Source organism: Ambystoma mexicanum, chromosome 6q, assembly GCF_040938575.1.
Source record: "Ambystoma mexicanum isolate Mex_15411 chromosome 6q, UKY_AmexF1_1, whole genome shotgun sequence".
Lineage (NCBI taxonomy): Eukaryota > Metazoa > Chordata > Amphibia > Caudata > Ambystomatidae > Ambystoma > Ambystoma mexicanum.
Window position 1 is genome coordinate 341,118,720 of NC_090937.1, and position 576,716 is coordinate 341,695,435.

The following is a 576,716-nucleotide window of genomic DNA, read 5'->3' on the forward strand; positions in this document are numbered from 1 at the left end:
GCAGCCTGGCATATGTGCGTCAGCGGAATTCCTGCCCATAAAGCTGCTGAGGAGGACATTGATCTTGTAGAATGGGCTCTAGGATGTCCTTGCAGCGGCCTTCCGGCCTTGGAGTGACAAAACGCAATCGTCGATGAGACCCATCGAGCCAATCCCTGTTTAGAGATTGCTTTTCCTCTCGCCGACGGACCATATGCGATGAACAGTTATCGAGTAGACCTGAGTTCCTGTGTACGATGTAGGTAAAATTTCAGAGCCCTCTTAACGTCCAGGGTATGAAGAGCTTTTTCTGCTGTCGATGATGGTGTCGCGAAGAAAGTAGGGAGAACAATGGACGAGTGTTTGTGACACTGTCGGAACTTTTGGGACGAACGTAGGATTAGTTGCCAGGACCACTTTGTCCTTAAAGAATCTTAGGTATGGCGGGTCTACGACCAGCGCTTGCAGTTCCGAGATTCTCCTAGCTGATGTGATAGCAATCAAGAATGCCAGCTTCCACAATATGAATTTTATGTCGGCCGTGGCCATAGGCTCAAAAGGCAGTTTCATTAAGCCTGCCAATACTGTGTTGAGACTCCAAGTTGGGGGGAAACGTTTTACCGGGGGAAAAATTCGAAATAAACCCCTCATGAAGTGTTTCACAAGTCTGTCGCTAAATAGAGGAGACGACTGCCTCTTCCTCGTGAACCTTGAGATGGCCGCCAGGTGCACCTTTATCGATGTGAAGGATAACCCCCTCTCCGCCAAGAGGAGCAGGTAAGGTAGAACTTGTTCCGGCGTCACCAACAATGGTTGTAGGCCTTGTTGTCCTCGACACCATTCACAGAACCTCCGCCACTTATAGGAGTAAGATTTATTTGTAAAAGGGGCTCGGGCCGCCTGCAGAATTTTTTGGCAATCCTCTGCAACGTTTAAAGCACCGAACTCCGAAAAGTCAGGAGCCAGGCTGTAAGGTTGAGACTGTCCGGGTCGTGATGCCACACCGTGCCTTTGTCCCGGGATAGTAGGTTCGGGACTCTCGGAAACGCTATGGGATGTTCCAGCGACAGGTGAAGCAGGTCGGAGAACCACGTTTGCCTCGGCCAGTGTGGTGCCACTAGAATTACCCGGCAATTGTATCTGCGTATCCACTGAATTGTCCTCCGTATGAGGGGGAAAGGGGGAAAAGCATAAAGGAACATGTCCGTCCATGGGAAGGAGAATGCCTCCCCCATGGAACCCTCTTGAGGCCATCTGCTTGCGAATTGCTCGCATTTCTTGTTGTCTTTGGTCGCGAAGGCGTCCAGAGGGGGGTGACCCCATTTCTGGAACACTTTCATCAGGTGAACTGTGTCCATTTCCCACTCGTGTATTTGGGCCATGCTTCTGCTGAGGGAGTCTGCTTGGGAGTTACTCACTCCTGGAAGGTGATGAGCCACGATGGAAATTTCGTGCTTTAATGCCCAATGCCATGTTTTCTGGGCTTCTATGGAAAGAGTTCTTGATCGCGTCCCTCTTTGTTTCCTCAGATAAAACATGGCCGTTGTATTGTCGGTCAGTATTCGTACTCGCGAGCCCTTGATGTGTGGTAGGAATGCCTTCAAGGCCCATCGTACTGCTCTGAGTTCTAACACGTTTATGTGTAGGAGTGACTCCGTTGGAGACCAGCGACCCTGCGTTTGGAGAGTACCCATGTGAGCTCCCCATCCGGTTAGGGACGCATCCGTGACTATGGTTCGCTGAAACTCCGGCTCCTGTAGGGGTACGCCGTTGTTCAGATTGTGGAAACTCTGCCACCACTGAAGGGTCCGAAGCAGCTTGTCGTCGTCGATGGTTATCTTGTCTGACCACGATCCTTGAGCCTGCGTCCATCGGTCCGCGAGGAATTCCTGGACTGGTCTCATGAATAGGCGACAGTTTTCCACCAGATGGATGCAGGATGCCATGGCCCCTAGGACCGAAACGTATTTTCTCACTGAGATCTTGGTGTATCGCCGTAGTCGGCATGCTTGTTGATTGAGTCTTGAGGTTCTGTCGAGGGAAGGTTTCACTAGCCCTAACTGGGTCTCGAACTGTGCCCCCAGGAATACCAGCGATCTCGATGGCTGCAGAGAGGATTTTTCGAAGTTTATGGCGAATCCCAGCTGTTGTAGAAGCTGCATGGTGGCTTGTAAACTTGTGTTGGTCGACGCTGGGGAGGGTCCCCTTACTAGCCAGTCGTTGAGGTATGGGTATACATGGTGGCCTTGCTTCCTTAGCCAGGCCGCGACTGGAGCCAGGCATTTCGTGAACGTTCTGGGGGAGGTCTTGAGCCCAAAAGGAAGAACCGTGAATTGGTAGTGAGTCCGCCCTATTATAAATCTTAGGAATTTCCTGTGTTTCCGACACATTGGAATATGGAAATACGCGTCCTGTAATCTAGGGACGCTAGAAAATCCCCCTCTTGAACGGCACGGATCACTTCCTGCAGAGTGAGCATCTTGAATTTTAGGCTCTTCAAAGATTTGTTGAGATCGCGTAGGTCTAAAATGGGACGCCATTTTCCGTTCGGCTTTTTTCCGACGAAATATCTTGAGTAGACTCCTTGACCTCTCTGTGATGTTGGAACTAATTCTATCATGCCCTTTGCTAACATGAGTGTTACCTCTTGTTGCAGTATCTTCAGATGGGAATGAGCGGTGAACGCAGGTGGAATTTGCGGAGGGCTGTGTTTGAATTGCAGAGTGTCCGTTTCTTATAGTATCCAGCACCCATTGATCCGTCGTTATTCGTTCCCATTCGTCGACATATGCTGAAACTCTTCCCCCCAGAATGGTGTCTTGTATGTCACTGCTGATCTTTATTTTGCTTGTCTCTCGACGACGACGGATTTGATGGTCTTTTTCTGGAAGTCTGGAAGTTCCGGCGACGGTTTGCCGTTTGGGAGGCACGTCTGTATCCCTGGGAGGAGTAAGCTGATCTGCCAAAGGATCTGTCTCCGGATGCAGAGAATCTTGAATTACCTGAAGCCCCTCTAAAGGGACGAAAAGATTTGTAGTTTCTGCCACTCTGGAGGGCACCCAATGAACGTGCCGTGTCCGAGTCCTCTTTCATTCCCTTTAGGGCTTCGTCCACCTTCTCACCGAACAGAAGGTCTCCCTCAAAGGGCATATCTAAAACTTTGTATCGTACTTCTGGCCTGAAGTAGGTACACTTAAGCCATGACTGTCGACGTAATACGACCCCATTATTTACTTGCTTGAAACCTGACTCAGCGAGGTCCACCGTGATGTTTATTGCGTGATTTGAGTCTTCCTCACCTTCTCGGACGAGTAACATCGCTGTCTTCCTATGCTCTTCCGGAAGATGATCAAGCAACGGAGCTAGCCTGTGCCACATCTCCCTATCGTATCTGGCCACAATTGACAGAGAGTTTGCGGCCTTTACTGTGGTCGCTCCCACGGATAGCACTTTTTTGCCAAAGGCATCTTGGCGTCTCGCTTCGTTCTCCGGAGGAGTCGTGCACTTGTGCTGGGCCTTCGCCTTCCTCGCCGCTGCCGCCGACACCACCGAGTCTGGCGTTGGTTGGGAGGATAAACACTTGGGGGTAGACTCTGGAGCCTTAAACTTTTTTTCCAGGCGTCCTTTCATTGCCGGCTCTGAAAACGGGTGACGCATTGTCTGCAACCCCTCCTTCCATACATGGTCTAGTATTGGTATCGAGAACACAGACCTCCTTCTCTTACCCATGTGGTCGAACAAAAAACAGTCCTTTTTCTGTTCTTCCTGGGACAAACCAAATTCTTTGCATGCCTTCTCCATCATAGAATGGAATGACGCAATGTCGTCCGGAGGGGACGGGTGAGCTGGGCTTCTAGGGGTTTGCAACTCCACCTCTGACTCCCAGGTTGGATCCCTGGAGGGGGATGATGAGATATCCGACATGGCTCCCCTGTCAGACTCCGAATCTGGCAGCTCACCTTCCTCCTGTGCCAGTGCTGAGATTGGCGTGCGTAGGTTGACGGGACAGGCCCGGCTCGTCAACGGGTGACTGCGGCAGGTTTGCCTGAGGTAGTCTCTGGTCCAACGACTAACAACGATTGAAGCGTGGACAGAATTTCCAACAACAAAACAGATTGAGGATTGAGAAGAGGGGCAGATACTGGTATAACGGATCCCCTCGTCAACGACTTGTCAGCCACTCGTAGCCCTAGGTCTGCTGGGCCAGCTATTCTCTCATTCTCGTCCTCCGAGGACAGCAACACAGCCTGTTCTTGTAGTAAAGTATCCGGGGGGGTCGGATCAAAAACTTCAGGCCTCCTGTAGAACCCCCGTCGACGAGGCCATCGTCGACGTCGGTGGGACGGTGGATGCCACCTGCGTAAGTGGCAGGGTGGAGGCCGATGACTGGGCCGCCGTCGACGACGGTGACTTAGCAGGTGGTTTTGGCGGTCCCGCCTTTTCCACACTTGGCTTGCTTTTACTCGACTCTCGACTCGTGGTCGATCTATGATGATCGCCCGAGGAGGATTTCCTTTCCTTTGATGAAGATGATTTCTTTGACGAGGAGTCTCTAGTTGAGTGGCTTCCAGACGACTCTTTTTCTGTCGGTTGAGATTTCTTCGCCGGTGGTTCCGACGAGGTAGCGCGGCGTGATGTTTTCGCCGATTATGTGGAGCCTACCTCCGAAGGGGGGTATGCCCCCGCTCACTCATTCAGCCATGCCACCAGTCATCGACTGCGGTCTTTGAGGGTTTTTTGAGAAAACCCTTTGCATATGTCGCAGTTATCTGCCGAATGATGAGGGTGGAGGCAATATATACAATCCATATGTCCGTCCCCCTCGTAAACTTTTTTCAAGCCGCACGTCGCGCATGGGCGGAACAGCGCTTTTCCTGACACGGAGGACATTTTCTGTACTCAAATTCCAGTAACGCAACCTTGTACAAAATAGTAAGACACGCGAGGAGATCCCACTACTTTGGAGACGGTTGAAATCTGAAGGGGAACCGCGGGGGCGGGCCTCTTATACTGGGACGGCCTACGGAGCATGCGTAGGCGGGTCCTAAAAGGACGTAGATAGGACACAAAAGTGTCGAAAGTTTTCCTATAGGAAAAGGCTATATATGTGTACCGAGGGGTCCCAGTCTGACGACGGGGAATATTCTAAGCATGTGAATCCATGAAAGATCCAATGCTGGAGAAAACTAAAAACCTTGCTTTCTGCATAACTCCACATGGGCGGTGATATGCATAAACTTGACCTGAACTCGAACACTGTACCCTACAATTAAATTTGTTTGTATGTGTAACTGGATGTAACAGCACCTTGATGCCCACAGGCTTAGTGCGCTTTAAAAATGATTAAAATTACCTGACTATAATGCCCCTTTTCAATAATAAGGTATGCAATGCGCTGATAACAAATCTCTATGGCATACACTTATGTTGAAGCGCCACCTATTTAATTCTACAAAACCTGCTGTTTTAATATGCTTTAAACCAATATTTCTTCAAATATTCAGGTATGTAGTGTAAAATTTAATTTTCCCACGGACTACTTTTGTGGGTTTGGACATATTTTGTACTCCTGGAAACCCGTCCCCCTTCGTCACCAAAAAGAAGTGCTTTTGGTATTTTATATGGTAAGCTGGTTTAGAAGTGTTGGGAGGAATCCTCCAAATGCCAGATGAAAAGGCGCCATTTTGTACATTAACTTTTGGCACTGGGCCCATGGCAACTAGCACAATTTCTGACTTGGGTGAAAAGGCGCCATTTTGTACATTAACTTTTTGCACTGGGCACATGGCAACTAGCATGATTTCTGACTTGGGTGGCAGATGGCCGTCTGAAGAGTTTGAGGCATACTCATATCCAACCCAGAGTAGGGAGACTGCACTCTAGGTACATAGGGTTTTGTACTTGAGGAATACTGTCACTATAAGGGAATACCCCTTCTCAGTGCCCTTGCCTTTTATACCTTGAACACATGATGTTCCAAAGGGGCCAACACGTTACTAACAAGGACAGCACTTTCTATTCTGTATTAACAGCCCTAAAGGTGGTCACCCACTTCCTTTCAGACGAGATCGCCATCAATAGGACATGCCCACATCCTAGACAGAACTTGTGTTTAAAGCTGGTGACTTTCATTCAGGCTTGAAGCGTCAGGCAGTTGCATCGGTAAGCTGTTGAGTTGGTTTACTGCATTTTCTATGGCAGGAGTTAAGGAAGTTCCAGGCTTACCCTGCTTCGTCCCATTGTAGGATGGGATGAACTTTGGACGGAAGGCAGATGACAGTGAGGTTAGTGTCTTAGTAACCAGGGCAGGTCTTGGCATTTAGCCAGTTTTACTCTCACAGACACACCTTTAGAGTGGCATCACCAGGTGGAGGAGCTGTTAATGTGTTTATTACCATGTTTTACAGATGCTTCAATCCTCAGTGACGTGGTATGGATGAAGACAAATCCCTCCAGTGGGTCTTTCTGCAACACTTTGAAGCACCTCTCAATCCTTACAAAAAGAATGATTTGCCACATAAGGGCCTTTCTACATCCAACCTTCAGCCTCCAATATGCCTGATGCTTCGTCACGACTGGGTCTGTTCTGCCAACTGTGCAGTCAAACCAGCAGATGAAAAGGACTAAAGAGTATAATTGCTCAAGCACTGAAGCTTTTAAAGTTGAAAATCTCTGACACACAAGTAAAGTAACATTAACAAAATAAATAGATGAGCTCTTCTAGGCATACTGCAAATGGTTAAAGAAGTTCAAAATGATGGCCTGGATTGGCGACCTCATTGGGCAGAGATGAATGTCTCCTTAATGAAGATAGGCTACTGATTTGAGGTTTTGTATTGTATATACATACCGAGGATTTAGTCTGAATGGAAGGCATTCAAAGCATATGAACTTATGAAAGATCTAATGGTGGACAACCATACATGACCTCCAATGTATAAAATGTACTAGCTCATAAGCCTTACATTGTCCAGCTCTCATGTTGCTTACAGGTAAAGTCAACTGGTATCAACCATGCAAAATCTGTGCATCAGACACAAATGTTAAAATGCCACGTTACAAACATTTCAAGGCAATGGTCCAGTCCTTTCAAGTCTTAGCCAGCTGGATTGTGGCGCACCCTTCCTGAAAAAGTGTGCATGTGGCCACATTTCTTTGCATTCAAGTAAAGGTTAAACACAAACCTCTTAATAAGACTCCTTTCCTTCCACCGATTGGTCTAACCAGCCAAGGGACAACCATAAGGTAATACAGATTACAAAAACATAATAGATGAACAAGGAACTATTCGAAGCAGTGCTGAGCTCATGGATTGGTTTTTATTGAGATAGAGCAAACGGCGGGCAGGTGGGGAGAGATACAGTTGTGTCTGAATAGTTTATATAGCTTCACCAGTTCCTACTTTGTGTGGCATGCTTGCTCCAAGTTTAACCCAGAGATTAATGTGAACGGCATCTGATTTGGGACACACAGTTCCATTCTATATCCAAGGATCTTGGCACATGGTCACTACTGCAAAGGCGGTGCCTGCGCTGGGGACAGATTAATCTTAATCGGTCACAAGTAGTGGCCAAGTAAGTGCAGGATTCAACTACTGCAGTACTCCGGAGGCAAAAGCAATAAACACTAAGTTATTGTGGGAGGGTCATTTCTTTTAGAAGCAATAAACACTAAGTTACTGTGGGAGGGTGATTTCTTTTAGAAGTGACAGACGAGGAACAACAGTTACTCAACTAAAAGCTAAGATGGCAGCAGAGCAGCTAATTTCAGCTTTCTTTTTAACTACTGTAGACCGCCTCATGGTCTTTCAAAGATGACCTTGGTTTTCTGCAGGAACGACTATACTTGCGCTTTCAACTGCACTTCTGCAAAGTGAAAAGTTTATTCTGACATTAACGGGAGATGTCATCGGATTGATGGTGCTTCCCAATTCTGGTGGAATCAAAATGCCACATACTTTCTTCAGATTATTGTTTTAAAGAATTAAAATGTGAAACAATCATTCAGCACAAAGATGTTTTACAATTTTATAGTAACTGTTTGGGAGGAGGTTGATTTTACATCTGTTGCAATTAAGTTTATTCATGCCACTGAAATTTTAAAAAAAGCACTCTGCATTCTGTAATCCAACATTAACACAACCACTCAATCTTACTGCGGAAGTATCAACAATACCAATACAAACTCTGGTCAGATGATAAAACAGGAATTCAATAAATGCATTTTCTTTCAAACTGTAAAAATCATTGTAGGCCAAATTAAGGTGTCACTTTATAAACGTTTGGTCTGAAAAGCATAAAGAGAAATATTCTCATAAAACTAAAAAAAGCAAACAAGGATATTCTGCAACATGCATCAGTTGTTTTAAAACTTTTACTGCAATAGGACATTGAAGTAAACAGTAATTTGATAAGCTACCATTTTTCCAAAACAAAAATATTTAAACAGGAAAATAAGTTGCCTGTATGCGTACAGCTTCTCAAATCATTTCAAGAAATAGGACATCTCACATTCACTGATTAGGATTTTTTTTTATCTCTATAAAACAGCAAGTAAACTATTTTAAATCCTTAATATTAAAGCGCAACGTTTTTATTTGCACAAAATTTGATACAGGTCCTTTCAAATCAGAAAAATCAACAATTTTGGCATCTCTGCTTAAATTGCTCCTATCCCTTCATAGATTTCAGAAAGCCATCATCCAGTGTAACCTTGGGATACAGACTTTAGCTAGCATAGAGGCCATTTTCAAAAAAATCAATGTAAAGAAAGAAGAAATATCTGAAAGCAGAGCATTATGCTACATTTTGGATCTACTGCGCTAAAAGTAAATGGTGAAAACCTAGAACAAAATAGCCAAACGTTTATACAAAGAACTAAACGCCTGCAAAAGCGGATTTTTGGTTGTATAGTATTTTATATTACATGTGGACTGCTGCTGCTCCTCTGTTAAACAGGCTTGAGCTACACTTCTCGCTGCTGCAACATTGCCTTTTATCTTCTCAGAGTTCCAGCCCTCCCCCCACACCAAATATTGTGGATATGATCTCCCGGTGAAGAGATATAGTGTAATGCACGGTGTGAAGTATGAGATAAAAGGTGCAAGTCTCTTGCTTTCAGTCATCGTCAAAATTCTGCTGTAGAAGGAAGTTAGCAGCCAAATTTTCATTCTTCTCGCAAGCAAAATATGCCTGAATAACAAGTCCTTCCGGGAACCCTAAAGCCTTTAACTGCAAATGAAAAAAAATAAAGTCAGTTAGATGCAATTAGGAACTTGCAAAGTTTCTACATAAGGGAATCCATATAGTTTAGATTTACAAGATCAGATGTTACGAAATCCAACTAAATGACAAGTCTGGGCTTACATACGCGTGGTTTGGTTTTGCAACATTCTCAGCAATTTCCATTTTATATAACAAAATATCACAATCTTACCACACTTGGAAAAACTAAATAGACAATTCTGAGGGGGCTAGCAGCATTGATGTTAATGGTGGATTTGGAAAACACAGTAAATGTAAATGACTGGTCAGGAATCGGTGTAAACCAGATTTTGCCTGGATAATGTTGCCATTGCAATTCATTTATGTTGGAGATGGCAGTACATTAACATTACAATAGCCCTGGAAGACGTATTTAATAGCAAAAAAAGATGCATATGGAGCATATGTTGCCTAAATCACGGCGGACCTCATGCCGACTGGAATCCAGCTCTTGCTGATTGACCTCCAAACAGTTCAGCTCATTTGGGCGCAGGTCAGATGAGGGCATCCAAGAATTCATCTTTTTTTTAATATATATATTATGTTGAACAGCTAATAAGAGACTGAAAGCATCATAGAAATAAAAGAAAGTTGGCAAATACAGAAAGCTATAGCACAGTTGATCAATGTGCATCTATATCACCTTCTGTTACTTTGCTGCAGCAAAATGGAACATCTACAATACAAATATTAAAAGGCAGTGAGTTAACAGTGAATGGTGTGCAATTGTTCAAGTTCCAATTCAACTCTGAACACATACAACACATAGCCTATAGAAGGGGTCTGCAACCTGTGGCTCTGCAGACGTCTTGAACCGAGTGCGAAGATCACTCGCCATTGACTGAGCAGATTGGTGTTTTAGTCCAAAACATGTGGAGCTAAAAGGTTGAGTTGGCAGTCTAATTTTTGTGGTGCTAGAAGGCCCTGCCATCGACACCCATAGAGTATGGAGGAAAGGCGATGGAACGTAGGCCGACAGTTTTAGAAGAACAAGTTACTTACTTGTGGTAACGTTCTTTCGACTGGATGTTCCCCCGACTGGATGTTCCTCCCACATATTCTTCATCTTTGATATATCCTAGTCTGCTTGCTTCGGAATTTTGTTTTTCATAGGGTCGAGCAGCATAGAGTCACATCCTTCGACGGCTCCCGCAGCATCCCTAATCGTGACGTCGACGCTGGTATATGAAGCACACGCAATGACCATTAACTCAATTCTAGTTTTTTCCCCTTCCGCCATAGGAGGAGACATTCTTGACGTTGTAAGAAAGGAAGGTGTAAGGCATGGAAATTCTAGGCAAGCAAGAGGGGAAGGCTGGGAGGAACATCCAATCAAAAGGACGTTATTGCAGGTAATAACTTTTCTACGAATGGATTGCATCCTCCCACATATTCCTCATCTTTGATACATTCCCATAGCAGTTTGTGTGAGGAAGAGGGTGCTGAGAATTGTTTAATGTTACGCAGGGCAGCTTTGCCAAAGTTAACTTCCTTTACTAATAAGAGTCTATACAGTAAAATGTACTGAAAGTATGAAGTGACAAGCCGGTGGCCGCTCTGCCTCCACTGGCACTCATCTTTCTAGAGCCTAGGAAGCAGCCATCCCGCTAATGAAAGGCATCCTCTAAACGTCAGCCAAATCTTTTCCTGCCAAAGAGTAGCATTTGGTTATACACAAGACAATCAATCTGGAAATTGTTTATTTTTGTGACCGCTAAACCTAACCTCTGTCCAGTGTATCCAACGAAAAGCTGCTCATCCTGGTGAACATTTGCTGGCCATGAAATATAGTAATTTAGTACCCTTCTAGGGTCCAGCCGATGGAGTCTCTCCTCTTAACGAGGAGGAGGTTAAAAGGTTGGCAATAGTATACGTTGTGAAAGGTGGAACTCCGACACAACTTTCGGAAGAATAGATCGAACTCTGAAGTCCTTTTTCAAGGACAAAGTAGCTTTAAAAGGAGGCTTTGAAGACCGGGCTTGTAGCTCACTAAACGGGCAGACGTGATGGCTACTAAAAAGGCTGTCTTTATTGTAAGCATCCTCAATGGATACAAATGTATTGAGTCGAAAGGAGCTCCCATAAGACATTTCAATACCAAGTTCAAGTAGGCGGGAACACATTTGTTAGACCCTTAAGAAATTGTTACACTTTCACTCACCTTAAATTATGATCCTTCGTCAGGAGAGTTCTTAAAAATTGACAGTGCCGCCAAATTTGCCCTGCACAGTGGCCCACTTCTAACCGAGAATGGGTGAAGTGAAGCAAGAAAGTTCGAACAGTGGAAGTTTACATGTGAAAGGATCACATTTGTTTTCCCTGCATCAGCTGTGAAATGTATTCCAACTGAACAGTATAGGGATTTAGTTGCTGGTCTACTAGCCAAAAGCAACACCTCCATCACATCTTCTAGAAGGTCTCAATCCTTGTATCTCACCCTTTCAGACACCAGGCGTGAAGGTCGAGAGTCCTGATTTTTGGGTGAAGAATCCAACCTTCCTCTTGCAAGAGTAGATCCTCACTTTCGGGAAGACAAATTGGAGGGCAGATAGTCATCTCTAAAAAGGTGGGGGTACCACGTTCAACTGGCACAATCCGGAACAATCAGGATCATGGTTTTCCCAAACTTTCTCAACCTCCCCGATTACGTGAGGAATGATGGGGACTGGAAGAAATGCACACAGAAGTGGACACTCCCAGTCCACTAAAAGGCATCCCCTAGTGTTCCTCTTTAGGGAAATTCCCTGGAGCAGAACTGCTCGCACTTCCTGTTCACACTGGTCATGAACAGAACCACCTGAGGGGTTCCTAAAAGGGTGAAGCTCTAGAAAGACTTGCTGAGCTAGCTCCCACTCGTGGGAGATCGTACTCTGCCTGCTCAGAGTGTCCGCCACCATGTTTTCTTCTATAGCTAGATGAACTGCCAGTAGAGACACTGCTTGTCTCAGTGCCCAAAACCAGAGCTGAATTGCACCTCCGCACAGGGCTAGTGACCCTACACCCCCCTCGAGTGCATGGCCACTGAAGTCCGTCATTATCATCAGGACACTTTTCCGTCATATTGAGGGCAGGAAGGCTATCGGAGCTAGTCTGATTGCCCTCGGCTCCAAACGGTTGATATGAAGTCTGGGCCCCGACTGACACCAGTGTCCGCTTACTGAAATATCTTTCATGTGCACTCCCCATCCTGTGAGGGAGGCATCTCTGTCACAACAGTCAGCTCCGGCCAAGGTTGCCAAAAAGGTTCTCCTCATCACATTCTCTCGGCTGGCCCACCACAGAAAATCCTGAGCTACCTTTGTCGGGACCTGAAGAAGGTTCGTCATTCTGTCGGGGAATTGAGACCACTGGGATTTGAGAGCCCACTGAAGGGATCTCATTCTCAGACAGGCATCTGGCACCAGACAAATGAAGGATGGCATGAGGTCGAGCAACCTTAGGAAGTCAAAGGTCGGGAGATGTTGGGCACTCAAATTTTTTGACCATCTGCGAGAGATGTTGAGCCCTCAACTCTGGTGGCAAAGCTTTTCCCGGGGCTGAATCCAGGACTGCTCCAATAAATGTAAGCATCGGTGAAGGTGTCAGATGGGACTTTTTAAGTTCAGGGAGAAGCCCAGCACGAGAAGGAAGTGGCAGGTGCGACTGAGGTGGCTGAGCCCGTTCTAGAAAACAAGCTCTGATCAACCAGTCGCCCAGGTAGGGGTAGATGTGAATCCCCTCCCTTCTCAGACTTGCTGCCACCACTACCATAAGCTTGGTGAAGACTCAGCGCTGAGGTGAGCCCGAAACTGATAATGAGAACTGCAAATCTCAGGTACTCTGTGCTTCAGATGAATGGACACATGAAAGTAAGCATCCTGGAAGTCCAATGAAACCAACCAATCCTGTAGTCGAAGGGCCTGAAGGATCTGCAAAAGAGCTACAATCTTGAACTTGTCATTCCTGACAAACATGTACATGCATCTAAAGTCCAAGATGGGTCACACGCCTCTGTCCTTCTTGGGGATTAGGAAGGAGGGAGAATACCAACCCTGATTTCTCTCTGCTGCAGGTCCCAAATATATTTTGCCAACAGGATGAGAATCTCCTGTTGGAGGAGCAGATCTGCAACCAAGGTAGATCTGGCTTTCGGGGGGCAATCCAGGGGTTTCTTCTAGAATGGAAGGCAGTAACCGGCAGCTACCGTTTGTAGCACTCATGCATCTGAGGTTCTGCTTCGCTAACTCTGGAGATGCTGCAACAGTTTGCCTCCTACCACAGACCTGAGGGTGAGTCATTTTGCTGCTCCACTTGCAGCCAAGGTTAATTCAGTGGGTGTTGCACAGGGAGTTCTACCTCCTCTGTTTCTAGGAGGATCTCTCCTCTGACCCCTTTGTGAGAACGGTCCTCTTCCTCTAGAGTTGGAAGAAAAGAAATGAAAAGGGTGTCCTCTCCACCCTTGTCCTGAGGGTTGCCAGACTACCGCCCCTAAAGATTTAGCTGCTGCCCTTGAAGCCTTCAGCTTCTCCAAGCTGTTGTCACCCTTTTTGCCAAAAAGTGAAGTACCATCGAAGGGCATGTCTAGCAAACGTGCTTGGACATCCGCCGAAAATCCTGACTCCGAGCCATGAGTCTTACACAGTACTGGCAGCTATAGAGCTACTTACTGAATCCACAGTATCCAGACTAGACTGTTAAGTTTGTCTCAGGGCATACTTCTAGTCTTGGATCCGGTATATAGTCTGCTGCACATGGAGCCAGAGAGAGAGAAAGGGAGCCAGAAAGGGACCCAGAAAGAAAGATTCACCAATTTCAATGCCATGCTTCCTGCACTAAAACATGCTCTTTCCCAGTGAATCAACCTTCCGATTGTCTTTGTCGGCAGGAGATGAAGGGTAAGTCACAGACTGTAAAGATACTCTTGCAGCCTGAGCCACTGGTGTTGGATGCCACCGTTCTGTAAGATTTAGCCAACAGCTTATTAACAGGGGCTATGGGAACTGGCTTCAGCCAATTTTCCATTACCCTCACCCTTAAAGCAGCATGAAGGGCTAACAGCTTCCTTTTCTGGACTGCCATCTAAAATATCAGTAAGGTCGTCAGTTTCCACAATTGAAGTGGGTTTTGACCACCCTAAATATTCATAAACTTTACTTCTTACTGAACTATAGAAAGGATCAGAATATCCAGACACCTCTGGGTTCCCGAAGTCAGTTTCAGGAGATGCCTCCCAACTGCTGGTCTCTGTGTCTCTACTAGATTTAGCATTTTAGAATTTGAAGGTATAAGCTCTTCTGGGACATTGGATGTTCCAAACTCAAACACAAATGGAGCTTGGTCTTCCTCTGCATCCTCCTCGAAGATGGAACCCATAGACCTGAAGAAATCTGGTCAAGGTAGGGGTTTTAAAGCCTTCAAAAGGCACAGAATGCCCAGATGTTTAAGGCACAGAGGGTCTCAATGACTTCGCAGAAGCAGTCTGTGATTGAGCCGATGGCTTTAAATGCTTGAATGGTTTCAATTTGATTTTGTACATCGATGGTTCAGGGGACACTCAACAGCTTCAATAACTTTAATGAAAGCTTCGAGACTGGAGGTGAAGGCCTCAATTCTTTTTCCTTCCTGGAGTACGAGGTCGGTTTCTTACATTTGGAACAAGACTCTTGTAGAAAAGCCGCTCTTCCCATGCTCTTAGGCACATGGGACACACAAGACTCCCTACTGGTCTTCGTAGATGCGGAGGGTTGGCTTGATATCCCCAACTCCTTGAGAGAGGCACTCAGTGGAGCCTGTCTCTGAAAAAATGTGAAGCATTTTTAAGCAGAAATCTTTACATTCTGCAGGAGTCAAAGATTTGTTTAGGGAAGACTATCGGGAGAGGAGGATGAAGCCAACGAGGATCTGTGACGTCGCTTCTTACTTTGTTGTGAGAGGACAAGCGTCGTGAACGAGCGTCTTTGGTGTTTAGGAAACTTTCTCGTGGGATACATCACTCGAGTCAGGACTATTTTCTTTTGGACGGAGTAATGGATGGGTATTTGGGAGAGGGCTTACCTGCTTCAGGTTTCCCCTTCCTTTCCCACAAGGCCTTGACTGTCATGGATTGACACAAGCCACAGTCCACTTTGTGGCCAAACACCACGTCAAGACACTGTAGGTCTGTAATGGACATTTTTGCCCCAGTCTGCACACCGCTTAAATTCAGTCTTCGGTTTCAAGGACATGTCGAATGAATATCAAATCGAGTTGAAGTGAAAACACAATTGAAATTTTGCTGAGGCGATAGCTCCAAATGCACACAGCATGCAGAAAAAAGGAACTAAAATAACGTCTATGTGCATGCTACATATACCAGTGTCAACGTCATGACAAGGGATGCTACAGAGGCCATCGAAGGACATGCCGAGACACTGCATGACTCACGAGCCTATGACAACCAATTCTGAAGAATGCAAGTAGTCTTGGATATATTAAAGATCAGGAATACATGGGAGGACAAAATACATTTGAAAGTGATTTTGCAGCCCCAGTCTATTCAAATTTCTTTGGTTGCTTAGTGTGGTCCTTCAAAAGGTCACAGTCTGTTCGAGAGTGGAACGCCTTTGTTCGTCAGCAATTCAAAGGGATGAGCTTTCTCTTGGAGAAGGGGACCCTTTAATCGTGTCACCATACTTTGTCAAAGGTGCAGCATGACCTACAAGTCCCACAACATTGTTAGCTTCCAATACTAGTTTGTGGGCATCACTTGCCACCAGTGACATCCTATCCAGGATGTGACCGGCAATATAACTGTTCCATGTGCCCCTAGGGGTCCCATGTCTCCCATGTCAAGGTGCCCCATTAGCATTTTATTCCACCATGACAACAAACTCCTCTTGTGGATTTTACTGTCTGATCTCAAGGCATGCATTTGTAGAGGGCTGCTGCAGCCATTTTGTGTTCAGTGAACACCCACTTGATTCCCTGTGATTCTCCTTAAAACAACAAGCTGGTTCTAGAAGTCCAGCAAGACACCACAACATAGCTGTTTTTACACCCCATAAACTAGATAAAGGCTATGCAAGTACATTGGTTGGGAGCACAGTTGGCATGGCCATAGCTGGCCAGAGGTATGAAAGGGGGTCTGGCATTCACTATGGAATCCATATGCTGTGCTTTTGCCTGGTAAGCCGCTCAAAGTTTGAATCTGCACTTCACTGATTGGATCATGAATTAAATCGGTTATCGGCCAGTAAGATGCACAACCGATATTTGGGAATGCATTGAAGATTTTCCCAATGCTACCTACAACACTGTCACAGATGGAGCTTACTGATTAGAAATCACACAATAGATGGACATTTGGGTAGTTTGTACAGAACCACATGTGGAACACGGATACTTGTGGCACACAGATACTTTAAAATGCTGGTCTCCATTGGACAAGGTCATGGAGCCTCGAGCAGATTGGCCGCCATGGTTGTACAATGTACCCATGGGTTATTTCATCTGTGTTCTCAGATTGGTGGAGCCTGGTTCATCAGCCAAGGGTGGTGGTGGTGGTACAGATCTGTTCCATGGGATTAAATATATTCTTTAGTTCCCATGCCTGTAAAGACTAGAAGCATGAAAACACTGGCAAGAGAAACTTAAATTTTAATTCAGTAAACCGGTCAACTAGGTAAATGTCCCTACACAGACACTAACTTTCCCTGTGTAATGGTGTGCTATCCATAGTCTGAGGTGGTAGACCTGCCTATCTAGGTGAAAGACAGAGGCTATCCCTGCAAAAGCTACTTCTAAATTTGTGTTGGTTCCCAACTGGTCTCATGTCATTTTTATTCATGACCGGTGTCCCAATATCTATTAAAAACAGAAACTTGAGACATTTTTTTTATCAGTGGCAAAGACAGAAAACAGCAGGTGGGGAGAGCCTTCACTTTTAAATCTGTTATCCTGGTTATTTTGCCAGGTGTGTTTATGCTTTCACACAGCCATTTATGTTGTAAACCGGTTTCGCTGTGATAAAAGTAAATGTTACCACCTTCGTCAGGATGGTTGGTTCGAGCATCAGTCATGTACCACCCTAGCACTGTGGTATGTTGCTAAGAGTAATCGGTCAGCATTCTTACTGGATCGATTGTTATCCAGTTTGATCTATTTATAGAACGTGATCTGCACTGTTTCAATATTATTCATCTTACCCTTTCTCTGTGGGTGTTCGTCTTGCTCATCTGATCAGCTCGTCTGAAGTGAACCAGGGCGATCAGTACAAGCATTAAATAATACAAATGTAACCACAGAGTTGGTCTTGTGGTTCATGCTTCTAGGACGGTTAGGAGAGCTGCCATCTTGGAGTGGATGGTATGGCTCTGTCTTTGTATGTCAGCTAATACGAATGCCACTTTATCGAGTTCAGAATCTCTTTGGTCACTGTTGCTTGATGTGGGTTTCATGTTTTTAAAGTGCCAACATTCCCATGCGTAAATCGCACGTTTCCCATCTTGCCTGCATTGCTGTCTTGGCATATTTTACCACCATTTTTTGAAGAACCAGATGTGGTTATTTCCATTATTCCCATTACTGCGCTTCTTCAATTTTACTGGCATGCCTCTCAATTCTTTGCTGTCTCGAGGGGCTGACATCTTTTTTAATCTGCGCCTGCTGGTGCCAGTCTCAAACTACCATACTGATCGTATGGATGTAGGTGTCCTTAGTCGGTATGGTGTGGCTAAATGCTGAAAAATTTAAAAAATATATACTACTCATAATGAATCAAGACTAATGACAAGGGAACCAATCCTCTATTTCAAAAAGAATTATCTAATTATTGGCATGAATTTTGTGATTAGCCAGCCTCTGTCATTCGCTTGGGACTTGGATCTCTGATATCTGGATGCCCAAGTTACCTTTGTTGGCTTAGTTCTGTAAGAAGACTGTATGAGTCATGGACACTTCAGTCATTGGATAGCTGCATCTGTGGAGCATCTGTCAGATAAGTGTGCACCCCTCTTCGACTTTGCATGCGCTTTGTGATCGTACAGTGTAATGTTGCGACGCTCTATCAAGTGCCTACGCTGTGGTTAAGCGTTGCCAGGGGATACCTTCATTCAAACCGATTGTCTGTTTTCAACTTAAAAATCAAATTTTGTTCTCTTAGCATCTGGAGGAGACTGATGTCTCCACCCCTTGGTGGTATTCCAACTTGTTCAATGATTGTCCATTTGAACTTTTTCTGAGTGTTTCTTCTCCACAAAATGTTCAACCATTTGAGTGGTCAGTCTTCTAGTGCAGATGCACGATTTGTGCTCCACAATTCACTGCCCGATCTTACATGCTGTCATACCTACATAACTGAGGTTACATGGATGTGTGATCAAAATTTACCATGTTTTGTGTGTTAAAGTTCGCAAAGCTTCTTTGTACCCATGGTGCAGCCCATCCTATGTCTATGGTTTGCCTCTTGATGTTTGCGGGCATACTGAACAGATCACAAAGGGTGCATGTCCAGTTGCCCGTGGGATGGACCATAGGGTTGTCTGAGGGAATCTGTTCTGGTATTTGTTGGTAACTATGTACTAAGGGGTCACATACATTTTCCATATTTTAATTGCAAATCTGGTACCTCCAAGATTAGTGTCTCCCACATTGAGCATTGGCCATAGTCGACTGTTTTCTTTCTAAGTTGATTCACTAAGGCAACGTTGCTTAGGACAGCTGTAACCACTTGCTTAGGATTGTTAGGTTGCCGGTGTTGCTGCAGTGTAACTTCTTGTGGTATGTTGCTAGCCCGTTTTTGCCTGCATGACGAAAATAAAATGTCAGGTAACCTCGGGACACGAGTTTATCACTCAGTTGAGTTGCCCTTTGTTCATATTCTAGTCAACTTCAACAGTTCCTACTGTACCATAAGAAATGTCCGAAAGGTAGATTCTGTCTAAGACTCAAGGGATGGTAGCTGTCAAATTGTAGTAAAGCGTTACAGTCTGTGTGTTTGTGGTAGACCATTGTCTGCGTAGTACCATGTCCTGCAGAGATACATGGATTGCGGTTTTACTTTGTCATTGTGAAGTGGAGGTGTGTGTTCCTTGTGTTCAGCCATTCAAAAAAGGAAGCCAATTGATAATTACCTGTGAAAATGAAAATATTGCTATACCTTCGCCATATGTCTAGATGTTGTTCAAAAGAGTCGTTTTCATACATGCTGTCTTCCTCAAAGGCGCTTACATGCAGGTTGGCAAAATTAGGGGGCAAAAGTCGTGCTTGGGGCTTGTTCAGAGAACTGTTTGTTAAGCACAAACATTTTTAGTGAGTGCAATTTAAGTGAATTGCAGAATTAGTTGGATTGGAACCTCTGGAGGCGGGATACACTTTCCCAGGACTTTCTGAATCCCTAGCAGTGTTTCCTGTTGCAGAATCGTTTTGTACAAAGACTCGAGGTCTAATGTGACCAGTCATTGTGTACATGGATCATTTCTGATTTAAAAGTGTGAGCATGGCTGTGGTGTATTTGATGTATGGGTCTTCTCCCTTGAGAAAGTGGACCGAAAACTGGGAGAGTGGTTCTAACAGTGACCCTATACCCAACACTATGGGTCTGCCAGGAGGGGGATTGGTTCCCTTATGGATCTTAGACAGTGCATACAGGGCAGGTGTGCGTGGGCGATTGTGTCAGAAATTCGGCTTCCTTTATGCTAATCCAAGCCACCGAGTGCCTCTTCTACCAAGGGGTTGATAAGTTTGCATAGTGTTGGTGTAGAGTTTGTAGGCAGAGGAATGTAGCCCTCTGTCCTCAATTAACGTAGTGACCATGTTGTGGTACTCAATAGATTCCATGATCACCACAGTTCCGTCCTTACATGCTGGTTTTATTGTTATCTCAATGTTGTTGGCTAGCACTAAGAGAGCTGTTCTCTCTTAGTTACAGCAATTGCCAAATCTGAGTTTTTGATTTTTCTCTAGTTGTTTCAATGATTTTGTAAGGGCTTTTTCAAATGTTATAGATTCCGCTGTGATATTGCCTCCCGGAGGATCGAATTTAGAGGGGTTATATAAGCCTGTAGCATCCCTCATACATTGATATATTGACTACTAATAATTCTGTGGCAGGAACCTGCCTCTACCTCTGCTCCATATAATTTGCTGGGAGTCGTGTCATCTGTCCGGTCCGCGGCTCTTCTGCTGTAAAAAAAAGGGGGAGCAGTGGGGTTCTGTACATTATTTTGTACCTGTGATTCTGGAAATGGACATTCCTTTTGGCCCCTCTTTTCTTTCTACTACTACTCTGCGCCTGGTTCATGGTGCCAACTCTGTTGTCCTCTTCTGAACTTACGCTTGAAAAAGCTCCAGTTAACTGGGGTCAGGTATCTTTTGTCATACTTCTGTTACCGCCTCTAAGTGCCTCTTGTTTGGTCTTGTTGGTTTCTCTGGTGTATGGTTAAACCTTCTCATGCGAGACCGCTGCAATGTGTTTTTAAATTTTTGGATTTTCTTCGTTGGAGGTTGAATTCCTCCAACTCCTTCAAGACAGCTTCTAATACTTGTTTTTTCTTAAAACCTATCATCGTCTTGGTTTTGAGTTCATCTTGCTTATGCAGAATTTGGCGCATGAGATCCTCCGACACTTTGTGCTGTATTAATTATTAAGATCAGCCAATCTCTTGTGCACTTATTAATAATATTCAAACAGCCAATGAGGCTTTACATATAAACACAAATTCATACATTGATCAATACACATACAGTAATTTAAAATCCTGTTCGCAAGGTAAAACTATTTAAAATCAAATATACCTAATGACATTTCTTTTAAAATAGATAAAACTGCATTCATATAACTTCCCTTTAATAAAAACTTTCCCATATTACACTCAAATTACCATTGTTCGGTGAGTTGTCATTTGCTTATAAGTGTTTTAACCGCATAGAACTCAAACTCTCGCATTCACATACAATATGTTTGGCAGACTCAATTATGTTCATACCAGATAGTCTACAATATCTCAGCTCTATTTGAATTCCCACTCTTGCGCCCACGGTTTCCAAGGTATTGCATAGATTAAATTTAAACATTAAGTATAGTTGAATAGTTTTACAATCGGGATAGGATACCTGGTACGGCGATTTACATTTTGTGTAAGACCAGAACTCCAAAAACATGCCACTATTAGTTTTTGTCGCCAAGTTGGTCACATTTTGTTCTCTGTCAAGCTCATATATTGACGGTTTCAATAGCCACTTAATCTTGGCTATAGAGTACAGTGGCCAACTAGTAACATCTTCAGCAGACCATTTCGAGTATGTTACACACCATCTGTGGATGGTCATTAGGTCTCGTTTATTTTGCAACTTTTCATATTGTTTTATCAACTCTACAATAAATGTGTCATTGTTTAATCTAATCAATTTCACATATAAACTTGCCATCATGTATTGCAAAATGCAATTTACACTATTTAAATTACATTCTAGTAGTAAATATTCGAGAAGAACAGTTACTTACCAACTGGTAACGTTTATTCGACTGATGTTCCTCCAACGCATTCCACATCATGGACATTACATGTCAAAGATGTGGAATGCGTTGGAGGACACCATCCATTCGAAAGATATTTAGGCATTCGTATTAATATCCTAAGGATTTTGGCTTCTAGTTTCCCCAATTCTTTAAGAGAACTTCCCCAGATTTCCACCCCATAGAGTGACATAGCACAATCTTAGGCGAGTATAATCTTAAAATGGTACATACAGATAGATTGCCTTGACAACCTATAAAATTACTCAAAGCCATAGTGGCTATCCTACTTTTTCTTTTTGTTTCATTTCAGTACGATCTCCACCGAAGCTTGTCCTCAATGACCCCCAGATATTTGTATTGATCAACAATCTCAATCAATTGGCTATTAATAGACCACTTTTGACTTCTCATTTTGGCTTGGGCTTGAAACTTCATGATTTTGGTTTTCCCTATATTAATACTAAGATGGTTCAGTTTAGCAAATCTTGCTAGCGCATCAAACTTAGCTTGAAGACCTTTTGGTGTATAGTCAAGCAACAGGTCGTCATCGGCATAACCTAGCCAGCCTAACCTTGATGTTCCGATTTTAACATCGAAAAGTGCAGCTGCTAGTATGCACCCTTGTTTAACTCCACGCTGTGTGTGTTGTGCACTTGTTATAAATGACAAATCCTTTCTGAACTGGATATTGTCCAGGAATATTCTTAGCTCTATGTGTATCAGAAGAGCATTTGGGTCTGTATGTAAAGGCAAGAATTCTGTCATGAGAGCTCCACCCTAATCAGATGTTTTCATAAGGCCTTGAGTTAGTTTCACTTGTCGCCATCTATGCTGGTCTGCAGAATTGTATTACCTAGCAATGGAGCTGCTTGGATTCCTTCCACTAGCTCTTCCGCAAAAGCAAGATAGTTATTCTCCGACATATTGCACTAGTCTTTCCTGTTACCTCCTTCTTGTGCTTGTGTTTAATATTATGTATGGTACCTCTAAATGTTCAGTGTAAAAGGCCACCAGCATGAACTGGCTGAGGAAAAAAAGTTAACTATTGGGCCTGTGGGTCAAGGAGCATTACCTCTCTAGTGCCCTAAATGGATCATGAGAACACGCTGGTGAGAGGAACTCAACATTCATTTAATAAATCTGTCAATTAGGTAAATGTCCCGACACAGAATACATTTCCCTGTGTAATGGTGTGCTATCCCTGGTTTGCAGTGGTAGGCCGCCTATCTAGGTGAAAGACCGAGAGAGGCTATCCCGGTCTGAGTTATTTCTAAAATTGTGTTGATTCCCAAGTGGTCACATGTCACTTTTATTTGTGAGCGTTGTACCAATAACTATTAAAAAACAGAAACTTTGAAAAAGGAAATTTATCATTGGCAAAGAATCAGGACAGCCAGACCCTCAGTGGGAGCTGGTTCCATTCAGGCAGACAAAAGGCAGGGAAGTGAACAACAACTCCTCGCCTTCCTGCCTGCCCAGACAAAATGGACCCCAGGCAGGGACACCCAAGGGTCCTGACAAAGGCAAAACACACATACACATACACCACCCATCCACCCACCCAACCTCCCCCCTCCCAGGGCGGTAGAAGGGCTGACAAAGAACAACCACACTAGTAATGGCAGAAAAAGAAAGGAGCCACCAAGTTAGTACTTGGGTGACCCCTATTCTGAATAACCGGGGCTATGGACATAGCCTGCAGTAGAAAATTCACACAATAGTATCCCTCTATCCTTAACTGTACTGTTACTCTAGGATTATAGTAAAGAATCTCAAAGGAGGACCCAAATGGTCCCCAGCAACAGTGCCCATAAGGAGCTGTGTGCTGCAAAAGAAAAATACATATGCCATAAAAAGAGATAGTGAGGAAAGTAGACTCCATAGGACAGTAAAACACGAAGAAGCGTTCCAAACCACAGAACCCATAAAAATAAGTGGAAAAAGGCTCTAGTCATTCTGGATCAAAGAAAAAGGTCCAGAAGCGAAGAAAAGTGTGTGGGGTCTCACTAGGAGAGGGGGTGAAAAAGGGGATGGAAAAATGTGTTGGGCAATAATTGATGTAGTAACCCTGTGGGAGAATACACAACACTTATCCTGTTGGTATTAGGTAACCCACCTTTTGGTATAGGCATGTACTACACAAGTTGGTAGTGTGACTGAGCAGTCAGGCTTATCTCAAGAGGGGTAAAAGCGAGTTGTAGAGCTGTAGCAATGAAATCCACCAATACAAGTAGTCAAGTAACACACTCAAGGTTTTTGTTATAAATAATTATTTAACAGTAGTTTTTAAATAAGCACTTTAAAAAGGGCAATATGTGCATCAAATATACTTTAAAATCAAATCCTTTTCCAGAATCAAAACAAAGCTAGTAGATACTCTTTAGAGATGTTTTTACACACCACCTTCACCCTGAGGTGACTTCACCAACTTGGACAGTAATGGCATTTATTTATTTATTACTAGTACACTTTGTAGATTCTGAGGTTTTGCAGAAAGGAAATGTTAAGGGAAGCAAAAAGGTTAAACAGGTTCTCAGAGCATGTGAGCACTTTAATGATTTCTAGATAAATACCTTTCCCAGCAATAACAGTTAAAAACCAAGTGATAACCTACAAGGGACAGTAAGTATCAAAGTCACATGGACTAGGAGAGTCTGTAGGGAGCCAGGACAGCCAAAGTCAATTGGAGCACAGTCTATGGAGCTGCGGCACTTCTTAGATAAAGTCTTGCACAACGTTCTAGAGTTAGTTGAAGAAAAATCACTGTAGGGTCATCAGCTGTTACACTTTTGAAGGGTAGAGCTGAAATCAACTCTAGCAAAGTAGCTACTGCAAGTCTCAACTGAGAAGAGAAAAGACACTGAGGCAAGTACCCCAAGTCAGAACAGTATCGTTTTTTTAGAAGAGTGGTCCAGCTGGCTTCTGTCTGGTTGCATTGATGCAGATCCTGGGTTACTGGGCCTCAGTCGTGGGGACAAGAGGGAGGACTCTTTTCGGATCAGCTGCACTTCACAGTTTCAGCGCTCGGTAAACAGCACCACCTGGGATCTTCGATGCCAGTTGGGCTTCCTTCACTCCTTAAGTCAGGGGGCTCTAGCTCTGGTCGTCCTGCTTCTGGAGGGTCCTGGGGGAGGCTTCTGGCCAGATCACAGACGTTGCGCTAGACTACAGATTTCCAGCTTGCTGATTCGTAAAAAATAAATTTTCACCCGAGGGCGCTGTGCTCAATGCGGCCGCTGTCGATGTACTTAGAGGGCTTGAGCCGCGCCCATTAGCCTCGGTTCTGTCTTTACGATAGGAGTAGCCGCATCAGTTTACTAGGCTTTGACCTTTGGTTCGTAAGGAACTTGAAGTGCAACTGGCGTAAACTGTACGGCGGGTTAGGTTGGGAGGGTCGATGAGGAATATCCACTCGAAAGAACGCTACAGTTTGTAAGTAACTTTCTTCAAATGGATTGTGTCCTCCCACGTAATCCTCATCTTAGATACTCTCCCAAAGCAGCAGTAAGAATTTGAAGGAGGGAGTACCAGAGAAATTAGTTGGGAATCGTGTGAAGGACAGCTTTTGCAAAGAGGCCGCCTTGATAAGATGTTGAATCCAAGCAATGTGTCACAAATGTGTGCATTGACGACCAGGTGGCCGCTGCACAAATATCCTGCACCGGAATACCTCTCTGAAGAGCCTTTGAAGTTGCCACACCCCTGGTTGTGAGGGCACTTAATCCATCCGGAAGCTCTTTTCCAGCCAATTTATAGCACTCCATAATTGCTAAAAGTACCCATCTGGATAGTGGTCGTTTTGATACTCCTAAGCCCCATGTGTGTCCAGTATATCCGACAAACAGTTGGTCACTTTGTTGGAATTTAGCTCATCTGGAGATGTAGAAACTGAGAGCCCTCTTTGGGTCCAGTCTGTGTAGTCTTTCATCATCTATACTCGCATGTGGAGGAGGATAGAAAGAAGGTAAAGTAATTTTCTGTGACAGGTGGAAATCAGACCATTTTCGTTAAGAATTAGGGTCTGACCCTAAGAGCTACTTTGTCTCTATGGAAGACGTTGTGAGGAGGCTTACAAGAGAGTGCCTGCAACTCACTCACCCTGCGGGCTGATGCAATTTCCACCAGCAAAATTGTCTTCAAAGTGAGAAGCCTTAATAGACAAGAATTTAAAGGCTCAAAGGGGGTACCTGTGAGAAATTTTACAACTAAATTTAAATCCCAAATAGGTACTTGGAAGGAGTTGGAGGGTACACATGTGTCAGTCCCTTTAGAAATTGGATAACCAAGGGCATTTTAAAATAAGAAACCTTCAGATGAGCGCTTGAAAATAGAAAGCGCTGCCAAGTATCCTTTTATGGTTCCAACTTGGAGCCCCAAATTGGCCAAATGTAGAAGAAAAGAGAACCATACGTGTGTTACATTGTAATGGATCCACATCCTTGTCCTTAATCCAGTTACTGAACTTATTCCAACGACACCGGTACAAGGATTTTGTTGCTCGTCTTCTAGCCGAAAGCAAAATCTCCATTAAGTCATTCGGTAGGTCCCCATCCTTATATCAGCCTCTCAGAAGCCATGCGTGAAGGCTGAGAGTTTTGACCTCTGGATGGAGAACCCGAAGTTCCTCTTGCGAGAGGAGATCCTTTTGTGGAAGACATATTGGAGGGCAGATGGACATGCCCAGAAGGTCCAGGTACCACGCTCCCCTGGCCCAATCCGGGGCAATTAGAGTCATGGTTTTCCTGAATTTTCTTAACCTCCTGATTACGTGAGAAATCAGAGGGACTGGAGGAAACGCGTTCAGTAGAGGAAATTCCCAGTCCACCACAAACGAGTCTCCTAGTGCTCCTCTTGAGGGAAATTCCCTTGAGCAGTACTGCTCGCACTTCCGGCTGACCCTGGTAGCGATCAGATCCACTTGAGGGGTTCCCCAAAGGGTGAAGATCTCTTGAAGGACTTCCGTTCCCATTCATGAGACGCTGTGCTCTGTCTGCTCACAGCGTCTGCCACTGATTAACCAGTCGTCCAGGTAGGGGTAAACGTGAATTCCCTTCTCTCCCGAGACTTGCTGCCACCACAGACTCCACATCAACTTCCTGGAACATCAGGCCACATTCTGAGCCCTCAAGTCTGGTCTGCCATCGTTGAGGGGCAAGGTGGTGACTATCTTCACAGACAACACCACCATGTTCTACATCTGGAAACAAGGAGGAACCCGTTCGCTGGCACTCTCCGAGGCGGCACAGGATCCGTGGCGCTGGGTCATTCGTTGGGACATGCTCCTGGTCCCTTTTCACCCAGTGTGGTGTCAAGACCACCATTGCGAACTTGCTCTGCAGGGAGCGGATTACTCATTGCCATGAGTGGGGGCTTCGCCAGGACCAGGCAGATCTTCTGTTCGACAAATGGGGGCAACTCAAGTGCCAAAGGTTCGCCAGCAGGTTCCCTCAGCCAAGAAGCATGGGGACGATTTCTCGTTCCCGTGAGAGGGGGGGAGGGGTTCCTGTACGCTTTCTCCATTTCCACTCCTGCTAAGCGTGATCAACACGCTCAGATAGTACCACAGCAGGGCCAAACTCGTTGCCGCGACAGATCTGGTACCTGGACCTGCTGCGTCTGTCAGTGGCTCAATCCATCAGGCTGCCAGACCATCTGACCAGAGAGAGTGGGGCAATTCTGCCCCATGATCGGAGTCGCTTAACCCAGGGGCATGGCTCCTGCAGCCCTATAGTTTGTAGGGTATGCTTTACATGCAGAAAGCAAGGACATCCTGGCCAGAGCCTCGTCAACGTTGAAATTCTACGGCCATAAATGGAAGCGCTTCTACGTGTGGTGTTGGGCTCAGAAGATTACCTCTCTGCGCGTCACAGCCCCACAACATCTACCATAATTACTTTCCTTGGCCAAGGTAGGAATGGCTAACGCAACTATCAAGGTGCATCTCGCAGCCATATCCCGGTACACCAGGTCTCTGGGTAGACCTTCGCTGTGATCACAGACTCATCAAGGAGTTCCTCAAGGGGTTCTTCAGGACTTTTCCGCCAGTGAAGGCTCGTGCCCCAGCTTGGAAGCTCAATGTAGTACTAAGCTCACGGGAGCTCCTTTTGAGCCTATGCATCAAGTTCTGCTCAAGTTTCTCTCGTGGAAGGCCTTCCTCGTGGCTATCACCTCGGCCAGCTGGGTCTGGGAGATCCAGGCCCTTTCTTGCAAGCAGCCTTACTGGTCTTTCCATGCATCAAGGGTGGTACTGCGTACACATCTCACCTTTATGCCAAAGGTACTGTCCACCTCAACAAACCTTTGGTGTTACCCATCTTCCCGAATCTGTAGTCGCCAGTGGAGGGGGGCCATGCATTCGCTGAATGTTGCTTGTGCCTTGAGGTTCTAGGTGCTATGCACAAAGAATTCTCAGAAGACTTCTCAGTTGTTCATCAACTTTGGACCTTAAATCACGGGAAAGCCTCATCGAAGTCTTACATCTCCAGGTGGCTCTCCGGCTGCATCATGCAGTCATCGGCTGGCTAGCAGGCCACTGCCAGGCCAGCCGAGAGCCGACTCCACCAGAGCCAACGCAGCATCAACAGCGTTTCTTTGGTGTGCCCCTGCTCAACATCTGCAGGGCTGCTACATGGAGGTCCACGCACACCTTCACAAGGTTCTACTGTGTCGAAAGGGATTCCAGGGAGGAATCCTTAGTCAGCCAAGCGGTGCTATGCAACCTGTTGGAGGCGAGTCTGTTCCAGTGGTGACTGTTTATTGCTTCTTTTGAGCCTTGCCAACTCCTGTGGTTGCGTATATGTACTGCTATGTAATCGTTATTTATGATTATGTGAATCCATGCCAGACCCCATGCTGGAAAAGGTTTAAGTTACCTGTAACTATTGTTTGAATTGATGGTGTCCTCCCACGTATTCCTCAACGATATTCGTATCTCGCCTGCTTCGCAAAAACAATTCTCGGCAGAGGGCGCTGTGCGCGATGTTGTGGCACCTATGTCGCTCGAGGGCCGCCGTGGCGTGTCAACATCACCAGTAGTATCAGTAGCTTGTGCCGCGAGTAAAAACGGCACGCTTCATTTATCTTCTGTAAAATGTCTTCGACCCGCAGGTCGGGATTTAAAAAATTTCAAGACTGCAGGGCGAAAATTTCGATAACCGATCCTCACCGTGTCTGCCTTTGGTGTCTGGGTTCCGGCCACCGGTCCGACGACTGTGGGTCCTATCAGTCTATGACTGAAAAAGCTCTCAGCGAACGCAGAGGTAAATTGGCGGTGGGGAGGGAAGCGCCAACGGCTACTTTGAAGGAGTATAAAAAGTCCAGTGAGTTTAAGGACTCCACTCAGCATAAACATTCAAAGAGGTCCCGGTCGATGAGTCGGTCGAGACAATCTTTGTTTTCTTCAAAGGTGGTGAAGGAGACACCATAGGTCTCCCTCTTTGTCATCTGGTCCCTCCACAAAGGTTATAAAATGCCCGACTAGGTCGGATTCCCCCAATAAATGGAATGCTTTTGGGGAAGAGAGGATGCATATCTTTGAGAATGCGGCCTCGACCCCCTCAAGAGTCACGCAAGAGCCAGACCCTGGTCGCTTCTTTGGACGAGACTGGAAGGCCAAAAACTACTTTGGCGAAGACAAGTAGTAAATCGGAGACTCGACATACTCGACACGATAAAAAGATGTCTAAGGTATTGACTCGTGAGTAGAGTCCGTCAACGATACCGGCGAAGAAGCAAAAAAACTTCAATCTCCAACGATTTTGACGACGCCATCAGCACCGATTGCTTCAACTCCAAAATGAAGAGATTTATCGAAGATGGCTTCGACGCCGTCTACGTCATCTTCGATTCCAACGAAACTCTTACGGGTTCAGGAGAAAATATTCAAACATGTACCGAAGAAAGACTTTGCCAATGTTGTTAGGCAAGATTGTATGCACTACCCTTTGGGTGCACTACAACAACCCTGACTTCCTGGCAATAGGAACCCAACCTTTGGTATAAGTCTGTACTACACAGGTTGGAAGCATTTTGAGCAGCCAGGCTTATCTCAAGAGGGGTCAATGTGAGCTGTAGGGGAGTTACACAGAGATTCACAGTGTCAAATAGCCAAATAAACACTTACACTCAAGGTTTCTTGATTAAACAAGTATTGATTTAATAGTCAGTTTGAATAAGCCTTCTTCAGAAGGGGCAATTTAATAGTAACACAAAAATACACTCCAAAATGCACACACTTAGTTTCTCTAAATCAGCAAATACCCATTTGTGAAGGCACACAGACACTTCCTACAACCTCAGGTGACTTAAATAGCTAGGACACTGGACATTAATATATCACTGGTACATTTACAGCAATACTGAGACAAGTGTTAAGTAAAGAGATTTCAGAATAACAGAAGAGATCACACAAATATTCTGAAGCAGTTAAGTACTTTTGAACCGCCCCAATGCAAAGTAAATGAACCCTTTCCTGGAGGGAAGGTAAGACACAAGCAGGGGAGGGAAGTCATTCAGGGAGCCAGGTCAGCCAATGTCAATTGGGCAAATGTCTAGGTGAGCTGAAACACTTCTTGCAGGTTAGTAAAAGTCTTGCGCAATGTTTTAGAGTTCTGTGTAGAAAAAGTAGGGTCACAAGCTGGAAGGCCTGTGAGAAGAAGAAGATGCAAGCAACTCTACAGAAGCAACCAAGACAAATCAACTGAGATCAAGTAAGGCTACAACAAGTGGTAAGTCTTCTCAAACTTTACAGTACCTTTGGTTAGAAGAAATGGTTCTAGCTGGATTCTGTTCCTGTGTGGCTCTGCAGATTCTGTTCCTGTGCCTCAGTTGTGGGGACAAGAGGGAGGACTTCTGGGGACTCCTGCAACACAACGTGGGGGGCTGCGACAGAAAAGGACCAAATTCTATTCAGCAGTACTTGGCGGTTTCAGCTCCTCGCGTCTCAGCAAATAGCACCACGGTCGTCTCACAGATACCACTCTGGACGTTCCTCGCATCTGGGGTCCAGCACTCTGTTGAGGTGGCTCAGGCTTGGTCAGTCCTGCTTACTGGGAGTCCGGAGGAACTTGGAGCAGCTCAGGTCTGTCTTACAAGTCAAGCACTCCGTTTGGTGTTCCTCTCCCTGGCACTTCGGTCCCAGCAGCAGCAGCAGCAGCAGCAGCAGCATAGCCAGCTCCGAGAGGATGTCGAAACGAGTTCACTTTGGAGTTGATTGGTTCCACCAACTGAAGGGGAGACTACCTTGCAGGGCTGCTCTAGTCGAGGCAAATTCAGCGCTTCAGCACAGCAGTAGGGCTTCATCGGGCAAACCAACGGTCCAGGAGTTGCAGCAGGCGTCTTCCAAGTTCTTCAGATTCCTTTGTCCAGTGGTCGATTCTGCCTTCCAAGCCAAAAAGCCTCACCTTTTATGCAGGTTTCTCCCATTCATTTCAGCCTCGCTGTCAATCACACAGCAGGGTGACTGTCCTTGCCGAACAGCCAGCCGGCCAATCACCTTTGGGTGCATTCCTGTAACCAATGGGATTAAGCACAGGGAGTTTCAGGCTCCTCCCTCACTTCCTGCCACTGCCAGACAAAACAAAGGGACCAAACCTGGTTTTGTGTGCAAAGTACATCTCAAGAAGGACCTTTCCAGCAAGAAAGGGCCAAAAAAGACCACCGGGGCCATTTTGACAAAATGGGCACCCATGTGTGCTTTACTGCAGCTGCGAACACAGCCTGCGGTAAAAACTCCCAATGGTAGTAAAAAGTAAACCATTGCCACCAGCCATTAATTGTAGAAAGGGTAACATAAAAATGTTAGATGAGAAACTAGACAAAGGGGATACCAAGTAGCACCTCCAGCACCCTGGGGTAAGAGTGAGCACCCTGGGGTAAGTGTGTGCTGGGTCTAGAAAGTTACAAATTATGAGTAAAGTCAATTTCATTTTACTGCTCTTGGAAACAGTTTATCCAAGAGAAGGTATTTAAACCTTTGGGAAATCTAAGACTTCCCTGTGCCACTGCATGGAAGGTGCTGTGTGTCAATGCAAATATGATGCCTATGAGTTTGTCAGACTCCAAAACCGAAAAGAAACAGTGTTAAATCACAGAAAAATACTAGAGTGGGAAAAAGGTCTCTCTCTCCAGGTTAAAAATTAAAAAGTCCTAGAGTCCAGCAAAAGTGCTGGGGGTCTCTAAGGTAGAAAGGAACTTGCACATTTTTGAGAATCCTCCCCAACAACCCCCATTCTCGGAACAAGTGTGTAGAGTCATTGGACTATCCAGCAACACATCCCTTGGTTGAGGAGTGAAAGGAGCCAGTGGAGTAGGGTCTGAACTGACACGCCTCTTTTTGTGTGCAGGGGACATAGGCTCACTACCCTCGGATTCTCTTCCTCTGTGGTCTGTATAGTAGTCATCAGGAAAATCATTGTTGCCATCTTCGGAGCTTGAATAAATCTGCCCTGGTTTTCCTGGAGCAGCCCTTGGGTCCACATCCCGTGGAGATTCCATTGGAGGTGCCTAGTCCTCGCCCTGTCCTCCCTTTCCTTCTCAGGAGGCTTCTGGACTGATGCAGGGTGCCTACTGCCTTAGTCGCTGTATCTGCAGCTGTATCATGCCTCAGGAGTAGGAACATGTGTGTTGGGCGCCATAGGCACAACTTTCATGGACCCGCTCTCCTTCAATGCTGTCGTGGTGGACGTTGACAATGCCCTAGTCTGGCATGTCGTCGAATCAGTTGACTTGGAAGGCAGAGCAGACTTAACTTGTTTTGACTGGTCTTCCCCGGACTTCTCCCTCGTCGGTTTGTCCGCTAATTAACTGAGTTTGGATGGTGTAAGGTACTTTCTCTTCACAAAAGGCCCCTTTTGTCAGCAGGCTCACTGTGGAGACTGATGGGGATAACTGTCTGCCTGACTTGGGAGCCACATCAGCAGCGAATCCAGCAGAGCAGAGCTTGGCCTTCTCTTGGACCCCCACGGGTGGGCATCCTCCTCAAAGGATCTCGACCTATTCCCAGAGGAAGTTCGTTCCTTGGACCATGCGGTCGTGGGTCAGGCATGACGCTGCCTGGAGGAAGAGTCAATGGCCTTTCTCCACTTGAGCCATGCTTCCAGCCTGCTGTAGCAATCTTTCTTGGTTTTCTTTCGAGAAACCACGGCATACCTTGCATCCCTTACCCATCGTGGTCCGGTTGCAAGCAAAACATGCATTTTTTATGTCAATTTTATACGAATAAGTGCCTCAATCTACACTTTGCGTAGAGTTAAAGGCTCCTGCTTTCCTCTTCCTGCTCAGACAAGGTTGAAAGGAACGAAGTAGGCCCAAGGCCTAGCCTTCTCAGAACTTCGATGGACGATCTAACAGTGGATGAAGATCTTCAGCAGGAGTGGATCCCCGCTGTCGGCAGCTGTCCTTTGGTCGAAAACTATAGGCAAAAATCAGTCAAATTGATTCAATTTTCTATGGAAAAATATGAAATTGCCCAAAAATAGCTTGGGGAGCAGCGTGCAGTAAAAATCTGAAGATGGACAAAAGGGGTAGAGCTTAGGGAGAGGACAGTCACTGGACGGGGCAGTATGGCCCAGAGGACAATGATTGGTTTAGTTAGAGGAGAAATACAGTTTTAAAGTGAAATTGTTTTTCTTTTATCAAGGATTCCCAGCATGACCACAGGGAATACTCATAAGCATGTGAATCCATGCTGGAGAAAGTCCCAATTCTATCCATAAGAAGAGATGGCAGGCCCAGGTGACACTAGCAAAGACCCACTTGAAGAGATCCAGGCATATAGTCAGGAATATATTCAAGATTCAGCGCCTGTGACAGGGCCTCCAACTCTGACCTGTCAGGGGAGGGAGGGAACTAGTCTCCCAAGCCCCACCAAGTTGCAGGAGTGTCTTCGGGCAGGCCTCTTACAAGCCTCTCCTGGTAAAGCTGCATCAGTGCCGCAAGGCAGCAGAGCTACTGTTAGGGAGAATTCCCAGAAATGTGCTAATTCCCTCTACCTTGGAGACCCCCAGCAAGTTTGCAGAATTTTGAGGACTTGATTTTTTTTTTTTACCTGGAGAGAGCGAGACCCTTTTTCCCACTCATGTATTTTAATGTGATTTTGTGCACTGTGCTTCTTTTGGTTGTTGAAAGACTTTCTACTTAAGTGCAAGAAGTGCTTCAGCTCACCTTGACTTTTGCTAACTTAACTTTCGCTGGCCTGGCTCCCTGAATGACTCTCTCCCATGCTTATGTGTTTTTGCCTTCCTTCCAGGAAAGGGTTAACTGACTTTGCATTGGGGGATTATTGAAAGTACTTACCTGGTTAAGAATAATTGTGTGAATACTTGTTTTATTCTGAACCCTCTTTTCTTTGACACTCCTCTCAAGAATAGTCTAAATGCAACAGTGATATATTCATGTCAACAGCACCCTAACTATTGTAGTCACCTGAAGGTGTAGGTAGTGTCTGTATGCCATCCCAAAAGAGAAAGTATTGCTGATTTAGAAACTAAGAGTGTGTGTTTTTTGTTTAAAGTGTATTTGAGTGTTACTATTATATTGCCCCTTGTGAAGAAGGCTTAACTGACTGAGATAAATTAAATGTTTAATCAAGAAACCTTGTGTGTAAGAGTTTATCTGAATACTTGTCACAGTGAATCTCTGTAACTCCCCTACAGCTCACATTGACCCCTCTTGAGAGAAGCTTGACTACTCGACCATACTACCAACCTGTGCAGTACAGACTTGTACCAAAGGTTGGATTCCTATTGCCAGGAGGTCAGGTTTGTTGAAGTGCAGCCAATGGGTACTGCATACAATCTTGCCCAACAGCTGCCATAGGATGCATGTCTGGGGTTGCTTGGTTTTCTGTGCAGAGGGGACCTGGCCTAGCAGTTCGGGCTGGGCTGCTACCATTGGTGGCGGCAGCTGATTTGCACATGGCTGGACCCCTTTTGCAATGGTGCAGACAGGCTAAAAAACGGTGGTGTGGAAGATTGCCCAGAGCAATTGCCAGTGGTTCAGATTCAAAACCTTCCACCCATCACTTTTGTGGTCATAGGATGCAGGCGCTCAGAGAGGGGAAGCCGGAATCGGCCCCAGCCCCACAGAGGATGCCACACAGAGCAGCATCAGGAGGAGTGCTGTTTGAGCAGCAGGCTGCTGATGGAGCCCACAAAAATGCAGACATCCACTAGTCCACCAGGGATGTATTAAACGATAACTAAAGGACTTTGGAACCCATAACAATAAAGCCCCACTAATCCACCAGATACCCCCTCACCAAAACACGTCAATACCGCAGGAAGAATGGGCAGGGCTTACAAGCCCTTCTCAGCCCTCCTCATAGTGCTCCCCAGTCACACCCCTCCAAGCCTGGTTAAGAAGAGCGGCGGGCTATTTAAGAGATAAGCCTGGCAGTTGTCTGGGCTGCGAGTTAGTTGGGTGACGACAGGAGGTGAAGGAGTATGTCCGAGAGACCAGAGGAGTAGAGTGCGGAAGGAGTATGTAGGTTATTGGAGAAAGAGGGGTCTGTGGAGGGATTGATCGTGAGAGTAAGGCATGAGTGAAGTAGCAGTAAAGTAAGAGGAGAGGCAGAAGTACTATTTGCAATTAGAGATAGTGGAGTAGCAGTAGAGTGTGGTGTAGAGAGAAAGGGGGGAAGTTGCACTAACAGAGCAGTAGTGGTAGCAGCAGTAGAGGAGGGGATTAGTGGTAGCTGCAATAAAGAAGAGGTAGTGGGGAGAAGAGTAGGAGTAGTGATAAAAGCAGGAACGTGGAAGTAGTAGCAGAGAGGTAGCACTGACTAGGAGGCAGAGCAGTAGGAAGGATGGAAATGAGGTATCAAAAAGGTGGAAGTAAGAAGGCAAAGCGTAAGATCAGTGGATAGTAGTTATGTTATGTAATTTTGCATTTAAATAGCGCCTTATATACCATTGTTGTGGTCTGAAGGCGCTGGTAGGTTGAACACCTTTGGGAACCGAAGTTCGGGTCAATATAGAGTCCAAAGGTGCCTGTGCGCACCAGGTATGTGTGCAGCTGGTGCTGAATTCGTGTAGTGGCTGCTTCATAGTGGTAGGTGTGGTGGTTGAGGTCAGGAGTATGTGTTCGTTCTGGCAGGATTTATCCAGACCGAGTGTGGCTGCGTTGGGCCTGAGGAGAACGCTTGGCTGGGGCTGTGTAACCAGCAGTGTTTACATAGAGTGATGGGGAGTGAGCGGGAGATGTTGATATGAGAACAGTTATACCGAATGGTGTCATAGTAGCACTGTGTTCTAGTTGAGTGGTGGTGTAAGGAAGAGAGTAAGCGTGGGGTGTGGTATGATGGGATGTGTGCTCTTTCAAATGTTCTCTGCATTCCAAGGCATATTAAGTACGTCACGCAATTCTATGCGATCAAGTCTGTTCTATGCACTTTTATTCGTTTCAGGCGTTCAAGATCAGGCGTTACACTCATCCACTCCACGCGCTCGTCCGCTCCACACGCTTGTCTGCTCTATACGTTCGTCCACTCTCTATAGTCATCAGTTCTATGCACTCCTGCGTTCTATTCGCTTCTCTGTATTTACGCACTCATCTGCTCTACACGCTTGTCCGCTCTACACACCTAACCACTCTTCACAATCATCCACTTTAGTATGTTCATCTATTCTATACACTCATCCGGTCTCCATACTCATTTGATCTATCTAGTCGTTTGTTCTTCCACTCATGCACTCTTCCACTCAGTGCATTCATCTGTTCTATACGCTTCATCCATTCCAATGATTTCATCCACGCCAATTCACTTCGTTCCTTCCTCATTCTTTATGTCCATTTCAGCGGTTTACATCTCCTTACTTTCCCAATGATTTATTCATATTATCCACTTCACTGTTTTGATCTACTTTACTTGTTTAGTTCTGTCTTTCTAGTTTACATTCGAGTTTATTAGCTGCCAATTTCTCGCATCAGGTAGTTCGTAGGGTCGGTGTCATTGTGATGCTGTTAGTTTGGAAAACCGGTTGGTTTTAGGGGAAGAGCCAGGTTTTCAGTAGTTTTCGGAAGGACGCTAAATCCTCAGTTAGGCAGATGTGGGGTGGGAGCGAGTTCCACAGGGTTGGGCCAGGGCTGAGAATGATGATCCACCTAGCCTGACTGAGTTTGTCTTAGGAATTACTAGGAGGCCGGCTGAGCTAGATCTTAGGGTGCGAGTGGGATGATAAGGTGGTGAGAAGGAGAGCATCTTGGGATGCCAGAGTAGGTAAGGTGAGGCTGTGCGTGCTGGCAGTGAGTGACAATGTGAAAGCTGGCACCAACCTGAAACTCCCTTAGAACATCAAGCAGATCTAGGGGTGGAAAGTAAGAAGGCACGTAGGGAGCGAGGTAGCCATCATTTAGGGAAATCATCTGTAGCCTAAATTAGATCAGACAGACTGGCGTCACTGCTCGCTAATACTAACTGGGAGGAGGTATAGGTAAGTCAAGAGAGGGGGCGGCCCTAGTACCAAAGTCCCCTAAGGCCCTCAGTATGCCCAAAATCCCCTAAAAAAAAAAACCAGCCCATCTCTTTGTATTACTTCAAATAAGCACCCCTTGAAACGTCAGACAAGCCTCCAGAGTTATTTGTGGCACACAATCCCACACCTCAGGAGGAGATTCAGCCCAGCAGGATTTAGGCCCAACGCAAATTAATGAGAAAACATGGTTGAAGCATACCTGCAGAAACGGTTGACCATGGGAGCAAGTATCAAGAATAACCCAAGTCTCAGAGGTAAGCACTAATTACTGTTGCAGCAAAGTATACTGCAAGGAGACTAAACCGGTCTTTTGCAGAGCCATTTAAGAAATCCGGTTGAAAGGACAGAATAGGTAGCTGCAGGAAGACTGAAGTACCTGTCAAAGCAGGTTACAGTAGCATGGAGAACAAAGAAAGGTACCCAACCAGCAGAAGACTGTCCGACGTAGAGGGCAACTGGCAGAGGGCGACCCAGGTTGGATGAGATGAGCCGATTGGGCAGGATATTGTGGTCCCAATACCCTTCCAGGCAATGGCAGTTTCAGACAAGGCGGGAGACCCAGGCAGTAAAATGGTTCGACAAGGTAAAACAGCACAGAAAACCGCTCCAGTACGGAAAGCCAGGCCCAGTCAGCAAGCAGGACGAGGACAGTCCAGGAAGGCTGTCCAGCAAATGAAAAACTTACCTGGAGCTAAGCCCAGGACAAAGGGGCCAGCCAGTACGGCCAGATCTGGTGCCAACAATACAGCAACAGTTTTTATACATAAAAAAATCCTGCAGCAGCCAAGTAAACGACCTGCACTCCCAAAATGTTGCCAGAATTAGGAACAGTGTCTCCCCGATAGATATCCAATCCACAGAGGGGCTGGCATGTGTGCCTTGAATAGGGGGGGGGGGAGCACAAAGCAGGGCTTTGAAAAATTGTTACAGCAGCCAGGTAACCCGATTGGCCATAAAACCAGCAATTCATTCAGGGCAGTCCACACAATGGGCCTCATTACAAGTTTGCTCGTCCAGTAACTACGGTACCGGTAAGCTTGCCGGTACCGTAGTTACCGGACCGGCAAACTACGAGTTCTGCTTGCGGGTGCCTTTTCACCCACCGGGACTGGCCTGCCGGGCGGAACGGCACCCGCGAGCGAACATGTCGGATGCACCTGCACCATTCTGAATGGAGCCGGTGCATCCCACCTCCCCATTCCCATCAAGCCCTATGGGGCTCGAATGGGAGTAAAAGTTTTCGGCCCCTGGCAATGGGGAAATACAGGGTCCGCCAGGGTTGTAATGGCCCTGTATTTCCCCATTGCCAGGGGGCGGAAATATTTGCTAGTTTGGCCGCAGTCTGCCGGTTTTACCAGCAAAGCTACTGTCAAACTTGTAATGAGGTCCAATGTGTAATAGTATGGTTAAGGCCAGAGACCAGTCGTATAAGCCAGCACAAAACATTACAGATGATGCAGGGTTTGGCTCAAAATTAGTTAATGTGCATTTTAAGCATGCCTCATGGTTTTCCTGAACAAAAAAAGGCCACAAAAACAAACAGGAGTTCAGGACTAAAAAAAAACATTTATATCTCAACTGCCAAAAAGGTACATTGGGCTACTATTTAGTAAATTGGCTTGTGCCCCTGGTGAAGAAAAAAACAAACATCGGCTTCCTCCAGCCTACTGTCCAAAATCAAGGTAGGGTGATAAAGTCACCCTTTAGTAAACTCCTGTCCTAGGAGCCATGTGGGGTACCAAGGGGTGCAGTGACAGGTGAATTCGGAAGCTACCGACCACAAAAAGAGGTAAGAGGACCCAACAAATCCAAGGGGAAAAATAAAAATGTTTAGGGGTCCTAAGACTGCAGAATCCCCCAAAATGGCATTCTGCCTTAACACTTACGATACTGGCCTATGGTAGGGATTTTACTTTTATTTTATCTGCTTTGCCAATGTTTAAAAATAGTAATGATGTGGTTTTTATTTAATTTAAATTGAAAAAGTAAACATTCACTTGAGCTTATGTACAAGAATCAACTCACCCTCTCTATAGCTTCTTTTTCTTGAGGAGTTACTTGAATATAGTTCATGTGACCACTTCCAGAGTCTCCTGCCATTCCCACACCACTGCTGCTGCCACCAGTACTGCCTCCAACACTGCCACCACCACTCTGGCCACCGGACTCTTGAACTGGCTCATTTAACATCTGAATAAACTGCTCCTGGTGTTGGCTGATTTGCTGTGGTGCATCGGGGAACAGAAGGAAACAAAGATACAACAAATTGCAATAAAGCATTGTCGGTCCGTCCTGTTCGCTGTTTAAACGTTTTTGATTTAACATTCTCTTAACCATGTTCAAAGGTTTAAACATGCATGCGTTAAGACCAATACAAAATTATTCATCAATCTCAAATCAATTAAAGAATCTGAACACCAGGCAGGCACTACAATGAGAATTAAGTGTAAAGTTAGTTTGTGAGCCTATGACCTACAAAAAGCTCAGCAATGTAAATTAAAGCAGTGTTCCTTTTCAAACTCGACAGTTGAGCTACAGCAAAATCATTCATTTACCAGCAGGTCACGTTCACCAGATTCTCAGGTAGAAATATGCCTCATATTGGATCAGAATTACAGATCATTGTTGAAGTATAATAAAAGGGAAAAGTATACAAGCATGGACAGGTGCTTTTAAAGCTACATATGCTGGATTCAGAATGAAAATGAAATCTAGCCGAGGTGATCAACATCTCAGCAAACGGCACACAAGCGCTGAAATATGGGTCAGTATCCATGCAACTGTTACATTTCTGGAAAGGGGACTGTATTAAGAGTATTTCTGTGGAAACGTTGCAGCCTAAATCGCTAAATAGGCACATACATTTGCCTGCCACTCACTAGCAGTCAGAGGTTAGAAATATGCCATTGTACACTAGGAAAGTGATGATGTCACCCCTTAATTCCGAAACCAGTTCTCTAAATCGCGTGATCCTCCTCCTTCAGCTGCCGGACCCTAATTTCAGAGACTATCGCAGCAAACCCCATAATTCAGATATACAGAAAACACACTAAAGTAGTCTATCTGCTCAGTTCTTTGCTCCCCCATCTCTTCCTACTCTGGAGTCATCTAATTTCCACAAAATCTACCAAAACCCCTAAAGCGTAGCAATAGCAGAGCAGTCTGCTTCACTAGGGGAGGCGAAAAGGCTGGCAAGTAGGCACAGCTCAGCCCAAGAGTACAAAATAGTACAGCAAAAGGACACTACAGGTGTGTACTGGAACATATACTCCATTACACAAGCAAATAAGTAATCAGAAGCGCAAAAAAGTACTAGAGCAAGAACACAGCAAAACAGTGTGTGAAACAGCAAAAGAGCCTTTGTGTAGACCTTTCACGCTCTTAAGCGAATGTCAGAGCTATAAACTGTGGAAAACTATACATTCTAATGCTATTGGTTGGGGGGGGGGGGGAAATGGATCACCAGTTCTATGCACTAGTCCTGTTCAGAATCCACAATGCCAGCACTTGGATCTATCACAGTATACACCCACCACCTCCAGTACACAAACGAATCACACATAGGCAAATAAATTGTGGGGAATCTGCTTTCCCATAGTAAAGGGACCTTTTTTTTGTTCTTTTCATTTCCTTTGAACTTGGCTTTATGGTAAGGACTTCTTTCTACTGAAATACTCCTTCCAGAGCAAACTGTTCTTTTCGCTGCTTTCCCAACATAGTCATCAATGGGACACCCTACTTCTTTGCTTTTGTGTAGAACCTTTCCTGACTTGGCGGGAAGTGAATCCATATTTCGCCACTTACCTTGATAAGTCCATTTGTTTTGGGGGCTATGGAACAAGTTACTTGTAACTGTTGTTCTCCAGCATAGGTCTGGCATGGATTCACATGCTCATGAATATTCCCCGTCAGGCTGGGAATCCTCGGTAAAGAAAAAAAATCAGTATCTGTTTCGTTTCTGAACTGTCTTTCTTAGTAGTAACCAATCACTGATCTCTGGGTCATACTGCCCCCAACCAATGACTGCCCTCTCCCTAAGCCCCTCCCCTGGCAGCCATCCTCAGATTTGGTAGCACGTAAAGTGGCAGTAGGACCAAGTGAAGAGCCGCAGAGGGTTTGCATGTGAATCCATGCCAGACCCATGCTGGAGAACAGTTACAGGTAAGTAACTTGTTCCTTCTCCAGCATGGGGTCTGGCATGGATTCACACGCTCATGAATATAAGAATACAAAGCAATACACACATGCACAACCACAGGAGGTGGCAAGGCTCAACATTAAGCATTTCATCAACTCAACATTAAGCAACTCTTACCACCTCACGAGGCCCACCTTCAGGCGAACAGGTTGCGCAGCACTGCTTGGCTGACTCTGGACTCCTCCCTGAAATCCCGGTCAATGCAGTAGAATCTCGTGAAGGCGTGCGTCGACCTCCACGTGTCCAGCAGGGGCACACCAGACAAGAACGCTGTGGTAGCAGCGATCGCTCTGGTCGAATGGGCTCTTGGACAGCCGGGCAACAGTCGGTTTGCCAACCGGTGACAGTGGGTGATGCAGCCGGAGAGCCACCTGGAGATGGAAGCCTTGGAGAGGGCCTTCCCTTGGTTCACAGGGGCAAAGTTCAGAAACAGCTGTGAGGTCTTCTGAAAACTTTGTGCGGTCCACGTAGAACTTCAGCTCTCTAGCCACATCCAGCGAGTGTAAAGTCCATTCAGTCGGCGATGGGAAGAAAACCGGTAACACCAAGGGCTCGTTGAGATAGAGGTCCGACAGCACCTTGGGCATGAAGGAGGGGTGCGTCCTCAGCACGACCCTCGTTGCGTGGAAAGTCAAGTATGGAGGCCTACAGGAGAGGGCCTGGATCTCTCTCACTCGTCGTGCGGAGGTAATGGCCACCAGGAACGTTGTCTTCCACAATAGGAATTTCAGAGGTGCCGAATGCAGAGGCTCGAACGGAGGACACATGAGCCTTGTCAGCACCACATTGAGCTCCCACGCTGGGGCCGGAGCCTTTACCGGCGGGAACGAACGGAAAAGTCCTTTCATGGACTCCTTGACCAGGTGATGCGACCACAGCAACAATCTCCCCGGAGTTCTGGTGTAGCGGGAGATAGCCGCCAGATGGATCTTGATAGAAGCGTGTGCCAGCCCCACCTTGGCCAGCGACAGCAAGTACGGCAGCACTTGAGGGGCCATAATCCGTAGAGGGTTTATCTTCTGTGCACAGCACCAGACGGTGAACCTCTTCCATTTATGTCCGTAGCACTTTAAGAGTCAAAGAAGCCCTGGCCGTGGCAAGCACCTCCTTGCAGTCCGCCGGGATCTTGTATCCTCCAAACTCTAGCGCTACAGGAGCCAGGCCTGCAGGTTCAGCAACCCCGGACCATGGTGCAGAATATCACCTCCTTCCCTGGCGAGAAGATCTGCGTCTGTCGGAAGCTTGACTGGAGGAGACGCGGACATATCCAGAAGGTCCAGGTACCAGATCTGCCTCGGCCACACTGGTGCGACGAGGATCATCCTGCACCAGGACCGTCTGAGTTGACTGATGAGTCGCAGAAGCAACGGCTGGAACACGTAGAGAAACAGGCCTTCCCAGGGGAATGAGAACACCACCCCCCCCCCCATGCTCCCCGGTAAGGGAAACCTGCTGGCGAACCTCTGGCACTTGGTGTTCATCGCCGTCGCAAACAGACTGATCGGGGATCATCGTCGAAACAGCAGGTCCACCTGATCCTGACGAAGCTCCCACTCGTGGCAAGAGCGCAGCTCCCTGCCGAGAGTCGGCCACCGTGTTCTTCACTCCTGCCAGATGAAAGGGTACCAGGAACATCCCTTGGGCACGGCCCAGTGCCATAGATCCTGCGCTTCCTTGGAGGGCTGGGGATCTGGTGCCCCCCTGCTTCCTAATGTAGAACATCGTGGTGGTGGTGTTGTCGGTGAAGACCTGCACCACCTTGCCCTTGAGGTATGGAAGGAATGACGAGGGCCCAATACACAGCCTGGGACTCCAGGAGGTTGATGTGCAACGACTTCTCCTCCGGGAGCCAAAGGCCTCATGCGTGGAGAACGGTGCATTTTTCTCCCATCCCTCCAGGGAGGCGTCTGTTGTCACAGTTTCCTGATGCACTGGGGTCTGAAAGTCCGTGCCTGCCGCTAGATGTGCGGACACCCCACCATCGAATCGCTCGACGGAATGTCTTGTTGAGGGCGATCTCGTCTTCGAAGCTTCCCACCACTTGCATCCAACAGGCGTCGAGGTACTCCTGCAGCGGCCGCATCCGCAGCCTGCACAGCCGAACGAGGTAGATGAGCATCATGCCGAGCAGGGACTTGATGGACCTCACCCTGGCAACTTCATGGTCAACAGCCATTGTACCTTGCCCAGGATGGCCTTTATCCTGTCCGACGGTGAAGCTAGGTGCACCACAGTGTTGAGTCTGGCTCCCAGGAACTGAGCGTCCTATGATGGCTCTAAGCAGGACTTTGCATAGTTTATCGAGAATCCCAGTTCCGTGAGCAGGCGGACAGTGCTCGCTGTGTGTTCGACAGTGAGTACCTTTGACCTCGCTCAGATGAGCCAATCGTCCAGATAGGGGTAGACGTGGATCCCCTGCAGGCGCAGCGGTGCCGCCACTGGTGCCAGGCACTTGGTTAAGACCCTTGGGGCCGACTTCAAACCAAAGGGAAGGGCCTTGAATTGGTAGTGCTGCCCTTGGACCACAAAGCGCAAAAACTTTCGATGTCCCCTGTGAATGGGGATGTGGAAATAGGCATCCTCCAAGTGCAGCGAGGACAGGAAGTCGCCTGCCTCCAATTGTCCCAGCACGTGCTGAAGGGTGACCATCCAGAACTTCTGGGATTTTATGTATTTGTTGAGGCGGCGAAGATCTAGAATGGGCCGCCAACCGACTGTCTTCTTTCGGACGAGGAAGTACTGCGAGTATACTCCGGAGCCTCTTTGGGACCAGTTCTCTTGCATCTTTTTTAGCATTGCTCGCACCTCCAGCAGAAGCTTCGGAATATGGTTCTTTTTCCTGGCCACAGGTGGGAAACGGGGACACTTCCTTGGAAATCCAGAGTGTCTGTGTGCCAGGGCATCCAGCACCCAAAGGTCGGTGGAGATGGACTTCCACACGCCGAAGTTCGCGAGCCAGCCTCCCACCGGGGTGCACTGGTGGGGGCCCCGACGCCACAGCCGGCTCAGTCATGCTTCGCCGAGGCCTTACCACCTTGGGCCCCTGGGCGACAATGTCCTCCGGCCTTGTTGCGGTCTCTGTAGGCTTCCTGGGATGAGGAACGGGCAGCTTGACGGTATGAAGAGCTGCCACCGAAGCCTTTGGAGGCCCCCTGTGACCTGCCTCCGGAGGACCGAAAAGACGGCCGGTCATTGATGGAGCATGTCAAGGCACGGGCCGTCTCAGCGTCTGCCTTGATCGCCTGCAGTGACTCGTCCACTGCCTTGCCGAACAAGTTGTTCCCGAAGGGCATGTCCAGTACCCTTGCATGTAAGTCTTGACGGAAGTCGGTGGCCCTGAGCCAACCACACTGGCCAAGGCAAACGCTGTTGCCCATCTGGCGGAAGCCGGTGTTGGCGATGTCCGTGGCCACCGTGATCCGACGCCACCTCGCCTTCTTGCAAGATTTCAAGGGCCGCCGTCCTCTTGGAGGAAGTCCAGGAGAGGGTGATTTTAAACCACAGCTCCCCATCGCAGCGGGCCACGATAGAGAGAGCGTTGGCCGCCTTAATGGTCATCGCCGCCAAAGAGATGACCCGACGGCCCATGGTGTCTAGCTTCTTCCCCCTCGCCGTCCGGTGGGTAAGTGGAAGTCGATGCAGTCACCCCTGCAGATTTCTTCTTGGTTGCCGCGGAGACCATGGAGTCCGGGGATGGCTGCGCTCTGATGCATAGGTGCAGAGTCCGGAACCCGGTACTTCTTCTCGTGTCGGTTTCTCTTCACCAGGGCAGAGGATGGGTTCTTCAGGAGGGACAGCCCTTCGTCCCAGATGTCGTCCAACAGCAGGACCGAGAGCACGGTCTTCCTCTTCGCCTCTCTTCGCTGATAAAGGAATCCCTCCTTCTGCTCTTCGGGGGGATAACTGAAAAAGCTCTGAGGCCCTAGCGATCATGGCGTGAAACGAGCCAATTTCACTGGGAGGAGAAGCCCGGGGTGGGGGCGATGGGAGATCAGTTCTGTCGTCGCCGCCGTCGTCCCTCGGTGGAGGGGACGGAGGTGAAGGATGGCAGGGTGGGGGTGGATGGACCCCGCCTCCGCTTGGATGGAGGGCTTCCTGATGGTCCAGGCACCGCTGTATCATCAGCCTGTGGCAAAGGCATCCTTGTACTCATTTCTGAGCACAGGGTGTACAGGGCTAGTAAGAGGTCCTCCGACCTGTCAGTCGGTGGTGGCAGCAGTTGCGACGGGAGCGTCGGGGTGTCCTCCGGCTCATCGTCGACCTGCCGTTCCTCGTCTCCCTTGTCGCTCTCCACGTCCGCCTAGTTGAGGTCCTTCCCATAGGATGTGACCTCGACGAAGTTCTTGTCAAGAACTGACTTGAGGCCCGAAAGCTCGTCCTCGGAGGGGATATCCGAGTCTGGTAGGTTTATCGTGCCCCCCCCCCCAACCTTCTCGGCCAGGGGCTTGACGGGGGTCTTTTCAATGGGCAGGAAACACTATTCCCTCTGGGTGGGCAGGGAAACTCTTGGCTTGGGGGCCATCTCCACTGGGGCCGCCTTTGCGGTCTTCGCCATGGACGCTACCACTTCCTCAATCGAAGCCTTAGCCTGGTGAATCTGGGCCTTCACGACCTTAGGCGTGTGCGAGGCCTTCACTGTGGGGTTGGGGGGGGGCAAAGCCTCGCTGCCCCTTAGCTTTCTCCATCGGAGCCGACCGGGCCGTCTCCAGAAACTTACCCGGGTTATCAGACTTCCTTTTCATCGAGCCGGAGTGTTGGCTCGCGGTTGACAGTGTGGGCGATGCTGCGCCCGGCCTGGCAGCCGCAGAGCCGGTACCAATGGCGCTCCCAGTGCCCGTGGACTCGCAGTGCTTAGTCTTATGTCAGGGCCCCGTCGCCGGAGTGCCCTCAAAGGTCTTAGAAGACTGCTCAGACACTCTTGGGAGAAGTACGTTGCCGGGGCTCACCTGCCGCCGGGCTCTTCGTCTCCAGCCAGTCAGTGAGTCGCTTGCACATCCTGGGCAGATCCTAAACAGAGGCGTCTAGTCTCCTTTGTCTTCGGCCATGACCACGAGGGGTAGGCCTCAAAGAACTTCTGGAATCCTCCAAGAAGTGAAATTCGACAAAAATTCGCCCTTGAGGGGCGTGAAGATTTCCGAAACGGGTCCCCGTTAAATCGGAAGATGAATCGGTGGAGCTTGAGGCTCAATAAAAAATAAGAGTAAACTCTTTGAAAAAAATGCAATAACGCAGTAAATGCTCGAGAGCTAACCACAAGGACCCCCAACACTTGAACGTGTGGTAAAAATCTGAAGATGGCTGCCAGAGGAGGGGCGAAGGTAGAGGGCAGTCATTGGCTGGGGGCAGTATACCCATAGACCAATGATTTGTTATTAGGAGAAAGACCGTTCAGAAACTGAAACTGATTTTTTTCTTTACTGAGGATTACCAGCCTGACGACGGGGCATATTCACAAGTATGTGAATCCATGCCAGACCCCATGCTGGAGAAGATAGATTTCCAAAATCCACCATGAGGATGGATTTTGGGAGGCCAACATATCAGGGTGAACAGGAAAGACACTGAAGCCTAGCCAAACCCAATCAAGGTAGGTAGCATATGGCTTAGACTTAGGAGGGGATGTGAGAGTGGTCTAGGGCTACAATGAGTCCGCACAGAGCAACACCAATACTTCCAGATAGATAAGTACACAAATAAGCAATGATTAGGCCTTTAAAATCCACAGTAAGCAATTAAAGCGTTGAGTAAATATTGTCACACTTACAATAAAATATACATATATATTTCACCCCTAGGAGAATATAGAAAAGCATAGTATTCAAAACCCACAGCAATACAGGCAAGTAGTCGGATGCCTAAAACAGAATAATTCCCTAGCACCAGTAAGTCCAGTGCTAAGATGCATCGTGGTCTAGTGCCAAAGTCATGAGGTCCAAAGTCGTACCCAAGGTCCAAAGTCACACCCATGGTCCAAAGTCACACCCAAGGTCCAAAGTCACACCTTTCAGGCAGGTTTACTATGTGATTGGATGATGCCAGGGGTTGTGAAGGATGTATACGTTTTGGCCGTGGCGCAATTGTTTGCAGCCGAATTGACCATGGATCATTGGGCCACGAAGCCAATTTTGCCACAGCCAAAACCGCCCTAATAAAGCCCCCCCCCCCTACTTACCATTTTGCCATCTGTGCATTTTGCTACCCTGCAGCATCAGATCCGACACTGCAGGATCCGCTTGTCCTTTTTTGGCCCGCCTGCCCCCAAACCTACAGAAGCAGGTAACACCCAAGCTATCCTCAAAGGCAATCACTACCAAACATGGGGAGCGGGGCATGTTAGGTAAATTTTGTATGCAGTACCCTTTGGGTGCACTACAACAACTGACTACAGGTATACGAAACCCAACCTTTGGTATAAGCTTGTACTACACAATTTTGGTAGCGTGCTGAGCAGCCAGGCTTATCTCAAGAGGGGTCAATGTGACCTGTAGGGGAGTTACACAGAGATTCACAGTGACAAGTATTCAAATAAACTCTTGAATAAACAATTAATGTACTTATCAGTCAGTTAGAATAAGCCTTCGTCAGAAGGGAGCAAAATAAAAAGTAACAAATATACCTCGATACTGTACACTCTTAGTTACTAAATCATTAAAGATCCTTTTGGGATGGCTCACAGACACAACCTACACCCTCAGGTGAGTTCAATAGCTAGGGTGCTGGGCCGTCTTGATGGTGACCAGCCTGATGTCCACGGATCGATTGGTTCGATTGTTAAGGTTCCACACACGGTGCGGTCACTTGACGGGCGGGTAGAGCCCAACAAGACTCGTCAGATGCTTGAAGATAGGGTTGGAGGAGGAGAAAATGCCCTCCTTGTAAGCCCCAATGGCTGCAAGGTATATGCAGCAGGTGTCCACCTGCACGCCTGAATGAGCAAGGTGTGCCGAAAAGGAGAGCACGTCGTCCAAAGTGCACGGCTAGGGGTCGATTCCCTTGGAGCCTGCCCAGTGGCAGAATCTTGTCCATTTGCTCTTGTAAAGGGCCCTGGTAGCTTTCCTCCTGGCGCCTTGTATGATCTCCAGATTGGCATGCGAGAGGCTAAGGTACCGAAGTGTTACCTGCTCAGGTACCACGCTGTGAGGGCTCATTTTTCTGGCACAGGGTGGATGACTCTGCCCCCCTGCTGTGCCAGAAGATAAGCTGGGCCCATCTCTGCTGAGGAAGTGGGCGGTGGCCCCATGATGGCTGAGATTTTGTCCTCTGACAGGAAGACCTTCTCGGAAACGTGTCGCAGATGAGGCCCAGGAATGTCAGTCTGCATAGGCTGCAGCTGTGACTTCCTGAGATTGAGCAAGAAGCCCAGATCGTGCAGTGTGTTCATAAGGGCATGGGAAGAGTGGTGAACCGCTTCAGGAAATGTAGCCATGGCGAGCCGGTCAACGAGGTATGGGTAGATGTGGAGGCCCTGCGCACTGAGGAGGGCCGCCACGGCATTCATGAGTCTGGTAAAGACCCTGGGGGCCGAGTTGAGGCCAAAAGGAAGGACCTTGCATTGAAAATGGTAGCCCATGATCCTGAACCGTAGGAAAGACCGATGGGGCTGCCAAATCGGGATGTGTAGGTACGCGCCCTTCAGATCCAGGGAGCACATCCAGTCTCCCTTGTCCAATGTCTCCTCTATAAAAGCTGGCGTAACCATTTTGAATTTTTGTAAGGGTAAGGAGAGGTTGAGGGTGGACAGGTCCAGCACAACACTCAGGCCTGCCTGGTGGTTCTTCTGAATTGCGAGTAAAAGCCAAAGCCTCGCTGGGACTTCCTCCACTGCCCGGCTCTCTACGAGCGACCAGATCTCCACCAAAAGAGTTGCTGTCCCAACCTGTGGAAGAGGAAGGAGAGGCTGGGATAGGAAGGCGGTACCCCATGGATACTATGGAAAGGAGCCAGGGGTCCGCGAAATTCAGGCACCAGAAACGTGCAAGGAGAGCAAGCCTGCCCCCCCACCGGAGACACGTGGACCTGAAGAGGCCTGTCATGCTTGCTTTCCCTCGGAAGCTGTCGCTGAGGAGGGGGGTGGTGGAAGGGGGTGACTAGAAAAAAGTCCTTACTCCCCCGGACCCCTTTTGCTGCTTGCGCCGGCTCTGAGAAGGCGAGCCGTCCGGCTGCCTGGATCTGTGTTCCTGGAAGCCGCGGAACACGACATATGTACGACCCCTCTCCGAGCGCTGCTGAGGTGTACGAATTGGGCGTGGTCTTTGTAAGGATGGCTAAAGACTTTGCCGTTTGTGAGCCATTTTTCTTCTTGTCCAGCTCCTCGTCCGTAGAGGAGTGGAAGAGGTCCCGTAACGCCCCCACCCTGCTTCAAACGGTAGATCTAGAATGCGCTCCTGGACATCCAGGTTGAATTTTGTTGCCCGGGGCTAGGCTGTTCTTCTTATGTCTGTGGCAATACAGATGGCATAGCCTGAGGTATCAATATGAGCCACTGTGGATTCCATGAGGTCATGCGCCACCAGCTTGGCTTCAGCTAGCCCCGCCTTACAGCGTGATTCATTTCCCGCCATAATCCCTGGTTGGCGGCAGCAAGCATGGCATCGGTGTTGGCTTGACGTAGATATAAAAAGGCATTGGAATAGAGTTGGCCATACGCCTCCAAGATCTTCTCCTCCTTGCCTAGCAGCGCCACGGAGGAAGAGGCCAAGGACTGGGGCTTGGAGTATAGTGATGTCGCAGCGATCACCAAAGAGTGTGGCCGAGGATGGGCCAAAAGCAAGAGTATCCCCCCTCCACCTGCCTGTACTTGGCGTCCAGGTGTTTGACCGGCAGGGCGGAATGGGGTTTGAGCCAGCCCTTCTTGGCCAGGGAGACATCGGTCTGCATAGGAATCCCTGATTTGGCAGAGGGGCGTCGCGTGAGGACTTCAGCCAGAACCCCCCTCTGCCAGCTGCTTGACCTCGGGTTGGGGGAGGCCCAGGTACTCGGGCCAGACCAGCAAGACGTTCGTGGAAGGCCCTGGCTGAGGATGGCGTGTCTGGATCCTTCTCATCTGTATCCTACAGATCTGGAGGATCCTGTGGAGGAGTAGTTGGCTCAGGAGGCTGGGGTGCAGGGCCTGCAGCCGGAGGCTGGTATGGAGCCCCCTGTGGAGTCAGCTGGGGAGCCGGAGGAGGTGGCTGTGCCAGGGCCTGGGGCGTCGGCATCTGTGGTGCCGCTAGCATTGCGGGAAGGATGTCCCTGATGGCGTCTGATGATAACCCCCATCTGAGGTGACTTAGAGGCCGAGGAACTTCTCGAAGAGCCCCTCCTCACTGGCCAAAGAGGTGGCAGGGGGGGTGCCCACCCAAAAGGATTGTTTTTAAAGGGAGACCTCGGCCCTAGAAGGCTTCCTTCCACCATACCTAGCCGAAACGTCTGGGGACGCTGCACTTAAGTGCCCTCAATATACCTCATCTTGGAACAACTACCCAGATTTACTATCTAGACGTCGACCTACCATCAAGTCACCCTTTTGCCTGGCACTATTAGACCTCTTACCAGGTCTCTACGAAGGAGTGTAATAGTACACATACCCTTGGGACAATTGATGTGGATGCCACTCTTTGGCACCAAAAGGACGTTTACTCCAGTTCCAAGCCAGCTTCAGTCTTACTTCTAACGTAGGGAGTACATCTATGGATCATTGATTAAAGGAAGTAATTATTGATCACAAAGAATGTACACATGTACTACGGCTAGTCCATGCCTACCCTGTGTTGAACACAATCTTTTTCCCTTTTTGTTTAAATCTTATATGCCAATACTGTGTTCTTCATGTAAGACTTTTTCATGTATTTATCGGATTTGTTTACACTGTGCTATTGACACTATGTGCTTTTTAGACACCTGTTTGTATGCAAGAAATCACATTTGTATGACCTCATGGACTTTGTCTAATGTATTATGTCCAAGATATATTCAGAAAGCAATTGAATTTAAAAAAGAAATACTTACAGCCTAATAATAAAAGCTGTTCAGATACTAGTTACTCTGTGTTATGTAGAGTTGCTCAGTGAAAACAAACAACGGATCGACTACCCCTCTCTAGAGATCCCTTTAGTCCAACTGGCAGGAGGATCGGAATCTACTCAGTTATTTGGTTGAACACCTATTGCCGCTTTGACACTTCTCTATATCAAACATTTTTTTTTTTAAACAATTCTCTTTATTTTCCTTTTTTTTAAAAAAACAATGTAAACATATAATTTACTTAATATTCAACATTCACCCACCACTTTCATACAACAATTTTTTCTTCACTCGTGGGGTAACTTCGTTTTGCTTTTCTTAGATAACAGTCATTTAGTTATGCGAAAGAGATAGGGAAAACATTTTGGGTTCCCTAGTTGGTCGACATATGTTTCGGCCGAACTTGTGTGTACTGCGCCCTCTTAAAGGCTGTCACTCAATGCAATTATTGGGCCATCTTCAGGACAAAGCAATATAATCGAAAATTCAATTCCATTCCCCAGTGGTAGATCTTCTGATCTGTTGTCCATAGTATTCGGGACGTCTGAGAACACACAGACTTGTTTTGTTTTGTTTTTGGCTTCGCATAACTAAATGACTGTTGTGTTATCTAAGAAAAGCAAAACAAAGTTACCCCACGAGTTAAGTAAAAATTGTTGTATGAAAGTGGTGAATGTTGAATATTAAGTAAATTATATGTTTTTTTTACATTGCTTTAAAAAAAATGAAAATAAAGAATTGTTTAATTTTTTTGTGATATAGGGACGTGTCAAAGCAGCAATAGGTGTTTAATCTACCAAATAACTGAGTAGATTCCGATCCTCCTCCCAGTTTTTCTAGAGAGAGGTAGTCTGTCGTTACAGTGTTTTCACTGTACGACTCTACCCAAAGTACCGTTTCGGCCCCCCGTTAAGAAAAATAGGGGAGTACCCAATTGTTTCTCTCATTCGAGGTGCTCAGTGAGACCAATTTAACCTATGCCTTGGTGAGTTATGACTGCAAGAACTAATTAATTGCATTCAAATTGTTGCAAATTGTTGCAAATTTTCGAACTTTGATGGTAGGACGCCCCCCCCCCCCTGTTTCAAATATAGTTCTCAGCCCAGAGTCCTGCCGGTTTTAGGGCTATCCCTTCAGTTACCAAAAGACAGGGAGCTGCTGGAGCCGCTGAGTACCCTGTCCATATGGACGCAAAGGAAAGCTGCCCTGTGCAAATGAGGGGTAGACTGTTGGCCACGTACCTGGTTTAGGCCAGTCCCACCTGGACACTCATTCTTTGCTGAATTCCTGGAATGGCGTCAGGCCGGGGGCCTCTTTCTGGCGCGGTGGCCATTTTGACAACCTGCCTGCCACGTGTTGCTCGGCCCGCTGGGCCTGGCCTCCTCCAAGACTCTTGCGTGTGGATCACAAGGCCTACCCTGCTCCTCGGGCCTAGGCCTGGTAGAGCTGTGTTTACGCGCCCCCTCGGATCTATTGTTGGTATTAGGACATAGCCCCTCGGGCATGGAGCCGGTAAAAGCCCCTCGGGTGGAGACCCGGTAAAAGAACCTTCCGGTCCCTCAACACTGCGCCCGGAAGGATCAGAGGATCCCTAGACCTGAAGGCCGGTAGCTTAAGCAGCCTCAGTGCACGTGCTGGTAGAAGTACCTGACTGGTCACTCCCATGCGGGAGAGTCCCCAGGAAGGAGTCTACCTTGCGGAGTGCGATGGAGAATATCAGCCCTACCTTGGGCCTGGTTCAATGCTTCACAAAGTTCTTAGGATCCTCTGGAGGCGACCTCTGAAGGAGCTCCCTCCACCTGGCTAGTCTGGTCTTCAGCGCCTTCGAAGACAGCGAGTTACACCTTGAACATGAATGCCAACTGTGGTCTGAGCCAAGGCAACGTAGGCAGAGGCCGTGGGTGTCTGAAGTTGGGAAGAGCCCGTTGCAGGATGGACACCTGCTGAACACTGTAGAAGTCGGCATGCGCCGGGGGAGGAGCGTGACGCCGGAGGACCGAGCACCTGAATGATAAACCAGACAGAAAAGAATGAAGTATCTGCGTGTGGAATTACATGGCCGAACCCAAACCCAGGAGCACTTGTGAATTCGGCCTGTTCCGGTCGATGCAGAAAAGGCGACTGGGGTGTGCCGCCGGAGGGCGGAGTCAGGGCAGCACATGCTTCCTGGGCCGCACCCCCACGCGCCTCCAAGGTAGTTTTTCTGGTGAAAAAAGTTCCATCTCCTGTCCCTTGGAAGGTACGCCCATACAGTATGGAGGAAAGGGGATGGGGCATAAGAGTAAATGACTCCTGCGATTTAACGTTACCGGAGCTACGAATAGTTTGTGGTCGGGAGAAATCATGGTAGTTCGTTGTAAAACCACTGCCACTTGCCATTCTGAGAGGAAAGGGTAACATTTGACTGTTACATGAGTAACTAGAGATAGAAGATCCAAAGTAACCACTCCAGCACTCGATTGTAAAATAGGGTGTGCTGGGTCTAGAAATGTACAGGGCTAACTGAAGTCAATTTCACTCCACTGTTCTGGGAAACAGTAGTTGATCCCACAGAAGGTATTTAAACTGTGGGAAATCTGAAAGACTTCCCTGTGCCTTTCCCCAACGCCCCCCCCCCCCCAATATCCCCTCAGACTAAGGGACAGGAGGATTTAATCCACCCCTGGATGAATCACCTTACTCCAGTCGGTCATACATTCTGGAGAGACCCATCAGCATTTTGGTGATTACACCCTGACCTGTGTTCAATGGTAAAATCCTAATTTAGGATTTTCCCCCTTCATCTGCATTAAGCATCTCAAGGGTTGGTGGTCTGCCTGAATCACAAAAGTAGATCCATACAAGTATGGTCTAAACTTCTTCAGAGACCACACGATGGCAAATCACTCACGTACTATGGTTGCCCACCTGGTCTCTGGTTCCTTCAAGTTTCCTACTGATGAAGCAGATAGGCCTTTCAGATAGGCCTTTCTCATCCAGCTGACTCAGAACTGCACCTATACCTGTACTGGATGTTTTGGCTGTAGTCAGGAGCTCTTAAGAATGGAGCTTGACAAAGGGCTTTCTTAAGTCCTTCAAATGCCTAAGTGCACTCCTCATTCCACCTGACCTTCTTGGGGAATTTGGGTGAGGAGACCACATTCAAGGGAGAAGCTATGGTCCCATAGATCTCTATGGACTACCTATAATAACCAGTGAGACCTAAAAAGGCTCTCACTTGGGTTTGAGTAGGAGGGGTGGCCCATTCTTGTACATCTTGTACTTTGCTAGGCAATGGCCTTATTTCATCTCCTGCCTTATGTCCAAGGTAGACCACTTTGCTCTGACCAATTTGACATTTACTAGCCTTTATGGTCAGATGGGCCTGCTCAAGAGCCTGCAATGCATATCCTAAGTGGTCAACATGTTCTTTCCAAGTAGGGCTGAACACTACAATGTCATCCAAGTATGCCATGCAGAAGTCCTCCATCCCATTCAGAACTTGATTCACCATCCTTTGGAATGTAGCAGGTGCATTTTTTAATCCAAAAGGCATTACCTTAAACTGATAGGGGCCTCCAGGGGTTGAAAATGCAGTTCAATGGCATGGTCTGTCAGAGCTATTTTCCAATAGCCTGACGTTAGGTCAAATATACTGAGGTACTTGGCTGAACCAGGTTTGTCCACCAGCTCATCTGTCCTAGGTAAAGGATGGGCACCAGTCTTAGTGACTGCATTTAGAGCTCTATAGTCCAAACAGAATCTCAACTCCTTGGATCCTGCATTGGTACTAGCACGACTGGACTAGACTAAGGACTTGTAGTTGGCTCTATTACCCAGAGATCAAGCATCTTGTTGACCTCTTCCTTTATGTGGGTTCTTACATGGTCTGACAGTCTAACATCTGCTTTTAACATGTAAACAGTCACCAGTGAGACTATCATGCTGGCCCCAAGGGGTCAAGCCTGGTGATATTGAAAACGGGGAGGCAAACCGATTTAACAGATTTGCACTCTTCCTGTTGTTCCAGTGTCAGATTAGAAGAGAGATTAACTCCTATATTCCCAGAGGTTCACTCTCCACCTCCTCCTGAGCAGAAGCTAGAAGCAAAGCTTCCAGTTCTGGTTTAGAGACAGGCTTTTAGACGGTTGGTGTGAAAGACCATGGGGGCCTCCTTAGGATTGCCCAAGTCCACCAAATAATTGACCTCTCCAAGTTTTCCCACAACCTTGAAGGGTCCAATCCATTTGTCCTGTAAGGCCCTGTGCCTTGTAGGTACCATAACTAGAATTAGCTGGTCTTGAGTAAACTGTTGGCCTTCTGGTCATGCCAATGCTTCACCAGAGCCTGACCTGCTTTGAAGTTATCAGAAGCTTCTGTCATCATGTGTGTCATTCTCCTTCGGAGACCTAACACATAGTCAGTGACTCTCACTGGCTTGGGGGAAGGAGCACTCTGTTAAGGATTTCAATCGGGCGACACACCGGACCAGGGCCCTTGCCCCTAGCCTTGGATGTAGCGTGCAATTGAAATGCTTTGTTTATTTTCTACGAATTCAAATTGAGATGGCACACAACCAGTCTCACACCCCGGGTCACAATGGACCATGAACCAGGCCGGTTGGTGGGAATGCAATATTTATTTTAAAATTCAAAGAAATCACACACATTTTAATACTGGGCAGCAATCACCAATGGGGTGATAATTACCATGAAAACCACTGAAATACACTTGGTTAACCTTCTACAAGAACCTATCTAAAGCAGACATGAATAGGAGCATTTCTGAAATATGGAGAGATAGCACCTGAGTTAAGATTTCCCCCCTGCAATGCTCTCCCAAACCCCACTGAATGGAATTTGAAGTGGATAGAAAGAAGAAACAGGGAGTCAGGGATATGTGATACCAAACAGAATAAAAATCTGACCTTTCCTCACAAAATAAGAGGCAAAGATTTTAAAACCCTTTGCAATGGCATGAAAATTGACAAATAATTAATGTGCGGTTAAACCAATGAGGCAACTATGATTTCTCACAACAGCAGGAATGTATCAACACTAGCAACCATAAGGCAAGGTATCAACAAAAGGCATACAGTTCAAAAACAAGGTGAAAGTAAGAACACTATGCAGCCAAAACACGTTGGAAAGTTTCATTTTACTCATTTGCCATTTTAAATGTCAAAAACGGGTGAAATACTCGAAATCGGAATGCGGTTTTTGGGCTGGGGAATAGATGCACATCACAGGGACAATACAAAAGTGAAATGATGCGTCTAGCTGAAGGATTGGATGAGATTTGCAAGATAAACGGAGGTTCGGTTTTGGAAAAATAAAGCGGTTAAAGAGAAAATCGGTTTGGAAAGAAAAAGACAGTTTACTTACACTAGATTATCAAGAAGATAGTGCTGCCCATGAAAAAGGTTAAGCGGCCGGATTAACCCCCTTTACATCGCGTTTCTCTATGTGGAAATTACTTAAATTATTCACAATATTACTAAGATGGGGTGAATGGCGTCAACACTAGGAAATCATGCACAAGATGCACAAATGAATTCTGACAGCGGAACAAATTACCAATGCATGGATAGGGTTGCTTAGAGAGTGGAAGATAAAGTATCAAGATAGGGTAGGCAATGTGCCTGGGGAAATCCTCCCAGTCCACACTTCAGTTTGGGATTTTGGGACAGTCAACTGGGTTCTGGTCAACTGGGTTCTGGTCACTGCACGGCGGGCGCCACTTACAGCAAACAGCTGGGCAAGTCGGGTCACTGGATGGCAAAGGTACAGCTGGCAGGGTTATGGCGGGCATGCAGCTAGTGGGCAAAAAGCCGGTCTGGTCACAGGATGCTCTCCAAAAGGTACCACAGTTTATCCCATTGTTCATGGGATTTTGAGTGGGATTTCTGGATCAAGGCCTTGCTGAGATAGTGTCAGCTATGCTTTGGCCTTGCCGTGGCATCTGGAATCTGGCAAGATGAATGTAGATATCAGGATACGCAGGCGCTGGAAATTAAGGTGAGTCTCTCCAGAGTTCCGTCAGCCTCCCTTATTTGTAAGGCATGGTGACATCATAGGCTTATATGGTGGGGCAGGCTTACTGGGCATGCCTCAACAACTGGATTAGTCAGGGGTGATTGTTACCGCCTTGCTGTCAGCTGGTTGGAGTTTTAGGGACATATCAGCTTTATAATGTGGCTTTACAATGCAAAGCATCATCCCACAGTTACTTTAGCTAAAATCATTCTTCCATGAATCACACATTTACGCATTTGTGGCATTTTTACAAATTATCTAGGCAGATTACATATTTCAGGCAGATCATGACAGTCCAACTCTACAGTTTGTAAGACTGTTTAAACCGCCTAATAATTTGGTCATTTTCAGTGATAAATATTCGACCTGAAATTCTATAACTTTGTATATGGTACAGATCATAAGGCATGCAAGTATTGAATTTCAAAGTGGAATCATGTACACTTTCCTCAGAAAAACAAGTTACTTATTACCTTGTAATGCTCTTTCGATGGGATGTTCTCCGACGTATTACTCATTTTATAAATCACTTCCAGCTTGCTGGCCTCGGAAAACATTTTCAGTAGAGGGCGCTGCGCGTCGACGTCCCTCGACAGCCTCCGTATCAGTGCCGACGTCATTGTGCATATAAATAGACTTGCGCAGCGTTCGTTGCTCAGTTCCGTTTTGAAGCTTAAGAGTAGATGTGCATGAATTGGTTATTGACCTTGAAGGAGCATAAGCTGCAACTACAAGGGAAGCTTTACTGAGGGGATGGATGGGAGGGGCGATAAGGAATACGTTGGAGGAACATCCCATCGAAAGAACATTAAAAGGTAAGAACTAACTTATTCTTCGAAGGGATTGTGTCTTCCGACGTATTCCTTATCTTGATAGACTCCCATAGCAGTGGTGTGTAAACGGAGGGAGTAAAATTGGAATATTTCCCTTTAAGAATTAACAGAATGTAAAACAGCTTTGCCAAATCTGGTTCCTGGCTAGAGGAGGAATCCAGATTGTAGAATTTTGTAAAGGTATGTGCAGACGACCATGTGGCAGCCGCACATATGTCTCGAATCGGTACCCCTCTTTGGCGGGCCGAAGAGGCTGCGATACCCCTGGCTGAATGAGCCCTAAGGTGTTGAGGGGGCCCTTTCCCTGCCAATTTGTAGCATTCTAGAATGGCTAAAATAATACATCTGGAAATGGTCTGTTTTGTGATTGGCATCCTAATTTATGTCCTGCATAACCTATAAACAGTTGGTCTGCTTGCCTAATCTTAGCAAGTCTGCTCATATAAAAGCTCAAGGCTCACCTTGGATCCAGCCTATGTAGCCTCTCTTCCTCTTTCCCAGGATGGGGAGGAGGATAGAATAAGTAAGATAGAGTAAGGTTATCTTCTGAGTGATGTGGAATTCAGAGACTACCTTTGGGAGGAAATTAGGCTTCACTTGTAGGACAACTTTGTCTTTGTGAAAAATTGTATGAGGAGGTTTGCAAGATAGAGCTTGTAATTCGCTCACTCTTCTGGCAGATGTCAAAGCCACTAGCAAGACTGTTTTAAGGGTGAGAAATCTTAATGAACAAGAATTGAGTGGTTCAAAGGGAGTACCCATCAGGAGATTTAAGACTAGATTTAAGTCCCACAAGGGAACAAGCAACGGCTTTGGGGGATAGACATTAATGAACCCCTTCAGAAATTGGATTACTAGGGGTAATTTGAAATATGATGGGTCCTCCGCAGTGCGCTTGAAGATCGACAACGCTGCGAGGTAGCCCTTGATCGTACCAACTTGAAGACCAGAATTCGCCAAATAGAGTAAAAAGAGATAAAACTGCATGAAAAGGGTTCGATATTCTATTCTGTACACCAGCTGCAAAACTCTTTCCAACGGCAACGGCATAAAGTCTTTGTTGCTGGTCTTCTAGCCGAAAGCAACACCTCCATGACGTCTTCTGGGAGGTCTCAATCCTTGTATCTCAACCTTTCAGAAACCAAGCGTGAAGGTTGTGGGTTCTGATGTCTGGATGGAGAACCTGACCTCCCTTCTGCGAGAGAAGATCCTCCCTGTGTGGAAGACGAATCAGAGGGCAGATGGACATGTCCAGAAGGTCCGGGTACCACGTTCTCCTGGCCCAGTCTGGGGCAATTAGGATCATAGTCTTCCGGAATCTTCTCAACCTCCTGATCATCCGAGGAATGACAGGGACTGGGGGAAACGCATACAGAAGTGGAAACTCCCAGTCCACTACAAACGCGTCCCCTAGAGCTCCTCTCGGGGGAAATTCCCTTGAATAAAACTGATCGCACTTCCTGTTGATACTGGTGGCGAACAGAGCCACTTGAGGGGTCCCTCAAAGGGTGAAGATCTCTTGAAGGACTTCCTGAGCTATCTCCCACTCGTGGGAGACTGCTCTGCCTGCTCAGAGCGTCCGCTGGCAAGTTCTTCTCTCCGGCTAAGTGAACGAGTGATTCCTTCTTGAATTGCCCAAAACCAGAGCTGCATCGCCTCTCTGCAAAGTGGCAGTGATCCTACGCCTCCTCTTTTGTCGAGGTAGTGCATGGCCACTGTGTTGTCCGTCATTATTAGGACATTTTTCCCTTGTACAGATGGCAGAAAAGCCTTCAGCGCTAGTCTGATCGCTTTCAGCTCCAACAGGTTGATATGTAGTCTGGACTGCGATGGAGACCAACGACCGCTGATGCTCAAGTCGTGGGCATGGGCTCCCCACCCCATGAGTGAGGCATCTGTGACTACTGTTATCTCCGGCCATGGTTGCCAAAACTGTTCTCCTTTCAAAATGTTCTCCTGACAGGCCCACCACTGAAGGTCTTGAGCCACTTTGTCCGGGACCTGAAGAAGATCGGTCATTGTTCCTGAGAATTGTGACCACTGGGTTCTTAGTGCCCACTGGAGAGATCTCATTCTCAGGCGAGCCTCTGGCAAAAGGAAGATGCAGGATGCCATGAGGCCTAGCAACCTCAAAAAGTCGAAGGCTGGGAGACGTTGGGCATTTTGAAACTTGGTGACCATCTGCAGAATATCTTGAGCCCTCACCTCGGGTGGCGAGGCTTTCCCCAGGGAAGTGTCTAGGACCGCTCCGATAAACTGGAGTCTCTGTGATGGTATCATCTGTGACTTGTTTCAATTGAGGGAGAAGCCCAGTTTGGTAAGGAAGTGGCAGACAATCTAGTTGGATCTGACCTTGTTCCGAAGATACTGCTCTGATCAACCAATCGTCTAGGTAGGGGTAGACATGGATCCCGTCCCTCCTTAGACTTGCAGCCACTACCGACATTAGCTTGGTGAAGACCCTTGGGGCGGAGGTCAGCCCAAATGGCAGAACTCGAAATTGATGGTGAGAGTTGCCAATTGCAAACCTCAGGTATTTTCTGTGTTTGAGATGGATTGGCACATGGAAATAAGCATCCTGAAGGTCTAGAGATACCAGCCAGTCCTGAAGCTGGAGGGCCTGAAGGATCTGAGAGCGAGTCACCATCTTGAACTTGTCCTTCCTGAGGAATTTGTTCAATTCTCGTAAGTCAAAGATGGGTCTCAGTCCTCAGTCCTTCTTCGGTACTAGAAAATAGGGGGAATACCAACCCTTGTTCCTCTACGCTACAGGTACTGGTTCTATGGCACCTTTCTCTAGCAGGTCTAGAATCTCATGCGAAAGAAGCACATCAGGAAACTTCAAAGAGTTGTTCCCCGGTGGATGACTGAGGGGTGTGTGGAAAAGGCAGGCAGTAACCTTGGGCAACTGTCTCCAATGCCCAAGCATCTGATGTAATAACCTGCCATTCCGTCAGATGTTGAGTTAACCTGCCCCCTCCTGGTGTCTTGTGAGGAGAGACCTCAGTGGTTTAGAGGCGGCTGACGCAGATGCCGAGAGCAAGGAGGCACCTGCTGCTGCAGCTATTGTACTTTTAACCCGCGGGTGAATCGTTTTTTTTGGCCCCTTTGAGCCGGCTATCCTCCGCCTTTTCCGAATGCGGAATAAAAGAGAAAGGACCTACCCCTCCAAGAGGTTCATGGGGGGGCGATACAGAGTTTGACGGATTGCAGCTCCAAGAGATTTCGCTGCTGCCTTGGATGTTTGTAACTTCTCTAGGCTGTCATCAGCCTTCTTACCAAACAAAGAAGTGACGTCAAAGGGCATATTCAAAAGTCTGGCCTGTACATCTGGAGCAAAACCAGACTTTCGCAACCACGCAAATCTGTGGATTGTAGTACTTGCCGCCATGGCCCTGCTGATACTGTCAGCAGAATCAATGCCAGTTTGAAGGGACTCACACATTGCGTCTTTAATGATGTTCAGAAATGCTTCCCTTTCCTCTCCTTCCGGGAGACAGTCAGCCGCAGATGAAGCACACTCCCAAAGTGTATGACTGAATCTTGTGCAAGTAGCATTAATGGATTTAAGCGCCATGCTAAATGCCGAGAAGACCTTTTTTGACATAGCGTCAAACCTTTCATCATCCCCGTCTTGTGTAATAGTAGGGTATGCAGGTCTACTGTTCTGTGAAGTTGTTGCTTGTAACAACCAAACTCTCTGGGGTTGGATGCTAGCTAGCTCAAATATTCAGGGTCAGAAGCAGATACCCTATATTTGGCAGATAGTTTTTTGTTAACTGCCAGGATAACCTCAGGGGTTTCCCAGTTGACAGATATTTTTCTCTGCAATGCAGTATGAAAGGGAACCACAGGATCTTCCTGTGGGCCTTTAAGTAAAATGTCGGTAAGATCATCTTGTTGAAAAGAAGGTGAAGGTGTAGACCACCCCATTAACTCTATTATTCTGGCCTTTAAGACCCTATAAGGGGTCTCAGCATGTTCCCCTGGGTCTGGTTTAGCAAATTCTACTTCTGGAGAAGTATCTAAACCACTTGCCTAATGCAAAGAGTCTTGACGGTCCTTCAATCTATTCTCTTCAGAGATACATTTCTCTGGTATAGGTGTAGTGGTCCTCTGTAACCCAAAGGGTCTTCCATGGTCAGAATTCTCCCCTTTCTCATATATAGAGGACAAAGTGTGAAATAATCCCAAACCCATTTCTAAAGCAGAAGGGGCCAAGCTTGTAGTCACCGGTTGAGAAAACGTCGAAGTTGTCGACACGGAAGTCAAAGGCTTTGATGAAAACGAAAAAGGCGTTGTAAAAGTATGAAGAGGCCCCGAAGAACTCGAGAGGATCGGAATCCTACTCAGTCGTCGAGGTTATTGACGACATCCTCGAGGTCATGGTCGAAGCCCTCGGTAGGTCAATGACGCGGTCTTACTGCCTTTGATCGAGGGTTCATGATGCTCTAGGGCAGTTTCTTTTGCAGGGTGCAACGACTCGCAGCGTTTCGAGTTTTCGGGTCTTTCACCCAGGGTATTACCTTTAGCCATCTCCGAGGGGGTCGAGGCCGCTTTCTCCAAGACGCTAAGCATTTTTTTACAGAATTCCTCCCACTTAGCTGGAGAGCTGTGTTTCGTGGGGCAGGTGACCATTTCCGGGGAAGTAGAAGATGAAGGAGATCTACGATGCCTCTTTTTCAAGTGTTTAGATCTCGAAGACTGATGGGAACTGCTTCGAGACCTTGAGCGACAATGTTTCCTGTGACGGCGAGGAGACGAATGTCTCGACTCTGCCGAGGGAACTTTCGAAGAAGTTGAAGTTTTAAGAGTCTTACCTCTTTCTAGCTTCCCCTTACGCTCCTTCAAGGCTTTCGGCGTCATGGACATACAGTCCTCACATTCCGAACAATTATGCTCCGATCCCAGGCACCACAAACAGATCCTGTGAGGATCCGTCAATGACATTTTCTTCCCACAATCTCGACACTTTTTGAAGCCGGAGCGTGGGGTCGACGGTTCGGAAGAGGAAGCCACCGAATGAAGAAGATATCTTCGAGGAATAATAAGAAATACTTGAAGAACTGAGCAACACGATTCCGAGGCCCACGAAGCACGGAAAAACGGAACTAAGCAACGGACGTTGCGCGAGTCTATTTATACACACGATGACATCAGCGCCGATAAGGAGGCTGTCGAGGGACACCAACTTGAGGGACGTCGACGCGCAGCGCCCTCTACTGAAAAGTTTTCCGAGGACAGCAAGCTGGAAGTGATCTATCAAGATAAGGAATACGTCGGAGGACACAATCCCTTCAAATATCCAATTCTCTGCTGTTTCTGTTCCCCATATGGCAGTGAAGGCTTCCACATCTTGTTTAAAAGCCACAAAAACTACATTTAAACTGTTAACTTTTTACATTCCTGCAAAGTCCTGTTGCAGAGATAAAAGTCTTAAAAGTTTATTAATAAAATAGTATTTTCAGACAAATGGTTAGCATTGTCTCTCAAATAAGGGCATAGCTTACAAGGCTGCTCTTGATTTGGCTTTGAAGCTCCCAGTAAATGTTGTGAGGACATGTGATTTCCTATTTCACACGCATGTGTTCCAGAATCTCTATTGTAAGAGGCCTCTGCCCAGACAACAGTCTGATGGGCATGGGATGTTTAGTGCTTTTGGTCCAAAGTTTCAAAAGGTAGCAATTAGCACGCACGTGTCCTAGAATCCATTGTAGCTCCCTCCTCTTTCGGGAGGTAGGGGGGGGTGGTCGGGGGAGGGTTAGGCCACTCCTGTTGTCAGCCAAATGTACCTTTCAGCCATGGCAGAAAACCTTTTTGGGCTGATTTCCCCAGTGTAGCCAGCGCCATTATTTCTTTATTTTATTTTGAATCTGAAGCAAGCCTGTTAAAATAAAACATCCCATACAGGTTTCCCAGCAAAATCCCCTTTACATTGCTAGGTAAAGACAAGTTTTTATTCAACTTTGTACTTTTAAAAACAGGCATTTTTTTTGGTTTGTAAAAGCCCATTTTGACACGTGCTAAATGCTGCTGCGATTTCCCTTTTTAAAAGGTTCTCTCTTCCATCTGACTTCCCAATATTGTTCTGCAGCAGCAGCCAGTTTCTTTTATACAGCAGTTTGTTCAAGCCACAGTTTCACTGAAATTGACATATGCCCATAAAGCTAGGGTTTCTTTGAAGCATTGATTTTGACATTTTGTAACCCAAAAGAAAAGCGTTTTCCTGTGCGGCTGAACGTAAAGCTTCTTTTAATTTCCCAGTTCTGGCCCGACACAGCCGGTCATGCAGGGATAATGCTCTCTTCTGCTGTAGCACAATCTGGATATCGATGGGCATAGCCTCACTGATAAAGGCAGTGTGATGTTGAATAGATAATAGCGTCAGGGCAGCATCCTTTTCAATGTAAAATATTCCCTTTTCAATGGGAACATTTTGCAAGCAGCAGAGCAGCGCTGTTTTCCAATTCGCTTCTTTTGGTGCACACAAGAACACATACTGGCGGCCTTTCTCAGTGTGCTCTCTGTCCAACTTGCCCAATAGTTGTTTGGCAAAACAGTGCGGCCATCCTTTTGTAACTGCAAAATGCAGTTTTGATACAAGACCCTGGTGCTCAAAGGAGCCGGCGCAGCCATTTTGCTGGTTCTGCTGAAGTGCAGCTTGGTGATGTGGGGAAGTACTGCAGAGTGGGTAAATATATCCCACAAAAGAGTAGGGCAAAGTGTGGTTCATCAGGTGGAGTCCTATCAGGGAGCGGTACGCCACAATCCTCCCGTTGTCTCTCGGAGTGTGGAGCGACACCCACAGCTTTCCCTTGGGTCTCTTTGTGGTGTGGAGCAACACCCCCAGCTTTTTCTTCGATCTCTCCTTTCCAGGTCAATGGGGAGGTCCTCCTTGGTCTATGAAGATCGCAGGCAGTACGAATCTATTGAATAAATAAGAACCGGTTACTCCATTTTCCCACTGACTGCCTTCCAGGAAGGTTGACAGCAGTGGGACACATGCATTGCAATAATTACAGCACTTTAGACAATAAAGACAAATGCTCACTCACGAGGCACAGACAACTATTGGTTTTACTAGAAGTTTTTGGGAATCCCTTTCGTCCTGACAATGAAGAAAAATACTACCTGTTAAATAATTATACCTATAGATCTACCTGTTCCTTTCTGGTTCTTTTTCTTGTTCTTATTCTCCAGATGTCTCCTATTTGATTTTCTCTTAGGTCCTCAATTTGCTGCAGTGTGCCTAGGGTGACAACTCTTTAGCTGATTAATATGGGCCCATTTCTCTTCTGCCAGTTCTCATTTGGGGATGCGGATTCTATAGGTGACAGGTGACATTTTACTTACAATTTCAAAAGGACCGCGCCAGCTCGGTAAAAATGTCTGGTTCCTTTGGAAATAGGTCTGGTTCCTTTGGAAATTGTACAAGTAGACCCTGTCTCCTACTTAGTATTCCTTTTTGTTTTTTTTCAAGTCATATTGAGTCTTCATCCCCCCCTGCTGATTTTTCCAGATTCCGCTGAGCGTATTCAAAAGCACGTTGAAGGTGTTTTCTTAGATTCTCAACATACATCTTGGTTACAGAACATGGTGTAGATCTGATGGCCATCAGGACAAGCAGTAATTGGATGTCCCAACTTGGCCCCGAATCTGCCACAAACCTTTTTTTATAATGCTCACAATCTTTTTGTTGTACCTCTCAACTCCCCCACTAGAGGACACGTGGCATGCAATGTGAAGTTTCCTTTTTACCCCAAGTATCTCCCACATCTTTGTCATCACTTTGCTGGTAAAGTGACTACCTCTGTCTGACTCAATCTTTTGGGGGTAGTCCAAAATGCGAGATGATGTGGTTGATCATCAAGGCATGTTTCTGCCTTGCAATTTGGGGCTGGGAGACATTGCACCCATTTGGTAAACAAGCATGTTACTGTTAACATGTACTTGTTCCCCCTAGAGGAGCGAATCACAGGCCCAATGAAATCTACCTGTAAATCTGACCAAGCCAGTGTCATCCCCAGCTCGGTGTGTGAGTGAAGTTGGCTGAAATTGTGAGCACACACAAGACACCCCTTCAAATATTGGTCACGGTCCTGCCCCATGTGTGGGCAGTATGCCACCTCCTGCAAGATTTCTAAAGTAGTGTGAAACCCCAGATGTCCGGCTGTGGCCGCGTCATGGGCGTGACTAAGCATCAGGCTTTGGAACGAGGTAGTATCACCCACTGGTCACAGCCAGAAATGGATCTCCTTACCAACAAACCGTCTTGGATTCTGAACATTTTTGGACACTTAAACACCTTGAGGTTCTCTTTCCCAATGTAATCGGTATTCCGTCAGGGGAAAGTTCTCAGGGTAATCAATGTGTTGATCACTTTTTCCAATAAACGGATCCCCTTTTTGTGCTGTGATTAAATAAGCATCTGGGGTCTCCTTACTCCACTGGGCAGTTGTGAGTTCATTGTGGGACATAGGGATAGCAGTGACCTGGGTTTCTCCCAGCAGTGGCTCGATCTCAAGGAGATCCCCCTGGATGGCTCTGGTTTTGGCCAGCTGATCAGCTAGGTAGTTTCCAGTTTTGTCTGGCACCTCTATCTGGAATGACCCTTGATCACCTTCCAATAGATGGTCATCCCATTAGAGGCGACCAGATCAATATTTTTGATTAGCTTGCCATGTTTAAGTGGTTTGTGATTAGAACATAGCATGCCTCTAGTTTTCCAATTAACAAGGTGCTCCACGAACCCGTTCAACATAATCCGTGTCGGTGATTATGACCAGTTTGTGGAGTTGGTGTTGGACGGCAGCAAGGATAGCCTGATGAACTGCCATCAACTGCCACCTGACTACTGCGGGGACAGATTTTGTACCCAGCATCATTCACCCAGACATTCCCAATGCCGGCCACCAGTTCCTTTTCCCCCCCGTTATCAACATGGTAGTAGCTCCCATCCACAAACTGTGGGCATTCCCTGGCACTTGTCTTTCATACACTTTGTGCAGGGAATTAAGGTACGCCTCCATGTTGTCCTGGGGTTTTAAGACTTTCGTCCTCGAGACAGTTTTCTCTGGCACAATCATGCAAATCAGCCAGACCATGCACGAGCGGACTCCTTGTTCTGGACATATCTCACCTCCACAGGAAAGCCTTGCATTGACAGAATCCAGGAAGTAATTCTGGAATTACTCACATTTCCGGCCCGGATTCTGTCCCTTTGGAGGTATTGGAAAGGCTGGTGTGTAGTCTCCACTATGATGTGTTCCCCCTGGATGAACGGGCAGTAATTTTTCAATGCCCACCGTCGCCACGAGTACCTTCTCACAATCATTGAATTTTTCCTCCACAGAGGATAAAGTCTTGCTTGCATAGGAGACTACTATAGATCTTGACCTGCTTTTGATATAATAATTCTGTCAAGTATGTATTCGAGAACCCTGTCTCCAAGAAGAACTCCTTGTTTTTGACAGGGTAAGTTAGCCAAGGTGCTTGTGAGAGACTTTTGAGTTGTTTTACTGCCTCGGTTTGTTCTGGACCCCACTCCCACTTGACCCCCACCCCTTCAACAGATGGATCAGGGGTCTTGTGACCTCTGCGTAATCCTCAATGAACTTCCTACTGTAATTAGTCAATCCAAGGAGGCGTCTTAGCTCACGCAGAGTTGTGGGGTCTTTTAATTTTAGGAGTGCTTCTACTTTCTTTTCCTGGTGACAGAGACCCTCAGGAGCTATCTCATGCCCCAAGAAGTTGAGACGGGTCCTGCACAACTGTGCCATTTGGAAGGACAGTTTTGCTCCGGCAACCCTCAACTGGGTCAGAACGGATTTCCGCTATGTGTTCCTCCAGAGTTGAGCTTTTTATCAGGACATCATCCACATAGGCCAGGTTACCTCTTTCAGCCAAGTCAGGCATGGCCTGATATAGGAAGATGTTGATTTTTTTGCCAGCGTTGATGTATCCGAAGGGAGTCTGGGTCCACGTGCACTGCTGCCCCCAACCCCGAAGGTAAAGGCCAGCTTGTATTGGTCCTCCCTACTGACGGCACGGTCCAGTACCCATTTGTCAGGTCAATGGCAGTGTATACCTTTGATCCCTGGATCTGGGCCATTCCTTGGTCAATGTATGGGAGAGGCCATCGGGACCAGTTTATTTAGCTCCCTAAGGTCTGCAGAGTCTCCATTGGCGAATTGGTTTTAAAATCCCCAGCACCAGATTATTAAAAGGTGCTGTGGACTGGACGAATTATCCCGCGGGACTCAAGGTTTTTGATTATTTTCGTCAGGGACTCCATGGATGCGAGAAGCAAGCGATATTGCTTCACAAACACAGGAGTCATTCCAGGGTCCATGGGAATTTTAGTATGGATCTCGGTGCGACAACAGTTGCACGAATCCACAGCAAAGATCTTGAAAAACTAAGAACACATGTTTCAACTTTTGCTCCGGAGTCTCACGAGCATCAGCTAGGTTGTCCCGCTCTTCAACCATTTGCCTGAAGCCCAGAAAGACCTTGGGTTTTGCCATCTCAGCGGCCTCCTACAGCTGAGTGGAGATGTCTCCGGTTAAAGTGTTGACCTGGACAGAGAGTTTCAGGTAGGAGAGGCAGCCATTGTGGACCTGGAATATCACCTCATCCTGCCTGATGTCACAGGTCACCTCTTCCTCACCGTAAGGGCAGGAAGAGTACACCGGGAAATTCCCCCCCTTGTCGGGTGAAGATCTTGTCTGGTGGTAAATCAGTGTCATTGTCATTGTCAAAACAGTCATTGGGGATTGGTCCTATCAGTTCATTTCTTAGATCCATGGAAAAATGTCGGTCATCAACCGCCATTCTAACAATGGTGCCTGTGCCCAGAGTGATACTCCTAGGGTCCCTGTTATCCATCAATGTTGGAATGGTGTTGTGTTCTACATTGACTAACGGTGTTGGATTCAACCCCAACCCCTTCTGTTGGAGATAGGCATTGTGGTGTACATATGCGTCAGGATTTTGCAGTTTCTGTCCTCTTAATTTTTAATTCAAGTGGGAATTGTCGGATCCATCCTGGGATGGTGACCTCCTCTCCAATTTGAACTTCAACTGCATACAGCAGCAATTGGGCTGATGGAAATGCTTTTTCTGAATCAACAAAGTCCATGGGATTGCCCCCTGGTCAGGGCCAGGCTTTGTAATTTATCAGGTCCAAATGAATGGTAAACCGATTGAGAATGTCACTGCCTAAATAGAATGCAACAGGGACATCTCGACACGACCCAACAATTATGTTCAATGCTTTGTTACCTATATAAATTTTGACCATACACCTGCTAGGCAGGAGATGTTTGTAATTGGGAGTTTCCAGGCCCATTTCCCACTTATCGATCAATTTAAATGTGGGAATGGCTGTATCTTTTGGGAGCTTTCTGAACATGGCTTCGCTGATGAAGCTCTTTCCGTTGTTCACGCGCACTCGAGCGAGAACAGCCTCCTTACCCTCATTAACTGAATAGGGATGAACTATTCTCTAATTTTCTGAATATCAGCTCAACTTCGAGCTGGTTTCTCATCACATTGGACTATAGAATTGGGGTTTTCAGATTGTGAATCAGTATAACATTTAAAAGTATATCCTTCCAGTGTGGAATGCCACTTAAAACCAGAAGGAAGGTTGATTTTCAGGAATGGAGAGGAGTTCCCATCACCAGTTTGTTGTCCTACAGCAATTACTGTCACATTGTCAGGTATTTCATTGTTCTGGAAATGAAACTCAATATGATCAGATTTTTGTTCAACCATGTGGCATGTGCCATTTAAACTAACATGGTTGACACTCAGTTTTAATTTTATTGGCCTGTTAGTCTGAGTCCAGAGGACCTTGTTCATAGTCTATTAGGGGGGTGAGGGGGGACAACCTGCGCAGGATGTAATTCCCTAGTAGACAGGGTGTTCCCTCTGGAGTCCCGACTATGACCGGGTGTTTCACTTTGTGTCGCCCAATTTTTATTTCCAAATCCACAGTACCCTCGACAGGAATTTCCTTCCCGTCGAAGTTCTGGAGTTGCCCAGGAAGAGGCGCGAGAGGGATCTGGTACCTCCCCCCCTTCCTGAATTTAGTTGCTCAACTGCCCTTTTTGACAGAAGAGTGGTTGGGATCCGGTGTCCACCAGTGCTGAAAATGTACATTGCCCTTGCACTTTGACCGGGGCATAAAATCTCCCCTCCTTCTCCTCAAGCGGGCAAAGGTAATGTGCATTTTGGGCAAGCTGGGTTGTCAAGTTCTTTATTTTAGACTCCAACACAGTGGAGTTTTGGACACTTTTCTGTGCCCGAGTCTGGGAATCTAATGAAAATTTGGCATCCTGAAATAGTGGAGATTTCGGAATCCCCGGTTTCCCTTAGCTCTGTTCTGCCCCCGCTTCCCAGGTGGCAGTCACTACAACCGATTTGTGGGGAGGATCCCTCCATGACTATTTTTTCTCAGGATGACAATTCTGGGGTTCAGGGATGGGTGACTCTGAATCAGTCCCCACACCGACCCAGTCTTCATTAAGATCTCTTGGGACCCATTTTCCTTTGGGAGGAGTTCCCCCGTCCCTGAAGGAGATTTATTTCCCAGAATCCTCGAAGGAATCTTCCCCTTCAAACGGGAGGACACTAACTTCCTCCACAAAATGGTCCTTTTTACTGTCTTTATTTCTCCTACCCACCCTCCGTTCCCTGGGTTGCAGATTTTCAGGGGCAAGAGATTTTTGTTCTGGTTCCTGGGGGTCCAGGGGCTTTTCACGGATGAGAAAGGAAGTTTCCTGTAGGGCTTTACACCATCCTTCCTCCATGCCTCCTCCTCTGGAACTGGTAAATTGTCAGGGTTCTCTCCCAGTCATTGTTCTGGGGTGTCCGACCCTTGGTTTGGGGGGTTCTGAGGCGCCATGTTCATCTGAAGGTTCTGCTGAGCCCTCAACATGCGACGCAGATCCTGTGTGAGGTTGTGGACCTGGCACTCCAGTTGGGACACCGGTTCAGGCTGGTACAGGGGTCTCTGTTCATATCTAGGTGGTCCACGGGAAGGGTAACTATCCCCTTTTCCCGAAGTAACCTGGATATTGTGGACTTTGGTAACCTTTCCACCTTTGGCCTCCCCTCTCCAAGATTGGGTAGTCTGGGCTCCTCAAAGCGAGAAAAGAAAAGAGGGTTGTTCTGCAGGCTGGGGTTTTGTGGGTATCGGGGGGATTACTGCCCTCCTGGGGGAAGTTAGGAGTGAAGTTTCCCAGAGCAGTACTTAACTGATTGGATTCTCTACCCACCCCCCCACCCTGCCTTGGGCTGGGGGAGTCCGCACATACCCCAAGATCGGTTGGTTGCCCTTGTATCTGGGACTAATATAATCAAGAGAGTTAGGGGTCCCATTGGTGGGATTGCCTCCCTGACCACCACCTGTTTGTGATTGGCCTGAAGCCCTTCTTGGCCTCTGGTTTGGGATTGGTGCATTTTTAGGCTCCCCATTTCTAGGTCCAAAATGGGGGCAACCTTCACCTCCACAACCTTAGCAGCAGAAGGGGTGTTGGTTGGCTTGGAGCTTTTAAACCTGATTTTTATTTTCTGCAGGTTTTTGGACTTCATATATCCGGGTAGCCTGCTCTATTACCCAGTCCATAGATCTTTTATTCATGGAAATCCCTCACCAGCTGGGTCATAATCTATTTTGGGAACGCATGAAAGTAGGTAGTGAAAAACACTACTATCCGTGCACACCCTCCTGGATGTTTGGGCAAAGGCGTGTTTTAATTCCTGCACAAACTCTCTTGGGGGCCTGATCTTCTCCACACTGTAGATTTTAAGCCGCTTTGCAAGCCTCATTTTTTTTATTTATTTATATAGCGCCAAAGCCCGCAGGCATCAAAGCGCATTACATGAAGACAAGAACAGAAAAGTGACGGGACATTACAGTAAGATTACTTTGTTCTGAGTAGGTTACATTACATGGGCATTAGTATTTATGCAGGTCCTTTATTTGAATAACAGTGTCTTCAGTTGGGGGTTTCTATGGGTGGAGAAGTGTTTCAAGATGGCCGCCTTGTAGGTGGACCATCTTGAACGCTTTTGGTCTTCCAGTCCAGAAGCTGGAGTATTCTGGAGAGAAAGTCCATTTGGCATAATCTATAGAGTTCTGGCTATCTTGTATGTGAAATGTGTCCATCATTTCTTCATAGAGATCCAAATGCTCACAGACAGAATATTTTGCGTTTTTATTGTACAGTGTCATGAAATTCCTGATGGCCTTCATCTGCCTAATGGGGTCTTTCACCAGAACTCTTTAGTTTATCTGCCTTCTTTTGCCTCGTCACCTGAGTCCATTCGCCCTCAGAGGCGCTGCTGTTTGAGGTGCCCTCATGATCTTCTAGGTGCTCCCCGATTCTGTGAGCATGGTAGGGGGCTCGCAGAATGGTGGGGCCTAGTTTCCTCTCCCCTGTGGCATGCAGGAGATTAGTCTTCTGACTCCTCTCTGCTTCCAGGGTTGGCAGAGTACCCCCCCCACTGCCCTGATTGGGTGGAGGTCTTCAGGATGCTCTTTTGGGGCCTCTTTCTGTTCTTGTGCAAATCGAACCAACTGGTCCCTTCGGAGGTAGTGATTCTGCAGATCTAATTCCCTGACTTTCTCCTCATAAGAGGTTTCCTTTATATCTATACAGGGACACCCTTCTATGCATTTCTGGGGGGCGCTGACCTGTCGGCTCCATCATTCATTAGTACAGAGGTCATCACACTACTATTAGGGGTTGCCCTGTCCCTCTTTACCCGTTCGGGGTCCCTCCAGTTTGGGTTGAATCTAGTATACTCCTTCTCCAACCTCGCTAGTTTTTCCTTCTCAGCCCCTACCACTTGATAATAGGCAAATATCTGTGCCTTTTGCTCAGCTATCAGGGCTTTATTGGCCTCTATGACCCTTTTTTAAGCTGCCACCTACTTGTAGGGTCTATCATTATCTCTTTGCGCTACCAGTATGGTCTCAGAACACTTAGACAATTTCTGTTGTAGGAGCTGAGCCTCCCTTTTCTGCACACTTAGAGCCTCTGCGGCCTGCCCTAACTAGAGTTCCATTTGTCTCCTATGTCCCATTAATTTATCATTCTTCTTTTAGGCTAGTCAGTCCCTGAAGGTCTGACTCCCTTCTCTCCAGATTGGTTTTTAAATTACACATTTCTTGGTCGAGGTATACAGAGTGCCCCTTTGTTCAGCCAGGTCATCCCTTTGTTGCGTTATGGCACCTAATTTCTGGTGCTCTACACCAAATTCGGATTGAGAGAGGTCTCAATTATTTTCCTCTTCCAATTTTTGTAATCTAATTCTGTAAAGTGGCTATTTGCTCTATGCTGGCATTATTGTATCTAACTTGTTTTAATTTCAGTTCACCCTCTTCCAAGGAGTCAACCTTTCTCGAAACTCCATTCTTAAGGCATTTCATTGGGCCTCTTGGTCTACATTATTTTGCTGTTGGAGAGCCAAGTCCTTTTAATTTGTTTTATGTAATTTCCAGATTCTGCCTCAGAATCTTGGCTCTTTTGCAATTTTTGTTCCGCTAATATTAGATCAGTCTGGATTTCTGGAGTTCAGATTGCTTTTGCACAAGAATTTTCTTCATGATTTTCCCGCATCACTCCCATATGGAGGTACAAGTAGGCCGTGATTCTGACAATTTTAATCTCTTTAATTTTCTGAGTCATGTACAACTCGCTCAAAGCTTGATGTAACAGGCCACCGTCTGCCACATGTCCATGGCGGTGACCTGTTGCATCATTTCTTCTAGCCAGACTTTTTCATCTTGCTCTGCCCATTCCCCTTTGACAAATAACTTGTGCAGAAGGTGCTTCCCTGGCCATATTTATCTCTACCGTGGTCATTTTGGAAAGTGTTCTCTCTTGATTAATTAATGTAAGGGTAATCTGTAGCTTTGTCTATTTTTGGGGTTGTTTTAATTTTATACACTGACCTGGTACTTAGGATATTTGGTTTGGGGAGCCCCTTCTACAGTGTAACCCTGTGTTCCAACCACACAAAGTATTACTACCTTGCAGTTTAGTCTGCTGTGTTAAACTGCCATGGGTGGCAACACAAACCCAAACCCCGGCTATGAGCCCCCAATTTTGTTAAGAATTTCAATCGGGCGACACACACCGGACCAGGGCCCTTGCCTTGGATGTAGCGTGCAATTGCAATGCTTTCTCTTTATTTTCTATGAATTCAAATTGAGATGGCACACTACCCGTCTCACACCGCCTTTTTCAAACACTCAGTCTCAATGGACCATGAACCAGGCCGGTTAGTGGGAATGCAATGTTCATTTTAAAATTCAAAGAAATCTCACAAATGTTTATATTGGGCAGCAATCACCAGAGGGGTGATAATTACCATGAAAACCACAGAAATACACTTGGTTAACCTTCTACAAGAACATATCCAAAGCACAAATGAATAGGAGCAGTTTTGAAACCCGGGTAGATAGCACCAGAGTTAAGATTTCCCCCTGCAATGCTCTCCCAAACCCCACTGAAAAGAATTTGAAGTGGATAGAAAGAAGCAGCAGGGAGTCGGGGATATTAAAAACCTTTGCAATGGAATGAAATGACACTGGACATTTGACAAATAATTAATGTGCGGTTAAACTAATGAGGCAAATATGATCTCACAATAGCAGGAATGCATAAAAACTTGCAACCACAAGGCAAGGTATCAACCAAAGGCATACAGTTCAAAAGCAAGTTGAAAGTAAGAACACGATGCAGCCGAAACACACGTTGGAAAGTTGCATTTTACTCATTTGCAGTTTTAAATGTCAAAAACGGTTTCAGTGAAGAACCGGTGAAAAACTCGAAATTGGAATGCGGTTTATGGGCTGGAGAATAGATGCACATCACAGGGAAAATATAGAAGTGAAATGATGTCTCTAGCTGAAGGATTGGATGAGACTTGCAAGATAAAAGGAGGTTCGGTTTTGGAAAAATAGCTGTTAAAGAGAGAAAATCGGTTTGGAAAGAAAAAGACAAAGTTTACTTACACTAGATTATCAAGAAGATAGCACTGCCCATGAAATAGGTTAAGCGGCCGGATTAACCCGCTCCACGTCGCGTTTCTCTTTATGTGGAAATTACTTAAATTATTCAAAATATTACTAAGGAGTTGCAAGATGGGGTGAATGGCGCTAACACTAGGAAATCACAAACAAGATGCAAAGAATTCTGACAGTTGAAGAAATTACCAAGGCATGGATAAGGTTGCTTAGAGAGTGGAATAAAGACAAAATATCAAGATGGGTTAGGCTATGTGTTGCTATGGGATGGGGAAATACTCACAGTCCACGCTTGAGTTTGGGATTTTGGGACTGTCAACCAGGGTCTGGTCACCGCATGGCGGGCACCCCTTACAACAAACAGCTGGGCAAGTCGGGTCACTGGAAGGAAAAAGTCCAGCTAGATGGCAGGGGTACGGTGGACATGCAATTAGTGGGCAAAAAGCCGGTCTGGTCACAGGATGCTCCCCAAAAGGTACCACAGCTTTTCCCCATTGTCCATGGGATTTTGAGTGGGATTTTTGGATCAAGGCCTTGCTGACAGAGGGTCAGCTATGCTTTGGCCTTGCAGTGGAATATGGAAAGATGAATGTAGAATACCAGGATACGCAGGCGCTGTAAATTCAGAAGAGAGTGTCTCCAGAGTTCTGTCAGCCCCCCTTATTTATAAGACATGGTGACATCATAGGATTATATGGTGGGGCAGGCTTAGCTGGGCACGTCTCTAAACAACTGGATTGGTCAGGGGTGATTGTTACCGCCTTGCTGTCAGCTGGTTGGAGTTTTAGGGACATATCAGCTTTATGATGTGGCTTTACAATGCAAAGGATCATCCCACAGTTACTTTAGCTAAAATCATTCTCCACATAAATCACACATTTACGCAACTGTGGCATTTTTACAAATTATCTAGGCAGATTACATATTTCACGCAGAGCATGACAGTCCAACTCCAGTTTGTAAGACTTAGTTTCATCCCCCTAATCATTTTTCATAATTTTCAGTGATAAATATTCGACCTAAAATTCAATACATGTATACATGGGTATAGCTCATAAGGCATGTAAGTATTGAATTTCAAAGTGGAATCATGTACACTTTCCTCAGAATATCCAAATATCTGCCGTTTCTGTTCCCAATATGGCAGTGAAGGCTTTAACATCTTGTTTAAAAGCCACACAAGCTACATTTAAACGGTTAACTTTTTACATTCCTGCAAAGTCCTGTTGCAGAGATAAAAGTCTTAAAAGTTTATTAATAAAATAGTATTTTGAGACAAATGGTTAGCATTGTTTCCCAAATAAGGGCATAGTTTACAAGGCTGCTCTTAAGTTGGCATTGAAGCTCCCAGTAAAAGTTGTGAGGACATGTGATTTCCTATTTCACACGCATGTGTCCCAGAATCTCTATTGTAAGAGGCCTCTGTCCAGACAAAAGTCTGATGGGCATGGGAGGTTTAGTGCTTTTGGTCCATTCAAAGTTTTCAAAGGTAGAAATTAGCATGCATGTGTCCTAGAATCCATTGTAGCTACCTCTTTCAGGGGTTAGACCACTCCTGTTGTCAGCCAAATGTCCCTTGAGCCATGGCAGAAAACCTGTTTGGGCTGATTTCCCCAGTGTAGCCAATGCCATTATTTCTCTATTTTAATTATGCTTTGAATCAGAAGTAAGCCTGTTAAAATAAAACATCCCATATGTTTCCCAGCAAAATCCCCTTTACATTGCCAGGCAAAGACGTTTTGAATAAAAACTTTGAACTTTTAAAAAACAGGCCTTTCTTTGGTTTGCAAAAGCCCAGTTTGACACATGCTAAATTTTGCTGGGATTTCTCCATTTACAAGGTTCTCTCTTCCATCCGACTTCCCAATATTGTTCTGCGGCCCTAGCCAGTTCTTTTTATACAGCAGTTTGTTCAAGCCACAGGTTCACTGAAATTGACATATGCCCATAAAGCTAGGGTTTCTTTGAAGCATTGTTTGACATTTTGTAACCCAAAAACAAGCGTTTTCCTGTGCGGCTGAAAGTAAAGATTATGTTAATTTCCCAGTTCTGGCCTGACACCGCTTGTCATGCAGGGATATTGCTCTCTTCTGCTGTAGCACAATCTGGATATGGATGGGCATGGCAGGGACTCACTGATAAAAGCAGTGTAATGTTGAATAGATGAAAATAGCGTCAGGGCAGCATCCTTTTCAATTTAAAATGGGAACTTTTTTCAATTCGCTTCTTTTAGTGCACACAAGAACACATACTGGCAGCCTTTCTCAGTGTGTTCTCTGTTACAACTTGCCCAATAGTTAGGCAAAACAGTGCATCCATCCTTTTGTATCCGAAAAATGCAGTTTTGATGCAAGGCCATAGTGCTCAAAGGAGCGACAATTTTGTTGGTTCTGCTGAAGTGCAGCTTGGTGATGTGGGAAAGTACTGCCGAGTGGGTAAATATATCCCACAACTCTCCAACCCCTTCTTAATTAGGGCCAATGGACCTAACTGGATGACCATAGAGGGGTTTGAAGGGACTACATCCAACTGCCTCCTGAGGGACTTCTCTATAAGCAAAGAGAAGGCATGGCAGTAGAAGGTCCCACTTTCTTCTAAGGGGTTCCGCTAAAGTACCTACCATGCTCGTCATTGTTCGGTTAAGCCTGTCTACCAACCCATTGGTCTGGGGAGGTAGGCAGTTGAGAAGTTGTAAGTCACTCCAGTGTTTCCACATGGCCTGTATGTAGTGGGACAAAGTCAGAGATGACTTCCTTAGGAAAACCTACCCTGGTAAAAAATACCAAGTATGGCCTTAGCAACTGCCTGAGCAGTTAACAGTCCTCATAGGTATAGCTTCAGGATACCTGGTAGCATGGTCTACCACAACCAATATAAATCAGTTGCCTGAAGAGGTTGAAGGGTCTAAAGGGACCAACAATGTCGATTCCTACCCTCTCAAAACAAACTCCCACCACTGGGAGAGGCATCAAAAGGTGCCACATTCTTGGCTCCACTTTTGCAGATGTCTGACAAGTGTGACAGCTCCTACAGAATGCATCTACATCAGACCCCAACTTAGGCCAGTAGAAAGAGAAATCCTTTCCTTTGTCTTCTTAAAGCTTAAGTGACCAGCTAAAGAAATCTCATGGGCTAACTGTAGAAACTGGCGTCTTATCTCCTGAAGCACTACAAGTCTCCTGTAGTCCCCTGGGATGGACTCCGTAGGTTCACTGTAGAAGAGACCTTCCTCCCAGTACAACCTGTGCTTCCGTGGCTCTTGCCCTTCCAGATGGGAAGCTGCCTGTTGGCGAAGTCCGTCAAGAGTAGGACACTCTGACCTCTGCTGAAGTCTGCCCTACAGGGGCCACCTTCTGCCAGTAAAGACTGCAGCTCAGGATGGTTTTAAGGATGCAGATCTCCAACAGGGAAGTTGGCATTTCCTGTGGAATGGGTGTTATAGGTTCTAACAACCACAAGAGTCATCTAGTGTGAGCTCTCTGGCCTTCCATGTCGGCTCCAGTTTTCCTTTTACTGGGAGACCTGGGGGTGCTTGATACAACTGCAAGAGTTTTTAAGTCATTCCCCAGCAGGACTCTCCCAGGCACCTCACTGTACACCGACAGGTATTCTTACAGTCACATTTTTGCACTGATGAGAGCTGGTAATCTTGGAAGCATTTGGACAGGGCCTCCAGCAAGCTTAGTGAGGCCTTTGGGTGCCTTAGCAACATTCTCATGTTTGAAAAAGGTTTCATCCACCACTGTAATGCTGACCCCAGTGTCTCTAATGCCAGGGGTCTCCTGTCCATTTACAAGTACACTGTCCTTGTAGTATTCTTTTGTGTTATCTGGTATATAATTATATACACATCTAAATTCTGCTGTTCCCACAGACCCAGGGACACTAAGGAAACACTGGCAGAGACTCCAATGGGGGTCTTCAGCCAGTAGTTGAAAGTTTCCACTTGCCATATGTACTTCTCCCCAAGGGATGAAGGCTAAGGAGGCAGTGTGGACCCATGAAGGTTTTCCCTACCCTTGCATCTGGGATCCCCTTTCACATTGTCAGTTGATCCACAAGCATAACATTTTCCAAATGTTTTGACAAATGGGGCTTCTGCTGACCTCCCTCTGGTTTGGCACCAGAGGTATCACTAGACTGACCTGGTTTCCCATGTGGCTTACCCTTTCTGTTTTTGGCCCTCTTTTGGAAGGAGGTTTTAGAATTCTTTGTCATCTTTCTTTTGCTGCTTCCCTTCATCCTTTTTACGAGTGGCCCAGTGAGCCCTGTTGGCAACCCACAAGTCAGCAGCTTTTGCTAGCTTCTTGGGATCAATCTCGAGAGTCAGCTAAATGCTGCCTCAGCTCAAAAATAGATTCCAACAAAAACAGATTTCTCATTCCTTCAAAAATGTGTTAACTCTGTAACCCTTAACCAAACCATCTAAATTGTTCAAACATTCGCACACCCAGGTAGCCCAAGGGGTTCCATCAGTCTTTTTGAGGGTCCTAAACCTCTTAAGGTACTGGGAAGGAGTTTTCCCAAATCTAGCTTCACATTTTAATACTCCGATCTTTCAAGTTCCCCCACCTCCATTACAGCATCAGTTACAACCTGGGGGAGCCTAGACAAAAGTCAAATGATCAACTGATCCTGTGAAACCCTGAATTCCATAGATATATTCAAAAGCACCCAACCAATACAAAATATCAAGTTTCACCTCATATATACTCACAGCTTCCTTAGGAATGCAAGGTCTCTTAGGACTGGATGGGATAGAAACATTTTCAAGCTACAATTCCTTCATTTCAAGAGCATGTTGTATTTCCATTTCCCTTAGTTTGATTTCTTGATGTTTGTCTTCAGTTTGCATTTGTAGCCTTTCGAACTAACCCAAGTCTCATGTTTTCAAGAGCGAACAATTCTGGATTCAGTACTGGACCTGGTAGGGTCCCTGTGGCTAAAGGTTGAGGCCCAAGAGCTTGTTGAGGTAAAGAGGGGCTCACATCCTGAGACTCCTCTAACTGTTCTGACCCTTCAATAACATTAGAGTTAGACTCTGAATCATTATCATCCTCATCATTTTCTGCTATAGTCGGGGTAACAGACCTACTCCTCAGACTTTGATGATTCAACAATCTTTCAACCAATTCATTTTTTTTTCCTTAAAGAGGGAGATTCTGGACCTTACACATTTCTTTCAGTTGATCTACTGTTAAAATGATCAGGGCTTCCAGTCTCAAGTTATCCATACCTGGCATGTTACAATTGCTTTTCTAGTGGAGCTTAGCCTTGTGAAGGTTACTATTTGAACAAAAGTAAAGCAGAACTCTCAATGTAACAACCTACAATGTATCCTCACCGCCTGCCACCAGTGTTAAGAAAAGTTTGTATGCAGTACCCTTTGGGAACACTACACACAACTATGACTACAAGTGAAAGCAAACCAACCTTTGGTATAAGTCTGTACTGCACAGTTTTGGTACCATGTTGAGCAGCCAGGCTTATCTCAAGAGGGGAAATATGAGCTGTAGTGGAGTTAGACAAATATTCAGTTACAGGTATTCAAATAGACTCTTACACTCAAGGTTTATTATATAAGGTTTCTTATATAAACAATTTATCAGTCAGTTATAAAACACTCATTAGAAGGAGGCAATCAATTGGTAACACACAAACATACTTCAATACTGTACACTCTTTAAAAAGTAAGTAAAAGGCAAAGGTTATCAGAACATGAAAGACTTCAATTATTCTTAGATAGTGCAAATATTTTGAGTTCACCAGAAGAGTCAAGTCAAATCAATAGGCTAGGTCAAAATCAATGGGCTAAAGTCTTGATAGGATAAAGCAGTTCTGGTAGCTAAACGGAAAAGTCTCTGCACAAGTTCTTAGAAGTAGTTTGTAAAAAAAAGAATCATAGGTTGGGTCACAAGCTGATTAGGCCTGTGGGTTGCAAAAGTTTCAGACACTTTCACAGTCAGAGGTACGTTCTCTGTCTTGTTTTACAGTACCTAACAACGAAGAAAAAGATGCAGCTGATGACTTCTGTTCCTGGCAGTTCCTGCAGACAGTGGAGTAACTTGGCTGAGAATGTTGGGGGGGACACGACATCTGAAGAAAAGATGCCCCAGCCAAATGAATGTGGACAAAATGCTGTGCCATGAAAGTTGGGGGGTACAAACACCCCTGCCCCCCCCCCCTAAAATTACACCCATGCCTGCAGATCTCACTGTTCCTGGGCCTCAGTTGTGGGGACAAGAGGGAGGACGTCAGGGGACTCCTGCGCTGCACTGGTCAAAACTCCCAACTGGCAAACTTCAATTTCAGTGGCTGTTTCGCATCTGTCAAGGTGGACTGTCCTTGCTTCTGATGTCCTGCACTCGGCTGAGGCGGGTCAGGCTCGGTCAGTCCGACGTCATGAGAGTCCGGAGGATCTTCCAAACGCTTTAGGCCAGTTTACAAGCAACGCACACAATCTGGTGTCCCTCTCCCTGGCTCTACGGTTTCCTGCAGCACTCAGAGGAAATGCAACCAGCTCCAAGATAGGTGTCCAGGTGGCTAACTTTGGGAGTTGATTGGTTCTACCAACTCAAAAAGGGAGAAGTCGTCCTTGCAGGGCTTATCTGTCGATGTGAACTTGGAGATTTGGACCTGCAGCAGGGCTTCACTGGGCAAACCAACGGTCCAGGAGTTGCAGCAGCCGTCCTCTTCAAGCTCTTCTTCGCTTCCTTTGAACCAGTGGTCGACTCTGCCTTCCAAGCCAAGAGACTCACCTTTTATTTAGTTCTCTCCCATTCATTCCAGCCTAGCTGTCACTCAACCAGCAGGGTGGCTGTCCTTGCCGGACAGTCAGCCGGCGAATCAGCACAGAATGTATTTGGGTCTTCTAGGAGACCAAGCACGGAGTTTCAGGCACCTCCTACACTTCCTGCCTACCCCAGACATTCTGGAGCCAGAGGCGGGTTTCAGTCCTGAAGCCTGCCAAAGGCGAATGAACAAAGACCAAACCTGGTTTGGCGTGCAGAGAAAAACTCTAGGACATTTCCACAAAGAAACAGCAAAAAAAGTCGACCAAGACCTGTTTTTAGCAACGATGGCTGGGCGCCATCTTGAAAAAACATGACTACAGCGATTTAACGTTACCGGAGCTACAAATAGTTTGTGGTCGGGAAAAATCATGGTAGTTTGTTGTAAAACCACTGCCACCAGCCATTCTGAGAAGAAAGGGTAACATTTGACTCTTACATGAGTAACTAGATATAGGGGATACGAAGTAACCCCTCCAGCACTCTATTGTAAAATAGGGTGTGCTGGGTCTAGAAATGTACAGGGGTAAGTCAAGTAAATTTCACGCTACTGTTCTGGGAAACAGAAGTTGATCACAGAGAAGGTATTTAAACCTTGGGAAATCTGAAAGACTTCCCTGTGTCACAGCACTGAAGGTGCTTTGTGACAATTGTAAAAGATGATTCCTATGGAGTTGGTTAGACTCCATAACCAAAGAAAACACAAGTGTAAAACACATCAAAATACATGAGAGCATGGGAAAAAGGCTCACTCTCTCTCCAGGTAAAGAAATAAAGTCCTCAAAATCCAGCAAAGTTGCTGGGGCAGGGGGGTCTCTAAGGTGAAGGGAATTAGCACATTTTTGAGAATTCTCCCCAACAGTGTCCAAATTCAGCCAGTTGTACCATACGGTCAGTATACCGCTGTGAAAGTGTTCCAAAAGTAAAGGAATGTTCACGTAAATGACAATCTTACTACACTATGCTAGACCCAGCAGGGGATCCTTCACTCTATCACCACTGATTTAGGTCAGGACACCTATGCAACTCAATGGAGGGCAGGGGTATACAGGTGTGTTAATTTGACCCCCTCACCACAACACAGATTTCTACAAAGACCACTGCTGAGGTTCCAGAATCTGTAGGACATACGTTCTTCTGCGTTTGGTCCAGGTCAGGTAGGCCCAGGTGTCGCAGGTGCAGTATGTTATGGACGTGGGAGAACAGTCACAGTGCTTAAATCTGGGATCCAACCACCTTCCAACTGAACAGGCTTGGCATGGAATCAGGACTACTACTGTGGAGCAGATGATAGGGTGGCAATAGGTGATCCTGTATGGGCAAATATAGGAGCAGGCCATGCACGGATTCCGTTGGTATTAGAATGCTGAAAAAGGAGGAGTAGGTGATTTATAGCACAAGTTCAAGATGCTCAAAGTTCCAAGGATGCACTCGGACCGGCGACTGCTGCAGCAAGGTAGCCCAAAAGGCTAAAAAGGCACAGATCCTCAAGCAAGGGTTGAGATTGTGTTTCCACTGGTTCTGGGTCGAAGCACTGGCGATATCTTCTTGGGATCAGGCAGAGGAGCAGGGCTTTACCAGGACGTAACAGAGTGGGTGCTGGTCAGCTGCAACGGTCATCCTCAGGTCGTCTGCAGCTGCACCACTTCATAGGAGTCTTGGCTTCAATGATGATCTGTGGAATGGCTGCCGGTGTTCTTTTATCCAAAATGTGGACTGGGAGCTAGCCCATGATCACCAATTGTAAGGAACTGCACCAAACTATCAGTGGCTATCCAATCATGGATAGACACTGCAAACACAATTTGCCCAGCAACCGACATTCAGGCACATGGAAGTGGACTGAACAGTCCAGCCCCCCTCATTCGGACACCCCCTTCCTGAGTAGAGCTTCCGCTTTCCCAAGCAAAGGGCATTCCGTATATGGCAATTCTAGATCCTAGGGGGCAAAAAGAAGGCCAAAAACAATATGGCCCAAGGACAGGCAAACCTCTCATGGTACGGCCATTTTAGACTGATAGCCACTCAGACTTGTGTCATAAATACTAAAGTGTACGAAAAAAAAGTTCCAAACATGGTAGAAACACCTCCATTGCCACCAGCCGATCCTGGATACAATGCATTTGTAACCAAAAGTTACAAAAGAGAAAGTAATAAGGATACAAAGAATCCAACCAATTTCACTTTAGGGTGAAGTTTGCAGTTGAAAAAAATACAAGAAATCCATAAAGAGAGCATCTCAGCACTGATAAGTATTATGGACTATCAGTTCCCCCATAAGAATGAGCACAAAGCAAGAGAAGTAAAGCAGTAGAAGTAAAGCAGGTGCTTTATTTAGCTCCAAAAAGTCAGATCAGTCAAAACAAAGCAAAACAAGAGGATGTCCCATATCAGAGTATCGGAGGAAAGCAGCAAGAAAAAAATCTTTCCTAGCACGGACACTGATCCATCCCTATAGCTAGCAGTGTGAGAGAGCTCTGTTCTCCATAGTAAAGGCCTCTATGTTTCTTGCACACATCGCCTTATGTGAAGTGCGCTAGAGACACCATGTCCCTGTAACTTTGTTTTTGGTAATTTTTAGGTTACTTGTTTCATGTGTCCAGGATGGGCTGGAAGCAGCAGATACTTTGGTAGCGTGTTCTTTGTTACAACCTTGCGCGCCAATGAAAGTACCACATAGGTTAAAGTGGGCAGGAGATTTGCCTGCACTTTCGATGCGCTTCCAGCCCTGGTGTGGCTGGATGTTCCATGTATGGTAAGGAACAAGTTACTTACCTGTAACTGTTCTCCAGCATGGGTCTAGCATGGATTCACATGCTCATGAATGTTCCCCGTCGTCACGCTGGGAATCCTCGGTAAAGAAAATATCAGTTTCAGTTTAGTTTCTGAACTGTCTTTCTACTAATAAAGAATCACTGGTCTCTGGGTCATACTGGCCCCAGCCAATGACTGCCCTCTACCTAAGCCCCTCCTCTGGCAGCCATCTTCAGATTTGGTAGCATGTAAAGTGGCAGAAGGACCAAGAGAAGAGCCGCAGAGGGGTTGGAGGGAGGGTGAACACCAGTTACAGGTAAGTAACTTGTTCCTTCTCCAGCATGGGGTGTGGCATGGATTCCCATGCTCATGAATACAAGAATACATAGCAGTACACACATGCAACCATGGGAGGTGGCAAGGCTCAACATTAAGCATCTCTTACCTGCTCGTCAGGCTCACCTTCAAGCGAACAGGTTGTGCAGCACTGCCTGGCCAACTCTGGACTCCTCCCGGGAATCCCGGTCGATGCAGTAGAATCTCGTGAAGGTGTGTGTCTACCTCCACGTAGCAGCCCTGCAGATGTCCAGCAGGGGCACACAAGACAGGAACGCTGTAGTAGCAGCGATCGCTCTGGTTGAATGGGCTCTCGGACGGCAGGGCAATGGTCGGTTTGCCAACCCTGTGACAGTGCATGATGCAGCCGGAGAGCCATCTGGAGTTGGAAGCCTTGGAGAGGGCCTTCCCTTGGTTCACAGGGCCAAAGTTCACAAACAGCTGTGATGTCTTCCGAAAACTCTTTGTGTGGTCCACGTAGAACTTCAGTGCTCTAGCCACATCCAGCAAGTGCAAAATCCTCTCAGCCCGCAAAGGCGACGGGAAGAAAATAGGTAATACCAAGGGCTCGTTGAGATTGAAGTCCGACGGCACCTTGGGCATGAAGGAGGGGTGCGTCCCAAGCACTACCCTTGTGTCGTGGAATGTCAGATATGGAGGTTTACAGGAGAGAGCCTGGATCTCTCCCACTCGTCGTGCGGAGGTGATGGCCACAAGAAACGCTGTCTTCCACGATAGGAACTTCAGAGGTGCTGAATGCAGCGGATCGGAGGACCCACGGGCGTCGAGGAACTCCTGCAGTGGCCGCATCCGCAACCTGCACATACGCACGAGGTAGATGCACAATGATATCCTGCCGAGCATGGACTTGATGGACCTCACACTGGCCACTTCCATGGTCAACAGCCGTTGTACCTTGCCCAGGATGGCCTTCGTTCTCTCCTCCAACAGTGAAGCCAACCGTGCCACTGTGTCGAGTCTGGCTCACAGACGGTACTAAGTGGGACTTTGCAAAGTTGATCGAGAATCCCAGTTCCGCGAGCAGGCAGACGGAATTCGATGTGTGATATACAGCGAGTTCTCTTGACTTTGCTCGGATGAGCCAATCGTCGCCTTCCTCCAGTTGTCCCAGCACGTGCTGAAGAGTGACCATCCAGAACTTGATGTATTTGTTGAGGCGGTGAAGGTCCAGGATGGGCCGCCAGCCGCCAGTCTTCTTTCAGACGAGGAAGTACCGCGAGTATACTCCGGAGCCTCTTCGGGATGAGTTCCATCGCATCCTTTTTTTTAGCATTGCTCGTACCTCCAGTAGCAGCTGTGGCAAGTGGCTTTCTTTCCTGGCCACAGGTGGGAAACTGGGACTCTTTCTTTGGAACATCAAAATGTGCCCGTGGGCCAGGGCATCTAGCACCCAATCGTCGGTGGAGATGGACTCCCACACGCTGATGAAATTCACCAGCCGGCCTCCCACCGGGGTGCTCGGGTGGGGGCCCGACGTCATGGCCGGTTCAGTCTTGTGTCGCCGAGGCCTTGCCTTCCTGGTGACAATTGTGTCCTCCGGTCTTGCTGTGGGCTCTGTAGGCTTCCTGCGACAAGGAGCGGGCCGCATGGCGGTACGACGAGGAACTGCCGCCGAATCCTTTGGAGGCACCTTGAGACTTGCCTCCGGAGGTCCGAAAGGACGGCTGTCGCTGATGGAGAGAACCCAAGGCCCGGGCCGTCTCGGAGTCCGCCTTGGCCTGCAGTGACATGTCCACTGCCTTGCCGAACAGGTTGTTCCCGTCGAAGGGCATGTCCACTACCCTGGTCTGCACGTCCGGACAGAAATCGGTGGCCCCGAGCCAACCGCGCTGGCAAAGGCAAACGCTGTTGCCCATCTGGCGGAAGCCAGTGTCGGCGATGTCCGTGGCCACTGATGGCGTGGTCCGAAGCCACCTCACATTCCTGCAGGATTTCAAGGGCTTCCGCCCTCTTGTCTGGGAGGAAGTCCAGGAGGGGAGCAATCTTGAACCACAGCTCCCTGCCGTAGCGTGCCACGATTGCGAGGGCGTTGGCCGCCTTGATGGTCGTCGCTGCTGACCCATCGTCCCATGGCGTCCAGCTTCTTCCACCGCCGTCCGGTGGGGAAGTGAAGTTGATGCCGTCGCCCCTGCAGATTTCTTCTTGGCCGCCACGGAGACCACCGAATCCAGGGACGGCTGTGCCCTGAGGCACACAGGTGGAGAGTCTGGGACCCGGTACTACCTCTCGTACCGGTCCCTCTTCACAGGGGCCGTGCACAGGTTCTTCAGAAGGGAGTGTCCTTCGTCCCAGATGTCGTCCAATAACGGGACAGAGGACGGTCTTCCTCTTGGCCTCCAGTCTTTGCTCTTCGGGGCATAGCTGGAAAAGTTCCGATGCCCTGGCGATCATGGCGTGAAAGGAGCCAATTTTGTCGGGAGGGGAGGCCCGGGTAGGGGGTGATGGGAGATGGGAGATCCGTCCTGTCGTCACCACCATTGTCATCCGTCCCCGTCGTCGCTGTCTCCGTCACATCCCTCGGTGGAGGGGATGGAGGTGATGGAGGTGAAGGATGGAAGGGTGGGGGAGGATGGACTGGTCTCCGCTTGGTTGGAGGACTCCCCGACGGTCCAGGCGCCGCTGGATCATCCACCGGAGGCAAGAGTAGCCTTGTCCTAATCTCAGTGCACAGAGTTTGCAGTGCCAGCAAAATGTCATCCTGCCTGTCCGTCGGAGGTTACATTGGTTGCGATGGGAGCGCAGGAAGCGGTGTGGTGTCTGGTTCTTTGTCGAGTTGCCGCTCTTTGTCCAGGGCTTCCTTGATGGCAGACAGTTTGTCCTCGGAAGAGGTATCCGAGTCCGTTAGGGCTACCTGCCTCCCCCACCCTCCTCTCATCCTAGGGTTTCACGGGGGTCTTTTTGATAGACAGGAAAGAAGATTCCCTCCAGGATGGCAGGGAAACTCAGCCTTGAGGTGGCCTCCACAGGCTTCGCCAGGGCCACCACGACTCCCTCAATCGAGGCCTTATCCGGGTGAATCTGGGCCTTTACAACCTTGGGCATGTCCAAGGCCTTCATCGTGGGGAGGGTCACTGCCCCGCTCCCCCTTGGCTTTCTCCGTTGGGACCTGCCGGGACTTCTCCCGAAGCTTACCTGGGTTCTCAGACTTCCTTTTCACCGAGCCAGAGCGTTGGCTTGTGGTTGACGGCGTCAGTGACATTGCGCCGTGTCTGGCTGCCGAGGAGCCCGAACCAACGGTGCTCACGGTGCACGTGGACTAGCAGTGCTTTGCCTTCTGTTCGGCCCCCGTCACCGGAGCTCCCTCAAAGGTCTTAGAAGACCGCTCAGACTTCTCACCTGCTCCTGGGCTCTTCCCCTCCAGCCAGTTATTTAGCCGAGTACGAGGGTATTTCATTGTCCGGACGGACATGTTCTTACAGAACGCAGTCCTCCTCCATGTGCGACTTGTCGGTGTGAAGGCAGTAGCGGCACCGGGAATGCTCATCTTCCTTGAAGACATTCTGTAGTTAACACCCTGGGCAGATCCTAAACAGCTTGGATCCTACGGGCATTGTGTCTTTGTCCTGGGCCATGTCCACACGGGGTAGGCCTCAAAGATCTTCCGGAATCCTTCAATTAGTGAAACATGATGAAAATTTGCCTTTGAAGGGCGTAGAAAATTCCGAAACGGGTCCCTGTTAATCGGAAGAAGAATCAGTGGAGCTTGAGGCTCGAATTGACTGAAAAAATAAGAGTAAACTGTTAGGAAAAACCCAAAACGCAGTAAAAGCTTGAGAGCTAAGCACGAGGACTCCCAACACTTGAACGTGCAGTAAAAATCTGAAGATGTCAGCCAGAGGAGTGGCTCAGGTAGAGGGCAGTCATTGGCTGGGGGCAGTATGACCCAGAGACCAGTGATTGGTTATTAGTAGAAAGACAGTTCAGAAACTAAACTGAATTTTTCTTTACCCAGCTGGAGAAACACTTTTCCAGGGAAAGCTCCAGCATTGGCAAGAAAGTGGCAGTCAGTGGTGAAGGATGTGGAGCGGGGGGAAGGGAGGGGAGTCTGGACCCAGTTCACATCCAAGCCAAGAGTCCACTGCTGGGCAGATGCAGTAGCCAGAGGCTTTTCAGGACTGGACAGACAGTTTGAATGGTGCAGAACCTTGCACAGACACTAGAAAAAATAAATAAATAAAGGATGACTCCTGCAGCAGCTCTTTAGATCATCGTTCGAGCCAAGATCCCTAGGACAACAGCCTGCTGAAGACCTGGAACATCTAGTTGGAAGATAGCCAGCAGCCCTTTCTTCACTAGCCCAGCAAACCCCTGTCCCCCTGCAAGTCTCTCGAAGACCATTGGTGCTTCAACCCTTGGACCACCCAGACCTCTGCTTGAAGATCCAGCTGTTGGATGTGCTAAAACAGTCCTGGAACTATCCTGTGGGCTAGCCAGAAGTCCCTCCTGGGCAACTTCGCTCCAATGGTGACCGTCCCGAGTTGAGCCTTGGGACTCTGCAGATACTCAGATAATGGAGCAAGAAGCATTTCCCTAAATTTGCTGCTGTACACAACAAAGAGGGGCCTTGCAGGACATGTTTGTTTCCACCATGAAGGTCGCCTTCTGCCAGTTTTCTCAAGTGGCTATCGCTGTTCGCCAGCCATCTCACACTCAGATCCGGTCTATCAAGAGAACGGAACAACAAATTAGAATGACCCAAAAACAAGACACCTATAGTGACCTATGGCCCCTGGGCTTCCTCCAACAGTACCAAAGCACTAATCCAGAAGGCCCAGCAATTTCAGGAACTTCTATGGAATATTCAACTATCAACATCGACGGCACCAATATCCCAGTGTCAAAACAAGTAAAAACATGGGCGTGTACTTCGATGCTAGCCTGACCATGACCAAACAGATCAATGCACTTTCCTCCTCCACGGCCTACACTTCCAAATTAATCGCACTCAGCCGACAATTTCTGACCCCAGCAAACTGCCTCACCCTGGCCAGAGCACTGGTCCTATCGAAATTGGACTACTGCAACGTACTACTACTGGGCACATGCAACACTAACCTAGCCAAAATGCAACTTTTGCAAAACAAAGTCCTGAGGGCAGCACTAGGCATAAAAAAATCAGACCATATATCCAAGACCAGGAAAGATGCCCACTGGCTCCCCATCAAAGCCCGCATCATTTTTAAAACACTATGCATCACCCACAAATGCATTACTAAAAAAGGACCTACCTACCTCAATAACACTCTGCATCCTAAAACTAACATAAGATTACTGAGATCCAACGACAAACTCCTCCTGGACCCCCCCTCGATTCAAAACCACTAGAGCAGGGGGCAGCAGCTTCACCACTTTAGCCCCCAAACACTGGAACACCCTACCCATCACCATCAAAACAGCATCCTCCTTTAAGCTCTTTAAGAAACAGCTAAAAACCTGGTTATTCAACCAATATTAGCACCCTAAGATAGGACCCCTCCATCGGACACTGTTGTAAATACTTAGGCCACTGTATATTTTTGTGAATATGTTGTAACCTATATCTTGTATTGAACCCTCTGTAATGTTTTGATTGTGACTAATTCCTAAGCTATCTTATAACCTCGCCGTGACACCTGAGGGTCTGGGCGTGTAACAAATATACAAAATAAATAAATAAAAATGGAGCTAGGGGGGCTCCTGACTGAATCAGTACAGGGGATGAGGAAAAATCAGTTTTGCACCGTCTCCATAGGGTTGTATGGGCGTGAAGTCCTAGCCTCCCTTGTCTAGCCTTGTGCCTGCACTTAAGGTGGTTGGATCAGAGATTTTCCTCTTCTTTTTATCAATCACTTGTTGGCTAGAGCCCACACTTGTCCAACTTGCTAAAAAGACTCCTAGTCGTCTGAAAAGACTTCCCTGGCATGAATGTGGTACTTTTGTAGTGTGTTCTTTGTTACAGCCTTGTGCACCAATGAAAGTGCCACATACGTTAATTGGCCAGGGAACGAGATTGGTTTGCTCTTTCGATCTTCCAGCCCTGGTTTGGCTGAATGTTCCATATATAGTAAACACGTTTCCAGGGATAGCTCCAGCTTTCGCAAGATCCAGACAGATTGAGCACGCACGACACCAACACCCTTCCCACCTCTAGCTGCATGCATGCCGCAAAACCTGAAATTTGCCGCAGAGAAAGGGCGTACCATATATGGAAAGTCTGGCCACTGTAGGGCAGGAAGGAAAAAGCTAGTTACTTACCTGTAACTATTGTTCTCCAGCATGGATTCACATGGTCATGAATTTTCCCCATCAGGCCTGGGAATCCTTGGTAAAAGAAAAACAGTTTCACTTTCAAACTGCATTTCTCTTCTATACCACTCACTGAACTTTGGGTCACACTGCCCCCCAACCAATTACTGCCCTCTCCCTAATCCCCTCCTCTGGCAGCCATCTTCAGATTTAGTAAACACGTAAAGTTGCATTATAACCAAGAAGAGCTGCAGAGAGAGGGGTAAGGGAGGGTTTGTGCGCAAATACATGCCAGACCCATGCTGGAGAACAACAGTTACAGGTAAGTAAGTTGTTCCTTCTCCAGCATGGGGTCTGGCATGGATTCATATGCTGATGAATAAATACATAGCAGTACAACATTATGCAACCATGGGAGGTGGCAAGGCTCAATAGAAGCAATTAATCTTACCCCTGGCACAGGCTCACCTTCAAGCCAATAGGCTGCCTAGCACTGCTTTGCCGACACTGGACTCCACTCTGGAATCCCTGTCAACACAGAAGAATTTCGTGAAGGTGTGCGTGGAGCTCCACGTAACAACCCTGCAGATGGCCATCAAGGGCACACCAGACAGGAACGCTGTCATCGCAGCAATCACTCTGGTGCAATGGGCTCTCGGAAGGCCGGGCAGCAGTCGGTTTGCCAACCGATGACCGTGTGCGATACAGCCGCAGAGCCACCTTGAGATGGAAGCCTTGAACAAGGCCTTCCCATGGTTCACAGGACCAAAGTTCACAAACAGTATAGAAGTCTTCCGAAAACTTTGTGCATGCCACGTAGAAATTCAGAGCCCAAGCAACATCCAGTGAGTGCCAAGTCCATTCAGCCGGCGACAAAGGTTTCGGAAAGAACACAGGCAACACCAAAGGCTTGTTGAGGTGGAATTCCGACGGAACCTTTGGCATGAAAGAGGGGAGAGTCCACAGCACAACCTACGTTTCATGAAAAGTCTGACATGGCTATTTGCCGGATAGGGCCTGGATCTCACCCACCCTCCTGGCAGAGGTGAGGGCCACAAATAAAGCAGTTTTCCATGAGAGGAACTTGAGGGGCCTGATGCATAGGCTCGAAAGCCCCCCGCCCACCAACGAGCCTCGTCAGCACCACATACTTTGGTTAACTTGCCTACCTTCATAGACTGTGGTAAGTAGACTGGTCCGTAGGAGGTTCTGGAGCCTCTTGTAGGCCTTCTTGTATTAAAGCCCATTGCGCATCAGCGTAACTTGCCAATAAAGTGGTGTTATGGGCAATACGCGTAGAGTATGCTGCTGCTGTGGTAACCCTCTTACCCAGGGAATGAAGAATTTTTCCTTCGTTGTCTAAGGGTGCCTCGGCGGTTGACAAAGGGACCGCTGCTCTTTTCCTTGTGGACTACCAAAGAATCTGGGGTGGAATGATCCCATAATATATAGAGGATCTGTTGGAGAAGGGCGAAAGTTTTTCAATTCTTGGGTTTACACCTCTCGTAAGAGCCGGTGTAGTCAAGGATGGAACCAGGGTTTTTACCGAAATGAGGAGAGGGATGGCCTGGCTCGTTGGCCGCTTCTCTGAGTATATCCTCAACAAAGTCGGCTTCAGGTGCTGCCTCTTCAGAGCCAATTTTAAAGTGTTCAGCTGCTTTACGTAACATTACGTTAAACAGCAGTTGATCATCAATAGGAGAGGGATTTCTTGTAGGGGTGTTTTGAGGAGAGTCCAAAGCCAGAATCTGTTTTTTGGGTCTTGTGGCTCTTGGGACTGCCATGGTTGAGGGTCACCCATATCTGGGTCCTCCCCCCCCTCCAACCCTCAATGGGCTCATTTCAATGGGCTCATCTTCCTCTTCGTTAGAGAAAGGATTTTCCTGTACATTAACATGGTGGAATGTTTTCTTCTGTAAGGTCATAATTACATAGGTCCTCTTCCAAAGAGGAGTCAAAAAGCCTTGGGAATTTAGCTCTGGGTTAACAGGGCTTTCCTCCCTTGGCCACCTTGGTGTAGGTTGTTCTGCACGTTCTGCACGTGAAACAAACTTGTCCAGCCTTTCCATGCAGTAACTATTCCCTAGTCCAGACTGATGACCTAGAACGGTCTAGGAGTGTAAAGTTGTCTAATAGTCTTCCGTCGAAAAAGTGTCTCTAGCACTTTCTTCTGTCGAAAACCGTAGAGAAGTCCTTCCTCTCCCTCAGAGAAGTCCTCTGGCGGGACCGATGAAGGTGGGGTACCTGTAAAGACTGGTAGGGGGTGTCTGTACTTTTGCCCTCTATATGGTAGAGGAGAGGCACAGAAGACCCCAGCCAAGATTCTCTATTACGGTAGCAATGGACGAGCAATCAAGACCTAGCTTCTCAGGAGGTGATGCAGGCTGGTTCTTAAGTACAGTGTAGTCCCCGAACCCCCACAAAGGAATGTCCACACACTATTACTGAAAACAGTCTTTATATAATTAATATTCAAAGGTATGTACACGATCACAATAACGCGCTTTGTACTTGGAAGTCAATAATGATAAATATATACACTTCTAAAGTGGTACCACCAATGTTATCAAATCTCATTAAAGTGCATCAACTGTACGGTTAAAATGTCACACAGATTAATAACGAGGAAACCAGCAATAGAGATAGGAAGGAACGCAAGATGGTTGAAACAGTAGGCAGAATACTGGCCCCGTACCCCAGACAGTTCTGTGTGGAGATCTCCCCCGCCCCCCCACCTGGGCAACCTGTAAAATAAAGATATATCGCACAAGCCCAGTCCATATGTTAAATAGTCTCACTTCTTCCTATTAAGGTTTTACCCCCCCCCCAATGTACCTGGTGGAGTAGAGTTCTCCGACGATGCGCCGACCGATCCTTCTTGAGTGCCTCACTTTCAGGCGGGAGCCACGGATCGTCGAGGTGTCGGGGACCTTGGCGTTCGGTGTCGGGGAATCGACGGCCCTTCTTGTTTGCCCTCCCTTTAAGGCAGGAGTCAGGGGTCGTCGAACGTCCGACGGTGAACAGAGTGAACTACGGCAGGGAATTGGCAGCTTCGTTCCTAGCGGTGCTCGTCGACGACAGAGCGTTGGCGTCCTGCAAGGAAGAGGCATGCGGGGCACCTCAGTGAAGATAGTTCTGGACCGCAAAGAGATGAAGAACTGTGGCCCAGCAAGAGCGTCGAGTCGTCGGCGTCTGTGGTCTTTAGGTGGCGGGAAACCCACCGGTGGATGCTCCTCGCCGCGTCGACGGTCGGGCCTTCTCCAGCGGGAGACAAGCGGATGACGATGCAGACGAGAGAGTCCGATGATCAATTTAAGTTCTTAGGCAAACGGGAGCACGGTGCTCGTCGACAGTGGCGGACAACAGTCCGGGTGCTTCTCCTGGAGTTCCGCAGCAGTCCCCGTATCGGGTCGGCAGCCTGTCTTAGGTCTGTCTACCAGGGAGCTTTGGCAAAGATCAGCTGTGCACGATGGTCCCTCTTAGCTCGGGAAGAGGGCGCCTTACCAGGTCCTCTCTGGGTCAGTCCTTGGAGGCACAGCAGCTTTCAGATTGTGAAGGAGAGCAACAGCAATTCTTCTCGTCCAGCAGGGCTTCAAGGTCAAGCGTCAGTTAATCCAGTTACTCGTCATAGTGGACTTCAGCTTCTGAACACGATTCCTGGCAGTGAGAGGTCCCCAGATATACTGTTGATCTCCCATTCATTCCGCTGGGTCACACTCAAGCATCCAATCACGACTACAGGCATTCAGGCAGGCAGGCAGCCAGCCAATCAGGCACACGAGGTATTCAGTCCATTCACTTCTCTCCAGACACTCACAACAAGTTATGTATATTGGGACAAGTACCGAGCCATTCAACACTCCAAGCCGCATTCATACCGGTTTCAGGCAGGGTTGTCAGTCATTGTGTCAAACACCAGATACCCACAACACAGAATGCATATTTGTCACACACACTATTCACCCACGTACCACCCACAGGAGGTACCCACAACATACATCACCGGGAAGGCACCAGCTAGTCTGGCCGGGCCTTCACAACAACACCATATATGGCATTTCCACCCAACAGCCAGTCAGGGGGAAGGGACAGAGTCAGGGCTTCCCAGGACTTTGGGAAAAACAAGTTAATGGGTAATAGAAAGCAAGAGGCCACCGGGGCCATCTTGTTTTCCATCAGGAATCAATTGATCCCAATGGCAGGGCCCGGGTATTCCAAAATGGAGGATACTCCGCACACCTGTCAAACTCAGCATGGAGCTGCCACCAGCCCATACTCGGCTCTGCGGGCCACCCACAGGTGCCCAAAAACATACACTAGGGGCACAGGGTTGTACCCCCACCCATGGGTGCCATAAGGGCATCCCACGGGTCCGTTCACCAAACCAAAAGAAAGAGCTGCACCGCCAGGAGTCCCACATGAACTCCTGCGCGGAAAACACAACAGAACACAAAATAAAAGGCAGTAAAGGACAAGGATACAGAGGACCTGTCCCTCTGATGCATTTCCAGCATCACAGTACCCCTGTGTCCTCGACTTTTGAACGCTCTATTTAGATCTCAGCGGATCTTTGGGCCCTTCGGGAACTTTCGAAGAGTCTCTAGATTGCCGTTTGAGAATCGGCAGCCACAATTTTTGCCAGGCTGACCTTGACGTCTTCACCAGTTGGGAGGTGCGCCGGTACATCCGACGATTGTAAGGGAGTCTTTTTCGGCGGAACCGGGGCCTTGCCCCCAACAGCCTTTTCCGGTAGTGCTGAAACTTTCGGAGGTGGTAAGGCCTTGTCTTGAGTCCTCGGTTTATCATCGCTGTACGCCTTCCTGTGATATGTATTGATGTAACTAGGTGTTTCTGGGGTAACGCCCCTTGTCTTGGATTGCCCAGTCGCTAGGCGCACATGCGGCTGCGGGGAAGGCTGCTGATCTCAGCGATCGGTGGGTATCACCGGAGTTACTGGTGCATCCATTGGCGCTGAAGTCTTCAACATAGTCGAAGTAAGGCTAGGGGCTTGTGTGCCTAGTGCCGTGCACGTGTCAGTCTTTGTCGCCGGGGTGCGACTTCCCCATAGCAGATCTTACGCTGTGCTCATCGGGGCCGGGGACAGACTATGCGGAACGCCAGCGTTCCGTCGAAAGGTCAACAACCTCTGGCTCGGAAGTCCGATAGTTACTCTTGCCGTCGTCACAAACGGTGGCAGCAGCATTTATAGAATTATTCGACCAAAGGTCGGTTGGACAATAGCAATGTTCTTCACGAACTCTGCATAAGGGCAACCAGTTATCTGGGTGGAAAAAAACAATGTGAGGGACCGCAACACGTGAGGGATCTTGGGTACACTACACGTCACGTAGGGATAGTGTTACAGGCACGCCCTTGTCGAGGTCCCCTTTCGATTCTCGAAAGACAAGATGCAATACTCTGCGGTTACCACTGTATGTCGGACTATACACAGCATGTGATTCTAAGCAGATTGACAAACATCAGAAAATAAGGATACGATGAAAGGGTAGTCGACGGCCCAGTGCCACAATTCCTGCCCCTCACTTGAGAAAGCTGGGGGGGGGGTGGGATCAGGTGCCCCTCCACCCCCCTTCTTGATGTAGAACATTGTGGTGGTGTTGTCCATGAAGATCCTCACCACTTTTCCCTTCAACGACGGAAGGAATGACTTCAGGGCCCAAAACACTGCCTGCAGCTCCAGGATATTAATGTGGAGATCCTCCTTCTCCGGCAGCCACAAGCCTATGGCGTCTGGCGTGCAGACATCCGTTGTGGGCTCCCCAGCCCTCCAGGGAAGCGCCCATGGTGAAGGTCTCCTGGTATGAGGGATTTGAAACCCTGTGCCCCGGTCAACGCTGAAGCAGATGCCCCACCACCTTATCGCCCGACAGAGCTCCTCGACTAGAGGGTTCATGTCTGCGAAGTTTCCGGACACTTGTAACCAGCAAGCACCCACTGAAGAGGTTGAATCCGTAACCTGCAGAGCCGGATAAGGTAGATGCACGACGAAATGCCGAGCAGCACCTAAATGGTCCACACCATGGTGGTCTGCAGTGACAACAGCTGTTGCACCTTCCCCACGAAGGACGCTACCCTCTCCCCTGAGGGAGACGCCAGGCAGGAGAACGTGTTGAGCCTGGCTCCAAGGAACAGTGCGTTCTGCGATGGATTCAAGCAGGACTTTGGATAATTCACAGAGAAAACCAGATCCGTCAGCAGCTGGACGGTCTTTTCAGTGTATTTGACGACTACTTCCCTTGACTTGGCCCGGATGTGCCAGTCGTAGAGGTACGGGTACACGTGTATCCCCCTGTAGACGAAGATGGGCCGCCACTGGTGCCAGGCACTTCGTAAACAACCTGGGCCCCGACTTCAGGCCGAAAGGAAGGGCCTTGTATTGGTAGTGTCTTCCTTGTACCAGAAAGCGTAGGATCTTCCGATGCGTCCTGTGGATGTGGACATGGAAGTATGTGCCTTCCAGATCCAGCAAAGTCAAGAAGTATGCTTCCTCCAGTTAGCCTAGCACATGCTGCAATGTGACTATGCTGAATTTTTGGGACTTAATACTGGTTGAAACGCTGCAGGTCTAGAATGTGCCTCCAGCCCCCAGACTTTTTTTTGACTAAGCAGTATCTGGAGTTGACTCCGGAGCCCCAGAGTAGTCTTGGAAGCAGCTCCATCTCCCCTTTTCCTAGCATGGCCCATACTTCCTTCAGGAGCTGAGGGATGTGCTGCTCCTGCCGGGTCACTAGAGGGATCTGCGGACACTTGTTAAAACTCCAGGGTAGGTCTGTGGCGAGAGCGTCCAGCACCCATTTGTCGGTGGAGATCTTCCACTCGCTGATGCATCCCATCAGCTGGCTAACCATTGAGGTGCGTGGGCCCCGACGTCCTGGACAGTTCAGTCTTGCTTCAGCGCCTGCGTTCTGCCTTGGGGGAGACGACAGCGCTGGCCACTTCCACCGAAAGACTTTGAACGGCCCCTGTAGGCCTACTGGGTCGTGGAGCAGGAGGGCCCACGGTACGATGAGGAACCTCCACCAAAACCCTTTGTCGACCTGCGGGACTTCCCACCAGAGGCATGAAAGGAAGAGCAGTGGTGTTTGAGAGAGCCCAGGGCCCGAGCTGTCTCAGTTTTGATGGCTTGTAAAGACTCATCGACTTTCTTCCTGAAGAGATTGTCCCCAAAGGGCATATCTAACATCCTCGTTTCGATCTCCTGGTGGAAATGCGTGGCCTTCAGCCAGCTTCAACGACAGAGTCAGACACTGTTCCCCTCTGTCGGAGGCATGTGTCGGCGATATCGAGGGCCATTGTGATGGTATGGTCTGACGCCACTTTCCACCCTGGAGGATGGAGATCGCCTCCACCCGTTTGTCTGATAGGAACTCCAGGATCAGCTTGTACCACAGCTCTGTCGTACCTGGCCAGGATCACCAGTGCATTGGCGGCTTCGATGGTCGATGCCACGGAGTAGATGACCCTTCTCTGCATGGCGTCCAACTTCTTCCAAACGCTGTCCGGAGGAAACAAGGCCAATGAGGGAGGCTACCTCTTCCTTGCAAGTGACACCAGAGTCCGGTGCCGGCTGCGACCAAAGGCACACCGGTGCGTACTATGGCACCATGTACTTCTCCAGCCTATCCCTCTTGGCCGGGTTCTTCAACCGGGCCAGGCCTTCCTCCAAACATCATCCAGGAGAGGCACCACTATGAAGGGTAGTTAGGCAAAGTTTGTATGCAGTAGACTACAAACAACTCTGACTACAGGTATAGAAAAACCCAACCTTTTGTATAAGCTTGTACTACAAAGTTTTGGTAGCGTGTTGAGCAGCCAGGCTTATCTCAAAAGGGGTCAATGTAAGCTGTAGTGGAGTTACACAGAGATCTAGTTACAAGTATTCAAATAAACGTTTACACTCAAGGTTTAAACAATTAATTTATCAGTCAGTTAGAATAAGCCTTCTTCAGAAAGGAGCAATATAATAGTAACGCTCAAATACACTTCATGAAATACACACTCTTAATATCTCTAAATCAGTAGATACCCTTTTGGGATGGCCCACAGACACTACCTACACCCTCAGGTGACTTCAATTGCTAGGGTGCTGGGGACATTAATATATCACTTTTGCATTTAGGATCATATAGTAGTCTAAGGAAAAGATGATTACAAACAAGAGACCCCAAATATTCTTAAGCAGGCAAATACTTTTGGATCCCCGAAAGGAGTCATACAGTACAATAGGTTAGGACAAAGTCAATGGGGAAAAAAAGTCTTATATAGGATGAAGCACTTCTGGTAGGTTCATGGAAAAGTCTTTGCACAATGTTTTAGAAGTCTTTGAAGAAAAGAAGAATCAAATGTAGGGCTACAAGCTGATTAGACTTGTGAGTAGTAGAAGATGCAAGCAACCCTACAGCAAGAGGTAAGTTCTTAGACTTTGTACACTACCTTTAAAATGAAGAAAAGATGTATCAGATGACTCCTGTTCCTGTGGAGCTCTGCAGCTCTCACCGTTCCTGGGCCTCAGCCTTGGGGACAAGAGGGAGAACGTCAGGGGACTTTTGTACTGCCCTGGGACAGTCAAAGCTTGCAAACGGCAAACTTCACTTTCTGTGGCTGTTCAGTGTTTCAGCTCCTCGGGTCTAGCGCAAATAGCAACACCGTGGATCCTGGCTGTCGAGATGGACTTTCCTTGCTTCTGGGGTCCCGAACTCTGTTGAGGTCAGGCATGCTTCCTGGGAGTACGGAGGATCTTCCTGGAGCTCTTGGTCAGTTTAAAAGCAACGCACACAATCCGGTGTTCCTCTCCCTGGCTATACGTTTTCCAGCAGCAACTCTGTGGAAATTCAACCAGCTCCGAGATGGATGTCCAGGTGGCTTACTTTGGAGTTGATTGGTCGCACCAACTCAAAAAAGGGAGAAGTCGTCTTTGCAGGGGCTTCTCTGTCGATACAAATTTGGAGTTTCAGAACAGCAGCAGGGCTTCACCGAGCAAACCAACAGTCCAGGAGTGGCAGCAGCCGTCCTCTTCACATTCTTCTTGGATTCCTTCGTCCAGTGGTCGACTTTGCCTTCCAAGCCAAAAGCCTCGCCTTTTATTCAGTTCTCTCCCATTCATTCCAGCCTAGCTGTCAGTCACCCAGCAGGGTGGCTGTCCTTGCCGGACTGTCAGCCAGCTAATCACCACTGAGTGCATTTGGGTCTCCTAGGAGACTAAGCACGGAGTTTCGAGCACCTCCCTCACTTCCTGCCTACCCCAGACACCCTGGAGCTAGAGGCAGGCTTCACTCGTGAATCCCGCCGAAGGCAAAATGAACAATGGGACCAAACCTGGTTTGGTGCGCAGCGTACATCTCATTTTGATGAAAATAGCACCCTTGGGTGCTTAACTGCAGCTGTGAACGCAGCCCGCTGTAAATGCACACCACAGTAGTTAAAACAAAACCACGGCCACCAGCCATTCAGTGAGGAAAGGTTAACAAAAATGTTACATGCAAAGCTAGACTAAGTGGATACTAGGTAACCCCTCCAGCACCCTATTGTAAATATAGTGTGTGCTGGGTCTAGAACGCTGTGCAAATAAAGTCAATTTCACTTTACTGCTCTGGGAAAGAGTTTATCCCAGAGAAGGTATTCACACCTTTGCGAAACATAAGACTGCTCTGTGCCACTGCACTAAAAGTGCAGTGTGACACAATGTAAAAGATGATGCCTATGGAGTTTGTCAGGCTCCATAACCAAAAGAAACACAAAGCTCAGAAATCACATTAAAATACATATGAGAGTGGAAATAAGGGTCTCACGCTCTACAGGTTGAAAAAATCAAGTCCTCCAAATCCAGCAAAGTTGCTGGGGGTCTCTAAGGTGGAGCGAATTAGCACATTTCTGAGAATTCTCCCCAACATGGGTTTCCTCTTGGCTTTGCACCGCTGGTAAAGGAAAACATCCTTTTTGGTCTCTTCGGGCGTTAGCTGGAAGAGCTCGGATGCTCTGGTAACCATTGCATGAAACGACCCCGCCTCATCCGATGGGGATGCCCTTGGCTGAGGTGATCCGCCCGCTGTGACGATATCGTGTATGTCCCTGTGTTTGGGTCCCTCACAGAGGCAAGGCATGTGGAGCGGGTGTGGAGGTTGATGCAGCGGTGTTGGGTGGTGCTTCCTCTTTCACGCGGAGGCTCGTCCGAGGCCACCGGAGCCAGGGTCAGAGGCATCCATTTTTGAATTTCCGACACCAAGGTGTGCAGGGTAAAAAGGACGTCTAGTGATAAATCTCTCGGCAGAGTTGGAGCAGTAGGCCTACTAGGCCCTGCGTCGTAGTCTGCACTTCCGTCGTCGTACCCCACATCCTCATGGATCATGTGAATGGACGCCTGGTCTTACTTGTCCGAAGAAAAATCTGTGCCTTGGTGTAGGACCTTCACTGAAGCTTCTCCCCCCACTCTTTTTTTGCATCCTGAGGGGTCGGATTTGGGCTTAGTGACAGCATCCTCTTTTCCAGCGTCCTTACTACCATCCCGGGCAAGGCTTCCCACCTCAGGGGTAGGGAGAGACTGGGCGCAGTCTGGGCTACCTTCACAGGGTCAGTCCCTTTGGCCTTCGAAAGAGCGGCCGCCACCATCTCTATAGTCAACGATTTGTCTTGCGCTGCCTGGGCATTCTTAGGCTGGTCGATAGCCTTTTCTTGCACCCTAGGCTTCTTGGGATTCTCCCACAGCTTAGCCGGGTTGGCCGATTTCCTCTGAAGAGCTGGATCGATAGTTGGAGATGTCGGATGGTGAGGTAGATCGCACCCTGGCCATCGCGGTGACCCTGACGAAAACAGACTTGCAGTGCTTGCCCTTGTCTGGGGCCCTCCACAGATAGGTCGCCTCTCAAAGGACTTAGAAGCCCACTCCTTGGACCGGCATGTTCTGGGTGAGGCATGCCCCTGCTTGGGGCATGGAGCAGAGGCCTTGGCACTGAGCCACACCGCCAGTCTTCTCCGATGATCCTTCATGGTTCTCTTGGTGAACCCAAGGCAGATCTCGCAATCTCTTTCTCTGTGGTCTGGATGGAGACAGAGGCACGGAAGGTGTTTGTCCTCCACAAACACATTCCGCAGCTGGAGCAGAGCTTGAAAAGGGAGCTTTACTCCTCTTCTGACATGGTCTGGAGTGCAGAGTAGGCCTGATGGTCTTCTTGAAACTCGACGAAACTCAATGATACTTGCCCTTGAGAGGCACTGAAATTCACTGACAAACGGATCCCTGCTTGTCGGTCGATGGAGAGAAAGAGCACACAGGCTCCGTTTGACAAAAATAGGACTTTCTCAAAAAAGCACAAAAACATAGAAAAGCTCATGGAGCAAAACTCTAGGACTCCCAACAATTGAACGTGCGGTAAAAATCTGAAGATGGCTGCCAGAGGAGGGGCTTAGGGAGAGGGCAGTATGACCCAGAGTTCAGTGATTGGTTTAGAGGAGAAATACAGTAAGTGAAAGTGAAACTTTTGTTTTACCGAGCATTCCCAGCCTGATGGGAAATATTCATGAGCATGTGATTTCATGCCAGACCCCATGCTGGAGAAGAACAAACTAAAAGATAGCTAAAGCTTTGTGACAAGGATAGTACTATAAATGGCACCAAGCGGTAAAATGCAAGCAAAAAGTAAACACAACAAAAGTGTCTGCTGCCAGTATGTCCTCCAGTGATGGCCATATGGACCAATTACTGCCCCCAAAACAGATAAGCTTTGCAAGGTAAAAGGAGCAAAAAAGCCTTCATTTATCGCTAAAAGTCAAAACCATAGCAAAAGGTAGGGTTGTCCCCATTGATGTCATGAAGGAAAGCCGAAAAAAGAAAAATCCTTCCTTACACTCGCAAAAACACCCCCTCCCCAGATGCTCCCACTGCTGACTGGCATTGGCCCGAATCAGGTGATGCTTACTACCTTCTCTGGTGATCTGGCTTTCGGGACTGGAGCTCTTCGATGAGATCTCCTCCAGTGTCCGCATGGTAGGTTGCTGCCTTCTCTGCATCTATTGATTAAAACAAGCACTTGCTTGATGTCATCCTATTACCACAGTCCTGCCCATTAGATTTGTCCTCTTGATTCCTATGGAGAATTGTTTTACAACTGTGGAACCACCACTAAAGTGACTTTTAAAAGGTACTTTTCTATTATAATTTTTCTGTGTTGCTCCTTAGTCTACTAGAGTTTTCTACAAAAGACTTGAGTTTTAGCCTGTTTACAGAAATTATTACAGATATAACTATTAAAACTCCTGTTATAGATTTGCATTATAATACTGTTTGTACCTGCAGTAACATTGTAGCAATACATTTCTAGGGGTATAATGGGACTAGAACGTCTGATTATATTTATGTCATGCTATGTATAAGCGTAGTCTTACTTCTTTGTGCTACTCTGGGCATTGTAGGAGAGTATTAACCAACTGTTTCCTCCATCTGGATACTGTATCTTGTATATAGTCTAGATGTGGGTAAATGATTTTACTATGTGCTAGAGGTTGTAGGGATTACTGTGACTATACCTGTATTGGCATTTGTGAGTCTTGACCATGACAATGTACTGTATCACTGATGGGATGTCATGTTATCCCCCACCCCTTAGTCTTGAGTGTATTGTGTACACATTCAGCTTGTGTGGTAAGGTTCTATGCTGCTGTACTGTTTTTATACACAGTCACTGACTTCAGCTGAATGTCAAGCGTCTAGTTACTCTTTACTTTTGTTAAGTGTATATATTTTTTTCTTATACCAGAGTGGTTTATTCTTTGGCGTCGAATATTCAGACTAATTGTATCTCAAGGCCAACCTACTCATTCCCTTGAGCAAAACCAGATTGCTGCGCTGTAGCTACCCTATAGTGGATTTTGTTTATCATTTGGCTAGAAACTATTTCTTGCCATTCTGTAAGATTGTTTTACATCCCTCAACAGGGAGTAACGTGAAAAGCTCAGCTTGAAAATCTCACCCGGGAGGAGAATTGCATCTTCCTATTAGGTAAGATGTTCATATTAATGATGAATCTTCCTAATCTGTGTCAACCCCATAACTTGTTGCTTGACTGATTGATTATTTTTCCCTATGCCTCGGTGAATGTAAATCTTTTTCCACACTCAGTATTTTACTCTTTTTATGGGTGTCATCTTTAAAACTCCCCATAGTGTCCTTTAAAAGTTAGCCTCTGACAGCATTTGGGCAATAAGTACCTATTGTTGCTGTGTTGCCCTAGGGGCTCCCCTTTTAACTTTTTCTGGCTAACCTTGCGAGAACTACTGTTCGCAACGATAGAAAGGATCTTTGGATCCCTTTAACATTTTATTAGGTGAGACCAGCACCCCCTCCCCACCTTATGTGGAGCGCTGAGGAGAAAGAGTATCCCCTTTGTCATTTTAAATGAAACATTTATGTTACAAGGACAAACTTGGTAGTGAACTATTTTATTAATTCGGTGCACCTTTAACAAAATGGCCCAGTGTTTTTCACCATTTCTGCGTTCCTGGTCCTTTCTTGTTCCTTCTCCTGACATACAGGGGCGGGGAAATTCCTGTGTGATTTTTATCTTCCGCAGGAAGCCTGTGGGTGCCTCACCAGGGCTCCAGAGTGTCTGCAGGCAGGAAGCGAGGTAGGAGAATCCAGTTCAAACTGGAAGGCTGGCTGTCCTGAAAGGACTGCCAACCACCCCCAAGTTTGAATGTTGCAAGGCTCTGATCCTGGAAGCTGAAGAGGTAGTGGACCACTGAAACCGAAACCGAAGAGGAAGATTAAGAAATCGCAGCGCTGACAAATTCCAGCGACTGTAGAGCCTGCTGTAGCCCTTCCTTCCAAGCAACCTGGGCACTCCAAAAACGACGACCCCGAGCCAGAGCCTGTAAGACCCCACTAGACTCAATACCATCTGCATTTTGAGCCATCCCGGTCTGTGTTGCGACCTTGCAGGACTAATATCCTCAGGCCGCGGTGCGCGGTCTTCGGATTTCAGAATCTCGCAGAAAATTAGTGGGCTTCCTGCTGGATATCCAGAGAAACTATTCCAGTTCACAAAGTCCCCTCAGCAGAGTGCTGGACCTTGCAAACAACAAAAATCCACCCTGGCAATATTTTGTCTTTTGTGCTCCTGAAAAGGTGCCAAATCCACAGAGCCGTATCCAGCCGCGAGGAACCTCTTGTGATCCCTGCTGCAAAAGTCCTTCCAAAGTGCGTCTTATCCTGAAGTCTACCTGCTGCAACCCTTTTTCTGTGCTGAGGTAATGCGTTTGCCGGAGTAGTTTACCTACCTTAAGCCTTTGTGATTTCTGTATAGCGTTAGTGTTTTCTGTGATTGGGAGGCCCCTCATCCAGTTCACCCAGGCCCACTGCAGAATCCTCCTAGAGTGTCTTCTCTGAAGTCCCTGGACCCTCAAATAACTTTAAAGTGAAATACTTATTTGAACAGATTTCCTCTGGAACTCTGACTTTGCCTGCAACTGAACCGTATATCACCCCGTCTACAGCTGGCCCCTAGACCACTAGGGTCCCTCTACCGCCTCCGATTGAACTCCTGCTATAGATAGAATAAGGGAGGACTGGACAAGGAAAGGGTTCTGGCATGAAAAGAACAAGTGTGCAAAAGTTGGTTGGTAACTAACTCAGAGTCCATGTTCGGTAAGAATGAGTGCAGTCCAACAGGACTACACAAGACTCTTGGTATTAGGTAACCCAACCGTTTAATATAGGCCAGTACTACACAAGTTGGTAGTGTGACTGAGCAGCCAGACTTATCTTAAGAGGGGTAATGTGAGCTGTAGCGCTGTGCAATAAAACCAGTAAATACACGTATCCAATTAAACACTTACACACTTAGTTATATAAAAGTATGGAACAAGTTACTTCCCTGTAACTGTTCGCCAGCATGGGTCTGGCATGGATTCACATGCTCATGAATATTCCCCGTCAGGCTGGGAATCCTCAGTAAAAGAAAAAACTGTTTTGTTTCTGAACTGTCTTTCTCCTATAAACCAATCTCTGAGCTCTGGGTCAGACTGCCCCCAGCCAATGACTGCCATCTACCTAAGCCCCTCCCCTCAGGCAGCCATCTTCAGATTTGGTAGTACATAAAGTGGCAGTAGGACCAGTAGAAGAGCCGCAGAAGGGTAGACGGGAGGGTTCACATGTGAAACCATGCCAGACCCATGCTGGAGAACAACAGGTAAGTAACTTGTTCCTTCACAGGCATGGGGTCTGGCATGGTTTCACATGCTCATGAATAAAGAATACATAGCAGTGCAAACAAGCACAACCACTGGAGGTGACAAGGCTCAACAGACCTCCTCACCGGGCTCGCCTTCAAGCAAACAGGTTGCACAGCACTGCTTGGGTGACTCTGGACTCCTCCCAGGAATCCCTGTCGACGCAGTAGAATTTCGTGAAGGTGTGCACCGATCACCTAGCAGCCCTGCAAATGTCCAGCAGGGGCACACCAGACAGGAACGCTGTCGTAGCATCGATTACTCTGGTAGAATGGGCTCTCGGACAAGTCATAAAGTAAGCGGTATCTCATCGCAGATTGCGATACAATACTCCTGATTTGCTTTTTTTTCCCAATAATTTCTAGAATGAGGGTTCATGTTTACTTAGCCTGGCCTGTGCTGTGCTTGTGGTGCAGAGCGCACACGCGAGGCAGAGGGAGAGAGGCGCCGGGGCTGCGAGACATGCAAGAGGAGCCCATGTGCAGAGGCCAGAGAACGGAAGGGACAGCTGGATGTTAATTTAGGAGGCATGTAGGCTGTGGATCAGTGCAGGGGGTTGGTCTTAATGTTCTTTGACGTGTGGCCTGCAGTGATTTGCTGCCGTCCTGCGCTTCAAAGAACATTTTAGAACGTCTTATCAGGATGTTTTATCAGTGCGGGGCTCACATTGACCCTGCACTGATAAAAACAGCCTGCAGGCATGATGCCTTCTCAATGCTCTTTGAAGAAAGGTACTACAGTCATTTGCTGCCGTCCCGTGTTTCAAAAAACCTTTAGAAAGCCTTGGACTGTGTTATTAGTGTGGGGCTCACACTGCCACAGCACCGATAACACTGCCTGTAGGAAGGGGAATATCCAGCATTGCAAGAGTGGGGGGGCGAGCAATGAACTCTGACTAAACGGTGCGACCACAGTGAAGACTGCCGGAGACCTGGTATAGTGGGAAAATAGCCGTCAGATGTACGATGGAGGGGTGCACCAGCCCCGATTTAGCCAATGACAGTATATACAGAGGTACTTGAGGGGCCGTGACCCTCAGAGGGTTGATCTTCTGTGATTGACAGTCACAAAACGCTTCCATTTGTGTTCGTAGCACTTCAAAATCGACGATGCCCTGGCCTTGGCAAATACCTCCCTGCAGTCCGCCGGAAGCTCAACCACCGAACTCGAATGCTGCAGGAGCCAGGCCTTCAAGTTCAGCGATTCTGGGTCATTGTGCAGAATTGTGCTACTTTACCTGGCGAGAAGATCTGGGACTACTGGCAGCTTGACTGGAGGGGATGTTGACATGCTGAGAAGGTCCGGGTACCAGATATGCCACGGCCACGCTGGTACGCCATCATCCTGCAACAGTACCGTCTGATGAATCGTAGCAGCAGCGGCAATGGAGGGAACGCATACAGAAACGAGCCTTCCCAAGGGAAGGAGAATGCGTCCCCCATGCTCCACAGCTGCGGGAAGCTGCTGGCGAACCTAGGTACTTGGTGTTCGTCGCAGTCGCAAACAGATCGATCTGGGGACTGCCCCACTTGAGGAAGAGGTTGTCCACTTGATCCTGCCGAAACTCCCACACGTGGCAAGAGCACAGCTCCCTGCTGAGAGACAGTGAGTGTTCTTTTTTCCTGCCAGGTGGCATGGAATGAGGAACATCCCCTGGGCAATGGCCCAGTGCACAGATCCTGCACCTCCTTGGAGAGCGCTGGTGATTTGGTGCCCCCTTGCTACCGGACGTAAAACATTGTGGTGGTATTGTCGGTGAAGACTGTTAGGGAGAAGTCTCAGAAATGTGCCAATTCCCTTCTACCTTAGAGTCCACCAGCTCTTTTGCTGGACTTTAGGACTTTCACTCTAACCTGGAGAGTGAGCCCTTTTTCTCACCCTCCCAGGAATTTTTAGTGATTTGGACTCGTGTTTTTTAACTTTGGAGTCTGACAACTCCAAAGGCATCATCTTTACATTGCGACACACAGCACCTTCAGTGCAGTGGCACAGGGAAGTCTTAGATTTCACAAAGGTTTAAATACCTTCTCTTGGTGAAACTACCCTTTCCAAGAGCAGTGAAGTGAAATTGACTTTACTTACATTGTGTAACTTTCTAGACCCAGCACACACTAGCTTACCATAGGGTGCTGGAGGGGTTACTTTGTATCCCCTTAATCTAGTTTCACATGTAATATTTTTATGTCACCCTTTCTTCAATTAAGGGCTGGTGGCAGTGGTTTACTTGTTACTACCATTGTGCGTTTTTACTGCGGGCTGCGTTTGCAGCTGCAGTAAGGCAGCCATGGGTGCCCATCTCGTCAAAATGGCCCGGGTTGCCATTTCATGCTGGAAAGGTCCTTCTGGAGATTTACTATGCGCGCCAAACCAAGTGTGGTCCCTTTGTTCGTTTTGTCTTTGGTGGGATTCACAAGTGAAACCCGTCCCTGGCTCTAGCATGTTTGGCAGGGGCAAGAAGTGAGGGAGGTGCCCGAAACTCCCTGTGCTTAGTCTCCTAGGAGACAGGAATGCATACTCAACACTGGTCAAGTATCCACTGCAGTCACTGCTGGAACCGGATAGCCAGGGAGAGGAACACCAGTTTGTGTGTGTTGCTTTTAAGCAGGCCAAGAGCTCCAGGAAGATTCTCCGGACACCCAGAGCCTGAGCCCCCTCAGAGTGCGGGACCCCAGAAGCAAGGAAAGCCCATCTCGACAGCCAGGAACCGCAGTGTTGCTATTTGCGTTAGACTCAAGGAGCTGAAACACCCATTGCAGTGCAGGAGTCCCCAGAAGTCCTCCCTCTTGTCCCCACAACTGAGGCCCAGGAACAGCAAGATCTGCAGAGCTGCAAAAGAACCGAAGTCATCTGCTGTACTTTTTCTTCAACCAAAAAAGGTACTGTTAAGTCTAAGAGAACTTACCTTTTATTGTGTAGCCACTTGTCCTCGTTGGAGACTTGCTTGGTTGCATGTGTAGAGTTACTGCCAGCTTCTTTACTTCACCAGCCTAATCAGCTTGTGGCCCTACTTTGTTTGCTTCTATTCTACAAAGACTTTTTAGACATTGGAAAAAGTCTTTCTACTTACCTGCAAGAAGTGCTTCAGTTCACCTTGACTTTTGCTAACTTAACATTGGCTGGCCTAGGTTCCCTGAATGACACTTCTCCCTTCTGCGTTTTGCCTTCCTTCCAGGAAAGGGTTAACTGACTTTGCATTGGGGGGGTTGTGTTGAAAGTACTTACCTGCTTGAGAATAACTGAATACTTGTTTTATTCTGAACTCTCTTCTCTAACACTACTCCCAAGAATATTCTAAATGAAACAGTAATATATTAATGCCAACAGCACCCTAGATATTGAAGCCACCTGAGAATTTAGGTAGTGGCTGTGGGTCATCCCAAATGGGCATTTGAGGATTTAGATAATTTTTGAAGTATATTTGTGTGGTGTTTTATATTGCCCCCTTCTGAAGGCTTATTCTGACTGATGCATTATTTTATCAAGAAACCCTGTGTGTAAGAGTTTATTTGAATACTTGTTACTGTGAATCTCTGTGTTACTCCTCTACAGCTCACATTGACCCCTCTTGAGATGAGCCTGGCTGCTCAGCCACACTATTACCTGTGTAGTTCAGACTTATACCAAAGGTTGGGTCCCTATTGCCAGGAGGTCAAGGTTATTGTAGTGCACCCAAAAGGGAACTGCTAACAATCTTGCCTAACAAAGACCCTCACCACTTTGCCCTTGAGGGACGGCAGAAACAACTTGAGGGCCCAAAACACCACCCGTAGTTCCAGTGCATTGATGTGTAGCGTCTTCTCTTACGGCATCCATAGGCCTCTGGCGTGAAGACGTCCGGTGTGGGCTTCCCCACCCTTCCAGCGAAGCGTCCGTCTTGACCATCTCCTGGTACGGGGGACTCGAAGTCAGTGCCTTCAGCGATCTTGGGCACACGCCCCACCACCTGATCGCTCAACGGAACTCCTCGTCGAGCGCGATCCTGTCCTGGAAGCCTCCGGACACCAGGAGCAAAAGCCGTTGAGGAACTCCTGGAGCGGACGCATCCGCAACCTGCAGAGCCGACTCAAGTATATGCACATCATGCCGAGCAGCAACTTGATGGTCCTCAGAGTGGCGATCTTCGGTGCAAACAGACGTTGCACCTTGCCCACGATGGCCGCTATCCTCTCCTCTGAGGGGGACGCCAGGCAGGACACAGTGTTGAGCCTGGATCCCAGGAATAGCATGTCCTGCGATGGAGTCAAGCAGGACTTCGCCTGACTCACCGAGAACCCCAGGTCTGTCAGCAGCCGGACGGTCCTCTCTGATCGACAGCAATGCCCTTTGACATGGACCGGATGAGACAGTCAAGGTAAGGAAACATGTGAATCCCCTGTAGTCGTAGATAGGCTGCCATTGGAGCCAGGCACTTGGTGAAGACACGGGCGCCGACTTCCATCCGAAGGGAAAAGCCTTGAACTGGTAATGCCTCCCTTGGAAGACAAAGCACAGTACCTTTCAATGCTTTTTGTGTATGGAGAAGTACACATCCTCTAAATCAAAAGACGACAGTCTCCCTGCTACAGCTGGCCAAGCACGTGCTACAGCGGGACCATCCTGAATTTCTGGGACTTTATGTACTTGTTGAGTTGTCGTAGGGTGAGAATGGGCCTCCAGCACCCGGTCTTTCTTACGAGAAAGTATCCTGAGTAAACTCTGGAGCCCTGAGATGGTGTGGAACCAGCTCTGTTGCCCCATTTCTTAACATGGCCCGAACCTCCTGCAGCAGCTGGGGGATGTGTTCCTGGCGGGCCACCAGTGGTATTCAGACACTTGTTCTAAGGTGTGTCCGTGGGCGAGAGCGTCCAGCACCCATCGATCGGCAGAGTTGGTCTCCCACACACTGATGAAGTTCACCAGACGGCCTTCCACCGGGGTGCATGGGTGGGGGCCCAGATGTCCTGGCCGCTTCAATCTTGCTTGGGGGTCGGTGGCCCGCTTTGAGGCCCTTGAAGACAACGGCAGCCCCCTCCGAAGGCCTTGGAGTGACCCCTGTTGGCTTCCTGGGTCAAAGAGCGGGAGGGTTGGTGGTAAGAGGATACCCCCCGCTTAAACCCTCGGAAGTCCAGATATTCCCTCCTGAGGAACGAAAGGACTGCCAGTGTTGTTGCAGAGTGGCCAAGGCACGGGCTGTGCCAGTCTTTATGGTCTGGAGGGATTAATTGATAGCCTTCCCAAACAGGTTGTCTCTGTCAAACTGCATATCCAGAACCCTCGACTGGATCTCTTGTCTAAAGCTGGTGGCCTTGAGCCAGCCACGATGGCGAAGGTAAATCCTGTTTCCCATCTGGCGAAAACCTGTGTCCACAAAGTCCAGGGCCACTGTGATGGTGTGGTCCGACAGCACCTCACCTTCCTGGAGGATCTCCAAAGCCTCGACCCGTTTGTCATCGGGGAGGAAATCCAGGAGCGGAGCCATTTTGTACCAAAGCTCACGGTCATATCTGGCCACGATCAATAAGGTGTTGGCAACCTTGACTGCCGTCGGTGTTGGCAACCTTGACTGCCACCGAGTAGATGACTAAGGTTGAGGCAGGAAGGCAGAGTGGTTTTAACTGAGTTAGCATTTTATTCAGGATTAAGGAGTCCAGAAATAAATCTGGGACTTCAATTCAGTCTTCTGTTCGCTCATCTGTAAGGATGAACCAGCTGGTTCCGTAGGTTAATCCTTGTATGCCCAGAGCGTCTCCAGTGTGGCTCTCTCTCCCTCTGTTCTGTTCTGAAAGAGATCGGACGAAACACCCAGTCCATCATTAGTGTCAACTTTATATAGGGGCTGGAGGGGTCTTAGCCAATCAAGGGTTGGTTTAATAGTCTAAGTATCCCGACAAGCCCTGCCCTCTTTCTCTCCGATTGAAGTTTGCCATGGTGTCCTCCCTGCAAAGACCAGCGAAACGTGAGTGGTTGCCACCCCCGGACCTCCCAAAGGCTCTGACCCACTCGAAGCACTGCTGGAAGGAAAGAAGAAAAGTTACTTACCAAACTGGTAATGCTCTTTCGATGGGATGTTCCTCCGACGTATTCCTCATCTTTGATAAATCCACTTCCAGCTTGCTGGCCTCAGAAAATGTTTGACAGGGTGCTGCGCAGTGACGTCCCTCAAGTCGGTGTCCCTCAAAGGCCTCCGTATCAGCACCGACATCACCATGGGTATAAATAGTCTTGCGCAGCATCCGTTTCCCAGTTCCGTTTTGAGGTGCTGTTTTGCTTTGCATGAATTGGTTAATAACCTTGAAGGAGCGTAGGCTGCAAATACAAGGGATGTTTTACTGCGGGGAAGGATGGGAGTGGCGATAAGGAATACGTCGGAGGAACATCCCATCGAAAGAACGTTAAGTTTGGTAAGTAACTTGTTCTTCGAAGGGATTGCGTCCTCCGACGTATTCCTCATCTTTGATAGACCCCCCTATCAGTAGTATATAGAGGAGACGGGGGTAAAATGAAATGTTTCCCTTTAAAGAGGCACAGAGCGCAACACAGCTTTTCCAAATTGTCTCCTGGCTAGAGGAATCAAGACTAAAATTTAGGGAAAGTGTGTGCGGACGACCATGTGGCAGCCGCACATGTGTCCTTAATTGGAACTCCTCTTTGGAGAGCTGAAGAGGCTGAGATAACTCTGGGTGAATGAGCCCTGAGATGTTGAGGGGGCCCTTTTCCTGCCAATTTTTAGCATTCTATAATGGTTAAAATAATCCATCTTGGAATGGTTTGTTTTGTAATGGGCACACCTAATTTGTGCCCTGCATACCCCACAAACAATTGCTTGCCTGATCTTTTTAAGTCTGCTAATGTTAAAACTTAAGGCACGCCTTGGATCCAGCCTGTGTAATATCTCTTCCTCTTTCCCTGGATGGGGAGGAGGATAGAACGAGGGTAAGGTTATCTTTGTGTGATGTGGAATTCTGAGACCACCTTTTGGAGAAAATTCAGCTTCACTTGTAGAACAACCTTATCTTTGTGAAAGATTGTACATGGAGGTTTGCAAGATAAGGTTTGCAATTCGCTCACTCTTCTGGCAGACGTTAAAGCCACTAGTAAGACTGTTTTAAGAGTAAGAAATCTTAATGAACAGGAATGAAGGGGTTCGAATGGAGTACCCATTAGAAATTTCAAGACTAGGTTTAGGTCCCACATTGGTACTTGAAAAGGAGTTGGGGGTGGGGGAACATTAGTTAACCCTTTCAGAAATTGAATCACGAAGGGCAATTTAAAGTATGAAGGCTCCTCTGCAGTGCGCTTCAAGATTGATAGAGCTGCAAGGTAGCCCTTGATTGTGCCAACTTGAAGACCTGGATTTGCTAAATAAAGCAGAAAAAGATAACACCATTGGTGTATTACATGAAAAGGGTTCAATATTCTTTTCTCTACACCAGCTGCAAAATGTGTTCCAACGGCAGCGGTATAAAGATTTTCTTGCTGGCATTCTGGCTGAAAACAACACCTCCATTACATCATCTGGGAGATCCCAATCCTTGTATCTCAGCCTTTCAGAAACCAGGTGTGAAGGTTGAGGGTTCTGATATCCGGATGGAGATCCTGACCACCCTTCTGCGAGAGAAGATCCTCTCTTCACGTTCTCCTGGCCCAATCCGGGGCAATTAGGATCATGGGTTTCCGGAATCTTCTCAACCTCCTGATTATTTGAGGGATGACAGGGACTGGAGGAAACGCGTACAGCAGTGGAAACGCCCAGTCCACTTCGAACACGTCAGATAGAGCTATCGGGGGAAATTCCCTTGAGCAATACTGATCGCACTTCCGGTTGATACTGGTGGCGAACAGCTCCACTTGCGCCAAAGGGCGAAGATCTGTTGAAGGACTTCCTGAACTAGTTCCCACTCGTGGGAGACTGTTCTGCCTGCTCAGCGCGTCTGCCGTCAAGTTCTTCTCCCCGGCTAGTTGAAGAGCCGATAGAGAGATTCCTTCTTGTATTACACAAAACCAGAGCTGTATTGCCCAAAACCAGAGCTGCATTGCCCAAAACCAGAGCTGCATTGCCCAAAACCAGAGCTGCATTGCCTCTCTGCACAGTGGCAGTGACCCTACACCTCTTTTGTTGAGGTAGTGCATGGCCACTGTGTTGTCAGTCATCAGGACATTCTTTCCCTGTACTGATGGCAGGAAAGCCTTCAGCGCTAGTCTGATCGCTCGCAGCTCTGATAGGTTGATGTGTAGTCTGGACTCCGACGGAGACCAACGACCGCTGATGGTCAAGTCGTTGGCATGGGCTTCCCAACCCGTGAGTGAGGCATCAGTGACTACTGTTATCTCCGGCCATGGTTGCCAAAACTGTTCTGTCAAGATGTTCTCCCGACAGGTCCACCACTGAAGGTCTCGAGCTACTCTGTGGAATTAGGAGATCTGACATCTTTCCTGAGAATTGTGACCACTGAGTTCTCAACGCACACTGGAGAGATCTCGTCCTCATGCGAGCCTCTGGCACTAGGAAAATGCAGGATGCCATGAGACAGAGCAACCTTTAAAGGTCAAAGGCTGGTAGAAGCTGGGCATTTTGAAATATGGTCACAATCTGTAGAATACTTTGAGCCCTCACCTCTGGTGGCAAGGCTTTTCCCAGGGATGTGTCCAGGACTGCTCCAATGAACTGGAGTCTCTGTGATGGTATCATCTGCGACTTCTTTAAGATGAGGGAGAAGTCCAGCTTGTGGAGGAAGTGGCGAACAATCTAGATGGATCTGGGCTTGTTCCAGGGATACTGCTTTGATCAACCAGTCGTCCAGGTAGGCGTAGACGTGAATCCCTTCCCTCCTTAGACTTGCAGCCACAGCCGCCATTAGCTAGGTTAAGACCCTTGGGCGGAGGTCAGCCCAAAAGGCAGAACTCGAAATTGATAATGAGAGTTGCCAATTGCAAACCTCAGTTATTTCCTGTGTTTGGGATGGATTGGCACAGGGAAATAAGCATCCTGAAGCTGGAGGGCCCGAAGAATCTGAGAAAGGGTTACCATCTTGAACTTGTCTTTCCTGAGGAATTTGTTCAATTCTCACAAGTCCAAGATGGGTCTCAATCCTCCGTCCTTTGGTATTAGGAAGTAGGTGGGGTGGGGGGGGGGGGACCAACGCTTGTTCCTCTCCGCTACAGGTACCGGTTCTATGGCACCTTTCTCTAGCAGGTCTAAAATCTCCTGCATGAGGAGCGGGTCTGGAAACTTCAAAGAGTTGTTCCCTGGTTGATGGCTCTGAGGAGTTTTTAGGAAAGGCAGGCAGTAACCTTGGGCAACTGTCTCCAATGCCCAAGCATCTGACGTAATAGCCTGCCATTCTGCCATATGTGGAGTTAACCTGTCTCCTACTGGTGTCTTGTGAGGGGAGGCCTCAGAGGAGTTTAGAAGCACCTGACGCATTTGCTGAGGGTAAAGTAGCACCTGCTGGTGCGGATTTGGTACCTTTGACCCATCCACCACGGGTGAATGGTCTCTGGCCCCTTTGAGCTGGCTGTCCGCTGCCTTTTCCAAATGTGGAGTAAAAACGAAAGGACTTACCCCTCCAGGGTGTACCTGTGGGGCGATTTGGAGTTTGCCGGATTGCAGCCCCGAGTAATTTGGCTGCTGCTTTGGATGTCTGCAATTTCTCCAGGCTGTCATCAGCCTTTTTTCCAAATCGAGAAGTGCTGTCAAAGGGCACATTTAGAAGTCTGGCTTGTACATCAGGAGCAAAACCAGACTTCCGCAACCACGCAAATCTGTGGATTGTGGTACTCGCCGCCATGGCTCTGCTGATGCGGTCAGCAGAGTTAATGCCTGTTTAGAGGGACTCGCACATTGCATCCTTCCCATCCTTGATAATGTTCAAGATTGCTTCTCGTTCTTCCCCTTCTGTTGGACAGTCAGCCGCTGATGAAGCACACTCCCAAAGGGTGTGGCTGAATCTCGCTAGCGTGCAAGTGGCGTGGATAGATTTAAGCGCCATACTGCATGCCGAAAAGACTTTTTTTGACATGGCGTCAAATCTTTTATCATCCCCGTCTAGTGGTATAGTGGGGTATGCAGACTTACTGCTTGATGACGTTGCTGCCTGCACAACTAGACTCTAGAGTCGTATGCTTGCTTAGATATTCAGGATCTGAAGCCGACACTCTGTATTTAGCAGAGTTATTTTTATTTACTGCAGGGATAGCTTCAGGTGTCTCCCAATTTGCAGATATTTTCCTTTGCAGTGCAAAATGAAAAGGGACGATAGGATCCTCTTGGGGCCCTTTATCTAATATATCAGTAAGATCATCTTGCTGAAAAGAGGGTGCAGGTGTAGTCCACCCCATAAATTGCATAATTCTAGCCATAAGGGCCCTGTAAGGTATTTATGCATGTTCTCCAGGTTCTGGTATAGCAAATTCTGCCTCTGGAGAGGTATCTATACCACTGGCCTCCTGTAAAGACTCTTGTAGATCTTTCAATCTGTTTTCTTCAGAAATGAATTCCTCTGGAATGGGTACTGTTCTTTGTGGTCCAAAAGGCCTCTGTCAGATTCCCTTCCTCATATATAGAAGATAAAGCTCTGAAGTAATGAGATCTTGGATAGGGAGTAAAAACCATTTCTAGGGAAGAAGGAGCCAAATTTGTGGTTACTGCTTGTGAAAACGTAGTTGTCGACGTATTAAGTTTGACACACCTGTAAAAGGCGTTGAAAATGGCCTGAATGTACTAGAGAGGACAGGAATCCTACTAGGCGTTGAAGTTGTCGACGCCACTCACGACGTCTTGGTCGGAGCCTTCGACACCTCTGGTGCCTGTGGCGTAGTAGAGGTTTTAGGCGTATCTTTCATTGGAGTTCAAGACGGCGTCGATGATACAGATTTGTGCGTCAAAGGTACCTTCGACAATGGCGTCGATGACGCAGTCTTATCCGATGATGTTTTGCCTTTACTCGAGGGTTCATGACGCTCAAATATTTTTGCTCGCCGGGTTCAACGACTCGCAACGTTTGTTTTTTGGGTCTTTCACCCAGAGTATCACCTCTAGGCATCGCCGAGGGGGTCGAAGCCGCTTTCTCGAAGACCCCAAGCATTTTTTTTACAACATTCTTCCCACTTAGCCGGAGAGCTGTGTTTTGTGGGGCAGGTGACCCTTTCCGGGGAACTTGAGGAAGAGGGAGATCTAGGACGCCTCTTCTTAGAGTGTCTCGATATCTAAGAGTGATGGGAACCGCTTTGAGATCTCGATCGGGAAGGTTTCTTTTGACGGCGAGGAGACGAATGTCTCTACTCAGCCGAGGATACTTTTGAACGGGTAGAGGTTTTAACAGCCTTACCTCTTACTAACTTCCCCTTACGCTCCTTCAAGGCTTTCGCTGTCATGGACATGCAGTCCTCCCACTCTGAACACTGATGCTCTGATCCCAGGCACCACAAACCACAAACAGATCCTGATCCTTCTTTCCACAATAGCGACATCTTTTAAAACCGGATTGTGGCACCGATGCCTCCCGTCCTGAGACTGAGATGTAGTAAGTACAAATGAAGTGTTGTGCATTGGGAATCAATCGGCCCAAGACATCATGGTGTCCATTTTTTAAATTGCCTGGTAGTACTGAGAATGCAAAACATTTGTTAGCGTATTGTCCCAGTCTGCTTGATCAACGAATTACAACATTTGGTAAATTTGTGCATAGCTTGGAAAGAGGATGTGGAGATGCATCCATGTTAAGTGGGGCTTCTGTCTCCAGGACTTTGGTGGCGGTACCATTTTGTAAACTTTGTTGATAAAGGATCTATTTGACTTTGCATATTTGCACTGTATATATGTATTATATGTTTTTATATGTTTTTATATGCTTCTTATGAAGGCAAAATATGATTGTAAAGGTTTGAAATGTTTTTTAAAACCAAACAAAACATTGCTACTATGTAAACCAGGAAGGACTTGAAGGAAACGCTTGTTCCCTAGATGTCGACCAGTGCCTCATTCAATGAGCACAAGACTGAGAATACATCCTAACATACTATCAGGGCCAGACAATGATTAGTTATGTACACAATGCTACATACACATACAAAGTAGTTAACACATTGATTATTTTTAAGCATTAGTGCCCAGGGAGTGGGATCGTGCTTTATAAATTCCCTTGCATAATGAATTAGGCAGGCAACAAAATGTACAGTCGCAACCAGCTATTAGCAAATAACTCGGCAAGTAAAAAAAATTGTGTGATGTGTATGTGGCAAACTGTCAATCATGCAGACTTGTAGCTTGCAACCTGAACTATATACGTACATTTTCATTGATTCTGAATAGAGCCTTCCTTCTAAAAGGCATAATTTCTGCTTTTGTTGATTAAAACAAACCATAACGTTGGCTCTATAAGCAGTCTTTCTGCAGATATGAACAACAAAACTGCCTTGCTTGAGGGGAGCAAGATGAATCCCGAAATAGTGGATTTAACCCTAGCGGCACTTATCACAAACATAGGCAGCCGGTGTATGCGCAGCACAAAGAAGCTACTGAATCTCACCTGGAGCAGGGAAGGATTTTCCCGCCCTATCTGTTGTAATAAGGCTGGAAGAAGAGAAGGATTCTGCTGAATAATTTGTCTCATCTGCTGAAACTGCGGTTGGTTCTGTAAAAATTCCAGTGGGTTCCCTGAAACAAAGAAATCGTATATAGTTTTAAAAAAATCATCATCTATAATCCATCAATGCAACAATTTTCCTAGGACAATGAAAGGCTGAGCAGAACTACAAGATAGGAATGAATGGTATGATCATACTACTGCAGAAATGATAAGTTACTCACAGTAGACATTACCGTACTCCTAGACCACAGTCCCCTTTCCCCCATACTGTATGGGCGTCCCCCGCTAGGGACGGGAGACAACTTTTTCACCAGAAAACATCTTCCCCTTTAAATGTAGAGGCGTGTAGGGCCCCAGCCGTAGGACAATATTACAATTGCCTAATAACCCCAGTTTCATTAGGGGGGATGATGGTGGGATGTATGGAGGAAAGGGGATTATGGACTAGGAGTACGTAAATCACTACGGTGAGTAATTTATAATTACTCCTACGTTCCCGTCCCCTTTCCTCCATACTGTATGGGCGATTACAACTGAATGTACCCCAGGGTGGAGAGGTGACCCTCCCTTAAGAGAACAAGTTCATAAATGCTGCCTGTCCGAAAGCCACATCGGACCAAGAGCCGGCAACCAGACGGTAGTGCTTGCAGAAGGCCGAAGCAGTAGCCCACGTGGCCGCCCCGCTAGTGACCTGCCACAGAGCGTGCCTCTGGAATGAGATAGCCGTGGCCTTGGCTCCGATAGCGTGGGCAAGCATATTTGCAGGAAGTGGCTTGTCCTGCCCCTCTCATAGGCCTCCTTAATGGTCGAAACCATCCATCTTGCTATGGAGGCCTCAGAGGCCTGATATCCTGGCTCGGACCTCCCTGAAGGTGACAAAGAGCCCCAGATTTGCGGAATCTTTTGGTTCTATTGAGGTAGAATTTTAGAGCATGCCTAACATCTAGACAACACAGGACCCTCTGAGCATCGTCCTTCGGGTCTGTGAAGTGGGTAGCACCATCTCCTCATTTAGGTGGAACGAAGAGACTACTTTAGGCAAGAACGCGGGATGCGTTCTAAGGACCACCTTGTCAATATGAAAGGTAGTGTAAGGCTCGGAAGCCACACAAGCTTGGATCTCGATGACCCGCATGCAGATTTAAGACCCCACCAAGAGGGCTGTCTTAATGGTGACCAGCCTGTTGTTCGCGGACGCCATTGGCTCAAAGGGTTTATGTGCCAAGGCGCCCAACACTATGTTGAGGTCCCACACGGTGTGTGGCTTCTTGATATGCGGGTAGAGCCTGGTGAGGCCCACCAAATGTCTTAACCACCGGGTTGGAGGAAGAGAAAACTTCCTCCCAAGTTCCGGTAGGCTGAGATGGCTGCCAGATAAGTGGGGTAGGCGTCTATTTGCACTCCTGAGCTGGCGAGGTGTGCATAGCATGTCGTCCAACATGCAAGTAAGAGGATCGACCTCAGACGCAGCGCAGTGGAAAACCCTAAAATACTTGCTTTTGTACTGGCTCCTAGTAGCATCTCCCACTGCCAAATGCGGACTGCCAGTGTTACGCTCACCTGGCTCCCACAGGGGCGTCGATCTGAACTGGACAGCTGCGGTCTCCACCAATGTGACGCGTAGTGCCGAGATGGACTGGACTGGCCCACCTAGCTTCGTTTGCTTGACCTGTAGGAATATCCTTCTGCAAATGGAAAAAGGAAATTAACCACCCGTGGAGTTGAGTGTTAACCCCCCTCCCCCACTCCCGCTGTTCTCCCCACTGATCACCTTTGATGTCCCCTCTTATAGTCTCACCTGATGGTTTGGAAAGATGAGCTCTCCATCCTGCATTGAGCGCAGGGGCGCGTAGATAACCAGATGCTTCACTGGCTCGAAGGAATTGGTGAGTTCCAGAACAATATGGACTCTGAGATTCCCGGCAAGACCCCATAAGTATTACGTTCATAAGAGTTCAAATGCCTGACTTTCACTCTTGTCCGATTCCTTGCAGGTTGCAGCTTGACCCTAATGAAGAGTTCCTCGTGGCAACCGGTAATATTCAGGTAAGGATTTGTATTATCCAACACAGTTCGATAGAATAATGTCAATATGTAACCTGTTGCTTTCTCCCTTATTCAAGTCTCGGGGAATAATGCCTCCAGCGGTAAAATCAGGTAAGTCTTTTGTGGTGAGGAGGTTTCCCCTTGTTTGTCCTTTTGTTTCACCTTGGTGTCCTTTTGTTTCCCCTTAGGGGTCAGGGTTTGGCGAGGATGCAGTGGAAGCTGCGCCGACCCGTGAAGAGGAATAGTACCCCTGGTGGTAAAATCAGGTAAGTCTATGGGGGGGTAACTAATATTGCCTCTGTGTATTCCCTTGGCTCACCTTGCTGTTCTTGTCTTCCCCTTAGGTGCCGGAGTGCGGCGGGAACATGCAGAAGGATGCGTTGGAATGTGAAGATGCTGCGAAGGCCGGTGAGTTCAGCGCGGCGCTGCAGCAGGCGAGGCGCATAAATAGCTTCTTTCTTCCAGCTCAAAGGCGCGATGGATCGGGAATTCAGTTAAGGATCAAAGGTATTGCTCTTGTTCTAACCTTTTCTCCTTCTTTCTCCCTTTTTCTAGGAGCTCCAGACTCGAGGCGGGCATGGCAGAAGACTGGATGCAGACTTGCAGGCACAGTGCGCGTTACGCTGCTGGATGCAGAATAACGCGAAGCGTGTGCTGCTCTTCGGGCGTGGTTTAAATAGCCCCCAAAGTAGTCCCAGGTAAGTATTCCTCCTCAGCCCCACCTGAGTAAAACAAAAATAGTCCCTAGGTAAAGTAGTCCCTTCCAAGCCTCTTTTGGCTTGGAGCTCTTGCAGCATGGTCTGCATCAGGTACGTTTTAATCTATGAGCCTGGCGCCATAGGCGCCAGGACTGCACCCAAATAGACCCTAGCAGGGGTTGTTGGGCTTGCTTAGAATAACTTGATGCCTGCTTCCGGGGTTGCTGGACTTGGTCTGGGTCCCCGGGGGTAGGCATCATGACAGCCAGTCTGCATAGGGGAGGAGACCTGGTGCCACCCTGCTAGTTGATGTAATCCATGCTGATGGAGTTGTCAGTTTGAATGAGGATCATCTTGCCACTGATAAGCGTCAGGAAGGCTTTGAGAGCAAGCCAGATCGCCTTCAGCTCTAGCCAAATGATATGGGCCTCCTGTTCCTGAAGAGACCAAACTCCATGGACGGTGTGGCTGTCCAGGGTATCCCCCCGCCCCCCTCTACACCCCCAGTGCTCCAAGGAAGAATCTGTGGTGATGGTAAGCTGTGGTGCCGATTGCCGGAAGGGTCTGCCCATCCTCAGGTTGCAGTCCATGCTCCACCATGTTAGGCAAGATTGTATGCAGTACCCTTAGGGTGCACTACAACAACCCTGACCTACAGGTAATAGGAACCCAACCTTTGGTATAAGTCTGTACTACACCGTTTGGTAGTATGGCTGAGCAGTCAGGCTTATCTCAGGAGGGGTCAATGTGAGCAGTAGGGTGGTTACACAGGATTCACAGTGACAAATAGACAAATACACACTTGCACTCAAGGTTTCTTGATTAAACTAGTATTGATTTATTTAACAGTCAGTTTGAATAAGCCTTCTTCAGAAGAGGCAATATAATAGTAACACAAATACAATCCAAAATACACACTCTAAGTATCTCTAAATCAGCAAATACCCATTTGGGATGGCACACCGACACTTCCTACATCCTCAGGTGACTTAAATAGCTAGGACACTGTGGACATTAATATATCACTGGTACCTTTAGAGCAATACTGAGATGGGATTTAAAGTAAAGAGGTTTCAGAATAAAACAAGAGATCACAAATATTCTGAAGCAGGCAAGTACTTTGAACCCCCCCAATGCAAAGTAAGTTACCCCTTTCCTGGAGGGAAGGTAAGACAAGCAGAAGAGAGAAGTCATTCAGGGAGCCAGTCCAGCCAATTTCAATTGGGCAAAAGTCTAGTTGAGCTGAAGCACTGCTTGCAGGTAAGTACAAGTCTTGCAAAGTTTCAGAAGTCTGTGCAGAAAAAGTTCAATCAATGTAGGGCCACAAGCTGGAAGGCTTGTGAGAGGTAGAAGATGCATGCAACTCTACAGAAGCAACCAAGACAAGTCTCAATTGAGATCAAGTAAGGCTACAACAAGAGGTAAGTCCTCTCAAACTTTACAGTACCTTTGGTTAGAAGAAATGGTTCCAGCTAGCTTCTGTTCATGTGCAGCTCTGCAGATACTTTTGTTCCTGGGCCTCAGTCATGGTGACAAGAGGGAGGACTTCTGGGGACTCCTGCACTGCAATGGGACGGTCAGCAGCCGAAAAGGATGAACTTCAATTCAGCAGCACTTCGTCGTTTCAGCTCCTCGCGTCTCAGCAAATAGCACCACCACGGACTCTGATACCACTCTGGATTTTCCTTGCATCTGGGGTTCAGCACTCTGTTGAGGTGGCTCAGGCTTGGTCAGTCCTGCTTACTTGGAGTCCGGGGGATCTTCCACAAGCTTGGGTCCGATTTAAAAGTGATGCACTCTGTTTGGTGTTCCTCACCCTGGAACTTCGGTTCCAGAAGCAGCAGTGGAAGTACAGCCAGCTTCGAGAGAATGTCCAAACGAGTTCACTTTGGAGTGGATTGGTCCCACCAACTCAAGGGGAGAAGTCGTCCTTGCAGGGCTTCTCTAGTCGAGGCTAATTCAGAGCTTTGACACAGCAGCAGGGCTTCACCGGGCAAACCAAAGGTCCAGGAGTTACAGCAGGCATCTCTTCCAAGGACCTCTTCGGATTCCTTCGTCCAGTGGTCGACTCCAAAAAGCCTTGCCTTTTATGCAGGTTTATCCCATTCATTCCAGTCTATCCGTCACCAAGCAGGGTGGCTATCCTTGCCGGACAGCCAGCCGGCCAATCACCTGAGAGCGCATTCCTGTCTCCTAGGAAACCAAGCACAGGGAGTTTCGGGCACCTCCCTCGCTTCCTGCCCCTGCCAGAAACCCTGGAGCGAGAGGTGGGCTTCACTTGTGAATCCCGCCAAAGATCAAAACGAACAAAAGTACCCAAACCTGGTTTGGTGCGCAGAGTAAATCTCAAAAAGGCCCTTTCCACAGAGAAATGGGGAAAAAAGATCGGGCCATTTTGACAAAAATGGCACCCTTGGGTGCTTTATGGTGGCTGTGAACACAGCCCGCAGTAAAAGCACACCCATGTAATTAAAAGTAAACCATTGCCACCAGCCATTCATCGAGAAAAGGTTAACAAAATTGTTACATGAGAAGCTAGACAAAGAGGATACTAAGTAACACCTCCAGCACCGTATTGTAAGATTTTTTGTGCTGGGTCTAGAAAGTTACACAATATAAGTAAAGTCAATTTCACTTCACTGCTCTTGGAAAGAGTAGTTTCACCAAGAGAAGGTATTTAAACCTTTGTGAAATCTAAGACTTCCCTGTGCCACTGCACTGAAGGTGCTGTGTGTCGCAATGTAAAGATGATGCCTTTGGAGTTGTCAGACTCCAAAGTTAAAAAACACGAGTCCAAATCACTATAAAAATCCATGAGAGGGTGAGAAAAAGGGCTCACTCTCTCCAGGTTAGAGTGAAAGTCCTAAAGGCCAGCAAAAGAGCTGGTGGTCTCTAAGGTAGAAGGGAATTGGCACATTTCTGAGACTTCTCCCCAACAGTCTTCACCTACAATACCACCACAAAGTGCTGCCCTTGGAAACAGTTTATCCAAGAGAAGGCATTTAAACTTTTGGGTAATCTGAAAGACTTACCTGTGCCACTGCACTGAAGGTGCAGTGTGAAAATGAAAAAGATGATGCCTATGGAGTTTGTCCCACTCCACAACAACCAAAAGAAAGTGTTCAAAATCACATTAAAATACAGGAGAGGAGGCAATATGGCTGCCTGATTCAACGGCTCCCTTGTGTGGCCCCGGGAAAACAGAGGAGTCACCCCGAAATAGTCCTCCAGACCCTGGCAAACCGCGAAATTCGAGTGTCAGAACCCACCGGTCCTTCGCTGGAGATCCAGGCCCCCCCCCCCCCCCCAGGCCTGAGATACACCTCCGCACGTGGCGAAGCCGCCCCTCCCCCCCGGAGCGGCTCACCAGCTTCAACAGAGGCGGCTCCCGTGGAGCCTCATCGGCTTGAGGAAGGAGGAGTTCGGCACCCCGCTGGGGCCGCACCTACGAAGCGGGCTAATCAGGAGCCCCTCCAGCCACGCTCAGCTCTGAGGGACACAACAGGCGGGAACCGGGGGTGGGGGGTGGGGGGGTTGGTTGGTCCCCCGCGGGACTCTGCTCTGTCCTGGGTGAGGCCCCCTCCTGGCGACCTGGATCGGAGTGGGGGGCGTTTGGGCAGATTTGACTTTGAGGGTCCAGACCCACACCGCCCAGCAGCAACCCAGTACACTTGAGCCCTCCTGGCCCTACTACCACCTCGGGCTGACGCGGGAGCGCCCCTGGGGGCCCCCAATCCCATTCTCCTGTCCCACACACCGCCCACTGGAATCAGGGGCTTGGGGTTGCCTGCCCAGGTGCCGCAGAGGACACCAGACTGGCCCTTAAGCACTCCAGCCCTTCTGTCCCTACCACCATCTCGGGACAACGCAAAAGCGCCCGGGGGCCCCCGCCCGCCTCTTCTGTCCCCCACACCGCCCACTGGAACCAGGGGCTTGGGACTGCCTGCCCAGGCGCCACAGAGGACACCAGACTGGCCCTTAGGCACTCCGGGCCCCCACACGCAACAGTGGCTGGAGGGACCCTGGGCAGACTCCCATCAGCAGAGACATCATTGGGGCTAGGAGGCAGCCCACAGGCAACCACTAGGTGCTACTGCCCCCCCTTTTTTCACCATAAGGAGCAGGTCCAGGTGAATTAAAGTACAATAAGGCACCCTAGGAGGCAGAGATCCCCTGGCTCCTGCATATTGGGACCCCCCCCGGTGACCCACAGCCGAGAGTGTGCCCAGGACGCCGTCGGCAAAGATCCTTAGAGCACTGACAAGACAGTGCATAGCACCAGGGCCACAATGAGATACTAAGGGAAGTGCCTCTCCGACCCCCAAGGTGTGTGCGTGGAGGTGACGCAGCTACATATCGGGGAAGACAGCCGGCTGCGAGGCAGCAATATAGACCCTGATGGTGGTGAGAAGCCACGTAACACCCGAGGAAGCCGGGAACGCATAGGGGGAACAGCGCCACATGAGTTGGAAAGAAACTCTAGCCAAATATCAATTTATGCCAGGTCACTCAGACATGGAGACTAAACCCCCCCCCCCCCCCCCCATCCTTCCAAATGCCCCAACCACTCCGGACCTACAAGCCATCCAGGGCAGTATTCAAACAATCCTGGATGAAATAAGAGGGATGTGGTCTGATATGGGGGCTAAACTGGCCGACCTCACCACAAAGGTTTCAACATTAGAGGACCGAATCGAGGGGGCCGAAAACAACCAAGCCTCCACCGACCTCTGAGGCACAGACTGAGGCTAGATTTAAGGAGATGCGATGCCGCAAGGAGGACCTCCGCCTGGTGGGAGTCAATGATATGGAAAACCGCGAGAGGAGAAATAACCTACGGATCTTCGGCCTGGTTGAAGCTGACGGAGAGACTCAGGAAGGTCTGGAAGGAAAGTTACAGGACATCAGGATTGTCCTTGGAATTGACTCTGGGGAAACGGTTTTGATTGACGGGACCCACCGAGCAGTACTGGTGAGGTTCCACTACTACAGGGACAAGGCTTGGAAAGGGCAAAGACTATGAAGGATATCCAATACGGGAACTCAAGAGTGACAATTTTTCAGAACCTCAGCACTTACACTGCAGATGAGGAAAAAATGCGGGCCCATCACCAGATGGCTGCAGGGCAAGGATGTCCGCTACCGCTGGGGACACCCATTCTGCCTAGCTTTCGAGTGGCTGGGCGAGAGGTACCAACTGGTAACGGAGGAAGATATCCTGAGAGCCATGGAGGACCTGGTGGGGGCCCCAAGCACATCCCAGGATCGAAGTGGAGACAGGGGAGATCACAACCGTGCCCCACAGGGCCCCGCCCTAACCCAGGGGAAGCTTAAGGTTAAGGGGGCACAGAAATTCCGGAAAACCCGACACCCTTCCACGGACAACCCACATGAGCACGCTTAGAACACTATGAAAAGCTTCACTGTAACAAAGTTGTTCCTGCGGTTACTTTGAGGTCCTAACGATCACAGAGGGATGGGGGGTGATTGAAATTGAAATTAAGGTTGTTTCACAAGTTGCCACTGTTGGCCAATGGTTTTGTTTGATGGGGGCGGAGGGGAGAGTGCAAAGCCACATGATGGGAAACAAAAGGAGTAATACAGTTTGAAGTTCACAGGCCTCACACCCCCAAGGTCCAAAGGACACCATGGGGCTGGCAGGAAATACGGCCCTAGCAAGGGGCTCAAAATGAGGGGGTTGAACAGCCGTTGTGTGGCTTAGGTGGTGCGGGGGGAGGAGGGGGCTCCCCGATGACCCCGAAAGTAACTGATATCAGGGGTCACCTTGGAGACAAAGACGGGAAGATGAGTTCGGTTGTCAGAGAAATTCCCGGGGCCAGGGTAGTAACCCTGGCGGTTCGTCGACTAACTCCGGGGCGAGTTGGGTGAAGGAGACGAACGCCTTGTTAGATGGGAAAGGGGGTAGGGATAGGGAGTGAGGGGAAAGGTTAAGGGCTGAGGGGAACACCACATCATGGGACAGGGAGCAACGGGAGGACATGGACCTGGGGGACCACACTGTCCTCCCAATGGACATGGGCAACGACGACCATGGTTCAAGGTAGAGTAGGCACGCTCAACGTAAAGGGCCTGAACTCTCAGAACAAACGCTCCCTCACAAGCAATATGTTCAGCAAGCAGAAACTACTTGTTCTCTTCCTGCAGGAAACACTATAGGAGGGGAGCGGAGTCAACGATTAAGGGGAAGGAAATGGGCAGAAACTTCTGGGCCTCACATAAGTCTTCCAAAAAGGAGGGGGGGGAGCATTCTCTTGGGTAAATCAATGCATTTTACAGAAGTGGAGACGAAAAGGGGCTTTGGGGGTAGATTTCTTGGCATAAAAGGGTTTTCTAAGGGGAGGCGAATTACTTTGGCCACCATATATGCGCCCAATACTGGCCAGGTCAAATTCATCCACAAGGTACTTCAGGTTATGGACGAATGGGCCGAGGAGGCAATGCTACTAGGAGGAGACTTTAACCTCATCACGGATCCCCGGCTAGACTGGTGGACGGCTAAGGGGATGGCGACAAGGGAACCCACGAAGGAAAACCTCGCATTGACGTCTGGCGAAAGTGTCACCCGGGGGGTACACCTTCTCCCCCCCCCCCACACCAAACGTACACTAGAATTGACCTATTGCTGGTGTCAGAGGAGGGAGGGGTGATAAGCGGCCCATCGGTTGAGTCCGTCACCTGGTCAGATCACGATCTATTGGTCATGGACTGGCAATTACAAGAAGCAACAAAGTCTTATAGATGGTGTTATAATGACACCCTCCTGAGAGACCAGGTATTCAAAGAATTCCTCCGAAAGGAGATTGAAGCCTATTTTATAACAAATGACACAGGGGAAACGCCAATGACTGTCTGGGAGGCAGCCAAGGCCACTTTCAGGGGCCTCCTCATAGCAGAAGGCTCTAGACGAAAGAGGGAAAGGGCCCTAATTGAATCCGGACTACAGGGAGACCTGCAAGCTTTGAGGGCACAACTCACCAAGGGAGACACGGATCGGGCAACCCTCCTGGGGGAAATGAGAGAAGAGGCAAGCCCTACATAGAGTCTTAATTGGTGAAGTGGTTAAAAAAATGAGGTATATCAAGCAGAGATATTATGAAAAAGGAAACCGAGTTGGGACCCTTTTGGCGCATAGGCTGAGGGGGAACAGGGCTGACAGACGGGTGGAGGGTATCAAAGAGGGGGAAGGGAATTTCCAAACCAAAACGGAGCATGTAATATGGTCTTTTGCGGGGTATTAGCAAAAACTATATACCAAACCGGAGGGGGGTGGGGGGTCCGCAGACGAGCTGCGGGAATATCTAGAGTATCATCCTCTCCCTCAGCTCACGGAATTAGAGAGAGAGACATAGCTGAGGAGGAGGTGGAGCAGGCCATCAAGCGATTGAAAGTGAGTTAAGACCCCGAGGGGAGATGGATACACCGCTGATTTCTTTAAACAATTTCAAGCGGTTTTGCTACAGCCAATGACCAAGTTGTTTAACCAGATTAGAAACCCGGAGACCATCCCACCAACATTTCTACAAGCCCTGATCACGGTTATACCAAAGGCAGGCAAGGACCCCACAAGAATGTGGATCTTATAGACCCATTTCACTTTTAAACGTGGATGCAAAAATATTTACCAGAATCCTGGCCATGCGTCTGCAGAGGTACCTCCCCAGATTGATCCACCCAGACCAATTGGGTTTCATACTCAATAGGCAGGGTGCCGATAGTATGCGCAAAACCTTACACATACTGAGCTCGAGGGAGGTTAGAAAGGAGGGTGCTCTTCTCCTGTCCTTGGATGCAGAGAAGGCATTCGACAGGGTGGTCTTTTATGGGGGCGGGGGGTCATGTCGTCTCTGGGGATGGGGCCGAGGTGGCGAGGGTGGCTCTCCGCCCTTTACTCCAATCCCTCAGCAAGGGTGGTAGTCAATGGCGGGGAATCGGCGGTGTTCCCACTGGAGAGGGGTACCAGGCAGGGGTGTCCTTTGTCTCCTCTCATCTATGCACTAGTGATGGAGCCCTGGGCCATAGCGATCAGGGGGAATGAGAAGATTTAAAGGTATCAAGATGGAGGACATGCACTGCAAGGTGAGCCTATTTGCAGAAGAAGTGCTGCTCTACCTCTCTAACCCCTCCCAGTCAGTTCCTGAACTTATGAGTAGTCCAGAACAATACGGGGCCTCGCGGGCTACAGGGTTAACCTGGGTAAGTCTGTTTCATTCGTGGCAGGGCAGCTCAATGAAGTGGACAGACAATATGTCGCGGACCTTCCGTTCTGCAGCCGGGAGGAGGGCTTTTGTCATTTGGGGATCCAGATATCGCCTAATTTAACAGACCTCTTTACGGCCAACTACCTACCCCTGTGGTCCAAGATTAAATGAGATATGGAAAGATGGGCAAAATATGATTTATTCTGGATGGCCCGACTTAACTCAATTAAAATGGTGATACTCCCCAAATTCCTTTCCCTGTTCCAGATGCCCCCAACCCAGGTACCAAGGCCGTTCCTTCTTGAGATCAGACGCGCCCTCCTGCGCTATCTCTGGGCGGGGAGGTCACACAGAATTGCCTAGGACGTACTCACAAGGCCTAAGGATGAGAGGTTAATTTCCCAGACCTAGACACATACTACAAGGCAGCCCAACTGAGAATCTTGATTGACGACTTCACACAGGGCACAAAGAAACAATGGGTAGCTTTGGATAAACTCTTTTCTCTGGTTACTCTTGAGGAATGGATGTGGGTCACCAAGAGACGCATCCTAAGGAGTATCCTGAACCATCCGGTTTTGTGGGTCTTATGGTCCATATGGAAAGAGGGGGGTTATTTTAGATGGCTCACGACATGGCCTTCGCCTCTGAGCTGCATCTGGGCTCCTCCACTGATGGATGGGATCGACGAGCCTCTAGCTTTTCAGAAATGGTACGAGGCGGGCCGGAGCAGAGCGGGACAGCTTTGGGTGGACGGTACGTTCATCTCCCTCGGAGACCTCAAGGACCTCCTGGGCCTGGGTGACCTCTCTCCATTCAGATTCTTGCAACTCAAAGGGGCTCTCACCAAAAGTAAGTGGGAGGATACACTTAGGAGGGATTTAGAAGACTTTGAAAAACTCCTGATCACGCATAAAGGTTCCAAAGGTGTAATATCCAGGCTTTATGGCCTCCTATTGCTGTCCACCCCGAGGGATCCCCCCTCGGCCCAGGTAAAGTGGATAAAAGACTTGGGTGCACCCATTACTGATAGGAGGTGGACCAAGATGTGTAGACAAGCCAACCGCTCCACAGCTGCACCCCAGTATCACCACCAGGCCTTGAAATTAATCCATAGATGGCACTACCCACCGCAGAGAATAGCCATAATGAGAAAGGGTTATGACCCACATTGTTGGAAGTGCCACACTGAGCGGGGCGACTATGTGCACATGTGCTGGAAATGTCGGGTGGCACAAACCTATTGGAATGAGGTCCTATCCTGGACAAAGGGAGTGGATGGTATTGATAGAACCCCATCCCCATGGTTGGTCCTGTTCGGTATTGAGGTGGAGGAAGGCCCGAAAGTGACATGACCATATGTTACAGGTCATGCTGGTGGCAGCCAGATGTTGGGCTCAGAAATGGAAGCCCCCCCCCAACCTCCTGGGGAAAAGGATTGGGTGATTAAACTTCACATGACATGGAGTTCCTTACTCACTTGATTGACGAATCTAAGACCAATATTGAGGGTGTGTGGCTCCCTTTCTTCGACAAATATGGGAGGGACATTTTAGAGCCACCACGTGAGTGGAGGACGGTACTCACTGAACGCCACCCTCAAGGATTGGAGGAGCCCAATGAGGATGACGATTTGGCCCAGGGGCCCTGGGCCCTACGTTTCGAGCGTTTACACTAGAACTGCCCACCGTTTCTAATACATTTTATTTTACTGTGTTGGACCCTTGCCGTACCGGTTGCTCTATGAACCATGACGGGGGGTAGGGGGTGACTGTAGGGGGTACAGGTTGTGTACACACTTTGAACTTATTTCTGAGGATCTATGATTGTCTTCGTAATGTCATAACCTAAATGTTTCAATAAATTCAATTTTAAAAAAAAATACAGGAGAGTGTGGGAAAAAGGGTCTCACTAAATCCACGAAAGTTGCCCGGGGTCTCTAAGGTAGAGAGGACTTTAGCACATTTCTAAGAATTCTGCCTATCAATCACAAATCTGCATCTAATTATATTCTGAAATAATGTACTCACTGGGTAAGGCTTTCGGCATTCGAAATAGAAATGTTACTTCCCATTATATCACCAATGATCTGCCTTGACAAAGTAGCACTGGGATTTGCCTATGTGGAGATCCACTTCAACACGGAACTTAATAGTAACAAGATGAATGGTAAAAGGATCCTCCAGCTCAAAGGGTATGTTGAGGCTGGAGGGGTCAAATTCACAAATTAAGCCCTGAAAACTACACAAGTGACATATCTTGATGGTTGTGGCATTAAATGTTAATTTTGCAAATAAGGAAATGTTTTGATGTAACCAGAAAATAAAGCGGAGACAAGAAACAAAGGCACAAAAATATGACATCAAAACAAAAAGGTGATGGGTGGAAGTTTTACAATTCATCTTGCACAAATCTAACAGCGTCTGGATGTGAATTAAATAATGGCTGCCACCATTTAGGAAGAAAATATTTCTCAATATTGCTGGCCAGACAAAGTAAAATTACTTCCCAACCAGATGCATGTAGGACGTTTCAAGAATGAAAATCAGTGGAGAAATTAAACCTGGAGCCCTTCTTTTAGTGCGCTAAGACAATAATATAGGTTACAGTTGAGAAGAAAAATGGCCAAGTTCACTAAGAGGGAACAATTAGGTAAAAATCCTCAATAAAAGAATGATTATCTTAGGACCACCAATAAAGAAACTTCAATTATTAAAAGGAAAATAACATTCTAAAAAAAGTGCCATTTTCAAACTGTTGCCTTGAGGCAGAATTGTCAAAAGCTTGTGTCAAAAAGGTATAAACTTACCTCCTGCAGAAGGCGTAGTAGTAGTAGTCGTGGTGGTGGTAGTTGTAGTCACTGCTGCAGCTGCTGCTGTTGGCAGAGGCTGGGGAGTTGCAGTGCTGACTGCTTGCGGCGGCTCCACCAAGGACTGATTTTCTTGATCCCCAGGAATGCCCTATATTAAGATTATATTTATAATTACTGAAATAACCTGATGGGAACGGTTAGAAATAAGACAGTGCATATACCCTAACAAAGCCAATTTCAGCTTGTTTCACCCAGGCACAGAAGGATATATTTGGTGCAAATTACCAGCACGTTTGTCTTCATCCAGGCCATAAAGGTCCAATGCTAGCTGTGAGAAGAACAAGTCACTTTCTTACCTGGTAACGTTCTTTCGATGGGATGTTCCTCCGATGTATTCCACATTTATGACAGTAATCACCACAGCTGTGCTGCCTCGGATTTCTTTTCGGCGTAGACGTCCTGCGTCGATGAAGTCAATAACGCTGTCCTCGAGGGCCTCCATCGAGGGTCGACATCGCCAGATGTTATATCTAGGATGCACGGCACCCGTAGCCTCAGTTGTCGTTTTTTCCCAGAACATGTGGCACCAATCTCCTGCCAGTATGACAGCAGAAAGCCTTGCGTAAACGAAAGCTGCAATCGCACAAGAAATTCTGTAGAGGGGGTGCGATGTGGAATACATCGGAGGAACATCCCATCGAAAGAACGTTACCTGGTAAAAGTAACTTGTTCTTTGAGGGGGATTGTGTCCTCCGACGTATTCCACATCTATGACAGACTCGCAAAGCAGTACCAACATCTGAGGTGGGAAAAATAATTTAGAATTTTAGAAGCCCAATCAAATTGCAGAATAGAGGACCACCTTACCAAAGGCCGAATCTTGCCCATGGATGGAGTCCAGGGAATAGAGGAGACCAAATCAGAAAAGGGAAAAAACGGTGCTTGCAATCTCACAGCGGAAATTTTGAGGAGATCGCCGCCAAACTGGTCATGGAAATCGTCGGACATACATACAAAGAAACAACTAGCAACCAGAAAAGCCGATCAGGATCCTGCAGGATGACCAACTTGTAAAAGCATGTTCATTAGTGACACAGGGAAAATTCTTCATAGATATGGCCTCTTGGAACACACATGGGTTCAGTCACCTAACTGCAAAGAGTGATGTGAATCTGGGGTAATGGGATTTATTATGTTTACAGGAGACATGGTTAACACAGAAACCGGAAATGGATGGATATTCAACATTTGCCATACCAGCGAAACAGGGCCCAAAGGGTCGTCCCACAGCCGGTTTACTTACAGAAATAAGAGCAGGTAGTGGTTTGGAGGTGACTGAACAAAGGGACTCTCTCGATCAATTTCAAGTCCTAATTATATCCTGGAAATACATAGACAGTAGAAATATAGAAAAGGAAGAGCGCATATTACTAATTAACACTTACTGGAACCCAGATACAAGTGGGGACGAGTTATATCTGGAAAACCTCTTAATCATTCTAGATGAAGATGCCGAAAACCAAGCTTGCAACCATACAATAATCACAGGGGATTTCAATGCTATATGCAAGAATAATGGAAACCAACGACCATATTTACCAAACTCCGCGCCAATCCTGAAAAGAGGTAAGAACCTCGAAAAAATCTTGGGATCAAGAGACCTGCACAACCTGCATTGGTTAAGATCAGATAAAAATCTGGAGATCCCTTCCTGGCAAAGATTGGAACAATCAGGGACATTAGACCATACATTTGTGTCGAAGGAGCTGCTGGGAATGTTTTGCGATGGTAAGGACTCTAAATAGTGTCCATAATTTACAGCATACAAGATGGCCGAACCGACAAATCCCAACAGTTTCTTAACCATGATCTAGATGTGAACATCAAGGGATCCAGGTTAAAACTGACAGAGAATGCAATTAAGCAAATTTCTGAAAAGTATTCCATCATAATGGATGGGGAAGCCATTACAAAAAAAAGTCAGAAGGAACAAGTTACTTACCTGTAACTGTTGTTCTCAGCATGGGTCTGGCATGGATTCACATGCTCATGAATATTCCCTGTCAGGCCGGGAATCCTCGGTATAGAAAAAAATCAGTATCAGTTTCGTTTCTGATCTGTCTTTCTTAGTAGTAACCAATCACTGGTCTCTGGGTCATACTGCCCCCAGCCAATGACTGCCCTCTCCCTAAGCCCCGCCTCTGGCAGCCATCCTCAGATTTGGTAGCACGTAAGTGGCAGTATGACCAAGTGAAGAGCCGCAGAGGGGTAGGCGGGAGGGTTCGCATGTGAATCCATGCCAGACTCATGCTGGAGAACAACAGTTACAGGTAAGTAACTTGTTCCTTCTCCAGCATGGGGTCTGGCATGGATTCACATGCTCATGAGTAAGAGAATACATAGCAGTACACACATGCACAACCACGGGAGGTGGCAACAGGCTCAACATTAAGCATCTCTTACCTCCTCACCAGGCTCACCTTAGGCGAACAGGTTGGCAGCACTGCTTGGCCGACCCTGGACTCCTCCCTGGAGCCCCGATCGACGCAGTAGAATCTTGTGAAGGTGTGCGTCGACCTCCACGTCGCAGCCCTGCAGATGTCCAGCAGGGGCACACCAGACAGGAACGCCGTGGTAGCAGCGATCGCGCTGGTCGAATGGGCTCTCGGAGGGCCGAGCAGCGGTCGGTTTGCCAAACGGTGACAGTGCATGATGCAGCCGGAGAGCCATCTGGAAATGGAAGTCTTCGAGAGAGCCTTCGCTTGATTCACAGTCCCAAAGTTCACAAACAGCTCTGACGTCTTCCGAAAACTCTTTGTGCGGTCCACGTAGAACTTCAGCGCTCTAGCTACATCCAGCGAGTGCAAAGTCCTCTCGGCCGGCGACAATGGCGACGGGAAGAAAACTGGCAACACCAAGGGCTCGTTGAGGTGGAAGTCCGACGGCACCTTGGGCATAAAAGGAGGGGTGCGTCCTCAGCACCACCCTTGTGTCATGAAAAGTCAAGTATGGAGGCTTGCAAGATAGGGCCTGGATCTCTCCCACTCTTCGTGCGGAGGTGATGTCCACGAGGAACGCTGTCTTCCATGACAGGAACTTCAAAGGCGCTGAATGCATAGGCTCGAATGGGGCCCCCCCCATGAGCCTGGTCAGCACCACATTAAGCTCCCACGCCGGGGCAGGAGCCTTCACCGGCGGGAATGATCGGAATAGTCCCTTCATGAATTCTTTCACCAGGTGATGAGACCACAAGGACGCCCGTCCCGTAGTCCTGGTAGATCGGGAGATTGCAGCCAGATGTATTTTGATGGAGGCGTGAGCCAGTCCAGCCTTGGCCAGCGACAGTAGGTACGGCAGTACTTGAGGGGCCGTAATCCGCAGAGGGTTAATCTTCTGTGCACGGCACCAGACAGAGAACCTCTTCCATTTATGTCCGTAGCACTTGAGAGTTGAGGACGCCCTGGCCGTTGCAAGAACCTCTCTGCAGTCGGCCAGGATGTCGTACCCTCCAAACACTAGTGCTGCAGGAGCCAGGCCTGCAAGTTCAGCGACTCCGGGTTGTGGTGAAGAATGGCGCCTCCTTCTCTGGAGAGAAGGTCTGCGTCCGCCGGCAGCTTGACTGGTGTGGACGTTGACAAGTCCAGAAGGTCCGTGAACCAGATCTGTCTCGGCCACGCCGGTGCGACGAGGATCATCCTGCACCGGGACCTCTTGAGCTGGTTGATGAGCCGGAGCAGCAACGGCAGCGGAGGGCATGCATAAAGAAATAGGCCGTCCCAGGGGAACGAGAAAGCATCGCCCATGCTCCTCGGCTGGGGGAACCTGCTGACGAACCTCCGGCACTTGGAATTCGTCGCGAAGAGATCAATTTGGGGTTCGCCCCATCGTCGGAAGAGTCTATCCACTTGATCCTGGAGTAGTTCCCACTCGTGGCACGAGCGCAGCTCCCTGCTGAGTGAGTCAGCGATCGTGTTTTTTATTCCTGCCAGATGAAGAGGCACCAGAAACATCCCTTGGGCGATGGCCCAATGCACAGATCCTGGGCTTCCTTGGATAGGGCCGGGGACCTGGTTCCACCCTGCTTCCGGATGTAGAACATTGTGGTGGTGTTGTCGATGAAGATCATCACCACCTTGCCCTTGAGGGACGGAAGAAAGGACCTGAGGGCCCAGAACACTGCGCGGAGCTCCAAGATGTTGATGTGGAGTGACTTCTCCTCCGGGAGCCAAAGGCCTCTCGCGTGAAGATCTCCGGAGTGCGCTCCCCAACCTTCCAGGTAGGCGTCCGTCGTCACCGTCACCTGGTGAGCTGGGGTCCGAGTCTGTGCCCGCCGACTGATGGGAGCGGGTACCCCACCACCGGATCGCCTGCCGGACCGTCTCGTTGAGGGATCCTGTCCTCGAAGCTGCCAGTCGACTGGACCCAGCGGGCGTCTAGGAACTCTTGTAAGGGGCGCATCCGAAGCCTGCAAAGGCGCACCAGATAAATGCAGGAGGACATCATCCCGAGGAGGGACTTGATAGATCCTACCCTGGCCATGTCCGTGGCCAGCAGACGCTGCACCTTGCCCAGAATGGTCCTGATCCTTTCCTCCGACGGCGAGGCCAGCCGCGCCACTGTGTCGAGCTTGGCTGCCAGAAACAGGGCGACTTGCGACGGAACCAGGCGGGATTTTGGAAAGTTGGAAAATCCCAGGTCCGTGAGCAGCTGGACGGTCTTCGCAGTGTGCTCCACGGCAAGCTCCCTTGTCCTTGCCCGGATGAGCCAGTCATCCAGGTAGGGGTAGACGTGGATCCCCTGTAGGCGCAGCCGCGCCGCCACCGGTGCGAGGCACTTGGTGAACACCCTAGGTGCCGACTTCAATCCGAACAGGAGGGCCTTGAACTGGTAGTGCCGCCCTTGGACCATGAACCTGAGGAACTTTCGTTTTTTTTAGAATGGGGATGTGGAAGTACGCATCCTCCAAGTCCAACAATGACAGGAAATCGCCCTCCTCCAGCTGTCCCAGCACGTGCTGGAGGGTGACCATAAGGAACTTCTGTGCCTTGATGTACTTGTTCAGTCGTCGCAGGTCCAGGATGGGGCGCCATCCTCCTGTCTTCTTTTTTACGAGGAAGTACCTTGAGTAAACTCGAGCCCCGAAGCCTCTTTGGGACGAGCTTGATGGCACCCTTCTTGAGCATCGCCCTTACTTCCAACAGTAGTTGAGGGACGTGATTTTCCCTCCTGGCCACGGGTGGAACGCGAGGGCACCACTTCTGAAACTCGAGGGCGTGCCCTTGGGCCAGGGCGTCCAGCACCCAACGATCGGTGGAGATGGACTCCCGCACGCTGACGCACCTCGTCAGCCGGCCCTCCCACCGGGGTGCTTCGGCGGGGCCCCGACCCCACGGTCGCTTCAATCTTGTTTGGAGGCCGCCTTGCTCCTTGACCTTCCTGTCGACGATGACGGGTACCACCTGATTTGCCGCATCCCCTTTAGGCTTCCTGGGACGAAGATCTTGCCGCTTGGCGGTACGTGGAGGAGCCACTGCAGGATCCCTTGGAGGCACCTTGTCTGCCTCCGGAGCTCCGAAAGGACGGCCGTCGTTGTTGGAGCACTCCCAGTGTCCGGGCAGTGTCTGTCTTGATGGCCTGAAGGGACTCATCAATTGCCTTCCCAAACAGGTTGTTCCCGTCGAAGGGCATGTCCAAAACCTTGGTTTGTACGTCCTGGCGGAAATCTGTGGCCTTGAGCCATCCTCGTCGTCTCAAGCAAACGCCGTTGCCCAACTGACGGAAACCGGTGTCGGCGATGTCCGTTGCCACCGTGATGGCGTGGTCCGAAGCAATCTCACCTTCCTGTAGGTTTTCAAGGGCCTCAGCCCTTTTGGCGTCCGGAAGGAAGTCCAACAGAGGGGCGATTTTGAACCACAACTCCCTGTCGTAGCGGGCTACGATAGCCAGGGCGTTGCCCGCCTTGATAGTCATCGCTGCGGATGAGATGATCCGTCGTCCCATCGTGTCCAGCTTCCTGCCCTCGCCGTCCGGCGGGGAAGTTGATGTTGAGGCCAATGCCCACCCCAGCTTTCTTCTTTGCCGCCGCCGAGACGACCGAATCCGGGGTAGGTTGCGCCCAAAGGCACAAGGGGGCAGTGTCGGGGACCTGGTACTTCTCGTACCGGTCCCTCTTTGCCGGTGCTGTGGCAGGGTTCTTGAGGAGGGCGAGCCCCTCATCCCAGATGTCATCAAGAAGCGGTACGGTGATGACCGTCTTCCTTTTGGCCTCGGGCCGTTGGTAAAGGAACCCTTCCTTCTTCTCTTCTGGGCAGAGCTGGAAGAGCTCGGATGCCCTGGAAATCATGGTATGAAAGGATCCAATCTCATCGGGCGGGAAGGCCCGCGCAGGGGGCGACGGGGGACACGTCCCGTAGTCGCCTCCGTCGTCATCTGTACCTGTCGTAGCCATGTCCGTGCCCGTATCATCCCTGTTGGTAGTAGACCGGGGGGAAGGCAGAGCAGGCCGCAGAGGTGGGAGAGGTGGCGTAGGATGCGTCGTCGTCCTCTTATGCAGTGGACTTTCCGAAGGTCCTGGCTCCGGTTCCCCCGTCAGGTCTGGCTCAGGTACCTCCGTCGGGGGGAGGGGCAACCTTGTCCTTATCTCCGAGCATAAGGACTGAATCGCTGACAAAATGGCCGCCGAAGTGTCCTGCTGTGCCGGAAACGACGGGCGCGAGGGCTCTTGAGGAGCCTCGTCGGCGACACCGTCGCTCTCGTCACCCTCGTCGGGATCCCTCCCAATGGGCTGGGCCTCTTCCACGACTTCGATGAGCTCTTCTTCAGAGGTCGTGTCCATATCCATGATGGCCACCAGCCCCTCCCCCACCTTTTCCAACGAGGGCTTCGTGGGGGTCTTCTCAATGGGTCTGAAAGACGACTCCCTCCGTGGTGGCAGGGAGACTCTGGGTCCTGAGGTCGCCTCCACTGGTGTAGCCTCCACAGGCTGAGCCAGGGCCGCGGCGACATCCTCAATCGAGGTCTTAGCAGGGTGAATTAAGGCCATCGTCACCTTCTGTACGCCTGGGGCCTTCACCTTGGGGGGAGGGTCCGAGCATAGCTCCCCCTCTGCCGGAATATTTGAGATCGACCGGGGCCTCTCCAGAAGCTTCGCCGGGTTCTCGGACTTCCTCTTACCCGAGCCAGAGCGTTGGCTCGTGGTTGATGGTGCCGGGGAGTATGCGGCCTGCCTGGCAGCCAAGGAGCCCGACCGTTTGGCGCTCCCGGTGCCCACGGACTGGCGGTGCTTAGCCTTTTGTTGGGCCCCCATCGCCGGGGCGCCCTCACAGGACTTAGAAGACCACTCGGACTTCTTTTTCTTCTTCTCGCCTGACTGGCTCTTCCCTTCCAGCCAGTTGGCGAGAAGGAGGTGGCGATCCTTCATGGTCCGCTCCGACATGTTCCCACAAAACGCACAGTCCTTCTCCGTGTGCGTCTTGTCCTCATGGAGACAGTAGAGGCATAATGAATGCTCGTCCTCCTTGAAAACATTCTGAAGCTGGCATCCAGGGCAGGTCCTGAACAGCTTCCCGGGCGTCGAGCTTCCCTTCTCCTGGGCCATGTCCGGGCTAGGCCTCGGAACTTCTGGAATCCTCCAAAAGCGTAACTCGACGAAATCTTCACCCTTGAGGGGCGTAGAAAACTCCGAAATGGATCCCCGTTGATCGGATGTAGAAACGGTGGAGCTTGAGGCTCTATTTAACCGAAAGATCTCCTGGAAAAAGCGAGAAAACGCAGCAAAAGCTCGAGAGCTACAGCACAAGGACTCCCAACACTTGAACGTGCGGTAAAAATCTGAGGATGGCTGCCAGAGGCGGGGCTTAGGGAGAGGGCAGTCATTGGCTGGGGGCAGTATGACCCAGAGACCAGTGATTGGTTACTACTAAGAAAGAGATCAGAAATGAAACTGATACTGATTTTTTTCTATACTGAGGATTCCCGGCCTGACGGGGAATATTCATGAGCATGTGAATCTATGCCAGACCCCATGCTGGAGAAGATGGTGGACTATACACTGTTAAAAAAAATATAAAGACGGCAAATAAAATCAAAGAGACCCCAAAGAATTATCTCCATGCCTATAACCAGGAATTAGTAACAAGAAGAACCCTACGAAAATTAAAACGGATAGCAAACAGATCCGGTACAACACTGGCGCATGAAAGTTGGAAGAACGCCAATAGGAACTATAAATCCTGGATAATACAAAAAAGGCATTCCCTATAACAGGCAGACTCAGAACTAATGTTAAAAACATTATGTGGGAAACAATCAAGAGACTTTTTGACCCTAATAAAGGGCACTATGATGTCCTGTACTATCGAATTACAAAAGAGCATCAGAGAAACGAGGTGGATCTCCCATTTTTCCAACCTATATGCACCACTGCCTTTCATGGAGAGTCCCTGCTTGCGAAAAAAGATAGAGACTGAGTCTCCATGGGAGATCACAACAAAGGAAGAAGATATCCTAGCAAAAATCAAAAACTTAACTCAAGGGCCCCGGGGCCTGATGGGATCACAAACAGTGACCTAAAACAACAAGAGATAGGGCCCCCCTTCATGGAGAAAAGCTATAGTAGTCCCAATCTTTAAACGCGGAAATCGAGAAGATCCATGCCACTATCACCTAATATCCTTACTGGATGTTATTAGGAAAATATACGGCGGGCTGAAAACGGGGGCGATCCATTCCAGACAGGATTTGTAAAAAACGCAGGAACATCGACCAATATATTGATGCTGACAACAATCAAAGCCAAGGCCATGCAGACCGGTCAACCCGTATACATGGCATTTGTTGACCTGGTACAGGCGTTTGACCAGGTCAACAGGGACATATTATGGGAAAAGCTGGAAGCTATGAAGTGCCCTGCAGCTATTATGGGCCCAATTCAAACATTGTACCAGGATACATCTATTAAAGTAAGGCTCGAGCAAGATGGACTACTGTCGAGGAAAATTCCAACCTTCAGAGGGGTGAAGCAAGGTTGCCCCGTGGCCCCTGCATTATAACGCGTATATTGCTGACTATGCTGAGTATGAGAAGGAAATAAGATGCTTCCCTCCAACTATTGGTGGTGAAAAAATATCGCGCCTGTTATATGCAGACGATATCATCCTGTTGGATAACGCGCCAATAGGTCTGCAAAGACAGTTGACGAACTTGATCACATATCTGAAGTGAAACAATCTAAAGCTGAATCCAGAAAAAAACAAAATAATGGCCTGGGAAGGCAAGAAAAAGAAGAAACAAAGCAAGCAGAACTGGTTCGCGGAGGGGCTAAAATTGGAAAAAGTAAAAGACTTCAAATATCTGGGAGTCATGATGTCAATCAGTGAGTCCGAAACAACAATGCAAAACCTGCTATGGACCAAGATAAAAACTTTAACCATACAAGCAAGGATGATCGACAAAAAATACAGGAAATTTTCACTACTGGCAGTAATCAACTTTTATAAAGCAAAGGTGGTCCCTTCAATCCTTTACGGAGCAGATGCAATGTTCCTAATACCTGAAGCACTGTGGATTAAACGAGAGCTATTTCTGGAAGAATGTGCTCAATCTGGCACAATCAACACTGATGCCACTATTAAGGAGAGAACTATGTCTCGTGTCACTAAAAGCGATCCAGGAGAGAAACATGCTAATGTTATACCGAAAACTCCAGTTGGAGAATAAACCAAAACCATTTGAGCTGGTGAAGAACGAGATGACAACGGACAAGAATTATGCACTAAAAGACTGGAAGCTGAGAAATATGAAGTTATTGAGAGATCTAGAGGTCTCGCAAGAGACACTTGAAATAAACCCAGTCAAAATATCAAAAAAACTCTTTGAAGCAGACTGGATCAGGACAGAGGACATAGCGCGAGCATATAAGTTGATGAAAGCCTTCCCAACGGTCCCGAAAAAACTATACGACAGAAGTTACTTGAAAAAGTTCCCGGATAAAAGTTTGGCCAGAACATCTGAGATTTCGGCTAAACCAACTACAAACTAACGAAATTCAATTCATAAGGAAATTGTTATCACATAACAAATGGAGATACTGCAAATCAGAGGAGACAGTAGAAACTAGCCGACATCTTTTACTCGAATGTGAAGGTATCAGTACATCGAGATCAGTCTATCTAGGGAAAATAATGCAATCGTTTACCACACTGACTGAGAATAATTGGTGGCAGGCCTTTAACGAAGGAGAAAATACTAAAAATGTGATTGCGGTGGCATCCTTCTTCGAAAATATTAAGCTGACAACGAAGTAAAGGGAACAGGAGGAACTTCTTTGTGGTCTAATGTGTGAAAAAACCTCATCGAAGGAGAAGACTTCATATGTGAAAATGTCTGAGCACGTCTTATAAAAACCGTAATCAAAACAAAAACGTGAACATTGTGAAGCGGACTAAGGGATTAAATAAATAATGGAAAGAAGTGCGACAACACAACCTGGTTAAAGATTTTTAGTACAACTAGGTTTACGTAAGGAACTTAATAGGTCAGGCTGCAATAACATCGGAAATGGTCAAAATGGAGGACCTGGCAGGGACTTTCCTTTTGCTTTTTTAGGAATACTTAATGTTGAAGGGGATCTTAATGGAACTTTACGGATATATTGGACCGTTTTTTTATTTTACCTTTGAAAAAATTGTTTGTACAATTGAATCAAATAAAAAAAAAATATAGTGTTTTACAAACGTATGGACAGAGGCCCATGTGGCTGCTTCACAAATATTACGAATGGTAACACCAATCTGCAGAGCAGTAGAGGCAGCCACACCCCTAGTAGAATGAGCCACTAAGCCTACTGGAGGGTCCTTACCGGCCAAATGGTAACATTCACAGATCGTCAAAATGATTCATCTGGACAAGTTCTGCTTGGAAACAGCTTGACCTAAACGCCTTCCAGCGTATCCTACAAAGAGCTGATTGTTCAATCTGACCAGGGACAACCGTGAGATAGAAACTCAAAGCTCTCCTAGGATCCAACCTATGGAGCCTCGCCTCTTCCTTACCAGGATGCGGAGGAGGATAGAACGCCGGAAGAATTACCTTCTGGCACAAGTGAAATTCCGACAACCTTCAGAAGAAAAGGACAAACCCTAAGGACAACCCTGTCCTTATGGAACACTGTGAAAGGTGGTTTGGCGGAAAGTGCCTGCAACTCACTCACTCTGCGAGAGGAAGTAACCGCAACTAAAAATGCAGTCTTAAATGCCAACAATCTCAATGGACAAGAATGTAAGGGCTCAAACAGGAAAGCGGACAGTGGAAACACATTGCTTAGCCCTTTTAGAAACTGAGAAATCAAAGGAATCTTAAATAAGAACACTCCTCAGACGAGCGCTTAATATTGACAGCGTCGCCAGGTAACCCTTAATGGTACCCACTTGTGGGCTAATGAAAGCAAAAAAAGACAGAACCACAGGAATTGAATATTGAAAAGGATCCACATTCTGTACCCTGCACCAGTCGCAGAACTTTCTCCAACGGCACAGGGATTTTGTTGATGGCCTTCTGGCCGAAAGCAACACCTCCATCACGTCTTCAGGGTGGTCCAAATCCTTATACCTCAACCTTTCAGATACCAAGCATGAAGGCTGAGAGACTGGACCTCTGGATGGAGAACCCGACCACACTCCCGTGAGAGCAGATCGTCTCGATAGGGAAGACGGCGTGGAGGGCAGATGGACATGTCGAGAAGGTCCAGGTACCACGCTCTCCTGGCCCATGCCAGAGCAACGAGGATCATTTGGGAACCGAACCTCCGTAACCTCCGCAACACTTGCGGGATAACGGGGACTGGAGGAAACATACAGCAGTGGGAAGGACCACTCTACTACAAACGCGTCCCCCAAGGCTCCTCTTAGAGGAAATTCCCACAAGCAGAATCTTTCGCACTTCCGGTTGACACTGGTGATGAAGAGATCCAATTGTGGGGTCCCCCAAAGAGCGAAGATCTCCAAAAGAACACCCTGAGCCAGATCCGACTCGTGAGAGACCATTCTCAGCCTGCTCAGAGCGTCCGCCTCCGCGTTTTCGACGCTGGCCAGATGAACTGCCACAATCGAAATTTCCTGCTGGATGGCCCAGAACCAGAGCTGCATCGCCTCTGCACAGTGGGAGTGACCATGTACCCCCCTTTTTTGTTGGTTTAGGTAGTGCATGGCCACTGTATTGTCCATCATAATCAGGAAATTCTTCCCCCGCACAGACGGCAGAAAAGCCTTCAGGGCTAGCCTGACGGCCCTTAGCGCTAACAGATTGATGTGGAGTCTGGACTCCGACAGAGACCAACGACCACTGACTGTCAACTCGTTGGCATGAGCTCCCCATTCCGTGAGGGATGCGTCCGTCACGATAGTCACCTCCGGCCAGGGTAGCCAAAATGGTGCTCCCTTCATGAGATTGCCTTTGGCAGCCCACAGAAGATCCTGGGCCACAGAGGGCGGCACCTGAACGGGATCAGACATCCTGCCGGAGGACTGTGACCACTGCATCTTAAGAGCCCACTGCAGAGATCTCATCCGCAACCTGGCCTCCGGCACCAATAGATGCAGGATGCCATGAGGCCGAGCAACCTCAAGAACTAACGCCGGGAGACTGGGCATGTTGAAACTTGTCCACCATCTGCAGAATGTGATGAGCCCTCACCTGGGGAGGCGAACACTGCCCCAGGGATGTGTTGAGCACTGCTCCGATGTACTGGAGCCGCTGGGTAAGTGTCAAATGAGACTTCAAGTTGAGGGGGAAGCCCAGCTTGTGAAGGCAGTAGCAGGTGACGGACAGATGATCCAGGACTTGCTCAGGAGAGCACGCCCTGATCAACCAATCGTCCAGGTAGGGGTAGACTTGAATCCCCCCTTTCCTGAGATACGCTGCCACCACCACCATTAGCTTGGTGAAGACCCTCGGGCGGAGATCAATCCGAACGGCAGGACGCGAAACTGAAAATGCGAGTCGCGAACCTCGGGTACTTCCTGTGCTTGGGATGAATCGACCCATGAAAGTAAGCATCCTTGAGGTCGAGAGACACCAACCAATCCTGAAGTTGAAGAGCCTGGAGGACTTCAGAAAGAAAAGAGTAACCATCTTGAACTAGTCCTTCCTGAGGAGCTTGTTCAAACCACGCAAGTCCATGATGGGTCTCAAACCCCTGTCTTTTTTTGGGATCAAGAAATATGGAGAATACCATCCCTTGTTCTTCTCCGCTACAGGCACCAGTTCTATGGCGCCTTTCTCCAGCAGGAATAGGATTTCCTGCGCAAGGAGCGGATCCGGGCTCTTCAAAGAGCTTCCCCGGTGGATTGTCGTGAAGCCTCTGCCGGAAAGGAAGACAGTAGCCGTGGGCTATTATCTCCGGAACCCACACATCTGAAGTAATGGCACGCCATTCTACAAGATGCTGTGCCAGCCTTCCCCCAACCGGCGAACCATGGGACATGTCCTCATGACTGAGTGGAAGCGGCTGCGGCAGTGCCTGAAGGCAAGGAGGAAACTTCTCGAGCGGCTTTGGCACCACTAGTAGCTTGTTTTCCACCTCTGGTACTCCTAAATTGTCCCTTTGACTGGCAGCTCCCCTCGATCTACCAAAGGAAGAGTAGTATCGAAAGGAACCTCCCCTCCATTGCTGTCCCCTAGTACAAAAAGGCAGAGGTTGACGTACTGCAGCGCTCAACAACTTTGCTGCAGCTTTGGAGGTCTGCAACCTCTCAAGGCTCTCGTCAGCCTTGCTGCCAAGAAGATGGACACCATCAAAGGGCATGTTGAAAAGCCAGGACTGCACATCAGGAGCAAACCCCGACTTCCGCAACCACGCAAACCTGCGCATCACGGTGCTCACCGCCAAGGACCGGCTGACACAGTCTGCCACGTCCAGACCAGACTGAACGGATTCACACATGGCATCCTTGCCATCTTGCACGAGGGCTAGAAAGCCATCCCGTTCCTCCCCTTCGGGAATATGTTCAGCCACCAAAGATACACAATTCCATAGAGAGTGAATCTTGCTAAGGCACCAACAGAGTTGGCTGCCTTTAAAGCCACACCCCCGGATGAAAATACTTTATTTGCCCAACCATCAAAGCGCTTGTCGTCCCTATCAGGAGGGATGGTAGGGTACGCAGCCTGCTTAGCTGGGGCTGTAGCCGCCTGCACCACCAAACTCTCCGGAGTGGGGTGTGTAGACAAGCAGCAGGGGTCACCACTGGCTGGACAGTATTTATTCGGAAGAGACTTGTTCACTGCTGGGAGACTCTCCGGAGCAGTCCAAGCCACAGCCACCCTTCTTTGTAAGGCCAAATTAAATGGCAACACCGGGTCAGTGGGTGGACCTTGGTCCAATATATCTGTCAGGTCATCCTGCAGAAAATCCACAGGTGGAGCAGACCACCCCAAGTACTCAGTCACCCTTGATATGAGACGCCTGTACGAGGACTCGTCATGTGTACCATGCTCAGGCCTGCCAAACTCAACCTCCGGAGAGGTGCCCAGACCACTGGCGTCATGTAAGGACTGACTTAGGTCTTGCATTTGGCTGTGACCAGACCACAGGTCATCAGGAACCTCAGGAGGTACAACCCCCCCCTCCTCATCCGACCCTTCTTCCACCTCTGAAATATAGTCCAAAGGCTGGAATAAATGAAGCCGTGGGGGGATGACCAGAGAAGGGCTCAAAGACAGGCCTCACAGAATTACTGAGGGCCTTCTTCTGAGTTTCGACAGCCCTCCAGGGCATCTCGTTAATTCCTCCTCAAAAGGTGGCGAGGGCACAGATCGAATTGCCGTCAACGTCGACCGAGGCGCCGACGACTTCAACAGCTTCGAGGCCGGAGCCCCGAGCGTGTCCTTACACGGCCTTGGCGCCGACGACTTCTTCGGAGCCTCGAGAGAGTCCCTCGATGGACATGGCGCCGACGGCGTCGATGCCTTCTTAGAAGGCTTCACAGGCTCCGACGGTCTCCACGGCGTTGAGGCCCGGGCCTGGACCTGGCACGGCTATGCCGATCAACCTTGTCCGATCGGGACCTCGACGGCTCCCAATGATCGGGCCGACCGCCCGAGCCCAAAGACGTGTGAGCGGTGGCTCTAGCTCGTTCCTTGCTGGCTTCTCTCGAAGGCGCGGACGGAACAGTGCCCTACGATTCGAAAATCGCCATCTCCTTGAGGAACGCGTTCCATTCCGCCGGCGATGAATGCTTGGTGGGACAAGCTACCCGCCGTCTGGCGGAGTCCTCTGACCCGGACGGGGAAGGCGACCAGTGACGGCACTTCCGAGAATGGATAGAAGAAGCAGAGTAATGGCGGGACCTACTCCGCGACCGAGACCTCCTGGACTTACGCCGACGCGGAGAGTCACCCCTAGAGTCGTCGGTCGAAAGCCCAGCGGATTTCGATTTACGGGGTTTAGACACCCTACCTACTGTTAACTTCTTCCGCAAGGCCTTCGAAGTCAGGGACTGGCAGTCATTGCAGTCGTTGGTGGCGTGGCTCTCGCCAAGGCACCAGAGACAGACGTCGTGCGGGTCCGTAATAGATATTTTGGCACCGCAGTCCCAACACTTTTTGAAGCCCGACTTCTTAGAAGAATAGAGCGCACCGAGATTCCGAGGCGAACATGTTCGCGGAAAAAAAACGGAACTGAGGCTACGGGCGCGGTGCGCCCTAAATATAACATCCGGTGACGTCGACCCTCGACGGAGGCCCTCGAGGGCAGCGTATCAACGTCATCAAAGCAGGACGCCTATGCCGAAAAATAATTCCGAGGCAGCACAGCTGTGGTGATTACTGTCAGATGTGGAATACGTAGGAGGACACAATCCCCTCGAAATAGATCTGCACTGGTACTCTATTATGTGCATCCTCAAGAAATTCATAATGCTAAAATATTCCATGCATGTACAAAAGGGTTACATATTAGTCCCCAATGGCCATATCCATTCCATATTTTGAGGATATCTATACAAAATACATCTCAATGCAGGAAATGTAAAGAGTTAAAGTTGTGTATACAGTGAACCTGGGGCCCTCAAGGACCGTACTTTGAGAACATGGTATATAGGTGTTACTTAACTGCAATGTCTTTGAAGCTTGTTCTACCATCTAATCTTTGGTACTAATTAATACAGATTGTCTATCAAAGCTTCAGTTGACTGGGGAGCTCCTGTAATATCGATGTGTTAAGGGTACATGTGTAGGGCAGAAAGCCCACTTTTACCTTGTGAGGTAGTTCCATGTGTTTTTGCCGGCTTTCAGACAATATCTTTCCTCATAGCCAGCCTTGATCTAAAGCCTAACCAAAAGGTGATGGTGAGAAGATTTAGAATTCATCTTAACCACGGGCAGAGCTCTGGGAAACTCTCCAAACCATTGTTTTTCAGCCTGCCAAGCCACTACAGAAGGGGAAAGACTACATGCAAATCAGATTTGGTCCTACCCCAAAAAGGGCAGTCTGGCCCGAACTGCTAGGTCACATCCCTTCTGCAGAACACTGCAAGTATCCCCAGACATGTTTCGGCCTCCTTGGGCATCAGTATGGAGTAACATGAAACTTTAAGACCAGTAGGCTCGGGGTCCACCTCTGGGCCCCATCCCACTCAGGGTGACGGCAGCAAAACAAAAAGGTGATGGGTGGAAGTTTTAGAATTCATCTTAATGCGCAGAGGTACGGGCAACCTGCCAAACCATCCTTTTTCAGAACCACTTTGGCAATGGTGCACAAGGGCTGAAACAGTGGTGTGGAAGATTGCCCAGAACAGTGGTTCAGATTTAATTAAAACCTTCCTCCCATCACTTTTTTGGTTACAGTTAATCTAAAGCCTGACAGTGTTTCTCTTGTGCTCTTATTTAAGAGTCCTTCCAAAAGGTAGGGGTATCCCAAAGGTACCCCATAGTATTCCTGAGTGTACCCCCTTTTATGTTGGTAATGTTGCTATGCTGGTGGTGGCGTTTTCACCTGTAAAAGATGGTCCACGTGGTGAAAACCCTTACCTGGCCGGGTCCTTTGACCCCCCCCTACTCCATTTCACAAATCAGAGGTGTTATGGAGAATTCTCAAAAATGTGCCAATTCCCCCCACCTTAGAGACCCCCAGCAACTTTGCTGGATTTTGAGGACTTCATTTTTTTACCTGGAGAGAGTGTGCGCCTTTTTCCCCACCCTGTCCTGTATTTTGATGTGTGTTTTACATTTGTGTTTGCTTTGGTGATGGAGTTTAAATAACTCCATGGGCATCATCTTTTCATTTGTGTCACACAGCAGCCTTTCAGGCTTTCCCAAGGTTTAAAACCTTCTCTGGGATAAACTACTGTTTCCCTGAGTAAGTAAAGTGAAATTGACTTTACTAGTTTGTTAAATTCCTAGACCTTGCACACCCTATCTTACAATAGAATGAGGGAGGTGCCCGAAACTCCCTGTGCTTAGTCTCCTAGGAGACTCAGATGCACTGTGGTGATTGGCTGGCTGACTGACGGGCAAGGACAGCCACCCTGCGAGGTGAGTGGCAGCTAGGCTGGAATGAATGGGAGGGAACTGAATAAAAGGCAAGTCTCTTGGCTTTGAAGTCAGAGTTGACCACTGGAACGAAAGAACCGAAGACTAGCTGGAAGAGGACGGCTGCTGCAACTCCTGGACCGTTGGTTTGCTGGTGAAGCCCTGCTGCAGATCCGAATTGCCAAGTTCACCCAAACAGATAAGCCCTTCAAGGACGACCTCGCCCTTTGAGTTGGCGGGACCAATCAACTCGACACTAAGCCACCTGTATACCAATCTCTGAGCTGGTTGCATTTTCCTCAGAGTGCTGCAGGAAACCGAATAACCAGGGAGAGGGACACCAGTTTGTGTGCTTTACTACAGGTACCGGAATCGAAGTTGCCAGTTGCCACTTTTTTTGACCAGTCCCAGTGCAGGAGTCCCGACGTCCTCCATCTTGTCCCCACGACTGAGGCACAGGAACAGCAAGATCTGCAGGAACTGCCAGGAACAAAAGTCATCAGCTGCATCTTTTTCTTCATTGCAAGTTACTGTGAAATCAGAGTACTTCCCTTTCGCGGTGAAAGTGCTTGGAACTTTCCCAACTCACAGGCCTAATCAGCTTTAGGGGTGTCACGGTATTAGTTTTATGACGGTACGATAACCTTCTTGCCAAATGACGGTATATCATGGTACAGCAAGTGGAGTTAACTAATCTTAACAAATATTTTCTAAAAGGTCATAAATTGACAGATTTATCATCACAAACAAAACCAGGCACCCAGGGCCAGAATTGGGCTTTTCAACATACTTTCCACTGAATGCCTTGCTTCCACCAAACACAAACATATGTGTGGAGAGGAGGGGGGGGCTGCTGCAACTGGCAAAGCAAACTGAATAGCTTTTCTTAAGTGGTCATTTAGGCTTTATGCTCCCCCACTGGCTACTGGTGAAGATGACCATGTTGCCATCTTGATAACCTGCATGCCACGGATCAATGGAGGCTGATGGTGGTATACGCTTGTGTGCATATACACACACACACACACACACACACACTCTTTACATTACAGCCTTTAGTTTACTTGCGGGCCCAAAAGGTGTTCAGTACTCACAGACATGTTACCCTTTGGTATGGCAGCAGGGAATACCCACAGAGATGAGTGAATTTTGCAGTGTGACTTATTATATGTAAATTCAATGATAGAACCAGGGAAATCCCCCATTGCCATATGTTTAGAGAACATTATCCATTATAAATATATAAATCCCAAAGCCGCCAACCCAAAGTAAACCCTTTTCCTTCTTGGCACTGTATCTATTCTTCCTATTGCTAACATATTGATTTTGTGTCAGGCACGTGTGGTTTATGGAATGGCATTAAAAACTGCTCCAACTGAAACTACTTGGCAGACGGCACATCCAACAGTGCAAGACCAAGACTGCGCAGCACTTGCTTACTGCAGCCTTTCCAAATTAGATTGAAAAGCACACTTTACGGTATGAACGGTATAAAGAATGTGACGGTTATTATTGTTCAATTAAGTGGTTCACGGTGTACCGTTATACCGTTACATCCCTAATCAGCTTGTGACCCAACATATGATTCTACTTGCTACAAACTATTCCTAAAAACCTTTGCAGAGATTTTTACGTTTAACACCCAGAACTGTTTTGTCCTATCCAAGACTTTAGCCCATTGACTTTGACCTAGCCTATTGAATTAAATCTTCTGGTGAACCCTAAATATTTGCACTGTAAAAAGAATATTGTAACCTTTCATGTTTTAATAATCTTTACATTTTACTCCTCTTGAAAATTATTTCTGAATTGGTATTGAAGTGTATTTGTGTGTATTTTCTTATTTTTTTATTTTATGGCTTATATGGTTTGCTCTTGGAAAACCTTTAGCCCATTTGTAATATAAACGTACATACAAATACTTAAAACACAATGCATAACAAAAAAAAAGGACTAGATAAATTATTCAAGAAAAAAAGCGGAGAGAAACAAAAAAGCAAGCAAAGAAAAATAAGATACAATAATTTCATTAAATCAAAAAAATCATTGTTTAAGGATTATTTAGGAATAATACAAGGTCTTCAAAGTTCTTAACTGTTACAGAGCAACTCTGAAGTTTATAATTTTGCAGAAATTAGTAGCAGGAATTTCGTCAGAGCAATAATATTAGGTTTCTCTCCTACAACCAATATAGTCCACCATAATTTTTCTGAGGACGCCCCATGGTTAGTTATGATGTCTCCCACGGTGTTATGTCTTTCTGTTCTCAGAACCAAACAATTCATAACTAGGTGTTTTTATTGGAGGAATAGCATATTATTCTTTACAAAGGCTACAAACAAAAGTTGACTTGACCATTTAGGGTAGTCTTGACAAATCTAGGAACACATATTTAAACAAAGTCTCAGATATTGCTGGCGCAAGAACCAATTAGGTAAGATTTGAAGATATTGTGGAGGATCATTGAGCTTTCTCTCGGAAGACCAAAATTCATCTCGATTTTTATATTGGAGTATATCTTCCTGGGTATCGATCCAATCTTTACGGTAAAGCTTCTTGAAATGATCTGGATTTTGGAGCAGTGATTTGTCAGATTCATTCAGATCTTTATTTTCTGGCAGATATCCCTCCACTCTTTGAGGATAATTTCTTTCGGACCCATCATGACCTTTTTTAGCATTTTAAAACCTCCCTTAGGGTTGTTTTCCAGGTATTTTCTAAAGAAGCAGATTGAGTTCCATCTGGCAATAGATTTTAAAGATGATAAGGCCTTCTAACAATCTGAATTGGATGCTTTTCGGTAGGCCCAATACTGACTTCCAGAAGATTCCCTCCAGAAGAGACCAGATATCTTTGGTCAACATGAGCGAGGTTTCTGCGCCGCAAGTCAAAATCGGCACCACTTTGGCTCTATGGAAAGAGATTAGTGGCAATAGTGAGAAATTGCAAAAGATCTTTAACAGAATTTTCCCTTGCGCTGCAAGATTTTTGGCTTTTTTGCACAATGCAGCTATACGGGGTGCTTCACATCTACTGGTGTTGATATCGACTCCCAAGTAGGTGAGCTCAGTCGCCACTTTAATGGATTCTATCTTAGAGAACCATGCTAAGCTTTTGCCTCTTCGCCGATCATCGCCAATAAACACCATTACCCTCGATTTTGTTTAAGTCATTTGCTTCAAGATATCTTTCCAAGGCGGATATCTGGCGCTGTAACCCAATGGGCGTTTGGTCAATGATCACAATGTCATCAGCATATAACAGTCTACCAACATAAGTATTTGCCATCTTTGGTGGAAAAAGCGTACCTCCTCCAACGCATCTTCAATGTCTGATAGAAAGAGATTAAGAGCTCCGGGGCAAGTGGGCATCCTTGTTTTAGTCCCACGTTCGTGGTTACAGCGTCTGACAGGAGCCCTTCTTGATCCAACTTCACTCAGATAGAGGTTCCCTGGTGCAGGTGTTTGATGTTTTCAAGTAGCAAACTAGGGCATCTCCAGTTCTGCAGCTTTGCCCAGAGTTTCTCTCTTCCTAGGGAGTCAAAAGCTTTCGACAGGTCAATGAAAGCCATGTACACCTTACCTCCATTTTTCATTACGGCTTTGGCTTTCAGTAGATTGATTATGAAGATGTTACATCCCGTTCTAATGCATTTTACAAAACCTGATTGCCATGGGTCACACTGCTCATTATCCCAACTCATCAGTTGGCGATAAGGTGGTAGTTGCCTGGGTCTGATCTTAACACTTTTAAAAATTGGGACAACTACCTTGATTTCCACAAGGCCGGGATTTTAGCGGCCTGTATTATGCCCTTGAACAAGTGGTGCAGAAACTTTGCCCAAAGCTCTGGATTTTGTTTCATGAGGGCGTTTGTAAATCCATCCGGGCCTGGAGCTCTTGATTTTTTAAAGTTCTTAATGATTCCTTCGATTGTTGAGGTCGCTATATCAAGTGAATATTCCTCCTGGACCATATCCGGATCTCTAATCACAGGTGGTGATTGTGATGGCTCTAGTTCTTTATCAATTGGCATTTTCTCAGGATATAGTTGCCAAGTCTTTGCCGAGAATGGATTGGCCAGAAGGGCATCTTGTAGTGCGTCTAATGCATTTATAATTGACTATATTTCAGCTGTGTTCTTGGTCTTGATGTGGTATAACATTCTTTGGGCGTCTTGATTCAGGATAGTCTTTGTGGAGCTTCAGCCAATTACAGTATTTCTGTTTTAACTTGTGGATTTCTGATCACCGTTCCACAAGCTTCTGTATCTTCAATCTGCCAATTAATTTCCTAAGTGCTCTTTTTTTAAAAAAAATCTGGTGATCAAAAACATGTTGGTGGATCAGCCTTCCCTTCATCCCACTTTGGTTTACTGCAAATTGTTGTAGTAAAGAGCCGTAATGTATGCGCTGGTTTCCTCCTTCACAGTTTGTTTGCAGAAATTCGCTTGCCAAGTTCTTAGTCACGCAATCAAAGTTTTTCGCTTGAATTAATAATCTGTTGACAGATAAGTTTACGGCAGTTTTGCAATCATACTGTGAGGCTAAGTCGGTGGTGCTATTGTGGCAGACCAGTTTTAGTTCATTATGATCGCTCTAGTCAGCAATAACAACTTCCAAGGTTTTTAGGATCCCACTCATGTTGGAGGAGACTCATAGTCCAATATTTGGGTCGTTACTGCGCCCCTCCAAGTTGGTTGCCCCGGAGAATCCCCTTTTATCGTGCCATTCAATAGAATGCAATCCCTAGACTGCATAGTAGTTCCCCAGCTTAATCCCCTCTTTTCTTTGTTATAACTAGTAAATGAGTTATCAAGGATAGGATTATTGGCCTGATCCAAACATGTACAGTTTAAATCACTTACTAGCAAGATCATCGGGTCGTTCCATTTTAGTCTTGCTTCATCGTTTAGATCTGCAATGTCATCTCCGAAAGTTTTGTTTCTTGGGTCTGCCAGGTTTCAATACAGGTTTAAAAAGTATTAAAGTTCTTGATTTAGTTAACTGGGAGGCTCGAAGTTGTATTTCGAGCACCTGGATGAAGGGCGTAGGTTTCGCAGAATCAATCCAGCCAAGATCCTTTTTTTACTTTTTTTACAGCCACCAACAAACCACTACTCGGTATGCCAGTTCACTTTTTTTTTTAGACGGATTTAACAAAACCCAATAGCCCTCCATCAGGGGCCAGGGGGTGGAAATCAACCAACCAAACCTCTTGGAGACATATTACATCAACTTTTGGGAGTTGGCTTGAATTTTTACAAAACCGATGCGAATAGCCTCGTGTATTCCAACTCACGAGAGACCATTCCAGTTCGTAAAATGGATTATGGCATTATTGGTTAACTACTTTATCTGCCAATAAATGTGCTAGCCATCTGCAGTTGACTTCATCCCCCTCACTACCTGCTTTAGAGTTGCATGAGTGAAAAGGGCTCACTCACTCCAGAGTTAATATTAAAAAGTCCAGCAAAAGAGTAGGGGTCTCCAAGGTTGAAGGGAATTAGCACAGAAATGAGAATACTCCCTACACAAACTGCCGCCGCAGGAGCCCTCTAGACACCCTCCCTCTTGCCCCCAACGACAGGCTCAAGAACCCAGGGTCTGCATCGCTGCAACAGGACATAATCCAGATGGACCACTCTTCTTCAAACCAGAGGTACTGTTTAGACTTGTGGTACTTAACCTCAGTGTCTTTGAGCTGTGCTTTTCTCAGTGGGGACTTGCAGTGACTTACCTTTAGAGTGGATTCCAACTTTGCTTTTCACAGGCTTAACAGCTTGTGACCCTACAAGTGATTTTTCTACAAACTCTAACTTTGTGCAAGACGTTCTATCCAATAAGTGCCTCAGCTCCACAGACTGTGCTCCAATTGACCATGGCTGTGCTGGCTCCCTGAAGACTCTTCTAGCCCATTGGCTGAAATGGTTTGTCCCCGGTAGGTGACTTATTGCTGGGAAAGGCTTGTCTAGATTTCATTGCAAGATTTTGTTGTCCTCACATATACTGAGAACCTGTTTAACCTCGTCCCTTCCTTAAACCTTTCCTTTCTGCAACCCGAGAATCTGAAAAGTATGAAGAGTGATATATAAATGCCAATACTGTCCTTGTGAATTAAGTCACCTCGGGGTGTAGGAAGTATGTAAGCAGCATATCCAAAGAGTATCCATCAACTGGTTTGATTCTGAAAAGTATTTTAAAATATACAGTGTTGCATAGTTTTTTAAAGAAAGCTTAACTGATGATAAATAAACTATTTATAACTGAATCCTTCAGTGTAAGTGTTACTTGTATTTGCAAATTTCATTGCTACAGCTCTAACTTACCCCTCTTGAGGTCTGGCTGCTCAGTCACACTACCAACTTGTGTAGTACAGACCTATACCAAAAGGTGGGTTACCAATACCAAATAGATAAGTTGTGTAGCCACACACAGTGTTATTACATCAATTCTTGCTCAATAGGTTTAGGGTCCACAAATACCAATCCATACTTCTAATGCAGGGGGCGCCTCTGTATAATACCACACTCACCAAAGGCTAATGGCATAAGCCAGCCCACAATTCTAAAGCACACAGATCCAAGGCTGATGCCTGCCCAAGCCATTATCCGTCTGCACCGCCCTTTGGAGGAGCAGGAGCTCCCCAACCACTGCCGGAGCAGTGGTCCAACATCGTGCTGCCTGCGCCACAAACTCAAGGTAAGCCAGCTGGCTTCACCTCTGTCCCGTGGCCTCGACCTGCACCCGCCACTGATGTTCGAGAGAGCGCTCACTTTGCCAATAATGCCCACATTAATGCACGAATGCCACTACAGCAGAGGATTATAATGCTGCACTGCATCAACGCCAGAAATACCCAGCAACACCCTTGTCGAGCGAGAGGTAGGCTCCATTCGAAAATGGCCGCCGTGTCTGATATTTTCTCCACTTCTCGTCGCTGTTCCCTGCCGCCTTACCCAGATTGGTTGCATTGTATCCTTAAGCACCAATCAGGTGCCGGAAGGCGTAAGCCAGCCCACATCTCTAAGGCACACAGATCCAAGGCTGATGCCTGTCCAGAGCGGTACAGACCGTCGGCCAGGACCCCTGTATCTAAGTACTAGTGCCCGCTCAAATGTAAGTACACTTGACTCACTAACGTCTCTAATTGGGGGCCCCCTCTCCTCTGCCTCAACTGTTGCGGACCGCTACTTTTCAAAGTCGCCCTGCCACGTGTTAACGATTGCACCTATCCCCCAAAGTTACTGTATTTGCAAATTTCACAGCACTGTATGACCAGTCCATAGACCCACCCTGTATTATCTGTATTTACACGCTCGCCTGTCCGCCGAGTGCCTACATGCTCAATATTGTTTCCTATGACTTTGTACCAGTATCTGTATTTACACGCTCGCCTGCCCGCTGAGTGCCTACCTGCTCAATATTGTTTCCTATGACTTTGTACCAGTATCTGTATTTACACGCTCCCCGCCGAGAGCTAACCTGTACACTGCTGCTACTGTACTTATGCGTATCTGCCGATTTACTGCTGTCCCTGTCAGTGCTTGCAATTAATCAACTGTACGATCACTTGTGCTGCCCGACCAACTTTATCTGTTACGTGCCACTCCCCGCCACCCCATATCACATATTTTACTTTAATTCCACCACTCCCCGAAATCGTGTTTAACCTACTGGGTCCCACGTACGCTCACCAACACACCAACTGCATAGCTTGCCCGGCTTCTGCACTTACATTAAAACTATGCAGCACACGCAAACACCTCTGCACCAAAATATCCATCTAGTGCCAGCAGTCGCACTTGCCATCACTACCTTTTGCATCCTAACCCTCATAATGGCTAACTGCAGACTCACCTCTACCCCCACACCTAACTGCCAACTCCACACCATATCTGCACCACCATCAAGACCTAGGTTACCTTATTTGGTCAAAACACATTTGCCATCACCTGCCTGCCACCTGATGTTATCATCCACACTACCCAGGCTCAGGGCACGCACGGCACCCTTTCTATACTCAAGCACTCCCAAATCCACTGCCACAAAGAACATCAGCCTTCGTACCTGTTCTCAGCCCACTTACCCCTCTAAACACACTTCAGACCCTAAGATACAAGATCTCTCCCGGGTCTCTTCCCAGAGTACCCAACTGCCTAGGCCTCAAATTCACAGACCACACACACACACACTCCGACAGGCCACCCAACTACTCCATCCCACAAGAAATCCATCTCCAAACCGCTACACCATGTTAAACGAAACATTGCCTCTCCGTGCCCCACCCCTTAAATGTGCTCTTATTAATGTGCGTGCGCTCGCTCGCCACCCATGCCCTAGAAGAACAAGTTACTTTCTTACCTGGTAACGTTCTTTCGATGGGATGGTGCGACGACGTATTCCATATCTATGACAGGTAATGTCCACAGCTGTGGTGCTTCGGAAAATATTTGGCGTCTGCGTCCTGCGTCGATGCGCCGTCCCAGAGGACCTCCTCCGACGGCACCCGATGTGATAAGTAGGACGCACGACGCCCATAGCCTCAGTTATAGTTTTTTACCAGAACGTGTGCCACCAGTTTTCTGCCAGTCACACACACGAGGCCTTGCGGAACGCAAGCTGCAATCGCAAAAGAAATTCTGCAGCGGGGAAGGCAGGGAGGGAGCGATATGGAATACGTCGTCGGACCATCCCATCGAAAGAACGTTACCAGGTAAGAAAGTAACTTGTTCTTCGAGGGGATTGGGTCCTCCGACGTATTCCATATCTATGACAGACTCCCAAAGCAGTACCAAACAAGGAGGTGGGAAAGAATTTAGAATACAAATTTAGCATGCCCAATCAAATTGCGGAATAGAGAACTGCCCTGCCAAAGGCCAGATCTTGCCCCCCGATGGAATCGAGGGAATAGTGACGTACAAAAGTATGTACTGAAGCCCAGGTGGCTGCATCACAGATGTGACGAATAGGAACTCCCCTCTGTAGGGCAGTAGACGCAGCCACTCCTCTGGTAGAATGGGCCCGCAAGCCAGCCGGAGGGTCCTTACCCGCCAAGCGGTAACACTCGGAGATAGCTAAAATAATCCAACGAGACAGTCTGTTTCGTCACAGCTTGTCCCAAACGCTTTCCAGCGTAACCAATGAAAAGTTGATCGTCCACTCTGACCCTGGGCATGCGCGAGATATTAAAGCTCAACGCTCTCCTAGGATCAAGCCTATGGAGCCTCTCCTCTTCCTTACCAGGATGCGGAGGAGGATAGAACGCCGGAAGAACAACCTTCTGGCTCAAATGAAATTCCGAAACCACCTTCGGAAGAAAAGAAGGACGAACCCTAAGGACAACCCTGTCCTTGTGAAATACAGTGAAGGGTGGCTTAACTGAAAGTGCCTGTAACTCACTCACTCTGCGAGCGGAAGTAACCGCAACTAAAAACAGTTTTCAGAGTTAACAGCCTCAAAGGCCAAGAATGTAAAGGCTCAAACGGAGCACCCATAAGAAACTTAACAAGGTTCAAATCCCAACCTGCCACCAAAAAAGGTGACGGAGGGAACACATTAGTGAGCCCTTTCAAAAACTGCGAAATTAAAGGAATCTTAAAATAGGAACACTCGTCAGACGAGCACTTAAATATGGACAGCGCCCCCAGGTAACCTTTAATGGTCCCCACTTGCAAGCCCCTGTGGGCCAAAGAAAGCAAAAAAGACAGAACCATGGGAATGTCGCCTTCAAACGGATCCACATTCTGAACTCTGCACCAGTCGCAGAACTTTCTCCAACGGCAACGGTACAGAGACTTAGTTGACGGCCGAGAGCAACACCTCCATCACGTCTTCAGGGAGGTCCCAATCCTTATACCTCAACCTTTCAGAAGCCAAGCGTGAAGATTGAGGGATCTGACCTCTGGATGGAGAGCCTGACCCCCCTCCCATGAAAGCAGATTGTCTCGGTAGGGAAGACGACGTGGAGGGCAGATGGACAAGTCTCGAAGGTCCAGGTACCACGTCCTCCGGGCCCACGCCGGAGCAATGAGGATTATCCAGGTACCGAACCTCCGTAACCTCCGCAACACTTGCGGGATGACGGGGACTGGAGGAAACGCGTACAGCAGTGGGAATGACCACTCTACCACGAACGCGTCTCCTAAGGCTCCTTTTGGAGGAAATTCCCGCAAGCAAAACCTTTCGCACTTCCAGTGGACACTGGAGGCGAAGAGATCCACTTGAGGGGTCCCCTAAAGGGCAAAGATCTCCAGGAGAATCTCCTGAGCCAGCTCCCACTCGTGAGAGATCGTGCTCTGCCTGCTCAGAGCGTCCGCCGTCTCGTTGTCGTCTCCGGCCAGATGAACTGCCGAGATCGAAACTTCCTGCTGGATGGCCCAGAACTCTAGCTGCATCGCCTCCCTGCACAGCGCAAGTGACCCTGCCCCCCCCCCCCCTTTTTGTTGAGGTAGTGCATGGCCACCGTGTTGTCTGTCAGAATCAGGACACTCTTCCCGCGCACAGTCGGCAGAAAAGCCTTCAGGGCTAGCCTGACGGCCCTCAGCTCCAACAGATTGATATGGAGTCTGGACTCCGACGGAGACCAACGACCGCTGACTGTCAGCTCGTTGGCATGAGCTCCCCATCCCGTGAGGGATGCGTCTGTCACGATCATCACCTCCGGCCAGGGCAGCCAAAATGGGGCACCCTTCATCAGATTGCCCTCGACGGCCCACCACAGAAGGTCCCGGGCTACCGAGGGCGGCACCTGAACAGGGTCCGACAGCCTGCCGGAGGACTGAGACCACTGGAGCTTGAGCGCCCATTGCAAAGATCTCATCCGCAGACGAGCCTCTGGCACCAGAAGAATGCAGGACGCCATGAGGCCGAGCAGTCTCAAGAACTCGGACGCTGGGAGAGTCTGTGCAAACTGGAACTTGTGCACCATCTGCTGAATGTGAAGAGCCCTCACCGGAGGAAAACACTGCCCCAGGGACGTGTCGAGCACTGCTCCGAAGTACTGAAGCCGCTGCGTTGGTGTCAAATGGGACTTCTTTAAATTGAGGGAGAAGCCCAGCCTGTGAAGGGAATGGCAGGTGACGGACAGATGATCCAGGACTTGCTCGGGAGAGCTCCCCCTGATCAACCAATCGTCCAGGTAGGGGTAGACGTGAATCCCCCCTTTCCTGAGATGCGCTGCCACCACCACCGTGAGCTTGGTGAAAACCCTCGGGGCGGAGGTCAATCCGAACGGCAGGACCCGAAACTGAAAGTGCGAGTCGCCAACCGCGAACCTCAGGTACTTCTTGTGCTTGCGATGGATCGGCACATGGAAGTAAGCATCCTTGAGGTCGAGAGACACCAACCAGTCCTGAAGTTGAAGGGCCTGGGGGACTTGAGAAAGAGTCATCATCTTGAACTTGTCCTTCCTGAGGAGTTTGTTCAAACCGCGCAAGTCCATGATGGGTCTCAATCCCCCGTCTTTCTTTGAAATAAAAAAATAAGGGGAATACCATCCCTTGTTCCTCTCCGCTACAGGCACTAGTTCTATGGCGCCTTTCTCCAGCAGGGCTTGAATTTCCTGCGCAAGGAGCGGATCCGGACTCTTCAAAGAAAGGTTTCCTGGTGGATTGTCGTGAGGCCTCTGCCGAAAAGGAAGACAGTAGCCGTGGGTTATGATCTCCAGAACCCACACATCTGAAGTAATGGCTTGCCACTCTACAAGATGCTGCGCCAGCCTTCCCCCAACCGGCGAACCATGGGACCTGGCCTCATGACCGAGTGGTAGCGGCTGCGGAGTTGCCTGACGGCAAAGAGGCAACTGCCCGAGCGGCCTTGGCACCTCGAGTACCTTTGTTTCCACCTCTGGCACTCTTACGATGGCCTCTTTGACTGCTAGCTCCTCTCGCTTTACTGAAGGACGAGTAATAGCGAAATGAACCTCCCCTCAATTGCTGTCCCCTAGGACGAAAAGGCGGAGGGTGTCGAACTGCAGCGCCCAACGACTTTGCTTCAGCTTTGGAGGTCTGCAACCTCTCTAGGCTCTCGGTGCATTACGGTGCTCGCCGCCATGGACCAGCTGACACAATCCGCCAAGTCCAAACCCGACTGAACGGCCTCACACATGGCATCCTTGCCATCCTGAACCATAGCAAGGAAACCATCCGTTCGTCCCCTTCGAGAATATGATCAGCCGCTAATGCAACACAGTTCCACAGAGTGTGCGTGAAACGAGACAAGGCACATATGGAGTTGGCCGCCTGAAGCGCCATACCCCCAGAGGAAAACACTTTCTTTGCCCAGCCGTCAAAACGTTTGTCGTCCCTATCCGGAGGGATGGTAGGATACTACGCCTGCTTTGCCGGGGCCGTAGCCGCCTGCACCACCAAACTCTCCGGGGTTGGGTGCCTAGACAAGTAGCAGGGGTCGCTACTGGCTGGACGGTATTTTCGCGACAAAGACTTGCCCACTGCCGGGGGACACTCCGGAGCAGTCCAAGCCGCCGCCACCCTTCTCTGCAAAGCCATATGAAAAGGCAAAACCGGGTCAGTGGGTGGGCCGAGATCAAGGATGTCCGTGAGATCATCCTGAACAAACTCCCCTGGGGGAGCCGACCAACCCAAGTACTCGGTAACGCGAGACATAAGGCGCCGATATGACGAATCGGCATGAGTGCCAGGCTCCGACCGACAAAACTCCACCTCCGGAGAGGTGTCCAATCCACTGGCATCATGCAGTGACTGCCTCAGGTCATCAAACTGACTATGGCCCGAGATAAGTTCATCCGGAACTGTAACCGGAACCAGACCGCCATCAGAGCCTTCATCACCCTCTGAAATGTACGCCAGGTGGGGAGAGGAAGACCTCTGCGGACCAAAGCAGTGCCGGACCTTAGCCATAGGCTTTTTAGGGGCAAACCCCGTGCCACGGGCCCCTCTGACACCACCGCCCCGAAAGGCGTCGAGGGCGCTGAGCGAGTCGGCACCGACACAGACAGACAATGTGTCGAGGTCGAGCGAATCGGCGCCGACGTCAGCTGCAACGCCTCCAGCATCGGCGGCGTCGACAGTCCTCGAAGCCGGAGCTCTGAGCGTGTCTCAACAGCCTGGGCGCCGACGGCCCCCTCGAAGACGGAACCTCGTGAGTAATCGTTGACGACCTCGGCTCCACAGGCGTCGACGTCTTCTTCGAAGATGGCACAGGATCACGCGGTCTCGAGCGCGTCGAGGACCGGGACCTGGAACGGGCATGGCGAGAACGGCTACCCTTGTCCGAGCGGGACCTCTCCCGCGAGCCGTGCCGACCACCCGAGCCCGAAGGCGTACGGGCGGTGTCTCTCGACCGGTGCTGACCGACCCCACTCGGAGGGGCAGATGGACCGGTGCCCTGCAATTCCAGAATCGCTAGCATCTGCTTCCCGAAGGAAGCCCATTCCTCCGGTGTCGCTTGCATGGAGGGATAAGCGACCCGCCGACGGGCGGAGTCCTCGGAAGAGGACGGGGAAGGAGACCTATGCCGGCGCTTCCTGGAATGCCTAGAAGAGGCGGAGGAGTGGCGAGACCGACTCCTGGAAGGAGACCCACCGGACTTCCGACAGCGACGTGGAGAGTCACCCCTCCAGTCATCGGTCGAAAGCCCTGCAGACCTCTACTTCCGGGGCTTAGACACCCGACCTACCGACAGTTTCTTCTTGCGTTCTCGCAAGGCCTTCACAGTGAGCGACTGGCAGTCGACACAGTCGTCCATATCGTGGGCCTCCCCGAGGCACCAGAGGCAGGCGCCGTGCGAGTCTGTGGCCGACATCTTGGACCCACAGTCCCCGCAGTTCTTGAAGCCTGGACGCGGGGTCGAAGATGAAAAAGACATCGCCACAAACAAACCAAACAGGTTCAACGAACTGAGAAAGAAAACAGCAACTTTAACGAGTCGAGGCGTACCGAGATTCACGAAGCGAACACGTTTGCGGAAAAAACGGAACTGAAGCTATGGGCGTTGTGCGTCCTACTCATCACATCGGGTGACGTCGGCCGTCGGAGGAGGTCCTCGGGGACAGCGCATCGACGCAGGACGCAGACGCCAAAGATTTTCTGAAGCAGCACAGCTGTGGACATTACCGGTCATAGATATGGAATACGTCGGAGGACCCAATCCCCTCGAAATCCATGATTTGCTTTCCCTCCACAGCCTAGATCTATTGGCTATAACAGAAACCTGGCTTCACGATGCTTCAGGTCCTGCTATATCCCTATTGCTGCCACCCAATTACTACATACTGAGAAAAGAGAATCGTCTAGAGGAGGCGTAGCCCTCATCACAAAAGATTTGCTTTCCATCGGGCAACTCAACCACCCATGGGATAGTCATGCCGACCTTATCTCTGCTAAACTTTCACTATCGCCCAGTTGCACCATAAATATTCACACCATTTATAGACCCCTCTACCGCCACCCTGGAATTCCAAGCTCAACTCCTGCACCTACTAGGGGATAACCTTAAAAAAAAAAAAGTTTAAAAACAGAAAAACGTTGCTACTAGGAGACCTCAATCTTGCCTTCAATGACTCCCAATGATAAAAGTGCAGCTGACCTAGAGCTCTCATACATGGGATTCCAACAAAATGTCACCACTCCCACACATTGTAAAGGCCGCACCTTAGTTTGGGTGACAGACCACAACTGTCAGACCACCATCACTGCTATCTCGGCCCTCCCATGGATAGACAATTGCATACAATTCTCAATCCCAGCCTCGCAACCAGCCAAACCGCTCACAAAGGCACCTCCTGCTTTAGCTACAAGCTCTAAGAAACTGACTAAGGAAAACCACCTTCCATTCCTGGATACACCTCCACTCAAGCCTCCCTTCGCTAATGACCCAACCACCCTGGCCAACATCTACGCCCATACGATGACTAATGCCATTGAAACCATTGCCCCACTTGAAAACAAGAAAGAAAAGAAATCACTACACTCCAAGGCATGGTTCACGGAAAATTAGCTACTCTACGATCAGGCAAGCGTGAAGCCCTGACTACATGGCAATCTAACCCCAACAACATCACCAAATGAAAACTTCAAACAGATATCTTCACAATACAAAAAAGCCATCACCCATGCTCAATCCATCTCATTTAACTCACTCATCTCTAAATCTAACTCCCAATCAAAGGAACTCTTCTCCATCTTCAGAGAACTCTCACATTTAAGGAGCCATGCTTAAAAAAAAAAGCTACTCCAGGACAAAATCCTAGCACAAGCCAAATGCCTCCTTAAGCTCAACACCATGACACCTTCCAACCAAGACTCAAGGACGCCCCTAAACAGCTCTTCGCCTTCTAGGATGTCACAGACGTAGACTTCATCAACACCCTCCTGCAATTAAACCTTCCATGTCCAAATGCAACATCTGCCCCCCTACCAACCTAGCCAAAGAATGCTCCAAGGAACTAGCGCCAATCATTAAAGCTTTCAACAACGCTTCTTTCTCATCCAGGTCCGTTCCTGCCAACCTCAAAGCAGCATGGGTACACCCACTACAAAAAAAAAAAAAAAAAAAAACACATCACTGGACCCATCCCCACCTAATAACTACCGCCCCATTACCACTGACCCCTTCCTCTTAAAAGTCCTGGATAAGACAGCTTTTTTTTTTTACATTTGTAGAGCGCACTACAGCCCGTGGGCATTGAGGCGCTGTAAATGGAGCGCAAGAAGGCTTAAGGGTTACAAAAAAAACGCCCAACAAAAAGTAAACTTAGAAATACAGGTTACATATACATCGGTACATCAGTTAGCGAATAAAACCTACAGGTTACTTGGGATGCAAACGAAGAAGCTGCAGGTTTACATGGAAAGAGTGGTTTTGATGGCCTTGCAAAAGGCACCATGAGATTCAATTCGCCTAAGGTACGGTCGGAGGGCGTTCCAGTGGGTGGCAGCCATGGTGGGGAAGCTGGTACCTCTAGCACAAGCTTTGCTCGTTTTGGGAACAGTAATCATGTTCGCGTATGCTGTTCTGGCTGGCCTGACGGCACAAGCCAGAGATCCTTTGGACAAGGTAAGGAGGGGCCAGGTCGTGAAGGCACTTGTGCGCCAAGGCAAGAGTTTTGAAGATGATTCTTTTTGACTGGAAGCCAGTATTATTTTGGACTAGTTGCAGTTAAGCAAGGTTTTTGCCTGAGGTTCCTAGGAGTAGAGCATTGCAATAAGCAAGCCTAAAACCAATTATTGCCCTGGCGATGGGGAGGCAATTCTGTTGGGAGAGGTAGGTCTCACAGCATTAAGAAGTTTCGAGTGATAGGCTGAGGAGAATACTATGGCATAGACCTGCCTATAAATGGTCCGGTTGAGATCCAAGAAGACACCGAGGGTCATGACTGTTTGAGATACAGAGATGGGGATGTTAACGGTGAAGGAGCTGTATTGCTTGTCCAGCCTGCCCAAGGTGGACGGGGATTTAATCAACAGAAGTTCAGTTTTCTCAGTGTTGGGGGATAACCAGTTTTCTGCCATCCAGGATTGGATCGTAGAGTATATGGAGTTGAGGGCGTTAAGGTCAGACATATAATCACCCGAGAAGGGGATGAGCACCTGGGTGTCATCAGCATAGTTTGTGTATGAGATGCGCAGGGCGTCCAGGATTTTGAAAAGGGGCCTTGTGAAGAGATTGTAGAGGGCAGGGGCTATGCAGGACCCCTGCGGGACGCCGCACTGGATGAGGCTTGGATTGGCAGAAACTGATTCGGAAAAAACCTTCATTGCTCTTTCCTGCAGGAATGAGGTTATCCATTTTCAGGCACTGGGGGAGAAGTAAGCTGCAGTGGCGAGATGGTGGCAAAGGGTCTTATGGTCTACCAAATCAGAGGCAGCAGATCGGCCCAGAAGGAGTAGTAGTGCAGGTTTGCCTGCATCTCCGAGGTGGATCATCTGGTTTTTGAGGTCAAGGAGGACCGTTTCAGTACCATGTCGAGGCCAGAAGCCTGAATGCCAAAGACCAATAAGGTGGTTGTCCTACAGGAATTTTTGCACTTGCAGGTATGCTGCTTTGTCCAAGATTTTTAGTAAAAAGGGGACAGTGGTGATGGGTCTGTAATTCCCAGGGACCGATGGGTCAAGGGCAGTTTAAGGAGCGGACGAACCCACGCTTCCTTAAACCCAGCTGGGACATGGCCAGACTGGAAAGAGGCGTTAATGAAGGCAGTGATAAAGGGGGCAAGGGAGGGTGCGCAGTCCTTGATGACCTGTGCTGGGCAAGCATCCCCTTTACAGTAAGACGGCTTGATTGACCCAAGGAGGGCAATGACTTCAGATTCAGTCATATCCTTAAATTCAAAGGGGGGGGCATGGGGGGGTTGGTTGGTGTCAATAGCCGGTGAGGGTGAGCTGTGGCTCTTGGCTATGATATTGGTAAGAGCCTTTTGGTGGGCAAGGATCTTGGTGTGCAAAGTGTCCAATTTCTCGAGCATGGCCGATTGAATTTTATTGCACCAAGCCTCGTCTTTAACAAGAGTGGGAGGAGGGGGGGGGGGGGGGGTAGGGGTCTCCAGCTCTCTGAAAATGGCGAAGATTTCTTTGGTGCCAGATTTGGCATTGGCTATCCTAGTGTTAAAGGACAAGGCTTTGGCCTTGATGATGGTGGTCTTATATTCAGTGGAAAAAGCCTTGAAAGCAACTTTAGGGTTGTTCTTCCAGGTGGTTAAGTGCAGCTCTTTCTTTGGTGCACAACTGTAGGAGCTCCTGGGTAAACTAAGCATTGGCATGTTTCACTTTCTTTGCTTTTTTGAGGGCGAGTGTAGCTACAATGTCGATGGCTTGAGTAATGCACTTTTTAAAGTCATTAGCAAATACTGTTTGGTCATTGGAGAAGGGGGGAGCAGTGCAGGCACAAGGTGTTGAGTGTGGTTCCCCTTGGTAAGTATTTTGCAGCTTCTAGAGAGTGTTTGCAGGAAGAGTAGCACCCGACATGGGGGGTCCTTTGGAGGTGATGTCACATTTAATGCTGTGGTGGTCAGATCAGGGAATGGGAGCGATTTTTTTGACATTTAGTGAGCAGTTGTGGTGGGAGACCCAGTCTAGCGTGCAGCCTTTAGAGTGGGTGGGGGTCGTGATAGCTTGGGAGACCCCAAGTGTGGAGAGAACCTTGTGTAAGGCAGTAGAGTTGGGGTCACTAGGATCATTAAGCCAGAGGTTGAGATCACCCAGTAGAATGATTTTAGATGTATTCTTTAGGTTGTCCGAAAGTGCGTGATTAGGGCTTCTCGGAAGTCTGAGCTAAGCCCAGGAGGGCCTAGCTCAGGGCCTCATAATCAAATCCAACTTTTCCTGGAAACTAACAATATCCTCGGCAGAAGACAATCGGAGTTCTGCAAGTTCACGGCACGGAAACTGCACTCCTTGATCTTAAAAATCAAATCACATCAATCGTGGACAAAGGTAAGCCGGCTTTCCTCCTACCCCTAGACCTCTCAGCCGCCTTTGATCATGTAGATCACAAGACCATCACATCACACCTCTTAAACTCAGCCCAATTTTCAAACAAGGCGGCCACATGGGTTACTTCTTTCCTAAATGGCAGAGCCATGAAAGTGTTCTCCAATCAGGCAAACGCTACCCCTACTACTATGCATTGCGGAGTCGCTCAGGGCTCATGCACGGCCCCTACACTATACAACCTCTTCACCAAACCGCTTTTTGACAAATTGGACTCCCTTGGCATAGACTACACAAACTGTGCAGATGATATTAAAGTCCTCCTTCCTCCAACAGGCTCCTATGACTCAGAGGCAATTCATCTTATTTACAGCACAATCCAAGCTTGGATGGCCACTAATGGGCTGTGCCTAAACGGTGACAAAACAGAGATGATCATCATAGGCCCTAAAGAAATCCTAGCCAAACTTGACCGTCAATATTGCAACTTCTCCATAGACAACTATCATCCCCGTCTCTCAGGCTGTCAAAACCCTAGGTGTCTACCTTGACTCAACCTTATCCATGACACGTCAGGTTAACGCCATTGCCTCAGCCTCTGCACACACCACGAAACTCAATCAAGTGAAGCCCTATCTATCCAAACAAAACTGCCTTACTATCGCCATAGCCACCATAGGAGCAAAGCTGAATTATTGTAACGTCCTCCTTGCAGGAACCTCAAACACAAACCTAAACCATCTGCAGGTCATTTAAAACAACACTCTTAGAGCTGTGCTCAACATTCCAAAAAGGGATCAGATCTCCCAAGCAAGGTGTGAAGCACACTGGCTCCCAGTAAAAGACAGAATCACCTTCAAGACCCTCTCGCTCACACACAAATGTCTTGCACTCAATGCCCCACCTTACCACTCTGATACCATTGCACGAGATGCCTCCATGCGCCCAAAAAGAATTCGTCACGCCAACAAACTGCATCCCCACCATAAAAAGGAACAGAGCAGGAGGCATTGGCTTCCCTCACATTGCTCCCAAATTATGGAATGCCCTCCCTAAGAGTGGAACCTTCCCTCCTAGCATTCAGGAAAGCCTTAAAAACATCCCCTTTCAACTAACACCTCTACCGACTGGGACTCTTCCTCTATATGTTAAGCCTGCATCTGCCTGATTTTTTCCCTGTAACTAAGAACGTACTGCTAGCATTTTACTATGTCTTCTGTACTATGTAACTAAGCCTGTAAACCCTCTATGTAACTAGCACCACGTCACTTCATGCATTGGCTTTTGGGGTCTGTCAGACTAATTCTGGACATAGGAGAGCAGGGCACCCAGGATGAACACTGTACCACCACTCTGGTGAGGAGCTCAGAGGCCTTCTAGGACATGATGCAGGTGGCAAAAAATAGCAGAAGGCGACCCTTGTGGCAGAAACAAAGAAACTGGTCCTGCAATACTGCTCTTCGTGGAACAGAGCTGCAGCCTTAGGGAAATTAGTCTTGATCCATAACCTAAGAATCTAGGATTTAACTCAGAACGGCGACCAGTGCAGCAAAGTAGCCCAGGATGACATTTGGCTAGCACACAGGCGAATTCCTGGACTCTTCCAAGCACTTTTAATGGCTGGATCTTTGGACAAATGTCAGGTCTGGTCATTCCCACCGCTCCAGAGGTTGATGCACTGATTAGGGTTGTCCAACTCCAGGGCCTGGAAGGCCAGGATCCTGATGGGTTTTCAGGATATCCCTCAATATTCATGAAGACAAAATTGCATGCATTTAGAATCACTGTACACAAATATCTCTCAGGAATTTTAATGAGGGGTATCCTGAAAACCTGACATGGATCCGGCCCTCAAGGCCTGAGTTGGCCAACCCTGAAGGTCTTCAGGAGATCTGCAGGGCTTTGATGATGAAAGTACTGTTGATAAACTAGCAACACCAAGGTCTGGGTTGTCAGCAAAGGTCTTTCCTTCATTGGGATCTTGGCTAAAACAATGATTTAAAGAATGGCTGTAGTAGTCCCCTTGTTAAATTCAGGGCTGGAGTTGCCGCCAGCCCAACAATGACAAGGATCTGCACCATTCAAACTTGGAAGGGGCGGTCCAATCTTGAAGTCTTTGGCCACTGCATCTGCCTGGCAACTGATTCAAATGTGGACTGGATCGAGACAGACCCAGCACCCCCCCCCCCCCCCCGCCCAACACATCTGGCCACCCACACAGACCACTTTGTCCATGAAGGCTGGAGCATTCCCTGGGAATGAGCTTACCATGTATGGAAAATCTGGCCACTCCAGGACAGAAAACGTTAAAAAACAAGACGGCTTAAAAACAAAAATCGCATGGCACAGCCATTATAGAGTATATGTTACTCTAAATAGCATTGTGCAGTAAAATCAAAACATGTATGAGACTAAAAACAGTACAAAAGTATCCGCTGCCATCAGCCCATCCTGGACACATCAGGTAACTACAAAGTTACCAAAACACCAAGTTAGAGTCAGAACATGTCTCGAATGAATTTCCCCAAAGGCAATGTGTGCAGTGAAGAACAGAGTCCTGCTGCACTGATAGGCATAGGGACTGATCAGTGCATCCAAAAACAGATGAGCTTAGCAAGGTAAGTGAAGCAAAAAGGTTTCACTACCTTCATAACACAGGAACGGTTCAACACAACAGCTACAAGTAGGGTGTCCCAATGAGGTCCACAGAGGAAAAGCAGCAAAAAGAAGAATTTTTCAAACACAGAACAAGTAGTGGAGGCCAGTTTGATTGGGGTAATCATTTAAGCGGAGTGACATGCACACACGTAGGTCTCGGAGAACCTTCATGTTGGGAAAGCTCTCCTGTAACCTTGTGGGTCAGACAGCCAGTGGCACCATAGAGAGCTGTTAAGACAGATTTTAGGAGACAATCGAGATCTCTGTTGGTAAAATTGGGAGGTTTTGAAATTGGACTTCCCAAAGAGCAAGCTGTCTCCAATAGGTAAATAGAGCCAAGGAAGAGTCAGTTACATGCCAGGCAGTGCGAGATGTGGCTGGTATTGCCCAACCCATACCGAGCTCTTAAAATAAATTGCTTCTTGTCCGATCTCACAACTCACATTGCAGGCCGGTCTGCCCTAACAAGAAACTTGAGAGCACTTCTGTGGAAACAAAGTGAGGTAGATAATACAAAAGCCATAATGCCTTGCATACCCTGCTGGGAAGGAGGTGGGTTAGTCGGAGTTAATTGAGAGATGGTAAAAATTGAGCTAGACCATAGCAGGGAAGTGCCTTCTTACAGCCAGCTGAATCTGGCATGTTCAGTCATATAGGCTTTCCTGCTGATCATAACCTCTGATCCAACACAAATGGCCTATCTTGGAGAGTATGCTCCTTTGTTTAAAGTTTTACTTTTCTCTTGACTCCTGGGATTGTTTGACTGTACTCCTGAATGAGTGGGACCCTTTTTTCCACTCATTCATTCTTTTGCTCCTACCATGGGAACCCTTGACATTACATGATAGGTTATTTATAACGCACTTAATACCCAGAGGTTTCTAAGCACGGACCCGGGGATCGAACCTGTGGTGCTTCTAAGGAGAGCACGCTGCCCCTGATCTATTCTCCCTTATTCATTATTTGTGTAATACTGTTAAGGAGTCATCTGTATTTACTGCTGAGCACACAACACCCTTTGTGCAGTGTTGAAAGCCCTTTGGGCTTTCCATTTTATTCCCCTTGTGTGAACACAAGCTCCTCCCAATATAGGGGGATACTTTGTATTCTTCTTACCTTTCCTTTTGTGAGATCAGCACATACCACCTTATGTGGAATGCTGAGGGGTTACACTGTATCCCCTTTCTCACAGCTCCTGTAACATTTCTGTTAGTGACAAGCATACCTGAATGGCTGGTGGCAGTGGATGTGTTCTACCGTCTTGTATAATTTGTACTCGCAGGTCGTACCAACAGCCTCAATAATGCACAGAAAAGTAATTACCTCAAAATGGAAGCCGTTTTCGTACTTTGCCATTTCTTGGTTGCTTGTCCTTTTCTTAGTCCTTTTGAAGTGCTGGGTTCCTGGTTTGACCTTCGTCTTCAGCAGGAATCCTTTGTGATGCCATCCGAGGCTCCAGAGTGTTTGGGTGTTCACCCAGTCACGTTCACACTGGTATTCAGGGAGCTTTCTTCGAAGTACCTGAACCCTTTATATATTTTATTTTATAAAGCTTGCTACTTGTATTAGAAGAATCCTTTGAAACCTTTACTTTTCTGCAACTGTACCCTTACCTGCTTTGCCCTCCAATCTGACTTTGAAGAACTCGTACCTAGTTTGGGATGGATTGCTAAAGCCTCTGAAAACTAAAACAAGTCTTAATAAGCGCTGACCTGCTATTGTTGGTGCTGTTAATTTTATTCCTTCAACAGAATATTCTGAGTTACTCTGACAGTGGTTTTACTTACCTTTGAATTGCCCTCATTGACCATATATGTGTTTACACTGCAGTTTACTCACCTGAATTAATGCATTAGTTTTTATAACAGGTTAGCTTTGAAATAGTACTCATCTATCTGAAGATCTCTCTGCCTTGTGTGTATATACAATACATAACTATTCTGATATAACTTGTGTGTTTCTCTTTGGGCCCATGTATCTCCCTCTGCCATACTACCAGTACCTTGAGTGGTGCAAGCCTATATTAGAAGTTGGGGCTCTGTATATGATATGGCATTTGTAACGCGCCTATACACAGGCAGGGAGGAGAAACGGGGGAAGACAGACAACGATCCTACTAGGCCAGGTGTCATTCAGATCACGCAAGTGCAGGGGAAGGGGGAAGGGACAAAGCGCAAGGGGAGGGGAAGGGGCAAGTGCAGTACAAGGTAAGTATATATAATAAAATGAATAGGGCCAGCTGGTGGCAAGTGCAAGGTAAGTGCAGACAAGTGCTGGGAACGGGGGCTGTAGGGATACAGAGACAGTCCCGCAGAGCAGGGGTTGCCAGCGAGGCAGTGCAAGTGCAGAGTGGCTGGGCCCAGGACCGAGGTCGGCGAGAGTGGCCCAGTTGCAGATTTGGTGCAGATTCAGCGAAGAATTAGCAGGGGAGAGGGAGAGAGAAAGCAGAAGCAAAGAGGAAGGTTTTGAGGTGCTTCCGGAACCGTAGATGGTTCTCCTCAAGTTTCAGGGAGGCAGGAAGGCTGTTCCAGAGGGAGGCCCCTGCCGCGGAGAGAGATCTACCCCCAGCTCGTTGCTTCGAGAAGCGGCTGACCCAGAGGGAGTTGGAGACGGATGAGCGAAGGGCTCGGGAAGGAAGATATTTAGGAAGAGAGTTGAAGGTATTTAGGCCCCAGGCCCCAGAAGGCCTTGTGGACAATGCAGAGGGTTTTGAACTTTATCCTCGCAGCCACTGGGAGCCAGTGTAGAGATTTCAGTCCTGGAGAGATACGGTCCCTGGGCTTAAGGCCAAGGACAAGTCTCGCAGTTCTGTTCTGGATGAGTTGCAGAGGGCGGAGAGTAGAGGCAGGCAGATTAAGATAGAGGCTGTTACAGTAGTCCAGCTTTGAGAGAACCAGGGCTCGTGAGACAGTGAGCTTCTGGGGGAAGGAGAGGAAGGGAAGAATACCTCTGAGGAGGTGCAGCTGGTAGTGTGACTTCTTAGAGACGTCAGATATATGAGGAGAGAAGGAGAGTGTGGAGTCGAAGATAACCCCAAGGTTTTTTGCCGTGCAGGTAGGTGCAGGAAGAGGGCCAAGAGAGGCCGGCCAGAGAGCTGCAGGGAAGGAGGGGAGTGGGTGTGCCGATGAGTAGAATCTCAGTCTTACTGGCATTAAGGCAGAGGTCATTGGCGGCACACCATTCCTGCATAGCTGACAGACAGTCAGAGATGAGGGAAGGAGAGGAGGAGGCCGAGGGTAGCCTGAAAATGAGCTGGGCATCGTCCGCATAGCACTGAAAGTTGGGGCAGAGAGCGGCGATACGGTGGGCAAGGAGTGCCAGGTACTGGTTGAACAGCCAGGGGGAGAGATTTGATCCCTGGGGGACACCACAGGTGGAGAAAAAGATGTCAGAGAGGAAGGACCCCAGTTGGACCTGGGAGGGTCGATTGGAGAGGAAAGAGGTCAGCCACGCCAGAGCCTGACCAGTGATACCCAGGTTATCACGGAGATGGTTGAGCAGGATGGCATGGTTGACAGTGTCAAAGGCAGAAGAGAGATCGAGCAGAATGAGAACACATGGAGTGTTGGAGTCAAGGTTCAAGAGTAGGTCCTCATGGATGTTCAGGAGAGCAGTTTCCGTGCTTCTGGCAGCTCTGAAGCCAGATTGATGGTCATGAAGACTGCCAACAGATTCAGCATGGAGGTTAAGCTGGGAGATGGCCAGTTTCTCCAGGAGCTTGCCCAGGAAGGGAGTGATGGAGATTGGGCGATAGTTAGCCGGGCAGGAGGGGTCAGAAGAGGGTTTAAGAAGAGGGTGCACAAGGGAGTGCTTAAGGGGGGATGGGAAGACTCCAGAGGCGAAGGAGTGGTTGCAAAAGTCAGCCAGGGCAGGAGCCAGGGCGTCGATGTGGTCCTTGATAGTTTTGGAGGAACAGGGGTGAACCTGTTTGGATGAGACTTTCATAGATCGGACTTGTCTGGAAACCTCATCAGCAGAGAAAAGGGGAAAGGCAGAGAAGGAGGGAGGAGGGGTGGCTGTAGAAGGGCCAGAGGAAGAGCCAGGAAGAGAGGGAGGGAGGTGATAGGAGAGTGAGGACAGGATGTCCTGAGTTGTAGAGATGAAGTGAGAGGCAAGTGCAGTGCAGAGGGCCCGGGAGGGGACAGGAGAGGTAGAGACTGCAGCAGGGTTGGCAAGCTCCTTGCAGATTTTAAAGAGTTCGGCCGAGTTGTTAGATGCCGCAGAGATGCGGGCTTGGATAAGGGCTCTCTTCTTGGAGAGAACGGAGAGACGGTATTGCCTTTGGAGGAGGCGGCAGGCCAGTTTGTCAGAGGATGAACATGAAGCACGCCATTTCCTCTCTGCCACCCTGCACTTGCGTTTAAGGGTAACGAGCTCCGAGTCATACCAGGAGTTACATTTGGCTTTAGGCTTCAGGCGGATTCTCATGACAGGGGCAAGGATATCAAGAGTATCAGATATAGCAGAGTGGAGCATGGAGATGGCATTGTCAGGGTGGGAGTCAGCAGAATGGGGAGGAGGGGTGCGAAGGTTGCAGCGAAAGCCTCAACTGACACGCGCTTCATGGGTCGGATGACCGAGAAGGTGGGTGGCAGTGGTGAGGGTGGCTTTGTCAGTGGGGTAGGGAGGGTGATGTGGGAGGATAGGAGAAAGTGATCACTCCAGGAGAGAGGAGTGGAGAGAGGGAGGGAGAGGGGAAGGTCAGAAGAGATCAGAGCATCAAGAGTGTGCCCTGCAGAATGAGTAGGCCCAGATGGGAGAATAGAGAGTGAGAGAGAGTCGCAGAGGTCACAAAAGAGTCCCGTGGGGGGACAGGAGACATCCAAGTGGATGTTGAAGTCACCAAGAAAGAGGAGTTGAGTGGTTGAGGACAGGAGTGAGGAGGAGAGGTCAGCCCACTCGGAGAGGAAGGAGGAGATTTGACCAGGTGGCCGATAGATAGTAGCCACGGTAAGGGAATGGCTAGGAGAGAGAGAGAGAGAGAGAGAGAGAGACGGCAGACAAGGCATTCAAAAGAGGAGTATGACTTCGGAGGAGTGACAGTGGCAGGAATCCACTCAGCGAAGATAAGGGCTACACCCCCTCCTGCACGGTTGGGCCTGGGCACGGAGAGGATCTTGTAGCCGTCAGGTAGGAGTGTGTCAAAGCTGGTGACAGAGCTGGCCGTGAACCATGTCTCAGTGAGACCGAGGACGTCAAGGTCCAGATTCTCAAGAAGGTGACATATCAGAAGAATGCTTGATTGCAGAGCGAGAGTTGAGTGGCAATGTGGAGAAGGTTGCCATCCTTGAAGGACTTCCGGGGAGGGGTACAGATCAGAGGTACGCCCTGTGGAGGTGTAGAAGGAGCAAGAGAGGGGGCAGGGAGGGAGGGTAGAGGCAAGGTAGCCGAGGACAGAGGAGGGGGGACAGCAGGAGAGGAAAGGAAGTTAATGAGGCATGGGAAGCGTCTGTCAAAGAGGTGAAGGTTGGCCTGAGGGCCTTGGACCAAGACGGTCCCGTTAGCGTAGACATTAATGATGGCCTTAGAGGAGTGGAAGGAGGCCAAGAGGACATCCCAACGGGTGCCACCATTAATGGGAGAAGAGGAGAAAGGAGAGAGCACAGAAACCATATGAAGGGTCCATAGGTCAGGCAAAGGCACGCAAAAGAGGATGTCAGTGAGAGTTTCCTTGGAGCAGGCACTAGTGTAGGTGTCAGCGATAGGGAGACCTGGGTTGGAGACCAGGATGTCCTTTTTAAACTTTTTCCTACCAGATTTAGTGAGGAGAGCAGGGTAGTCAACAGAGAAGCAGTTAGAGAAGATAGGCGAGATGGAGAGCACCATGGAGTAGGAGGGAGTGGGGGAGGAGGACAGACGAAACGAGAGCACGCAGGCAGTGAGAGAGCGGCCAGCCCTAGTTTACCACATTACAGAACAGTGCACCACCAGTGCATGAGTGCGTATTAGGTACAGAGGCCACCTAAGTTTGAGAATCCTGCGGGGGGAGAAAAACCCTGATTACCACAATTCAGAACAGTGAGAGCGGATTAGGTACAGAGGCCACCTAAGTTTGAGAATCCTGCGGGGGGAGAAAAACCCTGATTACCACAATTCAGAACAGTGAGAGCGTATACCATAAAGTCCTACCACAGGGGGGACTTTAGAAAAACTAACTAACATTAACATGGGGTAGAGAAGCTGGGAAATGGGAGTACACTCACCTCACACCTTACTTTCGGCACAAGCATGGGAGAAACCATTTCTATGCAACTGAAAAGAAGGTTCGACACCCATTTTCCACATAAGTACTTCGCAACTCACTCGAGATTGCAATGTCCGACTGACAAAGGCCATATCCTTGTTCATTGCAACCTGGTACTGCATTTATTAAGCCAACCATATTGAGTAGCACTGCTTTTTCATATGCAACATCCTTCCGTACCTTTGGCACCATGCTTTTATGTTAATCTGTTTTGTACCTCATGATTTAAGTAAAGTAGGGTTATTAAAATAATTGACAAAATAACGAAACATGGGACCACATCTAAACTAGTGCTTTATTTTTATATAAATTGTTCCAGAGTTGGAACACAGTATTTAAAAAAATAATATTCGGGACTCCTACTTGGTTTCATAAACAAATGCTGGGGCACGCAGGAAGAAAAACATTTCACCCGGAATGGTGGAGGAGAACAAGCAAGCAGCCCAAACAAAAAATGAAAACCGAATACTGTAGGATAGTAGTTAAATGTTAAAGGTATTTGTACCGCGCACCGTCACCAACGGAGTTGGTCCCCAGGCGCTCTGGCGGATCTGCAAATTAGAAGGTGGGATGGGTTAGTAGGTGAAGCGGGAGTGGGATAGTGAGAGTGGAGTTCTGTTGGCAGCTTCAACTCGGTATACACCGGGTGCTGAGCTTCAGTGCGAGTGCCGGATCGATGTCAGTCCTCGTGTGCTGTTGGTGTGCTTATGTGTTGCGGTGTTGTGAAGTGTGTGCGGGTTTTTGTGCGAGAGATGGTTGTGTGAGATTTTTGGGTGAGATAAGTCTGCAGAAATGCTGAGTTTTTCATTAGTCGGTTATATGAAGTTTAACAGAAGCTCAGAGTGTGGCGTTTGCTAATCCTGCCATTCTCCTCGGGGTGGGCAAAGGCGTTACGCCTGGCAGGGTTTGGTTTGTGTGAGGCGCTCCCTGTGCTGTTCTAACACGCTTTATAAGTGTTCTGATTGCTCCTCGCCGTTGTATTCTAGCGAGCTCTGTAGGTGTTCTAATGCTGATGGATTGATTAATGTGGGTTGGGTGTCTATTCTCCTTGTGTCCTGGGGCTGGTGTGATGGACTCTTTTAACAAACTTTCTATCTAAATGTGTCTGCCGGTGTGGATATGGTACATCCGGGGAAGGGGGGAGGGGGGGTAATGGATGAGTCATTTAAGGCTTTCGTCCAAGTATGTGATCAGTCTCTGGAGACCTCCTTTTGTGGCTATTTCCCATGACATCTTATGGTCTGCCGTGTGGTCGGTTCTTTGGGTTAAGAGTTTGTCCATTTTGAGAGTGGCCGAGGTTGGTGTTATTTTCATTGTTGTTTTAATGTGATGGGCATTCTAGTGCGTTGCTGTTATGGTTACGCTGCGAAGAGCCATGATTTGAGAAGTTTCCTGAATGCTAGGTGGTTTGTTGTGTTCCGTATATTCTTAGGTAGGTCATTCCAGGTTTTCGGTGCCTGGTGAGAGAAAGAGGATCCTCCGAGTTTTTCTGTTATAGGGTTTTGGTTCCAGGCGCATGTCGGTGCTTGATCTCAGTGTTCTTGTCGGTTGGTGTAGGTGTAGTTTATCGCTTAGGAATTCTCCGCCTTGTCTGTGTATTGCTCTGTGCGTGATGCACATGGACTTGAACTTTATTCGCTGTTTTAATGGTAGCCAGTGTAGTATTTTAAGCGCTGGTGTGACGTGTTCTCTTCTTGGTAGCTTGAGGAGTCTGGATGCTGCATTTTGTATGCGTTGCAGTTTTTTTTAGAAGTCGTTCGGGCATGCCCAGGTATAGGCTATTGGCGTAGTCTACTCTGGACATGATCAGAGCGATGATGGTATGTGTTTTGTTGGCGAACAACAGGAATGGTAGGATGCTTTTTGCTGCTCGCAGAAGGAAGAAACATTTCTTGATTACAGAGTTTACTTGTGGCTCTAGAGTGAGGTTGTTATCCATCAGGACCCCCAATTTCTTTTACAGTCGATGATGGTTCTGGTGTGGTGCCGAGCTCTCTGGGCCAGGGGATGTAGTTGATGTCTCCTCCCTTTTTCGAAACAATCGTTCTCCGTTTTGCCTGGGTTGATTTTGAGATGGTTATGGTTCATCCAGTTGAATATATCACGAAGGCAATTCTCTAGTGTAGTGTTTTCTTCTCGGGTGTCTTGTATGTTGAAGATTATTTTAGTATCGTCAGCGTAGTTGTAGCATGTGAGGCTGTGTTTTTTGATGAGTTTGATTAGTAGGTACATGTAGATGTTGAGTAGAAGCGGGGAGAAGGAGGATCGTTGTGGTACTCCGCACGTGGAGTCTCTAGGTTTGGATTTAAAAGGTTTCATCCATACGGTTTCGGTTCTGGTTGTTAGGAAGGATGTGATCCATAGTAGGGCGGTGTCCGTTATCCCTAGTCCTTCTAATCTCTTTAGGAGGATGTTGTGGTTGACAGTGTTGAAAGCTGCGGACAGATCAAGGAGAATCAGGGCGGTACTGTTGTCCCAGTCTGCGTTAGTTTTTAGGTTGCCCCATATTGAGAGGAGAGCCGATTCTGTTCCTCTCATTGGTCTGAAACCAACTTGTGCCTGGTCTAGTAGGCAATGCTCTTCTATGAATTGTTGGGTTATTTTGTAGACGTGCGATTCTAGCCGTTTGGCTATGTTAGGGTATGTTGGAGATGAGTCTCTGGTTGGATAAGTCCTCCACGTTTCCTGTTGCGTCTTTGAGGAGCGGCTTGATGTAAGCTGATTTGAAGGCATGTGGTACTTTACCTGTTGAGATTGAGAGGTTGAGGAGATGCCTGTGGTATTCCATGGGGGTTCTTTGTTTGAGAATTGTTTTGTACATGTCCGGGGGACAAGGGTCTTCAGGAGAGCCTGATTTGTTGCTTTGATTTACAAGTGTGACGAAAGCCACAAAAGATTTCTGGGAAGTTTCGTAGCTTGTTTGGGTGTTCGTCAGTGTGGGTGGGGTGTCTGTTTTGTATGGTGTGTTGGATGGAGGTTATTTTGTTTTTAAAGTGGTCTGCTATGTCATTGCAAAGTTCCAATCATGGAATTGGCGTGTTGTTGCAGCCCGGTGGGTTTTTTATTTAATTTATGATTTTGAAGAGTTCTTTTTGGGCATTTGGTGCTCTGAAGATTCGGTTGTCGTAATGTTTCCTCTTTGCTTTTTGTATTTCCTTTTTATATGAGCCGATCTGTTGCAGGAATTTCAATTTGTTTGCAGTGGTGTTGTTGGTCCTCCATTCAGATTCTAGTTTTTGGTTTCTTTTCATGGCGTTGAGTAGTGAGGTGAACCATTTTGCTGTTTTCTTACGTGATGGGGTGAAGGGCTTTTCTCTGGCGAGATCATCTAGAGTTGTTGCGATCCAGTTATGGAGTAGGGCAACTTTTTTGTCTAGGTCTGCTTCGTCCATGCTTGATGCTTGTGGTTTGCTGAGTACTAGGAGTTCGGTTAGGTTGGAGTTTATTGTTCCCCAATTTTTCTTCATCATGATCAGTGGTTTTTCTTCTGGCTTTTTTGGTGGAGCGGCCATTGCGATTATGAATGGAATGATGAGTTGGCCGCTCCAAAGTATTTGAATTGGGTGTGCCGTGGTGATGAGATCCTTGTTGGCGAAGATTGTGTCAAGTGTGTGAGCTGCTGAGTGTGTTGCTCCTTTGACTAGTTGTTGTAGGTTCATGGCTGCTAGTTGGGTGGTTAAGGATTTTTGTGTGGTTGTGGCTTCTTCATCGAACCAGATGTTGAAGTCTCCGAGGATGATCAGATGATTGTACTTGATGGCTAGAATGGTGATTGCTTCTGTGAATGTGTCTATGAAAGTTGCATCGTAGGTTGGTGGTCTGTATATCAGTATGAATTTCAGGTTCGTTTTGGGGTTTACTGATAGCCGTAGTATTAAGGATTCGCATTTATCGATGTTCAGTGGATCTTCCATTTTGATGGCCAGTTCCTTGTGGATGATCGCTAGATTCCCCGCCCCCCCCCCTCTTTTGGACTTCCGGTTTGCTTGGATGCATTTGAAGTCTTCAGGCAGCTGTTGAGGGTGATCTTGTAGTTGTCTAGCCATGTTTCGGTTACAAATAGGATGTCTATGCCTCCTGATAGGAGGAGTTATATTTCAGTTGAATGTTTGGACATTGACCTTGCGTTTATTAAGTTACAGTGGATTCTCTGGGTGTGATTTTGTTTTGAGGTTTTTCATTGTTCAAGTTTGTAGTTGTCTGGTCGTGGTGTTTCCTCATTGATGTTGGTAGGTTGAAGAACGGCAACGGCTGCTTCTTCATTGAAGCGGTCCAATAGGTTGATAACAGGGCAGATTAGTCATGGTGTTTCTGCTGTGATGCTGCACGGATGAAGATCAGCGATGGCTTCTTCATTGAGTCCGAATGTTGGGTGGGAGGTAGCATTGTTGGTTGTCGGGGCTTCGCCGTATTGTGCGGGATGTAGTGGAAATCAATGGTGTCCCTCTGTTCTTCTGATCTAAGGGGTAATGGGTTGGAGCCCTCGGAATCTCGTGAGTGCTCCCATCTTTTTTCCGGGTGTTTCGGGAAACTCTTTGCATGTCTCGAGGTTTCCGTATTGAGGCGTCAGTGTTCCGTGGTTGTCGTGAGGTAAGGTGTGAGGTATAAGGATTTTTCTCACAGATTTTGTTCCGGTTATGGCTGCGTTAGGCGTGTTTCCTTCCAATAGGGCTGCTTCTTCTGGGTTCTGTCGGTGATGTGTGTTTGCATATCTTGTTCTCTTTCTCTGCGTCCTCTACTGGGTTGGGCCATTTTTCAGTTTAAGGTGCAGGCGTAGTAGGGTAGTTGGTCCTCTATGCTGTGTTGTGCAGGCGCAGATATATATATTTTTTTCCTGGATACGGTGGGGTGCTCTCTGGCTCAGTCTGTCATTTCTGTCGGTGTGTATGGTGTGTTTCCTAAGGGTGCACTGTCGGGGAGGGTTAGGGGGTTAAACAGTCTGGTGGAGTGGGACTTAATTAAGCTAGGTAGTGGTGGGCTTCCTTAGTTGGTCCATCGTTGGACAAAAAGGATTCTCTGGTACTCTGTTGAGAACACAGATTATTCCTAAGTGCCCAGGCAGATGAGTGAAAGAGCGATCTGTCCCTTAACCATCCTCGGTAACAGTGGGGCGACACTGCTGTGGACCAAATCTCTGCTGGCTGTGCAATGCAACCAGGATCTTGTTGACTAGAGTTGAAGCACACCCTTGTAGGTGCTAGACAACTTCCCAGACGGAGGTGCAGAACTTAGTGCTTACTTTGTCCCCAGAAACCCTGAACTGGGCCTCCCAGCAACCCAGAAATAAAAAGCAACCCTATTTTACCACTTCAACATATCAGCTATAGGACCCACAGTCCTGCTTTCAGCACTATTTTTTGAACCGCTGACCTGATCTATGTGGGTTTATTTACCAGCCCCAACAGAAATCCCCTGCATCACAGAACTGAATTTCAGCAGTTCCAAAAAAATGGCTGTGCTGTGTCTGCGCAGCACATATGGGGCGAGAGTTAAACACCCCCGCCCCGAAGAATGGCCGCACTTTGTTTTGTGTGAACCTAAAGAAAATATCTTAAATAGGCAGAATGGCTCTGCGCTGCTGGTCTGTTATCTCAAAAACTCAAAGCTGCACAAGAAAAAGTCCTGTATTTAAAACAACCTCGCACTGGTGCTATTTTCATCTTCAAAACATCTCACAGTTTTGGTCTAAGTAAAACACAGCCATCTCCATCTATTTCATGTTGAACACCATCAAATGAGGGCCATCCCCCAGAACGGCATTGTTTTTGTCAAATAAAGTCTGAAGAGCAATTTCATTTCAGTCTGCATGGCTAGGATTCACTTTGGAAACAAATTAACCCAAAGTACTTCCAAAGAAAGCTCACCCTCTCTATCTTGCTATATGTCAATTACACAAACATTTTTCGTCTTGGCCTCCCATTCTGGGGTGGTACGTTGAATTTACTCCTCCACAGCAGGAGTTTGGGGGAGTGTTGCAGGGGAAGTACCTGGAGTGACAAAGTGATCTTGCCTCCATTATTTACATTGATGTACCGGATGTCAGACAGATTAAATTAAGTGTATTATAACATTTTGCTGTATATTATCACCACACTGGTGATTGTTGCCCTAAATTGGATTTGTTTGGTTTTTCATTTGAATTTTAAAAATAAAACAATATTTCATTATTACACACCGGCCTGTTTCATGGTCCATTGCGACACAGGGTGGGAGACGGGTTGGGTGCCTTTGCAAAGCAAAATCCGAAATCAATAAAATTAAAAGCGTTTTTATTGTGTGCCACATCCCTTACCAGTGGAAAGAGTCCTGGTCTGCAGTGTGCTGCATAGTAAATTCCGCTACATCTTCAAGCTATCCAGACAGTCCGACCCAATTCTGCAGACTGCATTGATCAGCAGCTTGAAGCAACTTACTCGAATGGCGAATCAACGGACTCGAATGGGGACTCAACATGCTGGAAACCTCAGACTCGCCGGCTCACATGCAGACTTGACTGCGCAAAAGCATTGTTTCGCCAAACACTACATCAGAAACGTTCAAAGCCATCAACTCATGAGTCTCCCCATCGGGACTGCATGACTCGATCATCTTTACACCAAAAGCACCTAAATACCCAACTTGATGCAGTTGTGCCCCAAATATATTTAAAGAGACCCCATCACCCTAATCGTTCTTAAAGGAGCATAATGACTTGAGACCCCCTTCTTGCCTTTTAAAGACTTGATGAGATGACAGCTGAAATCCTTTTGCCCGAATTCCCTCGGCACATCCCCCACCCCCTTCCAAACCGCCCAGCATCTCCTCCCCCCAATCCCAGTCTGTCCAGGGGGCCCTTCTCCCATCCTTCGATCAGTCCAGAGGGGCCCTCCCACGATCCGTCCAGCGGGGCACATTTGCACAAAGAGCCCTCCTTCCACTGATACGACCATAGGGGTCTCCCCCCCCTTAAAGAGCACCCTCATCCACTCAGAGGGCCTCCCCCGCTTCTCACCCAAATAGATGGCCCTTTCTTATTAAAAGACTGCATGTATTGTCTGTGCATCCCTTACAGGGGTGGGTAGTTAATGATTTTAAACAGTGTTTTCGCTGATTGCTTTATTAAAGTTCCCATTGTTCTAGACCTTTGATTGGAGATGTAGCCTGCACTATCAAAACAGGTAAAGGAGGTATACTGTGCCCGTTTTACCTTTATAATTTACATCACTGCTGGTTTAGTAGTAGGCGGTTTAGCCACTACTCCTCCCTGTATTCCTGCAGGGCAATAGTCATTTCGTCATAGAGGTCGCCAACTTTCTGGATATCAAAAAGAAGCAATTAGCAGATTAATACAAACCATTCATTCAAGTGAGCCTATTTCAAGGAGTTTTTCACTTCTTAAAATTTGCTCTGGGATCTAGATCATGCGGACATGTTTGTGTTTAGGATTATTGACTGCTATTATGAAGGTGGACTAATGGCAAATCATATTTAGAATTCAGAAGTTAGAAGTTAGAATAACGCTTGTGTATATTGAAAGTGAACACCAATTTACAAAGGGTGTCCCTTAAATATATTGGGGTACCCCTGATCATGCTCACCAGAGAAAATGCACCCCTCTAGGGAATTAAGGCCCTGAGTCTTCATCTTGCAAGGATAACACATTTAATCTGTACAGAAATGAGGGTGGGGGGGGGAGGGAGAGCAGGGGACTGTGCCCTTCCGACCAGCATTCGGTCTTCGGTGGCTGCCTCCTGCAGACTAATGGCAAGCAGGCGCCTTTATATACTGTTCAACTTGGTCACTGGATACCGGCATGGCTCATCCAAAACTGTTCTTCTTGCCATACAAGGGATTCTGCAAAGTCTTCCTTTCTTCATCATCAGCAATTCCTGGCAGTCATGCTACTTCACATATTATTAATACCTTACATAGACACACTGCAGCCCTGCAGATTTTTACAAACCTTGAGGCCTAACCCCCAGGAATAACTAAACATTTTTATCACTAATTTTCATTCATACTCCAATTTACTCATATTTGTATGTGGTCCTACAATCTCTTTTAAACCTGGTTTCATAATTCTGTATGTCGTGGATTGAATCTGTACACTCCTATCCTTAGTATACATGGGCTTTTGATGGACAGGAACAGCTGCTCGGCCACTTTGTGTGCTCTCACAGCCTGCCTGTAGTCTACTTTTAGCACAGGCTGTATTCCTTCTGGCAGAGAGCCTGCTTTGAGATTTGATTTTAAAACTACACGGAACAACATTTACACGTGTTTTCAGCTAATGGTTATTTGCACCTCATATTTAATACTAATTTCATTTAGTGGCTGGCCACGCCTGTATGTGATTATATTTGCATGAAAAAGGCTCTCAGTACTACAATGCTTAGGGAAGTCTTGCCTAATTGTAAAGCGCTTGATGGGTGAAGGAAGGCGCTAGCCAAAGCGCTAGCTCCTCCCCAACAATATTCAGAAACGTCGCCATTTTATCTTGTACCAAAAGCTCCATCTGGCATAGGACTGCAGAAGAACAAGTCTAAAACATTGCTGCCCCCTCCCTTGCTCCCTCTTCAACTCCTTCTCTAACACCTCCGCAGGGTGTACCTCCGATCTGTACCCCTCCCCGGAAGTTCTTCAAGGGTGGCAACCTTCTCCACATTGCCACTCTAAACTCTCGCTCTGCCATCAAGCACTCCTCTGACATCTGTCGCCTTCTTGAGGAACTGGACCTCGACGTCCTCGGTCTCACTGAGACTTGGTTCACTGCCAGCTCTGCCACCAGCTTCGACACACTCCTACCTGACGGCTACAAGATCCTCTCCGTGCCCAGGCCCAACCGTTCAGGGGGTGGTGTTGCCCTTATCTTCCCTGAGTGGATTCCTGCCACTGTCACTCCTACGCAGACCTACTCCTCTTTTGAATGTCTTGTCTGCCGACTTTCTCTCTCTCCTAGCCATTCCCTTACCGTGGCTACTATCTATCGGCCACCTGGTCAAATTTCCTCCTTCCTCTCTGAGTGGGCTGATCTCTCCTCATCACTCCTGTCCTCAACCACCCAACTCCTCTTTCTCGGCGACTTCAACATCCACCTTGATGCCTCCTGTCCCCCCACTGGTCTCTTTCGCGAACTCTGCAACTCTCTCTCACTCTCTATTCTCCCTTCTGGTCCTACTCACTCTGCAGGGCACACTCTTGATGCTCTGATCTCTTCTGACCTTCCCCTCTCCCTCCCTCTCTCCACTCCTCTCTCCTGGAGTGATCACTTTCTTCTATCCTCCCACCTCTCCCTCCCTACCCCACAGGCTAAGCCACCCTCTTCACTGCCACCCACCTTCTCGGTCATCCGACCCATGAAGCGCGTGTCAGCTGAGGCTTTCGCTGCCACCTTCTCGCCCCCTCCTCCCCCCTCGGCTGACTCCCACCCCGACACAGCCCTCTCCATGCTCTATTCCTCTATATCTGATACTCTCGACATCCTTGCCCCCGTCATGAGAATCCGCCTGAAGCCCAAAGCCAAATGTAATTCCTGGTACGACTCGGATCTCGTCACCCTAAAACGCAAGTGCAGGGTGGCAGAGAGGAAATGGCGTGCTTCATGTTCATCCTCTGACAAACTGGCCTGCCGCCTGCTCCAAAGGCAATACCGGCTCTCCGTTCTCACTAAGAAGAGAGCCCTTATCCAAGCCCGCATCTCTGAGGCATCAAACAACTCGGCCGAACTCTTTAAAATCTGCAAGGAGCTGGCCAACCCTGCTGCAGTCTCTACCTCTCCTGTCCCCTCACAGGCCCTCTGCACTGCACTGGCCTCGCACTTCATCTCAAAAACTCAGGATATCCTGTCCTCACTCTCCTCCCCTCTCCTCCCTCCCTCTCTTCCTGGCTCTTCCTCTTGCTCTCTTGCAGCCGCCCCTCCGCCCTCCTTCTCTTCATTTCCACCTTTTTCTGCTGACGAGGTTTCCAGACAAGTCCGATCTATGAAAGCCTCGTCTAAACAGGTTCACCCCTGTTCCTCCAAAACCATCAAGGACCACATCGTCTCCCTGGCTCCTGCCCTGGCTGACTTTTGCAACCACTCATTCGCCTCTGGAGTCTTCCCATCCCCCCTCAAGCACTCCCTTGTGCACCCCCTCCTCAAGAAACCCTCTTCCGACCCCTCCTGCCCGGCCAACTATCGCCCAATCTCCATTACTCCCTTCCTGGGCAAGCTCCTGGAGAAACTGGCCATCTCCCAGCTTAACCTCCATGCTGAATCTGTGGGTAATCTTCATGACCATCAATCCGGCTTCAGAGCGGCCAGAAGCACGGAAACTGCTCTCCTGAACATCCGTGAGGACCTGCTCCTAAACCTCGATTCCAACACTCCCTGTGTTCTCATTCTGCTCGATCTCTCCTCTGCCTTTGACACTGTCAACCATGCCATCCTGCTCAACCGTCTCCGTGATAACCTGGGTATCACTGGTCAGGCTCTGGCATGGCTGACCTCTTTCCTCTCTGGTCGACCCTCCCAGGTCCAAATGGGCTCCTTCCTCTCTGACATCTTTTTCTCCACCTGTGGTGTCCCCCAGGGATCCAACCTCTCTCCCTGGCTTTTCAACCAGTATCTGGCACTCCTTGCCCACCGCATCGCCGCCCTCTGCCCCCACTTCCAGTGCTATGCGGACGATACCCAGCTCATTTTCAGGCTACCCTCGGCCTCCTCCTCTCCTTCCCTCATCTCTGACTGTCTGTCTGCTATCCAGGAATGGTGTGCCGCCAATGACCTCTGCCTTAACGCCAGTAAGACTGAGATTCTACTCATCGGCGCACCCACTCCCTCCTTCCCTGCAGCTCTCTGGCCGGCCTCCCTTGGCCCCCTTCCTGCCCCTACATGCAAGGCTAAAAACCTCGGGGTCATCTTCGACTCCACACTCTCCTTCTCTCCTCATATATCTGATGTCTCTAAGAAATCACACTACCAGCTGCACCTCCTCAGAGGTATTCTTCCCTTCCTCTCCTTCCCCCAGAAGCTCACTGTCTCCCGAGCCCTGGTTCTCTCTAGGCTGGACTACTGTAACAGCCTCTATCTTAATCTCCCTGCCTCCACTCTCCGCCCTCTGCAACTTATCCAGAACAGAACTGCGAGACTTGTCCTTGGCCTCAAGCCCAGGGACCGTATCTCTCCAGGACTGAAATCTCTTCACTGGCTCCCAGTGGCTGCGAGGATTAAGTTCAAAACCCTCTGCATTGTCCACAAGGCCTTCTGGGGCTTGGGGCCTAAATACCTTCAACTCTCTCTTCCTAAATATCTTCCTTCACGAGCCCTTCGCTCATCCATCTCTAACTCCCTCATGGTCAGCCGCTTCTCGAAGCAACGCGCTGGGGGTAGATCTCTCTCCGCAGCAGGGGCCTCCCTCTGGAACAGCCTGCCTGCCTCCCTGAAACTTGAGGAGAACCATCTCCGGTTCCGGAAGCACCTCAAAACCTTCCTCTTCGCTTCTGCCTTCTCTCTCCCTCTCCCCTGCTAAACCTGCTTAACTCCCCACTGAATTCTGTACTTAACCTGCATCTGGGCCACTCTCAGCGACCTCGGTCCAGGGCCCAGCCACTCTCCACTTGCACTGCCCCCCTGGCTCCCCCTGCACTGTGGGACTGTCACTGTATCCCTACAGCCCCCTGCTCAGCACTTGCTCTGCACTTACCTCGCACTTGCCACTAGTTGGCCCTTTTTATTTATTATTATCGTTATTATTTCACTACGCCACTTACCTTGTACTGCACTTTTCCCCCCACCTCCTCCCCCTGCACTTTCTCCTTTTCCCCTTACCTCTGCACTTGCGCGATCTGAATGACACCTGGCCTAGTAGGATCGCTTGTCCGTCTTCCCCTTGTTTCCCTCCCTCCCTGCCTCGTCGCGCCTTGAAACACTTGTGTATAGGCGCGTTACAAATACCATATCATATCATATCATATCATATCATATCCTAAACAGACTCAGAGATACACCTTCAGCATCCTAGGACAAAGAACACAGCTGATACAACATATCACTGCAATGCTCGCACTAAGCAGGGCAATATGGTAACCATGCAGACCAAAGTGACGGCCACACGCAGTCAACCAACAAGCAACAACTGTTGCAACTTTAGAGCAGAACCTCTGCGGATGTGCTAAAAGGCAGACTTTATTGAAATATAAAATGCAACTCAAAGGACAACGATTTGAAAAGAGAAAACAAGATAGACGCTTACCATTAAAAGGTACTCCACAGCTCGATCAGGATTGTTGAAACTGGCCCTCAGGGCTGCAATAACCTGTTCTCTCTCATAACCCATGGACATGATTTCAGTCACCATGTTTTCATATGACTGCCCAGTCACTGCACACAAAAAATGGGTTTTAAAACAATAAAATCAAATGTTATGACACCATTGTCCAATTTTATTATTTAAACCATCCACATTAGAATGAGTAATTTAGCCACAAGATCATCATACTAGTTTAATTCTGGGTTGATCCATTTCATTAGCAATTATAGGTGTGCTCACCACAATATAAATACTGAACAATTTTAGCAATCACTGGCAAAGAAAGGTTCTGTCTCCTGTACAGGCATTACAGGCGCATTTGTCAGGCACTGCCTCAATATGTCCAGTTACTGGCACCATTTGCGAGCTGTTGCTAATTCACAGCCGGGTTAGTATAATTATGGCAGTGCCGTGCCTGCCAAATGTCTATGCCAAATGTCTATCCCATGCTTACAGGAAAGCCTGAACTGCTGGATTTGCCAATGCTTTTTTTGGGTAAATGTATAGTTTTCCAAATTAACTTACCAACGTGCAAGAATCTCTACAGAGCCGTTTAGTGGTTCGTATGAATTGGTCCAGTTTGGTGGATATTGTATCGTTGGGACCACAAGCATGCTGAAATTCATACTGACAAGCAGCCGTGCAGTAACGGATATGACAGTTTTCATTAGATGTGCAACTATTTCAAGAATCACTCAAAATGGTTATTCCAAAAATGTAGTGTGTTAGAAGAGAATTCCGCTTTATTTTTGATAATTGGGGAGTCAAGAGAGGGATTACTCTCCAATGTAATCAAAGTATACAAGCACAAATTATTCTACAAAACTACATTATCCATCCAAATAGACAAAAGCAACATAGACGCTTAAGCTGGTCAAGTGGCACAGCGAGTAGAGCGCTCGCTTTGACACCCGTGCAGAGCCTGTTAACGCAGGTTCGAATCCTGGCGGGGCCAAACTCAGCCTTTCATCCTTCCGAGGTCGATAAATGAGCACCACACACCGTGGGTAATAATAAGCAGCGCTCAGATACCTGAGGGTTTGTAGCGCTATATAAAAGCCTAATTATTATTAGAACTGTGACCTTACACTGGAACTGCTCTAAAATGAACTCTGCAGAACTTACCAACCCGTGGGCGGATGTCCCCATCACCACCGAGTCCACTAATGAATCAGAGCTCTGTGCCATGAATCAGAATTTTAGGAATTACCTGTGATGTATACATTTTTAAAGTCATCCCCTTCATTTCACTCATGGAGACTGCACTTTCAACACTGACTGAGCCTGGGAACAATGTTTGTATTTTTCCCTGAAATGTATAAGGAAAGAATTGTTCCAAAATGTGTTATTCGTTCTTGGAAGCCTTTGGCTATGGTTGACAAACGTTTCACATTCTCGATGACTATTGTATTTATGTGTACTCGTGCATTCATTTAAATATGTTCCAAGAGATCAAAATGAATGGATGCATGTTTAAGCATTTGGTCTTTTTAACATTTCTACTGCTGGTACAATTGTGAGTGTCCCTTACTATTCCATTTCCTACTGTATGTGGTATATGCTCGCCACCGGGTCTAGGGCATTCCACACATACTAGAGTTGGGTTGTGCCAATAGTACTATATACACAATTGTGCAGGCCCGTAGGGGGTATACCTACTTGATATGATATGGCATTTATAACGCGCCTATACACAAGTGTTTCACGGCGTGACGAGGCAAGAGAGGGGAACAAAGGGAGGACAGAACAATCTTACTTGGCAAGGTGTCATTCGGATCGCACAAGTGCGTGGGAGGGGGGCAGAGACAGTGCACTACATTGGAAAGATAATCAGTATCGGCCAGCTAGTGGCAAGTGCCTGGGTAAGTGCAGACACCAAGTGTCAAAGGCTGGCAGGGGGGGGTGGGGGGGGACTGTAGGGATACAGAAACAGTCCCCAATTGCGAGGTTGCCAGGTAGGCAGTGCTGGTGTGTGACGCTGGCTTACTAACATGGGTCAGACCTGAGCCCGAGAACAGAGGGTGTCCAGGTGGCCAGTGCAGTTCTGGTTGCAGCCAGGAGGTCAGCAGAGGAGAGGAAGAGAAAAAGCAGAAGCAAAGAGAAAGGTTGCTGGGGGTCACGTAGGTAGTATGGTTTTATGGTTCCCTGCTTCTCACCACCTCGCTATTTTATGTTTTGTCCTCATATGTTTGAGGGCCCACAAAGGCGTTGGCGATAGGAGAATTCTTGTATCAACATTACTGTTCATCTCTTTAATACGATTATCTGAGTACTTATTTTTACAGAAATTTCATTAAAGTACATATTTCTGAGTATATCAGTTCCCCTAGGATATGAGAAAGTCTGTAGACAGAGTTGCAGTTATCGGTAAAAGTCAGATCAGTCTCTGTTCTACCCCACAGGTGCAGAGACGGCAGCAACCAACTCGATGGGACGCAGAGAAAATTCTCTCGAACTCTAGTGCCAGATTCAAGACCCAGCAGCCCCAGGAAAACGCACAGCCAGATTGGGGCCAATATACATCATGGCAAAGGCGATGGAAGGGGGCCTGCAAGTACCAATGACCAAAGGTATCCCCAAGGGTAAGTATCTTGGATAAGCAACCTAACCAGGGCTCATAGGCAAGTACTCAATGTGGTATGCTCTTGAAAATACAGCTCAGGAATGGTAACTAACACCCTATAAGTGGCAGACCCTGTCACCCATGGACTTGAACAACCCCCAACCAATGGCAACACAGTTGACCCAGAAGAAGAATCTGCCTTCTCTGGAAGAGGACCAATCAGCCACAAGTGAAAATGGCAAAGATGGCTCAAAGAAGGGAGAGGACCCTTATCAAGCAGTTTCCGTTAGCTTGAGCTAGCTGAAAGCAATCCCACGCAAAAAACTGGCAGCTATGCAAGACATCCATACTAACGGCCGAGGCAGGGACGATGGCATTTTCCTACCACAAGGCTAAATTAGGAAAACTGCCAAGAAAAACGTTTGCTTGTCGGCAGGGATCCCAACCCATTCAGTTTCGAGGACCTGGTTGAGGACAGCCAGATATGGATTTTGTAAAGAATCCTACAGATCCCACACTGAAACCCTGCCTAATGGTTCCTCCCAGGTGGTATGGGAAGGTAGACGCTGCCTGAGCCTAATCCTGGGGGTGGTGTACTGCGGGAGGATCACCTGGGAGGAGACATGTGACTAGTGAGGAGATTCCATGGGATGAAGCACAGTATTTTTCCTCTGGAAGGAAGAATCTTCCTAAGGTATCTAAAGAGGTAATGGCTTGTCATTTTATTGTCCCTAACCCTCACATTAGAGCTAGGGTTGTGAACCCAAATATTGTAAAATCTTAACAGACTTTACCAAAAGAAGAACAAGTTACTTACCAACTGTAACGTTCTTTCGACTGGATGTTCCTCCCACGTATTCCTCATCTTAGATATATTCGACAGCTTGCTGCTTTTCGGAAATTTTTTCGCCAGAGGGTGCTGTGCTCGAGGCCGCGTAGCTTGGTCCCTCTAAGGCCACCGTCGAGCGTCGACGTCATCTGTCGTATAAAGGGCTTGAGCCGCGCCCGTTGGTTCAGTTCTGTTTTTTCGATGTTAAAGGTTGCATCAGTTGTATCAGGTATAGAAAGATGTCAGGCTCTTAAGTACAAGTGCAAAAAGCGTAAACACTGTACGGAGGGGTAGGTTGGGAGGTTCGATGAGGAATACATGGGAAAAAAATCGAGTCGAAAGAACTTTACAGTTGGTAAGTAACTTGTTCTTCGAATGGATTGTGTCCTCCAATGTATTCCTCATCTTATATAGACTCCCACAGCAGTAGTAATTTGGAGGAGGAAGTACCAGAGTTTAATTATGTACTGAAGGAAGGACGGCATTTGCAAAAAGGCCTCCTTGGTAAGAAGTGGAGTCTAAACAATAATGTTTTACAAAAGTGCGCATGGATGACCAAGTGGCCGCAGCACAAATGTCCTGCACTGGGACACCCCTCTGAAGAGCTGTGGCAGTTGCTATGCCCCTGGTTGAATGAGCCCTTAAACCATCTGGAGGCTCTTTCCCAGCCAACTTGTAACATTCAGATATTGCTAGAATTGTCCATCTGGATAAGGTTTGTTTGGACACACCAAGTCCCAATTTGTGTCCAGTGTAATCGAGAAATAACTGATCAGTTTGTCTAAATCTTTCAAGTCTAGAGATGTAGAAGCTGCGAGCCCTTTTAGGATTTAGTCTGTGGAATCTTTCCTCCTCTTTACTACCGTGCAGAGGAGAATAAAAGGAAGTTAAAGTAATCTTCTGTGAGATGGAAATCTGAAACTATTTTAGTTAGGAAAAAAGGCTTGACCTTCAAAATAACTTAATCCTTGTGGAAAATAGTGTGAGGTGGCTTACAAGAGAGCCTGCTACTCACTCACCCTGCGGGCTGAAGTTAAAGCCACTAGTAAAAGTTTTTAAAGTAAGGAGCCTTAAAGGGCAAGAATGTAAAGGCTCAAAAGGGGCACACAAGAAACTTTAAAACTACATTAACTTGAAAAGTTGTAGGAGGGAACAAATTTGTTAACCCTTTAAGAAATTGGACAACGAAGGGCATTTTAAAATATGAAAACTTCTACGGCACGCTTGAAGATGGATAGCGCTGCCAAATATCCTTTAGTAGTTCCAACTTGGAGCCCTGAGTTGGCCAAATGTAATATAAAGTTAAGCACCATGGGAGTGGTACATTGAAAAGGATCCACATTCTTATCCCTGCAAAAGTTACTGAATTTCTTCCAATGACACAGGTATAAGGATTTTGTTGCTGGCCTTATGGCTGAAAGCAAATTCTCCATAACGTCATCCAGAGGTCCCAATCCTTATATTTCAACCTCTCAGAAGCCAAGCGTGAAGGTTGACCTCTGGATGGAGAACCTGACCTTCCTCTTGCGAGAGAAGATCCTCTTTGTGGAAGACGTATTGGTGGGCAGTTGGACATGTCCGAAAGGTCCGGGTACCACGTCCTCCTGGCCCAATCCGGGGCAATTAGGATCATGGTTCTCCTGAACTTTCTCAACCTCCTGATTACATGAGGAACCACAGGGACTGGAGGAAACGCGTGAAGGAGTGGAAATTCCCAGTCCACTACGCACGCATCCCCTAGAGCTCCTCTCAGGGGAAATTCCCTTGAGCAATACAGTTCGCACTTCCGGTTTGCCCCGGTCGCGAACAGATCTACTTGAGGGGTTCCCCAAAGGGCGAAGATCTCTTGAAGGACTTCCTGAGCTAGCGCCCACTCGTGGGAGATTGTGCTCTGCTTGCTCAGAGCGTCCGCCGCCGTGATCAGCTCTCCGGCCAGATGAACTGAGGATAGAGAGATTCCTTCTTGCATTGCCCAGAACCAGAGCTGCATTGCCACCCTGCACAGTGGAAGTGCTCCTACGCCTCTTTTGTTGAGGTAGTACATGGCCACCGTATTGTCCGTCATTATAAGGACATTCTTTCCCTGTACAGAGGGCAGAAAAGCCTTCAGTGCTAGTCCGATTGCTCTCCGCTCCAAAAGGTTGATGTGTAGTTTGGACTCCGATGGAGACCAACGACCGCTGATTGTCAGATCGTTGTGTGGGCTCTCCACCCTGTGATTGAGGCATCCGTCCCTACAGTTTCTCCAGCCATGGTTGCAAAAAGGTTGCCCCTTGAGGATATTCTCCTTGCAAGCCCACCATAGGAGATCTTGAGCCACTTTGGACGGGACTTGTAGAAGATCCCACATCTCCCCCGAAAACTGGGACCATTGAGTCCAAAGGGCCCATTGCAGTGGTCTCATCCTCAGTCGAGCCTCTGGCACCCGAACAATGCAGGATGACATGAGGCCTAGCAACCTTATGAAGTCGAACGCCGGTAGATGTTGGGCGTTTTGAAACTTTGCTACCATCGGCAGAATGTGGTGAGATCTCTCCTCGGGAAGCAAGGCTTTCCCTGAGGTAGTGTCCAGGACAGTTCCGATGAATTGGAGTCTTTGGCTCGGAATCATTTGCGACTTCTTGTAATTGAGGGAGAAGCCCAGCTTGTGTAGGCAGTGACAGGCTAGATGTTCCTGGGCTTGTTTGGGAGAACCTGCCCTGATTAGCCAGTCGTCCAGGTAAGGGTAGATGTAAATCCCCCTCCCTCCTGAGACTCGCTGCCACCACTGCCATTAGCTTGGTGAAGACCCCCGGGGCAGAGGTTCGTCCAAATGGCAGAACTTGAAACTGATAATGAGATCCGCCAATTGCAAACCTCAGGTACTTCCTGTGTTTGAGATGGATTGGCACATGAAAGTAAGCATCCTGAAGGTCTAATGAAACCAGGCATTCCTGAAGCTGAAGAGCCTGAAGGATCTGAGAAAGGGTCACCATCTTGAACTTGTCCTGCCTGAGGAATTTGTTCAAATTTCTCAAGTCCAAGATGGGTCTCAATCCTCGTTCTTTTTTGGGGATGAGAAAATAGGGGGGGGGGGGGGGGGGGGGGGGAGAGTACCAGCCCTTGTTCCTCTCCGCAGCAGGTACGTGTTCTATTGCACTTTTCTCTAGCAGGGTTAAAATCTCCTGCACAAGGAGCGGGTCTGGAATTTTTTCAGAGTTGGCTCCCAGTGGATGATCTTGAAGTCTTTGATGAAAAGGAAGACAGTAAGCATGGGTCACCATCTCTAGTGCCCAGGCATCTGACGTAATGCCCCGCCATTCGTCCAGATATCGAGTGATTGTGCCTCCCACTGGGGTATTGTGGGTTAAGACCTCAAAGTGGCTTTGTAGCGGCTGCAGCAGTGGCTGAGGAGGTAGTAGCCGCTGATCTAGCGCCTCTCCCTTTGCCACCAAAAAAGGGTTTCCTCTTTTGGCCTCTCTGACTGGCCTGCCCTCTCCCGTTTCCAAAAGAGAAATAGAAGCAAAAAGGGCGACTCTTCCAGGAAGATGAGCCTGCGTAAGAGTGTTGCTGAGGTTACCTTATAGCAGCGCTGAGTGATTTTGCTGCCGCTTTCGAGGTCTGCAGCTTCTCCAAGCTCTCGTCCGCCTTGCTGCCAAACAACCTCAAGCCATCAAAAGGCATATTAAGTAATCTGGACTGTACACCAGATGCAAAGCCAGATTTCCTAAGCCATGCGAATCTACGCAAGACAGCGCTAGATGCCATGGACTTGCTTATACTCTCTGCCGTGTCCAGTCCTGACTTGAGACACTCCTCTATAGCCTCCTATCCATCCCTTACTATTGCCAGGAAACAATCCCGTTCCTCGCCATCCGGGATGTGATGAACTGCTACATTCAAGCAGTACCACAGGGTGTAAGTAAATCTAGCTAATGTACAAGTCACATTAGTAGATTTAAGGGTCATACTACCCGAAGTGAAAACTTTCCTCGCCCAGGCATCAATCTTTTTGTCGTCCCTGCCGGGGCATGGAGGGATAAGGCGATTGGCTATTTTGCAGTCGCAGCCTGAATCACCAAGCTTTCAGGTGAAGTGTGTTTAGACAGATACTCTGGATCCGAAGGAGAAGGTCTGTACTTTTCCACAAGTTTCTTATTTACAGCTTGTAAAGACTCAGGGGTCTCCCAATTTGTCATAACTCTTTTGAAGAGCTTTGTGGAAAGGAAGGATTGGGTCTTTCTAAGGTCCTTCATCAATAATATCAGTCATGTCGTCCTGGTCATACCTTGGAGACACTGACTTCCACCCCATAAAATCTATCACTGTTCCATGAGGTTCCTATACCCCGGCTCTGCATGGTGAGTGGGGTCAGGTCTTTCAAATTCTACCTCAGGTGAGGTATCTAGGCCAATGGCCGATTGTAGGCAGTCATAAAGGTCTGCCATTTTTTAACTAGGCTCTACCAGTTCCTCAGGGACTTCTTTTGTCCCAAATCTAACACCAGCTGATGTAATTTCCTCATCAGAGGTTTTTTCTTCAAAAATAGGAGACATGGATTAAAAAAATTCCTACCTGGGCAGAGGATTGAAATATTTTTCTGGTAAGGGTGACAGCATAGACCTAGATTTAACCATAGATGTCGCATTGGGTATTGGTATAAAAGATTTCCCCAACAAAGGCATTGAAGGAATCAACGATGGCTTTGATATGTTCGAAGGAATCCCTCAGGTCATCGAAGAAGGCTTTGATGTCATCGAGTAAGGCTTTGACGCCGAAGGGGTATCAACACCATCTTTGGCGACGAAGTAGTCGAAGGATGCGTCAAGTTGATAACAGACTTCGACGATGAGGACACCATTTTGTCCTCCGTCAACCTCGATTTGTGCACCGAACGTTTGTTTTGTTTCAAGAGGCACTGGAGAATCATCCTCCGAGGACACCCTCTACTTCTTGTCGGATTTAGCATGTGCTGTTTTAGATTTCCCTCTCTCACTTTTGGAGTGGACAGGGGCATGCTCTTCGCGCAACTTTTTTGAGGGGGTCAGGCTGCCTTCTCCAAATTTTTCGGCATTGAAGCCCTAAAGGCCTCCCATTTTTGGGGGGGGAATCATGCTTAGGACAACAAATTAACCTTCTGTCGGGCGAGGACGAAGATCTGTGACATTGCTTTTTTGATTTTTTAGATGAGGAAGAAGACTTCGAGTGACTCTTCGACCTCGACGCGCGAGATTTTCTACTCGACTCTTTTTGCTGACTTGAAAGTCCTCTCCCACCACTAGCTTACCTAGCTTGACCCGCACTAGTCGACCCGATGGTCAGGACTAAGGCACCAAAGGCAGTTGCGATGAGGATCCGTAATGGATATCTTTCTTCCGCACTTCAGACACTTTTTAAAACCAGTCTTGGGTGTTGTCGGAGTGGAGGATGAAGACATTTTAAATGAGATAACTGATGCGCCGCTTCGAAACTCGAAGCAGAAGCTCGGAAAAACGGAACTGAAACAGGCGCGGCTCGAACCCTTTATAAAACAGATGACGACGACAGCTGCCTTCGAGGGACCAAGCTACGCGGCATCGAGCACAGCGCCCTCTGGTGAAAAAATTTCCAAAAACAAGCAGCAAGCTGGCAAATATATCTAAGATGAGGAATACGTGAGAGGACACAATCCATTCGAAATATCTTTTTTGGTATTCCAAACTAAACACCTTCCTCACTCTCAAGGGTATAATGTAAGCAATTTGGGCATGTCTTTAGTAATATACCTTCCTCTGTAACATCTAATTCCCATAGTCCATCTCTTAATTTTAAGCAAATTAAATCTACCCCTAAAAGTAACTCAAATTTTACAAAAGCCAACTTTGTTGAAGGGAACTACAAGTCGCAGAATTCCAAAAGGACTGAAACGAGGAGGAGGGCTGAGGAGGTATGCAGTTGTAACAAGCAGTCAAGCCTAGCAGCAGCCAAGTAATTGGGCCTACCAGCGCACACATGAATGAACCTGGGAGGCATAGAAGGCCCCCTCAGGTGCAGGCAAGAAGGTGGTGTGGAAGGAGCTGGAGTGCAGGCTGTTGCAGTAGAAGCAGAAAGAAGGCACAAGGCTGGCAAACCAAGCTGAAGTGGGAGAACAAGACACACACTGGCTCCCAGTGAAGGATCTGATCACATTCAAGACCCTTACACACAAGTGCCTTACACTCGACGCTCCACCCTACCAATCCGATACCATTGTAAAGCTACATCCTCACGCCGAAAAAGAACCTGCCATACCAACAAACTACGCACCCTCTCTATCAAAAGAGCCAAACCAGGGGGTATTGGCTTCCCTCAGTTAGCATCAAAACTATGGAACGCACTACCCAACTCACTCAGCATTCAGGAAAGCCCTAAAAACCACTCTATTGAACTAAATCCCCCTCCTTTTCTCCCCCCCCCTCACCTAGAGGCAGTCCTTTACCATGCATGTTGTAAGAATGGACTTCCTGTCTATTATTAAGACTGTACTATGTAACCAAGCTCATTGTCTTGAAACAGCGGCACGATGCCTACGTGCTGCTGTGTGCTTTACATATATGAATGAATAAATAAAACTGGTGTATGTGTTTTATAATGACTTGACAGTAAGTGTGTGAGGTTAGGGATTGCTTTTATCGAATACATAGTGTGATTTTACATTTAGCGGTGTTGGCATCTGCTCAAAACGCTTTGCTCTGGTCAACTGTACGTCACACCAAGTCTGCCTACTACCGAGACTCCGACTAAACGCCCAGCTATGTTACTACTGACAGTGTGCTCAAAATTGTAGGTATAAACTGACTGTAACCAAGTAGAGTTCTCAGAGCTTCTCACAAGAGTAGGTTCTGAAAAAACCCTCTAAACAGATGCAATAAAGGAAAATAAGATTCCCTTCAAGTTTTCTGTCCCAAAAAGAGTCGGTCATCAGGCCAGTGGACCTGTACAAAAAACACATTTCCCTATTGATTTATGATTATGTATATGTGCAGTACCAATGGAACCAAGAGTTGCAAGACCTCTTCCAACATTGCAAGTTGCACTTAAAAGGACATGAGCGGAAGAGAATTTCTAATGGGGTACAAAGGGCATGCAGGATTAGGACAGACTGAAGGCAGAATGTGTGCAGTTTTGAAATCGAGCGATTGCCAGCATTAAAAAAAACATGCATGCAAGTATAGGCACTCAAGAAATTGCGCAGGTTTAAGGTCTAAAACCTTTTTTTAAAAGCACCAGCTACCTGAATGCTGCCACAGAAATACTGTCACATGAGGCAGAGAGAAATTAAGTGTTACTCACCGGAGTGACTAACCTACTCCTACTCCATAGTCCCCTTTGCTCCATCCTGAAAGGTGCGTCCCTCACTACGGAAGGGAAATTAACCTTTTTGGTCAACTAGAAAAACAACACTTTCCCTTTAAATGTATACGAGAGGCCCTCAGCGCGTGCGCTCCACTAACACCGATCGGCGCCACAACTCCGTCCCCTTTAACGCGTCGGCTGTATTAAACTGTTCAACCTTGCTGCTCTTACTTTAGGAGTTAGGATGGTGGGAGGTATGGAGGAAAGGGGACTCTGGACTAGGAGTACGTTAGTCGCTCTGGTAACACTTACTACTTTGTCCTGTCCCCTTTCCTCCATCATGTATGGGCGACAACTGATGAAAACGTGCTGGGAGGAAAGTTTGATACTCGATGCAAACAGATGACTGAGGACAGCCTGGCCAAATGCTGCATCAGCCTCGGCACCAGTATCCAGACAGTGCTTGCAGAAGGACGATGGAGTGGTCCATGTCACCGCTCTGCTAATTACTTGCCACAGTACATGACTTTGGAAGGCAACAGCCGCTGCTTTGGCCAATATAACTCTTTGCACTGTGCTTTGTATGCCTCTTGGATGGCAGCAGTCATCCATCTGGCTATTGAGGCCTTGGACGCATGTTCAGGCCTCGAGCCTACAAATGTGACAAATAATGCGGTCTTGCAAAAGGACTTGGTCCTGTCAAGATAGAATTTTAAAGTTCTTCTGACATCCAAACAAGAGAGCCTTTTCAGTATCTTCCTTGGGGTTTGGAAAAAAAGTGGGGAGCACAATCTTTGTTAATTTGGTAAGAGACCACTTTTTGTAGGAACCTGGGTTATGTGAGGAGCACAACCTTGTCCTGAAGAAACAGTGTAGGGCTCAGAAGCCATCAGAGCCTGAATCTCACCGACTAGGCAAGCTGAAGTAAGACCCCACTAATAACGTCATTTTGAAAGTGATCAATTGTATGTTGACTGTGGTCATGGGCTCTAATGGTCTGTGTGCAAGGGTGCTAAGATCAACGTTTATATCCCGGACTGGGTGCAGGCATCTGACGACAGGGTAAAACCTGGTGGTAAACCCCGCTAGATGCCTCTTCACCACTGGATTAGCCGAAGAGAAGGTAAACCTGTCCTAGTTCCTGTTGGCGCCAATGGCCGCTAGGTAGGTTCTGCAGGTGTCGACTTGGACTCCTGATCTGGCTAAACACGCTGTGAAAGATAACCCCTGGCCGGCCACTGTGGCGCTGTGAGTATGAGACGCAGCCGCACGGATTGGCTGATCTTGCAAACAACCCTGAGGATGAGAGTACGCCCACATTCCAGGGAATCTGTAGCACGTCCCCGAGGGAGCTGCACCCCGTTCCCCCTGCAACCCAGCAGCCAAACTGCTGACAAGCCTGGTTGCTCTCCGACGCAAACGGGTCTGTGATCGGGTGACCCCACCTGATGAAAATCTCTTGAAGGACTCTCGTTCAGTTGCCACTCGTAATCGTCGGAACCCATCCGACCGAGACTGTCCGCCTTGTGGTTTGATTCTCCTGGCAGATGCACCGCTAAAATCCAGATGTCCTGCTCAATAGCCCACTCCCAGATGTTAAGGGCCAGTCTGCAAAGGAAGGGGGCCGGGGGGAATAAGGTACCCACGGATCTGGTGCCCCCCCCCTTGCTTGTTTTTGTAATACATGCAGGTAGAGCTGCCTGTCCAAACGCTAATTGCACTGCTCCCGATTAGTGGCAGCAATGCCTTGAGTGTGAGTCAAATGGCAATCATTTCCAGCCAGTTGATGTGGTTTTGCTGGTCTGTCTTGGACCAGAGACTGTACTGAATGAGACCCCAGGGTAGCACCCCATCCTTGGAGTGAAGAGTCGTAGTCCAAGTATAATGCGTCCGAGTCTGTGAGAATGGTCTGGCCACCATGAGGTTTGCATCCTGCCTCCACCACGTGAGGTCCTGCTGTAGGAGCGCAGATTATAGTAACCGGGGGTCCTTTATGACCCGACTCCTGGTCCCAGGATGCCCGTAAAAAGCAGCTGCAGCCTCCTCATTCGCAGCCTGGTGTAGGGGATAGCCAGGAAACATGCTGCCATTGCTCCTAGCAGGTGCTGGCACCACCAGGCCGTAGTTACTGTTCTGCTGAGGAAGTGAGCAATGGAAGCTTTGATCACAGCCACGTTCTACTCTGTTGGGAACACCTGCTTCAGAGTGTCCCACAGTAGCCCCCAAAAACACCACAGTTTGTGTAGGGTAGAGCGGAGACTTCAGGAAGTTAATTGAGAACTCCAACTAGTAGAGTGTATTCAGGAGTCTGGCTGTCAAATACCTGATCTGCTCAGAGGACCCCCGTTTGACTAACCAGTCGTCGAATTAAGGATACACAGAGGCCTTCTGACCAGAGCAGGGCCACCACCTCATTCATCAAACTGGTGAATACCCTCTGCGCTGAGTTCAGGTCGAATGGCAGAACCTCGTATTGAAAGTGCAACCACATGATCCAGAAACTGAGGAAGGATTGATGGGACTGCACTATGGGGACATGCAAATGTGTCTTTCAGATCCAAGGAGCATATCCAGGGAAAGTCGGAAGCCCGAGGAGACCACTGAAGTCACCCACGAATCTGAGCACCAAGCTTGTCTGCGCAGGGCCAGTCGCCCCCGCCACCCCCCCCCCCCCCCCGACAGGGGTGCTGTGGACCAGAGAAGAGTGGTTATTGCTTTTTTGGGTCGGAGTCAGATGACGGAGATGGGGACTGAAAAAAGACTTGTTCGAAGAGTTCTGGTGTTTTCGCCTATGTTGGCTGGGTGACCTGTCCGGTTGCCTTGGCTGGCAGTCCTGGAAACCCCGGAAACCACCGAAGGGTCGGCCTCTGTCTGATAGAGTGACCTTGCGTGAAGGTTTTTGCCACTGGCTTAGTGAGAATGGCCAGGGACTTTGCTGTCTGTGAGCTGCTGCTCTTTTTATCGAGTACCTTTTTCCGTGGAGGAGTGGAACAAGTCACCACCCTCAAAGGGTAGGTCTAGGATCCTGTCCTGACTTGTTTTCTTGAGCCATGCCGTACACCTCATGTCGGTGGCCACACAGATAGCCCTGCTTGCAGTATCTACGTGCGCAACCGTAGACTCCATGATGTCCTGTGCCACAAGTTTCGATCATGTGCGTCCTGCCTTGAAGGAGGCTTGTCAGCCAGAATATCCAGAAGGAAGTCTGCCATCTCTCTCCACAGCCGTTAGTTAGCCGCTGCCATGTCAGCATTGGCCTGCCTCAAGTGAAATCCTGCGTTCGAGTTGACCACCTTACCCGTAGGCCTCAAGCATTTTCCCTTCCTTGCCCAGCAAAGCTGAAGTTGCAGTGCTCGTGGTTGAGGTCTGGGGCTTGGCATTCATAGATGCCACCGCAATGAAGACAGTGGCTGGGGGTGCGCTGACAAGAGCAGAGCATCTCCCTCTACCTGCATGAACTTTGCGATCATGCCTTTTATTTTGCTGGCTGAATGGAGTGGGGGGCTTGAGCCATCCCTTCTTCGCAAGGGCCTCCACATCCTTCTGTAATGGGATGCCAGATCTGGATTCTGCTTTGATGGGACGCACTTCCGCCAGTTCCTCTGACCCCGGCAGCTCCCTCTGGGGCTGAGGAATGCCCAAGTAATCAGCTAACTTGGCAATCCTATCATGGAATGCCCTCACCAAAGGTGTGTCCTGCTCCTCCTCATCGGTGTCTTGTTGGTCACCTGTGTTAGAAGGGGCCCGCAGGTGTTAGTTCTGCCACTGAAGGCAGACCAGGCGCTGGGGGTGTAGGCACCGCTGCCGGAATTACCGGAAGCATGGGCAACGGTGGTAGTGGAGGTAAAGGCTGCGCAGGCACCAAGCTAGGGTGACGTTGTGGGAGGCAGCATCTCCTGGATTATGCCCTTGAGGATCTTCCCCATCTTTGGAGACCGCATGAAGGTCAAAAATGTGTCAAAAAAACAAGCTTCACAAGCGGGCTGGGTGCAATCCTGCACAAGCGATGGCTGTGGTAGAGTAAAGGCCTGCTGTCTGCTCCCTACTTGGGAGTACATACTCTCATGGTACCGTGGCTGACCCGTGAATGTCGGGTATGACGTGGTCCACGTGACCAGAGTCCTAGGACCCCAATCTGCCCTGGCCACAGGTTCACACCTTTGCGGTTCACCATGTTGGCAAGCTTCTGTGTTGGGTCCCATTTTGTCTGTGTGCGCCACCATTTTGTCCATGCCTTACACACGTGCCACTGGACAACGTGGGCCTGGGCTCTGCCTGCAGGCCTGGGCTCTGCCCCACCATGCACCCTCAGGCGTGGGGCCTGGTAGGCAATTGGCCCTCAGTCATGTGGCTGGTAGTGATGTCTGCGCTGTGTATAGGTGCCTCCTCCCCCCCCCATTCGCCCTCAGGTGGGTGCCTAGTAGCGGAGCTAAGCCCCTCTGGATGTGTCCTGATATCAGAGCAGTAGGCCCCTCGGTGGTGGAACCGTTAGGGCCCTTAGACCCCCTCAGACATTAAGCCGGTAGCTACAAGAACCACTGTGTCCTTGCTGCCGGTACAAGGGGCCGTCAGACCCCTCAAGTAAGGCTTCCATGGGAAGGAGTCACTCCTGCGGGGTGCTTTTGAGAAGAGTACGCTTATCTTCTTGTTCTTCCTGCGTATGTATTCTTTAATGCTCTCCGGCGGAGTCTGTTAAGGAAGATTGTATGCAGTAACCCTGTGGGAGACTACACCAGTCTCGTCCTCTTGGTATTAGGTAACCCAACTATTGGTATGGGTCTGTACTACACAAGTTGGTAAGAGTGGCTGAACAGCCAGACATCTCTCAAGAGGGGTAAATGTGAGCTGTAGAACCGAAATCCACATATATAAGTATCCAAATAACACTTGCGCTCAAGGTTTTCTAGTAAAATAATTATTTTACTGTCAGTTTAAAATAAACCTGCTTTAAAAAGGGCAATATCCAACAATAAAAATACACTTCATAACAACTTCTCAGATTTCGAATAAGCAATTAGATAGAAATGCTGTCAAAAAACTTCCTACACTTGACTTAAATTGCTAGCACAGTATTGGCATTTATATATTTTTTTATACTTAATAAATTCTGAGGTTGTGGTTGAGGGAAAGGGTTAGGGACTGTCATGATCTCTGCTTCCAAAAGATCAGGACTTGCCCGACTCCCTTGGAAGCAGACCCATAACCCCAGTTCCGAGTGCCAGCCAGTCCCAATTGGGACCTTTTGGACCCTGTCCTGGCGCCAGTGGCACCAGGCTCATAAAGATGCCCAGTCCCAGCGCTGGAAGCGCCGGGCTCATAATGCTTGGGTGGACTTACCTGCAGCAGACCATGCTGCTTACTTACCTGCCAGTTGAACCCCTGATCCTCTTCTGTTTGGGACTACTTTTCCTGTTGGGTGGGGCAGGAGCCACTCCCTAGGTTCAGAACACTGGAACTCCTCTGGAAAGCAGGAACTCTTTTCTTACCTAGGCGTGGCTGTGGAAGGAGACACCTAAGCACTACAGGAGGCTATTTAAACCACACCCGATGGATGAATCTCGCTTTGCGTTATTCTGCATTCTCTGCAGCAGAACGCTCATCGTGTCTTCTGCTTCTGATCCTGGGCCTAAGGGAACAAAGGCTTACCATCCTGGAATCCAGTCTTCAGCAGCACCTGTAAAGACAAAGAAAGAACAGGTTAGCACTACGGTCTTCAGTGGCAGCGCATCTCTTACCTGGTCCATCGGCTGTCACCAACGCCTCGCGCTGCATTCCGGCATCTGAAAGACAAAGGCTTACCTACTCTTCACATGCTCCGGAGGTCTTCGCACTGCATTCCGGCATCTGAAAGACAAAAGCTTACCAGCTCTTCGCACGCTCCGGAGGCCTTCGGCGCTGCATCCCGCATCTGAAAGACAAAAGAAGGTGCGTTTAAAGACATTGGGCAACTTTATTACTCACGTGCCATTACTCCTTCCCACGCCGAATCCAGTGGGTATTCCAGCACCCTTCAGCTTCTCTAAAGCTCCGAACTTGTACCTGCAAGATAAAAGGGACAGTTAGTGTGCATCGTGAAGCAGGCTACAAGCGCTTACTTACGTGCTTCCAGGCGCTTCTATTCCTCACGCGGGTTCGATCCTCAGCTCTCATCAGCCCGCCATCCGCCATAGCCGGAACCCTGCAAAACAAGAGATATCATTACTAAAGACTTTTAAGACATTTGAAGTGCCCAGAACTTACCGTTCGTGCAGTTAACGACGGACAGCAGTCCTCTGAGGTCAAGAGGCCTGCACCCTTATCCAGTGAAGAAACTGGTTACGGCACCCTGCCCCGAGGCAGATGGAGAGCTCGGCGTTCACTTACCTAAGGTGAGGGCGTTAACCTTTGGGGTTCTACAGGAGAAGAGAAAGGGAAGAGGAGAGGAGAGAGGCACCCAATAACCCCAGTTCATTAATCCCATATTTTCTATCTGCAGACATCTTACTCTTCGAGTCAGACATACAGTGCACAGAGGTCCAGCCCAAAGAGCCAACCGTGTGTTACACATCACCTTTGAAGATACGGCATTCACCCAGTCAAGACCGGCGCCCCCGCGGGAATCAGGTGAGCGTTACAGAACGCAAAGCCTACCGCAAAACTGCCACCCAGGCGCTATGGAAACCTCGGATACCGACCATCTAGCCCAGTTACTTGGGGAACTAAGAGCAGAAGTGCATGCAGCCCGTCAGGAAACAAATGCTCTAAGAAGGGAACTGATTATTTCCAAGGAGCGAACAGACGATCTCGCTAGACAATTGCTACAGTCACAAGCCGGACAAACTCCGTTACCCGCATCAGGGGCAAATCTTCCTTCAACATCCTCTACGAACCCAGTGCAGATCCACCTACCTGGGGAATGTACCTCTGGCTCCGCCCGAACGATTTTCTGGTGACCCAAAGAGGTTTGCAGTATTTATTAATCAGTGCCGATTGCACTTCTTATGCCGGCCAGCAGCCTTTCCAACTGATCAAGCTAAGGTAGCTTTCGTGCTTTCGTACCTTAGTGGCAATGCGGCAGACTGGTTAATCAAGATGATCCGGTTCTCCATGATTTTCAAGCTTTTCAGCTCAGTATGGAAAAACTGTTTGCAAGACATTCACAGGGGCAGGCCTTGGACAATGAGCTCCTTTCATTGCGACAGGGTAATCAAGACCTTTTGGCTTATATTGCGTCCTTCAACAGACTGATAGTGGAAACTCGATGGCCTGAGGACAAAAGGATTACGCTGTTTTATAGAGGTCTACGTGGAGAGCTCAAAGATGTGTTAGCCCAAGTAGTGAATCCCCCGCAAGACTGTTCGGACTATATTGACTTAGTCGTTCAAATTGACCACAGACTGCAGAACAGGAAGGCCGATCGTTCCAAGTTTGATGCTCGAGTATTTTCCAAACCACCAACTCCTACCAAAGGAGTAGACTCCGGGGAACCCATGCAAATAGGGGGCCTGAAAGGACCACCAACACAAAAGGAACGGGAAAGGAGAAACAGCTGCAATTATGCCTCTATTGCGGAAACTCGGGGCACTTTCTTCGAGACTGTCCGGTGAAACCAGCCAAGAAGGCAGTAGGAGCTGCAGTTACCAGGGTCACAAACTCTGAGCAGGGAAACGACCTCGCCCGACAAGAATAGAGGTCCTCTTGCCGAGCGTTAAAACCAGTTCCGTGACCTCGCATTTCGTGATACCTATGGTCCTCATTAGCCCTGAACATCCGGATCTATTACATGCGATTGAAGCTTACGTCGACAGCGGTGCCATCGGCAATTATGTGGATCATGAAATGGTTTTGAGGACGAATCTGACTCTTTGTCCAAAGGCTGTAAAGGACGTCATTACTACGGTGGATGGTACGGAGATAGCCTCCGGACCAGTAACGCATACCACCCAAGAAGTGACGCTAGTAAGTCAAGATGGACACCATGAGAAGATCGTGTTCGATGTGATCAAGGCCCCTCAGTTCCAGATTATTCTAGGAATTCCTTGGTTAGAGAAGCACAATCCTCAGATCGATTGGCGAGCAAGAACGGTTCAGTTTCCAGAATGTGTCTACTTGTCACCCTCGACCTGGTGTTGCACTGGCAGCAATTTCCTCGGAGGCTCCCCAGTTACCTCCTGAATACCTAGAATTCCAAGATGTTTTCCGGAAGGATCAGGCTAACTCTCTACCTCCTCATAGGTCTTATGACTGCCAGATAGACCTGATACCTGGATCTACTCCTCCTTGTAGTAGAATTTATGCCCTCACCGAGCCTGAGAATCTTCACCTCCGACAATACCTGGATCAATACCTAGCGAATGGGTTTATTCGTCCTTCCAAGTCCCCTGCTTCCTCAGCTTTGTTCTTCGTTCCAAAAAAAGAAGGGGACCTTAGAACTTGTATAGATTATCGCGCCCTGAACCAGATCACTGTTAAGAATAGATATCCGTTACCTTTGATCCCTGAACTCCTGGACCAAGTCAGAAAAGCATGCATATATACAAAGCTGGATCTTAGAGGAGCCTACCACTTGGTACGAGTAAAAGAGGGCGATGAATGGAAGACAGCCTTCCGCACCAAGTATGGGCTATTTGAATATCAGGTCATGCCCTTCGGACTTTGCAATGCCCCGGCCGCCTTTCAATATTTTATGAACGATGTCCTCAGAGAGCTCATAGATGTGTGTGTCGTTGTTTACATTGACGACATCCTCGTTTATTCTTCATCGGAAACTTAACATCGGAAACACGTGAAAATGGTCCGAGAGATTGCGTCAACACAAACTTTTCGCTAAGTTGGAAAAATGTGTTTTCAACGTGACTGAAGTTGAATTCTTGGGATTCATATTATCACCTAGCGGAGTGCGTATGGATTCAAAGAAGGTCGATGCAATTCTCAAATGGCCATCGCCATCCTCCGTAAAAGGTGTTCAAAGCAGGTTAGGCTTCGCTAACTTTTACCGCAGGTTTATCCCCGAATTCTCTCGAATAGTCCAGCCCATCACCGCCTTGTTAAAGAAAAACAAACGTTTTGAATGGTCTACCGAGGCGGAACAAGCTTTCCAGAATTTGAAGACTAGATTTATCTCTGCACCGATCTTAAAACATCCTCGCCCAGAACTCCCCTACATCGTTGAAACTGATGCTTCGAGCCTTGCCATGGGGGCAGTTCTATCACAAAAGGACCCAGTAACCAATCAGTTGCATCCCGTGGCATTTTGGTCCCGCAAATTCTCGCCTCCTGAAATCAATTACACTATTACTGATAAGGAACTTCTAGCTATCAAGTCCGCCTTTAAGGCTTGGCGGCATTATCTTCTGGGGGCCCGACACACCGTTACTGTGATTACAGATCACCGAAACCTGCAATATTTGAAAACCGCAAAAGCTCAATCCTCTAGGCAACTCCGTTGGGCACTATTCTTTGCCGAGTTTGACTTCATAATTACCTATCGACCTGGTACAAAAAACGGTAAAGCTGATGCCCTTTCTCGGATGGGAGTGGAAGAACATTTGATCAATCCTAAACCTGTACCTATCATTCCCGAACAAAGAATTCTAGGTGTACTCGCCACACAATCCATAGAGGAAGTTAAGGATAAAGCCAGGCTACTGGTAACTCCAGCAGACATACAGAATTGGCATCTGCAGGGAAAGGACTTTACGGTGAAGGACAACCTATTATATTTCCAAGAACGGTTATACCTGCCCAGCACAGATTTACAGAAAAAGGTAATCTCTTGTTATCACGATTCTTTAATGGAAGGACATCCCGGTATGACCAAGACCTCGGAAAAGATCAAGCGCTACTTCTGGTGGCCGTCTTGGAAAAAAGATAGAGACTTTATAATGTCCTGTGGAGTATGCGCCCAAAACAAGAGTCAAAAGGAAAAACCAGCCGGCCTCTTACGCCCTATTGACATCCCGCCTCGCCCTTGGCATACGCTTTCTATGGACTTCATCACCGATCTACCTCCATGCTCCGGATACAATACGATCCTAGTAATCGTGGACCTATTCTCCAAGATGGCGCATTTCATTCCACTCAAAGGCTTACCAACAGCAGAAACTCTGGCACCAGAATTTCTCGAAAACATCGTCCGACTGCACGGTTTTCCTTCAGTTCTAATTTCGGATCGAGGTAGTCAATTTATTTCTCATTTTTGGCGAAGTTGCTGTCGGTCGGCTCAAATTGATGTGAGACTTTCGACCAGCCACCACCCTCAAACCGACGGACAAACCGAGAGGACCAATCAAACTCTGGAACAGTATTTGCGCTGCATGCTACAACAAACTGAAAAAACTTGGAAAGATATGCTTTGGATAGCCGAATATGCCTACAATAACTCTGTCCACTCGGGAACTGGGAAGACCCCGTTTTTTCTTTTATACGGTAGTCACCCTCGAACCTCGGAGTTTGACCCACTCCAAGATCTTGGAACACCAGCAGTAGACCACCTGCATTCTACAATCACCCAAGCCTTTAAGGAAGCCGTTTCTCACCTTCAAAGGGCTAAAGAACAATACAAGAAAGGAGCAGACCAACATCAGAAGGAAGCCCCCCAATATCAAGTAGGAGATCAAGTCTGGTTATCCACCAAATATCTACCTCTAAAAGGACCACGCACATTCAACCCAAGATACCTTGGTCCCTATTCCATCACTACCATAGTAAATCCAGTAGCGGTCAAGTTGGACTTGCCCCCTCACATGAAGATACATCCGGTCTTCCACGTCTCTCTATTAAAACCAGTGCAACCTCAAACCCGACTAACTACATCTCCAAAACCTATTCTAGTTGATGGAGAACTCGAGTTTGAAGTCAAAAGCATCCTGGATTCCAAGATCTCCAAATCTAAACTATTTTACCTGATTGACTGGAAAGGCTACGGTCCCCAAGAAAGATCCTGGGAACCTGCAGAATATGTCCACGCGCCTCATCTAATCAAAATATTTCATCGAACATTTCCTAACAAGCCCAAACCCCCGGAGAAGCCCGGTTTGGGAGGGGTCTTGAGGGGGGGGGGGGTGCTGTCATGATCTCTGCTTCCAAAAGATCAGGACTTGCCCGACTCCCTTGGAAGCAGACCCATAACCCCGGTTCCGAGTGCCAGCCAGTCCCAATTGGGACCTTTTGGACCCTGTCCTGGCGCCAGTGGCACCAGGCTCATAAAGATGCCCAGTCCCAGCGCTGGAAGCGCCGGGCTCATAATGCTTGGGTGGACTTACCTGCAGCAGACCATGCTGCTTACTTACCTGCCAGTTGAACCCCTGATCCTCTTCTGTTTGGGACTACTTTTCCTGTTGGGTGGGGCAGGAGCCACTCCCTAGGTTCAGAACACTGGAACTCTTCTGGAAAGCAGGAACTCTTTTCTTACCTAGGCGTGGCTGTGGAAGGAGACACCTAAGCACTACAGGAGGCTATTTAAACCACACCCGATGGATGAATCTTGCTTTGCGTTATTCTGCATTCTCTGCAGCAGAACGCTCATCGTGTCTTCTGCTTCTGATCCTGGGCCTAAGGGAACAAAGGCTTACCATCCTGGAATCCAGTCTTCAGCAGCACCTGTAAAGACAAAGAAAGAACAGGTTAGCACTACGGTCTTCAGTGGCAGCGCATCTCTTACCTGGTCCATCAGCTGTCACCAACGCCTCGCGCTGCATTCCGGCATCTGAAAGACAAAGGCTTACCTACTCTTCGCATGCTCCGGAGGTCTTCGCACTGCATTCCGGCATCTGAAAGACAAAAGCTTACCAGCTCTTCGCACGCTCCGGAGGCCTTCGGCGCTGCATCCCGCATCTGAAAGACAAAAGAAGGTGCGTTTAAAGACATTGGGCAACTTTATTACTCACGTGCCATTACTCCTTCCCACGCCGAATCCAGTGGGTATTCCAGCACCCTTCAGCTTCTCTAAAGCTCCGAACTTGTACCTGCAAGATAAAAGGGACAGTTAGTGCGCATCGTGAAGCAGGCTACAAGCGCTTCCTTACGTGCTTCCAGGCGCTTCTATTCCTCACGCGGGTTCGATCCTCAGCTCTCATCAGCCCGCCATCCGCCATCGCCGGAACCCTGCAAAACAAGAGATATCATTACTAAAGACTTTTAAGACATTTGAAGTGCCCAGAACTTACCGTTCGTGCAGTTAACGACGGACAGCAGTCCTCTAAGGTCAAGAGGCCTGCACCCTTATCCAGTGAAGAAACTGGTTACGGCACCCTGCCCCGAGGCAGATGGAGAGCTCGGCGTTCACTTACCTAAGGTGAGGGCGTTAACCTTTGGGGTTCTACAGGAGAAGAGAAAGGGAAGAGGAGAGGAGAGAGGCACCCAATAACCCCAGTTCATTAATCCCATATTTTCTATCTGCAGACATCTTACTCTTCGAGTCAGACATACAGTGCACAGAGGTCCAGCCCAAAGAGCCAACCGTGTGTTACACATCACCTTTGAAGATACGGCATTCACCCAGTCAAGACCGGCGCCTCTGCGGGAATCAGGGACAGAACAATGTTAACAGATTCTCAAGAGCATGTGAGCACTTTTCAATCTCCCAATGAAGTCTAGATAAGATCTTTCCCGGCAATACAAGGTAAACTTATGCACCACCTATGAGGGAGTTAGAATTTGTCAATGGGTCATAAAAGTCTGCAGGGAGCCAGGATGGCCAAAGTCAACTTGAACAATGTCTATGGTGCTGAGGCACTTCTTTAGCTAGCACAAAAGTCTTGCACAATGTTACAGGGTTTGCAAGGAATGACTGTTAGGCTTGTGAAGGTCAGAGCTGAGATCAACTCTGCAAAAAGCAACTACTTCAAGTCTCAATTGACATAATGCAAGCTACAGACAAGAGGCAAGGAACAAGTTACTTACCTGTAACTGTTGTTCTCCAGCATGGGTCTGGCATGGATTCACATGCTCATGAATATTCCCCGTCGTCAGGCTGGGAATCCTCGGTAAAGAAAAAACCAGTTTCAGTTTCGTTTCGGATCTGTCTTTCGTAGTAACAACCAATCACTGGTCTCTGCGTCATACTGACCACAGCCAATGACTGCCCTCTACCTAAGCACCGCCTCTGGCAGCCATCTTCAGATTTGGAAGAACGTGAAGTGGCAGTATGACCAAGTGAAGAGCCGCAGAGGGGTAGGCGGGAGGGTTCGCATGTGAATCCATGCCAGACCCATGCTGGAGAACAACAGTTACAGGTAAGTAACTTGTTCCTTCTCCAGCATGGGGTCTGGCATGGATTCACATGCTCATGAATAAAGAATACATAGCAGTACACACATGCACAACCACGGGAGGTGGCAAAGGCTCAACATTAAGCATTACATCAAACTCAACATTAAGCATCTTACCTCCTCACCAGGCTCACCTCAGGCGAACAGGTTGCGCAGCACTGCTTGGCCGACCCTGGACTCCTCCCTGGAATCCCGATCGACGCAGTAGAATTTCGTGAAGGTGTGCGTCGACCTCCACGTAGCAGCCCTGCATATGTCCAGCAGGGGCACACCAGAAAGGAACGCCGTGGTAGCTGCGATCGCTCTGGTGGAATGGGCTCTCGGACGGCCAGGCAGCGGTCGGTTTGCCAACCGATGACAGTACATGATACAGCCGGAGAGCCATCTGGAAATGGAAGCCTTCGAGAGAGCCTTCCCCTGATTGACAGGTCCAAAGTTCACAAAGAGTTGTGACGTCTTCCGAAAACACTTCGTGCAGTCCACGTAGAACTTCAGCGCTCTAGCCACATCCAGCGAGTGCAAAGTCCTCTCAGCCGGCGACGAAGGCGACGGGAAGAACACAGGCAACACCAAGGGTTCGTTGAGATGGAAGTCCGACGGTACCTTGGGCATGAAGGAGGGGTGCGTCCTGAGCACTACCCTCGTGTCGTGAAAAGTCAAGTACGGGGCCTTGCAGGAAAGGGCCTGGATCTCTCCCACTCGTCGTGCGGAGGTGATGGCCACAAGAAACGCTGTTTTCCACGACAGAAACTTCAACGGGGCCGAGTGCAGAGGCTCGAACGGAGGTCCCATGAGCTTGGTCAGCACCACGTTGAGCTCCCACGCCGGGGCCGGCGCCTTCACCGGCGGGAACGATCTGAACAGTCCCTTCATGAACTCTTTCACCAGACGATGAGACCACAGGGACGTCCGGCCCGTGGTTCTGGTGTATCGGGAGATCGCAGCAAGATGAATCTTGATGGACGCGTGTGCCGGTCCAGCTTTGGCCAGCGTCGGCAGGTACGGCAGTACCTGGGGAGCCGTAATCCGTAGAGGGTTAATCTTCTGTGCGTGGCACCAGACAGAGAACCTCTTCCATTTGTGTCCGTAGCATTTAAGAGTCGAGGACGCCCTGGCCTTTGCAAGAACCTCTCTGCAGTCGGCCGGTATGTCGTATCCTCCAAACTCTAGCGCTGCAGGAGCCAGGCTTGCAAGTTCAGCGATTTCGGGTCGTGGTGGAGGATGGCGCCTCCTTCCCTGGAGAGTAGATCCGCGTCCACCGGCAGCTTGATTGCGGGGACGCTGACAAGTCCAGAAGGTCCGGGAACCATATCTGCCTCGGCCACGCAGGTGCGACGAGGATCATCCTGCACCGTGACCTCTTGAGCTGGTTGACGAGCCGGATTAGCAGTGGCAAAGGAGGGAACGCGTAGAGGAACAGGCCCTCCCAGGGGAACGAGAAAGCATCACCCATGCTCCTCGCCTGGGGAAACCTGCTGGCGAACCGCCGGCACTTGGAGTTCGTCGCGGTCGCGAACAGGTCGATCTGGGGTGTGCCCCACCGTCGGAAGAGGCGATCCACTAGATCCTGCCGTAGTTCCCACTCGTGGCACGAGCGCAGCTCCCTGCTGAGTGAGTCGGCGATGGTGTTTTTTATCCCTGCCAGATGAAACGGCACCAGAAACATCCTTTGGGCGACTGCCCAATGCCACAGGTCCTGCGCCTCCTTGGACAGTGCTGGGGACCTGGTTCCGCCCTGTCTCTTGATGTAAAACATGGTGGTGGTGTTGTCGGTGAAGATCCTCACCACCTTGCCCTTGAGGGACGGGAGGAAGGACCCGAGGGCCCAGAACACTGCACGGAGCTCCAGGACGTTGAAATGGAGGGACTTCTCCGTCGGGAGCCAGAGGCCTCTCGCGTGCAGATTTTCGGTGTGCGCTCCCCACCCTTCCAGGGAGGCATCCGTGGTCACTGTCTCCTGGTGGTCTGGGGTCTGGAAGTCCATGCCCGCCGTCAGATGCGCGCGGGTGCCCCACCACCGGACCGCTCGGCGTAAACTCTCGTCGAGTGTGATCTTCTCCTCGAAGCCGCCCGTCGTCTGGATCCAGCGCGCGTCCAGGAACTCCTGCAACGGGCGCATCCGGAGCCTGCACATGGGAATGAGGTAGATGCAGGAAGACATCATTCCGAGGAGGGACTTGATGGACCTCACCTTGGCCGCGTCGGCCACCAACATCCGCTGCACCTTGCCCAGGATGGTCCTGGTCCTCTCCTCCGACGGGGAGGCCAGAAGGGACACTGTGTTGAGCCTCGCTCCCAGAAACAGAGCGTCTTGCGCGGGTACCAGGTGGGATTTGGCGTAGTTCACGGAGAATCCCAGGTCCGTGAGAAGTTGGACGGTCCTTGCCGTGTGAACCACGGCGAGCTCCCTCGTCTTGGCTCGGATGAGCCAGTCGTCCAGGTAGGGGTAGACGTGGACCCCCTCGCGGCGCAGCTGCGCCGCCACCGGTGCGAGGCACTTGGTGAATACCCTGGGTGCCGACCGTAGTCCGAAGGGGAGGGCTTTGAACTGGTAATGACGCCCTTGGACCACAAACCTGAGGAATTTTCGGTGCCCCTTTAGGATGGGAATATGGAAGTAGGCATCCTCCAAATCCAACGACGACAGGAAGTCTCCTTCCTCCAGCTGACCCAGGACGTGCTGGAGGGTGACCATCCGGAACTTCTGCGCCTTGATGAACTTGTTCAGACGTCGCAGGTCCAGGATGGGGTGCCATCCCCCCCGTCTTCTTCTTCACGAGGAAGTATCTCGAGTAAACTCCGGAGCCCCGAAGCCTCTTTGGGACGAGTTCGATGGCGCCCTTCCTGAGCATCGCCTTTACCTCCAGGAGAAGTTGAGTGACGTGAAGTTCTTTCCTGGCCACGGGGGGGACGCGCGGACACCTTCTTTGAAACTCGAGCGCGTGGCCCCGGGCCAAGGCGTCCAGCACCCAACGGTCGGTGGAGATGGACTCCCACACGCTGACGAAGCTCGCCAGCCGGCCTCCCACTGGGGTGCTTCGGTGGGGGCCCGACCCCACGGCCGGTTCAATCCTGCTTCGACGAGGCTTTGCCGCCTTGACCTCCTTGGCGACGACGGCGGGGTCCGCCAGACTTGCCTCGTCCTCTGTAGGCCTCCTGAGACGACGAGCGGGCCGCTTGACGGTAGGTGGAGAAACCGCCGCCGGAACCTTTGGAGGCGCCCTTGCCTCCCCTGCTCCGAAAGGGCGTCCGTCGTTGTTGCAGAACTCCAAGGGCCCGGGCCGTCTCAGTGTCCGCTTTAATGGCCTGAAGGGAATCGTCCACTGTTTTCCCAAACAGGTTGTTCCCATCGAAGGGCATGTCCAGGACTCTGGTCTGAAAGTCTTGACGGAAGTCCGTAGCCTTGAGCCATCCACGCCGCCTAAGGCAAACGCCGTTGCCCAACTGGCGGAACCCAGTGTCGGCGATGTCCGTCGCAACGGTAATGGCGTGGTCCGAAGCCACCTCACCTTCCTGCAGGATCTCCAGGGCCTCTGCCCTCTTGTCGTCCGGCAGGAAGTCCAGCAGGGGAGCCAGTTTGTACCAGAGCTCCCTGTCGTAGCGGGCCACGATAACCAAGGCGTTGGCCGCTTTTATCGTCGTCGCTGCAGACGAGATGACTCTGCGTTCCATAGCGTCCAATTTCTTTCCCTCGCCGTCCGGTGGGGAAGTCGATGTGGAGGCCGCACCCCCCCCCCCCGCTTTCTTCCTGGCCGCCGCGGAGACGACGGAGTCCGGGGTAGGCTGCGCCCGGAGGCACAGGGGGGCCGTGTCCGGGACCCGGTACTTCTTCTCGTACCGGTCTCTTCTAGCTGGCGTCGTGGAAGGGTTCTTGAGGAGGGTGAGGCCCTCATCCCAAATGTCGTCCATCCAATAGAGGCACTGCGAGGACCGTCTTCCTCTTGGCCTCGCGCCGCTGATAAAGGAAACCTTCCTTCTTCTTCTCCTCAGGGCAGAGTTGGAAAAGCTCGGATGCCCTGGTGATCATGGAGTGGAACGATCCAATCTTGTCGGGCGGAGAAGCCCTGGTGGGAGGCGACGACGGTACATCCTCGTCGTCCGTACCCGTCGCTGCCGTGTCAGTCCCCGTATCATCCCCTCGGGTGGACGGGGAGGAGGGCTGGAAGGGGCGCGACGGCTGAAAAGGAGGTGGAGGGTGGATCCTTCTTTTCTTGGTAGGGGGAACACCAGAAGGTCCCGGTTCTGGGTCCCCCGACGGGAGAGGTTCCGTCGGCAACGGTAGTCTCGTCCTTATCTCCGAGCATAAGGACTGTATAGCCAACAAAATGGCCGCCGAGTTGTCTCGCGGCGCTGGCAGAGGGGAATCCGACGGGCGATCAGGGGCCCCGTCGGTACCCTCGACGATGTCGTCGTCACCTGCGTCGGGATCCATCCCGACGGGCCGGTCTTCTTCCACGCCGAGGCCGTGGCTTAAGACCTCGACCAGCTCCTCCTCCGAGGTTGAAGCCGAATCTACGACGACGCCCTGCCCCCCCTTTTTCTTCCCCTCGGGGGATTTCACGGGGGTCCTATCGATGGGCACAAAAGAGGACTCCCTCCGAGGTGGCAGGGAGACTCTGAGCACCGAGGTCGCCACCACTGGTGTAGCCTCCACAGGCTGAGCCAGGGCCGCCGCGACAGTTTCGATAGAGGGCTTGGCCGGATGGATTAAGGCCTTCACCACCTTAGGTGCGCTCACCGCCTTATCCTTGAGGGGGGGGGGGGGGACACTGCCTCGCTCCCCCTCCGCCTTCGAGCTCGACCGGGGCCTCTCCAGGAGCTTCGCCGGGTGCTCGGCCTTCCTCTTACCCGACCCAGAGCGTTGGCTCGTGGTTGATGGTGCCGGGGAGGGTGCGCCCTCCCTGGCGCCCGTAGAGCCCGACCGTTCGGCGCTCCCGGTGCCAGCGGACTCGCGGTGCTTGGCCTTATGTTGGACCCCCGTCGCCGGGGCGTCCTCAAAGGTCTTAGAAGACCGCTCGGATTTCTTCCTCTTCTTCTCGCCCGACGGGCTCTTCCCTTCTAGCCAGTTGGCGAGACGTTGATGGCGGTCCTTCATGGTCCCCTCCGACATGTTGCCGCAAAATGCACAGTCCTTCTCCACGTGCGTCTTGTCCTCATGTAGGCAGTAAAGACAAAAAGAGTGTTCGTCCTCCTTGAAGACGTTCTGCAGCTGGCATCCAGGGCAGACCCTGAACAGCTTTCCGGGCGTCGAGCTTCCCTTCTCCTGGGCCATGACCGGGCCTGAGAAACTTCTGGAGTCCTCCAAAAGCGTAGCTCAACGAAATCTTCACCCTTGAGGGGCGCAGACGAATCCGACACGGGTCCCCGTTGATCGGATGGAGAGTCGGTGGAGCTTGAGGCTCTTTTGACCGAAAAAACGAAGTTTTTGAGAAAAAACATGAAAAAAATAGCACTAACGCTCGAGAGCAATAGCACGAGGATCCCAACACATGAACGTGCGGTAAAAATCTGAAGATGGCTGCCAGAGGCGGGGCTTAGGTAGAGGGCAGTCATTGGCTGTGGTCAGTATGACGCAGAGATCAGTGATTGGTTATTACTACGAAAGACATCAGAAACGAAACTGATACTGTTTTTTTCTTTACCGAGGATTCCCAGCCCGACGACAGACAAGAGGCAAGTACGCCTTAATCAGCACAGTACCTTCGGTTTGAAGAAGAGGATCCAGCTGGGGTTGCAGTTTTGCAGATCCTGGGTTTCTGGGCCTCAGTCGTGCGGACAAGAGTGAGAACACCTGCACTGCAGTTCAAAGGTCAGCGGCGGCCACAGGTTCTTCAGTTCAGCGGCATGTCGCGGTTTCAGCTACCGGCAAATAGCACCACAGCGGAGGTTGGCCACTTGATGGGCTTCCTTGCTTCTGGAGTCCAGCACTCTGGTGAGGCGACTCAGGCTTGGGTCGTCCTGCTTCGGGAGGGTCCTCAGGATCTTCCTGGAGCTCTGGTCCGGCTTAAAGACTATGAACTAGACGATGGATTTCTCGACCCCTGGTACTCTGTCCCAGCAGCGGAAAGGTTCTCCAGCAAAGTTTGTCTTGGGGTTATAGTTAGTCCCTCTAACCCAAGGGAAGAAGTCGTCCTCTTTGGTGCTGCTCTAGTCGATTCGGAAAAGCAGTTTCAGCAAAGCAGCAGGGCTTCACTGGGCAGTTCAACGATCCATAAGGATGCAGCAAGCTTCTCTTCACGATTCCTGTGTCGGATGTTTCGTTCAGTGGTTGACTGCCTTCAGTCCAAGAAACCTCACCTTTTATGCAGGTTTCTCCCATTCATGCACAGCCTAGCTGTCACTCAAACAGCTAGGTGGCTGTTCTGCAAGGACAGCCAGCCAGCCAGCCAATCAGCACTAAGTGCATTCAGGTAACCAAGGAGACTAAGGACAGGGAGTGTCGGGCACCTCTCTCGCTTCCTGCCCTGCCAGACACTGGAGCCAGAGGCAGGTTTCAGTACTGAAGCAAGCCAAAGGCAAAATGAACAAAAGGGTTAAACCTGGTTGGCATGCAGAGTAAAACCCAAGACCGATCTCACAAGCAAGAAATGGCGAAAAAAGGGTACAGGGGCCATTTTGACAATGTTCACCCATCGGTGCTACACTGCAGCTGAGGGTTCAGCCTGTGGTAGAAATGCACAATGGTAGGAAAATTACACCACTGCCACCAGCCATTTAAAGTCGTGAGGGTAACGAACATTTTTACACGTGTAAGTACGAAAAAAAGGGGCTACTAAGTAACCTCCAAGCACTCCACGTATGATGGTGTGTGGTGAACCGACATAGGAAAAAGGTAAGTTAAGTCAATTTCACTTTACTACTCTTGGGAACAGTAGTTAACCCAAGAGAAGGTATTTAAACCTTATGTGAAATCCAAAGGACTTCTCTGTGACACTGCACTGAGCGTGCTGTGCGTCACAATGCAAAAAGCAGATGCCTATGGAGTTGTCAGACTCCAAAAACAAGGAAAAACAGAGTCCAAATCAGATCAAAATACGAGAGAGAAAAAGGTATCACTCACTCCAGGATAAAAATGAAAAGTCCTAAAGTCCAGCAAAAGAGCTGGGGTTCTCTAATGTTGAAGGGAATTCGTACAGAAATGAGAATTCTCCGTAACAGAGTCCTGGTGAACAACTCTCTCAAACTGATCCAGCCTGTTTGAGGGATCGGGGTGTGAGCGTCGCACGCTGAGCAGCCTTCCTATCCATGGTCTTCCCTGGGGCACCGAATGCAAAGTATGTGCGGATCCGATGTGGGAAAGGACCCGTCGCACGACAGGCACCTGCTGAAGCCAGCCTTGGTCAACATGCACAAGGGACAGACTAGGGCACCGATGGACGGTGTTCCCAAATACCTGAAAATTAGCAAACAAAAGATTAGGGAAAGCGAATGGAAACACGAGGCTTAAGGCCTCACCCAAGAGTGCTAGTGAAAGCAGTCTGTCTCAGTCAACACGGAAAAGAGGATAGAGGTGTGGCACCTGTGGGCAGGGTTAGGGGAGTGCATGCTTCCAGGGCTGCACCCCCCGTGCACGTATACATTTAAACTCACTCTCTACCTCCAACTCACTCAGGGTCAGTCGTTTTTCTAAGAAACAAGCTGGGGGTAGATCTCTGTCTTCGGCTGGGGCCTCCCTCTGGAACAGCCTTCCTGCCACTCTAAAACTTGAGGCAAACCATCTCCGGTTCCGGAAGCACCTCAAGACCTTCCTCTATTCTTCTGCCTTCGCTCCCCCTCTCCCCTGCTGATCTGTTCTCTCTTGGCACCATGCACCTGGCCAGGTACCTGCTCATCCTGCCACCCTCCCGCACTGCCTCCGGTCCACCCCTTGCAATGGGGTCTGTATCTGTACCCATACATCCCCTTTTTCTTCCTGTACTTATCAGACCTACCCTGTCTGCTGCCTTAAACCTAGCACTTGCCAATTGCTGGCTGCATTACCACTGTTTGTTGCCTTTATTATTTATCTGTTTCTCCTCTGCTTCGCACTTTCCACCTCTCCCCCCTTCCATGCATTTTTCCCCTCACCCCTCTCCCATGCACTTGCGTGTTCCCAATGTCACTGGGCCTAGTTAAGATCGCGGTTTTGTTCTCCCCTGTTCCCCTCCCTTGCCTCTGAAACACTTGTGTACGAGCGCGATAGAAATAAAATATCAATCAAAAAAGGGAAAGTGTTATTTTTCTGGTGACAAAAGGTTGTGTTCCCGTCCCTAGCAAGGGACGCCCATACAGGATAGAGGAAAAAGGACGGGACGTTGGAATAGGACTCTGTTGGACTGAAGGTTGTGTATGGGAGAAGACACAGATTTTGGCCAGATATTCACGCCTAGCTGCTCTTCCAATTTCTTGAAGTCTATTAAGCCAAAGTAAACTGTTACATCCTGTTTTGGCGGTTGTATGCCATGGGAGACGTAGAATGCATGCCCATGTACTTGCTAACAATGAAAATATGTTTTGCTTTACAAAGAATTAAATCAATTAATTGAACTTATGCTTTCATCTTACCAAGTGCACTTGTAGCATCTTCAAAAAGGGATGGTCGAGGGTCACCTAGTGAACTGCAAAACAAAATATGAAAACATGGTTTTGATCACAAATCTGATTTAGAGGGAATTATGAACCAAGCAACTGGTTTGAAAATCACGTTTGTACATCTTGATTAGGTTTCCAACGATTAAGGTTGCACTATGCTTGTCTTAATCCTGCTAATTTGACAGGTAGCAAATTATGCACAGGCAGGGACTACAACAAACAAAACAGCCATGGGGAAAACAGATGAAAAAATTAAAACCTGGACAATTTTAGAAACAGGGAAAAACTTGCATCAATGTGCTGAAATGAATTCATGTGATTTAGCAGGGCAAGGCGGCAAGAGATTTAAAAAGTATACTTCTATGCAACGCAGCATGGGTGTTGTCAATGTAAACTTAAACTCCCAGTTTCAAGGGTTCTCCCATGCATTGAGCCCAGACCAAGGGTGACTTTTAACCTAGGCTTACATGTTTGCCTAAAGCTTTGTTAGGACATTTTTTCTAAAGTCAAACTAAAGGCTTCATAAAACCATATCTGAGGCAGTACAAAATCCAGTCATATATACTCCTTTATGTGCCAGTAAGCTTATCAATAGTACCAGTAGACAGTCTCCTGGTATGGAGGTCTCTGGAAATCCGTGCCTCCGGGGATGTTGGAGCGCACACCCCCACAACATTATCGCTTGACGGAACGCCTCGTCGAGCACAATCCTGTCACACCTGGATCCAACAGGAGTCCAGGAATTCTTGGAGGTCACATCCGCAACCTGCAGAGGCAGACCAGGTAGATGCAGGACGACATGCCAAGCAGCGACTTGATGGTCCTCACCGTGGGGATCTTCAGTGCTAACAGCCGTTGCACTTTGCACAAAACGCCTGCTATCCTCTCCTCTGACAGACGCCAGGCAGAACACGGTTGAGCCTGGACCCCAGGAACAGCATGTTCTGCAATTGTATCAAGCAGGATTTTGCATGGTTCACCGAGGACCCCAGATCAGTCAGGAACCAGACTGTCCTCTCCACGTGACCAACTGCGATGTCCTTTGCCTTAGCTCAGATGAGCCAGTCGTTGAGGTAAGGGTAAACATGAATTCCCTGCAGTCGCCGATGGGCCGCCACCGGATCCAGGCACTTCGCAAAGACTCTGGGTACCAATTTCAGTCCAGAGGGGAGAGCCTTGAACTGGTATTGCTTCCCTTGTACGACGAAGCGCAGGAACTTGCAATGTTTTACGTGAATTGGGCTGTGGAAGTACACGCCCTCTAGTAGATGCAACGACAACAGAAAGTCTCCCATCTCCAGTCGGCTGAGCACGTGCTGCAACGTGACCATCCTTAATTTCTGGGACTTGATAAACTTGTTGAGTCATCGTATATTGAGGATGGGCCTCTTCTTACAGAAAGTATTGAGTAAACTCCGGAGCCGCTTCAGAACCAGCTCCATCACCCCTTTTCTTAACATGACCCATTACCTCCAACAGCACCTGAGGGAAGTGTTGTTCCTGCCGGGCCACCAGTGGTATTCCCAGACACTTCACTGATACTCCAAATTGTGTCCATGGGTGAGAGCGTCAAGCACCCATCGATCGGTGGAGATGTTTTCCAACACACTAAGTTCGCCAGCCGGCCTCCCCCCATCGTGTAGATGTGGGGGCCCAGACGTCCTGCCCTGTTTGTAAGCCGGCATACCGCCCTGGGAACCTGGACGACGGCAGCCATCTCCGAAGGCCTTGGAACTCCCCCGTAGGGTTCTTGGTTCGTGGAAAGGGACGATCCACTGCCGAAATTCTTCGAAGACGTCCCTGACGTCGCTCTCGAGGGACGAAAGGACGGATGGTGCTGTTGCAGCGTGCCTAGGGCACTGGCCATCTTCGTGTCAGCTTTGATGGCTTGAAGAGGTTCATCGACTACCTTGCTGAAAAGATTGTCTGTCAAACGGCATGTCCGGGACCCTCGTCTGGACCTCTTGCCTGAAGTTGATGGCCTTCAGCCAGCCACGATGACGGAGGCAAAAACTGTCACATCTGGCGGAACCCTGTGTACACAATGTCCAGGGCCCTGGTGATGGCGTGGTCCGACGCCACCTCACCTTCCTAAAGGATCTCCATTGCCTCTACCCGCTTGCCCTCGGGGAGAAAAAACAGGATCTGAGCCATCTTATACCATAGCTCCCGGTCGTACCTGGCCAAGATCGCTAAGGCATTGGCCGCCTTGACCGTCGCCGCTAATTAGATGACTTTCCGTCCCATGGCGTCCAATTTCTTCCCCTCGCCGTCCAGGGGAACATAGGTTGAGGACAACGGATTGGACGACTTCTTTCCGCAGCCGAGACCACCGAGTCCAGCGATGGTTGTGACCGTAGACACCATATTTCTTCTCCAGCCGGTCCCTCTTTGCCGGTGCTGAGGAGGGGTTCTTCAAAAGTGCCAGCCCCTCATCCCAGACGTCGCCCAGGAGCGGTAGCGACAGAATGGTCTTCCTTTTTGCCTACTGTGGTTGGTACAGAAGAACAAGTTACTTCTTAACTTGCAACGTTCTTTCGATGGGATGTTCCTCCGACGTATTCCTTATCTTAGATAGGCTCCCATAGCAGTATTCTGTTATTGGAGGTGGGAGTACTGACTTCATGCTTCCTTTTATTGATGAATAGAGTGCAATACTGCCCTTCCAAACCTAGTCTCTTGACTGGAGGAGGAATCCAAGTTGTAAAATCGTGTAAAGGTATGGACGGACAACCATCTGGCAGCCGCACATATGTCTTTAACCGGCACTCCTCTTTTGAGGGCCGATGAAGCTGCAATACCTCTGGTCGAATGAGCCCTAAGATTTTGAGGGGGCTCTTTTCCTGCCAGTTTATAACATTCCAAAATGGCTAGAATGATCCATCTGGAAATGGTCTTAGTTATCGGTAACCCCAGCTTGTGACCTGCATAGCTTACAAACAGCTGGTCTGCTTGTCTTATCCTCGCCAGTCTACTGATGTAAAAACTTAAAGCCCTTCTAGAGTCCAGCCTGTGTAACCTCTCTTCCTCTTTTCCCGGATGAGGAGGAGGATAGAAAGATGGCAGGGTAATCTTCTGAGTGATATGGAATTCAGAAACCACCTTTGGGAGGAAATTAGGCTTCACTTGCAGGACAACTTTGTCTTTGTGAAAGATTGTATGAGGGGGTTTACAAGAAAGAGCTTGTAACTCGCTCACCCTTCTAGCAAATGTAAGTGCTGTTAATAAAACAGTTTTAAGGGTAAGAAATCTTAACGAACAAGAATGGAGTGGTTCGAAAGGTGTGCCCATCAGGAAAGTTAGGACTAAGTTTAAATCCCATAGGGGAACTTGGAATGGTCTTGGGGGATAAATGTTAGTTAACCCCTTTAGAAACTGTATTACCAAGGGTAACTTGAAATAGGATGGTTCTTCCGCAGTGCGCTTAAAGATGGATAGCGCTGCGAGATAGCCCTTAATGGTGCCAACTTGAAGGCCTGAATTCTCCAAATAGAGTAGGAAGGACAAAGCCATTGGTGTACCACATGAAAAGGGGTCGATATTCTTTTCTCTACACCAGCTGCAAAATCTGTTCCAACGGCAGCGGTATAAAGACTTTGTTGCTGGCCTCCTTGCCGAAAGCAACACCTCCATAACATCATCAGGGAGGTCCCAATCCTTGTACCTCAGCCTTTCAGAAGCCAAGCGTGAAGGTTGAGGGTTTTGATGTCTGGATGGAGAACCTGACCTCCCTTCTGTGAGAGTAGATTCCCTCTGAGTGGAAGTCGAATTGGAGGGCAGATGGACAAGTCTAGAAGGTCTGGGTACCACGTTCTCCTGGCCCAATACGGGGCAATTAGGATCATGGTTTCCCGGAATCTTCTCAACCTCCTGATCATTTGAGGAATGCCAGGGACCGGTGGGAACGCGTACAGAAGCGGAAACTCCCAGTCCACTATGAACGCGTCTCCCAGAGCTCCTCTCGGGGGAAATTCCCTTGAACAGAACAGATCGCACTTCCTGTTGACACTGGTGGCGAACAGATCCACCTGAGGGGTTCCCCAAAGGGCGAAGATCTCTTGAAGGACTTCCTGAGCTAGTTCCCACTCGTGGGAGACTCTGCTCTGCCTGCTCAGAGCGTCCGCTGTCAAGTTCTTCTCTCCGGCTAGGTGAACTGCCGATAGAGAGATCCCTTCTTGGATTGCCGAAAACCAGAGCTGCATCGCCTCTCTGCACAGGGGTAGTGATCCTACGCCTCCTCTTTTGTTGAGGTAATGCATGGCCACTGTGTTGTCCGTCATTATCAGGACATTCTTCCCTTGTACAGCTGGCAGGAACGCCTTCAGCGCAAGTCTGATGGCCCTCAGCTCTAACAGGTTGATATGTAGTCTGGACTCCGATGGAGACCAACGACCGCTGATGGTCAAGTCGTTGGCGTGGGCTCCCCACCCCGTGAGTGAGGCATCCGTGACTACTGTTATCTCCGGCCAGGGTTGCCAAAACTGTTCTCCTTTCAGAATGTTCTCCTGACAGGCCCACCACTGAAGGTCTCGAGCCACCCTGTCGGGAACCAGAAGAAGATCTGTCATTCTTCCTGAGAATTGTGACCACTGAGTCCTCAGTGCCCACTGGAGGGATCTCATTCTCAGGCGAGCCTCTGGCACTAAGAAAATGCAGGATGCCATGAGGCCTAGCAACCTCAAAAAGTCGAAGGCTGGGAGACGTTGGGCATTTTGGAACTTGGTAACCATCTGTAGAATATCTTGAGCCCTCACCTCTGGTGGCGAGGCTTTTCCCAGGGAAGTGTCCAGGATCGCTACGATGAACTGGAGTGTCTGCGATGGTATCATTTGTGACTTCTTTAAATTGAGGGAGAAGCCCAGTCTGTGAAGGGAGTGGCAAACGTGATTTAGCTGGATCTGAGCTTGTTCCGAAGCTACAGCCCTGATCAACCAATCGTCCAGGTAGGGGTAGACGTGAATCCCTTCCCTCCTTAGACTTGCAGCCACTACAGACATTAACTTGAAGACCCTCGGGGCGGAGGTCAGCCCAAATGGCAGCACTCGAAATTGATGAGAGTTGCCAATTGCGAACCTCAGGTATTTCCTGTGTTTGAGCTGGATAGGCACATGGAAATAAGCGTCCTGAAGGTCCAGAGATACCAACCAGTCCTGGAACTGAAGGGCCTGAAGGATCTGAGAAAGAGTTACCATCTTGAATTTGTCTTTCCTGAGGAATTTGTTCAATTCTTGCAAGTCCAAGATGGGTTTCAGTCCTCCGTCTTTCTTTGGAATGAGAAAGAAAGGGGAGTACCAGCTCTTGTTCCTCTCCGCTACAGGTACCGGTTCTATGGCACCTTTGTCTAGCAGGTCTAAAATTTCCTGCAAGAGGAGCGGATCTGGAGCTTTCTGAGAGCTGATCCCCAGTGGATGACTGAGGTATGCGTAGGAGAGGCAGGCAGTAACCTTGGGCAACTGTTTCCAATGCCCAAGCATCTGACTTGATAGCCTGCCATTCCGCCAGATGTTGAGTAAACCTGCCTCCTACAGGTGTCTTGTGAGGGAAGTCCTCAGAGTGGTTTTGGGGCGGCTGATGCAGATGTTGATGGTAAAGAGGCACCTGCTCTTGCTGCGGCTTTTGAAGATCTACCCCGTCCACCTCGGGTAGTTCTTCTTTGTCCCCTTTGAGCCGGTCATCCTCTACCTCTTCCGAATGCAGAGTAGAAGCGAAAGGACTTGCCCTTCGCAGAGGTTCCTGTGGGACGAAAAGGTGTCTGACGGATTGCAGCGCCTAGGGATTTTGCTGCTGCCTTTGATGTTTGCAGTTTTTCTAAACGGTCATCCGCCTTTTTCCCAAACAAAGACGTGCCATCGAATGGCATGTTCAAGAGCCTGGCTTGCACATCTGGGGCAAAACGAGACTTTCTCAACCAAGCGAATCTCCTGGTTGTTGTACTTGCCGCCATTGCTCTGCTGATACTGTCAGCCGAATCAATGCCTGTCTGGAGGGATTCGCACATAGCGTCTTTACCGTCCTGTATGATATTTAGGAACGCCTCCCTTTCTTCTCCCTCCGGGATGCAGTCAGCCGCTGTAGAAGCACACTCCCAAAGTGTATGGCTGAATCTAGCAAGGGTGCAAGTAGCATTAACAGATTTTAACGCCATGCTACATGCCGAAAAAAACTTTCTTTGCCATAGCATCACATTTCTTATCGTCCCTGTCCTGTGGAACGGTAGGGTAAGCAGTCTTGACATCAGTAGAAGATGCTGCCTGTACCACCAGACTTTCTGGGGATGGGTGTTTTGACAAAAACTCTGGGTCTGCAGAAGATACCCTGTATTTAGTAGATAGTTTTTTATTTACTGCCGGGACGACATCTGGGGTTTCCCAGTTCGTCATGATTTTCCTCTGAAGAGCTTTATGAAAGGCACTACAGGATCCTCCTGTGGACCTTTATCAAGAATATCCGTGAGGTCATCTTGTTGGAAAGCCTGTGAAGGTGTTGACCACCCCATAAATTCTGTGATCCTGGCCATTAAGGCTCTATAGGGGGTTTCAGCATGCTCCCCCGGTCTGGCCTAGCGAACTCCACCTCACGGGAAGTGTCTAACCCACTTGCCTCATGTAAGGAATCATGGAGATCCTTTAACCTGTGTTCTTCTGAGGATAACTCCTCTTGAACTGGGGTTGCAGGTCCCTGCAACTCAAATGTGTCTTCTTGTTCAGATAGTTCTCCCTCTTCCATAATTGTAGACATAGTTCTCAATTGTTCTGAACTCACAAAGGGTGTGAAACCCATCACCAAGGCAGAGGGTGCCAAACTTGTTGTAATTGGCCTCGAAAACGTTGATGTAGTCGGCGCCGAACGCTTCGGGTGTGGCGTCGAAAACAAAGGCGGAGGCCTCGAGGTCCTCGATAGAATTGGGATTCTGCTCGAGGAAGTCGACAATCTCGACGCCATCGAGGACCTGGGGATAGCCACTGGGTGCGTCGCAACCGTGACTTTCCTTGGCGTCGACGCCGGTGTCGAAGATGGCGTCGAGTCGACAGACCCGTGTGTCAAAGGTCCCTTCGACAACGGCGTCGAAGACACCGACGTCGGCGGAACCTTCGAAGAAGGTTGAGGTCATAGCTTTACTCGAGGGTTCGTGACGCGCTCGAGAAGCTTCCTTCGCCGGGTACTGCGACTCGCAGCGTTTTTGACCTTCGGGTCTTTCGACCAGAGCATCGCTCTCGGCAGTCTTCGAGGGGGTCGAGGCCGCTTTCTCGAAGACGCTCATCATATATTTGCCAAATTCCTCCCATTCAGCCCGGAAACTATGTTTCGTGGGGCAAGGGATTCTCTTAGGAGAAACAGAGGAAGAGGAGGACGGAGAAGGGGATCTTCGACGTCTCCTCTTCGAGTGCTTCGATCTCGAGGAGTGATGGGACCCACTCCGAGACCTGAAGCGCGAATGGCGACTAGGAGATGAATGTCTCGACTTCGCCGAGGAAGAAGAAGCTTTTGAAGTCTTACCTTTCTCCAGCTTCCCCCTACGCTCCTTCAGGGCCTTAGCTGTCATTGACATACAGTCCTCGCACTCCGAACAATGGTGTTCAGCTCCCAAACACCACAGACAAACTCTGAGGGTCAGTCAGCGACATCTTTTTCCCACAGTCTCGGCATTTTTTGAAGCCGGACCGAGGGGTTGTCGGTTCCGACGAGGAAGCCATCGAGTATGGATCGAATATCTCGAGGTAAATAGGATAAATTCTCTACGAAACTGAGCAACGATATTCCGAGGCACTGAGTAAGCGCAGAAAAACGGAACTGAGCAACGGACGCTGCACGCGGCCTTTATAGGCAGGATGACATCGATACGGCGGCTGTCAAGGGACATCGACTCGGCGGACGTCGACGCGCAGCGCCCTCTAGAGAAAAATGTTCCGAGGCCAGCAAAGCTGGAAGGAGATATATCTAAGATAAGGAATACGTCGGAGGACACAATCCCTTCGAAAGCCTTCCTTTTTCTTCTCTTCCAGGGTAAGCTGAAAAAGTACAGTCGCGCGGGCGATCATGGAGTGGAAGAACCGACTTCGCCTGGCGGAGAATCCCTTAGTGGTGTAGAGAGTCCACCGTCGTCGGAGTCCGTTGTAGCCATGTCCGTCCCTGTGTCCCCGGCGGCCGATCCCTCAACGTTCTCGTCGCCCCCCCACATCTCCTCCAGGATGGTGCAGACGGAAGTGTCTTCCTCATTCATCGGACGAAATATCCGTGCCCTGTAGTTCTTCCACCCCCCCCCTGCCTTCTTCAGGTCCTATGGGGTCGGTTTCGGGCTGAGGGCTGGCATCATCCTCTCCGGAGTCCTCTCCACTGGCTTGGCCGAAGCCTCCCGCCTGGAATGGAGTGCCACCCTGGCCGCCACCGGGGCACCCTGGACCGGGTCCGCCACTTTCGCCTTTGAGAGGGTGACGAATACCATCTCGATGGAAGAGGACATCTTGGCCTGAACCACCTGGGCCTTAGCTGGCAGGATGGACACCTTGTCCTGCTTGGCCTTCTCCAGTTTCTCGCTCCTTCTCCAGGGTAGCTGACCTCTTCAACGAAGAGATGGAGCAATGGCTGGAGATTTAGGCTGATGGCGACTATGAATGTGCCCTGACCGCCGCGGGACTCTCTTGCGCAGCGATCCTGGCGGAAGCGGACTCTGTGCTTGGCCTGGTCTTGGGCCCCCACGGATGAAGCACCCTCAAGACTTATAAGCCTGCTCTGGCTGGCTGGATCCGGATGAGTCATGCCCCTGTGGACCACACAAGGTAGAGGCCTTGGCCTTGTGCCACGTCCCCAGCTGGACGGGCCGATCGTGTGCTTGGAGAATCCACGGCAGATCTCAATCTTCTTCCTTGTGCGTCAGGTTTAGACAATACAGGCACAGGGAATGCTTGTCTGTGAAAACAATGCAAACCGCACCTGTTGCACAGGTTGAAAAGGGAAGCTCAGTCCTTCTCTTCCGACATGATCCGGTGCAGTGTAGGCCTGATGGACTTCAGGAAACTTCCAAGAAGAAATACTCGCCGATTACAGCCCTTGAGGGGTGATGAGATGCTGAAAAACAGGTCCCTGTTAATGGATGGATAAACTATGGAGCACACGGGCTCGATTGAACTGCAAACAGTTTTCCTAACAAAAAAAGAGCGAAACACAAGGACTCCCAGCACTTGAACGTGCAGTAAAAATCTGAAGATGGTGCCAGAGGAGGGGTTTAGGCAAAGGGCAGTCATTGGCTGGGGCAGTATGACCCGGTGCTCAATGATTTGTGATGGTCTTTTTTAACCAAGGATTCCCGGCCTGACAGGGAATATTCATGAGCATGTGAATCCATGCCAGAACCCATGCTGAAGAATAAGGGGACTACCATCCTCTCCGCTACAGGAACTCATTCTATAGCGCCTTTCTTTAGCAGGGTTAAACTCTCCTGCACACAGAGCGGATCTGGAATTTTCAAATAGTGGTTCCCTGGTAGATTGTTCTGAGGTCTCCTTATAAAAGGAAGGCAGTAACCGTGAGCTATTGTTTCCAGAGCCCAAGCATCCGAAGTAATCGCCATTCTTCTATATACTTACAGTCTGCCCCCACCACCCCCACCACTGGCGAACTGGGACTTAAGACCTCAGAGGTTTTGAGGCCGCTGATGCAGCGGCAGATAAGTAAGCTTCTTTGCTCCCTTTCCTCGTCCACCACAAGGACATTTTCTTTGGCCCCTTTGACTGGCCATTCCTCTTGCCCTTCCAACTGAGTAGCAGCAAAAAGATCTACCCCCTCCAAGGTTGTCCACTAGGTCTAAAAGGCTAAGGTTGCCCAATAGCAGCACCTAAAGATTTGGCTATGGCCTTCGAGGTCTGCAATTTCTCAAGACTCTTGTCAGCCTTGTTGCCAAAAAAGAGACCTGTCAAAAGGAATGTTGAAGTCTGAATTGCACATCCGGTGCAAAACCAGATTTCCGCAACCACGCAAACCTGCGCATAATGGTGCAGGTAGCCATGGCTCTGCTGATTTATTGCATTTGATTACACGCCCAAAACCTCAGGTATCACAGCGTAGGTTACATACATCTTAGTTTTCATAGGCAGATATAATCATACATACATCTTGGATATCATAAGCAGTTGCCTTGTGTATCTTAGGTAGTTAAATACATCTTAAATGTCTTCAACATCACACTTGGGGATCTTCGGCAGAGGCATAGGTGTGCGAAGGACACCTGGGTAACTAAGTCTGAAGCTACATGTGGTAATGGCAGTATATGACATGGGTAAGCCACGCTCAGTTACACTAATGCTGTTAGTATTTGTTAAACAAGTTTAATTGTTTCTTGAACTTTGGGAGGGAGGTTTCGTTGCTCAGGTGGGATGGGAGCGAGTTTGAGATGCAGGCTGCTGCTATGGTGAAGCTAGCGTTGCCTGCTCTGGTAGTAGTGAAGCGTGGGATGTGAAGATGTGTATTGGCGTTGGATCTGCGTGTTGAGCGTGGTTTTGCAAGAAATGCTTAGACTGAGGTAGATGGGGGCGGTGTCAGATATGCATTTGTGGGTGATGGTGAGAGTTTTATGCAGGATTCTCCCTTGTACTGTGAGCCAGTGAGCAGGTCTTCTGTGTTGCGAGATATGCTCTCTTCTGTTAATGCCCAGCGCTGCTCTAAGGGCTTTATTTTGTAGGAGTTGAAGTTTAGTTAAGCTTTCTTTTGAGGTACCCAACAGTAGAATGTTGCAATAGTCTATTTTTGATAGGATGAGGGCTCTGGCAAGTGTCAGGCAGTTTTCAGTGGAGAGGAGAGGTCTGCTTAGTGTGATAAGTTTAGCAGTATAAGCCATTGAGGAGGCGAGTACGCTGATGTGGTTGTTCATGGTGATGTTGGAGTCAAGGTGTACTCCTAAGGTTTTGACTTTGTGAGAGATGGTAATGAGGGTGCCATCTATCACTATGGCGGTGTAAGTCCTGGTGGAGTTTGCCGAGTCTGGCTGGGGAGCCGACTGAGGATCTCAGTTTTTTCTCCGTTAAGTCAAAGACTATTGTTAGCCATCCAGTTTTGGATGTGGGAGTAGATCTTGTTGATGCAGGCTGTATCCTGTTCAAGGTTGCCTGTTATGGGAATAAGTATTTGAGTATCATCAGCAAAGTTTGTGTAAATTACTCCCATAGCTTCTAGTGCTGTGAAGAGTAATTTCGTATAGGCGTTGGACAGCGTAGGGGAAGAGACAAATTCTGGATGCCATCATCAGAATCCAAACCTGACTGAAGAGACTCGCACATGGCCTCTTTGCCGTCTAGAATTATGGCTAAGAAGCCATCGCTTTCATCCCCTTCGGGAATGTGCTCTGCCGCCATGGAAATGCAGCAGATAGCCCAAGCAAATAGCCCACAACCAACCTTCGTCTAAATCGTCGACTATCGAAAACCATGCAGTGTCTGTGGAAAAAGCCTCCAGATCTTCCCTGACCTCTGGGCCATTGCTTACGCATTCGCTTCATGACAGGCCTTGGAAACTGGCCTCAAAAGTACTTTCGGACACCGTACATAAAAAAGCCCTTTTGCATGCCGGAAAACAGGCGGCGAAATGCGCATCAGCATCCCCCAAACAAATAGTAAAAATGCAGGAACCTATTAAAAAAAACATGTCCCTGCTACGCTTTAAAAGACGAAATCATAGAGGGAAATCCTCAACGCCTTTGTCTCTCCAGACCTCAGGCTCCCAGGATATGGGTTCCTCCTCCCCAGCAGATAAACTCACAGAGCGATGCAACACAGAGCAGACACCCTCCCATACCAACTCTACCCCTTCAGGTTTCCCACCCTCCTAGGAGTGACCTCTGAACAATTCAACACAATTATGGAAAGGATGTCATGCTTGGTTGACTTCATGGATAGTCACCCAGAAGAACTTGCGTCCCTTAGAGATGCCTCCCAGTCAGGGGCTGCAAAACATCAACCCCCTGCAAAAAAAAAAATGTCTTGACCCACAGCCAAGCATATCCGCCCTAGGCCCCCCTAGCCTCCATTTATCAGGATACCTCTCAGGGCATGTATGCTATCAATCCCTCAGGGTCTTAAGACCCCGGCTCTCCGGGAGACCAAGGAGAACAATACAGTCAGTGCCAGTACTAAGAGGAAGACATCTGTTATCCAGTCACCTGACCACCAAGATCGGCCTCTAGCAGATTCACCTGAAGATAATCAGCTTTAATACAACAAACTGCTGCTGAAGGCTGCCCAACATTTCAGTTTTGACACCCAAAGAGGCACAAGTAGACACTGTGTGGAGGACATGCATGGCGACAAAGAAATCTGCCACTCCTTTTATTCCACTGTTAGTCTATACAAAGACGTATAAAGCCCTCCTTCCTTGCGCCTAACCTCACAAGGGTGGTTAACTACAGAATTGAAAAATAGTTCAGGCCAGCGCCCACAGACCCCCCCCACCCCTTATACATTAGGGGTCAGCTCAAATCTGACTCACTTGTCACCACCGCTAGGAAGAGGGCTGGCATTCCTGTGGCATCGGCTGAAGTCCCATCAAAGAGTAAAAATAAATCTCCACTTCAAATGGGTTGGGTCCTCCCACGTATTCATCTTTTGACATATGTTTAGCCAGCATCAGCAGCTTCAGATTTTGTTTTTTTTTTCCCCCCGGCAGAGGGCGCTGTGCGTTGATGGTGTCTACTCTGTCCCTCTGAGGACTCTGTTGAGGATGAGGTCATATATAGCACGCCCATTCGCTTCAGTTCTGTTTTTCTGCGACAGTGATAATACAGTGTGCTTCTTCTCCTCTTGTGACGTTTATGTTATCAGCATTTGAGATGTCTTCATCATAGACACCGACGACTCCGAAGTCTGGTTTTAAAGTGTCTGCATTGCGGATCAAAATTATCCCCTACTGATCCGCAACAAATCTGTTTGAGGTGTCATGGTCTGCTCAAAGGCAACACAAAGTGCCAGTCGATGACTGGAAAGGCCTCGAGGGAAAGGAAGGGGAAGCTGAAGGTAGGCAAAGTCCCTTTAAAAAAAAAAAGAAAAAATATATATATCCGTGAAACCTTCGACTGACGAATTGAGAGGAAACTCTCCTCGGAGGAAGCAGGCCAAGCGGTCCAGGTCGAGGAGTGGCTCACACCACTCTACTTAGTCCTCGAAGAGAAGGCACTGTAGGTCCACTTCGTCGTCGGGCGCTTCCCCAGAAAGAGTTGCACGGCCAACTAAGAAATCCACTCTGGCCGAGTGGGAGGCCATCACAGCTGAAATGCTTAAAATTTTAGAAAAGCAAAAAGCCATGCTCCTAACACGCTTTCAGAAGAAGGAAAGGTCTCCGCCTAAGTCTCACGCCCTCGAGTCCGGGACAAAGGCCTGATCCGCATCGTGTGCCTTCAAAGCCTCGATCCGATGTTACATCGAAGGATCATTCGAGCCATTAACAAAAGTCGAGGTCGTTGATGTCATACACTCGCCAAACCCTCGACATCGACACCGAAGACTTTGACGCTAGCTGGCCATCCTGATCAGCTGTGCCGTCGACGCCAAGCGCCCCAATGAAACCAATAGCACTGATAAAGAAAACCTTGACGTCTAGTACAGCGTCGAAGCAAATTCTGTCAAAACACATGATTCGTGACAGAACCTACGTTCCTCTACCTAGGAAAGACTTTTTAAAGTCTGTCTTGAATTTATGAAGAGGAGGAGCAGTCGGATGAAGAGGCCCCATTTGGCCTACAATATGGTACGCCGTACCAGGGATTCATTGCGGAAGAGTCCAGAATGAGCAATCTTTATGATAATCTGCAGACTGCAAGTGGGGTGGATACCTCACCTGAACTACAGTTGGGAAAACCAGAAGCTGAGCAACGTGGGGATGCATCGTTCAGGCAGCTCATGTCAAAGGTGGTATATTATACATGGGTTGGAGTAGGCCTCATTACCATATGAGCAGGACGACCTTACTGACATTCTAGAACAAGGTCCACAGTCAGATCCCATCTTAACATTCCACATTGCCTTGCAGAAGAGGGTGACCAGAAACTGGGAGACACCGGAGACCAATCCAGCAGTTAATAAAAACGTGACTAAAAAGTATCGCCCTTCCAGTAGTGACCCAGACTACCTGTCAAAACACCCCACTCGAGTCTGGTGGTGCAGGCAGCTACTGCAACATCAAAACAAGCGGCATACCCTACCATCCCTCTGGATAGGGACGACAAATGCGTAGATGGATGGGCAAGAAAGGTATTCTCTGCAGGGAGCATGGCACTAAAATCTGTCAACTCCACTTGTGCCCTCGCAAAGTTTACGTTCACTCTATTGGCCTGGTGGTCTTCAAGAGTTTTCGGGCAGAAAAGTTTGCAGAACTTGCAAAGCTTTTCTGGAAGGTCCCTATGGAGACAGTAATTGCACACGTAGTGTGTGTCCTTCCATGGGTACTTCCTATAGCAGGTAGAGCAAAATGTAAAAGGGGTCTTTGCCATAATAAAAGTAAATTATTGATTATGCGCATATTCTACTCTGAAAGCTTAAACTGTGCCAAGACCCTGAACTCAGGCAACAGGCCGCCAAGTTGAAGGATTGTGGGGAGGGGTGCCATACCTGGGGATTGCTCTGGTGCAGGAGACTGGGGATCTGCAGAAACCTGATTGGGTCGCATACTGATAGTTGCTGATTTTCCAAGAACTAGAAGCTGGCTGGCCACCAAGGAGCTATGAATAGGAGAGTGCAGTTGTAGGCACTCCTGAGCTCCCAGAGCGAACGGTGAATCAACGGCAGGAGGGGAAAGGCATAAGCCTTCATATGTTGTCCCACAGAATCTCGAGCACACATCCCCTCCCACCCCCCCCGCAACCCACCCAAGGAAGATACTCAGAGGACATCTCTGGAGGCATAGAGTGGCAGTTTCCTGTTGGTTGCAGTTGCAAAGAGGTCCAACATTGGAGAAAATCGCTGTTCTTTCCCACTCATTAATTCGCCATAGACTGGTGGCTCAGGAAATCTGTTGCAACACATCGATACGTCCCGGAATGTGTGCGGCCTGTAGCCCATTGTGTTGGACTGCCCAATTCCAAATCTGGACTGCTAGATCCACCGGAGGCGGCACCCTGGTCCCCCGTTGGTGGGCATAGAACAAAGCCACAGAATTGTTTGTGCAAATTCACACTACCTTGTTAATGATGGAAGGCTGGAAAGCTTTCAATGCCAGAAAAACCACCATGATTTCTAGGTAGGTGATATGAGACATCCGGTCTTTCAGTGTCCAAAGATCGTAGACTTCGGGATGGCTCAACGTAGCTCCCCACCGCAAGAGGGAGGAGTCCGTTGTAATCGTGACCTGCGATAAAGGCTTCGGGAAGGAGGTTCTCACCAGGTCGTTGTCGGGGGTTGTCCACCATTGAAGATCCGATGTCATGGAAGATCGGATCCATTTTGGAGTCTGGGCCCAAAGCTTGGGAGCAGCGGCTGCACAGCGCTAGCTGTGTGCACCTCAATTTCAGTCTTGCAAGAGGCAGAGCTAGACCACATGAAGCCATCAGGCAAGGAGTCTCTGGAACCACCAGGCTGACCTGTGGGAGGAGTTCAGAAAAAGATGGCACATGGTTGACAAATCCACAATTCTATCCTCCATTAGAAAAACTCTGGCACTGACAGTATCCCAATGGAAACCTAGAAATATCATGTCTTGAGCCACAGTCATAAATGAGTTTCACCAGTTCACCGGCAGCCCAGTTGGAACAGGAGCTGAAGGAGAGACTGAAGATTGGCTGCTGCAGCCCAGGGACAAGGACTCTGCAGAAGCCAATCGTCTAAATATAGATAGACAAACTCCCTGCAGTCTGAGGAACGCTGCGATTACCGCTATCATCTTCGCAGCACTGAGCTGAATCCAAACAGCAGCCCTCTATATTGGAATTTTCTTTTGCCACAGGCAACCAAAGGTATTTCCGATGTAGGGGCCAAATCAGGATGTGCATACAAGCGTCCTGGAGATCTACTACACTGAGTCAATCGCCCTTTCGGAGAGAGTACAAATCTGGCTGGGGGTGATCATCCTGAATTTCTCTTAGGAGGGGGGGGGGAATAGGTTGAAGGAGAGGTCGAGGATAGCCTGGTTGGGTTTGGACACTAAACAGGCGGGAGTAATAGCCATCCCCTTGCTCCCACAAGGGAACAGGTCCCACCTGAGGTTCAAACGTGTTTGTACCTTGGCACTGAGGGAGCCCCAGTCTGCTGAAGAGGAGGGTGAGAAGGTGGGGTATGAGGGAGGGAAAGGCGGAAGCACGCTCGGGTGACGGACAAAACCCATCTGTCTTCTGTTATGGTCTTCCACGCCTCCAGATGAGAAGATATACATCCTCCCACCAGAGTTGAGCAACAGATGGAAAACATCATTTGGATGATTTATAAGGGGCGAGAGCTCCGGTTGCAGAGGAGGATGAGGACCGAGAGAAAAACCGGCCACTGTCTTTGCTGCTTGCGTCGAGGCCCAGAGAGGAACCTCTGCTCAGGGTGCTCGATGCTCCTGGAGACCTTTAAAACCTGAAAAGGATCTGGTCTGGGTCAGACCTGTGTATAGAGCGCTTTAGCTGATGGCTATTTTGCTAGGACAGACTAAAGATTTAGCCATCAAAGTGCATGCTTTTGTCTTGTTGAGTTCCTCGCCAGTGGATGAGTGGAAAAGCGCTTTCCCTTCAAAGGGGAGGTCCAGTACCGTGTCTTGAACCACTTTTGAGAGCTTTGTAGCGTGAAGCCACGCCTGGCTGGAAAGGTCTATTCCGACTAAGGCTCCGAGCGGACGTGTCCACACAATGGGCAGCAGCCTCCAGCATGACCCAAGCCAGAACTCTGGTGTCAGATAGGCATTCTTTAAAATCTTGCAGCCTGTCCTTTTGTATACAATCTTGGAATTCCCAAAGCTCTCTTCATAGCTTGAGGTTTGCAGCTACAAGAATGACTTCAGTATTCGCTTGACGCAGCCGAAGACCTGCATTTGAAATAACTTTTTCCCTGATGCCATCTAGAATTGTGTCCTCCTTGGACAAGACCAGAAAGGCAGCCATGGAGGATGTTGAAGGCGGCTTAAGCCTTGAGTGCAGCTGATGCCACTATCATTCATGAAGGGAGCAGGCAGTCAATGATATGTTCTCTAATGAGTGGAGCTTGTAGCAAGCATCGATTATTTATATGCTGCCCGGAATTAGGTTTTTCCCAAAGCTTCAGCCAGAACATCTTTTTGAAGAAAAAGACCAGTGCGCTCCTATGAAGAGTGAATGCCCTGAGAGGCTCTGGTATTGGAATTTCCAGCAATGCCATCATATCCAAGGCCAGGTCATGAAAAGCTCTGAGTGGGGCGGGTATTCACTATCCTGGTCTGCGTGCTCCTCCTCTGTTTTGGCATGAACAGAAAATTGACCCGTGACACATGGTACAGCAGACACCTTGGGCATATCCATTTGCACTACTGGCATAACAACTGGTGAAAATGGAGACAATGGTCTAGTGTAGGAAGGGGCTCCAGTGGCACTACTGGAGCCTGCTGAGCAGGAGCAGCAGCAGGCTGTGGCTCGAGAGGCTTAGGATATATTTCTTTGAACCGATCTGTATAGTAAGCCTTCATCGGGTCTGAGTGAATGAGAGCCTGGAATCTTCCAAAGAACACGTCCTCTCAGAGGTAGGTCTAGGCAGAGTAGTGGGCAGAGGCCGCTATGGTGGAGGCATTGCCCTAAGATTGCATTGAGGCCAGTTGCCAAGTTGGCCCCCCTCCAGCTGGATCCACATAAACTAAAGGAGCGAACATAGGAGGAAGTGAGACCCTGTGAGGCAGCAGAAACCTTGCATGCCAGTCAGTTGGCTGGTGAAAAGGGTTTCTATTATCCATGTTTTGTGGAAAAGGCTGCTCGGCCCCAAACATAGGCCCTCCTGTGTCAGCCGTTGAAAAAGTTGGTTTGGAGGAGCTTGTCACAGGTTTTTGCGAGGCCATTGTCACCACAGGAATTGTAGGGGCTTTGGAGTCAGTTTTAGCCCTCTGACAGGGAACCTTGGCAGAGCCTGTACTTTAAGACCTGAGCATTTTTCAGCCCATTTAGCCTGGGCAGAATTATTAGCCCTCTGTGAGGGAGCCTCGGCAGGACCAATGCTTAAAGACTTGGGGACCGTGTCCTTTTTTTCCCTTCTGCATGACTGGTACAACACAAGATTCCTTGTGGGAGAGCTTAAGTTCACGCCAGAGTACATAATTGGGACCCCTCGATCCTGCTGGTTTTGACTATAGCCCCTATTTGGGGATCCTATGGAGTGCTCCCAGTATTTTTAGTCACTTTACAGGAAACCTTGAGACTAGGCTTGGTACATTTAGTCCCAGACTGGGAATCCTCGGGAATATCCCTGGTTGAAGTAGCCCCAGAATCTTTGGGCTTAATTTTAGTTCCCAGAAGGAGAACCTCAGAAAAAAACAGCCATTTTAGCCCCTTGAAAGGGACCCTCAGAAGAAACTCTGGAATCCATGTTAGATCCCTTTCAGGACACCTCAGGAAGAACCCTGGTACAAGAGCTACGTAAGCTCCTGGAACCAGAAGACCCCCGGAAGGAGTCCCCTGGCCAGGGTGCCCTAAAAAAAAAAGGAAGGAACTTACCGGATGCTTCCTTTTTTCATTTATGAACTGCTGTAAATGTGGAGGAGGTAGCTGTTGGAACACTTCCCACCTGAAGAGCCTACGCTGGAGTGCCCAGACGGAGACTGAGTCTTAGTAGAGATAAGAGTCCCACCGATGTGCCAGGTCCAAGCACTCCAGACAGAATGGGGATCCGCCCTCGCGAAACGAACCAGGACACAAATCCCTTATGCTCCGGCAAAGACTGAGAAGACGACTGTGGAACCGGAGCAGGAAGAAGGGCAAGTGGGGGGAAAAAAACAAATTCCCAACGATGCAAGGCCATCTGACCCCGACCTCGCAGAGAAAAGGTCTGAAGGAAGGACAAACGTTTTTTATGCTTCAAAGTGCTCCAGTGCCATCCCGAAGGAAGGAATGTCCCAAAAGTATGGAGGAAAAGGGATGGGACATATGGAGTAAGAGGGAACGAAATCTCCGGTTTAGCAGCATTTAAAATGAGAAATTTCCAAAATTCGATTGCAAAACAGGCTGAGAGGCTGCGGTGCAGATATTCATTACGATGAAAATGAGAGATAGATTTGAGAATCACCTGCATAAAAAAGTGGCAAGAAAGATAAAAGAATGAAATAATAGCACACAGGGAAATAGTACAAAGAGCACAAAAAAAAGGGGAGGGACAAGGAAAGAATCCTGAGGAACTCGAAAGCAAAGTGGATAAGGGGCAGAAGAGTGACCGGCCCATGTGACAGAATAAAAGTGATCTGAGGGATAAGAAAGAAACCAATTGTGAACAGATCCAGTAATGCCTAGAGAAGAAAGCCTGCAGGAAAGAATTCTGTGATCCACCGTGTCAAAAGCTGCAGAGCGATCAAGTAGAATAAGGAAAGGCTTGTTTATTATAACAGGCAGGTAAGACAATCTGACAGAAATTCTATCAAATAAAAGGGGGCGAAAGCTAAACTGAAGAGGAGAAAGAAGGGAATGAGAGTTCAAAAAGGAGGATACTACTATCTCACGAATCTTGCAGATAAAAGGAAGATGCCAGGCAGAAATGTGATAGAACTGAAGCAAAGGTTTCTTTAAGATGGGCATGATGGTTGCACGTTAAGAATTCAAAGGAAAACTGCATAAGATGAGGAGTTAAGAGGTAAGGGATAAGAAGGGGAATGATTTTCGAAATAAAGCATGGAAGCGCTTCCTTTTCATACAGAAATCAAAGTGGTCCACCTGGGGAGTACCACAATGGGAGAAAATATTCTCCAGAACTTACCCCAAGAGCTTACACTCATGGGAGGCTGAATGTTATCTGCTCAGTGCATCACAGTATATTCTCCTTGTCTGCCACTCTGTAGTCAGGTGGGAATCTCCAGTCCAGGTAAGTGTCCAATGCTGCACCGAAAATCAGACACTGGGCCAGAGAAACCAGAGACCTTCTGAAGGTCAGAGAAGAGCCCAAATTGTACAATAGGCTGTACATCCAGAACCAGTGCGTCTACGCTAGGTCTGTAGAACAAGCTCAAACGAGCCAGTGATCTAGTATGAGAAAGATGAAAGCCTTCCCTTCTGAGGTGAGCAGCCACAACTGCAAGCAGCTTGGTGAAAACCCTTGGTGCCGAAAAAAGAATAGTAGGATCATGAACTGGTAGTAACAGGTCACTACTTTAAATCTCAGATAATGCCTGTGCTTCTTGTGGACTATCACATGGAAGTAATTATCCTCGAGACCCAGGGTCACTGGCCAGTCGTTCATATCCAGGGCCTGGCGGATATGAGCTAGAGTGTCATTGAACATGTTCTTGCGCAAAGTACAAGCTCAGATGCTGCAGATCCAGGATGGGTCTCAGAGCTCAAATAAAGAAGGTTTTGTACCAACCCATGCCTCATTCAGAGGAGGGTACCAGTTCTGTGGCCACTTTTGCCAGATGCAGATTGAACTCCAGCAGGGCTGGAGGTGGGGAGGGGGGCCTGCAGGTTGAAGGGCAATAGGTAGCAGTATCTCTTCTGTGTGACCTAGAAGGCCCAGACATCTGAGGTGGTATCTTTCCATTCCTTGCCAAACAGGTATATCTTGCCTGCCACAGAGAACTGGTGGTAGAAGTCCACTTCAGAGAGACTGTGCGCCAGGGGTCAGAGGGCACAATGGATGTGCCTTCTCTGCGTGCACCACAACCCCCATTCATGTAGGGGCAATGAAACCCTTCCTTTTCCCATGGTGCTTGGCCTCTACCTATTTGGGCATAAGTGGCTAAAGGACGAAAACCCCAGCCCCTGGGGCTCGCAGACCACTGCCAGCCTCATTGACTTAGCGGTAGCCTTGAGGGCCTGGAACATCTGCACTCTCACCTGCTTTGGTGCCGAATAAGTTCATACCATCGAAGGACATGCCTAAAATGTTTCTCTTGGAAACCAGTAGTAACCCTGGTAGTCCTCAGCCAAGTAAACCTGTCCAACACTGTGCTCATGGGCATCTTTCTTGCTACGCAATATGCAGTATCCAGTCCAAACTGCAGTACTTGATGGGAGGCTTCATTGCAATCTTTTACAAGGGCTTCAAAACCTTCCTCCATCTCCCCTTCGTGTTTGGACGACTCCACCCTGACCGACCGCAGTCCATAGGGGAACTTGGCTAGAGCGCAAGGGGTTTTGACACACCAGAGACCAAGGCTCGAGGAGCCAAACATCTGCCCCCTCCCACCCCACATGTAGTCTTGTTCTCAGTTTGGGGTGCAGCAAAGGTCATTTTAAGGTTTGCAGTAGCATCCTAGAACACCAAGCTTACCGGAGAAGCATGGGCAGAAAGGAACATGGGGCTCTGAGGTTGGCCTGTGCTCCCTAGGCAGGTCGCAGTCCACTATGAGAACTGAAGCTGGTCTGGCCCACAGTTCCAGCACTGGCACCTCTACTGCCCGATTGAAAAACAATAGGGTCTTGGTTTTTTTTAAAAACATTTTTTAAGGAGGACCCTTGTCCAGTATGTTAGTCAATTCATACGGCAAGGTGTCAACTACATCCACCATCAGACCTTGGAAAGCAGCCTGAAGGGTCGCAGGGGTAGCAGCAGGCAGCAAGTCCACCCCTGGTGAGGTATCCAGGTCAATTGCCTCCTGCAAGTCGGCCGCAAGGTCCACGAAGTCCAATTGTTTGCCATAAAACCCCTCTGGGAAGTCCCACACTTCTCTAGGGTGGAGGGGCTCCAGCCCAAAAGGGAATAGATACCTTCCTCATCATTTATGTCCTCCAAATGGGACATGTATGCACTTCAGGGGAGCGGGAGAAAGGCACTTGAGACTAGCATCACTTCAGCACCATGAGAGAGTGCCCCCTGCCCCCACCTAGTCAGAGGGCCGACATCTGTAGACTGAACCGCGCAATCCCTTCGACATTACCTCGTTGCGTCTGCTTGAGGACTCCCTGCCGGCTTCCCAAAGCGTGGTGGGATCCATCAGCCTGGCCGGAGCAGTGTGTGCCAATGCTATGTTGAAGCCACTGGCGCCTTGGTGAAGAGGTCAGGCATCTTCAAACTGAATGCTGCCCATTCTTCTGGTGTAGAGGACTAGGTGGGGAGGCGGGGGTGAAGCCGTAGTGTTGCGAATAACCGCCAGGGTACCAAGACCTCTTGCAGGGTTATTTCTTCTGTCGTTTCAGAACGGGGATGTTCCTCTGTGCTGCGATCCGTTCCTGGCAACCTGGGACCTGTCTGCTCAGCACCTTCATGAGGAATAAGGTACAAAGTTTTGATTCAGGTTTGCGAAGCGCCGTCAGTTGCACAGATTGGCCTGATGCAGTCCTGTGTGCCCTTCACAAAGAGAGTAAAGGCAAATGCAATGTGGGTCCTAAATGGACATTCGATGCCCGCAATCCAAGCAGGGTTTGATCACCAAAGACCTCATATTCAGCAATGTGACAAAATTGAAGGATGTAAAAGAAAAATTAGATAAAACAAGCTTTTACAGCGTTCCTAAAGTGAAGAGTGCGCACAAAAAAGGAACAGAGGACATATGGTGCGGCGACTCTGACCGACATGTCCGTGACGGGGCACGCAGACACATCTGGCAGAGCAGACAGCCATGCTGCGCCCCCTGGTGGCAGAAAAGTCTCTGAAGAGCAGCTGCGCTGGGAGATACACAAAGATGAGGAATCTGTGTGTGATGAATTAGACCATCTGCACAGGGAGTGTGCGCTCAACTGGGCTTTTTTGATTTTTTAAATGAAAATGAATGATGGAAGATCAGACTTTGAAATTGTGTGGGGCCATTCCGCACACAATTTCCCTGCTCACCGCACGGCAAACCCATACTGACGTGTACTCAGTGAGGACAGCGCCTGCAGGTGCTGTTAGGCAGAAACCTGTGCAGTTCCCTCTGGGACCACTGCAAAAAGTTTAGGACCACAGGAGTTAGCAGTAAACCCAATTGGTAGCAGTCTGCACCACCCAGATTTACCTGGTAGCTGTGGCTGAGCAGTCAGACTTCTCTCAAGATGAGTTGGGCAGTATTTAGAGTATACAAAATAGGGCAATTTACACAGTAGAACAAGCAGACACTGATCAGAGTGGGTTTAAAGATATATAATTATTTAAAAACACATCTAGGAAAAACACACTGGCACTAATGGCAAACAACTTCAATCACAGTTACTATATAAGTATATATCAATCCCATAACTATTTCGACAAGTCTAGGTTCAAAGGCACCACTTATTTGCAGACAGAGGTGAGTGCTTTAACCTAGATGGCACTCTAGTATTCGTTAGAAAGGGAGAGAAAAAGGCAGGGTTTGAAACCAACTCAGTACCAACACTTTTATGAAGCAAATGCAAGGCAAGCAAGGCAGGGTCTACTGTAAATCAAAGTTCAGAGGCCAGGCCCACTCGGAGAGAGGCAAGGCAGTATGTCCCAAAAGTACCACAGTGGAAATGCACTTCAAGTCTTTGTAGCAAAATGTCACAGAAAGGTTGGACCAGTTTTAGAAAAAAAGTTAAGGTCTGGAGGCGACCCAGTGGAAAGGTAAGGATTCAAGACACCTCACGCTAACCGTTTCAAGGGAAGCCATGCGGACACAGTACCTTGGAAGTGGAGAGACAGCTCCGGCGGGGGCAGTTGTTCCTGGTGGTGGATGAAAGTCTGGGCTTTTCCAGAAGAAGAGATGATCTTGTCGTAGAGGAAAGTTGAAGATCGTTGCACCACCAGGGAAGAGACCAGCCGCGGAGTGCTCCGTCACAAGGCACCACCTTTTGGTCGCGGTACAGTGGTTAGTGGCTATCCGGTTGCCGGGGTGCTCAGCACGGGCAATTCGACCACTAGACGTCCTGGAAGCGAAGAAAAAGCAAGGGACTGGTTGTTCCCACCAGTCTAAGGGAAGAAGACTCTCCGGCAGGGAGATCTCCTCGGTCGTTGGGAAGTGGTGAGTCGGTTCAGCAGGGCTCCACCGGTGGTGTCGTCGTTGCAGGTCGGCTCAGCTTCTCCCTCATCGGATTCTTAGGTCCTGTAGCGACTTCTGAAGTTCAAGTCTCCAAAGCCCTGCTTTTATGCAGAAAACCCCCATTCATTCAGCCTAGCTGTCAAACAAACATGCTAAGTGGTGAGCGGGGCGGCTCGCCACTTGGGCCAATCACACCAGAGTGCGACTTGAGTTGGCAAGGCAACTCAGTCCAGGTTGCCTAAACCCCCTCCCACACCCCCTGTGGTACTCAGACAGAATGGCACCACTCTGGAGGGCTTCTGTGCAGAAGCCCGCCAAAAGTGGAACAAAGGGCTCAACCTTTGGTTTGGAGTTACAGAGGCGAACAAATACGCCATTTTAAAAACCGAGTTCTGGCAGAAAATACCAACCAGTGAATTCATTTTTAAACAAATAAACCGGCGGTATGTTAGATCTAATGTGGAAAAGTATTAGCCTCGAACAATGGGAAAATCCCATAGAGAAATATTTGCGGTCGAATATTAAAAAAGTAGTATCCACTGCCACCAGCCAAAACTCGACGAGGGAGGACGGGACAGTGCCCCCTCGAACAGCAGACCCAGGGGTAATCGAATTACCCCTACCAGTACGTCCCGAATAGGATGGTTTGTACTGGTTCTGTTAGTAAATTTAGGTCTAGTAAAGCCAATGGTGACTTTACATGCCCTGGGAGACAGTAGTCAGTCCCAGGGTATGGAGTCTATGGTGGGGGTCACCTAGGACACCCCAGTATTACGGCACAGAGGGTGCTGTGTAACACACATAGCAAAACACATGAGGCCCTATGGAGTAAAAGACCCCATAGCCCATAGAACACATTAACATTCAAAGAAATACCACAAATCATGTCCAAGAGTGGGAGGAAAAGAGTCTCACTCTTGGCAGGATGAAAAAAAACAAACTCCAGAAATCCAGCAAAGCTGCTGGGGGACTCACTAGGTTAGGAAATTCAGCCTAAACAGAGAATTCTCCATAACAGCCGTCCTGTCATGTTCAGCAGGAATGTGACAGCCATAGGTACATCAAAAGCATCTTAGTGGAGGAAGGCAACAACTTCCCCTGCCATGGCAAGCCTAAGGAACAAGTTACTTACCTGTAACTGTTGTTCTCCAGCATGGGTCTGGCATGGATTCACATGCTCATGAATATTCCCCGTCTTCAGGCTGGGAATCCTCGGTAAAGAAAAAACCAGCATCAGTTTCGTTTCTGATCTGTCTTTCGTAGTAGTAACCAATCACTGGTCTCTGCGTCATACTGACCACAGCCAATGACTGCCCTCTACCTAAGCCCCGCCTCTGGCAGCCATCTTCAGATTTGGAAGCACGTGAAGTGGCAGTATGACCAAGTGAAGAGCCGCAGAGGGGTAGGCGGGAGGGTTCGCATGTGAATCCATGCCAGACCCATGCTGGAGAACAACAGTTACAGGTAAGTAACTTGTTCCTTCTCCAGCATGGGGTCTGGCATGGATTCACAGGCTCATGAAGGGAATAGTTTCTTACCTGTAACTCCATTTCTCCAGCATTGGTATCTTTCATGGATTCACATGCTTAGAATATTCCCCGTCGTCAGGCTGGGAATCCCCGGTACATTATATAGACCCTTTCCCGTAGGAAAACTTTTTCGACGCTTATGCGTCCTATCCACCTCGTTTTGTATCATGCGTGCCCGCGCCGTCAGGACGCCATGATATAAATACAGGACCCGCCCCCGCGCTCCCTCAGATTTCGGCCCCCAAAGTAGTGGGGGAACCAGTTTGCATGGCCAGGGGAGGCAGGCGGGCGCATGTGAATCCATGAAAGATACCAATGCTGGAGAAATGGAGTTACAGGTAAGAAACTATTCCCTTCTCCAGCATTGGATCTTTCATGGATTCACATGCTTAGAATAGATTACATAGCAGTACCATCCCGAAAAGAGGAGGCGTGCATGCAAACTTACATACTTTCCTCACAATGCCCGTTCCCTATGGTCGTGTACCCAACAGCAATTGTTAACATAGAAAACGAACAATATTCAATCGTAATTGCAACAAGATCTAACCCCTCAACCGGGGCTTACCTTATTGGAATAGGTGTCGAAGCACCGCCTGTCCCATCCGAGTATCTTCGGCATGTTGTTGTGACAGGCAGTAATGGCGGGTAAAAGTGTGTGTAGCCGCCCAGGTAGCCGCCATGCAGATGTCCCCCAGAGGGACTCCAGACCACAGCGCCGTTGACGATGCCGCCGCTCTAGTTGAATGAGCTCTTGGGCGTCGCCGAAGAGGCTTCCCAGCCTTGGAATGGCAGTACGAAATGGTAGACGATAACCATCTTGACAGTCCTTGCTTTGAAATGGCTTTGCCTTTAGCACCCAGACCATAGGCCACGAACAATTGCCTCGTTTTCCTGAAAGGTTGCGTGCGATGAAGATAAAACTTGAGAGCTCTCTTCACGTCTAATGTGTGTAAAGTGCGCTCCGCTCCCGAGCATGGCTCTGGAAAAAACGTAGGTAAGACAATAGAGGAATGTTTATGGAACACTGAAGGAGTTTTTGGTATGAACTGTGGGTTAGTGTCAAGGACCACCTTGTTCTTAAAAAATCTTAAGTATGGCGGGTCTACCATTAGAGCTTGGATTTCCGAAATACGTCGGGCTGAAGTGATGGCCACCAGGAAGGCCAATTTCCAAGACAAAAACTTTAGAGACGACGATGACATTGGTTCAAAAGGAGGTTTCAAAGAGACGCTAACACCAGATTGAGGCTCCACACCGGAGGAAATCTCTTCTCGGGAGGAAAACTCCTGAACAGCCCTTTAAGGAAGTGCTTAATCAGGCGGTCGCTGAATAATGGTGCGGAATGTCTTTGACGTGTAAACCTGGAGATGGCGGCCAGGTGTACTTTTATCGACGACACCGATAAGCCCTTTTGAGCTAAGAACAGCAAGTATGGAAGGAGCTGTTCCGGCGTAATCGACTGCGGAACCAAACCTGGTTGATCCCCACACCACTGACAGAAACTCCTCCATTTGTACGAGTATGAAGTGTTTGTGGAAGGTGCTCTCGCCGCTTGCAGAATACGACGACACTCCTCCGGAATCGTTAGCTGGCCAAATTCGGCGAAGTCAGGAGCCAGGCCGTCAACTTGAGGCTGTCCGGGTCGTGATGCCAGACGATACCCTCCTGTCGAGACAGAAGGTTGGGGATCTTCCTGAACCCTCATTGGCTCCGCCGCCGCTAAGTGCAGCAGGTCTGAGAACCACACCTGTCTGGCCCAATACGGGGCCACCAGAATCACCCGACATGGATACTTGAGGATCCATTGCAACGTCCTCCGGATAAGAGGAAAAGGAGGGAATGCGTACAGGAATTTGTTCTTCCATGGGAAGGAGAACGCATCCCCCAGTGAGCCCTGCTGAGGCCACCTGCTTGCATACTGCGGGCATTTCCTGTTGTCCTTCGTCGCGAACAGATCGATGGAAGGATGTCCCCACTTCTTGAATACATGTTGTAGTTGCTGGTCGTTCAGCACCCATTCGTGAACTTCATTCATTTCCCTGCTGAGGGCATCTGCCTCCACATTTCTCACACCTGGCAGGTGGAACGCCAAGATTAGCATGCTGTGTTGCAGGGCCCAATGCCAGATTTTCTGTGCCTCCGTCGACAGGGACCTGGAACGTGTTCCTCCTGGTTTCCTTAAGTAAAACATTGTAGTCGTGTTGTCCGTCATGACACGCACCACAGAGTCTCTCAGTTGAGGAAGAAAAGATTTTAGATCCCACCGCACTGCTCTCAGTTCTAGCAGGTTGATATGCAGGGAGGACTCTTGTAACGACCACCGGCCTTGTACCTGTATCGTATCCAGATGAGCTCCCCATCCGCTCAGCGATGCATCCGTCACCACCGTCTTCTGGAACTCCGGTTCCACCAGAGGCATTCCTTTCGTTAGATGAGTAGAAACTCTCCACCAACAGAGTGCTTGTACCAGTTGTTCGTCGACGACCAGTCTGTCGGACCAGCGACCTTGGCTCTGCGCCCACCGGTCCGCTAGAAATTCCTGGCAAGGCCTCATAAACAGACGGCAGTTGTTTATCAACGGAATGCAGGATGACATGGTCCCTAGCAGGGACATGTATTTGCGCACCGACACCCTGGTACCGCATCTCCATTCTGACGCCTTGCTTTGTAGCTTCTGTATTCTTTCGCTGGATGGTCTTACAAGGCTTGAGTGCGTACGGAACTCCGCTCCTAGAAAGACCAAGGTCCTCGAAGGCTCTACGGAGGACTTGCTGAAGTTTATCGCGAAGCCCAGTTCCTGTAAGAGGGACATCGTGGCCCCCAGACTGTTTCGTGTTTGTTCCATGGACGAGCCCCTGACCAGCCAGTCGTCTAGATAGGGATAGACATGGTGACCGTCCTTCCTTAAATGGGCCGCTATGGGGGCCAAGCACTTGGTGAACGTCCTGGGGGAGGACTTGAGACCGAACGGGAGGACTTTGAACTGAAAATGCTTTCGCCCGACGACGAACCTTAAATATCTCCTGTGTCGTGGACGTATTGGGATATGAAAATATGCGTCCTGAAGGTCTAGCGACGACAGATAATCCATGGGTTGCATTGACCTGATAACCTCCTGGAGCTTTAGCATTTTGAATTTTGGGCTCTTTAGCCATTTGTTGAGTACCCTCAGGTCGAGAATGGGCCTCCATTTTCCATTTGGCTTCTTGACGACGAAGAACCGGGAATAAACCCCTTGTCCTTCCTGTGCCACAGGAACCCGTTCTACCGCTCCTTTTTGTAGCATAAGCGCCACCTCTTGTCTTAGAACTCGAAGGTGGGGCTGGGCCGAAAACACTGGCGGAAGACTTGGAGGCTTGTTTTTGAATTGCAGCGCATGACCCATGCGAATCGTGTCCAGAACCCATCGATCTGTGGTGATGCATGTCCATTGGTCGATATGATGAGAGACTCGACCCCCCAGGACGTTCCGAAGGCCGTCATTGGTTGCTGGTTTGCTTGTCCTTCGTCGACGAGGGACCCGAGCCTCGTCGTCTGGAGGCTTGATAATCTCTGCCTCTACGTGCCGACTGGGATGCCCGTCTGTAACCTTGTGAGGAGTATGAGGGCCTGTTAAATCCACGGTCCCTAGAGGCTCCAAAGCGGGAGTTTCCGGAGGCACCCCTGAAGGGGCGAAAAGAGCGAAAACTTCTACCTGTCTGGAGGGCGCCAAGAAACCTAGCGGTATCCGTGTCTTCCTTCATCCCCTTCAAGGCTTCATCTACCTTGTCTCCAAACAGATGTTCTCCTTCACATGGCATGTCTAGCACTTTGTACTGGACTTCAGGTCTAAAAGTAGTACATTTGAGCCACGCTTGTCGACGAAGTACAACGCCATGATTGATTTGTTTGAACCCAGACTCTGCTAGGTCCACCGCAATATTAATTGCATGGTTCGAGGCCTCCTCGCCATCCTGTACTAGCAACATGGCTGCTTTGCGATGTTCTTCCGGCAGATGTTCTAGGATAGGGGCTATTTTATGCCACATCTCCCTATCGTAACGTGATACAATCGCCAAGGAGTTGGCTGCTCTTACCGTCGTGGCGCCGACTGAGAGCACCTTTTTCCCGAAGGCATCCTGTCTCCTTGCCTCGCTTTCTGGTGGGGTTGAACATTTTTGCTGTACTCTGGCCTTCCTAGCCGCTGCCGCCGATACCACAGAGTCTGACAGTGGCTGCGATGTTAGACATTTTGGAGTGGACTCCGGAGCTTTAAACTTTTTCTCAATACGCCCCTTAATAGCCGGTTCCGAGAACGGATGACGCATCGTCTTGAGGCCTTCTTGCCATACGTGGTCCAGGATTGGGATGGCAAATACCGACTTCCTCCTTTGACCCATGTGATCAAAAAGAAAGCAATCTTTCTTTTGCTCCTCAGGAATTAAGCCGAACTCGGAACACGCTTTTCCCATCATTGCATGGAAGGCTCCCACATCATCCGGAGGAGAGGGTTGTGCCTGGCTCCTCGTAGACTCTACCTCTACATCCGAATTCCATGTTGGGTCTCTCGACGGTGACAGGGAGATGTCCGACGCCGAGTCACCTCGTATAGAATCGGACTCCGATAGCTCACCCTCCTCCTGCGCTCGAGGACGATCCTTCACCACCTGGGAGGCCGACGGGCTTTTGGTCGTTGAGCGCGCTGCTTGAGCTTGCTCGTCGACGGAAGGTGCAGAAAATATCGACGATGAAGTGCCAGGCTGAGGGATCTGCGTATCCAGACACTGCAGGAGCTTCTGAAGTGTATTAAGCACATCCAGAGACAAAACCGTCTGGGGGGGTCAGCAACGTCGAGGATAGAGGGACTACACCCCCACTCGCACTCGTCGACGTATTGGAAGGCCGTAGGCCCAAGTCCGACGGCTGCATAACCATGCCACATTCTCCTTCCACCGACGACCCCGGCAAGGCCGTGTCTTGCAGCAGGACCTCAGGAGGGGCCGGGTCACAGACCTCTGGCTGCCAGGCCATCGATTGAGTCACCGTCGACGAAGGAATCCCCACCGCTGCTGCCTGAATAGTAATAGGCATCGTCAGCGACACCGGGGTCGACGAGCAAGTAGCCGGCACCAAGCCTTTAGACTTCGTAGCTGATTTCGTTGCCGACTTCCCTGCTGAAGCGTCTCGACTCACGGAAGACCTAGGACGGTCCCCTGAGGAGGATTTTGATGCCACTTGCCTCTCCGTCTTAGAGGATGAGGAGGACTTTTTGTGTGATGAGGAAGACCCAGCATGCTTCCCCGTATGCTTGTCCGCAGGGCATTTTTCGACAGGCCGCACCTTCTTCGAGGGGGGTTCCGACCTGCTCCTGGAGGCCGTGGAGCCAACTTCTGATGCCGGATAGGCACCCGCTCCGTCGTTAAGCCAGTCGACCAACCTTCTTTTCCGGTCTTTAAGGGTTTTTTGGGAGAAACCCTGGCATATCTCGCATGTATCCGCCGTGTGGTGCGGGTGGAGACAGTAGATCCAATCCATGTGGGCATCACCTTCATAGACTTTTTTGAGTCCACATGTCACACAAGGACGAAATAAAGCTTTTGCGGACATATTTTACTCAGAATGTAACGTCGCCGAAGCGAAAATACAACCTAATTTCAATTAGCAGTAACCACGAGGATCCCACTACTTTGAAAGACGGTTGAAATCTGAGGGAGCGCGGGGGCGGGTCCTGTATTTATATCATGGCGTCCTGACGGCGCGGGCACGCATGATACAAAACGAGGTGGATAGGACGCATAAGCGTCGAAAAAGTTTTCCTACGGGAAAGGGTCTATATAATGTACCGGGGATTCCCAGCCTGACGACGGTGAATATTCTAAGCATGTGAATCCATGAAAGATCCAATGCTGGAGAATAAAGAATACATAGCAGTACACACATGCACAACCACGGGAGGTGGCAAAGGCTCAACATTAAGCATTACATCAAACTCAACATTAAGCAATCTTACCTCCTCACCAGGCTCACCTCAGGCGAACAGGTTGCGCAGCACTGCTTGGCCGACCCTGGACTCCTCCCTGGAATCCCGATCGACGCAGTAGAATTTCGTGAAGGTGTGCGTCGACCTCCACGTAGCAGCCCTGCATATGTCCAGCAGGGGCACACCAGATAGGAACGCCGTGGTAGCTGCGATCGCTCTGGTGGAATGGGCTCTCGGACGGCCAGGCAGCGGTCGGTTTGCCAAACGATGACAGTACATGATACAGCCGGAGAGCCACCTGGAAATGGAAGCCTTCGAGAGAGCCTTCCCCGGATTGACAGGTCCAAAGTTCACAAAGAGTTGTGACGTCTTCCGAAAACACTTTGTGCGGTCCACGTAGAACTTCAGCGCTCTAGCCACATCAAGCGAGTGCAAAGTCCTCTCAGCCGGCGACGAACACGACGGGAAAAAAACAGGCAACACCAAGGGTTCGTTGACGTGGAATTCCGACGGCACCTTGGGCATGAAGGAGGGGTGCGTCCTGAGCACCACCCTCGTGTCGTGAAAAGTCAAGTATGGTGGCTTGCAAGATAGGGCCTGGATCTCTCCCACTCGTCGTGCAGAGGTGATGGCCACAAGAAACGCTGTATTCCACGACAGGAACTTCAACGGGGCCGAGTGCAGAGGCTCGAACGGAGGTCCCATGAGATTGGTCAGCACCACGTTGAGCTCCCACGCCCGGGCCGGAGCCTTCACCGGCGGGAACGATCTGAACAGTCCCTTCATGAACTTTTTCACCAGACGATGAGACCACAAGGACGTCCGCCCCGTGGTTCTGGTGTATCGGGAGATCGCAGCAAGATGAATCTTGATGGACGCGTGCGCCAGTCCAGCCTTGGCCAGCGTCAACAGGTACGGCAGTACTTGGGGAGCCGTAATCCTTAGAGGGTTAATCTTCTGTGCGTGGCACCAGACAGAGAACCTCTTCCATTTGTGTCCGTAGCATTTAAGAGTCGAGGACGCCCTGGCCTTTGCAAGAACCTCTCTGCAGTCGGCCGGTATATCGTATCCTCCAAACTCTAGCGCTGCAGGAGACAGGCCTGCAAGTTCAGCGACTTCGGGTCGTGGTGGAGGATGGCGCCTCCTTCCCTGGAGAGCAGATCCGCGTCCACTGGCAGCTTGATTGACGGGGACGCTGACAAGTCCAGAAGGTCCGGGAACCATATCTGCCTCGGCCACGCAGGTGCGACGAGGATCATCCTGCACCGTGACCTCTTGAGCTGGTTGATGAGCCGGATCAGCAGTGGCAGTGGAGGGAACGCGTACAGGAACAGGCCTTCCCAGGGGAACGAGAAAGCATCGCCCATGCTCCTCGGCTGGGGAAACCTGCTGGCGAACCTCCGGCACTTGGAGTTCGTCGCCGCGAACAGGTCGATCTGGGGTGTGCCCCACCGTCGGAAGAGGCGATCCACTAGATCCTGCCGTAGTTCCCACTCGTGGCACGAGCGCAGCTCCCTGCTGAGTGAGTCGGCGATGGTGTTTTTTATCCCTGCCAGATGAAACGGCACCAGAAACATCCTTTGGGCGACGGCCCAATGCCACAGGTCCTGCGCCTCCTTGGACAGTGCTGGGGACCTGGTTCCGCCCTGTTTCCTGATGTAAAACATGGTGGTGGTGTTGTCGGTGAAGATCCTCACCACCTTGCCCTTGAGGGACGGAAGGAAGGATCTGAGGGCCCAAAACACTGCACGGAGCTCCAGGACGTTGATATGGAGGGACTTCTCCGTCGGGAGCCAAAGGCCTCTCGCGTGCATATTTTCGGTGTGCGCTCCCCACCCTTCCAGGGAGGCATCCGTGGTCACTGTCTCCTGGTGGCCTGGGGTCTGGAAGTCCATGCCCGCCGTCAGATGCGCGCGGGTGCCCCACCACCGGATCGCTCGTCGGAAACTTTCGTCGAGTGTGATCCTCTCCTCGAAGTCGCCCGTCGTTTGGATCCAGCGCGCATCCAGGAACTCCTGCAACGGGCGCATCCGGAGCCTGCACATGGGAATGAGGTAGATGCAAGAAGACATCATTCCGAGGAGGGACTTGATGGACCTCACCTTGGCCGCGTCGGCAACCAGCATCCGCTGTACCTTGCCCAGGATGGCCCTGGTCCTTTCCTCCGACGGGGAGACCAGAAGGGACACTGTCGAGCTTCGCTCCCAGTGCGTCTTGCGCGGGTACCAGGTGGGACTTGGCGTAGTTCACGAAGAATCCCAGGTCCGTGAGAAGTTGGACGGTCCTTGCCGTGTGCTTCACGGCGAGCTCCCTCGTCTTGGCACGGATGAGCCAGTCGTCCAGGTAGGGGTAGACGTGGATCCCCTCTCGGCGCAGCTGCGCCGCCACTGGTGCAAGGCACTTGGTGAATACCCTGGGAGCCGACCGTAGACCGAAGGGAAGGGCTCCGAACTGATAGTGACGCCCTTGGACCATGAACCTGAGAAATTTTCGGTGCCCCTTTAGGATGGGAATATGGAAGTAGGCATCCTCCAAATCCAACGACGACAGGAAGTCGCCCTCCTCCAGCTGCCCCAGGACGTGCTGGAGGGTGACCATCCGGAACTTCCGTGCCTTGATGAACTTGTTCAGCCGTTGTAGGTCTAGGATGGGGCGCCATCCTCCCGTCTTCTTCTTCACGAGGAAGTATCTTGAGTAAACTCCGGAGCCCCGAAGCCTCTTTGGGACGAGTTCGATGGCGCCCTTCCTGAGCATCGCCTTTAGCTCCCGGAGAAGCTGAGGGACGTGAAGCTCTTTCCTGGCCACAGGGGGGACGCGCGGGCACCTTCTTTGAAATTCGAGCGCGTGGCCCTGGGCTAGGGCGTCCAGCACCCAACGGTCGGTGGAGATGGACTCCCACACGCTGACGAAGCTCGCCAGCCGGCCTCCCACCGGGGTGCTTCGGTGGGGGCCCAACCCCACGGCCGGTTCAATCCTGCTTAGACGAGGCTTTGCCGCCTTGACCTCCTTGGCGACGACGGCGGGGTCCGCCTGACTTGCCTCGTCCCCTGTAAGCTTCCTGAGACGACGAACGGGCCGCTTGACGGTAGGTGGAAAATCCGCCGCCGGAACCTTTGGAGGCGCCCTTGCCTCCGCCGCTCCGAAAGGGTGGCCGCCGTTGCTGGAGAACCCCGAGAGCCCGGGCCGTCTCCGTGTCCGCTTTAATGGCTTGAAGGGAATCGTCCACTGTTTTCCCAAACAGGTTGTTCCCATCGAACGGCATGTCCAGGACTCTGGTCTGTACGTCTTGACGGAAGTCCGTAGCCTTAAGCCATCCACGCCGCCTAAGGCACACGCCGTTGCCCAACTGGCGAAATCCAGAGTCGGCGATGTCCGTCGCAATCGTGATGGCGTGGTCCGACACCACCTCACCTTTCTGCAAGATCTCTTGGACATCCGCCCTCTTGTCCGGTAGGAAGTCCAGCAGGGGAGCCAGTTTGTACCAGAACTCCCTGTCGTAGCGGACTTCGATAGTTAAAGCATTGGCCGCCTTAATCGTCGTCGCTGCAGACGAGATGACCCTGCGCCCCATCGTATCCAATTTCTTTCCCTCGCCGTCCGGCGGGGAAGTCGACGTGGAGGCCGCACCCCCCCCCCGCTTTCTTCCTGGCCGCCGCGGAGACGACGGAGTTCGGGGTAGGCTGTGCCCGGAGGCACAAGGGGGCCGCGTCCGGGACCCGGTACTTCTTCTCGTACCGGTCTCTTCTAGCCGGCGTCGTGGATGGGTTCTTGAGGAGGGCAAGGCCCTCATCCCAAATATCGTCCAGCAGAGGCACCGCGAGGACCGTCTTCCTCTTGGCCTTGCGCCGCTGATAAAGGAAACCTTCCTTCTTCTCCTCAGGGCAGAGCTGGAAGAGCTCGGATGCCCTGGCGATCATGGAGTGAAAAGATCCAATCTCGTCGGGCGGGGAAGCCCGGGTGGGAGGCGACAGCAGATCCTCGTCGTACACCTCGTCGTCCGTACCCGTCGCGGCCGTGTCAGTCCCCGTGTCATCCCCTCGAGTCGTGGACGGGGAGGAGGGCTGAACGGGGCGCGACGGCTGAAAAGGAGGTGGAGGGTGAATCCTTCTCTTCTTAGGAGGGGGGCTGCCCGAAGGGCCTGGTTCCGGGTCCCCCGACGGGAGTGGCTCCTCCACTGGTAACGGCAGTCTCGTCCTTATCTGAGCATAAGGACTGTATAGCCAACAAAATGGCCGCCGAGTTGTCTTGCGGCGCAGTTCTTCCTCAGAGGTTGAGGCCGAATCCACGACGACCTCCTGCCCCCCCCTTTTTTCTTCTCCGTCAGAGGTTTCACGGGGGTCCTGTCGATGGGCATAAAAGAGGACTCCCTCCGCGGTGGCAGGGCGACTGAGACCCGAGGTCGCCGCCACTGGTGTAGCCTCCACAGGCTGAGCCAGGGCCGCCGCGACTGTCTCGATAGAGGCCTTGGCCGGATGGATTAAGGCTTTCACCACCTTAGGTGCGCTCACCGCCTTCTCCTTGAGGGGGGGGGGGGACACTGCCTCGCTCCCCCTCCGCCTTCGAGCTCGACCGGGGCCTCTCCAGGAGCTTCGCCAGGTGCTCGGCCTTCCTCTTACCCGACCCAGAGAGTTGGCTCGTGGTTGATGGTGCCGGGGAGGGTGCGCCCTGCCTGGCGTCCGTAGAGCCCGACCGTTCGGCGCTCCCGGTGCCAGCGGACTCGCGGTGCTTGGCCTTGTGTTGGACCCCTGTCGCCGGGGCGTCCTCAAAGGTCTTAGAAGACCGCTCGGAATTCTTCCTCTTCTTCTCGCCGGACGGGCTCTTCCCTTCCAGCCAGTTGGCGAGACGTTGATGGTGGTCCTTCATGGTCCGCTCCGACATGTTGCCGCAAAACGCACAGTCCTTCTCCACGTGCGTCTTGTCCTCATGTAGGCAGTAAAGACAAAAGGAGTGTTCGTCTTCCTTAAAGACATTCTGCAGCTGGCATCCAGGGCAGACCCTGAACAGCTTTCCGGGCGTCGAGCTTCCCTTCTCCTGGGCCATGACCGAGATGGGCCTGAGAAACTTCTGGAATCCTCCAAAAGCGTAGCTCGACAAAATCTTCACCCTTGAGGGGCGTAGACGAATCCGACACGGGTCCCCGTTTATCGGATGGAGAGTCGGTGGAGCTTGAGGCTCTTTTGACTGAAAAAACGAAGTTTTTGAGAAAAAACGTGATAAAATAGCACTAACGCTCGAGAGCAATAGCACGAGGATCCCAACACATGAACGTGCGGTAAAAATCTGAAGATGGCTGCCAGAGGCGGGGCTTAGGTAGAGGGCAGTCATTGGCTGTGGTCAGTATGACGCAGAGACCAGTGTTTGGTTACTACTACGAAAGACAGATCAGAAACTAAACTGATGCTGGTTTTTTCTTTACCGAGGATTCCCAGCCTGACGATGGGGAATATTCATGAGCATGTGAATCCATGCCAGACCCCATGCTGGAGAATTAAAATAACAAAGGCTCCATGCATCCGACTACCTATTGTCTAATCTGCTGGTGGCAGCGCATGCTAAGAGTTAATTGGAACAGGCATGCAACAGGCTTGGTCGCAGAATGGACAAGAGGAAGGCAGGAATAACACCTCTTGATATGCAATGCGTCAACTTGAAGCTAGTTCACAACCCTCTATATGCAAGGCAGTGAATAGCATGTCTGGGTCCACTATTTACCGTAGGCAACCCCTGCAGAGAGGGCCCCTTTCTGAGGGAAGTAAAAAGTGATTTAAGGGAGACAGGAAGTCTGCTCTCGTCATAAATTTCAAGGGAGACCTGCGCTTTGATCAAGAGTCACAGAGGGCTCAGTTATACAGAGAGACACTTTGATCTACAACAAACAAGACGACGGTTGGGACTTAGTAGTACATGTTGTCACCTCTTACCTTTCCTGTTGCAAAGCACTCTGGTCCCGACTTCACGCATAAGAGAACAATGTTGGTGGCGACACCGGTCGTCCCCAGCTAGGTGAAGGTCGTCTGAGAACCAGGTCTGTCTGGGCCAGAACAGGGCCACCAGGATGATCCTGCATGTAACCTTGCGAATCAACCAAATGGTCCTCCTGATCAGTGGAAACGGAGGGAAGGCGTAGGCGAAAACGTCCGTCCACAGGAACAAGAATGCGTCACCGCCCCGCAGAGCAACCCACTTTCAGATTATTCTTCCCACTTGGTCGTCGTTCAGCAGCCATTTGTGCATTTGAGCAGACTCGCTGCTGAGAGCATCTGCCTGAATGTTTTGAATCCCCTGCTAGGTAGAAAGCCAGGAGTTGAACCCTGTGTGCCATGGCCCAGTGCCAGATGGCCCGAGCCTCCTGGGACAGGGGCTGTGAATGCGTGCCCCCCTGTTTGCATAGCTAGAACAGTTGTGGTGTTGTCGTTGAGAATCCGAACCACAGACTCCTGAATGAAAGAAGAAATGATTTCAGTGCCCAGTGAACCACCCTCAATTGCAGAACGTTGATATGCAACGAGACCTCCTTGGGGGTACCACAGGCCTTTCACTTGGAACTGGTTCAGGTGAGCATCCCATCCGACCTGGGATGCATCGGTCATGATCGTATTCCAAAAATCTGGTTCCACCAGGAGCATGCCCTTTATGAGGTTGCCAGAGTGAGTCTGTTAGGGAGAATTCTCATATGTGCTAATTCCCTTACACTTTGAGACCCCCAGCAACTTTGCTGGATTTTTGAGGACTTGATTTTTTTACCTGGAAATAGTGCGAGCCTTTTTTCCCCAATCATGTTTTTGATGCGTTTTACATTTGTGTTCCTTGACTTGAGTTTTAAGATAACTCCATAGGCATCTTTTCATGTGTGTTACACAGCACCCTCAGTGCAGTGACACAGGGATGTCTTTTTAGACTTACCAAAGGTTTAAATACCTTCTCTGGGACAAACTACTGTTTCCCGGAGAACGTAAAGTGAAATTGACTTTAGTCTTTCCAAATTACTAGACCCAGCATACACCATTTTACAATGGAGTGTTGGAGGGGTTACCTAGTATCCCCTGTGTCTAAATACTCATGTAGCAGTCAAATGCTACCTTTTCCTATTGAAAAGGCTGGTGGCAGTGGTTTTACAACAAACTACCATGATTATTCACGACCGTGAACACCGGTAGCTAAAAATCACGGGAGCCATGTTTTTTCAAGATGGCACCTTAAGCCCCTTCGTTTAAACGGGTCTCGGTCTTTTTTTGCCTTTTTGTTTGGAAAGGTCCTTCTATTGTTTGTCTCTGCGCGGCAAGCAAGTTTGGTCCCTTTATTCGTATGACTTTGGCGGACTTCAGGACGGAAAACCGTCTCTGGCGTCTGAGTGTCTGGGGTGGGCAGGAAGCGAGGAGGTGCCCAAAACTCCCTGTGCATAGTCTCCTAGGAGACCCAAATGCACTCTGGTGTAATTGGTTGGCTGACTGTACGGCAAGGACAGCCACCCTGCTGGGCGAGTGACAGCTAAGCTGGAATATGAGGGAGAAAACTATTTAAAAGGCGAGCCTCCAGGACTGGAAGGCAGAGTCGACCACTGGAACAAAAGAACCAAAAACGAGCTGGAAGAGGACGGCTGCTGCAATTTATAGACCATTGGTTTGCCCGGTGAAGCCCTGCTGCAGGTCCGAATTGCCAAGCTCCATTCTACAGAGAAGCTCCTTCAAGGACGGCTTCTTCCCTCGAGTTGGTGGGATCAACCAACTCATAAAGACACCTGGATACCATTCTCAAGGCTGGTTAGGATTAACCAAGGAGAGGGACACCAGTTAATGTTCTTGAATCTACAGCTACTGGAACTGAAGTGACGCCATTTTGTTTGCTTTCTTCAACGATCCCGTGCAGTGCAGGAGTCCCCCAACGACCTCCCTCTTGTCCCCACGGCTGAGGCTCAGGAACAGCAATATCTGCAGGACCTGCCAGGAACCATGACTTCAGCAGCATTTGTTTCTTCATTTAAAAAGGTACTGTGCCAAACCGATTGAGAGAACCCCACTCTTGCGGTGAAAGTTCCTGAAACTTTCCAACTTGCAGGCCTAATCAGCTTGTGACCCTACATAGGATTCTTTTTCGCCTAAACTACTTCTTAGAACTTTTGCAAAGACTTTACCGTTTGATACCAGAACTGCCATTTCCTATCCGGAACACAAGCCCATTGACTTAAATTGAACTCCTCTGGTGAACTGAAACTATTTGCACCGTCTAAAAAGTATATATGATCTATTTTACTTACCTTGTGCCTTTTGCTCCTTTCCAAATACTGAAACTGGCTCCCATTTCAGGGGAGCTCAAACTGTCTGAAAACCTTAGTATTTTGTATTTAAATGTATTGGTTTATAATATTAAGTTGCCTTCTTCTAGTGAAATGTTTTGTAAATGTTTGTGTAGGAACAAGTTACTTACCTGTAACTGGTGTTCTCCAGCATGGGTCTGGCATGGATTCACATGCTCATGAATATTCCCCGTCGTCAGGCTGGGAATCCTCGGTAAAGAAAAAACCAGTATCAGTTTCGTTTCTGATCTGTCTTTCGTAGTAATAACCAATCACTGATCTCTGCGTCATACTGACCACAGCCAATGACTGCCCTCTACCTAAGCCCCGCCTCTGGCAGCCATCTTCAGATTTGGAAGCACGTGAAGTGGCAGTATGACCAAGTGAAGAGCCGCAGAGGGGTAGGCGGGAGGGTTCGCATGTGAATCCATGCCAGACCCATGCTGGAGAACAACAGTTACAGGTAAGTAACTTGTTCCTTCTCCAGCATGAGGTCTGGCATGGATTCACATGCTCATGAATAAAGAAAACATAGCAGTACACACATGCACAACCACGGGAGGTGGCAAAGGCTCAACATTAAGCATTACATCAAACTCAACATTAAGCATCTTACATCCTCACCAGGCTCACCTCAGGCGAACAGGTTGCGCAGCACTGCTTGGCCGACCCTGGACTCCTCCCTGGAATCCCGGTCGACGCAGTAGAATTTCGTGAAGGTGTGCGTCGACCTCCACGTAGCAGCCCTGCATATGTCCAGCAGGGGCACACCAGATAGGAACGCCGTGGTAGCTGCGATCGCTCTGGTGGAATGGGCTCTCGGACGGCCAGGCAGCGGTCGGTTTACCAACCGGTGACAGTACATGATACAGCCGGAGAGCCATCTGGAAATGGAAGCCTTCGAGAGAGCCTTCCCCTGATTGACAGGTCCAAAGTTCACAAAGAGTTGTGACGTCTTCCGAAAACACTTTGTGCGGTCTACGTAGAACTTCAGCGCTCTAGCCACATCCAGCGAGTGCAAAGTCCTCTCAGCCGGCGACGAAGGCGACGGGAAGAACACAGGCAACACCAAGGGTTCGTTGAGATGGAAGTCCGACGGTACCTTGGGCATGAAGGAGGGGTGCGTCCTGAGCACTACCCTCGTGTCGTGAAAAGTCAAGTACGGGGCCTTGCAGGAAAGGGCCTGGATCTCTCCCACTCGTCGTGCAGAGGTGATGGCCACAAGAAACGCCGTTTTCCACGACAGAAATTTCAACGGAGCCGAGTGCAGAGGCTCAAACGGAGGTCCTATGAGCTTGGTCAGCACCACGTTGAGCTCCCACGCCGGGGCCGGAGCCTTCACCGGCGGGAACGATCTGAACAGTCCCTTCATGAACTCTTTCACCAGACAATGAGACCACAAGGACGTCCGCCCCGTGGTTCTGGTGTATCGGGAGATCGCAGCAAGATGAATCTTGATGGACGCGTGTGCCAGTCCAGCTTTGGCCAGCGTCAGCAGGTACGGCAGTACTTGGGGAGCCGTAATCCGTAGAGGGTTAATCTTCTGTGCGTGGCACCAGACAGAGAACCTCTTCCATTTGTGTCCGTAGCATTTAAGAGTCGAGGACGCCCTGGCCTTTGCAAGAACCTCTCTGCAGTCGGCCGGTATGTCGTATCCTCCAAACTCTAGCGCTGCAGGAGCCAGGCTTGCAAGTTCAGCGATTTCGGGTCGTGGTGGAGGATGGTGCCTCCTTCCCTGGAGAGTAGATCCGCGTCCACCGGCAGCTTGATTGGCGGGGACGCTGACAAGTACAGAAGGTCCGGGAACCATATCTGCCTCGGCCACGCAGGTGCGACGAGGATCATCCTGCACCGTGACCTCTTGAGCTGGTTGAGGAGCCGGATTAGCAGTGGCAAAGGAGGGAACGCGTAGAGGAACAGGCCCTCCCAGGGGAACGAGAAAGCATCGCCCATGCTCCTTGCCTGGGGAAACCTGCTGGCGAACCTCAGGCACTTGAGTTCGTCGCCGTCGCGAACAGGTCGATCTGGGGTGTGCCCCACCGTCGGAAGAGGCGATCCACTAGATCCTGCCGTAGCTCCCACTCGTGGCACGAGCGCAGCTCCCTGCTGAGTGAGTCGGCGATGGTGTTTTTTATCCCTGCCAGATGAAACGGCACCAGAAAATCCTTTGGGCGACGGCCCAATGCCACAGGTCCTGCGCCTCCTTGGACAGTGCTGGGGACCTGGTTCCGCCCTGTTTCCTGATGTAAAACATGGTGGTGGTGTTGTCGGTGAAGATCCTCACCACCTTGCCCTTGAGGGACGGAAGGAAGGACCTGAGGGCCCAAAACACTGCACGGAGCTCCAGGACGTTGATATGTAGGGATTTCTCCGTCGGGAGCCAAAGGCCTCTTGCGTGCAGATTTTTGGTGTGCGCTCCCCACCCTTCCAGGGAGGCATCCGTGGTCACTGTCTCCTGGTGGGCTGGGGTCTGGAAGTCCATGCCCGCCGTCAGATGCGCGCGGGTGCCCCACCACCGGATCGCTCGTCGGAAACTCTCGTCGAGTGTGATCCTTTCCTCGAAGCTGCCCGTCGTTTGGATCCAGCGCGCGTCCAGGAACTCCTGCAACGGGCGCATCCGGAGCCTGCACATGGGAATGAGGTAGATGCAGGAAGACATCATTCCGAGGAGGGACTTGATGGACCTCACCTTGGCCGCGTCGGCCACCAACATCCGCTGCACCTTGCCCAGGATGGTCCTGGTCCTCTCCTCCGACGGGGAGGCCAGAAGGGACACTGTGTTGAGCCTCGCTCCCAGAAACAGAGCGTCTTGCGCGGGTACCAGGTGGGACTTGGCGTAGTTCACGAAGAATCCCAGGTCCGTGAGAAGTTGGCCGGTCCTTGCCGTGTGAACCACGGCGAGCTCCCTCGTCTTGGCTCGGATGAGCCAGTCGTCCAGGTAGGGGTAGACGTGGATCCCCTCGCGGCGCAGCTGCGCCGCCACCGGTGCAAGGCACTTGGTGAACACCCTGGGTGCCGACCGTAATCCGAAGGGGAGGGCTTTGAACTGGTAATGACGCCCTTGGACCACAAACCTGAGGAATTTTCGGTGCCCCTTTAGGATGGGAATATGGAAATAGGCATCCTCCAAATCCAACGACGACAGGAAGTCTCCTTCCTCCAGCTGACCCAGGACGTGCTGGAGGGTGACCATCCGTAACTTCTGCGCCTTGATGAACTTGTTCAGACGTCGCAGGTCCAGGATGGGGCGCCATCCCCCCCGTCTTCTTCTTCACGAGGAAGTATCTCGAGTAAACTCCGGAGCCCCGAAGCCTCTTTGGGACGAGTTCGATGGCGCCCTTCCTGAGCATCGCCTTTACCTCCAGGAGAAGTTGAGGGACGTGAAGTTCTTTCCTGGCCACGGGAGGGACGCGCGGACACCTTCTTTGAAACTCGAGCGCGTGGCCCCGGGCCAAGGCGTCCAGCACCCAACGGTCGGTGGAGATGGACTCCCACACGCTCACGAAGCTCGCCAGCCGGCCTCCCACCGGGGTGCCTCGGTGGGGGCCCGACCCCACGGCCGGTTCAATCCTGCTTCGACGAGGCTTTGCCGCCTTGACCTCCTTGGCGACGACGGCGGGGTCCGCCAGACTTGCCTCGTCCTCTGTAGGCCTCCTGAGACGACGAGCGGGCCGCTTGACGGTAGGTGGAGAAACCGCCACCGGAACCTTTGGAGGCGCCCTTGCCTCCGCTGCTCCGAAAGGGCGTCCGTCGTTGTTGCAGAACTCCAAGGGCCCGGGCCGTCTCGGTGTCCGCTTTAATGGCCTGAAGGGAATCGTCCACTGTTTTCCCAAACAGGTTGTTCCCATCGAAGGGCATGTCCAGGACTCTGGTCTGAACGTCTTGACGGAAGTCCGTAGCCTTGAGCCATCCACGCCGCCTAAGGCAAACGCCGTTGCCCAACTGGCGGAACCCAGTGTCGGCGATGTCCGTCGCAACGGTAATGGCGTGGTCCGAAGCCACCTCACCTTCCTGCAGGATCTCCAGGGCCTCTGCCCTCTTGTCGTCCTGCAAGAAGTCCAGCAGGGGAGCCAGTTTGTACCAGAGCTCCCTGTCGTAGCGGGCCACGATAGCCAAGGCGTTGGCCGCTTTAATCGTCGTCGCTGCAGACGAGATGACTCTGCGTCCCATAGCGTCCAATTTCTTTCCCTCGCCGTCCGGTGGGGAAGGTCGATGTGGAGGCCGCACCCCCCCGCTTTCTTCCTGGCCGCCGCGGAGACGACGGAGTCCGGGGTAGGCTGCGCCCGGAGGCACAGGGGGGCCGTGTCCGGGACCCGGTACTTCTTCTCGTACCGGTCTCTTCTAGCTGGCGTCGTGGAAGGGTTCTTGAGGAGGGTGAGGCCCTCATCCCAAATGTCGTCCAATAGAGGCACTGCGAGGACCGTCTTCCTCTTGGCCTCGCGCCGCTGATAAAGGAAACCTTCCTTCTTCTTCTCCTCAGGGCAGAGTTGGAAAAGCTCGGATGCCCTGGTGATCATGGAGTGGAACGATCCAATCTCGGACGGAGAAGCCCTGGTGGGAGGCGACGACGGTACATCCTCGTCGTATACCTCGTCGTCCGTACCCGTCGCTGCCGTGTCAGTCCCCGTATCATCCCCTCGGGTGGATGGGGAGGAGGGCTGGAAGGGGCGCGACGGCTGAAAAGGAGGTGGAGGGTGGATCCTTCTTTTCTTGGTAGGGGGAACACCAGAAGGTCCCGGTTCTGGGTCCCCCGACGGGAGAGGTTCCGTCGGCAACGGTAGTCTCGTCCTTTACTGTATAGCCAACAAAATGGCCGCCGAGTTGTCTCGCGGCGCTGGCAGAGGGGAATCCGACGGCCGGTCTTCTTCCACGCCGAGGCCGTGGCTTAAGACCTCGACCAGCTCCTTCTCCGAGGTTGAGGCCGAATCTACGACGACGCCCTGCCCCCCCTTTTTTCTTCCCCACGGGGGATTTCACGGGGGTCCTATCGATGGGCACAAAAGAGGACTCCCTCCGAGGTGGCAGGGAGACTCTGAGCCCCGAGGTCGCCACCACTGGTGTAGCCTCCACAGGCTGAGCCAGGGCCGCCGCGACAGTTTCGATAGAGGGCTTGGCCGGATGGATTAAGGCCTTCACCACCTTAGGTGCGCTCACCGCCTTATCCTTGAGGGAGGGGGGACACTGCCTCGCTCCCCCTCCGCCTTCGAGCTCGACCGGGGCCTCTCCAGGAGCTTCGCCGGGTGCTCGGCCTTCCTCTTACCCGACCCAGAGCCTTGGCTCGTGGTTGATGGTGCCGGGGAGGGTGCGCCCTGCCTGGCGCCCGTAGAGCCCGACCGTTCGGCGCTCCCGGTGCCAGCGGACTCGCGGTGCTTGGCCTTATGTTGGACCCCCGTCGCCGGGGCGTCCTCAAAGGTCTTAGAAGACCGCTCGGATTTCTTCCTCTTCTTCTCGCCGGACTGGCTCTTCCCTTCTAGCCAGTTGGCGAGACGTTGATGGCGGTCCTTCATGGTCCCCTCCGACATGTTGCCGCAAAACGCACAGTCCTTCTCCACGTGCGTCTTGTCCTCATGTAGGCAGTAAAGACAAAAAGAGTGTTCGTCCTCCTTGAAGACGTTCTGCAGCTGGCATCCAGGGCAGACCCTGAACAGCTTTCCGGGCGTCGAGCTTCCCTTCTCCTGGGCCATGACCGGGCCTGAGAAACTTCTGGAGTCCTCCAAAAGCGTAGCTCGACGAAATCTTCACCCTTGAGGGGCGCAGACTAATCCGACACGGGTCCCCGTTGATCGGATGGAGAGTCGGTGGAGCTTGAGGCTCTTTTGACCGAAAAAACGACGTTTTTGAGAAAAAACGTGAAAAAAATAGCACTAACGCTCGAGAGCAATAGCACGAGGATCCCAACACATGAACGTGCGGTAAAAATCTGAAGATGGCTGCCAGAGGCGGGGCTTAGGTAGAGGGCAGGCATTGGCTGTGGTCAGTATGACGCAGAGATCAGTGATTGGTTATTACTACGAAAGACAGATCAGAAACTGATACTGGTTTTTTCTTTACCGAGGATTCCCAGCCTGACGACGGGGAATATTCATGAGCATGTGAATCCATGCCAGACCCCATGCTGGAGAAATAAATTGATAAGTGTTTTACCAAGACACCTTGAGTATAAGTGTTTACTTGAACCACTGTGATTGAAAGTCCTCTGTGTAACTACTTGTACTGCTCACATTCACTCTTGAGATAAGCCTGGCTGCTCAGCTCCCTACCAAAAACTGTGTGGTACAGACTTATACCAAAGGTTGGTTGGCTAACACCTGTAGTCCTAATTGTGTGTAGTGGTCCCAGTGGATACTGCCTGCAATTCTGCCTAACGGAGTCCATCACCGCAGGGCGTTCGCCAGGGACCGGGAGATGATCACCATGTCTGAACAGGAGCCGTGGATCAGTGACCACTGAAGCGAGAAACTCCTGCACAGGTCACATGAAAAGACGACAATTCAGGAGGAGTTGGATGCAGGACGCCATGGTGCAGAGAAGAACCATGTACACACGGACTGTGACTGAAGTGCCCGGTACAAACGAGCCTGCTAGGGACAGCAGCTTCTCTATCCTTTCCTTGGCCCGCTTGACTTGATTGAGCGCAGTTTGGAAATGAGCCCCCAGGAAAACCAAATCCCTTCACGGCGTCAGAAAAGATTTGCCGAAGTTGACTGCAAAGCCTAGACACTGTAAAAGGAGCATAGCTGCGCTGAGCTATCCAGCCGCCTGCTGACGAGTCTTCCCCCTGACCAACCAGTCATCTAGGTACGGATAAACATGGTGTCCTCTGCGGAGGTAAGCCACCACCGGCGCCAGGCACTTGGTGAAAGTCTAGGGAGCTGACTTCAGGCCAAAGGGAAGAACCTGAAACTGGTAATGCTTGTCGCCGACTTAAGAAAGATTTGGTGCGGAACCCTTTGGGTGCACTACAAAAACCTTGACTTACTGCCAATAGGAACCCAACCTTTGGTATACGTATGTACTACACAGGTTGGTATTGTGGCTAAGCATCCAGGCTTATCTCAAGAGGGGTCAATGTGAGCAGTAGGGGAGTTAGAGATTCAGAGTGACAAGTATCCAAATAAACACATCTACTCAAGGTTTCTTGATTAAACAATTATTCATTTATTTTACAGTCAGTTTGAATAGACCTTATTCAGAGGGGGTAATCTAATAGAAAAACACAAATACACTAAGTTTCTCTAAATCAGCAAGTACTCATTTAGGATGGCACACAGACACTTCCTACACCATCAGATGACCTAAATAGTTAGGACACTGGACATTAATGTATCACTGGTACATTTAGAGCAATACTGTGAGCAATGCCAAAGGAAAGGGTTATAGAATAAAACAAGAGATCACGCAATTATTACTTTTGAACCCCCCCAATGCAAAGTAAGTTAACCCCTTCCTGCAAGGAAAGTTAAAGCACAATGTCAGAGATAAGAATAGTCATTCAGGGAGCCAGGCCAGCCAATATCAATTGGGCAAAAGTCAAGTTGAGCTAAAGCACTTCTTGCAAGTAAGTAAAAGTCTTGCACAATGTTTTCGAAGTCTTTGTAGAAAAGGTAGAATGCATGTAGGGCCACAAGCTGGGAGGCTTGTGAGAGGAAGAGAAGCAAGCAACTATACAGAAGACTTCAAGACAAGTCTCAACTGAGATCAAGTAAGGCTACAGCAACAAGAGTTAAGTCCTCTCAAAATGTACAGTACCTTTGGTTCGAGGAAATGGTTCCAGCTGGCTTCTGTTCCTGTGCAGCTATGCAGATCCTTTTGTTCTTGGGCCTCAGTTGTGGGGACAAGAGAGGACCTCTGGGGACTCCTGTACTGCAATGGGAGGGCCAGCAGCCGAAAAGGACACTTCAATTCAGCGGCACTTTGCGGTTCCAGATCCTCGCGTCTCAGCAAATCGCACCACCGCTGACTCTGGGATACCACTCTGGCCTTTCCTCGCATCTGGGGGGGTCCAGCGCTCTTGAGATGGCGCAGGCTTGGTCAGTCCTGCTTACTGGGAGTCCAGAGGATCTTCCACAAGCTCGGGTCTGTCTTAAAAGTGATGCAGTTTGGTGTTCCTATCCCTGGCACTTCGGTTCCAGCAGCAGCAGCAGCAGCAGTAGTAGTAGTAGTGCAAGTACAGCCAGCTCCGAGAGGATGTCCAAACGAGTTCACTTTGGAGTGGATTGGTCCCACCAACTCAAGGGAAGTCGTCGTCCGTGCAGGGCTTCTCTAGTCAAGGCAAATTCGGAGCTTCAGCACAGCAGGAGGGATTCACCAGGCAAACCAACGGTCCAGGAGTTGCAGCAGGCGTCTCTTCCAAGTAGTTCTTCGGATACCTTCATCCATTGGTTGACTCTGCCTTCCAAGGCAAAAAGCCTTGCCTTTTATGCAGGAGTTTCCCATCCATTCCAGTCTAGCTGTTAATCAAACAGCAGGGTGGCTGTCCTTTCCGGACAGCCAGCCGGCCAATCACATTTGGGTGCATTCCTGTAACCAAGGGCATTAAGCACAGGGAGTTTCAGCACCTCCCTCGCTTCCTGCCCCGGCCAGACATACTGGAGCCAGAGGCGGGCTTCACTCGTGAATCCTGCCAAAGAAAGCGAACAAAGGGACCAAACCTGTTTTGGCGCGCAGAGTAAATCTAAAGAAGGACCTTTCCAGCAAGAAATGGTGAAAAAAGAAGAATGGGCCATTTAGACAAAATGGGCACCCATGGGTGCCTTACTGCAGCTGCCAACGCAGCCCGCCGTAAAAACACACAATGTTCGTAAAAAGTAAACCACTGCCACCAGCCATTAATTGTAGAAAGTGTAACAAAAGTAACCCCTCCAGCACTCTATGGTAAGATAGTGTGCTGGGTCTAGAAAGAAATTGGAAGTAAAGTCAATTTCACTTCACTGCTCTTAGAAACAGTAGTTTCACCAAGAGAAGGTATTGAAACCTTTGGGAATCTAAGAGAATTCCTGTTAGGCAGAAACCTGTGCAGTTCCCTCTGGGACCACTGCAAAAGAATTAGGACTACTGGCGTTTGGCAGTAAACCCACTTGGTAGCAGTCTGTACCACACAGATTCACTTGGTAGCTGTGGCTGAGCAGTCAGACTGCCCTCAAGAAGAGTTAGGCAGTATACAGAGTATTCACAATAGGTCAAGAGCACACAATAGAACAAGTAAACCCTGACCAGGGCTTGGTGTAAAAAAGATATAATTATTTATTTAAAACCACATCTAGAAAAACACACAGGCACTAATAGTAAGCAATTCAAAAAGACGGTCACTAAAAGATATAGACAAGTCTAACGTAAAGCCCAACTTATTTTCAGACAGCGGTGAGCACTTAACGTAGATGGCACTCTAATAGTTTTAAAAAGGGAGAGAAAAAGCAGAGAACAAGTTGAAACACATCCCAACACTTTTACCAGAACATAACAAGAGGGGAAGGCAAAGTAAAACCGTGAAGTTAGAGTTCAAGGGGTCGGATCCACTTTGAGAGGATTCAAACGAAATGTGTCCAAGGTCACACGGTTGCAGTGCACAAAAGTCTTGTAGAGGTTCAAAAAGGAGTTGGACCAAGGAAAGGGACCAGTTAGAGGGTCAAGGCGGCCAGCCCAGTCCAGAAGGTTAAGGGGTTATTATTACCTTGTAGCAATCTTTAGAAAGGGAGGCCTGGCGGACACAGTACCGTAATGTGGTGAGAACGCTCCAGCGGGGGCAGTTGTTCCTGGCAGCGGATGCAAGTCGGTGCTTCATCCGGGGGAAGAGAGGATCTCGTCGTGGAGGAAGACAGGAGTCTGTTGCACTGCCAGGGAAGAAACCAGCCACGGAGTTTCTCAGGTACAAGGAGCGGTCCGGTGATTCGCAGTTCAGTGGTGAGTGGCTATCCGGCTGTCGGGGTGCTTGGCACGGGCAGTTCGACCACAAACCGGGCTAGGGTGCGAAGAAAAAAAGGTAAACTGGTTGTGCACACCAGTCAGGGGTAGAAGCCTCTCCAGCCGGTTGATCTTCTCGGTCGTCGGGAAGTGGTGAGTCGGTTCTGCAGGGCTCCACCGGTGGTGTCGTCGTGGTAGGTCAGCTCAGCTTCTCCCTCGACGGATTCTCAGGTCCTGTGGCGACTTCTGAAGTTCCAGTCCCCAAAGCCCTGCTTTTATGCAGAAAACCCCCATTCACTCAGCCTAGCTGTCACTCAAACATGCTAAGTGGTGAGCCGGCCGGCTCACCACTTGGGCCAATCACACAAGAGTGCGACTTGAGTTACCAAGGTAACTCAGTCCAGGGTGCCTAAACCCGCTCCCACACCCCCTGTGGTACCCAGACAGAGTGGCACCACTTTTTGAGGCTTCTGTGGAGAAGCCCGCCAAAAAGTGGAACGAAGGGCTCAACTGGGGTTGGAGTCACAGAAGAGAACACTAACGCCATTTTGTAATAGAGTCTTGGCAAAAAATACCAACCTTAGAATTAATATTAATTAAATAAACCGGCGGTATGTTCGAGGCTATGAGAATTAAATAATTAAAGTTGGTAGCCTCGAACAATGGGAAAATCCCATAGGAAAATATTTGTGGTCGAATACACAAAGTAGTTTCCACTGCGACCAGCCAAAACTCGATCAGGGGGGACGGAGACGTGCCCCCTCGACTAACAGACCCCGGGGCAATCGAATTGCCCCGACCAGTACGTCCACAATATGATGGTTTGTACTGGTTTCTGTTAATAATTTGGGACTAGTAAAGCCAATGGTGACTTTACATGCCCTGGGAGACAGTAGTCAGCCCCAGGGTATGGAGTCTATGGTAGGTGTCACTATTACACCCCTGTGTTACTGCACGGAGGGTGCTGTGTAACGCACACAGTAAAAACACATGAGACCCTAGGGAGTAAAGGACCCCATAGCCCATAAAACACATTAGCAATCAAAGGAATATCACAAATCATGTCCAAGAGTGTGAGGAAGAGAGTCTCACTCTTGGCAGGAGGAAAAAAACAAACCCCAGAAATCCAGCAACGCTGCTGGGGGACTCACTAGGTTAGGAAATTCAGCTTGAAGAGCGAATTCTCCCTAACACTTCCCTGTTCTACTGCACTGAAGGTGCTGTGTGTCGCAATGCAAAGATGATGCCTATGGAGTTTGTCAGACTCCAAAACCAAAAGAAACTGTTTAAATCACAGAAAAATACGAGAAAGTGGGAAAAAGGTCTCTCTCTCCAGGTTAAAAATTAAAAAGTCCTAGAGTCCAGCAAAAGAGCTGAGGGTCTCTAAGGTAGAGAGGAATTAGCACATTTCTGAGAATTCTCCTCAATACCGACCATGCACCGTAGACAATTACGATGCTTGTGGTGCATGGGGATGTGAAAATATGCATCCTCGAGATTTAATGACGCAGAAATTCTCCCAGCAGAACCGAGCGAATGACGTCTTGCAACATTAGCATCCTTAACCTTTGCCGTTTTTGTTCAGCGGCCGCCTTCGGCTTTTTGATGACAAAGAACCGGGAGTATGTCCCTCTTCCTCTTTCCGACACTGGACCTTCTCGATAGACCCCTTTTGCAGCATCAGACGCACCTTCTGACGCAAGACCTGCAGGTGTGGCTGAGCTCTTTTTACCGGTGGAACACGGAGTTGCAGGTGCCTGAGCTCCAACAATTGGCCTTATTGGACTGCATCAAGCACCCATCTGTCCGTCGTGATCAAACACCACTCGTCGAGGTGGTGCGCCACCCTCCATCCTAGTCGACTGCCCTTCTGGCAGTCATTGTTGAGGCTTGGACTGACTGCCTCCGAGAGAAGGAGGACCCCCCCTCTTTGATACTCCTTGCTCCACTGCATAGACTGGAAGGACCGTGGCAACCACTGGGAGAAATAGGTTGATCTACCATAACCTTTGTCACGGGAGCCTGCAAACCTTGCGTTCCGAGACCCTATGAAAAGATCGAAAGGGGCGAAAAGACAGTTTTCGCTGCATGGCAGTCCGAGTCCTCGCAGTCTTGGAGTCCTCCTTCGTGTTCTTGAGTGCATCGTCAAGCTTCTCTCCGAAAAGATGTTCCCCTTCGCAAGGCATAACCACCGCCTTGTGCTGAACCTCTGGCCGGAAATCAGTACTGCCCAGCCAGGCCTGCTGCAGAAGCACCACCCCATTATTAATCTGCTTAATCCCAGACTCCGCAAGGTCGCACGCAATATTGATACTATGATTCGACGCTTCCACGCTTCCTCCCCCTCATGAACCAAAAGCATCGCCTCCTTCCGCTGCTGCTCTAACAGATGGTCCAACAGAGGAGCCAATCGGTGACACATCTCGCGGTCGTACTGCGCCATGATAGCCAAGGAGTTGGCTGCCTTGACCGTAGTAGCACCCACAGTGAGGGCCTTTCCGAAAGCATTCATTCAGCTTACAGCCTTCATTTTCAGGGGGGGGAGTCGCACATTTGTGCTGGGACCGAGCCTTTTTACTTGCAGCAGCCGAAACAACCGACTCCGGTGTGGGCTGCGACATCAGGTACTTTGGCGTGGACTCCTGCGCCTTGAACTTCTCCAGGCGGCCCGTGACCGCAAACTCTGAAAACAGGTGGCACATTGTTCAAAGTCCTTCCTGCCACACGTGGTCTAATATGGGGGAAATCGAGAAGACTGCCTTTCGCCTCTTCCCCATTTGATCCAACAAAAAATAGTCTTTCTCCTCCTCTGGGACGAGGCCAAACTCGTTACAGGCCTTTGCCATCATTGTACGAAAGCCTCCAATATCATCCGGCAGAGATGGCTGCGCCAGACGACTCGGAGCATCCAGATACATGTCCCAGGTATCCACCCGTCGGGGTGACGATGAGACCGTAGAGTATGCTCTCCGGCTTAGACTCCACTAGTTCTTTCTGATCCCTCTGAGGCGGGCTGAACACCCTGGGAGACGGCGGTGGAGGAGGAGGCCGAACCAGGGAAGACCCTGTGTGATGGTGCGAGGTGCTGTCGACACATCCTTCGGACAAGGAATGATTTCTAGCAACTAACAGCCAGCACCTGAGCCACAGGGAACCAGGCATCCAACTTGCCCAGGAGCGATTGCAACGTCAGCACCTGCATCGAGAGTACTGAGTGCGGATTGTACAGCGGATATTGAGGTAGGGTAGCCCCCAGGACTCCTGACGTGGATGGAAGAACAGGCTGCAGACCTAAAACCGAAGGACCCAGAAACTGATGCCTTTCCTCCTCCTGGTCCGACTCAAAATCATAGGCAGAGGGTGGCCCATGTTGGAGAATATCCATCGGGATAATGGATGTAAACGTTGCCCCAGACTGCCACGTCGTATCTCTAGAAGATGGCGGAGCCACATTGACCACCAGCTTCGCACAGGCATCATCCGCAGGGTCGTCGAGGGGGCCATATATGTTAAAGCCGTCATCGATGGAGGTTCCTTCGTCAAGGAAGACGTTGTCGGAACAGATAACGGACCGGCTGCTGCTGGCGCGGTCGTAAGCACTGACCCCTCTTTAGACGGAGAAGAGGTCTGCTTGGACGAGGACTTGAACAGTTTTGGATGACTCATGCCCGAAGGAGAGACGCCTGTCTTTGGAAGATGACTTCTTAGTCGACAAGGACGAATGTGAACTTCTCCTGGTCTGATGTTGATGCCTTGTGAGTCGGTTCCGATCGCTTCTGTGGGCGTGAACTCGAGTCCTTCGGTTTATCCACCCTCAGCGCCGCACTACTCAGCACCTGCTGTGCCACCGAAGACCCAGCACCTTTACCCAACTCAGACGCCGGCCTGGCTTCCGTGCGCGGCTTCTCAGGTGTTGGCTCTGCCAACCGCGCCCTCTGGTTTCAACGGTGATCTCTTCGCCAAAAAAATGGAGGACCTGCCCCAGCGGAAGAGCCCACCTCCGAAGCCGGATAGGCCCTCTCATTCAATCAGCAAATCAACTGCTGGTTACGGTCCCAGAGTCTTCTGAGAGAACCGCAGACAGATAGTGCAGTTGTCGGCGGAGTGATTGGGGTACAGGTAGTACAAGCAGTCCGCATGGCCGTCCCCATCAAACATGTTTCTTCGGACCCACAGATATGACAGGGCCTAGAAGAACCACACTGGAAACAGCGAAGGCTGCGTAGAAAAAATAACTAATTCTCTGGAGAGAACACAAGGTGATCCAACAGTTTGGAAGACAGATGAAATCTGAAGGGAAGCCACAGGGGCAGGGCTATATACTGGACGTCCCATTGGTGCTGCCTAAAGCACTCAAAGACGTTGATCGGACACTCGAAGTTGTTCAATCGGAAAACCACTATATTAAAGTTACCAAGGTTTCCCAGACTGACGGGAAATATTCACAGCATGTGAATCCATGAAAGATCCAAAGCTCGAGAAGTGTGGTGAAACGCCTTTGGGGATCTCGCCCTGACGAGCCAGTCATCCATGTACGGGTAGACCTGGTGACCCTGGGCCCTGAGGAGGGCTGCCACTGCATTCATAAATCTGTTAAAGACCATGGGGGCTGGGTTGAGGCTGAAGGGTAGAACCTTGTATTGGAAATGGAAGCCCATGATCCTGAACCGTAGAAAGTACGGATGAGGCTGCCAAATTGGGACGTGTAGATACGAGTCGTTCAGATCCAGGGAGCACATCCAGTCTTCACTGCACAGTGTCTCTGCAATAAGCTCTGGCGTAACCATCTTGAATTTTTGAAGGGGGAGGGAGAGGTACAGGGTGGAAAGGTCCAACAACTCTCAGGCCAGCCTGGTGGTTCTTTTGTATGCCGAAAATCCTGTAGTAGAAGCCCAAGCATCAGTGGGAGTCTAGGACTTCCTCCACTGCCTGGCTCTCTACGAGCGAACAGATTTCTGGCAACAGAGTTGTTGTCCCAATCTGTGGGAGTGGAGGGGGGGGGTGCGTGAGTGGGGGAGGGAGGAGAGAAAGGAATCAGTAGGCGGTAACGCATGCACACTACTGATAGATGTTCGCAGATTCCTGGATCCTGATGCCAAGGCTGTGCAGGAAGGGCAAGCCTGTCCCCCACCAGAGACATGTGGACCCGAAGGGGCGAGTTATGTCTTCTTTCCCTCTGAGACTGGTGTGGAGGAGGGAACTGAAAGAAGCCCTTACACCCCTCCCCCCACCACCTGCTGTTTGCACCAGTGCTGACTGAGAACGGTTAAGCTGTTTCAACCTCGTTTTTGGAAGCCTCGGAACGCGTTGAAAGCCCGCCCCTTGTCGGAGCGTTGATGTAACTGGGTTTATGCCTTGGTCGTGATGAGGATAAAGACTACAGTTTGGGAACTTTTGCTTTCTACCCATCTCATCATCGGTGGTGGAATGAAAGGTCGCCACCCTCAAATGAAAGGTCCAATATGTGTTCCTGGATGTCCGGGTTGAACTCGGTAGCCCGTAACCACGCAGTCCTCATGTCCGTGGCAATGCAGATGGCACGGCCTGAGGGTCAATATGCGCCCCCAGTGGACTCCATGATGTCCTGCGCCACCAATTTAGCTTCTGCCAGGCCCGCCTTGAAACTTGACTGGCTCTGCACCAGAAGCTCTGGTAGGAAGGCAGCAATTCGCACCAAAGCCTCTGATTAACAGCTCCCAGCATGGCGTCTGCATTGGATTGACGAAGGTGCGGTGAGGCGTTGGAATAAACCTTCTTACCGTAAGCCTCCAAGATCATCTCCTCCATGCCTAGAAGCGCCAAGGACAAGGATGCCATGGACGACTGAGGCTTGGTGTAGAATGATGCTGCAGCGATCACTGAAGAGTGTGGTTGAGGGTGTACGGACAGCAAGAGTGGATTCCCCTCCAATTGCCTATACTTGCCATTGAGGCGCCGATTGACAAGCTGGGATGAATGGTGTTTAAGTCATCCCTTTTTGGGCAAGCCGACAACATCCTTCTGCATCAGGATCCCCGTTCTAGCCATGGGGCGTAGAGTAAGGAACTCGGCCAGGACCCCTGCCTCCAGTTCCTTGACCTCGGGTTGAGGAAGGCCCAAATATTCGGCCAAACCTGAGAGCCGTTCATGAAAGGCCTTGGCTGTGGACAGCATGTCAGGGTCCTCCTCTTCGTCGGTGTCCACCAGGGTGTCCGATGCAGGTGAAGGAGTGCTGGGCACATAGGGCTGCAGTGTATGAACCGGAGCCGGTGGCTGCTGCAGAGGCTGGTGTGAAACCGCCTGAACTGTGAGAGGCAGGCAAGACAGAATCGAAGGACCCGGGGTGGGCAGCAGGGGCTGCGTGGGGGCCTGAGGCGCTGAAGCCATGGGAGGAATGACTATGGGCGTCTGCGGTGGGACTGGAGGAAGCATGTCCCCGATCACATCGTGAAGGATAGACCCCATCTCAGGAAACCTCATGAGCATGAACCTTTCAAAAAAACCTGTCCTCACAGGGTGGTAGGCGATATTGACGGAGTAGCAGGTGGCTGTTGGGGCCTTTGTGTACTCTACCTTGCTGCGGGGTAAATCTGCCCTGCGATGCTGATGGATAAGGTGTAGGCCACGTACCTTGTTGAGACCAGTCCAACCCTGAAACTCGTTCTCCCTCCTGCTCTGCACCAGGGGACGGTATTGGACAAGCAGCCAACTTGTCTGGCACAGCTTCAATTTTGTCGGGCAGTTTGCCACGTGACAAAGTCGTGGTGCTCAGCTTACTGGGTCCCGCCTCCTCCATGACTCTTGGCCGTGGAGCATGAGACCTACCCTGCACCTCAGGACGGTATCTGGTAGGCGTGTTGCCCCTCAGGTTGACACCCGGTAAAAGAACCATGCGGTCCCTCAACACTGTCCCCGGAAGGATGCAAGGAGTAGCCCCGGTACCAGTACTGGTGCAAGAACCGAATGGTTCTTCCCACTTGGGCATTTCCTTGGGAAGGAGTCGCCTAGGAGGGGTGCGATAGAAAAATGCAGACCTACCTTAGGCCTTGACTTGTCTCTGAAGTCCTTCAAGTCCTCCGGAGGCAACTTCTCGAAGAGCTCCCTCCACCGAGCTAACCTGTAATTCAGAGCACACTAACTGCGTCACATGTGGTACAACCCTCCCAGCTGTGATCGGGGCCAAGACAGCAGAGGCAAAGAGCATGGGGGTCGGACATAGGGAAGACCCCTTCGCACGCTGGACACCTGCTGAAGCCCGCTTACGTCGTCGCGCTCCAGGATTAAGACCAAAAACAGAAGAAAGTATCCAGGGAAGACTGTCGTATTACAAGGCCGAAGCCAAACCCAGGAGCACTGGTGAAAGTGGTCCGTTCCAGTTGATTCGGAAAGGAGGATGGGGAAGTGGCGCCAGTGGGCAGATTCAGGGGAGCGCATGCACCCAGGGCTGTGTCTCTAAATTTAAAGGGGGTGGGGGAGGGTTTTTTTCTAGCGAGGGACGCCCATGCATTATGGAGGAAAGGGGACGGGATGTAGGAGTAAGTGCGAATATACTTTAGGCAGTCCTTCACTTATCAAACCCTAACTGAGAGGCAGTCCAATCCCTATGATGAGGAGTCTTGTGCTCAAAAGTACTCTCGGATGCAGGTGAACGCCATTGTGTGGTTGGGCAAAAATGGGGTCTCTTGCAGGGGGCTGAAGCAGCTCAGGAAGGCAGGTGATGCAGTGAAGAATAAGTTCCCACTATTCAAGGAGGGTCTCCCCAAAAGGGCAGAACAGGATCCAAGAGTTAGGAATAGCTCGGTAGCACAGGTTACCTCGATAAAGAGTGACCTTCGGGGGACACTTGTGCATAAAAATGGATGTATGTCCCAGGGGCCATCGGTAAGGGTTGCAAGTACTCACCGACCCTCGGCGCACTCCGCCCCAAACTTTGGCAGTCAGTTTCACTTCGGTTTCAAATCCTGCAATTGTGCGGTTCTGTGGCTTTCAGCGACAGAGTTCCAAGAATTATTCTGTGGCGGGACAGTGGCGATTTCTCTGCTCCTGATGAAGGGATCAGTTTAATTCCACTGCAGCTCGTTTCAGGGCACAGGAGGGGGGGGGGGGCGGTGCACAGTAGCAGGGCACCCTCAAAGTTTGTCACCACAGCTGGGCATATGGTGACCGTGTGTACTCTGGTTCAGGCGTACTCTTAATTCCAGACCTAGGGCGCCTAGATGTACAAAACATGTCTGGAGAGTGCCTTGTACCCAGTGCTTACGATCTCCAAAGTCTCAAGTGTCAAATCAAGGCAGCGGTTCCAGGGCAAAGGTCGTGTGCAAGCTGGTCAGTTCAATGGTTGGCACAGGAACACTTCTGGGAACCGCTTGCTTCAGGGTTAAATTAAAGGTGCCGAGAATAGTTAGTCCCACTATTCTAATGGGTCAAAGCGCCTTTGCAGACCCAAGTTCGATCAGAACCAAGGGTGGCGGGGGGAAGGAGGGGGGGGGGGGGGGTTGGGGGAGACAGTGGGCTCAGGGTTCCAAACCTTCCGGCGGGTCACCAACGGTTCCTCAGCTCTGCTTCTTGGTTTTAGGATACTTAGCTCCTGTCCCCAAGTTCGGTGAGAACTCAAGAGATCAACCTAGTATGGGTGTTAGGGGCATTCTCCTATCCAGAATCTCCTTTGCGCCAACAGGAAGAGGACCCAATGAGAGATCTGCCACATACAGCCATCAGAGACATGGACCAATCACCGACCACAGTGGTCGCAGTAATTCCCAGCACACCAGACATCCTGGCACCCAGGATGTGCATTGGAACTAGACAGTCCAGCCCACATCCCGGAAGCACAAACACAAGGCATGCAGAAGACCGCGAAGCATCGCTTTGTGCAGGGATCTGCATGGCCAAATAAGGGTTTTCCTAGGTCTGCTCAACCTGGGGAAGGCAAAGGGACAAGATGGCCAAATGCCAGAACAAAGGACTTCGTGGAATAGCCATTTTGGGGCCAAGCCACTGTCCTGGTCCAAACATGGTAAACGCAATATGGACCAAAAGAAAGGGTCAAAAATCTATGAAAAATCTTAGTTCAAGGCACATTTGTACTTTTCTCGAAAAATCCTTTGAGTGTGTCCAGGGCCTTAAAAATGAAAGGAAGACCGCAGCACACTGTACTGTAAGGTACTTTGTGCACTGTTAACACATTGCTAAAAACTGACTAAGGGAAACAAAGTGTCCCATTACTCGCTGTCTTTGAGGGCATCTCAGTTTTCCCATAACAAAGTGAGCAAAAACCCAGCAGAGTACAACAGAAGGCTGGGCTCCACTGGCAAAAGTCAGGCTAGGATGGTCAGACAACAGCAAAAAGTTGGGGGTTCACATGAAGGGAAAATTGCACATAAATGGAAATCTTTCCTAACAATTACTATGAAAATCTTGGCTAACAATCGACTACTTCGAAAGAAGCAAGAACGGGGACTCATTTGAACCCTGGCTGAAGGGCAGTCTGCCTTACAGCTTTCACCAGTGAAGGAAGGCCAGGATTTCCAAGAGGGAAGCAAGCTCCCTCCCCTAAACATCTCCCATGGAACATAGGGCAATACCAGACTCCGAGTAACTGTCCAGGAGCTCCAGGACCAGTACCCGGCCAGCACACCGCATGCCCTTCTAGTTTCTGCCATCAAGCTTCCTAGGTGGGAAGTACCAGAGTCTCTGGAAAAAGGACAAGGCTATTGCCTGCAAACACTCCCCTCAGCTTTGGGCCGTCCACCTTAAGGGACGACACGAGCACTGCAAAGAAGCTAGAAGGAGTGACACAACAAGCATCAACAGCGTCCATGATTTAAGGACATTTTGAGAGGCAGTCGAGCCCTCGAACCGTGACAAGCTGCAGCACTGACTAAAGTCGTCCGAGACGCCTCGACCAGCGTTCCACATCCACCAACCAGCACAGTGAATGATTCTTGAGCCTGAGCCACCGCATAGGCCAGTCTGCAGACATCCGTCCAGCCTTGCCGAACTGCCTGCCGCCTGATACCCGCAGCTGTCCCAGTCTTGAAGTCGGTTGCAAGAGCTTCAAAGCATCCTGGAACCGACTCCACGCGATCTAGCATCAAGAGCATCTTAAGCACCCAGTACATTTTTGTTCTGTCCCCCTGGTCCTTCTCCGAAAACCCCTAGTGACATTTACGACCCCTTGCTCCCTTGGTGCTGAAACCAAATAACCTGGAACAGTTTAGACCGATTGCTTTACCAACTACCGTCCTGTCTGTATCCAGAGTGCATCCCTTTCCTTTGTGAAACTGTCTGTCCCGAGTTCCTTTCCAGGTCGGGTTGAACTTTGTAGTGTTCTAGAACTGTGTTGTAATAATAAAGTAGATATTTTTTATAAAACCTTGACTGGACACAACCTTTTATCATAAAATGTTTGCTGTGTTGCAACACATCAACGATCCACAACCTTGCGGAGATGAGCCTGCCGTTCCGTCCAAGTTAACAAAATTGGACAAGGTGGTTTACAATTTACTTGCGTTTCCAATCTGTTCGGATCCCCTCTGGTGTACTAGAGGTGTGGGGCTGATCGATGGTTTAGAAACAGATATTCATCCCTGGACCATTGGTGCCCCGGAAGTGGATTTGTCACACCGTGGGAGGATGGAGTACGTTAGATACTGCCTTCTTTTAAAATCCTCCAAATGCTAAAAAACAGGTCAATGGATCAAATGCTCGCACCACATGAGCCTGGAGCAAGGGACGTAAAGGAAGTGACGGAACAGATAACGGACCTGCACAGCACAGAGCAGCCACTCATTGTCTAGACCCAGTGTTCCAGGCACCAGTTGTGGGGTCCTCAGAAGAAAAAACCCACAAGGGAAGCCATTGCCACCAAAGTAACAAGGCACTCGGGTAGACTAGCAAAAATGATTCAATTTTAAGGTGTAGGTCCCCAGCAAGAAAGTAAAAATCACGTGTGTAAAAACATGCAATGCTGCCAAAGTGCTCCTTAACCAACCATGTAGCAAAAGCGACTGGTGATTCGGGGTCGAGAAGTGCAGTGTAGGTGGAAGGCATGCAGATACTGAGGCAACGAACCTTAGATTTCATCAATGTTTGATGAGCCGAGTGATGCAGTCCTGTCCCTGAAGGAAAATCTACCCAATGAGAATGGAGGAATGGGGAGAAGACTGTATCCATGTCGCATAAATTTCTATCAGAAGAGTTTTTAATGCAAGTTGAGTCCTAGACACATCACTAACACAAATTCCATATTTTCCATCCTTTACAGCACTGAAAAACAACGTGAATACCTGGGGTTTTTCTGAACTTTTGTCATTCTGAAAAACAACATTCTGTCCTGAAGAGGGCCACAACTAAAATAGCAGAACACCAGGGATGGTGTTGATGCATATTATGTGCCGAAACATATGTAGACATCCTAACACTGAAACAACTGTTTTTTTGCAGCGTTTAAAATTGCATGCTGTACATTTAATGTCTTAGTTTCCCCATTTTTCGAAAGTCAACAATTAAAATTGACAAAGTGCATCATTAGAATTGTCACTCTACTAACCTAGACACCACAAGCAGAATATGTGTGTGTTAGTTTGGACTTTTTAGTTGTATGTATTGTTTTCTAAGTCTGGAGGTGCCTTGTGGAAAGCACCAACCACTTACAAAAGTGTATAAATTATACTATTAAAATATGTGTTTTTTACTGTGACTACCCTCTGAATAATGAAATATTTTTATGCGACTCTTAGATAGACAAGAAATATATCTATCCAAAAATCCCTCTGTCCCTGCCCTTCTGCGAGGCGGACAAAAAGAGGGGTAATTGAGCTTGTGTTCCTTTGTTTCCTCCGGAATGGGGACAAGCCATAACAGTACTTCTAGACAATCATTTACTTGGTCTCCATTGTGAGTGATCTTGTACCCAGTTACCAGAGGTCCTATTCCTTCAAAGAGTAAGTCTGCTCAGTCACATCTGCCAGAAGTCTGTTTTTCTGTAGAAAGCCTGCATGTCCATTGAAGGTTGGACACGCTAAACAGCACACCAGGGTTTTACTAGAAAATCCCTAACGAGTTCACACTTGTGACATCAGCTTGAGTGAGAATGTGCATTAGGTTGGCTGGACCCTAAACCAGTCCTCACAGAGCCAGCTAAGAGTCATGACCATATATGGCCATTTTCTAATCTATACAGATGCAGGGTTCAAACTGGAGGGGAGCTATTTAGCTCCTGCTTGTAGCCTAGAAGAGCCTAGTTAGCTTGACGCCAACAGCAAGGAGCTACTTTTGACTCCACATGTCAACTGATGCAGAAAAAACACCTATGTGGATGTAAGGCTGTGAATTTGGGACAATCTATAACTAACAAGGGTACACATCACTATTAAAGCATACAGAGTCATAAATAATCTCATGTGGAAGTTAGGTTTGTGGAATGCTATGTACTAGCTCCTCGTTCCCCAGTGGTAGCACCTGCCCACTGGTTAAAGCTGGTTACCAAGGAGTGACTTTTAGCCCCTGCTTATCCATCCCAATTTCGATCCCCGGAGAAGGTCAGTAGCCAAAAAAAGACAGTAGCCAGTTCAGACAGGGCTTAAACATGGGTAGCCATTTTGTCCACTGTAGTAGCTAGAAGAACAAGTTACTTCTTACCTTGTAACATTCTTTCGATGGGATGTTCCTCCGACGTATTCCTTAGCTAAGATATTTCTTTCCAGCTTTGCTGGCCTCAGAAAATCTTTCTCTAGAGGGCGCTGCGCATCGATGTCCGCCGAGTCGATGTCCCTCGACAGCTGCCGTATCGACGTCATCCTGCCTATAAAGGCCGCGCGCAGCGTCCGTTGCTCAGTTCCGTTTTGTAGCCCACAATGATTCTTTCTGGACTAGACTAATCACCCTGAAGGAGCGTAAGATGCAACAACAAGGGAAGTAGTACTGCGGGGATGGATGGGAGGGTCGATAAGGAATACGTCGGAGGAACATCCCATCGAAAGAACGTTACAAGGTAAGAAGTAACTTGTTCTTCGAAGGGATTGTGTCCTCCGACGTATTCCTTATCTTAGATAGGCTCCCATAGCAGTATTCTGTTATTGGAGGTGGGAGTACTGACTTCATGCTTCCTTTTATTGATGAATAGAGTGCAATACTGCCCTTCCAAACCTAGTCTCTTGACTGGAGGAGGAATCCAAGTTGTAAAATCGTGTAAAGGTATGGACGGACGACCATGTGGCAGAAGCACATATGTCTCTAACCGGCACTCCTCTTTTGAGGGCCGATGAAGCTGCGATACCTCTGGTCGAATGAGCCCTAAGATTTTGAGTGGGCTCTTTTCCTGCCAGTTTATAACATTCCAAAATGGCTAGAATGATCCATCTGGAAATGGTCTTAGTTATCGGTAACCCCAGCTTGTGACCTGCGTAGCCTACAAACAGCTGGTCTGCTCATCTTATCCTGGCCAGTCTACTGATGTAAAAACTTAAAGCCCTTCTAGGGTCCAGCCTGTGTAACCTCTCTTCTTCTTTTCCCGGATGATGAGGAGGCTAGAAAGATGGCAGGGTAATCTTCTGAGTGATATGGAATTCAGAAACCACCTTTGGGAGGAAATTAGGCTTCACTTGCAGGACAACTTTGTCTTTGTGAAAGATTGTATGAGGGGGTTTACAAGAAAGAGCTTGTAACTCGCTCACCCTTCTAGCAGATGTAAGTGCTGTTAATAAAACAGTTTTAAGGGTAAGAAATCTTAACGAACAAGAATGGAGTGTTTCGAAAGGTGTGCCCATCAGGAAAGTTAGGACTAAGTTTAAATCTCATAGGGGAACCTGGAATGGTCTTGGGGGATAAACGTTAGTTAACCCCTTTAGAAAACTGTATCACCAAGGGTAATTTGAAATAGGATGGTTCTTCCGCAGTGCACTAAAAGATGGATAGCGCTGCGATATAGCCCTTAATGGTGCCAACTTGAAGGCCTGAATTCCCTAAATAGAATAGGAAGGACAAAACCATTGGTGTACCACATGAAAAGGGCTCGATATTCTTTTCTCTACACCAGCTGCAAAATTTGTTCCAACGGCAGCGGTATAAGGACTTTGTTGCTGGCCTCCCTGCCCGAAAGCAACACCTCCATAACATCATCAGGGAGGTCCCAATACTTGTACCTCAGCCTTTCAGAAGCTAAGCGTGAAGGTTGAGGGTTTTGAGGTCTGGCTGGAGAACCTGACCTCCCTTCTGTGAGAGTAGATTCTCTGAGTGGAAGTCGAATTGGAGGGCAGATGGACAAGTCTAGAAGGTCCGGGTACCACGTTCTCCTGGCCCAATCCGGGGCAATTAGGATCATGGTTTTCCGGAATCTTCTCAACCTCCTGATCATTTGAGGAATGACAGGGACCGGTGAGAACGCATAGAGAAGTGGAAACTCCCAGTCCACTATGAACGCGTCTCCCAGAGCTCCTCTCGGGGGAAATTCCCTTGAACAGAACAGATCGCACTTCCTGTTGACAGTGTTTGCGAACAGATCCACCTGAGGGGTTCCCCAATGGGCGAAGATCTCTTGAAGGACTTCCTGAGCTAGTTCCCACTTGTGGGAGACTGTGCTGCCTGCTCAGAGCAGCTACCGCTGTGTTCTCCTCTCCGGCTAGGTGAGCTGCCAACAGGGAAATTCCTTCTTGAATTGCCCAGAACCAAAGCTGCATTGCCTCTGCACAGTGGTAGTGACCATACGCCTCTTCTCTTGTTGCGGTAGTACATGGCCACCGTGTGGTCAGTCATTATCAGGACATTCTTAACCTGTACAGAGGTCAGGAAAGACTTCAGCACCAGTCGGATTCCCCTTGGCTCAAAAAGTTTGAGGTGTAGTTTGGACTCAGATGGAGACCAACAACCGCTGATTGTCAGATCGCTGGCGTGGGCTCCTCACCCCGTGAGCGAGGCGTCCGTCACTACCATTATCTCTAGCCATGGTTGACAAAAAGGCTCTCCCTTCAGAATGTTTTCCTGGCAGGCCCACCACAGAAGTTCATGTGCAACTCTGCGTGGAACCTGAAGAAGGTCTGACATCCTGCGTGAGAATTGGGACCATTGAGTTCTGAGAGCCCATTCAAGAGATCTCATTCTCAGGCGAGCCCCTGGCACCAGGAATATGCAGGATGCCAAGATGCAGAGTAACCTCAAAAACAAAAAACAAAGGCCAGAAGACGCTGGGTACTCTGGAACCTGGTGACCATCTGCAGAATGTCTTGAGCCCTCACCTCGGGTGGCAAGGCTTTTGCCAAAGATGCGTCTAGTACTGCCCCGATTAGTTGGAGCCTTTGAGATAGTATCATGTGGGACTTTTGAAGTTGAGGGGGAATCTCAGTCGGGAGAGGGGAACGTGCCCAGATCAGCCAATCGTCAGGTAGGGAGTACATGTGAACCCCCCTGCCCCCTCTCCTGAGACTCGCTGCCACCACCGCCTTCAACTTAGCAAAAAGTCTCAGGCGGAGGTCAGTCCAAATAGCAGTACTCGAAACTGATAATGAGAACCGCCAACAGTGAACCTATAGTACTTTCCGTGCTTGTGATGGATTGGCACATGAAAGTAAGCATCCCAAAAGTCCAATGATACCATCCAGTCCTGGAGCTGGAGGGCCTGAAGCATCTGAAAAAGGGTAACCATCTTGAACTTGGGTCCTTCCTGAGGAACTTGTTGAAGTCTTAAATCCTAAATGGGTCTCAATCCTGCATCCTTCTTGGTGATTAGGAGGTAAGGGGAGTACCAAACCTTGTTCCTCTCCGTTACAGGTACTGGTTCTGTAGCACCCTTCTACTAGCAGGGTTAAGATTTCCGGCATAAGGAGCGGATCTGGAACTTTGAAAGAGCTGTTCCCCCGGGGATGCCCTAGAGGCTTATTTAGAAAGGGAAGGCAGTAACCCCGAGCAACTGTTTGCAATGCCCATGCATCTGAAGTAATACCCTGCCATTCTATCAGATGCTGTGGGAGTCTACCTCCCGCCAGGGTCTTGTGGACTAGGTCTTGAAGGTTCTAGGCTGCTGATGCAGTGGATGATGGTAAAGTAGCCGTTGCCTGGGCGGTCCAACTACCTCTTCCCCGTCCACCATTGGGCAATCTTCTCACCTCTGATTAGACAGTCCTCTCCCAACTGAGGAGTTCTAGCAAAAGGACATGCCCATCCAAGTTGTTCCAGTGGGGCGAGTTTGTGTTTGTCTGATTGCAGCACCAAGGGATTTGGCTGCTGCTTTGGGGGTCTGCAGCTTCTCCAGGCTCTCATCAGCCTTGCTGCCAAATAAATGTGTGCCGTCAAAGGGCCTGTTAAGAAGTCTGGAACGCACATCTGGAGCAAAACCAGACTCTCAATCGGGCAAATCTGAGCATTACAGTACTAGCTGCCATAGCCCTGCTGATACTATCAGCAGAGTAGAGACCAGTCTGGAAAGATTTGCACAATGCATTTTTCCCCATCCTGGACAATGTTTAGGAAACTTTCTTCCCCTTTGGGATTGCATAGCGATAGTGGCTGAACATATTCTCCAACAGTGAAAGTGAACTTAGCCAGTGCACACGTGGCATTTGCAGATTTAAGTGTCATACTCCCTGCAGAAAAAACCTTTGTATCCAAAGCGTCATAACGCTGGTCATCTCTGTCCGGGGGAATAGTTGTGTATGCATTTTGTTTGGATGTAGAAGTGGCAGACTGAACTACCAAACATTCTGGAGTAGGATGCTTTGTCCGATAACACGGTGCTCGATACTCTGCACTTGACAATTGTGTATTCACTGCCTGAATTAATTCCGGCATCTCCCAGTTGGAATTCACTCGCCTTTGTAGAGCTATATGAAAATTAATAGGGTCCTCCTGGAGTCCCTTATGTAGAATATCCGTGAGATCGTCCTGTTCAAACAAGGGTGCAGGCCTACTCCAACCCAGATATTCTACAACCTTGGACATCAGTTGTCTGTAGGATCCATAAGCATGGATCTGGTCTTCCAAACTCAATTTCTGGGAAGTGTCCAACTTGCAGCCTGTAGGGTTTCTTGAAGATTTTGTATTCTGGATTCCTCAGACATCAAGGCTTCTGGGACCCCTGGTGACCCATACTGTAACCCAAACGGACGTGATTCATCCAAAGATGGCTCAACATCCTCATAATTGAGGAAAGTGACTCAAAAAAAGTTTCCTTGGTAGTGGGGTGTACGTTTTCTCGACATCCTTCGAGGGTTTTGTAAAGTGCATCGACAATGGCGTCTAAGTCTTCGGCGGCTGTGGCCTCGAGGACATTTTAGACACCGACGTGGAGTCTTTTGGAGCCGATGTGTTTATTTTCGAAGAAGTGTTTTCTCTACTCGAGGGAACCTCCGAGGGCCCCAAAAGAGTTTTCTCCTGGACACCCTGGACCGAAGGCGCACAGGTTTGTCATTTGCCTTCTTTTTGTTGGGTTTGTGACATGGGCACGGCTCTTATCCTTCTTCGTGGGGGTCGAGGCCGCATTCTCGAATACTTTCAGCATTTTAAGTCTAAATCTCTCCCATTCAGCTGGTGGGTCTGGCAAGAGACCTGTTCTGGGGAGGAACTCCACAACTAAGATGGCATCCGTGGCGCCTTTTCTTCAACTGCCGTGAGGATGTGAACCACTCCGTGATCGTGACCTTTTAGCTTTCGTCTGACAAGGAGACATCTCTCGACTCGGTGGATTGCTTTTTTGACCGAGTCATCGAAGGCGATTTATGAGACCTACCGGCATCTAACCCTCCCCATCCCCCTGGCCCCACCTCCCGCCTATGCTCCTTCAGGGATTTTGCTGTCATCTATAGGCCAGACTCACTCCGATATCAAATGAGTGAATCCTAAGCACCACAGACACACCCAATGGGGGTCGGCAAGGGGCATTTTTGCCCTGCAGTCATGCTATTTTTTTTAACCTCGATCTCGGAGTCGATGACGCTGACTGCCATTCTTTATCATTAATCTCTAAGTTTTCTAGTTAAGGAACGAAGCGATATCTCTGGTAGAAAAACAGAACTGAAGCCAACGGTTGCCGCACACGCTACATACAATCGATGACATCAACATCGAGACGGAGGCCTTCGAGGGACATCGAGTAGACTGGTGTAGACCCGCAGCACCCCCTGCTGGGAAATAAATACAGAGGCAGCTAAAGTTGGATATGGAGCTATCATAAGGTGAGGATTACGTGGGAGGACACAATCCATTCGAAGTAAAGTTTGTTTACACCAGTCACTTTTGGTTTTCTTATACATTTTTCTGCAGCACTGGCTTAAAATATGCATGCAACACTTATTACCTGCTATCAGTCGATGTTGGGGTGACAGTGGAAGGAGGATTTTCAATCTCCCCTGCAGGCGTTTCTTCTTTATTTTTGGGGGGAGCATCTGCAATGACTTTTTCTGAAGCTACTGCAGCCGTTGGAGTGGTAGGGGCAGGAGAAGGAGTGGGAACAGTGGTGGGAGTAGGGGTGGGTGTTGTGATCGGGAGAGGCAAAGGGGTTGATGCAACAGCTGTGGCAGTCGAAGTTACAACAGTTGGAACAGCACTGCATGAAGATGTCACTGCTGGTGATGGTACTGGAGCAGCTGGTGCTGAATTGTTGGTTGCCTTTGGCTAAAAAATAAAAACGTGAAATTAGGCAATGTCAAAAAACAATACTAAAAATGTCATTTTCTAGACTGCTTTCTAACAGCCCCACCGCCTCACCCCAAAAAACAGAACCAGCCACTAATTTTTTAACGAGGCAGCAAATAAAATAATCACAACTTTCCTCTCTTATCAACAAAAGACTAAAGAGGGGTAATTGTGCACAACTTCTCAAGGCCTCAATATTGGAACACTCACCAGTGATATGATTAAGAAAAAAAAGTATGTTCACCAATGCTCCCTCTAATTAGTTCCCTCTCTGAAAGGCAATGTAATGTTTGTTTGCAACCCCCACCCCATGCCGCACTGCTGCACAGCTGTCAAGAGCTATTTGATCCCTACACTCCCATGGTGAAGGCCATTAGCATACTGGCGCTGCATAACCTACATGTAATAAAAAAGAATACTGGTCTGGTGGTGGTTTCAACCCCGTAAAAGAAACGTTTGAGAAAAATGCAGTAAATGTTAAGTGTTTTTCTAACCATATTGGCCTGGGAGCAATATAGATTATGGTTCAATATTGGTCACCTTATCCAGAAGATTTTTATCCCTGAAGCAGAAAGGGGGACCATCATAAATGGTGTACAAACAAAGTTTGCAAAGGGCAACAAAACCCTTGGTTTCGCTGCAAGTGTTTCCACGGCCCTGCTTTTCCTCTGGTATGGGCCCATCTTTGTGCTCCAATGTCTTTCCATGTGCTTATCTTTGTGTGTATGTGGCCCTGTATGTGTGAACCAATCTGTTTAAAGCACTGCTGTCTATCTCTGCCTGTCTTTGCATTCGTGCCTTTATGTGCCTGGATGTCAAGCTTTCTCTGTGCATATGCAACATTTTGTACCAGCCTATATGCCCAGTCTGATTCACTGGCTGCATTTGTGCCCATCTAGATTTATCTTTATGGCCCGTGTGTGTGCATGTTGCCTTGTCTTTCTGCACCAGTCTTCAAGTGACCATGCTTTTCTGTGCCTTCTGCACTCAACTCCTCTTCCTTTCTCTGTGCCCAGCGCTTGTGTGCTGTTTCTTTCCCTACATTTCAGTGCATTGCATCAGTTGACGTCCATCCCCATTTTGCGCCTGTGCAATGTCTTTCTTGCAACCAGTTCAGAACCGGAAACGCAGATGGGGTTAAAGTGCAGACACTGTTGCTGTGCTCACATTAGAAGGAAGTCATGGTTGATTATACAAAACCTATGAAATTCAGTGAAAAAAGTTAATGGGACATTATGGTTACAAGTAAAACTGAAAAAACCCCAAAATTTGCCAGTTATGGTAAGCTAAGGACATCAAAGAGGACATCACAAATGTCATAGGTGACCACATATATGGGCAACTTGTTTTTTTTCCACTGACATATGTAAGCCAGGCGTTTTTTCCACCGACGGTCAAAATCTCAAACAATTAATTGGTATACATCAGGATGAAATTTAATGTTAGACATTTTCTGGTGATGTTTCTTACTTTAGTTTCCCTGAATGTGCCTCTAATTTGTATGCATTGTGGGTCTTCATATGTATTGTTTGTACCAACACAAGTATGTATTAAGTCTTCAATTTTGAGGTATTTATTCCATGTTTAACATTACTCAAAACTAATAGGTAGCATTTATTATTTTACTAACCAAAATTTCCGGATTACAAATATTTCACTTCGATGATGCATGCTGCAGCCATTGCTCGTGTATGTATGATTAGGTTCCTATATCAACAGCAACACTCCAATATAAAGTTTTATTTTAGATTAGTACCTTCTTTAATACATTAAGTAATGGTAGGTTTTCTTATCACTCCAACCTCTTGTTAACATGGTAAACACAAACCCTTGTAAGAACTTTTCATCCAAATTAATTGTATGTGTGATGTCATCAATGACATTTGGGATGTCATCTTTGATGTCCTGAGTGTTCATCTTAGCAGTGCACGGTGGTGGTGCGGGTTATGGATGGTTATCTTGCTATAAGTGCAGAATTTCTGGGGGGTTTTGGTTTTACTTGTAACCATAACATCCCTTTACTATTTTACCAGTACACCCTAATTTGCTACAACGTCCTAATATCACACTTACCCCCAATATATCAGCATTTTCTGCCGATGTAGAAAGTTTGACCTTAAAACTGTCCCATTCCCTGCCTTCAACATTTTTAACACTTGTACAAACATTTTGCAACTTTTTCCACTGTTTTTGTATTCTCCGACTTTCGCAAATATCGGACGTCATTGGGGACTTTCCGGGCAGTGTCACGTGACTGCGTGCACTGTATATGGACGTGTTCACAAACAGGTCTGTAATTCGCGAACTGTTTGAAACTGCATTTTTGGCTGATCTAGGAAGTTTCAAGCTGAAAATGTACCCTTGTACAGCTACTAGATACATTTTTACTCATCTATTTGCAATCTAGGACCGAGCAAATGCTTGGAATATTAGAAGAACCGTCATTTATCTTCAAAAATGGCATCAGCTATTGCCATCTGTTCTTCCCAGGAGCCACCAGCACTAGCCGGAGGGCCTACACAACAGAGGCGCAATCATGCAGAAAACAAACAAGAGGACCAGTAATATTAAGTAGAGGAAATGGCTCCCACTAGCACCCAGAGAGAATAATGGGTGTGGCAGTTCTTTACCAACGGTGGGGGTGTGCTAAAGGCTAAGGCTACTAAGGTGAAATGCACTGAGTGCAACATAACTCACTCGTAGGCAACCTGGGCAGTACTCCTAAGGGACCACCTCTGTGCACCGCCACACTAAACACACCAATCACCGGAATGCTCTCAGAAAGGCTGTTCCTTTCTCAGGAAGTAGTACGATGTCTTCCTCTACCACTACCACCTAAAATCCCACCAGCTACCTTGCAAACCATAAAAAAAGCTGTTGAGACATATCTTTCCAACACAACAGTAACTGTGTATATATAGAGCAACACACCACTCTGCAAGGGGGGGCAGTTTTGAAGTGTTTTTGAGGCCATAATCAACAAGCATGAGAAACGCTGCCCTACCTTAAAATGAATGCACACCCAACATCTTCCCCTGTCCACCGGCCCCTCTATCTGTAGTTGGTGTCCCTTCCTTTGCCACCCAACCTTACTTCCCAACTTCTCCTGCCAAACAAAAAGGAAAAAAATACAAAATCAAAAAACAAAATGTTCCTTTAGGAACCACCTTTAACAGTTTAAATATAGAAGTACAAAAAATAAGCTTATAGAAACCGTCTACTTTACATCAGTAAAGTAGATAAGATTATCAAACATTCGGGGGGCGTGGCTTGGAAGCCATGTGAGAGGACGCGCTCTTGGGAGAGCTCCCGGAGATCCTACATTTATCCTGTGCAATAGTGCATTGGCACTAACTCCCGCGGGCCAGAAACGAGAGCACCTGTCCATGAATGTGAGCTGCACAACTATGGAAGAGCTGAAACCTCCACAAGCCCGGCAACGGTAGATAAATGCCATCGAAGTTCCTGGAGTCGCGGACCGGACGGAGTGAAAATGGCGGCCACACCGGACAATGGAGGGGACACAAACGCGTTGAAAGGAACACCCTCGCGGTGATCGGCGGCGACGTGGGCGGTGCAGGCCGTGGAGATACAGATAAGCTTTTGGGAGAGCGTCAGCGCGTCTCTGTGGGCACCGATGACCTAACGCGGGCCTGGGAATCGGTCGGCGACGGTCGGCACTAGGACCCGCCTGAGCTGACTGGTGCAACGGACTACGTGCTTTGGCCCTGACCTTTGGGGGACACTCGGATAGTGGCTGATCCTACGACGGGGTCGCGTGTACGGGCCCACGGCTTACAGTGGCTGAGGAATGGCAAATAAGGCCGCCAGACAGAGAGCAAAACAGCCCACATTGGACGAGTTTACCAAGACACCGACGGGCCTAGAGAGTGCTCGGACCAAGGAGAAGCCACCCATGGCCGCGGCTAGCCCCAACCAGGACGTGCTGGCTGCTCTCGCTGAACTGAAGGCGGACTTGAAAAGCGCTTGGGAGGCCAAGCTTGAAATGGTGGTGGCGGACCTGAAAACAGCGCTCGACCTCAAAGTCGGAGAGGTTCGGGAGGAGGTGAACCTACTTCGACAGGATGTGAAGACCCTATCGGAGCGCACAGAGAGTCTGGAAAAGGAGGGCAGCGCCAACACGGCAGATTGTGCCTCACACAAGGCCGACCTGCATATTTTGGAACAGAAAGTACGCAACTTGGAGAACAGGGCCGAAGAAGCGGAGGGGCGCGCCCGAAGGAACAATATCCGTGTTGTGGGCATCCCGGAAGGATTGGAGGGTCATAACCCCACGGACTTCATTGAAAATATGTTGCTCCAAGAGATCACCGGGGGTGCGCTGTCGCAGGGTTTTGCGGTGGAGCGAGCACATAGAGCATTGGCTAGGAGGCCTCCACCGGGCGGTCCGCCCAGGCCAATGATAGCCAAAATCCTCAACTACCGTGACCGGGAAAGGATTTTGGAGCATTTTCGTAAAGGAGGAACCATCAAAAGGGGGGAGGCCACTATAACGGCCTACCCAGACTACACCATGATGGTGCAGAGGAGTCGGATGAACTTCGGGGCGGTCAAGAGAAGATTGAGAGAGGCAGGGAAGAAATATATGCTCCTCTACCCGGCCAAATTAAAGGTGATCCACAATAATAGATCCCTGTTTTTTGAGTCACCGGAGGAAGCCATGGGTTGGCTGGACATGCAGGGCAGCCCCCAGGAGTCGGAGGTCCGGGCGGATGAAGGTGGCAATGAGAGATAAGTGCTCCACGACGTGAGAGGGTGTTGCCGGAGACTATGGGACTTGAATATAGTTATTGCTATGGCCTGGGGAGGTCGGGCCTGGAACTGGATGTTAAATGCACTGTTTGCACTGTAATTGTTGTCGTACATGGGAACCTTTCAGGGCTGGTCCATTCACCCCCGTTTAGTATTTCTTAGTTAAGTGGCCGCTAGGGCGACTTTACCCTACTGGGCTCTGTGTGTAACAGCCGGAACTAGATGTGGGGGGGCCTGAGTTTCCGGGACGGAGCTGGGCAACAGTTGGGGAGGGAGTTGGGGGGGAGGGGATGGGCAGGGGGAATGGGGGGTGTGGGGGCAGTTGGGGTGTACATAGTGTTGGGAGGTTTGAACGGGATCGCGAGCCCTGAGGGAAGATTTTGGATGAGACTTCTGGATAGCATGAACGAGCAGGGATGGTCGGGGGGAAGAGTGCAAGATATCAGTACATCATGGGGGAGCTAAAATTGTTGACATGGAACGTCAGGGGCCTCAATAGCTATCTTAAACGGAATAAAGTTATGTTGTACTTGAGGCGACAAAAGATAGACGTCGCATTACTGCAAGAGACGCATTTGACCCGAGACAAATTAGAGCTGGTGAAGAAAAAGTGGGGTGGAACGGTGGTAGGATCCGCGTACTCAGCTTATGCTAGAGGCGTGCTGATCTGGGTGGCGCCGCATGTCCCGTTTCAACTGCAGCAGGAACGTGTGGATACTGAGGGGCGTCTGGCTATGGTGAGAGGGGTAGTCGAGAACAGAGAGATGTGTGTAGTGAACACGTATGCCCCGAACCAGGGCACGGCAGAGTACCTCCGGACCATGAGTACCAACTTGAGTTGGTGTGTGGGGAGTGCGGTGTTCTGGGGAGGGGATTTTAACTGTGTGTTGGACCCGGGGATGGACAGATCCGACGATAAGGTGATAAGGTGATTAGGCCCGCCCCGGCAGCCCGGGTGCTGCGGACGCTGCTGCGGGACTTTGAGCTCGATGACGTGTGGAGGACCAAGCACCCCAATGAGAGACAGTACTCGCATTACTCGGCCCCGCAGCGGTTGCACACTAGGCTAGACTATATTTTTGCCACGTCGGACGTCTTGGGGGATGTGTCTAGTGCGGAATATAGAGCGAGGGTCCTCTCGGACCACTCGCCTATGGTGGTGGGATGGCAATATGGCCGCCCCAGAGCGCGGATCCCGACGTGGCGCCTGCGCGCAGAGGCGCTTAAAGACCAGGCTTTTAGGGAAGACATGCGGGAGGAAATAGTTAGCTATTTCGATACCAACACTGGCAGCGTTGACTCGGCGGGAACTCTGTGGGAGGCCTTTAAGGTTGTGGTACGAGGGGTGGCGATTGCTAAATCGAAAGGTTTGCAGAATGGGGCCCTGGTCGATTTACAGAAGGCGGGGAGAGAGAGCTGGAAAAGGTGCTGAAGAGCGAGCATATAGATAACGAACTGGTGCTTAAACTGCAGCAGCAGTGTACAGAACATTGGGGGAGACTCTAATCTAAATTACAAAAAGTATATTGAAAGGCAACATGCGGGAGGAGATAAAACGGGTCGTCTTTTGGCATGGTTATATAAAAGAGAAACCCCGAGGCCCCCGATTAGGACAATAACCAGAGAGGATGGGGGGCAGATAGATACCCAGGAGGGTGTCAATGAGGAATTCGTAAATTACTATAAAGCATTGTATGGGGATCCGGGCGGCGGCGACCGGGAGGAAATGGTGGAGACCCTGCAAGATTTCGGGCTGCCCAGGATAAGCACGGAGGAAAGAGAGGAACTAGATGCCCCAATAACACTAGGGGAGTTGGAGGCGGTCGTCCGGCAGCTACCCACTAGCAAGACCCCAGGAACGGACGGCCTGCCCAGTGAATTTTATAAAACTTTTGGGAGCGGAAGTACTCCCCCCGATGCTTGATATGCTTAATGAGGCGTTCGAGAAGGGGAGGTTGCCGGAATCGCTCAGGGAAGCGATTATTATACCGCTCCCTAAGCCTAATAAACCCGGGCATAGTTGTGGGTCATACAGACCAATATCTATGCTGAATCAGGACAGCAAAATACTAACGGCTGTCCTGGCCAACAGACTGCGGAGGCTGATAGGCAAACTGGTACACCCGGACCAAACGGGATATGTCCCGGGGAGAAACATTGCCCAAAACCATAGACGACTCCACCGGGTGATTGAAATGGGATCTAACAGTGATGGGGAAATGGCGATAGTGTCGTTGGACGCTGTTAAAGCCTTCGACTCGGTTAATTGGAAGTGGCTGCTGGCGGCCTTGAGAGAATACGGACTGGGACCAGGGTATATTAGATGGGCGGAGCTGCTGTACAGCGCTCCGCTGGCTAGAGTTCGGACGGGCATGATTATATCCGAGAGATGGCAGCTTAGTAGAGGCACCAGACAGGGGTGTCCTTGGTCCCCGATGTTGTATATCTTGGCCCTGGAGCCTCTGGCACTGTACTTACGGCAGCAGTATGATATCGTGGGCATTGAGGTGGGGGGAGAAAACCATCTGATATCCCTGTATGCGGATGACTTGTTATTGTACCTGAGTCATCCGGAGGAGAATTTACAATATATCCTGGACGTGATGGGGAGATATGCGAGGTTGTCGGGCATAGTGGTCAACCCCCAGAAATCGTACATTTTCCCGTTGGGCTGCTATAGGGGTGTTCCCACGGAGCGGCTGCCGGTGCTCCAGGTGCCCTGGTCAGTCAATACATTCCGTTACCTGGGAATAGACATCTACCATACGGTGGAGGAAGAATACAAGCGCAACACAGAGATGGCTGTTGAGAAGATACGCGCATGTATGAGCTTTTGGCAGAAGTTGCCCCTAGCGATGATGGGGCGTGGGGCGATGATCAAGATGGTAGTTCTGCCTAGGCTGCTACATTACTTTAGCAACATCCCATACATGATCCCTAAGGGTTTTTTCACTAAAATAAATGGGGTTTGCAGAGAGTTTCTGTGGCATGGTACTCGTAACAGAGTAGCGCTCTGGAAGTTACAGAACTTTCATGAAAAGGGGGGAGTCAAACTCCCAAACTTTGAGGCGTATTACATAGCGAGCCAACTACAGTTTGTGTCTAAATGGCTGTCCGACGAAGAGACCCCAGAACTCAGACTATTCGGGCAAGATTGTGCCCCATTTTTCTTAAAGGAGGTCATTTGGTTGCCCGAGGCTGTCACGAGAAGGTACCCGGCGATGGTGAAGCTGGGGTGGAAGGTGTGGAGACGGGCATGTACAATGATGGGTGACCCACTTCCGTGTTCTCCGCAGATTCCACTGGTTGCCCTTGCGGGGGTGGATGGACAGCTGAGGGAGATTATTAGGAACTACTGGGAATCGGTGGGGTTGGTGACATTGGGCGATGTGTGGCAGGAGGGTGCTATTAAGGGGTTTGTGGAACTTAGCGAGGAGATTGGATTGCACGAAGGCCAATATGTTACATACCACAGATTGGGGAAGAAAATTCGGGAACTGTGGCCTGAGAATATCATGGCAGACGAATCGGAGGTTACGATGGCGGGGATATATGATACAACGGAAGGGGGACATGAAATTTCTAGGCTGTATGAGATGGTGATGTCGAAAGTCGGGAAGGAACTGACATGCCTACGATTGGAATGGGAGAGTGAGGTGGGGATCGAAATGGGAGATGGGATGTGGGAACGGGCTTTGGGGTACCACAGGAAAGTGTCTCGAAATGCCAGACTGCAGCAAATACAACTGTACGTCACGCACAGAGCGTACATGACCCCTCTGAGGATATCCAAATTTCGGAATGCAGGCAGACAGGCGTGCCCCAAATGCGACGAAGAAAATGCGGACATGACGCATATGTTTTGGGCGTGCCCAGTGATTGAGGGGTTCTGGAGGGAGGCGGCGCGCAAGCTGAGAGAGAGAGGGGTCACGTTTGCCATAGACACCGCCTGGGCATGCCTTCTGGGTGGGTTTCCCAGACCTCGGCAGCAGAAACATGTAAGCAAACTGAAAGACCTAGCGTATGTGCTGGCCAAACGACGAATAGCCATGGGCTGGAAAAAATGTAGCAAGCCACGGGTTGAGGTGTGGTGGAATGACCTACAGAAATGGGCGGAGGCTGAGACAGCGGTGTGGCAAGAGGCGAGTTGTATGTCTTGGGAGGAGGAACTGGGCTCTTTGATGGCATGGAAGACATTGATATCCTGCATATTCGGGACAGGGGTTTCGGGAAATCCAGATGATGACGATGCCCGCTCATGTGCAACAGAAGCGGAACAAGACATGGAAAATGGCTCGCGAGGGGGGAGGGATCAGGGGAGTAGTGCGCACTAATGGTTATATGTTTATTGGAATATTGTTTATTGCACTGCTGTTTGGTTTGTATTGTTGTTTGCGTTGAAAAATCAATAAAAAACTTTAAAAAAAAAAAAAAAAAAGATCAAACATTCCCATTAGCATTTTATAATATGCCAATGGAAATAATGGACATCTGTATACTAGAGAATAAGAAAAAAAGCACAATTATTTTCTGTCCCAAATACTTTTCTCTAGCGTACAATAAAGACCATAATCCATGCCCCTTTATGACTCTATGCGGTCTCTGCACTCTCTATAGGCCACGCATTATTTAAAAAAACTGGATTGCACGTGCACACCATTTCACAAAACAGCCCTTCTAACCTTTTAGATTTTGCTTTTAGGTGGCGCTGAAAGCTCTACCTATAAAGTCACAACTAGTGTAATTAAAATAAGAGCTTTAACTTGAGAGCTTGAAATTGGGCTTTTCAATGCAGGTATGCAGGTTGACATACGAGGATCGATTTCTGTAGTCTGGCTATGTGTCCCCACCCATTTAACAGCCATTGCTAAGTGTAATCTATACGTTTCCTCGCATTCCCACCCATGTCCACTTACAACACACCTCTTTTTGCACTCTTTGGCTGAATTTCTACTGTGTGGTGAATTTGTATTTTTTACTTCCAAAATGGCAGCCGCCATCTGTTAATGTTATTTAAAAGTTATTTGACCCGATTGATGCTTTTAAAAATATTTACTGCATTGTCCAAGTTATGTTCCATATGTTAATGTATTTGGTTTTCAAAATTAAGTTTTGTTAAAGATACATGTTATGTAAAATGGCTTTCAAAATGTCCATATACTGATTTGTGGGTGGTGTTCCAGTGTCTCGTGATGTAAACACGACCCGATTGGCTGTGTAGATAATGTCAGGAGGATGCCATTGGTTCTGCAGTGGTTTCTATATGGAGGGCACCCATTTAATTTCAGCATTAGCTGACAAATGGCGTCCCAAACGCCTAGTATATTGACTGGAGTAAAATGCCTACGATTATCTATTGCTGCCTCCAAGACATCCCCCACCTCATCCAAAGGGAACATTTCTTTCCAGTGATCCTCAAGGCGTTCACTTTGGAGCCTTCCTGTGTCGTGACAAGTGAGGTCAAGAGGGTGAGTGTTACGGAAGACACCCTGGGAAGGCAACAGGACCTTTCCCCAAACAATCACGAGAGGTAAAGGCACCAGCAGGCATGAAATTTGCCGCTTCGAGCGCTACCGGAGCTAATGTAGTGCCCCAGTGTACAATGCAGGTGTTTTCGCTGAAGGAGTTCTTGGGAATTGTTCTACGGTCCCCGGGCGGGGTAGGCACCATCAGTGCGGTGGCTTAGTTTTAGCATACACACAGTATGAGGTGCAGTGCAACATGCCGGGTGATAAGACTTAACAATTGAATCTGCTGCTTGGGTCGCTGAACAAGGTTTTCATCTTGTTTCTAGGTGGCACAGCTGGTGTCCACGTAGATCCCAGTGGTGCGACAATTTTTATTTTAGAAACTAGTTTCCGCACGCAGACCGGGGTTTGAACCCATGTTGCTTTGCGTCGTCTTGCTTCCTAGATAAGCGCGTTGCCGCTGAGCTATCATCCCAGGCCAGTAATGGCAGTAGCATACTCTCAGAAAGTCAAGATGAGAAGAATTTAGACTTTAAACGTAATGGTTCCATTTTCTGAGACTTGCCCTTACACTCTCCCAAGAAAAGATGATTCGAGCACTGGCTTTAACTGAACTCACTTGACACATTTAATTTAGAGGGATATACCGCTCTGTGCCGAGTCACCCCACCTAAACAGGGAAGGAAGGATGTGCCTGCTGGCATATTCATGTAACGTGCACATTCTTTGCTGACCACCACCTTCCGTTTACAATACAAAGCCATCTCCCGTCGCTTAATCGCCATATCAACACCAGTGTGTAGCAGCCCAACCAGAGAAGCATGTTAAAGTCCCTAAAAACCTGAAAGTGAACCGTCACACATACTTGGCTCAAGAAGGTTTCTTCATCTATCAGTCCAACCAGGCAAAGAAAAAAAGGCCTGGGCTACGTGTTTTTCTTCCAACTCCAAACCTAAAACAAAGACAGCTATGCAATCTTGCGGGACAAGTTCATTTGAAATTCAACACATTAGATCACCTTGATTTAATTTACTTAAATGGAAAAGAAAAGAAAAACAAGCCCGCAACTTGACGGTGACATGTACCCCGGCAGTGCTAATCACAGAAACCTGACGTTTACCAACACCTGGGCCCCTAAGGGGGGATTGCGGGAGAGGCTGTTCTGGGGTGGAAGTGGCATGATATCGCTAACCACAGGCTGGCTGATACACCTCTCGCAGGGCATTGAACGTGGCTCGCGGCTGGCAATTTGAGAGCGATGAATGAGGGAGACACCCGTCTCATAACCCAATTCAGACTACTGTTCCTTTGCGAAATATCCCCAACACTTTTGGCATTTTTATTTTCTTTGCAAGTGGACTTTTATAAAAGGATTGTTTCCCTAGCTGATTTCCCTATCCCCGCTCCCACATGTCAGCCAAAGTTTAGGATAAAACTCAACTTTCCGCCAACCTCACTATTGTCTAGAAGGGAGGGTGAGAGGAACAGGAGTAAAGGGTGACATGGCTGGGAAAAACGGGAAAGGGAACAGGGATGAAAAACTGCTCATCTAAACCAATTCTTTGACAAAAAAAACGCCTACCAACCCACTCTCTCTACACAGCCACCATTAAAAAAAACTCCCTCTCTCTACCCCAACAATGCTACGACCACAGTCTATCCACACCACCCACCCCTTCTCCACCCACACCCAGGACCATACCCCCCCCACCACCACCACCACCCAGGCCTCCAGATAACGTAGATAGCGGTCCTTTTTACGCATGAAAATCTTGAAAATACGCCAGCTTTATTATTTTCCTGGGTACATTTACACACCAGTTTAGAGCAGAGGGCAGTGCAAAGGTCAGGTTACTGGATAGGAACTAGGAGGCTTCTTTTGATTTTTATCTACATGGATGTAATTGTAAGCCACCTCTGAAAGAGAATGTATTTCTCTGAAGCCTTTCAAAAAAAGACCCTGCACACAGTGATAAAAGGAATGGTTTCTTTCCTTTCAGCTTTAGAAGCACTGTGCATAATTTCCTAGAATTTTAGGATTGTATAATTAATAAGATTGAAAACTAAGTTGCAATTGAGAATTAATATTTTGTAACAAATTATGCTTTTTTTCCAGTGAAATCAGACCAGTATTGCCCAATTGTATTTTCCAGAGTTCTGGTGCTGTGTGCATAATCACGCACAGGCAGATAATTTTTACTCTGATGATTTTACACACTTATAAAGAGTGTAAATTAAATTATGACTATGCAGACCCTCCATCTTATAGCGCAAAATGTTGTGAAAACAGCATTTTTGTGCAAAAACAGCATTTTTTTTATACAAAATAAATCTGCAAAAACTGTTTAAAAAAAATACTCCAGGTGCCAAGGTCTCAAATGCGGTAACAGCTCATCACTTGCACCCAAAAAAAGAGCAGCCCAATCCACAAGGGACACCTGAAGGGGCACATTTTATATGCGTGCCAATTCAGATGGCCTTTTTCACCTCCTTCAGCAAATTGGGGGGCGTTTTCGGTCAACTTAAAAGCGCATCCCCATTTCCAAGCAAGATGCATTTTTAAATGGGTCGAAATTGTAGGCAACCCTACACGCACAGGATGTGGGGGTGCCAATGCATGACAGGGTCTTTCCTGACCGTCATGCATTTCTTTTAAGGTATGAACTGTGTCGTTTGCATTTCTGTTCCTCAAGCAGGATAAAAATTAGTTTTCTGGGGTCGCATTTTACAGTGGCATGCCCCTGAAGGGCCTGTCCCTGTGAAAGGTGCTGGGAGCTTGCGGAACTCTGTCAGGAGAGCGCTTCTATTCAAGGTACTACCCATTTTGACCGGAAAAAAAACTAAAAACGATGGAATGGTACAATTTCACCTATTTCAACTGGTACCATTCGATCGATTTTTATAAATACCGAACATGTGTTGCAGGATGTCACCCAATCCCCATGTTCAGTATTTTTGGGCTTGGGGGTTGTAGGGGTGTCCCCCCGCTTCCTCAAAATTGGAGGCAAAGGAACGAAAAAAAAAGAAAACTAAAAAGGGACACTGCGGGTGTCGGATCCGACCTGCGTTAGAGGGACGGATCTGACACCGCAGGGCTGCAGGGGAAGCAACAGCGACCAAGCAGTTAAGTAGGGGAGGGGCTGGGGTGGTGGTGAAAGGTACATTTTGGGTTGTTCGACTGAAGTGCAAATCAATTTGCGGCGAAATTTACTATGGTCAATTCCGCCGCAAATAATTACACTTCAAACAACCCAGAACCCTATTCAAGGCAGCTGGCCGGCCAGGACAGAATTCTGAGAGCGAGCGGAGGTACAAAAAGAGGGAGCATGTGGTCAGTGAGCCAGAAAGCAGAGAGGAAGCGGTTGGCCGGAAAGATGCAGTGAGCTGCAGATTGGGAAAAAGGATGAGGGAAAAGTGTGATAGAATGGGAGAAATGATGCAAGATGCAGAAGCAGCACAAAAGGAGGAATTACTGTATATTGCGGGAGGAATTGTAGAGTGTAATGTGTGAGTTGGCAGTATGATTTGGAGTGTGGCAGGGGCTGGGGAGTGCAAATTGTGACTTGATAGTGTGACATCGCACTCAAGTATTTGTATGACAGGTTCAGGAATGCAAGTTGTGATGGGGAGTTGGCGAGATGTGTGTTGGTGAGAGAGGTGTTTGGGGAATTGGAGAACATAGAAGGGGATATTTTCAGCTTTACAACTGATAATGATCTATTTAGTTAATACTATTAAATAGGCATGCACATTAAACCAAAAATGTAGCCAAATCAAACACTGTTCTGCCAAGCCAGAGACATCTAAGACTCTTCCTATTAAATTAATACAAAAGATACATAATACCCTGGCTCTCATGTAGCCTTGCAGTCTGCCTCCTTCCTGCAATCTTGCACCTTCCAGTTAATAAAAAATGTCCCGCAAAAATGCTGCAATAAATAAAGGTTTGTGCCGCAATATTTGCCATTTCATGCTGCAATATCCTGGAAGGTGACTATGTACAGTCTAGATTACATCCATTCAACCTTGCAGTCAATGGGGTACATTACTATAAATGGTCAGTGGCAGCAGAGTCTTTGTTCAAGGGTGAGTGATTGTCATTACACCAATCACAGGTGTTCTAGCCTCTTAACTCTTCAAGACTACAATTAAAACATCCAAAACCTGAATCTCCAGGAAGTGCAAACTTTGTTCAAAAACAAAAATGAAAGTTCCATTTGTAATTGAAATAGAAACTCAGCAAAACCTGTCCCTGTAATAATCCAGATAGGTATTTAACTTCATGTAGTGCTTCATCAATGGTTCGTCCAACATCTAGGTACTGTGATTATTATACCACAGTCGATACTCAGTTAACCAACCTCTGAAGGATGTTAGCCAATAAGATAGCTCAGCGGTTTGAGTACTCATTGCTGCAATCTGTGCGTGATCTGTAGGTTGCAGGCTCGAATCCCGGCAAGTCCAACTCAGCCTTTCATCCTTTCGAGGTCGATAAAGGAGTACCAACTTTAGTTTGGTGATAATTGTGATAAATATGCTCTATGTACAGCGCTTGGCCAAAGGCGCTATATAAATAACAATTTGACCATTAGATTAGATGTAGCATTTAGCATTGACTCATTGCCTCTCTGCACTGTTGTATCATAACATTGGCATACCATTAGGTAGTAATAGCTCCAGAAAATGAGGACTCAAACCTCAAATGACAATTCTGCTATCGAACCTCAAAACACACAATACAAGTTATGTTTGCTTTACTATCTAATTGGCTAGGTTTTTGTGATTTCAACATTTAAATATATACAGGAGAGATCAAATGGCCAGGCCAGAAATAATGAAAGGTATTCCGTCACAATGCAGAAAGCTGCCGTACGGTAATGATTTCCACACAGTTTGTGCATGCGTCGGCTGGATGTCGCATACATTTTACTCTTGGAAAGGAGAAAAGTCATTTTCTCTCTTAAAATCACATTTACTCTCAAAGTTTAAAAACGGAGTAAAATACTCCCACCTCAAAATCTCATCTGGATCACTACCCCCACCCACCCACCCCACCGTCTTCCCCAACCCACCCTCTCTACTGCCACTCACCACACTCTATCCTACCCACTCTACCAACTCTATCTGCACCCTACACCCCCTCCATCTACCACCACCCACACTACAGCGACTCTATCCCCCAACCCACTACACCCACCCCAGTTTCTCTACCCCCAACCACCCCACACCCACTCTCCTCTACCCAACTATCTAGGCCCACCAGTCCATGCTACCCCCATTCTCTCTACACCCAACCACTCACCAAACTTCTACCCTCTATCCCCCACCAAATCCACTCTACCCCCACCCACTCTACCCACCCATTAACCCCCACCCACCCAAACTCTCTATCCCCACCCTACACCCACTCTACCACCATTCACCCTATCCCTACCCATTCTATCCCCCAACTCAGAGGATAGCTTAGGGGCAATGCGCTCACCTCGGAAGCAAGACAACGCAGAGAAACACAGGTTCAATACCCGGTTCCAAGCTTAGAAACCTCTGGGTATTAAGCGTGTTATAAATAACCAATTATATCATATAACCCACTACACCCACCTGCCTCCCACTTTCTCTACCGCCTCCTTACTACCTCTCTTCCCCAACTCACTCTACCCCCACCATTCCCTGAATCTCTTGAAACCCACCCAGCCCACTCCCTAACCCCTCCCAACCAAGACAGTTGCAGTATTTTACATTTTAAAAATATAAATGAATTACAGCTTAAGTCCTTTACGGATAAAATTCTGTGTTCCTTTCAGGATCACGACTCGTGTGTTGAATTGCTAGACAAATATAACAAACACTTGAGTTAGTAGAATCTGAGGCACCGCTCATTACCAAGCTAGCTAGGAGAAATAGCAACAGCCAAAAATGGTATACCCCAGAGCTCCTCTTATTGAAGAAGGAAAAACAGACCTTGGAAAGAAAATGGATTACAGATATATCAGTAGATAGTAAAGTGAGCTGGAAAAAGAAGGATAGGGAATATAAAGACAAAATCAAGTCAGCCAAGGCTAACTTCTTCAACTCGGAAATTGAGCTTGCTGACAATCATACAAGTAAACTATTCAATATTTTGAAGAGCATTGAAAAACCAGCATCTCTCACCCCTCCCCCCCCCATTTATGCCCTCAGAGGACTGTAACATGGTGCTCAATGCCTTTCAAGCCAAAACAGAAAAGGCGAGACAAAACATTATCAAGGCAAGAACTTCTTCTAAACAGGTGACCTGTCCCATAGAAGAGGAGGTATTTGCCAGAGAGCAGATCTTTAAATTCGATCCCATCTCAGAGGCAGATTTGCTAGAGGTGTTGAATAGCATGAAACCTACCACCTGCACAGAAAACATCCTGCCCCCTGGTATTCTCCAACACAGACATTTTTGCTCCTATCCTTCGGAGAATTGTGAATTCCTCATTTGAAGAGGGCATGGTGCCTAAAGATTTGAAGAAAGTCACTATCACCCCACTTGTTAAGAAAGCGGGCCTAGATCCTAAAGACTCCGTAAACCTTCGTCCCATAACTAACTCGAATTTTGTTCTCAAACTGTTAGATAAAGTAGCTACACAGCAACTTCAATACTTTGTAGAGAACCAGGAGATTTTGCACCAGCAACAATCAGGCTTCAGAGCATCTCACAGCACTGAAACAGCCATGCTGGATTTGCAGAATCAGATGCCGAGTTTGTTGGATGAAAACAAGCTGGGGATGTTGATGCTCCTGGACCTAAGTGCAGCTTTTGACCTGCTGGATCACAACCTTCTCATCAAGGCGCTTAGAGAGAATGTTGGCTGCTCGGAGGGAGCCATCGACTGGCTTCTGTCCTTTCTATCTAATCGCCAAGCGAGAGTCCATTGGGGCAGCAGTTTCTCCGATCCATGTGACATTTTATTCGGAGTGCCACATGGGGCCAGTTTATCACCAATGTTGTTTAACATATATACGCGCACACTGTGTAGCTTATTGGTGAAAGCTGGAGTGTCGTTTACAAACTATGCAGACGACACTCAACTCACTTTGGAGTTGGGGGGTAGGAATCACGCCACAGACAGTGAAGTGATCGCTAGGCTTTATAAGATAATAGATGACTGGATGAAGGCAAATTGGATGTGCCTGAACGATGCAAAAACCAAACTGATGTTGTTTGGCCCCAGTCACCTGCTGGAAAATCTGGGAGCATAGTATAATTCGTTCCAAATTAAGAATGCCACTATTCATGTGGTCCCTAAGGTGAAGACTCTGGGTATGATGGTCGACTCTGCAGTCGACTCTCATGCCCAGACCAGTTATCTCCAAAAAACACGGCATACTATCTCAGGCTTATGAAAGCCATCAAGCCATTGCTTAATGAGGCTAATAGGGCCACGATAGCCAGAGCCATTATCTCATCACGACTCGACTACGGGAACGCCCTGCTGTTGGGGGCCTCATGTAAGGACCTATCCAGCTGTCACGTGATCCAGAACAATGCGGTCAGGTTAGTGAAAAATCTGAAGAGGAAAGACCATTTTACCGAAGAGCGGCTTTCTCTGTACTGGCTCAGAGTAGAGGAACGTATAAAGTTCAAGGCTCTTTGCCTGGTACATAAGTGCCTTTTTGGCATAGCTCCTGCGTACTTGAAGACGAGCCTAGTGCCCTACAATCCCAGTAGAAGTCTCCGCTCGGGGGGTAAATGCCTCTTGATCATGCCTAAGTTCAAGTTGAAATCTGGGCTGGGCAGTTATTTTCTCGTGCTGGCTCCTAAATTGTGGAACAGCATCTCCGAACCCCTGAGGTCGGAAGTAAATCATTCTACCTTTAGGATGCTGCTGAAGAAATACCTCTTTAGATGAGAACTCGGAAGAAGTCAACGTTCCAGGGGTACTTATTAGGCCGTAGCTATTTTATACGTTATCCGTCATGTAGTAGCAGTGTTGTATGTCCAAGCGCCCTGATGCCTGCGGGCTATCGGCGCTATACAAAAACTAAATACATACAAATACATACATACAGTAGTCCAGCCTACAAGGACCAGGGCTCTACATACGTTCAGCTTCTGGAGGAAGGTGAGGAGCAGTACAATGCCTGTAAGGAGGGCAAGCTGAAAGGACAGGCATTTTTCACAAGCTACAAAACTAGTAGAGAAAGGACTTAACAATGACCCCAGGGTTTTTGGCCACACAGGATTGTGAAAGTAGAGTGCCCAAAGACAGCGGCCAGAGGATAGGAGAAAAACAGGGCTCAGGTATTACAAGAAAGACCTCAGTCTTACTGGCATTGAGACAGATTGTCAGCCGTAACCAGTGCCTCGATGGCGATCAAACAATCAGGGATAAACAACAACGATAGCAAATTAGTTCAGGGAAGTTTAAGGAAAGGAGGGACGATTGTGAGGGCCTCAAGCACGGTCACAGCGTATCCTGACTATACAATGCTGGTCCAAAGGTAGCGGTACAATTACGTGCCGATCAAAAGGAGGCTACGAGCGGCCGGCATAAAATACATGCTTCTGTACCCTGCTAGATTGAAGGTGGTGCACAAGAGTAAAATGTATTTTTTTGATTCGCCTGAAGAAGCCACAGCATGGCTGGACCTGCAGGGTTGCCCGGAACAAGACGCGGAGAGGACGCAAGAGGGACATGATAATTGACTGGTACACTGTGTGCATGCTTATTAGGCGCAGCGCGAGCACCGCAGTAATGCATTGCTGAAGCCCGATACTGTTGGGTGCGCCTATGTATGGTTAATACTTTATCAAGATACCTCTGGCTGGAATGAACCTTGAGGGCTGGAATATAGCAATAAGTAGGCATGCGTAAATTGCGCAGCTGTGCTTAGCAAAACTGAAGCGATTAGGAGCAGCAGGGCGAGCACACTACCACCGATTTATTGTATTAGTTAGGTCATCAATAGTGTGGCGACACCCTGCTGGGGTCTTGGCCTGGGGTTCCAGGGGAGGTCCAAACGCGGGGGAGCCTGAGATCCGGGGATGGAGCTGGGCATTTTTTGGGGTAGGGAGGGCAGGGGTTGTGTGCAGTGGTTTGTTGAGGGAAAGGGGGGAACGGGAGGGGTGGGGGGGAGTGGAGTGGGAGTTTGGTGTGTTTTTGGTTAAAGGGAGTTGGAATTTGGGAATGAGCCTATGTAGAGGAGTATGGAACTTCGAGTCGGACTGCGCCTGTGGGAGGTGGAATAGAACTTGCAGATGCCATGGGGGACCTTAAAATAATAACATGGAATGTGAGGGGGCTAAACAGTTATTTGAAAAGAAATAAGGTTATGCTCTACCTGCGCAGGCAAAGAATAGATATTGCATTACTACAGGAGACTCACCTGACACGTGAGAAAGCGGATACGATTGCTGGAAAGTGGAAGGGAGTGATGGTGAGCTCATCATATTCTGCTTATGCTAGGGGAGTGCTTATTTGGGTGGAGCCGCATGTCCCTTTCCAACGGTTACAAGAGGTGGCGGAAGCAGATGGGAGGATGGTCATTTTGAGGGTACTGGTGGAAAATAGGGAAATAAGCATAGTAAATGCATATGCCCCGAACCAGAACACAGCGGCATACTAATGTGAGCAAGTGCGTGGGGAGTGCTGTGATTTGGGGAGGGGATCTTAATTGCGTACTTAACCCAAGGGTAGAGAGGTCGGATGGGAAGATGGCTAGACCTGCTCCTGCGGCTAAAGCACTGCAGACAATGTTGAATGATTTTGGGCTAGTGGACGCATGGAGAATGTGTCACCCCCTAGAGAGGCAATACTCATTACTCTGCCCCACAGCAGCTGCATACGAGGCAGGATTACTTCTTTACTACGTCTGAAGTGTTAGCAGAGTTAATACAAATATAATATAAAGCAAGGGTTCTTTCGGACCACTCACCCCTGATTCTCAATTGGCGATATTGCCCTCTAAAAGCAAGGATTCCGACATGGCGCCTGCTAGCGGAGGCATTGAGAGACCTGTTTTTGGAGAAGACATGAGGGAGGAGATCGTAAATTATTTTGAGGAAAATACTGGAAGCGTGGATTCAGCGGGAACACTGTGGGAGGCCTTTAAAGTTGTGATAAGAGGGGCAGCTATAGCAAAATCTAAAGGACTACAAGGCGGCATTTTGGCTGATTTACGGGAGACGGAAGAGAAACGAGGAGGCTTTAAGGGGTGAAGATGATACTAAAGAGAAACTAGAGTTGATACTTATGTTGCAGCAGAAATGTGCAGAGCACTGGGACAGACTGTGTAATCTGAATTATAAAAAGTAGGTAGAGAGGCAGCACGCGGGTGGGGGGGGGGATAAACCAGGTCGACTCTTGGCATGGCTATATAAGAGTGAAAATCCCAGAGTCACGATCAGGACCATTACAAGGGAGGATGGTAGTGTAGCGGATACTCAAGAAGTTAACCAAGAGTTTGTAGACTACTATAAGATATTATATGCAGACCATGGGGAGAGTTGCCGAGACACGATAACAGAAACACTGGAGGACATAGGGCTGCCCAAGATAAGAGGAGGACAAGGAAGAGCTAGATGCACCAATCACCTTGGAGGAACTGAGGGAGGTAGTGAGACAGTTACCTACTAGCAAGACTCCAGGGACGGATGGACTCCCGAGCGAATTTTATAAAGTATACATGGAAGAGATTCTCCCCCCGCTGCTAGAAATGTCGAATGAAGCGTTTGAGACAGGAAGTTTGCCAGAGTCATAGAGAGAAGCGGTTATAATACCGCTACCCAAACCCAATAAGCCTGGGCACAGCTTTAGCTCATACCGCCCCTTGTCGATGCTGAATCAAGACAGCAAAATACTGACGGCTGTATTGGCAAATAGACTAAAAAGGGTAATTAGTAGATTAATACACCCTGATCAGACAGGATATGTCCCAAGCAGGAACATTTCCAATAATCACAGGCGACTCCAGCGAATTATCAAAAGTAGTAACGAACATACAGGTGAGATGGCGATAGTGTCCTTCGACTCAATAAAGGCCTTTGATTCGGTCAAGTGGCCATGGCTGATGGCGGCCCTAGAGGGGTAAGGGTTGGGGCCTGGATATGTACGGTGGGCGAAAATACTGTATAGGGAGCCTCTGGCCAGAGCTAAGACAGGATCGGTGATATCGGAACAGTGGCAGCTCAGCCGGGGTACCAGACAGGGTTGTCCGTGGTCTCCAATGCTCTATATACTGGCCCTGGAACCTATAGCGATATATCTGAGACAACAATATGATACAATAGGCATTGAGGTGAAGGGGGGAAAAACATCTGATTTCTCTATATGCAGATGATATGTTGCTGTACTTGAGGCACCCGGAAGAAAACCTCCAATATATCCTGGAGATAATGGATAGATATGCGGGTCTTTCTGGTATAGCGTTGAACCCCCAGAAGTCAAGCAGGTTCCCGTTGGGCCGGTATACGGGGATTCCGGTGGAGAGGTTACCTGTATTGCTGGTGCCATGGGCAGTTGGTACCTTGCGGTACTTAGGGATAGACATTTACCACACTGTGGAAGAAGAGCATAGGTATAACACGGAGGTGGCTTTAAAAAAAAATTGAAAATTGCATGCGGTTCTGGGTGAGGTTGCCCTTAGCAATGATGGGGAGTGGAGCGCTGCTCAAGATGGTGGTCCTGCACTATTTTGTGAACATACCATACTTGATACCTAAGAAGTTCTTCATCAAACTGAACGGTATGTGTAGGGATTTTCTGTGGCATGGCACACGGAACAGAGTGGCATTATGGAAGTTACAGAACTTCCACGAAAGAGGGGGGATAAAATTGCCCAACTACGAGGCTTATTATGTGGCAAGCCAACTGCAGTATGTCGCCAAATGGCTTTCTGATGAAGAGACCTCTGAATCCAGGTGGTTTGGGCAGGATTGTACACCCTTTTATTTGAAAGAAATGATGTGGGTACCCAGGGCAGAACTGAAAGGGCATCCCATGATGATGTTGCTGGGGTGGAAGATGTGGCGCAGAGCGTGCAAGATGATGGAGAACCCATCTCCATGCTCTCCGCAGATACCACTGGTTACATTAACGGGGGCGGATGAACAGCGAAGGAAGATAATCAGAAACTACTGGGAGCTGGTAGGGCTAGCAACCATGGGAGATATTTGGCAGGAGGGCTCAATCATTGCCTTTGAGGGGTTGCAGGATGAATCTGGGTTGCATTCGGGCCAGTATATTGCATACCATAGAACGGTGCAGAGAGTTAAGAAAATGTGGCCTGAAATCGTGCTAGAGGGAGAACCAGATGCCACTTTAGATATGATCTACGACATAGCGGAAGGGGGACACGAGATATCTAGATTATATGAGATGCTGATGCTCAAAGTGGGGAACGAGATCACCCAGCTGAGATTGGATTGGGAAACGGAAGTGGGGACTCCGATGGAAGATAGGATGTGGGAACGGGTACAAGGGTATCATAAGAAGGTTTCAAGAAATGCTAGGTTGAAACAGATACAACTGTATATCACGCACAGGGCATATATGACACCCCAGAGGATATCGAGGTTTGCGAATGTGGGACGGCAGGCATGCCCCAAGTGTGATGAGGAGAATGCGAGCATGGTACATATGTTCTGGTCATGCCCGGTCATTGCACGCTTTTGGAGTGATGTGGAACGGAAACTGGCCAAGAAGGAGGTCAAGATTGTAGTGGATACGGCGTGGGTTTGTTTGTTAGGGGGGTTCCCAAGATCTAAGAAACTAAAGCATGTGAGCAAACTGAAAGATTTGGCATATGTACTGGCGAAGAGAATAGCCATGGGATGGAAGACATGTCATTGACCAAGGGTAGAGGTTTGGTGGAAAGACTTGCAGAAATGGGCGGAGGCAGAAACTATGTATGGCAAGAAGCAAGCAGTGCTGGGGATTTGGAGGGGACAGAGTCCCTGATGGCCTGGAAAGCACTAATAGCAGAGCTGTTTGGGTCAATTCCGGACCCAGATGAACCCACAGAGGGTGAGAATCTGCCACAGGATGCAGTTACGGAATGTGAAGATGGTCAGGCTCGGACTGGGGGGAGGGGCAGGGGAAGCAGTGACTTGATGTAAAATGTATAATGGATCTGTTGATATATGCACTGCCTGTTTGGTTTGTATTGTTTTGTTGGAATTAATAAAAAATGTTTTTTTTTTTAAAAAAAGTGCATTTCACATATACAGGTTTTGGAAGTCTGTAATGGCTTATCTACCATTGTCCTACATGCCGTTTCTTCAGTCAAATGGAATTTGCGCAGAAATGTCCTGGAGCTTTGATTGCTCTTTTGCAATTTGACTTCTTAGTTGCCATTTCTGGGTCCTGATTATTTTTTTGCAGCAATGGCATCTGATCTGTCTCATGTACACCGTTTACCTCGATATGCTTGTTGTAGCCATTGGCACTAGAGACGGAGTGAGAATTTTGATACAAGTCTGTTGTTCCCGACGATGCTACACTTTGAATTACGCATGTAGCCATCAACTGATTCCAATTGTATCTTTATTTCACTTAATTATATGTTATGTGCCATCAATTCTGTATTAATACCATAAAGAGAAACAAAAGTGCTCAGTACCATATGCAGCGCAGAAACAGAGCGCTGTCAATGCAAAATTAGTCTCTAGATCTCGTAGCGTGTGATGTAACGTTTGTGGTGTACTTGCGCTTCCCTGATGATATTGGGTCACTATCTTGTATAGAATGATGCTCAATCATGTGGGATGTCTGTCATCAAGATCTAATGAACTAGGGTTACTCCCAATCTCATGGTCATTCAAATTTAAATTGCTAGAGTAAGATTTGTTTAATTGCTCTCTCGAAAGGACCAGTTCTAGGATGCTCACCTAGTTTATAAAATTACTTTCTTCTTGGGGGTACAGTCTAGACTCTATATTATTGTCATGCCTCGGAACTTGTACCAGCAATGGGATAAAAATCACAAATCTTTTGTATTATATCAGGTTTTCACCATTTATTTTAGAAGATGCACTAATTTGCAGAGACCAGATATACTATATGTGAATGACAACTGGGGGTTCTATTAAAACTTTGCTATGCTATTGGAGCAGCACAGGTGGCTCTAGAATGGGAGACTGAAGCAGAATTTGCTCCGATTAATCTGCAGTAGCTTTAGGTGATTTAACAGTTGCAATAGGCTCAGTGTTTCATATGTTGCCCCTGTACCAATGACCGGGAATACCTTATCGCCCACATGTGGATCAATTAGGTTAGTGGGGTGGGCACTAGAAGTAGTCAGGGTTAAGTCAGTCTGTCACCATTAACTCTTGCTCCAGAGATCATACATTTCAATTTGGTTTTATTCCTTGGTTTGAGAAGTATTCAAATTAAGCGGCCTGTATGATTGGTCAACTTCCTCTAATTCTTCACTTTGCCCTTTTCTTAATCAATGCGAGCGAAAACAAATGCTGACAAAACAAAAACAGTGTACATCAAACTTCCCAGCGAATTACGATGAGCCATTAATCTAATTTTTTTTCTTTATTGTTTTGGTTTATTTTAAACCTTTACAAAAATACAAAATATTGTACATTTAGTTTTCAATAAAACCAATTATACACAAAATCTACTTTCTATTTTTTCCATAATATCTCTAAAACCAATTGTAAAACAGCTGTACAACTTTTTAAGAAGCAAATAATCACTTTCATAGCTTCGTATTTCAAGATACAAACTTACTACGTCTGTTTAAACCATGTTTTCATTGCGATTCGAGCAGTGATTCCAAGATAACATTAAGTCCGGTCGCAGATGTTTTTTAAAAATGCGGTAACTCTAATCTTTAGGGCATTCCCGTTGCAATGCCTCATCTGAAACCATAACTCTCTATTCACAAAATGTAGGAATTCAACAAACTGTTCAAAGTATATGATACGTTGGTGCAATAAAGCCGGACATATTAGTAATAGATGTTGTAATGTCTCTTCGGTCCCTTCTGGTCTACAAAATCTGCACCATCCCCATTCGTCTTTTAACAAGTTCCACCTCTTTAAAATACAATTTGTTTTTAAAACATCAAATCTGAATCTCATAAAAACATTATGTAATTCCCGAGAAGGATATTTCTCCAGATATGCTTCAGTTGTAGGATAACATTTCCTCCAAAAAGAATACATTTGGTTTAATGTCTTAGATTGGCAACAGACTGTGATATCAGTTATGCAATCAGCAGCTTTTAAGATTTATTTGACTTTCATAGGATTCTGCATCAGTATGTCTAATGATAAACCAAGATCCTGAAGATACTTTCCCATTTTTGCATTTTGTTGATTACAGTAAGGGTTTTTTGCATCAGTTCCTGCAATTGTATATAACCCATCTAGAGAGTCGATTAAACTTTCTCAATAAACAAAGTTTTTTCCATATTATAATCGATTTCCAGGATTGCAGACCCAGTTCATATCTAATAGCGTCCATAGATACGCTTTTAGGTAGGTAGAATAATATCCCTTTCCATATTACAATCTCTAGATATTTCAAGTACTCTGAGTCCTCAAGGTCATAAAGCTCCATTCCACACAACAAACTAGGAATTCCCTTCGTTAAATAGAATTTTTTTAGTGGAGTCAGTGAATTTACAGAATTTATTTTCAATTCTACGCATTTGTCGTAGGACAGTCAACTTTTGTTTTCAGTTGGTTTTTTATAACAACTTCAGAACCAGATCCTGAAAAGTAATATCTTGAATATTTGAAACCAGTCTGGCATGTAATTCTTTTGACTACTTGCCATGTAAAGTTCTGCCATTTCTTTTTAGGTTTCCCTAGGCATATAATGGTTGTCTTAGCTGCATTGATTTTTAGGTGCAGTTCGGATATAAATTAGACAAATGCGTTTATCATCTTTCGGAGACCCACTCTGGTGCAGTCAAATAACAAAAAATAATCAGCATATGTCATGTGAAGAACGTGTGATGAAGTTAGGGACCAAAACGTTTGTGAAATATATTAAACAAACTAGAACAAACTTAACCAAAGGGGATAACCAGGAAAAATATTCTGGATCCAGGCATGAACACCATTTTGACATTGAAGTGCGTAAACGCAAATTGAAAATGAGGAAAGAGATTAGGATGTGCTTGAATGAAAATGATCCAAGTAGTGAGACATCGAAGTGGATCAGAAAAACGACGATACAAAAATTGGTTAATTTTTCGTTTTGTGTAAAATGAAGAAAGCCGCGACAGTTCCAGGTGGCAAGAGAGATATTCTGCAAATAGCAAAAGGGGCTTCTTCATTTCTTTCAAAGTATTAATGGTTTCTCGCAGAGACTAAACTGTCTCCATTCATGTTTGTCGTTTGCATCACAAGTAAATGTCAGTATTAGTATAAAATGTGTCTTGTCTATTACATTCAGGTATAATAGTATTGGTATGTTTGATAGTTTCAGTCTTATGAGGCATTTCGTATGACATAATATCAAAGCCTTTACGTTGTAATGATTCTGCCTCTGAGTAGAATCCCTCTTACCAACGGAGATGTAACAACAAGGCGTACATAGTACAGCCTCTCTTTGTGAATAAAATCTACCAAGATAATGTCAGCCGATGTAATCAGCTCTAGTTCTGGAATGGCAGCAAACAAGGGAAGTGTATATGGACAATTTAAAACTATTTGGTTTCCTTCTTTAAATAAAGTAGTCAAAATCAGACTAGGTAAATTGGGTAGAGCAGGATTCTTCAAATAATCAAAATCATGTCTTGGATATTAAATATTATTCATATTCATTCTTTCGGAATCTAAAGTTCCATTATACTGGTCTTCGATTCTATGCCGTTTATTTTCATTGTTAGAGTAATTGTCTTGTAAAATGTTCCTAACAATGCTTGCTATTACTTTGTTCTCTTTAGTTACAGTCTCATCCGTTCTATTTTCGTTTTGGTCGGCTGATTCTGTGGCAGAATTAGGGAGGGGTACATATGTTCCTCTCGCATCGTGCGGTGGACCCTTGCACCCATTTGGATTTTCTTGTAGCGGCATCATGTCACCAGTGTTTATTGCAAGTGGGTACGTAGCCAAACTTCCAGCATACGTTACTGGGGTCTCAGACATGTGATCTTTGTTCGTCTTGTTTTTCGAACCCGTACCAACATTGACTGTAGTGGTTATCTTTTTCTTATTATTTGGCTTCAGGTCATCTTTTGGCAATCTTTTATTGGCACCATTTTCTTCATCTTTTTTTTTCTTAAATGTGGATTTGTTTGAGTTGCATGGTGTCTCTGCAGATTTGAGAGATTCAGTAGCTGCGGAGGCTGCTTTCAAAGTTGGTAGGGCATTTGCTTTAAAAATTTCCAAAATATCTACAAGTCCAGATTTCGGGGATGATAATTGTGAGGCAATATCAGGTGCCTCATGTTTCTTTTTCATCACATTTGATATTTGGTCATCTGCATCGCAGTAATTTCCTTGTATAGAAGGACTCATTAGTAAAAAGTCAGATGCGTTAGCATTTTTCTCTTTTCCGCATATCATCAGAGGCAAACCTTCCTCATTACAATATTCCATGTCTACTCTTTCTTCAATAATTGCATTTTTAAATGTCAGGTCTCTTAAATATTTGCGTGAAGATTTTCATGTTTTTTTTTTCTGTTGAATCTTTAATTTTTTTTTTCTTCCCCATTCCATCTGATAATTCGACGATACTTTGCAGTTCATTACTTAAAGGATTCACATTTGATACGTTTTTTTCTAACTTCAACAGCATCTATGTCGATTATTACAGTCATTTGCTTCCATCTCTATTTGCGACTCCATAATTATAATAGTTTCTTTGTCTGATTTTTTTTATCAACTTCCGTTGAGATGGCAACATCGACTGGTTTGGGCTGGGTCAGAGTCGCCTTTCTTTTTTGGTGTAATACCTGCCTTTGTGAGCGAATCAATCATTTGCTAGGCATCAGTTCAATTGCAGAATTAATTTGGTTCAGTACATCTGTCTGTCTTTTTAATTCATACAACATGAGTCTGTTGCATGTGCCTATCATAGTGGCAACGTCACAATCAGTCTTTATGTCACTAGATAGGTTATTGCTGATATTAGTCAGCAAGCCTATACATTCTAAATCTGCAGTGCGAAATACACTAGGCGTATCACAGAAAGAGATCTCGGGGTTCCGAGTATTGTCATCAGTATCGTTATCTTTAGTGGCCATGTCGGTCCAATGTTGATTTAATACCTCTTTATCAACGTGTAGAAGCTCTTCAGCAAACAGGGACTGAGACGATTTGTTTGGCTCAATCTGGAACATATTGCTTTTCGGTTAATTCATTGGAACAAGACTGCACATTGCAGCAGCTCTTCCTCTTCAAAGCAACTTGGCGGAAGAGGAAGCACATCTGCGCGGGCCAGACATGCTCTGCGTGTAGAAACTGCAGAGAAAAAGTCTGCCCGTGGGTCTTTCATTACATTATCCAATTTACTATTTTTCTTCATGGTATCAGTTTCACAATTTCACAAATACAATAAAAAAAACAACTTAACTTTCAAAGTATCGTTTCCAGTTGGAGTTTAGATCAAATCAGAAAAATGTCACACTTACTTTCTTCAGCTGAAATTACCTTACTCGTTTGTTAATCGTAAGAGAACATACGTAAAAGCAATTATGAATATGGCAACAACTTTGGACCCTAGACCCCAAGCACCCTAACAGCCCAACAGCGTGCACTTCCAGATGCGCGTAACCCGGGTTATTCAGGTGACGCCTGACCAATGGGCAACAGTTGGGGCGGGTCTCGGGGCGTATCTATTGAAAGCAGAAAAAAAACTATGTTGGCGTTTGAAATCACACAATAACGCGCATGCCGAAGAACAGGCGCACGCCTAAGCCGTAAATACGTGTCTCCAAATCCTAAATAGTTACTTGGAAATTGACTTGCGAGTTGCGGCACGATAGTGATTCCTCTTGTCGACTCAAGTCCACAGTCCACCGCTGAGTCACCAAGGGAAAAGCAGCGCGGCAGGCAGCATCCCACAGTGCAGGGTCTCCAGCCCAACAGCGTGCACTTGCATGCACTTCCGGATGCACCTATTTAATCTAAATAAGCCACTACTTATTAACAAATGACACTGCCACACTTTGCACGCGTTTCGCACGCAACTCAGTTTTTTAATTCTCCTGCGTGGCAAGGAGGCGGCTTTCAGAACGTCTCAAACAGTAGTAGACACTCCAAAACAGCAGTCAAGCGGTGTTGACTGCAATTCACACTGGCCACACTTCTGGAAAAATGTATGTTGTATTTCCACAGTGATAGGACCAGATAGCAATTATGTTTTTGGACTGAGGACTACTTTTAATTTGGACAATATCCTAGCAAACTTAACTTCATTTTGTAATCATGGAAATCCCTCGTACTATTAGGGATAGTTTGGCATTTTCCTATTTAGTTTAACACACTAGAAATGTCCTACTTAAATTCCAACTCCTCCTGCTCACCACAGTCCCACGACAAAGTAACTGCTAGAGAGGACAAAGTCATCTTGCAATGAGACACAAAGGCAGAGTATCAGGCAACCACTAGTTTTGGAGCCAGCACAGCAAAGAGAAGCTCCCACATTTAGACACTGGGGACAGAAGGAAAGGTCCAGCATGACAATGCAAGACAATTGAGCAAGGAAGGCTGGAATAAGCAAGAGTACAGGAAGGGATTCCACCAGCACGGATGCAGAAACAAAGGTATCATAAGTACAGCCAGTAAAGCCACACCAGATTGATTTCTTAGAAGCAGCACAACCCATCAACAGTCTTCAGGTGAGTTCAAGATGGATCTGAAGAAGATCAGGTGTCCAACTGAAATACACTCACCTAGTGGCTTGCTCTGCCCAGCAATTCCCATCCAGGCAGCAAAAAGGTTAGGGGGAGTGGAAGCAAACAAGCACTCCCACACAGGAGGATTGTGTTCGACTATGCCAGTTTGCAGCAGTTTAACCCTATACCAAGGATTACTTTGCAGGCTAAGGAAAAGTCTAAACAAAACAGCCATTTTGGCAAAGTTTCTAGGTCCACTCAAAGAAAGGCCATAAAATATGGCTGTGATAGAACTTACAAAAATATACTAATACTCCAATGATTCTGTTTTAAGACAACTTTGCCGAAAAGGTTTAAAAGTACCACATCAATGGTGTAATCAAAACAAAAGTAAATATGTAACCAGCTAACACTCGGGCAGTTTCAGGGTAGGGAACAAACTGGTGACCATAATGAGTTATTAAGCAGCACTTCTATACAGGTAGCCATACAGGCTACAAGGACCAGAGCACATCAAAAAGGGTTACAGTGACAAGGGGGATTTGGTAGAGGTGCTACTAAACACAAAATGCAAGTCAGCAAATATTTTAGGGCCCTAACAAAATTTGGCTAGCAATCAAATGAAATTCTGCCCCAATGCAAATCATGAAAGACACTACAGGACCCTCCATTAATCCAAGAACATACGTCTGCATAGACTAGGCTTCTGACAACCAGAGGGGACAGAGGAGATCTTCACCTAAAAACAGACAGGGAAAGCAGAGTTGCAATGCTAACTCATTCAGCAGAGCTTGCTATTTTGACTCTCTACAAAAGAGACCGACGGATCAGACATAGCATCAGCAATCTAAAGAGGTCTTTAATTGCTGCTGGTTAAGGCAGAATTTCATTTTTGGGGCGGTTCTGTTGTCCCTTTTATGGGACTTTCTCCCCAAACCCCCAGGTTGGTTACCAGGTTCCGACTTGTTTGTAGTCACAGGGACTTATAATGAAGTCTCAATGCCACTGCAACAGTTTGGTAGTATATGATCTTTTGGCAGGCCTTGAGGCTGCCAAGACGGGTTTCTTTTGGATTTAGGGAGTAGGTTGATGGCAGCTGTAATTTGGTTTTGGCTTCAACATGGGTGCAAGCCCCTTTATCGCACGAGTAGCTCATTGCCCCTTACAGGTAACAATCAGGGTACTAATGCATTAAGTCCTGCTTGCGACCATTTTGGTTTTGGCCCATTCTTTGTCTTGGGAAACCACAAGGCAGTCTAAAATGGCTATTGCACACATGGGCTCAACTCAGAACCAAGCCTCCAAGCCCCCTTTTGCGGTGTGGGCTGGTTAAGACCCAAGCCTAGCCCTATGCAGGGCAATACACTAAATGTTGGCGAACTTGTATGTTTTGTGTTTTTTGGGGCCAACCCGATAGGATGGCTGCCAAAACCTTTGATATGATATATGGCATTTATAACGCGCCTATGCACAAGTGTTTCAAAGTACGACGAGGCAAGGGAGGGGGGGGAACAGAGGCAAGAGAACGATCTTGCTAGGCCAGGTGACATTGAGATCGGGCAAGGGGAGGGGGGAAAGGAAAAGTGCGGGTAGGGGGAGGGGACAGTGCAATACATAGGATCAACAGTAAAAAATAAATAGAATAAATAAAAACAGTAGGTAAAAGTGCGGCCAGCTAGTGGCAAGTGCAGACAAAGTGTCGAGAGCTGGTGGGGACTGTAGGGATACAGAAACAGCCCCCAAGTGCAGGGGTTGCCCGGGAGGCAGCGCAGGTGTGCAGCTGGCGGGGGAGGAGACCTGAGCCCGAGATCAGAGGATAGCCAGGTGACCAGTGCAGTTTCAGTCAGGAGTTCAGCAGGGAAGAGGAGGAGAGAAAGCAGAAGCAAAGAGGTAGGCCTTGAGGTGCTTCCGGAACCTGAGATGGTTCTCCAAGTTTCAGGGAGGCAGTTCAAGAGGGAGGCCCCAGCCGAAGAAAAATCTACCACCCACTCGTTGCTTGGAGAAGCGGCTGACCCTGAGGGAGTTGGAGGAGGATGAGCCAAGAGCTCGAGAAGGAAGATATTTAGGAAGAAAGAGTTGGAGGTATTGAGGCCCCAGATCCCAGAAGGCATTGTGGACAATGCAGAGGGTTTGGAACTTAATCCTCACAGCCACTGGGAGACAGTGCAGATATTTCAGTCCTGGAGAGATTTGATTCCTGAGCTTGAGGCCAAGGACAAGTCTTGCAGTCCTGTTCTGGATGAGTTGCAGAGTGCGGAGAGTAGAAGCAGGCAGATTTAGAAAGAGGCTGTTGCAGTAGTCCAGCCTAGAGACAACCAGAGCTCTGGGGACAGTGAGCTTCTGGGGTAAGGAGAGGAAAAGAATAATACCTCTGAGGAGGTGCAGCTGGTAATGTGACTTCTTAGAGACATCAGAAATGTGAGGAGAGAAGGAGAGTGGAGTCCAAGATGACCAAGATTTTTAGCCTCACAGGTGGGAGAAGGAAGAAGGCCAAGAGAAGCCGGCCAGAGAGCAACAGGAAAGGAGGGAGGAGGTGTGCCGATGAGGAGAATCTCGGTCTTACTGGCATTAAGGCAGAGATCATTGGCGGCACACCACTCCTGGATAGCGGACAGTCAGATGAGAGAAAGCGTGGAGGTTGTCTACATAGCACTGAAAGTTGGAGCAGAGAGCGGCAATGTGGTGGGCAAGAAGTGCCAGGTACTGGTTGAACAGCCCGGGAGAGGTTAGACCCCAGGAGAACACCACAAGTAGAGATAGAGGACAGGAAGGACACAAGTTGGACCTGGGAGGGTCGATCGGAGAGGAAAGCCAAGCCAGGGCCTGATCGGTGATACCCATGTTATCACGGAGACTGTTGAGCAGGATTGCATGGTTAACTGTGTCAAAGACAGAAGAGCGATAAAGTAAGATTAGGACACAGGGGGTATTGGAGTCCAGGTTGGAGAGCAGGTCTTCACGGATGTTCATGAGAGTAGTTTCTGTGCTTCTGGCAGCTCTGTCTTTATGACCCTCAGTCTGGCTTCAACCAACCAATTCAGTGTGAAGATTAAGCTGGGACAGCTTTTCCAGGAGTTTGCCCAGGAAAGGAGTGATTTAGATTGGGTGGTAGTAAGCAGGGCAGGAGGGGTCAGCTGAGGGTTTCTTAAAAAGAGGGTGCACAAGGGAGTGCTTCGGGGGGGGGGGGGAAGACTCCAGTGGCGAAGGAGAGGTTGCAGAAGTCTGCCAAAGCAGGAGCCAGGGTGTCAATGTGGTCCTTGATGGTTTTAGAGGAACAGGGGAGAATCTGTTTCGACAAGACTTTCATAGATCGGACTTGCCTAGAAACCTCATCTGGTGAGAACAGGGGCCCCTAAATATCTGTCAGATAAGTTCTCCAAATACCAACCAGCCCAACCCACCAGATCCTCCCAAACACACTTCCTCTTAGTTCCTAGGTTTAACCTAAAAACTGCAGGAGGAGCCAGCTTCCCTGTCCAAGCTGCCAAGTATTGGAACTCCTTACCTCCCACCATTAGAATGGAACCTTCCTTCAGCGCTTTCAAAACCAGAGTAAAGTTCTGGCTCACTGATAAGTCTAACAACTGAAAACTCTGGCTGCCAGTGGATCTGTATTTTATCTTTACCGTTCTGATTGCTATGCCCTTAACTGTACTTACTGACTGACTGCCAGACCTACCCGTAACCTTTGGTCGACCCACCTGTTGATTTTATGATTTTTTTAATGTAAATACGTTTCCTGTAACATGTCAAGTTTTCCAGCGCCCAGTTAGAAAGTGATGTCAACGTGTGAGTCAGTCGCAGGCGATTGGGTGGGGGGAGGGGGAGTTGGTTTGGCCTCAGGGGTGGAAAGAGTGAGGGAGGAAAGGAGAAAGTGATCACTCCAGGAGAGAGGAGTGGTGAGAGGGATAGAAAGGGGGATGTCTGTAGAGATCATAACATCCTTTGAGTGCCCCTGTGTGCATTTGAAGGGGTAGCTTAGGGCAGCACCAGAGTGAATGGGTTTATGTAGCGGAGCACCTAACCCTGCCTCAGTTTGGATGGATTTGTTATATTGTTCCCCATAAGCACAGCTGGGACTACACACTTTATCCAATTGATTCACAAGGGACACTTTTGGAATACCTTGCCTGAACTCTTAAAAGTGACTTGCAAGGTACTTATGTGCACTGGAACATTGCTCCTGGGAGTTTTAGGACAAAGACAAGAATTTAAGTATGCCCCCTTGATTTTTAAACTATTCTTCAGGTGTTGGTAATGCACTCATTGTTGAAAATGTTCTATTGGAATGTATCACTTCGTTATTTTTGTATTATTTTTCTAGGAGAGTATTAGGAACCTTGTGGGACTGGTCCGATCAGTGTAATTGTATACTGACTTTGGCGGCCTCTGGGCTGAATGCATTTACCTCTTTCCTGCCATGAGCTGCTCTATGTAATGTATTGTGTGCATTTGTATCATTCTTTTTACTATGTACTAGAGGTTTAGGGATTAATCTGTTGTGGCGTTTGGGGCCCTGACCAAGACTATGTGAATGCATTATTTTACTGTGTCTAGGGTTCCATTTTCTTCTCACCACTGAGCCCCAACACCAAATGGAATGGGGTGGGGGCAGTTTAGGAGTAGGTCGAGCCTTAGCTAATTATTACTGTTTTTATACTTGCACTTTGACTTATAATTATATGTGTATGATTAAATCATCCTTTTCAGTACATCATTTATGAGCGTCTTAATAACTATATGGAATACATATTTTGCTACCAGCCATCCTCCCACCCTTGAGGGAAGCCTGACCACCCTTGTCATAGGTACCACCTTGGAGAAAGTCTGGTCTTTCCTTTTGGTGAGACACACTGCTACCTTTAACGTAGATGGTTTCACATCCCTCAAAAAAGGGTGTTAAAAGTCCCAAAAAAAAAAAAAGAAAATGCTTGCAACCAGCTTGTTCTTAATCAGGAAAACCCAAAACAAAGCTCGGACTAAGAAGTCTCACTTTCATTGATTCAGTTGGACAATGTATGACTGCCAAAGAAGGAACGCCTTCAGTGATCTGACAGCCTCACCACCCCAGAACAGTTAGGGAGATCTTTGTGATATCCCATTCATTTCTAAGTGGAAGTATGGTGATCAGTTAAGGGAAATTTCAGAAGGAGCAAGATGTATAAAAGTTAATTACCCGAGATTACCTGAGGAGTCGGTGGGCCGACCTGAGGGACAATGAGAGGGGACCCTGGCAGGGGCATTCGACCCTAGGAATGAACTCACCTGGGTCAGGAAGACAGTCGAGAGGCCCCCTGTCCTTCCCCAAAAAACTGAGTGAGTCTGATGGGAAGGAGAGCCAAGCAGGTCCCCTGGAAAAGGACTCCTAGCCCGTGGAGCCAAAAACCTGGAAACCGTGTATAAAGGTATTTTTTTAAAAAAAAACTGAAATCACATGGTGAAAGTTTGCTTTTCTGTGTTTATTCTCAGCAGAATAGTTAATCTGCCACATAATCTACTGAAGGAAATCCGCACCCAAGTGGTCAATTAACATCACACAGAATTTGATAGTCGCATGTTATGTCACTTTTTTACAGTGCCATCTTCAACGAAAAGCACCATCAATGCTAGGCATCAGGGATCCCTAGTTGCACTTAAATTAGCAGAAATACATGGCGCAAATTTTAAGTGGCTTGGGATGGATCAGGGTGTATCCAACATTAGGCCAGTTTGCAACCCAAAAAAACCCAAGAATATAGCTTGTGTTGTGCTCAATTGTTTCACACAAATAGCTGTGCTGAACGATCTAGTAGCAACATGGACAGAATGGAACCTCCAGCGCCACCACGATATGGCCTTTATTAAAGGAATCAAGGCACTGGGGAGGAGAGGTTTGGGGGATGGAATGCTTCAACAAATAGACCTAAGTTACATGAATGTGTGTGAATACTTTAACAGTTCGGTCTGGCTTACCACATTTCTGCCATTTTGACGTGGATTTAATCACAGATCTGCTTTGTCTCGGGCCATTCATCCACAAAAAAGATGGCCACCAGCACCGAATAACAGTGTCGGCAGCAGCTCTGAAGGCTGACAGTATTACCCACCACTCCAGGACCCCAGTGTGGCTCCCAAGCAGCAAAGTAGGAACAGTTCCCGAGAGAAGAAATCACAAATTTGGCGTGGGGTCTGTAGCGAGAGGTGTGCTGCTGCCTTTGAATACCTTGCAAAAGGCGAGCCGGGGAGCACCTCTGGGAGGACATCAGGCGGTTGCAGGGAGATTAGATTGCAATCCCTGCAGTGGGCTCATGGGCAGCAGGGTCCGATGAGGTGATGAGCTGCCGTCCCCCCAGGCAAGCAGAAGGCGTGGGGACGGCAGCAGCAGCCACAGGAGCAGCCAAAGATCGGGCGGCAGGCACAGGGGTGTGGGTGGAGGGTCGTGCATCTCCAGGCCTGTACCTTCAGTAACAGTGCAACAGCGAGCATGTGGAGATGCACGACCGTCATTGGGTCCAGAGGGGAAAGCAGGAGACATGAGGGAGGATGCAATTGGAACGGGACCTGGAGGCGATAAGGGAGACAACTGTTTTGGAACTGAGGGCAAGAACAGCAGTGTGCTGGGTCGCGGGGGGGGGGGGGGAGTAAACTCAACACTTCCTTGCTGCGGAACAGATTAAATATATTGTAAGTGCATGAGGTGCCCCCCCGTCACACCCAAACTCTTCGATTATCTGAGGCGAGGAGCTGGTGGGCCAACCAGAGGGACAACCTGGCAGGGGGCATTCGACCCTAGGAATTAACTCACCTGGGTCAGGGAGACAGTCAAGAGGCTCCCTGACCTTCCCCAAAAACTGAGCGAGTCTACTGTAAAGGAGAGCAGAGCAGGCCCTGTAGAGCCCAGAACCTGGAAGAACGCTGCAAAGGGCTACAGCAAGGCCTAAACCAAGAGGTGGACATGAAACCCCACTAGGCCGCAGGCCAAGGGAGACAGAGCGAATGTCAAAGGCAAGGTCAATGGGGCACATGCAGATGACGGGAGCAGGAGAATCGGTATGCACCCTCCCCACGCTGTGGGCCCAGAGTGACTCAAAAGGGACCACCCAAGCCTGCATCTGACACAATGGAGCAGAGGAACCCTCCAGGCAACAATAGCCAAAACCTTTCAGCAGCAATTCCAATTGATGCGATCAGAGTTCAATGCAGGACTGCCAGAAATGCAACTCGAAAGGGGTCTGCAAAAAGTGGAAAAGGAGACCGAAGCGCACACAAAGGCAATTGAAAGGTGGAACCTGGCCATGCAAAATCTTACAAATGAACATGGAAAGCCGCTCCAGAAGAATTTATATACGAATTAAAGACCTGCTGGAGGTGGTGGCCGACAGATCTAAAAGCTCAATCCCAGCAGATCTTCACGGGCCTCCTGGAAGGGGTGACCACAGCAGAAATAGAGCAGGACTGAATACATAAGACAGTAACACTGTTGGGGGGGGGGGGGACCCCAACTCTAGACCTCAGGTTATATTGGCGGCCTTCACACAGTATATGCACAAGGAAGAGTACTTGCAGGCAGCACAAGCGAAAGACTGTTTTGTACAGGGGGTCCCGATACAACTATTTCAGGATCTGGCTGGTAGCACGCTGCTCAAAAGAAAGCAGATGGGCCCCGGTGGTCAGGGAACTGGCCAGCAGAGGAAGTACAGATGTTCCTTCCCGTTTGGCCTGGTCTTTGGGCGCTCAGAAACGCATTAAGTCGGTCCATGTAGGGGTTAATCCGTTACGTTACAGAGGGACATAGGAGAATAGCATTGAGGTCTGCCCATCCCACTCGCAGAACTGTGCTAGACCACGTCCCTGGAATTGGTCTTCAGCAGGAGAAAGACGAGCGGACAGCCCAGCTGAGAGGTCCTCGCCCTGGGCCGGGGTCCGGAGAAGGAGAGCTAGGGATAAGGACCTTGGGGTCCGCAAGGCATTTGTGGATGAAGGCGTTGATAGCAGGGGCGGTGAGGTTAATTGGGTTGAAATGGGGTATGGGAGCGTAGGATAATGCTACATCTTGTTTTACATGAGGGTGTTATTGCCTGGGGGCGTGGGGGCGATGAAGAGTGAGTGCAGCAAGATCCCGAAGTTGGGGGTGGGGTGGGATTGGGGTCAGATATCAAATGTTGGAGAACATCATTGGAAAAGGGCAATGGGAGGAGCAGTGCAGACAGGAATAAGGGGGAGGGCGGTACTAGGGCTGGATGAGGGTAGGGCAAGGGCATAATGAAACAGAAGAGGCAGGCGGAAGAGGTGGAATGGAGGAGGGTCCAGATGGGGGCTTAGTAGACCAGATCATTCAGGTGGGCGACGCATAATGTGAAGGGCCTCAACTCGCCTCTCAAAAGGAAAAAGCTGGAGGAGCACATGCCCCGATATCTTAGCTCTTGAGGAAACGCATACACGGACAGCTGACCAGGTGAGAGACTGAAGGGATTCTCACAGATCTTCAAGGCCTCTGGCCAAAATAGAAGGCGTGGGGTGGCCCTGGCTTTCTGAAATAGAGTGGCCTTACCATCAATTTGAAAAACAATTTATGGCCTTTGGACCTCACTGTTGCAAAAAAGTGTCCATACCTTGCTCCCTTGGAATCAAAGAAAGTTAACAGCTATAAATATCTGGGCCAGGAGATATGTGGTGAAAGAAAGAAAATTAATCCCTTAGTCCAATTTAGCAAAATAACTAAAATAATGGCAACGTTAACAGCGGTCATGACCTTCTGTATGAAAACTGCTGGCTTTAGTTTATTGGGAATCATCAATATATGTAAGCAAAGCTGGTTGCTATTTTTTGTATGCATTGGAAGCCTCCTTCTCAGATTGGTCTGATTGGGCGGATGTGACGGAGGGTTTGATTTGGAGAAGACTACTTGGTCTCTCCAACTATACGCTGATACAGGCCATTCGGTTAGAAATGGGGCTGATCTCATTTTCTGCGCAAATTGATTACAACAGGGCAAAGCTATACATTAAGATAATGTATGCGCGTCAAGGTACACTGTTACATATCCTATGTGAAGGACTGAAGGGTGGAAATATGGTGGCTCTGAATACAGAAGAAAATCCAGGATATTTTTTGAAAGAATTGCGTTCACCCCAAAATGGGAACATGGTGAGGGGGTGGTATTGAAGGCCCTGAAAAATTCCCTGGAAAAGTGGGATTGGGCCAACAGTAATGACAAGGGTTGCAGAATTTAGCTCCCTATGTACATTTGCTAAATTACCTTTCCTCTATAAGAAACCACAATACTATCTAAAGCTGATGCCCTCCAAGGTAAACCGGAAAATATTTCTGGACATGAGGCTTAACAGTTTTAATGTTCTGGGGGTATGGGGAGCCTGGTTAAGAATACCTGTTGAAAGGAGGTTCTGCAGAATGTGCTGTGATGAAACAGGTCAAAACAATTTGATACGTGCTTATCTGCTGTAAAAGCATGAGCCCTATATATGAGAAATATTTTGAAAAATATGAATAGGATTTGATCTATATTGGTTGTGAAATGTTTTCGCTGAGATGCTTAGCAGGTTGGAATAGGAGCCTAATAAGGAACAAGTTACTTACCTGTAACTGTTGTTCTCCAGCATGGGTCTGGCATGGATTCACATGCTCATGAATATTCCCCGTCAGGCTGGGAATCCTCGGTAAAGAAAAAAATCAGTATCAGTTTGGTTACTACTACGAAAGACGGATCAGAAACGAAACTGATACTGATTTTTTTCTTTACCGAGGATTCCCAGCCTGACGATGGGGAATATTCATGAGCATGTGAATCCATGCCAGACCCATGCTGGAGAACAACAGTTACAGGTAAGTAACTTGTTCCTTCTCCAGCATGGGGTCTGGCATGGATTCACATGCTCATGAATATAAGAATACATAGCAGTACACACATGCACAACCACGAGAGGTGGCAAAGGCTCAACATTAAGCAATACAACAACTCAACATTAAGCATCTCTTACCTCCTCACCAGGCTCACCTTAAGCGAACAGGTTGCGCAGCAATGCTTGACCAACCCTGGACTCCTCCCTGGAATCCCGATCGACGCAGTAGAATCTCGTGAAGGTGTGCGTCGACCTCCACGTAGCAGCCCTCCAGATATCCAGCAGAGGCACACCAGACAAGAACGCCATGGTAGCAGCGATCGCTCTGGTCGAATGGGCTCTCGGACCGCCGGGCAACGGTCGTTTTGCCAACCGGTGACAGTGAGTGATGCAGCCGGAGAGCCATCTGGAAATAGAAGACTTCGAGAGGGCCTTCCCTTGATTCACAGGTCCAAAGTTCACAAACAGCTGTGATGTCCTCCGAAAACGCTTTGTGCGGTCCACGTAGAACTTCAGCGCTCTAGCTACATCCAGCAAGTGCAAAGTCCTCTCGGCCATGACGAAGGCGATGGGAAGAAAACTGGCAACACCAAGGGCTTGTTGAGATGGAAGTCCAACGGCACCTTGGGCATGAAGGAGGGGTGCGTCCTCAGCACCACCCTCATCTCGTGGAAAGTCAAGTATGGAGGCTTGCAGGATAGGGCCTGGATCTCTCCCACCCGTCGTGCGGAGGTGATGGCCACAAGGAAACGGTGCCGAATGCAGAGGCTCGAATGGTGGCCCCAAGTGCCTGGTCAGCACCACGTTGAGCTCCCATGCCGGGGCTGGAGCCTTCACCGGCGGGAACGATCGGTCCAGTCCTTTCATAAATTCCTTCACCAGGCAATGAGAGCACAGGGATGACCGTCCTGCAGTTCTGCTGTATTGGGGAATCTCTGCCAGATGCATCTTGATGGAAGCGTGAGCTAGTCCAGCCTTGGCCAGTGACAGTAGGTATGGTAGCACTTGAGGGGCCATAATCCGTAGAGGGTTAATCTTCTGTGCACGGCACCAGACAGAGAACCTCTTCCACTTGTGTCCGTAGCGCTTGAGAGTTGAGGACGCCCTGGCCTTTACAAGAACCTCTCTGCAGTCCGCCAGGATATCGTACCCTCCAAACTCTAGTGCTGCAGGAGCCAGGCCTGCAAGTTCAGCGACTCCGGGTCGTGATGAAGGGATGGCACCTCCTTCTCCGGAGAGAAGATCTGCGTCCGTCGACAGTTCGACTGGTGGGGATGCCGACAAGTCCAGAAGGTCCGGGAGCCAGATCGGTCTTGGCCACGTTGGTACGACGAGGATCATCCTGCAACGGGACCTCTTGGTTGAGTTGGTGGACGAGTCGCAGTAGCAACGGCAATGGAGGGAACGCATACAGGAACAGGCCGTCGAAAGTTAACGAGAAAGCATTGCCCATGCTACTCGGCTGGGGAAACCTGCTGGCAAACCTCTGGCACTTGGATTTCGTCGCCGTCGCGTACAGGTCGGTCTGGGGTTTGCCCCATCGTTGGAAGAGTCGATCCACTTGGTCCTGACGTAGTTCCCACTCGTGGCACGAGTGCAGCTCCCTGCTGAGTGAGTCTGGATGGTGTTCTTTATCCCTGCTAGATGAAAGGGAACCAGAAACATCCCCTGGGCAACGGCCCAATGCCACAGATCCTGGGCTTCCTTGGACAGGGCTGGGGATCTGGTGCCTCCCTGCTTCCGGATGTAGAACATCGTGGTGGTGTTGTCGGTGAAGATTCTCACCACCTTGCCCCTGAGGGACGGGAGAAACGACCTGAGGGCCCATAACACTGCTCGGAGTTCCAGGATGTTGATGTGGAGTGGCCTCTCCTCCGGGAGCCAAAGGCCTCTCGCGTAAAGATCTCCGGTGTGCGCTCCCCACCCTTCCAGGGACGCATCCGTCATCACGTCACCTGGTGTGCTGGGGTCTGAAAGTCCGTTCCCGCCGCGAGATGCGCGCGGGTGCCCCACCACCGAAATGCTTGGCGAAAAACCTGGTTGAGCGGGATCTTGTCCTCGAAACTGCCCACCGCTTGCATCCAACGGGCATCGAGGAACTCCTGTAGGTGACGCATCCGATGCCTGCATAGACGCACCAGGTAGATGCATGAGGACATCATCCCGAGAAGGGACTTGATGGACCTCACTCTGGCTACGTTCGTGGCCAGCAAACGCTGCACCTTGCCCAGGATGGCCTTCGTCCTTTCCTCCAACGGCGAGGCCCATCGCGCTACATTGAGCCTGGCTCCCAGAAACAGTGCGACCTGTGACGGATCTAGGTGGGATTTGGGAAAGTTGATGGAGAATCCCAGGTCCGTGAGCAGCTGGGTGGTCTTCACTGTGTGCTTGACTGCGAGTTCCCTTGTTCTTGCTCGGAGGGGTAGACGTGGATCCCTTGCAGGCGCAGCCGCGCCGCCAGGCACTTAGTGAATACCCTGGGCGTCGACTTCAATACAAATGGGAGGGCCTTAAATTGGTAGTGCCGTCCTTGGACTACGAACCTGAGAAACTTTCGGTGTCCTTTTAGAATGGGGATGTGAAAGTACGCATTCCTCCAAATCCAACGACAATAGGAAGTCGCCCTCCTCCAGCTCGCCCAGCATGTGCTGGAGGGTGACCATCCAGAACTTCTATGCCTGGATGTATTTGTTTAATCGACGCAGGTCCAGGATGGGACGCCATCCTCCTGTCTTCTTTCTGCCAAGGAAGTATCTGGAGTACACTCCGGAGCCCCAGAGCCTCTTTGGGACGAGCTTGATGGCTCCTTTCTTGAGCATCGCCCTTCCTTCTAACACGGGAGGAATGCGGGGGCACTTTAGAAATTCGAGGGTGTGCCCGCGGGCCAGGGCATCCAACACCCAACTGTCGGTGGAGATGGACTCCCACACACTGATGAACTTCGCCAGCCGGTCTCCCACCGGGGTGCTCAGGTGGGGGCCCGACACTACGGCTGGATCAGTCTGGCTTGGCAGAGGCCTTGCCGCTTTGGCCCCCCCTGGCAACGACAGCGAGATCCACCCGACTTGCCTTGTCCTCTCTAGGCCTCTTGAGACGAGGAACGGGCCGCCTACCGGTACGTCGAGGAGCCACCCCGAATCCTTTGGAGGCACCTTGCTTGCCTCCGGAGTTCCGAAAGGGAGGCCGTCGTTGATGCAAGACCCCCCCCAAGGCCCGAGCTGTCTGTCGGTCTTGATGGCGTGAAGTGCCTCATCCACTGTTTTTCCAAACAGGTTGTTCCCGTCGAAGGGCATGTCCAAAATTCTGGTTTGCACGTTCTGGCGGAAATATCTGTTGCCTTGAGCCATCCCCGCCGTCTAAGGCAAACGCTGTTGCCCAACTGGCGGAAACCGGTGTCGGCAATGTTCGTACCGTTATGGCGTGGTCCGACGCCACCTCACCTTCCTGTAGGATAGCCAGGGCCTCTGCCCTCTTGGCGTCCAGTAGGAAGTCCAACAGGGGGGCGATCTTGTACCACAACTCCCTGTCTTAGCGGGCCACAATCGCTAGGGCGTTGGCCGCCGCCGCAGACGAGATGACTCGTTGTCCCATGGCGTCCAGTTTCTTTCCCTTGCCGTCGGTGGGGAAGTTGAAGCCGATGTCCCCGCCGCTTTCTTCTTGGCCACCACCGAGACGACCGAATCCGGGGTCGGCTGTGCCCTAAGGCACAAAGGGGCGGAATCAGGGACCCGGTACTTCTTCTCGTACCGGTCTCTCTTGGCAGGCGTCGTGGACGGAGCAAGTCCCTCATCCCAGATGTCATCCAGCAACGGCACTATGAGGACCGTCTTCCTCTTGGCCTCGCGCCATTGGTAGAGGAAGCCTTCTTTCTTCTGTTCTTCAGGGCAGAGCTGGAAAAACTCGGATGCCCTGGCAATCATGAAGTGAAAGGAGCCAATTTCGTCAGGCGGGGAGGCCTGAAGAGGTGGTGGCGATTGGAGGCCCATCCCGTCGTCACCACTGTCGTCATCCGTCCCCGTCGTGGCCGTATCTGTTCCCGTGTTATCACTAGGGACAGGGGAAGGAGATGAAGGGTGAGAGGGCAGTGAGGGCTGGAAGGGCGGGGGTGGATGAACTCTCCTCTTGTTTGGAGGGCTTCCCAACGGGCCCGGGTCTGCTGGGTCGTCCGTTGGGGGTAGGGGCAATCTCGTCCTCATCTCTGTGCATAAGGTTTGTATTGCCAGCAAAACGGCCACTGAGTTGTGCTGTGGCTCGGGTTGCGACGGGCGCGATGGTTGCGATGGTTGCTTCTCCAGGTCAACCTCGTCGGCGCCACCGTCGCTCTCTTCGTCCTCCTCGGGATTCCTCCCGTGGGACTGGACCTCCTCAAACTTCTTGTTGAGGCCCGCTGAGGCTGTATCCGTGTCCGTAACAGCCACCAGCACCCCCCTCTTTTTCCACCAGGGTCTTCACAGGGGTCTTCTCGATTGGCTGAAAAGAGGATTCACTCTGCGGTGGCAGGGAAACTCTGGGCCCCGAGGTCACCTCCACAGGCTTCGCCAGGGCTGTCGTGACTACCTCGATAGAGGCCTTAGCCGGGTGAATCAAGGTCTTCACCACCTTGTGCGTGCTTGAGGTCTTCACCTGGGGGGGGGGGGGGGGGGGGGTCACTGCCTCATTCCCCGTCCACTGGTTCCTTCGTGATCAACCAGGACCTCTCCAGAGGCTTAGCCGGGTTCTCAGATTTTCTCTTTCCCGAGGCAGAGCGTTGGCTCGTGGTTGATGGCACCGGTGAAGGTGCGCCCTGCCTGGCAGCCGAGGAGCCCGACCGTTCGGTGCTCCCGGTGTCCACAGACTCGCAGTGCTTTGCCTTTTGTTGGGCCTCCATCACCGTAGAGCCCTCACAGGACTTAGAAGACCGCTCGGACTTCTTCTCACCTGCTAGGCTCTTTCCTTCCAGCCAGTTGGCGAGATGGGTCCGACGATCCTCATAGTCCGATCCGTCATGTTCATGAAAAACGCACAGTCCTGCTCCACGTGCGTTTTGTCTTTGTGAAGGCAGTAGAGGCATCTAGAATGCTCGTCCTCCTTGAACCCATTCTGTAACCCGCATCCAGCGCAGTTCCTAAACAGCTTTGATCCAGGTGTCGAGCATCCCTTTTCCTGGGCCATGTCCACGAGGTAGGTCTCAGAAAATTCTGGAATTCTCCAAGAAGCATAACTCGACGAAAACTTCACCCTTGAGGGGCGTAGAAAATTCCGAAACTGGTCCCCGTTGATCGGAAGTAGAACCGGTGGAGGTTGAGGCTCTATTGACCGAAAAAATGAGCTAAAACTTGGAAAAACGCAAAACCCTGTAAAAGCTCGAGAGCTATAGTACGAGGACTCCCAACACTTGAACGTGCGGTAAAAATCTGAGGATGGCTGCCAGGGGCGGGGCTTAGGGAGAGGGCAGTCATTGGCTGGGGGAAGTATGACCCAGACACCAGTGATTGGTTACAAAGAAAGACAGATCAGAAACAAAACTGATACTGATTTTTTCTTTCCCCCCCCCGAGGATTCCCAGCCTGACAGGGAATATTCATGAGCATATGAATCCATGCCAGACCTCATGCTGGAGAATTCTAACTTTAATTTGAAATTGTATCATTGATGTCTGTATACTTTTATCTTTATTCATTTTAACTTTTGACATACGATTTGTGAAAAGTTCTTTTGAACTATAACACAACAAATAAAATAAATTTGAAAAAAAAGTGGACTACAGAACAAGAGCCACCAAGGCTATAAATATATGTTGGTTAAGGGGGAGGGAAGGGGTACCCAATCACAATAGAATCTATATATGCCCCCAACACAGGGCAAGCAGGGTTCTTGAGTGATTTTTTTGGTCACACTCAAGGGGTTCGCAACAGGCACAGTGTTGATGGGGGGGGATTTCATCCTGGACACGGAGGGATGGGGGGCAAGGGGGTCACGTCAACCCACAAACGAGGGGTAGTGCGTAAGCCACTTGTTAGGGAGAATTCTCAAAAATGTGCCAATTCCCTCCACCTTAGAGACCCCCAGCAACTTTGCTGGATTTTGAGGACTAGATTTTTTTTTTACCTGGAGAGCGCAAGATCCTTTTTTCCCACTCATGTATTTTAATGTGATTTTATACACTGTTTCTTTTGGTTATGGAGTCTGACAAACTCCATAGGCATCATCTTTTACATTGTGTCACACAGCACTTTCAGTTCAGTGACACAGGGTAATTGTTCAGATTCCCCAAGGTTTAAATACCTTCTCTAGGATGAACTGTTTCCCAGAGCAGTAAAGTGAAATTGACTTTACTTAGCATTGTACTTGCTAGACTCAGCATACCCGATCTTACAATAGCGTACTGGAGGGGTTACACAGTATTCCCTGTGTCTAAATGCTCATGTTACCCTTTCCTCTAAGAATGGCTGGTGGCAGTGGTTTTGCAATGAACTACCATGATTTACCTTGATACGTTAAATTGCAGGAGCCATGTTTTTCAAAATGGCGCCGAGCCTCCTTTGTTAAAATGGTCCCTGGGTCTTTATTTCACCATTTATTTGAGGAAAGGTCCTTAGAGTTTTTCTCCGAGCACCAAATCAGGTTTGGTCTCTTTGTTCATTCGCCTATGGTGGGCTTCAGGAGTGAAACCAGCCTCTGGCTCCAGAGTGTCTGGGGTAGGCAGGAAGTGAGGGAGGTGCCCGAAACTCCGTGCTTCGTCTCCTACGAGACCCAAAAGCACTCTGTGGTGATTGGCTGGCTGACTGTCCGGCAAGGACATACACTCTGCTGGGTGAGTCCAGCTAGGCTGGAATGCATGGGAGAGAACTGAATAAAAGGCAAGTCTTTTGGCTTGTAAGGCAGAGTCGACCACTGGACGAAGGAACTGAAGAAGAGCTTGAAAAGGACGGCTGCTGCAACGTTGGTTTGCCCAGTGAAGCCCTGCTGCAGGCCGAATCACCAAGTTTGCATCCAATGAGAAGCCCTGCCAGGACGACTTCTCCCATAGAGTTCGTAGGACCAATAAACTCCCAAGTAAGCCACCTGGACACCCATCTCAGAGTTGGTTGAATTTCCTCAGAGTTGCTGCAGGAAACCGTAGAGCCACGGAGAGGGACACCAGATTGTGTGCGTTGATGTAAACTGGCCTTAAGCTTTTGGAAAATCCTCTTGACTCCCACAAAACAGGACTGACCAAGCCTGACCCACCCTCAGTCGAGTGCGGGACCTCAGATATTTAGAAAGTCCATCTCGACAGCCAGGAACTGCGCTTATTGCCATTTGCTGTACCGCATGGAGCTAAAATGCGAAGCAGCCACTTAAAGTAAAGTTTGCCAGCTTTGACGGTGCCAGTACAGTGCAGGAGTCCCGGCGTCCTCCCTCTTGTCCCCAGGACTGAGGTCCAGGAACAGTGAGATCTGCAGAGCTGCACAGGAACAGAAGTCTCCAGATGCATCTTTTTCTTCTTTACTAAGGTACTTTGAAACTAGCCTAAGAGAAATTGCCTCTTAACTGTGGAAGTGCTTGTAACTTCTGCAACTCACAAGTCTAATCAGCGTGTGGCCCTACATTTGGTGGTTCTTTTTTCTCAAAGACTCCTAAGAACTTGTGCAAAGACTTTTCCATTTACTTACCTGAAGTGCTGCATTCTATACAAAGACTTTGGCCTATTGACTTTGGCTTAGTCTATTGAATTGAATAAGGGCTATCTGAAAGTATTTGCCCTCACGAATATTTGTAATTTCTTGTGTTCTAATAACCTTTGCCTTTTACTTGCTTTTTAAAGAGTATTCTAAATGCCAACAGTAAGATATCAATGTCCCCAGCACCCTCGTTACTGAAGTCACCTGTGGGTGTAGGTTGTGTCTCTGGGCCATCCCAAAAGGGTCTTGTCTGATTCAGAAACTCAGTGTACAGTATTGAAGTATCTGTGCTACTATTCTATTGCTCCCTTCTGAAGAAGGCTCTATAACGGACTGATAAATAATTGTTTATGCAAGAAACCTTGAGTGTAAGATTTTGAATACATTTGAGATGGCTGAGGGATTCTCCCTCTCTCATCTCAGACTGTCTGTCATCCAGGAGTGGTGTGCTGCAAATGATCTCTGCCTGAATTCCAGTAAGACAGATACTACTCATCGGCACGCCCACTCCCACCTTTCCTGTCACTCTCTGGCCGGCCTCTCTTGGCCCTCTCCCTGCTCCCACCTGTGAGGCAAAAAACCGTGGGGTCATCTTCGACTCCACACTCTCCTTCTCTCCTCACATCTCTGACATCTCAAAGAACTCGCACTACCAGCTGCATCTCCTAAAAGGTATTCTTTCTTTCCTCTCCGCCCCCCAGAAGCTCACCGTCTCCAGAGCTCTGGTTCTCTCTAGGCTGGACTATTGCAACAGATTCCTTCTAAATCTGCCTGCTTCTACTCTCCGCCCTATGCAACTCATCTAGAACAGGACTGCAAGACTTGTCCTTGGCCTCAAGCCCAGGGATCGTATCTCTCCAGGACTGAAATCTCTGCACTGGCTCCCAGTGGCTGCGAGGATAAAGATCAAACCCCTCTGCATTGTACACAAGGCCGCCTGGGGCCTCAATACCTTCAACTCTCTCTTCCTAAATATCTTCCATCTCGAGCTCTTCACTCCTCCGCCTCCAACTCCCTCAGGGTCAGTCGCTTCTCCAAGCAACGAGTTGGTGATAGATCTCTTTCTTCGGCTGGCGCCTCCCTCTGGAACAGCCTCCCTCCCCCCCTGAAACAAAGAGAATCATCTACGGTTCCGGAAGCACATCAAAACATTTCCCTTTGCTTCTGCTTTTTCTCCTCCTCTCCCCTGATAACTTCCTGGCTGAAACAATCTGCACGGGTTACCTGGCCACCCTCTGTTCTCGGGCCCAGGTCCCCACGCCTGCCAGTCAAATACCTGCACCGACTTCCTGGCAACTCCCGCACTTGGGACGGTTTCTTTTTCCCCTACAGTCCCAATAGCAGCACTTACACCTGATGTCTGCACTTACCCATGCGCTGGCCATCAGTTGGCTGTGCCTGATTTATTTATCCTATGTACTGCACTGCCCCAACCCCCTTCCCATGCACTTGCGCGATCTGAATGACACCTGGCCTAGTAGGATTGTTGTCTGTCTTCCCTCTATTCCCCCTCCCTTGCCTCGTCACGCCTTGAAACCCTTGTGTAGAGGTGCGTTATAAATGCCATATCACTGTGAATCTTTGTGTAACTCCATTACAGCTCACATTTCCCCTCTTGAGATAAGCCTGGCTGCTTAACACGCTATCCAAGACTGTGTAGTAGAAGCTTATACCGAAGGTTGGGTTGCCTATACCTGTAGTCATAGTTGTTTGTAGTGTTTCCAGAGGGTACTGCATTCAAACTTTGCCTAACACTGAGGGATAGATTCAATGGTATGGGCCTTAGAGCTTAGAGATCTCTGGAGAGGGGTACATGGATTCAAAAAGGGATTTACCTCCTTCACCGTGGTGCATGGGTCGTAAGCTCGCATTGATTATATCTCGGTCTCGCCTTTCCTGTTGGGTTGGGTGTAAAACACGGAGATGGGCCCCATCGGCATAGCAGATCACAGAGTGGTCTCTATGACTCTTGCCCTTAACAGGCGCAAGGCGGAGCTGTGGCGATGGTCGGTACCGGGGAAACCTCGGAGGGATCCACTAATAAGTCACTAGAGACCAAGATTAGGCATTTATTTCTGCTTTAACAATGCAGAGGACACGGGGGAAGACACCTGTTGGGATGAGTTTAAACTGACGCTCAGGGGGGCACTGGAGGCTGAGGTAGAGGCAACAAGGACAGCCAACTTGGGAACGCCGACTAGACAAGCATGAGGGCGTACCGCCAAGCAGTGGGCCAACTAAATGTGCTTAGCAATAAGGCGGCAGCGGTCCCTGCTATGCGTCAGTCAGCGATTGTGCACCAAGGCCATAAGGCAGACAGGCTATTAGCATGTCTGCTAAGGGGTGGCTTTGTCCCATAATGCCATAATGGCAATTAATGAGGATCAGGTAGTTCACCATTCTCTTACAGCAGAGATCCAGGAGATCTTTGCTCAGTTCCACGAGGACCTATATCAGACCCAAAATCCTCCAGAGACACTGCAAGAGGAGTAAGTCAAGGAGATCCACCTGCCCAGGCTGGAAGTAGAATTAGGGAGGCTGTATGCTGGGAAATCACTGAAGAGGAAGTTAGGAAGTTATCTCGGCTCTCCACCTGAATAAATTGACTAGGCAGAGATGGATCCACAGTGGCTTTCTATAAAACATTTGAGCAAGTTCTCATCCCACATCTTACAAGCTTGTAAAATCACTTTTGTGAAACGGGTAGTATCTCGGCGTCGATGGAAGAGACGAAAGTCATCCTTGTATCAAAATCAGGCAATGCAGCTCCTACAGACCAATGGCATTAATAAATCTGGATGTCAAGATTTACACCAGAATCTGGACCAACAGGCTGGAGGGTCAACTTTGATTCAACGAGACCAATCTGGATTTGTGCAGGGGAGACAAACCTTTGATATTAGGAGAATAGCCCATCTGGTGGAGAAAGCTCATAACAGAGCTACCAGCGTTTCTTCATTCCCTCGACACAGAGAAGGCTTTCGACAATGGAATGACGTTTCTGTTAAAAGTTCTGGAGGCGATGAGGTTGGGAACGGATTATATTCGGATGGCTCGAGAGAAATACAACCACCCAAGGGCTTGTCTCTTGATTAATGGTTCCCTGCCCGGATGCTTTAGCCCGACCAGAGGGACTAAGGATTGCCCTCTATCCCCTTTGGTCTATGCTATCCATTTAGAACCTTTGCAGCAATTTCTGCACAAGTCGAACAAGGTGCAGGGTATACCCTTCGGGGGAGTTTAACATAAAACTGCAGCGTTTGCCGAAGATATGCTGCTCATGCTCGCGAGGCCGGGGGAGTCAGAAGGGGCGTGTAGTAGGGTGATTACAAAATCCAGGGAGGTCTCAGGGTTGAGCATTTACGAATCCAAGTCGGAAATGCTTAATCTCACATTAAAGGGGGGAGAAGCAGCAGACCTGAAAGCCACATCACCTTTCATCCGGAGCTGGGGGAGGGGGGCGAGGGGGGGGGGGGGGGGGGTTAGGGGATTTGCATAACATCAAGAATCCAGGGGGGTATGGGGCCAACTACCCGTCCATGTTGGCCTCCTTAAACGGGGATTTGGATAAGAACAAGTTTACTTACCTGTAACTTGTTCTCCAGCATGGGTCTGGCATGGATTCACATGCTCATGAATATTCCCCGTCGTCAGGCTGGGAATCCTCGGTAAAGAAAAATCAGTATCAGTTTCGTTTCTGATCTGTCTTTCGTAGTAGTAACCAATCACGGATCTCTGCGTCATACTGACCACAACCAATGACTACCATCTCCCTAAGCCCCGCCTCTGGCAGCCATCTTCAGATTTGGTAGCACGTGAAGTGGCAGTATGACCAAGTGAAGAGCCGCAGAGGGGTAGGCGGGAGGGTTCGCATGTGAATCCATGCCAGACCCATGCTGGAGAACAACAGTTACAGGTAAGTAACTTGTTCCTTCTCCAGCATGGGGTCTGGCATGGATTCACATGCTCATGAATAAAAGAATACATAGCAGTACACACATGCACAACCACGGGAGGTGGCAAAGGCTCAACATTAAGCATTACATCCAAAACTCAACATTAAGCATCTCTTACCTCCTCACCAGGCTCACCTAGGCGAACAGGTTGCGCAGCACTGCTTGGCCGACCCTGGACTCCTCCCTGGAATCCCGATCGACGCAGTAGAATTTCGTGAAGGTGTGCGTCGACCTCCACGTAGCAGCCCTGCAGATGTCCAGCAAGGGCACACCAGATAGGAACGCCGTGGTAGCTGCGATCGCTCTGGTGGAATGGGCTCTCGGACGGCCAGGTAGCGGTCGGTTTGCCAACCGATGACAGTACATGATACAGCCGGAGAGCCATCTGGAAATGGAAGCCTTCGAGAGAGCCTTCCCCTGAGTGGCAGGTCCAAAGTTCACAAAAAGTTGTGACGTCTTCCGAAAACTCTTCATGCGGTCCACGTAGAACTTCAGCGCTCTAGCCACATCCAGCGAGTGCAAAGTCCTTTCAGCCGGCGACGAAGGCGATGGGAAGAAAACAGGCAACACCAAGGGTTTGTTGAGGTGGAAGTCCGACGGCACCTTGGGCATGAAGGAGGGGTGTGTCCTGAGCACTACCCTCGTGTCGTGAAAAGTCAAGTACGGGGGCTTGCAGGAAAGGGGCTGGATCTCTCCCACCCGTCGTGCGGAGGTGATGGCCACAAGAAACACTTTTCCACGACAAGAACTTCAATGGAGCCGAGTGCAGAGGCTCGAACGGAGGTCCCATGAGCTTGGTCAGCACCACGTTGAGCTCCCACGCCGGGGCCGGAGCCTTCACCGGCGGGAACGATCTGAACAGTCCCTTCATGAATTCTTTCACCAGACGATGAGACCACAAAGACGTTCGTCCCGTGGTTCTGGTGTATCGGGAGATCGCAGCAAGATGCATCTTGATGGACACGTGTGCCAGTCCAGCCTTGGCCAGCGTCAGTAGGTACGGCAGTACTTGGGGGGCCGTAATCCATAGAGGGTTAATCTTCTGTGCGTGGCACCAGACAGAGAACCTCTTCCATTTGTGTCCATAGCATTTAAGAGTTGAGGACGCCCTGGCCTTTGCAAGAACCTCTCTGCAGTCGGCCGGTATGTCGTAGCCTCCAAACTAACGCTGTAGGAGCCAGGCCTGCAAGTTCAGCGACTTCGGGTCGTGATGGAGGATGGCGCCTCCTTCCCTGGAGAGAAGATCCGCGTCCACTGGCTGCTTGATTGACGGGGACGCTGACAAGTCCAGAAGGTCCGCGAACCATATCTGCCTCGCCCACGCAGGTGCGACGAGGATCATCCTGCACCGTGACCTCCGAGCTGGTTGATGAGCCGGATCAGCATGGCAATGGAGGGAACGCGTATAGAAACAGGCCCTCCCAGGGGAACATAAAAGCATCGCCCATGCTCCTCGGCTGGGGAAACCGGCTGGCGAACCTCCAGCACTTGAGTTCGTCGCCGTCGTGAACAGATCGATCTGGGGTGTGCCCCACCGTCGGAAGAGGCGGTCCACTAGATCCTGTCGTAGTTCCCACTCGTGGCAAGAGCGCATCTCTCTGCTGAGCGAGTCGGCGATGGTGTTTTTTATTCCTGCCAGATGAAACGGCACCAGAAACATCCCTTGGGCGACGGCCCAATGCCACAGATAATGCACCTCCTTGGACAGGGCTGGGGTTCTGGTATCGCCCTGCTTCCTGATGTAGAACATGGTGGTGGTGGTGTCGGTGAAGATCCTCACCACCTTGCCTTTGAGGGACGGAAGAAAGGACCCGAGGGCCCAAAACACCGCACGGAGCTCCAGGACGTTGATATGGAGGGACTTCTCCAACGGAAGCCAAAGGCCTCTCGCGTGCAGATTTTCGGTGTGCGCTCCCCACCCTTCCAGGGAGGCATCCGTGGTCACTGTCTTCTGGTGGCCCGGGGTCTGGAAGTCCATGCCCGCTGTCAGATGCACGCGGGTGCCCCACCACCGGATTGCTCGTCGGAAGCTCTTGTCGAGTGTGATCCTGTCCTCGAAGCTGCCCATCGTCTGGATCCAGCGAGCGTCCAGGAACTCCTGTAACGGGCGCATCCGAAGCCTGCACAGGCGGATGAGATAAATGCAAGAAGACATCATTCTGAGGAGGGATTTGTTGGACCTCACCCTGGCCGCGTCTGCAACCAGCATCCGCTGCACCTTGCCCAAGATGGCCCTCGTCCTTTCCTCCGACGGAGAGGCCAGAAGCGCCACTGTGTCGAGTTTCGCTCCCAGAAACAGTGTGTCTTGCGCGGGCACCAGGTGGACTTGGCATAGTTTATGGAGAATCCCAGGTCCGTGAGTAGCTGGACGGTCCTTGACGTGTGCTCCGCGGCGAGCTCCCTTGTCTTTGCTCGGATGAGCCAGTCGTCCAGGTAGGGGTAGACGTGGATCCCCTCCAGGTGCAGCCGCGCTGCCACTGGTGCGAGGCACTTGGTGAACACCCTGGGTGCCGACCTCAATCCGAAGGGAAGGGCTCTGAACTGGTAGTGACGCCTTTGGACCACGAACTTGAGAAACTTTCGGTGTCCCTTTAGGATGGGGATATGGAAGTAAGCATCCTCCAAATCCAACGACAGGAAATCACCCTCCTCCAGCTGACCCAGGACGTGCTGGAGGGTGACCATCCGGAACTTCTGTGCCTTGATGAATTTGTTCAGTCGTCGTAGGTCCAGGATGGGACGCCATCCTCCTGTCTTCTTCACGAGGAAGTATCTTGAGTAAACTCCGGAGCCCAGAAGCCTCTTTGGGACGAGCTCGATGGCGCCCTTCTTGAGCATCGCCTTTACCTCCAAGAGAAGTTGAGGGACGTGATGTTCCTTCCTGGCCATGGGGGGGGGGGGGGGGGGGGACGCGCGGGCACTTCTTTAGAAACTTGAGCGCGTGACCCTGGGTCAGGGCGTCCAGCACTCCCACACGCTGGCGAAGTTCACCAGCCGGCCTCCCACCGGGATGCTTCGGTGGGGGCCCGACCCCACAGCCGGTTTAGTGCTGCTTCGACGAGGCTTTGCCGCCTTGTCCTCCCTGGCAACGACGGCGGGGTCCGCCCGACTTGCCTCGTCCCCTGTAGGCTTCCTGTGAAGACGAACGGACCGCTTGACGGTAAGTGGAATATCCGCCGCCAGAACCTTTGGATGCACCCTGCTTGCCTCCGGTGCTCCGAAAGGGCGGCCCTCGTTGCTGGAGAACACCAAGAGCCCGGGCCGTCTCCGTGTCCGTCTTGATGGCTTGTAGGGAATCGTCCACTGTTTTCCCAAACAGGTTGCTCCCGTCGAACGGCATGTCCAAGACTCTGGTCTGCACGTCCTGCCGGAAGTCCGTTGCCTTGAGCCATCCACGCCGTCTAAGGCACACGCCGTTGCTCAACTGGCGAAATCCAGTGTCAGCGATGTCCGTCGCAATCGTAATGGCGTGGTCCGACGCCACTTCTCCTTCCTGCAAGATCTCTAGGGCCTCCGCCCTCTTATCTGGTAGGAAGTCCAGCAGGGGGGGCGATCTTGTACCACAACTCCCTGTCGTAGCAGGCTACGATAGCCAAGGCTTTGGCAGCCTTAATCGTCGTTGCTGCCGATGAGATGACTCTGCGTCCCATCGTGTCCAATTTCTTTCCCTCGCCGTCCGGCGGGTAGGTTGACGTAGAGGCAGAGGCCCCCCCCCACTTTCTTCCTGGCCGCCGCAGAGACGACCGAGTCCGGGGTCGGCTGTGCCCGAAGGCACAAGGGGGCCGCGTCCGGGACCCAGTACTTCTCGTACCAATCCCTTCTCGCAGGCGTTGTGGATGGGTTCTTGAGGAGGGCGAGACTCTCATCCCAGATATCACCCAGTAGAGGTACAGCGAGGACCGTCATCCTCTTGGTCTCGCACCGTTGATAAAGGAAACCTTCCTTCTCTTCCGGGCAGAGCTGGAAAAGCTCGGATGCCTTGGCGATCATGGCATGAAACGATCCAATCCCGTCGGGCGGGGAAGCCCGGGGAGGAGGTGACGACGGGAGATCCTCGTCGTAAGCCTAGTCGTCTGTACCCGTCGTGGCCGTGTCCGTCCCCGTATCGTCCCCACAGGTCGTGGACGGGGAGGAGGGCTGAGCAGGGCGCGATGGTTGAAAAGGAGGTGGAGGATGAATCCTTCTTCTCTTAGGAGGAGGGCTCCCAGAAGGGCCTGGCTCCGGGTCCCCCATCGGGAGCAGTTCCTCCGTTGGTGGTAATGGCAATCTCGTCCTTATCTCCGAGCACAAGGACTGTATAGCCAACAAAATGGCCGCCTAGTTGTTTTGCGGCACTGGTTGAGGGGATTCCGACGGGCGGTCAGGAGCCCCGTCGGCACCCTCGACGTTATCGTCGTCTCTGACGTCAGGATCCCTCCCAACGGGCTGGTCTTCTTCCACGCCAACGCCGTGGCTTAAGACTTCGATCAGCTTCTCTTCAGAGGTTGAGGCCGAATCCACGACGACTTCCTGCCCCCCCTTTTTCTTCGCCAGAGGTTTCACGGGGGGTCCTGTCGATGGGCATGAAAGAGGACTCCCTCCGCGGTGGCAGGGAGACTCTGGGCCCCGAGGTCGCCACCACTGGTGTAGCCTCCACAGGCTGAGCCAGGGCCGCCGCGACTGTCTCGATAGAGGCATTGGCCGGGTGGATCAAGGCTTTCAACACCTTAGGTGCGCTCACCGCCTTCTCCTTGGGGGGGAGTGTCACCGCCTCGCTCCCCCTCCGATGGGGCCTTCGAGCTCGACCAGGGTCTCTCCAGAAGCTTCGCCGGGTGCTCAGCCTTCCTCTTACCCGAGCCAGAGCGTTGGCTCGTGGTTGATGGCGCCTGGGAGGATGCGCCCTGCCTGGCACCCGTAGAGCCCGACCGTTCGGCGCTCCCGGTGCCAGCGGACTCGCGGTGCTTGGCCTTCTGTTGGGCCCCCGTCGCCGGGGCGCCCTCAGTCTTAGAAGACCGCTCGGACTTTTTCTCGCCCGACGGGCTCTTCCCTTCCAGCCAGTTGGCGAGACGCAGATGGCGGTCCTTCATGGTCCGCTCTGACATATTGCCGCAAAACGCACAGTCCTTCTCCACGTGTGTCTTGTCCTCATGCAGGCAGTAGAGGCAAAGGGAGTGTTCATCCTCCTTAAAGACATTCTGAAGCTGGCATCCAGGGCAGACCCTGAACAGCTTTCCGGGCGTCGAGCTTCCCTTCTCCTGGGCCATGTCTGAGATGGGCCTGAGAAACTTCTGGAGTCCTCCAAAAGCGTGGCTCGACGAAATCTTCACCCTTGAGGGGCGTAGAAGAATCCAACACGGGTCCTCGTTGATCGGATAAAGAAACTGTGGAGCTTGAGGCACTTTGACCGAAAAAAGAGAATTTTCTTAAGAAAAAGCGCGAAAACACACTAAAGCTCGAGAGCAATAGCACGAGGATCCCAACACTTGAACGTGCGGTAAAAATCTGAAGATGGCTGCCAGAGGCGGGGCTTAGGGAGATGGTAGTCATTGGCTGTGGTCAGTATGACACAGAGATCAGTGATTGGTTACTACTACTAAAGACAGATCAGAAACTAAACTGATACTGATTTTTCTTTACCGAGGATTCCCAGCCTGACAACGGGGAATATTCATGAGCATGTGAATCCATGCCAGACCCCATGCTGGAGAAATAGAAGAACCTGAGAATCTCTTGATTAGGTAGAATTGCAGCCAAGATGTTTATGCTGCCTCGTATGCTTTACCTCTTTCAGATCCTACCCCTGGTGGTGCCCACTGCCTTTTTCCATGACCTCGGTAGGATCATGGGTCATTTCATCTGGGAAAGCAAGCAGCCATGTCTCTACCCAACATTCACCAGTACTACGAGGCATCCCAGAACTGTATCATTATGGAGTGCCTCTTGGGTAATGAGGATAAATTATGGGTAGCAATTGATGGGTGGCGGAAAAAAAAATATTGTTTAGGTTCTTTGGATTCTGCGCTCACACAGTCCTAGACAGCTCTACCTCAGCACCATAATAAAACAGGTGGCAGACACTTCAGACAATTTAGTCAAAAAGTACGAAATTACGACGACTTTCCCGTTCAAACCCCTGTACAATAACCCAGTTTCCCCAGGGATGGAATCGGGGGCTTTTACGTCTTGGTGAGAGGGGGAGCCAAGTGATCCATGACATGTTCCAGGGGCCCATATTACGCCCTTTACAAGATTGTAAACAAGGTTTTGGGGTAGGGAAACAGACTACGCTACTTCCAACTGAGCCATTGGGTCTCTATCCTAGACGCCCATTCACCCAATTTGAGAAATACATAACGACACATGATGGTGAAAAGGGTCTCAGTTCGGGGCTACATAAAGTCATAGCAGCATCCATTCCCCGGGCAACGTGGCCCTATATAGGGCAGTGGGGAAAAAAGACGACTGGGTGGGAGCTGGAAAGGAGGGACTGGGAAAAGCTGTGGGCAATGATCCCCAGAACAGTTAAGTCAGCACAGCTACAGCAATGTGGCATTACACGCCGGCCCATATTCACAGGATATATCCAGATGCTTCAAAAGCGTGTTGGAGGCGGTGCGGAGGGCATAAATGGTTGAAATGCCCCAAGATTGAGCTGTTCTCGGCATAAGGCCCAGGAGGGTCACTTTGGGGCAGTAGTGGGTCTTCTCCAGAGGAGGTATTGGGCCAGGGAACGGGGTCACAGGAGGGGGAAATCACAGGAGACCTAGGAAGACCAGACCATTGCTTACCCTGGCGGCAATGCTTTCAATTGCGCATCTTTGGAAGGGTCCAGACATCCCCACAATACAAGACTGGCTAAGGAAAATCTGAGAGTTTGTGAACCTGGAGTATGCAATGAATAATATCTTGGTGCGTTTTGATTGAGACGGAGGGCAGTTCCTAAAGGACCTTTAGAGCCCAATGGTGTCCACAATGTCTGAAATTACTAGATTTGCTTTAATCTGCTTGAGTCGCTCCAAGAGGGCCACTACGTTGAGTGAAGGAATCTGCCGGGAGGGGTAGAGGTGGGGGGAATTGGGTAAGTTCGGCAAGTTTGCATTGGCTGTGATTAAAGAGGTGTATTGTCGGCAGAAAAAGTATAGTTTGTAATAAACATTTTTTAAAGTAGGTATGTGGGAAACTAAAATATAGCAATCAACAAATGTTGGTAAAAAAAAAAAACAGTGCCGAGGTTGGATAAGGTGATTTTGATTTAAGTTAATACATATCAAAAAGCAATTAATTATCTGCGTATGTCTGGCTTGTTCTTGATAAATGCTCCAATTTCTTATATTACAACAGCTGTCCAAAACTACTTCAGTGAATAGCCCATGGACACATTGGAGCATGCCTTTGAGAAGCATTCATCTAGAGATAATCAAAACTTATTTTAAAACTAACCCGAGGGGGCAAAAACTCAGTTGCAAGCTAATAGCCAGCCATAAAAATCTCACTTGCCGCCTCAATTGTATACATACACATCATGGGGGCGCTGTTGCGCCGAAACAAGATGGCCGCCTGCTAGTGGAGCTCCGGACGGGAAGAGCACTACAAACTTAAACACCGGCTAACGGCATCTACTCTGCTCCATATCGGCCGGGCCCACCTATAAGCCTCTCTGCTGCAACCCTGAGAGGTTTCATCTTCCACCGCCCTTCGAGGACTGCGCGGCAGCCGTGCGACTGAAGCGGGACTGCGGGGGCTCACCTCGGGCCGTGTCGCGGCTCAGGCGCCTCTGGCTTTCCCTACACCCGAGTGTGTGGTGCTGCGGCCTGCTGTGGGGGAGGGGCGCTGCGGCTCTCCTCGGCGGCCTGGCTCTCCCGGCCGGGGGGGCTGCCCTACATCGCTTCTACGGGCGCCTGTGTCCCTCCAAGAGGACCCTGCTGCACCCTGTGGGTGCCGCTTTCTGCGTGCTCCGGTGGCACTGAGCCCGGCTCCCTCCCGCTGCCCGTCGGAGACCTGGGCGACGCCGCACCACATCCTGCCGCCCTCCGTTGCCCCCCTCCTACGGACCACTGAGCATAGCCACAACAAGGTAGGGGGGGACGAGGGGGTGGAGGACGGCCCGACTTGCTTGGCTCCTGGGCTCTGCACGGTCACCGGCGGCTGCCCTTCGCCTCCTGAATCAGCATCCGAACTGGGCTGTCGGTCCCGCGCCGCCAGCGCCACTTGTTGACTTGGGGCCCCCCCCGCGGCGGGCCTGGAGGCGGCCCCGGGCCCTTCTCTGCACTGTCTGATCCCTGCGCATTGGGTCTGCCTTCCCACGTCCACTGCCACCTGCACCTGATGGGGCCCTCGGCTAAACGCTGTTGCCTCACGCCTGACAGTACACCACGGATGGTGTACTAAACACTGCCTCTTAACCTCATAGCTACAGACAACAAGCCTGCTCGCCTAGTCTGTGCTCCATCCACCTTCCCGCTGACTGCACCATCTGTGTACCGAGGTAAGGCCTGCCAACCTCCTTCCCGCTACTGCTGCGATCACTACTGCTTTGGAGTGTGCGGGCCGGCGTGGCTGAGGAGCTGGCGCAGGTGTTGCTCCCCCACCAGAAGCCCTTGGCGCCTCTCTCCGGATCCTCTTGCCCACACTGTCATTGATCCCTCCTGCAGGCAGCCGTTTCTCCTGGATCCCTGGCTGCGGGTCTCTAACTTGAACAACTGCTGAACCCGTGCTTCGGCTGGGCGGCCCACCGCAGGACACCCTGCCCCGGCCCCACTCCTTCGCCGTGGACGATTCGTTTTCCCCACCCCTCTCGTCTACGCTGCAACGCTCCTGGGCTGGTGTGGGGACCTCACCAACCATGGTGACATTTGCACCCTCTGTGTGTTTCCCGGTGCACTCGGACCCGCACCTGCTGCCTACCAGTAATCACTGCTGAACGCCTTCCCGCTTGACATGGGAACATGGTCTCCTCGCCTTCTCGCAGAGTAACACCTACACTAAACCTCCTACGGTTGTGCCCCCATTGCTCTCAAATAAGGAACACCTTGACTTGCAGCTCTGCTTCCAGGGGCCTCCTGTTACCTCAACTATACTGGCCTATACCCGTGTGCCCACTCGCCACCCCACTCCTGTGCTAACTGCACATACGCTCCACGCCTCATGACCTAAGGGTGGGTACCCGCGTTGGCACCTAGTTACCTCCCTCAGCCTCCCCGGAGAGGCTGGAGTGCCTCACCCCGGACGGCCCACCCTCGAGCCAGTAACCTGCGCCGCGTCCTCTTACGTCACATCACTGATCCAACGATCCAGTGGCAACATCACGTCTGGTTTACCCCTCCGGTCCCCGTGGCATTGCTGTCTGGCTCGGTGTGCTCTGGTGGGGACCCCTGGAGTTCCCCCCCCAGCCTCGTCAACCGCTTTCCACACCTTGCTGCCCTTCCCCCCTGGGCACTCGACGGGGCTGCGATCGGAGGGACTCCCGCTACAACTATACTGAGCCCCGGTCGCCAGACGCTGCCTTTCACCATGACTAAGGGAGCCGGGTCTAGCAAGAAGCAAAGTTCCCTCCAAGCCGCTAATGGACCCTCCGGAGGAGTCACCGTCCACCATGGCGCCCTTAACCTCTGTTGACTCGCAGAAAATGCTGTAGTACATGCGAGAGGGCTTCACTACGCTACACACCAAGTTAGACGATATGAATCGGACCATCTCGTCCATAAAGGCCCATATTGAAAGGACAGACAGTAGGGTTGCCGAGATCGAGACAGGGGTTGGCACCACGGAGGACGACCTGGTTTCCTTACGCGCCGCTGTGACCACCCTGACCAGCCGGGTCTCTATGGTTGAAAAGAAAAATTATGACCTCGAATCCCGCTCCAGGCGGAATAACCTCCGCATTGTTGGTATACCGGAGGACATTAAAGAGCCCATGGAGGATTACGTGGAACGTACCCTTTTAACACTCCTGGATAACCCCAAGCTTTGGGCACAATTTGCAGTTGAGAGAGCTCACCGTTCCTTCACGGCGAAGCCCAGGCCGGGTGCCCCACCCTGCCCCATCATGGCCAGAATCCTCAATTTCCGTGACGCCCTGCTCCGGGCGGCCAGGGCCCAAGGGGAGCTGCACCTTGGGGCGGCGAGGGTACACTTGTACCCGGGTTACTCTGTGGCTGTGCAACAAGAGCGTAAAACCTTCCTTGCGGTAAAAAAAAGAGACTTCGAGACTAGGAGTCAAGTACTCTATGCTCTTCCCCGCCAAGCTGAGGATCGAACACTCCAATCAAACATACTTCTTCACCATCCCGGAAGAGGCTTCAAAATTTAGACTAACACATTCCTGGTTGATTTAAATAGTGTTGATATAAGTTTCATGCTCTTCACTATTCGTTATCATACCTGGGCCATGGGGCCGCACCGCCACGGCGCCACCTCCCCCACGATGCCCACTATTCATTGTAGTTTATTATTGTACTTGTTGCCAATGTTGCTCCATTACCTCTGTGTAGGTGATGTTTCGCGCCATGCTGTTGCATCGTAGACTTAATATCCGTTTCTTGTTGGGTTCCCGGCTCAGAGCTACCCGGTATTTCAACCTAGCCACTCCTGTGATTATGCCCCGGGACCCTGCCCCCCCCCCCCCGGACTAGGACCACACCCAATTCTTTTGATGCTGTGTCCCGATGTAAACCGCACCCACTCTAAACGCCCCGCTTTATCCTACTACGTAGCATAACTCTCCTTACGCTCTTCCCACCCCGGGCCGCCATCGCCGGCTGCTAACAGAACCCCAGGCGTTGATGCTCAAAAGTTTATGTTTGTTTTGGTTTTGTTCGGGTTTCGTCCCTCCGATTGGGGGAGGGATGTGGGTGGGGATTTGGAAGGGAACATTATGGTTTAAAAATGTCTTGACAGCCTACAGAGGCGCCACAAGCACTGCGCCCAATCAATTCATATATGTAGTCAGGCGACCGCAAACACCTAGGGTACACGCTGTTCGTTTCACTGAAATCCACCTTTACTTATTCTACCATCACCCCCTCAAATATGGCTGACACTACTCTGACCTTTATGAGCTGGAACGTCAGGGGATTAGGCAATTATAAAAAGATGCGACAGATTCAGCTCCACGCTGAACGCCACGGAGTAAAGATCCTATGTTTGCAGGAAACCCACGCTCGCTCGGAGCAATGTGAACAATTTGCCAAGCAATGGGGCCCCCAGAGGTATTACACTAATTATTCCACTCAGAGCCGAGGCACCCTTACCCTAATACATAGAAGTTTGAAATTTACGTGTCACCACTCCCACATAGATCCACTTGGTAAGTTTGTGCTCATCACTGGTAGATTACAGCATCAGGAGCGTCATCCTGAACATATATGGTCCCAACGTCGACGACCCTGACTTCTATCTTCACCTGGTCACTCTACTCGAGAGCTACCCCCTGATTCCTATTTTGTGGGGCGGGGACTTCAATACGATACTAGATGTCAACCTGGATAGATCAGGTTCTCGTCCTCGCCAACTGTCTAAGGCAGCATATTCTATCCTGACCTCGCTCCCACGCCTGGCACTGGACGACGGTTGGCGCCTGATGTATCCTGAGGACCGTACTTACTCCTTTTACTCCTCAGTCCATGATTCCCACTCTAGAATAGATAGATGGCTTGTCACAGACATACTGATTAGATGCGTAACTCACTTGGCCATTCTCCCCAGGACGCTGTCGGACCACTCACCGGTACTTATCTCCTTAAACTGGGGATTAGACCCCAACAAAACAAGACAGTGCAGGATGAGTCCTCACGCAGTTCTTGGCCAGGTTTTTGCCTCCGAGCTTAAATCCTCCTTTGAGGAATATTTTGAGATTAACACAAACTCTGTTTCAACACAAGCTGTGCTCTGGGAAGCCTTCAAAGCACACACGAGAGGGGTTGCTATCTCCAAGAGCAGTGGCATCCTGAAGGGCATCCGTGCCGACATCGCTACCAGCGAATCAGCCTTATCCGTCTATGAATCCCAATACGCTGTGGATCATTCCCCGGCTACTTTAGCAATGCTGGGTTCTGAACTGGACCGGTTCCGTGGCCTTGCCGAGCACAAGGTTAAGTTCCTGGACTCCCCCCGATCGGTGAGGAAATACGGCGAGGGCGAGCGCCCCGGCAGAATGCTAGCTAGGCTGCTACGTCGTGAATTCAGTGCCCCCAACATACTGGCCATTGCTAGACCGGATGGCACACTCGCCACCTGCCCCACCACCCCACCCCCCCCCCCCCCCCCCAAGACATCAATTCTGAGTTCCTCGGGTTCTACACCTGCCTGTACTCGGAGGTTGATAGTTCCCAGATTTCTGAAATCGATTCCTATTTAGAGAACCTCCCTTTGTCAGTCCTGTCAACTGACGCTAGCACCTCCCTCGAGAGGCCCTTCACCCTAGAGGAAATTATGGAGGCCATTGAGTCATTGGATCGGGGAAGGCCCCTGGCCCAGATGGGCTCCCGATGGACTTCTACAAACTATACAAGGCCCAACTAGCGCCGCACCTACTGACCCTGTGGGAAGAATCGTGCAACAGGGGCATACTTCCACCGTCCCTCCGGGAGGCATTGATTACAGTGCTCCTTAAACCTGGTAAGACCCCCCACGCAGTGTAGCTCATACCGACCCCTCTCGCTGATTAATAGTGATATTAAAATATTTGCCAAACTACTTGCCAACCGCTTAGCCCCATACATGTCCCACATTATTCATCCAGACCAGGCCGGCTTCGTCCCTGGTAGGTCCACCTCCCTAAATTTAAGGAGACTCTTCAATGTAATCAGCAGAATCGACCCCGGCCACACAAGCAGTGGCAGCTACATTGGACATGCAAAAGGCATTTGATTCAGTTTCCTGGAAATACCTGTGGTGTGTTCTTGAGAAGTGCAAATTCGTCCCCAACTTCCGCACCTGGATAAAGCTCCTTTACACCGCCCCATCAGCCAAGGTCCGCACGGAAGACAGGTGCTCTTCCCCCCTTTCAGATATTTAGAGGTACACGCCAGGGATGCCCTTTCTCCCCACTCATTTTTGCTATAGCCATGGAGCCCTTCACTGACATGATTCGGCAATCACACTCGCACAGGGGGTTGCGCACGTCAGGCCAGACTGATATAGTCTCTCTCTACGCTGACGATACCCTGCTGTATGTTCGATCCCCTGAAATCAATCTTTCACCTATACTGACAGATGTGGCTCGATTTGGTGACATATCCGGTCTGAAGGTTAATTGCTCCAAGTCTACATTATTTCCACTCACAGATTTGACACAACCACCCCCCCGGATCTACATGGGTTCAACTGGTCACCTTCGAGCTTCACCTACCCAGGGGTGGTGGTCTCTCGGCACACGTCACAGCTGCGTGACGACAACTACCAAACTTAACTAACCTGGAGACTAAAACCTCCAGCTGGACTAAACTTCCCCTCTCGCGAGCAGGCAGAATTAGAATACTCAAAATGATTGTATTACCTCAATTACTGTACCGATTTACCAATCTGCCTCTGTGGCCCGGGGATACCTTTTTCCAAACACTGCGCAGCATATGTAACACATTCCTTTGGCACTCGCCGTCCGCCTCAAATTATCCACACTAACCGCTCCTAGGGCATTGGGCGGTTTTGGCGCACCCTATTTTATCAGATACTGGGTGGTGGCCCAAACACAGTTTGCTGCATACTGGTTCAATACCATTGATCCCCCCCCCCCACATGTTCGCATCGAGAAGCTGTGTGACCGAGTGATCAGATCCCTGGTCCTCCAACCAATCTCCCCTGGCTTAAACTCTGCGAATCCTGTAGCCAGGACGTCCTTGGCTCTTACCAAATTCTGGTCCATGGTCGACACACCCCACCCGTTCCACTGGGATTTGCCACTGTGGAACTTCCTTCCCGATGTTCCACACATTCCACTTTCGGTGGTCACTCACTGGGCTGCTGCTGGCTTCCTGCCGCTGCGCGATGCCTTTGCACAGGGAAACTTTATAGAATGGTCTGACCTTCCTCCCTCACTCAGGCGCCGACCCTCGGTGTGGCTACAGTACTCTTCACTCCGCGCACATCTCAAGTCCAGATAGTCAGACTTTCCGGCATTGCCCACTGATGAACCTCCTTCAGAGGCAAGGTGTTGAGGCTCTACTCCTTACTACAGACTAGAGCGGCCCCCCACTTCACTGAGCTGAGACGCAGATGGGAGGAGGACATTGGTTCTGAGATCACAGACGAGAGGTGGTCTCGGATGTGCGCTCGTACCCACGAGGTTTCCTACAATACTAAATTTAAACTCATCCAGTTTAAAATCTTACACAGGTATCATCATACACCTATGAGACTCCACCGTATGTTTAACGCCAACTCCCCCTCCTGTCCTAGGTGCGGCGCAGATCAAGCCTCCTATATACACATGTTGTTCTGTCCCCACCTGTCCCAATTTTGGTTGAAAATTTGCTCTACACTGTCTGATATTCTGAAACACCCAATCACCCCTACCCCACTGCACTGCACTGCTTATTCCACGACTTCCCGCAGTTACCCCGTGATTCAAAGAAACTGGCAGGTCTTTGCATGCTACTGGCAGTTTGCTGTATATTACTCTGTTGGCTCCACCCTAGAGCCCCTACCTATACACAATGGCTCAGATCGGTCACATGGGCTCACGACACGGAGCAGTCCTGGAGTGCGATGCAGTGTCCACACTCCAGGCCGAGGGACATCTGGTCGAGATTCCAAGACTATATCTCTGCCATGGCCTCACCGTCGACTTCTCCCTCCACTATCTAAGGGGAACCACCTGGGGAAGTAATCTGTTATGGTGTATGTATCAATACTATGTATATTGCCTTTTATCTATCTGCTACATTTTACTCATTCGCATTGCTTGCTCTCAGCGCTGGTGCCATATGGCTCCCTCTATTTCTTTGTTGTGCTGTCAAGTCAAAAAGTTTTAAAAAAAATAAAATACATACACATCACACAATTTTACAGCCCTAGAGTCAAATATCATTAACCAACGGCTTGTATGGGGTACACATTGTACACTAAACAAAGTTAACCAACAATCAGTCTTCAACAATGCCTCAGTCCTCATTTATAATATATTCACAACTGTGTTATAGTGGAGCTAGATTTCAGCAGAGTATGCTCACTTCAAAACCTCACCCACTCCTTTTGAAACTTAGTCTACTAAAAGTCTTGCTGCTTTCTCGGTTTGTGCAATCATTTTGCTGTCAGAGGGAGCAGCACCCCCCCCTGCTATTGCAACTCCTTTTTGGTGCACTCACGCAGACAGCTACCAGCAGGGGCATTCCATTTTTTCCATGGGTGGGTTTCCTCACTGAGAAAGTGTTGGGAACTAGGTTGGTATACACTTCACATTTCAGTTGCACCATGTTGTCTTTTTACTGCATTGGTAAGCAAATGCACATTTAGGATGACCGATGGGCTAAAAGATCATTTTTTTAAATCTACTCTCGGGCCATTTTCTTTTGCGGTTGGTCTGCGTTGTCCATGTAGAATGGTAAAGATAGTCGTTGCACCGATTTAGACCAGGGCACAGCCTACCAAGGTACCCTTTGATGCAGTGTAGGATGAGTGTCACCCTCCATCCACATCACTGTGGGTGTGCTTTAGTGTGTGGAGTTTGGTTGGCCAACCCAAAAAGGGCAGGAGCCAAAACTGTTAAAGCTCGGAAGGTTTGCAGGGGAGAGGAATCTGGTGTTTGGGGCAGCTGGTGTGGGTGGGGAGTAACACAGAGTCAGTGTATATGTGTAATTGCTTAACTTGCCAGGAAGAAGCTGGACCTCTGAGGTCATTGGGCACTTTCTGCTGCAACCATACTGGTCTTGCTCCAGGTTATTCTCTTTAACCTGACTCTCCAGCGCTAGGGAATCTTGACAATAAGCCTCTCCCTAATCTTCCAGACAGCCTCCAGTACTGTTCTCATGCCACAACCTTATATGCCCTTCTGACGCCTTGCCCTAGTGTTGAACTAAAGTGGCTTGCTTCCTGCTACTCCATCAAATCTTCTGCTCTAATGTTCAAAAGAAAGCTTTACACTCGTGCAGGTGTTTATTGTCGAAAGCCTGTTTATGTTGCCTTCTGCTGAATCTTCCAGCGGATCGAACCACCCTTGGACCTGCTGTTTAAGGTCCCTGTTGTGCTTCCTGCTCTTGGCGTTCCTTTCAATTTGCGGGCCATTTTGAGGTGTTCCACCCTACGACCCTTTTAATCTATGTAAGGTGGTTAAGAACCCAATCTGAACCAGGGGGTCCTGGATCACCCACTTGTCAGACCAAATCCAACCAAGTTGATTTATGCACCTGCACTACCCTGGGCCTTCTACACAGCAATCCTTCACCTGGGCCATCTTCTGAAACGCATCCTGTTGCTAGTCTTCTCCCGGTGTGTGTCTGGGCGGTATGTGCAGTCCATTTTCAGTGACCCCCCCCTGACAGCAATTAAATTCTTCAATGGACTGGTAATCCACTCTGCAGCCATCTGCAGCCATCCAAAAGGCCTCTGGTCTTTGAACCTGGACCTGCTTCCTGTGGTTTGATGGGGTCCAAGCTGGATGGTTGCTGCTCACTTCACTCCAGTGACCTATACAAAAACTGATTGCCCAATTACTAGAACCTGCAGTACTATTGTGTTTGACCAGCGGGAAACAGACAACCTGTCTAACTTTTAAAACTCCTTAAACATACCATTGACTGACTTGCGTGTAAACTGCCTTTTTTAGTTCCCCCTGGTGTACAAGCGCTACTATACAATTCTTGCCTGTTATTTCATGTCCAAATAAATTAATCACCAACTCACTCTTAAAGAAATTATGGCATTGTGTGCGTCATTCGGTTGGTTTTCATTTTACATTGCAACTGAACCTGAAGTACCCAATATGTTCATCAGGGCTCAAAATCTGCACTAGCCATTGGCAAGTGAAAATTCCCCTCCTAGGAGTCAGAAATGTTGTGCTGTGTGCATGTGTAGAAATGAGAAGGTGAGTGACTTTATGGCTGGCTAGTAGCTAGTAGTTGGCTTGCAACTTGAAAGTTACCAGTGTTCATGATTACCAGACAATATTTACAAAGAGCATACAGCTTGGAGTGGGCGCCAAGGCAATCCAATTGCTCGGAAAACAGGTTGTATTTGCAGAAACGTACCCACGTTATGAGTAGCCCGGGTTCAGAGCACCCATGCCCCTCCCCTTCGTTATCTGCATTAATCGGCCGTTGGTGCAACAGGCTCTGTAGTAAATAAGGAAAAAAATATTCTTACCTCAGCAATCCACACCACCACTGGGATCTGGTGAGCTCGGTCTTCGGTGTTGATTATTTCACAATCATCAACACCGAAAACCGACTTTTCCAAAGCCCCAACTGTGCAGTGGACTGCTGAGAAACATTCGATTTGCCCTTGGCAAAGAGTCTTGGCACCCATGTATGATCTTTGGGGGTGCTAATGGTGATAATCCCCCTCCCGAGTTTCGCTTCAGCCCTTAACCTGGAGGGCAGGTCACAACAGACTGAGTCAGCATGCTCTGGTGGGGCATACTGACTACAAAGATCCTTTGTTGTGTGCTTGATGAGAATACATGCGTTTTGTCATCCTACTACCTGCCCAAAAGAAAAGTCAGATTGCTCAGTCTCTACCATTGAAAGAGTTGGGGCAAACCTGGTTGCAACTTGTGCACACAGTACAGATTTAGATCGCAGCGATTTAGATCTCAGATCGCTACAGGAAAATCACTGGATAAGAAAAAAAATATAAAAAGGACTTCACTGGAAAATAGATACTTCCTTAATTCCACTGAGTGAGTGTGCTGGGAAAAGAACAAAAAAAAGCCTTTTGAATGGTTTTAACTTTATCATCAAAGGTCTCCCGACATTAGTGTTTTAAAATAGTCTAAAGTACCATAGATTTCTATTGGGTCACATTATGTTATATAAACTGGCACATGAATGAAGAGTTAAAGATTTCTATTTCTTGGCACACTTATACACCGCTTTATCATTGTAATGGTATTCAAGATACACAAGAATCCCCTACCTCACAAGAACACTTTAGAGAACATACTACCAAAGTATGCGTGCAAGTTTCATTTTGTCAAAATTCAGGGTTCAAGATTAAGGTTTGATGAGCAGGAGCTGATGGGAATGGATCAAAGCAACCCGACTAGGAGATTTATTAAAAAAGAAAAAGCAGAAGACACATGCATGGGAACACCCACATGCCAGGCCCTTCCCTCGGATGCCCCTCTGCTCCACATTTCCAATCCCTTTCTCTGCGCTACCAAGTATCCCAAGTGAACACTTGCTTCCTGATCCTACAGGGGGCTCCCTGAGATGCTGAACAAGCATTCCACTACCTGATCAGCATATTGATACTCTCAAGCTACTGTAGGTTATAAACAAGAAACTAATTTTAGGACCTGAAAAGGTCAATGAAACCCTCAAGTTCATTCACAGGACAAGCCCCAAGAGGACATAGCCTCTCCATTACCAAACGTGCGTTGCCGTTCTCACGGCAGCATTCCACATGGCAGACCCATGTCACCACATGCAGACGACTTCAGCACCTCGACCAACCACTGCAAGTCAGGCTCCCCCAAGATGGAGTGTCAACATCCGCAAAAGGAGGATCTTCCACATGCCCAAATAGTCTGCCACCTTTGGGTAAGCAGAGATGCTTCATAATATCGACTCCTTCTACAGAGGGCCTAGCAGAGACGGCTAACTTAGGACGAAGTTGCTTCTTCAGCCATTCCCTCACAGAATGGTTCTGGGAGATTATCTGCATGGAAGGGGGCTGCCAGTTTTTAACTGGTCTTTTATTGCTGGCATGATGCTTTGTGAAGAATTTGTTCGAAAGCCCAATATTTAGAAAGCATGTCAGCCAATCCAGTATAATGATGCTAAATTATCAGACTATGGTACTGCAGTGTCTGGGTCAATAAAAGTTTCACTTATTGGCTGCAAAGTCTTGCAATTATTGGCACTCCTTGCACCCACCTTTTCTAATTGAATCAGACAATAACCGGAGCTAGGAACCTACTAGAAAACAGAACATAAGTCGCCACTTACTAGTAGAAGAAACATCAATTATGTGTAAGTGAAGACTTGGTTTTTCAAGGGTGAAAAATGGTACTTTTAGGGGACCCCTTTCGTTGATTTCTAAGTGCCAATGGCAGAGTATTGCTCTTAAAAACAGTGCAAATGGATGGGCTAGATTCTAGTTGGCGTGCCAATTAGGTGAATGAACAAACAGAAGGATACTCATTTATTTGCCTACTGAAAACAAAAGGTTTGCGACTTTCAACAATGTTTTTTGTTTGAGGTTCCTCTTAAAGGCTTGCTTTTCCAAATGTATGTTTGGGATTGCTTAAACAGTCACACTAATCTCAGATTCAGACTCACCATAGGTAGGCCAGGTAATGACTCAAGACAGCAAGTTTAAGAGTAAATCAATGCTGAAAGTTTGCTTGAAAAGCATTAAGAAAAAACAGATCCATGTAAAAGCTCAATAGGTAAAGTGCATGGAAATGCAACAGCAGGCATGTACATAAAAATGCCAGAAAAGATCAAAACATAACTTACTTTTGTTACCATAACCACAACAAAATTCTTGTCGTCAATTTTATATTCCTTGAGGGCAGTGTCATCATTTAGAATTTTACCTACAAATGCAAAAGGAAAATGTTAAAAGTACTAAACATCTTTTGTGAAAAACTGACCCAACATGTTATATTGTTGCAACATTTTATGCACGAGTATCATGCTTTGCACAGTAATTCCTACTTTAAAAAAAACTAGACAAAAAGGTATATTTATATTTTATACTTTGTACATTGTCTACACCATGGAACCTACTGACATTCCAAATGTTAGATTTGTAGCATGTTGGCAAGTGTGCTGAACATTTCGAACAGACACGCATCCACAAATGAAAGAAAATTATATCACATATATATGGGATACATTACTCACCGTAATTGTATTTCTGATGCTTGTATTTGCTTGGATTCACATGGTGTGCATAGCCCGCCATCTAGTGGAAGCTGCGGAGTATTACAGTTTTCGAAACTGGAAAAGGGATGTCGACAGGGCGTGCCAGTAATACTGTATATATATTAATTACTCACTGTAATCGTATTTCAGGTGCTTGTATCTGCTTAGATTCACATGCTCTGCATAGTCAGACATCTAGTGGTAGTCAGAGTATTACAAGATTTGTTTTCTAAACTCGAAAACTGACGTTGACCGGGCGCGTTAGTAATACTATCCCTAGTGCGACGTGTACAGTACCCATGGTGCTTCACACGTCGAAGTCCCTCAGATTGTTTCCGACATGAGGTTGCATGAAGTGTAGCGCGAGTACAGATGTGATAAAGCAGAAACTGATAAACCAGAAAACATCAATGCACCTTCTACTCCAGAAGGGGAGGAAGGGTGGGCGCATGTGAATCTAAGCAGATACAAGCACCAGAAATACGATTATGTTGAGTAATGTATCTCTTCTGGAGCTTGTGGATCTGCTTGGATCACATGCTCTGCATAGATTAACAAGCAATAATATCCAGAGAAGGCGGTGGGATGTGAGAAGGTACAGCGGCAAAGTTGTTTTAGAACCGTTCGTCCCACCTGTGAATCTACTTTAGAGTGTGTCAATGCAATAATGCTGTGTGAACGTATGGATGGAATTCCATGTAGCAGCTTTGCAAATGGCGTCTAGAGGGACGTTTGCAATGAAAGCTAAGGTAGCTCCTGTACCTCTGGTAAAGGTAGCCCTGGGGGGTGAAAGGTAAGACTATCCTGGATAGAGAATAGCAGAGCTGTATGCACTGGACTATCCATCTGGAGATGGCATTCTTTGATATGTGATCGCCTTCTCTTCCAGGTGCTATGGAAACAACAAGTTGGTCTGTTTTCCTTAGAGGTTTAGTTTTTCCACATAGTACAAGACCGCCCTCAGTACATAAAGTGTATGGAGGCTTCTTTCCGAGTTAGATGGATTTTGAAAGAAGGTTGGACGTTCTATGGAGTAACATTGAACTTTGAAATTAACTTAGGTGAGAACCTGGGATGCGTTCGGAGGACAACCTTGTCCTTGTGCATTTTGAAAAAAGGGTCTTGTACGGACAAAGCCAATATCTCACCAACTCGTTTTATAGAGGTGATGGCTAATAGGAATGTAGTCTTGTAAGTCAGATGTTTTAGGCTGGCCTTGTGCATAGGCTCAAAGGGTGGAGCCATGAACTTGGAAAGCACAACATTGAGATCCCAAGTCGGGGGAGGGTTGGAAATTGGGGGGGGGTGGTATAGCCTCTTTACCCCTTCCATGAATGCCTTAATGACAGGAACTTTCCACCAGGACACCTTGTTCTGTGAAGTGGTGTAACCTGACAGGGCTGCCAGATGCACCTTGATGGAGTTGAATACTAGGCAGAGTCTAGTAGGTAAAGCATGCAGTGTAGAATGTTATCTGGGGCAACATTCTGTTGGGTTTAGTATTTTCGACGTGCACCATATCACAAATCCCCTATACTTATTGAAATAGCAGCGTCTGGTGTTGGGTTTCCGTGCCTCTTTTAGGCTATCAATATATATAAAGTTTATAGATTGAAGGCACGAATGGAGAGATGCTCGCTTGTGTTGTGTTAGCCTGTTGTACAGGCACGGGAGCTTGATTGGGTCGCACATCGCCAGTTTGAGCAGATGTGGAACCCAAGGTTGTCTCGCCCACATAGGAGCAACCAGGATTAGAGTTAGAGTTACTTGTTCCTGGTGCATCTTGTGCACTATTTTGCTCAGGAGGGGTGTTGGAGGGTCTGCTTAGAGTGTCTGCCAGGGAACTGAATTCCCCCTGGAACATGTGGAGAGGTTAGGAACCTGTTCCGTTCGAGTACCCACTTCCATTTTTTTGGGATAGCTTGGACAGAGTGTGTGGCTCCTTGATTGTGAGGTAGAACATGGCGGTGGTGCTGTGTTTGACCAGTAAGATGTTGCCGATAGCCTTAAGGACTGCCAAGAGTTCAAGGAAGTGGATATGTCTTTGGGCAGCCGCAGGTGTCCACTGTCCATGGGCTGTGTGGTGAAGGAAGTGAGGGGGCTCCCCCGCCCCCAATCCGGTGAGGGAGGTGTGTGTAGTTGGGATCGCCTGTGCTGGATGAACGTGGAAGGGTTTTCCTCTTAGCAGATTGTCCCTGGACCACCAGCGAAGAGCCTGTACCAGGGTTAGTGAAAAAACCACTAGATTGTCCCACTGACGGCTTGCCCAAGACCATTGTTTTTACTAACCATTCCTGCGCGTGTGGAACAAAGTGAATGCATGAGGCCATCATCTCGAGCAAGCAAATTGCTTTGTGTGCAATTATCTGGCGGCGACCTTTCTCCCGAAAGTATAGATGTGTTTGCTTTCCTTGTCTGGCAGGAGCTCTGCCAGGGGAGTGCCTGCTCTCTTTCTGGTAGTGGTGACCACTGATGAATCAGGTTTAAGCTGACCCCTAATATACAGGGGGGTCAGTGGGCACCGGTCAGAATAGTTTTTCTATTCTAGGGTTGACCGCCCCTGAGAGACTAGGTGCCAGTAGGGATGGCAAGATGAGTCTTTGTATAGACTGCAAGAGCGGAATAAACTGGGTGGCAGACCTTTTGTCCCCCTGAATGTCTTCCACAGTCTTTGTTGACATGTGCTTCCTGACTGTCAATGTTGAAGTGTTGTGCAGCCTTTAGTAGCAGTTCATTGCATTGTAGGTGATCAACGGGAGAATCTGCTACCGGCTGGTCCTGGTGGTCTGGCGACTGGATTGTGTAAATCCAGACATTGTCGTCAAACAATTGGTCTGGACTGGTCCCCTCGAGATCCTGGGTCTTGTGACCCTGAGGGATCGCCATAGTACATGTCCCGAGAGACGTCTTGGTAGGTCGAGGCGGGGGTGCCAAAAGCAGAGGGGAAATGCTTTGGCTCAAGATGAGCTTTTTTGGCAGGGGGCTGGTGTGTTGGGGCCCCTGGCTTTGCAGCATCTCAAAGGGATATTAGTCGATATGGGTGCCTGTCCATAAAGTCCACAAATCTGAACATTCTTCTTAAAATCTTATTAAATTGTTCAGGAGTATAATCACCTGAAGGAGGGAAGCCTGACATGATAGGGGTGGCCTGGAGGGAGTCTGGTCTTTGTGGTGTATAGCCGTTGAGTCTACGGAGGGGTGGGGGGGGGGGGGGGGGGGGTGGGAGGGGGGTTTAGGGAGATTTACAACCTGTCTGCTTTGAGGATAAAGGCGTCGAAATGTGACTTAACCTTGCTTTAAGCAGGGAAGCACTGACATTTTTTGATGAACTCCTGCATTTTCAGCGTTTTCTTTCGAGACGCCAAAACGCCTTTCGCCGCCTGTTCTTCGGCGGGTGAATGGAGAGTCTTTGTGTGCAGTGTCCAAACTGACCTTTGGGTCCGGTTTCAGAGGCCTGTCATGAAGCAAAAGCATATGCGATGGCCCAGAGGACAGTAAAGAACCTGAGGCTCTCCGTGGACACTGCATGGGCTTCGACACACAACGGTACATTCGAAAGTCGGCCATGGGGTATGCGTTTAATGTTCTTGAGCATGTGTGCACCGCCCACCAGGTGTCGAACATCACAGAGCCACTTGCCTGCTTATTGGAGTTACAACGAACCTTGCTCGCATTCGGCATCACTCATGACCCAGATACTGACCTCGCTCGAGTCTTCCATCACGTCGACGGAGGCCTCAGCCTGCATTGCGTGAGCGGCCCAGCATTTGGTGCGCCGATCCTTTAGAGTTTTAGATCAAAAAGGTTTACAAGATTTATAAACTCTGGATGATCCCTCAGAGACAGTAATTGCACACTCAGTGCGTGTCCTTCCACAGGATTTTTCGGTGGCAGGTAGGGCAAAATTTAAAGGGCGTTTTGTCCCTTATTTATTACAAGGGCAGATTGGCGAGAAAAATGCATTCTCTAAAGAGGTCAGTATGAAGAACCCCCCACCCCCCTCTCCCTACTGTAAGGGCCATAGCCTTAAGAGGCCTGTGTAAGCCGCACCTGGTCGTCGATGAGGTTGTTCATCGAAAGCTGTCCAAGTAAACTTTCAACTAATTAAAAAGGCATCAGCCTGGGAGAGAACTCTGCATTTGCAACAGACTTTGATGGCGGAGAACACCAATCTGAGGGACCTCGACACACGAAGTACCATAGGTACAGTACACGTCACACTAGGGATAGTATTACTAACCCACCCTGTTGATGTCCGTTTGAGTTTTAAAAACAAATCTTTTCCAACAACACAGCTAAACCCAATATTTTAAACCTGCTTCAAAACGTAATGAAATGCTTTACCTCATACCCTACCACTTGACTATCTTGTCAAAACACAAACCTGGATGAGTTTCAGGCGGCAGCACTTTTTTTTTTTTTTAAGTGTCAAGTGGATGATTTGTCATCTGGTACCAGCGAAGGGGCATAAATGTGCTATTGTACAGCCATTCTTAGCAAAGCAAGCGTTTGGAAAGACTGCAATTTGCCTCAGCCTGCACTTCTAAAGAAAGATGCTGAATAGATCAAATCCAGACCCATTTGAAATGTATTTGAAGGCAGAAAAAGGATTCCTGCAACAACAAAAAAAAGCCAAACGACTATGTGCCCATAGCTACTCTCCTCCCCTTGTATGGGGCAATGAAAGGCTGTTCGCCTCTTCAGACTCAAAAAGCCGTTTGGCCGCCATTTTGTAAACACCTCAACATACAATTTTCAAATACACAATTGACACTGTGCTGTAATCCCAGCAGCCTACCCCATTTGGCACCATTTATGTACACACAATGTGTAGTTTGTGGCGATCTAGTGAAAAATGCACTGTTGATGCATTTGTAAGTATTGACATCATATGCCCCAATTCTAATATCATTTACCACGCATTGCCAGAATCTGCTTTGCCACTTGCAACATACATAACCGCACATCGCGTCCATATATTATTATGCAATAAGGCGTCATCGCGTTAATCCCCAAGCTGCTCCATGTCGTTTCCAAAATGTGCTCTGCAAGTCAAAATACGCAGGCGCATAGCAATTTGCTTTGCAATTCTGTAGATTTGCTAATTAAACTGACAGTTGTGTAGCACAGCTTGCTGTTTAAATTACCCTGTTCAATAAAAGCACATCTCACCCTGCTATTCTTTCTTGCCCTCAGGGATTTCTCCCCCTTCTTTTCCCTGTTCACTACAAATTCAAAGGGGTTAATGGAGAGTGCAACAGAAATAATCTCCACTCTTAAAAGGTGGCAGAGTCCAGAGCGGCCTCCGGGGTTCTGGTATGGCAAGGAGTAGTAACTTTGAGTTCCCTCTTATGGGGCAATAAAGATCTCTCCAAAATTCAAAAGCTGAGCTTCGATAGGAGATGGACATTCAAACGTATGTTTGCTGAACAATGTAATTTAAAGGAAACACACTGTCCTTTGAACTGCTCCAACAACGGTTTTCACTATCAACATGATTGTTTCTTGTATACACAGTTCAAACATGCTATGGTCATGCAATTCCAGGATGGGCATGATCTCCTGGCAGAGTCCCAATAGAGGCCAACATCAACAATAAGAGGGCTGTCTCGTCACTACCAGGTTATCCTCAACTTCCAGCCTTATTCCTTCTTAAAACTTAAACGGAATCAGGAAAAAGATGCGAGTACACTGGAACTGGAAGATTGGCAGGTATCCTTGATGTCCCTGCATGAGATAACCATCCCAGCTTGCCTTAGGTTACACCAATTGAAAATTCTTCACAGGGTTTACTATGCACATGATTTCCTCTTCAAAAGAAGGCAGGGCATGACGCCGGATCGTTTACGCTGTTGAGTCTCCAAGGGCACTTTTTACCATATAGATTGGCAGTGCACGTTAATCCAAAACTTTTGGAGCAATGTTTTCAATCTTTTGTCAATATTTGGGTAGGAACTGGTAGTCTCTGTAGGGTATTTTCAGAGATTCTCACCACTCTCGTTACAACAAACTACTCCCTTCTACTGCACTAGCCCTGGCAAAGCGCAATAGTGCAATGTTAGGGGAGCACGTACCCACCCCCCACAGTCCAAATGGGAACGAGATACGGATAACTATGCTAATGCAGGAGCGTGCATTTAGATCCCGGGTTTGCTGCTAGAAAGTTGGGAACCTATAGGACAAGTGGGTTTCTAATGGCTGAATCATGCGAGCTTCTAGGTTGCATCTTGTCACTCTAATTCTTTAGGAAATTAATGCAATTTTGTTCAGGATATTGGTAATGACTATTCAGGCTATTTTGTCTCAATGTTTTTATTGTTGTTACTTTGTTTGGTATTACAATCGAATATAAATAAATATAAAAGAAAGTGCCAAGCCCATTAAAAAAAAAGTATCAATACCACAGATGGTGACTCAGAGTACTACAGTTTATAAATATCACTTATGGGATTACAGGGCTGGAATGATATGCTTTGGCCTACCAGGCTTGTTATTAGCAGCCCTGCCAATCCCGAAAAGTGGCGTTTAATACTATATTGAAAATCATATCTCGACGGGCAAGGGCAATCTTGTCCAAAGTTGACAATTGCTCGGCTTGCTACAACACCACACAACATACCGCTCAGGCTACGACTTTCATAAAACAAAAATGTCAATGTTAAAAGGAAACATCTGAACTTCTCCTTGCAGAGCAAATGAGTCAAGCATGAGGATCATATAGTATACGGGAAACTGCCATGTGCAACACCGACTGGACCCATCTGCACAGAGCCATGCACTGAAAAACTTGTTTTCACAGCCTTTTTATCATATTCATTTATGTGCTTCCATTCATGGAGCGAACCTTTACATTTTACAGACTCATTTCACTAATGTCTCACTTCAGCAGTACTCACAAATTCTGTATTGTTATTCGTTTTAAGTCTTGTGTACAAATAAACTCTGGTGACAAAAATATTAGTACATAAATGCTAAAGAAATAAGTTTGTTTGCTAATCAAGGAATGTTTAATTAGCAAAATGCTAATCAATTTTTTTTTACTAATTTATGCCTTGCTACACGTCACATGATGAGCAGCCATTCCAAAATGCGGGCAGGAGGCTGGTTTTCCGGCCTATACTGCCCTGTGGTTTGCAAGACATTCACAGGTGAGAGCGCCACTGCAGAGGTTTAGAATGTTTTGGATTTATTTTGCTAAGCATGAAATGGGACTGTCAACTAAGTGCTCCTTTACATAATTCCTCCTGTTCTTTGTGTTTGCAGTTGATTTGAGAGCATCACTCTCTTTATAAGCAGTAAGCTTACTACCCGTTGGGGCCTAAAACACCCATAAGGAGGGCTATTGCATCCAAAATACATCGATGTTGGTTTTTGGAAAAGTCAAACAAAGGGTAACCGAGGATTCCCAGCTTGACGCCGGGGAATATTCACAGCATGTGAACCTAAGTAAGAACCAATGCTGAAGCATCCATTGTACAATTCTGGGAGGAGCAGAACCATGGGAATCTGTGGTGATAGAGGAAATGCATATACGCTAACAATGTTCCAAGAAATGCACTGGGCATTCCCTAGCAACCCCTCCTCCCCCCCGACCCCCATTCCGGGAGGCATAGTGCCGGCACTTGCCATTTGTTTCTGATGCAAAGAGATCCATTCAGGGGGCCCCCTTGCTTGAAGAAAAACTGTACTTTCCCACTCGTGATTGTTAAGAGACATCATGCATAGAGATTGCCCTCTACATAGTCTATGCATGCTAGATGGGCTGCCTGCAAGCTGTCGTTCTGCAAAGCAAACTCCCAAATATGTACTGCCAAGGCACACCTCACAAGCTTGGCGATTCCCACCCCACCCCCTTACTAGTTTATGAAATACATGGAGACTACCTTTCCTGTTACTACAAGCATCTTTGAAATCACCCAGGCCCAGGCACCTGCTCACCCAGTCACCCTCCTGCACTGCCTCCGGGCCACCCCTTGCACTGGGGTCTCTCTTTAACCATACAGCTCAACACCCTGCTTTTCTCTGCACTTATCAGCTACACCACGTCGACTAAACCCAGCACTTGCTGGCTGCACTACCCAGTTATCACCTTTATTTTATTTATTACGATTCATCTGTTCCGCACTTTCCCCTTCTCCCCCCCTTACATGTAATTTTCCCTTTTTCCCTTTCCCATGCACTTGCGCGTTCTCAATGTCACTGGGCCTAGTAAGATTGTTGTTTTGTTCTATCCTGTTCCCCTCCCTTGCCACACTCTGAAACACTTGTGTACAGGCGCAATATGAATAAAATATATCATATGACATGCATTAATTACTGTGAAAGCATTTGATTGTATCTGCTTAGATTCAAGTGCTGTGCATATAGTCTGACATCCCGTGGTAACCGCTGAGTATTGCATCTCGTCTTTTGAGACTCGAAAGGGGACGTCAACACGGCGTGCCTGCAACACTAATGTGGCATGTAGTGTACCCAAAATCCCTCACGCGTCGAGGTCCCTCAGATTGTATTTTTTCTGCTGTGAGGGAGCCTTATGACTATCGCGAGTACAGAAAAGGAGATGAAAAAAGAAGTAGACGTCTATGTTCCTTCTATCCGAGTGGGGAGGAAGGGTGGGCGCATGTGAATCTAAGCAGATACAATCATCAGAACTGCTTTTATGGTAAGTAATGCATGTCTTCTGATGCTTGTTAATCTGCTTAGAATCACATGCTGTGCATAGACTGGCGAGCAGTACCCAAAGTTGGCGGTGGGTTGTGCGAAGGAACAGTAGTGAAAAGTGGTCTAAGTACTGCTTGTCCCACCTGAGAATCAGACCTAGAATGAGTGCCTAGGCAATAGTGTTTTGTAAAGGTGTGTACAGAACGCCAGGTTGCCGCTTTGTAAATGGACTCTAGGGGAACATTTTCAATGAATGCTATGGAAGCCCCTGTGTCTCGAGTAGAGTGTGCTCTCGGCTTGAAGGGAAGTTCTCTCTTAGCAAGAGGGAAACAGTGTGATGCATTTGACAATCCACCTTGAGATAGTAGATTTGGAGACAAGGTCTCCCTCTCTTGCCACTGCAACTAAAAACTGGTTCGTCTTTCTTAGTGGTCGAGTTCTTTCCATGTGAAACATGACTGACCTGCGTACATCCAGTGTGTGCAGGCTTCTTTCCGCCACGTTTGAGTGGTTCTGAAAGAATGTTGGTAGTTCTATGGACTGGTTCACATGGAACTTTTTCAGGCGCAAACCTAGGGCGAGTGTGCAGAACCACCTTATCTCTGAACTGTAACAAAGGGGTCTAGAACTGAGAGGTCCTGTAGTTCACCGACTGTTATGGAAGTGATCGCTATTAAAACAGCGGTCTTGTAGGCAAGATACTTGAGACTTGCTTTATGCATGGGCTCGAAAGGAGACCCCTTTCCCCCCCAATGAGTCTAGTCAATACCACATTTAGGTCCCATCCGGGACCCGGGTTAGAAATGGGGGGGGGGTTGAATTCTCTTTACGCACTCCATGTAAGCCTTAATAACTGGTATCTTTCACCACAATACCTTCTGTTGTGACGTAGTGTAGGCTGAAAGAGCAGCTAAATTGAACTTTTAGAGAGTTATAAACCTGGCCTGAGTCTAGTAAATTAGTCAGGTATAAGACAATGTGGGTAGGAGAGCAGTCAATGAGGTTGATGCACTTGGAATTGCACCAGATGACAAAGCGCTTCAACTTACTAGAGTAGCAATATCGTGTGTTAGGTTTCCTTGCCTCTCCAAGTATGTCCATGCATCTCTGAATGGGTTGTATGTGTCCAAACTCTATGACCTCAGGAGCCAGGCCGCTAAGTTCAGTGTTTGCGGGTATGGGTGAAGTGCCTCTCCCTTGTCTTGAGACAACATGTTGTACGGGCAAGGCAGTTTCATTGGAGATCGGGACATCTCCGTCAGATGAGCAAACCAGGGTTGACGGGCCCACATGAGGGCCACCAAAATCATGGTGACTGGTTCCTTTTGCATCTTGGCATGGAGCGTTCTAGAGAGCTGCGAACAGGTCAATCTCTGGGAAGCCCCATTCTGCGAAAACATTGGAGATGTCTTCATGTAAATCGCCATTCGTTCTCCATGGGTAGTGGGGAATCTCTGCCGAGTACGTCTGCCAGAAGATCGAGTTCCCCTGGAACATGTTGTGACAACAGGAACATGTGTTTGAGAGCCCACTTCCAAATGTTCTGGGACAGTTTGGACAGCCCTGGAGAGTGAGTGCCCCCTTGTTTGTTCAGATAGTACATGGCCTTGCTGCTGTCTGTAAGGATCAGGACCGTCTTTCCCTGCAGCTGTGTCTGAAAGGCTTTCAGAGCTTTGAATATTGCCAAATAGTGATTTATGTAGTTGGATGCTACTTCTGAAGACCAGACAACGTGCGCAGTCGGAAGCAGGTGAGCCGTCCACAACGTGAGAGATGCGTCTGTCATGAGTGGCTTCTACTGCGGGTGCGGCGAAGGTCTTTCCCTCCCTTCAAGAGGTTTTCCCTCGACCACCACTGAACAGATAACGAGGGCTGGTGAGACAACCACTAGATCGTCCCATTGTCTGCTGGCCTGACACCACTGGCAATTGAGCCACTCTTAGATTTGACACATGCGCAACCGTGCGTGAGGAACCAAATAAATGCATGACGCCATCATTCCTAACAGTCGCGTAGCCTTGCGTACCGTCACCTCCCGACTGGCTACATATTGAGGGATTTGAAACATGTTTTGGACCCTCTCCGAGGGGAAGACGAGGCCATCCTTTGTACTAATTAGAGCCCCTGGGAACTGCTTGACCCGACTAGGTCTAAGCTGGATTTCTTCTTGTTGATGGCGAATCCCAGGCTGAATTTGATGTACATCATCTTTTGGGTATTTGACAGGCATGTTCCGTAGGAATCTCCTGTTATGAGCCAGTCTTCGAGGTAAGGATAAACTGGAATGGATAACCTGCGAATGTGTGCTGCTGCCACTGCCAGTACTTTTGTAAATACCCTCTGTGATGAGGCAATGCCGAAGGGTAGTACTTTGAACTGATAGTGTTCGTCTTCTATCATGAATCTGAGGTATTTTCTGTGCGCTGGCAACATTGAAATATGAAAGTATGCATCGTTCATGTCCAATGTTGCCATGTAGTTTCCCTGTGTGAGCAGGGGAATTACTTCCTGCAGAGTGACCATACAAAACTTTTGAGGTTTGACAAACGGCGCAAATCTAGTACAGGGCGCAAGGTGAGATCCTTTTTGGGTACAAGGAATTACACTGAATAAATACCCTTGTTTACCTGTAGAAGAGGTATGACTTCTATTGCGCCCTTTTCCTGCAGAATCTCGACCTCTCGTAGCAGAATGCGCAGGTGTTCCAACATCAGGCGTCTTGATCGTGGAGATCTGAATTGGGGGTCCGGCAGAAATCTATGCATTACCCGTGGGCGACGGTTTTGAGTACCCACTGGTCTGTTATCCCCTCTCATGCTTGAAGAAATTAGGTTAACCGGACCCCGACCGGGGAGGCATGGGAGGGGACCCGGATCTGCTGGTAATTTCTGACCAGAGGCTGGGGAACCTCTAGGAGTCGAATTTCGACCCCTTCCTTTTCCACGTCGTTGACCTCTTAGGAGGATATGGGGTGGCGTAGCTGGCTCCCTGGAGCGAGGACCAGTTATTTCCCGAGCCATATTGATTGAGAGGGAAGCAAGATTGGCCACAAAAGGAACATCTAGAACTGCTCCCTCTTCTTGGCGAAGGCCTCTGGGAGATGTGATCCAGGGTCGTGAGGGTGTTGTGTCCTATTTTTGCTGTTTCAAGCACCTCGTCAACAGCTTTCCCAAATAAGTTGGTCTCCTCCACTGGCTTATTTATCAATGACGCTTGTGTTTCTGGTTTGAAACCAGAGTTTCGCAACCATGCATGTATCTTTATGAGGGTACCTTACGCCAAGGTCCTGCCAGCTGTTTCTGCCTCATCCAAAGTATTTGTAGCATGTTCCATTGTGCGTCTGAATAGCTAGCCAACAAAGTGGTGTTATTAGCTATGCGAGTGGAAAAAGCTGCGGCAGCTGTGACTCTTTTCCCCTAGTGCATACAACCTTTTGCACTCCTCGTCAGGGGGTGCTTCCCCTATAGACAGGGGGCCCCGCCCTCTTCCTGGTTGTAATTACCACCAGGGAATCTGGAGTAGCATGTCCCCTGATGTAAAGGGGATCAGAAAGGGAGGGGCAAAACAGTTTTTCAACTCTAGGATTAACAGCCCTCGTTAGGGCGGGTGTCAAAAATGAAGGAGCCAAGCGTTTGAATTCAACAATGGAATAGCCTGGCTGGCCGGTGGCTTTTAAGATGTCCTCGACAAAATTAGCCTCTGGTACAGCTTCCTGAGTAGCAATCTGGAAACGTCCAGCTGCCCTCCTTAAGATAGCGTTAAACACCATCTGATGGTCAACATGGGAGGCCTGTCGAGTAGGCGTGGTGGGGGGGGGAAATCCAAGCACAGGGCTTTAAGTTCCAGTGTTGGAGTAGGTGATGCTAAGGGTCGACCCGGTCGTGGTTGTCCTCCCAACCCTCTGGGGGGGTCAATCTGATCATCCACAGGGTCCCCAAAGGGGTATTCATCCTGAATGAATTGGTCTATAGGGATCAACTCCATAGTGAGGTTTTATGAGAGGGATCAAGTCCTTTGAAATTTTGCAACAGGAGTAAAAGTGCTCTCCTCAAGGCCTTTTGGGAGTGAACTTCTATGAGAACTCCACAAATCTCTCTAACCTATTCATCCACCCCCCTCAAACTTCTCTCTGGTCCATAATGAGGAATCAGTCGTCTAGGGATGGGAAAGGCTCTCCTAGTTGATCTTCTCTAGAAAGAGATTTTCCCCTCAACGTCGAAAGAAAGACCCCAAAGCCCTCTGAAAAGTCTTTGAGGTTCCGATGGTTGTAGTGGGTCTTCGGACGTTTCCTTGGGCCCATCTGTAGGTTTCAAGGAATCCTTAGGCCTATTTTTAGGTTTCAACAAGTCCTTCAACCGTTCTAGATTTGCCACCAAAACTATTTTAGCAATGCTTTCAGTAATACTTGGCATCACAGTAAAGCATTTGGACGGGGCCTGCAGTTTTCGGCGTAACCAGGGCCTTAAGCACGCCTTCGTCTTCTGATGCGTCTCGATGGTCGCTTGAATATTGGTGGTAGTGCCCTTTGATTTAGACTGCCCAGTCGCATGCCGCACCAGTGGTTGCGGGGAGGGCTGCCGATCCTGAAGATCGGCAGGCACTGCCGAACTATCCGGTGTGCACATTGGCGCTATGGAACGCTTCGACTTTCATTGAAGACAGACCAGGGGTTGTGTCTTTAGTGTGGGAAGAATGTGCGTCCTTGTCGCCAGGATGTACAGTCCCCATAGCAGGACTCGCGTTGTGCCTTTTGAGGCCGGGACAAACGACGGGGAGCGAGAGGAGAGTGCTCCGCCGAGAGGTCAATGGGGCCTCCGAATCGGAGCCCTGGTAGTCACTAAGACCTTCGTCACACTCAGCGGCTGCGGGGCCGGGAGAATTCTCAGCCCGCGACATTCCGTTTGCCGCCCACCGCTTAACACGGCGCTCCTTTGGTGTCTTGGGACGCAGGAGCTTACAAGCCACACAGGCCGCCTCGTTGTGGTGAAGGGGAAAGACACCTATTACACTTAAGGTGTTCGTCTTTCCATAGGAATTTTGCCTTGCATGAAGGACACAATCTAAATGGAGTCCTAATAACATAGTGATGACAAGACCAAGGGAACAAAGGGGAAAGGGAAAGGCATTCTTAAAAAGGAAATGTCCACCCCAACCGCACTCTCCCTACTTCGTAGGACGGCCAGAAAGCCCAGCCACGTGGACGGCAGTGCCGAATCAACTGCTGTCCAAGGTCCATAGAGCAGACTTCGCCGTAGGTCAGGAAACAGCCGTTGAAAGTAGGGACAGTAAGAGGATGTAAAACGACCAAAGGTCGATAAGTATAACAATATAGCAATGTCTCTGAAAGAGCTCTGCTTAACAATCCAAGGGACCTCGACACGTGACGGATTTTGGGTACACTACACGTCACGTTAGGGATAGTGTTAGAGGCACCCCCATGTCGACGTCCCCTTTGGATTCTCGAAAGACAAGATTCAATACTCTGCGGTTACCACTGGATGTCTGACTATATGCACAGCATGCGATTCTAAGCAGATTAACAAGCATCAGAACATAACCTATCACTCACCACATGTAGACACGCCAGAAGCACCAACACCCCCACACCTTTAGTTGTACAAATTGTGTGCTCTGCCGATTCCTCTTCCAACCACCTGTTGCACCTGAAGATCCCACGCCTGCCCCCCGCCCCCCAACCCATGGCGTGGCTTCACAGCCAAGGAGGAATCTGTCATGGCAAGCCGATATAGGATCCTGAAAGGGGGTCCCCAACAAAAGGTTCAATTCAATTTGTCCAGACCACTAGAGAAAATCCTACGCACCAGACTGGTATGGGAATCTGCTTGAAATGAGGGTCCTTTGTCTGTTCCGAATTGTCCACCAATTGACGCTGCGTGCGGCACATGCATTGTCTGGTCATAGGGACAGCAATGATGAAGCAAGCCGTGAGATAAGGCGCTGAAACCACCAGGCAGACAACAGATTAGACAAGAAGTTCAGTGTCCAGCACATCCCTGACAACCTGTTTGGCGCACACTGCAGAATTTCAGAAAACCCCATTAACTCTAGCTTTTGTGTAGGCGTCAGGGTAGGCTGACATTGAGACCTAGGACCAACATGAGGTGCAGTTAGAACAAGAGATTAAGTGCCAACAGAAGAACCTTTTATTGAAAAGTATTCAGACTGATAAAAACGTAGTGACCACTTTACTCCTAGTACATAGCTTCCTCCATACTGCATGGGCGTCCCTCGCTAGGGACGGAACAGAATCTCTTTCCGCCAGAAAAAACTGCTTTCCCCTTTAAATATAGTTGGGGCGTGGCCCTGGGAGCATGAGCTCACTTGACTCAGTCCACCAGCACCACACACACCGGTTCCCTTTGACGCGTCGGCTGTATTACACTTGCCCAACAACATTGCTTATTAAGGGGAGAGGATGGTTCAACATATGGAGGAAAGGGGACTATGGACCATTACAATAGTCACCATGGTGAATAAATTATAAGTTACTGACCATAGTGACCAAAGTACTCCTAGTCCATAGTCCCCTTTCCTCCATACTGTATGGGTGTCCCTCGCTAGGGATGGAAAACAAAACCTTTCACCAGAAAAATGGTCTTCCATTTAAAAAAATGTAGGTGCATGCAGGGCGCGGCCCTGGGAGCATGTGCTTCCCCTGACTCCGCCCACCGGCGCCACTCCGTTCCCCCTTTGATGCGTCAACATTATTATTGCCTGACACAGATGTTACAGGGGAGGATGGTGGGATGTATGGAGGAAAGGGGACTATGGACTAGGAGTGCGTTTGTCACTACGGTGAGTAACTTGTAATTACTCCTACATCCTGTACCCCTTCCTCCATACTGTATGTGTGATTACAACTGAATACAGCGCTGGGAGGAGCGTTGCCCCTCTAGGAAAACAAGTTCTACAAAAATGCCTGGCCGAAAGCAGCGTCTGATCTGGCGCTGGCATCCAATCAGTGTTTGCAAACGGCTGATGGGGAAGCCAAAGTAGCCACCTTGCTAATCGTCTGCCATGGGACGTATGTTTGGAAAGCCACTGCCGTGGCCTTGGCTCCGATGGCGTGTGCATGCATGTTTGCTGGCAAAGGCTTGTGCTGCCCCTCAGATGCCTCTTGATAGCCATCACCATCAACCTTGCTATGGAAGCCTTGGAGGTTTGACAGCCTAGTTTTGATGCGCCAAAATTGATGAACAAGGCACCCGATTCACGGAAGCCCTTTGTCCTGTCCAGATAAAATCTTAATGCAAGCCTGACATCCATACAGTGCAAAACCTTCCGAGTCTCGTCCTTAGGATCCGCAAAGAACATTGGGAGAACTATCTCCTAATTAATGTGAAAGGAAGAAACAACCTTTGGGAGAAAGGCTGATTGCGTCCTGAGCACCACCTTGTCCCGGAAGCCTGATGCCACCAGAGCCTGAATCTCGCTGATCCGGCTTGCTGAAGTAAGGCCTACCAGCAGCGCGGTTTTAAGTCTGCCAATGCCATGGGTTCGAAGGACTTGTGAGCCAGGGCGCACACCACCAAGTTAAGGCCACAGACCGGATTTGGACACTTGACCGGAGGATAAAATCTGGTCAGTCCCGCCAAGTGTCTTTTCATCACTGGATTGAAAGAGGAGAAAGTGTCGTCTGAGTTCTCGTAGGCCCCTATGGCAGCCAGATATGTACAGCAGGTGTCCACCTGCACTCCTGAGTGAGCCAGATGTGGCGAGAAGGATAACACATCGTCCAGTGAGCATGTAGGTGGATAAATCTTGTTAGTCTTGGCCCAGTGGCAGAACCTAGTCACTTGCTCCATTATCGACTTGTAGTGGAGTCACTTCTTGCCCCTTGTATGATACCAAGTTGGCCTGTAATAAGTGTAGATGCTTCAGAGTGACCTGTTCAGGAACCAAGCTGCCAAGGCCAACTTCTGCTGGGACAGTAAGTGGGCTGGACCCAGCGGGAGGTGTACTGGGGGCTGGTCTGACAGTCAAAGGAGCTCCGAGAATGAAGGTCTTGCAGCCACCATGGTGCCATCAAGATGAGGCTCCGTGACAACCTGGCCCTGCAGATGAGCCTATGCATCAGCAGAGTGAGGGGCACTGTAGAGCAAGCCTGATGCCCATTATCCCAAGCCAGTTGAAGTGTTCTAGCTGTTCCTGTCGTGACCATACTTCATGGACACTGAGGTTGCCCAGTGTAGACTGCCCCCCCCCCCCAAATCCCTCTAGGGACAAGTCAGTGGTAATGGTGATCTCCAGAGAGGGCTGACTGAGCGATTTGCCCACTAAGAGGTTGGACTCTGCACTCCAACACTCCAGGTTTGGGTGCAGGTGCTGTGTTAGGCCGACTAGAGCTGCCTGGGAGCCCATCTCCCGATTCCAAGAGGCTGAGAAAGGCAGCTCCAGCCTCCACATTTTGAGTCTTGTGTGTGGCATCGACAGGAGACAAGCCACCATTATGCCAAGCAAGTGCTGGTACCACCATGCTGAGGTCACTGGTCTGCTGAGAAAATGTCTAGTGGTCTTCCCTATTGACATGATCTTGTCTGCTGAGGGGAAGATCCTCTCCACTCTTGTATCCCAAATTAGCCCCAGTCATTTGAAGGACTGAGTGGGGAGTAACAGCGATTGAGGTTGATGGAGAACCCCAGATTGTATAGCATGTGCATGAGTGCTGAGGCTGTGCGCTGTACAGCGTCAGGAGACTGCTTGGACAAGCCAGTCGTTGAGGTATGGATAAAGGTGGTGGACCTCCGCCCTGAGCAGGGATGCTACCGCGTTCATTAACCTTGTAAAAACCGTTGGGGCTGAATTGAGGCCGAAAGGGAGGACCTTGTATCAACAAGGAAACCCCAGGAAGGAATGATGGTGTTCTCAAATCGGGACGTGCAGGTAAGCATCTTTCAGATACAGGGAGCACATCCAGTCTCCCCCACACAGTCTCTGCGATGAGTGCTGGAGTAACCATCTTGAACTTTTGAAGGGTAGGGGAAGGTTCAAGTAAGAGGTCTAGAACTCTCAGGCCAGCTGGGTTCTTTTTCTGAATGGTGAATATCCGGGAATGGAAGCCCATGCCTCGCTGTGAAGCTGGAAACTCCTTTACCGTCTGGGGGTAGGAAATGGTAGTGGTAACCATATACTGCAGTAGTTGCGCTAGGAAGCAAGTAAGCTAGTTATGGTAGTAGTTCAAATGTATTAAGGGTTCCAAGTTAGATATGGAACAAGTTACTTACCTGTAGCTATTGTTCTACAGCATGGGTCTGGCATGGATTCACATGCTCATGAATAAAGAATACATAGCAGTACAACATTACACAACCATGGTAAGTGGCAAGGCTCAACAGAAGCAATTACTCTTATCTCTGAAACAGGCTCACTTTCAAACTAACAGGTTGCGTAGCACCGCTTGGCCGCCCTGGATCCTTGGAATCCCTGTCGTAGCAGTACAATCTCGTGAAGGTCTGGGTATACCTCCACGTAGCAGCCCTGCAGATGTCCAGCAGGGGCACACCAGACAGGAATGCCATCGTCACAGCGGTTGCTCTGGTGGAATGGGCTCTCAGAGAGCGGGGCAGCGGTCTGTTTGCCAACCGATGCGTGTGTGATACAGCCGGAGAGCCAGCTGGAGATTGAAGCCTTGGACAAGGCCTTCCCTTGGTTCACAGGACCAAAAGGTAACGATTAGTTGAGACGTCTTCAGGAAACTATTCATGCGTACTACATAGAACTTCAGTGCACGAACCACATCCAGCGAGTGCAAAGTCCTTTCAGCCAGTTACAAAGGTTTCAGAAAGAGCAAATGCAACACCAAAGGCTCATTGAGGTGGCGTTCGGACAGAAACTTTGGCATGAAGGAGGGGTGCATGCGCAGCATCACCCTTGTGTTGTGAAAAGTCAGATAAGGCTGTTTGCAGTGTAAGGCCTGGATCACACCTACCCTCCTGGCAGAGATGATGGCCATGAGGAAAGCAGTCTTCCATGAGAGGAACCTGAGAGGGGCCTGCTGCATAGCCTTGAAGGCCTCGCCCCCCCAACCCCCACCCTATGATCCTCATCAGGATCACGTCGAGTTGCCACGACCGGGCAGGAGCCTTCACCGGCAGGAACGATCGAAACAGTCCTTTGAGGAACTCGTTGACGAGACAGCGAGATTTGTGGATCTGGAGGACATCACAACTTTTTACCTTGCGAGGGTGGTGCCTGCGAGGGCAACTGGAAGAACCCAGTGGGAGGATTTGTGTTGCTTGTACCTGTGCTGGCTAGGAGACTGGTCAGGCTGTCTGGCGTGTCGCTCCTGAAAGCCCCGGAAGCCACCGAAGGTATGGGTTGTCAGAGTGTTGGTGACTTTGGCTATAGGCCTTGGGCGTGGATTTTATCAGGATTGAAATGGACGTAGCTGTTTGTGAGCTATTTGTCTTGCCAAGTTCCTCATTCGTGGTCGAGTGAAACAAGTCCCTCCCGCCCCTCAAATGGCAGGTTGAGAATGCACTCCTGCACATCAGGGTTAAACTTGGTCGCCTTAAGTCAAGCCGTAACCCTCAGTGGCAATACAGATAGCTCTACCTGCTGTGTCCATGTGAGCCACTACTAGACTCCATATCATCTTGGGCCACAATTTTGGCCTCTGCCAATGTAAATGTAGTGAAATTCTACAGTGTTGAAGTGTTAAACAAATTGGACACTGCGGTCACCTAAATGTAAGTTTTTTTTACCCATACAAAGATCTATTTCAAAAGAACATCCACTACAGCAGAAATAGTCTGGAGGTTGGAACACTGCAGCCAACCTATGTATATAACAGTATGAAGAAAAAGGTCCAGGCACTGTTGCGCTGTGGTTCAAAATGTATGGTATGTCGATAATCAAATAACGAAATTTTACAGCAATCAATTGACATAGCCTACTGAATTGAGCAACAGTCAACCAGGACTAAAAAAAAAAATCCATCAACATAGGTGATAGAATCCCATAACTGGGAGAATAAATTCACATAACCAAAGTGTCCATTGACATAAGTAATAAAAGAAATCCAACAGTAACTCATTGGACAGCACATGGCAATGTTTCACCCACCTGGGCTTTGTCTAGGTAATTTACAAGAATTGATACATATACACATTTAGTAATTACTAATAATGCCACCAAAACAAAGACGTTTGCAATTTACTGTCTCTTCCTAGGTCACAAATTTAATTTTAAACACTCTTGGTCATTTCTTCAAAGATACATTTAGAACAGTCTCTCATTACTGCACAGGATTCCCTACACATGCGTATTATGGTGCCACATTAAGACAAGTTCGCAATTTTGCCAAATGCTACTTTGATTGGTAACCATCAATCTTGCTCCTCCATTGTTGCCCTGGTGAGCATTGCATTTGAAGATAATATTCTGGTGTGCGGAGAATGGAGAGAGTGGGGAAAGGGAGTGGGAAGGGGGGTGCCGGGTAAAGGAAATTACATTGAATTTATGGCTTCCAAAGCCTAACACATTTGTCTATCTTCCATGTTTATAAAATGTAGAATACTCCTACAGTGTTGAGCTAACATTTAAGTTTAAGTCTGGGGATTCGGGTTTGATAGAGACTCAGAGCCCACACCAGTCTTGTTGCATACAGTTAAAGCTTTCGCTATGTTCACTATCAAGTGTGCAATACTTAAATTCTGCGATCAGAACTGTGCTACATTAGAGCCTTAGAGTCTCAGCGGCCCCTCCAATTTAACCATTGAAGATATGTTCTTATCTAGCAAAATTAATTTGCAGTCCTCATGTTAGCACATGCATCTATAGTCTGTTAAGCAGCACTCTGAACCTGCATAGTGTATTAAATAGTTATACAATAAGCCACCTGTATCTATATTCAGATCAGAGATCAGTTTCAAGTGGGTTTACCTGTGGTCACTAGTTGACCCCCCCATAGAGTTAGTATTCCTGGAATACATATTTCATAATGCCTCCTGATCATATCATATTCCCGGTTTGGATATTTCATAAATCCTCCTAATTAGGACTGTTAAGAAAGGATGTGAAAAATCATTAGCTACTACAAGCTTGGACATGTTCCAATGCAGCATTTCAAAGTTTAGAACCAGGGGTATCTCAGATCAGAAAGCCCTTTTCTTCATCGAAAATCAGTTGCAGTTTGTGCAATTTGTCATTAAGCTCCCTGTGTTCAGTAAGAATTTTAGTCACAGATTCAAAATTAATGTTCTCATAGCAGCCTGGCTGGCTTAGATGTTTCTCTGCCATTTTGATGTAATCACTTCGGTTCAGAATTACTATTGTGCCTTTATCGACCTCTTTCCACAGGTATCTCCGCACAATCAGTGGTCTTTTTTTCAATTATGATCATGGTTATAAGGTAAGTGGCTCGAAAATGGCCGTCCTACATTTGACCACAGCAGGACATCAGGACGCTATTCACGCCATGTCGTCATCAAGTGGCACACAAATGGTGTGCATAAATACAAACTCAAGATGGCGGCGGTGCGCCAGAAACAGGAGAGGCGACTGCCACGAGGACCTCGATCCAGCATAATACCATTGCTAATCAGGTACAGACAGAACGGAGCCTAAACTTTGAAATGCTGCATCAGAAAGTATCTAAAATTATAGTAGCCAATGATTTTTCAGATCCTTTCTTAGCAATCCTAATTGAGGATTTATGAAATATCCATACCAGGAACACCATTAGGAGGGATTATGAAATATCTATACCAGGAATACCAACTATGGGGGACAACTAGTGACCACAGGTAAATCCACTTTAAACTGATCTCCGATCTGAAAATAGAAACAGGTGGCTTAATTGATAACCATCTACTATATGTACACTACGCAGGTTCAGAGTGCTGCTGAACAGACTTCTAATTGCAAGTGTTAACATGACGGCAAATGAATGTTCCTAGGTAAGAACTTATCCTCAATGGTTAAGCCGCTGAGACTAACTCATGTAGCGCAGTTCTGATCACAGAATTTAAGTATTGCACACTTTGGATAGTGAACAGTGCGAAAGCTTTTACTGGGTGCAGTAAGAGTGGTGTGGGTTCGGAGTCTATCAAACCCAAATCCCCAGACTTCAACTAGCTCAACACTGTATGAGTCTGATATACATTTTATAAACATGGAAGATACACGTGTGTTTTAGGCTTTGGAAGCCATAAGTAACCATGTCCTTTGCTTTCCCCTTGCATCTCTCTCCGCACACCAGATATTATCTTAGAATACAATGCTCCCCAGGGCAACAATGGAGGAGCAAGATTGATGGTTACCAATCAAGAAAGGGGCATTTAGCAAAATTGCAAACTTTCATTAATGTGGCACCATAATGCGCATGGGATCTATGTGATTATTGCGACGGACGAAAATGCCGACATTTTTTAAAACTCCTTTACACCACATATATATATGCGGGGGGATACACCCCTCATTCCCCCCATATTAATATTAGATTCTATACCACCCCCACATAGCTGGTGTGCGGAGAGAGTGGGTGACATTTTAGTACGATTACTGCGCATGTGTAAGGAATCCTTTGCAGTAATAAGAAAGGCTATGCTAAATGTATCCGAAGAAATAACCAAGACCGTTTAAAGTTACATTTGTCACAAGGGAAGAGACTGCAAATTGCAAACGTGTCTTTGTTTTGGTGGCATTATTGGTAATTACTAAATGTGTATATGTATTGATAATTCTTCTAAATTACCTAGACAAAGCCCAGGTGGGCGAAACATTGGCACGTGCTGTCCAATGAGTTACTGTTGGATTTTAGTTACATCAATTGACTCTTTGGCTATGTGAATGTATTCTCCCAGTTATGGGATTATCTCAGCTATGCTAATGGAGTCTTTTTAGTCATGGTTATTGACTGTTGCTCAATTCAGTAGGCTGTCGATTGCTGTACAATCAAGTATTTGATTATCGGTATACCATAAATTTTGATCCACAGCGAAACAGTCTCTGGGCCTTTTTCTTCATAATGTTAATGTAGTGTGCTGCACTTCAAGATCTGAGAATTTCACTCTAGTAAATACATACATAGGGAAGTGTTCTTGAATACCATGGACATGTTTTATAGACTTTCTAGTGGAGAAGGGACTTAACAGTGGCCTCAATAAAATTACATTATGGTGCAGAGTTGATAAAAATTAAGTGATAATGTGAGACTGAACAATTCACTTTTCACATTTTCCACTCAGCACTTGGTTACCCTGGCACTTTCCTCATGCACTCTATTGCTCTTGCACTTTACTGACAAATGGCTCTAGCACCTTGTTGCCTTCATCCCTTTATTGTTTGAGAGATTGTATAGCCTTTGTATTTGTTTTATAGTAAAAGGTTTTTAGTACCGAAGAGTCATGTGTGTATGTTATTTTTAACGTATTTGTTTACGAAATTCTGGATTTATGTGATGTGTGATTCTATGTACTTTGTGTCCGTTATAGGATACTTTAAGTTGTCTGTTGTAATTGTGCAAGGCTGTCATTGTGCAACCAGAAGCACAATAAAAAAAATAAAAGAAATAGTTAAATGAGTCAAGTAAAGCAGGTTAGGTTGAGTTTGTCATGGAGCCCAATAGGCCAGTCCTCAAAATGTGCTCAAGCCACTGGAAATTGGATCATGTTAATCGGCTTTTGGTGAGTAAGAAATGGAGTGCTGTGTGTATGAAGAATTGAGGAGAGAGACTTGTGATGGTTAGTGACATTTTGATCCTTGCATTGGGAATTTGAGAGTAGCGAGTCCCACAGTTCATGGATATGTTTCATGATCTGGACCGAAGAACATCTAGACTGCTTACATAACCACAAACACCCAAGATAGCTTACACCCAGTTCAACCTCCACTTCTAATTTTGATATGAACGTTGCAATTGTGTACGAATGAGTATGTTCACTATTGCATACTAGGTATTACGTCTAAATTCAAGGACTGGCACATTTAATGTTTCTGGTTTTATAATATTTATTTTTCTGTTTCCGTATGCATTTATCCACTGTGTGCCATTTCTGTAGAAATTAATCTTAGAAGCTGGCACTCAGGTTCATTTAAGTACCTCCCTAGGACAAAAACTGAGCAGGTGGTGGTGTATACAGGTCCGAAACAGAGCCGTCCACTTTAAGGGGTCTTTTATATGATTAACCTGTTAGTTACATGGTGGCGGCGGGTGTCTAACAAACATTGCAGATTTATATGAAAGGTGATGTGTGATGGAATCCCGGCTTGGGCATTCCCACATGCCAAATTCCAGGTTTGTAGCGTGTTGGGAAGTATTTATTTATTGGTTATTTGTAATGTGCACTATACATCAAAAGAACAAGTTACTTTCTTACCTGGTAACGTTCTTTCGATGGGATGGTCCAACGACGTATTCCATATCTATGACAGGTAATGTCCACAGCTGTGCTGCTTCGGAAAATCTTTGGCGTCTGCGTCCATGACGTCGATGCGCCGTCCCCGAGGACCTCCTCCGACGGCCGACGTCACCCGATGTGATAAGTAGGACGCACGCAGCCATAGCCTCAGTTATATAGTTTTATCCCAGAACGTGTGCCACCAGTTTTCTGCCAGTCAAACACACAAGGCCTTGCGGAATGCAAGCTGCAATCGCAAAAGAAATTCTGCAGCGGGGAAGGCAGGGAGGGAGCGATATGGAATACGTCGTCGGACCATCCCATCGAAAAAACGTTGGTAAGAAAGTAACTTGTTCTTCGAGGGGATTGGGTCCTCCGACGTATTCCATATCTATGACAGACTCCCAAAGCAGTACCAAGCAAGGAGGTGGGAAAGAATTTAGAATACAAATTTAGCATGCCCAATCAAATTGCGGAATAGAGAACAGCCTTGCCAAAGGCCAGATCTTGCCCTCTGATGGAATCGAGGGAGTAGTGACGTACAAAAGTATGTTCTGAAGCCCAGGTGACTGCATCACAGATGTGATGAATAGGAACTCCCCTCTGCAGGGCAGTAGACGCAGCCACTCCCCTGGTAGAATGGGCCCGCAAGCCAGCCGGAGGGTCCTTACCCGCCAAGCGGTAACACTCGGAGATAGCTAAAATAATCCAACGAGACAAAGTCTGTTTCGTCACAGCTTGTTCCAAACGCTTTCCAGCGTAACCAATGAAAAGTTGATCGTCCACTCCACTCTGACCCGGGACATGCGCGAAATATAAAAGCTCAACGCTCTCCTATGATCAAGCCTATGGAGCCTCTCCTCTTCCTTACCAGGATGTGGAGGATAGAACGCCGGAAGAACCACCTTCTGGCTCAAATGAAAGTCCAAAACCACCTTCGGAAGAAAAGAAGGACGAACTCTAAGGACAACCCTGTCCTTCTGAAACACAGTGAAGGGTGACTTAACTGAAAGTGCCTGTAACTAAGTAACCGCAACCAAAAACAGTTTGAGTCAACAGCCTCAAAGGGCAAGAATGTAAAGGCTCAAACGGAGCACCCATAAGAAACTTAAGAACAAGGTTCAGATCCCAACCGGGCACGAGAAAAGGTGGAGGGAGGGAACACATTAGTGAGCCCTTTCAGAAACTGTGAAATTAAAAGGAATTTTAAAATAGGAACACTCTTCAGACCAAGCGCTTAAATATGGACAGCGCCGCCAGATAACCTTTAATGGTTCCCCACTTGCAAGCCCCTGTGGGCCAAAGAAAGCAAAAAAAGACAGAACCATGGGAATGTCACATTCAAAAGGATCCACATTCTGAACTCTGCACCAGTCGCAGACTTTGTTGCCGGCCGACTGGCCGATAGCAACACCTCCATCACGTCTTCAGGAAGGTCCCAATCCTTATACTTCAACCTTTCAGAAGCCAAGCGTGAAGATTGAGGGATCTGACCTCTGGATGGAGAACCAGACCCCCCTCCCGTGAGAGCAGATCGTCTCGGTAGGGAAGACGACGTGGAGGGCAGATGGACAAGTCCAGAAGGTCCGGGTACCACGTCCTCCGGGCCCACGCCAGAGCAATGAGGATCATCCGGGAACCGAACCTCCGTAACCTCCGCAGCACTTGCGGGATGGCGGGGACTGGAGGAAACGCGTACAGCAGTGGGAATGACCACTCCACCACGAACGCGTCTCCTAAGGCTCCTTTTGGAGGAAATTCCCACGAGCAAAGCCTTTCGCACTTCCGGTTGACACTGAAGGCGAAGAGATCCACTTGAGGGGTCCCCCAAAGGGAGAAGATCTCCAGGAGAATCTCCTGAGCCAGCTCCCACTCGTGAGAGATCGAGCTCTGCCTGCTCAGAGCGTCCGCCATCTCGTCATGGTCTCTGGCCAGATGAACAGCCGAGATCGAAACTTCCTGCTGGATGGCCCAGAACTCTAGCTGCATCGCCTCCCTGCACAGCGGAAGTGACCCGCCCCCTCCCCCTTTTTTTATTGAGGTAGTGCATGGCCACCGTGTTGTCCGTTAGAATGAGGACACTCTTTCCGCGCACAGTCGTCAGAAAAGCCGTCAGGGCAAGCCTGACGGCGCTCAGCTCCAACAGATTGATTTGGAGTCTGGACTCCGACGGAGACCAACGACCGCTGACTGTCAACTCGTTGGCATGAGCTCCCCATCCCGTGAGGGATGCGTCCGTCACGATCGTCACAGGGCAGCCAAAATGGGGCCCCCTTCATCAGAATGCCCTCGAAGGCCCACCACAGAAGGTCCCGGGATACCCAGGACGGCACCAGAACAGGGTCCGACAGCCTGCCGGAGGACTGAGACCACTGGAGCTTGAGTGCCCACTGCAAAGATCTCATCCGTAAACGAGCCTCTGGCACCGGAAGAATGCAGGATGCCACGAGGCCGAGCAGTCTCAAGAACTCGGACGCTGGGAGATTCTGGGCAAGCTGAAACTTGTGCACCATCTGCTGAATGTGAAGAGCCCTCACCTGAGGAGGAAAACACTGCCCCAGGGACGTGTCGAGCACTGCTCCGATGTACTGGAGCCGCTGCGTTGGTGTCCAATGGGACTTCTATAAATTGAGGGAGAAGCCCAGCCTGTGAAGGGAATGGCAGGTGACGGACAGATGATCCACGACTTGCTCGGGAGAGCTCACCCTGATCAACCAATCGTCCAGGTAGGGGTAGACGTGAATCCCCCCTTTCCTGAGATGCGCTGCCACCACCACCATGAGCTTGATGAAAACCCTCGGGCGGAGGTCAATCCGAACAGCAGGACCCGAAACTGAAAGTGCGAGTCGCCAACCGCGAACCTCAGGTACTTCTTGTGCTTGGGATGGATCGGCACATGGAAGTAAGCATCCTTGAGGTCGAGACACACCAACCAGTCCTGAAGTTGAAGGGCCTGGAGGACTTGAGAAAGTCACCATCTTGAACTTGTCCTTCCTGAGGAGCTTGTTCAAACCGCGCAAGTCCATGATGGGTCTCAATCCTCAGTCTTTCTTCGAAATCAAAAAATAAGGGGAATACCATCCCTTGTTCCTTTCCGCTACAGGTACCAGTTCTATGGCGCCTTTCTCCAGCAGGGCTTGAATTTCCAGCGCAGGAGCGGATCCAGACTCTTCAAAGAAAGGTTTCCTGGTGGATTGTTGTGAGGCCTCTGCCGAAAAGGAAGACAGTAGCCTTGGGTTATGATCTCCAGAACCCACACATCCAAAGTAATGGCTTGCCACTCTACAAGATGCTGCGCCAGCCTTCCCCCAACCGGCGAACCATGGGACCTGGCCTCATGACCGAGTGGTAGCGGCTGCGGCGGTGCCTGAGGGCAAAGAGGCAACTGCCCGAGCGGCCTTGGCACCTCGAGTACCTTTGTTTCCACCTCTGGCACTCTTACAATGGCCTCTTTGACTGCTAGCTCCCTTCGCTTTACTGAAGGACGAGTAATAGCGAAAGGAACCTCCCCTCCATTGCTGTCCCCTAGGACGAAAAGGCAGAGGTTGGTGAACTGCAGCGCCCAACGACTTCGCTGCAGCTTTGGAGGTCTGCAACCTCTCAAGGCTCTCGTCAGCCTTGCTGCCAAAAAGGTGTTCACCGTCAAAGGGCATGTTGAGGAGCCGGGACTGCACATCAGAAGCGAACCCACACTTCATCAACCACGCAAACCTGGACATTACGGTGCTCGCCGCCATGGACCGGCTGACACAATCTGCCAAGTCCAAACCCGACTGAATGGCCTCACACATAGCATCCTTGCCATCCTGAACCATAGCAAGAAAGCCATCCCGTTCGTCCCCTTCGGGAATATGTTCAGCCGCTAATGCAACACAGTTCCACAGAGTGTGAGTGAAACGAGACAAGGCACATATGGAGTTGGCCGCCTGAAGCACCATACCCCATGAAGAAAACACTTTCTTCGCCCAGCCGTCAAAACGTTTGTCGTCCCTATCCGGAGGGATGGTAGGATACGACGCCTGCTTTGCCGGGGCCGTAGCCGCCTGCACCATCAAACTCTCCGGAGTGGGATGACTAGACAAGTAGCAGGGGTCGCTACCGGCTGGACAGGAGACTCTCCGGAGCAGTCCAAGCCGCAGCCACACTTCTCTGCAGAGCCATATGTAAAGGCAAAACCGGGTCAGTGGGTGGACCGAGATCAAGGATGTCCGTGAGATCATCCTGAACGAACCCAAGTACTCGGTAACCCGAGACATAAGGCTCTGATATGAAGAATCGGCATGAGAGCCAGGCTCCGGCCTGCACAATTCCACCTCCGGAGAGGTGTCCAGTCCACTGGCATCATGCAACGACTGCCGCAGGTCATCAAATTGGCTATGACCCGAGATAAGGTAATCTGGAACCGTAACCAGAACCAGGCCGCCATCAGATCCTTCATCACCCTCTGAAATGTACTCCAGGCGGGGAGAGGAAGACCTCTGTGGACCAAAGCAGTGCCGGACCTTAGCCATAGCCTTTCTAGGGGCAAACCCCGTGCCACGGGGCCCCTCCAACACCACCACCTCGAAAGGCGTTGAGGGCGCCGAACGAGTCGGTGCCGACAGAAAAGGCGTCGACGTCAGCTGCAGCGCCGCCAGCATCGACAGTCCTCGAAGCCGGAGCTCCGAGCGTGTCTCTCGACAACCTAGGCGCCGACGACCCCCTCGGAGACAGAGCCTTGAGAGAAATCGACGACCTCGGCGCCACAGGCGTCGACGTCTTCTTCTAAGACGGCACAGGATCACACGGTCTCGAGCGTGCCGAGGACCGGGACCTGGCATGGGCATGGCGAGAACGGCTACCCGGGACCTCTCCCGCGAGCCATGCTGACCACCCGAGCCCGAAGGCGTAGGAGCGGTGTCTCTCGACCGGTGCCGACCGACCCCACTCGGAGGCGCAGACGGACCGGTGCCCTGCGATTCAAGAATCGCTAGAATCTGCTTCCCGAAGGACGCCCATTCCTCCGGTGTCGCTTGCATGGAGGGATAAGCGACCCGCCGACGGGCGAAGTCCTCGGAAGAGGACGGGGAAGGCGACCTATGCCGGAGCTTCCGGGAATGCCTCGAAGAGGCGGAGGAGTGGCGAGACCGACTCCTGGAAGTAGACCCACTGGACTTCCGACGATGACAAGGAGAGTCGCCCCTCGAGTCATCAGTCGAAAGCCCCGCAGACCTCGACTTCCGGGGGTTAGACACCCGGCCTACCGACAGCTTCTTCTTGCGTTCCCGCAAGGCCTTTGCCGTGAGCGACTGGCAGTCGACACAGTTGTCCGTATCGTGGGCCTCCCCGAGGCACCATAGGCAGGCGTTGTGCGAGTCCGTGACCGACATCTTGGACCCACAGTCCCTGCAGTTCTTAAAGCCCGGACGCGGGGTTGAAGATGAGAAAGACATCGAACAGGTTCAACAAACCGAGAATAGAAAACAGCAAACTCCAACGAGTCGAGGCGTACTGAGATTCACAAAGCAAACACGTTCGCGGAAAAAACTCAACTGAGGCTATGGGCGCTGTGCGTCCTACTTATCACATCGGGTGACGTCTGCCATCGGAGGAGGTCCTCGGGGACGGCGCATCGACGTCATCGACGCAGGACACAGACGCCAAAGATTTTCCGAAGCAGCACCGCTGTGGACATTACCTGTCATAGATATGGAATACGTCGGAGGACCCAATCCCCTCGAAATAGTGTTTCAAGGTGCATAAAGACAAGGGGAAAGAGAAAAGGGAAGAGGACAAAGTGTAAAATAAAAACAAAAAACATTCTTAAAAAAGGTCTTGAAACATTCGGATCGCGCAAAGTGCTATACGATGAGGGGAGTAGGGTAAGTGAAGGAGGTGGGAGGAGAGGAAGAAAATCAACAATCTGACTAAGCCATCAGGCGATTTAAAAAGGGGGAGGGAAGTAAAGTAGTGGAGGAAGGAGAGAATTAATAAGTGCAACAGGTTAAAAAAAACAAGCCATCATGGGACAATTCAGTACGGAGTATAAGGTTACAGCAGTATCAAATGGAAGCAAGTAGGAAGTGAATACAATAGTACTACCACATCACAAAGAGCAGGACAGCCTAACAATAGCGGAGCGCAGAGTCAACGATAGAGCGAGGATGGGAGACTATGCAATCAAGAAATGTAGCGCAAATCAACATCTAGAAAGTCCAAGAGGAAAGTAGCTGCAGCTGAAGGGAATGTAGAACGAGAGGTAAGGAAGGCAGTGCCAGAGGGCTCAAGTTGCGATGTGGAGCACTGGAGCGAATGCATCATAGGAAGCATACCAGGCGAGCCAGCGAGAAAGACCACAACAGAGACTAATAACAGCGTACCAGAAGGTGTACTGAGCAAGAGCACAATAGGGATAACTCAAGGAAGGTCAAAGTCCACCAGGAAGAGAAGCAAAGTCAAACGGCGAGCAGAGTGTATAGGGCAGCAGGGTATGCTGAACATTCCAAACAGACACACATCCCCAAATTATTATTTATATATATATATATATATATATTTTTTTAGAGTAACAATGACTTATCTCCTTTGCAAGAGAGTAAAATGTATGACATCCAGCCTGCGTGTGCAGAAACTGTATGGAAAACATTACTATGCAGCAGCTTTCTGCATTGTGACAGAATACATCTTTATTGATCTCTCCTGGATATATTTAAAATGTTGAAAACACAAAAACGTAGCTAATTACATAGTAAAGCAAACATGAATTGTATTGTGGGTGTTGAGGTTTGATAGCAGAATTGTCTTTTGATGTTTAAAGTCCTCATTCCCTGGATCTATTACAACCTAATGGTATGCCAATATAAGGAAACAGTGCAGAGAGCCAAGGACTCCATACTAAATTCTGAACCTAGACTCATGGTCAAATTGTTAATATAGCGCTTTTCGCAAAGCGCTGTACATAGAACATATTTATCAGCAAACCGAAGTCTGTGGTCCTTTATCAACCTCGAAAGGATGAAAGGCTGAGTTGGTCTTGCTGGGATTTGACCCTGCAACCTACAGATCACGCACAGATGCAGCAACAAGTGCTCCACCGGATAAATGAGCATGAACTGGGGTACAATAATCCCAGTACCTAGATGTTGGACGAACCATGTATGAAGCGCTACATAAAAGTTAAATACCTATCCGGATTATCATAGGTAAACTTCCTGGATAGTCAGGTTTTGGAGGTTTTAATTGTAACACCTGTGATTGGTGTAATACCCTTGAGCACAGATTCTGCTGCCACTGACCATTTATAGTAAGGTACCCCATTGACTGCAAGGTTGAAAGGAAGTAAACTAGCCCCGCATGATTATGCACACAGCACCAGAACGCTGAAAAATACAATTGTGCAATACTGGTTTGCTTTCACTGGGGGGGGAAGCATAACTTGTTACAAAACATTAATTTTCAATTGCATCTTAGTATTCCATCATTAATTATTATGGCGGCATTGTTTTGTGCTCTTTCGAGATTATGTTGGTAGGCCAGTGCATGCAGATAGGAGTTTGCATAGTCTAGCCTGGACATGACAAGGGTATTATAGCAGTTAATCTGTTGAGGTATGAGAGGTAAGGGAAGATGCATCTCAGGAGTCCGAGATGGTAAGGATTTGGATACATGGTTGATCTGGAGGGACAGGGTTAGGTCTGAGTCTATTGTGCAGCCAAGGTTTTTGACTATGTTGGAGACAGGTGGTGGAGTGCCGAGGGAGGTGGGCCATGGGAGTGGTTGCGGGAGTAGAGCTACGTGGCCGCACACCATTATCAGTTTTTCCAGTGTTCACCAGGCGAGCGAGTGATCGAGAGAAAAGGGGGAGGGGATGAAGGATTTGTTTTCTGTTGGTGAGGAAGGAGGTAATCCAGTTGAGCGCCAGGTCTACGATTCTTAGGGAGTGGAGTCATACAAGGAGGACTGAGTGGTTAACTGTGTCAGAGGCTGCCGAGAAATTCAGGAGGACCAGTGCTGCGCATCCCTCAGAATCTGCCAAGACTTTGCGGTCATCCCGGATCGAGATCAGAGGTTTCTGTTCCGCAGCACGGTCAGAACCTTGATTGAGCAGGGTTGAGTAGGTTATTGGATTCTGCTAAATGGTTGGGTTGCAAGTATGCAGAGTGGTCAATGAGTTTTGCCAGGAATGGGGTGTTGAAGATGGGCCTGTAGTTCATTGGCTTGAGGGGAATCGAGTGAGATGCTTTTTTCAGAAGTGGTTTGGCATGAGCTACTTTGAGTCGTTGAGTATGGACCTTGCCTTTTCTCCTGCGCAGGTGGAGGAGAAACATTTCTTTGAGGAGAGGGGCAGAACATTGGTCCGGGGGGTGCTGGGGGGGGTGAAATCAGTGGAGTCTTTAGGTGTGGGAGTTGGACAGGGCATGAGGGTGGAAAGTTTGGCATTGATGTTGGCCAGCCTGTCCAGTGCTGTGAAAGTGTTGGGTGAGGGAGTTGCAGAGCAATTGCATGGGTGTGGTCGTCAGGGTGATGGTGCATGTGGGATTCACAAATTCGGGAGATTATCCTGTGGAGTACTTTGCTGCTGCCGCAGTTTAGAATTCTTTTATTGTAGTAGGATTTTTTGGCCCTTCACAACTCGGATTTGTAGTTAGGTTGGTGGAGAGCGAACAAAGACTTGCTGTGAGGGGGTTTTGGGTGCACGCCATGTGCATTCGAGGATTCGAGGGAGGGATTTTGGCATTTGAAAGCTTTTAGGTGGGGTGTGAACCATTTCGGTGATGGGCCAATGCGGGTGGCAGCAGTACGGGAGGGGGTAAGGGGAAGGAGTGATTCTTTAAGCCGGGAGTCTAAGGATTCGATCAGCAAGGGTCTACCTGAGGCCAGGAGAGCAGGGAGGGGGGGGGGGGGGGAGATAGCAAGGGTTCGGCCAGGTTGGGTTGGATCTTGACCTTGTTCCAGCATTGGTGTTCATGTGAGGGTGAAAGACGGGCCCTGGGTGAAAGACGGCCCTGGGTGAAAGACGGGCCCTGGGTGAAGGCTACGGCGTGCGGAGAGAGAAAGGAATGGCAGAGTGGTCTGTCCACATGGGGGGTATGGGTGTGGATAGAGAGACGAGGTCGTAGGAGCTGAAGATTGCATCTAGGGTATGGCCGCCAGTGTGGGTGGGGCCTATGGCATGTCAGGAAATGTTGAGAGCCCCTGGACTGACAACTAGGGGTTGGGTCATGGGGTTGGTGGGGACATCAAACCAGAAGTTAAAACCACCCAGTAGAGTGAGCGCTGGGTGGTTGATCAGAGTGGTAGCTAGTGAGTCGCAAATAGAGTTGGCGAAAAGTCAGTCATCCAGGTGGCCTGTAGAAGTAGAGAATCTGACTAGAAGGGATTCACAGTTCGCTGCGCATGGCGGAGTATTGGTGAGAGATGGAGAGATAGGGTTTGTGGAGGATCGCCACTCAGCCCCCTTTGGAGGGTCTGCTGTGGGAGAGGAGTTGGGAGGGAAGGCCTCATGTGCGACTGGTGGGAAATCGTCCGAGAACCATGTTTAAGGGATTGTCAGTGGATAGGAGGTCAAAGATGCTCTGTCCGTTTTTGGCGACCGAGCGGGCATTGAAAACGAAGCAGGTGATCAGATGGGATGAGGTGGTTCTCCTGATGCTCGTGGATGGAGGGGCTTGGCAGGACTGAGTGATAGGCAATGATGTGGTGACGGTGACTGAGGGGCGTTTGTGGAATGGCCAGTCGGAGATATTCTTTGAGGGGGGATGAGTGGGTGAGGTGGAAGGGGAGCAAGAAGAGTGAGCGGGCGGTTGCTTGCTTGTGTGGGATGAGTTCTGTGCGCTCGGGGAAAGTGAGGTGTGTGCAAGTGCTGTTCCTGTGGTGTGGGTGGTCTTGTTGAGTGAGGTTAGTGCCCGGAGGGGCTTTTGGATAGGTGTGTGATGGGCGAGAGGTAATGTTTCAAGAGTGAGATCTGGGGGGTGGCTAGTGGGGACGGTATGACAGTGCTGGGCAAGGCTCTAATGCAGGTTTGGTGAGGCATGAAGAGTCGAGGTTGAGGCGTGGTCATCAATTCTGAGTTTTTGGCGTTTGGATGTGGGAGGGGTGTGATAGAGGGGGGGTGGTGAAGCGATGGTTCTAGAAAGAACAAGGCGTGCCATGCTGAGAGATGTGAAAGGGGTTGAAATGGGTGGCCTGGCGATGGAGGGAGAGAGGGGTGATGAGGGGAGCAAGGGGGGGACAAGGGGTGCAAAGGTTGAGGGCTTTGCAGGTGAAGGGGGTTGGACAAGAATTGTGCAGTCTGGGGCAGGGGCAGAGGGGATGCTGAGGGGCAGTGGGAGGGGTACGAGAGGGGCATAGGGTGAGGACTTTCTAGGTGCAGAGGGAGGATGGCCAAAGACTGGTCTGTGGAGGGGAGTGGTGCAGAAGGGGGTAGCATTGTCAGGGAGATGGGATTACGTGAGAGTGGTACTGGGGGAGGTTGATTAGCACACTTTGGGATTTTTTGGGAGGGGGGGGATATGGAGGGGGGGCAGGTCGGTGGGGGTTATGGTGACGGTTCGAGGTCATTTGTGTGACACGGGGGTCTCCGCGTACGTGCGTTTGATAGGGAGTGTGGTGTGGGAGTCGTGGGGATTTTGGCCAGGGTGGGGCAGGAGTAGGGGTAGGAGGTTAGGACAGGGAGGGTAGTCCCTGTATAGAAGCGCTGATGATGGCATAGTGGCAGTGGGGTTGGGGGGGGGAGATTTGTGTTGTCTGGAGCGCCAGAGCTTGTCTGGCTTAAGTGTTGGCTTTTGCGCATGGTGTGTAAATATGCCATTCTCAGAGGTTGTCCGGGGGGAGGGGGAGAAAGAGGGGGCCAGGGGAGGTTGTGCTGAGGTGGGTGGGTGCGGGGGGGTTGGGGAAGGGGCAGAGCTTGGAGTGCCAGACAGCTCCTCTGATTCTGAGAGTTGGAGGGGGAGAGGTGAGGGGGGGGAAGGGTGAGAGTGTACGAGGGTTCGAGTGAGCAGGTTGGAGATTAGGTGATGTGGCATGTAGGGGGTATTTATGGGAGGAGGATCAAGGGTGGATGTCGTGGGGTGATTTTTTTTATTAGTTGGAGGTTCCCTTACATATGCAGGGTTGGGTGCGTGTGATGAAAGGCTGTGTGTTGGGGGTACTCCGAGTGTGGTGCGGAAGTGTTAAGGGGAATTCTCAAAAATTTGCCAATTCCTCCCACCTTAGCTCTTTTACTAAACTTTGAGACTTTGAACTTTTCAATTCAATGTGTTTTCTGTGTTCGTTTCTTTTTGGTTATGGAGTCTAACAAACTCCATAGGCATCATATTTTACATTGTGTCACACAGCACCTTCAGTGCAGTGGCACAGGTAAGTCTTCCAGATTTCCCAAGGTTTAAATACCTTCTCTGGGATGAACTACTGTTTCCCAGAACAGTAAAGTGAAATTGACTTTACTTAGCATTGTAACTTTCTAGACCCAGCACACTCTATCTGTGAGTGCTGGAGGGGTTACTTAGTATCCACTTTGTCTAGCGTCTGTGTAGCATATTATAGGTTACCCTTTCCTCAATTGGCTGGCTGGTGGCAGTAACTACCTTGGTTTGTATTTACTGTGACCGTTTGCAGACCCGGTAACGTTAACCGCCGGAGCCATCTTTTTCAAAATGGTGTCCAGCCATCCTTATTAAAATGGTGCTCCGTCTCCTTCCCCCCCCCCGCCCACCCTCCCCCAAGTCTTTGTGGAAAGGTCCTTTGAGTGTTTCTTTGTTTGTGCGCCTTTGGCGGTCTTCAAGAGTGAAACCCGCCTCTGGCTCCAGAGTGCCTGGGGTAGGCAGGAGGTGAGGAAGTGCCCGAAAGTCCTTGTGCTCAGTCTCCTAGGAGACCCAAATGTACTTGTGTGTGATTGGCCGACTGTCCGGCAAGACAAGCTACCCTGCTGGGTGAGTACAGCTAGGCTGGAATTAATGGGAGAGAACTGAATAAAAGGAGAGTCTCTTTGCTTGCAAGTTGACTACTGGACGAAGGAACCTGAAGAGCTTGAAGAGGAAGACTGCTGCAACTCCTGGACCGTTGGTTTGCTTGGTGAAGCCCTGCTGCAGGTCCGAAATTGCCAAGTTCGCATCGACGGAGAAGCCCCTGCAAGGACGACTTCTTCCTTTGAGTTGGTGGAACCAATCAACTCCCAAGTAAGCCACCTGGATACCCATCTCGGAGCTGGTTGAATTTCCTCAGAGTTGCTGCAGGAAAACCTAGATCCAGGGAGAGGGACACTAGATTGTGTGCGTTGCTTGTAAGCTGGCCTAAAGCTTTTGGAAGATCCTCCGGGCTCCCACGAAGCAGGACTGACCAAGCCTGACCCCCGACTCGCCCCCCCCCGCCCACTCCCCCCTCGGTGGAGTGCAGATGTGAGGAAAGTCCACCTTGACAGCCAGGAACCGCGCTTATTGCTATTTGCTGTACCGCAAGGAGCTGAAATGCGAAACAGCCACTGAAAGTAAAGTTTGCCGGTTGCCAGCTTTGACAGTGCCAGTACAGTGCAGGAGCCCCCCCCCCCCCCGCCCGACGTCCTCCCTCTTGTCCCCACGACTGAGGCCCAGGAACAGTGATATCTGCAGAGCGGCACAGGAACCGAAGTCTCCAGATGCATCTTTTTCTTCTTTACCAAGGTACTGTAAAACCAGCCTAAGAGAACTTACCTCTTACTGTAGAAGTGCTTGGAACTTCCACAACTCACAAGTCTAATCAGCTTGTGGCCCTACATTTGATTCTTCTTTTCTTCAAAGACTCCTAAGAACTTGTGCAAATACTTTTCCATTACTTACCAGAAGTGCTTTATACCATCCAAGACTTTTGCCCAATGACTTTGGCTTAGCCTATTGAATGACTCTTCTAGTGAAGTCTAAAAGTATTTGCACTGCTTAAGAATATTTGTGGTCTCTTGTGTTCTAATAACCTTTGCGTTTCACCAACTTTTAAAGAGTATTCTGAATGCCAACAGTAAGGTATTAATGTTCCCAGCACCCATGTTACTGAAGTCACCTGTGGGTGTAGGTTGTGTCTGTGGGCCATCCCAAAAGGGCCTTGTCTGATTCAGAAACTCAAGTGTACAGTATTGAAGTATGTGTGTTACTATTCTATTGCTCCCTTCTGAAGAAGGCTTTATAGCTGAGTGATAAATAAATTGTTCATGCAAGAAACCTTGAGTGTAAGAGTTTATTTGAATACCTGTAAATGTGAATTTTTGATTCCAAGATGGCTGCCGGCAGAGGAGGAGGAGGAGGTCGCGTTTAGATCGCGCTCCCGCCGGGCCCATAACAAAGAAGCACATTAACTACGCAGTTCCGAGTGTTTAAGCTCCGAAACCACACCAGCAACTCCCAAAGGTGAGGAGACCCAGTAACGAGCAGAGATCGACCCAGCAGCACCCACCTGGGGAGCCAGCCCGCTGAGTGGCGCCGCCCCTCCCCCTCTGAGGAAGGCCTGGTCGGCCCAGCAAAGGAGACAACCGGAGAGGGGCCGCAAGATTGAGCGCCCAGAGATCAGGGAGGAGCTCCTTCCACAGTCGCCACTGGGAGATAAGTGAAAGCCACGAGGGAAACAGAGCGGCGACGGGAACTCCAGAGCACCGGTCGAGGTGTGTGCCCCCCCCCAAAGACAGGCCGGAAATGGAAGCGGGAAGAAGCAGCAAGACCGGCAGCAACAAGGCACGCCGGGCCCCGGCGGATCGGGGGAGACGCGGGAAAGGAGGAGGAGGCACCACCGCTCCCCCGCCGAACGGGAGCCGAACGGGCGCGGAGGACACCAGAGGCAGAGGACAGCAGAACCAGAGGTGAGAGTGACCGCAGCAGCGCCTCCCCTCCGTCCCCCCGGTAGACGTGGTCCGGGACAGGAGACATTCCACAAGATAAAGGAAACAAGCTATAGGGGGGCCGCGGCTCCAGGGGAGGGATCCGGCAACACCTACGTAACTACAGGCAATCCCCACAACAGGGGAGGACACAAGAGCGGGTGGCACCAGGCCCTCATAAGCAAAAGAAAATGTCACGGGCAAAGGTGAGCACCTCACAGCCCACGCCGCAATCCCAGAAACAGGACACGCATCTGCTCCAGATGTGGGCCTCGGATACAGAGGCGAACGCAAAAGAAAGGGCAGGCGAAGAGCACACGACGGACACGTACGCCCCAAACCAAAGCGCTCTACCGCCTTCAAAGGACGATATGCGGTCCTGGTTCGCAGAGCTACAAGACAGGTTCATGTCCACAGTCCAGGACCAATTTGCCACGATGAGAAATGAGATGAAGCAGGTGGTGCAAGAGTTGAAAACCGATGTGGCCAAATTGGAGGAAAGGACAGACACAGTGGAGAGAATAGTACAAAACATAGGAGGCGAAACAAAGCAGTGAAACACAAGAACATCTGTTTAGACTCACCCATAACCTAGAAATCCAGTGTGAGGATCTGGAGAACCGTTCTCGCAGATCCAACATCCGCATCAAGTTTGTGCCCGAAACGGTGTCGGATAAAGATCTCAAGGTCTCGATGCAAGAGGTATTTAGAGACATAATCGAGGCGCAAGATCCAGCGGACATAGGGATTGACAGAATCCACAGGGTGGGGCCGAAAAGAACAGGTGCCCCAGGGGAGAGACCAAGGGACATTCTAGCGGCGCTTACATCCTACTCACAAAAGGAACTGATAGGAAAGCGCGGCTGCTTGACCACATAAGGATGAACGGAGTAGAAATCCAACTGTACCAGGATCTGGCATCGGCAACACTCCTAAAAAGAAAAGAAATGGGCCCGTTGGTGAGGGAATTGGTGAAGAAAGAAATTAGATACAAATGGACCTTCCCCTTTGGTATACTATTTGAGTGGGAGGTCAAGCAGAGGAGAGTGACCACCTGTGAAGAAGGCCTCCAAATAATCGATGTCCAAATAGATGAAACAGACACGAGATCTGACGGGACGAAATGGGATCAGCACAAGAGACCAAGAGGATGGGAAGAGGTGCGACAAAAGAAGAAATCAGCTGGACGGGGGAGAGCGGTGTAATCCCTCAGGGGTCCTTTAATGAGACGCAATAAGATATCACGGCTCCTCCGTCAGGGGGACAATAAGGAGAAAGAAGAATTAGTTAACCTCGGAACACCATGTATTCAGTGGCCCGGTGGGAACCGGGGAACAACACTGCGGTGCTCAGAAGATGGCGCGGGGTTCAGGACTCCCCGCACAGTAAATCCAGAGTCATGAGAGGGCAGGGAGCGAGGGTAGAACGCCCAAGCATCCATAGAGGCCCTGGCCCTCCTCAGGATAGAAGTTAAAGTTTGGTTTATTGTTGAGGGGGAGTTGGACAGTTGGGGGCAAGGGGGGGGGGATATCCGGAAGAGGGAAGAGGTCACAACAGGTGGGAACGAGAGCAGAAGCAGTAGAATAGACGGGATGGGGATGATCAGACTACTTACAAAACGTAAGGGGGCTGAACTCACCGGTGAAAAGGAGAAAGATGGAGACATTGGTGAGAAGGGAAAAGGCAGACATTCTCATACTCCAAGAGACACATATAAAGTCTGTGGACAGAAAGAAAGTACAACTCGGAGGCTATTCGATCTGGGCACAGGCGAAAGCAGGAGAAAAAAAGAGCAGGAGTGCTGATCGCAGCAAAGGTGGGCCTGTTGGCAAACATTTCAGATACTCGAGTGGATAAGGAGGGGAGGTTCGCCTTTGTTAATGTATCAATAGATGGTCGTAGGTACACCCTAGTGGCAATCTACTCCCCGAATACGGGACACGACGGATTCCTTAGAGACACCCTGGGGAAACTTGAGGAATTTGGAAAAGGGGAGATAATACTGGGTGGAGATCTGAACTTGGCTTGGCAGCCCGATCTGGACAGGAGTGCGGGGGGAACACAGGGGTACGGGTCCCAATCCAAACAACTTAAACAAAGGATGGAACAAATGGCCTTATGGGATGCCTGGAGAGAACTGAAAGGACAAGACAGTGGATTCACGTACTACTCGCACGTGCACAACACAATGTCGAGGATCGACTATTTTTGGGTGTCAGTGGAATTGGTTGGAAAGATCACGGGGGTTGAAAAGGGATCAATAGCTCTAACAGATCACGCCCCACTATGGTTAGATATTGACCTCTGGAAGGGGGAGAGGCCTCTGGAGATGGAGAATGCCGCCCGACATCTTAACGGACCAAGTACTGGGGGAGGAACTAAGGAACAAAATTAAGGAATTCTTTGAGTTAAATGACAATGGTGAAGTCCCACTGGAGTCTGTATGGGAGGCCTTTAAGGCAGTGACTAGGGGACATATAACAGCGCTAAAGGCCATCAGAGACAAACATCAGGAATGGGAAAGAACCCTCGAAAAGAAACTGGCACAATACATCCCACAAGGAGCCTCAAGAAAGCAATGAAACATGTACAGGGACAATTAGAGATGCTCCGCAACAAAAAAGCAGAGAAATCACTCCTCTACTTAAAACAACGGTATTACATCAGGGCCAACAAGGCAGACAAATTCCTTGCGAGACAACTCAGGGAAAAGCAGAAAACAATGATACTGAACATCAAAGACGCTCAAGGAAAGGCACATATGACCACAAAGGAGATAGGGGAAGCGTTCAAAGGGGAAGCGTTCAAAGCCTACAATCAAGAGTTGTATGCTACAGAGCAGCCCGACGAGGTGCTTCAAGACAGGTTTCTACAGTCCATCCCCATCCAGACTATAACAGACGTGGACAAGCAGGCACTGGATTCTAAGATTACAGAAGAGGTTAGTAAGGCAATAAAGAGCCTCCCAACATCAAAGGCACCTGGCCCAGACGGCTACACGGGCCAGTTTTACAAAAAATTTGCAAAGACCCTCATATCGCCCGATAGCCTTAATTAGTCTAGACGCAAACATCTACACGAAGGTGCTGGCGGCCAGATTGTCGCCTCTCCTCACAACCCTAATAAATACAGATCAAACGGGCTTCATCCCCAGTAGGCAAACACATAACAACTTAAGAAGAGTATCCCATCTGATAGAAAAAAATAGGCATTACCCAAACACCGGCAATATTACTATCCTTGGATGCCGAAAAGGCATTTGACCGCGTTGAGTGGTCTATCCTTTTCAAAACACTGAAGCACATGGGGTTCGGGGATCAGTTTATAAATATGATAAGAGCTAATTACAACTCCCCAGAGGTAAGAATAGCCATAAACCGAGAAGTCACAGACAGGATGCGGATCTCAAGGGGTACGAAGCAGGGCTGCCCCCCCTCACCCCTGCTATACGCCATATTTCTGGAACCACTCTTAATCAAGATAAGGGAACTAGTGGAGGCGGGAGGAATAGAGATGGGGGGCAGGCAACAAAGTCATAGCATACACGGACAACATGCTGTTTGCCTTAGAGGACCCCAGGAACTCATTACTAAGAATCATTGAAACACTCAAGGAATTTGGGGGAGGATCTCAGGTCTGAAGATCAATAGGGAAAAATCAGATTATGCTCCTAGCCGGGGGGGGCGTGGTCTGCACGCATGCCGTAAGGACAAGTTCCCGTGGAGCTCCGTCCGAGATCCTGCTAAGAAGAAATATTAATGCCCAACTAGCTCTGCTACACTCGAACTAACTGCATAATCCTGCAGGGGAACCAATCCCCACCACTCGACCTGACTCCCGAGCCGAATCGTAAAGGAGAACACAGAAAACGCGGAGCCCAAAGTCGAGCCCCTGGGGACAGGCAAGATGGCGCCGTCCGCTGCGAGCCGTGACTGACGCGGCAGCCGACTCGAGGCCCCGTGGAACCCACAACAACGACCGACCGATCAGACCAACTGATCCCTGGCCCCTCTCGGCGCCAGCGGCTGAGCGGACAGAGCGCTGCGAGCCCGGTGCGGTGGGCGCGGAAGAAGTCACAGACCCTGCAAGGCGAGAGCGGAGACCCACCGGCCCCGCAAACGAACGTACCCCTATGCACTCTCGCGGGCACGACGGGCCCTGCAACCCACAGTCTCGCCCAGGCTCCAAATCCAGGGGGAAGCAGCAGAGGCTGAGAGTGAACACTCAGCCACCCGGATACACCCCCAGTGGAAGCGACGGTGTGCCGACCTTCCTGATTCAGGCCCACGACGGGACACCGGGCCGTATCGCAGACCGCAACAACTGAAGAGGCTGCAATCATCAAGCAGCCCGGCTGCTTCACCGACTGCATCCTGAAGAAGAGGAACGCGTATGCGGCCTGCAGGGGACTCACCCGGCGAAGCGAAGGACACAGAGTCGTGCCTGCGACGCTGGCTCGCTTGAACGTAGGTGAAGCCGGGGGAGACCAAAAACTGAGGGACACACAGCGGGAGGCGACGGGCCCCGGCACAACGTAGCACACGGGGAGAAGACCCCGGGACGCCCCTTGCGCCAGGCCTTGCCCCACACGACCTTCTAACACACGGGAAGGCCAACCCAACCTAGGCTGGACAACGCGAGGGGCCCACACCATAACCACTGGGGCTGATAGCCACGGAGCCCCGCTCAAGGGCCCCACTAAGTAACGCTGGGACCGCAACATTACCCAGAGGCAGCAATTCAGACCCACACAACCTGCGGGTCAGGAGTAGGAACAGGGGGGACCCTGGGAAGGGGATGTCACCCCCTAAGAGCAAACTGAAACTGGTCACAATGGACTCATTTACGACGGCAAGACCCCAGAGACAACCTCAACAAGACCAGGAAACTGCGGGGGAACCCTCCCAGAAGGAAGAGGACCTCAAACACGCGCAGATACTACAGGCAATATCAGCCCTCCGCACATCGGTGGAGGGGAAGATAGAGGAGGTGAAATCGGACATACAGCTCATGCGTCAGGATGCTCGGAACCTCACGGAAAGGGTCACGGCGGCGGAGAACACACTACAGGACACAGTGGAGGACACCCAAGAACTGCAATCGAAAGTCCAGGAGCTAGAGCAAAAGGTGGTGAGGCTGGAGGCACGGTCCGAGTAGGCCGAAGGTCGAGCCCGCCGAAATAATGTCCGCATATTAGGGGTTCCCGAAGACATGGAGGGCCCGGACCCGACCGACTTCATCGAGACACTTCTGCTGCAGGAGATAGGCCCAGGGAAGCTCTCCCAAGGGTTCTCAGTGGAAAGAGCCCACAGATCCCTTCAAAAACGCCCACCGCCGGGCTCACACCCGCGACCAATCATAGCTAAAATTTTAAATTTCCGTGACCGTGAAACCATACTGCGATACTCAAGAGAAGGGGGAGAAATCAAACGAAACGGCTCCACGATAGTCATATATCCGGACTACACACCCACTGTGCAACGAGCAAGGAACTCTTTCATCCCAATAAAAGCGCAGTTACGGAACCACAACCTAAAGTATATGCTGCTCTATCCGTCACGCCTTAAGGTCCTCTACAAAGGAAGAGCAACATTCCTGGAGACACCAGCTGCAGCAAGCCTATGGCTGGAACATAACAACCTGGCTGAAGGCAAAGATGATCCACCGAAATCGGACATGGGATAACATGGCACCCACTGCCATAATGAGCGAGGGGAGTCCCCCGCACACAGAACCAACAAAGCAGACAATGAAACCCCAGCGACACAACACTAAGCAGATTGCTGAACCGGACGGAAACTCGAAGGACCACACGAACACGGAAAGTCGACCCACCCCCACGGAAATTGTGTGGGCAATTCACCTACACGCACCCTGATCCGGAAGGCCAGGAGCGGCCTGGAAGGCTCGGGACCCCCCCGAGCGTTGCAAGTTGGAAGCAACTGCTGGGGACAGTTCAAAGTTACACGGTTTGCTGTTCCCATTCAGAAGAATGGAAGTTACTATTGTTGGTAAGTCTCCAAGAATGATCAGAAGGGGGAAGGGAGCAGAATTGAGGGAGGAGGAAACTTGCTTCCTGCCATACCCAGGGAAGGGGCCAATAATGCCTACATCTGGCACACGAACGCCAGTGAGAGGGGAGCTGAACGGACACTATGCCCATTTTGAATCATCATGGCCGCAAAAGCAGTTAAAATACTGACATGGAATGTGCGAGGTTTGGGGACATACATTCGCAGAAACAGAATTAAGACCTACTTGAACAGAAAAGGGGTGATGATAGCGCTACTACAGGAGACTCACTGCATGGCAGACTCACTGGCCAAACTTCAAACGCACTGGGGGGGGCAGGGTTTTGGCACCGCATACTCCAAATACGCCAGGGGAGTATATACCTGGATACACCCACAGCTCCCTTTCCGCCTGAGAAAATCAGAGGTTGATCCGGAGGGTAGATTTGTGATATTATGGGGCCACATAGAGCAGACAGAAATATGCATAATCAACTCCTATTTTCCCAACAGCAATATACCGGCCCACCTGGACTCACTATATCCCAAAATCGTGCAACACAGAGATAGTCTACTCCTCTGGGGAGGCGACCTTAACTGTGTATGCGACCCGGCAATAGACAGATCCATCCCCCACCCGAAAGGCCCATCGGCAGCGACAACGGCACTGACTGCAATGATAGATAGGCTGGACTTAGCAGATGTGTGGCGTGAAACGCACCCAACGCAGAGAGGCTACTCATACTATTCATCCCCCCACAAAATATACACGAGAATAGATCACATCCTCATAGGCAGAGAACACCTAACCCAGGTGGAAGGGGCGCAATATTTAGGAAGAACCATATCTGATCACTCCCCACTCATGGTGACATGGAACCACAATGGCCCCAGACCCCCAATCCCCATGTGGAAAATGCCTACAGAAGCACTTAAAGATCCAGGCTTCAGGGAGGAGCTACAAGAATCCATAGATAGCTACATAGACAACAATGTGGGAAGTGTGGAACACAGTAGCACGGTATGGGATGCCCTGAAATCAGTGATAAGGGGGGAAATCATTGCAAAGGCTGGGGGAATCAGGAGACAGCTCAGGAAAGAATTGGACCAAATGGAAAGGAAGATAGAAAGGCTAGAGGCAGCCCCTATAGGCAACCACAACAGGGAAACGGAACTTCGGGAACTCGGGGGAGAAAACGACTCGGCGTGGAATAGGTTGGAAAAGCTCGATCACGCGGCCAAAACGAACAGGGCACACATAGAGGCGGACAGGCCAGGCAGGCTGCTGGCCTGGTTATGCAGAAGGGAACACCCTAGACACCCCACCACCGCACTACAGGATGAGGAAGGGAACATACACCACACACAGCAAGACATAAACGACACCTTCAAACAATACTACACAAAACTTTATTCACATGAGGAACAGGTCCCTCCAGAACAGATTTCAGACACCCTTGAAGAGATAGGACTCCATAAGATACCACCCGAGCAGGCCCAGATGTTAGATGCTGAAATCACGCTTGACGACATAACAGAAGCTATCCGGTCTCTGGCAACGTGCAAGACACCTGGCACGGATGGCCTGCCCCCAGAGTTCTATAAAGCATATGAACCCTCCCTCACACCCTTGCTACATGAGGTATTCCAGGAAGCCTATGAGAGGGGAGTGCTGCCCGAAAACATGAGGGAAACACTGGTGGTTCCGGTCCTTAAACCGGACAAACCGGCGGACCTGTGTGATTCCTACCGCCCGATAGCAATGCTAAATTATGATGCAAAAATTCTAACAGCAATACTAGCCAAGCGGCTGTCCAGAATTATAGGGGACATAATACACAGCGATCAATGCGGCTTTATACCGGGCCGAAATACATCAATAAACCTGCGTAGACTACAACATATTATGGCCCAAACCAATGAGGACAGGAGCCTGTACGCGCTAATGTCCTTAGACGCCATAAAGGCGTTTGACTCCATCTATTGGGAGTGGCTGGTGGCAGTACTTAGAGAATTTGGTTTTGGACCCGGGTTCATCAGATGGGTTCAGATATTGTACACAGGACCAAGAGCTAGAGTGAAATCCGGGAAACACATATCAGAAGCATGGGACATACAGAGAGGGACCAGGCAGGGCTGTCCACTATCCCCAATGCTATACATACTTGGGCTAGAGCCCATAGCGATCTATTTTAGGAAACAGTTTTTTGACGCTGGCATAAGATTAGGAGGGGTAGACCACATCATTTCGCTCTATGCGGATGATGTCCTCATATATGTTAGAGACCCACATCTCAACGTACCAGTCATGCTGGAGGTCCTGGACAACTACTCCAGAGTATCTGGGATCCAATTCAATAAGTCTAAGTCCTGTCTGTTCCCCCTGGCGGCTTTGCAACATGTCGAGACGGAGGCACTCCCGAAGGTAGGGTTAAAATGGCAAACCACCAAATTCAGATACCTAGGAATTCAGATAATGCACACTCCCTCGTTGATGCACGAGCATAACACGAAGGCGGCGCTCCGGACCCTACGCAAATCTATGAACTTTTGGTCGCGACTCCCCCTGTCAATGATGGGAAGGGCCTCCATAGTTAAGATGATTGTTTTACCGCGCTTCCTGTATAGATTCCAAAATGTACACTACTACATCAAAAAACCCTTCTTCAGACTATTGGAGACACTGATAAAGGAGTTCATATGGGGAGAAAATAGACATAAAATAGCACTGTCAACACTAACCCTGCCATATGCCAGGGGTGGCATCCAGCTCCCTAACTTAGAAAAATATTACCTAGCAGCACAACTTAGCTTTATAACTAAATGGCTTTCAGACGAACCAACTGAGGAAAACCCCCTACTGCAGACTATGAGCCTCCCTCACCACCTGAAAGAACTGGTATGGATACCATCGAAACGGATGGGAGAAACACCGCACATAGTCACCCTGGGGAGGGAGGTCTGGCGCAGAACGAGGACACTTGCCCATACACAGAGGGCCTACTCACCAGAGATCCCACTGATCGCAGACTTATACACAACAGCCACAGACCTGAAACAAATCAGATCATGGGAAAGGGAAGGGGTTTACACCTGGGGGGACCTATACGATGAAGGCACATTCAAGGATTTTATCACGCTGCGGGACAGGGAGGGTATACAATCGGGACAGTTTCTCTGGTACCATAGGACCCGCGCCATAGCGCGAAGCAAGTGGGAGACATGGCCCGAGGAACCGGACACAGACCCACTATTAACACTGTTATACAACATGGGGGCGGGTTGTAGACCAATATCCCAAATCTATAGGCAACTGAGCGACACACCTAACCCCCGAAGCACGGACATGAAAAGGAAATGGGATATGGATATAGGCAGGGAGATGACAGAGGAGGAGTGGACCCGGGCGCTCACATTTCCCAAGGAGGTGTCGAGAAACCACCGGTTCAGGCAAATACAGTTGAATGTGCTATACCGAACCTACCTAACACCGAAGCGGATAGCCAAATTCAGCAAACAAACGCAGTCAAACTGCACCTGGTGCAGCAAGGAGGAAGCAGACCTAATCCACATGATGTGGGAATGCCCCAAAACGAAGACACTTTGGGGAAAGGCGAAACAAGCATGCGAGAAAGCAGGCATGACCAAATACAAATGGACGCCGGAGGAGTGCTTGCTGGGAACCTACCCCAGATTGGCCAAGATAAAACACTTAGTCAGGCTTATGGACATAACGTGCATATTAACCAAACGAACTATAGCCATGTCCTGGAAAAAAACAGCCGGACCACAATACAAAGCATGGCATGGAGAAATGATGCGATGGCTCCCGGCTGAGACTAAGGCCTGGGAAGAAAGCGTGGCCAGATCAACCGAAGAGTCTAGTAGAGCCTTGGAAGCATGGAAGGAACTCACTGGACATATGTTTCTCCCCTCTGACGACAAGCCCCCCTGAGCCAACGGCTAGCACAGACATGCCTACAAGACATAAAGGAAGACTAGATGAGAGCCAACGAGTGACACTATGGACCTCTGTGAAACATCCCCCCCACACCCTGCAAACGACATGATTGTCCCCTCTCGAACACCCCTATCCCCCAAGGAAGAGACGAGCGGACTCACGTGAACATTGTAAGGAGACGGTTGTTATTGTTTGTTGAAGTTAAAATTAAAACAAAATTTTGGATTTTACGAGAATAAGGCATAACATGGAAATATGTAACAGATGTTATTGAAAATGCCAATAAACAAATTTTAAAATAAATGCTCCTAGCCGGGAACAGGGAACCAATAGAAGCAGTGGCGGGCCAGCTCAGTCTAAAAATAGCCGAGGTGGGCATCAAATATCTGGGGGTGACACTCACACACAGGGTGGACAAGATGTATAAGAGTAATTGCACCCCCCTATTGGCTAGAGTCAAGAAGGATCTAAAGATCTCTTGGTGGGGAAGAATTCAATCTGTTAAGATGAACATACTCCCCAGAGTACTCCACTATTTCCACGCTCTCCCAGTCTCAGTCCCCGACCCCTTTTTCAGAGCTCTATCCAAAACCAGATCACAATTTGTGTGGAACAGGAAACCCTCGAGGGTTGCCAGAGCTGTTCTTACGGCACCGATAAAGGCCGGTGCAATGTCCCTTCCCCACTTTAAGAAATATTATCAGGCTGCCCAACTATGGGTCCTGAAGGAATGGTTGGGGGAGAACCAACAGACAATCTGGGTAACGCAAGATAGGGCAGTCGCTAGGACCTCCCTAGAGGACATACTGTGGAAGAATAAACACAGACACCAGAACCTTCGAGTAAGCGAAGTCATGAGAACTACTTTAAACGCCTGGATATCCAAACCCGAAAGGGAATCATGACTAACCCACTGGCCCCTTTCACACCTGTCTGCAGGAATCCACAGTTCCCACCAGGACAAGAGCCCAGCGGCTTTGAGAAGTGGGAAACAGCAGGGTGTAGGAAAATCGGGGAACTGATCCAAGACAATGAAATACGAACTTTTGCAGAATGTAAAAATATGTGGAAGTTAACAGAAGCAGACAGATATAAATACGAACAGTTAAAGTACTGGCTGTGTACACCAGAAGTTTTTCAGGCGGCCACAAGAGACCTTACACCATTTGAGACATATTTAATAACCAACCCAGGCGACAAAAAGCTGGTGTCTTCGCTGTATCGACGTACATGAGAAGATGGGAAGCCACACTAGGGGAGGAAATCACCAGGCAGCAATGGGAGGAACTGTGGGCGGGCATCCCCAAACTCACCAGGGCGGTCCAAACCAGAGACATGTGGTTGAAAATAATTACCCAACGGCACTATACCCCAGAGAGGCTTGGGTCAATGTACCCGGATGTGTCAAACCATTGTTGGAGGGGGTGCCAGGTCGTAGGAACCTGGAGGAACATCTGGTGGGAGTTCCAGGGAGTGAAGAGCTTCTGGAAGGAAGTACAGACAGAAATGACAAAAATATACCCGGAGGCCGGACAAATGGGGGCGAGGGTGTGGTTGTGCGGATTCAAAGACCCCTATACCAAAAAACTTCACAAAGCTCAATGGAGGAGCTTTATGGGTATGGTCATAGCGGCATGGGCAACTATAGCCCAAAATTGGAAGAAACGTGACCCACCACTGACTTACACATGGCTGCAAAAGGTGTGGTCCCAGATGACCATGGAAAAGATCACAAACCATCTCCAGGTCCAGAACAAATCCTTCACGAGGGAATGGGGATCAGTGTTGGAATAACTGAAATCAGACTATATGGAACATTAAAATATCGGACATATATAGCTCATGAGAATTCAACATGGAGGACCCGAACTCTTCCGGGGGGGTTACGGGGGGTGGGAAGGGAGGTGGGAGAAATGTTGGGGAGAACACGTGTGTTGATGTTTATTGCTTGTTGAAAATAATAAAAAGCATGTTTTAAAAAAAAATTTGAATCTTTGTGTAACTCCGCTACAGCTCACATTTACCCCTCTTGAGATAAGCCTGGCTGCTCAACACGCTAACCAAAACGGTGTAGTACAAGCACATACCAAAGGTTAGGTTGCCTATACCTGTAGTCATAGTTGTTTGTAGTGGTCCCAGAGGGTACTGCATTCAAACGTAGCCCAACAGGAAGGAATAGAGTTGTGGGGGTGGAGAGGTGGCCTTGGGTGTCGTGACGTCACTGCCAGGATGGAATTGGTAGACATGGTTGTGTGAGGGTGCAGTGGAGCTTAGGTCGGAAAGGTGCTTACGTCAGGGCACTTAATTCTTAGAGACTGGAGTCATTATTGCTCTTACTGCTGTGGCCAGACAGCAAAAACGCAGTAACAGTAAATATAAAAAAACAGCACCTAGAATTGGGACACCTGGATAGAGTGAGAAAGGCAGAGTGTGGGGGTACAGCAGAAAACACAGTAACAGTAAATATAAGAACACATCACCTAGAATTGAGTCGCCTAGATGGGGGTGGGGGTGCAGGCTTAGTAAGGGGGCACAGCGGAGAATATAGTAGCAGTGAGATATACAACAGCACCTAGATTTTGGACACCTAGATATAGGGAGAAACGACTAACACAAGGCTATAATTCTAGGTAGTGTACTGTTCTTGTATGCAGGTTCTGGATTCCCTAGCCTACTGTGGGCAATGCGAGATAGGGGAGAGTAACTCAATAATGGGTTATTGCGCTGGTTATGCACAAACACCCCAAATCGGTTTTCTGCATCCCTCTCTCTCCAGCATCTTCTGGGAGCTTGAAGATTACTCCCTCCCCGCCCTCCACCCCCAACTTATTCCAGTGAGTTAATCATGCAGGAATCTCAGTTTATCTACAAACCCCTCAGGCTATCCTGGCACACCCGCAAGGATCCAGCAGTTTGCATTTCCTTGAACCCAGAAAAAGGATACAAATAACATACATTAAGGGAAAACCTAATCAAACAATCAACACGGCCAATGGTTTTGAATTAGATAAGACTTTCGTTTTAGGTTCCTGTGAATCTATACATGGACATGTGATCAATTTGGGGGTTGGTTGAGCACTCGGAACGCAGCGCCCCGGGTCTCAGATCTATCATGGTGCCTGTTCTGTGTGTCCTGGTAGTTTGGTTTTAGTTTCTACTCCAATGGCGCCTGTGCTATAATTAGTGTACAAGGTGCTTCTTATCCCCACTCAGCTGAGTAGCTAGGTAGAGTCCACAAAATTTGTTGTTACTCATGGGTTTTGATCTGCTTGGTTTGATCAATTTCTTGATGAGTTTAATATAGTAAACTCTTGTGGTTTTCATTTGCATCATTTAGCATGTGGTGCCGACGCGTGGTTCGACCATCCAGGTCTTTATCAAGGTTGCCAAGGTTTTTGCATGTCCATAGGTCATCACATATTGCATTTATTGCATTAGTGTGCGTTGAGTGTGAATACACTTGGGGCGCATTGTGCCATACATTGTGAAGTGACATGGTATACACGTTTAGTGTGGGGAGATTGTGGGTGGACATGTACATGGCTTCACATAATTTGGATGTGGACCTTTATTTAGTTGCCGTGGTGCCTTTTATTTTATTGTGCAACTGGTTAGGGGGCAGGATGGAGTGAAGCAAACTTTACTGGTGCGTCTGGACAATTCTTGAATGTCCAGTACCACCATAACTCAGAGGTCAAGTCCCAGAACATAGACAAAACAACTACCTGTATATTCCCTTTCACCGTTTAGGATGTAGAACCCGACATAAATTTCTCCTGTTCATACCAACCATAAATGCTAGGAACACTGACCTTGCGACAGGACATTAACATCCTATTAAATGGCAGCCATTTTTGTTGCCGTCTCCTAATGAAAGCAATAGGCAAAGAAAATGAAGAAGACATTTTCAGAAGTCATTAGGAATATGGTGAAACCTTTTTAAGAGGAATTTACCAGACTTTTGATATTTGGAAGCGAACAAACGCTTGGTGGCGAGCTAAAACTGACATTGGCCTTGTTCTAGACAAGCTATAGTATTTTAAATTCTGACGCAAATCCAGTGCTGCCTTTCAAGCCTTTAAGCTCTGCAATCATGGAGAATCTTTAATCCAACGGCCAGAGTATTTACCTTTGTCTTCACCACATGGCTTAGACTCGATTACATCGTTGTGTCCAGGAACTTAGCTCGACATATTGCCTCCTTTAAAATGGGCCTTGCAAAAACCACCAAATGGCTAAAGCTAACTTGGGAAGCGGGCAAATAAATTAACCAATGTTGAGCCACTAAATAGATCCGCACATTGTGGCCCTTCAAATAAAGTAGGCTTAGAAACAGTCTACTCCTAGCTAGTTTAGATTGCTGAATGGCCGGGATCATTAATTTTCAGGTGTATATTGAGCAGACAGTGGTACGTAGCACCTTCACCCACCACTGTGTGCATTGTGTAACTTATTACCCAAACTCTTTTTATACTTTAGACCCATTTTAACCCCACCTCGAAACAAGCCGTTGAGTGCCATTACACCCCTGCCCCTGAACTCCTTATTACTCTTGTGCAATGGTACTTCACACACACACAAGAGTTTCTTGTTCTCCATGGTCCATAGAAATTGTGTCCAAAAGTGCCCAATAGGAGGAGAATCTTCAAAATGCACATCAACATTGCTGTAAATGTTTCTTTGTGCATCACTATGCTTTTGCAATACAAAATATGATGCCATCAACTTCATGGGTCGAGTGCATTCTTAGGTTGACCTGAAGAACCCCACAGACACCTCAGAATATCTGGGAAGTGTTCCAAGCATAGCAACAGCAATCTCGCACATCATGGCACTCAAAAAAAAAAATCCCAAATTGTAACCTCGAAAGTTCATAGTATTCCACCTGCAGGAATTTTCCTGATTTGATGGTCTGTTTTTTTAGTTCTTCCTGGTAGAATTCTCTTTGGGCAAGTGTCATTTTTCATGGAGGCGATATTCAATGGTCACGTCTGTATGGCATGGCGCCCCAAAATGATTAGAGTTGGGGGTCAGCCTTTTTTCTTTTTTTTAGCATTTTGTGTACGAAAATAGAAATGTAACAATTACTGAAAGAGCAGGTTGTCCTGGTCTGCAATAATATGGCAAAACTAAAGATAGAAAGTAAAAATGCAGTTAAAACTTTAGCTGGATACCTTAAAATTTGAGCCACCAAGGTACAGATCACAGCAATTGGTAAACTAGAGAAGATTACCATCAAAAGATGAAATAGTCATTGAGTTCCTAGACTATTACACACATCTGTACAAAGAAGAAATAGACCAAGACAAAGATGAAATAGAAACATTCCTATAAAACTGGCAATTACATGCAATAATTCAATTAACAAATTTAAGGTGGCTATCCAAAAACAAAGCACCATGTAGAGAACCATCAAATGTGGCGTTCCATTAGGGTCTAGTCACTCACCACTCCTTGCACAAGATTTACACCCCCCCACCCACAACCCCAAAAAACATGGGCTATTAGCTTCATGCGAGGGGCCAACATGATACAACTATGCAGACAAAACTTATTACACCAGAACTGGCTCAAATCCCAAACCAGCAGCCTCAATGAAATAAACAACCTGGAACTAAATCCCCACCAAAAAATAAAATTATGGAAATCATGGTGACCCGACGCAAACACGTTTCTCGGGCCCACAGAAATGGGAATGAGAATAAAAACCTCAACAGTGATGAATCTGGGAATTCTCATGGGCAGTGGACTCACTAGAAACAAGTCCTGAAATGTGTTTACCACCTACGCTCAATTAGATGCATCTTCCATATCCAAGCTTCCCTCACTAGAGCCTCACTATAAATGATCTCACCAAAATCTGATATGCTCAAGAATAATCTATGTATTCTATACCTATAAATGTCCGACTACCCAGCCAAGAAATTACAACGCATCCTAAACACCACAGCAAGACTTCAACTAGGACTTAACAGAAGGGAACATATCACCCTGGCCCGGAGACATCTCCGTTACCAGTGAAGAAAAGAACCAATTTCAAAGCACTCTACAGAGTACTGTATGACCAGGGATCGAAATTACTCAAATAAAAAAAAATCACCCTATTCCAAGCACAAAAGGACCCTTACATTGAGCAATGAAATGCTCATTGAATCCAGGCACTTTCAGAAAAACAAGTTGAGGGTGGAAAATCTACACCACTTAGGACCATGGAACACCAACCCAAAAATAAAATCCAGACAGCAGAAGACCACTTAGCATTTAGGAAACTATTAAAAACCTGGCTTTTCAATACAATGGGATAAGAGAACTGCTCACTGCCAAGCAAGAAGCAAACAGACAACACCACCACTAAAAACACCATCACATAACAAGTCACACATTGAACAAATCACCACAGTGAACACAATGACCAAATTGGTGACAAAGCGAAACGACAAAACCCCATATTGCAACGGGCTAGCATGCCAAAGAGACAAGCAGTATGCAACAGAAAACGCCCCTGGACCTACACACAAAAAGAATATATCAGAATGTTACTTTGGCCACAGGTCAAAGACTTACAAAACCCTAAACCAGCTCTCAATCCTTCCCCCCCCCCCCATCAACAATACCAATGAATAATCTAAGCACTTTAAACTAACTCCACTCACAATCAACGTGCAGAAACAAAACCTAAATTTTTACCCATAGTCACCCAACACATGCTTACCAAAGCAAACCACTAAAGCATCTACCAAAACCAATTTAGTTGCTACTCTACACCTCTCCAACTAACCCTCCTCAGGTCTCCCATCTGGAAACAGAACAGGCCTGGGGTACATATCACAACCACCAAGTAAAAACACCAAAATAGAAGCCAGTTGCTCCTAGTAATAGAGGGATCAACAGTAAAGCACAACAACCGGTCTTTTCCCTCACCCGGATTATCATGAATTCTGCGTGATAAAAAACCAAAAGTCATATGAATGAAAATGACTTTGTTTTCACTCCCCCAAACATTTCAGACAACACAATGCCCGTTACCTCTTGGCGGCACAGTGTGCCGCAGTCTCCCGCTTCCCTCTGCAACACTGGTTCCCTTCACTTACATGAATGGGAGCAGGGTCCTGTTTTTTTTGGGGGGGGGCATGGGGGGAGGGGGTTTGTTTTCAAATTTGAATACAGAGAAGGGGACACCCCTGTAGCCCCCAATGGCATAGTGAAAAAGGATGCGGGGGAGACCCCAGCAGCCCTTGTTCACTACAATGACACAGAATGGAGGATGCATTTGAACATTTTCAGCTGTAGTAATTTTCGTACAGACGATTTTCAAATCTCCCATTCGTTAACAAATATATGGATTCCTCAACTCCTAACTACCCCCTAATTTTTTTAATTTCAGATTCACACGAGCGCCTGGAAACGACAGTGGTGCATTCTGTACTCCAGATAAGATTGTGAAGCAGGAGTTTTTTACTCTACGTTTTAAAGTTGGGAGTAAAATTATTTTTTTATATAGAGTAAAACAGTAAGTTCCATTCCTAATGAGCATTTTCATAGCATGTAAAAATATGTTTTAACTGTAAAACAAATGTTTAATAAATATTTATTTTCACCCAATTATCATGCAGATTAAAAGATAAATGTTTACCTCTTCAGATCAGGCAGTAATAGCAGTTTCTTCCTGTGGCGCTATGTGTACTACTGGTCCAAACACATCCATGGAGATGTGTTGGTGAAAGCATGGGGACAGGGACCTTATAGGTCGGTTTCCTATTTTTTGCTCAGTTTATTTGTACTCCGATGTTTTGCTTTCTGGAAGTATTTGCCTATTTTTAGGGAGTAAAAGTAGCAGCACCGGCCTGTTCCGACATGAGTATATCCTTTGTATCCAACACAGCTCTGCGGGTTTAAGGCCTATTGCAAAAGCGTGTGTAAAAACTGGCAACTATCAGACCTTGTTAATACGGAATTGAATTAGGATACCACAATGAACAAGGATTTTTTTTTACAACGAAGTCCAGGATTTTAAGTGACAAAATGTATACACATAAGACACTTAACTGGTCCCAGTCGAATGAGCAAATTCGGTACAATGCGGAATAGCTTCAAGTGAGTTATGGCTCTGAAAATTATTTTTTGCTTAAGATGACCAATAAGCCAAGCAGAAAGCAGGGATCCAGAACCGGTGTCCAAAAAACGCTTCACTAGCATAGTAAATGGTGAGGATCATGGGAGTTTGTCCAAAACATCTGGTGAGCTGCAGGGTCTACACCCCAGCATTAAAGGTTGGTTGTGGGCATTTCCAGCAGGTCTGCAATATACTAGATATAATCCATGTTACGTAATCTTTAGTGTGGTTGGGCACAAACCGTTAACATGATTAGTGCACATTTTAATGGTTCAGAAACATGCATGGGTAAAGACATCAAGAGTGACCCATACAGCAAATAGTCTACAGATCACGCTACGACTATGGGTTTGGGGGTTGCTGTGGTCCAGTGTTGGAATGGGAGGGAACATTTTGAATGGATGCGAGGTGGGTTTGCTTTGTATGAAGACAAAAAAAGAAACCGCACACCATTAGTATTGAAGTAAGACTGGCCTTTCAATGTTCAATCTAGATTGTGCCAAAAGCTGATAGAAGGGGAAAAGAAAGTTTATGCAGGCAACTGTGCCTCATGGTAGGTTTTTGAAGTTGCTGTCTGTGCCGATAAAAAAATGCCAGCGGTAGAAGTGGCAGCTTTATTTTTAATAGCTCACATTTGCATTTTCAGTTGGCTTGGATGACGGAGGGAAGAAAGAATGCACAGCGTATAAGAGTCACAATGCTACATCACTGCTAACTTTGGTACCCTTTCCTCCATCACAGGTAAAACTCTTGGGTCAGTTCCTTGCCTACTGATGTCAGTTATCGTTCTCCTGTCACCACTTCTGCTCACAAGTAATGCCATGTATTCACCACTGATTCATGAACTATGTGCGCACTTTTAATTTTATATCTCAGCACATTCATATCCCATTTTTTTCAAACACTAGTACTGGCCCGCAGGCATTGTAAAAGCCTCAATGATGTACCTCCCTGAACCAAAGCCATGCCCACATCATATCCGAAGGTAACTTGAATGTAGTACAGCTGCTTCGTTTCACCACTTGAGGAAATGTAATCTTCCCAGAGGTATAAACATCCCAGCAAAACAAATCCTTGCTTCTGTGATCAAAGTCCTGAAAATAAATGCTGCACTTTGCAAACAAAATATTAGAACAAGTGAATAAATGCAGTTCAAAGTGTTCTGTTGATTACAGCTACGCTTGCGCTATATACCAAACACATAACATGTATCACTAGCTCATACAAATGTAGTCATATTACTATTTAAGTGTTGCAAAACGTACCTGCATAAATTAGTTTTTGTCCTCCCACTGGAAAGGCATCCTTCCCCTTCTCAGATTCAATCTTCTCTTTCAGCGCCTTCACCTAAAGGTGCAAGGAAAACCAAAGTAAGACAATGGCACAGGACATTGAGTTTAGAAAGAAAGAAAAGCTGCACCCATAGAGACGGGTGGATAAAACTGCCGCTGTTTTAGGAGCCTTGGCTACCAAGCAATCAACAGCTGCTCATTTATTTAGTCCAAGAGACATTAGGCAAGCAGCAATTGAAATACTGGTCCTAGTATGCAACTTACTTGAGAACAAAGTAAAGACAGCAACACAACCCCAGGGACACCAACGTATGTACCAAAAGGTTACAAAATCAAAAGAAAGGCCACAGATTTAAAAACTAAGGCATTTAGTTGAAATGATGCTGCATGATCCTGAACAAGACTAGCATGCACAAAATCGAATTAAACCCAAGCTGTACAATTCACCACAAGTTGCAAAAACAAAAAGGTCTTTAAGAGGCCACTTCACTAGAATTGGATGACCAAGAGTCTTGCGTTAGGTGATGACATTGAACTGGTAAAAGAAGTGAGGACGAAATTATAATCCAGGGCTTTCAGAGGCACGTTAATCGGCAACACTTTTTCCTTGGATTAAGACAAAAACCAGGTCAATAACCAAGCTGACATTTGCAGAAACCTACCAGCAAGCAGGAGTTTTAAAATCTTTTGAGCGGTACAAAAAGGGAGACAGTTTAGAGGAGACCCTTTTATATGTAGTCGTAGAAATTAAGTGAGGCATCTTTGAAGAAAGTGGGTTAATCAGATGTTACCGCCCCATTTTCCTGCTATACTTGCATGCCAAATTATTCAGCCGTTTACCTTTTCATGGGAGATTGGGCCATCTATAACTAACTACACACTCGCAGCTATGTTTCCAAAGGGGAAAGAATACAACAGACCAATGTCTAACCTGTATTTGATAATGGAGAACTCGTTTTTTTGCGGAAAAAAAAAATGTATTTAGACTTTCTAGATTTTGTCCTCAATCTGGTCCAAGAGAAAACACTAGTAGGTATTCCTTGTTATCTGGGCATCCCAGTGGGTGTACTTAAGGGAACCACTTTATCACGACAGTTAGGCAGGAATCAGTTATAATGATAACATTGCTTTACATAAATCGACTACAAAATATCAGTCAGTTGATATGCCGAGAAAAAAAACTGAGAACTATCCAACTTTTAAACATTGTAGACCGTTCAGACTGTGGTAATCATGGCTAGAAAAGAACAGCTCCCCAAGAGTTGTTGGGTGCCTCGGATCCATTACACATTGTTGATCAAATTTAAAAAGTTAACAGGTTAGTTTAAGTGATTTTTATTCAATCAGTAACATCTTCTAGGCCTACACGTGTCTCACTCAAAGAGCTTCATCAGGATCTTAAGCACTGGTCAATGTTGTATTCCTTAGTGTTCGTAATCCTGAACCAAACAGGAAGCTTATTGTTAGCCGCTTGTGACAAGGGGGTTGTGTAAGGATACCTCGTATTGGTTGTTTTCCATTATTTCAACCAAGCTTACATATTGATGTTCTTTGATCAAAACATATGTAGGCCGAAAAGATAGTTGGTTTATTCAAAATCAGTAAGATCACACCTCCTACCTTAAATTACATAAATTATGCACATTGGGATACCAGAGACCTACTTGCATTGTTTTTGACATTTAAGGTATGCCAGTCAGTACCTTATGCAGCGGTTAAAATACTTTAAAATAATGCAAGTCAGTGATTTTCGTTAAGCAGGTGTAAGGGTGCAGAACAACAAGTTACTAACCAACTGGTAACGTTCTTTCGAATGGATATTACTCCAACGTATTCCACATCTTGGACATGTAATGTCCACAGCTGTGCACTTCTGAAACTTTTTCAGTAGAGGGCCTCCTGCGTCCATGACGTTGGGTCGATGCCCCTCGAAGGCCTCTGTCGAGGGCGACAACACGGATGTTATAAATAGGACGCACAGCTCCCGTAGCCTCAGTTTACGTTTTTTCCCTTAGAACGAGTGGCACCTGTTTCATGCCTGCTTGACTGCACATAGCCTTGCGGAAATGGAAGCTACAATCGCATAGGAAATTCTCCAGAGGGGCATGCTGGGAGGGTGATTTGGAATACGCTGGAGGAACATCCAGTCGAAAGAACGTTACCAGTTGGTAAGTAACTTGTTCTTCGAATGGATTGTGTCCTCCAACCTATTCCACATCTTTGACAGACTCCCAAAGCAGTACCAGAAAAGGAGGACGGAAAAGAATTTAGAGTACCCAATCAGATTGCGGAAGAAAGAACCGCCTTACCAAAGGCCACATCCTGACCATGGATTGTATCCAGGGAATAATGCTTAAAGGTGTGAAGCGAAGCCCATGTAGTGGCATCAAATATTTCTAATAGTAACACCCCGCTGGAGGGTGGTGGAAGCAGCCACGCCCCTAGTGGAATGAGCTCGCAACCCTTCAGGAGGGTAGCAGCCTGGCCCAATCGGTGGCCAGCCTATCCTACAAAGAGTTGATCGTCCACTCTGACCCTGGACATCCTAGAAATGTAAAAGCTCAGAGTTCTTCTAGGATACAACCGATGAGTCGCTCCTCTTCCTTTCCAGGATAAGGAGGTTAGAAAGATGGGAGAACCACGTTCTGATTCAAATGAAAATCAGAAACTACCTTAGGTAGAAAGGACGGACGTACCCCAAGTACTACCCTGTCCTTGTGGAACACAGTAAAGGGTGGCTTAGAGGAAAGTGCCTGCAATTCATTCACTCTGCGAGCGGAAGTAATGCAACCAAGAACACCGTCTTGAAGGACAATAATCTCAGAGGACAAGAGTGCAAAGTTTCAAACGGAGCACCTATGAGAAATTTCAAAACCAAATTTAAATCCAAACCAGCACTTGGAAAGGAGACGGCAGGAACACATTAGTCAGTCCTTTAAGAATATGAAAAATCAAAAGGAAACAAAGTAATAGCATTCTTCAGAGGAGCGCTTAAATATAGACCGCGCCGCCAAGAAACCCTTAATGGTACCAACTTAAAGGCCCCTGTGGGCCAAAGAAAGCAAAAAAGACAACACCATAGGAATGGAGCACTGAAAAAGATCCACATTGTGACCTCTGCACCAGCCGCCAACGGTACAGGGATTTTGTTGCAGGCCGCCTGGCAGAAAGCAACACCTCCATCACATCATCCGGGAGGTCCCAATCCGTATACCTCAACCTTTCAGATACCAAGCGTGAAGGTTGAAAGTCTTGACCTCTGGGTGGAGACCCCGAAAAAGCCCCCATCAGAGCTGCATTGTCTCTCTGCACAACAGGAGTAAACCCTACCCCCCCCACCTTTTTGTTGAGGCAATGCATGGCAACTGTGTTGTCCGTCATGATCAGGACACTCTTCCCCTGTACAGCCAGCTGAAAAGCCTTCAGGGCTAGCCTGGTGGCCCGCAGCTCTAACAGGTTGATGTGGAGTTTGGACTCAGAGGGAGACCAATGACCGCTGGCGGTCAAGTCGTCGGCATGAGCGCCCCCATCCTATGAGGGAAGCATCCGTCACTACAGTCACCTCAGGCCATGGTTGCCAAAATGGCTCCCCCTTCATCAAGTTCCTTTCATTGGCCCACCACAGAAGATCCTGTGAGACCCGAGTGGGGAATCTGAATGGGATCCGACATCTTGCCTGAGAACTGCAACCATTGGATCTTGAGGACCCATTGCAGGGATCTCATCCTCAGCCTGGCCTCTGGCACCAGAAAAATGCAGGATGCCATGAGGCAGAGAAACCTTAAGAATTTGAAAGCCGGGAGACTATGGTATTGTTGAAACTTGTCGACCATCATGTTGCTCATCACAATGTGATGAGCCCTCACCTTGGGAGGCGAGCACTCCCCAAGGACGCGTCTAACACAGCCGCGATGTACTGGAGCTGTTGGGAAGGTGTCATATGCGACTTCTTGAAATTGAGGGAGAGACCCAGCTTGTGGAGGGAGCGGCAGGTGAGCCCGAGGTGATCCAACACTTGCTCAGGAGAGCGTGCCTGGATCAGCCAGTCGTCCAGGTAGGGGTAAATGTGACCTCGCCCGAGGTACGCTGCCACCACCACCATTAGCTTGGTGAAGACCCACCGGCGGATGTCAATCCGAATGGCAGGACCCGAAACTGAAAGTGTGAGTCTCCAGTTGCAAACCTCAGGTACTTTCTGTGCTTGGGATGAATCGGCACATGAAAGTAAGCATCCTGTAGGTCCAATAAGAACCAACCAATCCTGAAGTTGACGGGCTTGGAGGACTTGAGAAAGAGTAACCATCTTAAACTTGTCCTTCCTGAGAAGTTTGTTCAACCAACGCAAGTCCATGATGGGTCTCGATTCCCAGTCTTTCTTGGGGATTAAAAAGTAAGGGGAATACCATCCCTTGTTACTCTCCGCTACAGGCACCAATTCTATAGCGCCTTTCACCAGCAGGGTTAAAATTTCATGCGCAAGGAGCGGATCTGGAAGCTTCAAAGAGTTTCCCGGTGGATTGTCGTGAAGACGCTGAAGGAAGGCAAGACAGTAGCCGTGGGGTATGGTATCCAGAACCCACACATCTGAAGTAATGGCTCGCCATTCTTCTAGATGCTGAGACAGTTTGCCCCCAACCGGCGAACCATGGGACATGGCCTCATGATTGTTTGGAAGCGGCTGCTGCAGTGCCTGAAGGCAAAGAGGCAGCTACCTGAGCGGCTCCTGCACCTCTATTTCCCAGACCACCATGGGTACTTTTTTGTTGGCCCCTTCGACTGGCAGTCGACTGGCAGTCCTTTCGTTCTACCAAAGGTGGAGGTTGACGTACAGCTGCGCTTAAAGATTTTGCCGCAGCCTTCGAGGTCTGCAACCTCTCAAGGCGCTCGTCAGCCTTGTTGCCAAACAAATGTGCGCCATCAAAGGGCATGTTCAGAAGACAGCTTTGCAGATCCGGAGCAAAACCAGACTTCCGCAACCACACAAATTTGCGTATAACGGTCACTCGCAGCCATGGACCAGCTAACACAGTCTGGCCTATCCAAACCCGTCTCAAGGGATTTGCACATAGCATCCCTGCCGTCTTGCACAAGAGCCAAAAAGCCATGCCTTTCTTCCCCCTCATGAATATTCTCAGCCGCTAAAGAAACAGTTCCACAGAGTGTGTGAAAACCTTGCTAAAGCACAAGAGGATTTGGCCGATTTAAATGCCATGCTCCCAGCAGAGCCCAACCGTCGAAGTGTTTGTCGTCCCTATCTGGAGGGATGGTAGGTTACACCGCCTGCCTCAAGGTGGCCGCCTGAACCACCAAACTCTCAGGAGTGGGGCGAGTGGATAAATAGCTGGGGTCGCTAACGGAAGGGCAGTACTTTTTAGTCATAGATTTATTAACAGCCGGAAGAGAGTCCGGTGACTGCCAAGCAGCTGCCATCTTTTTCTGTAAGGTGAGATGAAATGCTAACACCGGGTCAGAGGACGGACCTTGAACTAAGATGTCCGTTAGATCATCCTGCACAAAGTCTTCAGGAGGACTGGACCATCCCAGATAAACAAAGGCGTTGAGGTTGCTGAGAGCATCGACAACCTCAGCGTCGACACTGGTGTCGACGGCGCCGTGGGCTGACAAGACGGCAAAGCGTCGACATCCGAGGACCGAGACCTAGACGTACGTCTCTTGCGACCTTTCGAATCCTTGTCCGAACGGGACCTCAAAGGCTCCCGATGCGAGTCGCGTCTTGGACCCGAGCCCTAAGGCGTGCGAGCCACGGTACGAGACTGATACTGACCGGCTTTGTTAGAAGGCGCGACTGGACCCGTGCCCTGTGATTGAAATATCGCTAACATTTGCTCCTTAGAAGCAGCCCATTCCTGCAGATTCGAGGACTTTGTCAGGCATGCTACCTTCCTCACGGCTCCATCCTCTGAGGAGGATGTGGAAGGCGACCGGTGACAGAGCTTCGAGCGTCGCGACAAGGAAGAAGAATGGCCGGGAACCACTCTGGGACAGGGAACCCCGGGCCTCCTCCCGACACGGAGAGTCGCCCCTTGAGTCGTCGGTGGACACCCCTTTGGATTTGGACTTGAATTTTCGGGACTTACCAGGGCTTAGAGCCCCTAGCTACCTGGAGCTTCCCCTTCCGCTCCTGCAAGGCCTTGGCAATCAGCGACTGGCACTTGGAACAGTCGTCGGTGTCGTGACTCTCACCCAAACACCACAAACAAATGCTATGCAGGTCGGTGATCGACATTTTCGACTTGCAGTCCCAGCAGGTCGTGAAGCCAGACCGCACGCAGAGTCGGAGGGGTCAAAGAAAAAGGAATCTCAACGATGAAACGCACGAGGCGCTCCGAGTTTCACGAAGCAACACGTTTGCGGAAAAAACTGAAATAAGGCTACGGGCGCTGTGCATTCTATTTGTAACATCCGGTGACGTCTCCCTCGACGGAGGCCTTCAAGGGACATCAACCCGACGTCATCGACGCAGGATGCCCTCTGCTGAAAAAGTTTCCAAAGTTCACAGCTGTGGACATTACATGTCAAAGATGTGGAATACGTTGGAGGACACAATCCATTCGAAGTAAGACCAACAGGTGTCATGCCTATTATTAGAAACTTGTATTCAAGTGCAAAAAGGAAAGAAAACCCTCTCTTGCCCCAACACTAAGAGGCCTGAATGGAAATCACTAGTGCCAGAATGTCCCATGCAAAAGTCCCAATGTCCAATGTCAGAATACTAACTTTGTCCCTCACACTCCAAGTTTAAACTAAATGAGAAGTTATTTCTAGCCCAAAGGGAGCGCCTCCCTTCACCTGGACCAGCCAAATCTGGAATCTTCAGATCCTGAAGTAATAGGGAATATCTCTGTTCCTCTGCCTTGTTCAGACTTCTTGAAAAATAAAACAATTGTTCAGGGAAACTCTGTTCCCTAGTTGGCACTTCTCTGGCCTCTTTTCGGTCTCTGGGTCACCACCCCATATGGGCAAACCTGGTTCCTTTTCACCAGGCGCAGTTGCAAAGACAAAAGTTGTTTGGATGTGTTTCTAAGCTGTGGTGAGTTCCAGACCATTGTTGGCAGACCTGGTTTCCTCCCACCAGGAACTGCAACGAAGAAGAGTAACTTGGATGCACTGCCAAGCTGTTGTGTCATATGCAGAGTGGTTTACTTGCCTGCCAAGTACTGGATTTATTGTATCGCACTCTCAGTTCTCTTAATATGGGTGCAGGTTCGAGACTCACTGCAGGTTTCCCGCCAGTACCCCGCTAAACTTGGTTCACTGTTCTACCAAGTATTAGTCACTTGATTAGGCTTTCTGAATGCATTTGGTCTTTTACTGGGGTCCCAGGCCCATTCATGTGGCTTATTAGGCTTACTTGCCTTTAATTTACAGGGCCCCCGGAGCCTTCACTCTCCATCCCCACCCCATCAGAATACCTTATTTTGTAGTCTGCAATGTTCTCGTGAGATCCTGTGCACCTGCCGTCTGCGGTGGGGCTTCCCCTGCTTGCTTCTCTCGTCTCTGGAGGCTAGCGGCACTACCGTGCCTGCTTCTTCCTTGTCAGTGTGGGACCGTTCCTCCACAGCGGCCGACCTTTCGGTGATGCCAGGAGTATCTTCATTGCTGTTGACAGTGCTGTCCCTGCACTCCGTAATAGCTTGACAGTGAACTCCTTGCACGGCTCCCCAGTCTGCCTTTCTCCTTACCTGAGCATACTCTGTCTCACAGTTCCTCCAGGACGGGCTGGACAATTTGTCAAGTCCTTCTTTGCTTTTAACTCTTCCAATCGGCTGTCGTGAACCACTAGAATGGGCAAAGTGGTTTTGCTAGGTACTCTGTACTGCTCCTACTTGTCCCAGTACCGACTGAGTTATGGTGGTGTAACTCACTAGAGATCTTACTCGTCCCAGTACACTATACTTCTGTTTTACTACAGAAATGCATGGCACAGGCAAGTAAGGGTGGAGACGGAGGCAGTGATGGAGGTCGGGGGATTTATAGGGATACTGCATTCTCACGCAATAGTGGTCACTGGTCCATAGGAGGTTTCCCTCCAGATGACATCCTACCGCTGAGTACCAGCCTCAGAGGGACTATTTAGAGGTCTCACCTGCCTGGCCTCATGAGAAGGGGCTGCCCCATGGATGCACCAACAATACCCTGGGATTCATCACATATGGTGAGCACAAAGTCCATTCCTGCAATGCATACCTTTTTTAGAATAGCTTCTCTGGATTTTTGGGATAGTCTTGCCTTAATCCCAAGAAATGCGAGACTATGGTGATAAGGCAGGCAAAAATCTAAATTTCGGTTCATGAGAAAGGAAACTGAGTAGATCAGGTTGAAATATTGGATCAACTGGAGGTTTGTACTCGGATAATGTTTCTTGGGCTGCAAAACATACTAAGGTACAAGGGGTACAAGTAAAACGGTGCACAGGCAAGAATGAAGCAATTAAGGCGATTCTTGCTTTTCAGAAACATTGTCAATATTATGTTTAGACCATCATGTCAGCTGTTTAGCCTGCTAGGGCATGAGAGGCATAAGGGAGATAGCAAGTACAAAACTGGAATATGGCTATGCAGGGGCGCTGACCTGGTTAATATTCCTGGAGCAAAAGGTGCAGACAAAGCTAGCAGATATCGATACTGCACTGCCGTGAAGTTTTTTTTAATTAAAGGGATGGACATTCGGGAGTATATTTGTTCAACATATGCTCTGGTAACACTTAAGAATGTAAGGAAGTCTAAACCCTGGTTCGGTCCAGCACTGGCTTTACTACGAAAACAATTGAGTCAGGCCAATAAAGGCTGAAGGTTAACCAAGAACACTAGCGATGCAGTGAGAGCAAAGGCTGTACTAAAAAGTCATGAGGCAGCTTTGTTTGAGGCAAAAAGGAAATGTTTACTTATAAAGAGATCAACTAGGCAAGGAACCAGGCAAAAGCAGTGTTCGAGGTGGTTTCTAGATTTGGAAGCCCACCCTGTATTGATACCACAATGACGCCGTCACAGAAACAAGCAAATCAATTTAATGATTTCTTTAAAGAAAAGATAGTGTTGATTCAAAAGAGTATCGCCATGAGGAGGGCGACTGAGTATTAATAAGAGGAAGTTAAAGATACGGAAGAAGAGTTTCAATTTTCAACCTGTAGATAAGGAAACTATTTATTCACTCCTCTCACAATTGAAACCTACAAACGACTTGTCATGTGCAACACCAGCATGTACAGCCCAACGGTTGGCAGTGGCTTTGACACCATTTATCACCATTTGTGAAAAAGTAACTGCAGGAGGGTCAGGTTCCTAAGGCTCTAGAAAAGGCACTAATTAAAGCTAAAAAATCCAATTAGGATCCGAAAACCTTGAAGAATGATCGGGCAGTCGCTAATCTGATCTGGCCAACAAAGATATTAGAAAAGGTTGTATGTGCACAGTTACAGGAATTTGTGGACAAAGTGAACCTGTGAGACAAGCTTCAATCCGGATTCGGTCCCAATCATGGGACGGAGTCAGTACGATTAGCTGTACACGGGGGATCGGCTGGAGGCTGCGGACAATGGAGGGTCCACGGTTTTATTGATGTTGGACCTGTCCGTGGGCTTTGATACGGTGGATCAGCGTATCACGATACAACACATCAGGAATGTGGGGAAGGCATAAGAACTAGTAATAAAATGGCTTGGATGCTTCCTAAAGGATAGGATGCAAAGAGTGTTGCTTGAAGGCTTTGTCTCAGAGTGGGTATGTTTGGAATCTGGGGTACCTCAAGGTTCATCTCTGTCCCCCATAGGGGGGCTAAAGCTATCATCCCATCCTCCCGTTCCGGGTCCAGAGTGTGTTGTAGGCTATCCCATCCTCCCGTTCCGGGTCCAGAGTGTGTTGTAGGCTATCTACCTCTGCCTTTGCACCAAGGATGGGCACTGGGGCTTATTCCAGGCTATGGCTATCTTACTTTTCTCTAATATCAACAGAAACCGAGCTAACCGCCTCATTACCTTGTGTCATTTCCCACCGCCTCATTACCTTGTGTCATTTCCCACCCGGTACCAGCCCCAGACAAGCATACCCGTGGGCTGCTGTCAAAAGTGGAATTCAGCAGTTCATTAATTTGAGATATTACCGCTTGCCAGTAGCGTACCATCACTGAACACCCCCCACAACATGTGCCAGAACACTGCCGGCCAGGACCCACATCTCAGACAATTCTCACTCAAGAAGTTGTTCATTGTGTGTAGTTAAGCGGGGGGTCACAAACTCAGGACATTAAACTGTAGAAGTTGAAAGCTGGCATTCCTTCCGACATTGTACCCAAGTCTGCCTCAGAGAACTTATCCCCATATCTCTTTCCCACTTGGTCTTAACTGCCAGTTCCCCCAGAGAAACTGTCCCCTGTATCGCCTGGTAGATGCAGGAGATCCCAGCTCCCCCACCTCCCTGTATCAGCAACACCTGTAGCAGTGGGTTTGTAGCGGGTTCGTCCGGGATACCTGCCCACATTGCGGTCAGCTGACTAGCCACGGATCCATTCACAAGGAACTGCCCTGGAGAGCCCCGATTCTGCCCCCTCCATTCTCCAAACGACATCAACTTCCTACCCTCAAACAAATCCTCCACTGAGCCACATCCCTGGTCATCAGATCCAGAAACCACATTGACCTTATTGCTGACCGAAGGCAGATCTGTACTGTACAGTCCTGGCACACAATTTCCTTAACAGTTTCTTCCAGACCTCTTGCACCACCTGAAATATATTAGTGGACCCCCCAATCCCCCCCCCCCCCCGACTGTACCGCAGAGTAATTCTTCCCAGTAAAGCATACAAAAGTTCCCCTTTGGTGTCCACCCATGCCAGTACCACTGGCGCCGTCATGAAATACCATTCATAGCTCGGTAGGTTAAAGGCCCACCCTCCAGGTACAGGCGCTGCCAGCGAGAGCCCCGTATATCATAGCTGCTCCCCAATGTGTTCATCCAGCATCCTGAAGAAAAGCCTCTTAATGCTATATGGGATACTGGCGAGTCTCGGGAGAACCACCATGTTGCACAATGCCACCCTCCCCATCAATGATAGCAGAAGCTTCTCCAGAATTGGATCGACTCTCCTATACCAGATAGTGCCCTACCTGTATTATACACAAACGTGTCCTCAATCCTAAGAAAGATTTGGACGCCCAGGTACATGAATAACTCCCCTCTCTCCCGAGAGGGGACAAATCAGGGAGAGCAGTAAGGGGAACAGCAATGACTTTTCCTTGTTCATGCAGAAGCTAGACAACCTCTAAAAATTACCCAACACCTCCAACATGGGTACATTTTCTAGCGGGTTCCCCATATAGATTAACAAGTCATATAGAGTATGGGTGCACAACATGCGGCCCGCGGGCAAGGTGCGGCCCGGCATGTTCATTTTCCCAGCCCGCCAGGATAAAAGACTTTCCTAACGAAGGGCGGTCCACACGCAGCTATGGCCGTCCTCTGTTAGGAAAGTCTTTTTTTGACTTGTAGGTCCGGGAAATGCAGACCCTCGATTGGTGGACTGCATTTACTACGTGACTCATGCCACCCAGCCATAGTCATTCACCTCCTGCGACAACTAACCCTTCCCAAGTCTATAAGGGCTCTCATTTTCATAGGCCCAATGATGCAGCATTTCATACAAACCGGCCCCCTGTCCCATTGAGTTTGACGCAGCTGCCTTAGCATATAACCAAGGGCTTCAAAAAAGTTAGATGGGCTATGGTCTTACTGGATTTGAAGCGGGCATTCCTGGATTAGTTAATGCACTACAGAAACGTCTAGGATCATTTCTAAAAACAAAAATATGATCTTGTGGTGCATATGCAGAGCAATGATAACTGCTTAGAACATAGAAATGGCTAAGCTGGTAAAACGTTATGATACTTGTTTTCGGGGAGGCTATGGAAATAAAACCATTAAAAAAAATAATGGTGGTTAAGGCACTATACGGAACCAATCAAGGAATTCACTGAAAATAAAAGGAAAGGAAGCACTTGGTTTCTTACCTACCGTTTGCAATTGTTACAGCTTTCCAACCATACGGGTGTATTAAAAATAAATCTAACTCAACCATCAGGCACTGTAAAACGAAGCGCAGCATGCAATTTCTCAAAGAGACCAAAAATCAAGACGGCTTTCTACAAAGTGCACCTTCACTGAATAATTAAAAGAGTGTTTGTTGCAGAGCTCCGACAGGAAGTTTTAAATCAATAAAGGATTTTCATTATGCTCATCAAGTAGTTCTTGCTTTTATGCAGTCAAAGTAGATAAGTGCTAAGCCAATACACAGAAGGCAGGATCTCACAAACTCAAAAACATTGATGAAACAGCAGACAAGGAAAGTTAAATATAATCCAGAGGGATAGCCGCCCAATGACTGAAAAGCACGGCGACACATGATAACCCACCGATAGCGATTCCCTTACAGGAAATATGCACACTTACCTATGGGTTTTTGTTACCATGCAGAGCAAAATACAAAAAGGAAAACATCAAAGGCAAGTAAAAACGAGGTAAGAAGTAAAGAAATGGACCATGTGTAAAATAAATGCACTCAGAACGCCAGGTAAGATTTCAATATGATAGTTCTTTACAGTATTTTGACAAATTGGGGTTATTCTTTATGAGTGCAAAATAAATTTGAACTCTAAAGCAGGAATCTTTTTGTAATCCATAATCAGCATCTAGTAATTCATGCAAATTAAAAGATATCTTTCTACAATAAAATCCCTTTCATGGGGGGGGGCGTGGCTTGGACGGCCATGTAAAGGGACGTGCTCTCGTGGAGCTCAGCTGATCCTACAATGATCCTGGAGAAGTGCGTGCACGGGAACCGGCCGGCACTGAAAAATAATGCCCATGCGTGTGAAGATGATGGCTACACTCGCTGAAACGTTCATGTGAGTGGAGGGTGAGGACACCGAGTTATACTCGTCTGCGGGCTCCGGATCGGCGAGTGGAACAAGATGGCGGCAGAGACAAAGACGACAACAGGGGTCACGAGATGTAGGTCCTGTAAAGCCCCAGCATCGGACTCCAAGACCAGCGATTAGAAGCAGAACGCGGCACTTGACCGGAATGCGCGGTTGCTTCACTGAGGCGGCGCACATCTGTGGGCACACGTACCCAGAGCTGGTGCAACCTACGGACTGTACATTGCCGAGCACATTGGTAACCGAGGCTGTGCCCGCGGCGTAATTGAATCGAACGCCGGCGGAACCCAGGAGGATTCATTGTGGCAGCGCACCAATTAGGTGGCCGCGGATCCTGGGGCCGACGCGAACAAGCGGGCGGTGGTGGCTGCAGTTTTCCACAGCGCAGCGGATCAACTCTGTATACACGGGAAGATGAGAGAAATCCCATAGAGTCAGACGAAACATCGGTGCAGGCCAGTGGTTGAGGCCGATGCGAGACAATTGCTGATCCCCTGCACTTAGAGCGGCCCCTCTGGGCCTGGGCATTGTGGGCCGGATGGCCTTGTGATCGCGGAAGAAGGGGAACAAAGAGTGCAGCAAATAGGTGAGCGCACTCGAGCACTGGCCACGGAAGTAACACCACAGAGCAGCCCACTTTGGGCGCGAGAGAAGAGACAAGTACATACAAGTACATGCTTGGCCTGCTGAGAGTGGTCCGTGACCACGCAGACCTTTGTGCGGAGGGAGGCACGGCAGGCCTTCGCCCAGCTAACACAGGAGGATGTCCTCGAAAGTGGTTAGACCCAGGATCCGACAGTCCACGATGGAGACCTACGCCAGGTCGCCCCCAGAAGCGGAGGGGGGCAAGAGCAAGGAGACCCCTCCCCCCCCCACGGCAGCAACACCGGGCACGATCCAGGAGGTGCTGGCAGCGATCGCAGACTTAAGGTGGCCTGGGAGACTAAGTTGGGCCAGGCAATGAAAGAGCTGCAGGAGGGCCTGGACCTCAAGATCAGAGCGGTCCAGGAGGAGGTGAACCTGCTGAGACAGGACGTGCGAACGATTGCGGAGCGCACTGGGGCCTTGGAGAAGGAGATGGCCCCGAACACGGAGGCGTGCGCCGCACACGGAAAGAAACTCCATGCCCTTGTGCAACGGGTGGGCAATCTGCAGGACAGAGCTGAGCAAGCAGAAGGGCGCGCCAGACGCAATAACATCCGTATAGTGGGCCTGCCGGAAGGTATGGAAGGGTCAAACCCCACAGAATACGTGGAATCCATGCCCTTACAGGAGATAACAGGCGGGGTGCTGACCCAGGGGTTCGCGGTTGAAAGGGCGCACAGGGCCTTGACAAGGAGACCGCCCCTGGAGCCCCCCCGCGGCCGCTGATCGCAAAGATCCTGAACTATCGGGAGAAGATCCTCAAATTTTTCCAGTGGTGGGGAGGGGGGGATAGGGGGGTCTCGGGACGATTGAAAAGGGTTCCGCAAAAATCACGGCCTACCCGGACTATACGCTGCTTGTACAGCGTAGTAGGATGAACTTTGGATCGGTGAAAAGGAGGCTGTGGATGGGAGTTGGGGAACAGGGAGGGGGGAAAACTGTTGAGGGGGGGGGGGAAGGGGGAGAGCCGGAAAACAAACCATCAAGGGAAGCATTGAAGGGAGAGGTGGGTTGGGAACAAACAGAGTAGATGGCATCGGGTAACCTCAGAATTGTGACCTGGAATGTACGGGGCCTTAATAGCTATCTGAAACGTAACAAAGTGATGCTGTATCTAAAAAGGATGCACATTGATGTGGCCCTGCTGCAGGAGACTCATCTAACAAGGGAGAAGTCGGAGGTTGTCAGGCGAAAATGGAGGGGACTACGTATTCTGGGTACGCTAGAGGGGTTATCACTTGGGTGGCACCGCACATGCGGCTCCAGGTGCTTAGCTCAACGGTGGACCCAGAGGGCAGAATGGTGGCGGTGACAGGACTCCTGGAGAACAGGGAAGTGCACATCATAAATCTGTACGCCCCCAACCATGATTCAGCGGCTTATTTTAGATCCCTTTACAGCAAAATTAGCCCCCTGGTTGGGGAGCAGTGGTGTGGGGAGGGGACTTTAACTGCACCCTGAATCCCAAAATGGACAGGTCAGTCGACAAAGCGGGGAAGCCGGCGCCGGCGGCCAAAGCACGGGGGACATTGTTAAAAGATCTAGGCCTAGAAGACGTGTGGAGAAGGTTGCATCCTATGGATAGGCAATACTCGCACTATGCAGCACCACATGACCTGCACACGAGGCTAGATTAGGTGTTCGTAGCGGCTGAGATAGCGGGAGATATGGTGGGAGCGGAATACAAGGCCCGGGTACTATCTGACCACTCGCCGTTGATGGTAGAGCGGCGACACCAACCCCCCCAAAGCGCGGATCCCGACATGGAGACGTAGGACTGAGGTATTATAAGATGAGGGGTTCCGGGAGGATTTGAGGGAGGCCATCGAGGAATATTTTGATATAAACATGGGCAGTGTGCGCTCGGTTGGAACAGTATGGGAGGCGTTCAGGGTGGTGGTGCGTGGAGTAGCCATTTCGAAATCTAAAGGGCTCCAGGGGGCATTGAAAGGAAACGGAAAGGGAGCTGGAGGGCCTCACGCGACATGAGGATATCGCCCGGAAGAATAGCGATAAGATAAAAGACCTGCAGTGGACTCTGGGATAGGCTATGTAGACTAAATTACAAGAAACACGGCGAGGCTACACGCAGGGGGCGATAAGCCGGGCAGATTGCTGGCCTGGCTGTATAAGAGTGAGACCCCCCCGCACAGTGATCAGTGAGATGAGGGATGAGGAAGGTCGCATCTGTAATACCCAGGAGGGGGGTGAACGAGGAGTTCCTCAAGTTTTACAGACACTTATATGAGGACGCAGGGGAGGATAGGAGCCAAGACATACTGGACACGTTAGAGGTCAGAGCTGCCCACCCTGGACGACCTAGAACGCGCGGAATTGGATGCCCCTATCACCTCGGAAGAGCTGGAGATCCAACATTTGCCCACGTGTAAGGCACCCAGGACGGACGGGTTGCCTAGCGAGTTTTACAAGACATACAGACAGGAGCTGCTTCAGCCACTGCTTGCTATGTTCAACAAGGCCTATGAGCAGGGGGAACTGCCATTGTCCCTTCGCGAGGCGATGATCATCCCACTCCTAAAACCAGGCAAGCCGGCCGCGGAGTGTGGGTCTTACAGACCCTTGTCCATGCTGAATCAGGACAGCAAAATACTTACGGCAGTGCTGGCTAATAGGCTAAAGAGGGTGATCGGTAAGCTGATACACCCAGACCAGATGGGATATGTCCCCGGCAGGAACATCACAGATAACCATAGGAGGCCACACCACATCATTGACCACACTGAGGAAGATACGGGTGAGCTGGCCATCGGGTCGCTAGACGCGGTCAAAGCGATGGCCGTGGTTGAAAGCAGCCCTGAGGGGATACGGAATGGGACCTGGGTAAATCAGGTGGGTTCAGTTATTATACAGCACCCCGGTGGCGAGAGTCAAAACAGGATCCATAAATCTCAGATACTTGGCAACTCAGCAGGGGGACCAGACAGGGATGCCCCTGGTCGCCCATGCTATACATTCTGGCATTAGAGCCGCTGGCAATATGTCTGAGGCAACAATACGGGGAGGTGGGGATTAGTACAGTAAGTGGTAGACACCTGGTATCGCTGTACGCAGATGACATGCTCCTTTATCTGCGCTATCCGGAGGAGAACTTGCAGTATGTGCTAGAGGTGATGGACCGATATGCCACCCTCTCGGGCATATCGGTGAGCCCTAGGAAGTAGAGTCTGTTCCCCTTGGGTAGATACAAGAATGTCCCGTTAGAGGCTGCCTAGCCTGCCGATACCATGGCAGACTGAGACATTTAGGTATTTGGGAGTAAATATTTACCACAGGATCAAGGCGGAGCACCAACATAATACGGAGAAAGCAATAGAGGGGGGTCAAGAACAGCATGGTGTTTTGGTCCAGACTTCCCCTGACCATGATGGGGAGAGCGGCCTTGCTTAAGATGGTGGTCCTGCCCAGACTCCTGCACTTCTTTGTGAATGTCCCATTTTTGATTCCCAGGAGCCTATTTGGGAGACTTCATAGCGTGTGCAGGGGCTTCATATGGGGTAACTCCAGGAACAGAGTGGCCCTGTGGAAACTCCAGAACCCATGTGACATGGGGGGCATAGGCCTGCCAAATTTTGAACTTTATTATCTGGCGGGGCAGCTGCTGTATGTGGCCAGGTGGCTGTCGACTGAAGACTCGGCGGAAGCCAGGCTTCTGCGGGAAGACTCGGCCCCATACTGTTTGAATGAAGTGGTGTGGTTACAAAAGAACAAACTGGTGGGAAGAGGGCAGCTGTTGAGGCTGGGCTGGGAGGTTTGGCGCAGAATGTGGAGAATGATGGGCGACAGAGCCGTTCTCCTAGCAGGCCCCGCTAGTGGCACTATGCGGGAACGACTCAACGGTTTGAAGCGGTCCGTAGATATTGGGAACCAGTGGGCCTGGCCACCCTTGGGGACATACGGCGGGAAGGGGAGGCATTGGAATTTCAAAGGTTGCAAGAAGAGACAGGGGTACATAGAGGCCAGTATATAACCTACGCTAGGCTCATGAAACAGGCAAGGGAGAGACGGCCGGAGGCAGTGCTAGCGGATGACCCTGATGCCTCCCTGGAAATGGTGTATGTTGTTTCGGAGGGCAGGCACGAGATATCTAGAATATACGAGCTTCTAAGAGCAAAGGTAGGGAAGAAGCTGCTTCAATTGAGGCAGGACTGAGAGGAGGAAGTAGGAGGACTCATGACAGATGGGCAATGGGAGAGAGCCCAAAAGGTACCATAAAAAGGTATCCCGGAATGCGAGACTCCAACAACTCCAATTGTATGTCACTCATCGGGCTTATTTGACTCCCGGGAAAATTGCAAGGTTTGGAGGCTCGGCTACGCAGAAATGCCCCAGGTGTGGGGAGATGGAAGCGGGGCTGCTACACATGTTCTGGACTTGCCCGGAGGTGCACAGATTTTGGGACGAGATTAAAACTAAATTGGCTGGTGGGGGAGTGGAGCTGGACGTGGGATCAGCTTGGCCATGCATGCTCGGGTTTTTCCCCAGGCCACGGGATTTAAAGCACATAAGCAAAATGAAGGACTTAGCCTACATCCTGGCCAAGCGCAGGATCGCAATGGGTTGGAAGGCGGCCCACAGACCCAAGGTGGAGCTATGGTGGACGGACCTCAGATGGGTGGAGGCGGAATCCGTAGTTTGGTTTGAAGCGCTTACTAGGGGGGGGGGGGGGGAAGAGGAGGAAGTAGGGCCCTTGTTGGCCTGGCGGCAATTGGTGACCTCTATGGCAAACCCTCACCAAGACAATAGCGAATCAGAGGACTCTGACGAGTGCACAAGCACTGCGATACCTGATAATGCTCCCATAGATGTGAGCCGGCTCTAGTTTGTAGGGTGGGAGGGGGGAGGACGTAGAATTATACTGTATAATGTGATGGTTTGATGCCGATTATGTACGTCCTAAACAGTTATAATGTGTGTTATTTTGTTTGGTTTTATTGAAAATAAAAATAAATTAAAAAAAAAAAAAAAGAATTCCTTTCATGGGCAGGTAGATTAAGGCAACCTCCTGCAGCACTGCTCTGCCGATACCACAGCAAGGCATAAAATAAGCAGTGTTGCATAGCAATTTGCTATGCAATTCTGCCAGTTTGTTAATCAAATGGACACTTTTGTAGCAAAGATATTTAAGTTGCCCTCTCCAATGAAAGTACAGCTCGCCCTGCATTCCTCTCTTGCACTCTGTGCTGTCATCCCCCTCTTTTCTCTGTTCACTTCAAGCCCTAATGGAGAGAAAGTGCAGCAGTATAGTGCCAAAGGCATGTGTGGGAGTGCTAGGCAAGAATTTTGTTTTCAAATAATTGCAAACCAGAAATAAATCTGGATGCTACTTTTATTAAGCTTCCTATATCCTGTCTGGCAAAGACCAGTATGTGTCAACTTTATATATATATATATATTTTTTTTTTTTTTTAAGACAGTCATGCAATTCCATTCCTAAAATGTAGGTTGTTACATAATGCATAATTAGAGTATTGATACTGTAAAACACTGCATCATCTCCATGCTTTACAGTCAAGTTTAGGTTAGTGTATTTAAATTTCATTGTGTCAACTAGATTTAATTTTGTTGAGGAAGATGCATCATATTGACGAGCAAACACTTTTGAAAATGTACATGATCAAATGCTTTTGATGGCAAACCTAGTTCTGTAACCTGCAGCTTGTCCATCTTGCAACTGGTGCTCAACCCATGAGCAAACCCATACTCCTTGACATTCTATATTATCACCCAGTTGCTTTATACCACGTACCCTGAAATTGAGGTGACCACAAACTACAATATTCCATTTAGTTTGCCCAGCTCTCTGTCTGCTACTCAATCCACTCTGATTAGTCTCTATTTCCTCCTACATGATAAATACACAAAGCAAACTGGATGCTTACGCAAAGTAGTCAAAGTAGTGATCAATAGTTCCAACCAATCTGTACATCTACAGACCTATTGCAATACCAAGCGCTGTAGTTAGCCCCCATAGCTCGCTTTGCTTTATGATTGCATTATATATTACCACCTGCAGGAGACAGCTGGCCAAACTGTTTTCAGAGCCTTTTTACCATATCCATTTGTGTCCATTCATGCAGCTAACGTTTTAAATTTTACAGACAGACACTCAGCTGTGGCTCGCAAAGTCTTTTTGCCCACTCACATAGTTTAGTAACTTTTATGGAAGCGCAAGTAGCATTTGAAAGAGATGGTTTGAAACTTTTATTTAATATTTACTTTGTTTGCAGTAAATGTCAAAGGTTAAACTGTGCATCGGTGGCCTCTGGGAGGCAGCAGTGTGCCAAACAAAGCAGGTTTGTAGTGACATACACAATTGTACAAAAATAGCATTTGCAATGTGTTGTCCTCCATGGCTATGGGTCGAGTGCATTTCTCCTAGGTTGAATAGGGAAACTAGGTTACTCGACCTACAGGTCTAGCTGAATTTAAGAATTTGCGAGGTCCGACACCTAATGTCTTATTTCAGCAGTACGCAAAACTGATGTATTGTTGTTCATTTCATGTCTTGGGTACAAATAAATTCTGGTAACATTAACATTAGTACACAATTGCTAATCAAATGGGTCTGTTTGCTAATCAAAAAAATGTTAATTAGCAATTTTTGAAAACGAATTTATACCTTGCCACAGATCTAAACATAGAACTTTGTGGGTGAAGCAAAGGAAAAGCTTCCATTTGTCTGTTTCCTTTTTTCTTTCCAGAGCATTTGCTCATTTTTAAATAAAAAATTAAAAAAAAAAAAATTAAAAAAAGTGATAGAAGATCACAATTAAGTCTTGAAAAAGCACATGTTGTGGGGCTCAACGTGTCGGCGGTTCCTGCAATTATACATTTTACTGGATTTGTAGGAATAAATGTGTGGGTTCTTCCTACACGTGCACTCGTAATTAATAGAAGCCAGCCCACAAGGAAGGGTTAATTATTTTTTGACTTCATTACAGAATATGAACAATCCCGTTCGGAATCGCATAACGTAATAGGCTGACTTTGTTCTTTCCCACCCTTTAATCATGCAGCCAAGAGCAGTTGACAAATCTAATAGTTTTGTCTCCTCAGTCTAGTGCAGAGCAACCCCATCTCAAACTAGGATGGGTAGAGTTCCTGGCATTCAGAGCCTGCATACACACAAAGAAAAGTGACTAGAGAGTTGTGTCCCTCCTCCCGCCTCAAATTGTGGATAGAGCTGATGGTACGAAAAAAGGTTACAATCTTCAAAGTGGATCTGCCATTATGCCAAAGTTGGCATACCACCGCCAGGACCACAAGGATAACATACCGCTCAGATCCCACGGATAGAGGGGGGGTTCCCTTTCTGGGGGCTCCGTTATGTGGCAAGAAAATTGTTACTAGTCTTAAAGGATTAGATTAGAAGTGTGGATGGTTAGTCAGAAGTAGGGAGAACTGTTGGAAGAGGTATAGCATTCAGCTGAACAACAACTTTGAATATATACACAAAACTGACAAACGTACAAGTAGATGATGTGGACATCAAAAGGCAGATAATTGACATCAGTTTGTCATGCACAGTGGCTTCTCTAAAATATGGTCTGAGGAGATCTGTGAAAACCTAGTGTCTGGGAAGAGTGGTACAGAGAAGATACTTTTGGGGGCGGAAGGACAGGCTTAATTTTCTATGTCTTTTTCGCCATTACAAATGCTCACTGCTCTAGATTGGTTGAGCACATTAGGGCCAAAAAGTGCAGTCTTGGCTGCCAATAAAGCCTTATTTTCTAGTTCCTCAGATCAAATAGTGTATGAAACTCGACAAGATAGGGAGGGGCTATTCACCAAATAATCATACATATGGCAATCACTGCTCTTTCAAATGTAATCAATAGCTTGCTTACCCCATCAAATCAAGCTAAATTTTCTAGACTCATGGGCCAAAATTAAGAAAAATTAGGAATGCAATGAAAAGCACTTCTTGGTGTCTTGGCTTCAAGAGAACTACCCAATCATTCGTACATACTTAAAATGCCTAAATTCCTTAAACGTACAGCCCCCAGGACACACATTTCTTTAATGAATTGTGCTACTTTGAACACACAGCTAAAAGTGCTCCAGCGGTGTTGCAAGTGAAGCACAAACTCGTGTCATAACTAACACCTAGTTTAAGCACTAGATTTTGGAAAAAACGTCCTGCACACCAGCTATGCCATCAGCAATTTAGCCATTCTCAGTGTAAGAACAAGGGTTCCTTTAACAACATCCCTCCAAACCTTCAGACAATTTGCTTCCTTAGAGCCATATTTTAATTTATTTAAAATTATTAATAAGGCGCTGCATGCCCGTAGGCCTCGGAGCACACCAAGGTGACAGAACAGCACAGAAGCAGGGGAAGATCATAACCGGGTGGAACGAAAACAAATTAATTAGCTGAGTTGAAGAGTAGAGTTTTTGTACTTCTCTTAAACATTGTCAGTGATTGAGATGATTTAATAGCAGCAAGGGGCAAGGCACTCCATTCTTGCGGAGTGTAGAATGGAAACTAGACTCGCCAAATCTTTTTAGACGGAATCGAGGTCAGTTCAGCTGGGGATTGTTGGAAGAGCAGATCACCTGGTCGGGATGTTTCAATGATAGTCTTAGTGAGATATTGAGGAGCACTCAGGTTCTGAAATTAGTATGTAAGGGATAGAATTGTGTGTCTAATTCTCTGCTTGACTGGTAGCCAATGCAGTTCCTTCACGAAGGCACTGTTGTGGTCACGCCTAGATAGTCCAAAAACGACTGTCACGGCCCCATTGTGAGCAGTCTGGAGACAACGTTAGTTTCCCTGTGAGGTACAAATCCGTAGTTTAACCAGGAGAAGTAGGGATGTAACGGTATACCATTAAAGATACCGTGAACCACTTAATTGAACAATAATAACCGTCACATTGTTTATACCGTTATACCGTTCAGTGTGCTTTTCAATCTGATTTGGAAAGGCTGCAGTAAGCAATTGCTGCGCAGTCTTGGTTTTGCACTGTTGGATGTGCCGTCTGCCAAGTAGTTTCAGTTGGAGCAGTTTTTAATGCCATTCCATAAACCACACGTGCCTTACACAAAATCAATATGTTAGCAATAGGAAGAATAGATATAGTGCCAAGAAGGGAAAGGGTTTACTTTGGGGTTTATATATTTATAATGGATGATGTTCTCTAAACATATGACAATGGGGGATTTCCCTGGTTCTATCATTGAATTTACATATAATAAGTCACACTGCGAAATTCACTCATCTCTGTGGGTATTCCCTGCTGCCATACCAAAGGGTAACATGTCAGTGATTACTGAAAACCTTTTGGCCCGCAAGTAAACTAAAGGCTGTAACGTGGAGTGTGAGTGTGTACTACCATCAGCCTCCATTGATCTGTGGCATGCAGGTTATCAAGATGGCAACATGTTCATCTTCACCAGTAGCCACTGGGGAAGCAAAAAGCCTAAATGACCACTTAAGAAAAGCTATTCAGTTTGCTTTGCCAGTTGCAGCAGGCCTCCACCCCACCCCCTCCTCTCCACACGTGTGTTTGTGTTTGGTGGAAGCAAGGCATTTCAGTGGAAAGTATGTTGAAAAGTCCAATTCTGGCCCTGGGTGCCTGGTTTTGTTTGTGATGATACATCTGTCAATTTATGACCTTTTAGAAAATAAATATTAAAATCAGTTAACTCCATCTGCTATACCGCGATAACCATGATATACCGTCATTTGGCAAGAAGGTTATAGTACTGTCATAAAACGACTACCGTGACACCCCTATTCACAAGTGAGGATGCCAGGAGAGATCTATTCTCTGTAGAGAGGTATGGCTGAATTCTGTGCCATCCAGGCCTGGATTTTGCTATAGACCTGATTCTCTGTGGCAGCATCTTTGGAATAAGCCCCAGATAGTTCGAACAAGATCTCGGTGTCATCCGCATAGTTTGCAAACTGGACATCCAGACCGCCAAGAAGATCAATAAATGGCTGGATATAGATGTTAAACAGCAAGGGAGAGAACCATGACCCCTGCGGAACGTCACAGGTCAAGGAGATGGGGTTAGTCCAAGCTCTTTCAATGGACACTCTATGTTCTAGGACCAAGAAAGACACAATCCACTGGGCTGCATTGAACAGTTGGCAACAGGTAATCTGTTATGTAATAAGTTGTGATCAATTATATCAAATGCTGCCGAGAGATCTAACAGTAAGAGTAGGGCTGGATGACTTCTTTCTAAGATTCCCACGATGCTGGATTTAAAATCCAGAAGCACTATCTGTTCCATGTTGGGATCTCAAACCAGATGGTAAATATTAAGGAGTTTATTTTCTTCTATGAACTTCTGGAGCTGCAAGTAAGCCACTCTATCGAAAATCTTTAGCAAATATGGATCATCATTAGTGATTGGCCTGTAATTCTTGGGAACTGCAGGATCAAGTGTCCTTTTTCAAAAGAGGGGTAACCCAAACATCCTTCAGGACAGCAGGTATAATGCCTGACTCAAATGATGAGTTAATCATTTTGGTGATCGACGGGATCAGAACGCCTATGGAGACTTTTTAAATGTCAGCGGACCAAGAGTCCCCCAAACAAGATGTAGACTTCATGTTAGAAACAATCTCTACAACCTCATTTTACGAGCAACTATGAAAACCAAATTTCGGAAGGGTTACTAGATTGGCCAAATGTGTGCTATCTAAAATAGTGGGATTGTTGTTAATTACTAGACTAGCCAACTGGTTAGAAATGGATTGATGGTGACCCGCAATTTTATTCCTTGAATGGACTGGCACCATATAGTCTTTAGAAACAGGCGAGAAAGGAGATGAGTAACTTTCAAATTCTTTGAGAATTTGAACAGTTCCTTGGAGTTGGATTTGGCTCTATCAATGCTTACGTTATATGTTTGCTTTTGAGATTCAATAATGGTGCGTTTATATTTTTGTACTGATTTTTTTATGTTCCTCCAAAGTAGTCGTTTAAGGATTCTTCCACCATTCTCATTCCAATGCAAGTTTTATTTTTTTTGCTTCCACAATATCATTAAACAATGGTTTCATCTTTTACCATGTCTAAAAATCAAATGAAATTTTAAATGTTTACCAGAAAATAATGTTCTGCTTTAAGAATGAGTAGCATATAAAAATGTTCACTCATAGAATATGTCTCCAAAAAGCAAGCAGACAGGCAGACCCAAGAGAATTTTGCATCAAATCTGTTCCAGCTACGACACAGAATTGGACAGTATTGTGGAAGATCATTTATGGTATTTATTAAAACGCATACTGAACCCAAAAAAGCTACCAAGCATTGTAAATAGAAAGGGGCATACCAAGATCCGAGAGCACATACATTTGGAGTCATTCATCCAATCCTAAAATTCTGTACTCTGCACTATCCATTGGAAAGCGATAAGTCTCTTGCCAAAAAACGTTGGGATGCGTTTGTGTGGACAATTGAGAGGCAAGCAATTATATTCCTAGCTAGCAGCTTGCCACTTGAAATGTGGATGCCTGATTTTACACAATTACATACATTTTAAAACAGAAAACAATCGAGCACTGAGAGTCCCTGGCATGCAACGGATAAACATCAAGCGGTGTAATCCTTCATAACGAGCAATACCTTTTCCCTTACTGGCCCAGGTGAGAAGTTTTCTTGTCCTTAAAAGACTGTTACTGGAGATTCCACCCCTTTGATAATGCTGAACACTCTTAAGTGGCTCACACCCCTCTCTAATAAATCTGAGTCCACTAGAATACTTGCAGTCTTCCGACGTAGATCAAATTAGACCAGGACGGCGCACCCAATCAAAGCCAAAAGTCTGCAAATTTGTCAAAGTGGTCTCCAAACGGGCGCTCCAACAAGTTGTTGTGGCTGCTGAGACCACCACTTTTGCCATCAACTCGGTGGCTCAGACGTTCATACCTTATAAACCCCTTGATGATCTGGTGGCACTCACAGTGTGCCGCGATTAAAGTCTCAATTCCTTCAGTACATATACCTGATCCAAAGGGCAATCTTAAGGCTGCCAAATCAGCAGATGGAGCATCAATAATCGCCTCTACTTTTGGCACAGGTCAAACACCACTTATTCACCCGGCTATTGCTGACATGAGAGAAGAGATTAAATCCTCTATTGAAGCTTACATGACACATGCTCCTAATAAGCCGACAGTACAAATCGTTCAAATGCCACAGGCCCCATCCTTTTCTGGTTTTAAACCAGAAATTATTAATCAAAGCACTTCACGAATCCAAGAACGTGACCAACCTTCTCTGCAACCTACATTATTTGGGGAATTCACACATAGACCGTACATCTAAAAAAAAAGAGTTATATGTGTCCAACTGTAGTAAATCATTATCGAAATAGACTAACTCAGAACTCACATTTACTTCCATACCTTCAGGAGCGAGCTCGGTTCATATAACTCCTTCAGCACAAGATCCGAGGGATATGATAAAATCTTCAGTCGATTCATACTTTGTAGATACCGCAATCAGTGTATGAATAACAACCAGCGGGAAGCTTTCCCAGATGTGAATGCATTGTTAAAGGGACCGTCCAAGTCAGCTAATTTAATTATTCAGCAAGACTAAGCCCATACTGGTCAGAATCTTTGTTACAGGATACAACAAAATCAAGACCAATGATTGCCTCACCCTAACCATTCTAATAGTGCCAAAACAATCAATCGATCAAAGCCACACTGTTTAGTGCTAAGATGTCGCGAGGATCCTTACTCAAAGTATGCACTCAACAGAGCGAGTATCTTGAATATTTATAGCGACATCCCCAGTCTAGCAGCACTGTCTACAACCGACATCAGCTTGGTAGAATTTACCAACATAAATGAATTATCTGAGGCAAGGATCTATGTACAATCTAACCTAGTGGCCGACATTCTATGGCAGGCAAGATCAGGCCTATTTGATCTGGGATTTGTGCCGAATTCTACAGCCACCTCTGTTGAAAAACCACAGGTCAAAACATATAAGCCTAACCAGAACGGGAGACCATTGCCAACCACAAATCAGTCATCTCATATTGAGATGGCACAAGCATACAAGCCTAGATCATAATATAATGTATGCAGTGGTACATGTAGTCTTGTTTCTTGGAACACCAAGGGTCAAAGATTTAATCAATTCGGGGAACAATGATTTGTAACATTTTGACGTCGTGGCACTCCAGGAAACATGGCTCACAGACTCCAATATAAGCGTCTCACTCCATTATTTTGACACCAGCCGTCGAGAATGCCAGGGCCGCCCTAGCGGTGGGCTCTTGCTAGGGATTAACAAAGCCTCTGGATTCTCAGGCAAGCTTCTTCCCTCGCCCTCCTCATACTTTCAAGCTGTGAAGCTGACTAGAAATGGTCTAACCATTGCTGTCATTAATATTTATTGGAGCAGGAGGAACATATCACCAGACACTTTTTTTGCTCAATTGCTTTGGCTCCTGGATTCCTCGTTACATGTTCTGAGCATACTTTAAACGTGTGTGCTAGGTGACTTAAATCTGCACTTATTTCCGACCAGCTCAACACATTTTTTTGCTGATGAAACAACCTGGTCCAATATTATGCAAGACAGAGGTTTTTTGTCATGCTAAACGGCGCTGTTCCGGGAGATACTCCATCACAATTCGTGGGGGGGTGGGGGTGGGGTGGGATCAGCGGGCGACACTAGATTACATCTATGTTCATACCCATTTCTTTATGCAAATTCAATCCATGCAGGTCGTTCAAACAGATCTCAGCGACCATAGTAAGCTCATTATGCATTGTATATTGCCCGAGGTGGTCATGCCCCCACAGAGTAACCCCCATGTTCAGAACATCTTGGTCAATAATAGCGGCACTCGCTTGCGTTGCAACACCTACAATTTGTACCAGTACAAACAATCTCTTACCAGTGTCTTCAACCTTCCATCAAATGATGGCTCAAGTTGTTATGTTCAAATGATTCAGATCTTCAAGCAATCCACAATGCCCGACTCTAGTATTAGACAAACAACGGCATCCATATAATCCCATCTCACTGCAAAGCAGAGTTGCCATGGGCTATTTGCAACCTAAAGTTTCTTCAAATAGCTGTCCGCACTACCACCAAAAAAAGAACTGAAAGCAGCTCATCGATCCTGGTGGAAGGGAGGCGCTCCATCCAGTATCAGATGGATGGGGAAAAAATGCTACACCAGATCTTAAAATCCACGAGCGGCATTTGGGCTTGCTTGAACGAGGCTACATCTAAATCGTAGGGATCTGTTCAAATGAATGCGATCTCTAACGAAGCTTGGAAGGTCTATTTTCAGAAAATATATTGTTCCCCATTTGAGAACCTGACTCCAAACACAAGTGTTCAACCCATGCTCCATCATTTTCCACGAACAGTAGAAGATATTCGAGATTGTATTTCTAACGCTCAAAAGCGACTGGCTCGGATGGCCTTCATAATGGAATGATGAAAGATCACCCACACCTATGGGTCTCCATTCGTCACCAAATATTTAATCATATTTGCTACAGGTGAGATTCCGACATCCTGGAAGCAGTCCATCATAATACCCATCTTCAAGAAAGGCAATAGATATATTGCAACATATCGTCCTATTGCCTTACTAGACTGCCCGGGGAAAATATTTGCTCGAATCATTCTGAATAAATTCTTCATGGCTGGACTCAAATAATCTCTGTGATCCAATTCAAACAGGTTTTCTTCCAGTATCATTTCCCCCATGTACAACAGCGCCAACAACCTCTTTATATTGCCTTCATAGACTTTCGAATGGCGTTCGATGAAAAATGTCCCTGGTTCATCTTAAAATGGCTCATTGATTTACACTCAAACACCTCAATTCAAATCAAATTGTCCAGCAAAGGCCTACTGTCATATTCAATCCAGGTTGCATGTGGCTTAAAGCAGGGTTCTTTACTAGCGTCTACCATGTTTAATTTTTTTATTTCAGATATGAGTTAGTTTTGAGACAATCGTTACAGATTCCCCAAAAATAATGGCGTCTTTGTAAAATGTTTGCTTTACGCAGACGATATGGTTCTTTTCTCAAAAAACCCCAAGGGGCTACAGGCTCTTTTGAGTGCTCTTGACAGATACACCAAGAAAAATTGCATTTCATTTAATTTGACAAAAATTATGCAATTTGGTAAGCGGAAACAACGTATTGCCACATCAGTGGCCCCTCCAAAATACCAATCTAGCCTCAGTAACATCATATATATATATATATATATATATATATATATATATATATATATATATACACACACACACACACACACACAACCAACTGCCCTAGTCTGAATGCAAATCATCAACATGTAAGGCAAAAATTAATAACTGCCATTTCTCAAATTCGTCTAATCAAAACAAAATATTGTAAATTTTCAATAACCCTCATGATTGTATATTATAAACAGAAACTCACCCCAGTCATTTTGTATGGCACTGAGGCGTTTCCAGGCAAATCATATCAATACTGGGCAATTCTAGAAGGATGCTATTGGAAGCAAACTTTAAATCTACCTCTATCAGAACCAATATGTATTCTCAGACATGAACTTGAGTTATTATCACTTTATGCAATATACAAACGGAAAGTTTGTTCATTTAATCGCAAATGTGTAATGGGTATTAATCAACCTGCCCTTTTGGGCATTATATCTGAATATCTCTCAAGATCAACTGATACATTTGCAGTTACCTGGAGAGACCTGGCTAAAAAATGCATCAATGCAGACATCTCCCAAACACTACTGATCGAAAATCCGGACAAGGCCAAAAGGCGTCTTTGGGAAAATGACTGGATTAAAACCAGATCTGCGTGTTTCTTATATAATACATTTCTGGCTAATCCATTTACTCTCAAACGATATGGCGAAACAGAGTTATCTAATCATGTTTCCTACATCATGCCAGCAAAATGATTTTCTGCGATCTTCGTCTGAATATCGGACCTACAAAGGAAATCCTATGTGTTCGTAAAATTCTACCACTTACTAAGATATATTGTCGATTTTGTAAAATGGCACCGGAAACGATGATGCATTTATGTGTAGAATGCTCAATATGGTTGTCTCAGCGCATATCACATTTTGACCATTTATTTACTGGGTTCCCTATTATAACCAGCACAAGACTCTGTAGTGTTAAATAACAGCTCCCAATGAGGACCATTAGATATGCAATACTTAATTTTCTTAATATTTTAGATTTGTTGAACAACCCACCAATCAAATGCCATTTATAATTATAATAGACTGAGCATATCTCAAGCTAGATGCTGTACTGCAGTAATTCATGTTTATTTTTCTCTTTTATTCATTGAATTCATTTTGTATATTATTTACTTATTGATGATTTTAGACTATTTCTTGTGTCAAGTAATTAGCAACTTGTTTCTCTAACCTTTATGTTTTATTTTCAGCAAATGTTATTAACCATGTACATTTTAATTATATTCTGTTGGTATACATTTTAGTTTAAAAAAAAAAGTTTTCTTGATTAAACCAACTTATAATAAAATAAAAATGTTACAATCCATACATAGTTCTATGGAGTTTGTGAATTAGGGTACATAGCATTTTATCAATAGATATTCAAGATTGAAAGTTTACAATGTGAAGTGGGGGTTGAAAGTGTGGAAATGTTGAGGCAGAGGATTACTGAAGCAACATATTGGAGGCAGATAAAGGGAGAGTTCTGCTTTAACATTACAGCAGGTCAAATGAAATCGTTTTTTTCAATCATTGTTTGTGACACAATCAGAAACAAACTAAAGAATCTGGCATATTGGATGTGGAAAGGTGGACAGATAGAGGCACTAAGCTATGTTAGGTTAACGCTTGCATACTCTGCATAAAGTCTTGGCGTGGATACAAAAGACCAAATGCTCTTGGGTTTTAGTTTATTCAAGGGCCTAGAAACATGGTTGGACAAGACTTGATAAAACTGCATCTTTCACAGGCTCCTGCATGCAGGTCATGTGGGCTAATGCCCAGGAAGAGGGTTGGGACGGTCTTGTCCCAATCCACACCACTGATGCCAGTATGCCCGGTAGGCCTGAATGACTGGAACCACAGTGGGCCATGATTGGCCCACGCCTGGCATGCAAGCATGAGAGCAGATGTTCCATTGGCCATCTGAGATTTAAGCACGAAACGAATCTTGGATAAGAGAAGGGGATCTGCATCCATTCCAGGTCGATTAACTGAAGTTCACACCGAACTACCGAAGGAGACAAGTATCCTCAACGAAAGAGGAGGCTCGAGGAATTGCCGGAGACATGCTAGGAAGGTTTGGCACCCTGCTGTTGTCCCCTCGGAACCCTGCTTTTTGCATCGTACAAGAAGGCCTGCAAGAGCGTTTCGTCCCTTTGGAGAGTGGGAACAACTACTCTCGGCACCTCCTGCTTACCCTCGCAAAGAACCCCTTATGAAGTGTCCTGGGCCATCCAGTGAACTGCCCAGCTCGAACATGGGGTACCACACAGGAACGCTGCTGTCCCGAGTTGAGACTTTAGGAATCGCTTACTTGCGGTCCTGGGCCATCTCCCACCAAAACTCGTTGCCCTAGCTCCTCTGGGTCGCGATTTATTAGAGTGCGCCATGCCGCAAGCATTTGCTGTCCGTGTTGCCACGCTGTGCCAACTGTCGCTGTAAATGCCTGCAGACCTATCCCGCTACGGAAGATCGCCCCGCAGCCGATGAGAGCTGGAGCGTCGTGTAAATGCATGGGTGAAACCTAAGAGCAAAGTGGACTAGGCTGGCAAAGATTGGTCCGGACTGCATCGAGAGTCGATGAGTTCTTGCCGGTGGCCCGCTAGCACAGTCATCTGTTTTTACGCACCAGAATCACTTAAAGGGACTTGCCTTAGCTGGGCTAACCTGTGCTCCCCAGTTATTCCCAAACTATCTGCAAGGGTAGACCCTCCTCAAGGAGTAGGTCAACCCTATTATCGCCTTAACCCTCTTCCTGAGCAGCTACATCTCCCGGAAGAGAACCAGCTTTTCGCATGACCGCGTGTTAACTCACTGCTACACTTCGAGTATAAGGCTCCTCACTTCTTGGGGCTCGATTACATATATTAGGGATGGACTATGAATAACTGCCAAATGCGATCTCTGTGTTGAGTTTACCCCTTTCTGTTGCAGGTTGTGTTTATTTTCTCCCCTTTCATCAGCATGTATGTATGTTACATAGTGAATAAGCATGTTTGGTAACTGTTTTGATACTGTGGTTTAATAGTGTTTTGTTATAAAGGCCTAGAAACACATTTATTTTTCATATACATATGTCCAAGAATAATCTGTGGAGTTTTACTGTGTGTGCTCTTTGTGGGCTTCCAATCACTTTCGCCTCTTCTGAGACTTAGTCTTCACCATCTGCCAAGCTACCGCAGATTGGTCTGGTTTGTCTAGAAGGTTCCCCTGTTCCACTAAACTAGGACGGCCTCCTTCTGCCCACCAGGTCAGAGTTTAGAAATCCATCTCAACAAGGTCCATGTAATAAGACATAGGAAAAACATCAAGAGCCATTAAGCTTAAAATTACAGAACACAAATCCAGGATTCGAACAAAGTGATTAACTTCTCCCTTAGTTGCCCATTTTCTGGAAGAAAATCATGGACCCGAAGAATTTAAAAATGGTGGGCAATAGATACAGTATGGGGCAATGACAGCGTTTAGACTCTTCCAAAGATAAACATTGAACACAGAACAACTTTAATGGGCTAAATAACCAAGAGGAATGGCATCAGAGCATAGAATTTCCCATATTGCACATGTTACTTGTTTGGAGAAGGCATTTGTTACAAAGTTGGTGAGGAACCTTAGATAGATACAGGACTTATGCTAGGATGACCATAGGAGCACTGGTACAAGTAGTTTCTCTGTGTGCCTACATGGAATTTTCCACACACATAAAAAGGTTGGTACCCACATTTAATAGGATTATATGAACACGGTATGTAGGGTTTGTTTTTAGCACATTTGTGAGGGACAGAGTACTTCAGCGTTCTGGAGTGAGCAGCGTAGATTCATGCTGCAAGGACAGATGGCAGATATAATATGACATCTATGGTCCTCTACAAGTTATGTATCAGTTTAAGTGGTACGTCACATTAAAAAACAGTGGTATTGGCAGCATTTAATGTGGAAGGGAGCTAAGCAGCTCCACGTTTAAATACCAGCATTTTATTGGCACGGTTTAGGCGGATAATACATTAACCGTGCTGTATAGTGTTCTGGCGCGAGTTAAGGTGTCTGTTGCGCTTACATTTGGTTGCAAAAAAATAGCAAATAATGATGATTGCAGCCTATGCAGAGTCTTTTGTAAACGCTCTGAAAACGAAAGGAAAATAAATGAAAACTATCCCTCTGAGATTTTCAAGTAGGTTGAGAATGTTCCATTAAAATTAAGGTGTACGGAATGGACTGGCAGAATAAAGGATGCAGAGACATTTCAAAATGGTGCCCGCTATTACGTGCCTTTTCATACTACATTACTGTTATGAGTGTTCGTCCTCCTAAAACATGGAATCCTGACACTTATTACCACGTTTCAAACTATCTGGCGTTTTCTTGTCCCGAGAAACGCTGAGAGGGACGTTTGAAGTTGAGGAACATGCAAGTTCAATATTTGCGGTGCAAAACAGCATTTGTGGCTAATAGGATTAAGAAACAGCAAATAAAACTTTAAATATATTTGATGGATTCTAAGGGGTCTACAATTTGGTTTTACACACTATCGTATGTCTGTCTCATGAATCTCCAAAGTTTAGACAAATGAGTTGCTGAGAGGAATTGAAGTCGGAGGAATAATGAACATGCCTCACTGCCAGACGAATTATGGCTATGGTAGAGGTTGGTGATCTAGTTGTAGCCGTGTCGGGGAATACATGTTTTTTTTTTTACACAATATCACATATGCGAATTAGAGGTTAAGACCCTATTTTGCATCATGTTGTTCCAGGTATGTTTTCCTGCAATTGTGATTGAAGACCGCTGTTCCCCACTATGCAATCAATAACGAGCATATGGTAAATGCTCTATAATGAGAATAATGGGAGAAAATAACAGGGTGGTGGGCAGTGGACAGGAGGTTTGGGTTGTAATGGATTATTTGTGTGTTTATGTCATTTTAGAATTCATAGAGATCTCATAGAATGGTGTAAAAGGATTAGAAATACAGAAGGATCATCCAATGTTACTAGTTCTTTCCTCAGGACGTAAATGTATTGAACTAGTTGTTTTACCGTCGAAACTAAGAGATATGGACATTTATAGATTAAGAATTGAGGAGCTTGTCCATTTGTATTTGGGCTCCTCCAAATTACCGATGAAACATTGAGAATGGGTTGAGATTATTTTGATGAATAATGTTGGTTGCAACCATGTATGTGTACATTGGCATAATGTTTGATACCTTCGGTCCTCATTTAAGACCGGTGACATACATGACTTGCATATTTGCACAATGTATACTTTCAAATGTGCACATTTGTAAAGAGGTTTTTTGGTGCCTTGGCACACATTGATCGTTTTGTATATGAATTATAGATACATATTAAGTTAATTGTTATTCTGCATTTGCCTGCCACAGTCCTCTACTACTTGAGCCACAACTGAATCAGATTTATTTTGTACCGTGAGGCATCACTTTCTGTGGTTTATTACAAGTTTTAGACACAGCATTGGATTGAAAGAAGCCTAAAACATGATACAGCAGCAAATGGTGAACCACCCAGACTTGAGACCCTTGCGCAGTGGGAAATTTAACAGTACATGGTGGAACACCTATGTTGAGTATCAACAGCACATGCCAAAACACATAGGTTTGGGACACCCAAGTAGTATATTTCAGACCCAACACCACATTAACGCCCAAACGTAGGACACGCAAGCAGTGGGGTGGAAACTCCTAAACTTGAGACTCTACAGTGCACAAAGAAACGTACAAACCCAAGGCTCAGCAGTACACAGTGCAACACCCAAGGATGGGAAACCTGAGCAGCGGGAGAAGCGCCCAAACCTGAGAATCAACACTACCACACAGTGGAACACCAGACACTGGGAAACTTGAGCAGTGGTAGAAAATTCCTACATTCGGGCTACCTAAGCAGTGGGAGAAAGGGCTTAAACCTGAGAATCAATAGCACATGCAGAAATGCCTACATTTGAGATCCCACAGTAGATGGTGGAACACCCGATATTGGGACACTTGAACAGTGGGAGAAACTGCCCAAATTCAGGCTACCTAAGCAGTGGGAGAAAAACACCCCAACTTGAGAACCAACAGTACATGCAGAAATGCCTAAATTTGAGATACATGATCGGAAACTTAAACACAGGTGTGCAATGTTAAGTAGGGTAGGGCTTTACTGGAATATAGTAATTGCTGTACTCCCGACCCAAACCACCCTTACCTTACCAGTCGCTGCTGGTTGACGGTGGCATGCTTCTCAGACAAACACAGGCAAACGCGGACTGGAGCTGCTTCTTCGGGAGCTGCCCTTTGCATTGGGGCCCTTAAAGGGCTGCCAGGCAGAGGCTGTCCAGAGTGGGTGTTTGAAAAGGACTGACTAAGCTAGGATTGCGGGTGGTGGAACGAGGAAGCATGGAAGCGGGCTGAGGTGTAGGCAGGCAGGGGTTTTCGAGCACCAGAGTGCAGGGAATTTTAAAAATAAATACAGATGGCCAGCTGGGAGTCGCGTAATGCATGCCACCACTCACCTGGGTCACAGCACCCAAAAGCTTGCATGCGAGTGGACTAGTTCCCTGTGGGAAATGCTAAAGCCTGGCTAGGCCAATCTGATTGCATGTGGGCGCGGCGGGACGAGAAAGCATGCAAGTGGGTTGCGGTGAAAAGTGCGCCTGGCTCGCATGCGAGACGACTAGTTCCCAATGGGAAATGCTAAGGCCCGACTAGGATAATCGGATTGCAAGGGATGAGGGTGGAGGTGGAGGGAAAAAAGAACCCGGCTGAGTTGATAACGTGGAGGGGGTCTTGAGCACCGGATATGGTGAAACCGTGAAACCACTGCAAGTGTGCGGACTACGATGCCTGCGCTACTCTCTTCAGAGGGATCCTGGGCTCAATCACAGAGCTCAGAGGGCGAGCAGGAGACAGGAACGAGAGGCTAAACCAAGAAGCAGATGGGAAGGGTTGACAAAGAAAGCAGAATGGCGTGCAAGCGATGGATTCACATTTTTAAAAGCCCAAAATTCTATTTGAATTGCTCCCATGGTCTGAGCACCCCACCTTAGTCAGCAGACATGCCTGAGGTGTGTCTCCCATTAACCAGTCTTCTAGATAAGGATACACTGGAAGGGATTTTCGGTGAAGGTGGGCCGCCACCACTGCTAGAACCCTGGTGAATACTCTTGGCGATGAGGCTAGGCCGAATGGAAGCACCTTGTAATGATAATGAGTGTCCCCCACTTCTTGTGCACTAGCCAACTTTGAAATATTAAAGTATGCATCTTTCATGTCTAGTGTTGCCATATAATTCCCCCATTTGAAAAGAAGGATTACCTCCTTCAGTGTAGTCATCCCAAATTTTTGTGGCTCGACATACATTGCAGGATGCAGATTTAAAACAGGGCAAATGGTTAATTCCTTTTTGGGTACAAGGAAGTACACTGAATAAATACCCTTCTTTACCTAGAAAGGGGACAAATTGTATGGCTCCTTTCTGTAGTAATGTCTCAACATACGCTTGCAGGATGAGTTGATGTTCTTGCAACATCATACATTACTTGCCATAATCATATTTCTGATGCATGTATCTGCCCAGATTCACATTCCCCGCATAGGTAGACATCCAGCGGCAGGTGCTGATCATTGCACTTATCCTCAAAGTTCGAAAAGGGACGTCGACTGGGCGTACAAGCATCCAGACCACCCCCCAGTGCTTGGAAAATGAACATTAATCACTTCATCAAAACTACAAATGTGAAAAAAACCTCTCCGGGGTGGGCCTAGAGACTGTTTCATATTGGACACACTAGCAGAAAGGGTTACTAAGCAACCATGGCAAGAAACAATGAGTGGAAACCAACCTTGTGGCATGGCAGCCACAGCTATCGAGTAGACTGAATGCAGCGATTATAACGAGAGAAAATAAAATGAAAAGAAAACGAACAAACATACATGGGGCAGGGAGGTAAATGTTTAAATGGGGTCTGGGGCTGTGTGTGGTGGGTGGAGTTAGGTGGAGCGCTTCCACCCCACACCCAGTTACATTTTTTTAATTTGTTATTTCATTTGTTAGTATTTCATTGGTTAAAAATCACATTTAACCCGAGTAGACTACATACTTCTCACAGTCATTTTAAAATGGATGGGGCAGTGCCTCTTCACCCTGGGGTTATGTAGATTCAGCACCTACTCACTAGACAACCTAGTACAGCACTACATACAAGGTATCTGCATGATAAAGCCTCAGCACGACAGTGCAAATCAAAGAACCATGTGAATGTTGTATAAGAAGCCTAGCATGAAAAATATTTGGTCACCAATGAGTCCCTCCGGGTCTGCTGATTGTTGATGTCGATTTGTGTAGGGGTTCCACTGATGTAATAAAGTGTGGTATAAATTCTCTTAGTACCATTGAGTTTTTACAGGACTTAGTCAAATAGTATTTACTAAGAAATAGCAAAGTGCCGGGGTTTCCCCTGAAAATGTAAATTTAATGCCCTCAAAAAATGTAAAAAGCTCTGGCCTCTTCAAAGGCTGGTCAGATCACACAAGCCCAACCGAGCTTGCCTGGCATCTGGTGCAAGTCACCTATAGTTTAAAAAAAAAAAAACTATCAATCATAATTCAATCCAAGAACGCCCTGTAGTAAGATACTATACACCCATTGATATTTTGATTTTAGGGAGGAGATTTTAAACTTAAAATTGGGTAGTGGTCCATTAATTCATGAGGTAGGCCTTAAGGTATAGTCCCAGATATACCGAGGGTTGTTATGCTGCATCCATACTGCATATCTAAATTCCTCTGGGAAGGGGGCACGATAACTGCCAATGGAATAGTGCTGCCTGTTATACCGGGTAATGTTACTCTGAAAGGCTCTGGTTTTGCATCTACAATACATGAATTTATATTGAAAGTATGCAATGAGATCTCTGGAGGTTTTTCATCGGCCATGCTGCGCTATCACTTCAATTTGTATGGGTGTACGAATGCCTCAGACTTGTGTCAAATGCCTAATGTAGCACCGAATATGGGTAGAGCACTTAACTGGGCTAAAACATTACTCATGCTATAATTGGAGAGATGCCCTAGATGAGTGGTCTTCAAACTGTGGGGCTGGCCTCTATAGGGGTGCCCAAAGGGTGGACTCAACGCTCTTCAAAAAGGGAGTATGAAGACTGCTTTCAATAGAAAATATAAGCAGATATGGCATCTGGAGGGGCCCGGCGACACTATTTTTACTAGGGGAGAGTGGGGGGAAAATCGACAATGTGTTTACTCATGGGGGGGCTCCACAAAAAAAGGTTTGAATACAACTGCCCAAGATTAAATGTTGTTTGGTCTGGGGAGAATTGTAATTCTATCTCATTAAACTGAAAAATTTCTGGAGATTGCTGGCCATCACTTAAGATCCTAATCTTTAAAAGTAAAGAATAGAGCTTTTATTAGCATGGGCTGGTTCTCACGTGATTTTAAGTTAGCAAAAACGGGCTCTAATACCCTTAAAAGAATTCCACTTAACTCGGATGAAATGAAAGCAGGGAGGTATGCGTATAAGAATACAAGTGAGGGTGCAAAAAAAAACCAAAATAAATAAATAAAAGACACGTGCAAAGAGGAAGGTGAAGGAACTAGAAGATGCAGCGTTACTGAATAAATCTTGCACATTTTGGCTACTTGCGTCATGCGCACATGCTAAGCATTTTGACACATATAGGAATCTAACATTAGTCCTCCGGTCTGGATAGAGTATTTTGATGAGGTCAACTCTATGGATGAATTAAACAGCGAATTTACTTCTCATCCAACACATTATCCACAGTTTATTAAGCAGAGTTTAGATGCAGAGTTTACATTGAGGGATGTCACTGAAGCGGTTATTCCACAAGCAGCTCAAAAGCCTTGGCTCCCATGCAATCCCTGTTGATCTGTTTAAGTAAAATTTAGAGAACTTTGGGATCTTTTTTTATTGAATGTTTTAATGCTATTAGGGCTGCAGGACAAATGCCCACGAGCTGTAGAAGAGCCCTCGTTGTATAAAAAGGTGATTGTGCCATCCCGTAATCAAACAACCCCCGTAATCATACCGCCCAATCTCGCTACTAGATACAGGAAAATTGGTATGTGCAGGCTCAGAGAGTGGGCTTCAGCCCCGGGGATATTAATAGAATCACAGAGACAACTGATTGCGGGGCCAAATACTATTTGTATAAAGCACCAATATATTTGGCCTTTATCCATCACCCCTCTGCATCAATATGAATAGGGCTAGGCTCTGGGCGGTGATAGAAGATTTAAAGATATTGCTGCACCTTTCATTTATATTAAAGCTCATGAATCATGACACTCAGGTTACCATTCATCATGAATCTGCCAGCAAGTGTACCGATTACTTCATCATAGTTAGGGATGTGAAACGGGTGTGTCTTGGATCAACCTTTATACTAATGCTTTAGAGAGAGTTGAAGACTTCACTCAGGCTCTCATATATACTGATGTTATGGGATAAAGAGATCTGAAGGTTAATTATACAAAATGCAAGGAGATAAAGGGGCAAAAAAGGACCCTTCCTCTTTTATGCAGAACAATGTCACACTGGAACATGTGGACTTATCTGGTATTGGCAGTTTAAAATAAATGGCGTGGGTGGGATCATAGCCACAAACAACTGGATAGGATTGCATCACGCAGTGGCAGGTCTCAAATAACGTCCTTCAGATTTTACTTTTTTGCGGATTAGCCGAGTGTATACCTAGAGATTCCCCCTTCCTTCCCAAAGTTTCATTTGTCCATATTGCTGGCTCATAGAGAAAGATATAACACACTATGCGTTGATGCAAGATATAAGCCAAGATCAGAAAGAAGACCCATAGGACAGCCAAGTCTGCTTTATACTATTTATATCGTGGTTTTATCAGTAATATGAAAAAGGTACCTTTGCATTGCTCCGAGGTTGAGAAATGTTTGCATAGTTAGGACACAAATTCTATAACGATCATTTTAAAACTTATGTGATGTACTATATTTGAGTCAATTTTAATCTCACTGCTAGTGTGTACTTGTCCCTGTTTTTGAAGTACTTTTAAGGCTTGCGCCGAATGAAGTTTTAGGCCTGACTCAGGTCTGCATATAAGCGGGACATAAATCTATAAAATCACCCCAACCACTGAGAGAAACTCCTCTGAATTTAACCATATCAAAAGACAAGTTCACCAAGATGCCCCAATATCTGGGGACGACGTGACATATGACATCACGTACTGGGGAGATGAGATGGGCCCGTAACTGGGCGGGGGGGGGGGTGAATACCGATACAGTGGATGGGATAGGAGGGGCTGGACAGGGCACCCCAACAACTTGGGGGCACTGTTAAGAAGGATGCAAACAGTTCGTTATTTGCTATTTATCATGCAATAAAAAGTTCTCTGCACACAGTTATTCGGTTCAAACTGTTCACCACTACTGCATGTTTTTCAAGCAATCTGGGCCAGCCACGCACTGTTTAACAAATTGACACTGGGCTCAATCTAGCGAGCACAAAACATATCCAAAGACACCACCGAGAAAGAGTCGTTCTCTGTGACACTGTTCAATGAGCTAGGCGGCCTCTCCTATTGGTAGAGGGCCGGGCCTGTAGAAACTGCCTCCACAGTCTCACCGCATATCGATCCCAAAATCGTATTAGCTGCCTCCTCGTAGACCCGAATTACATTGTGAGCCGCGCTCTTTTCATAAACAGACATTTGGGATGACCATGCAGTTCCAGCACCGCGCCTGCTGCTATCCACCAAGGGAACACACCTGTTAGAACTACCTAACCTACATGCTTACATTTCTCAACTTTTTAGCATCTTCACCCTCCTGAAGAAAAAAAAAACACCTCAATAAAAGGCAAAGGGGGTGGGGGGGAGAATTACTTTACATGTAGATTTAACAAACCTAAGGTGTTATTGTTTATGAGCTGCAGTGTCAATTCTGGGCTATGTTTAAAGTTGGCCGTGGTGAGCTTATACTCAGCCGTGCATCGAGTTGGACTCGGGAGTCGGAACACCCCACAAGATAGAGCCTATCCCAAGACTTGTAACCGATCTGTCATGTTAAAAAAACATTAAGAAGCCTTCTGCACTTTTCTAGTGGGCGGCGTCACTTTGACGGGGGCCCCAGGTTGTGGTCTTACCCCCTCCCTTCGCTATCCTTACCGTTTGTTCGGGGTCGATGTCGATCTTGAAAGTCTGCTGCTGCAGGGTCTTCAGTGTGATCTGCATAGCGCCACCTTTCCAGGGATCCCTTGCCACTGCCCCCGCACTGACCCGCCTGCCCCAGCCGCTCCGCCTCTAACTGTGTGAGCTGCGGGTCTGAGCTGCGCGCGCTGCTGGGTCGCTATCTCATGGCCTTCCGCCACCCGTCGCCATCATGACTCGCTTTGGGAATCCTGAGAAACTGGTTTAGGATGGGAGGCCGCTGGAGAGAAGCGCATGCGCAAACCAACACCACCACTCTCAAACCAGAAGGATTTTTTTTGTCGACAGAGAAGATAGACTGCAACGACTCCCGTGTCTGCCGCTGTTTAGGTTGTCCTCTTTCATTAGAAAGACTTAGCCATTATTAAACTGAAAAAGGAAGACTTACCCATTAGCGCATGCTCACTGTCACTGAGCGTCGCCTGTCGCAAAATACGCCAACACGTTTACTACTACTGTTCCACCAGCTTGCTTCTTTTTCTGTGTTCAAACGATTTTTTATTAATTAAAAAAAAAAATCACCAAGCGTGAGCAATTGAAAAGCATAAATAGTATTAACATGTTAAACAAAATAGCGGCTTCGTAGAACATTACAGCTACCAAGTGAAAACACATCTGTACAAAGAGTATCAGGTTATCAGATTGCTGCACAGATGACATGTATGACCTAAATGCGGAAACTGATCAGTTGAATTTGAAATATTGACTGCACCTTCCAGCAGTATTTATTAGTGTACGATATCAGAGGCAGAGCATGTGTGCAGCCGAGTTTTGTGAAACCATATAATGACGTAACTTATTGATGAAAACCAACATAGCTTATTTATTTATTTATTGGGTATTTATAATGCGCCTTTACAGCAAATAAGCGCAACAAGGCAAAAGGGGTGGGCAGGGAAGAAAAACAAAATACGATCCTAATAGGCTTTGTGTCATTCGGATTGTGCAAGTGCAGTAAGAAGTGCAGGGGAGTGGGGAGGATGGGTAATGGTCAGAGCGGAATGCGCTAATGAGGGAAGGGAAGTGCAGGTCAGAGTAGCGTGCAATTGCTGAGGGGGATTTGGGGGGGAAGAGGACCCCAGGGCTAAGCGAGTGCTGAGGCCAGGCCAGTATTGTGGAGCCGGCGGCGGTCACACAGCCGGCCTCACAGGTGCTGGGGACCCAGCACCACGTTGGTGTGCCTGGGTCACCCAGACTTACTGGTGTTGCAGGGTAGGACCCTGTGAGGCCGTTGGGACACAGCCTGGGTGCCAGAGCATCTTGGATGGCGGTAGCATCCTGGATGGTGGTTGCGTGAGCTGCATACATGCCAACCCTCCCGTCTAAGCGGGAGACTCCTGACTTTTCGTGAAAAAAATATTGCTATTTTTCAAGTTCTCCCGCCTAAAATACTTCTAGTCCCCATGCATCTTATGCATTCCCGACTTTTTCTGATGAAATCTCCCGCCCAGGTGAGTCGGAATGTTGGCATGTCTGGGGCTGGACTCAGGGCACCAGGCTGGTCTGGGGGGCCCAGACCTGCAGGACCTTGATTACACAGTGTGGGCCTGCAGGACAGGGCTGCAGCACTGTGATCACACGGTATACCCCTGCTGGCCCAAAGTGTGAGACAGAGACAACAGGAGTTCCATAATTGGAGTCTGCAGCCATTCTCCTGTATGTGTCTGCTGGGGTTCCTTTTATTAGCTTGGGACTTACATGTGGGAGGGACACATTACATTAAAAGGTAAATTCACATATGAGGGTCACACATCACAGCCAGATGGACAAGTGCCAGGGAAAACATATGTGCTTACCTTAGACAAAAATCAATGGGTTGATGCAAGGACAGTGGAGTGATGAGCACAGTTGTATCATTCCAGTGTGAGGGAGCACAGTTGTATCATTCCAGTGTGAGGGCAGGAGAGTACTAGCAGACTAAGCAGTGCCACTGCTGTGAGGTGAAACAGGCAGTAGTTCTGAGGTCTAAGTGAAAGGTCTAGGCATAGGTCTATGTGAGTGGGAACTAAAAAGTACTCCATTCTTCATCTTTTGTGAAAAGTCAGCAATCGTTCCATTTCATTTTCTTACCCAGTGCACTGTGGCAGGAAAGGGCGTTTTTGTTTTTTGCTGTCCTACTGCGGATTCGAACATGGGCCCTGTTGGAAATGTGTTTATGTCACATCTTGATTAGCTATCTTGCAGAGACAGCCTAGTTGTTTATTTCCACAACCGCCACATATCCCTCCACCCACAGTGATCAGCTTCTGGCTTCTATATGTAAGTACAATTAACTGATGAAATTGCTGCAGGCACAGCTGTGTGTGTAAGTAATGGGTGAGTGGGGAATGGCTATAGTCCTTGGCATTCCCTTTAAGAGGCCCGGATGGTGGCTTACTGGAAAGAGGACAGTGCTTAAATCTGCATACTGTGTTAGACAATGACTGAAAGAAATGGTGGTTGTTTAAGATTTTCTTTCAAACATACCTCTCATCCCTTTGAAAAGTCTGTCCATTGCTTTCTGGAAGACGGAAGATGCAGAAACAAGACCAAAGGGCATCCTACGAAACTGTAACACTCTATCATGCGTAATAAACACAGTCAATGTTCTGCACCTTTCCTCAGGTTCAACTTGATGAAATGCCAAATCCATGTCCAATTTAGAAAACACATGCCCTTGACCAACCATGGCCAACATTTCCCCCATATTGGGCAAAGGATGTTGATCTATCATTACACACCTATTCAATTCACGTAGGTCCACACAAAAGCACAAATCACCAGATGATTTCTTCACAACAACCAAAGTAGATGTCCACTCAACTCCACCAGCCCTTTCAATTATGTCAATTTGCAACAGATTACTCACTTCCTTTTTGACCGACCCCATCTCTCAAAGCTAGAAACACAGGCCATAATTTCGCTCTAACCGGGACAGTTCCTCTCTTTAACACTATTTGATGTCTCATACCTTTCACTTTTCCCACACCTTTTATAAACACAGTTTAGAATTTCTCTCACACTCTTGAACCCACGTGTAAGACCTGGTCATCAGTATTTGGGTCCAACCTTATCATCAGTCTCTTTTGATCACGACATCCCTGGACTGTCATCCATTTCTTGGTCACATACACCTTCCAATGTGCATAACTCCCCTTGAATTCAAATTTCACTTCAAAATATCCGAGCAGTTCTATCTTGTCCTGGTTGTACCCACCATGGTTGACATCTGGCTCTATCAAATTCCAAACATCCCCTTCCATATCATGCTCAAACACCATTATAGACATGAGCAACATTTTTTAACCAGAATCTGCCATCATTGATATCTCTTTTTCATTCACCCTCACACTAGTATATGGATGCTCAAACTCCTCCTCATCCACTCCCTGAACCATGTTAATGGTGACATTTTCAACATGACAACCCTTTTCCTCCTCAGACGATCTTTGCCCTTCTTCTTCATTTACATACAAAACCCTCTTCTGATTAAATGTAACATTTTTGCAGCAATTGGCAATTTTGCGCACACAACTCTTCGACCCGGACATGCGATTGATCCGGAAAAGTGTGAATTGCTAGCACATCGGAAGCATAAACGTTCTTCTCTCTTTTCCCCTTTTGATCTGTTGTTCTTGTGGTCATTGGTTCCTTTCATTACCGGTTTTTCCTTTGCTTTCTTCTTCTGATTTCCATCCACTATACTTAAGACCTCCACTTAAGTCTCTCCTCTCTCCTTTTCTGTTAATTTTGCAACACAGGCCATCGAGTTTTGGACCCACTTAGTAATGTCTAACAACTCATCCAATGTGGGGTCGTCTTTTAACCATAACTCCTCTCTAATCTTATTGCTATTGCAGTGAATCATGAATTGATCACAAATGTGCTTGTCAAAGGATTCTTTAAATGTCGTAGAGCTGTCACATACTCCACACTCTCGCACTGCTCCTGTATCGGAACACCGAAATTGTACTGCTCCGAATTGGTGCTTGTTTTAGGGTTGAAATGCAAGCCTAACTTGAGCAATGCCCCAACGCTGAAAGACTAGAACTGATACTGTTCACATTTGCAATTCACTCCAGAGAAATCAACCACCTGCTGTCCAAACACAGGAAACTGTTTCAAGGCATTGGTTGCCTGAAGGGCGGGACGGTAAAACTTCACATCAACCCCACACTAGAACCGAGGGCCTACCGACACCGAAGAGTCCCCTTCCACATGAGGGCAGCAGTGGAGGCAGAACTGAACAAACTCAAGGACCACCACATAATTGAAAAGACCATAGGCCCACACCCTGGGGTATCCCCCATGGTGGTAACAGCAAAGCCTAAACAGCCTCAAGCAGTGAGGATATGCATTGACATGCACCTGCCCAATGTGGCAATAGGGCGAGAAAGAAAAATGTGAATTCGGAAAATTCACACTGAGCTTTTTCGGATATGCCTTTAACGAAAAAGGAGTGTCCCCAGATCCCGGAAAAGTGGGTGACATCAAAAACGCTCAGGCCCCCACCAATGCCAGAGAATTCTGCAGCTTCCTAGGCATGGTGACATACTGTGGGCGGTTCATCCCTGATCTGGCCACAATTGCCACCCCACTCACAAAAGCAAAGTCGGCGTGGGAGTGGGGAGAGGCGCAAGAGACAGCATTCCAGAAGATCAAAGACTCACTATCCAGCGACGCCACCATGGAGTTCTTCGACGAGTCGCGAAAGACTTAACTGCTAGTGGATGCCAGCCCCGTCAGCCTGGGCACAGTCCTCACCCAAACTGACCAAGACAGAACTGTAGTTCCCATCACCTTTGCTAGCAGAGCTCTCACTCCCACCGAAAGGAACTACGCTCATATCGAAAAGGAGGCCCTCGCCATCAGATGGGGCTGCAGACACTTTCATGTGTACATCCTGGGCCAACCAGTGAAAGTGCTGATTGACGATAAACCCCATGTCCCAATATTCAAGGGGTCATCACCACACCCCCAGCCAGGATCGAATGCTGGATTCTCCAGTTACAGCAATTCGACCTCAAGGTACAATACAGAGCAGGGGCCGACAGTCCCGCAGACTTACTGTCGCAACACCCCCAACCTGCCTCTGCAGCCAGATGCGAAGCAGCCAAAGAAACAGAGGAACATGTATGCCATATCATCACCTGCACCAAACCAAAGACAATGAAGCTAGATGAAATAGTAGAAGAAACAGACAAAGACCCCTGCCTTCAAATGACCAAGGAAGCAATACTAACCTTTCCTCACCCCGGTCGCCCACCGGACACCCCAGGCACAAGAGATGATGCAAGCCCAGTTCGGGATACGACATGAACTATCTGTGTCTCTGGAAGGCCTGTTCCTTAAGGGACACCACATCGTAATGCCCACCAACCTACAAGAGAGAGCGTTCCAACTTGCGCACAAAGGGCAACAGGGGATCGTAAAGACCCAAGCATTCCTTAAATCGAGAGTATGGATGCAGCAAATAAAGCAGAAAGTCATTGCTCTCATCGAAACATGTGCAGTGTGTCTAGCCATCTGCAGACCCGGACCACCAGAGTCCATGGCATGTCCACCAAGAAGCGAACTCCGCTGGGACGCAGTGAGCGTTGATTTCTGCACAATTGCCAATGAAGCCTACCTGCTGGTGGCGGTAGACAAATACACAAGATACCCAGAGGTTGAGTCAACTCCACCGACAAAGCAACCGTCACAACAGCGTTAGCATTTGTTTTTGCGTTACATGGCATACCGTCATCGATTAAAAGCGACAACGGTCCCCCATTTAAAAGCAAGGAGTTCAAATGCTTCATTGAGAACATGGGAATTCGCCACCACCACATCACACCATACTGGCCCAATCCAACGGCGATGCAGAGAGGTTTATGGCATCCATCAATAAGTGTGTAAGAATCGCCAAAGACAAGGGACAACCATGGCTACCCGAACTATACCGATTTTTTCGATCATATCGGCAAACCCCTCACAGAGCCACCCAGGTCAGCCTCACAGCCCTGATGTTCGGGGTACCCATCCAAGCAGGACTCCCCCTTCACCACTCTTGGCACCCTCCACAAGTAGACTTGGAACGAATTGAACAAAAAAGACAAGAGCGCAATATACAAGAAGACAGCTCGAGAAGAGCCACATCCAGCCACCTCCAAGTATGGGACACAGCACTTGGGAGGAACCGAACGCCGCACGGGAAGATGACCCTCCCCTTTGAGTCCCTTCCCTGGACCATCACCCACTAAGAGCATGGGCTGGCCACTGCCACGCAAGGGTCAGAGACCGTCACCAGGAATGTGTCCCATTTCAAGCGGATACCAAACACCCTGTGGGAAGAATCTCAAAAGGACGGAACCCCCACGGCGGCTGCACCAACACCAACACTACTGGCCGGGGAACAGAAAGAAACCTCTGAGACGCCAGCTCGAGAAACCCCAGCATCCAGAGACAGAGAAAGGAGTTACAGGTTTTCTCCACTTTTGCTACAGAGCATAATCTACAGGCAAATGTTGGTAAATCCAAGATTTAAATTTTTTCAGGTTCAAAAAAAATCCCTCGATCCACATGGACTCTCAATGGGCATACACTGGAAAGAATCTCTACACTTAAATATTTGGGTTTTGACATCTCCAATGATTTTTCTAAAAAATATTGGAACAATCTATTAACAACCAAAGTTAGACCTTTGATTTCCTTATTAAAAATCATTTATCAGAAATTTTGTAAATTTTCCTTAAATCCTGCACTTCAGTTCTACTTATTAAAAGTTGAACCAATAATTTTGTATAATTTGGATTTGTGCCTACATAACATTGATGATTTGTTAGACATGGTTCAAGGGTGCGTTTGGAAACATGTCTTAAATTTGGCTAAATCCGTTCCAAATGCATGTATACGTATAGAATTGGGTTTGTCAAGTCTTTCCTCGCGCCATTTATGGCGGCAAATGAATGCCTATGTTAAAATGTTAAATCCCCCCAGAAATTCTGTTTATGAAGAATTTTCTAGGATGCTTTTTTTAGATAATCCTAATTCTATTGTACTCTTAAAAAAATAATAAATCTTGCACTTCTTCGAATCAACATCACGAAAGAAGATCTAACAACGAGAGCGAGTTATTCTAAAAAAAGGTTATATCAAATGGACTGGGTTGATGTATATGACAAAATTGATACTTATAAGTTGTAGAGGGAGTTTGCCTTACATTCGCATAAAAGGGCTGCAAGGCTGATGTATATAGAATGTTTCCCGGACGTCAAAGTATAAATTCAAAAGAACGCACCAGTCAGTGGATTCATTTTGATTCAGAGGTATGTCGCTTTTGCGAGATAGCTCCCCAAAGAGAAACTATAAAACATCAGGTCATTTCTTGTAGACATTTTGAAAAAGAAAGAATTTTGTTTCTGGGAGATAAAAATGTTGGGAACTCAATTTCTTCAAGTGAAATGATATGGTACAAATGCATGAACAATACTTTTGTTGCTTTCATGTGTGCATTAGCTAGACCTTTATTTACAATTGAAGAAGAACTTATGGTGAAAATGAAGTGCTTTCAAAATGGCATAGAGTGAGAATTCCTTCAACTGAATTTTAGATATCAACAGTATTGCATATATTGCAACAAGTTTTTTTCTGTGAGCGTGCTTCCAGTATTAGACTTTTATGTTTTCTGTTTGAGTAATTTGAAACCATATGTACAAGTTTTATATGAAGAAACAAGTAATTTGGAATGTTCTTTTCTTACGTTTTTTTTTGTTTATGAAATGAAGTCTTAAAAATGTAAAGTTAATTTTATTGTGAATCTTTGAACTTCTATTTCAATTCTGTTAGTGTGAAAAGTTTGTTTTGTAAACTGTAACACACTATATTAATTAAAAAAAAAGAAAGGAGTCCACCTAGATCAACCACCCCCCAGAGGGAGGACAGCATACAATACTCACTCCGCAGACGGCTGGTGCCCTCCACCCGACTCTAAGGATACATCCTGAATGCCATCTACCGACAAGCATGAGAAGGAGCACCCAACAGTGGCACATTAAGACTACAGTTTGAGAGGGAATAAAGGGAGAAGCGAAAGCCTGCAAAGGCAGTCTTTGACACCAACACTAGATCTACTGTGTTTGTCCCTGTTACTGTGCTGCCGCGCCGCGTGCCAGGTCTAGGGGGCCTTGCCTGCCCCACTTCGAAACACAACACATGCCAAGCGTATGATACGCATTGCCTTGTTCTTGGCTTGCTCTGGGAGCCCTCTTTGGACTTGCTAGTTATTCTTAGGTACTTTGCAGGGAGGTGCTTCTCTCGTGTGCCTGTGTTTTATAGTACGTGATCTTAGTGTTTGCTTTTGATTCACAGAATTTAAATTAATGGTTAAGTGTTTAAAGTTATTATTTAAGTCATTTTGTATTTGGGCTAATGGACAGCATGTTTTAAATCATTGTTTAAATATGTGTGCTCTGTTCTTTGCTCTTTGTATTCTGCATGTTGCACTTTACTCTCTGCACCTCGAACATCAGAGCATCTGAGTCTCAGCACAGAGGCTCCCCGCATATTTACATTTATTAACCCTATTGCTGGGCCCTTGTTTTGTGGCTCCTGAATATGGCCAAAAGGAAGGCAAACGTTAACATCTCCCCTAGCAATGCCTCAAAAATGTATTTGAAATCTTCAAACCAATCAAAGAGGTGAATGTCCTGATTTCTGAAATTAAGGACTTGCTCCATAATATTGATGGGAGTGTGACGTGCACTAAGGGTACTAAATTGAATAGCCTGAAATCTAACTGTAATGACCCGCAAGAAGGGATTGGCCCAGCTCAAGATGACTCACGCTGGTATGGGGGCCCCTAAAGGCAATCAGACCCACAGGGAAGGGAAAGGGAAGGGGGATCTCACCAACCATCTAGAGGTCTTTGAAGTTGGGAGAATCAGTGGATGTGAGGGTGTAAAAGCTATACCCTACCAATCCAGGAAGGGTAGTTGAACTACATCTGCAGGGTCAAGGGGAAAGGGAAAAGAAGTGAGTGTGGAAGTTAACGCAGTAGAGGCTGCTGCATCTATCCCCACTGTACCTACCTCCAATAGATTTGAAGTTCTTAGCATGACCAGTGAGGAGGGTAATTCAAAATCTCCAATCTCCTGATCATTCCAATAGGATTGAAGTTTTGGGCCAGACCACTGATGAGGGCAAATCAATTCCAAAGACCCCTATTGGTAGCATTGTTAAATCTATTGGTGGCAAGGTAATATGTGTAGATTGTCCAGAAATGGTTGACTTATTAACAGCTATACCAACCTGCCGGGAAGAACAACATGGGATAACTCATCAAGAGTTTATGACCGAACTAAAAATATTGACAAGCGTTTGTTAGTGCTCTAACCAAATTCGTGGGGCAATTATGTGATGGTAGTTTAATTAAATGTACAACATGTACCCCTGGTTCAACCCGTAGGACTGACAAATCCGAGTCTCGCTGTCACCCCATGCAACCGATGCCTAACTTGCCAGTAGGGACAATGCCATCTGTGGGAGGTCCTATGGTCTTGCCACTGTAGTAGGGCTGGATGGGTCCCGATTTTTCAGTGACAAATATTGTTATTTTTCACGATCTCCCACCTAAAATAATTCTCTCCCCAATTCATTCCTATGGGAAACTTTATGCCTCCCGATTTCTCAGACGAAATCTCCCTTTCAGGTGCCTCAGAATGTTGGCATGTATGCATAGGTCCTCTAAATTGCCCGCTGGATTTAAGGCACTTACTGAGATATTCGATAAACATGCTAGTGCCAACCCGCCAACGGGAGCATGGAAGCCCCAAATGGATAATGGACCCCCGACTAGCAACACAATCCTGGGAATTAGATTCTCGCATGATAGAACCAATAGCTGGGCATCTATTAGGTTTCTTCCCAGAGAAGACCACACCATAGCAAGATGTTGCACCTACTATTATAGAGCTAATAACTGGGCCCATGTAAGGCCATCTCCCAGGGAGGGATGTCTGGTGGTGGTGCATAATGTCCCCAGATCACATTGAGGACATTATGAATTGAATGAATCATTGGGTAATAAGTGCTGTGAGAAACTTGAGGGTATCCTCGCACCTACACCCCTTGGATCCTCTGCTCAGGTGGCCAGGGTAAGGCCATCACTTTTAGATCCTGACCCTGAGGGTGGAGATGCAAGGGAGGAACACTTGGGTGGAAGGTCCTTGGGGATTTGGGAAAAGATATCTACAGATGAGACATGGCACCCCCTTTTCCTTATGAGAACCAGCCTCCCCTCCCCCTGCTTTTATAGGCTATTGCAAACATTTACTCTCATTTCACCTCATTCATACCATTATAGTACTGGGACGAGGAAGAGGCGACTAGGAGTAGCGCACACTAGCATGTCATTTCACCACTCTAGTACTGACACGAGGAAGAAGCCTACAAACTGGTGTAAGGGTCATGCATGTCCCGGGTACTCCACTAACCATGGGCAGGCAATTGTACCTAAAGACTCACACCTGCAACCTGTCAAATGGTTGCAGGTGCATGAAAGGTGGAGCCGACGAGGAGAATGGAGAGACCAGCAGGAAAGATTCCGGGCTGAGCATTGTGAGACTGAGGAGAGAATCCTGTGCAGAAGGAGGCAGCTGCGTATTGTTCCGTCTGGGTAGCCAGGATGCCGGCAAGTATCCCGAAGGAGCTGTGGAGCCGAGGCCTGGGCAGGCCATGAGAGGGCCACAGCAGTGGGGGCATCATGGGTCAGGTGTCTGTAGCAGGACCTGCAGACATGGAAGTAATCAGGTAGCTGCAAGCTACTGGCAGGGTCTGCGGTAAGCAGGCAGAGCTACCGGCAACCCATAGAGAATGGAGCGAAGTGCGAGCCGGGCTTGCAGTCCAAAGGGAACGTATCGGCAGAGCAGCGGGGATAACTATCATCATTGTTGGAAGACACATGAGACTGTTATTAGCTTCATTTACTCTCAGCTGGTGCGTGCATTCATCTTCTGAAGCAGCGCGTAAACACTGAACTAACTGCCTGCAGATAATTGCTGACGTATTGTATGCTAAAACGTTTTTTCTGAAATACGCTTTATTGAATCCATCTTTGTGTATATTAACAAGACTGCACTGTATGCAACTTTAGACTTGCTTTTAAAGCAGCTGCAGTTAGCTAGATTCAAATTTACACAGATTGTCTGAAAACGCTGGGTGGGAAAGAAACTACCCTTCCCAGCAGTCCTAGCTCTGTACTAATTAGGTGACCAGGCGCACCTGCGCAGACGCACCTGAGCCAAGCACAGTCTTTGCCCATCTGCGACGGAATGCACTGAACAGGTGCCATAGGCCTCTCAGCCCAAAGAACAAGTAAATCCTAATAATCCACTCCGGCCTCCTTACTACAAACAAGGGAGCAAATACAGTTAGCTTGCTCCAAAATAGCCCCGACAAACAGACTCCTCAAATAATATAGGAAGTGTTCTAGAGACCTAACAAAGCATGCTAACAGGAAGAATCAACTACTATGGGATACCCGACTGACCTCGATCTGTTGCTGGCTTGCCAGAGAGCAAACCGTTTGGCTATTATAGCCCAGTATCTGGAGGCAACAGCAGATAGCCGGCCCTTCCCACTGACACCGTAATTGAGCATGTACAACCCCCCAGCTGCTAATCCGCTGCATGAATAAATCAGGGCTGAGTGGCATAATGAGGGGACTCGAGCTTCTAGACATATGGCGGCTCCCCTCGACCAGCTGTTAAACCCCCACCCACCTTTGAGAATCCTAACTATGCTAGGAAATCAAACCCGCCCTACACAAGAGACTGTACAAGAATCCTTATTCCCTAACAAACACCTTTTAACCTCACAAAAGGACTATAATCCGATCGCTAGCGTGCTACCTCAAACTTCTACATGCCACTCCACACAACCTAAAGATCATCCTAGCAAAAAACATACTTTGCACCTGCCATCTACTGAACTTGAAAAACTCAGCATGGACAACTCTTTCAGTCCTCAGACAACAAAAACACTCAAATTAGCCCTATTAAATAAGAGGTCCCTCATTAAGCATGCTCTTGACTTCCATGAATACATTGTTAAACATGACATCGATATGTTGTTTCTAACTGAAACTTGGTTCAGAGAGGCCAGTGGTCTCAGGGTCATGATAGCCACTCCAGAAAACTACTCTATATTTTGTCAAAACAGAGGTCAGGGTCTTGCAGGTCTTGCAGGAGGTGTGGCAATAATAGCAAGAAACTTCATTAAACTCTTTAAAGCTCCAAGCCACTGCACTAACTGTGAAATTCAGCATTTAAAAATAACACCCACCCCATGCAGCAGTGTTAACTTTATCCTGATCTCTCAACCTCCTCTATCGACCCACTATGAAAATGTCCTCCTTTAATGAAGAAATCGTACAGCTCCTGCACGATCACAACGGGCCCAATAGTGCCTCACTTTTCAGAGGTGATCTAAACCGTTGGTGAAGGGAACCCCGCTGACAAAGAAACGATTGCCCTTGAAACAGCCCTCAATAATATTTAGTACCTCGTAACTAACAAATACCCTACAACAGCCAAAGGCAATATCCTAGACTGTACTGTGGCTAGAAACCTCACTGTCCAGGTTAACAACACTTCACCATGTACATGGTCTGACCATTACATGATAGATTTCCTCATTCACCTCCATGCACCGCTCGCTAAGGTAAACAATTCGCCTAAAAAAGTTACCATCTGGAACTTTAAAAAAGTACACGCTCTGGATTTTCAGAGATGCATCTCTAAATGTATGACCATTGCATCTACAGCTGACCCCCTGGAGCAACTTGTTGACTCCTTTAACCCTGAGCTTGGATGCTTACTAGATACATTTGCACTGCTGAAAACCAAACCATTTTGTGACAACGTAGGGCAGAAAAAAGTGTTCTCCCAAGAGCTTCAATAAAAGTACCTACAAAACTGCAATCATTGAATCTAAAAAAAAAATTCTTCAACAAGAAAATGAGGAAGCCGGGAATAAAGCTAAGAAGTTTATTGACATCTTGAAACACTTACAAAAACCAAAAGCACAATCTGTGGCGTTTGCTCCCTCTAATCTGGACTGCAAAAAGGTGCAACTGGCCTTCGAAAATAAAGTCTCGAAATACATAACACGAATAACCTTACTATTAAAGCCCTTTCCCTAATTTCAGACCCCCATGCATTCAACTTGATCCAGTATCCATCCCTGAATTACTGGGTATATCTGGCACAATGCATCCTTCTGCCTGTCCAGGAAATACCTTTCCACCTAAATTGATCCTAGACAATAAGGAACGTTTTGCCCCATTCTTGGCTAGACTTATAAATGCCTCTTTTCGAACCTGTGTTGTCCCAGAAATTTTTTAAATTTAACTGTGACTCCTTTGTTAAAAAAACCTGGGCTAGATCCCAACGACTCAAGTAATTTGAGACCAGTAACAAATTGCAATTTTCTATTAAAAATCATGGACAAAGTGGCCACTCTACAGCTGCAGATGTTCATTGAATCCATCAGTGTACTGCATCCTAGTCATTCAGACTTTCAACCCTGCCACAGCACTGAGACCGATCGCATCGATCTGCAGACACATATGTTAGGAATTACGGAAAGAGGAAAGGCCGGCCTGTTTGTCCTGTTGGATTTATCAGCAGCTTTTGACCTTCTAGACCATGAGCGCTTACTCTATAACCTGAGAGACATAGGCCACTGCTTTGTGAGGACTTCTAAATGGGGCCAGTTGTTCCTGACTGGACGGCTGTCCAAAGTCTGCTGGGGAGATGCCTCCTCTTCACCCGCCCCTTTAACCTGCAGAGTGCCTCAGGGAGCATGTATGTCCCCGGTACTCCTTACCTTATATGCTAGAACTCTCTGCAGTCTCCTGCAAGAATCAGGAGTCTTTGTTAACAAGTACGCTGATGATACCCAGCTGGTTCTGGAGCTCTCTGGCGACTACACCTTAGATGCACCCAACCTCGATCTGATTGAATCTTGGATGAGAGAAAACTGGATGTGCCTCAACAGAGGAAATACAGAGCTCTAATCTTTGGATCATTTCAGGCAAGAGCTAAACTAAAGCCCAATTATCAATCCTTCGCCATACAGGACTGTAACATCTCGTACTACGTGAGGTAAAAATTCTCGGTTTTCATCTCGACTCCTCCCTGAGTACAGAAACCTATACCAAAAAGGTTGCAAAAAATCGCACCTACTACCTAAGACTCTTAAAAAACATCTGTCCGTTCCTCACTGAAAACAACTGCTGTACTGTAGCACGATTGGTTATACTTTCCAGGATTGACTACTGCAATGTGCTCCTCGATAGGAGCTGACAAACAGAGCTTGCAGAGACTACAGATTGTCCAAAATTATGCAGTACATATCATTAAAAAAAGTCCTAAGAAGAAATCATATTTCTTCCCACAGACAGGCACTGCACTGGCTCCCTGTGAATGCTGGGATACAGTAGCCACCTTGGTGCACAAATGTCTCTATGGAAAACCCCCAGCTTACTTGAAATCTTTAGTGACAAACTACGAACTAACTAGATCACATGGGCTCATCTAATCTGATGCAGGTTGCTTGCCCAGCCATTAAGCAGACCAAAGGCCTGGGCAAATCCTTTGCCATAATTTCAGCAAAGCTCTGTTATACTCTTCCAGTCTCTGTACGACTTGAAAACAGTTCCAGAACCTTCACGAGAACCCTCAAGACCCTTCTTTGAGTGATGCCTGACTATCCGATGCTTTATACCCTCCTCCTGTCCCATGTTTTTGTTGTCCATTGTGTACTTGTGCGCCCTGACGCCTGCTGGTTTCGGCGCTCCTGGAGGCTGTTAGAAAGAAGTGAATGCCGAATGAACGAAAGATGAGATGCCAAGTATAGTGAACCCAAAGCAACGGATTGTGATGGAAATTGCGAATAAGATGAACTATGAGCAGCAGGAAAAAAGCTCAGAACTATTTAATAGTGGATTAAATGAAAGATTTTGACAAACCGATGAACAGATGACAAGGTTGTGTTTAGTACATGTACAATCTATTGAAAGCAAATAATGCATCTTAGGAAATGCAGTGAAAAGCAAAGATTGAATAATGCTGAAAAGTGCGAAAGCAATGTGGTGAAAGAAAGAGAGCACCACAAAGTGAACTGTATGAAAGAGTACATTGTGGCAAAGTCAAGAGACTGGCAAAGAGGACAACACATTGTGGCAAGGCTAAAAGGCTGGCAAGGAGAAAGCCAAGTGAATGTGAACCAGAACACAGGTACAGTTACAGAAGAACGTGTGTGGGCAAGCAAGGCGATGGTTAATGGTTGCGTGGCATGTAATGGGTGGACCGTGTGGTCCGACAACTGCACCTAGACCAGAATAACCTATCAGTGAAAGCCAAAGAAACATACAGAGAGCAGATGCAAGTGTATGAAAGAGATTGCTGAAGAGAAGCACAAGAAAGCAATCTGAATGAACTGCCAAGAAACCAGAAAGAGTGTTAAGTTGACCTGGAAGTGGTTTTGAATATTGAAAGGTGGAACGAAGTATAAGCTGGCAAGCTGAGGTCTTGTGGAAGGGAAACCTGATACCTTGCAAGTGTTGGTGAGGCTTTAGGAGATTCCTTTTGAACAGTGTTGTCGTGGTGGTAAAGGTAACCCCGAGACTTTGTGGTTGTCTTGAGGAAGGGGACCTCAAGACCCCTTTTTGGAACTGTGTTGTCCGCTTGGGGAAAGGAACCTTGAGAATTTGTGAAACTGTTGTGAACCTGGGCAAGGGCAGCTGAAAAATAAGCCAGGAGCTGGAAGAAGCTCAGAATTTTGTTCGGAACACTGTTTCTTTTGATAATGATATCCCTACACATTGTTTAGCTTTAGTTGTGAGGGCAAGTATAGGTTTATGACACAGACATACTTTTAAGTTGAACTTACTGACTCAGACTATCCCTAGTTTTGTTAGGTAGGGAAATCCCATTTTAGCATAGAGCAAGTTAGGCCTTCAACCATCCTGACATTTAAGTTAATAAACCATTTTTGTTTGAACTTTGAATCTGGTGTCTGTGTCTTACTTCATGATGCCTTCACAGTGCATACATAGGATCCGGTATATGATGGGGTGTACCTCGATTATTCGAGATAACATGGATTCCTGTGAAAGGAAGATCATGCCAGGCGGTGAGGGTGATTGCATTCAGATTGTTCTGAAGAACCCAAGATTGGTTCAATGGCTTCTTACCATAAACTATAGAACCTATCCCCCACAAGGTTCCAATATTTCCATTAGGCATTATATAGGAATGATTGGAGATCCATTTTCCATAATGGTGTCATATTAAATGGTGCAAAGGCCACCACAACTTTAGATCGCATCTGCAGCGTGGTGAGAAGGTTTGCTAATAGCCACGGAGTGGAGCAATCTTACCATCAATAAACGTGTATGGACAGGCTAAACCGTGGGCTTTAGATGGAGCAGAGCTGTGGGGACGTAATAATGCCCATGAGTTTACTATTATTGAACATTTTTTTTTAAAGCTATTGCTTCTTGCCCAAAGCACACCCAGCACATTGCTCCATTTGGAGTTGGATATCATGCCCATCACTGAAGAAATTGTATTGAAGCCTGTTCTGTACTGGGACTGCATTTGGTGCATGCCTGGGCTGGATAAATATAGAGAATCTCTCAAGTATGGTATGTACTTGGAGGGTGGTAAATCGCTCAAGTGGTTTGAACATAAAAAGAGAACTTTGATGGACCTGGGTCTCAGCGCTTATTGGTAAACCCTGCATATGTTGCTACTGAGTTCTAAAACACATATTAAGGAGGTTGACACAGTCCGAGCATGGTGTAGGATGAAATCTGCTTGCTTGCAATTTTCAACAGGGAAATTATTTCTTGAATGCAAACCCAATTTTGTTTTATAAACAATATTTAGATGTTATAATTTTGCTGTTTACATGTGCACTTTATCTCAAATTCAGGTTTAATAATCTCAAGCACATGGAAGACTAATGGAGTAAGCTTATGACCTGCATGCAAAGTGGGAGCCGAATCTCTAGTTCACTTTATGCTGTTCTGTGCTTGTTACAAGAGCTTGAGACTTAGATATTTTAAACTGCTATTTAAATTAGTGGGGCCCCCAGGGGTTGTACAGTCAATCAGGCTATGTAAATCAACAGAATAAGTAGCACAAATATCATCCCAGAATCATGGAGGAACTCAGAATGTGTTCCAATTAACAAGAAGGGGGGAATAGACATTTCAGCAGATAACCGCCCTTTTGCATTATTAGATTCATTAGGGAAGATCTTTGTCAATGTTTTGCTTGGGCACCTGCAAGAGTGGGTTACCTCTTCTGAAATTATTAGTCACTTTCAAGTGGGTTTACAGGCTGGGCGGAGCACTACTCTCAGGACTGGCACTATGGGCTACGGGACTTGCTAGGTGATCAGCTATATCTTCGTCTTCACTCGATTGATAACCCTCCCCAATCACTTCCTCCTCACCTGAATAGTCCAGTTTCTTCCGGCGGGTAAGTCCTATGTAAGGCTTCTTCTTTTTTAGAAGATATGGTCTACCTCGGAAGGAAGCCACCGTGACTCCCAGACAGAGAAAACCCACGGTGACTCCCCTCCGCGACAGCCAGAGGGGAAAAAGCCACTGGAACGGCAAAAACCCCTGGATCCAAAGTAGTCATGAAGGTTGTGGAAGTCGTCTGCACTGTAGTAGGTTGAATGGGTCCTCCGCCGAAAACCCAGGAAATGGTAAGGTCGGCGTGACTCCGCTAATCGAGGGAATGGATAGGGCGGTTTACAGGTAGGTACCCCTCGGGGTGGAGGACAAGAGTGAACGGGAGAATCCGGGAGTTAGAGTGTCCTAGAGCGAAGAAATTTCAGCAGAGAATCAGCACGGGAACAAAACACAGGAGAAAGCAAGCAGGATCCAGAGAAGGGGGGGAAGCCCATAGGGAACGGGAGCAGGAGAAAAACAGGAAGAGTAAGGAAGGCGTGATAGCAAGGCAGAACTGTCAGAAGGAAAACTAGCGCAAGCAACAGGGCGAGGAATAAACTCAGTTGCAACGCGCCGAGCCGCCGGCAGCCGAGTGAGATATACAAACGGCGGCGGCCATCTTGAAAACAACTAGACCGAGTCTGGTAGGCGAGGAGGAACGTAATGGAACACTTTAATGGCGTCCTTGTTTCCACCTTCGCCATAAACGCCAGTCGCCGGCGGCAGTGACAGTATGCCCCCTCCGAAGGCTTCTCCCTCCCGGCCTTTCTGGATGTAGTCGGTGGAACTTGTGTAACAGTTGAGGAGAGTGAATATGGAAATGCGGTTCCCAAGTGTCTTCTGAGGAGGGATACCCTTTCCAATGTACGAGATACTCAAGACGTCCCCGATGATAACGGGAGTCCCGTATCTGAGAAACTTCATATTCCTCAAAAGTTGGAACTGGCAAAGTCCACAGCTTGGGGGATGCTTGTTTCCGGGTATCTGGCACAAAGGGACGTAAGAGAGATGAGTGAAACACGGGGTGAATCCGCCTGAGTCCCTTTGGCAACTTGAGGCGGAAGGCCACAGGATTTATTTTTGAAGTTATCTCGAAGGGTCCGATGTAGCGGGGTGACAGCTTAGAAGGCCGAACCCATCGAGGAAGAAACTTGGTGGACAGCATGACCTTGGAACCCTTGTCCCAGGCAGGAACTTGACTCCGGTGTTTGTCGGTTTGCTCCTTATGATGTCTGCTAGCCTTAGAGAGGCTATGACGGGCCGTGTTGTGGGCCTCCTTGATCTGCACAAGGGTGTTCTCCAAAGAAGGAATGTTAGTTTCCTCCCAGAAACTCGGAACTATGGACTGCGGGTTGTATCCGTAGGTACAAAAGAATGGGCTAATTCCTGTAGCCGTGTGGACAGCGTTATTGTATGCAAACTCTGCTGTGGGAAGCAGGTCCACCCAATTGTCTTGCTGTTTATTGATGAAACACCTTAAGTATTGCTCTAAGGTACCGTTTAACCTCTCGGTTTGTCCATTTGTCCGGGGGTGAAACCCCGACGAAAGAGCTCTCTCAACGCCCTATGAATTGCACAATGCTGACCAGAATCTGGAGGTATACTGGCTGCCCCTGTCTGAAATTATCTTTTGAGGAAGCCCATGTAGCCTAACAATGTCTTTGAGGAATACATCAGCCATGATCGAGGCAGACGGGATCTTTGTCAATGGAGAAAAATGTGCAAGTTTCGAGAAGGCGTCTACGGTTACCATAATGCAGCTACAGCCTCGGGAAACCGGTAACTCCACAATAAAATCCGTAGAAATGCATTTCCAGGGACCATGTGGAACTGGTTCCTGTTGTAACAGCCCCATAGGTTTCGAGGTGGTATATTTGCTTTGTAAGCACACCATACAGGATTGAACATAGGCTTGAGTGTCGGCCTTCATGTTGGGCCAGATGAAAGCTCTTTGGAGAAGTTCCAGAGTGCCTTGTACTCCTCGATGACCTGCAGTCTTGGAATCGTGGCACCACTGAGTGACTCGTCTTCTGAGATTACTGGAAGGAATAAACAGTCTTCCGCGGATAAAGTGCAACCCGTCCTTACTGGTGACTGGTTGATTTCCCATATTGAGAGTCGGTTCTTGGAGGCAGGCTCCTCGTACTTCTTCCAAGAAGTTAGACACTGTAGATATGATCCGGGTACGAGGAAACATAAGCTCCTTTCTGTAAGGGAAAATAACATCGTCTCTGCGGGAGAGAGCATCGGCAACTAGATTTTGAGAGCCAGGGATGAATGTGATGACAAAATCAAACTGGGCGAAAAAATGAGCCCATCTGGCCTGACGGGTGTTATAACACTCTTGCTGCTTGAGTATTTGCAGATTTTTATGGTCTGTTCGTATCTGGAACGGGTGTAGGCTCCCTTGGAGCAAATGCCTCCATTCCACACAAGCCAACTTCATAGCAAGTAATTCCTTCTCTATGACTGAGTAGTTGCGTTGGCTAGGATTTAAAGTCTTTGAGAAGTATGCCACCGGATGCTCGAGGTCCTTGACTCTCTGAAGAAGAACAGCACCTACGGCTGCTGCAGAAGCGTCAGTCTCCAGAATAAAGGGTAGTAGTTGATCTGGTTGTTTCAAGATAGGAGCTGAACACAACTTGTGTTTTAAGCTGAGGAAGCTTTCTTCAGCCTCATTAGACCAGATGAAAGGACCTGTGGATTTCTTGAGAAGGGATGTAATAGGAAGAGTGAGTAAGGAAAAACTCGGAATGAACTTCCGATAGAAATTTGCCAGCCCCAAAAAACATTGAATATCCTTAACTGAAGAAGGCGATGGCCATGACAAGATGGCATCCACCTTCCTTGGGTCCATAATAACCCCTTTGTCGGATAGGATGAATCCCAAGTATGACAATGAGGATTGAGCAAATGCACATTTCTCAGGTTTTACCAGAAGACTGTGATGTTGTAGTCTGCGCAGAACTTCCTTGACATGTCGGGTATGTTCCTCCTGGCTCCGTGAGAAGACTAAAATGTCATCCAGGTAAACCACTGTGTTAAGGTTCAGAAGGTCGGAAAACAATCGGTCCATGAATCTCTGGAAAATGGATGGTGCATTGACTAGGCCAAACGGCATGACTTGATATTCAAACAACCAATAGGGAGTGCGAAACGCCGTCTTCCACTCATCTCCTGTTCTTATGCGGAGTAGATGATACGCATTCCGTAGATCAAGTTTAGTAAACACAACAGAGCCATGGACAGCCTCTAGAATCTCTGATATAATGGGCATAGGGTACCGATCCTTTATGGTCACTCTGTTTAACCCCCGATAGTCGATACAGGGCCGCAACTCCTTGGTATCCCGTTTGGGTATGAAAAACAGAGAGGCCCCAGCGGGGGATTTGGAAGGTCTTATGAGTCCATTTGCTAAATTATCATCAAGGTAACATCGGAGCACAGCCTTCTCCGATACAGAGAGGGAATACATCTTCCCAAAGGGGACCAATGCCTGTGGTACTAGGTCGATACCACAATCCTCTGGGCGATGTGGAGGAAGTTTGATGGGGGTCTGCTCCTGAAAGACTTCAGTGTATTCGGAAAGACGTTCCGGTATGCAATGGATGGAACTGCTTTCGACAGCAGACATGGTCTTTACAGTTGCAAATGTTGGTTCTGGAAGGCATTCTCGTAGGCAGAAAGCGGAATGAAAACTTAGTAGATTCTTAGACCAATCCACCGTTGGGTTGTGTTTCCTGAGCCAGCCTATTCCTAAGATGACAGGGAAGTGGGCCGCCCGTATAATGTCAAACTTTATGATTTCAGAATGCTGGTGAATGGACACCTGAATCTCCTCGGTGGTGTGAGTAATGAGTCCTGAACATAGGGGTGTACCATCCACTCCTTCAACCTTTTGGTCCTCTTTTTTCTCAATCCTTAGCAGACCCACCTTATCAGCCCAAAAGGTGTCAAGGAAGTTTCCAGCCGCCCCACAATCCAGTAGAGCCTGCGTCTCTACCTCTCTCTTCCGGAAGCGGAGTTTAATGGCGATAACCATGAGACGCAAATCTTCGCTCATCTGAGATGAGGCCACAGAAAGTGTAGTGTAGGAACAAGGTGTAGCCCCTCGATAGTCCGTTCCACTGATTACCGAGGGCGGTCGTTTCCCGATCTCCTTGGGGGCACATCGGGACAGTCTCTCAGCAGATGGTTGGCGGCTCCACAATATAAACAAAGGTTCCCTTCACGTCTCCTCTTCTTTTCTTTGGCAGTCAACGGAGATCTGGTGGTTCCGACCTGCATGGGTTCATCTCTGGCGGGACGCGATACAGGTGAGGCGGCTGAGGGGGGTGTATCCAAGAAAGGATGTGGACCTCGAGCCTTCTTCCTTTCGTTTCTTCGTTCTGTCAGGCGGAAATTGATTCTTAGAACTGCAGTTTGAAGATCTAAAAAGGTTTCTGGGCGCGGGATCCGGGCAAGCTCATCCTTGAGCTCTTCTCGCAAGCCCCGGCGGAATATGGCATACTGGGCCTGCTCTTGCCAACCTGCCTCTGCAGCGAGCTTCTTGAAAGTGGAGATATAGGATAGTAAGTCGGTACTCCCTTGACGCACATCCAGCAGGTCTTCGCTAGCCACGTGTGAGCTTTCGGTTCGCAAAAAGGTGTGTAGCAGTAGTTCCTTAAAGGCCGCATAGTCCTGCAAAACTGGGTCTGATAGGGATACCAATGGAGTAGCCCATGCCAAGGCGTTTCCCGTCATGTGCGTGATCATGAAACCCACCTTGGAATGATCTGTGGAAAAGGCATTTCTGCGGAAGGTGAAATGAATATTACAGGCTTCCAGGAATTCCTTAACTTTTCTTTCCGAGCCGTCGAATTTACCCGACACCAGGGGTAGTGGGGGTAAATCAGTTGTCTGTTGTTCTCTTGCAGCTACTCTTAGTTGGTGCGCCACGCTGTCAGCCTTTAGTGTTTGGACTTCTGCGTTGAGGGTTTGGACAGCTGTCACCAGCTCTTGCAGTTGTTGTGGCGTAGCCATGTCTTCTTCTGGGCGTTGCAAACTATCAGGACTGGCACTATGGGCTACGGGACTTGCTAGGTGATCAGCTATATCTTCGTCTTCACTCGATTGATAACCCTCCCCAATCACTTCCTCCTCACCTGAATAGTCCAGTTTCTTCCGGCGGGTAAATCCGATGTAAGGCTTCTTCTTTTTTAGAAGATATGGTCTACCTCGGAAGGAAGCCACCGTGACTCCCAGACAGAGAAAACCCACGGTGACTCCCCTCCGCGACAGCCAGAGGGGAAAAAGCCACTGGAAAGGCAAAAAACCCCTGGATCCAAAGTAGCCGTGAAGGTTGTGGAAGTCGTCTGCACTGTAGTAGGTTGAATGGGTCCTCCGCCGAAAACCCAGGAAATGGTAAGGTCGGCGTGACTCCGCTAATCGAGGGAATGGATAGGGCGGTTTACAGGTAGGTACCCCTCGGGGTGGAGGACAAGAGTGAACGGGAGAATCCGGGAGTTAGAGTGTCCTAGAGCGAAGAAATTTCAGCAGAGAATCAGCACGGGAACAAAACACAGGAGAAGGCAAGCAGGATCCAGAGAAGGGGGGGAAGCCCATAGGGAACAGGAGGAGGAGAAAAACAGGAAGAGTAAGGAAGGCGTGATAGCAAGGCAGAACTGTCAGAAGGAAAACTAGCGCAAGCAACAGGGCGAGGAATAAACTCAGTTGCAACGCGCCGAGCCGCCGGCAGCGGAGTGTGATATACAAACGGCGGCGGCCATCTTGAAAACAACTAGACCGAGTCTGGTAGGCGAGGAGGAACGTAATGGAACACTTTAATGGCGTCCTTGTTTCCACCTTCGCCACAAACGCCAGTCGCCGGCGGCAGTGACAACTGTGGACCAGGCCATCAGACTTTTTCTACTGCTGTAGAAGTATGTAACACTGAGTAAAACCAAGATCCATGAAGTCTTCATTGACTTTAAGAATGCTTTTGATGGGGTCCTTCTTATTTAACTTTGGCATGTCCTGAGGGATCGACAAATTCCAGAAAATCTACTTACCCGGGTCAAGCTCCTATAGTCAAGAAATTGTGCCGCTGTGCGCTGGGGACTGGCTGGGGAGCTGTCTGATCCTTTTACTGTTGAGAAGGGCATTAGACGGGAATGTGTATTGGCATCCTTGGTCTTCTGTGTGTGCACCAATGAGGTAATTAATGATCTCATTGAATATTGTATGGATCCACCGAAGTGGGTGCTGGTAGGGATCCAGCACTTTTATTCTCAGATGATATGCTCCTTTTGTTCATGACACCTGCGGGGCTTAGGCAGACCTGCGCTGTCTTCGGCAGGAAATGTAAGAGCTTGGGTTTGGAGATAAGCGTCAGTAAAACTAAAGCTATGACCTTCCAACCGTCTTACTGCAAGCCCTACCCGCTGATATTAGAAATGGAGGGTAACAGCTTGGAGTAGGTAGTATCATATGACAATTTAGGACTAAGATTTTCTGAGAGTTGTCTTCGGACTTGCCAGCTTGTAAAGGCCACCACAACTTTAGATTGCATCTGCAGGGTGGTGAAAAGGTTTGCTAATAGCCAAGGGGGTGGAGCTAAACCCTCGACTTTATATGGAGCAGAGTTTTGGGTGTGTAATAATGCCCATGAGTTTACTATTATTGAAAATTGCATTTTTTTAAACCAATAGCTTCTTCCCCAATGCACACCCAGCGCATACCTCCATTTATAGTTGGATATCAGGCCCATCAATGAAGAAATTGCATTGAAGCCCGTTCTGTACCAGATTTGGTGCACGCCAGGGCTGCATAATTATAGAGAATCTCTCAAGCATGGTTTGTACTTCTAGGGTGGTAAATCGCTCACGTGGTTTCAGCACATAAAGAGACCCTTAATGGACCGTGGGACTCAGCACTTATTGGGAAACCCTGCATGTGTTGAAACCGAGTTCTAAAACAAATATTAAGGAGGTAGCCACGGTCCGAGCATGGTGTAGGATGGAATCTGCTTTCTTCCAATTGGCAACAGCGAAATTATATCTTGAATGCAAACCTTATTTTGATTATGAAGATTATTTAGATGTCGTCGTTCTGCCATTTGCACATGCACTTTATCTCAAATTCACGTTTAATACCCTAAATGTGGCCAAGTATTCAAGCACATGGAAGGCCAATAGAGTAAGTTTATGGAAAGTGGGAGACTAATCTCTAGTTCACTTTATGCTGTTCTGTGCTTGTTAGAAGAGCTTGAGACTTAGATGTTTGAAACCGCTGTTTAAATTATTTGGGGCCCTAGGGATTGATCAGGCAATGAGGTTGTGTAAATCAAAACAAAATCTGAATGTTCATTTTGTCAGGTAAGTATTTGCATCGGGCTTGCCTCATAAGGATCCAGCTGTTGAAAGGATTGGAACAACATTTAATTGGTCTTGAGGGATGCTGCTAATGCATTGGGATTCTGTTGCATTATTTAGGACCCGCATTGCAATTTATTGCAATGTATTGTATGTCTGCCCTAATTTTGTAGCAGGATCCCACGATTGGACTATGACTATCTGCTAATTCCTATTTTAATTGTAATGGTGTGGTTTTAAAACTATTTGCAATCGTGTGGTTTACATTTATTATGCATGCAATTGTACCTGGTTGACTGTTGCCTAATGATTTTACATCGAATAAAGGTTTATGGAATGGAATGGTCCATCCCTGCTGCCCGTGCACCGCTCTGAGGATCATGGTGCAGAAGCAAGGATAGGCGAGCTTTCAATGCCTTCATTAGGCCGTGAAGAACGGCCTTACAAGATGAGTGAGGGTTTGGGGTTTCGAGGGAACGACCCACCGGCCCGTTTCCTAACAGTGGGTGACACAGAAAGACGATCATGACAGACCAGTTCCAGTGACAGCCAGGAAAGAACTAAAAATACTACTGGAAGATGAAGTTAGAAGGAACGATCGAAGACCTAAATGCCTGTCACGTCTCTGAATCTCTGTCTCTGGGTGGCACTGTCTGCAGACCCCAGAGAAGACCATGTTTCATCATGTATCATTTCCTTTCAGAAATCTTTATTCCCAAAAACATGGACTTACATTCTCCTAATGCACCTGCAAGATATATGGAAAAACCGGCAAACCAAATCCAGAAACTCTTTTGACATTTGAGTTGCATGCACACTGGTTTCGCCATGACTGGAAGGTGACAGACTAATTTCAATGGATTGCAACCTTCTAAACACCACAACAATTAATATGCATTTGTTTTTATACAAGAAAAACTGAAATTTGTCAGCATTGGCTCCTCTCCCAAAGAGCAGGCCAGGGATTTCCATTAACCACTCCCGTGACTGCTTGTGTGCAGTCCAGTCATACAGCTCTGCCCCAGCTTTCTTCCCTCCTAGTACTGCTTATAAGCTGCCACACCCTCAAGCTCCCTTTTCTTGTATTGAATCCTGAACCTCCTGCAGCCACAACCCATTTCACATCTTTTTTCTTTGCTGCCCATTCTGCCTTATGCTTTTCTTGTGACTGATACCTGCTACTGAGTTGTCTTGTTCCAATTTTCGCAGCCCTGCCTTGCTAGCTCAGTCCTCCTGCCGCTGCCTCCTGCAAGTCTATTTTCTCCTTCCTTTGTGCTGTGTCCCTGCAGGCATAAATCCCTGTTTATTGTGCTGATTTCCCTCCAGCATTCAGCCTCTTTTGCTTGTGCTATTGTAAGTCACAAAATATATACTATGGAAACAAAATAAGATCGCAAGAGACACAGAAATAGATAATACACGGGAAACAGTTTATTAGGCATGGCAGGGGAAGTCAGCTGCTCACTTACAAGCCAAGGCCCCTAGCACTAACATTCTAGCACTAGCAATGGCCCTCCAGCACACACACACACTAGCACTTGCACTGGCACTGAAAAGAAATCCACTGTTTATACATAGTGCCATTGACGTACATTACATGCGTAGAAGCATTTCATGGAAACAGCATGCTTCTGCTTACATATATTCTGTACTGGAACATATTCTAAGAAAGCAAGGCATATTGTGCAAATATTCTTTCTCTCATACAAGACATCCTAACTCTGCCGAAACTAAAACATTTGTCATGCTATCTCCGCAGTCAAGGCAGTCAAGGAAATGTCTCTGTGCTAAAGAATAGCTGACTGTCTGCCAAGAGACAATCTCTTCTAATAACATCTATTTGAGGTTCAGCTGCGTTCAGCATTTATCATGAATACATTTCCCTTGTGTACTCAGCAAAGCCTCATTCATAATGGACAAAAACAGACCACATTTAGCGCTTAGAAAACTAGAATGTACGCTTTACAAAATAACAAGAATAGATTATATCTTTCTGCATGGCTCGCAGCAAATGTTGATCCATGATAGCTCAGAACAAACCATTGTGCTAAACAGAGTTTACATTAATGAATTACATTAATGAATGTACATAGCATGGAAACTAAAACAGAGAAGCATTGTATGCATAGGCAGCATCCTAGGATGATGCCTGCAAGCACTGCAACGGTGGCAAATATTGGTGCTATGATTTCATTAACCTGAAAACAGTGCTCTAAACGATGTGTAGCAAGCTGTGTACAAAAGCAGGATATATATATTTATATATATATGTATCAACCTGGTGCTCAAGATGAAAAGGATCAAGCATGTGTATGTGTACTTGAAAATAAACCAAGCACTGCATAGCATAGCAGGTGGGATGGACCTGGGCAACAGTTTTCTGAGATAGTGTGCATTCCCTAGAGCCCAAAAGACAGTAATTATCATTACCAGTTATTATCAGACCATATATCACATATTTCATCTGGCTGACCATGGTCCCCTGGACCTGATCATTTCTGTGGCAAAAGTGTCCATAGCCTCACCTCTGTGCAACCCAAAAATGGGCATAGCTTATCAGTGTCCGTTAAAAACCTCACTGATATAGGCTCTAGAAGATCATCCATGGGTGGCACCTGACCACATGTTCTTCCTTAATTCAAGTCTTCTGTTCCCTTCCCCCTCTACCTCCAGGCATCTTTGGGCAGGTATAGATGGAACACACGTTGTTTTCTTGTTTCTCTGCATAAATCGCTGCAGCACTTTCTTATTTCCAAAGTATTTCCCTATCTTTCCTTGGTACAGATTGTATTGTGTCACTCCAGACACAAAGTGATCTTTGAACAATTCAGGAATATTCAGATCTCAACAGACCCTAAGGTTGCTCAAAACCACAGTCGGTAGTTCTTTTTTCTTTCTCACTGACAGACACACCGGAGTACGTATTTGGTAATTTTCTGTCCCCTAACCCCTCCTTTATCCAGTTGTCATAGGGCAGAGGCAAAGGTAATTATTTCAGATGTGCAGCATGGATCCAATTTCTTCTTGCCGTCCATGCAAACAGCTTGTATAATGTACGTGTGATGAAAATGTCAATTTGGAAGACAGCAGGGAAATACATCTCTCAATTGCAGGTATTTTATATGAGCGGCTTGCACTCTGGGATTCGAGCCAGCAGCTTCCTGACTGTGTACTTCTCATGCAGAGCTATTGTCGTTCCTGGCACTCTGAGGCATTACGCATTCCACAGTGCTGCACTCTGCCCGGAGACACCACTTGGCATTGATGTTCAGCTGTAGGCCAGTCTCTATCAGTAGGCCAGTCTTCCTCCATCAGATGTAGCTCAAGAAACCAAACAAAAAGTTCAGTGTCAGGTATGGCATATATGGTTAAACTGTTTTCAAACAAGGCAAAGCCATTAATTCCTGCATTATACTGCATAAACACTGCCCTCACAATTTTATGCAAGGTGAGACCTGTTCTAGTCTGCGTCAGAAACAGCAATGCTAGGATTCGAGCTGACTTGATATGTTTCTGTAATTAACACATCATCTGAGTGAGGCACCATGGTTAAGTAGTGGCCCAAAACCATGCCTTCACTTTCTTTGCATGATGCTGTTACGCTCACCTGGTGTCCACGGGGGCGTTGATCTGGACCGGCCTGATTTTACTTCTTCCAGTGATACACGGAGCGCCGAGATGACGGAGTGGACCGGGCCACCCAGCTTGGTCTGTGTGGCTCGTATGAATACTCTTCTGTAATGCAGAAAGGGGGAATTAACCACCTGTGAGGTTTAAGCTTAACCCCACCTTCTCCCCATTCTCACCTGATAATCTGGAAAGATGAACTCTCCATCCTGCTTCAAGTGAAGGGCGCGTAGATGACCAATTGCCTCACTGGTGTGGGAAGTTGGCGAGTTGCAGACGGTGTTGACTCCGTAGAGGTAATAGTTATAAAGAGTTCAAAACGTCTGGAATTCACTCTATCCAATTCCCCTAGGTTGCCCTTATGGATCTGGAAAGAGTTCACGTGGCAACCAGAGATGCGCAGGTAAGTGTTTATAAAAGCTGTTTTGGAATAAAGAGGGAAGCTTGCTCTAACCTGTGGTCTTTTCCTTTTCAGGCATCCATTCGGAGGAAGATCCGTGGATTGAAGCGTTTACCGCAACCGGGTAAGTCTGTAGCGGAATGTTTCCCCATAGGGGCTGGGGTGCGGCGGAGATGCGGAAGAGGTCGCGCCGACCCGAGATTAGGTGAGTATCCCCGGTGATCTCAAGTAAGTCTTAATATTTGCCTTTGTTGTCTTAGATAACTCTCTGTTGCTCACCTTATTGTTATTATGTCCATAGGTGATGAAGAGCGGCCGCGAACTGAAGATGCGCGTGAAGGAATGCTGAAAATGGCAACAGGTGAGTTCAGCGCGGCGTTGCAGGAGGCGCGGCAAGAGCGTCTAATAGATTCTTTCTTCCAGGTCCAAGTCGGGAAGATGCAGGATTCAGGTGAGTATGAATAAAACTCTTGCTCTAACCTTTCCTTCTGCTTTCCTTGCAGGGTTCAGGAGCTCCGGAGTGTAGACGGGCGTGGCTGAAGACTGGAAGCTGCTGCAGGCACGGTGAGCGTTACGCTGCTACTGCAGAATAACGCGAAGCACGTGTGGCTGTCCGGGCGTGGCTTAAATAGCTTTGGAAGAAGTCCCAGGTAAGTATTCTTCCACTGCCCCACCCAGGTAAGAAAACAGTCCCTGCATTAAAATAGTCCCTTCTAAGCCTCATTTGGCTTAGGTCTTCATGCAGCATGGTCTTCATCAGGTGAGTAAGCAGCATGGTCTGCTTTAGGTAAGTTATCATTAATGAGCCTGGCGCCTATGGCGCCAGGACTGACTTTGTCCTTATGAGCCTGGCGCCAAAGGTGCCCAGGACTGCACCCAAACTGCCCCTAACTGGGGCTTTTGGGCATGCTCCAAATGGCATGATGCCTGCTTCTGGGGCTGCTAGGCCTGGTCTGGTTTCCCAGGGGCAGGCATCATGACAGAACTCCCCCTCAAGGCCCCTCCCAAAGTCGTTCCTCTCCTTGGTCGTGGTTTGTCTGGAAATTTCCGGTGGAACCTCTTCACCAAACGAGGTGCATGCAAGTGGTCACTAGGTTCCCAAGACCTTTCCTGCGGACCATAACCTTTCTAGTCGATTAGGTAAAAGAGTTTAGACCTCACTCTTTTTGAGTCCAAAATATTCTTGATTTCGTATTCGGGTTCTCCATCTACGAGGATAGGTTCAGGTGGGTCGGTTAGCCTAGTTCCCGGTTGCACTGGTTTCAAAAGAGACGCGTGGAAGACGGGATGGATTCGCATATGAGCAGGTAAAACTCGACAGCCACCGGGTTAATAATGGCCTTGATGGAGTAAGGCCCCAAATACCTGGGATTAAAGGTCCGTTTTCCTTTGAGAGGAATGTGCTTAGTAGATAACCACACTTGGTCCCCTATCTGGTAGTGTGGTGCTTCTCTTCTAAGCTGATCAGCGTTTTTCTTGTATTTTTCCTTGGCTTTTCGTAAATGTTCTGTTGCTTCCTTAAAGGTTTGAGTAATAACTGTGTGAAGATGATCTACTGCGGGCATTTCTAAATGCTGGGGTGAATCCAAATCCGAGGTTTGAGGATGATGTCCGAATATGGTAAAAAAGGGACTGTGCCCAATTCCTGAGTGTACTGAATTATTGTACGCATATTCAGCGATCCATAGGGTGTCCTTCCAATTGCCTTCAGACTGATGTAGCATACAGCGTAAATATTGTTCGAGAGTCTGATTAGTTCTCTCTGTTTGGCCGTCGGTCTGGGGGTGATGGCTAGTGGAAAGCCTGACATCTATTTGTGCCAGTTGGCAGCATTTTTTCCAGAAATGCGAGATGAATTGACTTCCTCGGTCTGAAATTAACACAGATGGAAAACCGTGTAGACGAACAATGTTTTCAAGGAATTCCTTAGCCAGGGTTGAGGCTGAGGGTATCCCTTTTAAGGGAATAAAGTGGGCCATTATAGAAAAAAGGTCCACTATTAAGTGGATAGTATTGAAACCGTTACACGGGGGTAGATCCGTGATAAAGTCTAATGACAAGGTGTGCCAAGGAATCGGTGGGATGTCCATAGGCTGTAATAGCCCAGCTGGTTATCTTTTTTGACTTTTGTTTTGGGTGCAGATGCCACAAGATAGGACAAATGACTTAATATCTTTTCGCCAGGTGGGCCACCAGAATTGTTCCTTGATTTTAGCTTTGGTCTTTGTAATACCGGGGTGTCCCTCTAGTAACGTATCGTGATAATGAGAGATGACTAGTTCTTGTAGTTCTTTTTGTGGCAGAAATAGACGTCCTCGGTAATATGGTAGTTCATTGGTGATGCAGAAATATGGGCCTTTCTTGGCCCAATCTTGTAAGGCTTGAGGATCAAAGAGCTGCCGGACAATCCCTTGAATGTCTTCCAGTGTCTGTACTGAAGTTATACCAAGAATTCTCTGGTCAGGGATTATGGGTACAGGTTCCAGGGTCACTTCAGTCTCTCCCATTCCTATTCGGGATAAGGCGTCCGCTTTCCCATTTTTACAACCGGGCCGATAAGTTATTACAAAATCAAATTCGGCAAAAAACAATGCTCAACGGAGTTGACGTGAAGACTGGGCTTTGGCTGTTTTTAGATATTGTAAATTTCGATGATCGGTGATAACCGTGATGGTGTGCCTGGCTCCAAGTAGATAGTGTCGCCAAGCTTTGAACGCGGACTTGATAGCTAACAGCTCCTTATCAGTAATGGCATAGTTTAATTCAGGAGCCGAGAACCTTTTTGACCAAAAGGCCACTGGGTGAATCTGGGTTGTTTCGGGATCTTTTTGAGAAAGGACAGCTCCCATTGCTAAACTGGATGCATCAGTCTCCACTATGTATGGGAGTTCAGGACGTGGGTGTCTTAGGATCGGTGCAGATGTGAATTTGGCCTTTAATTCTTGAAAGGCGCTTTCAGCTTCGTCTGGTCATATAAAGCGTTTGTTTTTTCTCAAGAGTGCTGTGATGGGATGAACAATCTGCGAAAAGTCTGGAATAAACTTGCGGTAGAAGTTGGCAAAACCAAGCATGCTCTGTACCCCTTTGACAGAGCTTGGCGAAGGCCATTTGAGAATTGCGTCCACTTTTCGTGTATCCATCCTGATTCCTCCCGGGGTTAAAATGAATCCTAGAAATTCCACTTCAGTGGTGTGGAAAACGCATTTCTCCAATTTGGCATATAGTTTGTACTGGCATAGCTTTTCTAACACTGCTCGGACGTGCTTGATATGATCAGATTCTGATGAGGAGTATACTAAGATGTCATCAATATAAACGACGACACAAACATCGATAAGTTCTCTGAGGACATCGTTCATGAAGAACTGGAAGGCTGCCGGCGCTGTAACACTCACCTGACTCCCACAGAGGCGCTGGCCTGGTTCGCGCTGCTGTGACCTCTTCTAAGGTGATGCACAGGGTTCAGAAGACGGACTGGACCGGGCCCCCAAATCTGGCTTGTCTGGCTCGCAGAGGTATCCTTCTGTAGGCGAAAATAGGGGATTAACTGTCTGCGGGGTAATGCAATCAGCCTCCCACTTTCCCCTCTCACCCTCCTCGAAACCCTTCTGTGATTCCTCGTAGCGTCTCACCTTAGGGTCTGGAAGGACGAGCTCTCCATCCTGCTTCTGATGCAGGGGCGCGTTGGTATCCAGTTACTTCACTGGATTTTCGGATTGGTGAGAACCAAACTTGCTTGGCTTCCAGGTAAGTTTTTTGATAAGAGGTTCCCCTTGTGTCCATGCATTAATGTACTAATGCTAGTGTCTTTTTCCCATAGGGGCCGGGGTACGGAATGCCGGGGAACAGGCACCGACCCGAGATGAGAGGTGAAATCCTTGTAGAAATCAGGTAAGTCTTTAATGACCGTTTTTTTGGTAATGTCTTTTCATTCGCTCATTAATGCAGATGTCTCTTTTTCCCCTTAGGGGCCGGGGTCCGGAAATGCCAGGATGCGGCGCGGACCCGAAATGAAGATGGAATGAATCAACAGGTAAGTCTTAACATGGAGATTTAGCTTATTCCCTTCTCTTTCTCACCTTTTGTTCTGGTCTTTTTCTCCCTAGGCGCTGGGGCGTGTCTGCGAATCCGGATGATCGCTGCTGAACATGGAGGCGCCGTGTTAAGGTGAGTGGAATGCGGCGCTGCAGCGATCGACGCGATGAGCTTTTAAATAAAAGTCTTCCTTTTCAGGATTGTCGGCGAGATGTCTCCGGGATGCGGATTTAGCAGGTAAGGACTTTTCCTTCTTCTGTTCTCTTCTTCTCTTCCTTTGCAGGTGATCCAGGATGCTGGCAGGCGTGGCAGAAGTCAGGATGCAGGAGCAGACACGGTGAGCGTCCAGCTGCTAGATGCAAAACAACGCGAATCACATGTGGCTGTTCGGGTGGGGTTTAAATAGCCTTGGGAGAAGTTCCAGGTATGTATCCTTCCTCCAATCAGGTATGTATCCTTCCCCGACCACGCCCGGATGGTAAATTAGTCCCACAGGTAAAGTAGTTCCTTTCAGGCCTCAAGGAGGCCGGGATCCTACAGCATGGTCTGCATCAGGTAAGTGCACCCAAGCACTTCCATAATGAGCCTGGCGCCTATGGCACCAGGACTGATGTCTTTTATGAGCCTGGCACCATAGGCGCCAGGACACTGTCCAAAGGGCCCCTATATGGGGTTTCTGGGTCCTTCCTTGGGGACTGGATGTCCGCTTTCGGGGACGCAGGGCTTGAACCGGCTCCCCGGGAGCGGGCATCATGACAGCACTCCCCCCCAAGACCCCTCCCAAGGTTGTGCCCTCCGGGGGTTTTGGTTTGTCTGGGAAGAGTCGGTGGAATTTCCTGACTAATCGAGGTGCATGCACATGGTCGCTGGGTTCCCACGACCTCTCCTGAGGTCCGTACCCCTTCCAATCAATTAGGTAGAACAGTTTTGACCTAAACATTTTTGAGTCTAAAATGTTCTTCACTTCGAATTCGGGCTCCCCATCTATTAGAATAGGTTCTGGAGGTTTGAGTAGTCGGGTTCCGGGTACCACTGGTTTCAGAAGTGACACATGAAAAACAGGGTGAATTCGCATACTAGCTGGTAAATCAAGTTTAACAGCCACTGGGTTAATTATTGCCGTAATAGACTAAGGTCCCAGATATTTTGGGTTAAAAGTTTGAGGCCCTTTGAGTGGTAAATGTCTGGTAGCTAACCACACTTGATCCCCAATCTGATACGGAGGTGCTTCACTCTGATGTAGATCAGCATTCTCTTTGTATTTTCTCTTGGCTTGTTGTAAATGCGTAGTTGCCTCTTTGAAGGCTTGGGTAATTGTAGAATGCAGATGTTCTACTGCAGGCATTCCGAGGTTCTGAGGTGAGTCAAGGTTTGAGGTTCGAGGGTGATGCCCAAACAAAGTATAAAAAGGACTGTGGCCAGTTCCAGAGTGTACCGAATTATTATATGCGTATTCGGCTATCCAAAGAATGTCTTTCCAGTTGCTTTCAGATTGCTGTAACATACAGCGTAAGTATTGCTCAAGGGTCTGATTTGTCCTCTCGGTCTGACCATCGGTCTGAGGGTGGTGACTGGTCGATAATCTTACGTCGATCTGCGCCATTTGACAACATTTGCGCCAGAAGTGGGAAATGAATTGGCTTCCCCGGTCAGAGATTAGTATAGATGGGAATCCATGTAGCCGAACAATATTTTCGAGGAATACTTTGGCTAGGACAGAAGCTGAAGGTAAACCTTTCAAACGAATAAAGTGGGCCATTTTGGAAAACAAATCCACAATTACCAGAATAGTATTGTACCCCGAACAAGGAGGCAGGTCCGTAATAAAATCCATTGATAGGGTGTGCCAGGGTGCTGGCGGTATGTCTAGAGGTTGAAGGAGACCGGCTGGTCTTTTCTTTTGACTTTTATTTTGGGCGCAAACACCACAGGACATCACAAAAGATGTAACATCTTTTCGCCAAGAGGGCCACCAAAATTGTCGTTTCACCTTTTCCTCTGTCTTGGCAATACCGGGGTGTCCCTCTATTAATGCATCATGATAACCGGAAATAACTAGTTTGTGTAATTCCTTATGTGGCAGGAATAAGCGTCCTCGGAAATAAGGTAAACCATTATCTATGGTAAAGTCTGATCCCTTTTGTATCCAATCCTGTAAGGTTGTAGGGTCCAGGAGTTGTTTCACTCTGGCTTGAATGTCTTCAAGTGTCTGTAACGAAGTCATGCCTAGAATCCTCTGTTCGGGAACTATTGGTACTGGTTCTGAGTTTGTATCAGATTCTCCCATTCCAATTCGGGATAAGGCATCTGCTTTGCCATGCTTGCAGCCAGGTCGATAGGTAATCACAAAATCAAATTCAGCGAAAAACAAAGCCCATCGGAGCTGCCGTGATGACTGAGCCTTGGCGGTTTTCAAATACTGTAAATTCCGGTGATCAGTGATCACTGTGATGGTATGTTGAGCGCCAAGCAGATAATGCCGCCAGGCTTTAAAAGCGGACTTAATGGCTAACGGTTCTTTGTCCGTGATTGCATAATTAACCTCGGGTGCCGAGAATTTTCTGGACCAAAATGCTACGGAATGCAGTTGGTTGGTTTCGGGATCTCTTTGGGACAGGACAGCTCCCATGGCTAGGCTGGATGCGTCAGTCTCGACGACATAAGGGAGATCTGGACGCGGGTGTTTCAATATAGGTGCGGAGGTAAACTTAGCTTTTAAATCCTGAAAGGCCTGCTCGGCTTCTTCAGACCATTCAAAACGTTTATTTTTCCTCAAGAGTGCAGTAATGGTTTGTACCACGCGTGAAAATTCCGGGATAAACTTGCAATAGAAATTGGCAAAGCCGAGCATGCTTTGAACCCCTTTTACAGAGCTAGGTGATGGCCATTTGAGGATGGCATCCACTTTTCCTGAGTCCATTCGGACTCCTTTGGGTGTCAGGATGAAACCTAGAAACTCGACTTCTGTGGTATGGAAAACACATTTCTCCAATTTAGCAAATAGTTTGTGTTGGCGCAGTTTTTCAAGTACTGCCCTGACGTGTTTTCTGTGATCAGATTCCGAAGAGGAGTACACCAGAATGTCATCGATATATACGACAACACAAACATCGATGAGTTCCCGAAGGACATCATTCATGAAGTATTGGAAGGCAGCCGGCGCGTTACACAATCCGAAAGGCATCACCTGGTACTCGAATAATCCGTATTTAGTACGGAAGGCAGTTTTCCATTCGTCGCCTTCTTTAACTCGTACCAGATGATAAACCCCCCGGAGATCTAACTTGGTGTATATGCAAGCGCCCTTCACCTGGTCAAGGAGTTCAGGGATCAGAGGCAGAGGATAACGCTTTTTAACCGTTATCTGGTTCAATGCGTGGTAATCGATACAAGTTCTAAGGTCGCCTTCTTTTTTGGGCACGAAGAACAAAGCCGAGGATGCCGAGGACTTTGACGGGCGAATGAAACCATTAGCTAGGTATTGATCCAAATATTGTCTCAAATGCAGATTCTCAGGTTCGGTAAGGGCATAAATCCGGCTACAAGGGGGTTGTGCACCGGGCACCAGATCGATTTGGCAATCGTACGATCTGTGAGGAGGTAACGTGTTGGCCTGTTCCTTTTGGTAGACGTCCTGAAAGTCTTGGTATTCCGGAGGTAGTTGCATGGAGGCAGAGGTTACAGATGCTAGATTAATCTTCAGGTTTTCTGGGTAGCAGGTTTGTGTACAATCCGGGAAGGTTATTCTCTTAGCTCGCCAATCAATTCGAGGATTATGTGTCTCTAACCAAGGGATTCCAAGAATAACCTGAAACTTTGGTGCCTTGATTACATCAAACACAACACCCTCCCGATGGCCGTCGGGACCAATAAGAGTCACCTCAGTAGTGGAATGTGTTACCGGTCCAGAGGCAATTTCAGTTCCATCGACTGTGGTGATGACATCTTTGCTGGTTTTAGGACGGAGAGTGAGGTTAAACCTAGAGACCAATTCACGATCCACATAGTTTCCAATAGCCCCACTATCGATGTATGCCTTTATTGCATGCAACCGCTTAGGCTTTTCTGGATCTACGAGAACCATTGGCACAATGAAATGCGAGGTCTGAGAGTTAGTTTTCAAGCTCGGCAAGCGGACCCCTACACTTGTCGGGCGGAGTCGTTTCCCGAAACAGAGTCTTCATGGTTTTTATCAGCGGCTCCTACCGCCTTTCGGGGTGGTTTTGCCGGGCAATCTCGTAGAAAGTGTCCAGAATTGACACAATAAAGACATAATTTTAACTGCTGCCTCCTTTCACGTTCCTTTTGAGTTAAGGGTCCTTTAACCCCTCCAATTTGCATAGGCTCAGAGACATCAACTCCCTTGGGATTAGCATGGGTCTTGACGAACACTCGGGTCTCAAACCTGGACCGATCTGCTTTTCTGTTTTGAAGTATGTGATCCAATTGGACCACTAGGTCTATATACTCTGTGCATTCTTGGGGCGGATTTACAACTTGGGCCAAGACATCTTTAAGTTCTCCGCATAGGCCTCGATAAAACAACGTGACTCTTTTATCCTCTGGCCATCCCGTTTCCACAATTAGTCTATTAAAGGTTGCAACATAGGATAGGAGGTCCTGATTGCCCTGTCGCAGGGATAGAAGTTCGTCATCCAGAGCCTGCCCCTGAGAGTGTCGAGCAAATAACCTTTCCATGCTTGCCTGAAACCTTTGAAAAACACGTAGAATCGGGTCATCTTGAGTAACCAGTGGAACTGACCAATCGGCAGCGCAGCCGCTGAGATATGACAATACAAAGGCTACCTTGGTCTGATCATTAGGGAAGGCCCCAGGTCTGCATAGGAAGTGCAAACGACACTGATTCATGAATACGGCGAATCGTTTGGGGTCCCCAGCAAAGCGTTCGGGTGGGGCCAGCGGCATGTTTCCAGGTAGATTAATCTGCACAGGGTTACTGGAAACCACAGGAGCGGGGTTCCCTCCGGAACCGGGTAGAGGAGTTTGCCCAGCTTGACCTTGAAAAAGCTGCCTGGCCAGGTCATCAGTTCTTTCCTTTGATATTATTAATTCCCTCCTGAGGGCATTAGTCTCTTGACGAGCGGCATGTACTTCGGCCCGTAATTCCCCCAGTAATTGGGCCAACTGATCAGTCTCAGAACTTTCCATAGCGCCTGGGTGGGAATTTGTAGGAAGGCTTCGCGTTCTGTAACATTCACCTGACTCCCACGGAGGCGCTGGCCTGGTTCGCGCTGCTGTGACCTCTTCTAAGGTGATGCTCAGGGTTCCGAAGACGGACTGGACCGGGCCCCCAAATCTAGCTTGTCTGGCTCGCAGAAGTATCCTTCTGTAAGCAAAAATAGGGGATTAACTGTCTACGGGGTAATGCAATCAGCCTCCCACTTTCCCCTCTCACCCTCCTCGAAACCCTTCTGTGATTCCTCATAGCGTCTCACCTTAGGGTCTGGAAGGACGAGCTCTCCATCCTGCTTCTGTTGCAGGGGCGCGTTGGTATCCAGTTACTTCACTGGATTTTCGGATTGGTGAGGACCAAACTTGCTTGGCTTCCAGGTAAGTTTTTTGATAAGAGGTTCCCCTTGTGTCCATGCATTAATGTACTAATGCTAGTGTCTTTTACCCCATAGGGGCCGGGGTACGGAATGCCGGGGAACAGGCACCGACCCGAGATGAGAGGTGAAATCCTTGTAGAAATCAGGTAAGTCTTTAATGAGCGTTCTTTTGGTAATGTCTTTTCATTCGCTCATTAATGCAGATGTCTCTTTTTCCCCTTAGGGGCCGGGGTCCGGAAATGCCAGGATGCGGCGCGGACCCGAAATGAAGATGGAATGAATCAGCAGGTAAGTCTTAACATGGAGATTTAGCTTTCCTTATTCCCTTCTCTCTCTCACCTTTTGTTCTGGTTTTTTTCTCCCTAGGCGCTAGGGCGTGACTGCGAATCCAGATGATCGCTGCTGAACATGGAGGCGCCCTGTTAAGGTGAGTGGAATGCGGCGCTGCAGCGATCGACGCGATGAGCTTTTAAATAAAAGACTTCCTTTTCAGGATTGTCGGCGAGATGTCTCCGGGATGCGGATTTAGCAGGTAAGGACTTTTCCTTCTTCTGTTCTCTTCTTCTCTTCCTTTGCAGGTGATCCAGGATGCTGGCAGGCGTGGCAGAAGTCAGGATGCAGGAGCAGACACGGTGAGCGTCCAGCTGCTAGATGCAGAACAACGCGAATCACGTGTGGCTGTTCGGGTGGGCTTTAAATAGCCTTGGGAGAAGTTCCAGGTATGTATCCTTCCTCCAATCAGGTATGTATCCTTCCCCGACCACGCCCGGATGGTAAATTAGTCCCACAGGTAAAGTAGTTCCTTTCAGGCCTCAAGGAGGCCGGGATCCTGCAGCATGGTCTGCATCAGGTAAGTGCACCCAAGCACTTCCATAATGAGCCTGGCGCCTATGGCGCCAGGACTGATGTCTTTTATGAGCCTGGCGCCATAGGCGCCAGGACACTGTCCAAAGGGCCCCTATATGGGGTTGCTGGGTCCTTCCTTGGGGACTGGATGTCCGTCTTCGGGGACGCAGGGCTTGAACCGGCTCCCCGGGAGCAGGCATCATGACAGGCGCGTTGCATAATCCAAAAGGTACTCAAATAATCCATACTTCGTGCGAAAAGCAGTTTTCCACTCGTCGCCTTCTTTGACACGTACCAAATGATACACCCCCCAGAGGTCTAGTTTAGTATATATGTGGGCTTCTTTTACTTGATCAAGTAATTCCGGAATTAAAGGCAATGGATACCGATTCTTAATGGTTATTTGGTTCAGTGCGCGATAGTCTATGCACGTTCTGAGGTCGCCTTCCTTTTTTGGCACAAAGAACAAAGCAGAAGATGCTGGGGATTTAGATGGGCGAATAAAACCGTTAGCAAGGTATTGGTCCAGGTATTGACGTAAATGAAGATTTTCGGGCTCCGTAAGGGCATAGATCCTGCTGCAGGGAGGTTGTGCGCCTGGTATGAGGTCTATTTGACAGTCATATGATCTGTGTGGGGGCAAGGTATTTGCCTGTTCTTTTTGGAAGACGTCTTGAAACTCTAGATACTCTGTAGGTAGTTGTATGGTAGCTGGAGTTACTGAAGCCAGGACCGTGTTCTGAGATTTTCTTGGGTAACAGGTGTGCGCACATTCTGGGAAGGTAATTCTCTTCTCTCGCCAATCGATACTAGGATTATGTTTTTACAACCAAGGTATCCCCAGTATTACTTGAAACTGCAGAGCCTTGATTAAATCAAACACCAAAGTCTCTCGTGCCCATCTTGCACCAGCAATGTCATTTCTGTGGTGGAGTGAGTTACGGGGCCTGAGGCAATTTCCGTTTCGCAACTGTGGTAATGACATCTAGAGTGGGTTTCTGGGCGAGAGGCAGGTTCATCCTGGAAGCCAGTTCACTCTCCACGTAGTTTCCTATGGCTCCGCTATCTACGTACGCTTTTACCGCTTGCATCCGAGATGGCTGTTCCGGATCTACAAGGATCATTGGAATGGTGAAATGCGAGGTCTGAGTGTCCTTCTTCGAGCTCGGCAAGCGGACCTCTACGCTTGTCGGGCGGGATCGTTTCCCGAGTCAGAGTTTTTATCCGCAGCCCCCACCACCTTTTTGGGCAGTTTTATGGGGCAGTTCAGCAAAAAATGACCGGAATTTCCGCAATATAGGCATAGCTGCATTTGTCACCTTCTATCTCTTTCTTTCTGAGTTAAGGGTCCTCTCACCCCTCCGATTCTGAAGTCTCTGCCCCCTTGGGGCTGGGATGAGTTCTGACCAAGACTCTGTTTTCAAACCTGGCTTTATCGGCCTTCCTATTTTGAAGTCTATGATCAAGTTGGACCACCAAATTTATATATTCGGTGTAATCTTGAGGCGGGTTCACGATCTGGGCCAAGACATCTTTGAGTTCTCCTCGAAGCCCTCGATGAAACAATGTGATTCTTTTTACTTCTGGCCATTCAGTTTCCACTATTAATCTGTTAAAGGTTGCAATGTAGGAAAGAAGATCCTGATTCCCCTGTCGTAGGGATAAGAGTTCGTTATCCAGGGCCTGACCCTGGGAGTGTCGAGCAAATAGTCTTTCCATGCTTGTTTGAAATCCCTGGAAATCCCGAAGAATGGGGTCATCTTGATTAACTAGAGGAATGGACCAGTCTGCTGCGCTGCCGCTGAGGTATGACAGCACAAAGGCTACCTTGGCTTGATCATTTGGAAAGGCTGCAGGTCTGCATAAGAAGTGTAAGCGGCACTGATTCATGAATACGGCAAACCTTTTTGGGTCTCCGGTAAAACGTTCGGGTGGAGCCAATCGAACAGCCCCTGGTAAGTGTATTTGAACAGGGTTGCTCGATGACACAGGAGCTGGACCTGCCCCGAGGCCAGGCAGTGGCGTTTGCCCAGCTTGGTTTTGCAATAACTGTCTGGCTAGATCATCCATTCGTTCTTTTGAAACTATCAGCTCCCTCCTAAGGGCATTAGTTTCCTGGCGGGCGGCATGCACTTCAGCCCTTAGCTCCCCTAATAATTGGGCTAATTGATCCGTCTCTAAGGTCTCCATAACGCCCAGGTGGCTTGTTGTGGGTAGGCTTCGCGTTCTGTTACGCTCACCTGGTGTCCACGGGGGCGTTGATCTGGACCGGCCTGATGTTACTTCTTCCAGTGATACACGGAGCGCCGAGATGACGGAGTGGACCGGGCCACCCAGCTTGGTCTGTGTGGCTCGTATGAATACTCTTCTGTAATGCAGAAAGGGGGAATTAACCACCTGTGAGGTTTAAGCTTAACCCCACCTTCTCCCCATGAATTACTTTGGGACTCCTTTAGATTCTCACCTGATAATCTGGAAAGATGAACTCTCCATCCTGCTTCAAGTGCAGGGGCGCGTAGATGACCAGTTGCCTCACTGGTGTGGGAAGTTGGCGAGTTGCAGACAGTGTTGACTCCATAGAGGTAATAGTTAAAAAGAGTTCAAAACGTCTGGAATTCACTCTGTCCAATTCCCCTAGGTTGCCCTTATGGATCTGGAAAGAGTTCACGTGGCAACCAGAGATGCGCAGGTAAGTGTTTATAAAAGCTGTTTCGGAATAAAGAGGGAAGCTTGCTCTAACCTGTGGTCTTTTCCTTTTCAGGCATCCATTCGGAGGAAGATCCGTGGATTGAAGCGTTTACTGCAACCGGGTAAGTCTGCAGCGGAATGTTTCCCCATAGGGGCCGGGGTGCGGCGGAGATGTGGAAGAGGTCGCGGCGACCCGAGATTAGGTGAGTATCCCCGGTGATCTCAAGTAAGTTTTAATATTTGCCTTTGATGTCTTAGATAACTCTCTGTTGCTCACCTTATTGTTATTATGTCCATAGGTGATGAAGAGCGGCCGCGAACTGAAGATGCACGTGAAGGAATGCTGAAAATGGCAACAGGTGAGTTCAGCGCAGCGTTGCAGGAGGTGCGGCAAGAGCGTCTAATGGATTCTTTCTTCCAGGTCCAAGTCGGGAAGATGCAGGATTCAGGTGAGTATGAATAAAGCTCTTGCTCTAACCTTTCCTTCTGCTTTCCTTGCATGGTTCAAGAGCTCCGGAGTGTAGACGGACGTGGCTGAAGATTGGAAGCTGCTGCAGGCACGGTGAGCGTTACGCTGCTAATGCAGAATAACGCGAAGCACGTGTGGCTGTCCGGGCGTGGCTTAAATAGCTTTGGAAGAAGTCCCAGGTAAGTATTCTTCCACTGCCCCACCCAGGTAAGAAAATAGTCCCTGCATTAAAATAGTCCCTCCTAAGCCTCATTTGGCTTAGGTCTTCATGCAGCATGGTCTGCATCAGGTGAGTAAACAGCATGGTCATGGTCTGCTTTAGGTAAGTTATCATTAATGAGCCTGGCGCCTATGGCGCCAGGACTGACTTTGTCCTTATGAGCCTGGCACCAAAGGCGCCAGGACTGCACCCAAACTGCCCCTAAATGGGGCTTTTGGGCATGCTCCAAATGGCGTGATGCCTGCTTCCGGGGCTGCTGGGCCTGGTCTGGTTTCCCGGGGGCAGGAATCATTGACAGATGCAGAGGCTGTAGCTACTGCTCTAAGACATTCAGGTAGCGCATAAGCAACAGGACCCAATGTGAAGGAAAAATATCCCCATGGACTATTTTTCCCACCATGTTCCTGGGTTAGTACTGCTAAAACAAATCCATCTTTTACATATCCAAACACAACAAACCTTTTGACATAATTAGAAATCCCCAATATTGGAGCACAAGACAAAACAGTTTTTAGTGTGACATAAGTGTTCAGACAGTGAGCATCCCATGGCAATGGTGATGCAAAATGTACTTTCACTGGAGCAATGCTCCTACCCTCCTTCAACAAGAGGTACCCCACATAGGCAAACTCATGTTGACAATTCTGGTACTTTATCAAAGAAACATTGTGACCTATATTTGCAAGATCCTTTAGTAGACTAATAGTGTCCTTCTAGCATACTTCACAGGCGTCTGCTGCAACTAGTAACAATGCGCAGTATTGGGGCAACTGTAATGTATCTACCTGTTATTAGGAAAGATTTCCATTTATGAGTAATTTTCCCTCCAGTTGTGTACCCCCCCAAATGTTTGCTACTGTTTAAAGTGTATAGTCTGACTTTGCCAGTGAAGCACAGCCTTCAGCTGCACTCCACTGGGCTTTCACTCACTTTGGTATGGGGAAACTGACATGCCCTTAAAGACAGTCAGTACTGGGAGACTTTGTTTCCCTTAGTCCTTTCCAATGTTGCAACGTTTCTGCAACATGTTACAAGTGCACAAAGTACCTTACAGTACAGTGCACATGGGTCTTCTTTTTGTTTCTAAAGGCCCTAGACTTGCTCAAAGGTTTTTTCAGGAGATGTGCAGATATGCCTTGGACAGGGCTGGTGGCAGCTTATCTTTTCACTTTATTTTAACCCTTTCTTGCCATGCAAACCGTGTTTACCGCGGTTGTCACAGAAAGGTGGCCTGGCTCTAAAATGGCTATTAGAATAGTGGGACCAACTATTCTCGGCACCTTCATCAAACCCTGAAAGTAAGCCTTCTCTGAAGTGTCCCTGGGCCAACCAGTGGGCTGACCAGCTTGCGCAGGACCTTTGCTCTGACACAGCTAGTGTTTCGAGGAGACCCTTGAAATTTGATAAATCACAAGTTCTGTGTTCACTGCACTTGCAAACCAAATTTCGTTCACTTAGTTTTCCCCGGTCTGGAATAAAGAGAGAGAGCCCAAACCGGAGTACACACGGTTACGGTGTCGCTCAGCCGTGGTGACGAATTTCGTAGATGCCTTGCTGCTGTGCCCCTCTGTGCGCTGAAGCCTGCTACAGTGAAACTGGCCTGCTACAGTGAAACTAGCATGATCCATCCACTAGAAGCGGAGAAATCACCACTGTCCCGTTTGGGACTTAATGCTGTATCTGCGCCGATGAAAGCCGCAGAGCCGCACAACTGCCGCATCTGAACCTGCAACCGAAGTGGACTCGAGTGCCAAAGTTTGGTCCGGAGTGCGCCGGTGGTCGGTGAGTATTTGCAACCCTTACCGGTGGCCCCTAGCGCAGCCACCCATTTTCACGCACAAGTGTCCCCTGAGGCCCACTCGCCTTTCCACAGATAGCCTGAGCTATCGAACCATTCCCAACTCCTGGAACCTGTTCCGCCCTTTTGGGTAGACCCTCCACGAATAGTGGGAACTTATTATTCATTGTGTCACCCACCTTCCTGAGCTGATACAGCCCTTGCAAGAGACCCTGTTTTCGCCCTTCTGCACTATCTCGTGCACCAGCATTTGAAAGTACATTGAGCGTTAGGCTCCTCTCTTCGTAGGGACTGGACTGCCTCTCAGTTAGGGTTAATTTCATGAAGAATTGCCTAAAGACACTGCTTGTTTCCTTCCCTTTTAGGTTGTGGACCCATTCTGTGCTTATTAACCCTTTAGGCCACTTGGTCTTGTATATATGTATTGTAGTAGGATTGTATTGGTTTAAAGGTATTGCTATTGATTATTACTGTGTGTTGAAACTCAAAGGCCTTGAATAAATGCATTTGTATTTTTAATATATATACACCTAGCTGGGAGTGATTTGTATGTGTAGGTTAATCTGTGTGCTCATTGAGGTTTTTCAGTCACCCATCCTGAGACCTAGGGCCTCATTACGAGTAGTGCAGTAAAAACGGGGTCATTACCGGTATGGCGTTACGAGCAGGTCCATGCTCGTATGACGCCGCTAATAGCAGGTGATTACGAGTGCGTGAGCACGCGCGAACCCCCATGCCGGTAATGGCCATACCGGCATGCTGCAAAAGGTCCGCCAAACCCCCGATAGCGCCATCACGGGACCCGCCGATACCGCCACCGCCTAGGAGGAACCACTAAATACCGACTCGGTAATACCAACATGCTAATACCGGGCTCGTAAAACCGGACCCGGAAATAACGTCATTGCGTCGGAACGGGAAATGGGCCGGCGGCCATCTTTAAAAACACAATCCATTGCAATCCTCCCAAACCACCAGTTGATTCCTGGAGAGCTCTGTGCCAATACTTCGAGAATGTCTAAGGCTACCCGGAAGACCACCCCCGGCAGCGGAAACAGCGTTTCTCCGATGCAGAATTAAATGTTAGAGGACACCCTTGCTGCACTTGCAGATCTCATGAAATTCCATGACATGAAGAGTGCAGAAGAAGGAGGACATCTGGCAGGAGGTAGCCTGCAAGGTGTCGGCTGTAGGAAACACCCCACGTAGTGTCAAGGACTGCAGGAAGAGGTGGGATGACCTCCGCTTGAGGGCCGCAACATCATGGCAAGCAACAGGAGGGAGGCCATGCCACAGGCGGGGGGGCCCAACTCTCCTGCCAAAATGATGCCCTGGGAGGAGGCCGCAAGCAGCTTCATAAATCCAGAGTCCATCGAGGGATTTGGGGAGATGGAGACGGGTGCAGCATCATCCCCAGAAGGAAGTGAGTGACCCTGCAGATCCCTGTATGGGAAACCATGATGTAGCACAAGTGATGTGGAAGAGAATCTAGGCAAGGCAATGCATGTCCCAACACCCACATTAACATATCCAAGTCCAGATGGCGGGCCAAACCCTGCCAGACAGAAATGCATGCTGAGTGCCAATCCCATAACCAACACACAGCCAACACACCTGGACCGTGCCCATGTAACACATCACAAAAATCTCAAATCACCTGCATGCCACCTGCCATGCAGTGAATGCCAAAATGCCCCCTCAGAATACCCTGTGTGACACACCTGTAAGACATGAATGCATGATTAAATGAATAATGAACAGCGTCATTGTATGCTTCTGGCATGTAACACCATCACTGATGAGGAAGACGCCAGCCAAGACAACACCGTAAGGGCATCCACGTTCCACCCAAAGAAAAGGGCTACCGCCACCACCACCTCCGTGGCAGCCAAGCAGGCCACACCCACAGCCAGTGTGCCTGACCGAGCCGAGACACAGCCAACAACACCTGCTGCCAGTGTGCCTGACACACTTGAGATCCAGCAGCCTCCACCCACACCAGTTGAAGGGGAGTCCCTACAAGCACGGCCACCACTGAGGATGACTTGGATCGCAATGTGGACCAGGAGGGAGTCACGGAAGTGACATGTCCTCCCAGCCCAAGCCCCGTGTCCATCCCCCCACCACATATCGAGCCCTCACCCACCTACAGCAGTGCTGATCCCTGCCTCCACGATTCGGACCTGAGCCCCTTCGAGGAGGACAGCACCGAAAATGCAGGCCCTGTGAGTGCACCACCCACCACTCCAGTTCCCACCAACACCCTCGAGTCACATCTGTCGAGGTTGGAGGCCCGACAGGAGGCCATGTTGGAGCTCCTGCGGCAGTACATTGTGGATGGAGAGGACGCCAGGTGGGGAATTGCCACTGCCATTGCGGGGACCACAGCGGCCATTACAGCAAACACAACCACTGTGAATGCGTCGGCTGTGCTGATGAGGGACTGTCTGGGGGCAGTAACACAAGTACTTACATCAATCCTGCTCCACATGCAGCAGCCACGCCTTGCAGCAGGCGTGGAACCTGCCACCGACTCATCATCAGCCACCACATCTGCCTCCTCAGTCCCCACCAGCCCTGTGCGCCAGGCCCGAAGGAGTGCAAGGCACACCGAAATGCCGCCCCCAGACAGCAAAAAGTCCCGCAAGTAGTGTGGGCAGACAATGGGAGTGGGACACATGGTTGGGGATGAAGGGGAGCATTTTGTGGAGTTTATTCGGGGGGTTTGGGAGTTTGTTGGGTGGGTTTGGGAGTTCACTGGGGGTTTTTGGAGTTTGTTGGGTGGGTTTGGGAGTGGTCACATTTTTACTGTTTGAACCAATACACCCGTTGTGAGAAAAAACATTCAATGGCTGGACATTGTTCATTTCGTGTGTATCCATTTAATGTGTGACGGTGTTCAGTGCCCAACTCCCAACAATCCCTGTGTGCATGTCCAAATGGACCCAGTGTGTCACTGACACATGTCTATCATAGTCCCTGTGGTTCAGAAGTACTTGTGAATCAGTGCTTGGCGTACTGCATGGCCATCCTGTGCATCACGCACTGGCAGGGGGGCTACTTCCCCTCCGTCTCCATCCTCATCATCCTCACCCGATGCATGCATGTCAATGTCAGGTGGCAGTGGTACATTTCTCCGGACGCACATGTTGTGCAGCATGACACAGGATATGGTGATCCTTGCCACCTTGGAAAAAGGGGGATGAAGGTGCACACTCTAGATTTTACGGTTTGAATAGATGTAAATTTAAGGATCAAAGGTTAAGGATTTTTGGGTGCGGGGGAGGAAAAGCGGTCCTGGCACAGAGCCACAAAAATTTAAGAAAGTGAGAAAAAGAGGATCCAAAATGGAATCCTCCCGTCCCCTGCACACCTTTAAATTGCGTCGATATGACGCCTAAACATTGATTCAAAACAATTCGTACATTGTTCAAAGTAAAAATGTACAATTCAAAAGCACGTGTGGCTCTTTCAAATAATACAATCAGATGTATAAATATTACAACAAGTGTTGTTTATTCCAAACGCAAACAGTAGAGAAGATTGAATTCATTGTAGATGGCTGACGCGTTTCGAGGTACCAATTCTCTTCTTCTTGAGCCATAAATCATACATATGAACTAAAATGTAAAGAATACAAAGGAAATATAATCAGGGTTGTAACGCTCTCAAGTCAAGACCGCAGTCTTTATCTAGTGCACATTTACTCATTTATCATATACTGTAAGTCACCATTTGTATAAAGTAACATAGCCCCAAAGCAGCAACCAGTTTCTGTGTGGACTATTTCTAATAGTATATGGTGATTTATCCAAAGCCACAAACAACCCAACCTAGGCATAGCTGCCATGATCAAATTAGATGGAAAGAAAAAAATTGAGTTGTCCTTGTAGAGTTAGATAATGCCCTATGGGCTAGATATAAGCTCACCATCAATGGGAGGATCCTTAGTCCTATTGCATTTGATGATGTAAAAGGGTAGTGAGGGTTCAATCAGTCAAAGGAGACTCCATCGGGCATCAATTACAAGAGAGCCCCAGGTCCTACAATAAGTGGTGTAGGGAATTAATGATATTTAAAATAGCAGAGAGTAGCAGCTTATTCATTGTGGACAAATCAGATAGTTAATGATGTGCAAAGAATGGGCTCAGGGCTGTAACATAATCGGCACACATTCGTAGCGGTAAAGAAAGAAAGGGAGGTACTCATCGTGGCAAGGTGAGTACGTATGCTTTTCGCCAATTGCCAGTGGAGTCCGGTAACTTGCGTCCAAAGGACAACGTGGAAGCACTAGATAGTGCTGAAAGATACACGGTCTGTGAATATAAGAAATAGCACAAAGGAGCTACGGATAAGTAAAGGAAATTCTTAGAGTGGAATACAAAGCCGGCACAATGCCATGTGTGGATGCAGGAACTTACTAGTGTAAACAAAATACACGATTGTGTATTGGAATCTTCGTCCGTCGCGGAGCCGATCTCAGAAGTGCCACCTTTTCAGGCCTATAAAGGAGTGCCCCACCAGACCTGCTTGGGCAGCGGAAAGGCGCCTTCAACAGGCCAAAGGTCTGCTCAGTCACAACACGGGTACGGGTGTGAACACGATTGTTCTCCTCTTCATGGCTGTTCTGCAGGTTCCGCAAAGGGGTAAGTAGCCACGGCCTCAAGGGATATCCTCCATCACCTGCAAGCAAATACAAATAGGTGTGTGTCACTCTGAGCTGCCACCTTCAGGAAGCACAGTCATGGCCGCAGCTATTTGGTGTGGACATGCACATGTCCCTGTACGTATGCAAGAATATTACCTAGATGCACACTATACTGCTATGAGGTGTGCTAGTCTGGATGGCCTTCAATAGATGATGCAGGGTGAAATATTGCATGCTGAGGCAGATGTACTGTGGTTGTACGACAATGTTTAGCCTCCCATTTATGCTGTGTATTATACACTGTGTAGGGTCACACTAGCCACATTGGCACAGTTGCAATCCTGTTCAGTCATGCATTGCTTGACATACCCATGGTGGCCTGGTTGTGCCTCTTACTTCTTGTCATCGATATGCATAATTGGTCAAATGTTTGCCAATGATGTGTCATGTTGGGTTTGGGAGATTCAGGTAAGGAGTGTCTAGTTCTGCATGCATTCTCCAATCACCGTCAATTGCCACCCAGGTGTAGTATGCATCCCCCCCTTTCCCACCCAGGTGGAGTATGCATCCCCCTCCTTCACACCCAGGTGGAGTATGCATCCCCCTTTTCCCACCCAGGTGGAATATGCATCCCTACACATCAGTAGCCCAAAGCACTGCCATGGCCCAGTTCGGCATCTCACCAAGCAGCCAGCATGTCACTCCACGTGACAGGGTAGCGTGGAGTTGCGCAGCACCATGGCATCATGTGTTGATCCGGGAAATCGGGCGCAGCAATGTGTGATGATCTTGCTGGAGTCACATACCAATTGCACATTGATGGAGTGGTATTGCTTGCGATTGCGGTACACCGCTTCTATGGCATGAGGGACTATCAATTCCACATAGGTGCAGTCCAGGGCACCAACACAATTGGGCATGGTTGCCAGTGCATGGAAGCCTACTTTGGTGACGGCTATCTCCTGGGCAGTCCGTGGTAGGGATATGTGGGTGCTTGCGTGCTTCAGGAGGGCATCCAGCACTTGGTTCAGCATTCGTGAAAATAGTGGTTGTGAAATGCCGTGCAGCTGTCCCACTGTGGGTTGATAGGTGCCTGTGGCCAGGAAGTGGAGCACAGGCACCACCTTTAGTAGCGGGGGGGATGGCAGTGCGTATTTCTATGAGGCTGGCAATGTCGTTGTGTATAATGTCCACTATGGTGGTGATGGTGTCCCGGTCCAACCGGTACAGGGTGTAGATCTGCTCAGGGGTTATGTCGAATGGCCTGGGTCTGATGCGAGGGATTGGTGGCTGCCTACTGCACTGGTGGTAATTGCTGGCCCTGTCTCACCCTCCTTCTCCTCCTGAGTCTCCTCTGTGCTTCCTGTTGTTGCTGCTGTAGTTGTTGTTGGAGTTACTGTTGTTACTGTAGTTGTAGCAGTATAGGCATGTCCTCCAGCGCCATGATTGCAACAGCTAGTGGTAGCATTTTGGTGTAGGAAGGGGTGTGGTGTGTGGGTGTACTCATTTTATACTGGACCAGCCTCCATTGACTCCACCTGTGGTGATTGTGTGCACCTGTGGCAGTTGGCTTGATTGCTGATTGCTGTTTGCGGGTGGTCCGCGATGCCTGTATGGCCGGCATCGAGCAGCCCCTGATTACCGCCTTCGGGATGCCGGTATTTTCATGTACGCGTGGGTTGTGATGTCCTCCTATTACCGGCATGCCAGTATTTGCTCCCCGAAGGGGCGCGTATACGCGGCCATGCCGGTATGAGGGGGGCACGTTACCGGCAGTGCCGGTATTGGCGGGTTGTCGGTCCGGAATGCCCCGGACCCATTAACGATGCCGCTATTACCATTCCGCCTTCCTTTTTTCATTACCTGCATTCTCGTAATGCGGCCCCTAGTCTTGACTGCCGCCAATGCTGCTGTCAAAGGGGCTTGCAGGTAGAGATGTGACAACAAAGCCAAAGGGAGAAAAGTATACAAGAAGCAGGAGTACAAGGAGTCTTGCAGAAAAGAAAGGATAGGCAACAGAGACAGTGAACAGAAAGGTGCAGGGAGTACAAGTAAAACAAAAACGTTAGGTTCCCTCTTGGGGTGTATGCAGAATGAGGGAAGAGTTTCCTACAGAACCAGGGAAACTCCATCCTTCTGAGAAGGTTACTATTACAAGGCCCACTCTGAATGCTCATGGAAAGGAGCAACAGCAGTGCGCGTCTGTGTCTGGACCCTAAGGCACGAACAAGGTAACAGTACTCACAAGACTGAATCCTGTACGGGTCCAGCAGGAACTGAACAATGACTGCTTCCTGAAACAGGAACCAGCCAGCACACCGTTAACAATGACACAAGGTACAATACTGAAATGTGACAAAGGAAAGGGGCTGAGATTGCCTGGTGGAAACCCAGCCTCCAAACCCTGAACAAAGGAATTTACACAAGTCACAAGTGAATACAAGAATTGTAACAGAAATATCCAGGGGAAAAAGAAAGTCAAAGTGAGCAAGGTTCAGGACAGAGAACCGTAAGGAAGAAGAAAAGCAAGAAGACTAGAATCTAAGTGCAGGGGTAAGAAGACTGGAAACTGTAGACTGGTAACAAGGAACAGTAACTCTGGACTGGAACAACAAGAGTAGGACTGCATAGAGAAAACAAGGAAACGTAGCTCTGAAGTGGGATAACATGGGCAGGACAGAAGACTGATAACAAGGAAACTGTAGCTCTGAAGTGGGATAACACAGGTAGGACAGAAGACTGATAACAAGGAAACTGTAGCTCTGAAGTGGAATAACAAGGGCAGGACTGAAGACTGATAACAAGGAAACTGTAGCTCTGAAGTGGGATAACAAGGGCAGGACTGAAGACTCAAGTAATTTAAAGACAGGTAACACGGGCAATGGGCACAGCACAAGGAACTGCAGGCAGGGAACAAGATAATTGGTGGTAGAGAGCAAGGGGCTGTAGACAGGGAACAGAGGACTGCAAGCAGGGGAACAGGGCTGCAGCATGGGAAGCACAGAGGTGCAGAGCAAAAGGCAGGGGTGTGAAGGCAGAGTAGCAGGGCTGCAACACAGGGAGCACAGGGCTCTGGAACAGGAGCAGGTTCTGGAAACAGCAGGGTACATCAGACATTCAAGGATCAAGGCAACAAAGGGCTGGAAGCAAGCTCACTGCAAGAGACCTGTACTCCTGCAGGCAGCTGTGTAAATACTGCCCTGCCCTGTGCTGAAGGAGGCTAGTTAGCAGCACCTGGAGCAGCACACCTGAAGGTAATTGGCCTCCTCCCTCTCTGGTCATGGGAAAATGAAAGCTGCACTGGTTTCTAAGGCTTCTGGGGATTGTAGTTCTAAGACTGCTGCATAGGAATTGGCAGGGAATGGGAACTGCCACAAGCTGCATTGTGGGACATGTAGTTTGTGAAATTATATAAGAACGTTCCAAAGTCTTGCAAACAGAAAGTAAAGACAGAAATATGAATAGGTATTGTCCAGGGAGTATTATGGCGATGGATAAGTCCCAAATAGTCCATGATGGGTAATAATTGGTGCGCCAGTGGCACGGCCATGACAGCTACCTTGATTGGTCTGGTTTGTCCAGAAGGTTAGCCTGTTCCAAGAAATAAGGCTGGCCTTCTGAATCTCTGCCCCCCAGGTCAGAGTTCAGAAATCCATTTTAACAAATGTTTCTTAAGAGCCCTATTGTAAATGCTAGTACTCTCGGTGTATGCTTGTCGTATTCTAGTAAAGGTAAATGCATCAATCTCAGAAAGGTACGTTCACTGGTCGATTTGTACTTTAAATAAATTGCAAAACGGTAGGGCAAAACGTTGTCACCCTTTTATAAAACTGCCAGAACGGTGCTGTTACAATTTCTGTCAGATATTTCCTTAAGCACATCTTTCCTTGCCAGATCAAAAGACAATGCTAAATACTGTGTGGAAACATTTTTCTGTGGGGACACTGTTAAGTATACACCATCAGTGCTGCAATGAATCAGTGTGTACAATGTATTCAACATATACAATCCCAAAAGGTTGTCTCCACAATTGGATGTTAGCAAGAAGTGGCATTTATCTGTGAAGGGGCCAACAGTAATGGGTACTGACTGAGACACAGGGCACATTTCTGGTGTACATGCAAACCCTACAGAAACATACTGTTGCCCTGACATGGCAATATCTGGAACCAATAAGTGATCCATGGAACATTTTTTTGACCTGGTACCTATCAAAAATGAGGGTGCCCTAGGTTCTGTTCCTGGGTGACACCTATCTTCTTATTCTTTTGAGCTGACTGGTGTACTGACTTTGGACCACATGCCAATTGTCCAACATACTCCGCAATCTCCCCTGTATTGCTCTTAGTTCACTGAGGTACGGGTTTATTATTATTTAATTCTCTAACCCAGTGGGTTTTTTCTCATCATGACAAGAATCTGCACAACACGTGTGATTTATTCTAACATCAGGCTACTTTAAAAAACTATTTTAGCCTGGCAAAATATATGCATATATTTTTCAAACAAACAAATAACTTGGAGCAAACTCATCTAATATTAAAGAGAGGCAACACTATCTCCCCTCAAACTCGATTTCTGTGCTCAGTGATCTTCATTCAAAAGATGCAAAACAGCATCACGGCTGCAATGGTTCCAAACCCTCGCCGGAGATGATCGCTTGGCCGACACGTGGATCAGGAGTAGCAACTGCTAGGAAGTTCGTTCTACTTGGCAGAGATCCTCTGGTACCCTGGTCCAAATGCCACTCTCGATCATCCTCGGAAGGGTTCCTTCTCGGGTGCCATTTGTAAGTCACAAAATATATACTATGGAAACAAAATAAGACCACAAGAGGCACAGAGATAGAAAACACACAGGAAACAGTTTATTAAGCATGGCAGGGGAAGTCAGCTGCTCACTAACAAGCCAAGGCCCCTAGCACTAACACTCTAGCACTAGCACTTGCCCTCCAGCACACACACACTAGCACTCGCATTGGCACTGAAAAGAAATCCACTTTTTATACATAGTGGGATTGACGTACATTACATGCGTAGAAGCATTTCATGGAAACAGCTTGATTCTGCTTACATGCATACATGTACTGTACTGGGACATATTCTAAGAAAGCAAGACATATTGTGCAAACCTTCTTTCTCTAGTACAAGACATCCCAACTCTGCAGAAACAAAAACATTTGTCATGCTATCTCTGCAGTCAATGCAGTCAAGGCTATGTCTCTGCACTAAAGAATAGCTGACTTTCTACCAAGAGACACTCTCTTCTAATAATATCTAATCGCGGTTCAGCTGCGTTCAGCATTTATCATGAACAAATTTCCCTTTGCGTACTCAGCAAAGCCTGATTCATATTGGACAAAACAGAGCACATTTAGCGCTTAGAAAACTAGAATGCACACTTTACAAAATAACAAGTATATATTATATCTTTCTGCATGGCTCTCAGCAAATGTTGATCCATGATAGCTCAGAACAAGCTATAGTGCTAAACAGTGTTTACATTAATGAATTAATGGATTAGCTCATGCTAACTAACCATAAAAAATGCAGATTCACATTGTTTCCCTTCAGTCTCCTTCTTTGTTCTCTGCTCTTCCTTCTCTTGCTCTTTCAAGTCTATTTAGTCTCAAGCTTTACCCCACTTATCCAGACTGTTTCCATTGCCTGTTGGTCCTTTTCCCTTAGTTCTAGTCCTGTTTTCCACAGCCTTGCCTTGCATAGTTTATACATTTCCAGTCCAGTTTTCCAACCTGCTTTTGTTTCCTGTCGATCGCTCCAGTATTGCCTCGGAAGCTCGTCCTCGCTTGAAAGCAGCAACCTGGAGGAGGAAAGAGAAAGACAACATTAGTAAGCGTTCACATCCCTCATTCAAGCATCATTCGGAAGCACGCTTACCTGAGCGAAACTCGCTGTTGGTTTATTCCGTGCCGGCCTCCATCAACCTGCAAGAGAAAGGCTAGGCAGGCAGCTCTCATACTTACTCGATGGCGGTCCGGACAACATCCACTCAAAACTCCGCATCCTCACGGCCGCTCATCATCCAGAACATCACAGCGGCCTGCAAGAGAAGAATACAGGTTAGCAAACAGCAAAAGCGCACATAGTGCCACGCTCCGCGCATTCACTTACCATCTCAAGCTCAGCCCTCTCCACCAGCTCGACGTCTTCATCATCCCTTCTGCACCTACGAGAGAAGAAGGACATTAGCAAGGGACAATTACAATTATGGACACATTATCAAGAACAATAGACTTACCTGAAGAACGGAGTCGCAGCAGGTCTGGACTCTCGGGCCCGCGGCAGTGAAGCAACTTGGCAGCAAAGCGCCCCATTCACAACGCACCCCTGCACAGAACTTCAGGACTGAGAGCCCATCTTATCAAAATCCAAGGTGAGGAAAACTCTAAGGGGGTCGCTGGGATTCACAAGGGAGGTGGGCCCAGAGAGAAAGAGATTGTGGGCTAAACCAGAACTCCTGTATTCCAGACTAGATCCTTGGCAGAACGAGAACCCAGGGAAGGCAAATCCAGGTTGGAAGCAGTCCAACCAAGTCGGGTGGCATCCCTGTGGATACCAGGTGAGCGTTACAGAACGCAAAGCCTCAACACTATAATCCACCCGGGCACCCAGCATGAACACCTCGGAAACTGACCAGTTAGCTTAGGCGCTAAGGTACATTCAGCCAGACAGGAAACCAATGCCTTGCGGAGAGAACTAATAGTGACCAAAGAACGTACTGATGATCTAAGTAGACAACTCCTTCAATCACAGGCCGGACAGGCCCCGTTGCCTGGCATCATCCCATCGATGCCAACCCCATTGAGTAATCCGGTGCAGATCACCCTTCCTGGAGCAGTTCTTTAGCTCCACCGGAGCGTTTCTCGGGGGACCCTAGGAAGTATGCAACCTTTATGAATCAGTGTTGCCTCCATTTTCTTTGCAGACCTGCGGTGTTCCCTAATGACCAGTCACGTGTGGCCTTTGTGTTGTCTTATCTGAGTGGTAGTAGTGCTGCAGATTGGTCCGTGTTTTTTATTAGCCGGGATGATCCACTGGTATGCGATTTTGGAGGCCCATCGTTCTCATGGACAGGCTTTAGACAATGAACTCTTGTCCCTCCGTCAAGGAAACCAAGATCTGTTGACGTACATAGTGACCTTCAACAGGCTTGTGGGCGAAGCAGAGTGGCCGGAGGACAAAAGGACTACGCTATTCCACCAGGGCTTAAGAGGGGCGTTAAAGGATGTACTTGCCCAAGTAGTAGATCCACCCAAGGACTGTGCTGAGTTTATTAACCTGGTGGTTCAACTCGATCATAGGCTACAAGATCAAAGAACGGATCGAAGTAGACCAGACGCACGCCCCATGTTCATGCGCTCCAAGGACCATGTTCAGCGAGGGACAGACAGTTCCGTGGAACCAATGCAACTAGGAGGGGTGAAACCCCCTTTAACCAAAGCAGAAAGGGACAAGAGGAGGGAACAGCAGTTATGCATATACTGCGGAAAGGCGGGTCATATTTTCAAACAGTGCCCGGTAAAGCCACCAAGAAGAACCGTAGGAGCCACAGATAAGGAGAAATCAATTGAGGAGTCGGAAAACTACCAAGTCCGGCAAATGTAGGGGTCCATTTGTCGAGCGAAGAAACCCAACTACAGACCTCCCATTTTGCGTTGCTTGTGATCCTAATCACCCACCAACAGCCGTCAAGGATGCATTCGGTAAAAGCTTACATCGACAGCGCAGCCGTGGGGAATTACAAGGACCAGGATCTTGCAGCAAAGATGGGGCTTCCACTCTGCCCTAAGTCCACCACTGAGACTGTAACCACCGTAGATGGTACTGAAATTGCCTCCAGCCCCGTGTCTGAATGTAACACTGTTCTAACCCTCTTATGTCAGGACGGATCGGGAATCAATCGCTTTTGACCTTATCAAAGCACCTCAGTTCCAATTGATCCTAGGGATGCTGTGGCTGGTCGCACACAATCCACGAATCGACTGGCGTACTCGAGAACTGTTTTTTCCCAAGATTGTACACGCACCTGCTATTATAATGGGAGGAAGACAACAAACACTGGCTCATCTGTCCAGGAAGGGGTGGCAAGTGCCTTTGGTGTGGTTGGTACCCTGACAATCCAATATCAGGACTTTCAAGACGTGTTTCAAAAGAAACAAGCTAATACCTTGCCACTGTTACGCTCACCTGGACCCCACAGGGGTGTCGATCAGACCCGGACAGCTGCGATCTCCGTCAACGTGATGCGTAGTGCAGAGATGACTGTCTGGACTGGCCCACCTAGTCTTGTCTGCTGGACCCGAAGAAGTATTTTCCTGCAAGTGTAGACAGGGATTAGCCACCTGTGGGTTTTAGTGATGGCCTCCCAACTGTTCTCACTCTCCGCCACTAATCACCTCCGATATTCCCTTAGTAACCTCACCTTATGTTTGTAAAAGATGAGCTCTCCATCCTGCGTGTCTTGCAGGGGCGCATAGATACCGGTTACTTCACTGGTTTGAAGGCGTTAGGAGAGTTCCGGTAAGCATTGAAGTCCCAGGCGGGATTGGTAAGTATCAAGTTCAAAGAGTTCAATGTGCCCGATGTTCACTCTTGTCCCCTTGCTTCCTTAAGTTGCAACTGAGTTCGTGAGAAGAAGGTCTCGTAGCTGCTGCTGGCATTCAGGTAAGAGTCTGTGTTACCCAACGCTGTCCGGTAACTATTGCATGCGTTAACGTGTTGTTTTTCTCCCTCTTTACAAATGCGGCATATGAAGATATGGAGAATAATACAGCCGGTGGTAAATCAGGTAAGTCTATGGTGGTAAGAGGTATTTGTTGATTCCCTTGGCTCACCTTGTTATTCTTGTGCCCCTAGGTGCCGGAGTACGGCGAAGAAATGATGGAGACAGTGCCGGATCGAAAGATGCTGTGAGAACTGGTGAGTATGGCGCTGTGCTGGAGCTGGCAAAGTGACGCGTGTAGGACAGATGTACTTTCCAGGTCGGGAGATTAAATGGATCCGGAATCAGGTGAGGAATTTGAAATAAGTTTGTTTTTTAATCTTGTCCTTTTCTTCCTCTTTATTCTAGGAGCTCCGGATTCGAGGCGTTCCATTATCGATGAGTCAGTAGAATCTTCATCTGTTGATGAAGCAGTAGCGGCTAAGGGTTTAGTGGGTTCTAGCCGTATTGTGTTAGTTGTTGAAAGCGGTGACGAAAGTTTCAGTGGAATAGTTGACATTTTCAGTTTTTTATTCTGTGAGCAACTGACGCTAGGCGATATGCTCCCAATTAGCCTCCTACGTTTCAATAAGGAGCTTGCCTCTCGTGTTTGAGTTATAGGCTGTGGTAACGTTGGTGCTTCATCAACACACGGAGCAATATTTTCACACTCCGACATGGACGCTCCACAATTCGCTAAATTTTTTGAGGGTCTTTCCGCATTAAGGCGTGTGAGGAGATTCTGTTAACTACCTCCAAAGAGTTCCTTCTATCCGATCCCGGTTGCAGGTCATTAAAGGGGGCAGGGCAATCTTGGATAGTTGATTCTTGATTTTGGTCTTGGCTAGCCACCCTTCCCACCCATGGTGGTGTCACACTCTTCATTAACACAACATCTTCCCCGCTTGACTCTGAACCATTCTTACCCATGAATACCTCATCGCTGGCATCGTCTACCGTGTGGTTGGTATTGCCAATGAAGGCTGCTGTGTCTACAGCACTGTAGAACCTAGGCCGTGGGGACATCAGATTTCCAGTGGAGTTGGGCGATTGATTAGTAGACAAATTCAGGTGTGAAGTCGCACCATCCATGGATATCTGATGCTCGGCCTTGTCACCAGCAAATACACTGTGTTCACATGGCAGTTCACATGGCAGTTTGTCAGCATCGTTCATCAAGTCAACTGAAGTTGTCACCATATTTACTTCAGCAGGGGATCTCGTCTGCTCCACAAGCCTTACATGGGGCCCTCCGCCCACCACGTCCACGGCGGTAGGCCCCGCTACCCCGGCAGTACAATATCCAAGGTTGAATCCTTCTCCATTTACATCCTCAACAAGGGTAGCCCCACCACTGCCGCTCATATCATTTATTGAAAGCCGCTCCTCAGACAACCGAGTTTCCTGTTCCTGTACGTCCACTAATAACTCGGTAGAGGGCAGTGTCAGAGGGCAAATTTCCCAATCCATGACTCGAGCAGGGCAATTAGGTGGTTTCAGCATCGCACTGTGCAAATTACCACTTCTTTGTTCCCTTGGAAGTGAACCTCTAGATAGTGTAGGCGGTGGTACTATAGTGTTTTGTGGTAGTACGTCAGCTGGGTGGATAACAGTGCTTATTGACTCAGCAAGCCGCTCCGTATGTAACCCTGCTGCACTAGCAGCCTGCTGCTGTTCATTTATATACTGCGCCGGCTCCATGGTCGGCATAGATTCTAGTTTGCGCTGGGCGCGAGTTTCTCGCATTGTGCGAGCCCGCTTAAGATTCACTGTAATGTTCCTTAGAAGTGAATGTTAGCCGTTACAAGAATAGTTTCTAGATTGTCAGTAGAAAATTAGACCGCATCCACGACAAAGGCACACACACCAGCTCCCGCTTCCACTTACCAGCGTTTATATAGAAGTATGTAACCGTATTGTCCGAGTCCAAGTCGGGCGTGGAGCGATGCAGCTTCTCAGCGCAACCAGCGGGAAACAGCGAGTCGTCTCAGGCCTTTTCTCCTCTCAGGGTACCAATAGCCACACAAGGATGATAGAACTTGCTGGCATCCGGCAGCCGCACACGCCGAACAGCCTAACAGCACCAGCCCTTCTGCCACCAGGGCTTACGCCACTCGGGCGGTTGGGCCGGCAATTAGTACCCGGCTGTGGTCACGTGATCAGCCACGTGTACCGGATAAGCCCCGCCTCCTCCAGGAAGCAGGGAGCAGCAAGAGCTCCTGCTCGCAGTGCTGCTGGCCTCAGAAAAGGAAGGCTTTTCTTGGCAATACGTTCACTGCACAAAGCACACCTTCAGCGTCCACAACTACACGCCACTCGGGCGGTTGGGCCGGCAATTAGTACCCGGCTATGGTCACGTGATCAGCCACGTGTACGGGATAAGCCCCGCCTCCTCCAGGAAGCAGGGAGCAGCAAGAGCTCCTGCTCGCAGTGCTGCTGGCCTCAGAAAACAAAGGCTTTTCTTGGCAATATGTTCGCTGCACAAAGCACACCTTCAGCGTCCACAACTACACCAGTTGCTCGGGAATTACTGGCACCGGTTCCGGGTTTGCATATGCTTCTCCCATCCCTATTCGGGAAAAGGCATCTGCTTTGCCATTTTTGCGGCCTGGTCGATAAGTGATCATGAAATAGAATTCGGCAAAGAACAATGCCCATCGAAGTTGTCGCGATGATTGGGCTTTGGCTGTTTTTAAATACTGCAGGTTCCCATGATCAGTGATTACGGTAATGGTATGCCTGGCACCAAGAAGGTAGTGCCACCAAGCCTTAAAGGCGGATTTGATAGCTAATAGATCTTTATCGGTAATCGCATAGTTTAACTCAGGTGCTGAGAACTTTCTGGACCAAAACGCTACTGGGTGAAGTTGACCGGTTTCAGGATCCTTCTGGGACAGGACAGCTCCCATGGTTAAACTGGATGCATCAGTTTCTACTATGTATGGAAGCTCAGGGTGTGGATGCTTTAAGACAGGTGCTGATGTGAATTTCGCTTTCAGCTCTTGGAAGGCCTTTTCAGCCTCTTCGGTCCACAAGAAGTGTTTGTTTTTTCGCAAAAGTGCTGTGATGGGGTGTACAACATGGGAGAAGTCCGGAATGAATCTGCGGTAGAAATTAGTAAATCCGAGCATGCTTTGTACCCCTTTGACTGAACTGGGTGATGGCCACTTGAGAATTGCGTCCACCTTTCGAGAGTCCATTCGGACTTCCTTTGGAGTCAGGATAAATCCAAGAAATTCAACTTCCGTAGCATGAAAAACACATTTTTCCAATTTTGCATATAACTTGTGCTGGCGTAGTTTCTCAAGGACTGCACGCACATGCTTAACATGGTCTGATTCTGAGGAGGAGTACGCTAGAATATCATCTATGTATACGATGACACAGACGTCAATGAGTTCATGAAGGACATCGTTCATAAAATACTTGAACGCTGCTGGTGCATTGCACAACCCAAAGGGCATCACCTGATATTCGAATAATCCGTACTTGGTGCGAAAGGCAGTCTTCCATTCGTCACCTTTCTTGACACGTACCAGATGATATGCCCCTCGGAGATCTAACTTAGTGTAGATACAAGCATCCTTTACTTGGTCTAGTAATTCGGGGATCAGAGGCAATGGGTATCGTTTTTTTTACCGTAATCTGATTTAATGCGCGGTGATCTATGCACGTTCTAAGGTCACCTTCCTTTTTTGGCACGAAGAATAAAGCTGAGGATGCAGGACACCTGGAAGGACGAATAAAGCCATTAGCAAGGTATTGGTCTAAGTTTTGCTATAGGTGAAGATTTTCAGGTTCCGTGAGGGCGTAGATTCTACTGCATGGGGGTTGTGCACCGGGTAGGAGGTTGATTTGACAATCGTATGATCTGTGAGGAGGTAATGTATTGGCCTGTTCTTTTTGAAAAACATCCTGAAATTCTTGGTATTCCTGAGGTAACTGCACGATTGGGTTAACGACTGTAGCCAGGCCTTTGTTCAAAGTTTTCTCCGGGTAACAGGTGTGTGCACAATCCGGGAAGGTTATTCTCTTCTCTCGCCATTCTATACAAGGATTATGTGTTTCCAACCATGGCATCCCCAGTTTTATCTGGAACTGTGGGGCTTTGATTAGATCAAACACAATAGTCTCTCGATGCCCATCTTGACTCAACAGTGTCATCTCTGTAGTGGAATGAATTACAGGCCCCGGGGCAATCTCAGTTCCATCAACTGTGGTGATGACATCCGAAGTGGTCTTTTTGCAAAGAGGTAGATTCATCCTTGACACCAATTCGTGGTCCATATAGTTTCCTACGGCCCCGGTATCTATGTATGCCCTTACTGCATGCATACGTGATGGCTGCCTGGGATCAAGTAGGACCATTGGGATGATCAGATGTGAGGTCTGAATGTCCTTTTTTAAGCTCGGCAAGCGGACCTCTACGCTTGTCGGGCGTGGTCGTTTCCCGAATCAGGCTCTATGTGGCTTTTATCAGCAACTCCTACCACCTTCTTGGGTGGTTTTGTAGGGCAATCCCGTAGAAAATGTCCTGAGGTTCCACAGTACAGACACAACTGCATCTGTCGTGTTCTATCTCTTTCCTTTTGAGTTAAGGGTCCTTTAACCCCCCACCCCGATCTGCATAGGTTCAGATGCATCTGTTCCTTTGGGGGCAACGTTGGGTTTAACCAATACCCGATTCTCGAACTTAGCTCGATCACTCTTTCGGTTCTGAAGTCGGTGGTCTAGCTGGACCACTAAGTCTATAAATTCTGTGCAAACCTGAGGTGGGTTCACAACTTGAGCCAAGACGTCTTTGAGTTCTCCCCGAAGTCCACGATGAAACAATGTAATTCGTTTTTCCTCTGGCCACCCGTTTTCCACCACCAACCTATTGAAGGTTGCAATATAGGTTAGCAGATCCTGGTTACCCTGTCGTAAGGATAAAAGTTTGTTGTCCAGGGCTTGACCCTGTGAGTGTCTGGTGAATAGTTTTTCCATGCTCCTTTGAAAACCATGAAAATCCCGGAGAAGAGGATCATCCTGGTTGACTAACGGAATGGACCAATCCACTGCGCTGCCACTAAGATATGACAATACAAAGGCTACTTTGGCTTGGTCATTTAGAAAGGCTCCCGGTCTGCATAAAAAGTGGAAGTGGCATTGGTTCATAAACACGGCAAACCTTTTGGGGTCCCCAGCAAAGCGTTCTGGTGGATCTAACAGAATATTTCCTGGTAAAACCACTTGCACAGGATTGCTTGATGAAACGGGAGTTGGGTTTCCCCCATATCCAGGTAGGGGCGTTTGCCCAGCTTGGTTTTGCAGTAGTTGCATAGCCAGATCATCAGTGCGCTCCTTTGAGACAATCAGTTCTCTCCTGAGGGCATTAGTCTCTTGGTGAGCGGCATGTACTTCCGCCCTAAGTTCCCCCAATAATTGGGCCAGTTGGTCGGTTTCCGAGGTTTCCATAACACCCGGGTGGGTATTTTTAGAAAGGCTTCATGTTCTGTTACGCTCACCTGGACCCCACAGGGGTGTCGATCGGACCCGGACAGCTGCAGTCTCCGTCAACGTGATGTGTAGTGCAGAGATGACTGTCTGGACTGGCCCACCTAGTCTTGTCTGCTGGACCCGAAGAAGTATTTTCCTGCAAGCGTAGACAGGGATTAGCCACCTGTGGGTTTTAGTGATGGCCTCCCAACTGTTCTCACTCTCCCCCACTAATCACCTCCGATATTCCCTTAGTAACCTCACCTTATCATTGTAAAAGATGAGCTCTCCATCCTGCGTGTCTTGCAGGGGCGCGTAGATACCAGTTGCTTCACTGGTTTGAAGGCGTTGGGAGAGTTCTGGTAAGCATTGACTCTGAAGTCCCAGGCGGGATTGGTAAGTATAAAGTTCAAAGAGTTCAATGTGCCCAATGTTCACTCTTGTCCCCTTGCTTCCTTAAGTTGCAACTGAGTTCGTGAGAAGAAGGTCTCGTAGCTGCTGCTGGCATTCAGGTAAGAGTCTGTGTTACCCAACACTGTCCGGTAACTATTGCATGCGTTAACGTGTTGTTTTTCTCCCTCTTTACAGATGCGGCATATGAAGATATGGAGAATAATACCGCCGGTGGTAAATCAGGTAAGTCTATGGTGGTAAGAGGTATTTGTTGATTCCCTTGGTTCACCTTGTTATTCTTGTGCCCCTAGGTGCCGGAGTATGGCGAAGAAATGATGGAGACAGTGCCGGATCGAAAGATGCTGTGAGAACTGGTGAGTATGGCGCCGTGCTGGAGCTGGCGAAGCGACGCGTGCAGGACTGATGTACTTTCCAGGTCGGGAGATGAAATGGATCCAGAATCAGGTGAGGAATTTGAAATAAGTTCGTTTTCTAACCTTGTCCTTTTCTTCCTCTTTATTCTAGGAGCTCCGGATTCGAGGCGGGCGTGGCAGAAGACCGGATGCTGGCTGCAGGCACGCGGGCGTGGCAGAAGACTGGATGCTGGCTGCAGGCACGGTGAGAGTCACGCTGCTGGATGCAGAATAACACTAAGCATGTGCTGCTGTTTGGGCGTGGTTTAAATAGCCTCCAAAGTAGTCCCAGGAAAGAAGTTCCCCAGGACCACACCCGAGTAAAAAATAGTCCCTGTAGTAAAATAGTGCCATCCAGGCCTCACGTTGGCTTGGATTTATTTGCAGCATGGTCTGCATGAGGTAAGTAATGTCTATGAGCCTGGCGCCTATGGCGCCAGGACTGATTTTCATTATGAGCCTGGTGCCTACGGCGCCAGGACTGAACCCAGACAGCCCCTAGCTGGGGCTGCTGAGGTTTTTGTAAATGTCTGGATGCCTGCTCCCGGGGCTGATGGGCTTTATCCGGATGCCCGGGGGTAGGCATCATGACAGCCACCCCACAGACCCTACGATTGCCAGATCGACCTGGTACCTAGTGCACAAATCCCTTGTGGCCGAATCTATGCGCTTACAGAACCAGAGAACCAACATTTGAAGTCATACTTGGAACAGTATCTGGCCAACGGTTTCATCCGCCCCTCAAAGTCACCTGCAGCGTCTCCCTTATTCTTTGTGCTGAAGAAGGAAAGAGATTTGAGGACTTGCATCAACTATCGCGCGCTGAACCAAGTCACCGTTAAGAATCGTTACCCCTTGCCTCTGATCCCGGCATTGTTAGACCAAGTCAAAGACGCCCAAATCTACACGAAATTGGACCTTAGATGTGCCTACCACCTTGCTCACATTAAAAAGGGGGATGAATGGAAAACAGTGTTTCGTACCAAATAGGGCTTATATGAGTACCAGGTGATGCCATTTGGCCTTTGCAATGCCCCTGCCACATTTCAGTATTTCATGAACAATGTCTTAAGAGAGCTGATTGAGGTCTGTGCTCTAGTCTATATAGACGACATCCTAGTATATTTGGCCTCAAAACAGGACCATGTCAAGCATGTGCGTTCCGTCCTTACCAAGCTTCACCAACATCATCTTTATGCCAAACTTGAAAAATGCTCATTCCACGTTACTGAGGTAGAGTTCCTGGGGTTGATCCTCACTCCAAAAGGAATCCGAAAAGATGTGCACAAGGTCAACGCCATTCTAAACTGGCCAGCCCCAAGTTCATTCGAAGGGGTCCAGAGCATGTTGAGCTTTGCAAACTTTTACCGCCGATTCATCCTGGGATTCTCTCAAATAGTACATCCAATCACGTCTTTATTAAGAAAATACAATAAGAAATTCCAGTGGATAGAAGAGGCTGAAAAGACTTTTCAGAAACTCAAGGTGAGATTCACTTCCGCTTAAATCTTACGACAACCTCGCCCAGATCTTCCATATATGGTAGAAACGGATGCCTCCAGTATGGCTATGGGTGCTGTTCTATCGCAAAGGGACTCACACACCGGCCAGTTACATCCAGTAGCCTTCTGTTCGCGTAAGTTTTCACCGCCTGAGCTCAATTATACCATCACAGACAAGGAGCTCCTGCCCATAAAATCAGCCTTCAAGGCCTGGCAACATTATCTGCTAGGGGCCAGGCACACTATCATCATGATAACCAACCATCGAAATCTCAAATACTTGAAGAGTGCGAAGGCTCAATCCTCTCGGCAACTACGTGGGGCCTTTTTCTTTGCAGAATACGACTACGTAATCACGTTCTGACCTGGAGTCAGAAATGGCAAAGCTGGTGCCCTTTTGCGCATGGGCACAGATGAACTGGTGTACACAACTCCGATCCAGTGCCCAGCATCCCGAGCAATAAACTCCTAGGCATTACAACCACCATGGCTCAAGACGAATTGCTGCAAGGAATCCGACAAATAATGACTCCTGAACTATTACGTGAATGGAATTCGCGAGGAGAACACTATGCAGTTAAGCACCAACTACCATACTACAGGAATTGTTTATTCTTGCCCAAAAAGGAGCTTCAGGAACAGGTCATCTCGTAATATCATGACTCCCTCATGGAAGGTCACCCGGGAATTGCTAAAACTTTGGCCAAGGTGAAGCGGAGCTACTGGTGGCCAACGTGGCACAAGGACGTCATTCAGTTCATCATCTCTTGTGGTATTTGTGCACAGAATAAGTCATCGAAACAGAGACCAGCTGGGCTCCTTAGACCATTGGACATTCCGCCGGCTCCATGGCATACTTTATCTCTCGACTTTATCACCGACCTACCCTCTTGTAAAGGATATAATACCATCCTAGTGGTCGTAGACCTGTTCTCTAAAATGGCCCACTTCTTGCCGTTTAAAGGACTCCCAAATGCATCCATCCTGGCTAAGACATTCCTAGAACACATTGTACGGCTCCATGGGTTCGCGTCAGTACTGATCTCAGATCGGGGTACCCAATTTGTATCCAACTTCTGGAGGAAATGTTGTTCAATGGCCCAAATCGACATTTGGCTATCTACTCGCCACCACCCTCAAACAGATGGCCAAACGGAAAGGACGAACCAGACGCTCGAACAATACTTGCGCTGTATGCTCCATCAAGTGAAAGGGGATTGGAAAGACTTGTTGTGGATTGCCGAGTATGCCTATAACAATTCTCTACACAGCAGCACTGGAGAGACTCCATTTTATACTGTGTACGGCAGACACCCACACGCGTCTGAACTGGACATTCCTACGACTCTGGAAATGCCGGCCATCAAAACCCTACACGCCACCATTTCTCAGGCCTTCACAAGGGCCATTGAGCACTTGCGTCAAGCCAAGGTTTGCCAAAAGAAATACGCAGACCTGCATCATGAAAAGGCCCCCAACTACCAAGTAGGAGACAGAGTATGGCTAGCATCCAAGCATGTACCTCTAAAAGGGACCCGGACATTCCGCCCACGATACCTAGGACCTTTTACCATTTAATCCATCACAAACCCAGCTGCAGTTAAACTGACCCTGACGACCAACATGCATATCCACCCTGTGTTCCATGTTTCCCTCTTAAAACCAGTTCAGCCTGGAACACGGGTAACTACACCACCAGAACCTGTAATGGTCCATGGAGAACCAGAATTCGAGGTCAAGGACATCTTAGACTCAAAGTACGTCAGAACAAAACTATAATACCTAGTAGACTGGAAGGGATATGGTGCACAGGACAGAACATGGGAACCTAGCGATTACATCCATGCACCACGTTTAATACGACGTTTTCATCGTGAGTACCCCGCCAAGCCAGGACCAGACAGAGGAACCACCTTGAGTGGGGCCTTGGAGGGGGGAGTGCTGTCATGGCCATAGCCCCTGGCCCTGGTACTCGGGGTCTCTGGGCCGCATCACAGTGTCCCTGAAGGGCCCCAAGGACCCAATCATGCCCCCAAGACTCTCCCGGAGTCAGTCCTGGCGCCTTTGGCGCCAAGCTCATATGGCAGAAGAAGGAGCTGGAGCTCTCAATGGGAATGGAACAACATGGCTGCCCCCACATGGTTCAGTTCAGCACTGAACCATGCGGTCTAGCATCTAGGGTGTGGTCAGGCCTGAAAGCACCTGGGATACCTGCAGACTATTTAAGCCACACCCGAGCTGCAACACACGCTTCACATTGCTCTGCACTCAAAGCGTGACATTCACTGTGATCTGTCCTCAGCATTTCAGGCCTGCACCTGCAAAGGAAGAGAAGAAGAACACCATTAACCATCCTTACCTGCTTGGCAATCCAGCTCCTGTCGATCGCTCCAGTGTCGCCTCGGAAGCTTCTCCTCGCTTGAAAGCAGCAACCGGGAGGAGGAAAGAGAAAGACAACATTAGTAAGCTTTCGCATCCCTCATTCAAGCATCATGAATCCAGGCCGGAAGCAGTCCAACCAAGTCGGATGGCGTCCCTGTGGATACCAGGTGAGCGTTACAGCTGCTCCCTTCCAGGGGCTTGCATGGTGTGATGCCTGTAAGAGTAACTTGCTCAGAGACATTGAGCTTCCCTTATCTCAATGGGTACTCTCAAGTCCAATCTGTGTGCACCCCTAGCAGGATTTCTCATTGTTTGTCCAGTACATGGTTCCCATCCCTTCTTGTTCACCATTGAGGTCTCCCTTTTCTTCTTGTTCCATTGTTATGATTTACCTTGTCTGTTCTTCCTACTTCTTTACCCTCCTACTATATGCGCTTCTGTGTCCCCTGATATCGGCCTAGCCACTCCTAAGCCTATCTAGGATGTCCTTTGTACCGTTTGACAATGCCACAAGCTGAGTCAGTCGGTATTGTCCAATTTGATCTAATTCCAATTTGACCTACTCCCATTTCACCACATCTTTTTCACCTAATTCGGTAGGTCAAATGGTACACTTTAATAAAAAAAATAGTTGTGGGGTAACAGAATAGGTTTAGGTTGTAGGAAGTCAGGGGGCGCGAGGGTCTCCCCCCGCTTTAAGGTGGGTAGTAGGAGATCTCCGTCTGCAGTAGGTCAAAAAAGTAGGTCAAACAAATAAGGTCAAATAGTCTGTAGGTCAAGTTTGTTAGGTGAAACAACCCATATCCAAGTCAGTCTGGTAGTTCTTACAAAAAAGAAGGAAATCAGGGAGCTTTGCCTGTGCATTAATTTCAAATAATAGAAATAACCAACAATTACCCTCTTTCAAACTGTTTGAAACTTATACCTCTTGTAGGAAGTGAATCAGTGTTTAGGAAACTGGATATGAGAAATCTGTGCCATCAAGTTCCATTACATGAAGATTCCATAGACTTGACAGCATTCACTACACTGTTAGGAGTCTATCGATTCACAAGAATACCCTTCGGTCTCTCATTAAAAGCTACAGTATTTTAATGCCTGATGGCAGCACCTTCTCAAGAATGTTGAAAACATTATATACTTCCATGATAACATGCTGCTGTTTGGAGAAAACATGGCGGATCACAATAAAACTCTTGATGTGGTTCTGAACCGATTGGTGGACATTGCTGGAGTGAGATTGTACCTGTTTTGGGGTGCCAACTGTGAAGTTTGTTGGATACGCCATATCCCAAGAAGGCATCAGACCTAAAGAGGACCTAGATTTAGCCATCAAACAAGCATTAGCTCCTAGCAACACAGATCAGCTCAAGTCATTCATCGGGCTGCCTGAATATTATTCCAAGTTTATATTTCTCCAACCCAAATGAGTCAGTGAAAAGGTGCTAAAGAAAGGAGAGTTGTTTGACTAGTCTGACAAGTGTCAGAGCTCATTTAATTTAATCAAGCCAATGTGCCATGTATCAGGCAGTTTAATGACAACGTGGAGATGAGAGTTACAGTAGACGCCAGCTTTTATAGCATGGGCCGACGGTCACCTAATGGAAGGGGCAGGATGACCACATTGTGGTTAATGCCTCAAAGTCTCTCACACAATCGGAATCTAATTACTCTTTCAATGAGAAAGAGAGGCTAGCCTGTGCACGGGCAGTGCATCATCTTAGATACAACATGAAAAGGCAGGCTAATTGCTTGCCATGGCTACCCATTGGATGGGGAAAATGCAGATGTCCTGAATGGCGAGTGTATAGTGGCTTCGCTCCAGCACTTCAGGGGAGAGTGGGACATGAACATCAGTAAAAGAACATGTCTGTATCATGACAATGAAGACCCAAACATGGAGAGGATCCATTTTTTCTAGGCCTCCCAAAAGCCAGACAAAAGGAGATTGCCACTGTCACTCCAGTCTTACTGGAAGGTAGCAGATCAGATCATGGTTCAGGGAAAGTTTGTCATACATACTGACAGCTTCCCCCAACCAAAAGGTATGAGGAAATGCATCATTGGCAAAGCCCATGAAGGCCATTTTGGAGCCAAGAGGACCAAGAAAAGAATGGGCGAAAGTTACTGGTGGTCAGCGATGGACGCTGACATTAACCTTGCAGTCGGCAAATGCCACACCTGTGCCAAAAGTGACAAGCACCTACACACTACACAGGCACAATTAAGAAGTATTGAAATCCCAGAGCAAGACTAGCAGGAAAACATCCTGGACTGTATAGGCCCCTTGCGACAGGCGGAAGAGAAAAGCAGGTATGCCTTTGTGGCTGTTGATTATATGTTGAAGTGGATCAAGCTGAAGTTTGTGCCAGACATAACTACTATATTCACAAACAAATTTATGGAGGATCTGTTTCGAAAAGAAGGAATGTCCCACTGAATTGGTTATGGACAATGGTGTCCAACTTCGACATGTAAAAGTTCCTCAATGCCAACATTGTCAAACAGTGCAAGGCAGCATTCTAAAATCCAAAGGCCAATGGGCAAATGGGGAGGGCAAACCTGTTCATTAATGACATTCTACAGTTAGCTGCTGCTGTAGGCATGGATGGAAACAAATGGTACTGGAGGCTTTAGCTGAGCACAAGAGTACTACAACCTCCATCACAAGTCCCCCCATTTCGAAATAATGAGAGGCAGTAGAATGAATACCTATTTAGTTCCTAATGGCCTTCTGATATTAAAAACAGACATCATGGATTACGTCAAAAGATTTGCTATAATGATAACAAAAAACAGACAAAGATGAAGGAGGGATATGACAGCTGAAATAATACAGTTGCCGCTAACATGCTACTGTTGTCAAGTGACATGTTTTGCGAGTAATTATTTTTTGTTACAGCGCCTTGATGCCCTTGGGTTTAGTGCACTTTATAAATGGAAAATAAAAATAAATAAATAAATCCTTGGTCTGAAAGAAATCTGAAACACTGCTCCTGCATTTAAATTCTTATACTGGCTCCTGATAGCGAAGAGTCATCTTTCAAACTTTGAGTTTGACCAACTCACAGGGAAAACTAAGCATGCAACCCCATGTACCAATGGAAACTACAACCTGCCTTAGAATCTTAGGCCTAACCGGGAAGGAAAAATTACTCCGCCATCATTCAAGAATAAGTGTGTAGGAGCTGTGAGGGGCCCAAAATGCATGATGGACAAGTAGATACAGTTTTCTCACAAGTAGCCATTTTATTAAATAATTAGGGTGAGACAAACGTATATCCTTCCTAACAATGATTTCCCTAACTGTCAAATTAAGGCTAAAGGAAAATGATCTGATATCCAAAAGTACCTGTCCCTCACACTCCCTCAAACAACAAAATCTTACTGGGATTATTTGTCTGTTTAAACCTCATAAAATAACAATTATATTTAAATAGAACATTTATAAACATGAATCCTTGTAACCAGGGTCGAATCCCCTTCCCCAGGATCAATTCAGAATATTTTAAACCAAAGTCAAAATCAAGAAAGTTCTTTTCAATAGCCAAGTTCCACTCCAAGTACAACACAAAGTTCATTTCATTCCATAAATCCTTCACTTGGCAATTTGATGGTCTTATTTCCAAACAGGATTCCTCACTCTTCAAGACAATTTTCAAAGTTTCCACAAACCTCTGTTTGACAAACCAAAAATACGTTGACTTCAAACACCAAGTCAGTATTCAATGTAATTATTCTCTTCTTTGAAAACCAAACACTTTTCCTCAAATCACATTTCTTTTTCATAAGCAACACAGTTTTGTCAGGATGGTTTTAAAACAGTTTATCATAGCAGGGGGCTTGCCACTTTTCTTTAGACCACAGCCTTCTACCACACTGCAGTACTTCAAATGATCTTTTTCCTGGTCCGCTCGCCTGCCAGAACTAACCACTAATTGTCCCATTCCTGGTGTACCCGCCTGCCAGGATAAAACCCCTATTATTACTACTAATAGTACTCTGTGGCGAGGTTTGCTTCAAACCTTCCACACTTAAATTCCCAATGGGAAAAGTAAATCAGAAATTGCTTCTTGGATAAGTCTTTTGACTTTCAACAACATGGGGTTTACAACTATTTCCACAAGGATACAGTACACATTGACAATGGCCCTCATTACGGGTCTGGCGGTAACCGTGCTGGTAAAACCGGCAGGTAGCCACGGACCCATAATGATTTATCTTGGCCTGACTTGCCGGAAACACTGGGGCATTACAACCCCGTCGGTCCGGTAAGTCAGGCGCTTGTAAAATGTTGTTCCCCATTCCCATGGAGTCCGTTAGGACTCCATGGGAGTGGGGACCACGGAAGCACCGGCACCATTAATAACGGTGCCAGTGCTTCTGTGAAAGTCTGCAGGCGGGTGTTGTTCAGCCCGCCAGGTTTGACCCTGGCAGGTGGAACGCACCCGCCTGCAGACTCGTAGTTTACCGGTTCCCAAACAACGCTGCCGGTAAGCTTACCGGCACCGTTGTTTCCGGACCAGCAAACTTGTAATGAGGGACAATGCCTGTTACACTGATTTGTTTGCCCCGGCGAATGCAGGTTACATTTCTCTCCTCCTTGATGATTTCTCCAAGGAGGGCTTTTATCCTGCAATCTTTAGCTTCCTTTTACACCACGCTGTTAATGTAGTCTGCAATGTCTCCTTTGCGGGTATCCCTCATTAGGACAGTGTATCCCCTTTCATTTGTGATAGCTTTTCTTTGATTTAGGCAATGCTGGTTATAATCTTCTCTTACAGGTAATCTCCTTTTTTCTAGATTACATTCACTTTGTTTGAATATTGATCCCTTTTTACTTTTGTAATGGTGGTTACAATATTCTCCGACTCAATCGCTCTTAACATGAGAGTTGGGCCCAAAATGCTTTAATTCAACAGTTCGGTATTGAAAAGCTTTACTTTGAGCCAACAGTCTAATTTGGAGTGCACCAGGGTTACCTAGCGAAGGCCAACTCACCGGTCTTTCCTTTTTTTGGAAACGTTTTATTGGCATTTGGGAAAAAAACAGCACAACCCCATAGAAATCGCATGAAACATACAATAACAATGCACCCCAGACCTACCCACTCGAGACTACCACAACCTTCCCTCCCCATCCACCCCAGCAGCCACCTAACAAGGCCCAGATCAGCACATTGGCCCACCCCAGAAGCATAAGTGTGCCACCGCCCGTGATCCAGTGAAATGCCATCAAGTCCCTCGACCTGCTACAGTCTACGCAATCTGAAAACCTCCGATGGTGATGGCAGCTATGCATCATCCAAAAGCACAGGGTTTCGACCGGACGTATCCCACCTTTGTGCTTCAGTCTTGACCCATCCCAACCTCCTCCAAGGGTCACCAGCATCCAATCAGTGCAGCTTATGGCGTGACTTAATCACACTTATGGTCTCAGTCAATGGGCTGTCAGTAATTCAGGCCCTGCGCATCAATACAGTAGATCCCCAATTGCTCCCGTGGAGCATAGTGGTCTCCCACAGGTCAACCGTGCCATCTGACAGGGCCATATCGGTCACCCCCCCGGGCACCAGCTCCTGCCCCCAGATTCCCTCTGCACCCATCTAGAGCCTCTCGCCAGGGCTGTGACATCCCCTGAAAGGCATGCTCACAGGGAAGGCACATCAGGCAGCGGGAATATTGCCTGTACTAGCGCATCCCAGGCTCCGACATCCATGCTCCCTTCTCTCATCCCACTATGCACCGCCCTGCACCAAACAGCGGATTCAGCTAAAGCCCATCTCTCCAGGTCTGCCCACCAAGCTTCTATTCTGGGGCCCTGAGCCTGTTTCCAAGCCATTGCGATCATTCGCTTAGCCAGCACACAAATACTTTTTGTCCATCACCCCCTGCCAAAATCTGCAAATAACTGGGCAAGACCAAAACATGTGAAAGAAATTGTCAACCTCATGCTAGCATCTCGGGCACTGCAGTGTACCTGCACCTTCAAATCTGGAAATTCTGTGAGGGGTCATATAGGCCCGGTGCATATTATACAACTGAATAAGCTTAAATCTGGAATTTAGAGACCCTCTTGGTGTACCCCAGTGCCTGTGTCCACTCAATGTCTGTAAGTGATCTGTCTAAATGCGCCTCCCACTGTGTGCGTCCCCCCAAGGCCGTCTACCCTGTGCTTATTCAGGAGTAACTTGTACAATCGAGAAACTGTCTGACCCTCTTCTGCCGCATCATACATGTACTCCAATGTTCGGTCCCCCTCCATACCAATCGAGGAATCCGGCCATCCGACCACGTCGTTGGCCCGCATGTATGCCTGAGCATTGTCTCAAGCTTGCAAAATCCATCAGTTTCTCCTACTCCAGCAGGTTGCCCAGTTTGACAAGCCCATGGCCCTCCCAATACTTCATAATTCTAGTCACGGGTCAAACCCTTTCCCGGCAAATGCCACAAGCGGGATGTTAGGGGAGTAAGGGTCCAAGACGTCCAACCTCCTCCATACTGTGCTCCACAAAGTCCTCCCTAACCATAGGAGCTAGGACCCAGGCACAAGAACAGTACCCGCGACCCACAGGACTTCCTTCAGGACCTCCTTCAGGAAACACAGCCGAAGAGTCAGCTGCAGAAGCATCAAATTCAGTGTGGAATCATCCGCCAGCCTGTTTACCACTCACCACCACTCACCACGAACTGCAGCTGACCTGACAGGTAATATTCATAGTGGGGCAGTCGTATCCCTCCCCTATCAAAGTCCCTCTGCAGGGTACCAAGCGCAATCCTGTTCCCCCACCCCCAGAAGAAGGTCATAACCGCCAAGTCGATAGCGACAAAAAAACGCCTAGGGATGTCATATGGTATGTTGGTGAAACCATCTTGAGCAGGGCCGACAGGGGCAATCTTTGCCAAACGACATCGGCTTGAGGGCACCATCCCTCACTCCCTGCATGTTATGTACGTGGGAAGCTGCCATGCCATGCATAACATCAACCCCCTGATACCTGAAGGTCTCCAGGTGTCATCTCAATCCCAAAACCCGGCAACTCTGTGCCCCTGCGGCCCACAGGCTCTACCAGTGGAAACAAGCATGACTTCTCGCGGCTTATCCGAATGCCGGAAAGCTCTGCGTACTGATCTAGGACATCGAGAGTTGTGGTAAATTCTCCTCGGGTGAATGGACGTAGAGGAGCATATCATCTGCATACATTGAGATCAAATGCGTGGCCCCATCAATTGTAATGCCAGCATCCACATAATCCGTTCGCAGGAACACGATCAACGGTTCCAGGGCCAGGATGAACAACATCGGGGACAGTGGGCATCCCTGCTTAGTTCCTTTACCGAGGACCCAGGCCCCAGAGTTCTGCCTCCCAGTCCTCCCTCGCTCTGGGTTCAGTCTGACCCACTGCCGCAACGCAAGTTCTACCCAAAAGTGCTGCAAGGTCTCATGTAACCAATCCCAGCTCACAGAATCAAATGACTTGACCGCGTCTAGCGAGGCCACTGCACAGTCTACCCCCAGCCCGATCAAACACGTGAAGAATTAATTGCAAGTTCAACGCGGCGTATCTGCACTTATCCTGTCTGGTTAGTATGTATTAGGTCTCCGATCACCCCTTTTAACCTGTTGGCCGGTAGCCTCCTGTCCGGTAAAAAATGTAGTGCTGCATAGTGTGAGTAGCCCTTTTCTCCCCTATGATGCCACCTCCAAATGTCCACTAATCCCAGGTTTCTCAGTAAGGAACCCAAAACCCTAGCTGAGGGAGACGGCTTCCGGTATTTATTATCCGACCTATCCAGACGGGGTCAAGTATGCAGTTGAAATCACCCCCCAAATTCACTTTGACCCTAGACCTGGTCATTCTGGAATGGAGAGAGTCGGAAAACACTGTAGCGTTATTGTTGGCGGCATAGTTGATAAGACACACCTCCCTTTTTTCAAGAAACCCATGTACCAGGGCCATCCTGCTCTCATCATCACGGCTAAATTCCAACTTGAAAGGGACCATCGGCGCAATCCATGTGAGGAAACCCTTTGTGTATGACGAAAAGGAAGAGCCATACAGCTTTGCGCACCCATTTCTTAGCAATCACATCTTGCCTGTCTGCGGTGAATGCATTTCTTGTAAAAGTGCAGTATGTATTCCTGTCCTCCTAAAATAGGCAATCACTCTGAATCTTTTAAAGTAACTATTGAGCCCTCAAACGTTCCATGTGATCATTTTCAGGTCACTAACCATACCCCAGCTTGATCCGGGTCGCAGTCGTTCCCACTGACCCATCTCTGCACCTAAGCAAGGTGCCCACCTGCTGTTCACCACCTGCAGGCTCTGAGGGAACACTCCTCCATTGTTGCAATGTCATTAACATGCGCCGCGAAGTCGGTACCCAAGAGGTGCTGTTCACCAAACGACCCGCCCTCGTTGTGCTCTGCCTCTTCATGCTTCCCAAAAAAAACACAAGCGCAACCCCGCTCCCAGAAAAGTGATAGAACAAAAAGAGCCAGGGAGAAGCCAACCTAAACCCGTCTCCCAGCCCAAAAAACAAAGACCCAGTGGCTCGACGCACACTTAGGCCCCACTGCCTGTCCCGCTTCCTCCCTCCATGCCAAGGATAGTACGCAGCAGCGTGATGCCATAAAATGGGCATCAGAAATAAGGTGCTTCGGGGTGTCCCAGCAACCAACACAGGCAGCTGCCCACGTCTGCAGAAGTTCGGTATACCCTAGGTAGGAAAAACGCGCCCTTATTTCACAGCCATTGCCCTGCACTACTATTGTGGAGGCAGTGTTCACCCCTTCCTCAGCGTCGCAGTGTCACAGGGCATTATTCCTTCTCTCCGGAAGCTGTGCAAGGCCATATTGTCCATTCAGGAGTGTGCCACAGTAGTATTCTCAAAGAAGTGGGACCGGCCATTGTGGAGCACCTTGAGCTTCACGGGTAAATGAGCATTTATCAGACATTCGCTCTGCGTAGCCGTTCCTTTGTGGGACCAAACATAGCCCTGCGCATCTGCACCAGCATAGTGTAGTCAGGATATAGTGCTAACTTCGCTGACACACGCACAATGGTCCCCCCTGCCCTGGAGAAAGCAAGAATTTGTTCGCTGTCCTTAAAGTTATGATCTTCGCAATCAAGGGCCTCTGGGTTTGTGGGTTTGCTCCCTTCCTCCCCTTCCGGGAGCCCAAGTATTTGCATTTTGTTCCTTTGGGCCCAGCCCTCAGAGTCTTCCACCCAGCAGGGGGTAAGAGGTATGCGGGCCAATGACAGTGCGCGCTCTCCACTGTGAAGCCCTGCGTCAATGTCCCAGGACCCACTTCTTGCAAGAGTAGATTTTCTACACAAGTGGTTTCATCTCTCACTTCCTCCCCTTCCAGCAGCCTGAGTATTCAGATGTTGTTCCTTCAGGCCCGGCCCTCAGAGTCTTCCACCAGGTGTTTCAGGACGCTCACTCTGCTCATCAGCTCGGACACCTGATGTTAGATGTGTTTTCACGTATCTGCGTTTCCACCCTCCCGATCCGGTCCGACAGGGACCGCACCTCTTGCCTCAGCAGACCCACATCCACCTTTTGTTCTGGGCATGTTTTCAGTGATGCGATGGCCACGAGGGTCTGAGTCTCCTCCAGCTGGCCCATCATCAGCGTAAGCTTACTGCCCGTAGCAGCCGTAGGCGATTCCTCTATGGCTATGCCCTCCTTCCAGACATAAGCATCCATCATTGTTTGTTTGCCTTTGCTACGGGGATGTTTATCCGGCATCTGCGTATGAGGCAAGGACCAAACCATCAGGAAACCAGGCGCAGCTACGCAGCAGCTGTAGGAAATGCGGTGTCTGAAATATGGCTCAGGGACTCGTGGAATCTATGTGTCGTAGGTCTTAGCTGGGGTTGAATGGCATCTTCCACAGGAAAAGAGGGTAGCAGCAGCAAAGTAGAGATGGGTGGACCAGTTCACCGCTCCGCCGCAGGGGACTGTGCCTCTCCGCTAGATGTCCCCAACCACAGCGCATGAAGAAAAGTCATCGGCCCCCTATGGCAGCCCACAGACTGTCATCAGAGTTGGGCAGCATCCAGAGTAGTTCACACTAGCCAAGAAGCGCTGCTCCAGGGACCCCCTACCCCACACAGGCTACTTTCCCCTGCCAAGCCAGGCAGCGCCAAGGGAACCAGCACTCACAGCAGACTTGCTTCCTCTGGTTTTTATGCAAAAGCGCACTCCCCGATTGGGCAATCTGCTATCCTGCAACAGGCGGTCCAAAGCTATTGCGACAGTCAAGGAAGAAAAATCACTGACCTATCTGTGCCTTACCAGTGTCTTCCGCACACTCCCCAAGGTCGAGAGGGCTGCCCGCACTCTCCACCAGAGAACGCAAGCTGCCAGGTCCCCCCTCAATGTCCACGTAGCGTCGCACCACTTCTAGGAAAACTCCCACTTGCACCGTGGGTCCCAGACCCCATCAGGCCCGTCTCCTTACAGCAGGTCCAGAAACCACCTCCCGACAGGAAGGGGCCAGCTCCATCAATGCTGACCTGCCAAGAGCGTCTCCACCAGGGGCTCCCTGTTTACTCCCAGGCCCCTGCCAATGTCCAACACAGTGAAACAGTCCAGGAGAAGAGCACCTCCTTCATCTCACTACACCAGCAGGGGGGGGGGCTTGTACTCCCAGCGCCTCCGGGCACCCAGCTCCAGTCACAGGGGGGTGCCAGCAGTGCCCTGATTAGCTAGGTGTGCCCTCCACACCTACCAGGCACTTCTGATGTTGGGCCGTGGGCAGAAGGCCCACGCAGACATTGGGGCACAGACCACCGACTCTGCACTCCACACAGGCGAAGATACGGCTTCTCCCCCAACCGGTAGGTTTACTCAGCGACCTTGCTCCCGGATGCAGCCGAAACGTCTAGCAGGATCTCTGGTCCCCGTGGCTGCCTCCGCTCAGGCTTGAGTGCCCTTCAGGGAAGCCGCCGTCCGCACTGCACACTCCGTCGAGCAGTGGCGGCTGCTATCTTGCCTCACAGAGGCAGCACCTCTGCAAATCACCTTTGTTTCGCAGTGACAACAACATCACTCAGGTCTGGGCCCTTTCCAATCTCCTCTAGCACCACTACAGCTTATAACAGGCAATTTAAGGCATATAAATGAAGGATCCAGGATCCAGTGGGAGCTCGCAGAAAGAGCATCTTCACTGCATGGCTGCTGGAAAACTCACTGCTCTTTCCTTGCGTCTCCTTTGGACCTGCTGATTCGGTTTCTTCGGCCGTCGGGATTGTCCTGGTGACTGACGGCTTTCCGACTTCTGCCACTCTCTTGACACGGTGTCCCGCTTGCAATACAGTGGCGGCTCCATCTTCTACTGCTTCCTCCTGGTTCTGCTGCTCCCACTGCTTCTCCTCAATGGCCTGAATCTGAAAGGCCTTTAAATGTTTAAGAGAAATCTTAAACATTAAGACATTAACATTAAAACATCTTAACATTAAAACATTCTTATCCATAAGAAAGCTCAGCTCACTTGCACCAACACCAATGTCCCCACACACACCACATGCAGCGCCCCCCCTTTCCAATTCTCCCCAGTTTCCCTGGCAGTTACTCTCGCCACCATCCAACGCCTCAAAGCCTCAAACTGCACTGGCAATATCTGCCCTGCCCACCTCATCAAACTATGCGCAGAACACCACGCCGTCACGATTGCCAAAGTTATCAACGCCTCCTTCAGTTCCTGTACAGTTCCTAACTCCTTAAAAGAAGCTTGGGTCACACAACTACTAAAAAAAAAACTTGCTCGATCTCACCCTGGCCACCAACTACTGCCCCATTTTGATAGTTCCCTTCCTACTGAAAATGCTAGACCGCACAGCCTATCTACAACTCCAAATCCACTTAGAAACCAACAAACTACTCGGTACCCGCCAGTCCGGAATCAGACCTAGACATAGCACTAAATCCGCCCTCCTTGACCTTAACGATCCAACTCGACCACATCCGCGATAATGGCAACCTCACTATCCTCCTGCTACTTGACCTCTCTGCGGCCTTGAAACTCATCGACCACAACATCCTGTGTCACTGCTTAGTCACCACCTTCAACCTTTTCACCAAAGCTGCCAACTGGATAAAATCCTTCCCGAGCGATGGAACCTCCAGGGTCTTCTCCGGAACCAAAGCAGCCAACCCCATTCTAGTCTCTTACGGGGTCCACCAAGGCTCCTGCCTCTCCCTCACACTGTACAATATGTACACCAAGCCCCTTTTTGATCACTTGGATAGACTGAACATACCCTACGCTAACTTTACTGAAGACACGCAGATCCTCCTCAAACTTACAGTTACCCATGAGCTTGACTTTGCCCAACATCAACCGCATTTACAGCATCATCCAGGCATGGATGGCAAATCACCACCTGTGCCTAAATGATGATAAGACGGAACTACTTATTGTCGGCTCCCCCAGACCGTCTCAAACACTTGGATCCCGCGTTTGCCTCCTTCCTCATTGACGGAAATAGCATTCCGGTATCTCCACATGTCAAAACACTAGGGGCCTCATTACGACCCTGGCGGAGTGGGTTTACGCCAGCGTTATTCGCGGCGGACCCGTCCGCCCTACTACGAGATTCCGTAGCGCCATGGAGCGTTTTCCGCCTGGTTTTTCCGGGCGGAGAAATCCATGGCGCTACGGGACCTTGTTGTTAATTACGCCACCGTATTTAACGGTGGCGTAATTAACGCCTTCCCCACTCCCATTATACCCTATGGGGCAAAAATGGGAATGGGGAAGGGTAAAATGGGGAATGGGGATTCACCGCCCCGCCAAGGTCGGAATGGGGCGGTGAATCCGCCAACCCCCATGGCGCTATCGGCAGCTTTCCGCCGTGCCCCATGGTGCATTTTGCACCGCGATTTCCGCCAGGGTCGTAATGAGGCCCAAGGTGTCTACCTCGACGATGAACTTAACATGTATAAACATGTGTCTGCAGTAGCCTCATCCGCTGCATACTCGAATAAACTCATTAACCTATCCAGAAAGTTCCTCACCCCCAGCAACTGCCTAACTCTAGCTAGAAGCATCATCAGCAGCAATTACTCGATTACAATAACGTCATCCTCGCAGGAACCTCTGCCAAAAACCTAAATAAACTTCAATGGACCCAGAACAATACCATCAGAGCAGTTTTGGGCCTCAAACAATCAGACCACATCTCCCTTATCAGACAAGAAGCTCATTGGCTTCGTATTAAGGTTTGCATTGAGTTCAAAATACTATCCATCACACATCGTTGCCTCCTCAACACCGCCCCTAATACCTCACCCACTGCATCACCAAAAACTCCAACCCATGCAGCCTACGCTCCTCCTTCTCCTCCACCTCACTTTCCACTCCTAGATTCTCCAGAAAAAGCAGGAGGATCAAGCTTCACTGTCATCGCTCCCATGCTGTGGAATGCCCTCCCTTCTTCCATCAACGATGACCCCTCGTACCTGAACTTTCGCAAACAAATCAAAACTTCTCTTTTTAACAAATATGCTTGATTATATTTACTGAAACCATCTGTACCATGCCATGTAACCACAGCATGTGAACCTCGTCTGTATACTACCATGCCATGTAACCACGCCCTGTGTAGTACTTCTGTATATGTAACCCCTAGTGCTGTGATGCCTCTGGGTGTAGGGCGCTAACAACAAATAAAATAAATACATAAAGGTCCAACTCAGGTGTGGGTCATTACAACCACTAGACTGCACACTACAGTTTTGTAACTCTGGCCCCTCTTCCTCATCTCAGTTCAAATAACATTATGGGACCTGAAGTCCATAATGCTCCTATTCATTCTAAGATTATTTAATTCACTCTGTTTTAATGATTTATAGGATGCACATTTAGGCAAAGCTTTCAAAGGAATTCATTGTTGGTTCTTGGCTTGATAATACAAACATAATGTAGAATTATGACTATCAGAAGTAGTTGTATTATCTCCCTGACCCTTACATATATCATTTTTATGTTTACCATAAGGGTTTTCACAACTGATATTTTGGATGATTTTGGGAGGCGAAGCCCTACTATTACAACATGCCATTAGGTATTCAGGTATTAGAGAAACTTCACCCTCAGAAGAGGATGAATACTGAGTCCCTCCTAACGGAGTCATCATATTTTTACGCTCACCTTGTCTCCGCGGGCGCGTCGAATGCTAGCGAGGTCAGTTGGTCTGTTCCAGCGTGGTTGTGTTCCACTCCCTAGACTGGTCTGCTCAGGTGCCCTTGTCTCCGCTTGGACTGGCCTGGAGTCAGCTCCTGATGAGAAAGAAAACAGAATGAATATAAGGGGGCTGGCGCCTTCACCGGTGGACCCTTCCCGTGCGTCCCCAGATAAGAGTTCTTGTTATTCTTGTTACCCAACGCGGTGTCTGCTCACCTTGGAGATTGTAATGATGTGCTCTCCTTCCTGCTCGTCTTGGCAGGGGTGCAAAGTTCTTTTGGGTCGAGTTGCTCCACTGAATCGAGTTGCTCCACTGATTCCGGTGCAATGTTCTTATGGATCGAGTTACTCCACTGATCCGGTGCAAGGGTACTTGGATCGAGTTGCTCGACTGATCCGGTGCCAATGGTGAGTCTTCCCTTGTTTAATTATGAAAATAGAATCACTGTTCGTTATTCACTGTTCCCTTGTCTTCTCTTATGTCCCTTATGCAAAGTTCTCTAATACCAATGTCTCTTCTTTCCAGCAGATTCCGGATGTCCGATAATGTGTAAACAGCCAAGCACAGATGGAACTGCTGCGTGAAGTGCCGGACGCTGTTGAAAGGTATGTAAACTGCGGTCGCGAGAGAGAACTATACTGGCGTGTTCTTTTTACTGGACTAACCTTGTTTTTGTTTTTCTCCTCTTTCTCTGCAGGCGCGGCAGCTATGTAGAAGATGGAATGGGGCGTCGGAGACGATGCCGGAGGCTGAATCAGCTGTAGTGCGGAAGGAGAAGGTTGCGGGTCCGCTGCGGATGCCGAGGATCACCGGGTAAGTGTCAGGTAAGCAGGAATCTTCACATGCTTGTAGATTGCTGGAATTCTTTCCGTGGATCATATTTCAGCAGAGAGAGTTCTGCTGCCATGGGCAGTTCAACGCGAAGCGACTGACAATGCCTGGGCTCGGTTTATATAGCCAGGCCCGGCTACACCCAAGATCTTGGAGCACGTTCTGCTGGCCACCCCCATACTTGCCACATCCGTTCCTGAAGCAGCAATTAAAGATGTTCGGGCCTGCAGGCGGCAAGTGTTAGTTTGGTTTAACAGGCTTCGGAAACCTTTACCATGAGCCCGGTGCCAAAGGCGCCAGGACAGGATCCAGGTGGCCCTTTCTAGATCTCTCCAGTTTTTAATCCGGACGGGGTGTCTTTTAAGCCCCAAAGTCCCTAGGGCAGGGTTGCATTGTCTCTCGTAGGTACTGGTCATGACACATATTCCCCTGGTGGCCTTCTCCTCCCATGTGACCCAGGGTAAGGATCAGGTTAGCGCTGCTTTCACCTGGTCACATGGGAGGAGACTTTAGGCTAGGATTCTGTGAGGACTCCATAGGATTCATCACCGAGCCAATTCATAGGTGTATGGGGGTTAGATGCACAGAACCATTTAACAATGTTGCCAAACATTGAAATTACCATAGAGATGGATGAAGTAAATAAGATCAGTGTAGAGAGGGATGGGCATGGGGAAGGTGTAGGTTTAGGTGTAGCATGCACATTCTGTACATATTCTGTATGAGAGAAGCTTTCCCTCTGCTACCTATGGAGTCAATTTGCCTGCTTTGAACTAAGGCTAATTTTGTACTGCCAGGAGTCTGGGGGTACCTGCAATAATCCTGCCTATGCAGCAATGAACATTATCTTGTGTTAGCCAGGTCCTCCCACCCTGCCACCAGACTATATTTAAACGTTTTATCTCACTTTTTATGTGCACATTGATTGATTACATATTTGTATTTTTGTGTGAGCAGTGCCATCAATCAGATCGACCAGATAACTAAATGCCAATGAGTGAAGTGAAATCCATGCTGGCGTAAATGCTCCAGCATAGAGGAAGGAAGATGACGGGAGCGCCCCTCCTCTCCGCCATACAAATGATAGTAAATGGGGCTTGATGTTAATGGAAGGTGTTAAATCCTTACTCAAGGCTTTTTTATGTCTTCCATTAATGCGTTCCATGGTGTCTGCTTCAGGCCAGATGAAAGCAAGGTGAAGTCCAAGGAGTCTGAGGTAAGTTTCATAAAGTATTTATTCTTCAAATAAAAGGAGGCCCTCTCTGTCCAAGATGGATGTAATTCTTGGCCAGGCAGCAAGTCTTATGTACACTATACAATGGAATGTTTAAGCGTTCCAGGTATCCTAGGTAACCCCATAACATGTTGACATACATCAGCCATCTAGATGGCAATAGAGTAAACAAATAACTTTAAAAATTGCAAGGACCACCTGAGTGGCAACAAGATAAACAAACAACACTTTTGAAGATGGCACCTGATCATAACATGTTTGCATGTACAGTAGGTTTGAGATAACATGTTGGTTTATTACAGTTAAAACAGTTATGATAGAAAAGACGCCTTTCTAATAAATTAGTAATAAATAGAACACGTGCGGCCAGCATTTAATATGACTGCATCATCTAGTACCTTTTTTACTATCATAGGACCCATACATTTGCTAACGCCTTTAAGCACACCACATGGTCTGCATATCCAGATTGTATCCCCATTCTCAATTCTGGTGAGTCTGGTATTATATTTTGTATCATGAAACATTTTTGTATTGCCCTTCTTTTCTTTTATCCTTTCTCTCAATCTTTTCTCATTCCATACAATACAGCACATCCTGCCCAGCTGCTTTTCTTCTTCTTAGTACCTCTAACGGGATAAGGCCTCTAGTATTATGGGGAGCCAGTCTGTATGCCAAAGCTACTTTGTCTATGTCATATTCCCAGCTCCTTCGAGTCTGGATGGCCATGGGTACTCAATGCATCAAGGTTCTGTTGAATCTCTCAACTATTCCGTTGGTAGAGGGATGGAACAAAGCTGTCTTGCGATGTTCTACTCTCATATTCTTTAGGAATGCCTTCATTATTCTGGAGGTGAATTGTACCCCATTATCAGTGAGAATCCTGAGAGAAATCCCTTCTCTTTGAAATATATTGTCCATGAATTGTATTACTGCCTCAGAGTCAGCCTCAAACACACTTTGTACGTCCACCCACTTGGAGTATCGGTCTATCATCACTATGATATATTTTTTTTGTACCATTTCTTGACACCAATAGGCCCAGTTTGTTCGTTGCAACATATTCCCATGGAAGATTTGTAAACTCTATTGGCCTGAGTGGTTGTACAGGTGGTCAGTCAAAATGTCAAAAATAAAATGTAGAATGACAATAATGTCGAAAAATAAATGTAGAAAAAAAAATGTCGAATTCCCTTTTTTAAAATTATATATTTATTTTGGGGTCCTGGAATAAAAAAAAATAGGTAAAACAAAAAAAAGAAAAAAAGGGGGGTTGGGGGGAAACCCCCCATTTCGAATAAAAACGTCATCAAATAAAATTCAACATTTTTTTTTCTACATTTATTTTTCAACATTTTGACTTTCTACATTTTGTCTTTCTACATTATCACTATAAACCGGTTGTACATATGTTTTCAATACCTTATCAGATGAGGCACAAGGTGTGCAATCCTTGACTAGTTCTTCCACATTGGAATCTAAACCTGGCCACCAGAAGGCTGCCTGTAGTATGCCTTTAGTTTTGGAAATCCCCAAATGTCCACAATGAACTGATTTTAACAGCTTTTTTCTAACTCTTGTAGGTGGATTGCTGTGGCCAGACCTTAATATAAGATTATCTTTAATACTTACCTTATCTCTGACCCTATGAAAGGTATTTCGTCCGACTTCAGGGTTCCACCCTGCCCAACAGTTTAATATAAATTATTTTCCTTTTTTTTAATTTATTTTTTTATTGGTCATTTGTAATGCGCACTATACACAAGAATGTAATGCGGCCTGCTCCCCTTGTTCGTCATTATGGGCTTTGGGGGTTGCGGGGGTGTCCCCCGCTTCCATGACATTAGAGGGGGGGGACAATAAAGTAAAAAAAAAAAAGAAAAAGAAAAAAATAGAAGAAAGGCCTCTGCGGCACCAATTCCGATCCACGTTAGTGGGAGGGAACTGACGCCGCAGGGAAAGGGGGGAGTCGACGGCACACACTGAAGTGTGCTGCTGAAAAGGTAAGTAGGGTGAAGGGGTAGCGAGATGCAGGATGCTGGGGAAAAAGTGATCTATGTGATCACTGCGCAATTCTGGAATTAGATATTTTCGGATTCGCAATTTCACGTCACTCAAGTAATGACGTAGGTCCCAGTATGCCATTTCTTTGTACCACTTCACTGTAACATCCAATGACCACTTTATACACCACCAAGGTTCAAGTACTCCTACTTCTACTTTGTACTTCAGAATTATTAGGCAGATAAGAACAAGACACTTCGACCTCTACAGGTAGGCAAGGCCACTTCCTTTCTATCCATTTCAAGAACAGGGGAAGCCTCTTTGCCTCTTCAGTTTGTCTCACTGCCACAAATATAAACTGCCTCTGCCCTACAACTGTCTTCCTCTCAGCTTTAACAGTCTTCAGCTGTACAGGGTGCTTCCATAATATTCTTTACAAGCACCCAGCTCCCTTCCAAAGCTTTCCTCATACCTTCTCTGTTGAAGTCACTACCTAGAAGCTGTAGTGCCACTCTTTCAGCTTCATGTAACAATGCCACACTTGTATCAGAGACCACTGGACCGTTAGCAACTTCCCAGATTAGGTGGATGGGTTTAAACAGGACTTCTTTCACTACAGAAAGGGTTGGCCTCTTGGCTTGGGTAATGCCTTTTCTCCTCATCAGTATAACAACTTCTTGAAATAAAGAAGGACAATTCAGGATACTACAAGGTTCAGTCTTCAAAGGGAAAACATAATTGGGTACACACGACCACTCTTTAAGATAGATCTTTAACCCTAAAGGGTAGTAAGTAGTTGTATTCCCATATAATATCACATATAATATCACAGAAGATGATACTTCTCTCAGGAAACACAATTGTCCCACGCAACCTTCCTTTGATGCTGTATTCACTTGTAACTCTCGTAAGAAGTCAATGTTAGTGTTCGGAATGGTTTTAGCAAGCATTTCTTTTTTCAATTATGGACACGTGACCACTGTGGTAATGGAAAGTATGTTCAACAATGGAGGAAATGTTCTTCAATTGTCACACGAACACTACGTAGTGTGCATGCTACATTTTCCATTGTTAAGAATTGCTTTCAAAGCAACAAACAACTTTTACTCGCTTTTAAGTATACGCAAGTTATTTTAGAGCTCGTTACAGTACCAGCAAAGCTTGCTGAATGAACTTGAATGCAGAGCTTCACTCACCCACTCCAAGAAAACTGCGGTTTCGGGTTGCTTCACTTTCCAACTTCTACTACTACTTTGGGCTCACTTGGGACCCACAACCTTCTCCGGTACAGGTGTCTCTGGTCCAGCCCCAGGGATTGAGGTTTTCCTTTACTTACCAGTCCCTCAACATGCCTTCTGCCTCTGGCCTCGGGGTCTACCATGGTCATGGCTCTGCAATCAGAGCAACTCAGCGCACATGGGGAAAACTTTACTCTCAGCACGTCTTCCTCGGTGCAGCCACGGCAATACAGGTTTTGAGTACACAGGACCCTCTCAGAACTTGCAAGTGAAATCTGCTGTCTCCCGTTCCGGCATCTCGTATCTGATCCCACTTCCTCGTGAATTGCCAGCCTTGTGCTCCTCCTCTGCTACTACTACTGCCAGCCTTACAACTCCTGCTCCAGCTCTTTCTTCCTTTCTTTTCCTGCATCTGCCTTTTATGCTTCACAAGTTTGGCAATTGGTTTCAGGTGTGAGCCATTAATCTCAATTGCCTGATTCCTGCAATGACTGTTAGGCCTAATTGCCTGACTACTACATCTACATGCTACTTAAGTCCTCTTCCTCGTCTGAGTTTGTTTGTTTGTTTGTTTATTTATTTGTATAGCGCTCTTGACCCAGGGGTATATGAGCGCTTTGAACATCAGGTTACAAGTAACAGAAGGGGACAATAGTACAGTAATAATAAGGCATAGGAAGGTTGACAGGAAGGCAGTTAGTGCATAGATAATAATAGGCAAGCAACATAGGAAAACATTTGAGCATTAGGTATACATACATACATGGTTGGTCAGTTATTTGTTGAGTAACCAGGAGATGACCTTAGTTCTGAAGGGTTGGAAAGTGGGTGTGGATTTGATATTCAGTGGGATAGTGTTCCAAAGTTGTGATGCCAGAACTGGGAAGCTGGATCCACCGGCTCTTTTGAAGGAGTATTTGGGCACTGTTAGTTGTAGTGTGTTAGACGATCTGGTGGTTCTAGTATTCTGTCTTAATGTAAATTTGTTAGAGAGATAGGGCGGGGCAAGATGGTTAAGAGCTTTGTATGTGAGGCATATAGTTTTCAGGTCTATTTTTTGTTGGATGGACAGCCATTTGCAAGCAGTTCTGGTGGCGGAGATGTGTTCTCTTCTGGGAAGATTTAGGGCGGCACGGAGTGCATTGTTTTGTAGGACTTGCAATTTATTGATTAATGTTTTGTTGGCACCTAAATGGAGGCTATTACAGTAGTCCAGTTTGGATTGAATGAGTGCTCTGGCTAGAATGAGGCAGTTGTTAGGGGAGATCAATGGTCTGCAGGCCCTAATTAATTTACCAGTGTAGGCAGTGGCTGAGGCAGTCATATTAATTTGTTTAGCTAGATTGGTATTCATGTCTAGGTAGAAACCAAGGGTTTTTACGCTCTTGGCGATAGGTATGGTGTTACCGTCAATAGTAAAGCTAGTGTAGCCGGGACAGAGTTTTCGGATGGTGTTAGGTGAGCCAACAAGGAGCAGTTCAGTCTTATCATCATTCAGGCACAGGCCATGTGTGGCCATCCATGCCTGAATGATGGAAAAGACTTCATTAATCCATTTGGCGTCCACGTTGTAATTACCTGATAGAGTGAGGAGTATCTGGGTGTCATCTGCATAGTTCGTGTAGGTGACACCCAGATTGTCCAGCTTATCGAATAGGGGCTTTGTGAATATATTGTATAGGGTGGGTGAGACACAGGATCCTTATGGGACACCACAGGTGATGGGGATGGGGTCAGCCGCTGCAAGGGGAGAGAAGACCCGCATGGTCCTATTGTCCAGGAAAGATTGGATCCATGTGATCGCAGAGTGGGAGAAGTGAGCTGCCAAAGACAAATGGTTGCACAGGATTTTATGGTCGACCAGGTCAAAGGCAGCGGAAAGGTCGAGGAGAAGAAGGATGGCAGCCTTACCTTTGTCTTTGAGTTCATCTATCTGGCACTTGAGATCAACAAGGGCCGTTTCTGTCCCGTGTTGTGGTCGAAAGCCAGATTGGCGAGTTCCTAGTAAATGATTTGCCTCGAGGTAGTCCTGGATTTGTAAATAGGCCACTCTATCCAAAATTTTTAGTAAGAATGGGACGGTGGTAATGGGTCTATAATTCGTGGGAATGTCAGGGTCGAGAGTAGTTTTTTTTAGTAGAGGTAGGACCCAGGATTGTTTCAGATTGCTGGGGACCAGGTTATTGGCGAAAGACAGGTTTATTAGTTTAGTGATGAATGGGGAGAGATCCCTAGCTGCATCTTTTATGATCTGTGCGGGGCAGCTGTCCCCCTTGCAGTTCGACGGTTTCAAGGATGCTATAATTTTCTGAACCTCCAATATGGATACCTTTTTGAAGGTGAAGCCTGAGCTAGTGGCAGTAAGCGGAGGGGGAATGGGACTGGAGGTGGGATCAAGAGTGAGTTGTTGTCGTTTGTTGTTAATTTTGGTTTGGAGCCCTGAGATTTTGTTAGCAAGGGCATTCTGGATCCCTGTGCACCACGGTTTATCCTTAGTGCAAGAGTCAGTGGGAGTAATAGGGTTTTCTAATTCCTTTAGTATGTTAAAAAGCTCCTTTGTACTGGAGCTTGCCTGGGAGATCCTAGTGTTTAGAGATTCTTTCTTGGCACGTGTAATCTCATTTTTGTAGAGAGTGGAAATGTTAGTGAGTTTGGTTCTGTTATTTACAGATGGCACTGATTTCCATAGTGCTTCGAGTTTATTTTTTTGTTGACGGAGAGTTTTGAGCTCCGGGGTGTACCATGTGTTCAGGTGCGCTTTAGGTTTCCCTTTGCGCAATTTCAGTGGGGCGATAATGTCGATGGCTTTGGCCATGGAATCGTTGTAGATGTTGACCAATTGGTTCAAGTCCGTAGTAGCCGGTAGTGCGTTCAAAGTAGGGATCACCAAAGGTATTAAGGCTTCCGCTGTGATGTTGCTCTTTTTTCTGGTTGGGCAGGCAGGTGCAATAATGGGCCTTTTATGCACTAAATTGCTGGTATGAATGTCAAATGGGAGGAAATAATGGTCAGTCCAGATAAGTTGTGTGGGATCTTTCACAGTGATGTTGCAGTTAAGGGCAGTTATCCAGTCAAGGATTCTGCCCTTCGAGTGGGTGGGTTTGGAGCAGAGTTGTTGGAGGCCATGCTCCTCTAATGCCAAGGCCAGGGCGATGGCTGGGGTGTCGAGAGGGTCGTTAAACCCAAGATTAAAGTCTCCAAGTATAATCATTTGTGCTGATGGTTTGGAGCTTTCAGCAACTAGTGAGGTGATGTCTTCCTCAAATGAGCCAGGTGGGCCCGGGGGTCGGTAAATTAAATGCAGCGTGATAGTACTTTTAGGGGAGGTTTGTAATTTGACTGTGAGATGCTCACAGGATTTAAGTGGAGGAGAGGAGGCTAGTCTGAAGTCAAGCGTGGACTTAAAAATAATGGCTACACCGCCTCCTCGAGCGTTCGGTCTATCTGCTCTAAGGATGGTGTAGTTATCAGGTAAGGCTAGAGTAAGAGATGGTCCTGCAGCATCGTGCAGCCAGGTTTCGGTTACAGCAAGGAAGTCCAGGTTGTTTGTTAGAATAATGTCTGCGACTTCTATGGAATGGGCGACTAATGATCTGACATTTAGGAGAGCACCTTTGGGAATGGGAGGGATAGTGTTGATAGGTGCTACAGTGTGAGGGTTGGTCTTATTTGGTGATTTGGCTGGGCTTTTGCTAAATCTGCAGTTGGTCTTGTTAGATGGTTTAGCTGGGCCTTTGCTAGATCTGTGGTGGGTTCTCAAACTTCATGTCCCTCTAGGATTCTGGGACATGTAGTTTGCTTCTTTAAAGTTACATATTTCTACTTCTTGAATATTTGTAAGGGTAGATTTAATTCTCTTAGTAATTTTCTTTTCCGAGCTTTATTTATCATTTTCTTAATTAATCACAGCTCAGAGCATGCTTCTAGTCATCAATCAGCAATACAACAGATAATTACCCAACAATTTCATGAAACCGTAACAATAACAATAAAGTGCTGCCAGTGCGAAACAACTTGTCCCAGTAATAGCATCGAACTCAAAGTAACTCAAAGTGCCAAAGAGTCTGCAGCCTGTGGGTAATGTGTTCTTTAGATCCTAAGGATTAAATAATATGGAGCCAGGCCACATAAAAGGATTGGTACGAGTCAGTAAGGATCGCAGTTATTTTTTCCAGTGCCATCCGTGTCCATACTCTGACCCACCATTGCGCAACTATCGGGCCTTAAGCTAATTTCCATGAAAAAGCTAGGGTTAATCTGGTGGCTATTATTAGTCGAGTTATTACCCATGCTGTTTGGCCTCACAGAGGGTAACCAGCATAAACCGCCGAATCCCCCAAGACTATTACTCTCGGGTCCAGTCGGAGGTCGATTCCCGTAAGGTCTCTAATGTGTGAGAGGATCTCCTTCCAGTACAGTTGAAACGGGCACAAGTCCACCATAGGGGCCCCAATGGTCCTCGCTCCTGACATCTCCTCCAACATCTATCCGAGATTCCAGGATTGATTTCCTGCAGCCGGGTAGGTGACATATACCACCTGCATAAAATCTTGTACCCACATTCATTCATCGCCGCACATCATCATGCTTTGTGATCCCTTTCCCAAATGGATGACCATGATTCCAACTGGATATCGACTCCCAATTCAGTCTGCCATTTCAACATATAGGGTGAAGTGTCAAAGTCCTCAGTCAGGTCAAAGAGCCTATAGAAGGTGGATGTTCTCTTTGAGTTAAGGCCATCTACCAGTGTCCGTTCAACCCCTTTTGGTCAGCCTGTCCCTCTATCTCTAACATCTCTATTTGTGACCAAGTGGTGGATTTGACAATATCAGAAACTTTTCTCTTCATCAAGTGCAAATCTGGTCTTACAAGCTTCAAATGTCAGCGGATATGAGAACCCGTACATGTCACCCAGGCGCAGTTTCCCGATAGATTCCCAATTTGCAAAAAATTGGCTCGCTGTCCCCAAATTGAATTCAGTATTCCTCAGAATCAGTGTCTGTGGGCCCAGCCCTACAGGGATTCCCAACATCTGTAGCCCCATGTCCCAGTAGCCCAAGGAGGCCTTGGTTGTGTTTAGCAGTTTGCCCCCATCCTCGTGGACTCTGCGGGTGAAGAACGGACTTGCAGCTAAAGCCAATGGTGTGGCCCCCCTGTTCCAAGGCTACCCACTTCACGCCAGTCACATATGGGACCAATTTGGGCCACCATGAGATATCTCTTAAGTGAAGGAATCCCCATTGCCATGGTGAGTGTAACAATACCTTCCTTCCCACACAGGGCCTCTTCGGACCCCAAATAAACTTGAATAGCTTTCCCTGTAGTTGGTTGATGGGCTTTGCTGGAATCCTAACCAGAAGGCTGTGAAACACATATAACAGCTTAGGAATGAGGGACATATTAAAGGCTGCTACCCTTCCTAACCAAGAGATTTGTTGGTGTTCCCACATTCCCAGATCCTCCTCACATTCCCTAAGTATACTCAGGATATTTGCCTCATATAACGTGTCAGGCCACAAGGTTATGTAAACCCCCAAGCATTTTATATCATCTGATACCCATAAAAGGGGGAGAGAGGGAAGTATGCCCTCTGGCGTTCTGTCCGGCTCACCAATAATTATACCCACGGATTTCCCATAATTAATTGTGAATCCTGAGCAAGCCCCAAACTGTTTAATAGCCTCTAACACTCGGGGGACCGACCGCGCTTGCTCAACTAAGTATAAGATAACATCATCGGCATGTAGTCCAACCTTGTGTTTGTCAGTCCCTGATATACTTCCGGAGGTGTCCCGATCCTCCCGCACTAATTGAGCAAGGGGCTCCATGGCTAGAGCAACAAGCAATGGGAAAGGGGGCACTCCTGTCTTTTACCCTGTTTAATGGAAATTGGGCTTGTGTATGCCTGGTTTACCCTTACACATATGAAAGGAGGCACAAAATTAGCAAACACCCATTTGCATAATTGAGGCCCAAATCCATAATTACCTAGGAACTTTCTCATATAGGGCTAGGCCAAGCTGTCAAAAATCTTATTCACATCCATGGATAACACTACCGCGTTCAGCTTATTACGAACCCCTTGGTCAATCAGATTCAGTGCCCGTCTATCGCTGTCAAAGGCCGACCGCCCTTTTATAAAACATGTCTGGTCCTCATTAATCAACTTTGGCAAAATCTCTGTTAGTTTATTGGCCAATGTTTTGAATGGATCTTCACGTCACAGATAAATAGCGCGATAGGGCAATACGATGTGCACTCAGCTGGGTCTTTCCCCGGTTTCAAAATAAGTGAGGTCCAAGATTCCCCCATTGTGCCTGACAACTGCCCAGCTGTCCCAAAGGAATTAAATAGCTTCACCATCTGGGGGATTAGTTGTGCTCGGAAACATATAGAAGAATAGACAACTCAAGGAGAGCCCCGTTAGTGGAAAGACAAGGGGGCTAAATGGAGATAAGAAATGAAGAAACATGTCTTTCCACTAGATAATTTCCTATACTTTCAATCTAGTATGTGTCAAATTAGTTAATCTGTGGCTGGAATAAATCATCTTAAAAAAAACCCTTCTGTGAGTCCTAGTCTAGATAGGTCAGGACAAAACGGGTCCAGAGGTACTAGTGTTGCCTTCAGATGAAACACATGTGTATCATTTCCATGTATTTTTCTATGTGGTTCAATCTGACAACGCTATTTATTAATTTTTTAAAATTTTTTAGAGCATCTTTTTATTTTTTCACAATTATGTATATAGGATAACGCAACAAACTGTGGTGAACAATTATGTGTTACAAAACATAAAAACATATAATAGTAAACCACAAATACATTTGTTTTACACTTCAGTGCAGTCAAAAGTAAAACAGGCTACAAAACAATCATTTGTTGTAGCATATATGTAATACACGCATAGTTAGAACTGAATAAAGATTGCCCATGCGACTAGCGCAGGAAGTCTTGATTCTAATAAAGACACGGAGGCGAGCATTATGCTTTATCTTCTTTAAGTACTGCTAACCACAGCTTTTTAAATCTTTCTTTGTTTTCATATATAACACTTTTTTTTTTTTTTTTATAACTCATATAAACAGAGAAAAGAAAAAATGAAAACATCATCGTCTTAACATGACAAAACTACATTTCCCATGAGGCTTCTCTACCTGGTAGTCCCACAGCCTCTCTTTCACTGTCCAATCCGGCAATCCTTCCTGCTATAAGTCCCCGTTTCCCTGGGTCCCTTCCTCTTCTTTTGCAGCGCACCGATTAACTGAACAAAGTCTAAAATTCAACTGAATTATCGTAACTCCAAACAGAAATTGTCTTTTCTATCCTCGATAGCTTTGCCGTGCTCTACATTCGCAGGACTGCTGCCTTCCATACACTAATCTCTGTTACTCTTTTGATCCTCTCCTACGCAAAAAGAGAAATGCGCATGTTAGGGAAGGGGAATACAGTTCGTCACATATCATAATCAAGTCTTTACGTAAACAACTTTGAAACCGTTACAGATCATAACATAACACCCATCGCTGTATTCCATAGGGTGGGATAATGCTCGCCTCCGTGTCTTTAATAGAATCAAGACTTCCTGCGCTAGTCGCATGGGCAATCTTTATTCTATGACAAGACTGGAGGCGAGCATTATTCTTGTTCAAAGCTTTCTACCACAGCAGATATTGGATACTGGTTTGAAATAAAAAGTCTTAAAGACTGAGTCGCTCGACCAGTCTGCTGCTTTCACGATCTCTTGCAGCGGAACTCCTACTGCAAAAGCCCGTGAAGCCATTGCTCCCCTGGTAAAATGAGCCCCAAATTTAGACGTGTCTATACCTGCCAATTCCATTATTTCCTTCACCCATCTAGCTATAGTAGCTTATGTGACTGCTTTGTATGGTTTTATACGCACTATAAGCAATTGTTTCACTCCTTGTGGCCTAACCGCTGCTGTCGCTGCTTCATAACACTTTATGCAATTTGCCACACACAATTTCTCATTATTCGGCCAGTATGGGTATGAGATCACTTTAGAATTGGTCTTTGTACGCTGCGCTATGGTAAAGGCTATCCCTTCTGGGTAATACATCTTTCTGTCTATTTCGAGTGCTTTAACGTCTGAAACTCTTCTACAAGACACTAGGCAAAGGAGTGTAGCTAATTTGCCCGAAAGTTGCTTTCCTGATAGAGAGTTGTTACTATGCCATTGCTCAAACAGATGTATAATTTTTTGGACATCCCACAGTGATGAGTACTTGGGTCCTGGAGGTTTGCTCATCTTCACACCTTTCAGAAATCGGGACACCGCCGGGTGTTCCCCTATTGGTTACCCGTCCACTAACTCGTGCCCCGCGGAGATTGCTGACCTATATACCCCTACGGTCCTGAAAGCTCTACCTGCTGAAGGGAGGCTGGCTAGGAAATTCACTACTTGCACTACAGGTGCTGAAATGGGAGATATACTCCTCCTCCTGCACCATAGGTCCCAGGCTTGCCATGCGGAATTGTAGCTCCTGATTGTAGATGGGGCCCATGATAGATTGTTAAGTCTTTTAGCGTCTTCTGAAAGGCCTGGCAATCGCCATCTATGCCTGAAATTCTGCACGCTATCAGTGACAAGGATTGATTCTCTATCAGAGGATGAGGAACTCCTGCTGGATCGACCAGCAAGTCTGGTCTGTATGCAATCTTCTGTGGAAAATCCGTAGAAAGTTCCATCAGAACTGGAAACCAAGCTTGCGACTTCCACTCTGGCGTCACTATCACTATTTGCGCCTTGTCTCTGCGCACTTTTGCTAGTACCCTCGCCAGCATCGCGAAGGGGGGAAAAGCGTAGTGCTTCTGCGACCCCCAATGATGCATGAACGCGTCGGTGCCTTGGGCTTCCGGGTCTAGCCTCCAGCTGAAGTAGTTCGCTCGTTGAGTGTTCAGTCTCGAGGCGAACATGTCTGTGTGCAGGGGACCCCATTTCGCTTCCAGTCTCTCGAATATGTCCCTGTGTAGTTTCCAGTCCCTGTAATCCACTAGGTGTCGGGGGTTCCAGTCCGCCACTGAATTCAGGGCCCCTGGGAGATACTCTGCCTTCACTGTGATCTGTCTCTGTAGGCAGTCGTGCCAGAAATCTTTCGCTAATTCCGCTAACATCTTGGACCTGGTACCTCCCAGTTTGTTGATATATCTTACTGCAGATATATTGTCCACCCTGAGAAGTATGCTGCAGTGTGCTTTGTCCCTGGTAAATGCTTTCACTGCGAAAGATCCCGCTAGTAACTCTAGACAATTGATATGAAGTTCTAATTCTTCTTTTGACCATCTTCCTCCTGTTTCTATCTCGCCACATCGCGCCCCCCAGCCGGACCTGCTGGCATCTGACTCTATAACCAACTCTGGTACTTCGCCAAAAATGGCGCGGCCGTTCCAGGCTTCCATATTGTGGAGCCACCAGATGAGCTCGGACTTGCTTTCTTCGTCTAAGGGCACTAGTCGATGGTATCTCCAGCCTTTCCTTAGGTATTTGATCTTCAGCCTCTGAAGAGCTCGATAAAGTAACGGCCCGGGAAATACTGCTTGTATGGATGCTGCCAAAAGCCCTACTATCCTGGCTAGATAACGAAGAGAGATCAGCGGCTACTTGAGCGCTGTCCTCAGATCTTTCTTGATAGCCTTCATTTTCTGAGTTGGCAACTCCAATGTAGCTTTCTTTGTATCTATGGTGAAGCCTAAGAATTCTAGTCGCCTGGTTGGCGCTAGCTCTGATTTGTCTCTGTTCAGCAGGAATCCCAGATTGGAGATCAGCTCCATCGCCCAGTGGACCTGTTTTTGTAAGCGGTCTTTGTCTTCGGCCATGAAAATGATGTCGTCTAAGTAGACGATCATCCGACATCCTTGTTCTCGAAGTGCTGTCGCAACGGGCCTCATGAGCTTGGTGAACGCCCATGGTGCGGGTGCTAGACCGAACGGCAGGCATTTGAATTGCCAGAGCTCGCTTCCCCATCTGAATCTTAGGAAGTGTCGGAAAGGCGCTGCTATGGGCACGGTGAGATATGCGTCTTTCAGGTCCAGGCGCGCTAGCCAATATCCCTTCCTGAGCAAGTCTCCTAGTAGATGGATCCCTTCCATCTTGAAGTGTTTGTACACTAACCAGCTGTTGAGCTCCTTCAGATTGATCACTGGACGAACTTTGTCCTTGCGATGTACTAGGAAAATATTGCTCAGGAAGGAATGGGCGCTCTCGGTCGCCCTCTCTATCGCGTTTTTCTGCGCTAAAGCTTGGATCTCTGCTCCTAATAGCGCTTCTTCTGTTTGTGTCATTTGAATTCTGCACTGGATGATCTATGAACTCTAGCATAAAGCCTTGTACGGTCTGAAGGACCCACGCATCTGACGATAACTCGCGCCAGTTGTGCAAATAGAGCGTTGTCCTGCCCCCCACAGGAGGATAGGTCGCTGCACGTTCTCTCACCTGTATTGTTGTTCTGGTGTCGGTAATATCCGCGTCCCCGATGTCCCCGCGAGCCTCATCCTCTGTTCGGGAAGAAGGCGTCTTGTTGTCGGGTCTCCCAATATTGGGCTCTGGGGCCTTGCGCTCTTCTGTTATTGAAGCGGCCGGTCGAGCGGCCTCTTTATCGATCGGCCCCTGAAAAAACTCTTCCCGGAAACACCTTCCTGATGGAGGCCTGCGCCTTCTCCAGTGCCGTATATGTACAGGCGAACCTGTTCATCTCCTTAACGAATGTATCACCGAACAGGAGACCTTGGGCGCTTTCCCCGGCTTCATAGGACGCTAAGTCCCCAAGTTTGTTATCAATTTTCAATAGGGCTGATCTGCGTCGTTCCGAAGATATGGCGCACTTTGCATTGCCTAGCATGCAGACTGCCCTCTGCGCCCAGCTTGCTAGGATGGATGGGTCGACTGGCTCCCCTGTATCTCTGGCCCTTTCGGCCAGGTCCATTATCTTTGCTATAGGGCCGGCTATGTCTAGCAGCTTGTCTCTTCATCCAGAAGGGCCTCCACACTGCTGGCTTTAGGCTCGCCTGCACTCTTTTGCGAGACCACGCTTACTTTGCTTATGCTTTGAACATCCTCCTCTGGCTGTTCTTGATCTGAGTGCTCCGAGGATGATGAATAGGCATCCCCTATATTTTTCACCCCTGCGGTAGGGGGTACGAGGTTGGGCAGGGCTGTCTTCATCAGGAAGGCACTTTTAAGCCTGTTGAATGCATCAGCCACCTCTAGGGATTTATCCTTCCCTGTACTTTCGCCCGGGGGAGTAGAAGAGTGTTTCCTCTTCTGGGCCACTTTTTTCCCCTTCTCACCTTTTTGCAGAGGATTTTGTGTGGAGGTTCCTTCTCCGGGATCATCAAGCGTGCCAGCTTTTCTGCCCAGCATCTCCCCCAGGACTAATAGCCTGTCTTGTAGCGGCTTAACTCCTAGTGCTATGGCTTGAACTAATGAGTCACCAAGAACTCTCTTGAAGCTTTGGGAGAGGTCTATATCTTCCTCCATGCATTCTGCTTCCTGGTCCAGTCCTCCTTCGCTCCCTTCACTCCAAGCCTCATTTCCCATGCTGTATGCCATGGTAATTGTATGTGCCGTACAGAGGAAACTAGTGGGTTAAAGACGTAGCTCCTCTACAATGGTCACTGAAATTATTTATTATTATTATTATCTTTTTTTTTTTAAATCTGGGATACCTCTGCTGTGCTATGGCGAACCGCTAAGAAAATAGCGAAATTCGCGCTCCTAGGAACGAAATAAGGGCGAAGGACTGGCCGTACCTTTTCTCCGAGCAAGAAAACGTTCCACTGAGGAGATTGTAAGTCGATGCGCACGCGCGCGCTTCACCTTTTTTCTAAGGTCGGTTGGGCTTACTCCGCATATTACGCGAGCTCCATCAACGTTAGATGTATTGTCGTGCGGCCGGCTGCCTGAGCCCTAAAGCGAGTGTCAGATCACTCGCAGGCTCGGCAGGCGGCCGCTCTGAAATACGCTATGCTGCTCGCGAGGTCAGTGCATATAAAGCTTCGCGTGAACGCTCTGCCGCTTGTTAGTTACACGCGCGCACAATTAAGAATAAGTAAAGTCCATTCTTGAAACGTTTCAACAGACAAAGATAGTATAATCAAGCACTATCCATAATAAACGTCACTTATCTGTGGCTGCAGCAAAAAAGAAGAGGAAGGGACCCAGGGAAACGGGGACTTATAGCAGGAAGGATTGCCGGATTGGACAGTGAAAGAGAGGCTGTGGGACTACCAGGCAGAGAAGCCTCATGGGAAATGTAGTTTTGTCATGTTTAGACAATGATGATTTCATTTTTTCTTTTCTCTGTTTATACGAGTTATAAAAAAAAAAAAAAGCTGTGGTTAGCAGTAATTAAAGAAGATAAAGCATAATGCTCGCCTACGGTCTTGTCATAGAATTCATGTATGCATTTTTGGTATGACCTATCCGTGGTCATATTGCAGCCACAAAAGTGACCAATATAGAGTCATGCTGCAGGTTTAGTAGCGACCAATACAAGGTCTGATTTCATAAAGACCAATCTTAGGCCAATGTTGGAAAGTGGTTCCCTTGACGTGGTATGGACTGAGTAGGGACAGTGCAATCTTGGTCCATAGACATTTCGGCAAGCAACGAAGGCTGCCTTCTTCTGGGTTTGGGATAGTGTCTCAGGTAGAATGCCCCTGGTTGGAGTTAAGACTCAAGTATACGCCGTTCTAAATGCTGGAAAACTCTTCAGTGATAGTTGCGGAACGTCTATGGGGTTATGCTGATCACAGCCAGCCAATCAACAGTTGAATTTAGGGCCCTCCGCTCATCTGCAAGGTACTAAAGCAGCAATTTAAGGGTGGTGCTGCTTGTATATGTTACCACCTCTTGGAGTCACAAGCATACAGGCACCGCCTGGATGTAGGGATAATCTGTCCACCACCTCTGTGGATAGCATCAGTGTGCAGGGATAGGAAATCTAATCACATTTGTAGTACCCTGCGGTGGTCAGGGCATGGCATATCCCCCTGACAGATTGCTTCTTTTCCCCCTCTCTCTGAGGCATCTGATCTGCCTCTGCCTCGCGCTCAGAGTACACCGCTCTCTGTGTAGAAGGAGCTGGGGGCGGGAAGCTAATCTTCAGCCCACCCGGGCTGCTCTAGGATCTGCTCGATGATGGGGGAGGAGGGCGGGCACATCCCTGGTCCCCTAGGGTCACTGGAGCCCCTGCAATGGATGGAAGTGGGCCGCCCCCTCTTCCCGACTCACGTGTCCACTCTCTGTCAGCCAGCAAACACCACCCGGGTGAGCCACACAGCTCAAACCTGCTGCCGGAGAGCAGCCACTTAGATGACTGGGTCATCAGCCACCACATGGGGCCCCGCTGGTCCTGCCACCCACTGGGGTGCCTGGGCCGCTCCCCCTGATAGGACCAGGAGAAGCGCCTCATCTGTCGCGTCCCCGCTCAGAAACAGCCACGACACCCACGGCAGAGTACCATCTTGGCCATGCGGGTCACGGCGGTGCACAGCAACGCAGTTTTGGGAATCTCAAGGTTAGATGCCACAAAAGCAGGTGGGTCCTGGGGGCAGGAGCCATTCATCTATCCTTCACCTCCATTATGGCACCAAGGACGGGGGTCTTTCTATAGGACTAAGGGATTTTCGGCCCCAGGAGCTCGCGGCAGACACATCTGCTCCATCTGTTGCTCAGCCACGCACCCATTCCCTTAGTAATTTTAACAGAGGGGTTGTAGGTTTTAACTTTTAGAGAGGGAGATGGTTTAGAGAAGGTAACATTTGCACAATCCTTCTTTGCAGTGTACCCTTGGAATTGAGGAGGGCATTTAATTTTAGATGTCAAAAAGGGTCTTTCATTTGGTATTGTGTGCTTTGATGTCACAACCTTAGGGTTCACAACCTTAGATTTAATAAGAGGTTGCGAGAATTGAAATGACAATAAGCCATCACCTCTTTTGGCACAGTGGTAACAATCTACCAATCAGAGGAAAAATACCATGTCTCATCCCACGGAATCTCCCCACAACCCTGGGCCCTGTGTCCTCCCAGGTGATCCTTCTGCAGTCCACCAGCCCCAGGGTTGGGATCAGGAAGCTTCCACCTTCCCCTGGCCACCTGGGAGGAGACTCTAGGAAGGGTTTCAGTGAGGGATCTGCATGGTTCTTCACAGAGTGCTTCTTTTTCAATCACAGAGTATCGACATTCAGCCTCCTTTAAGGATCTAGAGTCAAATGCAATAGTTTTGCCGCCATCTTTGTCATTCTGCATTAGTATGGCACCCACAACGGTGCCACTCGCATTAGTCACTATGAAGGTTTCTTTTGTTGGTCAGTATGACAATATGCATACCTTAATTCAGCTTTCTAAGCCCGCACAGATATATAAGCTGAGAAAGTCCCCCTGAGAAACAGCACACACTGCCATGAAGCAAATCAGCCCATTTAGTGCAAAACATTGCATGCAGGACAAACACAGTCTGGCAGATACATTTTAGTTATACTATAATGTACTGGCAAGCACACATGTACTTTTAACCCATATCAGCCGTAGCTTGCATCAGTTTAAGAAACAGAAGAGATATTCAGAGTAATAAAATAAAGGAGTGCCATTTATAGACACAGTGCTTATATTACTGAATAGGCATTCATCATTACAATACATTAGCTGAATGCACTAATTATAGGCTTAGAAAAGAAATCTCGCAGCATGAGATTCTGCCCTTAAGCACACAGTAATGCAGCACTCATAGCGTTCACTGAAAGGCACATTCCAAAGTTTTTTACATAGCCACAGGCCAGAGTGGAACGCTTTCCTAGGAGTTTAGCTTACGGTGGTGAAGAGGGAGGATCAGACATGCCCTCCGCCCCGGAAGACCCTCTAACAGAAAGAAGCATTTGCGACAATATGACCGTCGTTCATATGAGCTTACACCCATTCCCACTGCTCTCACGATGGATATGTATCACAAGAGATACCCTCCCAGCGCACTCTACAATCCTGCAGTAGTGCACATTTTACCCAGAGTGAACGAGGAGACACAAGACAGAGCTGGAGATGGTTACATGGACAGACTCGACTAAGCACTAAGAAACAAAGCCACTTGTCGATAGAGATACCAAGACGACTTAGTTACGTTAGACATGAAGCACACATGCTATCCACACACCCTGGACACACACAAACGCTCTCAACTACATGAATAACACACTTATACAGCTCTATAGTTAGAGGACAGTGACATATACATACTGTCTGCACGCTTATTATTTTGCCATTTAGGCCTCCTACAGCACCACGGTAATGCAAGAAGCAAGAATAGTTTATGTAAATGCTTGCAGACACTTATATGCAGAAAACGCCATGGTATGCCAGGAGCACTCACGAGACCTGACAGCCATATAAGAATATAGACCTACAGACTATAAGAAGATGTGCACAGTAGAAACCAGACCATGGCCTAGGAAATTTAGTAGGCTGCGATCAACGTGGAAGGGGGACCCCAAGCCTCACAGAATGCTGTGCAAGCAGAACCGGTGTGGCAGGAGTGAAGCCGCCACCAAGGTCACAATGTTGCAAATTACATTCCTCACTCTGAACCAAAGTAACAGCGGCTGCAGGAGAGGTGCGCTCTCTGACAAATACAGAAAAATTCAAGATCCTGGGCTCACAAACGTGGTATCCAAACACGTGATCTGGCCAAAATTGGGGCGGAGAAGAGCAACCTGTTCCGCCGTCCAGGCAATAGCTGCAACCAAGTTGTTACAGTCACATTAAATGGGAACCAGGCTGTGCTTATTGCAGCTATGGGCTACACACCGTTATGACATAGATAGATAGTTGCACCTTGCAGATACAAAATTGCACACGGCACCATTCACAGGTGATCTGAGGGCTGGGAACAGAGTTAGCCCCAGGCTTGGGGGCTCGTGGCTCATCCAATCATAACCAAAAACCCTAGATGTGGACAGTGGGGGTCACTGACCAATCACAGGGCTTGCTCACTGTAACAAATTTCAAGTAACAACTTTTTGGGGATGGCCAAGCGTACCACCTGACACAGCCTCATCCAATAACACTGCACACCTATAGGCTCCTATATGGCACCTACTACTCAACGACCTATCCTGAGTGAAGATAGGTTTTTGAGACGGTTCCCAAAAATGACGACAGCCGTGATGTCAGATGGTATCAAAACTGGCCTGGAGCCATGGTCCGTTGAGAGATGCGTGGACGTTCTTCCATGTATGTGATCCCTGTGGTGCTTTTGCTAAAATAAACTGCAGTAATTCCTTGTGTGGACCTGGCGTTTTTGATTGGGCAAAGTGAAGGAGTTAGGCCTTTCACAGACACGCACCTGCGGGTTTCCACAGTGGCTCGGAGGGACCAGGCGGCCCACCCCTAACAGTGGTGAGTCATACAAATGCAACTTAACAAAAGCTACAAAAACTACAGAGTTTGGAAGGCAAGACATTGGGCATTGATTAGCCAAGATGATGCAGGCTTTCAAGTCCTCACAAGTCATATCCCAGCAAATTATAACAAAACCACATTCTTAGGCAGAACAGCTGAAATACAATTTATGAATTGGCAAGAGTGAGAGGCACAATGCAAAACAATATGATCACAGAGCTAGAGAAGACATAGCGCCACATTGCCCCCTACAGGATGAATTACAATTATAAAGTTTTCTGTGTCCCAGATTCAATATCCACAAAACAGTTTACAATAGAAATCACAACTAATACAGCTGTTCATATTTTCACATCAAGTAAACGCAAAAGTAATAGTGATCCTTCAAGAAATCACAACTCACAAGAGTACCTCTGCCCCACAATAGAATTACTTGAGACCCTGCAACTCGTATGATGGAATCACATCACCCTCAGATAATATTGAATGTAGCCACTTTGCATGATAATGTACAACCATTTCTGCATATGCATATTAGCTCCACTGCCAAAGAGCATTGCTTGCAAACATCAAAGTCTTGAAACATAAGGTCACACACAGGACAAATTAACTCATGCACGTGAGTAACCTTCCCATCAAGCGAAGTTACAAAATAAACTGATACAGTTCATAATGATGCAAACAGAATGCTGCTGTCAATTGCTTAAACTCCTTCAGAAAGGAAATCAACAGGTATTTTATTGTGCCATGTATAACCAAGCTGTTTGGTCTAATTGTTCATTCCACTTCCACTCACCCTGGAAAAGCTAATGGGAAAGATGTTTTTACTGATACATGTCTCTAATACGTCTGTCCAATAGAGGTGTGTGAGATGCCAGATGATATCACTGCACAATGAGCTAACTAGCCTACCACATGTTTAGAAGAGGCCAATGAAATTAAATCATGTATAGTGCAATGCTTACTAGCCAATCACCATAAAGAGAGTTGTTACACGTGTTGCATTTTGCTATCTGAAAACATAAGTATGTACTCACTCCATTAGCATTTGAATGACTGTTTGAAAATTCCCTGCCTGGCAGTCTATTGCAATACATGTTTTCTTCCTGTATCTGGTGCAGCTCATATTTTAGCTCTTTTGGATTATTGTATTGGCCAAAGAAGGGACTTGCCATACACTTTATTTGTGTCAAAAGATGAAAGTATTGAAGCAGCAGTTATTATTCTTTTGATCTCCAAGACCTCGTTATCACACATGGTGTTCCATTCCAAGTCACAATTCTTTTTGCAAAGAGCACTTATGTTAACACATTTGTCTGAAAAATTCCTTACGCATTTTGAATAATACTCCACTAGGCATAGAAATGACATTACATCATGTTTGTTTTTAGGTGGAGTGATCTGTAAGATTGCTTTTAATAATCCCTCTCTTGGTGCTATTCCTTCACCTGAGCGGCGGTGACCCAGATAGTCAATTTGAGAGTTTCTGAAACAACATTTGGATCTTTGTAAAGTGAGGCCAGCATTACCAAGCCTGTCAACACCTTTTTTAGCTTGACATCGTGGTCACTAACAAATGAGCCCATAACTAAGATGTCATCTTGGTAATACAATACTTCTTTGATGTCACCAAGTATGTCATCCATCACCCTTTGGAAGAATGCAGCTGCAGATATAAGGCCCAAAGGCACTGTTTTGAATCTAAATGTACTGACCTGAGTTATGTTATGTTATTTTGCATTTATATAGCACCTTATGTACCATTGGTATGATCTCAAGGCGCTGGTAGGTTGAACGCCCTCGGGAACCGAAGTTCAAGTCAGTAGAGAGAGAGAGAGAGTCATAAGGTGCGTGTGAGCACCGGATATGTGTGCAGCAGGTGTGGCATTCGTGTGATAGCTGCTTCGTAGCGGTAGGTGTGGTGGTTGGGAGATCAAGAGTATGTGTTCGTTCTGGCAGGCTGTTATCCAGACCGATTCTGGCTGCGTTAGGCCAGAGGAGAACACCTAGGCTGGAGGGTGTGTAACCATCTGTGTTTAGATAGGATGATGGGGAGTATGAGGCAAGTGATGGTATGAGAACAGCTATACCGAATGGTGTCATAGTATTGCTTTTTTCTAGTTGAGTGGTGGTGTAAAGAAGAGATTAAGTGTGGAGATGTAATATGGTGGTTTACCTTAGGTGCTTGAGATCGAGCACACTCCAATAGTTCCATGCACTCCAACCATTCCATGCACTCCAAACCGTTCCATGCACTCCAAACCGTTCCATGCACTCCAACCATTTTATGCATTCCAACCATTTTATGCACTCCAATCATTCTATGCACTCCAACCATTCTATGCACTCCCGTCATTCTATGCACTCCAACCATTCCATGCACTCCAACCATTCTATACACTTCGGTCGTTTTATGCACTTGTAAGTGTCCATTCCGTGCTCTCCATCTTTTCCATGTATTCCATCCGTTGTATGTACTCGCTCAGTTCTATGCACACTATCAGTTCTATGTATTTCTTCTGATCAATGCACTTCGTCCGATCTATACATGTTATCCCTTCATCATCCGGTCTGCTCATTTCCATGTTATCCGTTTTCCATGCATCATCCATCCACATACTTAACCCGACCATACACCCTGTTTCACCCGTTCCATCCACATATGTCATCCGTTCATCCACCTACTTCATCCGTTCCACCCCCTTAACCCGTTTCAACCACACACTTCTTCCATTCTACTCACTTCACATGTTCCATCCACTTCACCCGTTCCACCGCCTTCACAACCACCCACTTCACCGGTTCCACCCATTTCATCCGTTCCATCCACATACTTCATCCGTTCATCCACCTACTTCATCCGTTCTACCTACTTCACCCGTTTCGTCCATACACTTCTTTCGTTTCATCCACTTCACCCGTTCCACCCACTCCACTCGTTCCACCCACTCCACCCGTTCCACCCACTCTACCCGTTCCACCCACATACATCCCCGTTCCAACCCCATACTTCTTCCGTTCCAACCACATACTTCACCCGTTCCAACCGTATACTTCACCTGTTCCATTTGTAAACTTCACCCGTTCCATCCACATACATCACCAGTTCCATCCACATACTTCACCTGTTCCATCCACATACTTCACCCATTCCATCCACATACTTCACGCGTTCCATCCATATACTTCACCCGTTTCATCCATCCATTTCCCCCGATTCATCCACATATTTCACCCGTCATTCCACATACTTCACCCATTCCATCCATCCACTTCATCAGTTCCATCCATCCACTTGACCCGTTCCATCCACATACTTGTCCCATTCCATCCACATACCTGACCCACTCCATCCACATACTTGACCCGTTCCATCCACATACTTGACCCGTTCCATACACATACTTGACCTGTTCCATCCACACACTTGACCCGATCCATCCATCCACTTCACCCATTCCATCCATCCACTTCATCCGTCCCATCCATCCACATACTTGACCCGTTCCATCCACATACTTGACCCGTTCCATCCACATGTTTGACCCGTTCCTTCCACATACATCACCCGTTCCTTCCACATACATCACCCGTTCGCTCTACACTCTACGCCCGCTCCACACTCTATGCCCACTCCACACTCTACGCCTGTTCTACATTCTACGCCCGCTCCACACCCGCTCCAGACCCTACATCCGCTCCAGACCCTACATCTGCTCCACACCTTACATCCGCTCCACACCTTACATCCGCTCCACACCCTACATCCACTCCACACCCTACATCCACTCCACATCCTACATCCACTGAACACCCCCACACCCTGCATCCGCTCAACACCCTACATCTGCTCAACACCCTATATCCGCTTTACGCTATCCTCCACTCCACACCCTACATCCGCATCACATCCTACATCCGCTCCACGCTCTCATCTGCTCCAGGCTCTCATCCGCTCCACGCTCTCATTCATTCTGTGCTCTAACTCGCTCTGCGCTCTTATCCGTTCTACGATCTCATCCGCTCTACGCACTTCATCCTCTCCACCGACTTCATCCGCTCCACTCACTTCATCCATTCATCATGCATTATCGGTTCAACTCATGTCACTTGTCACACGCACTCGATCCGTCCCATGTTCTCCATCTGTCCCATACACCCGTCTCATGCACTTGAATCGTTTGTTCTATTTATACCATATACTCTTAAATTCCATGCCATCTGTTTCATGCACTCTACCAGTTCCGTGTACTCTGTGCACTCATCCGTATCATGTATTTATCTTTCCATCCTCTCCACTTTATTCCTCTCGTCCATTAAATCTATTTCATTCATTTCATTAATTTCAACCGCTTTACTACTTTCATACAATGTATTCTTTTTATCCACTTTACTGCTTTGATCCACTTTACTCATTCTATTCTGTTTGTCCTTTTTAGTTTCCATTAGAGGTTATTAGTTTTCGATTTCTCGCTTGAAATCTTGATGTTGGATTGTTATTTATGTTATTGTTATTTATGATCTAGTAGTTTGGGCTAGTTGAATTTCTGTTATCCACTTTATTCCTCTCATCCACATTGATCCTCTTGTCCATTACATTTATTTAATCTCTTTCATTAATTTTAACCTGTGTGCCGATCCGGCGAGCAACTCCCTGGCGATCCCCAGCCCCTGCCACTTTACTGCTCTCATACAATGAATTTGTTTTATCCACTTCATTGCTCTCATACAACTAATTTATTTTATCCACTTCACTGCTTTGATCCTTTTTACTCGTTCTATTTTGTTTGTCCTTTTTAGTTTACTTTACAGGTTATTAGCTTTCGATTTCTTGCTCGGATCATGATGCTGGATTGTTATTTATGATCTAGCATTTTGGGCTAATGCCATTGAGTTGCTGTTATCCAGTTTGAGTTAGGGGTCGGTTTTAGAGGAAGAGCCATGTTTTCAGTAATTTGCGGAAAGACATGAGGTCCTCGGTGAGTCGGATGTGGGGTGGGAGTGCATTCCACAGAGTGGGGGCCAAGGCTGAGAATGACGATCCACCTAACCTGACTGAGTTTGTTTTTGGTATGACTAAGAGGCCTGCTGAGCTTGATCTTAGAGTACGTGCAGGGTGATAGGGTTTTAGTCTGTCTTCAAGATATTGAGGTCCGGTTTTATGCAGTGCTCGGTGAGAAATTCATAAGGTTTTGAAAGTCACCCTTCGGGCAACTGGAAGCCAGTGCAGAGTTTTGAGGGCTGGCAAGAGGTGGGCTCTTGGGCCAAGCGCTAGTAGCAGTTTGGCTGCAGCGTTTTGTGCTCTTTGTAGTTTAGACAGTTGGTATGCGTGCACTCCGAGGTAGAGGGGGTTAGCATAGTCCAGTCTTGATATAACAATTGATTGGACTGCGGAGAGTCTGTTGGGAAAGGAGAGGTATGGAAAAATGCGCCTAAGAGTTTTAAGGTGGTAGTGGCAGGACTTTGAGACGTTGTTGACTTGGCACGAGAGGGTTAGGTCTGAGTCTAGGGTGCATCCAAGATTTGTTACTGAATTAGAGGGTGTCAGTGAGTTGCCCATGGTAGATGGCCAGGGTAGTGGGTGTGGAAGAAGTTCGGTGTTGCCACATACCATGATTTCGGTTTTGGAGGGGTTTAGCAAGAGGTGGTTTCACTGGCATAACAGGGGCCCCCGCACCCCACGCGGTGCAGGGGGCCCCGTGACCACATGTTCTGGAAGGGGCCCCCACTTGGGAGTAAAATAAAAAGATTTTTTTTTGTTTCAGATTTCTTTTTTTTTTACATTTTCTTTTTGAATTCACTCTGCATTTCTAAAGAAATGATTTCTGTAACAGAAATAATTTCTTTATGAAGGCAGAGTGAATACAAAAAATCTGGTGGCTACCCCACCCCATGACATGAAGACCCTAGGCTGGAGGCCTCCATGTCATGGGGTGGGGGAAGCCCTATGACTTCAAAAATAAATATTTTATTTTTGAAATCACTTTGCCTTCATAAAGACATTATTTCCGTTATGGTTCAGTCCTTAACGGAAATAATTTCTTTAGGAAGTCAGAGTGACTTCAAAAAGAAACAATGGGCCTCATTACGAGCATGGCGGTACCCGTGCCTGTATGGCAGGCACGGCTACCGCCATGCTTGCTACCGGCACTGCCTCCCGCAATTGGGCAATACCGGCCCATTATGAGATGAATGGGCCGATAATTGCCCATTCGCGGGTGGCGGTATTGCCGGGCTCCCGATCCTCATTCTGCCCCATAGGGCAGAATGGGGGTGGGGAGCATGGTTGCACCAGCACCGTTGATAACGGTGCCGGCGCAATTATGAGTTATGCTTGTGGGTGCTGCACTACCCGCCAGGTAAGACCTAGCGGGCTGTCAGGAACCTGTGAGCAGAACTCGTAATGCGGCGGGACGGTATGAACGATGCCGGTGCCTTACCGGCACCATTCATACCTTCACCGCCATGGTCCTAATGAGGCCCAATGTATTTTTGAAGTTTTATGGCTCCCCTCAACCCATGACGTGTGCGTGTGTAAGTGTATGGTGAATGTATGGGTGGCTGGGTATGCATGTGTGCGTGTACGGTGAAAGGATGCACAATTAAATGTATGGGTGGCTGCTTGGGTGTGCCTGTAGGGTGAAAGTGTCCACACTTAAATGTATAGGTCACTGTCTGTGTGATGGAATGGTGAAAGGGTGCACACTTAAATGTATAGGTGGCTGCTTGTGTGAGTATATGGTGAAAGGGTGCACACAAATGTATGGGTGGCTGGGTGTGCATGTACGGTGAAAGGATGCACACTTAAATGTATGGGTGGCTACCTGGATGTGCCTGTGTGGTGGAAGAGTGCACTCTTAAATATATGGATTGCTGGGTGTGCATAAGTAAATATGGTGAATGGTGTGTGTGCTTGTGTTCAGGGGCGCAACAAAACCTACATTTCAGGGGGACTAACTTTTCAAATGTTGGGAGGGATGCTAACTTCATGTGTGGTGGGGAGGAGCAAACTTATTTGTGTGGGGGCATCTAACTTCTTTACGCATTTTAATGAGACTATTCTAGTGCAGCTTCAATGTTACAAGCAGTTAACTCTCTCCTTTAGGCCTGAAAGCACCCACTTATGGGCTGCTGTGAGAATGACTGTTCTCCTGTTTCCACTCTATCCTTCCAATCACTCCCATGCCATGCAAGTACTAAACCCACATGACAATTTCAGTTTCTTAAAACATTTGGCATTCGAATGCAGGTACAAATAGTGAAATGCTGTACATTAGTAATTGCTGGGCCGGGCCCTTGTTAAGGGCAAAACCCAGGTGCCGTTTAACATCTGTGTCCTTTTCTGTCCGGCAACTTCTCTGTAGGTCAGCCAGGTCAAGTCAACATAGCCCACAATTTCAGTGGGGGGAGGGGGAGTGCTGCAGCCCAGTCAGCTCAATGGTGTTGCTCCACTACTTGTGTTTAATGCCTTGATTAATTATTGGTAATCTTTACACCTAGCCCTATTCTTCCTCATCCCAGTACTTGTGTATGAGGCAGTACTTGTGTATGAGGCACTATGCCCCATACACAAGTACTGGGATAAGGTAGAGGTACATGAAGGTAATGTCTGATTTAGCTACCTGTAATCTTCATTACTCCTACTCCCACTCTTCCTCCAGTACTTACCAGTGAGGCAAGGAGCCTCATACGTAAGCACTGGGACAAGGAAGAGGGACAGAGGTAATTCTGGGCCAATGAGCTGATTTTGGAGGTTGGGGTAGGGGATGGGAGGGAGAAGGTATGTGTGGGGGGGTTGGGGTTGTGCAATAAATCATAATGGTCGTCCATGTCCATGCTAAGCAGGCATGATATGTGGTATTAGTGGCTAGAGAGGCATTTTGGTGCAGCCAGTCTAGTCATTCCTCAGTTTGGTATGACTTTTTTTAACTGGGCATTTCTGATAAAGCAGTCCTGCTAATTGTAATTACCTGGCTAGACTGGCATTTGGGTTCTGCCAGTCTAGCCATTTCTTACTGCGCCACTGTATATTTTTCTGGGCATCTGTGATAAAATATGTTAAGATATGATAAATCATATATAACACACCTGTACACAAGTGTTTTTAGGCACGACAAGACAAGAGAAGGAAAACTGAGGGAGGACAAAGCAAATTATCTTAGTAAGCCTTGTGTCATTCAAGGGGAAAGGGAGGGGGAAGTGCAAGGTAGAGGGGAGGGGAAAACAGGGCAGAAATGCTCTGAGTAAGTGCCGCCAGGGCAGCGCCGCTCTGGGTAGTGCAAGGAGAACAAGGGATGGTAGGGTTACAGTTACAGCACCTAACTGCGTGATAGGCCTGGAGGCAGTGCAAGGGTGACTGATCAAGAAAGAGCTTGAACTCAGTGAGACAGAGGGTAGCCAAGCAACCAGTTGTTACAGCGGACAGGTAGGTCAGGTAGTTCAGCAGGGGAGGGAGAGAGAGAAAGCAGAGGAGAAGAGGAACGTTTTGAGCTGCTTCCGGAACTTCAGGTGGTCCGGCTGAAGTCTGGGAGGGTCAGGGAGGCCATTTCAGAGAGAGGCACCTGCAGGGGAGAAGGATCTACCCACCAACTCTCTGCCTGCATAAGCATATAACCCTTAGGGCTCTAGAATGAAGGTATTTTGGAAGATAGAGTTGGATGTAGTGCGGATCCCAGCCCCAAAAAGCCTTGTGGACAATGAAAAGGGTCTTAAACTTGATCCTTGCAGCCACCGAGAGCCAGTGGAGAGATTTCATGGCTGGAGAGATACAGTCCCTGGGCTTGAGGCCAAGGATAAGTCTTGCAGTCCTGTTCTGGATTAGTTGCAGAGGGTGGAGAGTAAAGGAAGGCATATTGAGAAAGTGGCTGTTGCAGTAGTCCAACCTAGAGAGAGAACCAGAGCTCTGGAGACAGTGAGCTTCTGGGGGAAAGTGAGAAATGGAAGAGTCCCTGTGAGGAGGTGCAGCTGGTAGTGGGACTTTTTGGCGACGTCCGAGATGTGAGGAGAGAAAGAGAGAGTGGAGTTGAAGATGACACCAGGAATGAGCGAGAGAGGAGAGTAGGCTGAGGGGAGCCTGAAGGAAAGCTGAGTGTCATCCGCATAACACTGTAAGTTAGAGGAGAAGGTAGAGATGAGTCAAAGGGGCCAAGTAGAGGTTGAAAAACCAGGATGAGAGGATAGATCCCTGGAGAACGCCATATGTAGAGAGAGGTGGCGGAGTGAAAGGGACAAAGTTGGACCTGAGAGGGGCTGTCCAAGAGGAAGGAGGTCAGCCACTCCAGGGCCTCATCCATGATGTCCAGGTTCTCACAGAGTCAATTGATCAGGATGCTGTGGTTGACCGTGTCGAAAGCAGAGGAAAGTTCCAGGATGATGAGGACAGAAGGAATACTGGAATCAAGGTTAGAGATAAGATCTTCACAGGTTTTCAGGAGAGCAGTTTCCATGCCTCTGGCAGCTCTTATGCCAAACTGCTGGTCATGGAGACAACCAACAAATTCTGTGTGGAGAGTAAGCTGGCAGTTGGCCAGCTTTTCCAAGAATTTGGGAGAGGGGAAAGTTCCAGTGGCCAAAGAATGATTACAGAAATCGGCCTAGGCTGGATCAAGGGTGTCAATGTGGTCCTGCATGGTTCTGGAGGAGCAGGCGAGCACCTGTTTCGACGACACTTCCATAGATGGGACTTGTCTAGAAACCTCGTCAGGTGTTAGAGAGAAACAGGAGAAAGGAGGAGGAGAGGGAGAGATGGCCAAAGGGGCCGAGAGAGGAAGAGGGAGAAGAAGAGGAGATAGTGGAGAGGATGTCCTGAGTTTTAGCGGAGAAGCGAGAGGCCAAAGCCGTACAGAGGGCCTGTTGAGGGAACAGGAGAGGTAGAAACCTTAACAGGATTGGCCTGTTCCTTGCAGATTTTAAAGAACTTGGCTGTGTTGTTAGAGGCCGCAGAGACTCAGGCTTGAATGTGTGCTCTCTTCTTGATGAGTCTTATTGCTTCGACTGACATTTTGGTGCAACCGGTCTAGGTATGTCTTAATGTGGCCTGGCATGCTTTACTGTAATGTTATTATGTGTCTACACTGGTCTACGTTGTGCAGCCAGTTGGGCATGTTTTGATTGTGGCAGGGCATTTGTAATAGCAACGCATTAATTTTCATGTGCACTGTTGGTGATTTACATGTTTTGGATTGCTGTTACCCTACACAACAATAGCAAACACTGTGGCTTTTTAGTAACATTTTCTCAGAAAGTGTGCTGTATATTGCATTAAGACACATATTTATATCTTTCTCCCAGCACAGTGTGTGGCATACCCCTTAAGCAACACGTTTTTGCATATTGCGCAAGCGTGGTAATCTAGGGCGACCCAGAGTGTGTTGCGACTCGTGATTTTTTGCAGAGTTGCGGGGGGGCCCTCTCAGCATGGCTTGCAGGGGGACCCCAGAGCTTGTGTTACGCCACTGGGTGGTTTGTGGTCATCCAGAGATCTATGTCGAGGAGGCAGGAAGCGAGGTCAGATCGGCAGTTGGGTTTTGAGTTCAGGAGTTTTAGAATTAGTTGAGTGTCATCGGCGTAGTTGTAGCACAGGATGTTGTGCGAACAAATTATTCGTGGGAGGGTGGCCATGTAGAGGTTAAACAGGAGGGCTGATAGGCATGCTCCTTTTGGAACTCCAGTGTCGACTGGTCGGGCTTGGGAGGAATAGGTGGAGAGTAGGGTTATTTGGTTCCTATTATTGAGGAAGGATGCTATCCATTTGAGAGCGGTTCCACGGATTCCTAGGGAGTGGAGGCGGTCAAGGAGGATTGAGTGGTTGATTGTGTCGAAAGTGGCGGATAGGTCAAGAAGGATTAATGCGGCGCATCCCGCAGAATTTGCCGTGTTTTTAAGGTCATCCCACATTGAGGTAGGGGGGTTTCGGTTCCGTGTCGGGCTCTGAAACCTGATTGAGCAGGGTCTAAGAGATTGTTGGCTTCGACAAAGGTATTTAGTTGGGAGTAGGTGGTTCGGTCAATGAGTTTGGTAAGGAATCTAGTGTTTGAGATGGGGCGGTAGTTTTTGGGCTCGAGAGGGTCGAGGGAAGCTTTTTTTATAAGAGGTTTGACATGAACCATTTTGAATGTGTCAGGAAAAATTCCAGAGGAAAGGGAGTAATTTAAGATGGTTCTTGCGTGTTCTCCTGCGCAGGTAGATGCAACAATTTCTTTGAGGGTTGTGGCTGGGTAAGGGTCCAGCGGAGAGCCGGATGGTTTGCGGTGAGTGATGAAGGTGGTCAGAACCCTGGAGTCAATATGTAATTTAATTTGGTGATATGCAGAGGCTAGATCAAGTGTAGAAAGGATTCTTGCTCCTGCAGTGAAACTTGTCATTTGTACAATGTTTGGGAGTGGGAAGCGATCTACTACTACACACTTCTTCAATGCCCTTAGGTCCACACAGAGGCGGGCACTGCCACTTGGCTTCCTGACAATCACCACCGGGGAGCACCATTCAGCTGCTTCGACCGGTTCTATAATGTCTTCTATGATAAGTCTCTTGAACTCTTTGGATACTTCTTCTATGAGAGCAAGCAGTACACACCTGAGCTTGGCTGCCACAGGAATGGCCCCTTCTTTACATTTTATTTTGTAGCATCTTCCCTTTAAACAACCAAGTTTCTCACAAAATACATAATTCACTTTGGTTTTGGGAGATGCCATCACTGTAGCAGAACATCCAGGGACTTTGGGGCTGATTGTTTTTTTTCCTTCATAAAACCTTTTTTTTTTGTTTACCAGTTTTTTCAATGAAAACCAAGCTTGACTTAGTGACAGACATAGGTACTGACAAGAAGATATTTTAAAACATTCAAATTGAGGTCAAAGGAATACTGAGTATCAAAACAATCCCTTGTGATTCTAGTGAATAAACCACAGCCTCTGCACCTTAAGTGCCGTCTGCACATTTGCCTCAGATTTACACAAACTTATGTGGACAGCCCATTGCATTATATATTCTTTTTTCCATGACCATGCATCTGTCCATTTTTGCGAGCCATTGGGACATTCAAAGGCGGGCTGGTGACCCCTAGAGCATTGCGATGATTTTCTTAACCTGTCCCATTGCAACCGACAAAAACAGTTTCTCGAATTTAGAGAAACCCATCTCCCCC

The 576,716-nt window shown here is 48.2% G+C and overlaps 1 protein-coding gene across 2 annotated transcripts; it reads right to left on the minus strand.

Moving 5' to 3' along the window:
• Window positions 1-7,992: 7,992 nt before the first annotated feature.
• Window positions 7,993-460,978, minus strand: RAD23B (RAD23 homolog B, nucleotide excision repair protein). 2 transcript variants are annotated; one of them, XM_069630819.1, is made up of 10 exons: window positions 460,580-460,978; window positions 419,553-419,634; window positions 361,953-362,032; window positions 290,571-290,887; window positions 222,574-222,626; window positions 190,038-190,165; window positions 132,987-133,137; window positions 119,155-119,282; window positions 39,216-39,413; window positions 7,993-9,209 (listed from the first exon to the last, which is right to left on the minus strand). In XM_069630819.1, the coding sequence occupies exons 1-10, from the start codon at window positions 460,643-460,645 to the stop codon at window positions 9,096-9,098; spliced, it is 1,317 nt and encodes a 438-aa protein (XP_069486920.1). In that variant the 5' UTR covers window positions 460,646-460,978; the 3' UTR covers window positions 7,993-9,095. The 2 variants fall into 2 exon arrangements, with proteins under 2 accessions (XP_069486920.1, XP_069486921.1); XM_069630820.1 differs by lacking the exon at window positions 39,216-39,413 and having other exon boundaries at window positions 460,580-460,850.
• Window positions 460,979-576,716: the final 115,738 nt, after the last annotated feature.

What these genes read in the sequence shown, in the direction of transcription:
- RAD23B (XM_069630819.1), bottom strand. Translation starts at nt 460,645, where the DNA reads ATGCAGATCACACTGAAGACCCTGCAGCAGCAGACTTTCAAGATCGAC. An exon ending in TTGTGGTTATGGTAACAAAA is followed by an intron (nt 290,888 to 361,952) that starts GTAAGTTATGTT and finishes TTTATTTTTTAG; the next exon opens with CCAAAGGCAACCAACAATTC. An exon ending in AAAAAGAAGCTATAGAGAGG is followed by an intron (nt 9,210 to 39,215) that starts GTGAGTTGATTC and finishes TTTCATTTGCAG; the next exon opens with TTAAAGGCTTTAGGGTTCCC.